A 576,716-nucleotide genomic window follows, 5' to 3' on the forward strand; every position below is an offset into this window, starting at 1 on the left:
TTCAGAGTAAGGCCAACGACGTCATGCATCAAGCGAGACAATAGCTAATTAATATGCTCACTCGCCACCCTGTGGTCTGGGGTGTGAATTGCAACCTGTCAAAATGACAGGTGGACTTCAGTTTTTTCCGTCACCGTTTTAAAAAATCGGTCAACGACTGAAAATATTCGGTTAACGCGACCCCTGATAAGGACTGTATTTGTTTATTATAACAATAAATCAACAAGATGGCATTAACATTATTAACATTCTGTTAAAGTGATCCATGGATAGAAAGACTTGCACTTCTTAAAAGATAAATGTTAGTACAAGTTATAGAAATTTTATATTAAAACCCCTCATAATGTTTTCGTTTCAATAAAATTTGTAAAATTTTCAATCAAAAAATAAACTAGTAGCCCGCCATTGTTGATGTCCATTATTACTTACACAATGCTCATGGGTGCTGAAGCCTATAAAATCAGTCGTACCCAAGTGCCAGTAGAGGGCGACAAAACTCCATAAAACACAATTAACAAGTGGGCATTTCACTGTACTGTCATTTAAATCTGTCTGAGCGGGGCATGTGCGTTAATTGCAACAAATATTTTAAGGTGATTAATTAAAAAAAAAAAAAATTACCGCCCGTCAACGCGATAATTTTGACAGCCCTAAAATATATATATTATATATATATATAAGTATGCACAGGGCACAGAAAGGGATTGGCAATAACACCAGGGGAGCCAAGCACCAACTACTGGTGGACAGGGCAGTCGCCAGGGACTGCAAAGCTAGGAGCACCAACCTGTGCACTGCCTGGATTTACTAAAAGAAAGCCTATGACTCAATGCCACACACATGGATACTGGAATGCTTGAAGCTGTATAAAATCAACAGGACACTAAGGACCTTCGTCCAAAACTCGATGGGGCTGTGGAAGACAACTCTAGAAGCCAACTCGAAGACAGTTGCACATGTGAGCATCAAATGCGGTATCTACCAAGGAGATGCTCTGTCACCCCTGCTGTTCTGCATAGGCCTAAACCCCCTCAGCCAGATCATCACCAAGAGTGGTTTCGTGTACCGGTTCCGAAGTGGAACAACCATCAGTCACCTCCTCCACATGGATGACATCAAGCTGTATGCCAAGAACGAGCGTGACATCGACTCCCTGATCCACCTCACGAGAATATACAGCAATGACATCGGGATGTCATTCGGACTAGATAAGTGTGGGCGAATGGTATCCAGAAGAGGGAAGGTGATCTCAAATGAAGGGGCTGAACTACCTGAAGGCAACATAACAGATGTGCAGGACAGCTACAAGTACCTGGGGATCCCACAGGCAAATGGAAACCATGAGGAAGCAACTACAAGGTCTGCCACAACCAAATACCTACAGAGGGTGAGGCAAGTCCTCAAGACTCAGCTGAATGGCAAGAATAAGATCCAGGCCATTAACAGCTATGCCCTACCAGTAATCAGATACCCTGCCTGCTGGCCACTGGAAGAGATGCAGGCTACAGACATCAAGACAAGGAAGCTCCTTACAATGCACAGAGGGTTTCACCCTAAGTCCAGCATCCTGAGGCTCTACACAAAGCGGAAAGAGGGAGACCGAGGACTAATGAGCATCAGAGCCACGATCCAGGAGGAAACTACATTACTACAAAATTGCCCCCAGTGATGACCTGCTCGGTGAATGCCTCAGGCAACAGAAGCCCAATAAGGAGGAGGACCCTGAGGAGCTATCACGGATGGACAAGCCCCTGCATGGTGTGTACCACCGACAAATTGAGGAGGTAGCTGACATGGGAAAAACATACCAGTGGCTGGAAAAGGCCGGACTGAAAGACAACACGGAGGCACTGATCATGGCAGCACAAGAACAGGCCCTTAACTCAAGAGCAATAGAGGCTGGGGTCTATCACACCAGACAGGACCCCAGGTGCAGGCTATGCAAAGAGGCCCCTGAGACAGTCCAGCAAATCACAGCAGGGTGTAAGATGCTAGCAGGCAAGGCATACATGGAACGACATAACCAGGTAGCAGGCATAGTGTACAGGAACATCTGTACTGAGTACGGACTGGAGACCCCAGAGTCAAGGTGGGAGACACCTCCGAAGGTGGTCGAGAACAACCGAGCCAAGATCCTGTGGGACTTCCGGTTCTAGACAGACAAACTGGTGATGGCCAACCAGCCTGACATAGTGGTTGTGGATAAACATCAGAAGACAGCAGTAGTGATAGATGTAGCAATCCCGAGTGATAGCAACATCAGGAAAAAAGAACATGAAAAGCTGGAGAAATATCAAGGGTTGAAGGAAGAGTTGGAGAAAATGTGGGGAGTGAAGGCAAGAGTGGTGCCAGTAGTGATCGGGACACTAGGGGCAGTAACCCCCAAGCTGGGTGCATGGCTCCAACAGATACCAGGAACAACGTCCGACGTCTCCATTCAGAAGAGCGCAATCCTAGGGCCTCAAGCTCCCAGGCCTCTGGTAGAGGACCCGAGCTTGAAAGGAGAGACCATACCGCCCGGGTGGGCGAGACGACGATTTTTTAAATATATATAAAATAAAGTCTTTTGTGGATTTGTTTTAATATTTTTCAACAACCTTGTGTTAAATTTGGAAAAAAATAAATAAATAAATAAAGACTCTGCAAGCTTGGACTTCGGAAATGTCACAGCAATGACTATGGAAACTCATTAGTTTGTATTCGCAAAGCCGGGGAAAGTTGACTTAAGAATAGTAGGACGACTTGAGACTATTAATATAAAACATAAGACAAAAACAACACCCATCCCTCATTTTCAATGCCAGGAGTAAATCTAAAGAGACTCCACCCAGTACTGGTGACCAGTCAATCACAAGGCATTGAGTGGGAACGATCAGATGCCAGCTGCATGAAAGCTAGCCAGGGCTGGATTTACACTACCTGGATTGAGTGACACAATTAGGGCTTTAATTTTGTTCCCATGTGGCCCTGTTTAGAAAGGGCATGGCAGTGTAAAGCTTTTGAATGTCCTCATACTGGAATCAGACCTTTTTCAAACCTGATGTGAATTTTTAGTTCATAGATATATACCAACGTGATGAAATATAAATGAAGAGATAGGATATACCCTGTCAGTGTGAGCCTGATAAATACACACGCGCCACTCTTAAAGTGGTTTTAGTTTGCAGCGATGTCAACTGTACTACATCATAATGAGAGCTGTTCTGAATATTTTTGTTACCTCAAACGTTTACATGAGATAGTCATACTGCAAACTGCGACCACCATTATTTCCCTCATAATTATTGTTTCATATTTTTTGACATTGTCAATAAAATTTGAGCATCATTTAATTTAAACAAGAAGTGTTGGTACAGATTTTATATTCTTTTGTGCAAGTGGTGATCTATCATTGTAATTTTCCCTGAAGACTTTTCAGGTGTTTTAACTGTTGGTGTTTTTTTGTTGACTTAATTAAAAGGCTTTATCTCTAACTGTCTCACCAACAAGCATAGGCGGAGTTTGACTTTTGGGGCAGGGGGGGGCACAACACGTTGATTACCCCGAAACGCAGTATCAGCAATAAAATTTTCTTGCAAGAATATTAATAGTAATAAGTTGACAATGAGCATTTTTTTGTTTCCCATCATTCTAGAGGGGAATTCTAAATCAGGCTGCTTAGGCAATACTTTTCGCCAAGAACGTCATCCATTGAATATGGTACGCCTGCCGGTGTCGTGCCAATGTAGTTACCCCAGTCAAAAATTGCATCCCCTAGGCGGAGCCATATGGAGGTAGATTTGTGTTTTTATTATTTAATCAATAAAAGTTGCTTCAATCAAAATATATATTTTCAACCCCCCAAAAAAGTCGCTTCAATCAAAAATAAAAAAAATGTTTGAGTGCAAAAATAAATTTAAAACTAAAAAAAAAATGCATATGAAAGCTATTTTTCTTTTCTATTTATTTTTTTCTTTTTTCTTTATTTATTTTTTATTTTCTTTTTTGATTGAAGCAACTTTTTTGATTGAAGTAATGCTGATTTGTGTTTGGGCCACATTTTGGCTAGGACATATTTGTCTTTATTATTCAATCAAAAAAATAAGTTGCTTCAAAAAATATATTTTCAAAAAGCAAAATCACTTCAATCAATCAAAAAAAAAAAAAAAAAAATTCAATCATTGAAAAAGTTTTTTAATGCGAAAAAATATTTGAGATTGAAAAATTTGGATTTCAACACTTAATTTTTCATTGAAAGAGTTTTCTTTGATTGAGGCAATCCATTTTTGTGTTTGGACCATATTATGAGTAGGACATTTGTGTCTAAATCATTTAATCCCCAAAAAGTTGCTTCAATCAAAAAAAATATTTTCAATCACAGTAAAAAATCATTTGAAAAATCAAATTGCCTTTCCCTATTTTTTATTTTTTGAAAATTATATGCAAAGTAAATGACCAAGTTGCTAGTCTCATGATCTGTTCGGAAAAAATAATTTTGACCCATTATAAATTGTTTGTTTTTGTTTGTTTATTTCATTCATTTTCATTGCAGTTTTATTGCTTTACAACTTTTATATACTGTATATAGTAAAGTCATTTACATGCAATCACACTTTTTGGCCATCGGGGGGGCCTGGCCCCCCTTAAAATCTGCTTATGCCAACAAGTTTCATGTTTGTGCTAGACTCAACTCATCTGACTGTAGAATGCAATGCAGCCATTAATTCATTGGCTGTTGTTGATGGCTACAGACGTCCAATCCATTTTAACATGGTGGGGCTCGTCAAAATGGATTGGGCGTCTATCGCTGTCAAGTGCACTTAAACATGATCATTCACTGCCAGCCTCTCGCAGTTACAATGGATTGGACATTATGGCTGTCAATGGAAGCTGATGAGTTAAACTTATCACACAACTGATGACGATGACATCTCTGTGACAATACCATGTGCAGTTCATCTTCACTTCACTTCACTTTGGACTGTAGTTGTTATGAAACTGATTTGCAGTTTCACTCCAAGTCGGCGGTATCGCAATGGCTTCTATTTCTTAGCACACTACTGGCTGGAGTTTGCTCTGCATTTTATGGCAATTCCCGTCACCATTTTTACTTTAAATTTGGGGCAGACTCGTTATGTCGCAGTGTTGTTAATAACAGCATTAGATTATAACGGCGATATTATTTTCAGTAATGAATAATCTAACAAATTAATTTTCCCACCTTTGCAACCCCGTTACCATTAATGAAGATGTGAAGGGGCGCGTTACTTCAATTTGGTTGAGTGAAGCGTGAGTTGTTGACAGTTGATTTTGTTTCAGATTAGCTGCCTGGATAGAGCAGAGTGGGAGTGGGTAGGAGGGAAGGGACTGGTGACGCAGTTGCAAACGCGATGATGATTTGCTAGGTGAGCGGATCATGCCCTGCTTAGTAGAAATAAAACTCCCCATTATTGACAGCATCTTATCTCAACGGCGGGGACTATTGATGCAAACTGTCCCATCGAACAAATCTACCTCACGTTTTGACACATTTATATTAGATACTTCCTCTCTTGAAATACTAATAAGATCATGGGTAGTGGTGGGACAGTTTATCAGGCATATAACAGCTTGTAAATAATACTGAAGTAGCATAGATGTAGTGTATTTCAACAGGCTTATAACATCCTTTTTGGTCAGCTTTTTTCTGCAAGAAAGAAGAAAAAAGAAGTCCTGTGCTGAAGAGAAAAACAATCCCAATGACAAAGATTTTAACATGTACTGTATTTTACCTCAACGAATCTTTTTTTGTTTCTTATGAACTGTTTTCAAAAGCTTTATTGATGGATTTTCTCAAGTTAAAGTGCCACCCAGAAATTACAACATTTAATTGCATATTATTTTGAAAATTGACCTGATCCACCGTATTTTTACACGAGTGACTTCTGGTCTGCCCTACCTTGTTTAACTGATGCAGGAGGGTCGTGTCTCACGTCAAATAATAAACTCTGCCGTTCTTTTTGAGTGCGACGAGTTGAACCGCTTCTAGGACACATCTAAAACGCGGCTGCACTGCTACTGATGTGCACACGCTGCTTGACTATAACGGCTGCGTTTCACTGCGTTGACCCTGCGGCAACGCTTACGTATCGTAGATTACCGGGGTAAAGAACTGCACTTATCACTGGTGACGTCACCTATAGTGTTCGCCTGCTTCAGTTTGAAGCTCATGTCATGTGTTCCTCACGGCGTCTGTCAAGTCCGTATTTGGGGTATGTGGGCGGTCCATGTTCTTATGTCATTCTATGGGTGGGAACCTAAACAGGCAGACTCTGCAAAGATTCCGAGAGATCCCAGAAGTGCAAGTACCACCCCCTTATTATTTTATTTTATTTTTGGAGAGACATTTGTGGTACAAAATCTTCACCATCTGTGCAGTTGTTATGAACCATTTAAGGTATGTCCCCATAAAGTCCGAATTCAGTTTGAACCAGAATTCAGACAAGTTTGCTTTGATGGTGAAGTCAGCCGTTTCACAATACAGTGTCAATGTAAACTTCTCCCTTCTGAAACCAAAGGAGCCAGACCTAGTGGCCAATGGCAGGTATGGCAAGCCTTTTAAACACGGGACGTCATTATGAATGACGGGAGGTTAGGTCACGTGAGACAATGCGACAGTTGTCATGTTCGTATATGCTTCGCTGTCGCGGGAGTACAAAGAGGCCTTGAATATAAATAACAGTAAATACATGAGTATTTTCTCTATAGTAATTAGTATATCTCATTTGATGGGAAAAAATGGTTGAAACAAGTGGGAATTGAGAAAAAAATAAGTCAAGTCAAATTTATTTATATAGCCTATAATCACAACAGATTCTCAAAGGGTTCTCTGATCAAGTAAAGAAAAAATTAAATAAAGAAAAGCGTATGAAAAATGTTCAAATGCAAACAGCACATCTCAAATCAACTACAGGCTTATGTTAATAAGTAAAAAATGCTGGTCTTGAAAGTTGGGCTTGACACACTTTTGTATCAATCTTTATCATGGAATTTCATACGGTTTTTAATATAACGTAAATGATAGAATAATTTAATTGTAGGAGTCAGTCCTTTTCAGTCAATTATTTGAACCAGTTACGATTTTTTTTAAAGTGATGTAATTTCCTAGATGCCCTTAATGTTGTTTGATGAACACGTTGAGCAAAAGTGTACTGGTACAAATAGTGTAAACCAGGGGTGTCCAAACTTTTTGCAAAAGGGGCCAGATTTGGTGGGTAAAAATGTGGGGGGCCGACCTTGGCTGACGTCCTTTACGTAGAACAGTGGTTCTTAACCTGGGTTCGATCGAACTCCAGGGGTTCGGTGAGTAAGTCTGTGGTGAAGGTAAAGAAACGCAGAGCCCTATTTTCGTACATTAAATAATCTAGGCAAAGTGGCTTTTTAGACCAGTTTTTGGACTGGTTTACTCCTAATTTGCAGACTTAATGAATTTCTTTTAACTCCTAGTCCTCGAGAAGGACGTGGCTTGCTCAGTAGAAGGTTGACTTGATATGAGGGAATTCAACAGACCAATGGGCAGCATGGTCTCAAATTTTGATCTGTTTGTAAAACATGCTGCAAAAATGAAAATAATTTTGGCCAGGAATATGCTAAATTAGTATCTTGCTAGCTTAGATATATCGGTTTTGAATTAAAACAAAAAATTGCTTCATTATCTAATTCCGAAGGGTTCGGTAAATCCACATTTCAAACTTGTAGGGTTCGGTACCTTTAGCAAGGTTAAGAACCGCTGACATAGAACAATATATTTAAGCAAATTTTAGCAAGCCGTTCTGTGTGTCACATTTGCTTTATCATTATTTTTTAATTAATACTTTCAACAATCTCGCAACTAGCCTTTGTGGCGTTCTCTTTCGACTCTCGGGCTCTTGCGAAATGCTGCTGCTGTGAACTTAAACGAGCTTCAAGTTGCTTCAATTTATCGCTGCAGATCTTCACTGTAATCTTGCCGTACATGTCAGCGTGTCTTCTTTGGTAATATCGTCTCACATTGAACTTTTTAAAAACAGCGACTGTATCTGCAAATGAGGCAGACACAGTTATTGCGTATTTTAGTGAAGAAATAGTCCAATTTCCACCAATCCTTGAAGTGTCGGCCGTCGCAGTCAACTTTCTTTTTTTTGTTGATTGTCGCCATTTTAGAAAATTGGAAGGGTCACATGGGATAATGTTGCTTAGAGTACTGCTGCCTTTTAGTGGGTAAATTTAGTGTGTAAGATACTTCATATGCTGGTAGCAGTACTGATGAAAAATTTATTAAGTCTGTGTGCGGGCCAGACGTTATTATGACAGAGGCTGAGGGCTGGATGAAATTTGACCACGTGCCGCATTTGGCCCCCGGGCCGGACTTTGGACATGTCTGGTGTAAACCAATACAGCACCTTCCCAAGTTGTTCTTTGGTATGGGGAGCATCTTAGATTACGACATCTGAAAGTGAAAGAGAGATTATGGTTCACTTTCATTCTCGTTTCGAGTATTTGTTGTTTATGTAGGATGAAGGACTGAAGGATAGAGTGACACATGGATGACAGACAGAAAAGGGATCAGTGCTGGCTGGATGGATAACGCCACAGGGCTTCGCCTTCATCCATTTCTTATCCCTCATGTCTCAAAATCCAATTCCATTTAAGTGCCTTTAAGGTATCCTCTCGTTTGATCAAAGTCAAGCTCCTACACAAAGATGAGACTTCTTCATGTTGGAGATCATTGGTAATTGATGACTAACTATAACACTATTTGTCATCTACTATGCCATCGGCCATCAATGTCCTAACATACATTGAAAAGTACACCTTTTCCTTTGTTGGGAAAAAAAAATCAATTTGGCAGTTCACCATCCTATTGATCTACTTGCCTGTTATTCCTCCTTTTTTTGTTTGACAGACATGTTGATATGACATCTAGCAACAGCTCAGCCCTGGGGGAGTCTGTCAAATTTCACATGAAGGAAAAAAAGGCTTGTAAAAATAATAATAATGACAATAATAACACTTGGGTGGCACAGTAGTTGACTGGCTAACACTTCCGCCTCATAGTTCAGAGCGTTCAAATCCAGGCTCTGGTCTAACATGGCTTTACCCTGTGTATACTCGTTTCAAGTTCCTTTGGGTGGTTGCCACTCAACTCTGCCATCAGCAAATATGGAAACGTAGAATAAAAGGACAAGGTACACAATAGCATGATCAATACTGGTAGTGTGACCACGATATTTCTGAAATGTTAACAATGACATATTCGCATTGTTTCCATGAGTGCTACTCTGTGATCAAATCCTTGCATGTGTCTATTAGCCTGAATGTGTGTGTGTGTGTGTGTGTGTGTGTGTGTGTGTGTGTGTGTGTATTGATCTTGGAGGAAGCATTAGTTCTTTGCTTATTAATAGCCTGAGGAGGGAAGCCTAATGGGAGCTCTACTTCCTCTGGTTTATTCATAGCAGGATCATTACTACCATAATTGACCCCCTTCCTGCTCATCTGTGGGACTGTGAATCTCACTGTGTGAGTGTGTGGATGTGTACATTTGCAAAGTGCCACACTGTTCCTTTCTTTCTCTCTCTCAAACTCTCACTCACACACACACACTGAAACAAATGCACTGATGCTGAACACAAAAAAAAAAAACAATGTAATATTGCACTAACATATTATGTGAAAGGGGAAACATTAATAACGAAATTAATGTGCATTGAGTGTGTAAATCACCATAATTTTAATTCCAGTTGATCAAGATGGTGTTGATTTTTTCTCAGCTTTTTTCGCTTTATGCACCATTTGTGACAGCATTTCCTTCTGCGCCTTTCCAATATTGTGTTTTACAATGCAATGATCCCCACCCCCTCCATGAACCCCTTGAGGAAACAAATTATTTATCAAATGTTTCCTTGCTTCATAGATATGCTTTCAAAGAGCATTTCGTTGTCCACTATTTAAGCTGCATTAATGGCATTTGTACATGTACAAAGGCTGCATGAACAGTCACCAATTTGCTTTCTATACATGTATATATACACTCACCGGCCACTTTATTAGGTACACCTGTCCAACTGCTCGTTAACACTTAATTTCTAATCAGCCAATCACATGGCGGCAACTCAGTGCATTTAGACATGTAGACATGGTTTAAGACAATCTCCTGCAGTTCAAACCGAGCATCAGGGTTTACAGAGAATGGTCCGAAAAAAGAAAAAGAAAAAATATCCAGTGAGCGTCAGTTCTTTGGGCGGAAATGCCTTGTTGATGCCAGAGGTCAGAGGAGAATGGCCAGACTGGTTCGAGCTGATAGAAAGGCAACAATGACTCAAATAACCACCCGTTACAACCAAGGTAGGCAGAAGAGCATCTCTAAACGCACAGTACATCGAACTTTGAGGCAGATGGGCTACAGCAGCAGAAGACCATGCCGGCTGCCACTCCTTTCAGCTAAGAACAGGAAACTGAGGCTACAATTTGCACAAGCTCATCGAAATTGGACAATGGAAGATTGGAAAAATGTTGCCTGGTCTGATGAGTCTCGATTTCTGCTGCAACATTCGGATGGTAGGGTCAGAATTTGGCGTCAACAACATGAAAGCATGGATCCATCCTGCCTTGTATCAACGGTTCAGGCTGGTGGTGGTAGTGTAATGGTGTGGGGAATATTTTCTTGGCACTCTTTGGGCCCCATGGTACCAATTGAGCATCGTTGGAACGCCACAGCCTACCTGAGTAATTTTGCTGACCATGTCCATCCCTTTATGAACACAATGTACCCAACTTCTGATGGCTACTTTCAGCAGGGTATGGTGGTGGAACGGGAGAGTCGCATCATGGATGTGCAGCCGACAAATCTGCACCACCTGTGTGGTGCCATCATGTCAATATGGACCAAACTCTCTATGGAATGCTTCCAGCACCTTATTGAATCTATGCCACGAAGAATTGAGGCAGTTCTGAAGGCAAAAGGGGGTCCAACCCGTTACTATCATGGTGTACAGAGGGTCAAATAAATATTTAGTAAACCACCAATTGTGCAAGTTCTCCTACTTGAAAAGATTAGAGAGGCCTGTAATTGTCAACATGGGTAAACCTCAACCATGAGAGACAGAATGTGGAAATAAAAACCATAAAATCACATTGTTTGATTTCTGGCTGTCAAAGAGGTCTAACTTCTTCTAACGAGGTCTAACGAGGCTCCACTCATTACCTGTATTAATGGCACCTGTTTTAACTCATTATCGGTATAAAAGACATCTGTCCACCTACTCAGTCAGTCACACTCCAAACTCCTTTATGGCCAAGACCAAAGAGCTGTCGAAGGACGCCAGAGACAAAATTGTAGACCTGCACCAGGCTGGGAAGACTGAATCTGCAATAGGTAAAACGCATGGTGTAAAGAAATCAACTGTGGGAGCAATTATTAGAAAATGGAAGACATACAAGACCACTGATAATCTCCCTGAATCTGGGGCTCCGTGCAAGATTTCACCCCGTGGCGTCAAAATGATAAAAAGAACGGTCAGCAAAAATCCCAGAACCACACGTGGGGACCTAGTGAATGACCTACAGAGAGCTGGGACCACAGTAACAAAGGCTACTCTCAGTAACACAATGCGCCACCTGGGACTCAAATCCTGCACTGCCAGATGTGTCCCCCTGCTGAAGTACATGTCCAAGCCCGTCTGCGGTTTGCTAGAGAGCATTTGGATGATCCAGAAGAGGACTGGGAGAATGTGTTATGGTCAGATGAAACCAAAATAGAATTTTTTGGTAGAAACACAGGTTCTCGTGTTTGGAGGAGAAAGAATACTGAACTGCATCCGAAGAACACAATACCCACTGTGAAGCATGGGGGTGGAAACATCATGATTTGGGGCTGTTGTTCTGCAAAGGGACCAGGACGACTGATCTGTGTAAATGAAAGAATGAATGGGGCCATGTATCGAGAGATTTTGAGTGAAAATCTCCTTCCATCAGCAAGGGCATTGATGATGAGACATGGCTGGATCTTTCAGCATCACAATGATCGCAAACACACAGCCAGGGCAACAAAGGAGTGGCTTAGTAAGAAGCATTTCAAGGTCCTGGAGTGGCCTAGCCAGTCTCCAGTTCTAAAACCCATAGAAAATCTGTGGAGGGAGTTGAAAGTCCGTGTTGCCCAATGACAGCCCCAAAACATCACTGCTCTAGAGGAGATCTGCATGGAGGAATAGACCAAAATACCAGCAACAGTGTGCGAAAAGCTTGTGAAGAGTTATAGAAAATGTTTGGCCTCCGTTAATGCCAACAAAGGGTACATAATAAAGTATTGAGATGAACTTTTGGTATTGACCAAATACTTATTTTCCACCATGATTTGCAAATAAATTCTTTAAAAATCAAACAATGTGATTTTCTGTTTTTTTCCCCACATTCTGTCTCTCATGGTTGAGGTTTACCCATGTTGACAATTACAGGCCTCTCTATTATTTTCAAGTGGGAGAACTTCAATTAGTGGTTGACTAAATACTTATTTGCCCCACTGTGTGTATGTATATACAGTGCCTTGCAAAAGTATTCGGCCCCCTTGAATCTTGCAACCTTTCGCCACATTTCAGGCTTCAAACATAAAGATATGAAATTTAATTTTTTTGTCAAGAATCAACAACAAGTGGGACACAATCGTGAAGTGGAACAACATTTATTGGATAATTTAAACTTTTTTAACAAATAAAAAACTGAAAAGTGGGGCGTGCAATATTATTCGGCCCCCTTGCATTAATACTTTGTAGCGCCACCTTTTGCTCCAATTACAGCTGCAAGTCGCTTGGGGTATGTTTCTATCAGTTTTGCACATCGAGAGACTGACATTCTTGCCCATTCTTCCTTGCAAAACAGCTCGAGCTCAGTGAGGTTGGATGGAGAGTGTTTATGAACAGCAGTCTTCAGCTCTTTCCACAGATTCTCGATTGGATTCAGGTCTGGACTTTGACTTGATCATTCTAACACCTGGATATGTTTATTTTTTAACCATTCCATTGTAGGTTTGGCTTTATGGTTTGGATCATTGTCCTGTTGGAAGATAAATCTCCGTCCCAGTCTCAGGTCTTGTGCAGATACCAACAGGTTTTCTTCCAGAATGTTCCTGTATTTGGCTGCATCCATCTTCCCGTCAATTTTAACCACCTTCCCTGTCCCTGCTGAAGAAAAGCAGGCCCAAACCATGATGCTGCCACCACCATGTTTGACAGTGGGGATGGTGTGTTCAGGGTGATGAGCTGTGTTGCTTTTACGCCAAACATATCGTTTTGCATTGTGGCCAAAAAGTTCAATTTTGGTTTCATCTGACCAGAGCACCTTCTTCCACATGTTTGGTGTGTCTCCCAGGTGGCTTGTGGCAAACTTTAACGAGACTTTTTATGGATATCTTTGAGAAATGGCTTTCTTCTTGCCACTCTTCCATAAAGGCCAGATTTGTGCAGTGTACGACTGATTGTTGTCCTATGGACAGACTCTCCCACCTCAGCTGTAGATCTCTGCAGTTCATCCAGAGTGATCATGGGCCTCATGGCTGCATCTCTGATCAGTTTTCTCCTTGTTTGAGAAGAAAGTTTGGAAGGGCGGCCGGGTCTTGGTAGATTTGCAGTGGTCTGATGCTCCTTCCATTTCAATATGATGGCTTGCACAGTGCTCCTTGAGATGTTTAAAGAGCATACGACACGAGAAAAAAAGTCTTAAATGGCATTATTATGTGAATTAGAATCATATTTTGAGACGATTCGACTATATACAACAATTTAGCAAAGCACAGATGACGAGAAATTTGTCTTTTAATCTGCCGGTTAGCCACCTCTACCATTATAGGGCTTTAGCGTCCCCAACAGGTGGATGACGTCAGCGGTAGACTGGGCTCATCGGTTTTACTATTCAGCCCATTGCGGGGGAATTATTCAGAACGAGGAAAACGCGACGAAGAGAGCCGCAAAATGTCATTGTTTCAGTTTCTCTACTCCAATATTTTTACAGGATATTCTTTTTACCCAAGTATTTTTCCCCAATAGCTATATAAATGGCTTGAGAAGGACCAGTCAGCCCGTCAAGGGGGAACTATTCACAACGAGGAAAACGCGACGAAGAGAGCGGCAAAATGTCAGTGTTTCTGTCTATTTACTTCAATATTTTTACAGGATATTCTTTTTATCCAAGTATTTTCCCCAATTGCTAAATAAATGGCATGGTCATGACAAATAACAGTCTTGTGCTGAACGAAATATGAAATAATAAAAATGCATTTATTCAGGACGACATGGCAAAATTACTCCATAATGGTCAAAACTGTCGACTTCACCTATACTGTCACACCTCCCGAACGATATTTTATGACACCTAAATCGGACATATATGATTTCCCTTCCCCGGCTTCAGAGAATTTAAACAAACCAGAAGGAGTGACAGCTAGCCGACATGCTAACCCGAACCGAGTGATGTTTCAAAGTCTTCAAAGCGGAAAATCACACATAACTAGCCTGGATTATTTGACATGACGACCCGGTTGTCGATTGTCTTCGCGGATCGGCAAACCACCCGGCGGAGAGCAATTTACAGTTCGTTCCCCGGAGGAGGGTGGCTGGAGTTGTTGTGCAGCTAACGTTCTGCTAATGAGCATGAGGAGAGCTTTTTACATGCCTATCAATGATCAAACGTAAGTAGTCCTTTATTTAAAGGAAGTTTGTAGTGTTTACTTTGTAATGCTGTATTCGTATTTGACATAATACAAAACAAGATGTTTACTCACTTCCTCGTAAGTCCAATGGTCCCACAGTAGTAGGGCTTGGCCAATATCCAGGGTGAATGGGAACCTTTTGAAACTCCAAAAAGGCGCATACACCTCTCCCTCATACAGAATGATTTTTCTGCAGCCGTTTGGCTGGCATGATGCGAAAAATAAATGCATTAATCCGCAAAATCAGCTGAATCCTTCGTCCTCATACACAACAGTACACTGTAGCGTGAAGAGGACGTCTTCTACCGTACACGTCACAGCGCCCTCCTCCTCAATGCAAGACCGAAGCCGGAAGTCACTCATTTTCATGGCGCGGGATTAAAAAAACTAAATAAAAATAGCGATCGCTTCCACACACATCCAAGCGGTCCATATCATTCAGGGGCATAAAATACCGCGTGTATTATGAAATAAACATGCTTTTTGGTGTCACAGGCACTTTAAAGCTTGGGAAATCTTTTTGTATCCAAATCCGGCTTTAAACATCTCCACAACAGTATCGCGGACCTGCCTGGTGTGTTCCTTAGTTTTCATAATGCTCTCTGCACTTTAAACAGAACCCTGAGACTATCACAGAGCAGGTGCATTTATACGGAGACTTGATTACACACAGATGGATTCTATTTATCATCATCGGTCATTTAGGACAACATTGGATCATTCAGAGATCCTCACTGAACTTCTGGAGTGAGTTTGCTGCACTGAAAGTAAAGGGGCCGAATAATATTGCACGCCCCACTTTTCAGTTTTTTATTTGTTAAAAAAGTTTAAATTATCCAATAAATGTTGTTCCACTTCACGATTGTGTCCCACTTGTTGTTGATTCTTGACAAAAAATTAAATTTCATATCTTATGTTTGAAGCCTGAAATGTGGCGAAAGGTTGCAAGATTCAAGGGGGCCGAATACTTTTGCAAGGCACTGTATATATATATATATATATATATATATATATATATATATATATATATTAGGGCTGTCAAACGATTAAAATTTTTAATCGAGTTAATTACAGCTTAAAAATTAATTAATCGTAATTAATCGCAATTAATCGTAATTCGAACCATCTCTAAAATATGCCTTATTTTTGTGTAAATTATATATATATTCTGTAAAATAATTTGTTGGAATGGAAAGATAAGACACAAGATGGATGTATACATTCAACATACGGTACATAAAGACTAGTGGGCATTTCACTCTACTGTCATTTAAATCTGTCTATGCTGTCCTCACTCCGAAGCGTCTACTTTTTCCAAAGCTAGACAGCTAATGAACGATGCCTTAATAATCAGACTTCTTCCTTTTTCATCTGATTGATTAATAAAATGGCCTCAAACCATTGTCCCCTTTAGACTGTAGTGAAACTACAAAAAAAAAAGTACACAAGCATTGCATTAGCAACAACGTTAGCTTAGCACGCTATACAGGTTCACTAAACATAAACAAAAAGCGTCTCATACAAAAAAAATAACATTTCGCTTACTAACATAATATGTACATTCTTTACAACAACCATACTTACGGACAAATCTTGTCCAAGGATCATATAAGCACAACATTACAACGTAGGCGTCAGCCCGAGACGTCGTGCAGCCATATTGAACTGGCAAGAAAGCAATAAACCATGTCGCAAAGCGACCACAAGAGTTCGTTGTTAGACAGCACAAAAAAACCTTGCTGTAAAACTTACCAAAAGGCAGAATACTGTCTGAGCGGGACATGTGTGTTAATTGCGTCAAATATTTTAACGTGATTAATTTTAAAAAATAATTACCGCGCGTTAACGCGATAATTTTGACAGCCCTTATATATATATATATATATATATATACACACATATATGTATATATCAGAGGTTGCGCTAGACTTTTTCTTTGTCTGTCATTTTGACTGACAGGGTCATAAAAATCCGGTCATAATCTATTTTTACCCGTCACTTAAATTTGTAAAATGATGATAATGACATTGTGGTGACCCTTTGTTTGGCATAATTCACCTTCCGTACTTGTGTGTCCATTTGGCCGAGCGCGTTACCGGTGTAGGTTCAAGCTCCTACACCGGCTACGACAGTCACGTGACAGAGACACTTAAGAGCCGCGCGCGGTCCCCTCACTATCCCCTCGCTCTCGCTATATGATTGGCCGAAGAGTCGAAATGCTCTCCCGTGAAATGCCTGTTTAAAAATGTTCCCGTTGTTACTTCTTGCGTTCGCTTATAAGTACCCATTTAAAAAGGAAAAGCGATGGATGATACTACACACAGAGCGTATTATTAACAAATGTTAAAGTTGTATAATCATATAGCGAGAATAAGAAACGTCACTGAGGCCCCAGTAGGTAGGTAGCCTACCATATGTAGCATATGGAACAATGAAATTAACAGTTCACCTGCTGTGGCCTGAACGTAGTCTCACACTTTCCTCCTGGTGCGCATGGACTTGAATTGCGTGCCCGCTTGTGCAGTCCCTGTTTTTTCACCTCTTTTATCAACACTATCGTTGTTTTGGGGCTTTTTGAAGAAACTTCGGACACTCAGTTGCCTTGACATATTTTCAGAGTAAGGCCAACGACGTCATGCATCAAGAGAGACAATAGCTAATTAATATGCTCACTCGCCACCCTGTGGTCTGGGGTGTGAATTGCAACCGGTCAAAATGACGGATGGACTTCAGTTTCTTCCGTCACCGTTTTAAAAAATCGGTCAACGACGGAAAATATTCGGTTAACGCGACCCCTGGTATATATATATGTATATGTGTATATATATGTATATATATATATATGTATATATTAAGAGTGTGATGATATTTTTATCCGTCCCCTCACAGTTTGGCACACAAAGTCAGATGCAAATATGTTTGAATGAAAAAGAATAACAATAAAATAATAATAATGTATGTCAGCGTTAGTCCTCCTTCAATCCAGATGGCGGTAGAGGTAATGCACCTAAACCAACAACTGACATTACGGCAAGTAAGTGATCAATACTATGAAAGGTTTGGCGAATGCACAGAGTCGGAACTATCAAATGCAGTATTTCAAAAAAAATTTTAAGTGTATTTTATATTTTCAAATCAGGCAATGTTTACTTTGAACAAGTTATAGGCTGAAGTAATTGAAATAGTGAGTATTTTTTTGCACTATTTCAAGAGATACTTGTTCAGTTATGGAACTATTTGCACTTATTAATTTACTATCGCCAATATATAAATACATATTATTTGGGAGTGTATGATCACTGATAATGGTACAGTTAACTGTGTGTAATCCAACAATGAAAATGGTTGTACCATATTTTCATTAAAAAAAAAAAAGCTACCAACGTTGCCAGCTGGAGAGTGCTACATGACTTGACTGTTACCTCAGTCGATCCTTACAAACAGGGTGTCTTGTCTATTTTTGCACATAAACTGTGAATTAAGCAATGTTGGGGCAGTAAAAAAACAAATTCACATGTTTTCTACTATTTTGCACTTTACTAAGAACTGCTTTTTAGTTTTAGCCAATAGAACAAACTTTAAAATGCTGTGATTAAAAAAAAAAGCCTTTTTATTTTTCCAGTTGTACTGAACCTGTACCGAACCTTGAATCGTGTACCGTTTTATATATGTTTATGTATGTCACAATTCCTCAGTTTGAATTTCTCTAATGGTTTTCTACAATTGGCTACACACTGACACCAATTTGGAAACAAATACAAGATGTGTGTACACATCCGTTGCACTAGTGAGCAGGTGAGCATATACCCACACAGACAAACAAGCAGCACACACGCACAGATGTTCATTCTTGAACAAATGTATACACACACGCACCCCCCACACACAGATACCCACCTTCCACACACACACACACACCAATACATACGTCAGCATGGCTTCCTTCCGACTAAGTCAACAACTTTGATGGGATTTTTGTGTTGGAAAAAAAAACACTGGAAAAATAGTCTCGTAATTTCCTCTGCAACTTCCACTCACAGGATGTTACTGCTATGGAGTGTTTCCTGTGGACATGCAAAGACAATGTCAGCATGAGGAGCCATTAACCTCTAAGTCAAAGTCACATCCATGTAAAGGACACGAGCTCCACTTCCACAACATGTTTATCCAGGATTGCTAATAGGATGGATTTTCCTGCAAGCATTTTGTGCACCCTTCTCCTCTTTAAGTTGATTCTTATGATATGGAAGTGGGGTTACTGCCAGTGTGCACTTTTAATTCAGTCAGTTGTTTTTGGCAGCCCTTTTAATTTTAGTCTTAGTCTAAATACTTATTAGTCTTAGTCATACAGTGGTACTTCGACATTCGATCGCTTCGACACACGAACTTTTCGACATCAGACTTAAAATTTGACTCGCCATTTGTTTCTACATCCGACGACAGGCTCGAAATATGACAATTTAAGACACTGCCGCAGTTTCTTTGTTTTCCTGCAAGATTGACGCACGGTGGATTTTCTTGTGAGAGAAATCAACATGGGTTTCAAGAATGTTAGTGCAAGTCGTGAAAAAAGGAAAAGGCGAGGCTTACCATTGAAATGAAGATGGAAATGATTGAAAAATATGAGCGTGGTGTGCGCGCCCGTGAATTGGCTCGACAATACAGCCGTAGAATGTCTACAATCTTGATGGTCCTCTTCCGACCTCCATTCGCCAGTCTTTATAAGTTAAGGTGACAATTATTATGATTGTAACATTGCCAAATAATCGCCAGTTTCGTCAGGTTTTCAATCATTTACTTCAGAAATTGTACAACACAACATGCCTATTGTCCGCCGCAGCTGAACATAAAAACTGAAAGTAAAAAGTACTGACTGTCAGGTCAGCCACGTGGTGCGTTCAGGTACACCATGCAAAACACCATTGCCATATTAGAACCCGCTTCGTTACATTATTACAGGTATTATTATTATTATTATTATACTATTATTTGTCGCAGTGAAGAAAGATCCAAAGATCTAGCATTATTATATTACTATTCCTATTTTTATTCATAATTTATTTGTTTTGCTCTGTGTAATTGCTATTTGCAATTGTACCAGCAGTATTTATTAAGGATTTAGTGGAGGTTTTCGGGCTGTGGAACGAATTAATGGAATTATAGAGTATTCCTATGGGAAAATCCCTCTCGACTTAAGACCATTTCGGCGTACAAACAAGGTCCGGGAATGAATGAACTTACAATGTAGAGGTACCACTGTATTTTAGTAATTTCAAAATGTGTAAGTTTCACTCGACGAATATTCAAGTTTTAGCTGATGAAAACTTTAAAAATGTTAGTCTAGTATTTGTTGACAGATTCACGAGGTTTTAGAAAGAAAAAAAATAAAGGTTTCCAACAATTTCGACCGAACATTGGCAGACAAGTAAACATTTATTTTCACAACACTGGCTTTATTTTGGTGAAATTTGCACAACAAATGCAGTAAAATAATATTCCTGCTGTACAGGAAGGTACTAGTCATATGTAGCTTACTACCTATAGGGACTTTAAGGATAGAGTGAATTACATGTGTGGAACTTACAATAGGCCCAACTCTGACAACTGTATAACAATACAGTACTAATAACTCCTGGCCCACTCAGAACAAGTCCAAATTGAATTGCACTGCAGTAACTCAACTATGGAAGCAGGTAGCCCGATACGCCCAATCCAAAGAGCAAGCACATTTCTATGGCACATTGTTCCAACGAGTCTGGCTTGTATTTAGACACTGTGGCAAAAGTTGCTGTACTAGACGAATGTATCCTGTTGTTCTTGTTCTCTTTAGGCATTTTGACCTCAGGGATATGGATGGGGGGAGAGGGATGCATCTACAAAACCAATTAACACATTCAGCATTATGTACATGACAAGAGTATTTGAATATTTACAGTAGTATGCATGTTGTACACATACAGTGTATCACAAAAGTAAGTACACCCCTCGCATTTCTGCAGATATTTAAGTATATCTTTTCATGGGACAACACTGACAAAATGACACTTTGACACAATGAAAAGCAGCCTGTGTGCAGCTTATATAATAGAGTTAATTTATTTTTCCCTCAAAATAACTCAAAATATAGCCATTAATATCTAAACCCCTGGCAACAAAAGTAAGGAGACCGCATGGGAACTACGTACATCCCCAAATGTCCAAATTGAGTACTGCTTGTCATTTTCCCTCCAAAATGTCATGTGACTCGTTACAGTAGTGATGTCAGCATTGCTGCAGAGATTGAAGAGGTGGGGGATTAGCCTGTTAGTGCTCAGACCATACGCCGCACTTTACATCAAATCGGCGTGCATGGCTGTCACCCAAATTGGAAGCCTCTTTTGAAGATGGTACACAAGAAAGCCCGCAAACAGTTTGCTGAAGACATGTCAACAAAGCACATGGATTACTGTAACCATGTCCAATGGTCTGAGGAGACGGGCGGGTTTTGCATCATTTATGTCAACATAATGCTCATGTTGTTTATCTACAGGAAATTCACCTTAAAGGGATCCTCTAACTTAAATACATATAGGCTCTTATAAACCACAATTGCTCTCTTGTACTAAAATTTGTTGTTAGAAACACATAAAATGTTAAATCAATGGCAATATTTTATAATATTTAGTCCATATTTTGACCGTTAGTTGGCGCCATGGTTTGCAGGCTCGCAGTGATGAAGCATTGGTATCTTTCGTGTTCAACAATTGCTTATTCCTGCCTAAACTCGCGAAGTAAAATGCCATGATGTGCTGCATTTGGATGCAATTTCCAGTCAAATGGAAACAAGGGGAGTGAGGTGAGTGGTCAAGGTGGAATTATTATTTTTAGTGAATAAATGTGCATAAGTGGAAGCTTCTCCCCCTTTTTGGTGCCTGTATGCACGTATCCTACCCACCACGCGTTACAACTAGCGCCCGAACATTTTTCCTGGATCCTCAGTCAAGTAAGGGATCCGTCTATTTTCTGGAGCTGTCCATTTTTTTTATTCGTCGGTCCCACAACGGCTTTTCGGATCAATCTATTTTGTGGAATCGACGGCCTAATCGTGGCTGCGACATTGCCATAGTATCGGTCTAATTCCTGGATCTTCGAGTGAGTAAAATACACGAATTTGGATTACTATTGCTATCCTTTTTGTTGACTATTCTTCGTGGGAGTTTTCCCCAAATCATACTAAATAATTAAAGCACTATGGCATGCTACAGTGACGACAGTGACTCTGACGTGGACCTTACAACAATGTTGGGAGTTCGTCAGGGAACGCGTGTTTGCGTACTGCTGAGCTCCCAAGTGAAGAGTGGTCAAGGTGGAAATATTATTTTTTTGTGAATAAATGGGCATAAGTGGAATCTTCTTCCCTTTTTGGTACTTTTATACACGTATCCTAGCTACCACGCGTTACAATGTACAAGACATGGATTACACAAGGTGTGCCCTTTGGCCTGTACTGTAAGCACACGACAGCTCTTGATGCTAACAATCTACATAATTATTTTGGGATAAGTTTGAAAACGCAATTTGTTTACCTTGAATATCTGCTAATAAAACCGGACAGCATACACTCTCGCTCCCAACCGGACTTCCCAACAGGACTCTCTCGCATCACCAGTTTTGCCCAACTTTTGTCTTATCAGGTATTTGCTGCACTCATTTTGCCCTGAAGCTCGTCTTGCGAACGACTGACAGTGCTGTCTTGCTCTTCACTTTTCAGATCTGGTTCAAATAGGAAGGGTAGAACTGACGACATGTTGGGAAAGCTAATGAGTGACACGCTGGAATTTCGGCAACGGGACCAGTGACGTCACGCACTGCGACGTACCAAGAATGGCGACCTAATTCTTAAAATAATTTTACAAACTTTATTAAAACAAAAACATTAAGAGGGGTTTTAATATCAAATTATTATAAATCATACTAACATTTATCTTTTAAGAATTGCTTGTCTTAAAAACAGAGGATCCCTTTAAAAATACAGGCGTTTTTAGATTGTGGTGAAGTTGGGTTGGCCAGATATTTCTCTCGTCATTTACCAGCAGAGCAAGAACATTGGCTGTACTTTTGCATAAAAACATTCCCTTTGTTCATACCAAAACCATTTCGGACACTGCTGGTAGGTCCATTATTGTTATGGGTCACATTTATGAGGTTAAAGTTGTCCTTGCGAATATATATGCGCCAAATTGGGATGACGAGGGTTTCTTTAAACTGATTTTTTTCATTGTTACCGGATTTTGCAGAATATAAATTAGTTCTGGGTGGTGATTTTAACTGTTGGTTAGATCCCTTATTAGATCGCGCCACGTTAAACTTAGTACCACAGTCGAAATCAGCTGAAACAATTGGAGCCCTTATGGATGAGTTTATTGTCTCAGATCCCTGGCGTTATTTTAATCCAGATAAAAAGGAATACTTTTTTTTTTCGCATTTACATCGAACTTTTACTCGAATCGATTTCTTTTTATTAGATGACTCTTTAGTTCAGACATGTCCAAAGTGCGGCCCGGGGGCCAAATGCGGCCCGTGGTCAAATTTTATCCGGCCCCCAGCCTCTGTCATAAGATCAACAACGTCTGGCCCACACACAGACTTAATAAATTGGTCAGCAGTACTGCTACCAGCATATGAAGTAGCTTACACATTAAATGTTGCTCCTAATTTACACACTAAAAGGCAGCAGTACTCTAAGCAACATTACCCGGTGTGACCCTTGACTTCCAGTTTTATTAAATGGCTACAATCAACAACAACAAAAAAGTTAACTGCGACGGCCGACGCTTCAAGGATAGGTGGAAATTGGACTATTTTTTCACTAAAATACGCAACAACTGTGTCTGCCTCATTTGCAAAGAGACAGTTGCTGTTTTTAAAGAGTTCAATGTGAGGCGATATGACCAAACAAGACACACTGACATGTACGACAAGATTACAGGGAAGATACGCAGCGAGAAATTGAAGCAACTTGAAGCTAGTTTAATTTCATAGCAGCAAGATCCCGAGAGTCGAAAGAGAACGCTACAAAGGCTAGTTGCGAGATTGTTGAAATTATTCATTAAAAAAAAAAAAATAAAGCAAATGTGGCACACAGAATGGCTAGCTAAAATTTGCTTAAATATATTGTTCTACGTAAAGGACGTCAGCCAAGGTCGGCCCCCCACATTTTTACCACACCAAATCTGGCCCCATTTGCAAAAGGTTTTCATACCCCTGCTTTTGTTACTGCTACCTCTGGGTGTACATACGACTCAATAATTCTATGCGACCAGGCTTTAGTTTCCATGAAGATATATTTTTGCAAATTTGTAAATGCACGCCCAACCTTGGCGCCTCAATAACCAACTTTTACTGGACAAGAATTTTGTTGATTATATGACAGAGCGATTGAATTTTTACTTTCAAGTCAATAAAACTCTGGGTATCTCAGCCGCAGTACTATGGGAATCAAGGAAGGCATTTATGAGGGGGGAAATTATTTCATATGAAGTACATCAAAAGAGAGCGACGAGGTCAAAGCTGGCCAAACTATCTTAGAATACAGCTGCGTTGGATTCTCAATATGCCATCTCCAAACTGCCAGAGATTTATAGGGAACGGATGTCTCTCCAGGCGGAGTACGATTCCATCACTTCTTAACATACTACCAGGCTTCTACTTCAGTCAAGGTCAAGGTTTTATGAGCAGGGAGATAAAGCTAATAAGCCCTTGGCTCATCAACTATGCCAAAGGTCATCCTCACAGCTAATTTCACGAGTGGCAACTCACTCAGGCATACATCGGATCCATTACAAATACACAAAACATTTTTGGAGTTTTACAAATCATTGTACACATTGCTCCACTCTTTTGATCTTGAACAATTTGAGCCATTTTTTAGCAAAATAACGCTCCTTGTTTTAAATCAAACCTTGAGAGAGGAGCTGGAACGTCCCATTACTGGACTTGAACTGAAAAAGGCAGCGAAATCTTTACAGAGCAGCAGAAGCCCAGGTTTGGATGGAACTCCATCTGAGTTTTATAAAACGTTTTGGGAGCCATTAGCTCCCTACTTGTTGGAGCTGTTTACAGAGGTCTTTGAGCTTGGTGCACTCCCCCAAACATTAAATCAGGCATGTATCGCTCTGATACTCAAGAAGCGTAAAGACCTGTCACAATGCAGTTCTTATCGCCCTCTCAGCTTATTGAATGTGGATTTTAAAATTTGGTCTAAATTGCTGGCCCTTCGACTAGAGCGAGTACTACCATTAATTGTTTCTCAAGACCAAACTGGTTTTATTCGTGTTAGACACTCATTCTTCAATCTTAAAAGGGGTTTTAATGTTGTGTATAACCCTTCATTAGAAGCTCAGTCAGAGACCTTGTTGGCCTTAGACGCTGAGAAGGCTTTATAGCAAGTGTAATGGCACTATTTATTTTTCTGTTTGCGAAAATTAGGGTTTGGAAAAAAATGTGTGTCTTGGATTAGGCTGTTGTACTCGTCCCCACAAGCGTAGGTTAGAACTAACAATACAAATTCTGAATATTTCCACCTAACACGATCTACCGGACAAGGCTGTCCCTTGAGCCCGCTGCTGTTTGTAGTGGCACATGGAACCCCTTTCAGTTGCACTGAAATGTTTCTCTGACCTAAATGGTACAGTGCGACATGGAGTGGAACTGAAAGTTGGACTTTATGCTGACGATCTTTTGCTATTTCTGTCTGACTTATCTCGTTCCATTCCTGCAGCACTCGCCGTTTTAAATTATTTTAGTAAAATCTCTGTATAAATGGAATTTCAGGAAGAGTGAAACATTTCCAGTAAATCAGCTAGCCAAAAGATATCAGTTAGGAAAATTTCCATTTAAAGTATCTAAATCAGGGTTTGTCTATCTTGGAATTTATGTGGCGGACACACTGAGCAACCTTCGTAGAATGAATTTTAAATCGCTGCTCGTACAACTTAAACAAGACTTTCATAGATAGTCCTTGCTTAACCTCTCCGTTCCGACTCGGATAAACTCAGTTAAAATGAACATTCTCCCCAGATTTCTTTATTTGTTCCAGTGTATTTTGATTTTTCTTCCCCTTTCTTTTTTCAAATCTGTGGACAGCCTTATTACAGATTTTACATGGAATAAAAAGAAACCTATGCTGCGTTATCAGACATTACAAAGACCCAAAGAATTAGGTGGAATGGCTCTCCCTAACATGTTGTACTATTATTGGGCAGCGAACATTAAAAACCTGACATATTGGCTCCGCTGCAAGAGTAATGATAGTACCCCATCGTGGCTCATTGTCGAAACCAACTCTGTTAAACTGGTGACATTGAAATTCTTATTGTTTTCACCGCTTCTGTCATCCACCTCCCCACGTTCACAAAATTCAGTGGTATTCTCGTGTCTCAGAATTTGGAACCAAATCAGGGGCTACATTGGTCTAAACAAATCTTCAATTTGTGCAAAACACAGTTTTACTCAGTGTAGAATTCTACACCGGGCGCATTATACCAACGCTTGGCTGGCCAAATTGTTTGATACAGTTTCCTCTACTTCTGATCGATGTAAGCATGCTCCAGCCGATTATGTTCACATATTCTGGTCATGCACTTCATTAACTTCATACTGGTCCGACATTTTTGCTGTTTTATCAAAGATCACAGCGGTAGACGTTGTTGCAAATGCCTTGACTGCTTTGTTTGGTGTAGCTCCAGCTGTACGTTCTCTACCTCCTCTGAAGAGGGACTTCATTGCATTCTCAACCTTGTTGGCTAGGAGGCTAATTATTTTGCGATGGAAATCTTCAGTCCCGCCTACGCAAGGCTATTGGATCAAGGAGATGCTGTATTTTCTCAAATTGGAGAAAATCAGACTGACCCTCTGTGGATCATTTGAGTCCTTTGAGAAAACTTGGAACCCCTTTTTGTCATATGTAAGAAGCACAGATTGTCATTTTGATGTGGATTCTTGAACAATGCCTGGCAAACTTTATAATGTATATGTGTACATATTTGTTTCTGATCGGTGTTCTTTTCCCCCTTAAAGGGGAACAATAATAATAATATATGGCTTTGGAGATATGTGCCATGGGTATTGGGGTTGGGTGGGGTGTTGGTTCTTCAATAGTTTTTTTTTTTTTGTTCTTTTTTTTTGGGGGGGGGCTGTTTTGTTTAGTTTGACAAAAAAAAAAAAAAAAAAGGCTCAAAATTTTTTTCTTTCCTATGTTCACGACAAGGTATGGACTCTTAATAGTTTGAAAGTTAGATATTCGAACAAAGGACTTTCTGTTCTGTGTTGTTTTTATTGGCCAATGGAAAAATTAAATTAAAAAGAGAGATGGACATCTTCATAGTCCATGGGCGATCAAGCTGACTTTTTGAAAACTGCAGTCGTGTACATAATGCAAAGGTTCTTAATTAATTTTTTTTTTTTTTTTTTTTTTTTTCAAATTAGAAAAAAAAATCTGTAACGGCGCCTTTTTAAATCACGTGGGGGCCCAACTCATGGAGCATTCCCTGCTTATGTGGTGCAGCTTCCCAGAACTGCTGCCCTTGCCACTGCCTTCTAAGTGCTTAGTGGAGTACATTCACACCAGTGTGTCCAGTTTGTGATCGCGCCAAAGACATGTCGGCATAGTGTAGGCCTCCAGGTTCTTCCATTTCAGGGCAGCTGCACTTCTTGCCAAATGTAGCATGAAACCGATTTTAACATTTTTACTCATACTGTCATACCTGCAAGGGTGCTTGGTACAGGACCAAGAAAGGTGCAAAATTTACAATGAGTGTTAAAAGATGTGTGGATAGGTGTGTGTGTGTGTGTGTGGGGGGGGGGGGGGGGTGCATGTGCCTGTGTGCACGAGAATGGCATGTTGTAGAGAAATGGGGGCACAGTGTGAAAGCATGGTGTAGAGCTATTTTTAACTCGCACAGACAGCCTAATAGGGCACGTCTATATTTAGTGGAGTGAATGCAGTTTGGATATCAACAGTGTGCGTTAATGTTAAGGGGTGCCCGCTTGTGCATACGTGTGTGTGACACAGTCCAGTTGAAGCAGGATACTGTTGGTTGCTATACACTCTCATTGCTAATGGTCATGGCAATGGTCACCACTTGATCTGATTTAATCCCTTCACTCAGCACACTGTCACAACAGTCTCACGTTTTCTTTTCTTGGACTCGCAACTCAAAAATGTTTCCTAGAAAGTTAAAAATAATTAAACTAGTTTAGTATGAATTACCATAATTTTGGGACTATAAGGCACAACTGATTATAAGCTGCCACTCACCAAATTTGACATGAAAGCGGCATTTGTTCATAGATCAGCCGCACCGACCTATAAGGTTAGCAATCTTCATTGTATTATGGGATATTTACACCAAAAGGCATTAATCGGTAACACTTTATTTGACAGTGGCGTCATAAGCTATGCAAATACGTGCCGATGCAATGAGATTCAACTGAACAATTTTGCTGTAGGTTGCTACTTAGCTGGACAGTTGCTTAAACTCCTCAAAATGTTGTTTCAGGAAAGAAATAAAATGAAAACAACGCTACCTTCTTTCTAAAATAATTTCTCTACTGCCAGTCATTAATAAAACAGTAGCTCTTAGTTGTAGTGCATTTCTACTTTCCGTATTCTGTTGTGTCACGCAACTTAAATTGGAGTACGCCGGTTAGAATACACTGTTTACTACTGCTGAGTAAACTGATTCCTGAGAAGTGTGTCCCCTCCCTTTTTCTGCATATTTCCACAGTATGTCATGTTAACGTATTCCACGAAGCTCTTTTCAGCGTAACATCTCTCTGAATTCGGATCATTCTGGCGTAAAGCAGCAACGGCAGCAGATTGCCACTGGCAGCCAGCAGTCTGCTCTTCTTTCTGCATTGTGTTGTTCATGTGATAGGGTGTTTTCCAGCCGAGTGGCCAAAGAGATAAGCCTCTCTTGCACACATGCACGCACATGTACACAAACACCCTCACGTGTGGACATACATGGGGATAGAAAGAGATGGAGGACTACATCTGTGCAAGGTAGATAAGGCCACTTCTGAACTTGAGCCACTCGCACTCGCTTTGCAATATCTTGCCTTCCTTTCACTTTCAAGCACACATGCATTCACAAACACCATCTCCAGCCCTCACCCTGCGAACATTCACATGCATTCCCACTGAAATTTCCACCAGCATCAATCTCGATTGCTGGTTTCCCCTCACGGGGTATCTTTAAACATTAAAGGAGAACTACTGTAACTCTCTGATAGTCATTGCTTTTTTTTCATTTTCATCTGGTTGTCATTGGGCAGTGGGTGGGTTGTTAGGCATTCATTAGTATATAAAAGATGTGTCATTGACAGTGTTGTTAATAATGGAGTTAGAATATACTCACTACTGAAGAAAATAACTCCGTTAATCTAATTAATTACTTTTCTCATCTTGGTAACGCCGTTACCGTTGCTGAGGCAGGAAAGGCGTGCGTTATTATGCGTTGCGATGTTGTTTGACTGACGCGATAAAAGTCTGAAAAAGACGGAGTCATGGAGATGAGAGAGCAGAGCTGAAGTGGGGAGGAGGCAAGGGAGTGTGACACCGTTGCAAACGCGATGCTACAATGCTAGGTGGCTCCAATAATACCTGACTGTAGCCAATAGCCTACGCCCACATGATGCTTCGGTAGATATCACATATATACAGAACTAGATGCAAATGACAGACACGGCGGCATTAGCAACAGGTATAATAAAGAACTAGATGCGTTATTAAACAGCCGCCATCTTAAAGCAGTAGACTTCTCAAGAAAGCTCTGTTGTAGAGAACCTTCCTAGCGAACTTAAGTAACTTTTTATCTAAAATACTCCTAAATCGGCAAAACTTAACTTAAATCTATCTTTAAATTATGAAACAGTTTTAAAACGTACACATTTCGAATAGACAGAAGGGAACTAATGCAATAACAGGAGCAATTTTAACAACTTTAATGGTTGAGTTACAACATTAAATGACTTCCACACATAGCAAAGGTTACTATGTAGTTATCCCAATATCCGCAATACCACTGTGTCTAGTTAAGTTTAGGGTAAAGAATTGGGCAAGGGCCAAATGTCCCAAAAACCCTTTAAACTTCACATTGTGTGGCCTGTTTTTTTTTTTTTTTTTTTTTTTTTTTTTTGAGAAAAAAAAAACATGAAAATTATCACCAGTTACTTTGCCAAGTAACTAATTACTCTTACTTTCAGATAACTGAGTTACTAGCGCAATTACTTTTTGGGAGAAGTAATTTGTAACTGTAATTAATTACTTTTTTAAAGTAAGATTAACAACACTGGTCATTGACTACAGAATTGTGTCTAAGGGCTCTCCTTTGAGGAAACTTCCTGTTGATGTGACCTTTTCTCCTTTTGAGCTTTTGAAAGCTCCCCGATGACTCAATGAGGCCTGTGTGAAGGAGGTTTCACTTTTAGCCACCCATTTGTTTGGCATGTTCAAACCACACACTGGCATAGATACCCTCCCAACCGTAGCACAAGAGCACCCCCTGTTTATTTGCCCCCAAAAGTCCCTACCTCATGCATGCGGACAGTGTTGGCATGCTCGTGTTCATTTCCATTCATGCAATCATTGGAATACATGCACACATGTAATGCTGCCTTTACTTGGAGAAAATAGCACAAAATATATGAATGGATTCAAAATGGATGATTGATTAAAAATGTTGCTTGAGGCATTTTCAACACTGTGTTCCAGCTGTAGTGAACTGTTTTGAAAAAAATATATTTATGTAGACTGTTGAACATAAATAAAGAGACTATTTGAGCCCTATGTTCACAGACTGTACCTATGTGCCCTGGTCTAAAGCTTGGCACATGTTTACCGTAATTTCTGCCAGTCCAGACCATGCTTCATGAGTTTTGAGATTTGGTAGATTGATCTGTGCCAAGAAAGATGTACCGGTGCAGCAAGGTTGTGTCATTGTGCACGTCCAGCGCAAGTGACAATTTCGTGGATGAAAGGTTCACTTTACATACGTAGCTAAAGAAGCGGTTAAGTTTCAGCACAAGGTAGACCACTGGTCTTGCGCCAAGATTCATGTAGACAGGTAAAGCAAAAGTGCGGTGTAAATGTAATCCCCTGTAGGGGCAACAAATGAATTTTTTTAATTGGGCATGTGCGCTTAGGTTCGTCTGTAGAAGGAAAAAATTTTGTGTGCCAGCAAGTAATTTATCACACAATAAATAACTGGAGCCATGAAAGGGTTAAAATGAAAATTATAATTGAAATAGAAACTATGTACAAATATTTACAATGTCTTTTCAATTCCTGCCTATTAGACCCGACTCTTTAATGTTCAGGAGTTCAAATTGGTACCAGAAAATAGTACTAAATTAAAGTGTACCTTCAAAATAAATGAAGAGTGTCCCAATTTATATGAAAATAAAACTACTGTTTAGTTCAGTTGATCCGATCCACTGCAAAAGCAGTTCGCAATCCTACCGCACTGTAGAGGTAGGAGTTTGAAGATTGTACTCCTTGTAAAAAGGAAGCAGTCAGGTCCGTCAATCAAGGGTTAGCTCGCCATCTCCCTCATCAGGGAGAAACCAGAATCCAAATCCAGTGCAATTCAAGGGTCATCAAAAAAGCTAGCCTGTATAAAACAAGGCTATTATTATCTAATTCTCTTTCTAATCCTTAAGTAATGTTATGTTTAACAACATTTATTAGTTTAACTCAATTTAATAATTGAGTTGAGTCTGTTCCCATTTAAATACATACAGAAACACTGATACAAAAATACATTCAACATTTTAAAGAAAAACTCAATGTTGCAATTGTCCACAATTTAGTATCACAGACAATAGGTTTCATGAGTGCATAATATTCAACTGCTGTGACTACATTTTTACACTTGAGTATAGTTAGCACATTTGCAGTAACTCACCAAGCTGCTTTCAAAGAGCTTTACAAACTCCAGGCTCAAAGAACTCCGGTTCCACTCCCTTCCCCATTCGTCAACATACAGGATGACAATTATTTTCCTAACTTTAGTCAACAAATTCTTATTAATGGCCAAACTGGCCAGCTAATGTTAATGTTAGCGCTGAGTAGCTCGATAGGCTAAACTTACCAAGGACGAGTAAACTGCACTTTTGCCTCACGCACACCATCTCCAACTTAGCCCACGCTGATAAGGCAGTGCTACAAAAGGTTAACTCACTTTTTGGAGGGATATTAACCGTAAAATGTTGAATAAATTCGCTCAGTGGCTCTCCTATGCAGCACCTCTCTGCTGGAGCAGCTCACGACGCGGTCAGTTGAGAAAAGGGGTTGGTCTCATCACGTTACTGGTAATTTTGCTTGGTGCTACAGCAGAGGGGTTGACACTCGTTTTATCTACTGTATAATTCCCGTTTTTTCAATTAGATCATCTGTAACTAAAATAATTGAAATGCAAATGATAAAATTAATAATATTAAGTTCCATCATGTTATTCAATTAAAAATGTGTATTCAATTATCTATTGGGTTACAGAAAGAAACACAGCAATGTTTTGAGGGAACATTACAAAACCTGCTGATTGGTGCAAAAAAAGTCAAACGTGTTCACATTGATTGCCGAGGCATTCTGCCCTCTTTCCAAATCGCATGCTTGCACCTGCGTAATAAATTTACAAAAACCTCTAAAACTCCTTTGCTTGGTGCAAACTTGAGCTGTTCTACATTTAGATGGCATATGAAAATAAACCCTCTGTGTTTTCTTCTCCTTTAAAAATGAAGATACTAAATTAATCACAAGCTTTTTAGTCACATGTGTAAAATTAATTGAAATATTGCAAACCAATGTTGTGCTATAAATCCTGAATTTTGCTCTCTCACTTTTTTTTCAAATAGGACTCAATAAAGAAAACAAAATAACGTACCTTTATTTTTGCTTTTATAAATTGATTGTTGCTGTGTTAGGTAAAGTTTTGTTGGCAATATTATAAACTTTGTGTACTGTATTTTCCGCACTATAAGGCACACCTAAAAGCCTTCAATTTTTTCAAAAGCCGACAGTGCGCCTTATAATCCAGTGCTCCTTATATATGGCTCAATATTGGTTAAATAGGACATAAAATTCCCATTAGGGCAGTTCTATCTAGTAGATGCATAATGCAACCCCAACCTCTACTACTACTGCACCTTATAATGTGGTGTGCCCTTTATATGATATACATTTTTAAAAAGGCCATTCATTCAGGGTGCACCTTATACTTCGATGCACCTTATAGTGCAGAATATATGGTACATTTGACATTGCTGGAAAAACTGACTTTTCAAATGTACAGTTGTACTCAAAAAGAAAAAGCAATTGGAAAACAGCAGATGATTTCCTCATGGATATAATACATTGTAAATTGAATGTTATTACTTGCATCCTTTTTGGCCTCAGCAATTTAGGCATGAGAAGGTGAATTTAGCTATCCTCTTAATTGCTGTTTAAAATGCAAGACAACATCTAGTGTAAATGACATTCATATATAAAATCTACAGTGGGGAGAACAAGTATTTGATAGACTGCCGATTTTGCTGGTTTTCCCACTTGCAAAGCATGTAGAGGTCTGTAATTTGTATCATAAGTTCTCTTCAACTGTGAGGGACGGAATGTAATACAAAAAAAAAAAAAAAAACAAACAGAAAATCACGTTTTATGATTCTTAAATAATAAACTTGCATTTAATTGCATGAAATAAGTATTTGATACATCACAAAAATCAAACTTAATATTTGGTACGTAAATGTTTATTTGCTATTACAGATACCAAACGTTTCCTGGAGTCCTTGATAAGGTTTGCACACACTGCAGCAGGGATTTTGGCCCACTCCTCCATGCAGATCTTCTCCAGAGCCTTCAGGTTTTGGGGCTGCTGCCGGGCAACACGGACTTTCAGCTCCCTCCATAGATTTTCTATCGGGTTCAGATCTGGTGACTGGCTAGGCCATTCCAGGACCTTAAGATGCTTCTTACGGAGCCACTCTTTAGTTGCCTTGGCTGTGTGCTTTGGGTCGTTGTCATGCTGGAAGACCCAGCCACGACCCATCTTCAGGGCTCTCACTGAAGGAAGGAGGTTGTCAGCCAAGATCTGGCGATACATAGCCCCATCCATCCTCCCCTCAATACGGTGCAGTCGTCCTGTACCCTTGGCAGAGAAGCAGCCCCAAAAAAATGATGTTTCCTCCTCCATGTTTCACGGTTGGGATGGTGATCTTGGGGTTGTACTCATCCTTCTTTTTCCTCCAAACACGACGAGCCGAGTTTAGACCAAAAAGTTCAATTTTGGTCTCATCTGACCACATGACCTTCTCCCATTGCTAGTCTGGATCATCCAGATGGTCAGTGGCAAACTTCAGATGTGTCTGGACATGCACTGGCTTCAGCAGCGGGACCTTGCGTGCGCTGTAGGATTTTAATCCATGACGGCGTAATGTGTTTCCGATGGTTTTCTTCGAGACTGTGGTTCCAGCTCTCTTCAGGTCATTGACCAGGTCCTGCCGTGTAGTTCTGGGCTGATCCCTCACCTTCCTCATGATCAGTGATGCCCCACGAGGTGAGATCTTGCATGGAGCCCCAGAATGAGAAAGATTGACCGTCAACTTGAACTTCTTCCATTTTCTAATAATCGCTCCAACAGTTGTTACCTTCTCACCAAGCTGCTTGCTTATTTTCCTGTAGTCCATCCCAGCCTTGTGCAGGTCTATTATTTTATCCCTGATGTCCTTACACAGCTCTTTGGTCTTGGCCATTGTGGAAAGGTTGGAGTTTGTTTGTTTGAGCATGTGAACAGGTGTCTTTTATACAGGTAACAAGTTCAAACAGGTGCAGTTACTTGCGGTAACGTGTGGAGAACAGGAGGGGTTCTTAAAAAAGAACTAAAAGCCGAAATATTTACTAGTTGGTAATGTATCAAATATTTATTTCATGCAGTTAAAAACAAATTTATTATTTAAAAATTATACAATGTGATTTTCTGGATTTTTGTATTCGATTCCGTCCCTTACAGTTGAAGAGAATTTATGATACAAATTATAGACCTCTACATGGCTTGCAAGTGGGAAAACCAGCAAAATCGGCAGTGTATCAAATACTTGTTCTCCCCACTGTATATGAAGCCAAGTGTTTAAATATGCAAATTGCAAATTTTCTAGACCTCTGAGAAAATAATATTGAAACACAAAATGAGACTGCTTACAGGTGAAGCCATTTTGTGATGTCATCTATACCCATGCACATAAACACAAACTTGAGCACAGTTGCATGTGAGAAAGGGTATTGATGAAATAACGAGGAAACGTGAGTAATTTGAAATACATTGATGAAATGTGTGACCCCTTTTCAGGTGGCCATTTCCTGCTTTTATTTGCATTTTATAACATTTTATCACAAAAATAAAATGGTGTTAAAAAAAAAAAAAAAAAAAAAAAAAAAAAGATTTTTTTCTGTTGGAATTACATGATCCATATGTTTTCTTAACCTTGATGGAGTTCACAAGAATTGGGCAATACAGTAGACAGAGTCTTAATTTTTGAAAGCAGGTCTAATTATGCTGTTAACATTCGTAATCGTAAACAATACAGTATAGTTTTTTAACAGGTTCATCAGACTTATAAATGACTGTCATTACTGAATGTTTAAGCACTGCCAATGGATTATTGCAAATGTTTGTGTTATATACGTAATATAGATAAATAGATAACATGAAAGGTAACACATACAGTAGTCACGCCCAAATGTATATCAATTGTGTTGCCTGGCTTATGTGGAAGACAAGTGTCATAAATTTAGATGTCAGAATGTGGGTAATGAAAAACGGAACGCAATCAGGCAAACTACAAAGAGGAATATTATTAAAGCAAGATAAAAATGCAAATTACTTTTGTTTTTACTTAAACATGTGAAAACAGAAGAAACCAAGCAGATGTTAATGTAAAAAATCCAATCTCAGCATTAGAGAATTGCTTACTGATTTATGACTGCATGGTATAAATAATACATTTATTTCTAGAGCGCTTTTCAAGCTACACAAATACGCTTAGGTTGTAGGTTGTAGTGCTTATCCATTGGTTGTATTTTAATTGATTTTAACTGGTTGGTATTGCCCTTGAGATTGTTTATCGGTAACATGTTGCTGTCAAACACAGCTAAAATGTTTATTGTCCTTTCTGAAAACGCTTCAGTCCTATAGTGCTTATTATAATAAACCTAAGCATTTCAATAGGCAAACAGCCTTAGAACAACAACAACAAAAAACAACCTCATATGTCAGAGATGCAAGCTCTTTTTCAAAGGCCCAGCAGCCTCTTCAGACACCACAATGAATTACGTGTGATTTAAGAGTCATACAACCGGGAATTCTTGTTGTTTCTGTGTGAGTACACTTATTCAAATATACACAGTTTTAATTTGAGTGAGCATTTGTGTGGATCTGAAAACCCCCTACCACTCATTTCCCGTAACATCACTGCTTGTGGTCTCTGGTGGCCAAGATGGGGAAAAAACTGAAGTGCATCTTCAGTGAAAGAGATGAAGGGGAACCACCAAATACTTCTATGTTGTTTTCAGAAACTAGTCCTCTTAATAGGTCATACATCTGTCAGATTCATGTGGCTAATATGACGCATTGAGGAAGATCCCCAGACATAATGTCAACAAACAGTATTCAGAGCACTTCCCAATTTTGGTTTATAAATGTTTGTATGACTTTATGCTATGAAATGGATGGAGGCTGTTTGTGTGTGAAAAAAAAAAAAAACATATAATATCTCAAATTAAGAATGAATTAATCATATTTAAAACACCACCCTACACTTCTGAGCCAAGATTTCCTGTCATTTTTTTAGATACATAACTAAATTCCATGACCTATTTTGCTGACCACAGATAAACGCGTTCAATAACAAATGCCTCACCACAGCACAGATCTCTTAATGGCTAAATTTATCATCATAGCTGTATCATCACTCTTTGACAAATGAAAAGAAATAGAGCTCTCAATCATTCAACCGTGTGTGCCTTGGAATGACAATCATACATTCTGTCAACATACCGGTATTAACTATTAACATTTTAAATATTATAATTACAATATGGAACAAAGACATTGAATTTTAGGTAAGGTTTGCCAAACGAATGCATAGAACAGGAGGTCTTATGATGTTAAAGTATTGTTTACTTTAAGAAAACAACAAGACACACACACACACTTCTGGTTAACTCCCTGTGAGTCGTCACCTTATTGTGATGAGGGTTTTGCGTGTCCCAATAATCCTAGGAGCTATGTTGTCTAGGGCATTGGGCCCCTGCCAGGGTCACCCACTTGAAAGTCCAGAGAAAAATCATTTTCTGGACATTTACAGTATGAACAGTATATAATAAACATTGATGACAACATGCAAGAACAAGCATTTTTTCCCCCTGAATAATTAAAAACTTCAGTGAGGTTTTATGGTTTAAGTAAAATGGGGAAAAACAGGTTTAAAAAAAAGATGAGCTAAGCAGGTAGCAGCTAACAGATAGAAAAGTCGAGGAAGGGTAAAAGAGAATATGATGGAGGGCTGTGAAGGTGAAAGGTGACAGAAAGAGAATGAAGAGGAGAGACACGCAAAGAGGGGGAAGGGTGCAACTGGTAGAACAGCTGCTGCTTAGTTGTAATTGCCTCAATTAGCTGATATGGCTGCCATGGAAACAGTGTTTGAGTGGTTGCCATAGCATGGATGTAGCTTCACCCCTGGTGGGAATTCATGGATGGGGGAGCTTATGATGATGATGATGATAGCAATAGAAGGTTCAGTGTAAAAAAGGCGAGGGATTAAAGGGTTGAGAATGAGAAGAATGAAAACACTGACTTCTCATGGAGACAGTACAGGAGAACATGAAGATTTACCACAGAGGCAAGAACACAGATGGGGATTGAGGACCGGTGTGACAACTGGAAGACAAGATGGAAAAGGTGGTCTGTCATTCAGGTGTGCGAAAAAGCGAACGTAAATATAACATAGTTAAGAGAGTCAAACAAGTGGCTTCTTTTCTCACTTCACATATTCGTGCAGACACTTAAGCCAGGCAGGATTCCAGGGGAACAATCATTTGTGTCGCAAAAGGGCAAAAATGGTGATATTACAAGAGTAAAAATGTGCTTTTGTAATGTAGAAATCAAAATTTCCACACAAACAAGATCAGCATTGATTTTTGTACTCTACACCAGTGTTTTTCAACCTTTTTTGACCCACGGCGCGTTTTTACATTGGAAAAAATCTCGCGGCACACCACATACCAAAAATGTTCCAAAATTATTTCTGTACAGTATATTCGATTATAAAATAATTTCTCAGTATGTATACTTACTCAGTGTGAAACTTGAGCATGTTTAGATAAAAACAAAGTTGATATCCTTTTTCTTCAACAGCTCTTAGCCTTTGTTTTTATTATATTTTTTTAATAGCAGTTATGCTTGAAAAAGCTCAGAATTATCAGCCAGGGGCACTTGAGCAATGTCTTTAACCACATCAGGGCCGAGCATCTCACAGACAATGGCTTTGTAGGCAGGTAGTATTAATGTCTCTGTCACGGTGGTGGACTTTTTGGATTTAGCAACAAGGTAACTGGCTTTGAGGGTTTTCTCATTTTCCTTCGCAGTTTTTATATTACAAAAAAAAGTTGCCTGTTTCTCTGTGTTTTCACGACGGCGAACAAAATAGTCCATCGACTTGTTTTGAAACGACGGGTGTTTCCTTTGGAGATGACGTTTAAACTTGCTTGGCACCATGGCGCTGTGCTGCTCGTGTCGCGTTCAAGAACTGCTCGGATTTTTAGCCATTAGCCACCTTGCTGTTCTCAACAATGTGTTGTAATATAACACAGGGGGAGGATTGACCGTCGTCACATATGGATAAAATAGAAAGGACAGTTTCATGTAAATTGACATATGACGAGTCTAACCAAATAATGTGCAGTAGACGTGTTGGGGTCCACATTGTCGTGGACAGCAAGGTCGTTGATGGCTAGAAATCCGAGCAGTTTTTGAACGCGACATGAGCAAACTTTGCTCATCTGCACACGACCGAGAACTTCCTACCTACTCCTTCCTTCCTTCTTCTACTGCAACTCCGCCCGACGACGTAAAAGAATACTGTAATAGCCCCAAATGGGGAAATAGAAACGAGATGAGTCAGCGATGGATGACTTTCCCACTTTATTGTGGCAACAATGGAAAATAATGAACAAAATAACTGCGGCATCCGCAACATGCGACCGCTAACTTGCTTGCTTCCTGCTACGTCACCACTTTGGAGTCTGATGGCCCCTTCCAGGGCCCGCACAGTTACCGACATTACAATATATAGATATAAATGCGACATTAGATAATTTCTCGCGGCACCCCTGACGATCTCTTACGGCACACGAGTCTGCCGTGGCACACCGGTTGAAAAACACTGCTCTACACTGTTATGCAAAGTCACATCCAAATGAAATTATTGAGGTAATGTTTAAGGAATGTCTCAGAGGCAGAGAGATGATCCCAAAAACTTTCTTCATGCTAAAGAGAAATGTGCAGTTCGAATAAGTTGGGGAATGTTTATGTGTTTAATGAGACAAGCTATAGAGAAAACAATATGTGGATGGAGGGAGTGGTGAGGTAGAAAATGTGAAGATGAAAGTGGGAGATGGGGGCATAGATGCAAAGGCTGATGGATAATGATGAAGCACTTTATTGTTACACTGCATCACTTCCTTTTTCCTCTGTGTGAAAGCCAGGCAGGAAGAATGGGAGTCATTTTAAATGAAAAACTAGTTTGGCACGTGTTTTGTAATGACAAAGCAAACGGTATTCGTCATTGCATAACGGTAGGCCCAGTATATACAAACTAGAGATGTCCCGATCCGATATTTGGATCGGGTCGGACGCCGATATGGGCAAAAAAATGCGCATCGGTATCGGATCAGCCAACACGGAAAAATTCCGATCCAGACTTCAGATCCATTTTTTTTTTCCAGTGCACCGATTTACATAATCCATTCCAGTTTTTGCTTCGGTTTTTGTGTTTTGTGTTTGTCACTGAATAAACAGGTCAGTTTCTTGTTACCAATTGTTGTGTGTTATTCAAACTCACCTATTTCAGCTGGCTAGTTGTTATCAAGAGTACTAAAACCTTTTTCAACATGAGTCTGACAACTAAGTAAGGTGGCTAAATAACTTTAAACTATAACACATGCTCAGATAGGCCGGTATCGGTATCGGCCAGTATCGGTATCGGATCGGAAGTGCAAAACAATATCGGTATTGGATCGGAAGTGCAAAAACCTGGATCGGGACATCCCTAATACAAACCTGTATAAAAATTATCCATCGTCTGTCTCCCTCCCTCTCTCCCTCCTTCCCTACCTACCTACCTACTGAAGAAGAAAAAAGTTGTAACAGGTTCTTTTAATTGTCTCTTAATGAACCGGAAATGATTAAACACAATTCAGGAACTAAAAGACAGCAATAATCGCCTAACCATTTATTAAGGCAAGAAAAATTTTAAAAAGCTGGCTGGCCAGGACTGAATCCCCTCTACAGCAGTGGTTCCCAACAGTTTTTTGCAACACGGACCAGTGTGATATGCGCCTTTTTTTCACGGATCGGAAATGTGTGGCAGAAATTTACAGTACATATGTATATAAAAACACGACAGGCCTGAACACGAACGTTAAGTGCAGGGATAATGTAAATCCCCATATGCTGAATCTCATAAAACCTGACGGCAAATATCGTTGGTCGCAGGCATCATATGCTCTTCTCCAATTGTGAAAGATTTCTTGGCTTTAGCAATATAGTTCGCCATGAGGTATGATGCTCTCAGTGCATTCGCTTTTGTTGCCACTAACTTTTAGCCACATAATTATGCAGAATGGACTTGGTTGTAGGTGGTTTATCCATCCATTTATGTATGGATTCATTCATCCTTCTTCTCGGGTCAGGTTGCAGGGCAGCAGACATAGCAGGGAAGTTCGGACTCCCCTTTTCGCGTGTCCATCTCTTCTATGGCATTCCTGAAGCATTCCCAGGCCAAGAGACATGAAGACATAGGATTCTACTTTCATGTAGTCTGTAACTAGTGGCCCAAAACATCTCCTCACACTGCAAAACTGTGCGAGGAGACGTTTTAAACCAAGTGTTTGTAATTTTGCAGGGGAACACCAAGGCGACGTTATCAAAGGAGAGCAGATTTCCATATAGTTGAACTTGCCGCCAAACAAGTATTTCCCATCATTACTTTTAAATGTTACACACATCTTGCAGGGACACATACTGTATCTGTGTTGAAAAGCACAGTGATTATTAAATTAAGTCCTTTTGTTTTCATTGCCTTACTGACATTTGTATCTTTTATATTTTCTCCAATACTTGCCATTGTGTTTTACAGAAACTTTTATGCATTGTTTTAAACAGCTGGATTGCATTTGAGTAAGTGAGATTGGACTTAATGTTTAACATACGGCAGAGGTCATGAATTAAAAATCCTCTGGGTCCGAAATTAAAAAATTACAACAATCTCGGGTCCTGAAATATTTTTAATGCTTCTTTTTTTCCAAAAAATACAAACGTATCTTTACGTGGCCATGCTGATAATTACAACATTCAAAAATGTAAATAATGTATAAAAGGTGCATAAAACTAAAAAGTGCTTTAATTGAATCATTAAATAGCAACATAAGAGCATGTTCAAGACTTTTTTTTTTTTTTAATTGTGGATGCTGACAGGGGGACTTGCTTTATTTTTTGACAGACCTCTTCTTTTTGCTTTCCATGAAGCAAACTTTCAGCAACTGCACTCATACAATCTTTGACAATTGGTTCGTCACTGAAAGACTTTTTGTTTTGACCCAATATCCACGCTATTCTGAGGGAGCATTCATTTGCGCAATGCTGTGCACTGAATGAATGAACCATGAGCCTTGAGGTGCGATCATATTGAGCCCTTAATTCCGCTTTTTTTTTTTTTTTTTTGAGAACGGATGGCAAAGTTCATAGGGAAAAAGCTGCGTGCTTCGTCTCATAGTGCCTTTTCAAATCGCTGCTCTTTACAAGCGCTACCGTCTCTGAACAGATGAGCCATAGAGGTCTTGTGCTGCCGCCATGTAAAATGAACAAAAATGTGTTGGTCCACTCCTCCTTTAACACTCTGTTTTCTGCATCAATCTTGCGTAGTTTTGAGCCCGCCATTTGCCGTGCCTTTTTCGCCTCTTCCTCCAACTTCATTCGGCTCAGTATTTGGCTGTCACTCCGCGGAGTCTGGAAAGCGAGTGTGAGACATGCTGTTCTAAAAATAACTTTCAAATGCTTCACTACCATTGGTTGACTCACGCGTGTCACCACTAAGGTTTTTGTTTGTGTCCCACCTCCGCTCTGCAAATCCACAGACAAAAATGATTTTTGTTGTTGAAACGTGTATTAGTCGCGACAGCTTGAGATCCGGTCCAGACGGCATGGGGGTCTGGAACCGGACCGAGGTCCACGGTTCCGTGACCTCTGACATACAGTATAATAATGTATAATATATGTATGTATAACCTTGCCATTTACTGAAAAGCTATTTATTAGAACGAGTTTGCAAATGTCAAAGTTGTCTGTTTTTGATCCAATTTTTAATATAGAGGACACTACCACTGATAACCATTAATATTTCACATACAAGGGGCTACTTAAGATCACTCTCTGTATTAGGCAATCTTCAAAATAGAATCTGCAGGAAGTTAAAGGTTGCAGGTTGTATGCGTGTGGTGTTCTTGAGGGGTCACTAATGCGGCTCCTCTCCAGCTGTGATTGGTCAACCCATGAATCTATGACCAGCAGCCCGAAGGGTGATGTGTCGCAGTGTCTAATCTGCTAGAAAATGGATGATGGTGATTCGAGAATAGCTGGAGTTTGAGTTTCAGTTTGCGTGTGGGCACTGGACCATGGTACACTGTCCTCCATACAGGCCTGTCTTATGTGGGCACGTGCTTTGGGTTGCGTGTGTCTGTGTGAGATCTCAACATCTCATACAGATAAGCAATATTCAGTTCTCTCATCAAGTGTGCAACAACTTTTTTCCTGGGTTTCCATACAACTTCATCTTATATGTTACGTAAAGAGATATTAACCTGATTTAGCAGTTTGGGATACTTAAGATTCTTAAAATGATGAATGTCACTTTTAAGTAAGATGTCAAAACTCTTGCGTTTATGAAGAATGATGACAGTACAGTATATTGCCACGGGGATTTGTATAGCTGACGCGCTTCATGCACCATTTTTAATTGTCACACAAGTGTAAAGATAATTTCTGTAAAAATCTCAAAACAATTTTAGTTTTATAACAGATGCTTGGTGATGTGTTGCTTGAAATGTGAGCCCACTTATTTCATGTAAATCATTCATTCATTTTTCATTACAGTTCGCTGTCTACAGTATGTCTAGGAGTTGTATTATACCAAATTAAAAAAGAACTTATGCACTGCTGTAACCCCCATCATTATTGATATTATAATCAAGCCATCATCTGAACACAAGATAGCTCTTTCTCAAGGTAAACAATGAAGCAATAGAAAAGGGGATGCCAAGTGCAATCATACATCATTGGGAAACCACCTGTCAAATGTGGCTGGTTAATAACATATTCGGAGTGTGGAGAACCACACAGACCTGAAAACAAACATGACTTCCTCATTCTGCTCGTTGTCCATGTTACCATTAAATTGTAGCCAGCTGCAGCAGTCAAACATAGTATACGTGTAAAGGAGGGGAAGGGTGGGAGGTTAAGGCATAAAAACAAAATACTGTATGTCAACACAGAATTAAGCCTTTATTCAGCAAAGAAACAACACATTTTACAGTCGGATGTATAAGAAAAGCTTCCATGAAAAATAATAAACTACAGCATAATCCTACAATGATTTATACTTAAAAGTCAACATAATTTAAATGTGATTTTGTATTATGTAAGAGCTATGATGTCCTGTAATAAACCACTTTAATCATCTAAGTGTAAAATGATGAATTTTAAAGTACTGTAATGAATGGCCTTTAAATAGTTCATTTAGGGCATGCATTTTCTATGTCAAATGGTCATTCTAGTGCTTAGGTCGCACACATATTTCATGGTTATTAATGAAAGGCCTTCTTTCTGCTGCTAGGGGCTCTTTCATTTTGTTAGTTGTGTGATTTATCAGCACGCCACGCCCTAAGGCTTTATACGAGGACAGGAGTAAACCTAGAGCAAGCATACAGTCGTGTTTCCACTCATGAGCTGCTCAGAGCTACAGTACTCACTCATTGTGTATACATGTATGCATGTTTGCATGTATGTGTTTGAATGACGGTGTCATTGTCATACAAACACATTCATAGAATCTTCTAAGTCACCAGTGACAGCTCACATGCAATTTTCTTTTCAGCCAAACAGGAACCATCCTCTGAAAAGACATTAAAAATACTGGAATCTGCTTTCCTGAGAAAGAAATTACATAAATCTCGCCATCATGGAACCTCATCACTTCTATCTTGAGCAGTGGTTCTCAACATTTTACAGCAAGCACAGTGGTACCTCGACATCCGATCGCTTCGACACACAAACTTATCAACATCCGACGTAAAATTTAACTCGCTATTTGTTTCTACATCAGACGACATGCTCGAAATACGACTTGACAGCACTGCAGACCGACACACAGTGGATTTTCTTGTGTGAGAAATCAACTCTGGTTTCAAAAAGATTGGTACAGGTGTTGAAACAAGCAAAAACGTGACGCTTGCCTTCTAAATGAAGATGCAAGTTATAGAGAAATATGACCGTGGGGTGAGCATCCGTGAACTGGCTCAACAATGAATCTCCACGGTCCTCCTCCGACCACCGTTCGCCTGACTTTATAAGTTAAGGTGATTATTATTATTGTGGTAACATCGCCAAAGAAATCGCCAGCTTCGTCAGGTTTTTATCATTTATTCCACAACTTATCCAACACAAAAGTTAATGGTGTTCTCAAGAAAACATTGAGAGTGAAAGTGAAACATCACGGTGCGCTCAGTTACAGCAAAAAACGTCCACCACATTAGAACCCGATTTGTTACATTATTACAGGAATTATTATTATTAGGGCTGTCAAAATTATCGCGTTAACGGGCGGTAATTAATTTTTTAAATTAATCACGTTAAAATATTTGATGCAATTAACGCACATGCCCCGCTCAAACAGATTAAAATGACAGCACAGGGTCATATGCACTTGTTGCTTGTGTTTTTTGGAGTTTTGTCGCCCTCTGCTGGCGCTTGGGTGCAACTGATTTTATGGGTTCAGCACCATGAGAATTGTGTAATTATTGACATCAACAATGGCGAGCTACTAGTTTATTTTTTGATTGAAAATTTGACAAATTTTATTAAAACGAAAACATTAAGAGGGTTTTTAATATAAAATGTATTATTTTGAGAACAACAAGTCTTTCTATCCATGGATCGCTTTAACAGAATGTTAATGTTAATGCCATCTTGTTGATTTATTGTTATAATAAACAAATACAGTACTTATGTACCATATGTTGAATGTATATATCTGTTTTGTGTCTTATCTTTCCATTCCAACAATAATTTACATAAAAAATATGGCATATTTTATGGATTGCTTTGAATTATGATTAATCATGATTAATTAATTTTTAAGCTGTGATTAACTCGATTAAAAATTTTAATCGTTTGACAGCCCTCATTATTATTATTATTATTATATTATTATTCCAATTTTTATTTATAATTTATTTGTTTTGCTATGTGTAATTTCCATTTGTAATAGTACCAGCAGTGTTTATTAAGGATTTAGTGTAGGTTTTTGGGGTGTCGAACGAATTAATGGAATTATGATGTATATCCTTTATATTTGTATTCCATTAACTTGTAGAGGTACCACTGTGCAACCTTTAATCATTACTCAGATCTTAAAATGTTAAACAACAGAACTGTACATAAATAAATGAATTCTAATGGATTAGTGGAACATCTTAACCAACAGTAATGTAGGAGCGAATGACGTATTGCAAACAACACGTCACTTTTGCTCATTAATAGTCGTGACGATAACAATTGTGGCTTGGCGGGTCAACCTCCCATTTGTCTCTAATAGTAAACGCATGGAAATAGTGTACAAACGAGATGTTTACTGAGCTAAACCTACCAATTCTGTCTGAAAATGATGTGCATGGTGCCAAATTCACTGGTAAAGATGTGGAAGAACATACAAATGTTCAGTTAGAGAGATGGCTTGAGTGTCGAGGGCTGAACAGAAAATCTTAATTCTATAATTTATTTACACTTCCCCCTTACTAAAGTTTTTTTTTTTTTTTTTTACAACAGAAAAGGTAACAACAGTGGCAGTCAGATATCATTTTAATTTTTTTCAGGTCATTCATTGTCAGACAGAAGCAGCACGGCAAAACGCCACGCTAAAAAATAAATAAAAATATCAAAATGGCTTACCTCTTCATCCTCTGTAAGACCATGGCACCCAACAAAATGTTAATGCATATAAAATGGGAATGGTTTCACCTTGCTGGCGTTAAACTGGTATTTTGGGTGTCCGCGCAAGTTGATCCATTATTTACATTTTTTCCAGTTTTTAGTTTTGGGAAACGTATGTAGAAAACATCCTTCATATGTCGTAATGTCTAGAGTCGTTTCTACAAGTTCCATAGCGGCAGTGTTTCCTCGGCATGTTCGTTTTTGAAAGATTAGCGGAGAAAACAAGCAGAAATAACATGGATTGTATGCGAAAGCATGTCTATGATGACCCACTTCCGCGTTATGATGGCGACGTCACTGTCTAAAAATAGCATTCGTGTAGTACGCTATTGAGCTATTGTCCAGTTTGCTTTGCTTGTTGCATGTTGTGATGTCACGTTGTTGGTGGTAGGAAAGAAAGAGTACACTTTAAAGTTGGGCAGTTTAGATAAAGCCAGCTCATGTGGAAATGAGACATTTTTTTAACCAGCAGCGGCAGCTGAACAGCAGCACAACAGTACATAGATTATGTTCTTTCTTTTCATTTTTATTAAAATGTTCAAAGACAAAGTCGTCCTGTAATTGTCTCCTGTGTCAAGACTCATCGCTTCCCTGGCAACAAGGTGCTTCTTTGAACTGTCGCACCATTTAGCACAATTTGAAAAAAAAAAAACTTCCCTGGAACACAGGGAGGCGCCCATATAATTCAACTTGTTACTCTAAAGTGTAGCTTGTACCACTGAGGAAGTAATGTTACTATTTTTCCAGTAAGTGTTTTTTCCATGCATACTCTCCTTAATGTTTTTGAGAAAAGAAAGAATGTGGAAAGATGGTTGCTAAACTGGTTTATTATGTGGTTGTAAACAAATAAGCCTATTAATGCTCATTAACTCATTCCGATGTCACCGTTGATTGTTAGCACTTGACTAAATTTAGTTTCTACTTCCTAATCTGTACTCTTATACTTGGATCTCTCTTTCATATGTAGCCAACATATCTTTAAAGGAAATTGAATATCACATGAAGTTGGCCAAATAACAGCCGCTCCCTTCTGGGAGTAATTTCCAGAAGATTTCAATGACACCAGACCTGAGAAAGAGCCTGATTCAAAAGGGAAATCTACTTCCTCCTTGACAGTGGTGCCATAATATTGTAGTTGAAAATAAAATAGCAATTTGTGATTCCCTAAATATATGAAGACCATCGATAACAGTCTCTCTTTGCAGTGAAGTGGTATGTGCGCGTTTCAATCGCCAGGTGTGTAGGTGTGAGTCTTCGACTGTTATCCATTGGCAAATGTCCATTTCAGTCACATGCAGATGTATGGTGGGTGGGCAGTGAGTCTACGGTGTTATGGTGAGTTCAAAAGCCATTGACAGCACAGCATATACAGTAATTTACTGTGTTACCCCAACAAATGACAGCTCCAAAGTTCCAAGAATTGGTAATTTTCTGGAGAAATATTTTTCAAAAGTCAAATAAAGATGTCAAAATGCCATGCAATGAATCCAATCAATAGAATATTACATTTATGAAAAGGTTAGTTAGTTAAAATATTTTGTGGCCATAAAAAAGATTAATTGTTAAAAACGATCCAAAAGGTGCTAAACCCTTACCTGTTTTGTCCAAAATTTAGTCTGCCATCATTTTAAAATCAGGCATTTCTTTGTGCCATTAAATTACCGTTACAATTATTGTCAAAGTGGATTTAAAACAAACCTATAAAAACGGCTTGACTTTAGAAAATCTACTGCATTGAACAACTTCTACCACAGCAACCTCGATCAGCCAAAAATAGGATTTTTTTCAATGATTTGATGAAATCAGTTTATCTTCCCTGACTAAATTGGTGCAAGGATCCTTTCTGGCCTTTTCCTTAATACGACCAAGTTAGTAAGGCTCTGCTGGTAAATTAAGATTGTTAAATAGCTAAAGAAAGTGATGGAATTTTGGACCACTCTTCTTTTGCAAACTGCTCCAGGTCCCTCAGATTTGAAGGGTGCCTTCTTCCAACGGCAATTTTGAGATCTCTCCATAATGTTCAATATGATTTAGATCTGGACTCATCAATGGCCACCTCAGAATTCTCCAGTGCTTTGTCTCCAAGTTCCAACCATTTCTTGGTGCTATTTAAGGTAAGTTTTGTGTCAATGTCCTGTTGGAACACCCATGACCTGATGCAGACCCAGTTATCTGACATTACATCCTACATTGTCAAATTTTTTTGGGCGGCAATCTCCAGATTCCATGACTCCTGTCACACTGTCAAGGCACCCAGTGCCAGAGGCAGCAAAACAACCCCAAAATATCCTTGAACATCCACTATGTTTGACGGTAGGCTCTGTGTTCTTTTTTTTGTAGGCTTCATTCTTTTTTCTGGCACTAGGTGCCTTGCCAGTGTGCAAGGAGTCATGAAATCTGGAGAGTATCAAAATGTTTTTGGGCTGCAATGGACGGTGTAGTGTCAGAAAACTGCATCTGCGTCAGAGGTCATGGTTGTTCCAACAGGACAATGACCCAAAATATACCTCAAATAGCACCAAGTAATGGTTGGAGACAAAGTGCTGGAGAATTCTGACGAGGTCATTTATGAGTCCGGATCTAAATGCCATTGAACACTAAGGGGAGATCTCAAAATTGCTGTTGGAAGAAGGTACCAAATCTAAGAGACATGGAACAGTTCGCAAACGAAGAGTGGTCCAAAATTCCATCTGAGAGGTGCACAAAACTTGTTGATGGTTATATGAAGCGATTACTCTGTTTTTTCTTCCAAAGGATGTGCAACCAAATATTGAGCTGGGGGTGCCAACAATTTTGTCCAGTCAATTTTTTGTGTTTTGTTTAAAATTGTGTCAGTTTTGGCGTTTTTCCTCAGCTTTTTGTGTTTTTCCAACACATTCATACTGAAAACATTTGTAATTGCATTCATTTCTGTGAGAAATGCTGTATTTTATGGGAAAATTCCAGGTGTGCCAATAATTTCTTCCATGACTGTATAAATATGCCTCTTCTGTATACGCGAATCATCCTTGAACAAAATAATAGCTGTCTTTTCAATTCTTGTACTGTACAAATAAACAACCTGAAATAATGTTCTAAATAATACCTCTTCTGTAGAAAATCCATCTTTTAAAAAAGCTCTTTTCTCTTTCCAGTGAAACAATGCAAATCAAAAACCCGTCAGTTCAGTCTTTAGGTTTTTTTGTTTAGGTTTAGCACATGGGGGGGATGATGGAACACTGCTCTGATGTCTGTTTTCTCTGTTACTGAACACAGCAAAACCAAACGCTGGGGAGGCTCTCTGGGAACACGTCACAGGCAGCACAGTACCATCATATCCTTTGCAAAGCATCAGTCATTTTCAACACACTCTAGTTGAAAAATAATGAAAACAGGACATTTTCATGAACTTATAAAACCCTGTAGGATGCCCCAGACTTGATGTAAAAAGTGGGTTTGTCTGGGCAAAAGAGGACTATTGGTCACCTTATGATATACCCATCTCCTGTAAAATGTAGCAACTTGGAAAACTGATATTGTATAATTACACTAATGTATTTTTGTAATGAAATTTGAACATTAAATACCATGAACACTTTATCAACCAGCACTAAAATCTTACATTTTTCAGTTCATGACACCAGAGCATGTACGATTTGGCCATTTTCATCTCTGAAGCAGATATTTTTCAAAATTTTGTAGACCTGTGTTATTAGCCCCACAATTTACAGTATTTTGACAAGTTTGATTTCAGCTTATTGCATGGTTTTAAATGGAAAACATGAAGCATGAATCCCCTTCTTATTCCATTATTTCACTAATCACCACTGAGGCCTGCGGCCCATTTAACGCCAACGCAAAACGACGACTAAACATTTCCACTGATCAACCCAGCCTCTTCCGTTACACACAACCCATCCCCCACAGCACATCCATCAGCACATCTTACACACATACGTATATCCATGCACTTCATACATCCACACCCCCACTCTTATTCGGCTCCCGCACCGATACCCTCTTCATTGGCCCTCCCCCTTCAATTGGCCATCATCACTCTCTGCCTTCTTTAACTCACTCGCTCATTGCTGCAGTACTCCTCCACCCCCACTTCTTTTCATCCCTCCATCATAACCCAATCTGACAACTACAGCAGGATTTCTACTGTGTTGTCCAACAATATGAGAGTGGAAGCATGGCGATCAACCAGAAATGCTGACTGACAAGATCATCAAAAGGCTGACTGCTTTCACAGATCTATCGATCGATGGATTGTGAGAATGAGTGCTCATCTGAAAAGTATTGTCAACTGCCAGTTTTAAACCGTAGTCTTTAAAAAGACACATGACAGACAAAAGTAAGTGAATGTGCCTGTATTTTTCTTGGTGGAGACATTTCATCAAGTCTGTTGTTGTGAAGGGCAAAAATGGACTGGCTGATGTCTGCAAACTGCAAATACTTCCATGCCATCAGATGATAGATGAACACAGTGGTTGCCTCCATCTTGACAATTTTGCCAAAAGTAAAAGTAAAGGTAAAATATTGACGGGCATGATTTAAAATACCGTACATAAAGTTTAATGTAAAAATGTTGACAAATGCTCAAATATATATAGAAAAAAAGAATTTATATATATAGAACTGATACTATCCTAAATTAGTGGACCGCAGTCCACGACCGGGCCACGACACACCTCTCTGCAGACCCATGGACGAACGAAAGAACGAGAAAATAACAAACTTTTTTTTCAACATATATCATTTGTATGACTCAACGATCTATCACTATGCGCTGCTATTCTGTCGCTGAATCTGTTTCATTTTTAGTCATATATCTTCATGTTCTCACTTCTGTTGTCATCTCTATGACAACGATGCGCTGATTCGCTGAGAGAGCCTGCGTGGATGCGCTGATTGGCTTAGAGCGCATGCATGGATGCGCTGATTGGCTGAGAGAGCCTGCGTGCTACTAGCTAGCGTGGACAGACCGCAGCAGTGTCAGCAACCTCAAAAATTAGTCACACCCGCCACTTTGCAATCTGTTTGTACATGCTGTCGTGTACTTTATTTTTCATTTAAGAACGTGAGTCATACTGTGAGCAAACGTGATTTCCCCGTGTTACCCCGGCACTCTCGCTGCATGCTGGCAACGTTCAAGATCACAACATTAAGTAACATTCACTAACACCGCACATGCCACCAGTAGAAGACCGAATCTAACAAAATGGCATGCTCAAAGTTGACCAAGAGGCGAAAAGTGGACAACGAAAATCGCCATTTCAATGACGAATGGACTGACAAATATGCGTCCATTTTACCAACCGCAAGTATCAAACCTACAATGCTACTTAAAAGACAGTTGCTCTGATAAAAAGTGAAAATGTGAAACGCCATTATGTTACAGAGCACAGCTCTTTTGAAGAGAAGTTTCCTCCTAAATCAGAATTGAGAAGGCAAGAAATGAACAGGTGTAAGCAGTCATATTAAGAGTCAAAAAAGGTTATTGTTAAATCTATGACACAACAACAAACTGCAATGGAGTGCTCACTCAGAGTGTCGTGGGTGTTGGCCAAAAATAAGAAGCCGTTCTCTGATGGAGAAATAATAAAAGAGTGTATGACTGAAGTGATGACAGCAATGGTCAAAGGGAAAGAAAAGGAGGAAATGACAACAAAAATCAAATCTCACTGTCAAATTTTTAAACCCCAAGTCGCACTGAAGTACTGGCTGATGATGTGAGTAAACAGCTTTGTGACCCGCAATTTCCATGTCTCTTATTGAGCAGTGTTTTACAGTTAACGTTACTGTCAATAATTGTTATGTTTGCACCTTAATGACAAAGGCTGTCATTTGTGTTCTGAACAAGTGAATATGTACTGTACTACTCGCACATGTTTTCTTTTTTGTCCAGCAGTGTTTTACAGTTAAGAAATGTACTGTCAATTGTTATTGTTTGTACCTTAATGACAGATCTTCTCAATTATTTAGTGTACATGTGTAAGCATTGTATTTGAATGTTTTTTTGTTGTTGTTTTTTTTTTAATTTTAAGTCAAAAAATTTTTTGTTAATTTATTTTTATTTAATCAGAATGTACATTGTATTTTTGTTTGGTCAAGAAAACCACCTTTACCACCTTCGACCTGCCTTGTATTTGACCGACATTAATAAATGGACTCCTGCTTGTATGAAAAAAAATAATCCTTATTAATAATAATCCTAAATAAACCTTTAAGATTTGTATTTGAGGACCCCTGCTATATAAATAGAGTATATAAAACAAATACATCACAAAGATGGCCTCAAGAGATGAAGCACTCAGTGAATATCTCAGGCACTGGAAACTGGAAAAGGAGGTGTTAAAGGAACCATCATGGCCCATGGGAGGAAGAACCTCTGCATGGGATGTACCACCGACAGATAACTTAAGTGGCAGATCTGAACAAGTCCTACCAATGGTAAGAGAGGGCTGGACTGGGAGACAGCACAGAGGCTCCAATCATGGCAGCACAGGAGGCCAGTGAGTGACAGCTGCTTATAGTCTGGTGCGGCTTATCTATGAACACATGCCGTTATCGTGTCAGATTTGGTGGGTGGCGGCTTATAGTCACGTGCGCTTTACAGTCCGAAAATTACGGTATATATATTGGTTGAACCACAATAAAATTTAAAAGGACTTAAGAACCTGGTTAGCCAGATTAGTCACCTTTACTAGAGGCACGCTACTAAAAGTAAAGCCATCATCCTTTAAGAGTAAACGTTTTTTTTAGTTGAGAGTATTTATTTGAATGTTTCCCCAATTGAATATACACATTTATTTTTGTAACATTTTTTTTGTCATTTTTGGGCAAGTGAAGCTTCAAAATATAAGCACTGTAATGCACTCATAGGTCTGTTAAATTAGCTAATTACCGATAAAAGCTTCTAAAAAGAAAAAATAGCACGTTATTCTGACAACAAAGCAAGGGGTGTGCGACCCTACACATATGAGCATACTTTACACATACTTAACATAGAGTGTATTGTGTATAGAAGCGTGACAGTGGTCAAGTGCATGAGCAATTAGCAGGTGGCCTCTTCCTTGAGGAGCTGACACACAGAAAAAAACACCAAACACGGTCTTTGAGACTCAATGGCCATCAGGGACTGTGCATGCAAGTGTGTCCACATCCCTCTAAACTCCCACTCCCCCAATCTGTTTTATCTCGCCATTTTTACCCTCTGCCCATCGCCTGCACATATCAGCAGAAAAACCAACATGCACATTTGTGTGCATGCACGCTCTCCGAAGCACATGCCAAGAATGATACACGCACATCTTCAGTCCGTGCAGTTATTAAAGCCTCAAGCATGCAGTTTGTGTGATGAAAAGGGTATAAAACCTTTCTTTTTTTTTTCCAGTTGTTCATCAAGTGCTCAATGCAGCTGCAAAAGGTTTGCCCCAGGGCAGCGCTCTGTCAATCCAATCACATCTCTGCCAAATGAAAGCATGTGTTGATATCTGAGTGTTACATGTGCACATACATGCCCTAAAGGATATGGCGCTCTAAGAGGACATTCTATGGACATGTATAACAGGAACGTGAACATATTTCTGATTAGCACCGTTTGTACATCCTCTTCATTAATGTGCTACACAGGTCAAATAGCACACAAAAGGAGGTCACACAATGAGCAGGGATGATATGATGACGAGATCAGAGGATGAGCAGGAAATTTTCTCAAGGATTGGCAAGTGAATTTTATATATTGCACAATTATACATAAAGATGAGTCAATGTGCTTCATATATAGTAAATAAAAGAGCAAAAGAAAAAAAAAGCGCTCATACATGACAGACTGCAGCATCTTGTATGGCTAAGCAGTGTCGGCCACGCTAGTTTTACCACTTCTTTCGCCTACAATTAGACTGTTCTTCAACAGCAACTTATGCCGATAGAATGGAGGCAGCTGCAAGGCAAGCCAGTCACCCGATGGCTCGAAATTGTTGCGGGTGACCTCATACAACATGGAGTTGCCATGGAGGGTGTAGAGATGCTGGCAACAAACAGCACCAGCACTGGCAGGAATTGGTTTACGTGGTCAGCTAATTGCATCAGGTCAGCACACTGCACCGCTTGTAGGAATCCTAATTAACAAGCAAACTAACTAACTGACTAACCTTTGGCTGCCCTCAATCGAAAGGAAACTGTACCAGTTGGGTTTATAAAAAAAAACAAAACGTTTTTTCTGGACCAATTAGAATGGAACTGGACAATTTAAGGTACTTAAATATCTTGGAAGAACAACTTTCAAGTTTTTTCTTTTTTTTTTTGTTACTTGACATACTTTTAGAAGTAAGTCTAGTACTTTATTATTTTTCTCTCTGAACATACATTGCACAATATGTGTGGATACTTATTATGCTGTATCTTATACCAACAGTGGAAATGCGGCATGCGAAGGTGGCAGAGGTGGCTGAGCGGGGTCGTCCACTGATTGAATAATCAGGCTTTCGAATTCAGCTTCCACCTGTTCCCATTTGTGCCCATTGTCGTTGTATTCATGGGCAAGATACTTCACCCAACCTGCCTGTGTGAAAGTTGTGTGAGAATGAGTGGTTGACACCGATGCTGCAAATTGGCTGCCTCGCTTCGGTCAGGGTGCCCCAGGGCAGCTGTGGCCACAATAGTAACTTAGAACCATCGAATGCGGAGTGAAAGAATAATGCAATGTAAAATGTCATTGAGTGTCCAAAAAAGCGCTAAATCCAATGCATCATTATTATTATTATTATTGAAATAATATAAAACAACAACAATATACTTACACAATAAATACAATGCAAATTAGTCGTGGTTCACAATACAGAAGGCATAACATTTAAGAGAGTTCTTAAAAAACATTTGAAGAAATAAGGTGATCCAGCTTCAGGGGATTTTGTAGATTATTCCTTTTGTGAGGGGCACAGAGCTGAAAGTTCTTCCCCTACAAACTGAAAAGAAAGCTGAAAAAAACAAATGGTGCCCCCTACCCTGATAACAGTTCACAAAAAAACTACACTTTTGACTGTAGAATTATAATACATCTAGTTGGAAATTGATAGTATTGCTTGCTGTGATCTGATTGGGAATACACTGAGAAAGTGACATCTCAGTTCCATCAAACTGTATTAATGCAAGCTGACGGTCGTGAGAAGGATCGTTGCTTAAAGAATCTGAATATATTTGTGAGAATTATGACAATGGAAAAAAATAATGTTCAAACACACAAAAAGGCAAACTCCTCAGGGCTTGGGCTGACATTTTTTGACGAATTACAAAATACTCCCAAATACCTTTATGTCAAACGTAATTTACCGGGTGTCAGCCAGGATGTCAGAACGCAATACAAGGCTGCAGGCTGTTACGTTTTGGACCACAGGACACATTTAAATGGTGGATGAACTTCCTTAGTTCAAGCAGTAAGTCTTTCTTATGTATTTTTTTATGTACTAGGTGCCAGACCGGCTGCTGGATGCAGCCCAACAGATCATCGAGATGACGATTGGATTTAGTATTTTTATTTGCAGAAGAATCAGCATACGCGACCAAGAAATCAATGCTATTTCTCCAATGGTGCCAATGAAAATTGGCTGACAAAGGACAACGCCCGTCCCCATTGGCTCACTTTACACATCAGGCATCTAGCCTTATACTGTTAATATGATATCTATGCGCTAGTGCACCCGAGGAAACAGTTGTGTGGCTATATCATGATGAGAGGAGGGAGGGAGGCGAATGAAAGCTGTCTGTTTATTTATTACTTTACTTGTTCATACTTTATTGTCTGAAGAATAACATAGCATGGGTGTGTGTAGAAAAAAGCAAATGTTTGACGCCCTTTGACCACTAGGGAGCCCGACACGCGAGGCTTAATTTGTTTATGTGGTGTGGCCGCACTGTATGCTGCTTATTCTTAAGAAGGTCTGCTCATAATGCAGGGCACGAAGAGACAAACAAACAAACAACACACAAACCTATGTACAATTTAGAGTGTTCAATTACTCTATAATGTTTAAAGGATGTGGGAGATAACCGGAAGACCTGAAAAATTGGATAACGTAAACAGCGTACAGGCAGGCCAGTGTTGAACTTTTTATCTCAGAAGTGAAACACATTGTGCTAACTTGTATACTGTGTAGCACCATAACGGACAGAGAACTGCTATATTGATATTACTGTAATTCCAATCCATAATATTAGTAAGCCTACAGAATCTTCTTGTGCTCAGTGAAAAGCAGTACATAATGAGTTAGGTTAGCCTGAAGGCTTGCAGCTTGGCCTCAGGCACAAATGTTGTTTCGCTCTCAACTTTATTCCATTTTATGTAGCGACTTAAAAGGAATGGGCGCATATAATAATTATGTACGTATTGAGGAATGCCATGTTCCCTCAAATACCCCACTCGGATTCTTTTCCACCATTCACCCCACCCCACAGACAAACTGTCTTGATGAAGCTCGTGTGCTGGTCCAGAAGATCAAGGCAAATAGTCCTGCAGTGAATAAACTGATTTACATACACTAGCTGCCAGAGGGATTTGTTTCCCTCAAGCTGGTGTTATCTTTTTTCTTCTTCTGCTTTGTTTTTTCTTAGCTATTTCTCCCACCATCATTCTCGTTATTCCTCCTTATGGTTAGGGGCTCTTCATGACTCACAGGGAGTAAGTTAAGTGCAGTGATAACTAGAGGGAAGACGTTTCGCACAAAGGGTTAGTTTTATTCCAAACTCCGCTTATCATCATCATCAATTATGCACATTTGCACTTCATTTGCCATCCCCGAATCGTCCATCCATTCTTATTTTATTATCTGTTTGTTCTCATTAAGGTTCGAGCGGACTTTGGAAAGACTGGCGTACACCCTAAACTTATATGCATGCGTTAAAAAAAAGAAAAGAAAAAAAAGCACTCATATAAGTGAAAATTAGAATCAACATACAATTTTGTCAAAAATGTTCTTACTAAAAATAACAATAAGGGGTTCAACCGTCATGAGTTCTTGCTCTCACAATCACATGAAATAAATTGTTCTGAGGCAGATTTATGTTATTTGAAGTTTAGTTTTGATGCCTAATTGAGGCGCCCAGTAAAAACGTCAGTTGCAAAACATCCTTGTATTGGTTGTTAAGGGCTTTCAAGTTTGACATTGCATAGCAACAAAACTTGAGGCCTTGAATTACAAACTTTTTACCACTCCACAAAGTTATGTGAAAATCTTTAAAGCAATTTTCCTTATGCTAAATTAAAAAGTAACTCAGAAATTGAGCAGAATAATGTATGTACTGTATTTAATGTTTCTCTTACAAAAAAAGATTTTGAAAGAAAAGCTCTACATTGTACATTGTTTGAATTTGATTTACAGTACTTACAAAAAGTCAAGTCATCACTCTTCACAAACATTAATGTCCTGCCACCAGTGTGTCTTGAGGTAAACATCCAAATGTATTCAGACAATATAGTGCTATAACATACATGGACCAACGAAAGCAGCAGTGTCAACTAAACTTACAAATGCACTGGTCAAGATCAATGATTGTCTAAACCAGTGTAGCCTCCAATTAAACATTTCTAAGCCAGTTGGCATGTTTTTTATGTTTTTGTTTGTTTGTTTGTTTTTGACTAAAACGCACAACTCTATGCTATAACATACATGGACCAACGAAAGCAGCAGTGTCAACTAAACTTACAAATGCACTGGTCAAGATCAATGATTGTCTAAACCAGTGTAGCCTCCAATTAAACATTTCTAAGCCAGTTGGCATGTTTTTTATGTTATTGTTTGTTTGTTTGTTTGTTTGTTTGTTTTTGACTAAAACGCACAACTCTACACTAAATCCAAATATTGTAGTATCTGGAGAAAAATGTTTGTACGTTTCTGAATTTAAGTACTTTGGTATACTCATAGATTCGAATCTCAAATTTAACTCATATGTCACTAAAACTGTAAAAGTAATCCTATTTGATTAATCAAGTTTTAGGAATATCAGAATATGTCCACCCAACCAGCTAAAATATACTAGTACAGTACATGCACTTAATGATTTTTTTTACTCAAGATTAATTGCACACCATCTGATCCTAGGACAAGCACACCACTGTTAAACCGCTACAGTCCCCTTTATAAACAAACACTTATACCCCTTTCCCACTGTCCAAAAAACCCATGTCAACCCACAAACCATCGGCTTTTGGTGGCAGTGGGAAAGGTGCAGCGACCCGCCTCGACCCGTGTCAATCAACCCGCCAAGCGACCCGCGTTAAAATCACCTCGGCTCTGATCGTCATGCAGTGTGAAAGCAAAACCCCGGGTCAACAGTCAACACCCTAATCTAAGTGGTGACGTAGGCACTTACGTGATACGTCATAACAACGTGTCAGTCGCCTCCCATTCAACACACCCCACAACCGTAGTTACATCGATGCTCACAACAAAGCTAGTAGAAGAAGAAGGATCCAGTAGCGCACCACATTGAACAACATGTCCCAGCATTGGAAAGATGATGAGACCTGCCAGCTCCTTTCCATCCGTGGAGAAGAGGAAATTCAGCGACAGATGTCTGGGACCGTGCGAGACACAGCAATTTATAAAAAATATTGCTGGTAAATTAAAAGCTTGAGGCCACGACCGGACGCCAAGGCAGATCAGCAACAAACTGAAAGCATTGAAAAAAACATATCTCTCCGTAATGGACAACAATAACCGGAGTGGAATGGTTCATCGTGACTGGCCATTTTACGTGCTATGCAACAGCATTTACCTCTGCTTTGGCTAACCCCGTGAGGCTAGCTGGCTCCATGGCCACGTCCGCTGCACCTGCACCGTCCGCCCCATCGTCCCCATCCCTATCCTTTCAATTTCAAACCAAAATTCACGTCGCCTACATTGCCTCAGCACAAGCAGAGTGTTGATCCTTTGCTGCATTTCGACCATTTTGAGGGTGGTAATAAGCATGAAAACAGAACACAAATGGAAAGAGGCTTCCATGTTGCTCTGCATTGTTTACTTCCTTGAACTGAATGAATTCGGTCGCACTTGTCGACCCGCATCTTAGCGTGGTGACATCACGTAACCTTACGCACGGTTGAGGAGGGGTGGGGGCTTAGACGGGTGAAAAAAAAAAAAAAGACACAGCTTTTTTTGAAAGGTGTCAAATGTGAATTGCTAGTGGGTTGCATTGGCTTGGAAAAAACGCACGTTGACCCACTAGTTTCAGTGGGAAAGGGGCATCAAAGTGCTATATAAGAAGCCACGTCATTATCATCACTGTAATGTTTTGTCCCAATATCAATTTGTGAATTGGGAAAATCTTAAGTTTATGAAAATTAGCCTAGCATATAAAATCCTCCATGGTCAGGCTCCTCCACCTCTTACTAACTTTATATGATGAGGTCTAATAACAGTCACCACACCAGAGAAACATCTCGAAGTTACTGTGTGATTTTATTACAAAAAACAGAATTTAGTAAATCAGCCTTTTCTGTCAAAACCTCAAAAGTATGGAATAGTATTCCCGCGCTATTCGGAGAAATCACCACTTACTGTTTATTTCGCTAAAGGTTTATATGTTGGCTTCTTAGTAGACAGACCTGTCAGCACTGAGCGTTCCCACAGTCGTCTGTGCAATCTTGAATGGGATGGGTTTTTTTCTCCTTTAATCTTTCTTTCTTTGTCATTTTGTGCTGCCTTGACTTTTTTTTGGGTGCGTGTGTTTTACTTTTTAACAAATATTTTGTAATGTTTTCTACTGTGCTTTTTATCATGTGATTGTTATTATTATTACTACAGACCAAAACTAGTCTTTTGCCTAATTCTGGCATATTTTACAGTGAGTTGTAATGTTAGTATGCACTGTCCTTGAAAATAAGTTAAATAAATATAATAAAACGTGATTTTTTTTTTTTTTTTTACAGAATGTCAAATTCATGATTGTGTTAGGGCAAAAAAACCTTATACGTCTATTTGCACAAGCACATTACTGAAAAATTGGCTAAACCAGTTACAGTTGTTTTTTCTTTGTTTTTTTTTTTACTTTCGGGTCATCCACTTTCAGTGGTGCTGTGGCTTCTTGGAGTCGTGCTGTGGCTTCTTGCGTTCGTCTCATGAGCCATTTGCATTCGTGTTGTGGCAATTTTGGCAAGTGGGAGTGGTGTTGTGCCAGCTTGCATTCGTGCTTTTTTTCTTTTCCAAAGCGTTTGCAATCGCTGTTCGTGCTTTTTTCTATTTACAAAGTGTTTGAACTTTGCATTTCGGCTGACACCTCTTGGCCACCGAAGGAGGCACCACTAATTTTGCTACTGAAAGTCCGACCGTCATCAGAGTTAGCATGACATTAAACTGTGTGAACTTGCTAACCTGCAAAGCTTGAATAGGAAGCTGCTTAGAGGGAAGTATCGTTTTGTTTCGGTTTTCTACTGTTAAACTTAAATAAACTGTTAGAAATGTGGTGAGCTCTGCTGAACTCTGAACCAGAAAAACTCAAGCAAAAAGCTTCTTAGAGAGAAAGGGGTGCTGCCTAACCTCATATGTTGCTCAAACAACACTATATAAGTATAACACCAACACCAACAACATACACACAACATAATCAGAATTAACTATGTACATTTAAAAACAATTGTACGTCGCAAGATACCCACACTAGCATTGCGATCAACATAATGAGCACCCAATTTAGCCTATCAATTAATTAGGTTCATATTCATGAGAAATGTAGCCCTAACCCACGTTCACCCAAAACCGAGCAAAAAATGTACATGCAGGTTACGCTGTTATATCGTCCCTACCAATATTGAGACCAAACCTGCACCCTTGGATTTTAAGCTACGTTTACAGTATGTTACAACACCCGGGTTTGCCCAACATACTTTGATGTGGGATTTTGGCCATTTTCCCTCCATATTCAAAATTTTACTTAGTGTGGCATGACAGTTCTTGTACACAAGATCAAGGGTACGGTACAGTTTTTTTTTTTTGCTCATTATATAACATCTCTCTCTCTGATAGAAGTACAATCACATAACAGTAATCATTTACCACCACTAGGATTTTGCTTGCTTTAGAAGAGTTGTAGGTAGCTTATTTAAGATGCATGCATAAGAATTATTTTCACTCGCAATCGGGTTCGCCTCAGAGTTATGTTACACCTTTATATGCACCGTCAGTTTTGTTGCATTCAGTGTTTTACTATGACCGAACTAAGGTTCTCATCAACACTGAGACTTCACTAGCAAATACGAGATATACTAGTACTTGTGGCAGAGGATGTGACCTAGAATTTTGACCATCACTTCGTATTTTGACAATTTAGGCCTTTAATTTTCTACTGCAACTGTCAAGTTGGCAAAAAACAGACCATTGTTACACCCCGGTCTAGGGGTTTCAGGACGTAACATGAGGTGTGTGCTCCTCCCGCCCAACCCTCACCCAGAAAGGCCAGTGAAAATGGAAAATCAAGAGCAGTTTATTTGGCTCAGAGGGAGAACTTTGCCAAAATAACAAACAAAATCTAAGAAACCCCTGCCTTCCCTAACAAAAAGAAAAAGGTCAAATCATCGACATTTCATTAACCTAATAACCAAAAACAGGAGAAAACTAAAACAAAAAGGCTTCTTCCTCCTACATTAGTGCTCAACTACTTATACTATATAAAAAGATTATACAAAGAAGGAATCACTGCTAGAGACCAAACACAGACTGGCATTTCTGAATGCAGGTATGGGCGGAGAGGAAACAGAGTGCTTGTTGCAGGCTTCTTAAGTAGGCCAGGAAACCCACACCTTAGCCAATCAGATGGCACCAATCAGGAGCGGCTTAATCAGCAACACCTGCACCTAATTCATTCAATCAGCCACCCAACGCATGCACACACACACGCACACATTAGTGGAAAAAGCAAAACAAGAAAAACTACCTACTACTACTACTACTACTGCTACTACTAACTAACTCACAACTACATAACAACCATCGATGTGTAATGTGGAGTTTTCAAATTTTGTGTGCCTGCAATTAAATTTGAAAATGAATTTTTTTAATACCCATATTTGAGATCTGATCAGAGTGACTAATAAAGAATTAAAACCAGTGTAACATTCAACAAGAATGTTTTTTTTTTTTTGCTGTTCAGAAACACAATATGTGCCCTATTGCTGGCAACTTTCTGATGTATTCAGATTTTGGAAACTCTTTTTCCATTCCTAACCAACCAATGAACCATGCCGCATCATGAATCAAAGCAATAGCTTTTACTTTTGCCTTTGGCAAAGGAAAACAAATACTGTACAGTATGTGTCTCATCTTAGGCTCACAAACAAACAAGATATAGTATATCAGTTATTTTGGACTGTACATCCAAATCTGGATCATCAATTAATTGTCTTTATTTATTCATGTTCAATGTGTGCATTTGTGTGTGTGGGTGTGCACGCGTGTGCATGTGTGTGGGGGTGTTCATATATTTGTATGTAAATGTGATCCAACACATCCTCTGCATTAATCCGTTTGAAATAAATGCTGGCAATAGGTAGTGCATTTTCCTCTGACAGTATCATTGCACTACACTCAATTAACACTGCATTAGACGTACTACTTTTCCCATCTCACATGAAAAAACAAAACAAAACAACAACAACAACATTAGACGATGATACCGTTTATCAAAGTGTATTTGAGATTTTTAAAAGGGTTAAGAAAATTCCCTTCATGTTAAAATTTAATCCAAACAAGATACACTCCTGACACACATGCTTTAAGTAACGACAAGTCAAAGGCTAAACCTAACATTGTGGTCTGTATTGATTTGGCAACAATTGATGAGGTTCAGGGCTTTCAGTATGAGTGTGACAAATGTGCAAATGATAATGTTACCCCTAAAAATCAATTCAATTTGTTGCTTGGTTTGATGCAGTCATAGAGCCCATTCTGTGTGTATAACTCTGAAACTGGGTGTTTTTATTCAATTTTGCTTTACTCAATCTTCAAATACACTGTCAGTTACGACTCTTTTTATTTTATTTTAAACCTTTAAATCAAGTGTGTCTCTACATTTTCCAAGAACGACTACATACTTTCCTACCTCAAAAATGCTTGTACAATAGTAGTTTTAGCAATTGAATACATCGGGTACAGTATTTACCAGGGCTCACTGTATTACGCTCTACATTTGTCTACATTTGTTTGAAAAAAAATATTTTCAAAAATGATTTTTTTCTTTGACCGAAAATTTTTTTTTGATTGAAGCAACTTTTTTGCGGATTGAATGATGTATACACAAATGTCCTAATCATAATATGGCCCAAACACAAAAATAATTGCTTCAATCAAAGAAAACTTTTTCAATGAAAAATTAAGTGATCAAATGCAAATTTTTCAATCTCAAATATTTTTTCGTATTCAAAAACTTTATGATTGAAATTTCCTTTTTTTGATTTAAGTGATTTTCTATTTTAAAAAATATATATAATATATATATATATATATACTATATATATACTATATATATATATATATATATATATATATATATATATATATATATATATATATATATATATATATATATATATATATATATATATATATATACTATATATATCTATATAGGGAGTTTTTTGTTGAGTTTCAAATTTATTTTTGTATTCAAACACATTTTTTTTTTTTTTAATTTAAATTGAAGCGACATTTTTTGGGGGGGTTGATCTACCTCCATATAGCTCCGCCCAGGGGATACAATATTTGACTGGGGTAACGTTGGCACGACACGGGGGGGGGGGGGGGGTGCCATATTCAATGGATGACAATCTTGGCGAAATGTATTGCCTAAGCAGCCTGATTTAGAATTCCCCTCAAGAATGATGGGAAACAAAAAACACCCATTGTCATCTTATGATTATAAATATTCTTGTAAGTTAATTTTATTGCTTGACACTACGTTTAGTGGCCATCAACATGTTGTGCCTCCCCCTGCCCCAAATGTCAAACTCCGCCTATGGTGGCAACTATCATATGCAATATTTGTGATTTCCCCAAAGCCAGATTTAAATGATTCACCCATGGGTGTCTGCTTGCAGTTCCTTTTAAACATACTTTGTGTGTTTTGAACTATCAAATCACTTTATTCTCTTGTAAAGTTTAGCTGTGTTTTCTCACCTCATCAAGACTGTTGAGTGCAACAGTTTTAAAGGGGATGAAAAAATCTGTTGTAACAGGGTACATATGCATTGGGCATATTCACGCCTACACCGAGCATCCCGCCATCTTTCAAAGCTGCAGGGTTGACACGCTTGTCACTGCTCTGTTAGACATGGTTGCATTTTGGTTTAGATATCTGCCGGATAGAAAAATTAGTTGCTCTGAGTCAAGCATTCGAGGGAATTTTCCAATCTCGACAACTCTCATTCTGTTGTTATTAATCCTCTTTAATTATTTGTGCAAAGGGAATTGTAGTTACAGGGCAGCATAATGAGAAGCAGGGAGGAGCAGAGTGGAAGGTTAGTATGCAAGAGTGTGAGCGTATACCTTGCTGTGGGATTGCTGTCTATCAGTGCTTATATAGGCGTCTATGATGCACTGAAGGAAATATCGTTGCTCAGATGTCATTATTGATGTTGGCAATACGGACTGAACATCTTTTATGCTCATTGTGGGTGTAGTCTGCGTGTGCGTACGTGTGTTTTTGTGAGCGATGGGGGAAGTGTGACCATGAGAAATGAATCGTTCAGTTGTGATTTCACAGTATGCATCCATAAGGTTCCAACACGCGTGTGCATGCATGTGCCATTCCACATGCATGTATGATGAGCCCATCAAACATAGCTGTTAAAAATGTAAATTCACTTTTGCCTTTATATTCCCTGTCACACTGTCTCATTAGTCGCGCATAATAAATCGGCAGGCAAATTAGTTTTATAGGCTGTAATTTTTCCTAAGGAATTGCCAGCATGCATATGGCACTGCACCTTTCTGCTGATTTCAACCACACCCTGAAATATTGATCATCCTGGATCTTTACACTATGGAATGTAATTGATTTTTTCTAAAGTAATGAAGACTTCATAGAGTTTGCTTTGCTACCTGTTATTAAGTAGGTATACATTTCACAATTCAAACTCAAGGTTACAGTTAATTTTCCTGGGATTATTGAGGTTCCAGAGTAAATGTCAGGACTCTCAACAGTGGGATAACATCAAGTAATCCCTGATGAAGTGTTAATGTGGAACACTTGTGTCGTTTCTTACTGCAAACTCTGCTTTTACCATCTGGTTATATGTGTGCCTGCGAAGAAAAACTGAACCCAAAGAGGTTATCAGCGCCATGATAAAAAACAGGTAATCATTGTAGTCACTTATATTTTTCCCCAATTTATATTGCATCTGACACATGCAAACCTTGCATTCACATGTTCAGACATTAGGACAACGAAAGTGGAACACAAAAAGAGTCAGTTGTTGAGGATTTGAAGAGAAACTGATTCATGTGACGAATGTAGAGCTGTAATGTGCCCCCTCCCAGGCTTTATCCACTCCCCTGGGAACTACACCCCCCCCCCCTCCTCTCTCTCTCTCTCTCTCTCTCTCTCTCTCTCTCTCTCTCTATATATATATATATATATATATATATATACATATATATATATACATATATATATATATATATATATATACATATATATATATATACATATATATATATATATACATATATATATATATATATATATATATATATATATATATATATACAGTGCCTTGCAAAAGTATTCGGCCCCCTTGAACCTTGCAACCTTTCGCCACATTTCAGGCTTCAAACATAAAGATATAAAATTTTAATTTTTTGTCAAGAATCAACAACAAGTGGGACACAATCGTGAAGTAGAACAAAATTTATTGGATAATTTCAACTTTTTTAACAAATAAAAAACTGAAAAGTGGGGCGTGCAATATTATTCGACCCCCTTGCGTTAATACTTTGTAGCGCCACCTTTTGCTCCAATTACAGCTGCAAGTCGCTTGGGGTATGTTTCTATCAGTTTTGCACATCGAGAGACTGACATTCTTGCCCATTCTTCCTTGCAAAACAGCTCGAGCTCAGTGAGGTTGGATGGAGAGTGTTTGTGAACAGCAGTCTTCAGCTCTTTCCACAGATTCTCCATTGGATTCAGGTCTGGACTTTGACTTGGCCATTCTAACACCTGGATACGTTTATTTTTCAACCATTCCATTGTAGATTTGGCTTTATGTTTTGGATCATTGTCCTGTTGGAAGATAAATCTCCGTCCCAGTCTCAGGTCTTGTGCAGATACCAACAGGTTTTCTTCCAGAATGTTCCTTTATTTGGCTGCATCCATCTTCCCGTCAATTTTAACCATCTTCCCTGTCCCTGCTGAAGAAAAGCAGGCCCAAACCATGATGCTGCCACCACCATGTTTGACTGTGGGGATGGTGTGTTCAGGGTGATGAGCTGTGTTGCTTTTACGCCAAACATATCGTTTTGCATTGTGGCCAAAAAGTTCAATTTTGGTTTCATCTGACCAGAGCACCTTCTTCCACATGTTTGGTGTGTCTCCCAGGTGGCTTGTGGCAAACTTTAAACGAGACTTTTTATGGAGATCTTTGAGAAATGGCTTTCTTCTTGCCACTCTTCCATAAAGGCCAGATTTGTGCAGTGTACGACAGATTGTTGTCCTATGGATAGACTCTCCCACCTCAGCTGTAGATCTCTGCAGTTCATCCAGAGTGATCATGGGCCTCTTGGCTGCATCTCTGATCAGTTTTCTCCTTGTTTGAGAAGAAAGTTTGGAAGGACGGCCAGGTCTTGGTAGATTTGCAGTGGTCTGATGCTCCTTCCATTTCAATATGATGGCTTGCACACTGCTCCTTGAGATGTTTAAAGCTTGGGAAATCTTTTTGTATCCAAATCCGGCTTTAAACTTCTCCACAACAGTATCTCGGACCTGCCTGGTGTGTTCCTTGGTTTTCATAATGCTCTCTGCACTTTAAACAGAACCCTGAGACTATCACAGAGCAGGTGCATTTATTACACACAGGTGGATTCTATTTATCATCATCGGTCATTTAGGACAACATTGGATCATTCAGAGATCCTCACTGAACTTCTGGAGTGAGTTTGCTGCACTGAAAGTAAAGGGGCCGAATAATATTGCACGCCCCACTTTTCAGTTTTTATTTGTTAAAAAAGTTTAAATTATCCAATAAATGTTGTTCCACTTCACGATTGTGTCCCACTTGTTGTTGATTCTTGACAAAAAAATTAAATTTCATATCTTTATGTTTGAAGCCTGAAATGTGGCGAAAGGTTGCAAGATTCAAGGGGGCCGAATACTTTTGCAAGGCACTGTATATATATATATATATACATTGGGGAGAACAAGTATTTGATACACTACCAATGGGTTTTCCCATTGGCAGTGTATCAAATACTTGATCTTCCTGAGGCTTTTAAAAACTCCCAGCCTGGTTCATTACTCAAAACCGCAATCATGGGCAAGACTGCTGACCTGACTGCTGTCTAGAAGGCCATCATTGACACCCTCAAGCAAGAGGCTAAGACACAGAAAGAAAATTTCTGAGCAAAAAGGCTGTTCCTAGAGTGCTTATCAAGGCACCTCAATGGGAAGGAAAAAGTGTGGCAGGAAACACTGCACAACCAGAAGAGGGGACCGCACCCTGAGAAAGATTGTGGAGAAGGGCCGATTCCAGACCTTGGGGGACCTGCAGAAACCTGGAAATGGGCTACAGGTGCCACATTCCCCAGGTCAAGCCACTTTTGAACCTGAAACAGTGGAAGAAGCGCCTGACCTGGGCTACAGAGAGGCAGCACTGGACTGTTGCTCAGTGGTCCAAAGTACTTTATTCAGATGAAAGCAAATTTTGCATGTCATTTGGAAATCAAGGTGCCAGAGTTTGGAGGAAGACTGGGGAGAAGGAAATGCCAAAATGCCTGAAGTCCAGTGTCAAGTACCCACACTCTGTGATGGTTTGGGGTGCCATGTCAGCTGCTGGTGTTGGTCTACTGTGTTTAATCAAGGGCAGGGTCAATGCAGCCAGCTATCAGGAGATTTTGGAGCACTTCATGATTCCATCTGCTGAAAAGCTTTATAGAGATAAAGATTTCATTTTTCAGCACAACCTGGCACCTGCTCACAGTGCCAAAACCACTGGTAAATGGTTTACTGACCATGGCATTACTGTGCTCAATTGGCCTGCCAACTCTCTTGACCCGAAACCCATAGAGAATCTGTGGGAAATTGTGAGGAGGAAGTTGAGAGACACCAGACCCAACACTGTGGATGAGCTCAAGGCCGCTATCGAAGCATCCTGGGCCTCCATAACACCTCAGCAGTGCCACAGGCTGATTGCCTCCATGTCATGCCACATTGAAGCAGTCATTTCTGCAAAAGGATTCCCGACCAAATATTAAGTGCATAGCTGATATAATTAATTGAAGGTTGACTTTTTTTGTATTGAAAAAGAATTATTTTGGATTGGTTCTTTGTATTGATGAAATATGCAAATTTTTTGAGATGAGGATTTTTTTTTCCTTCACTTTTTTGCCAAAATCATCAATATTAAAACAATAAAAAGATTGAACTACTTCAGTTGTGTGTAATGAGCCTAAAATATATGAAAGTCTAATGTTTATCAGTACATTACAGAAAATAATGAACTTTATCACAATATGCAATTTTTGGGAGAAGGACTAGTATATATACAAAGTTTAGGATCCAAGCGACCCCAAACCTTTGAACCATAGTGATGAGATGAGATGAGATGAGATGAGATGAGATGAGATGAGATGAGATGAGATGAGATGAGATGAGATGAGATGAGATGAGATGAGATGAGATGAGATGCGCATATTGATGCTGCTTTCTTGTGATGTCTTAATTATGGTAAATATGGTAATAAAATAAATGTTTTAAGAAGATTTATTGTCTATGTAGACATTTTTTTAACGCTAGCATAATAACGTAGTGCCCACTTTTGTATAACTCTTTTTTTTTTTAACTAATTGTTCGCTAAAATGTTCGGTACAAAGCAAAATCATACCCTCTTCTTGTTGTAGTAGATGAATCAATAGGTCTAAAACAGTTATGTCCATGCAACAAACCAAAATGAAGTCCATGTGTGCTGTTTATTTTTTTGTTATAACAACAAAAGCCAATTAACAGAATGTACTCATAATTACCAATTTTGTATGTCAAAGTAGAGTTATGATAAGGTCAATCTTTCCCAGAGTATTTGAAAGCAGCATGACGTAATACACCGGAAATAGTGGAAGACGAAGCCGTACTGACAAAACATCACTCTATCCATTTCGACATTAAACGCTAGCATTATTTTGTGTATTTTTCCTAATTTTTCCAAAATAAAGTCTTTCAACAGTTTTGAGATATTTTAATATCTCCTGCAATGTGTTTGTTTTCTTACCGTATTGTCCCCTCCCTCTGCTTCTACCAGCTTCCAGGAATAAGAGAAACGTATATACTGACGTCACAGACATGCGCAGTAAAGACTGTTTGTTACGAAATTTTGTAATAAAGTGTTTTCATACACGCAGGCCAGATTTTACATACATACATTTTCGAGATAGGGTTGCTGAGGCAGCAGCTTCAGCAGAGAAAACCCAGACTTCCCTCTCAGCCACTTCATCCAGCTCTTCTTGGGGGATCCCAAGGTTCCCATAGTCTCCCCAGCGTGTCTTGGGGTGGCCCCGCAGCCTCCTCCCAGTCTCACCAGGGAGGCACACCTGAGGCATCCTGAACAGATGCCCAAGCCACCTATCTGGCTGCTCTTAATGCGGAGGAGCAGCGGCTCTACTCCGAAGCCCACCCGGATGTCTAAGCTTCTCAACTGATCTCTAAGGGAGAGCCCAGACACCCTGCGGCGGAAACTCAATTCAGCCGTTTGTATCCAGGATCTTTTTCTTTTGGTCATGACCCACAGTTCGTGACCATAGCTGAGGGTAGGAACGTAGATCGACCGGTAAACCGAGAGCCTCGCCTTTTGACACATCTCCCTTTTCACCACGACGGACCGGTGCGAAGCGGTCAGGATGAGAATCAGCACCTCCAAATCTGAGACCATAGTCCTCAGTCGGGAAAAGGTAGAATGCCCTCTCCGGGCCAGGGATGAGGTCCTTCCCCAAGTGGAGGAGTTCAAGTATCTCAGGTTCCTGTTCATGAGTGACAGATCGGATTTTTAATCGACATAAACAACCCCTTTCGTTCGGAAAAGAATCTCGATCGGAATGGGCTGGATCGGGTTACAATACTCCGAAAGGGGTGTGTACACGAAGCATTTTTATTCCGGTCAGGCTATCAGACTGAATAAAAGTGTTAATGTAAACGTTGCCATGAGGCAGACCTGGGTGAACACGAGACAGAACAGAAGCTGACTGGTCAGACCCGAAAGGAACTCCGTGAAACAGGTGTGACTATGATCATCACAAATATGAAATCAAACTAAAAAACAAAACCCCAAAATCCTAAGTTTTTTCACAAATAAATGAATGTTTATTTATTTTATTATTGATTGATATAATTTTAGATCAAAATGATAGTGTACACACAAATAACATGAGCGGCAAATAGACTGGTCTGCAGCCTGTAAAAAATATATCTGTCCTGAAGCCTTTATTCGTGAGGTTTATGTTAAGTTCAATCAACACTCCAAATTGTTCAATGGTGTCAATACAAGTGTGAATCTTTGTTTATGGGCATACTGTACATATCTTCTGATTGGCTGGTATATTTGCCGATGTCAGCAGAGATACTCTTGCTTACTCGCACCCCTGATGAGGGGTGCTGTAGTAAATGAATGGATGTATACTGCCAAACAAGATTTTTCAATCACATGAACAGCAAAAATGAATAACTTGCACAGCTGTTTGGCGCCACTCCTACCGTGACATATTTCCCAACTACATTCATAGTGAATTTGTGCCATGGCATTGTTGTTACAATTCTTGTGGTTTACAGACCAGTCACAACACATTTTTTCCTTCACTATTTGTTTTTTAAGCCCTTCCGGAAAACCACGTCTGGCCTTATGTGTCACATCCTTCTGACCCACATCTACGGCTCCTCTGGTTCCCTTTTCCCCACGCTCATCCCATCTGGGAGGGTTTTCACCCAGGGAATGATTTCATCCCCGAACCACGAGACCATACCTCACCCTTCCTCTGAATCATAGGCTGCAAGGAGGTGGAAAATATCCAAAAACATGCAGCTGTGGCACTGTAATCATATGTAGTGTGCACATGTGTTTTGTGTTGCCTGCAGTCGGCTGCAAGTAAAAACGGGCACAAATCGCCCCTGTAGGCTCTGACTACCTGCAGCATGAATGACTGTCTGACCCAGATGAGCTGACTGGCAGGTTGACCATTTGGCTGACCAATCTCATTTACAGCTGACAAGTTCAAAAGCTAATGGTTGTTAACTTTACAGTCCAGCCCATATGACAGAAATCGGTGGCTGCCTGTATTTAAACATTTAACATATTATGCAGAATGGACTTGATTGTAGGCTCCTCTTCTGGCTCAATAGGTAGCCTTTCCCCGTAAAAAAGCTGTCCAAAGATATCGCCGCCCGCAGCAGACAGCCAATAGCAGCTAACGTTACTGTTTACATTGACTGACGCTGTGCTGCTATAGGTGTGCAAACACCCCAGTACTGGTGGCCAACAACTAGAGAATGATGGACGAAATCTGTACTCAGATTAGTCAAGAGGCACAGGCCAAATTGCAGTCGTTAATTAATTATTTATTATTTCTCTGCTGCCCGGTTGCAAATGCGCCATGGACTGGTACCGGTCCCCCGGCCCGATAGTTGGGGATGAGTGCTGAGTTGGTGAGACTATTGTATGACAAAAAGATTACATAAAAATCATCAAATTTAGACCGGAACACTAGGACCCATAACCCGTCCAAAGAGCATGAGTGGCTTTTAGTGGAGAAAAAAACATTATCACCTCTGAATGGTGCAATAGAGTCATGTGTTTATTGTTGCGATATCTCATTGGTGAAAGAGGTAGCGCTACTGTCGTCATCTCTGGCAAAAATAAAGTCAATAAAGTGGGGCAAACAAGTATTTAGTCAAACACCAATTGTGCAAGTTCTCCTACTTAAAAAGATTAGAGAGGCCTGTAATTGTCAACATGGGTAAACCTCAACTATGAGAGACAGAATGTGGAAAAAAAAAATGAAAATCACATTGTTTGATTTTTAAAGAGTTTATTTCCAAATTAGATTGGAAAATAAGTATTTAGTCACCTACAAACAAGCAAGATTTCTGGCTGTCAAAGAGGTCTAACTTCTTCTAACGAGGTCTAATGAGGCTCCTATCGTTACCTGTATTAATGGCACCTGTTTTAACTCATTATCGGTATAAAAGACACCTGTCCACCTACTCAGTCAGTCACACTCCAAACTCCACTATGGCCAAGACCAAAGAGCTGTCGAAGGACACCAGAGACAAAATTGTAGACCTGCACCAGGCTGGGAAGACTGAATCTGCAATAGGTAAAACGCTTGGTGTAAAGAAATCAACATGCTGCGGTCCCACTGCCCCAAGCCAAGCTCTCCTATTTTAATGCATACATTGCACTACCCTCCCCTCACACCCCCATCACGGTGCTGGGTGATGGCTGCCAGTCGGGAACCTGGCAGCCACAGTAATAGGGTGGTAGGTGGGTCCCACACTTTTTCTATATGGCGTGGCTCCCGGGGTGTGGCCTCCCCTCTGCCTTGGCTGCCGGCCGCGGGAGTGGGTTGGGGGGTCGGGTCTCCGATCTTGCATCGCCCCGTGGCAGTTCCTGGGCGTTCTCCTGCCTCCGCCTTCCCCTCTCTTCTCTGGCTGGGCATCCGTCCTGCGCTCCGTCGCGGGTCGCTGGCTGGGCGCCGGTGTATCAGTGGGGTGTCGCCTGCACCGGCGGGGGACCCTGCCTTGCCTGGGGCTTGGTGGGCCGCTGGGGGTCCCGTGGCATGCCGTGCCGGTTGGGGGGCTGTGGCTGTGGCTCGTGGCCCGGGTGGGCGGGCGGGGGTGGGTGTAGGCGTCGGGTTGGTGATGCGTCCCCTCCTGCCATCCCTGAAGGCCGGTTGATGGGCGCGCGGGTGGCCCGGGGGACCACCCTGGGTCCCGGGGGGGGGACGGTGGCTCCTTTGCTGGGCGGCGGGAGGAGGGATGGGCTGCGCATGCCCCCCGCCCCCCGCCCGCCCTCCCTCCCCGGGCTGGCTGGGTGGGGGCCCTGGCCCTGGGTTGGCTCTCCGCCCGTCTGCGTGGCTGTCGCGCGCCCGGTGGGGCTTGCGTGCTGCTGGATGTGGTAGGGCATGCTCGGGTTGGGGGTTCCGGTGCCGGGATTGGCGATGCGGCGGCGTAGGGTTGGTCGCCAACGGGCTTACACTCATAAGAGATTCACACGATTACTGGGTTCTAGATCACAGAACTGATTTGTGTACACTCTACCCCTTTCAGTCACTTAGCTTATAGTCTTATAGACACCCCCACCCCCATTCTCCTCTTTCACTGGCCAATTGGCCCCCACATGGTGTAAACCGGAAATACATCTCGCTGACGATAGCACCAGCATATTAGTAACTAGTTTAGATGTTCAATGTATTTCTTGTTGTTGTTTGTGTATGTTTCTTTTCTTTCTTCTCTTGTATTTCTTTTCTTCTGTCCCCCCATAATCCCTTCCTGTTCGCTGCTTTGTCATAATAAAAAGGTATTTTGAATGATCACAATGGGAGTATGTCAGACTCTCCATGTGAAACATTAAAACTGTTCAGAATCCGGGCACTTAGACTTCCATTCTCTGTGTCAAACAGCTGAACAGGACAGGTTTTAAAAAAAAAAAAAAAAAAAAAAGAAATCAACTGTGGGAGCAATTATTAGAAAATGGAAGGCATACAAGACCACTGATAATCTCCCTCGATCTGGGGCTCCATGCAAGATCTCACCCCGTGCGTCAAAATGATAACAAGAACGGTGAGCACAAATCCCAGAACCACACGGGGGCACCTAGTGAATGACCTACAGAGAGCTGGGACCACAGTAACAAAGGATACTATCAGTAACACAATGCGCCGCCAGGGACTCAAATCCTGCACTGCCAGACGTGTCCCCCTGCTGAAGAAAATACACGTGCAAGCCCGTCTGCGGTTCGCTAGAGAGCATTTGGATGATCCAGAAGAGGACTGGGAGAATGTGTTATGGTCAGATGAAACCAAAATAGAACTTTTTGGTAGAAACACAGGTTCTCGTGTTTGGAGGAGAAAGAATACTGAATTGCAACCGAAGAACACCATACCCACTGTGAAGCATGGGGGTGGAAACATCATTCTTTGGGGCTGTTTTTCTGCAAAGGGACCCAGATGACTGATCTGTGTAAAGGAAAGAATGAATGGGGCCATATATCGAGAGATTTTGAGTGAAAATTTCCTTCCATCAGCAAGGGCATTGAAGATGAAAAATCTGTGGAGGGAGTTTAAAGTCCGTGTTGCCCAACGACAGCCCCAAAACATCACTGCTCTATAGGAGATCTGCATTGAGGAATGGGCCAAAATACCAGCAACAGTGTGTGAAAAGCTTGTGAAGAGTAACAGAAAACGTTTGGCCTCCGTTATTGCCAACACAGGGTACATAACAAAGTATTAAGATGAACTTTTGGTATTGACCAAATACTTATTTTCCATCATGATTTGCAAATACATTCTTTAAAAATCAAACAATGTGATTTTCAGATTTTTTTCCCCACATTCTGTCTCTCATGGTTGAGGTTTACCCATGTTGACAATTACAGGCCTCTCTAATATTTTCAAGTGGGAGAACTTGCACAATTAGTTGTTGACTAAATACTTATTTGCCCCATTGTATGTAAAATATAGAGGAAAAATGTAATAACTCCACTGTACCCCAAAGTAGCTGAGTAACGGAGAGTAGTGTTTCTTCTTCACAAATCTCTTCAAGTAAAAGTATAGTATGGTAAAACTACTCTACGAAGTACATTTTTTCAAAGAGTTACTCAAATAAATGTAACTGAGCAAATGTAACCCGTTACTACACACCTCTGCTATCGTGCAATGTTTCATAAACTAATCTTCTGAAATTGAGGTCTGAACTTTGAACTATTTTCATTTTGTTTGGAAAATTTCAAACACAACATTTTATAACTGATTCTCTAAGAACATTTTTTTAAAACATATTTTTAATTGTTTGGTTGGAAAATTTCAGAGATCACTAATTGATAATTACCTTGCAATAATGATATAGTAATGTTTTAGACAGATTTGTCGTTCCACTAAAGAGATCACGTTATATGGCCAAGGCCATGGTTTCATGCTCCCCCGCATAAATCGAGGGAATAGCTCACATAAAGTTAAAAGCCCATTTATTTCCCAAAGGAGCAGGGCATTGCAGCAAGTGCTCCTCAAACAAGAGGAAATGATAAAGTGTCACTATGGCAGAGGGGAATGGGGGTGGGAGGATGAGAAGAGAAAGACAAATGAGAACCGTAAGAAATGTGAGCATACTGAGTATTGACTATTACTCCGTTAGGAGTGATAATGTTCCAAAGACAGCAAAAAGGTTTGGTGTGGATGCAGGAGGAGGATATTTGGATGCCTGTGCTTTCATGTTGACTTCCACAGAACACAATAGTAATGAATCTGTGACCTACTGGTTAATTCTGTATAGTCATTACTCTCATTTTGCTCTTGTTTGTAAGAATTTGTACAGCAAAATCTCTGATTAGGAGATACAGTATATATGTTTATATATATGTTGTCCCTTTACCCTGTGAATCCTTTAATTTTATTTTGAAGATTTAGGGTAAAATTAATAAACTTGAGTTACTGCCACTAATGTCCTTCCTAAACTGAAAACAATGGACTCCCCAGAGAAGTATTTGCAAAGTGTACCCAAGATATGTGGATTTTCACGAATCGCTGGTACGCAAAATCAAAAATAAAGACAATTGCTTAAATTACTTACTTAATTCTAGATGCCTGAACTGACCTAAAAAAATCCGAATGATCTGCAGGTGACCTTCTGACGACGTATGGGTGGCATTGAATAGGCGAACGTTATTATCCTCCAGGCTTCTCTGAAGCCAGCTCGTCACTGGTGTAAACTCATGATTATTTACTTCTAATACTGAGAAGAGAGCCAAGTTCTGTCTTCTACTGTATCCCTGGCACCAACAACAGATCTAAATCTATTCAAGGGAATCTGTTGCAGAGAATCTGGATGCCAGGCTGGCAAGCCTAATTTATTGTCTTTCGTTTTTCTTTTTCTTTTTTTTTTTTTAATTTTGTGTTGTCACCATTTTTTTTGTCAAGTTACACGAAGGAAAAATAGTGATTGTGCACAAGTGCTGTGTTGTGTATATGCAACTGTACAGTTGGACGTACTATAATTACAGGGTCTCAAAGCACAAAGCTAATTTGATAAATCAGATTAAAGTACATTAAATAGCATATAACAAAAAATGTGGGCGTGTTCTGTGGTCCACTGTGCTTGTTTACAATACATGTGCATACAGTCAGTACCACTGCTTCGATGGATGCATGCATGCATTGGTTCCTGTGTGGTTTCACAATGATTCTCACACAAACATTTTCATGTATTGCCTTAGTTAACCAGAACAGTTCTCAGGAGAGCATAGTGCTCCCCTAAGGTTAAACGATACCAATTTTAATCAACAGGAAACTGGCAGATGCTAACAATTATGGAATGCTGCTGATGTTATAAATTATAGTTCATTGACATGTTTCGTAGATATTTTTCTGAAGCCAGTTTCTTCTGCAAGTTCCAAGGTTGAGACCTAGATATTGGGGTGATCGATCATTTGCGGTTGCTGCCCCGAGGTTGTGGAATAGCCCCCTGCCCCCTGAAATCTGCACCATTACTGATCCAGGCCTTTTTAAATCGTGGTTAAAGACACACTTTTTTAGACCCGCTTTTTCTCCTGACTAGGGTAGTCTGGTTATATCTTTTAAAGGTTTTAATGTGTACGGATTTTTATCTGTTTTATTGTTTTATTTGCTGTATTGACTTTTAGCGCATTGTTTTTTGTTTTTCCCAATTTTATTGTATAGTACCCTTCTGCCTTTTATTTTTCAATTAACTAAATTTTGCTTTGTTGTAAAGCATTTTGAGGACCTCTCGGGTTTTTGTAAAGGGCGATATAAATAAATTTGATTTGATTTGAAGTATTTTTTTTTTTATATATATACTGTATATATATATAGATTGGGTGCGACTTATACTTTGGAGTGACTGATAAGTGAAATTATAAAATGGAACCCTGACTGAAATGAGGTCTATATTATTTTTTTAATGTTAGTAATTCATCTATAATATACAACCTTTGAAAATAATTCACAGTTTAATGTAATATTAAAAACTTTATTTCAGTGTATAAGTCGCCATTGTTGTTTAGGTCGCAATGTCTTCTGGGTAGTGACATAAAATGGTGCCGCCAGCTGTAGCATTTATCAGTAGCGGTGCTCTTAACTTTTCAGCCTTTCCAGTTCGATCCAATGTAAAATGAAAATCATGAAGACTGACCGAGACGGATGTGAAAATCGAACTGAAAATCTAGCAAAATGAGGGAGAAACCTTTTGTTGATCACGTTCAGTGGTGTTTTGTGGTAATGTTCAACGATATCAACGCAGATTAAGAGTGCTGTAAAGAGCTCTACATTATTTCTGTCCACGTCAATTTAGGCTACTTGTTTGACTTTAATTGTTCCATACATATATACTACATTTGATTTCAGCAGTCGTTTGAAACCAGACACACCAGTGAATGCTTTCAGAAACTCATGGGCAAGGTGATGTAAAGCCTTGAAATCATCTTGGTGCGGGCTCCAACACGGATCTCTGAGAAGCTCGTCCAACTGCATCCTCTCATTTTTTCCTCAACCTGTTGTCTTTACCTTTTGTCTTTCCCTTTATTTCTTCTTGCCTGCAAAGTGCATCTAAAAGCCGTGCAGTGTGGCATTGTCAGGCGAATTTGGCTTAATGCCTTCACCCGACAACAAGGAAGAGCGCATATCTATGTCATCGCCCTAGAATGCATTGCGCACTTGAAAACATGGCGCAAAAAAACCAGCTTATTTTTATCTCCGGAATACATGTTTATAAAATTATAACACCATATGTTAATAGTAAAGGCCAGTGGTTTTGTTATTACACTATGTTACATAAACATACCACACATGTTCTCAGTACATTGTTTATGCATCATGAAATGTTAGCACTACACTTACACTTACACTAACAGGTATTATGTCTGTTGTTTTCTATTCTATTTTTATATTAATTGCCTTTAAAGATTACATTTTGTTCTTGGTGTTGGATTTTAGCAAATAAATTTCCCCCCCAAAAACTATACTCTAGTCTGACTTATGGTTTACATGTTTTTTCCTTCTTTATTAGGCCACTTCATTTTTTAGCTGGAGCGACTTATACTCAGGAGCACTTTATAGCCCAGAAAATACGATAATCTATAGCATACAATTAGTAAAACATATAATTTGATGTTTAATACACATACAGAGATTCACCTGACAACCAAAAGTCAGGTTAATGTAAATTCCTATTTGACATATCATACGTGTATTAGCATGAAGGCATGTAAAGTTTGTGTGTATATATTTTGTTTGCAGTGGTAGCTGTCGTTAAGGTTTATACTATGTTCTTATTCAATGAACTATCAATCAAACACACTTTTGGTGCCTTTAGGTGTTCAAATCAAAACGGTGGATGTTGAAGAAATGAATGATCACTGTAGGACTTCATATTTTGTTAGAGATGACTAAATTATGACATCTCACGACAGACAGAGCTGGGTGGGCAAGAAAGGAGGAGAGCTACTCACTCCAAATATCGGAGGGAAACAGATGGCGATGGTTGAAGAAGAGAGGAAGAGAAAAAGGTAGCTGCTAGACATTGTAGCAGATGGTATCAGAGGGAAATGGAGTCATTCAGGGACAGCACAAGGCAGAAGAATGAGTCAAGCAGCGTTGGAACGTACGAATGAACTAAAAAACACTCAACAGCTTTAGGCTGCTAAGAAAGACCACAGAAAAGCTCTGAAGTTCAGCTAAGGTAATGACAGCGGAAGCCACTACAATCACAAATATGACAACAAACACTGGTTCTGTTGAAGCAACCATACTGTATGACAACAAGTATACATATAAAGTACTCATTTGACCTTGAGATATTTGTGTACCAATCAAGACACCTAATTTTGTGTTGGTGGTGTACTGCAAGGATATCAATACAAAGGAAGACTGAACAAACTTTTTGGTGTTTGTTTGTTTGTTTGTTTGTTTGTTTGTTTGTTTGTTTGTTTGTTTGTTTGTTTGTTTGTTTGTTTGTTTGTTTGTTTGTTTGTTTTTTAGGACAGAAAAAGCTTTTGAAAATATAGGTGCATGCCAGATATATCACCTCTATCACTTGCGGGGCATCTGAGTTTCATATTCCCAATGAACAAACATCAGGCGCACTAGCTTTAGCGATCAGACCACCTCAAGAATCATTTTGTTGGCGCGGGGACTGGGACTGGCAATGGGAAACGAGGTAAACTAATGAAGTGAAGCTCCATATTCACCGAAATGTCATGATGGTAATTTGCCTTACCAAACAACGAGAGACTTATGGACTTACAGTATGTATGTCTCACTTATGTTAGTCTTACGTTATGTCTTTCATAGGAAGAGAGAAACGCAATTTAGTTTTCTTTTTATGTATGTGCATATGAAGAAGATGACAATAAAGCTTACTTATGACTTAAAAAAAAGTTCAGTTCACAAATATTCCAATCTACTGCTTCAGTTGATTGTATTATTTGTGGATTGAACTCTGAAGTACTTAAGTTCATCTCCTCCGTAATCCGTTACCTTATCGTGTTGGAGAAGTTTGAGTGCACTAATGACCATGGGGGCTTTGGCCTCTGGTAGGGTTTCACATGACAGATTGGTCCTAGGTGAAGGGTCAGTCAAAGAATGGTTCAGAAGACCCTGATTGATGGAAACAACAGGACTAAGTGCACCCAGCACAGACGAGTACCGGGGCTCCACCCTGGAGCCAGGCCTGGGGGAGGGGTCGGTGTGCGAGCGCCTGGTGGTCGGGTCTACGCCCATGTGGCCTGGCCGGGCACAGTGCATACCGGATATATGGGCTTGTTGTCCCGTGGACCCACCGCACGTATGATGAAACCGCCAGTGCAATGTGGACCTGGTAGCAGACCAAGGCGGGGACCTTGGCGGTCAGATCCCCGGTTGTAGAAACTGGCTTTTGGGACATGGAACGTCACCTCTCTGCCGGAGAAGGAGTGGGAGCTCTTGGAAGAGGTTGATAGATTCTGGCTGGATATAGTCGGCTTCACCCCAACACTCCAGAACCCAAGTCCTCGAGAGAGAGTTTGGACACTCTCCTTTTCTGGAGTTGCTCTGAGGGAGAGTTGAAGGGCGGGGGTGGATTTTTTTTTTTCTTTCTTTCTTTTTTTTTTTTTTTTTTTTTTTGATAACCCCCTGCCTCTGTGTTAGACAAAAGGGTCGCTTCTTTGCGCCTTATGGTCGGGAAACGGGTTCTCACTATTGTTGGTGCATATGCACCAAATGGTAGTGCAGATTACATGCCCTTTTTGGTGTGCCTTGGAAGGGTACTGGAAAGTGCCCCAAAAGGGGACTCAGTTGTCCTGCTGGGGGAATTCAATGCCCATGTGGGTAATGACAGTGTGACATGGAGAGGAGTGGTTGGGAGGAACGGCCTGCCTGATCTGAACCCGAGTGGTTTTCAGTTATTGGATTTCTGTGCTACCTAGAGTTTGGACATACCAAACACCACGTTCGACCATAAGGATGTCCATCAGTGCACATGGGACCAGGACACCTTAGGCCACCAGTCGATGATCAACCTTGTAGTCGTATCATCAGACCTGCGGCCATATGTCATGGACACTCAGGTAAAGAAAGGAGCAGAGCTGTCAACTGACTACCACCTGATTGTGAGTTTGATCAGATGGTAGGTGGAGATGCAGGGCAGACCTGGTAGGCCTAAACAGATTGTGAGGGTCTGCTGGGAACACTTGGCGAAATAACCTGATTTTCAACTCTGGCAGAACTTTGACCGTGTTTCAGGGAAAGTGTGGGACAATAAGTCCGAATGGGCCTTGTTTGGCTCTGCCATTGTTGAGGTAGCTGCTGAGAGATGTGGCCGCAAGGTAGCTGGGACCAGTCGTGGCGGAAATCCCTGAACCAGACGGTGGGCACCGGAGGTGAGAGGGACCATCAGGCTGAAGAAGGAGGCCTGCAGGGCATGGTTGGCCTGTGGGTCTCCTGAGACAGCTGACTGGTACCAGTGGGCCAAGTGGAGTGCAACTGTGGCGATCAACATGGCAAAAACTTGGACGTGGGAGGAGTTCGGTGAGGCTATGAAGGAAGACTATCGATCGGCGCCAAAAATATTCTGGCAAACCGTCCGGTGCCTTAGGGGCGAAGACGGCATCTCGCTCAAACCGTTTACAGTGGGAGTGAGGAGCTACTGACTTCAACTAAGGACATTGTCGGCGGTGGAAGGAATACTTTGAGGAACTCCTTAATCCCACCAACACCCATTCCACGGAGGAAACAGCCGAGGGGCCTTGGGTTGGATGGGTCAATCACTGGGGCAGAAGTCGCCGAAGTAGTGAAACTACTCCGCGGTGCCGGAGCTCTGGGAATTGAAGAAGTCCGTCCAAGGTATCTCAAGGCTTTGGATGTTGCGGAGCTGTCTTGGCTGATGCACCTGTGAAACATTGCGTGTTCATCGGGAGCAGTACCTTTGAGTGGTAAACCGGGGTGGTGGTCCCAATCTTTAAGAAAGGCGACCAGAGGGTGTGTTCCACCTAATGGGGGATCACACTCATCAGCATTTTCGGTAAAGCCTATGCCAGGGTACTGTAAAGGAGGGTCCGAGGGTATGGGGTGGATGGCCCCTTGTTAGTGGCCATCCAGTCCCACTACCACAGCAGCATAAATCTGGTCCATGTGGTCGGCAACAAGTTGGACCTGTTTCCGCTGAGGGTTGGGACTCCGCCAGGGCTGTCCTTTGTCACCAGTTCTGTTTGGAACTTTCATGGACAGAATTTCTAGACGCAGCGGTGTAGTGGAGGGGGTCGAGTTCGGTGTAGAAGGATCTCATCTCTTCTTTTTGCAGATGATGTGGTACTCTTGGCCCCATCGCGCAGTGACCTCCAGCTCTCGCTGTGGCGGTTCCCAGCCGAGTGTGAAGAGACTGGAATGAGGATTAGCACCTCCAAGTCTAAGGCCATGGCTCTCAGCCCGAAAAGGGTGGATTGATTCATTTAAAACAAAAACAAAAAGCATTATCTTAAGACAGTCAGTGTCCCAAGCCATGGATAATGCTACTACATTATTTTCAGTGAGTTAACAGTACAAAGTGTTTTTAGCCAAGGCTGGTGACAATTCTTGAATAATTCAGGATACTTTTTCATTTGCTGAGACAGGTGGAGTGATGCTTTAAACCCCTTTAAACAAAACTTTTCATTTAAAAAAAAAAAGTATATTGCCAGCTGTGGTAGTGCAAATTCAGAAATCTGAACTACTGCCGTCATCCATAAATCGTTAGTTCACTCAGTCACTGTCACTGAGAGAATTTGACAAAGCCTTGGGTTGTCAGAGTTTTCCAAGGGGGCGGGGCTTTGTGATAGGTCCATTGTGTAATTTCATTCATTCATTTTCAAAAGGGGACAAAGTATATTATCTTTAATTGAAATATTATTGTTGTTGTTGAATAATTGTAGGTCTAACAAAACCTGGTACTCTTGCATAAACAAAAAAACGAAATCCACTCATTGGTATAGAAGGAACTCTTTCAGATAAATGTTTAGAAAGCCGAAATACTCTATGTTCAGTTTAAGGTTGCCCAAAGTATGAACTAATGTATTTATGTAACTTCCATTCATTGAACCTGTTCAGGTACAACAATGTGGACTCACTAATACCGTATTGGTCCGAATATAAGACGGTGTTTTTTGCATTGAAATAACACTGAAAAAGAGGGGGTCGTCTTATATTTGCCTGTTTGTTGTGCACTGATAGCCAGTGCTTCCTTGTTGTTCTGTTTTTTCATTTTTCCTTTCAAGTCACTTTCTTATTATGTCTCCGTATGTACGGTATTCTTTTCCTCTTTGTTGGTGTGTGTGTGGGGGGGCACTATGGAACCACTGTGAGATTCCGTGAAACAAATCATATATATATTCGCGGTCTAGACATTATACCCATTCACGACGCTACATGGCGCCAGATATCATTGAAGCGATGTTCTGTCATGACGGATCTCAGCTACTCTTTTTAGTTTAACCAGTTTGCATTGTTTTATTGCAATGTTTTTCCTTATTCAGATTTGTTTCAAGACTACAGTTACAGTTAGACTTCACTTTGATGGTTAATGCAGTTATTGCAATTTTGTTGTTTTATCACAATAGATTGGTTTATTTACATTTCAAAAACCAGAAGCCATTCATTTACGAATGTGATTGCACTTTATTTTACGTATTTAAATGTTCAGATATTAAGATTTGAATTAGACAATATTACATGCTTTTTCTCTCAAATATATTGTTATAATCATTTGTTTCGGATGTACTGGAATTATTTTCTGTATAAAAATTAATTTGGTGTTCAAAATTTTTTTTTTTCAAACTTGAGTCTTGAAAAAGAGGGGGTCGTCTTATAATCAGGGCCGTCTTATATTCGGGCCAATACGGTAAATAACTAAATCTTATCTGTTCATTTTATGTTTTGTTTTTTGTTGAGCATTCGGCACATGACATTTTAATTTAGACTTTTGATTTTATTTTTTTATTTGTTTTTTCTAAATACATAGTCATGCCAGCATATGACTCGACAAGCCTTGTTAAGCCTCAGATGCACAGTCAGGAAGGATAAATTAGCGTGACACATCTCTTATGCAAATAGACTCCAGGATGCAGCTGTAGAAAACTGCTGCATTGTTAAAAAGAAGCCAGCATATATGTCCGGCATTGGAAACAAACACACACATATGTGCACACACCCCATTCCTTGCTGAAATACAACAACTGTCCTTCAGAAATACAACAACTGTCCTTCATTATTGTCACCAATGGTAGTTATTACCTAATAAAATATGTTTGGTTGATGTGTCTCAATGTGCATGCATTGGAAGTTGCTATGATTATTTTTTTAGTAATGACTACACTTTACGTGATCAGGAGTTTAAGGTCTGCTCACTGATCAGGAAGTTTAATAAAAGAGCGGTGGCTGCATTTCTTGTAATGTATTTGTACTGCTCCTCCTTATGTCTCATTGGCATTTGGAAAAAAACCAGCATTATCATTGTAACTTACCAGATTCTAACAATCATTTAAAAAGCAAACCACAGGTCAACATAAAAAAGGAACTTAAGTTTCTTAAATTCTGTGTTTTGTGTTTTGACTTCACAAAAAGTAATACTTCACAACCTAAGCTTTTAAATCTTTTTGTTTGTTTGTTTGTTTGATTTTAATTTTGATCCACATTTGCATTGGTTCATGGTCTATGCAGTCTTTTCTTGTGCCTACTACTTTCCTGTTGCTTTGCATTCTGCCATGAGTAAATCAACTCCCACACCACCAGACTCACCAACGGCTTCTTCCATCAAGTGTGAAACTGCTGAGCTCTCTCCCTGCCCACAGTAGCTTAGGAACACTTCTACCTGCTCACACCTCTACCGCTATCTATTTCCCAACTTTTGCACTTATTGTTATTAGTATTCAAATTATACACTGCGCCAAGGCACAGTACCTCTTCCCTGACATATATTGTTTCTTTTTTTGCACACTGTTGCACACTGTTGCAAAGATTGTTTTAGATTTTATTTATTAGTTAGTCTTATCTTGGATTTGACATGTTTCTGTGTGTCCTGTCTATATCTGTCTGAGAAACGAGGAATACAATTTCAATTCTTTTGTATGGCAATGTATATGTGGAGAATTGATAAATAAACCTTTGAATCTTGAATTTATATTCCCAATCTACTCATGTGGACCAGTTTGAAGGACCTCCGCCATTCCCCGCCGAGTGTACTGATAGGCATCGTTCAGAAAGAGAGTGGGGAGCGAGTGTCCATTCCTTAAGAGTGTATAAGGAATAATGGCCCTGGCAGCCCCTAGGCCAAGTTATGCTTCTGCGGCAGACCTACGCCGTCAAGGCAGACCCGATTTACGACTCTCCACTGTAGCCTGACGTGCACCTCCACAGATTAGGCTTCACGTCAACGCGTGGTGACGTGACTGGCCAGACTGTTGCTTCTGGTTCAGCACGAAATCACCGCCATTTTCAAACATTGTTGTGCTACATGCAAAAATGGACCAAGCCGACGAGAGGATCATCGAAGAAGTCCGAAAGACATAATAAAGATTGCCAAATGGCAAACAATTCGTGGGAGGAGATTGATGAAAATATGGGGATCGCATTAAAAAATGGAAGAACCTCCGAGACAAGTGTGTGTGTGTGTTCGGAAGCAAATGGCCACACGAAGCAGTGACACAGACGTTTTTGTCTGTTAATCTTCAACAACAGACAGTTCACACACTTGATACATCATGACTGATTAAGAGAGCCTCGGTTCTTTTATGATAACGTGTTAACCATTAAGGCTTCCAACATAGTTTTGTAAGTTCCATAGCCGCCAGAAATCTGCTATGGCTTCCCACTGGTTGGTTGTTGGACACGGCAAAAAATCAGGCTGGAGGACTGTCCACAATACTTTGCAGACCTCAGACAAAACACTGGCCACAATGCTCGACGCCAGTTTTTGAAGCTAGGCACTTGCTGGCTTCCATCCGAGGCTTGAATTCGTAAGGTAACTGCCAGTCTATGTGCGGAATCAACAGTCGCACAGACCTCCTCCGCAACCGTCTTCTGCGTCGCGAGCGCCTCAACATTTGCATGATCAGCATTTGTTGTTCAATGTTGATGACCTGAAGATCCACGTTCAAGCGTTCCATCTCCATTTGCATTGTTGTGTAACCAGAAGAAAACTAGAGGAAGTCGACAACAGTCCCCCAAAACCATACAAACACAACGCCACACCCTTCTAGTGGCTTGGTGGTCAATTACAGAGCAATGCCTTCCCTTGCCACAGAACTATCAAATGCTCATTGACGCCGTAGGGTCTACATCGTCACCACGCCGTCACTGCAACTCAGAAGCATGACTCAGGCTTAAGAGGAGCCCGGGATCCCTAGTCCAGATATTTCTGTAATATATAAGCAAAAATCATGGGAAAATGATGTCAGAGATATACATATTAACAATATTTCTTCTGGCTTTTAATCACATTTATTTATTTAAATTTATGTTTTCGACATAACAGCAATACAAGATTATTTTGAAACTGAATAGATGGATGTTGCTGTTTATTAAAGAGGACACAGAAAGGCAGGTGTGTCTCACGCTATCAAGATAAACTGCTTGAATCTCAAGAAGAACACAGTCATAGTGAAAGTGAGAGATGATTCATTTCAGTTGTAAAACTCAAGAATTATCATGACTTTTAGGACATAGAGCAGAAAGGCTCTGACAGGAAATTCAGCCGTCTTTTTCTGAAATGACCTCTCAGCAACTTAGCTTTGAACTGTGATGCAAAACAGTCCCAGCAAGTTATTCCTGATCAATCCAAGTATAGTCATAAATTACTCTTAATCACCTCTTATTCTCTCTGACAGTGACAGCAAAATTGAATTATGAGATTTCCATTGAATCAAAAGAAACCCAGCCTGGGATTGATTCCAACTGTGATTCAAAGGCAGTTCTGGTAAATCCGGACCAAAATCCCCAATGCAGCTGCTCCTCACCTTGAGAATTTCACAGAAAAGACGAGGGGAAGCTGCGGCCAAAGGTCGGCATGTTGTGTTTTTGCATCTCTGGCAGAGAATATCAGCTGTGCTTATACAGCGAAAACGGGGGTCAATGCGTTTGTGGGCGGGGAAAAGATTAATCTGAATGCATTCCTATGAGCGTTCGAATCAGCTGTGTTTGGACTAAGTGGGGCCAACATGAGGGTGCAGCTTGAAGCAGATGAGGCCTTGGAACAGACCCACTGCTTTGGGATGCTGTGTCTTCCTGGAAAGAATGTAACCTGCAGCAACATGCATGGGAAAAGACCATTCGATAACACCTCCCCTCCCAATATACCCAAGCTTTACCTCTGTTTAACAGGGATGATTCAATGGAAAACAGTTGTGTTTGCAGAAAATATGTATATTTATAAACAGTGATCTCTCGCGACTATGTTGTTCACGTTTTGCGGGATTTTTATAAGTATTCATCAAAAAAAAATAAAAATAAAAAATACAAGTTGTTTTATTTTGAGGTGCATGAGACATTGTTTCGTAGCAATGCAGACATGACTCAGGGCCTTTGTACATACCCACAGGCTGAGTCATACAAGGCATGTGATTGGTTCCTGCTGTGAGATTGACACATTAGAGCACCACTGAGCACCATTGCAGCCTCTCCAACCGATGAGACCGCCAGTAAGAATGGTTTCATCCCATGAGCTGATTGGCTGCGTGCCTTCGCACCCTCCCCTACGCTGATTGACAAACCATAGAACAAATTAGAGTGTATTATCTCATGAGCTTATTGGCTGCACACATCATAGCCTCGCTCAGCCTCTTTCCTTGTTTTATCTCCAATCTCACGGGCCAGTTTCAACAGGAAGACTTCCCGGTTTATTTTCAGCGATACTTTTCTCCGTTTTTACCTACTTTGAGCGCACCTAAAGCCCGTTACAAACCTCCTCAACGGCCAGGGGAATTTGAAGCTTTTTTTTTTTTTTTAACATTTTTTAACCCGAAAATGGAACACTCTATCCTAACCCGAAAATGGAACACTCTATCCTCGCCAAACACCTCCAGGACCTCTGACAGGGTATTCAGCATCAGTGTTGTTAAAAATGGCGTTAGAATATAACAGCATTACTAACGGTGTTATTTTTTTCAGTAGTGAGTAATCTAATTAATTACTTTTATCATCTTGGCAACAGCGTTACCGTTACTAAGGCGGGAAAGGCGTGCGTTACTATGTTGGTTGAATGACGCGAGAAAAGTCTGAGAGAGACGGACTCACGGAGACGAGAGAGCAGAGCAGGAGTGGGGAGGAGGCAAGGGAGTTGTGACGCTGTTGCAAACGCGATGCTAGGTGGCTCCAATAATACCTGACTGTAGCCGATAGCCTACAAACTACGCCCACATGATGCTACGGTAGATATCACATCTTGTAGAACTAGATGCAAATGACAGACACGGCGGCATTAGCAACATGTATAAAGAACTAGGTGCATTAGTAAACAGCCACCATCTTAAAGGAGTAGGCCTCTCAGGATGCGCTGTTGTAGAGAACCTAAGTAACTTTTTATCTAAAATGCTCCTAAATCGGCAAAATCTTGACTTAAATCTATCTTTAAATGATGCAACATTTTTAAAACGTACACATGTCGAAAGTAGACAGAAGGGAACTAATGCAATAACGAGAGCAATTTTAACAACTTTAACGGTTGATTCTCAACATTAAATGACTTCCACACATAACAAATGTTACTATGTAGTTTCCGCAATACCCCTGTGTCTAGTTAAGTTTAGGGTTATGAATTGGGCCAGGGCCAACTGTCCCAAAAACCCTTTAAACTTCACATGATCTGTTTTTTTTTGTTTTGTTTTTTGATGAAAAAAAAAAAACAAAAAAAAACATAAAAATTACCAACAGTTACTTTGCCAAGTAACTACTTACTCTTACATTCAGGTAACTGAGTTACTAACGCAATTACTTTTTGGAGGAAGTAATTTGTAACTGTAATCAATTACTTTTTTAATTTAAGGTTAACAACTGTTAGGGGTACGTGAGCAGGAGGAGATCCCAGGGCAGAAAAACTGGTGGGTAGAAGTTGCTCTGCTTGGGGTAGCTGAGCGGGCATGAGACGTTGAAGCTTGGGAGGAGACAGGCGTGGAAACTTGGAAGGAGGCAGGCGTAGAATCCGACAGGGAGCGTGCAGAAGACAGGACCTGGGGCGAGAGCAAAGCAGCCGGGAATCAGTGATATCATATAATAATGCGAGAAGCAATTGATCGGGCGACAAGGTAGAGCGTCTGCTGGGCTTTTAAGGCTGGTTGATGTTAACTCAAACATGCTACATACCTCCAACACCTCACGAGGAGTTTCAACAACTTTTACCAACAAATGGAGCAGTCTATCCCCGCCAAACACCTCCTGTACATCCAGGGTCATTTTTAGAGGTACCTTTTTACCATTTTTACCTGCTTTGAGAGCACCTAAAGCCTGCTACAAGCCATCAACATCTCTGGGGAAATTTTAACTTTTTTTTAAAATCCACAAATAAAGATTCATATCCCTACTCGCGCTCTTCGCTCATGAGTTGACCTACACGACATCACGAAGGTGTGCAAAGTTCCCCCATGCATCTCGCCGGTACTGTAATTAAACCCTACTTCGCGGTTTTTCACTTTTCGCGGAAATGGAGGGATCACTGCATTTATATAAAGCGCATGATTCTCATTGCTTTCAGAAACAATGACTCAATTCAGCATGCAAAACAAGGGAAATAATTTTAATGTACGTAATGTAGCAACCATGCTACCAATCCAAGTTGAAAAGACAGATGATCTGATAGGCTTATTATTAATTCGCACTTACTACAAGCCCCTCCTAGACCCCAACCAGATATATTGTATTCTTGTATTATTGTTGTTATTACTATTATGATTGTTAGACCTGCCTAATATTATTATTAAGTAACTGTCATCACGAACTTCATTAATAATATTGGGATTTTCATCATTGCTATTGCACTTGTTCAGATGTAATAGGGGTCTAGTGGCCCATACGTGGCATATTATTTGCATTTGTTGCTGAAAGGCCAATTTGCTGCAGATAACCTGCAGCATATTGGCCTTTCAGAGATGGTAAATTCTTGGTGCAATATTTGACAAACTTAGCCTCAATTCGTCTTCAATTTGAGCATGATTGCAGTAATTGAGTGCAGTCATTTATGAGAACTCTGCCTCTCACAAATACGCGGACATATAAATGAGGAAGTGTGCGTATGATTCTTTGCGTGTGAATTAGCCAGTAGTTATTTTAGAGCACGGTGGAAAAGATGGGAGTTAAGGCACAAATGACTGGCTGACTTGTACAATACGTTATATTTGGACATTAGAAAAAAATACATCACAGAAATGCCTTTGCGGAATTGTGATTGTAAATATGTATATTTTAAAAAATGTTGAACTTTTAATGTTGTCTGCCCTGATCGTTCTGAGAAATGAACAGAGAGAACAAATTATTCTTAACACCCCCGGCACCAAGGAATAATTGGACATGGCATTTTTTTTGTTTGGGTTTTTTTTTAGGTACATTATGTATATTTTTAAACATGTTGAACTTTTAATGTTGTCTGCCCTGATCATTCTGAGAAATGAACAGAGAGAACAAATTATTCTTAACACCCCTAGGCACCAAGGAATAATTGGACAAGGTATTTTTTTTTAGGTACATCCATGAATCTGGAGCATGTGTAACCAGCTCTAGATCAACCAATTATTGCTCATTTGTGCATGGGTGTGCAATAAAAGATTTCTATATAATACTCAATATATATCATGTATGTTAAAACATCTGAACTTGCTTTCAAGGTGCGTTTTCATCGAAAGGGAAAAAAAAGTCCTTTAAGGCTCGCTGGTGCTGCCTGGAGAATGTCTCTGAAGCCTGTGGAATGCACTGACATCATAGTTTAAAAAGCTTAAAGGTTGGAAGTAGTTCAATGTGAAATGCTGACTGAATCTCCTCAGTGTCCTCTCTGCACTTGATTATAGCATTCCCGTTTTTTCTTTTTTCTTTTTAACACCCTGTCGGGTTGACGTACTGTATTAAACACACTCAATCCCAAGAGAACTGGAAAATTGGCTTGATTTGAAAGTCTTTCTCGCCGTTTTGGCCAGGCTTAAATCTTTCCAGTCAACATTCGGCAGTATACAGTATGTTATAAAGATTTCATTAGTCTGTCATGTTGATCAGTGAGCAATAATGCTCAATTTATTTCCCCAGTTGTTAGCAGGCTGCATTTTTGCATATGCTGTTTTACACTAATTATCTTTTTACAGGCTGAGGAAGCCATTCAAGTAGTTGTTGTTGTTCTTTTTCTTTTCAACACTACTGAGTGAAGTTCTTCTCTTCTTTCATACATGAACCAGTCATCTTGTAACTTGGTAGCCATGTTACATGGGCCAGTATCCTTAATCCTCAAAGACCAATTTTATTTTATTTATTTTATTTATTTATTCATTTATTTTTTACAACTGTATTATTTAGTGATGCACGATAATACATTTTTCAACTGATACCTATAACCGATAATTTCCTCCTCATTCCAGCCGATAACCTATAATGTCAAGCCGATAATTCTAATAAAAGATATATGTAAAATTTTAAAGTATACACAAGAGCAAATATTATTGTGCAAAAATAGAATTTATTTCTCTTTTTTTCCAACATCAAACAAGTAGTAAATTCCAACATCTAAATTATGACAGATTGCCTGATATTATGTAACGGTAAACTTTTGGCAACAATACTTACAGAGTAAATACCTAAATTGCACAAAATGCCATTCCTAATATATATGACTCCTTAAATCTCTATTCTATTCTATTCTATTCTATTCTATTCTATTCTATTCTATTCTATTGGAAATAAGTGAAATTATATGTCAGCGCTTCAAGTATATTTTACTTAGATTTCTTGAAATAAGAAAAATAGCTCACCGAAAATAAGCTTAATAGCCTTATTTTAAGCAATAAATTATTATATTTAATACTAAAAAAACTTGTTCGTCAGAAATGTTCTTTATTCAAGAATAGGTATGGTTCAAAACATTATTTGAAAGCAAATTTTTCTTGATTTAGATGAAAAATGACCAATTTTTTAGATGTATGGACTTAATAAAAACAAATGGTAAAATTTACTTCAAGTCATAGGCGGAGTTTGACTTTTGTGGCGGGGGGGGGGTACAACATGTTGATTACCCCGAAACGCAGTGTCAGCAATAAAATTAACTTACAAGAATATTTATAATAATAAGTTGACAATGAGCGTTTTTTTGTTTCCCATCATTCTTGAGGGGAATTCTAAATCAGGCTGCTTGGACAATACTTTTCGCCAAGATCGTCATCCATTGAATATTGTACGCCTGCCAGTGTCATGCCAATGTAGTTACCCCAGTCAAAAATTGTATCCCCTGGGCGGAGCCAAATAGAGGTGGATTTGTGTCTTTATTATTCAATCCCCCCAAAAAGTTTCTTCAATAAAAAACTAAGTTGCTTCAATCAAAATATATATTTTCAATAAAAAAAAAATGTGTTTGAATGCAAGAATAAATTCGAAACTGAAAAAAAGTGCATGTCAAAAGCTATTTTTCTTTGATGGATATCAATGTTGATTTGTGTTTGGGCTACATTATAGCTAGGACATTTTTGTCTTTATTATTCAATCAAAAAATAAGTTGCTTCAAAAAAATACATATTTTGAAAAAGAAAAAACACTTCAATCAAAAAAAAAAAAGAAAAATTTCAAATCATAGAAAACATTTTTGAATGCGAAAAATTATTTGAGATCGAAAAATTTGCATTTGAACACTTTTTCATCGAAAGAGTTTTTCTTTGATTGAAGCAATCTTTTTTGTGTTTGGGCTGTATTATGGGTAGGACATTTGTGTCTTAATCATTCAATCCCCAAAAAGTTGCTTCAATCAAAAAAACATATTTTGAATCAAAGAAAAAAATTGTTTGAAAAATAAAATTGCCCTCCCCTAATTTTTTTTTTTTTTGTTGAAAATTATATGCACAGCAAATGACCATCTAAGGTGCTAGTCACATGATCTGTTCGAAAAATAATTTTGACCCACTATAAAAATATAATTTTTTGTTTATTTCATTCATTTTTATTGCAGTTTTATTGCTTTGCAACTTTTATATCTGTAGGAAAGTTGATTTCATGCAATGACACATTTAGGCCACCAGGGGGGGCTGGCACCCTTGCCCCCCCCTTAAAATCCGCTTATGCTTCAAGTAAATGGAATAATCTGACGCATTCATCTGTTAACCAGTCTTTAACACTTAAAACAAGAGGGAGAAAATTATTTTTAAAATGATCTGATTAAGTCATTATAAATTTACAGCGTACTGAATGCATTACCGACTGACTGACTGACTGACTGACTGACTGACTGACTGACTGACTGACTGACTGACTTCTTGTGAGTGTGGTTTGGTACATGTTGAAATTATCATCTAACCGCGGTGCCGTCATGATAAGCATGCTCAGTTGACATCACTTGTCTAAATGTCCGTGGTGAAACTGATGTGATTGGCATGTTTTTCACGAAGAATGGTGGTCGTATAAATTGCATTATTTTTTTCATTTGGGGCTTTGGCTCTCGGGTCACTGCGGTAAAAAACGTCTATCGTCCTACCGAGCCTGGCATCTCCTCCCGCCTGTGCTTTTCAGTCCGTCCGGCCACAAAGTGAGCACCAAGCTTCAGTCTGGCCGTGGTGCTTAATGAGTTGAACCGGAGATGAGCGGCGGCGGCTCTGCCGTGAAAAGCGTCTCGGATCGTCACTAGCCTCGTAATTTAGCTTAGTTTATGTTTGTTTACATTGGCTTCAGCCTACGCGCTAGCAGCAGCCTCGTATTCATTCCAAAATTCTTTGTGATGCAGCTTTAAATGGCTGATCTTTTTAGTGATGTTGAATGAGGACGGCTTCTTTCCGCCTTATGGAAATTCTGCAGTGCATGTTTTACAGATGGCGAGAGCATCCTTTGTTTCACACATGGAAAAATCAACCCACGCTGGTGACAGAGCCGCCATGATATCCAACTCCCTCAACCATGTCGTGTAACGCGTTACTCATGCGACAGGGGCTTTTGAGGGAGGAGGGGATGGGGCGGCGGTGCAGAATTGGTAACATGTCACTCATGCGACAGGGGCTTCAGAGGGAGGAGGGGTTGAGGAGGCCGAGGTGCAGATTTGGACAAAACTGCTTCGATTGCGCACATTTGGAGACTAAATCAAGTATATAATTATCGGATTGCAAATCTGTGTGATGTCATAATTACCATTATTGGCCGATAATTATCGGTAATCAATATTATCGTGCGTCTTTAGCAGGGGTCGCGTTAAACGAATATTTTCCGTCGTTGACCGGTTTTTTAAAACGGTGACGGAAAAAACTGAAGTCCATCTGTCATTTTGACAGGTTGCAATTCACACCCCAGACCACGGGGTGGCGAGTGAGCATATTAATTAGCTATTGTCTCTCTTGATGCATGACGTCGTTGGCCTTACTCGGAAAAATGTCAAGGCAACTGAGTGTTTGCCTGGCACGGCCAGACTGTTCTCCCTGTATTTTTCAAATACTGAGAGAAAAGTCTGGGACACAGCCTTTCGAGGTACAAAATCAATCGACCAATCGACAAATCAGATCTGTTTATTTGCGTGACGTGTTCTTCACGAGCAACGTCACTCTTGCGCGACGAAAGTCGTCTCTACAACAACACGGATGGCGAACGGCAGAGCCGAGAATATGTTCCAATCCGCGATAAATTCAGTTTTAAATGAGCTAAAACACATTGACACGAGTCATTGACAACAGTCTGTCTCGCACTAACCATGTTGAATAAACTCCGTTCTCCTCGTATGTTTACTTCCGCGCGCAAATCCCTCGTCCTGCCCTCGTCGCTTTGCTAACGGCACGTCTGCCCGTCGCTGATTGGTGCACTCCGCTGTCTGTTTGCCTCTTGTTAAGCTTGTTCGGACAGAATACTAATTAAAAATGAATGAAAACTAAATACTATTGAATATGTCATTATTATCATTTCAAAAATGTAAGTGACGGGTAAAAATAGATTATGACCGGATTTTTATGACACTGTCAGTCAAAATGACAGACAACGAAAAAGTCTAGCGCAACCTCTGGTCTTTAGTATTATTCTTTTTTACCAGGGCTGATGAATTAATTGCAGACTTGCATTTGCCTGTAGGGTACGAGTAGCCAGTGGAGGATTCTTCATCACAGCCTTCAGCCTGTAGTGTGCTGTTGCACAATTGTGCTGGTTTCCCCTTAATGCATCATCAGAGACAGGCAGAAGGGGCGCTATAGAGGCTTGGGCACCTGCCCCTTTTCCAGTTAATGTTCAAAGTGCCCATTTTTCTGTTTGTTAGTTTTTGTTTTCATTGCCGCATTTCTTCAACAAAATGTAATGTGAAAAAGCTGGGAATAAAAACGTAAATGACAGGAATGGTGACAGTGAGAAAAAGGTACAGAGCTGCAGTGCACCCATGGAGAAAAATTCTGAAACTACTTCTCATGTTTGTGACCTACTCCTACTAGTGTTCCTATCAGTAATGCCAAATAATAGTTTTGCTATGGAGTTATTATCATTGTTTTGTGTGTTGCAATTTAATCAACAATTTATTCTTGTGAGGTGTCTTTAAAAAAGCACTAAAAACCATTTTACTGTATCTAATGAAAGATATATTGTAGTCTTAAATTAAATCAACCATTTTATTTGCAAAGAGCAAGATTAGGTAATTGATTATTTTAGTAAATTGCACCTCACTTGTGGATTACCCATGAATTCTTTTCAGTATATATGCCTGTGGCACAAATGTCACGGGGCCACTTTAAAAGCAAGTGCAACTGTGTGCACCAGTGCAAAGATATTAAAACGAATTGATGAGAATACTAATATCAATGGCCTGTGTGTGTGACCCCCACACACGACAAAATGTACCTGAGCAGAGCATCCTCACTTACACATTTGTAGGGAAAAACAAAAAACATACGTATCACATACAGTACGTATGTTTCATGCGGCAGGGTACATTGTTTCACTGCTAGTGGACTAGGTTAGATAAGACCAAGGGACTTCCAGAGAAGTGGGAGGTGGCCACATGACTGAAGAGGCGGGGGTTGGGGGGCTCAGAGAGACCTTTCAGTCTTTTGCCTGCACCACATCCGTCCAAATGAGGTTTGTGATTGTGGTCAAAGTGTGGTCCATTTTCTGTTTAACTCGATGACTAAATAATTCTCTATTTAAAAAAATGTTAAGTCTCCAAGCTAATCAAATCATGCAACAAGTTTTGTTCCATATTTGGTTTACATAACAAATTGCAGTTAGTAAGTAATATTTTTGAAATCACAAGTCAAGCCTCATAGTTCAAATACAGCTCAGAACGCATCTAAAAAATAAAAAATAATTTTTTTTTAAAGTTTGTAACAAATGGGAAAGAATAATAATAAGAAGAAGAAGAATAAATACTTTATGTCATGCTATTACAACATTTTGGCAACATGGTTGCATTTTATTTGGATGCTTCTTCTGTCTTGAGACTGTTGTAATCATAACATGATAGTGTAATTCAGTAACTTACGTGACATTTGGTGCAACGATGACATTGTTTGAAATGTTTTTGGGTTAGGTGAGAAAAGTGTTTAGAGTTAGGTTAAGGACGTTTGATGACATAAGCATTCATTTATGTTCACGTCATACAGTAACTATGATAGTCTAATGACATTGTCATGAAAAGCATTTGAATAGCATTACCTAACATTTCAGTGTGTTATATATATTTAAATATATATGTCAATTATCTGCACGCCGCAATAATGATCATACAACATAAAATAGGAACTCTTTGTTACAATCTCCACTTCGAGTTTATTCTTGACTGCTAATAGCTTGATAGTTGTATTAGTTTGCCATTATTTTATGTAGTGATTTAGGAGGACACTTGAAGTTCTGCTTTTCCATGTTGTAGCTACTGAGCTTCATTTAAATATGACACCATCATCTGACGTGCCTCACTTCATTCATGTGATGTGCACAGTGTGTCACTTGGTAGACAGAAAAAAGTGCAGTGAGCACTTTATCACTGCTGCACACATTTATGTATGAAGGGCCCCGTTACAAATCAACCCACCCTGTGTATCAATAGTAACGATAACGGGCCAGCTGCCACAGAGTACGTGAATGACGTCTACACCATCCCCGCTGACTACGTCTATACTAGGACGGATAGTAGCCTTAAACGTGTAGTTAGTTAGACTATACGGCACGTCGGCTACACTAATGTACCTTTTGTAATGTTACTCCCGACCCGCTGCTTAATATAGACTGGTGTCTCCGTATAATAATCGGACAAAGAATAACAAAAGACGTCATGGAGGATGCCACCGCCATTTTTAGGACCAGTTTACATGGCGACTCTACGACACGAAGATGCAGTGACTATGTTGCGGAGTGGCCTCGCGTTCGTACGGTGTCGGCGAAGACAGAAGGCAAAGATGCAAACCTTGGAATCCTGCCTCCAAAGTGGAAGAATTTGATTGTGGGGGCTTGCTCCGCATGCATCTCAAAAGCTCCCGCGGCGCAGGACCACGCCGATAACGTCAGCACTCGTACACGTGACATTGGGTGTGCGCAGCGGTGCTACTAAACATTAAAAAAAGCAAATATGGCAAATCGTCGGCTTTGATTTACTGTTTTTATAATATTTTTAATTGAAATAGATTGAATGTTTTCATTTTCGTGCCTTTTTGAACAACAAAAGAAAATGCCATTGCTTGGAGTGGGCGGGCATGTTGTCTTCCGGGCTGAGGAGGTCAAAGTGAACCATTCGCTGTCGCCTTGTAAATCTGCACTGCCCCCTAGGAGCTGGCATAGATACTCCATCATTTTCATGTGGAATTGCGACATTGTTCGAATGGAGACGGAACCATATAAATGCAAATATGTAATTTTTCGTCTTCTCGGAGAGTCACCATGTAAACGGCCCCTTAGTGTGGCATTACAGAATTGTAAACAATGGAGGCGTGCGATGAAGATGTAGCATTCCTGCTCCTCCTTTCTTTTCCACAGCAATTGTTTATTGTTTAGAGTCTAGAACAGGGGTCAGGAACCTATGCCTCGTGAGCCATATCCTGCTCTTTTGATGAGTGCAACAAACTCGTAATTCTTAAATGTGGAACCGCCCTGCTCGCCTGACATGAACGAGTTGTGATGAGCTGATGGTGCATTCACACATTTTTCCTGGACATTCAAGCATACTGTACATTGCAATAATATGCTTCTATTCATTGCCCATTGGTGGTTCTTGGAACAGATTGGTGGATCGCACAGAGATTGTTACTACAGAGCTCGTCTTGCGCGTTAAGTCTCCAAAAATTAAACCACGAAAGAGAACTGCATGGGACCCCAAGTCACAAAGCATTCAATCAGTTTCACTTTCATGACTTTTTTCGCCTGTCAAAATTGTCGCCACTTCCAGGAGAGAGGGACTCACAAAACGGTTGCCCTGACAGGTGCTCTGTTGAGCACCTGTATCAGCCACTGTTATGCACATGCTCTCCTGGTTGTGGTTTCCACTTCCAGGAAATATACGCAGCGCCACATGTTTCTATTTGTTATCTTCCAAGTGGTGAGTGCACAACAGAGCAAAATGTAAAATCCCAAGTAACGATGTCAAGCTTTCGTTGTTGTTTCCTAAAGATTTATCTCAATCACAACATGGTGACTGCTCGTAAAAGCCGAGTGTGCCCTCAGTCCGTTCACACTCACTCCCGCGTGATGCGTTCATGTACAGTCATGAAAAAAACCAGTGCTCATAAAACGGAGCTACCGACTCCTGGTGTGGAAGGTGTCATTATTTCGAAATTTTCGAGTAATGAGATTTTCGAGTAATGAGTTTCTGATTCTGAGGTAAGCCGCACATATAATGAAGTAACACATGCGGCTGTGCCTTTCTGCACATGCGTAGTCCATGCAAATGTAGGCGTGCCTTGCAGAAGCGTGGGGGGCATTAAACGCACCTTAAACGTAGTGCTGTCAGGTATAAAAATAGTCTGCAAAATAACCGGGAGAAAGTTACCCCTCCTAGTGTAGACCATTTTCAGACATAATAAACTGCAACATACCGGGTAGTGTGACCCAAAATCTACCCTGATCGAGTAATTCAGTGCCAAACGTAGGTAAATGTACCGATATTTTGTTGGTTAGGCGGCGTTCAGAGTAGAGATGTAGCAGTATTTACCCGGCTCAGTAGCATTCACATGTAGTGCGCAACCTGGTCATGCCTGATTACCTTTGGTTAGATTCCGTTGAAAAAATAAAGTTAATTTACTGTATCAATTCTATCCTGGCCACTTTGACCTCAAATTGTCGTCCAAACCTGGTAAAATAGCATCCAAAATTATGAAAAATAATGTCAAAACATTAATAATTAAAACTTTAGTGCCACTTTAAAACCTTACTCAAGAGATTTATATAAAAGTCATAATTGGATTTTACTCTCATAACACTTTGATTTCATTGTTGCATGCGTAGTTACTTTTTTTTTTGCCATTTTAGTTTGTTTTGCAAATGTTTAAAAACGCTATTTCTGCACTTTATAACAACAATGCTGTACAGGTGTAAGTGACAAAGCATGTTACATACAATTAGAGGAAATCCACTTTGTGTGTGTTGATATCATATCACACAACATCACATAGCAGCTTGTGTGAACCACAATGTTTTTACACAAACAAAACATTGGCTTGAATAAACACAGAAACCATCAACAAATTTCTCACCTCTCTTTTTGTCTCTCTCTCTCTCTCTCTCTCTCTCTCTCTCTCTCTCTCTCTCTCTCTCACTGACTCACTCGCATTCAAACATGCATGTGCATACATGGATGGTGTAGTATGACATGTAAACAAAATGAGGGAGGCCTGTGTGTAGTGGTTGCTATGTCCATGGTGGCAGCTGTAAAGGAGTTACATCCTATTTGCTTCATTAGCTTTAAGTGGACACTTCAGTGTTGTATAGGGTGGATGTGGGCACTAGACATTCATGGAGAAAAAAATCAAACTAAATACAACTCCCATAAAAGAACTGCTTCTCTCATTTCTCTTTAAATGAGCAAAAACTTTCTTTTTATGTCGGTCCACCCTGTTCACGCGACACATAAATACACAACTACGCACCTGTTTGTATACACACGTACTTTATATGTACATGATGCACAGGCAGTTTGCATGTTCTACCACCGCTTTCGTAGGTTTCACCAGCTACCAGTACTTATTCAGTTATGTTTAATTCTTCCATTGTGATCAATGATAAAGCCAAACTGCAAGCAAAATGAGAATGTCCAATGTGTTACAGTAGTTCAAGTTTGGATGAGTGCCACAAAAGACACATTTTTAGCCTAAACTGCAAATTTACTCCTTCAAGGTAGCCCTAAACATAACTCATTAGCTGCCAATGACATCCATAGACGCCCAATACATTTTGATCATGGGGGGGGGGGGGGGGGGGGGGGCAGTGATCATTAACCTTTCTGTCTTCTTTCCCAAGCACCAGGGAGTTTGGCAACAATCTGCACTTCTGTTTTTCATCTTATTTTATTTGTCACTTTCCATCCCTAATTATCTATAATAATAAGATTACGAAACGTTGCAGAAAAACAAACCCATGTGCATTACATAACACAAACAGCTTATCCGCCTGTGTCTCTGCAGAACAATATGAAACCTGACGAGCATTGGGAGCTGATAATAACACCCACTTCCCTGTAATAAAGCTTTTAATTCTATTGTTAAAGAAATGGAAACAGTGTTGGGAAAAAAATGTCCATTGAAAAATGCTCTTCAGCTCCTTTACTGAAAATGAAGACGGACTTCCTTATTCTGGGCCTTCTCAAAAGCCAGTGACCCATTAAAAGGAGATGCCAATGATTAAAGTAAGCCTAAAAAACAAAACATTTTTCCAACAATGGTCTGCACGTTAATGGTGTGGTGGATAGCCACATGCACAACCATCCTTTGGTGATGCCACAAAATGACATTTTCCATTCAAGTGATTGTTTCACAGGGGACACAATTTCCAAGAAGCTACAGTAAATGGGCAACCGGTGGCATGGACTCCTCTGCACAGATCAGCATGAAGTCATTGTTTTGCTAACTGTTTCTAATGCTCCATTGTTGCACAGAGATCGCTGTAACAATGGATCAAATTCCAGGCCTGGTGGGCCCTGCAGAACTGCTGTATATGCACAAGTAGATGAGAGGGACTTGAATTTTTTTTTTTTTTTCTTTATCTGTAGTTGCGGTGTGTGTGCGTGTGTAAGCGCGTGTGTACGCGTGTGTGTGTTTTGTCCATGCCTTATGACCACTCTTCCACTATAGGAGCTTGACCTCAATAACACTGTTCTGGCTACATGCTGGGTGGGCCATTCATGTGACACCATGCACGATGTTCTCCATTGGCATGGAACTGGAGTGCGCGGTGTGGGATGGGATGACAAAAACTACCCGCAAGTTGGTTCCAGTTAAGAACAGGCTACGGAAATATATTACAATATACTGAAAAAATGGAATTTCCCAAACTTTACCATACTAGTGTTGCTTCGATGCCATTTTTTGACTCCCGATACTAAGTCCGACACTCATGGAATCCACTCAAATACATTGAATGTGCGCTATTGATAAACCTATTGAACTTCACAGCAGAAGGATGACTGGATGGCACATGATTGGATGTCTAGCATAATCTTGGGAACGGTAAGGAGTGCTCCTTTTTTTACAGCAGTGCGCGAAGCCGGCCATCTCAGGCAGTGCGACCAGCAGTTGGAAAGTAAATATTCCACAGCATTGGCATGTTATTTTATTTAGTTCTCTATAAAACCTATTATGTCATTTTCGTACTGTACTGGTACCAACAACAATATTAGAAAACATGCATATACAGTGGGGCAAATAAGTATTTAGTCAACCACTAATTGTGCAAGTTCTCACACTTGAAAATATTAGAGAGGCCTGTAATTGTCAACATGGGTGAACCTCAACCATGAGAGACAGAATGTGGAAAAAAAACAGAAAATCACATTGTTTGATTTTTAAAGAATTTATTTGCAAATCATGGTAGAAAATAAGTATTTGGTCAATACCAAAAGTTCATCTCTATACTTCATTATGTACCCTTTGTTGGCAATAACGGAGTCCAAACGTTTTCTGTAACTCTTCACAAGCTTTTCACCCACTGTTGCTGGTATTTTGGCTCATTCCTCCATGCAGATCTCCTCTAGAGCAGTGATGTTCTGGGGCTGTCGTTGGGCAACACAGACTTTCAACTCCCTCCACAGATTTTCTATGGGGTTGAGATCTGGAGACTGGCTAGGCCACTCCAGGACCTTGAAATGCTTCTTACGAAGCCACTCCTTTGTTGCCCTGGCTGTGTGTTTGCGATCATTGTCATGCTGAAAGACCCAGCCATGTCTCATCTCCAATGTCCTTGCTGATGGAAGGAGATTTTCCACTCAAAATCTACATAGATGGCCCCATTCATTCTTTCCTTTACACAAAACAGTCGTCCTGGTCCCTTTGCAGAAAAACAGCCCCAAAGCATGATGTTTCCACCCCCATGCTTCACAGTGGGTATGGTGTTCTTCGGATGCAATTCAGTATTCTGTCTCCTCCAAACACGAGAACCTGTGTTTCGACCAAAAAGTTCTATTTTGGTTTCATCTGACCATAACACATTCTCCCAGTCCTCTTCTGGATCATCCAAATGCTCTCTAGCAAACCGCAGATGGGCCTGGACGTGTACTGGATTCAGCAGGGAGACACGTCTGGCAGTGCAGGATTTGAGTCCCTGGCAGTGCATTGTGTTACTGATAGTAGCCTTTAATACAGGTGCCATTAATACAGGTAACGAGTGGAGCCTCGTTAGACCTCGTTAGAAGAAGTTAGACCTCTTTGACAGCCAGAAATCTTGCTTGATTGTAGGTGACCAAATACATATTTTCCACTCTAATTTGGAAACTTTAAAAATCAAAAAATGTGATTTTCTGTTTTTTTTTCCCCCACATTTTGTCTCTCATGGTTGAGGTTTACCCATATTGACAATTACAGGCCTCTCTAATCTTTTCAAGTAGGAGAACTTGCACAATTGGTGGTTGACGAAATACTTATTTGCCACACTGTAGCAATCTATGTATATGACACAAACAAATTATATTATATTTACAATTGTACCAATTTTTTAAAAATTTTTATTCAAAGTATTTTGCCAACAGCATGTTGTGTTGTTAATAGCTAAAGTGCTATTAACAGTATTTAAATCGCATTGGGATTATTATTATTTTTTTTTTTTTCTTTCTTTTTTTAAGTAATAAGAAACTTAAATTAATTAAACCATCTACCCTAACTTGTCCCTAGCACTGCATAGCGACATAAGAGCTGCCATAAAGAAAAATGCTGGTTGTGTTGTAGAGGGAGCTAAGTAGTAAAAATATCTTTACTAAAACTTTCAGAATCAAAATCATAACACAGGTCATCTAATATAGCCTGTCATCTTGCATGTGTTATTTGGTCTCCTTCTTTGGGACTCATGCTCATTAACACATTACCATGAGGGGATCCAGCACTAATAGGCCCAAAACCTATTTAGCATCCTGACCCACAGGGTGCATCTCATGTACTGTAAATTTCCCCTGGGAAATGCTTCATTTCCACATATGAAACTATCCCTTGTCTCATTTACTTTTGGGGACTTCAATTGATCCCTGAACAGGAGCTGTTGTTATCTTCGTCAGGCAGGAGTTTTAGAGACCAGTGATAGGCACAGCTCATCTCTTGGGTTTAAAAAGGCTTGGGTAAAAATTGAAGGGCACTGTAGCAGGTACCTTCTGTTTCGAAGATAGCAGTTTAAAACAAGAACAACCAAGTGAAAGGTAAGGCTGCTAGTAGCATTTCCACACCCACACTGATTACATATCCTTTGGGAGATGGGCAGGTGTCAAACCAATCTAATCTGCTTTTAAAATGCACCTGCACTATAAAATAGAAATCTCCAGTAAAATTAGAAAGGTACAACACTATTTAACATGTTTTGCATGCGAACCTATGATACATACAGTATGCATATTACTGAAAATGAATTGTGAAACGTAGATATTTTGTGGTCTATTTTTTATCTTTTAAATTGATTTATTTGCTAATGCTCCCTGAACTGAGGTTTCATTTAGCATCTTGCATTTCTTTCATATGTACGCATATTTTTTTGGAATGTTAAAACTGTTCAATGTAGGGGAAGGGTGCGAGGGGGCATTCAACTTCTATGGGGTCAATGGATAAATGTTGAATGTGTTAATCCAAATAGAGTTAGCATACTGCACAGTATATCAACCTCTGGCTGCACTTAACTTGTTAACAAGTCTGCTGTCAGCCCAAATTCTTTCTTTGCCCTCCACGTGTGACAATCAATATTTTAACATTGAGCTTTTTCCACAGTCTGTCAGTGACAGTCATGTGTGAGCAGATTTTTTTGGATCATGGGAGACACATGATGAATCATTCATGAAACGTCATCTGTTTAACCTGCTGACACTGACATTCACCTCACGGAAACATCTGCTTATGTCCAATTTAAGCCGCACAACCTAATTAGACAGCGAGAAATGAGACAAGTGAGTTTTCACCAGAATTTTTTTAGGAATTTCTCCAATATGGTTTTGTAATCTTTAACTTTAATGGTTTTGTTCATAGTATCAAGGACCTCTTCAATAAATGCCCAACCCCTGCTGATTTGATTCCAACTGGGTTAAATACTCAAGCTACCATGTTACATTGGACCTCATTTTGGCAAGGTTGCTTTGCAATTGCATTTTAATCCACTCATGCAAGTCCCATGCTCACTAACAACGGATTAAATTCCACTGTGCTAAATCAGATGCAATTAAGTGTCACTAATTTAATACTCTTATTTATTGCACTATCTATTATAAAAGAATTGAAAAAAGCAAACAAATATAAAGCATTTTCACAAATGAAACAAACTTACTGTACAAATAAAGGAATCGTTTCATATGGCATCATTTTTATGGATGAAACAAGATAACCAGTTAAACAGTTTGTTTCAAATTGTCCTTATTGTTTGTACCTTAAAAAGGTTTTCTGTAGCGATATATTTAACAATAAAGCATCACTGATCATGGCCCAGCTAATCTCCAAAACTAATTCCTAAAGAAAACTATTGTGAGAGCTGAATCTTGGAGTTTTCAAGCGTTAGCCTCAAACCTGGGTTTTGAGATAATCATCAGAGGGGAGTGGACTAAAATTACTCCTGTCGTGTGTGCCAACCTAGTAGGCAACTACAAGAAACATTTGACTGCTCTGCTTGCCACCAAGAGTTTTGCAAATAGTACTAAATCGTGTGTTGCTAGGTTGACGAATAACTATTTCCCCCAATTTTTGCTTTTGTTTATTCTTTCTATTAACATTAATATACAGTATGTTGTTAAAACAACGCTGCCATAGAAATCTGAGTCAGTTATTATTACTTAGGATGAAAACTTTCAAATGCATAGGGGATAAATTACTTATTTCCCTCACCGTAGGTGTTTGGAAACTAACCTATTTAATCCAGCAAATATGAATAACCAGGCATCCACATATGCCACTGTGGATTAAGTTTCCACCAGTGACATTAATTTATCCACAGCGGCCTGTTGGATCTAAGGTTTCACAGTTTCTTATGCAATCGCTGAGACTTCCTCTCTGAGCTATCCAAATTTCACATCTGGGAAAGCAAAAGTGGTGCTATCATATCCCCAACCTGATCTGTGAGTTGTGTTATAAAGGGCAGGACAATTTTATCTTATCTGTGCCGGGTGTAGGTGCAGTATACTTCTGCTAATAAGATTAAGTTTTCAAAATTTGTCTCATGCATTTGCTATTATACAGTTGTAATAATGTTTCCACACTTTGACAGAAATTTGTATTACATGTACAATTCTGTATATTCTCTTTAAAAAGTTTATAACTTGAACCATTGACTCCATATTGAATAAACAAACACAAACTACAATCAAACAATTCACATGCATGGAAACTTATCTTTGAAAACCATTGTAGCGCCACATTCCGCTTATCCATATTTTTAGCACTTCTTAACCTGTTCAGGGCAACGTGATGCTGCAGCCTGTGCCAGCTCACCTCTGGCAAAAGACAGACTACACCCTCAGATGATCCCGAGGGCACTTAAGAGACTGAAAACGTTTACTCTCAAACTCCATAAAGTTTGGCTTCACTTGTTGTTGAAAGTTGGTATCACTAGACCATCAGTGACCATGTGTTTACATTGACAGGCCAATTTTCTGTACCACAACCTCACGACAGTCGCAGGTATGCTGGAGCCTATCCTAGCTAACCATGGGCAAGAGGCAGACTACACCCTGAACTGGTTCCTAGCGTGATTGGAATTGTGAATGCCCTAAGCTGTATGTACCCCCCGATTCGAGATGACGGGGTTCGGTTGTGAGTGCAATTTTGTTTGGGAAAAGAACTAGGTTCTCGGAGATTACAATAAAAATAAATGTTTAGTAACTGAAATAACTGCAGTCAGGAGATGAGTAACAAAATGATTTTATTAACACAACAAACTACTCACAACTTTAAGCCGGCAGTATATAGAAAAATTCATAAAATAAAATACAAAAACTTAAACCAGACAGTCCGTCTAAATTCCGATCAGTCGGTTTCTGGGCATAGGCTCGCCATCTTCATCCATTAGAATAGTTTTTATCCAGTTTCAAATTCTTCATCCACATCCAATGAAGGGAATGAAAGGAGGAAACAAAAAACCCAGCCTGCATAACAATAATTGAACTAGGCCTGCAAGCAGGACTGAACGGGCCCTCGCAATCTAGCGCAACTCGGACGTCACGCAACTCGGACTGTGTGCAGGTCAGGGTGGTGGCAGATCCTCCTCTCTAATCATCTCATTAGAACCTAACAAGCTCGAAAGTCGCCTCTTTACATTCACACACCTAACAGGTAAAAAAAAACCTATTGGAGAGAGTACTACAAAAAAGGAGGTACTACTGAGCTGTGCAGCCAAGCCCTTATTAAAAACCAAAATTAATCTTCTAACTGGGCCAATTCGACCAAGTGTGCCAAATATTGTGGCTCTATAAGCTGCCTGAGTCTCTGAAAAAAAAAATTTCCTTTCAATGGCGAATAAAGGGTCGTCACGGCAACAGACAGAGACACGTGGACATGGGCCGTAAATAAGTATTTTAATAGGTCTTGAAACTACAATGACCAACCTGAAAAGAACTGGACATGTGTTGGAAAAACGAGTGACTTTCTATTGCCACTAGTTGGCGCTGTAGGGTTGATGCAAATGACCCCTACAAGAACCTTCAGGGTATGACTCTCAACAAGCACGGGAAGTTTGGCGCAGATATCTTGTATATCTGCCGAGTTATGACTGTTCAAAGTTTTTGGAGAGAAAAATTGTTGACAGTCATTTTCACTTTCCTGTTTGGACCCCTCCGCTTCAACGAAACTTCAATATTTTTCATCAGGCACCTGAAGACAGGTCTTAAGGCTTCCCTTAAGCATGTTTGAGGTAGATTGATTTTTTTCCCTTTAGAGGAGGAGTGTGTCCCGTAAAAAAGGGCATTTCCTGTTCCCACTAGGAGGCGCCAGGCACAAATGGTAAATTTTCAATCCAGTCCTGCTCAGGCTGGTATACCTCACACACATGCCAGATTTAAAATAGATTGAACGTTGTATGAGGGTGTTATCAGTCATTTTCCGAATTCGGTGTTTTGGCGAAAAAATGGAAGAATTTGGCGCCCCGCCCAGGTCAGGCCCGTGAATGAAAACCCACCATTTTTATAACTTAAGATTTCATATGCCTCATGAACAGTCTCACCAATTTTGAGAATGATCAAACTAATTCCCTAGGTGCCAAGGTGTAAAATGTGCACACTGTAAATCGATAAAAAGTTCACATTCAATCCAAAATACCCGATTTCCTGTAGGATTTGGAATGTGTGTGCAAGAGACTTTTTGGAGCAGTTTTGCACAAAGTTTTGACTCTCCAAATTTCATCACTCTATGTTAGAAAAACCTAAATGGAGAGGCCTTTTTGAAAATTTCAAGGGGGCGCCACTGAGCCATTTTGTTAAATTGTTTCGTAACGTTGCAAGATTATCGAACGTTATCCAAAGCCGCATGTATGTGCAAATTTTGGTGAGTTTTTATGCATATTCAAGCCTCCAAATGTAAACTCTTACTGTGAACCCATGAAAATTTCACATTCGATCCAAAATACCCGATTTCCTGTTGGATTTGGAATATGGGTGCAAGAGACTTTTTGGAGCAGTTTTGCATAAGGTATCTACTCCCCAAATTTCCTTGCTCTATGTTGAAAAAACCCAATAGGAAAGGCCTTTTTTAAAACTTCTTTCTGTCGCCACTAGTTGGCACTGTAGAGTTGATGCAAATGACCCCTACAAGAACCTTCAGGGTATGACTCTCAACAAACACGGAAAGTTTGGCGCAGATATGTTGCATATCTGCCGAGTTATGACTGTTCAAAATTTTTGGCGAGACAAATTGTTGACGGTCATTTTCACTTCCAGTTTGGACCTCTCCGCTTCAACGAAACCTCAATATTTTTCATCAGGGACCTGAACACATGTCTTGAGGCTCCCCTGAAACAGGTTTGAGGTCAATAGATTTTTTTCCCTTGGAGGAGGATCCTCTCTCGTAAAGAATGCCATTTCCTGTTCCCACTAGGGGGCGCCAGGCCTAATGAGTAATATTTCAATGCAGTCGTGTTCAGGCTGGGATATCTCATATACATGCTAGAAATGAAAAAGATTGAACGTTGTATCACGGAGTTTTTAATCATTTTCTGAATTTGGTATTTTGCCTAAAAATGGCCAACTTTGGGACTACGCCCAGGCCAGACCCTTGGATGAAAACTCACCATTTTGAAAACTTAAGATCTCATATGTCTCCTGAATAGTCTGACCAATTTTGAAGACGATCCAACTATTTTCTTCAGCGACAAGGTCTCAAATGTAAATCGATAAAATTTCGCATTTGATCCAAAATTTCCGACTTCCTGTTGGATTTGGAATGTAGGTGCAAGAGACTTTTTGGAGCAGTTTTACACAATGTATCGACTCACCAAATTTCATCATTCTACGTTGAAAAAACCTAATAGGACAGGCCTTTTTGAAAATTTCAAGGGGGCGCCACTGAGCCTTTTTGTTAATTTTTTTCAAAGATTATCAAAATTTACGCAAAGTTGAACATATGTGCACATTTTGGTGAGTTTTCGTGCATGTTCAAGCCTCCAAATGTGAACTCAAACTGTGAGCCGAAAAAATTTCAGATTCGATCCAAAATAACCGATTTCCTGTTGGATTTGGAATATGGGTGCAAGAGGCTTTTTTGAGCAGTTAGGCATAAGGTATCTACTCCCCAAATTTCATTGCTCTACGTTGAAAACCTGAGAGGAGAGGCCTTTTTGAAAATTTTAAGGGTCAAGGGGGCGCCACTGAGCCATTTTTTGACATTTTTTCAAAACGACGCAAGATTATCGAAATTTACGCGAATCTGCACGTATGTGCAAATTTTGGTGACTTTTCGTGCATGTTCAGGCCTCCAAATTGGCCATTTTCATTTGCCATGAAAAAAGAAGAATAATAATAACTAGGCCTGCAAGCAGGACTGAACGGGCCCTCGCGATCTAGCGCAACTCGGACGTCACGCAACTCGGACTGTGTGCAGGTCAGGGCGGTGGCAGATCCTCCTCTCTAATCATCTCATTAGAACCTAACATGCTCGAAAGTCGCCTATTTACATTCCCACACCCAAGAGATAAAAACCCCTATTGGAGAAAGTACTACAAAAAAGGAGCCACTACTGAGCTGTGCAGCCAAGCCCTTATTCAAAACTAAAATTAATCTTCTAACTGGGCCAATTCGACCAAGTGTGCCAACTATTGTGGCTCTATAAGCTGCCTGAGTCTCTGAAAAAAAATATTTCCTTTAAATGGCGAACAAAGGGTCGTCACGGCAACAGACAGAGACACGTGGACATGGGCCGTAAATAAGTATTTTAATAGGTCTTGAAACTACAATGACCAACCTGAAAAGAACTGGACATGTATTGGAAAAACGAGTGACTTTCTATTGCCACTAGTTGGCGCTGTAGGGTTGATGCAAATGACCCCTACAAGGCCCTTCAGGGTATGACTCTCAACAAGCACGGGAAGTTTGGCGCAGATATGTTGTATATCTGCCGAGTTATGACTGTTCAAAGTTTTTGGAGAGAAAAATTGTTGACAGTCATTTTCACTTTCCTGTTTGGACCCCTCCGCTTCAACGAAACTTCAATATTTTTCATCAGGCACCTGAACACAGGTCTTAAGGCTTCCCTTTTGCAGGTTTGAGGTAGATTGATTTTTTCCCTTTAGAGGAGGAGTGTGTCCCGTAAAAAAGGGCATTTCCTGTTCCCACTAGGAGGCGCCAGGCACAAATGGTAAATTTTCAATCCAGTCCTGCTCAGGCTAGTATACCTCACACACATGCCAGATTTAAAATAGATTGAACGTTGTATGAGGGAGTTATCAGTCATTTTCCGAATTCGGTGTTTTGGCGAAAAAATGGCCGACTTTGGCACCCCGCCCAGGTCAGGCCCGTGAATGAAAACACACCATTTTTATAACTTAAGATTTCATATGCCTCATGAACAGGCTCGCCAATTTTGAGAATGATCAAACTAATTCCCTAGGTGCCAAGGTGTAAAATGTGCACACTGTAAATCGATAAAAATTTCACATTCAATCCAAAATACCCGATTTCCTGTAGGATTTGGAATGTGTGTGCAAGAGACTTTTTGGAGCAGTTTTGCACAAAGTTTTGACTCTCCAAATTTCATCACTCTATGTTAGAAAAACCTAAATGGAGAGGCCTTTTTGAAAATTTCAAGGGGGCGCCACTGAGCCATTTTGTTAAATTTTTTCGTAACGTTGCAAGATTATCGAACGTTATCCAAAGCCGCATGTATGTGCAAATTTTGGTGAGTTTTTATGCATATTCAAGCCTCCAAATGTAAACTCTTACTGTGAACCCATGAAAATTTCACATTCGATCCAAAATACCCAATTTCCTGTTGGATTTGGAATATGGGTGCAAGAGACTTTTTGGAGCAGTTTTGCATAAGGTATCTACTCCCCAAATTTCCTTGCTCTATGTTGAAAAAACCCAATAGGAAAGGCCTTTTTTAAAACTTCTTTCTTTCGCCACTAGTTGGCACTGTAGAGTTGATGCAAATGACCCCTACAAGAACCTTCAGGGTATGACTCTCAACAAACACGGAAAGTTTGGCGCAGATATGTTGCATATCTGCCGAGTTATGACTGTTCAAAATTTTTGGCGAGACAAATTGTTGACGGTCATTTTCACTTCCAGTTTGGACCTCTCCGCTTCAACGAAACCTCAATATTTTTTATCAGGGACCTGAACACATGTCTTGAGGCTCCCCTGAAACAGGTTTGAGGTCAATAGATTTTTTTCCCTTGGAGGAGGAGCCTGTCTCGTAAAGAAGGCCATTTCCTGTTCCCACTAGGGGGCGCCAGGCCTAATGGGTAATATTTCAATGCAGTCGTGTTCAGGCTGGGATATCTCATATACATGCTAGAAATGAAAAAGATTGAACGTTGTATCACGGAGTTTTTAATCATTTTCTGAATTTGGTATTTTGCCCAAAAATGGCCGACTTTGGGACCACGCCCAGGCCCGACCCTTGAGTGAAAACACACCATTTTGAAAACTTAAGATCTCATATGTCTCCTGAATACTCTGACCAATTTTGAAGACGATCCAACTATTTTCTTCAGCGACAAGGTCTCAAATGTAAATCGATAAAATTTCACATTTGATCCAAAATTTCCGACTTCCTGTTGGATTTGGAATATGGGTGCAAGAGACTTTTTGGAGCAGTTTTGCACAATGTATCGACTCGCCAAATTTCATCGTTCTACGTTGAAAAAACCTAATAGGAAAGGCCTTTTTGAAAATTTCAAGGGGGCGCCACTGAGCGATTTTGTTAAATTTTTTTGTAGATTATCAAAATTTACGCAAAGTTGCATGTATGTGCAAATTTTGGTGAGTTTTCGTGCATGTTCAGGCCTCCAAATGTAAACCCCAACTGTGAACCGATAAAAATTTCACATTTGATCCAAAATATCCGATTTCCTGTTGGATTTGGAATATGGGTGCAAGAGGCTTTTTTGAACAGTTAGGCATAAGGTATCTACTCCCCAAATTTCATTGCTCTACGTTGAAAACCTGAGAGGAGAGGCCTTTTTGAAAATTTTAAGGGTAAAGGGGGCGCCACTGAGCCATTTTTTGACATTTTTTCAAAACGACACAAGATTATCGAAATTTACGCGAAGCGGCACGTATGTGCAAATTTTGGTGACTTTTCGTGCATGTTCAGGCCTCCAAATTGGCCATTTTCATTTGCCCTGAAAAAAGAAGAATAATAATAATAATAATAATAATAATAATCCTTTGCAAAACAATAGGGCCTTCGCACGTCTAGTGCTCGGGCCCTAATAATCCTTTGCATTACAATAGGGCCTTCGCACGCCTAGTGCTCGGGCCCTAATTATTGTATACAGCCTATTAGAGGTGTGCATCGGCACTGCCCTCACGATTCGATTCGATTACGATTCGTAAGGGCCATGATTCGATTCGATTCAGAGGGTCACAATTCGTTTCGGTTCGATTCAGCAATGCATCGCGATGCATTAAAGCCTGGGATGCATTAAAATTCTAAGGCAAAGCATATTTTTCGTGAATCATGAGGCAACACAAGCGGTCAGACATTAAACAACTTTTTATTGGCTCTTGTGTCTGTTAGGTCCTCTTCCCCTTCCTTCTGAGACATACCCACCTCCAGCAGGTGTGCATGTTTTTAGTTGATTACAGGTCAGACGAGTGGAGCGGCCACACCTGAGGGCAATGAACATCAGCCAGCTTTAAAAGCCAAGCAGACGCTCCACCTCGTCGCCCGATCAACTCGTCTGTTACCTACGTCAGTTGTTTCTCGCATTCCTATATGATATCTTTGTTCACTGGCTTACGACTTCCTTGCTCTTGTCCCAGGTCCTGTTTTCTGCGCGCCCCTCGTCGGATTCCACGCCTGCCTTCCTTCCGAGCCTCCTCGTCTTACGCCAGCTCATCTACCACGAGCCAAGTCATCCACCCCAGCCATATTCTCGTGATCGCCAATAAACGATTACTCCTCTCACCCCTGTGTGTCTGCTTTGGGATCCCCTCTTGCTCACGCAACCCTAACAGTTTGATCGGGCCATAATGGATCTCGCAGACAAACCCGCCGACTCGCCCACCTCACTCCGAGACCACCACCAAGCCATAGAATTCCTCTTCAATAAGGTAACGGACATTTCCCATTCACTCCAAGCCATAAAAGAGCAGCTCACACCACTTCCACAAGCCCGCTTAGCCCAGTCAGCCCCACGTCACGCCGCTACCCCTCCGTGCCACGTAGCCGCAAGTCACCCGGCGTCATCGGCTACGGGCCGAGAGCCTCACGTCCCCGCACCGGCCCCTTACGACGGCAACCTCGGCGCTTGTCGCGCCTTTCTGGTGCAATGTAGCCTAGTTTTTGAGCAACAGCCACACACATATCATGAAGACAGAACAAAAATCGCCTACCTCATTGGCTGTTTGCGGGGCCCCGCGCTCGATTGGGCATCCTCAGTATGGGAGAGTGATTCCTCCGTATGTGCTACGTACTCCCGTTTCACGGAGGAGATGAGGAAGATCTTCGACCATCCAGTCCGTGGAAAAGAAGCAGCCAAGCGGCTCATGTCTATTTGCCAGGGGACTCGGAGCGTCGCAGAGTTCGCGGTAGAATTCCGGACGTTAGCGGCTGAAAGCCGCTCTAACGACGAGGCGCTGCAGGAGGTGTTCATCCGCGCTCTTAATGAGCGCCTTAAAGACGAATTAGCCACCCGCGATGAACAATCTTCCTTGGACAGAGTCATAAAACTTTCTATAAATATTGACAATCGTTTACGTGAACGTCAGAGACAGCATAGTGAACAGCTAGCCACCATGCCTCCTCGCTCCACTGTCTTCCGGCGGCCCGCTCCACGTCCACTTCCTCTCCAGTCCACTGAGGTTGCACCCGCGATACCGCCCCCTGCTGTCGGCGCCGAGCAACTGCAATTGGAGCGCACCAGGTTGTCTCAGGAAGAGCGCACACGCAGGTATGACGCACGCTTGTGTATTTATTGTGGAAAAAGTGGCCATTTTCTACGCAACTGCCCAGTACGTCCAGGCTCATCAGTAGAGGCGCTACTGGTAAGCCATATGTCACACAACTCCTCAGGTCGGCTCCAGCTCACAGCTACCCTCTCTTTGAGGGGCCTGTCGCGCTCAATAACTGCCCTAGTTGATTGCGGTTCAGACGAGAACTTTATTGATCACGAGCTCGTGGCACAACTAGGGCTGACGACACACCCGCTTCCTGTACCGTTGAGGACCACTGCACTCGACGGGCAGCTCCTCTTCAGTGTGGACCGGAAAACTGAGCCCATCCAGCTGCGTCTGTCAGGCAACCACCAAGAGGTGAGCACCTTTCTCGTCTTCGTGAGCCCTCGCACACCCTTGGTCCTTGGTTTACCATGGCTCAAGACACACAATCCCTCCATTGACTTGACCCACCCCAAAGTAACTGCTTGGAGCCCTTTTTGCCACAGTAACTGTCTCAGGTCTGCTCTGGTGCCGTCCTGCTCTCCCCAGAGCCTGGAGCGACCTTGCATGTCCGCTGTCCCAGAATGCTATCACGACCTCTGGCAGGTGTTTAGTAAGGAGCATGCCATTGTGCTCCCCCCTCATCGTCCTTATGACTGCGCCATTGACCTCCTTCCTGGAGCTACCCTGCCCAGGGTCGGTTGTTCAACATCTCAACACCAGAGAGGGAGGCGATGGAAAAGTACATCACCGAATCCCTGGCCACTGGCACCATCCGTCCCTCTTCCTCTCCTGTCGGAGCAGGCTTCTTCTTCGTGGGCAAGAAGGACGGCGGCCTGCGGCCCTGTATTGACTATCGAGCCCTGAATGACATCACGATCAAGAATAAGTACCCCCTTCCACTCATGGACTCCGCGTTCACCCCCCTCCATAGCGCCACTATTTTTACTAAGCTTGATTTGCGCAACGCTTACCACCTCGTCCGAATCAGGGAGGGGGATGAGTGGAAGACTGCATTTAATACGCCCCTGGGGCATTACGAATATTTAGTAATGCCTTTTGGTCTCACAAACGCCCCTGCAGTCTTTCAGAACCTGGTTAACGATGTCCTCCGAGACTTCATCGACCGATCCGTGGTGGTGTACCTGGACGACATACTGGTATTCTCACGCACCCCCTCCGAACACGAAGTTCATGTCCAACAGGTCCTCCAACGTCTCCTCGAAAACAAACTTTTCGTGAAAGCCGAGAAATGTGAGTTTCACGTTAATGAAACCACGTTTCTCGGCTACATCGTTGGCGACGGTAAATTGCGCATGGACCCGCCAAAGGTTAAGGCAGTCCTGGAATGGTCTCGTCCCTCCGACAGAAAGCAGCTCCAGCGCTTCCTTGGGTTCGCCAACGATTACCGGAGGTTCATCCGAAATTACAGCAGGATTGCAGCTCCCCTCACAGCTCTCACCTCCACCACGACACAATTCCGTTGGTCTGATGCTGCCGGCTCCGCCTTCAATGACCTCAAGACCCGTTTCACTTCGGCACCTATACTGGCCCCTCCGAACCCGTCGCTTCAATTCATTGTGGAGGTTGACGCTTCAGAGACGGGTGTGGGTGCAGTGCTGTCACAACGGCGGCCTGCCGATGGTAAGGTGCACCCATGTGCTTTCTTCTCCCGCAAACTGTCTCCAGCAGAACGCAATTACAGCATCGGAGACAGAGAACTCTTGGCAGTCAAGCTGGCTTTGGAGGAATGGCGCCACCATCTGGAGGGAACATCGCAGCCCTTCCTCGTGTTGACCGATCACAAGAACCTCGAGTACCTTAAGTCAGCCAAGAGACTCAACCCACGGCAGGCAAGGTGGGCCATGTTTTTCTCCCGCTTCAACTTCACTCTTTCTTACATCCCAGGTTCAAAAAACACAGTCAGACGCCCTCTCACGTCAGTTCCAAGCTAGTGCATCAAAGGAAGAGCCCGCACCCATCCTCCCACAGACCTGCTTCCTTGCCTCGATGGAGTGGGAGATCGAGGGAAAGGTGAAGGCAGCACACGGTGAGCACCCGGACCCCCGTGAGGGCCCTCAATCTAACCTTTTTGTTCCCGAGTCCCTACGTTCCCAGGTGCTGGAATGGGCGCATTCATCCCGCCTCTTCTGCCACCCCGGCATCAGAAGGACACTCGCCGTGCTGCGCCAGCGGTTTTGGTGGCCGTCCATGTCAGAAGACGCGAGGTCATTTTTCCTCGCCTGTACCGTTTGCGCTCGTAGCAAGACTTCCACCAAGCCCAGCTCTGGGCTCCTCCGCCCCTTACCAATTCCCAGCCGTCCTTGGTTACACATTGCTCTAGATTTCGTCGCCAGTCTCCCTCCTTCCAGAGGTAACACAGTCATTCTCACCGTGGTTGATAGATTCTCCAAAGCAACCCATTTCATCCCCCTTCGCAAGCTTCTCTCAGCCAAAGAAACTTCAGATTTGCTCACTAACCATGTATTCCGCTTACACGGCATCCCAGCGGACATAGTCTCGGACCGTGGACCGCAATTCACCTCTCAGGTCTGGAGGGTGTTTTGCTCTGCACTGGGTATCGGGGTGAGTCTGTCCTCGGGGTACCACCCACAAACCAACGGTCAATGTGAGCGGACGAACCAGCAGCTCGAAGCAGCCCTCCACTGTACCACACAGGCCCGTCCGAACACCTGGAGCGACCAGCTCCCGTGGATAGAATACGCGCACAACTCTCTGCCAAATGCCTCATCCGGTATGTCCCCATTCCTCTGCTCCTTGGGTTACCAACCCCCATTGTTCCCCTCACAGGAAAGTGACATCGCCGTCCCGTCTGTCCAAGGCCACATCGACCGTTGCTCCAGGGTCTGGGAACAAGCGCGCACCGCACTCCTCCGCGCCTCCGAGAGGTCCCGTGCCCAGACTGACCGTCATCGCTCACCCGCTCCGGTTTACACCGTCGGCCAAAAGGTTTGGCTCTCTTCAAAGTCCTTGCCTTTAAAGACAGAGTCTGTGAAGCTCTCCCCCCGGTTCGTTGGGCCCTTCGAGATCTCGAAAATAGTGAACCCCACCGCCGTGCGTCTCCGGCTCCCTGCGCATTGCAGAGTCCACCCCACGTTCCATGTCTCCCTCGTCAAACCGGTTTCCACTAGTCCCTTGGCCCCCCCCCGTTCCGCCCCCTCCGCCGCCTCTGTCGGTCGATGGGGGTCCGGCCTACCGGGTGGAGCGGCTTCTGGATGTCCGCCGCCGTGGCCGTGGGCTCCAGTACCTTGTTGACTGGGAGGGCTATGGCCCGGAGGAGCGCTCCTGGGTCCCTGCCCGGTGGGTGCTGTCGCGGGCGCTCATCCGGGACTTCCACCGCGCCCATCCTGGGCGTCTACGTCGGGCGCCTGGTGTCGCCCGTAGGGGGGGCGGGGTCCTGTTAGGTCCTCTTCCCCTTCCTTCTGAGACATGCCCACCTCCAGCAGGTGTGCGTGTTTTTAGTTGATTACAGGTCAGACGAGTGGAGCGGCCACACCTGAGGGCAATGAACATCAGCCAGCTTTAAAAGCCAAGCAGACGCTCCACCTCGTCGCCCGATCAACTCGTCTGTTACCTACGTCTGTTGTTTCTCGCATTCCTATTTGATATCTTTGCTCACTGGCTTACGACTTCCTTGCTCTTGTCCCAGGTCCTGTTTTCTGCGCGCCCCTCGTCGGATTCCACGCCTGCCTTCCTTCCGAGCCTCCTCGTCTTACGCCAGCTCATCTACCACGAGCCAAGTCATCCACCCCAGCCACATTCTCGTGATCGCCAATAAACGATTACTCCTCTCACCCCTGTGTGTCTGCTTTGGGATCCCCTCTTGCTCACGCAACCCTAACAGTGTCACTCCTGGTTGAAGTCAAATGAAAATACTTTCAGATATATATATTTAAAAAAAAAAAAAAAAACAGATAACAGCATTTAATTAGTGCTTTGAATGAGACCAGGGCTTTCTCTGTTTTTTTACACACAGTAGCAGCCTTTCACACAGTGCAACATCTGAACTCCTGTGCAAAATCAGTAATGACAGTCACTGTATTTTAGTCACAACGACCCATCAATAAAAATATTCAAGTAAATATTAAAGAAAACGACAAAGAAAATATTGTAGTGCAGCAGTATCTTTATCGCAATATCAATCCAGGGATCAGTTCAGTTGCAAACAAAACATCAACTAAATTGCAATGTAGAACAAAAGTAAAATGTAGGCCTAGCCCACTATATATGTGCAATAGAGGTTAGATCGGGCCTAAAAAATCCAGCCCGAACCAACACGGCCCGCTGGTATTGAAGCCCGACCCGGCCCGAGCCCGATCATTTAACTAGATTTGCAGGCCCAGCCGAAAAACCCCTTTACTGAGGTGAAAACATCAAATGTTTTCATGGACGCATTACAGTAATGGATCTACGACTGTAAAATCAGTTTTAAATAAATGAATTACACAAAATACCAATGACCCAATGACAATCACACAGGTATGACATTTATTAGTTCAAGCAGAGTAAAATAATACATATTCACGGTACAAGAGAATCGTTTCCATTTCCATCGATTGGTAAGAAAAAGCTGTTTGTACGAGTGACGTGTGGGTGCTCAATAATAAAATAAACAAATAAATAAAAATAAATAAATAAAATAAACGCTCAATAAAGCGTTATAAATAAGCGTTCCCGTCAGGGGGGACATTTTTCGGCACAACACCGGACACAGCAACTCGTCTGCTCAACGGGCCAACAAGACTCAAGCATCGCATCCGCCACAGTAACTCAATTACCGTTTGGCATATTACCCAAAATGAACTGCCAACTTAAAGAGCAGACAAGCACAATACAGTAACAATAGCTAGTGTTTCAAAAAATGTGTAAACAATTTGTCTGTTAAATTGAACATTTCACACAAATAAATTCAGCTGTATCATGTGCGCAGCACAAGGCAAATGCTCGAATGGCAGACTCCTGCCTGCTGCCATCATATTTCGAGCGCTATCTGTTCCAATAGTAGTAACTTTGTCTGTTATCCCCCCCCACCCCCCTTAGCAACATCCAGAAACTGACAAACACATGCTTCAGCGAAATGTCTTTCTTCTGTTTTCACAACACATAACGCCAGCTAATGCAGCCGCCAGCTATCATCGATCAAGTGTGCCGTTACTCCGAGATAATTATGGTTGCTTACCGATGTCCAGTGGTCTCCTGTCATTGCAACAAACGTAGCTCTGGCTAGTTGCTCCACCTTCGTTGCCTTCTCATTTTCAAAAAGTTGATGAATATCTGTGCGTCGATAGAAGCAGTATGTGCACACAACTCTGGTTTTATCCAGATTTCCATTTAGGCAGCTTTTTAAAACGGAATTTGCCATGAAGCAGTCCTGGGTCATCATCCTCACTCATAGTGGCTGGCTGCATTTTGTCCTGCATTGCCGCGCGGAGAATGTAAACATCAGCGTGTGGGACTACGGTGGGCAGTTGTGGCCAAACTTAGTGTGAGCGGTATATTGCGTTATTTTTTTTTTTAATGCGTTAATATTTCCAGATTAATCATGGTCGTTAACGCGTTATTTTTGACAGGTCTAATATATATAGAGTATATATGCACATTTACAACAAGGCAAATGTGAGTGTGTTTTAAAAATATGTACACCAATGAGTCCACAACAAAGACAGTAATGGACGGTGTTAGCCAAGCTTGGAGTTTTAAAATGGACATATTACCATATGTGTTATTGACGTCCGCTGCAGCGTCAGGTTGCAAGCTTTGCTTGGCCTGGTGGGCCTTTGAGAATGTTGTTCTGCTAGATGGTTTCTATTTGCTTCGAATGTTACACCAAGACTTACTGTCTCAGCTGCTGTGCTTGTGTCAAGGCTGCTGTGGGAATTTTATTTTTCCATTGGACTTCGTGTACGTTTATAACCACCTGACAAGGACAGAGGGTTTTTCATTGCATATTTGGTCTTACAGCATACAACAACAATAATGCCAAAATTATTCCCATTGACACGGATCAAAACCAACTTAAAAAGTGGCAAAATTAATTGCAGTTGGTGTTGCCAAGTAAAGAAACACTAAGTGAATGCAAACAGGTGGCTCTACTCATTGGTCTTCAGAACCATCTGTCCGTAAACCTAATTGACTTATGGGTTTCATATTCATGGTCTGCCTTTAAAAGTAATTTCCCACCAAGCAGTAAATTTGTGAAGAATGTATTAAAATTGAGTTCCAAGACATTTTGTTTGGTTGAGAGTGTGATAGAGAAAATCCTATTTCTTTCATTTTTATATGAAACTTTAGTGAATTTGATAATATGACTATTAAATGCTAACATGAGGTAATTTACAGCTTTTCATTGCATCTATGTGTTGAAATGTCCCGGGAAAAAAATGGTAATTTCTTCTGTGCCAATTTTCAAAACAGAATCCATATGGTAAATAAATGCTTACACCATACATATTGCACTCTGATTGGGAAACGGGGAATATCTACTTTCATGAAATACTTGGATGAATTTTGGGTTTTCTCGCCAACACCTAATTTAGAATGTCCTCCATTGTATTTCTCTTCTATTTTGTATTCATTCATGTCACCAGAGCAGCTGACCCGCCCTTCCCGTCTGTCTAAACATCCCTGTACCTTACCTTGACGGGGTAAACTGTTTGGTGAAATTTTACTCATAACTTTAAGGGTATAATGCTATTTTCCTCCTACAATTGTGTATTTTTCTGATCGCTATCTGTTAACTGTTTGTATAATTCCATTTGGTTCTCTTCAAAATAAACAAGACTCATTTACAGTCAATGTTGATCCACCAAGCCCTGTGCTCGGTTGCTGACGTCAGGCCAGGAGAATGTCAACAAAGCCGGGACTCCAGGCCAAGCCTCTCCCACGTTCCCTCCTCCCGTACTCACATCAATGGCCCATGTTTATAATAGGCTTCCCTGCACACAAGTGAGTGAGGAGCATGAAAGGAAAGTTACACATCCGTGTGTGTTGCAACGACAGTGGCAAGAGAGGGCTGCTCCAGCATGCTTTTGTGCAGCTTTGTTTGAACTGTCCACATTCTGAAGCACTGTGCAATGCTTGTCAGGCAATCATCTGTGGGAGAGGAGCAAAGTAAATAGCTGGCTTTGACGGAAATATATATATCAGTCGTCTTTGCGAATGAAAAGCCTTGGATACAGTAGGTGCAGAGGTGGAGGCTGTAGACTGAACATTTCCTCATCACATTATATCTGATTGTTACCTCTGGAAATCATTAAAGGATTATTTTATTGTATAAAGTTAATCATTTTATGCTGATCTAGAGTTGAACTCACAGTGTAAAGTTTCTTCCCTGTATCAATGGATCAATGCCAGGTTTATATCTACACTTGTGCCAGTGAGGTATTCATTAAGAATATGTTTAATGCTGGCGTTGAAGTTAATGGCGGTGCTTCATGCTGAGAGCTGCTTATCATTTATCATTCCTTTTATATACTGTACATTATATTAAATAACTTTATATTGGTTCATTTTGTGATCTGTCTACAATAATATTTTGTTACAACAGCAAACATTATTATTTAATCACGTGTGCATGTTATCAGAATACTTCCTGAAAAGTTTGTTTGAAGCATGAAGGATGTTGAGAACTCCAAACATCCTGCCATCTACTTCCGTCACTCATTTCTAAATTGACACAAATGTTTATTTAGAGCCATGACGCCAGAGATTGGGTGGTGTTTTTCATTCATTTTAACCATAGAGGAAAAGTATCTGTGATGACATGGCGACAGGATGTCACCAGACAGGAACAGAGGGGAAAAAGAAAAGGGCGTATGGGAGTGAAGGAATTTTCTGCATAGCATTCCTGCCCAGGGGACAACTTGGCGAGATGATGCCTCCCGATTTCGCCTTTCTGGCAACTAAACATACACGTTCAGATAGCCAGGCAGCTCTCACATGGGGATATGGCATGGAGGAATGGGGGTTGTTATGTTGTCGTGAGTGGGTGAGCCCTGTCTGTACTAACCATTCAATTGTTAATCTGCTCGTCAGGCTGAAATTTCTGAACATGACCTCCTCCAGTAACGCATTTAAAGTAATAAAATATGTTGTCATTTGTCATGATGGATACATCTGTCATTTTTTCTTTAATTATGTATGCATATTAGTCCATCTTAGTGCAGAAGTATAAAGTAGCTTCTCTGCCGCTTTGTTCATGCTTACTGTAAATCATTAGAAAACATACATTTTTAATACCTTTTTTTCTATGCCCTGGATATTAACACAACTGAACTCAAGAAATATACTATGTATAATTAATAAACAACATATCCATTCCCTCATAAATGGCTCATGCAGTTTTTGAATCTGGTAATCTGGTTATTTTTCGTATGGAACAAAATAGTAGAATATTTGTATAAGGCAGCACAGGTTTACAGAACTACAATAATATAAAATAAATACTTCTAGATTGATAGCTGGTGTGTGAGACTCAGACTACATAACAGCGTTATTCTGACAAAACAAAATATACAAATAAAAGCTGAGCTGAGCGTTTGAGTTTCATTTGTTTCAGGGTTAACAAGTTCACAGTAACCATCTCACTTGCAACATATGGGAAGACAATCACAAGCCTCAGTTTTTTTTTAAGATAGCCTGTTATAACAATAAAGAAGAAGGGAAAATAATCTGGACTTCCTGATATGGGGTTTCCCAAGGAAGCTGTATTCAGTCATTTCTGGGTCATGACATCAGTGGCAGCAACACAGAAGTGTTTTGATTCAACAGAAGGATATGAAGCTGGTGGGAAAAAAAAAAACACTGCCATCACGGCAACAATAACCCCCTATCCTTGTTGCCAATGCAAATCAGCTGTAAACAGTGTCAGGGGTTGAGTGTGGGTTGGAGTAATGAATAGATGGGGAAAGGAGTAGCTGGGGTGTATTGACAGGATAGAAAATAGAACAGCTACCAGCTTTAATTTGAAAACAAATACAATGCAGAACTACATTAATTGGAATGTTTTTTGAGCCCATTAAAAAAGAACTGTAACTTTTTTTCTTCACCTCATGAGGATGTGAATTATCTCCTCAAAATAGCCTACATAATGGCTTTCAAGAGATGAAATGTTCCATTACCAAACATAGCTCTGCATTCACAGATAGGAATTTAACATTTCACTGCCAACATGTTTTAACAATGTCACGAGTTGTTTCAATAACGACATTTGAATATGTCTCTACTCTCAATTTCCCACGAGGATAAATGTGTACGGATCCCACTGTACAACCCCCCTCTCTTAACACCATGGGAAGGTGACACGAGAAGCCTTCTTCTTGGTTCAGCACATTCCTCGTCATCGCTACTAGAGTTTCGAAAAGGCACGAGCTTTCCCAATCAGCGCGGCCCCTTGTGTCATTGAATTTCAAGCACGTAAAACCATTTCCTCCATAAAAACGTGACATTTTAAATAACATTTGTCCTAATTTAAAAGTTGATTCAAATAACCTCAAAGTATGTACACTTGCTAAGAAATAACAACCACAATATTTTAAAATGGCCCATTTCCTCCGATCACCTATTGCCAACAGAAACATTTTTGGGGGGGAAACAGAATAATAATAGAGCACATTAACCTGGGAGAAAAATGCATTTTGACACCCAATTAGAAATTAACTCTTTGAGGAATTGATTATGACAAATTATTGACTAGCCTATTCATAGAATACTTTGAAATCCCCTCTGTCAACACTGTCATTACAAGCAGGAATCGAGGGGATAAACCTAGAGGTCTTATTTCCTGTCATCTCCACTACCCTTAGGAGAGGGCTGGATCTGACAGCACGGAGAGCCTTGAATGTGTCATTCCCTTTTTAAACACAGATTACAACCACCCCTAAAAAGAAAAGCAAAAGTCGTAAACAAACCATTCGCTGGCCCTTCAGTAGCCAAACCTCTAATTGAGACAAGTGGGGGTAATTTCCTGGAAGAGCAGTATGAGTGGCACTGGACAGGTATGTTGATCCCCTTTGACCCCAAAGTAGGCCTTTGCTGATATGAAAGCTGACCTGTGGTGACCCTTGGGGTCCTCGACAGGCCTTTCAATGAATGCCTAGCCACACAGGCCACACTTTGATGTCCACAAGAGTGCTTTTCCCATGGCCTCGTTAGTCAAGACCCCTCAGGATTCGGAGGGGGTATAGGAGGCTACCTGCAGAGAGGTCAGGCCACACCGGAGGTTACCACACAAATTTTCCTTTTTCCTTTATAACGCCTCTAAAAATAACTTACCCACCAACCCCTTACCTCATCTTGTCCTTTGCAACAGACACATGTAAACTTTCACGCATGCCGACACCATCCTTATTTGGGAGGAGTTAAAACGACTTGGCAGCTAATTCTGAACTTTGACGGATAATGTTTCAAGGTTTGTGTGTTTATTTGCGTGTGTATAAGTGCGTCAGAGCGGGGCGCGTCAGGTTCATAGCTTCTATGGCACTCTATAGCCGAGAGGGCAGCTGCCAACCATAACTCTCTCCTCAGGCATCCCTATGCAGTGAGGTCAGTGCTTGGAGAGGATGAGGCATCAATCAGGGACATGTTTAACTCAAGACCACACAGAGCAAAAATACTTTAGTAATAATCAGTACATATACATGAGGAGTTTACGACTACTGTACACATTTGATGTTTGACCAAATGCAAGTCCGTGAGCCAATTCATAGGCTGAAATATGTTCTCTCTGTTAAAAAAAAAAAAAAAATCATACACAGGCTGTTGAAATGAAGGCTGATACCTTAAAAATGCTCCAAAACCTGTGTGGAAATGCCTGACGTTTCCCTCGGTACCAAGTATTCTGTAAAAGACGATAACCCCAAAGGCCTCATTGTCTGTCCATCTCATCAGTATAAGTGACATGGGCAGGCTTTATTTGTGTGAGAGGAGTGAGGCTGCTCCTCCTGCTGAGCTACAAGGCATGATTTCGACCCTCCTCTAATTATGGGGTAATCTTTGTCAATCATTGTCATAGTGCTCACAACACTAGGAGACACCTGCCACTGGTCAATTTCTAGATCCCCTTCCTACAAATAACATTGCCAGGGTGACTAGCTGTCAGAGGAGAGTGTAAAAGATGAATTCAAGTGTGGTTTAAACAATTCAACTGGAGCACTTCAGGCTATTATTTCCTAATGGCTACATTTATGATTCTTGTGTGGGAAGGACTTTTCCCATTATAGCTTTATTATGATTAGGGTGGCCTATTTCTCTGGTCATTTCCATTTAAATTCCATACATAAGCAAATATATCCGTGTTACATGCATAATTACTGCCAAAAATGGGGCAAAATCATTTGCATGTCATCAGAGGAGGGGCTTTATTTATACAACACCATTAGGACACTAGACCAATGATAGAAACATGTTAAGAGGACATCCAAAAATTTAAGTAAATGACAAAAGATGGCATGTAATGTAGGTAAATAAAAGATTTGGAACATTTAGCCATAGAAAATAAATTACTTTGTTTCATGTTTGCTGCTTTCCTCAAAGTTCAGGTTTTTTTCTCCCATATGGGATAACTTGGAAGCCATCGTTGACCTACAGTTTTTTTTTTTTACCTGTTTCCTTCAGTGCAACAGCAGGTTGGAATTGACATCAGACAACTGGAGAAGCTGCAGGCTCGTTACCATGAATGATGGACAAACAAGTGGTTGAGGTCTAAACAAAATGTCACAGACATCTTTGTCCACATTACCAAGAAAAAAAATTAAACCGTGACAAAAAATGTGAACCACATTAATATGTTGCAATTGTCACCAGAGGTGGGTAGAGTAGCCAATAAAAACACTCAAGTAACAGTAGCGTTACTTCAAAATAATATTACTCAAGTAAAGGTAAAAGTAGTCATCCTAAAAATGTACTCAAGGGCAAGTAAAAAAAAAGAATACTCAAGTGATGAGTAACATTGTGAGTAACTGCGTAGTGGTATTTTTTCCTCTCAGCACAGAATTATCTATATGAACTACTGTTATCATGATACTGTACAATAATAACCTATTAGAGAAATTAAAAAAAAAAAAAAAAAAAAAAATTGATTTCCTGCGAGAAAAAAAGATAAAGAAATGAAACATTATTCGTCCAAAGAGCATGAATGCCCTCAAGTGGAGAAAATAGTTCCTAGTTTGAATAGTGAATCTGTCCTCCATAGTTACTATTATGAAATTAAAAGGGTCATGTCTCCGTTTTAATCGTGGTCAATCAGTTCCAAATAAAAACTGGGAGAGAGGTTTAAATCTGCTCTTTCGATTCATGTTGAGGGCCGCGCTCTATGTATGTCAAATACTTAATTTTTTACGGTGCTTTAAAGACGCCACGTGATTGAACAGGCAGGCATGATCATAAAACTGCAAGCTTGCGTCAGACAAGATTAATGGAGTCATGTGATTATTGTTGCGACGTCTCATTGGTGCATTTTGTAGAGCTACTCTTGGCATTGCTGGCAAAAAAGTAAATAAATACATCTAATACGTAGAATAAATAGGAAAAATGTAATGACTCTTGTGTAGCCCAAAGTAGCGGAGTAAGCATTTTTTCTTCACAAATCTACTCAAGTAAAAGTAAAATGCATGGCTTAGTAAAACTACTCTTAGAAGTACATTTTTCTCAAAAAGTTACTCAAGTAAATGAAACGGAGTACATGTAACGCGTTACTACCCACCTCTGAGTGTCTCATAGCTTTGTTATAGGGGACAAGAGATGTGTACCAGGTCAAGTGTGGGATGAAGGATCAAGATGATACTAAGTGTTTATGGGAATATGATATTGCAGTATAATACAAAGCTGAAATGTTATAATGAAACCACAATGTGGAGAAGAGTAGATGCTGTTTGTTTTGAGTAATATAGGATTGTCTCTGTCAGAGGACAATGTTAAATTTCCAATGAGCATTTTTTTTATACGGTACCACGGATAGAAAGACATGTAGGTCTTAAAGATAAATGTTAGTATGAGTTATAATCATTTGATATTAAACCCCACTTAATGTTTTCGTTCTAATAAAATTGGTAAAATTAGTTTAACTAGTAGGTTACCATTGTTGTTGACGACGCAATGCACTCTAGGCGGTGACGTCACTGGGCCACGCTGCCAAGCTTCCACAGTGTCACTCTTTAACTACATAAACATGTCGTCAGGTCTGCCCTTGTGATTTGAACCTGAGTGGAACATTTATGAGTAGGACAGCCCTGTCGATATTTCACAAAACGAGCAGTAAAGGCAAAATGAACAGGAATGAGAGGAGAGTAGCACAAAACCGGTAGTGTTCATTTGTCAAGTTCACTAATGATAGCACTCTCCTGCTCTAGTGATGGAGCAGAAGAATGTTTTATGTCAAAAAATGTTTGCAGATCTTCACGGTAAACTATTGTGTGATCCAACTTATTCCAATATTATTATGGAGATAGCATCCAGAGCTGTCGTGCGCTTTACATATGATTATGGTATACCATAGACTTCATAATATACATATATAAGATAAAATAATAGTGAAGTCTATGGGTATACAGTGAAACACAGAAGTTTGATTATTTTTTTTCAGATAGCCCGTACATCACACACATACACGAAAAGTTAGATAGGAAAAAAAAAAAAAAAAAAAAAGTTAGATGCAGTTTCTCTCTAATGCTTCCATGACTGAGAGAATGCTGCCTTATCCTATTTTTGTCACATAAAAATGCTGTCCAGATTGATGATCATCCTGCCGATGTTTTTAGGTTTATCAGACTTATCAGATGTTGCTCCCGAAGTTTGTGTGGCGGTGAATAAGCAACACAGAAAACGAATTAATAAATGTATTTAACTTTGCTGGTTGCTGGCTATTCGTATAATTTTCGGCCAAACAGATTATAATGACGCCTTAATTAGTACATTGAGATAGAAGAGGACTGCCGTTTAATTTATTTGTACTTAAAGCACGTGAGACACACTGTGAGTAAACGTGATTCTCTTTTTATTCAACTCCGCACTGACGCTGCATTAAGGGAGTGTTCAAGACCCCCTATTTAGCAACATTAACAAACACGATGAAGACAGTGTTTTTTTTTTTCTCCATCGATATTAAGTGTATTGTTTATCTATCTATTCACTGCAATCAGTAACTCAAGATGTCCTCAGCTGAAAAGCAACAAGCGGTCCACAAATGCAGAAGCGAGGCTTGACCACAAAAATGACAACAATAGCAAAGGAATTGCATACAAGTTTTTTTTTTTAACACACACAAAATACAAGTGATCGTGAAAAGCGAACAAAAAGGAGTCCGTGACAGCAGGTCGGGATTAAAAAAAAAAAAAAAAAAGGGAAAACCATGGTGAGAGGCCGCGAAAATAAGGTGAAAACAAATAATGCAATCAAATACCTGCACATGGTAGAGGATTCCAAAAAACCAGGGCGGCAGACAAATGAAAAAAGAAGACCAGGATGCAATGAGCAACGAAGGGGTTGAGAATACAAACTGTCAAAAGCAAGTCAATATCTCGGCAAGCCGCCTAGGATCGATTTAAATACACTGTTGATGAGCTGGAATTGGATGCAGGTACGATGTCGGGAGCTCATCCCACAGCTCTGTAACAAAACAATCTGACCAGCAGCAGAATGTGACAAAATCATGCCAGTTGTCATACTACCTTTGCTTGCTAGCTAGCACAGCTATTCTCCCAGTCCAGCCCAACCGCGTCATCACCCCCAGCATGCATTGCGCACGTAAAACATGGCACTATCCGTAGGTCAAAACATGTACTAAATATTATAGATTTTTAAATCAATGGGAATGTTTCTAATAACATATTTTAGTAAAAGAGAACAATTGTGGCTTATTAATCTTATACAAGTCTTTAAGTCCGAGTTTCCCTTTAAGTTTTTTTTCAAACCCTATTGATCTGTTTTGTTTAGTGTTTCTATCCCACTTTTCCAAGTTCTGAGTAGGAAAACTGGGGGGGCATTTACATGGTGACTCTCTGAGAATACGAACAATTTCAAATTTGCATTTGCATTTGCGTCTCCATTTGAACAATGTAGTATTCATGCCAAGCCCTAGGGGGCAGTGCAGATTTACTGGGCAACAGAGAATGATGCACTTTGACCCCACCAAGCTCCATCAGCCCGGAAAAAAATATGCCCGCCCATTCGAAGCGATGTCATTTTTCTTTTGTTCAAAAAGGCACAAAAATTGAAATGTTCAACATATTTCATTTAAAAATATTATTAAAACAGTAAATTAAAGCTGACATTCCGCCATATTTGCTGTTTTTAATGTTTAGTAGCAGCGCTGCGCACGCCCAATGTGACGTGTACGAGTGCTGACGTTAACAGTGCGGTCTCGCGCGGCAGGAGCCTTTGATATGCATGCCGAGGAAGCCCCCTCAACCCCCCGCAATCGGATTCTTTCACTTTGGAGGCAGGATTCAGAATTTTTCGTTTTCGCCTTCCGTCTTCGCCGGCACCATATGCACGCGAGGCGAGTCCGCAACTCAGTCATTGCGTCTTTGTGTCGCAGAGTCGCCATGTAAACTGCCCCTGGGTTTGCCTGTTCTTTGCATACTTGAGTGGGTTTTCTCTGTTGTATTCAGGTTTTGTCCCTCGTTTGGAGACAATGGCATAACAGGTCAATTGGAGATCGAAATCCGGGGTCAAGAGGTCATTTTCATCTTGGACTACATATTAGTTATTGTGAAAAGAAGTCATTCACCCAGGAACACAGTTTGATTCCTTTGATAAAGCACAGAAATCTGGTCCCTATTTGACACGTTGTGATCTAAATTGTTCTTAGGTGTGAATGTGACCATGAATGGTCATTATTATACTGTATATGTGCATTGCTATTGACTTTCAAAATGCTGTGTGTACCCCACTAATGAGGACAAGAAGATCTCCAGAATCTGCAATAGCTGTCATAACTGTGAAGCACATGCTTCCCCTTTAGACCGCACCAATACTATTCACTTTGTTTTGAAAGAGAGTGAACTCAAAATTAGGGCACAGACAGTAGTTATTTTTGCTCTGCTCATTCCACAAGAAGAGTGGCCATAAAATCAGTTTTGCCACAAGACGAGTGAACGACTGATTGGTATGCAGGATGTGGTTTCACTAACCATAACATGCAACAACAACAAACACACCCACAGATGTATGAATTTGAAGGCCTCAATTTTCATAGGTGGCACAGCTGGGCTCTTGCATACCAAACATTGACATCTTAAAATAGCATCTTGGTTTTTGTCAGTCAAAATCTGGCTATACCTGTTCAGGAATTTCGTGGGCCCTTTCATTCACTTGTGCACAAGATAAATGGGTTACCTGGATTACTTAGGTGGAGTAGTAAAAATTCACCTTTCCCGAAATTGATAGCGTCCGGTGTTCTGCTTTAATATACCATACGTTGTTAGAGTAGTATAGGGATTTTTCACTCATTGAATGTTGCTCAAAGCGCTTTATAATACTTATAATACTTCTTAAATTAAATATTTACAGTTGTTGTGCACGAACACCGGTTAGCCTACACTGGACTGCATTTGATGAAGTTGTGACTTGTGAGGCCGCCATATTAAAAAACAACTATATGGAAAATAAGTGTTATCACTTAATACAGTAACAGTCATCATATGGTTTAAAAAATAAAATAAACAAATAAATAAAATAAATAAATAACGAGGTACAACGACAACACTGTAAATGTGTTTGCATTTTAATACAGCACAGGAATGGTGGCGCCCACACAACTTTATGAAATGAAATTCCTTGTATGCCAAACACAATTAGTCCACAATGACATCTATGAATTAACATGTATTAGTATTAGTTAGTATTACCGGTAGTTAAAGTGCTTTGGATAAATTAGGCGCTCCTTTTTGATAGGAATTTGAAAAAGAAAACTTTTAATTTAGCAATCAGCCACGCTTTGGACAAAGATAAACATATTAATCTGACAGAATACTGGAGTTGAATATCTTGGTTGCCTGCAGCTATTTCCATCGATTTATACGCTCCTTTTTCGATAGGAATTCGGGAAGAAAAAAAACTTTTAATTTAGCAATCAACCACACAGCAAGAATGAACCATCTGCCACGTTAAATCCTCCAAACATACAAAACAATCAAACTACATATAAAACACGCTTGTTCTTGCCACACGCTACCATGAGACGTGAGAAATGTAAACAATGACATCACAAATGATACTCCTATTAGTCACAACCCTAATGGGGAAAGCATTATAGAAATTGGATGTACGTATTGGATGGTCTGATTGTCCTACACAAAGAAGCTGTTTACCTACATTGTCTTAAAATCTTATACAGATCTGAGAAACCAACTGGCCCCAAAGCAGGCAATTCAGCTAATAATGCCACCCCTGACATATGGGATGTTATATGAGCCCCGCTGACCATGCAAGCAGGCATAGCTGCAGCCCCAGGGACACACACTCACCACTGGCATTTCAAAGGCCTACCACTGTCACACCGCTTGACTTGAACCTCTCTATTTTCACTCACCTCTTCAATGCCTCTGACTGAGCATGAGCTCAGAGTTCGCACACCCCATGCCTACCTTTCAAGACTTGAAAAAACATGGCTTCAAAATGCAACAATGAAGATCATGCATACTTCTTGTTTATTTTTTATTTTCCCTTTGTTTAACAAGGAATCATTCCACTGAGATTCTGAATCTTTTTTCACTTCTCAGTACTCACTGCATAGAAAACAAGAAGAGAACTTCTGTTTGATGATCTTTTACGTATTTATCTTCATTTACATTCATTTTAATGGCATAGAAAAATTATCTGGTCTCTACAGTATGTGCTAGATTTACTTAGTCTCTTACAAGATTTCATAGTTATTAGGAAAATGTGCTCCAGGCATCTCAGAAGCAAGTATGGACATTCCAATGATCTCGTTGTCATTCCAGTAAATAGGGAGGGGCAGCCCTCCCCCCACTCCTGGCTAACAGAGTCCCGTCTTTGAGAAAAGTTGGAAAAATATTCACAAAGATATATTTGACCTTTAAGTGATAAAATTTGCATTTTTAAACATAAAATTAGCTTTGTAATTTTATTTGTTTTGTTTTTCAACGTGTAAGGTGATGTGATATGGAAAAGAAGCAAATGTTTCCAACATGTTAAAAAAAAATCACATCTGCAACGAAACTCAAATGAACTGAATAAATGGGCACTATTCCTATTGCCTTTTGTCATTTCAATTACAAACAATTTGGGCAAGATTCCACTAATGTTGTGTTTCATACTGAACTTAAAGTTACTAAAGCACTCTTACTCTTTTCTGCTTGAAGCCATGATGTTAGTGTACGTTACTGTGCTTTCAATCACTTAGTAGAAAAGAAACAAGGAAGAAAAAAAAGAAATATTTTTCCTAAATAAAGAAAAAAAGTACATATCAAACTGAATATTTGGCCAAGTAAGGCAAGTAAAAGTTGTTTTAGATTTAATCCCACTCAGAAGGATACATTCATTGTTCATTTTACTTAAAATGTTTGCAATTGCACATGTGCTTGTTTAGCACTTGATTCATGAAAAACCCATGCTCACACCCATTCTTGGTGTGGGTGGTGCAGGCTATGAAGGGAAAAAGTTCAGGGGGTTGTGCATGCTTTTTGAACAATACCTTTGCGCGGGAAAAGAGAAGCTCAGTGATGGGAGGAGCAAAGAAAAGAGTGGGTGGTGAAGGAAAGCTTTTTATCTCCAGTTTCCCACATCCTGTGAACGGCTCCAAAATGCGGCCACCCAATTAGAAAGAATGAGTGGAATGTGTCCATTCACTCCCCCCTTCACCCGACACTACCCCCTGGCTCTTTGATGCTATAGCCGGTTACGAGGCATTGTCAGACAACTCAAAGACCATAGTCCTGGACTTCACTTTACCCAATAAGCCTCTGTGTTTAATGCAGAAACAATCAGGTTAATGGCAAGGGGTTCAAATAGCTGGATTGTAATTGATGGACTTCTCCAACAGTTTATACTGTGCATTACTATTAAAAGCAGGCGTGATCTATACCAGGGGTGCTCTTTTTTTTTTTTTATTTGCTCCAAGATCTACTTTTTAAGGAGCCAACCTCCCGCGTTCTACCTTAACATTTTTTTTTTGATGCCACAATCTATCCACGCTACCGTTGCGATCGACTGGAGGATAACGACCAATGAAATGAGCACCCCAGAGCTATACGATACCTAATGTGAACATTCCACACCAAGATCTATTTACACTTAGGAAATGTATTTTTAAGCGTTGGTGAAAAGGAATAAAGTGGTATCATTTAAATATGTAACTTGAAGTCCTACCAACATTATTTTTCACACCAATTAAGCGATTACATTTTGTGAAAAAGGGTATTTGATGGTTTTTAGTTGACACCTGATGAAGTAAAATTAGGTACAGATTCCGACACGAAATAAACAAGCCATATGGCGACCGATGGGGGGAACGACAGTCGAGACTCGTTGAATTTTATCGTGCTGACGAGTCAGAATATGAAGTGGAAAGTGGGTCTCAAAAGGAAGAAAAGTCCACATAAAGATGTGTGTCAAGAGTAATTTCAGCATTTAAGCAGGAGGCAGACTGACTAGAATGAGGGGATGAAAATAGCAAGTCCAACTCAGAAGCACTGACTCTCACTCCATTGCTAATTAAATGTTTTTTTTTGGGGGGGGGGGGGGGTTGCCTTTTGAATCTAAACTACAACAAGCATAGCATTAAAAAAAAACAATAATTTCTCATATGAAAATATTAAAAATCTGACATTTTGTTGGTTTTGTAATGGCTTTTGGTGAAGGATCAACAAAGTCTAATATTGTTGTTTTGGAACCAATGTCAGTGTATTTCATTTCTGGTTAATGATGCAAGCATCGATGGCCAACAACAGAAGATTCAAACTGGGATTAAAAGTGCAGGTGGGGTTTCTTTGGTTTATGTTACAATCAACAGTAATGTAGACTGTGATTCACTGAAGTCCAATCAGTTTGATTTAGTACCTGGTTCCTCCGACATGACAGTGGGACTTTAAAAGCAAAACACATTCTATGTGATTGTGCAAGATCGTCCAGGATCTATTTTCATTTTGGACATGCTGTATTAAGTGTCAGTGAAACGGAGTCACGTTTTATCATTTAACACATTCACTGCCATTGACAGCAATAGAAATCAAATTCATTTGAACCGGGGTGTTTAGCATTGAATAATCATGTTTCAGTACGGTTGAGGTCTATTGACAGTCTAAAGCTAGGTTCATATTGCAGGTCTTGATGCACAATTCCGAAATTTTGCGATATCTGTTTTTTGGGGGGGCGTGCCCGTTTAGACTGCCTTTGTTCATTGAGCCCGTTCAAGTATTACGTATGCACAAATTAGCAGTCCGACACGTGCTAAGCAAACTGTCCCGCACGCACAGAGACATCAAAACAAATAACTACACATGCTTGCTGTATATATTGTAATTCCAGGGTGATCAAATTTTGATTTCCAAAAAGAGGACACAAATAACAGACATTAATAATCCCCGTTTAGTCTTATATTCAAAGTTTATATGGCTTGATAGAACGCATGCACGACACAAGCACATAATCTTTACGTGTGTGCGCCAGTTTGCCTTGACTCGGCCATGTAAGCAATACTGAAATACTGCTCAAAACCAAGTATTATCAGGCTTATCCTTTTCTTCATTATATTTTTTTGTGACTGTAGTCAAGCTCGCCTCCTGCGTAAAAGCCGAAAAGCTAGGCGCTAATGCTAATGCACAACTACAGTGCCTTGCAAAAGTATTCGGCCCCCTTGAATCTTGCAACCTTTCGCCACATTTCAGGCTTCAAACATAAAGATATGAAATTTAATTTTTTTTTCAAGAATCAACAACAAGTGGGACACAATCGTGAAGTGGAACAACATTTATTGGATAATTTAAACTTTTTTAACAAATAAAAAACTGAAAAGTGGGGTGTGCAATATTATTCGGCCCCTTTACTTTCAGTGCAGCAAATTCACTCCAGAAGTTCAGTGAGGATCTCTGAATGATGCAATGTTGTCCTAAATGACCGATGATGATAAATAGAATCCAAATGTGTGTAATCAAGTCTCCGTATAAATGCACCTGCTCTGTGATAGTCTCAGGGTTCTGTTTAAAGTGCAGAGAGCATTATGAAAACCAAGGAACACACCAGGCAGGTCAGAGATACTGTTGTGGAGAAGTTTAAAGCCGTATTTGGATACAAAAAGATTTCCCAAGCTTTAAACATCTCAAGGAGTACTGTGCAAGCCATCATACTGAAATGGAAGGAGCATCAGACCACTGCAAATCTACCAAGACCCGGCCGTCCTTCCAAACTTTCTTCTCAAACAAGGAGAAAACTGATCAGAGATGGAGCCAAGAGGCCCATGATCACTCTGGATGAACTGCAGAGATCTACAGCTGAGGTGGGAGAGTCTGTCCATAGAACAACAATCAGTCGTACACTGCACAAATCTGGCCTTTATGGAAGAGTGGCAAGAAGAAAGCCATTTCTCAAAGATATCCATAAAAAGTCTCGTTTAAAGTTTGCCACAAGCCACCTGGGAGACACACCAAACATGTGGAAGAAGGTGCTCTGGTCAGATGAAACCAAAATTGAACTTTTTGGCCACAATGCAAAACGATATGTTTGGCGTAAAAGCAACACAGCTCATCACCCTGAACACACCATCCCCACTGTCAAACATGGTGGTGGCTGCATCATGGTTTGGGCCTGCTTTTCTTCAGCAGGGACAGAGAAGATGGTTAAAATTGACGGGAAGATGGATGCAGCCAAATACAGGAACATTCTGGAAGAAAACCTGTTGGTATCTGCACAAGACCTGAGACTGGGACGGAGATTTATCTTCCAACAGGACAATGATCCAAAACATAAAGCCAAATCTACAATGGAATGGTTAAAAAACAAACGTATCCAGGTGTTAGAATGGCCAAGTCAAAGTCCAGACCTGAATCCAATCGAGAATCTGTGGAAAGAGCTGAAGACTGCTGTTCACAAACACTCTCCATCCAACCTCACTGAGCTCGAGCTGTTTTGCAAGGAAGAATGGGCAAGAATGTCAGTCTCTCGATGTGCAAAACTGATAGAAACATACCCCAAGCGACTTGCAGCTGTAATTGGAGCAAAAGGTGGCGCTACAAAGTATTAACGCAAGGGGGCCGAATAATATTGCACGCCCCACTTTTCAGTTTTTTATTTGTTAAAAAAGTTTAAATTATCCAATAAATTTTGTTCCACTTCACGATTGTGTCCCACTTGTTGTTGATTCTTGACAAAAATTAAAATTTTATATCTTTATGTTTGAAGCCTGAAATGTGGTGAAAGGTTGCAAGGTTCAAGGGGGCCGAATACTTTTGCAAGGCACTGTACATCTCTGCCGGCCTACCTGCCGCTCTCGGTCTTTGCTAACGTAATTGCTGAATTCCAATTTGGGAGACTTGACGGTTCGCACCGCTGCCACATTTTGGGAAAATATGGCCCAGAACGGATTTATACCACATACGAAAGTGACCCAGATTGGATGTCAAACGGTCCACGTCTATACGACTGTCCCATTCAAACCGTCAAGTTAATGCCTCACGCGAGTCGGAAAAACACGAAAAAATCGGATACATGCATTAAGACCTGCGGTCTGAAACTAGCCCAATTGATTTTGACTGGGAGGTTAGCAATGTAGCAATGTGCCCGTCTTGTGAGTTGGACGTCAATGGCCGCCAACGGCAGGAATAGACATCCAATCCATTTTGACTTGCGAATGATTGCTACCAGCCCTCCCAGTCAAAATGGGATGTCTTCCACCGTCCATAAAAGTAAAGGAAGTGGACATGTATCAGGCAATGCGGCTATGAGCACGTGAGTTTCTGTTTTTTGTCTGCTGGCCCTCTCTTCATAATGTCGTCAGTTTCCCGCGAAGTGAGGCTTAGAGGAGGTGGGGGGATATTGGCTTTGAGTGTCCCTCTTCCCCTCCTCCTTGTCCAACGTGAGTTCATAGCGCCTAATTCAAAGACTCCCCCCCGCATTTTGGCGCGTTTCGATTCCCGCCACGTCTGTGTCTGGCGGGCTGGGTTACAGAGTTCATTCCATTTCCCCGTCGGTGATTGACGTGAGTTTGGACCGAAGCGTCGCCCTCCCATTGGTGGGTAGAGCGGAAAGGGGCGGGCATGGGGTGTGGCTGGTTACGCCCCATTACTACTGCTTCATAACTGACCTCCCCCACCTCTTGTTACCAAAGCCGGTGTCTGAGAACCTCTGGCTCGAAGGATCGTCTGTTTATGTCGTCGTTTTGTACTCATTTGTTTACAAAACAGCGCGGAAAGGCTACGAGCCTGCGTTTCGATTGAGCGCGGTCTCTCACCGGGCGACATTTTTCACACTCTTCTCTTGACTTTCCGAAGAAATTGTGGTCCCCCCCCACCCGGATGAAAGGATTTTTATCGTATTTTTCTTGCGACGCGGGCACGAGCCACGGGGGAACCGCGCCAACGGGATTATAACTCCAGCCCTTAAAGGATTTGAATTTATTTGTGAGAATTTGAAATAAAGGAATGCTGCTCTCCAAGCTCAACTCCCTGGCACACATTTCCACCGACATGCCGGCGAAGCTGCAAGTTCATCCAGGTTAGACGCCCTTCTGTTTTTTTTGCGTCGTCATGGAGGACAAGGCGCAGTAATGGCAGCCCGTTCTCAAGGGCGCTACTTTTAGACTCCACCTCAACTCAATGCTTGCTTTCATCTAGTCTGTCGTAGAAGCATTTTTATAGAGCTTTTGCTGTTATTATGTGGCTGGTTGTAACCGTGAATGTGTTTTTGATGCGCAGCCAAGGAGCCCTTCGAGAAGCTCTACCAGGTCGGGGCGGTGTTGGGCAGCGGGGGCTTTGGCACCGTATATTCCGGCACAAGGACATCAGACGGTGCACCGGTTAGTATTGCAATTGATTATTTGCCATATTAATCCTTTATAGGCGAAGTGACTATTAACTATTGGTAATTAAAAAATAAATAAAGTGAATTATACCTATTACTATTATTATTATTAGATTATTTTCATCATTATTGTAGTTTTATATTAGTTTATATATTTTTATAACATATTTATTTTTATAACATTTTGTTTTTGACTCAAAAACGTTGATTTAAAAATAATCAGATAATGATTAATAAAATTACTCTACCAGCCAAAATGGATGGACATATACCATTGTCAATGGCAACTGTTAAGTCACTTGACCTATAAAGGGTTAAAATACAGTGCGCATATACTGCACGTTTAGGTGGAACAGTGCATGTTATTTATATTGGCTCTGCTTGGCTCAGGTGGCTGTCAAACATGTTGCCAAGGACCGGATCTCTGAGTGGGGGGAGCTGGTGAGTGATATCTATGATGTACTTAACTGTATATCCCTTATTTACTGATTTTTTTGACAGTGTGAATTAAACTGTGTCATCCTCCTTCCCAGGCAAATGGCTCCCGGGTTCCGATGGAGATTGTGCTGTTAAAGAAGGTCGGGACGGGCTTCAGGGGCGTGATCAAGATGTTGGACTGGTTTGAGCGAGCAGACAGCTTCATTATCGTCATGGAGAGGCCCGAAAACGTCAAGGACTTGTTCGACTTCATCACGGAGAAGGGCGCCCTGCCGGAGGAGCTGGCGCGTAGCTTTTTCCGCCAGGTGCTTGAGGCTGTGCGTCACTGTCACAGCTGTGGCGTAGTGCACCGAGACATCAAGGACGAGAACATTCTCATTGACCTCCGGACTGGAGAGATCAAACTCATCGACTTTGGCTCCGGAGCCCTGCTGAAGGACACCATTTACACAGACTTTGATGGTGAGTTTTCAGCATCATCATTTTGTTTTTGTTTTTAATCCAGTATTTTGTTCCATAAACCCATGGCTGCATTTTGTTTTCTATTTTTATATGTCCAATTAAATGATTAAAGTCTTCCTCCTGTAGCAGCCAATTGAAGCAAATGCAGAAATAATACTAGCATTTTGGCGCCCCGCGCTGGTCGAAAGGGGTATTTTTACAACTCAAAGTTTGTAAACAAAGTCACATGGCTGCTCCCCCGCCCACACTACTTTCTCTCTCTTTCTCGCTCTCTTTCTCGCTCTTTCTCTCTCTCTCTCTCTCTCTCTCTCTCTCTCTCTCTCTCCCATACACGCTCATATGCTTGCCTTGTCACGCTCCCTGGCACCTGAGCCTAGATAACACGTGCAGCAGATTAACCCAATGCAGACTTTCATTTTCAACTGAATGTATTGAGTTGGTTATTAGGATAGCAAACGACACCTAGCAAAATTACATAAATAGACAGCACATGCATGAAATATTGTTATTTAATTCAGGATTAAGCTTAAACATACATGTTTACTCCATCCATATTTTAGTTTCCTATTTAGTACCAAATTTCCCAAATTATTAAATTAATACATTAAAAATCCACCAAATGTTGTCACCTACTGCATTTCAAGAGGTATTATGCCATGGTTCTCATGGTTTGTTGTTTTATTTTTGTAAGGCACACGAGTTTACAGTCCGCCAGAATGGATTAAATACCACCGCTATCAGGGGCGCTCTGCCACAGTGTGGTCGCTGGGTGTGTTGCTGTACGACATGGTGTGTGGAGATATCCCTTTTGAACACGATGAGGAGATTCTACAAGGGCAGGTCCTCTTCAGGAGGAGAATCTCTGCTGGTAAGAGGCACAAACAGTGATGAATAGTTTCATCCTTCTCACTGTTCACGTTCAAGTAACTCACTGAATGTTCACTCTCTCTCCTGTAGAGTGCCAGCAGCTGATCAAATGGTGCCTTTCTTTGCGGCAAACTGATCGGCCATCCTTCGAGGACATCATCAATCACTCGTGGATGCAGAGCACATCCTCTTCGGCGCTCCTGCCTGCGCCGCAAACGGACAAGTCGAGCACAGAGATCGAATTGCGCAGCATCAGCCACGAGCCCTCTGCCTTTTCACCCACCCCTCTGGTCGTGGCAACGTGATGGTGGAGAAAAGCACCGCATTCAGAACCTTGCTATCCTTGTGCCTCATTTGATTTACTCCCTGTGACCACATGAAACCACCATCTATCTCCACTGGACTCTGATGTGTGATTGTTAGCCTGTAGCAGGGCATGCTCTGTTTGCAGAACAGCACATGTTGCTAGGAGAGTGTGAGTTATGTAACCACTCTGCTGCAGATTTGTTCTTAAAAGTGCCTTATGAGACTGGGGTGGGAGGCCTGGAAATACTTGAATTTGGAATGCAAAAAAAACAAAAAAAAAGGCTAATGTTTTTGACGGTCTTTCAGTTCTTACAACCACTACTAGCACTACAACAACTCAATCCAATGTCAAGAGCAACCAGACAAACCTCTCAGCTCTGGCATTTGGTACAAACAACAAAACTGGACTTACCTCACCCACCTCTTTAACACAGCATCTGCCTTTCACCCTCTATACCGGCTTTTCTTAATATCAACACCCGCAACCACACCTTAATGCAATGTCAACCATATCTAAATGCACCACCCTTTACTTTCCTGGACATTTCGAGAAAAAAAAAACATGTCAAAACAGTGCCTCACACAGGTCTTGAACATTTGGTGGGAGGCATAAATTGTATGATAATGGTATTTATTTTTTTGTGAACAGATTCTTGTCTAGATTTTTATTTATTTTATTTATGAGAAGAATTACGGCTGTTCGTATATTTCATTCCACAGTCACTGAAGGGCCCATCATTATTTAAGTGACAAAGACAAGATTATTTTTTGACCATATTTATTATGGCTTGATTTTTTTTCTTTTATAAAAGAAAAGACACACACACCGTATGTGTCTATGTTTGTGTATGTCCTGTAAATACATGTAAATAGTTTCCAAAGCACTTCCATGTTAGTGTATTTGAACACTGAAAGTCTACTGATGATAAATTGGATGCAGTGTGTTTGTGTGTATGAGTGTGAAAAAACTCATTTGGATGCAGCTTTGATTGTCTCTTTTGTTCAGCCATTCAGGTTAGAATTGTAAATTATGTTAGAAATTATTTTTTATACAAGTTCAATAAATATTTTTGTTACAATGTGGATGCAGGTGTCTTGGACTAAACATGCTGTGCACTTTGTTGGGCGGATTATAGCTGTAGCTTTAACAAGTAAGAAAAACGTTACACGGGCTGAAGTTCATACCAAAACAAATTTTTATTCCTTTTTTTTTTTTTTTTTTTTTTTTACTACACTCAACGGGTAGTGATCACTTGCTTGACAAATAGTGTACACACAGCCTAAGCTTTGCTATGCCCTCTTATTTTAAAATGTGTGCCTTCAATAAATTTTTTAAATGAGATCAGGTTATAATGACGAACCAACCACATATGCGAAGTTAGCATGACCCTGCAAAATAGACAGCGCTTGTTAATAACAACTCATTCTTAGTTACTTTATTATATTCTATCAATTAGAATGCTATTTATAGTAATAGATAATTAAATTTAAAAAAACATTTCAAGAATACTATCAGAATTTTATAGATCAGTGTTTGAGAACTGTGGCGATAACAAGTATCTGTCATATACACCATTGCATTGTTTAGGAGGTGTGAAGTAACCAGGTGTGACGTGTCCCCGCATGTTTAATCCCATTTACAAGATCAAAAGGCTCTTCTTGTTAATCTACACACCAGTGGGCTGTGAAACTACTCAATTGAACAGATGAGAGCTGCACATTTAATCAGTCCCCATGTATGCTCCTCTAAACAACATCGTCGGGACCCCTGGCCCTCCTGTAGAGAGGGAAAGATTTACTTAACAGCAAATTACATGGAGTTTGACAAGACTGTTGCTCCTGATGTTGGTGGATGGAAAAAAATAAAAGAGTTCAGAAGGGAAGATTAAATGATTGAATTGTAAGTTTACAAAGTCGCCAATGACTTTCACTTGACAGTACTATAATTGATTGACATCCCGTTCTCAGAGGTCCTGGATTCAAGTCTGAGTTCCTCCTTTTCTTTGAGATTTGACCTCTGGACCTTTGCTAACCACTGCCACCCCATGTTTCAGTTCAAAATAAAATTAGTTTCATCTAGGGTGACCAAACGTCCTCTTTTGGCCGGACATGTCCACTTTTTACATCCTGTCCGGGGCGTCCGGCGGGGTTTTATGAAGTCATGAAAATTTCCTGTTCTTTGACTGACGGTTTGCACAGTTTACTACGGTACTGTCGGGCCTGTGACGTGTTCCCAGAGAGCCTGCTAAGTTGTTAAGACTTGTGTTGAGTATGTATATAATCAAATGCTCATAAACCTAAAAGTGTATTTATGACAAAAATACCTTTATTCTTCTTTGGATACAAATTTGTGCATGCATGCGCAGTCACAAACTGGCTTTATCATGGCGTTAAATGTCAATTCTCATTCACAAACAAATCTTTGTGAATCGTGACGACAGGAGCTCACAGGCTATCGTTAGGTACACTTGTTAAACTTACCTTTCGGCAACTGTTGACTTCTGTCGGAGATTTGTACTGGTGTGATCTGTACAATCCTGTTTGGTGTCGCATTGTTACGCTGCCGTTGATTGTAAACTTTTATAGCAATGTTTGATTTTTGCCTTGGCTACCGGTGCTTGCTGTCAGTGAGGTAAGCCGCGCTAGGCATTATGGGATATGTAGTTTTGAAGTGCTGCGTTTGGAAACATGCTAGTTGAATTGTTTATCTGTTTATTTCAGTTATTGTTTTGTTTGCATGTAATGTAGAACATTGGATGAGAATAATAATTGAGTGGGAATAACAATTTGTCAACAACAATTGCAGTGGTAGTCTTGAGGCTACGGATTAATTTACATTATATTACTAGAAAGAGAAATTAGTTTTTTTGTAAAAACTGGATTTTCTACAGAAGAGGTATTTTTCAGAACATTGTTTCAGATTATTTATTCGTACAGTAAGAATTGAAAAGACAGCTATTATTTTGTTCAAGGATTCAAGAATTGGCCAATACAGAAGAGGCTTTTTTTTTTTTATCACAATTTAATTCCAGTGATCTTTTGCGTTATTATTTTAGGAATAACAAGACCTGTTAGCTAACCTCTGCGAATTTGACTTTGTGTCTTTGGTTATATAGCCATTATTATTATTATTATAATTTTTTTTTAATATATAAAACTCAATATTTCTATCCAGGCAGAGGAGGCACACTTTAAATATATTAAAGTTCTAAGGCATCTTTGAGTGAACTTCAAGTAAAAATTTACAGTAAGTATCTCGAGGCCGGGCCAAGTGTCCTCTTTTTTGGAAATCAAAATATGGTCACCCTAGTTTCATCGTTATTTATTTATCGTTAGCTGGGGAAAAATTAAGCTAATGTCCAAGGTGAACTGACCCTAAAAAAGAAGCATGTTGCAGCTTTCTACCCTGCCGTTTAGTAACTGCAAATGCTGCAACGTACATGAGCGGGTTTCTCCGAATGCCTGTGCAGTTTACTTCCTCCGTCATTCGCAGAAACCGTCCGCCGTATCACACATGCATGTCAGTAAACCGATGTAGGTGTTTGTCTGCTCATCACAGCATTAAAATGCAAGTCTTCATTGGTCTAACATAGTTTGGAGATGAGTCACCATGAAAATAGGATATCAGTAGTTTTGGGGAAGAAATGCACCTTGACCTTGATTCTAATGATAAATAATGTGGTGTTTGACGTTATCTTATTACACACTGCAGTATCTTCCTCCTTCTTGCATTTTTAATCAATGAGCGAGTGTTGACATCCAGCTGGTCTCTTTCCGTAAGTCATGTAGTAAGTCTTCGCTCCTCAGTTGCATAATCATATACTCATTCGTCCTGACTGTTATATTGGGTAATACTGAAGGAAATATCGCTCACCACTCTGAGCATCTTATCGGTAAATCTCTTTCTCTCTGTCCCTCACCCCTTCCTGCTTGTGTGGGTACTATTCCTTGAAAGACAGGAAATCACATGTGCTCTTGGGTCAATGTGTTATTTGTGCTGGGAAACATCTATATTTAGCTCAATATCCATCTTTTTTAACCAGCGTTTGTGTGGACAAAGACTTCACGTCTATTAAAAGTAGCAGTTTGTATTTTTATAATGGCAAATTTATATTAAACATTGCATCTGACTATGGGCTGGGATGGGGAACTGTCAGCCTGATGAGCATTTACATGATTGTAATGCAAAATGTTGTAGTTTAAGTTTTTTTCCCTGTACAATATAAGGTGGATCCAACTACATGGGACTAAATAGATGATTCATAATGTAAAGTGCAATGAAATACTACGTGCCTCCAAATGATCTGATTGAGAACTAGTGAAGATTTGTAGCGTCAAATTGACTGTATGACTTCGTCCTTGGGAACCATTCTTGAATCCAATTACCGTAATTTCCCAAATATAAGGCGCACCCGTGTATAACGCGCACCCCAAATTTACTTGTAAAATCTAGGGGAAATTATTTTACCCGTGTATAACGCGCACCCTAATTTTAGCACCAATAAATAGAAGAATACAAGAAAACAGAGCTCGTGTACAGATACAGAAATGTAATTTTACTGACTGGCGAAACACAGCACCAGCATAGCACATTGGTAGTTCAAAATATTACCGTAAACTGACAATATGTACGGTAATAATATGATCTGATAACTTCTTCAACTTACCAGAATCCAGGAGAAAACAAAACAGATGTGACTTTTCTTTTAAAGGCTTCTGTATAACTTGCTCATTTCATCATGATGAATAAATGTTTCCTCCATGGATTGATACGGTAAAATGAAAGTGAGAACGTAAGTCAGAAACCCCAGAGAGCTCATCGCTGTAGACACAACAGTATATATTCGGGAAATTACGGTAGGTCTTTTCTGTATGAAAATTTTTTTTGTGTCTGCCTGCATCATGTTTTGGTCTCAGTCATTTATCTATATTTCTTTCCCCAATTAATATGACAGTATTTTCCCAAAACATCCTAAAATGGTAAACCTTTGTTTATGCTACCTGTTTATCTTTACCTTTTTTATGTTGTGGATCAAAATAAATACTGTATTACTAAATACTGTTTTAGTATAATAATTTTGTTCCCCCATTGATGATACAAGGGATGCAAAGGGGAGCAAAACTACTTTGAATACTATTCCCCCCCCACCCCCACCATCACCTATAATACATAACTACTTGTGCTCAATATTTGGGATTTTTTCAATATTTACCAAAACAAGTATTTGAAAATGTTTCAATTTTTTTAGTAGTTTAGAATCTTGCGCTGGAAACTAAACGAATACATTTTTTCTGTTTGCACACATTGTGCAACGAGCCCTCTGAATCTGTGTTGAAATGAATCCATTTATTGCAATTAATGCCCAGTAGATCTTCTCATAGTACTATCCCATACCAAGTGTGTCAACGTTTCGATCCAATTAATGTCCAGGAGGAGTAGCGCAAAGAAATGCATTACTGTCTGTTAACAGAAATGTAAAGAAGCTTGCTATTTAGTGTGGAAAAAGTTAGCGGTGTTCACAACGAGAAACCAAAGCACATAATGCACACATTCATGAAATAACTACACCCTGGTCCAAAATGCCACTAAACCCAATGCACATTGCGTTCATCGATATTTACAAGGTGTGCGAAAATAGAGCCCCGTGAGACACATGGTTTATTTTTCACCAGGTAATCCATTTTCTTCCCACATTCCTAAAACACCATTACAAGTTTATGAATGCTATAGACAAGTTTCCTGAGCGAAACATTGGTGGCGCCATCTTTGACAATTTTTGCTATGGACTTCCGGTTTAGACAGGACAACATGATGTATGGTTGAAGTAAGCAGTGTGTAGGCAAAGTTAAAACTGCATAATCAAACCAGAAGAACCCACGGAATCTCCATAAATGGATTCAGCACGACATAAATGAAGCTCCGGGACTTTTTGTGCTGTGCGTTTGTTCTTATCATTTCGTTGATCGTTCGTGGACAAAATTCTAACAATCTGTGCAGCCTGTGTTAACATGAGGTGTAGATTACTACATCGGCCAGTAATAGTACAGTTACTGAATGCAGAAGGGCTGACACGGATTTTGTCGTTACAAGGAAATACTACAAGGTAGTTTTGATCTGGTTATAGTTACGGTATTACGAGCTCATCACAAATGTACATATAAACATCATTCAGTTTTTATTGCAGGTATTGATTGCAATAAAACAATTGGACAACATGATTCCATTTGCTGTTTTATTAAAAACGATTGGTGCATGTGCAAAACAGGTCAATAAATCAATTTATAGAAATTATGAGAAAATATTCACTAATATGGAGCATAAGTCGAGCCTTTCATCATCCAAGTAGAACGCACAGTCTCGATATATGTCCATCAACGTACAGTTAGTGTTGTTGTGAGGCACATCAATTTGTCTTCACGTCCCTCACAGCGTTTTCCATCTGTAAACAAACGAACAAAAAACATGTAACACTTTACATAATTGTGCCATCCTACACGTACTGATTAGCAACAGGCTAGCATCAGTTAGCATGTGTTGTAGCTACAGCAGTACAGTAGTTATAGTAAATAATATTAAACATAATAATTAGAATCACCATCGTAATAACAATATCAAACACAGCAGGTTGTTTCTTATGCAAGATTTTAGATTTAGTATTTTTTTGAGCACCTGACACATGAACATGTAGGGATAGGAAGAACATACCTTCTATAAGACCAGCAGCAACATGGCTACATAAACACCCGGTCTTTGTGGTGGCACGGGCTTGGTTCCACATCTCCCTTCATGAACATGTTGTCCTCCCATGTTGTAATGATGGCAGATGGATGCGGTATTTCCAAATTGTCTTTTTTGAGGGATTTTGATGAGTAATTTTATTCCAGCTTCACCTGTTTTTGGATGGAAAAAATGTAAAACGGAAGTCGTGAGCAAAAATGCGGAAGTGCCTCGGACAAGTTTCCTAGGCGAAACATGGGCGGCGCCATCTTTGACATTTTGGGCCACGAACTTCCAGGTTAGAAAGAACAATGTGAAGTGTGGAAGCAGTGTATAGACAAAGTTAAAACTGCAAAATCAAACCACAGGAACCTACGGAATCTCCAAAAATGGATTCTGCACGACATAAATGAAGCTGCGGGACTTTTTGTGCTCTGCGTTTCTTCATATCACTTCTGTAGGTTCCAAATCGTGAAAAGCCCCAGCTTGACGCTCTCTTCGCTGGTTTTCCTCTCATGCACCCTGGACAGCGGCAAAAAAGACTCACTGCTCGTACTGAGTTCATTCTTTTAATCCAACAAAAATCAACTCCACAGAGCGATATACAAAACGTAAACAAATGAGCAACTGAGAAAATCATGAGCAAACTATTATTGAAAATGCAGGGATAGGAAGAACATACCTTCCGTAACACAGCGGCAGCATGGCTACATAAACATCTGGTCTTTGTGGTATCACAGGCTTGGTTCCACATCTGCCTTCATGAACCTGTTGTCCTCCCATGTCATGATGATGGCTGATGGAAGCGGTATTTCCAAATTGTCTTTTTTGAGGGATTTTGATGAGTGATGCCACTCCAGCTCCACTGTTGTTTTAGTTAGAGAATGTGGAAAACGGAAGTTGTGGGCAGAAATACGGAAGTAAAGCGGAAGTACCTCGAAAACTTGTCTATAAGCAAAAGTGTGAATTGCTATTTGTCAATTTGTACCCTGTAAATGAATATCAACCAGTCCTATGTTTCAGAAAATGGATAGGTGGATAATGTAACACAGTGTAGTCCATCAGATAGGCTACTACCCTGAAACCAAATGAAGCTTTCAGTCCATGTTTGTTTCATTGTTTGTTTTGCTTGAGTAGTGTGCAAGTCAAAAAGATACAATCTGTCATGTACAGGGCGGTCGAGCAGAGGGACAAGGTAATGTGGACCCAAATTCAAAGAAGTAAGGAGGCAAGGCAGACAAGGAAGCAGGTGCGAACTGACAATGCTTAATTTTCAAAAAGTCGAAAACAGAGACCAAAGAGGAAATACAATAATGTCTAAGTGTTAACCAAAGACAGTGTTTAAAGAATACACTTACAAGAAACAGGCGGAATGGGGGCACCACAAACAAACATGACAATGCCATTTACAATAATGCAACAAGAACTAAACAGAAGAAGAGAGCTTAAATACACAGACGGGAATAAGACGATTTACGCCTGGGTGAGCACAAAAGGCAGATTGAAGCTGATTGGTCTCACACACACACACAAGAAGCAGGCACAACAGGTGACATGAAGTGGTAATTACAAGAACAAGACACAGGGGCAAACAATCCCAAATGAAATCAAACATAAAACATGAGAGGGGCAGAGACAAGAATGAAACCAAACCCAAACACACAAAACAAACACAAACCATATGACACAAACTGATAGTAAGATACTGTACAACCATCAATCATGATACAATCATTATTCTGACAGGTTGATAAGACTTTTTATCAGTTGGGAATTACGTAAGTAAAGTACAGTACTGTAATTAGTGGGAAAAATGAATAAGGAGAAAATACACCCACAACTTCAGTGGTGAACATGTAAGAACAGTTTTGTTCTCATGAGAAAATGTTGCTAAATCATCATCTAAAGCAACACTCGCATATTTTATTTACTCTTTGAGACCTGAACCTATGACTTTTAGACTGTAATCTAAAAAGATCAGTGACAGTTAACATTTACATTTAAGTTTTAAATAGGAAAGACCATGTTTGTTTCACAGCCAGTCTGTCTAGTGATGGCAGTAAATTCAAGACATAAAAATATCTGTTTGCACAAGAAGTGAGGAGTCATTAAAAACAGGTTAATTTTCAGATTTTCACACTGTTCATGTCTCAGCTGTTCATTGTTTTAGCTGTTTTCCAATCATATATAATCATTATACAGCATTAGTGTCTCACTTAGTATCTTTTGCTAAACAGGGATTGTATTTTCTAGGAGTGGGAACCTCTTGGCACCTCACGATACGATACGATTTGCGATGCAAAGCTCTCGATAACGATAGTCTGACGATATGGCGATATAATGATTATCGATACATTGGTCAGGAAATCATTCTAGGATATTCTACAAACAACTAATAAACAGAAAAACAAGCTTCTGCTGTGAATTGGAATGAGTTTATCACTTGTATACGTCCAATCCATTTGAACTGGGAGAGTGGCAGCAAATGTTCATTCGCTGCCACTCTCCCAGTTCAAATGGATAGAACGTCTATGGCTGTCAGTGGCAGCCAATGCCAGACAATGAGGTCATTTTGGGCCATTTAAGGTCATTTTCCTGTTGAATTTCAGTTACTTCCTGTTGATTTTGGGGTATTTTATGGGTCTCTTCCTGTTTATTTTGAGTTACAGAACAGGAAGTGACCTGGGAATCACCCAAATGAAAAGGCAGTGACTCAAACTCAACAGAAAATGACCTGTGAATGCCCTAAAATGAACAGCAAGTGACCTGTAAATGCCCTGAAAATCGCACAGAATGACTGTGAATGCTCTGGTTTTGAATGAACGTTCCCTGTCTAAATGGATTGGGCGTCGAGCACCGTCAATGCAGCCTTAAGCCTGAGTTATACTCCTGCGTTGCGGTGACGGTGCAGCGACTACGGCGTCATTCGACATTCGATAGTTCTGCGGTGAGGGAACGCGTTTCTATGTAATTCACCGCAAAGCCACGAGAGGGATGCGGCGTTATGTTTGTACGGTTTTGGGGCATGCTTGTTGACTTCCGCTAGTCGGAGAAAAAAATAAACAATGCAAGATGGAACTCTTGAAAGTAAATATTCTGCTCATCAACACGGAATAAATATTGAACATACAAATGTTGAGGGACAGGCGACGCAGAAGACGGTTTCGAGGCGGTCTGGCCGACTTTTGATGCCGCACAGAGTTTTAGACTCGGGTGGAGAGAGCTAGCTGTGGCGGCTAGCTTCAAACTGGCGTCGAGGACTGCGTTCAAGGTCTGCAAAGCCCTCCAGCCTGATTTGTTTGCCGTGTCCTACAACCAGCCAGTGGGAAGCCATAGCAGATTTCTGGCGTCTATGGAACTTCCCAAACTGCCTTAGGAGCCTTGATTTTAATGTTATCATAAAAAGCACCGAGGCACTCTCAATCAGTGATGATGTATCGTGTGTGAACTGTCTGTTATTGAAAATTAAAGATCAAAACAACTCTTTTGCACCAAATGTGTGCTTTATTCTTCATATACTTGAAGTGTGACACGTAAATAAGTCACAGACTCACAGCGAACATATGTACTGTTAGGTTTTGTGTTGGTTTTCTCCTGGTGTGACTTGTCTCTGTGATTGCCCATTGATTTCACCTGTTGTGCCTTCTGCCAGTGTCCTGCAATCTGCATCCTAGTGTGTTACCCAGCTGTTCCTCGTTGTCTCGTTACCCTTTGTCTACGTGTGTATATAAGCTCCCAGTTTCTTTTCAGTCCTTGTTGTGTCAGCGTCAATGTCTGTCTGTGTCAAAGTCAAGACCTGTCCAAGCCTTCGTGTACCAGTCCCTCCGTTTAAGTAAGTTTTGGTTAGAACCTTGCCTCTTGATCCCCAGTCCTTTTGTTTGTACTTTGTGCTTTTGTTAGTTATAATTAAAACCATTTTTTGAGTTCTCTGCCACCTGCCTTGCGTTGTTGTTTCCTTGCAATTGGGTCCACACAACCTGCCTGCCCGTGTGCTCCCTGACATGTACACAATAAATGATGAAGTGCACCAACCAAAAATACGACATAAAGTGATAAAAAGTTGGCAGTTTTTGGCAGACTGGGTCACCGCTTCGTGTGGCCTCTCGATTCTGAACACACACGTCTCGGTGGTTCTTCCTTTTTTTTTTTTTTCTTTTCCAATCGCCGACCTTGCCATTTGGCAATCACAATAATGTCTTGACGAGACTTGCTCTTCGATGATACTCCCGTCGGCTTGGTCCTTGCGTGTAGAAAATAATGTTTGATTCTATTCTACAATGGCGGTGATTTCGCGCTAAACCGGAAACAACAGTCTGAGCGGACCAATCACAGTCCGTTTTCGCCACATCATACATGTCTACGCGACGCGAAGGTTAGAAAATTCAAGAGGCGCGCGTCAGGGTACGGCTCAGGGTTGTAACTCGGGTCTTCCTTGACGGCGCAGGTCTGACGCGGAAGTATAACTCGGCCTTTAGAGTTAACTGAGACACTATTATGGTGGAAGATTTTGGTAGCAACTTGTTGATTCATTTTTATTTTTGACATTGACACCTTTTTAAAACGATATCTCGATTCTTGGCAAGAGCATATCGATGACCTTTTGGGATACAAAGTATCATGATATATCACCATTTCGATATTTTGTCACACCTCTAGTATTTTCAAGTGTGAAGTCTAGGTAAGATCAAGAAAAGCGAAGTGAGATTTTAATCAACGCAAGCGAGGCAGAGCACAACTCATCGACGGATGAGACTGTGAAGCTATTATTCATTGCCTCATTATGTAGGAATGGGTAAACATCACTTGCTCGCTTCATCTGCATGAGAAGACACCCGGTAGTCATCCTCCTCAACTTGTATTCACATGAACATACCCCGCCATGAGGAATTTGTTTTCACACGCAGGCAACGGGTGACTCAAGCATAGAGAGACAGCACTCTGACGCTGGGTCCCACTGGCCAAGGCCTTACCTGGCACCTCCATGTCCAACATGTCTGGGCAAGGAAGATGCAGGAGCTCTGTGAAACAAAGGTGTCAGGAAGGTTGGCACATACATGGAGGTTTGGAAAAACAAACTGATCCGGTTTCAATCCAGGGAGAATTCCCACAGAGTTTGGTTCATGAAGTTTTCCCAGGAAAACCAACAGAAACTCCCACGTGATTTCATGGGAACCAAAGCACATACAGTATATTTCTGTTGGAAATTTGCAATCCGGCAATAATGTGTTGTGTACAGTATGTATCAAAAGTTTACATACACTTGTGAAGAACATAATGTCATGGCTCTCTTGAGTTTCCAGTTATTACTACAACTCTGATTTTTCTCCGATAGAGTGAATGGAACAGATACTTCTTTGTCACAAAAAACATTCATGAAGTTTGGTTCTTTTATGACTTTATTATGGGTTAACAGAAAAAGTGATCAAATCTGCTGGGTCAAAAATATACATACAGAAACCTGAATTAGCAATTTTGACTTCTCTGAGGCCATTTAAATAGGGCTCATTGGATGCAAACGCCCACAAACGCTACAATGGGAAAGTCAAAGGAGCTCAGCATGGATCTGAAAAAGCGAATCATTGACTTGAACAAGTCAGGAAAGTCACTTGGAGCCATTTCAAAGCAGAGCAACAGTGCAAACAATTGTTTGTAAGTATAAAGTGCATGGCACTGTTTTGTCACTGCCACGATCAGGAAGAAAACGCAAGCTATCACCTGCTGCTGAGAGAAAATTGGTCAGGAGGGTGAAGATTCAACCGAGAATCACCAAAAAGCAGATCTGCCAAGAATTAGAAGCTGCTGGAACACAGGTGTCAGTGTCCACAGTCAAGTGTGTTTTGCATCTCCATGGACTGAGAGGCTGCCGTGCAAGAAGGAAGCCCTTGCTCCAAAAGCGGCACCTTAAGGCTCGACTGAAGTTTGCTGCTGATCACATGAACAAAGATAAGACCTTCTGGAGGAAAGTTCTGTGGTCAGACAAAACAAAAATCGAGCTGTTTGGCCACAATGCCCAGCAATATGTTTGGAGGAGAAAAGGTGAGGCCTTTAACCCCAAGTACACCATGCCTACCGTCAAGCACGGTGGTGGTAGTATTATGCTGTGGGGCTGTTTTGCTGCCAATGGAACTGGTGCTTTACAGAGAGTAAATGGGATAATGAAGAAGGAGGATTACCTTCAAATTCTTCAAGATAACCTGAAGACATCAGCCGGAAGATTGGGTCTTGGGCGCAGTTGTGTGTTCCAACAGGACAATGACCCCAAACACACATCAAAAGTGGTAATGGAATGGCTAAATCAGGCTAGATTTAAGGTTTTCGAATGGACTTCCCAAAGTCCTGACTTAAACCCCATTGAGAACTTGTGGACAATGCTGAAGAAACAAGTCCATGTCAGAAAGCCATCAAATTTAACTGAACTGCACCAATTCTGTCAAGAGGAGTGGTCAAAGATTCAACCAGAAGCTTGCCAGAAGCTTGTGGATGGCTACCAAAAGCGCCTAATTGAAGTGAAAATGGCCAAGGGACATGTTACCAAATATTAGCACTGCTGTATGTATATTTTTGACCCAGCAGATTTGATCACTTTTTTCTGTTCACCCATAATAAAGTCATAAAAGAACCAAACTTCATGAATGTTTTTTGTGACAAAGAAGTATCTGTTCCAATCTCTCTATCAGAGAAAAATCAGAGTTGTAGAAATAACTGGAAACTCAAGAGAGCCATGACATTATGTTCTTCAAAAGTGTATGTAAACTTTTGACCACAACTGTATATTACAACATATTACATACATATTACAACGTATTAGTATTTGTCATTATACAACGTATTAGTATTTGTCGTTAATACACTTTTTAAAAACTTTTTTTCATTAACCTGTCCTGTTCAGATGCTTAGAGACAGAGAATAGGAATCTGAGTGTCCTTATGCTCTGAACAGTTTTAATGTATTACATGGGAATACGATATACTCCCATTGTGGTTGGTTATTATGTTTTTTTTTTTTTTTTTTTTGATTTATCAGGAAAAATCAGTGAACAGGAAGTGGTTTAGGGGGGATGGCGAGGAAGAAAGCAGACAGAAGAGGAGAAGAACTAACAACAACAAAAAATAAAAAATTAACCGCTTCAGACCCACATTTTTTCTGCCGGGCAAAAAAAAATCTGCGCTGATTTTTACTCAACTCAAAAAAGTGCAATTTTTGGGGTTGGGGATATTTCATGCTTTTATTGGTTATTTTTAATGTTAATGTGTTTTTAATGAGAAATGAGCACTTAACATTATCCCTTTTGAAGTTGCGTTTGGTCAGCCATTTTCAAAGAGCCATAAATAGCAAAGAGAAGGTGCCACACTTCATGATTAGATTTGGATGGGTAAAGTTTTATCCAGTCATCTCCCAGAAATGGCAATAGCAAATAAATTCAATGTATTTATTGGTTTAGAGACGCGAACGCGTCATGTCCTTCAGCAGCATGCTTAGGTCTGAAGGGGTTAAACACCCACGCTACTTATGAACATAGTGGTCCTATCGTTATGTAATTATATTTACCCATGGACACCATGTGGGGGGCCTGATAACCGAGGAGGAAGAGGAGGGAATGGAAGTCGAATGCATTTTTTTACTAATGATAATAAATATACAGTATATCGACGATATATACATTATAATACGTATGCCTTGTGATTGGCTGGAAGCCAGTTAATGGTGAAACTCGCCTCCTGCTTATGGTTAGCTGGAATAGACCCTTGTGAGGAGAAGCTCACAAGATGGATGGAAGGATGGATGTATTTACTACATTTTTGTCTGACTACACATCATTCTTTTTGAATGCAAAACAACACTCGTTAAGATGTGTGAGTGGCCGGGAGAATTCTGTCTGTCAACAAGAGTTATCGGGGGAAACTCCCACATTAGGATTCCATTCCATCGTAAATAGTTTGAGAGCTCCCTGAACTAGAGTTCCACAATATTGAAGGCAAAAACTGAGTGTCTGGACTGCACGGAAGGAGAATGCTGTTTGTGGGGGAGATGCACTGTACAGTACATAGCCTCTTCACACAGTGTAGATCAGGGGTGGGCAAAATATTCCATGAAGGGCCGCAGTGGGTGCGGGTTTCCATTCCAACCAACCAAGAGGAAACCTTTTCACCAATCTGGTGTCTTGCAAGCGCAATCAGTTGATCGCAGTCAGGTGCTTCTTGTTTCAGCAGAAACCTCATTAGTTGAACTTTCTGTGCTGGATCAGTTGGAACAAAGACCAGAACCCACTATGGTTCTTGAGTACCGCGTTGCCCACCCCTGTTGTAGATGTTCTCTCTCATCCCTCATTTAGACCATGTGCCGTTTCATTCAAAAACACATAATATTTTTCTCCTCAAAAGAGTGCAGCTAATATTTGAGGTGTCGGTAGACAGGTGAATTGCTACTGTGGCCTATTCAGTGGTCGTTTGATATGCCTCAAATTTGAATATCTGTATTCTCTTCTTTTCTGGAAATAGGGCAACTTTTCATAAATGAGTAATCACGTTTTGACTCCCTCGAGTGTCTATGGCTGCTGTCTTTTGCCTGTGAGTTAGTTGGTACATTATCAGCTCTGTGTTGTATGTTTCTTATAACGCCCAGTTTTTGTTCCACTGGATGATGAGTCAAAGCGCAAGTATTGATCTATGTATAGGGGGGGGTTCTGTAAATCCCATGACGGAGGTCGCTGACGTCTCCAATTTGGATCTTATGTTTAAAAAAAAAAAAAGGATACACACCAGTCATGGAAACTTGTTGTGGTGTCACAGCAAATTTCAATCCCTTAGCCAAGACTTGTCCCTTGACTTGAGTAAGTTTTCTGACAAGCATTTTTCACCCTCAGGATAGACCTACTCAACTCATAGAGAGTAAAAGAAAACCGGAAGCCTCAATTCAATGGAATACTGACCGTTTTAACCCCAAAAAATAAAAACATTAAGAAATTTAAATACCGTATTGGCCAGAATATAAGACGGTGTTTTTTGCATTGAAATAATACTGAAAAAGTGGGAGTCGGCTTATATTCGCGGTCTAGACATTATACCCATTCACGACGCTAGATGGCACCAGATATCATTGAAGCAATGTTCTGTCATGACATATTTCAGCTACTCTCCCCATTCACGACGCTAGATGGCGCCAGATATCATTGAAGCGATGTTCTGTCATGACAGATCACAGCTTCTCTCAAGTTTAACCAGTTTGCATTATTGCAACGATTTTCCTTACTCAGATTTGTTTCAAGACTACAGTTAGACTCCACTTTGATGGTTAATGCAGTTATTGCAATTTTGTTGTTTTATCACAGTAGATTGGTTTTAGGGTTGTTCCGATCATGTTTTTTTGCTCCCGATCCGATCCCGATCGTTTTAGTTTGAGTATCTGCCGATCCCGATATTTCCCGATCTGATTGCTTTTTTTTTTTTTTTTTTTTGCTCCCGATTCAATTCCAATCATTCCCGATAATTTTTCCCAATCATATACATTTTGGCAATGCATTAAGAAAAAAATGAATAAAACTCGGGAGAATATATACATTCAACATACAGTACATAAGTACTGTATTTGTTTATTATGACAATAAATCCTCAAGATGGCATTTACATTATTAACATTCTTCTATGAGAGGGATCCACGGATAGAAAGACTTGTAATTCTTAAAGGATAAATGTGACTTTGTATATTATGACTAAATATTGCCATCTAGTGTATTTGTTGAGCTTTCAGTAAGTGATACTGCAGCCATTTAACTTCTGCCCAAATGCATGATGGGAAGTGCAACCATGACTGTGCGTAGGGGCACCAGTTGATATATCTTCTCTGCGTTGGGAAAGAACATAGGGTGTTAAGAAAATGATCAACTACTACCTTTCTTCCCCACATTGCCTCCCACGCTATTTTTAATTGCTGAGAAAGGTACTGTAAGGCTTTAGCCACATGAAAAATGGCTCCAAAGGCTGTCAAAATTCTCTCTACTCATTATACGCTGCCTTTAGTGCTATCTAAAGGTAAAACGGCGTCTTTATAGAATGAACGCGACAATGCGTGAGTGGGTCGTGCAGCGCATGCGTTAATTACTTAACGTGATTAATTTTTTTAAAAATTAATTGCCGCTGTTAACGCAATAAATTTGATAGGCCTACTTTAAGCCAAAACTACCCTGGATGAGTGTAAGACATTTTGTCTGTAACGTTAAATACAATTAGAAAACGATTTAAATAATATATATATATATATATATTTAAAAAAGGCATATCCGATATTTTTTTGCCGATTCCGATACTTTGAAAATGACGTGATGCCGATCAATCTGGACATCGTTAATTGGTTTATTTACATTTCAAAAACCAGAAGCCATTCATTTACGAATGTGATTGCACTTTAGTTTACATATTTAAATGTTCAGATTTTGAGATTTGAATGAGGCAAAATAACATGCTTTTTCTCTCAAATATATTGTTATAATCATTTTTTTCGGATGTATTGAAATTATTTTCTGTATAAAAGTTAATTTGGTGTTCAAAAAGTTTTTTTTCAAACTTCAGTCTTGAAAAAGAGGGGGTCGTCTTATAATCAGGGTCGTCTTATATTCAGGCCAATACGGTAATAAGCATGGTGTGACTTGTATTCAACACACTTGGTGATTGAATCAATCTGAGTTTTGCTGGGTCACCGCATCGCTTATGACGAGATGAGAAAGAAGGTCGAAGTTAAGGCAAAAATTAGGAAGTTCTAAAGGTTGAACCTCTCTTTTATTTAACTTGGTAGTGAGCAGCTTTCCCAGGCCTGGCAAGCTTCTGTGGGAGCCCAGGAAGTGATTGCGCTAGTTCAGTGTGTCTCTGTGTTTGTCTCCAGGATGCCTGTTGAGTTTCCAAGGTAGTTGGGAGTGCGTTGTCTGGGCCAGGGATGACCCTGACTCTCTTTTTGGTCAGTTCCCTGAGCAGCTGATAGGCTGTGGAATAGGGAGGCAGGACTTCTTGGAAAGTGAAAGGTTATGGGAATTTGAGTTTGAAGACACCAGGTCGAATATATTAGTGCATAATAATAGGGCCGAGAAAAAAAAAACAAGTTCAATTAGGCCGTTACCTTTTTCCCTGACAATTCTGGAATAGACAGTAATATCATCTTTTTTGTATGTTTATGGAGGTGGGACAACCAGATAAATAATCAAATTATTATATTTTTGGGGGGTAGGGGTCAGGCTATACAACAAGAATAGGAATACCATGTTAGTAAACCGCCATCCCTCCAACTATTGGACACAAGTTTGACAATATTAAAGTTTGTTGTTTTAATTAAGACTATAATGAAGTGATGGAAAAACAAATGCAACTTTTAGCTAACAAACTTAACATTGGCAGTGCAATAATTACCATACAACTTTAAGTACGAATAATAATAATTTGCCATTAGGGAACATAAATAATGAGTTAGTCAGTTTAGAAATATTTTTTGATTGATTTCTGAATGCTCTGAATTCCAAATTCAATGCCTTTGTTGTACTTAGCTGTATAACACACAAGCACGAGTTGCCACAGTAACGTTTAAAGATGAAAATTCTAATCATAGCCTTCTGTTATCTCCATGTTTCATCAGTCGATTAGGGTTGTGGACAAGCACTTCTAAAATTGGGGGCAAAAGTCTACGCATTCTTGTTTTGTTATAACCATGGTAACATTTGTTTTTAATTTATTTAGAATTTAAATGAATTCTTTTAATTGTTCTTTTCTTTTGTTGATGAATAGCATTGTTTTTGTGTCATACATACCTTTTTGAATGATGGCCCAAAAAAAAAATCACCCTTGGTTTCATTGGACTATAGCATGATCTCCGAAGGGACAATAAAATATAGAATGAAATTTAAATGTACAATTTTTGCAATTTTCTGTCATATCAATTTTTCTAACAAGGTTAGTGTAATTAGTTTAATGTCATAGTAAGTGCTGTCACTAACACGTTACTAAGTAACACGTTACTGTAATCTCATTACTTTCTTTCAGTAACGAGTAATCAAACATGTTCAAGTAATCTGATTAAAGTTAGATTCCTTAGTGTATGTACGTTACTATTTTGGTATTGCCTCATAAAGTATGTAGAATATTGTAGTCATGTACGAAGAGCATTTCGAATACAAAATGTTAAAAAGGTTCCCGCTACGTATTTGTTTCCATGGTAGCTGCTCATAGGTCTTCCTGTTTTGCTCCCGAGTCACACGCGCTAAGCGTTTTGGGACTGACATGTACTGGCGCATTTGAGCTGTGCGCAGCCACTTGTTGAGATGTGTGAGGGAATGTTGATGTGTGTGCATCCATAAATAAACGTACTTTTCCATCATTCTTTAGAGTTCCAGCGATAGGTTGGAGTCGGTACATGCACGGCCGTTTCGTAGCTTTGATGTTGCAACGGCGGGTAGTCGTCGCTCCCGCTTGACCTCGCGAATTCAGCGACCATTTTTTCCACCATATTCGTGTTGCACATTTATGCCGTGAGGTGATGTGTTCATTTAGCATCTTTGCGATATGTTGTAAGTCAGATTGAGTGTAAAGTGCTTAGTTACCGCCACGTTTTGAGGCCAAACTGACAGCGCGTATGTACGGCGTACTTCCGGGTTGTGTGCGTGCACTTGCGCCCACCCTGACCTTTGCGTTTATTCCACTGTGCGATTCATTTGTATTTTGTTGGTTATTGTGCAGTCAATTTTCATTGTTTTATATTGGCACTTATATGCTGTTAACCCTAACCCCTAAACCCTAACCCGAAATTCAGAATTTTTGACATCAGGCTTAATCTTGAGGTTAGCGGGTTTTAATTAGTCGTGGAGTTGATTTCATCAAATTCCATGCAGTTTGTCAGTTATTTGTTAGTTTCAGGGGCTCCGGAGTGGCTAAGCTATCGCGGCTCAATGGTGTTTGTCTCCATCGACATATTAAACCCCCACTAACTCCAAGATTAAGCCTTATGTGAAAAATTCTGATCTTTTTTCTTTACATTCAATTATCGTAGTCAATTACATGCGATGACATTTTTCCGTTGTCATTCTTATGTTGAAGCAGCAAAGGGATAAAAATTGGCAAAAAGTAACTAATAAATTACTTTTAAAGTAACTTTGTTACTTTGATAATAAAGTAATCAATAAAGTAACTAGATTCCTTTTCTGAGGCGTAATCAGTAATCAGTAGTTACTTTTTCAAGTAATTTGTGACAATACTGGTCATACTAATATAGTCATGCTTGGCAGGGGTTCTCAGTTAAACAAGCAGTACCAGATGTACTTGTATGACAGTTTAGATATTTTACAAAAAATGAAAAACAAACAGCCAGTGGTTCTATGTTTGTATCAGCATTCTTCATGAAGTGTGAACATATTTTAACGATAAATTGGCCAGATAATTGCATGAACAGGTTTATATAGGTTTTGCTACAAGTCATGATGTTTAATCTAAAAATGACTTTATTATAATGTTGGATAATATCCATATCATTATCAAAATGAGGGAATTAAAAATAGAGGGAAATCAGAATACAATACTTTCACAAATTTTGAGCCAATTGTTTCTTTCTGTTTCAATCCTTCCATTGAAACGGCTACATGAAAAAAGCAACGTTAAAAATACATAGCTATTTTCATATTTTTCATTTATTTTCAATTAAAGACTTCTTACTATTATTGCCACTGTCTCATGGTAATTTAACTAAATGGTCAAACCATTAAATAATTAACGGCAAATTCACATTTTTTGAAATTGAACCTTTAATTGGAACCCCTGGAACAATTTTTCTGAAATACTGTATGTATCATATTTATTTGATACATCATATTATTTCAGGGGGGAAAAACATAGTCCATAGCTCAAAATTCATGCATCAAATGTTATATGTTTGACATTATAGGCTTATCTTAATGTGACTTTTTTAATGAATAAATATACAATAAAATTGTCCAAAAAACAGACTAAGAATGACGTGGCCTTAACTGTATGTAGAATATGAAATCTTCCTCCACTGACAGCATGTATGACTTAATAAAAACAACCAAATGTATTGTGACAAGTAAGTGTGGCATAGTTTCTGTTCCTGTTTCGTACTTGCACTTCTGGTGAGCTTTTCCGTGAAAAGGGAACACCGAGGTAAACAAGCAGGCTTGCAACCCGGTCAACCAGGTTGACCTGTTTCAGGTTACCCGTCCACTTGGAAGAATCTGGGTGGGACTATTGAGTTTCACCTCAAATATTTATGCTAAAGGTTGCTGAGCTCAGAACCAGATGATACAAGAAATAGCCTGTCAAGTTGAGAGTGTTGTTCACTTGAAGGAAAGGGGTCACATTTTTTGCCACAAAAAATTATGATGAACGTGACAGATGACAAGAATAAATAGGATATTTTCACCTGTTGAGATTAAGACGAGAACAACAGGTACTAGTAAAACTCGTGACTACTCATGTGGTCTGCAGGGAGATGCTGGGGCAGCGCCACATTCCAGTTGGCTGACTCAGCAGCGCCTGACACGTGGTCCTGGTCGCCGCCATGTCCTTTAAGGGAAAAGGTCAGCGTCTCTTCACTCTCTGTGAGGTGGGAGTATACATCTCACAGTTAGTGCTGAGTGAAGTGTGAAGGTCTCTGTAGGGTTATGAAGAACACACACATAGCCTTTGTACACAAACAACAATAAACGTGTGCTATTTTCACTGTGACTACTATTGGCTGTTCTCTTTGCTGTGCTTGTATGTACTCATGTTTGCCATTTCAAAAGACACATTTGTACATTGCAAACACATACATTCAGGGCAGCGGTTGGCAGTGACCCAGCGGATTCAGCTGGTGGTGCTATTTTTTTCCTTCCAGAGGTGGTGAGACCAACAAAAAGACTGACTTTATGACCTTGGCTTTATGTCTATGCAACTTGGTGCATTGCCATTGAGGAGTATAGCATTTAATCTATCTCACTGGTTAGTGCCCTATTATTGTTTTCCCACACAAAAACACCAATGCATTTTGTAAGAGAACACAGTGTATTACTTTGACCAGCTACGATGATGTTCTTATTGAATAACCCCTAAGAGTGGCTCACAAGACACCACAAGACATTTATTCCTTTGCGATAACCACAAGTGCTTGCCTTGAAGCATGTCTGCTTAGTCATCCGTGAATGTGTGATTGCTTGTGGAATAATACGATATAAGTGTTCTACCTTTGCACTTTGCGTCTCATTCTAATCCCCTCTTCCTCTCCGCCTTGGCAAATATTTGTCATACCCTCCCCACAGACATACACATGCTTTCCCATTAAGCCACGCCTCCTCCACACACACATATACACAAACGCATGCACACGCACGCACACTGGTTTCCCGTAAAGATGCTGCTTCAAACACTTCCCCATTCCTGCGAGACCAATAAAGAACTGTGATGTGGCAACAATTCAGCTTCTGCTTGCTTGTGCTGACAGAGTATGTGCATGTATGTGTTAGGGTTTAGGGTGGGGACAAGGGCGGGGTTGAACAGCAAGTGCGTGTTTAGAAATATAATGCTGGGCAGAGATGTTGGTAAATATCAAACCATGCCATGACTCATTGTTAAGAACAGATGTTATAGTAAGTGATGGTTTATGTTGAATCTTTTTGAAACATCTAAAAGTGTAAAATGTCTGGAAAATACAAAGTGTTTTCTGGAATAATCTTCTAGCTGATTCAGTTTTTAAATTTACTGTAATTCTCGGACACTTTTCTCTCCAACTTTGAACCCTGCACTTCATAGTCCAGTGCAATTTATTTAGGTATTTTGACAGGAGATAAAATACTCTACTTCAAGAAGGACCTTAAGTATTGTACCGTATTTTCACGACCATAAAGCGCACCTAAAATTCAATTTTTTTGGACAGCGCGCATGATAATGTGGTACGGCAATTGAGTGGACTGAGTACCAAATGTGTCTTGTTAGACTGAGCAATTTTTGAGAAAGCGCACATGAGAGCAGCCTGAGAACCTTAAAGGGAGAAGGTTGCGTGTGATAGGGCGCGTGACCCCAGTAGCTAAAGTTCGAGTGTGTGCTCTAGGCTGTTGAATTCGGATACAGAAGATGAGGACTTTGATGATTGATATGAGTACTTCGTTAAATTCTTTAATGAAGTACAATTGAACTCAGTTTTGTTTCGGCTGCCTCTTTAAAGAAAAAAAAAAAAATGCTAGCGCGCAAGCTAGCTTGCATGCTAGTGTATGTTTTTCATGCATCCATTAATGCGGTGCGCCTTGTGCATTAAATACAAAAACATAACCCAAAAATGAGCCTGCACCTTTTAATACGGTGTGCGCTATGGTCGCGAAACTACAGTATCTTGGGGTCTTTTTCATTAGTGAGGGGAGAATGGAGCAGGAGATCGACAGGCGGATTGATGTGGCATTTGCAGTGATACGAACTCTGTAATAGTCAGTCGTGGAAAAGGAGATTCACCTATCTACTGATTGATCTACAGGGGTCGGACAAAATATTTAAATATATAAATATTAAACATTTTGGCATCATAATCATTGAACAATATTGTGAAAGAATGGCATGAGGAACGTTCTAATTAAGTTGAGCAGCTCGTATGGCCGGCACAATCCCAAGACTTTAATATTATTGAGCATTTATGGTCAGTTTTAGAGATTCAATTAAGACTTCAATTTCCACCGCCATCGTCTCGAAAAGAGTTCGAGGGTATTCTGAAGAATGGCTTAAAAATCCTTTGGAAAATATTCACAAGTTGTATGACTCAATACCTCAGAGAATTGAGGCTATAATTTACACAAAAGGCGGATCTACACAATATTTAATTAGTTTTTATTTTTTAAGGTGTTTCCATTATTTTGTCCAACCCCTGTACGTTCCTGCCCTCTGCTATGGTCACGAGCTGTGGCTCTTGACCAAAGGAACAAAATCCCAGATACGAACAGCAAAAATGAGTTTCCTCCCTTAAAGATAGGGTGGAAAACTCTGTCATCAAAGAAGGGATCGGAGTAGAGCCCCTGCTCCTCGCCATGGAGAGGAGCCAGATGAGGTGGTTCGGGCGTCTAATCAGGATGCCTCATTAGTGAAGTGTTCCAGGAACATCACTGGGAGGAGGCCTCTTGGTCAGCCCAGGACACGGTGAGAAGATCATGTCACCCGGCTGGCCTGGGAACACGTTTGGATCCCCTGTACAAAGTGGCTGGGTAGAAGGAAGTCTTACAGGCTGATGCGCTGCATGTCTTTTGGTGTAAATATTACAATTTTGACACCAGTAGTCCTGTGCAGCTTATATATGAACAAATACGGTTTTCTTACAAAAGTTGCTAGGTCTTATAGTCAGGTGCTCCTTGTAGTCCAAAAATTACGGTACATGATAGGATACATTCTATGTATTAAATTACTGGCCAATTTGATAGGATACAGTACATAGTCTATTAGTCATTAAATGGAAAGGTTCATTTGTGAGTCAGGTATTTCGTCAGGGTAGTCTTTCTCAACTATTTTTACCAAGGGCAGTATACAGTGTATGATACACCCTTGGCAAAATGTTTTGAATCTCATTCAACTGAATGGTGAAATTCTCAAAACCCATTCAATTCAATTCAATTCAATTTTATTTGTTTAGCCCTATATCATAACAAGGTTGTCTCAGAGGGCTTTAAAGAGTCAATTTAATACACAGTCAGATACAGTAAATGAATGTGTTCATGTCCTGGGCATCCCCCATCCTTAGACCCTCCATGGCGGCAAGGAAAAACTCCAAAAACCCAGTGGGAAAAGAAACCTTGGGGAGAACCACAGTCAGGAGAGATCCACTCCCAGGACGGACAGGCTATAGATGCACCAGGACTGGTGCAAAACCTATGACTGCAGATGTACAGTATCTACTGAAATAATAAAGAGTTAATCTCAATTTTCACACAAATTTGTTTATTCGGGGACCTAGAGAAGGCCCAGAAGCATGACAGGCTTGAAAAGACTACAGTATACAGCTCGCTGAAGCAGTGGCAGAACAAAATAGATCCAGGCCCAGAGCGACAAATGTGACCAGAGCCCCTAAATCCAAATACTGTTATAAAGATTATCATAACATCTTTTCACAACATAAACATGCCTGTTACAGCAGTTACGCAAGCTACACCACAACAGTGAGCCATGCCATTTTTAAGTCTGTTAAATGGACATGAAGAGTAATGAATCAAATGAACAAAAATAGTACTCTACAGGGCCCTTAATCATAAAACTACACAAAAAGAATAATGAACCAAGAGAAAAACTAAAATAGTAGGCGAAATGACCCCCAGTAATAAATCCACATAAATTCAAAGCAGTTGGGAATTTTTATTCTTTTTTAAATTCTTTTATTTATATCATTTATTTAAGTGTCACTTGTCGTGCGAATTCCCGCTAAAAGTCTCCAGGACTGTGCTAGTGCAGACTGGTCCAACTTACACAACTTGTGTGCCATTTTCTCTTGGCTGTCACTAAAATACAAGAGCATTGCTTATTATTAGCGGTTATAGTGTTATCTCCTGAAGGTCCAAATAAATGTGTGTCCACTTTTGGCAAGATATCATTTCTTCTTCTCATTTACCCCTTTAATTTCACTTTGCCGCATCACTTTTATGTATGTCCGAGTAACCTGTTCCAATAAGCTACCCCAACATCCTGGTGACAAGTCTTTTTTTTAAATCTGGAAATAGTATCAGCGTTTGATATGGCGCTCAGGTGACTTGAAGTTCCGCTCTGAGACCCCCAATTTGGACAAATTTCAAAACTGTCCTATATGCATGTGTGATACATCATTGGAAAGCTTCAAATCTCAATTTTCTGGGGGAGGAAAATTTTGAACAGGGGGGCATTTTTAAAAAAAATAATTAAACAGCAAAGCCCTAACTGGAGGTAGAGCATGAGATAGCATAATTAAAGACGCCATGATTTTAACGAAATATTATTGCGTACTTACCTCTTTTCTATCCAAAAACTCCCTGTAGCATGTCTCACCAAGTGTCAAGACACAGCTGTGAATGGCCACAGCCAGATTTGGGGGGGATTTTATGGGTGAAACATGGTAATATAACAAGGGTCACGATGTGGAAATCGCAGACATCAAGGAGAGGTTGAGCTTTTCTTTTTCATACATTTACCCTTTTAAACGATTTTTAAAAATGTTGTTTGGATCGATTATTTATCATCTATAATATTGGGGAAACTGCGACAGTAACAAAAAAATGAAATTAAGCGATAGTTATGAGGTAGATATCTGTGACTTATTTACATGTTTTTTTTTTCATTGTGACGTAATTTGTTTAAAAGTTAAAAATATGGGAGTGCATAATTTTTTAAAGTCTTTTTTTTTTTTTAAACAAAATATTGGACATCAATTAATGATTCTAAGCTAAAAATGACAGATATTTAAAAAAAAATAAATATACTTACCTTCTTTTTATTGCGAGGTTGAAACGCAAGAGGCCGCGCAATGTCTGTAAACAGGGGTCTCCAAGGTGAAACGGACCAATTAAAAATAGTTTGTGGGCTTAATGCGCCATGAATCTGCTATGGCAGCATATAGACATATTGTTCTGTCAAACACAACAGTTCTTTTGGCTTAAAATACAGCAGTTTATTTTAAAGAGGGGTGCAAGAGCAGAAACTGCTTTTTCAAAAAAAAAAAAAAAAAAATTATGTTTATTGTCATCATCATCGGTATTATTGACAGTTACAAGATAGCATTGTGATAAGATTAATCAACCCGAAGAAAAGACAAGGGCTGATGGGAGAAGCCTGGGCTTATTACCATATTGGCCCGAATATAAGAAGGTGTTTTTTGCATTGAAATTAGACTGAAAAAGAGGGTGTCATCTTATATTCGCGGTCTAGACGTTATACCCATTCACGACACTAGATGGCGCCAGATATCATTGAAGCGATGTTCTGTCATGACAGAGCTCAGCTACTCTCAAGTTTAACCAGTTTGCGTTATTTTTATTGCAATTTTTTTCCTTACTCAGATTTGTTTCAAGACTACATTTACAGTTAGACTTTACTTTGATGGTTAATGCAGTTATTGCAATTTTGTTGTTTCATCACAATAGATTGGTTTATTTACATTTCAAAAATGTTCAGATATTAAGATTTGAATGAGGCAAAATAACATGCTTTTTCTCTCAAATATACTGTTATAATCATTTGTTTCGGATATGCTGTAATTATTTTCTGTACAAAACTTAATTTGGTGTTCAAAAAGTCTTTTTTCAAACTTGAGTCTTGAAAAAGAGGGGGTCGTCTTATATTCGGGCCAATACGGTAAATCCCGTCCCCAGTAAACCAAAGGACACAAATCTTCGCATGATAGTGTAGACATTTCACATTGTGATACAAGTGCTATATATATTTTTTTTTTACACATGAATTATCTTCCCAGTAGTCATTGATTAGACGTGGCACTTGGGTCATTCAGTCAATCATCCGTTTGCTCATTGATTCGGTCAGAATTGATCGGTTAGGAAATCTTCCAGTTGATGGAGGACAGCCGAGGGAGACATGGAAGCCCTCCTCCGCCGCATCCCGTGCAGGTGGTTCACTACTTGTCAGCCCTAGCTTGGTTCACGCGAACAAGCCTCTCTTGGTCCCGAATCTCCGAGATGATTTTCGTCACCATTTGAGCTGTGGCCACATTAGACGCTGTTAGGTCCATCTTCACCTGTGATAAGTCATCACAGGCCTTGTTGAGGCTGGCGCGCCCTGCATTGATAGCATCGCCGATATTGCGAGCAAGCTCCATTGCTTCTCTATGGTGTCGCACCACCACTGAGAAACTGAGCATCCAAAGGGCACCAAGACCCAGCAGGAGAGCGAGAACCAACAGTGTGCTGAACACGTAAACATCTTCGACGTCCTCAATGTCAAGCTCGGTTAAACATATGGGCCTCCGTCTCCCCCAGCTATGCTCCGTAAATCCAGACGTGAAAGTGTTGGGCGGACATGGGCGTTGGCTCGATGTAGGTTGCATTTTTTTTTCAGCCTAGTCTGTGTTTTCTGCCATATATATACCAGTATATATACACATAGTGGGGAGAACAAGTATTTGATACACTGCCAAATACTTGTTCTCCCCACTGTATATATATTTAATAAATTGGCTCTCAAACTAATTCATTCAGACACTCAATGAACACCTGAATAAAACAATGCATCAACTTTCAACATAGCAGACATATACAGAGGTGTGAGTCTAGTTTGGATTAAAATGAATAGTTCTCCACTATTAGATTATTTAGTGTGATAGTTCTAGTCCTTTCTTTAGCCTTCCTTTAAAAAAAAAAAAAAATGCTGTTTTGCATGTTGGCTACAGTACTTGTGCAACTCACAATATGAGAACATCTGTTGGCAATAATTGATACATTCGTATGGAAGCATTACTTAGCAACGTATGTTTATATTATATTATTGAATGAAGTCATGCCAATAAATTTGACTAAGGCTTTCCAGGCTGTGAGTTGGCTGGTAGAAACTAATGATTAGTATGGGTGGGTGAGTAGTTTGCGACCTTGGCTGACTTTTCTCCCTTCCATCCGGCTATTTGGTAACAGGTCATTAATAGCAGTGGAATGCCGTTGTTTGCAGTTGGAAGTAGTCATGAACCGGGAAAGGTTCAAAAACAGGATCTGACCTTTGCTCTTTCCTCTGCGCGTGTTGTCGCTGGAATGCATAATTGCTAGTCAAGGGAGTTCCAGAGTGTTGAAATTGTGGCTTTTACATCAACAACAAAATGTTATATAATGTACAAATTTGCTGAGTTAAATTTTACATTTTGATAGAGCTCTGAAAAAACATCTAAAAACCTCAGCTACCAGAACTATTCCCTGTACATCTGCATGCATGTTTACCTGGTCATATGACAACATGGGGTGACAAAAATTATATTTGGAAAAGCAGCAGACATTCAAATTACACCTTTAGGAACCTCACGTGACCTCTCCTTAATTTGCATGCGACAACAGTCGAAATGTTGGCCTGAGGCACTAAAGCAACAGCCTCTTGTCATGTGTTAGGTGATTTAGGCTAATAAGAAATAAAATTAAGCGAGATTAGGTTTGCTTCTTTCATTGCAAGTTATAAAATATACTGCTATTAAACTGTTTTGGTAAATGATCACTGAATGAAACGGGCAGATCCTATTGTTGATTTAAAGCAACACTAGGTAAATTTTCAACCTTTATGAAATATTTTCATAACAATTGTGATATGTTGACTGACAACTAGTTGAATGACACATCTTTATATCTTGAGGGGGTCTGTATCGCTTTCACCGGCACTTATTAATTTTGAGGAGGGTGGCAGGAACCCCGCCACACAAAAAAACTACTAATGTGCCGACTGCTTTAAGGCATATGTGATTTCCCCCTTTCCCCAGTTTGAAAACGGAAGTCGATGCAAACACTTTTGCACAAATTCTGCAAAGATGGCAGAGCAACAAAAGACAAAAAGTTTTGTCTGAGATAAAAAAAATAAAAAAAAAAGAGGAAAAGGGTGCCTACCAGAATTAAAGGACACTCAAGAATATACATTGGCTCGGCTTTCACTCGCTGACGTGACTCCTTACCCCTTACCTAACTTGTCAGCGCTGAGGGCCGGTGCAGTGGCGGAATGCGGTACAAATTCAAACATTTCTTATTATCAACATCCTCGTAAGCTATTGTTTAGCCATAACTGAATTCATTACCTCAATAGTATTCATCCTTCACACAGCCGCTGGAAACAGAAATGTCATTTAATCCATCTGCAGATGACCGGGAGATCATTATTTTACGACACTGTGCGCTGGTCCTCATGGGAAACACAGTCTTCCTTGAGGCAAAACACTACCGCTTTTGTCCACCTGCGTCGCTAAAATCGACCAAAACAGAAAAGTTACCTAGTGTTGCTTTAAATGGTCATCAAATTTGTGTATTTGTATGGGGTTAAGTTTGTACTGAAAGTACTCTGTACATTCTTTTAAGAGTAAGCAACCGTGGGTCTGCATGTGACCACAACTTGGTCTGAATCTGAACTCGGGGCTGCCATTTGAAGACGGTTTGAAGACGTGGCCAACTTACCACGCCGAGCCTTTTGTGGGATTCAGAAGACACAGCTTGAAGATCACTTGCAAACTGTGCTTTAAAAAAAATGCCATGTCTTCAATTGTTTTCGTTCAAAGAGCCACTTACAATTGTATAGCACCCTTACTCAACATGATGGAATGGATAAAAAAAAAAAAAATAAAATAAAAAAAAAAAGAGGCACATAGTATCATGCAAAAGTATCTATCACACACACAACTGAAAATAGATGGAACACAGGAACATCATGCTTACTGGGCTGATTAACACTTGCTTAATTCTCTGCTACTCACCTGAGAAAATGGCCAAAACTGAGAGTAGGGTGACTCTGACCCATTTCCATCTTTTCATGGCTCACATCCTGTCTTTTTCCCCAGTGTTGCTGTGACACACACACTACACTCACACTTAAGGGAGAGAGGTCACTGGCTAACTGGGCCAGAACAATTGTGTAACATGCTTATTACAGAATGCTTGTTGGCAAGCTTGGAGCTGTGGATTGAGAATTTAGGGAGATCAAAAACATAACAGTGAGATGGCGTCTGCACTACAGACCTGTCATCAGTCAACTGTAAGATTCCAGCACCACTCTTCTTGTCTCTTCACTCACTGGCAATTAAAAAAGGCATGAGATGTATAGGCTGGGAGCTAAATTAAGTCCAGCAATTGAGCTTTAAAACTATCATGTGACACACAATACCAGGGGTATTCAAACTATTTCACAAAGAGCCATAGTAAGTGCAGGTTTTCATTCCAACCAATCAAGAGGACACCTTTTTTTACTCCCAGGTCTTATGTGTAAGTGTAGGTGCTGCTTGTTTCAGAAGAAACCTCATTGGTTGAAGTGTCTGTGCTGGAGCAGTTGGCACCCACAGCAGAGCTTGAGGTACGGATTTGACCCGATGCACAATACAGTGGGCCCTCCGAATAAAAAAAGCAACCCTTTCCGGGATTCTGGTTAACTTCTATGTTGTTCTCAGCTCAAAAAAACATTTTCCCATATGGAATAAACCAAACTGAAAACTGTCGCCATCATTAATATTATGTCCAAATGATATTATGATGATATGGCATTATAATATAATGCCGTTTGAGTAACTAAAAACAGGGCTACCAGGCTGTCTTTTCAGCTTTGGAATCTTTTATTTTGCTCCGGTTCCCACACGTGCAAGCTCGTCTCAACTGTATTTTTGTCCCATGCCACACCATGAAGAGTTTCAATTCACATCTGGAAACACAAACAAAAGCGACAAAACACTAAAATATGATACAATTTGTGAAAATAAAGTTGCTAACCTAATAAAATCATTTAAAAAAAAATTTTTTGAACATGCTTTTAGTGAACAATGGGTCAAGTCAAACATATTGCGCATTGATTAAATGACAGCACCAGATACTTTTTTTTTTTTTTTATTGTAAGCATTAAAGTGCCAATGACAGCAAAAAGCATGTTTATTTCATATTTCACGTGGTATTTCATGCTTCTGAATGAAATGGACCGCTTGGATGTGTGTGGAAGCGATCTTTTTTTTTTTTTAATTCAATTTTTTTAATCCCGCGCCATAAAAATAAGTGACTTCTGGCTCCAGTCTCGGGTTGAGGACGAATGCGACTGCGACGTCACCTGGGTGAGCATCTCGCAATACCGCATTGCTTTATACAGTAGCATGCAGATGGACTGCGAATTCAACCGATGTTGTGGATTCATTTATTTTTCGCATCACGCCAGCCAAATGTGCTGCAAGTTTTTGTTGCTGCACCAGGAAGAGGCGTGTGAGCCTTTTTGGGTTTCTAAAAGTTTCTGTTCACCCCAGAGATTGGCCAAAACAAGTCTGACAACTGTGGGACCATTGGACTTAACGAGGAAATGAGTCGCTATGTTTTGTATTATGTCAAATACTGGGACCATGGCACACGTTTTAATAAGGAGGTGGCTTGCATTTTGTGGCTGATTGTCTACCGAGGGCCACTCGGCCAACAACTGGTGGCTCGTCGCACACTCCCCTCGGTCCTCTTCGCGTGCCCACTGATAGAACACTATACTCGGCTTATGCTCGTGAAGCCCTCCGCTCTTGTTTGCGGTTTGCCATATCGTACAGACTTCCAGCCCCCTCTGCCCTCTTCATGTGCCCGGCAATAGACCACTATCCTCGCATTGGGCTCGGGCAGCCACGCGCTTCCCTGACGTCGGCCGGTTTGTACGGCGGTCATTCTCCAGTTGCTTCCCCCTCAACGAGCTTGCTCGCCGCCGATCTGTGAAGGCTGTCACCTTCATCGCTGTGGCATGAGTTGGAGTAGTTTTGTTCTTTTTTTTTTTCATTTTCGAAAGGCGAAAAAGATTGGAAGTCGCTCACAGTCATTGTCGAGCTGCTTCCCCCTCAACGAGAACTGCACGCAGCAGGGGAATGACGAGCTGTAACTTGCTCATTGCAAGTTGTCGGTGAAGACAGTCAACCCCGCCGCCGTGTGAGATGATCCAGGGTAGTCTTGTGTGCTTTTTTTTTTCTTTTCTTTTTTCAAAAGGCTTAAATAACACTTGGAAACGCCGCTCGGTTCGGGTTAGCATGTCGGCTAGCTGTAACGGCTCCTGCTTTGTTTACGCTCTTTCCTCCGTCTCCGAAGCCTGGGCAAGGAAATGACAAAAGCCGGACTAACTCCAGTTCGGGAGGTGCAAGAAGTCAACAGTTTTGACCATTATGCAGTAATTTTGCCCTGTCGTACTGAATAAATGTATAATTAATATTTCATATTCCGTTTAAGCACAAAACTATTATTCGTCATGACTATACCATTTATTTAGCAATTGGGAAAAAAGAATTAGATAAAAAGAATATCCTGTGAAAATATTGGAGTAAAGCGATTAAAACGATGACATTTTGTTGCTCTGTGTCGTATTTTCCTTGTTCTGAATCTTCCCTCTCAATGGGCTGAATTCTAAATCAGCTGAAATCCTGACTCTGCCGACGTCATCTATCAGGGGGGGACGCTAGAGCGCTATATTGACAGGTGTGGCTAAACGGCAGATTAAAAAAACTAATTACTCATCATGGGGGTGGGGGGGGTGCCCACCCACGGACACGCTCTGCCCACCCAAAGTAAACTGGATGTAGTACTAACGGCAGTCTGGGCACCGTGTATGGTTTCCTATTCATATAGTACTGATGTGTTCAAAGTTTTAACCTTTGCGTTGTTACCTCCTCTTTCACCTTTAAAAAAAAAAAAAGAAATGTTGGTTTTGTTCCTAGGGGGCGCTACACACATTTACGGATTTTTTTTTTTTTAAATATATATTTTATCAAAGTTTTCACCAGTGTTCACCTGGCTGTTGAGTTTTGAAGCATTCTGAGGGGGTCAAAGTAGGGCTCAAAGCGTCGGCGGGACAAAGAATGACTGCTAGGGGGCGCTACATATTGTATTTGGAATTTGTCTTTACACGGTTTTATAGATTGCACCTGTCTTGACCTGCCTGCCGATTTTGGTGCATTTTGAAGCATTCTAAGGGGGTCAAATTGAGCTTAAAGGGGCTGCGGACCAAAGAATAACTATAATAATAATAATAATAAAACTGAGGAAGCATAATAGGTTACCTAAAAAAAAAAAAAAAAAAAACATTGTCACCTGCATGTCCATACTGTTCAGTTATGGATGTGTTCTAAGTCTTTAATCATAAGCATTTCTTTCAACTCTCTCTCGTTTGTGCAAAGACACATTTCAAGCATAATGACACCAAAATGTGTTGCTTTTGTGACTGCTCAAATATCTACACAATGCCAAACATGCAGTCAGCCTATATATAAACGGTACCCTACAAAGATGATCATTTTCCAAAATCGTCTGAAATTGTTTTTATTCAAACATTTAGGCCGCGCCGCTCACTTCCTCCCTGACTTTTGCGCAATGCACTTCTGCCACCCGCTGGCCGTTCTGGGTTAAGATTTGCATCATATACTAGTAGATATAGTTTATACGTCTTTGTTAGTGAATTTTACTCCAAAAGTCTTATGAATTAGTCTTTGAAAGTGGTATTCATATATCAAAATAATTAAATAACAAAAATAAAACAGTAAAAATTCGAATAAGTCTTAATTGTTTTTTTACATACTATATATGTTTAAAAAAAATTTTAATATTTTGAATAATACTTGTTTCGGCTGTTGGCCTCAGTTTTCGGTTGCGGCAAAGACTTTAAATTTTAGTGCATAAGAATGAATGCATTTAATTTTTAAGGGCCTTTCAGACCACTCAAGAACAATGTGCGATAAATGCAAATTTAAACAGACGATTTCAAAAACAATAGCCTATAAATAACTAGACACGAAGAAGTCATAAAACTCAAATTTATGTGTGTCTAGGATGGATGGGAAGATTTGAATAGATATGTTTTGAGGTTTGATTTTAAAAGGGAGAGGAAAACTAGGAGTGATAAGGCCAGGAGAATAGAGTTCCAGAGCTGTGGAGAAGAGCCCCTAAATGCTCTGGAAACAATGGTGGTAGCAGGGCTACCAAATATAATATATAAAAATATTTTTATTCAACAGTGATTCTGTCCCCTATTAACAACAATAAGAACAAGTGAGCTGGTAAACCAATAAAATACATATAAATTAAAAAAATATTTTTTTTGTCTGCAAACCAAAAACTATGCAACAACATACTTTCACATAAAAGCCCTTTTTAAAACAACTGAATAAGCAAATACTGTAGAAGTGTGCTATTGCTACAGCAAATCCACATGAAAATTAGGTATTTTGTTAAAATCATATTCCTGACATCGCCATCGTAACGTGAAAGTGGGACATTATCGACACGCCTTTGCATACAAACCATGTTATTTCTGCTTGTAATGGTAATCTTTCAAGAAAGAACATGCCAATCAAACACTGCTGCTATGAAACTTGTAGAAACGACTAGAAATTACGACATGTGAAGGATGTTTTTTTCATGTTTCCTGAAACCAAAACTCGGGAGTAAAAAATGTGAAGAATGGATCAACTTGCGCTGACGTCCAAAAGACCAGTTTAACGCTGGCAAGGTGAAGCCATTCACATTTAATATGCAGTCAACATTTTGTTGGGGGCCATGGTCCCTCAGAGGATGAAGAGGTAAGCCGTTTTGATGTTTTTGCTTATTTTTTAGCGTGGTGTTTTGCCATGCTGCTTCTGTCTGACAATAAATGACCTGAAAAAAATTAAAATGATATCTGACTGCCACCGTTACCTTTTCTGTTGTTAAAAAAAAAAAAAAAAAAAAAAAACTTTAGTAAGGGGGACGTGTAAATAAATTCTAGAATTAAGATTTGTTATTAATGAAAAAATTAAATGTTCTGAGTAGCATTTGTGATCGCTACACAAAATTAGCAATATGAATCAGTCTGAGATGCAAGACAAACAGAGGATATAATATATATGAAAGACAGGGCATATGGTGGTAAAGGATAGATTATTGAAAGAGGAGAATGTCATTGTCAGTGGCGTAAGGCAATGCACGCAAGAAAAAGGTGTCGATAAAAAAGGTAACTCTGGATCATGTCAGCTCGTCTTTTAATCTAAATTTAATATTTGCAATCCATCCCTTTATTTCATTTTCTGTGATTCCGGTGTTTGTATGAATCTTATTGTGATAATATGGTAATTCTATTTCCATGTATTTTGTAGTAAAATTTATATTTTCGTGTCGTTCCTTCTAGCCACTCACACATTTAAGCGTCTTCTCTCTCGCTTCACAACATTATTGAGAGAGATAAAGAAATAGAGAAAGCTTTAAAAATAAAGGCCCCCGGGAATCAGATTTTTAAAATTTAAGGTTTATATTTCATTACATAGACATGACTCGTAAGGAAAGGCAGTTGAAGGAAAAAAAGAAAAAATAAAGGCGCTAGATGAGACTGTTAAAGGCAGCGCATCACTCATTAGCTGAGTGAAGAGCACAATACGTACAAGAATAACAGTTTGCAAGGATATTCAGCTATAAAATACACCAATTTTAAACACAATTACAATGTTATTGTTCTATAACATTTTATGTCATTTCTTTATTAATTATTAGGTGCTAGAGCTGTCAAGGATGGATGAGATAAATGTTTTGAAAAAACTACTGATGGTGGCTCAGTGAACACCTGATGTGCTTTATTCTCAGATCCTCTGAGAACTCCCAATTAAGGTCTGTCACAGTCACAGCCAATTATACTGTAAAACTGGTGAAACTAAGTTATGTTTTTGTAAGATGTGTTAAATTCTTGTTCATGTACCCCTTTTGATCTATCAGCACCTGCCCCTCCATTGGTCTCTTCACAGCCCTGATGTAAATTGATATGGCCAAGGAATAAAAACATACAACAACATACTATTGTATGGTAACATCACAATATTTCCTTTTTTGGTCATCTTTTCCTCTTGGCGCTCTCACGGGACAAGCACATGGATAGCAGTCATAGTGAGTTTCCTGTGAGACGTGATCTGGTTCAGAGAGCCTTCACCGACAATGACCTTTGTTTCTGTTTGATGACCCCCTCCCCACACTCCATTTTGACTGGGAGATGCTGTCGATTCCAGTCACAATGGATTGAATGTTTTATGCCGTCAGTGGCATAGCTTGAAGCTTGAGCATTCACAACCAATCCTCCCAGTTTAAATGAATGGGATGACTCTTTCTCAGCGGCAGGCAATGACTTAATATTACAAATTCTCTTAGTTTTAGAAATTTTAAACTGGGTTTGGCAGTGGTTGTTTGTCTTACAAACTTAAAACTAAAAAAAAAATTTTTTTTTTAAAAATGGAAAAACGGTAAATATCCTCATATCTAAAAATTGCTTAAATAAAAAAGATGAAATTGCAATTATTCTCCAAGACGTATGTCCATTTGGTCTTTTATTAAAAACAATTTAGGAAAATTTATGTATTAAATGTTTTTTTAATAGATTACCAACTTGAGTGTTATTGGGGGCCATAATCAGAGTGTATTTCTACTTTAATCTTGTTAATAATGACTAATAACAAAAACAGTGATCACATAATTTGAGTTCAGACCTGGCATTCGTGTAAAGAAGGCGCTATCAAGGGATACTTGGATTTAAAAAAAAAAAAAAAAAAATGGCTTAAAACAGTCCAAATAAGGAGCAGAAACGGCTAGAAAGACTACATCTTGCTACTGCCCAAGGTAATCTTCAGGAGCCCGGTGGACAAACTATGCTTTTGCTGCAACCGAGTGGACAACTAGAAAAACTACGCTGTAAACGACTTCTGTCTAAAACACACTTAAAACACACTTAAAACATAAACTGCCATCAACTTTGAAATACAACAACTACTGGTATGCTAATGTTTTATGGTTAGTTTAAAAAAAAAAAATTTTATCGTCAATAAAGCATATTTTGGCTTGGAAATATTACACTGGTACTGCAAAAGAGCTCTAAATATTTCAGACTCTAAAGGCATTTAAGCATCTCTTTAGAAACCAACAGATAAACTATCGCAGTCCGAGGACCATAGACGGAGTTTGACTTGGGGGGGGTGGCACAACATGTTGATGACCCCGAAACGCAGTGTCAGCAATAAAATTAACCTAGAATAATATAATAATAAGTTGAAAATGAGCGTTTTTTTGTCTCCCATTATTCTTGAGGGGAATTCTAAATCAGGTTGCTGGCAGGACAGCTATACTTTTCACCAAGATCATCATTCATTGAATATGGTACGCCCGCCGGTGTCGAGCCAATGTAGTTACTTCAGTCACAAATTGTATCCTCTGGGCGGAGCCATATGGAGGTAGATTTGTGGCTTCATTATTCGATCAAAAAAAAAAAAAAAAAAAAAAAAAAAAAAAAAGTTTCAATAAAAACAAAAAGTTGCCTCAATCAAAATCCATTATTTTCAATTTAAAAAAGTCACTTCAATAAATAAAAAAAAGTTTGAATGCAAAAATAAATTTCAAGCCCCAAAAAATGCATTTGAAAGCTATTTTAATTTTTTTTTTTTTTTTTTTTTTTTTGATTGAAGCAACTTTTTTGATAGAAGTAATATCGTTTTGTGTTTTGGCCACATTTTGGCTAGGACATTTGTGTCTTTATAATTCAATCAAAAAATTAAGTTGCTCCATACAAAAAAAATTCAAAAGAAAAATCATTTCAATCAAAAAAAAAAGAAAAAAAAAAAAAAAAAAGAAAAATTTCAATCAAATAAAAAAAAAAGAGTTTTTGAATGCGAAAAATATTTGAGGCTCAAAAATTTGCATTTGAACACTTAATTTTTCATTAAAAAAGTTATTTGATTCTAGCAATCCTTTTTGTGTTTGGGCCATACTATGGGTAGGACATTTGTGTCTAAATCATTCAATCCGCCAAAAAGTTGCTTCAATAAAGAATTTTTTTTTTTTTTTTTTCAATCAAAGAAAAATCATTTGAAAAATAAAATTGACCTCTCCTATTTATTTATTTATTTTTAATAATATGCAAAGCAAATGACCGTCTAAGGCAGGGGTCGCGTTAACCGAATATTTTCCGTCGTTGACCGGTTTTTTAAAACGGTGACGGAAAAAACTGAAGTCCGTCCGTCATTTTGACAGGTTGCAATTCACACCCCAGACCACAGGGTGGCGAGTGAGCATATTAATTAGCTATTGTCTCTCTTGATGCATGACGACGTTGGCTATTCTGTCAGAATATTGTAGCGTCACCGGGGTCTGGCGGCGGCACCTTGATTGACACATCAATGCGAGGTTCTTATTGGTGCACCCGGTGTGCCAGCGCGTCATCCAATTGGTGGACTAGATTGCCGCCTGTGTATAGACCCCAATCACATGACGTCACAACTCCGCCCCCCTGACTGGAGCCGCCATATTTTCCGTCAGCTCGTCGTGTTTACACATTACCGCTACGTACATGGCTCCTATTACAGCGTGTTTTTCTGCTCGTTAACATTAATAATCAAAATGGTGAAGGCGTGTGTGGCGGTTGGTTGCAGTAACAGAGAAGATAGACGGAGAGACTTGAAGTTCTACCGTATTCTGAGAGACCCGAAGAGGAGCGCGAGATGGACTGCTGTAATTTGACAAGAAATCTGGGCACCAAACGATCACCACAGACTATGTAGTAGTCATTTTATATCTGGTAAGATGCATTTAATATATATTTAGAAGATTTTGGGCTGACAACCACAATTAAGATCATTGTGTGACGTTGGTGATTGGGGTCTATATAGTTGCCTCTTTTTCTTTGGGGGCGGAGTTGTTGTTTTGTTGGCGGTAAGCAGAGTAAAAAGAGGGTGAAAAATACGACTTCCGTGTCTAATTTTTCGCCGCCAAGCAAGCGTTACGATATTAATTAAAAATGAATGAAAACTAAGTACTATTGAATATGTCATCATTATCATTTTAAAAATTTAAGTGACGGGTAAAAATAGATTATGACCGGATTTTTATGACCGTCAGTCAAAATGACAGACAACGAAAATGTCTAGCGCAACCTCTGGTCTAAGATGCTAGTCACATGATCTGTTCAAAAAAAATTATTTTGACCAATTATAAAAATATCTTTTTTGTTCATTTCATTCATTTTTGTTGTTTTCTTGCTTTACAACTTTTATATGTATAAGAAAGTCAATTACATGCAACGACACTTTTCGGCCACCAACGGGGGCCTGCCTGCCCCCCCCCCCCCCTCCCAAAAAAAAAAAACAACAACCTCCGCTTATGCCGAGGACTGGTAGGCTGAAAAGAGGTAGTATATTTTTTTTAGGTATTTTTCTTATATATTCAACATTCAGAAATAATCCTTTAAAACAATTTGCGTCACATTTTTCAATATCCATTATTCATGATTTAAAAAATGACGATATTTGTGCCAGGAGAGTTGTCAAACATCACTGTTCAAATCATACAATCTAACCTAAAATAAACACAAAACAAATATTTATCAAACTTTTATTTTGTTCAATTGATATCCTTAATTTTCACTTAATTTGAAGCACGGGATAGAAAAAAATTATCTTACTTCTAGTGGGTTAAATGGTACCAGCCTTCCATTAGGCCTTGAAGGTTTTGTAATTACACCCTCAGGGATGCATATCAATTTAAAAAAAAAAAAACATTTCTACTGGGCCACTCAGAAAGATTTTTACCATTTAAACCCTTTTTAAGTCATATTTGGCCAGATTATCAGTATGTGTATATCCATATTAAAACAACTTTCACCTTTGATAAATGATGTACAATAACTGTTTTACAAGAAAAACACACTGCACAGAGCATACATTTCATTAACTGATATAGAACATGATGATATTCACACAGGTGAAGTACAAGACCATTTTTTGTCTAAACATGTCTATGTAAAGGAATTTGCCAAAAGTAAGTCTTCACGCTAGTCAGGTTTAAGAAAAACCCTGTTCGACAGACTGCTTGATGACTCAAATCAGCTCAGGTCTGTTAAGTTAAACCAGATATAAAATATCGATAAATGATCTGTAAACAAGTAATAGAAATTCTAAAACAATCCATTACAATAAACAATCACCATTGCTTTGATTTTATGAAAATATTGTACCACAGTTAATTCATATTTGGTTTTCATTTCACTGTGCTTTAAGGTGCTATCTTATGACACATCTATGGTTTCTTTTCCTATGTGAAAAATATATGTTTTATTGTGCGTGTGTAATTAAGGTTAACTGTTGATTATTTTTGTATGGCTAAATGGAAGAAAACACTGATAAAACTAAACATCCCGACTGCCGGACCAATAAAAAGAATTTGGAATGTACCCAACGAACAAAAACATCAAAATATTTTCCCACAATTACAGTAGTATTGGTTTGGCAGTTTTTGAATCTCAGAGGAATTTTAGGTATCAGCTGATTACTAGCTGCCATATTCAGGTAGATCACACCATACGTCATCCAGTCAGATAGGGTAGTACACGACTGGAGTATAATTCTATAATCAAGATTGAGGATTATACTAGACATTACCAGGATTATTGAACCTATTTTAGATCTATAGTATATATATACGACAAGATTTTGTTTCAAGGACGCGAATTACATCAAAAACACATTTTATCAGATCCTAGATTTTTCTCCAAATCATTTTGGACTTATCCTGTCTTGTAAAGCTGCTTAATGAATAATATTGGAGGTTAGCGTCTCAATAAATTGGTAATTAAAACAAGGATTTTGCCTTGGAAGAATTAAAACAATGATTTTGCCTTGGAAGGTCAATATCAGAAAACATTGCATTGTTGCCATTCACCCTTCGGGGATGACTGCTGTCATTTATGCTACAGAATATTCATCCATTATTTATACCTTTTCTCCTCAAGAGAGTTGGAGGGTGCTGGAGTTTCTCCCAGCAGAATATGTGCAAGAGGCAGAATACACCCTGAATTGGCTGCCAGTCAATCACAAAGAAAAAAAAACAAACATCAGCTCTTTCAATTACACCTACTGGCAATTTAAGTGTTCAAATAATCTAGCCTACACGTTTTTGGAATGAAACCAGAGTGCCCGAAAAACTTTGAAACCTTGAAAGGCAGAAAACCAAGGTTTGATCCTTCACTCTAAGAAATGTGAGGCGAATGTGCCAACTTGCCATCTACCATACTTGGCTGATGTGATGAACAAATTGGTAATTGTGAGCTCTGCCAAAACAAGAATTTGACTTGTTTTCCAAATGTGGGTTTGTATGAAATAACACTGGATATCCCTATCTTACATAACTTTTTTATGTAAAGGGTTGGTGCATTTGGGTGTCTTCTTTTGTAGTCAAGGCAGAGGCGCACCTTCTCAGAAAAGAAGTGGGCTGTCCAACACCGCCACTCCAGCAGCTACGCCACCATCCAAGTGCTCCGAATTCTTGGTCCTCAGAAGATGGCCCACACAATCATTCATCACCATGTCTTTACCCTGCCTGCACAGAAATCATCTGATGATTACACTTGTCTACAACAAAATTTTGGATATGCTTCAGATAAAAATGGCTGAATTATGCTTGCTGCGGTCACATGGATTGGGAAAATATGATTTTAATCGCTGGTTGCTTAAAGTATTCAATATACAGTATCAGTGTGTGCCACCACTTATGAAATGTGTCTACATTAATGCATTTTGTCTACTTCAAAACACCATGATTTATGCCCTACATCTAAAACAGCATATTATGTCAAAGTTCTTGTCTACAACTTTAGGTAGATATTTTTACCAAGAAATAACCTTTTCATTTTAATTAATACCCATTTTCATCTAAACTGCTTGGATTTAAACATTTTCACCAGATAGCATCTAAAAAAAACTATAGCTTGTTAACATTTTTGACCTCATTTTTCACTTTTAGTGACCCAGATTTAGTGACATCTCACTACTTGTATCAAGGAAGCATTTTGCTTGGAGACCAGTGTTATTGAAGACTTGGGGGGGTAGGAACAACATTTTTTTTTTTTTTTTTACTGATGGTAGAAACGCTCATCAAGATGCAATTTACTCCAACTGTATATAATCAATCATGTCCGCTTACCTGACATAAGCTCCAAAACAGCCAAGTTCACTCAGACAAGTACTGACTTTAAGGGGCATTTCTCTCCTTAGTAGGTAGTTCTGTGTTGGCACAGGCTGGATCTTATCCATCAGAATATAGGCTGTTCTCTCAGCACTGTTCTTCACTTTATTCAAAACCTCACAGATCTCTTGTCCATAAATGTTGTTTCCTTAAATCGGAGAAATGTATTATTTATTCATTTGTGCATTCAGATGAATCTTCCTTAGCAATGCATGAAAAAAGCAGTAACCTTTAGGGCTCATTTCTAAAACATGCGATACCGTTGCACTCAGGCCAGATCGAATTTACAACCATTATATAAAGGGCATGACTACCGGTACATAGAAATCGTTTGTTGAGCGGCTATGTTGTGGAAATATGGCTTTAGTATCAGATACGTTCCCAAATGTGGTATTTATTGTTATCTATTTTAGTTGAAATGCACAGATAAACCTTACAAACGGTTATTGAAGTCTTATGGAAGGGAAGACTTGATTTTATGTTGAGCTATATTTATAAATATATATATATATATATATATATATATATAAGGGCTGTCAAAATTATCGCGTTAACGGGCGTTAATTAATTTTTTAAATTAATCACGTTAAAATATTTGACGCAATTACTAGGCCCGCTCAGACAGATTTAAATGTCAGTACAGTGAAAGGCCAACTTGTTAATTGTGTTTTATGGAGTTTTTCCGCCCTCTGTTGGCGCTTGGGTGTGACTTGCATATGTTATGTGGCGTAATGTCGCCCTCTGCTGGCGATTCAGTGCAGCTGATTATTTGGGTTTCGGCGCGCTTTTCTGACGTGATTATATGTCGACGCGAACTTACACTAATAGACAGTGCTCTTCAGACCAGCTAACGTCCGCATCCAGTATTCAGTGGCAGTTCTCATAGCCCCATCACACTGTTTGTGTCTAATACATGCATCGCTTGTGAGTTATATTCCTCCTTTGTTTATATTCATGAGCATTAGATAGTTATTGATGATGTGTATTTGAATTTGTTCACATATATGGTGAAATGCAGTTACATTGTTAGATGCTTGTGAGCTAATTGGCTAGTACTACTGCTCAAATGGACACGTGTGTGTACATTTTATGTTATTTTGTGATTTATGCAAGTTATTGACTCATTGCCTTGTTATTTTCAGTTTTACAAAAATACAACAAACGTGCTCCTGTCAAAAAGAGATGACTTCAGTGAAGCCCATGCAACTTTGCCACACCGTCTGATTTCTTTTTGGAACTTATGTTCGCTATCTGTCAATTTGTGTACTCACACACATTGAGGACAGAATAGGGCTACTAGTTTATTTTTTGATTGAAAATTTTACAAATTTTATTAAAACGAAAACATTAAGAGGCGTTTTAATATAACATTTCTATCACTTGTACTAATATTCATCTTTTAAGAACTACAAGTCTTTCTATCCATGGATCACTTTAACAGAATGTTCATAATGTTAATGCCATCTTGTTGATTTATTGTTATAATAAAAAAATACAGTCCTTATGTACCGTATGTTGAATGTATATATCCATCTTGTCTTATCTTTCCATTCCAACAATAATTTACAGAAAAATATGGCATATTTTATAGATGGTTTGAATTGCGATTAATTGCGATTAATTACGATTAATTAATTTTTAAGCTGTAATTAACTCGATTAAAAATTTTAATCGTTTGACAGCCCTAATATATATATTATATTATATATTAAGGGTGTAACTGTACATGTATTTGTATTGAACCGTTTCGGTACGTGGTGCTCGGTTCGGAACGGAGGCGTACCGAACGAGTTTCTGACGTAATGTAACTCTTACTTTTTGAGGCTGTGAGTTGATCGGGTTAGTTTCTTAGTGTAGATTGTATTTACTCCGTCTTCGCTACTATAATGAGGACCAACACGGTAGGACAGTATAACCCGGAAACGTCAACGGCGCGACAACGTGGCCGCCGCGAGAATGCAGTGAAACGCGGGCGTTAAAGTTAATCAGCCAATGCACACCAGTCGCAGTGCGGCCGCATGTTAGACACGTCCTAGAAGCGGCTCAACACGACACACGCGAAAAGAACGGCAGAGTTTATAAATTAATTTAAAAAATATATGCGTGGAAAGTTCAGAATGTCGGACGCTCTGTATGCAAGCGGGGAAGGCGGCACAAAGCCAAAAAAGCGCACCAGAGTGTCCAAAACATTGAATTATTTCAAAGAAACAAAGGACGGTACACTCGTGTCCTGTCTCTTCAGCGCCAAGCTTGGCTGCACGTCAGCCGTGAATAAACACCTAAAGCGCCGTCACCCAGTTTGTAAGTCCATCTAACTAACTAACGACATGCTTTATTGAAGTTGCTAAGCCTGTCGCGATATGCAATGAGTCCAATGTCAATTTATCGCACAGCAAATAAAAATGAGGGCGGTAATTTTCAAGGCTGCACTTTATCGCTGCGCGCGTGCGTGCGTGCATGCATACATTGGTGCGTGCGTGCTGATGGCATATGAGACTCCAGTTCCTTTCTCTTATCAACACACTGTAGAAGTTAAGTTCAGACATACAAAATAAGAAAACACATCTATATTAAACACTAACGTTAGCACTGCTACACTGAGGTGCATGGGGGAAAAAAGGCAGCCTACTTTAGCCTGCTATAAAACATTGGCAGTCGTCTCGTGAAAGCAAACTTGCGGTTAAAAGGTGACACTTCAATCATGAAAAATCGCTGGTTAACAGAATTTGCAAACGAAAAAAAATAAAAAAATCTTTTAGAGACAATACATGCAAAGACAAAAAGTGCTTTTTTTGCGGAGTGTAAAGCTGAAATTGGCGGTTTAGCGAACGTACTTCCGGTGAACATTTCAAAATTAAAGCATGTCACGTTCGTCATAGAAATAATGATTTCTGGAGTTAATCCAGTGCTTCTCAATTATTTTCTGTTACGCCCCCCCAAGGAAGACGTAAATGTTTCGCGCCCCCCCAAACTCTCTGCCACCACTGTAAATAGTATCATTTGTCTATAAAATTACTATTATAAATACGCATCTGCCTAACATTGTGTCCTTTTTTTCCTAATAACGAAAAAAAGTAACAGATCAACTTATAATAAAGTAGAACTTTATTAACATTGTTTTGTTTGTAACAGAGAAGACGACGCGCATCAATTTGCCTGAATTTTTAAAAAAAAGTCCCATCCAAACTAAAAAATACACTCAAGTTACATTTTTGACCATTTGATAAAGAAAAATAAAATGTAATAAAATCAGTAAATAATAACAAATTAAAATTGATTAGAAACATTCACTCGTGAGGACAATATGCCAAAAAATTTCATCGGAAAAACAAAACTGAATAAAAGAAAAAGAAAAAAAAAAAGTGTCCTTGGACAGAAGGACAGTTTTTATTTTTGTACCTCCTTTGCAATGGTGTGGAGTTATCTTGCAATGAGCATGCTAACAATGCTAATTGGTTTACTGATATTACACTGACAAAACAGGACGATTGTTGGAAATATTCGGCCGTTTTCGCTGAAAAACAATCAAGCTTATCAATGAGATTGGGGTCTAATGTCTTTAAGTGGCGTCTTAATTGTTTTGGCTTCTGGCTGTCCGCTATAATTATTTTTAGACAAAGTAAACAGTGGTCTTTCCTCATTACCCACTGTATTAAAAGTCAAAGCTAAAAGGCAAACGGCACGAAAAAAGGGCATTCCCGGCGGCCGAGGTAGAACCGTAGGTGAGGGCGGTCGTCGTGACGATCCCAAGCCAAAAATGGCACTTCTCGGGCGGCGACGTGAGAACCGGCCGGACAAGACAGTGGGTCGCTGCGTGAGTCCGGTCGGAAAACGGCTTTCGAAAACGGCGGCGGCGCACTGCTCTTCATATCTGTTTTCTGTGCGTTCTGAGTGCTCTTCCTTAGTTCAAAAATACTGCGCGCACTCTGAAAATGAGAGCGCCACTGCCACCCACTGAGTGGATGTGCAAGTACACTTTATTCCAGTACCAGTAGTAAAAAAAAAAAAAAATTTTTTAAAAGCATGTTCCCCGAGGTCACATGCGCCCCCCCTGGCATCGCTCTGCGCCCCCCCAGGGGGGCGCGCCCCACTATTTGAGAAGTACTGAGTTAATCCCACATACTTCAGAATTAAGATTCTACTCTTCTCTGGCTGGGCATCCGCCCTGCGCTCCGTCACGGGTCGCTGGCTGGGCGCCGGTGTATCGGCGGGGTGTCGCCTGCACCGGCGGGGGACCCTGCCTTGCCTGGGGCTTGGTGGGCCGCTGGGGGTCCCGTGGCGTGTCGTGCCGGTTGGGGGGCTGCGGCTGTGGCTCGTGGCCCGGGTGGGCGGGTGGGGGTGGGTGTAGGCGTGGGGTTGGTGATGCGTCCCCTCCTGCCATCCCTGAAGGCCGGTTGATGGGTGCGCGGGTGGCCCGGGGGACCACCCTGGGTCCCGGGGGGGGGGGGGGATGGCTCCTTTGCTGGGCTGCGGGAGGAGGGATGGGCTGCGCATGGCCCCCCGCCCGCCCGCCCTCCCCGGGCTGGCTGGGTGGGGGCCGTGGCCCTGGGTTGGCGCCCGCGCGGCTATTCCGCCCGTCTGCGTGGCTGTCGCGCGCCCGGTGGGGCCTGCGTGCTGCTGGATGTGGTAGGGCATGCTCTGGTTGGGGGTCCCGGTGCCGGGATTGGCGATGCGGCGGCGTAGGGTTGGTCGCCAACGGGCTTACACTCATAAGAGATTCACACGATTACTGGGTTCTAGATCACAGAACTGATTTGTGTACACTCTACCCCTTTCAATCACCTAGCTTATAGACACCCCCACCCCCATTCTCCTCTTTCACTGGCCAATAGGCCCCCACATGGTGTAAACCGGAAATACATCTCGCTGACGATAGCACCAGCATGTTAGTAACTAGTTTAGATGTTCAATGTATTTCTAGTTGTTGTTTGTGTATGTGTTTCTTTTCCTTCTTCTCTTGTATTTCTTTTCTTCTGTCCCCCCATAATCCCTTCCTGTTCGCTGCTTTGTCATAATAAAAAGGTATTTTGAATGATCACAATGGGAGTATGTCAGACTCTCAATGTGAAACATTAAAACTGTTCAGAATCCGGGGACTTAGACTTCCATTCTCTGTGTCAAACAGCTGAACAGGACAGGTTTAAAAAAAAAAAAAAAAAAAAAAAAAAAAAAAAGAATTAAGATTCTACACTAAGAATACCTTAAAAAAGACACCGTTTATGAAAAATCTGATTGGCAATGAATAATTATTATAATTATTATTATACTATTGTATATAGTACATTACTATAATATTGATGCTAGGTGTTTTTTTTAAGAATTGTTTTGAATCATGTTGGAAAGGCGAAGTCAGTGTTCTGAATCTGTTTACATTCCATTCTTTTGCACTAGTTAATTCTATCAGCATTTGAACTCATTGTTTATTTGTGATTTATTATTGTTATTTACGTGTTTATTTGTACTTTAATAAATAAGTGTTCCAAAATGTTTTTGTGAATTGATAAGTGTCAACAAAAATTTCATTGCTAAATTAGTAAAAAAAAAAAAATATATATATATATATATATATATATATATATATATTTTTTTTTTTTTTTTTTTTTTTTTTTTTAATTATTACATTAGTCGACTAATCGGGAGAAAATTAGTCGTTTGGGACAGCCCTAATATACAGTCGGGAGAACAAGTATTTGATACACTCACAATGGGAAAACCCATTGGCAGTGTATCAAATACTTGTTCTCCCCACTGTGTGTGTATATATATATATATATATATATATATATATATATATATATATATATATATATATATATATATATATATATATATTAGGGCTGTCAAACGATTAAAATTTTTAATCGAGTTAATTACAGCTTAAAAATTAATTAATCGTAATTAATCGCAATTAATCGCAATTCAAACCATCTATAAAATATGCCATATTTTTATGTAAATTATTGTTGGAATGGAAAGATAAGACAAGATGGATATATACATTCAACATACGGTACATAAGGACTGTATTTGTTTATTATAACAATAAATCAACAAGATGGCATTAACATTATTAACATTCTGGTAAAGTGATCCATGGATAGAAAGACTTGTAGTTCTTAAAAGATGAATATTAGTGCAAGTGATAGAAATGTTATATTAAAACGCCTCTTAATGTTTTCGTTTTAATAAAATTTGTTAAATTTTCAATCAAAAAATAAACTAGTAGCCCTATTCTGTCCTCAATGTGTGTGAGTACACAAATTGACAGATAGCGAACATAAGTTCCAAAAAGAAATCAGACGGTGTAGCAAAGTTGCATGGGCTTTACTGAAGTCATCTCTTTTTGACAGGAGCACGTTTCTTGTATTTTTGTAAAACTGAAAATAACAAGGGTGTCAATAACTTGCATAAATCACAAAATAACAAAATGTACACACACGTGTCCATTTGAGCAGTAGCACTAGCCAATTAGCTCACAAGCATCTAACAATGTAACTGCATTTCACCATATATGTGAACAAATTCAAATACACATCATCAATAACTATCTAATGCTCATGAATATAAACAAAGGAGGAATATAACTCACAAGCGATGCATGTATTAGACACAAACAGTGTGATGGGACTATGAGAACTGCCACTGAATACTGGATGCGGATGTTAGCTGGTCTGAATAGCACTGTCTATTAGTGTGAGTTCGCGTCGACATATAATCACGTCAGAAAAGCGCGCCGAAAGCCATATAATCAGCTGCACTGAATCGCCAGCAGAGGGCGACATTACGCCACATAACATATGCAAGTCACATCCAAGCGCCAGCAGAGGGCGGAAAAACTCCATAAAACACAATTAACAAGTTGGCCTTTCACTGTACTGACATTTAAATCTGTCTGAGCGGGCCTAGTGCGTTAATTGCGTCAAATATTTTAACGTGATTAATTTAAAAAATTAATTAACGCCCGTTAACGCGATAATTTTGACAGCCCTAATATATATATATATATATATATATTACACACGCACACACATACATACAGTATTGTAAATAACGGCGTTTCTAACCGCGTTTTTTTTTTCAGTAGTGAGTAATCCAACTACTTTTCCCATCTTTACAATGCCGTTACTATTACTGAGGATGTGAAGGGGCACGTCACAACAATTTGGTTGAATGAAGCAGCAGTTGTCCGATTTTGTCACACATCCGCCTGCCTGCTATGGAGAGATCTGAGCGGGAGGGGAGAGGAGGTCAGGGGCTGTTGACGCCGTTGCAAACGCAGTGATGATTGGCTCAGTGGCTCGGAGCATTAGCATTGCATTCGCGGTCTCGTTAGCATTAGCATTTAGCGTAGCGAGCGCCATCTTAAACTCTCTGGCAAGTTTTTTTTTTTTTTTTTTTTTTTTTTTAAAACAGTTCGTTGTGTCCAGGCAGATACAATTAACTAAAAATACTGTTTTCCTGCTGATTGTGCATTATCATCACCAAGTGAGCATTGTCCTTGTAGACGCTACAATATAATAATATTTTAAATTACCAAAAACACTTGCCCTTAACTTTTCTTGAATGACGAATCCATGAACCTTGTACAATTTTTTTATTATTTATTTTTTTTAATCAAAACAACTAGAGCGAAGTCAGGAGATTTGAGAAGAAAAAGGCTTTTTTTCTCACAGCATTTGAAAGTTAGTTTGTATACTGTCACACTCATATAGGTAAAAATTTTCAGAAAAATTTTTAAAAAGTGTGATTTTTAAAAAATTTCTTTTATATAAAAATCAGTTCAATCAGTTAATATAAACATCTGATGTGAAAGACGTTTTTGGATGTAATGTAATAACGCGTAGAACATGAAAAGTAACGTACAAAGTAATTTACATTGTTGAGTAACTACTCTTACAATAGGGTAACAGTTACTAACTCAATTACTTTTTGGGAGAAGTAATTTGTAACTATTTACTTTTTTAAAGTAAGATTAACAACACTGTATATGTGTGTATATATACAGTAGGGCAAATAAGTATTTAGTCAACCACTACTCTTACAATAGGGTAACAGTTACTAACTCAATTTTTGGGAGAAGTAATTTGTAACTATTTACTTTTTTAAAGTAAGATTAACAACACATTAACAACAACAACACACATCACATTGCTTGATTTTTAAAGAATTTATTTGCAAATCATGGTGGAAAGTAAGTATTTGGTCAATACCAAAAGTTCATCTCAATACTTTGTTATGTACCCTTTGTTGGCAACAACAGAGGCCAAACGTTTTCTGTAACTCTTCACAAGCTTTTCACACACTGTTGCTGCTATTTTGGCCCCTTCCTCCATGCAGATCTCCTCCAGAGCAGTGATGTTTTGGGGCTGTCGTTGGGCAACACGGACTTTCAACTCCCTCCACAGATTTTCTATGGGGTTGAGATCTGGAGACTGGCTAGGCCACTCCAGGACCTTGAAATGCTTCTTATGAAGCCACTCCTTTGTTGCCCTAGCTGTGTGTTTGGGATCATTGTCATGCTGAAAGACCCAGCCACGTCTCATCTTCAATGCCCTTGCTGATGGAAGGAGCTTTTCCCTCAAAATCTCTCGATACATGGCCCCATTCATTCTTTCCTTTACACAGATCAGTCGTCCTGGTCCCTTTGCAGAAAAACAGCCCCAAAGCATGATCTTTCCACCCCCATGCTTCACAGTGGGTATGGTGTTCTTCGGATGCAATTCAGTCTTCTTTTTCCTCCAAACACGAGAACCTGTCTTTCTACCAAAAAGTTTTATTTTGGTTTCATCTGACCATAACGCATTCTCATTAAAACAGGTAACAAGTGCAGCCTCGTTAGAAGTTAGACCTCTTTGACAACCAGAAATCTTGTTTGTAGGTGACCAAATACTTATTTTCCACTCTAATTTGGAAATAAATTCTTTAAAAATCAAAAATTGTGATTTTCTGTTTTTTTTTCCTCCACATTCTGTCCAGGGTCCCCCCCAGGATTGATAAATCTAAATTCAAGACTTTTAAGACCTTTTTTAATGCCATTTCAACTGAAAATTAATACTTTTCTCACACCCATTATTTAGTGTGTTTGACAACAGAATGCATTTATTGAAGATACAATTAAAACACATTTAAATATAAGGTCTTTCCGAATTTTTTTCCCAGGATAAAATGGATTTTACACTATTATTGTAAAGCAACTTCAGAAATTACATTTGCAATACAACAGGTTTCCCTTTTAAGAGGACCTAGTCAAGGTGGTAGGTAGGTGATTGTCAGGTTGGCCACCTTAACTGTAAAGTGCTTGCAATTGGCAGTGAAAGTTTAAAAAACAGCCACTAAATGGCAGTAGTTTACCATTAATTACCACAAAATAAAAAAGCTACACATGACCATTTCCCTTGGTAATCGTTTTTTTCTAGTCACATTACAAGAAGTATACAAAACACATGTTAATCCTTTGTTAGCTATTGAAGACATTTCTTTTAATCAGATAGAGAAAATCCATACTCTTATTTAATCAAGAAAAACATTTAAATATACCAGGAGGTGTTTTACTATCACCTACATTATAATTTGCCTATCACCACGCCATGTTATTCAGATCAACGATTACCCCGCACTCGTTCCAATAATAGACAGTGTCAACCGTGTTGTGTATCTGAGAGTGATGGTGAATCTACGACTCCGGTTTATCCATGCTAAGGCTAGTGCACCTGCCAATACCCCATTGAACATGGCTAACTCTTCAGTTAAAACTGCGAAATTCACATTCATTCGAAAGGCAAACCTTGCAGAAATACATTATTGCATCTAACACATTTTAATTGGAGAAATTGGCAACTTACTTTGAAATGTTAAGCAGGTCCACTGCCTTCGCATGACCCATAAACTGCGACCCAAAGTATCTGGATGCGACTTGGTTGCCGATCCAATACCTCACATGCTGGTCCAACTGTTTGGAACATAACAACTAAGGCATCTGAGCAGTTCCTTGCGTTAGCACACAGTACTGTGCGATTGCCTGCTGTTGTGATGTTGATGCTAATGATGCTAACGGCGCGCACGCACGAGGTGCAGTGCATCGTAAAAATTCTACGCGTCATCTTCGTCATGGATTTAAAAAAAAAAAAAAAAAAAAAAAAAAAAAAACTTTGTCACGGATATAATTTAGGTTGCACTAAGATGTTCTTGAAAATTAAAACCACGGTGAAAAAATTCCAGACTTATGACAGCTAATTTAATACTTTCAATACCTTTAATAGTGGAAAACTAAATTCAATGCTTTTTTAATACTTTTAATAACCCGCGGGTACCTTGTCTGTCTCTCATGGTTGAGGTTTACCCATGTTGACAATTACAGGCCTCTTTAATCTTTTCAAGTAGGAGAACTTGCACAATTGGTGATTGTCTAAACACTTATTTGCCTCATTGTATAGACAAAGTGATTCCACACCACGAACGTCGTTCCGAACAGTCCATTTAAAAACAGCTATCTTGTAAAATGAAATGATTTTTTTTCCCAGTGTGACTGCGCAACCTACCAGCTATTCCCACAAGTGTTTTGGAGTCATTTAATATCATAAAATATTATTCGTTTAGCGATCACGAGTGGCTATGCAGTTCACCTCCATGTAAAGCGCCGGATAACTTCCGCTATGGCTGTACCATTTAGAGGACACCGGGCAACGGTGAGTAATTATAAAGAAGCCTCCCTATTATTACAGCGGAATATAAGGAAAAGTGTTGAACTTCTCTTTTTAAAATGCTGAATGCTTGTCATTCCCCGCCCATGTTTGCAGATACCAACAACAGAGGAGGAATGGAGAGCAACCGTCAATGGGTTCAAAATAAATTTGTAATTCTCACAATGCCTAGGTTCTCCTGATAACAAATACTGTAAGCATAAAAAAAAATAAACAGACGTTCGTATAAGCTCAATATTTCATGTTAAATAATCTTTCAATACCATTGACAAAGATGCTGTATTGCTGTAGATGTTCAATCATGTTTTTGTTTTTATCCTTCTGCTGTGAATTTAAATGAGTTTTCACTGGTAGACGTCCAATCCACTTTAAATGGGAGGGCAGCAGATGAGTATTTGTTCAATTGATTCCAGTCCTACTAATTCAAACAGATATAACGTTTATCATCAATGGCAGCCAATGATTTAATAATAAGAAGAAAAAGATTAATGATTAGAATTTTTGCGTTCAGGTCCGACTAAATCTGGATTGTGTACACCCATTTTTTTTTTTTTAACCACATAGTGTGTGCATGTTCAGATAATCTTGCAAAAGAATCTAAAACGATTATCCTGCAGTGTTTCATGCCATTCGATTCCAATGCACAGATTATTTTGTAGTGAAAGGCAAGCCTTAAGATGTACCTCCTCCCTCTCGCTGAGGCTTCAAGACAAACCGATCTGGTGTCGCCAAAGCCATTGCAACACTTTTGTCACCTTCAGCTCCCTTGTGGACAAAAAAGTACAATTATAATGGGAGAGTCATCATCATGTAATTAAGACACTTGCAATACTGACTGTAAAATACTAATGCCTCAACAGACTTGAAGTACATGTGCTCAAATAACATGTCTGTATCCAAATATAAAATTGTTTAAAAACATTTCAATTAAAAAAAAACAGAAAATTTTGAAACGAAAACCTAGTAAAACCAGCCTACAAAATATTTCTTTAAATGTCAAATACAGAAGTCAAATGCAGATAGTAATGACCAAATGTTGCCTTATCACACAGACCAGCAAAAAAAAAAAAATCAATTAAAGACACTGCAATATGCATTCCAGACACACCAGCGGTGTCACTCAAAGTTGAGAAACAGTTTTGCTTTAGAACACTGCATTGGATAAATGGCCCGTCACAGTCTTTGCCATGTTGCACAAAAAAGAACTTGCTGTTTAACATTGAGTAACAAAAGAGCTTTTGTGGAACTATACCAAATGAAACTGTGGTATTGCTCACCATGTCCAGAGTGTAGAGGCCAGCAAAGGTGGCCCTAATTTGTTCAACTACTTGTGGCTGGTTAGGGAAGAACCGTTCCACAACACCAGGCTGAGCAAGCACCTGCTGGACCTTTTTAGTTCCAGCCAGATGGGTGCTGATATCTGGACATTTCACAGCCATAGAGAACTCCATCATCAGGCGAGTTTCCCAGTCCTATAAATTAGAAAATTGAGCGAGTAGACTATTAATAAAACCTGCCTGTCTTGTTTTTAAATTTCAAAAATTAAGAACAGGTTAGCAGACTCTGCTATGGATGGGCGATATAAACAATATGCTGTATGAATTTTACCAGGTGGTCTTTTTCATATACTGGTACAGGTATACTGCAATACGCAGTGATGTCATTCAAAAGCCGACTGTAAAAATGACTTTGAGCAATAAGAGAGATCACAGGAAGTACACGCAGGAGACAATAATCTTTTGGAAGTAGAAATTTTGGCCATCCTGTAATTTCTGTGTTTGGAGTAAAAACCAACTTCCTGCTAGCATGTTTCCCATGGGCACTTGGCACTTTAGAAATAGTAATGAAATTTACACACCGAGGGATATACCCCTTAATATAGTCTACCGCAGGTTGCTCACAATTCTTTGCTCCAAGATTTAATTTGCATTTTTTTTTTTCAATTAAAAAAAATTTTTTTTTGAGATGTCCCGAACCGATCACGTAGCCTCTCACTCTCCCTCCTGCTGCTTTTCTTGATCAGCAGGCAGCTGGAGTTTACTTGTTAAAGGTAATGATGAGTGACAAGGGTGCCGCTTTGCTCTTGCAGAGAAGCTTGGTACCGCTATTTTCGAAGCCGCAGATCTGTCAATCATCGTTTAGCTTGTTAAACATTAGCGGTAGTGTGCTGTGGCAACTCATTGTATAAGTGACGAGGGGCTAGTCTCAGCAGCGTGAGTGGATTTAAGTAGACTCACTCAATGAAGCATTTGAGAAACAAGCATATTGCTATGTTATTCTTGTTTAAAAATAACTTGCTGGGACAGTAACATATATATTTTTTTCTTTTTTAAATTATACTTTGGAGAAAATAACATGTCTTATATGTGGGGCAAATAAGTATTTAGTCAACCACCAATTGTGCAAGTTCTCCTACTTGAAAAGATTAGAGAGGCCTGTAATTGTGAGCATGGGTAAACCTCAACCATGAGAGACAGAATGTGGAAAAAAAACAAAATCACATTGTTTGATTTTTAAAGAATTTATTTCCAAATTAGAGTGGAAAATAAGTATTTGGTCACCTACAAACAAGCGAGAATTCTGGCCGTCAAAGAGGTCTAACTTCTTCTAACGAGGTCTAACGAGGCTCCACTTGTTACCTGTATTAATGGCACCTGTTTTAACTCATTATCGGTATTAAAGACACCCATCCACAATCTCAGTCAGTCACACTCCAAACTCCACTATGGCCAAGACCAAAGAGCTGTCGAAGGACACCAGAGACAAAATTGTAGAGCTGCACCAGGCTGGGAAGACTGAATCTGCAATAGGTAAAACGCTTGGTGTAAAGAAATCAACTGTGGGAGCAATTATTAGAAAATGGAAGACATACAAGACCACTGATAATCTCCCTCGATCTGGGGCTCCAAGCAAGATCTCACCCCGTGGAGTCAAAATGATAACAAGAACGGTGAGCAAAAATCCCAGAACCACACGGGGGGACCTAGTGAATGACCTACAGAGAGCTGGGACCACAGTAACAAAGGCTACTATCAGTAACACAATGCACCGCCAGGAACACAAATCCTGCACTGCCAAACGTGTCCCCCTGCTGAAGCCAGTACACGTCCAGGCCCGTCTGTGGTTCGCTAGAGAGCATTTGGATGATCCAGAAGAGGACTGGGAGAATGTGTTAAGGTCAGATGAAACCAAAATAGAACTTTTTGGTAGAAAGACAGGTTCTCGTGTTTGGAGGAGAAAGAATACTGAATTGCATCCAAAGAACACCATACCCACTGTGAAGCATGGGGGTGGAAATATCATCCTTTGTGGCTGTTTTTCTGCAAAGGGACCAGGACGAGTGATCTGTGTAAAGGAAAGAATGAATGGGGCCATGTATCGAGAGATTTTGAGGGAAAATCTCCTTCCATCAGCAAGGGCATTGAAGATGAGACGTGGCTGGGTCTTTCAGCATGACAGTGATCCCAAACACACAGCCAGGGCAACGAAGGAGTGGCTTTGTAAGAAGTATTTCAAGGTCCTGGAGTGGCCTAGCCAGTCTCCAGATCTCAACCCCATAGAAAATCTGTGGAGGTAGTTGAAAGTCCGTGTTGCACACGACAGCCCTAAACATCACTGCTCTAGAGGAGATCTGCATGGGGGAATGGGCCAAAATACCAGCAACAGTGTGTGAAAAGCTTGTGAGGAGTTACAGAAAACGTTTGGCCTCCGTTATTGCCAACAAAGGGTACATAACAAAGTATTGAGATGAACTTTTGGTATTGACCAAATACTTATTTTCCACCATGATTTGCAAATAAAATTCTTTAACATGCTCCGAGTATTTTGCTTGGTATATTTTTCTCAACACAACATAATCCACATGAACCGGTCTTATAATTACACAATAACCAATCAAAATCACCATATTTGGCCACAAAATACACCATCATCAAATTCCAACTGGAAAAATATATCGAAATGAAGCGTTAGCAGTCCTAGCCAAGAGTGCAAGCGCTGTTTAGTGCGCAGTCATGCATGGGTAAACATTTTCTACCATCAAATCCAAACGATCATATCTCTGGCTTTCTGTGGTCAATTGGTGCCAAATAAAAACTGGGCGAGTTTGAAATCCAATCAATCAATCAATCAATCAATCAAATTTATTTATATAGCCCTTTACAAAACCCGAAAGGCCCCCAAAGTGCTTTACAACAAAACATGGCTCAAGATAAATAAAAGGCAGGAAAATATTATACAATGACATTTTACAAAATAAAATAAAACAAAGAGCGCATCGCAATAAAATTCCAGCAAGTAAAACAATAAAACCGATAAAATCGAAAAGAAACATTAAAAAAGCCCTTAAGCTAATAAAACCAGGCTATCCTAATCTTTGTAAAAGGCGAGTCTAAAAACGTACATCCGTGGTGGTGCGGATTTTCGGGGGGAAGGCTGTTCCACAGCCTGGGGGCAGCAACCGCAAAGGATCGGTCTCCCCACTGTTTAAGTTTTGACCTTGGAACATCTAAAAGAAGCTGGCCGGTCGAGCGAAGAGTCCTGCCAGAGTTACGAAAAATTAAAATTTCCGATAGATAAGATGGAGCCTGGCCTGGCCAAATCCACTTTCGAGAAATATTGATGGCAGCACTCTATGCGAAATATATATACATATATTTTTTAACGGCGCTTATAGAAGTCTATGCGGTGCTTTATTTACTATGTTGATCATGGGACTCAGCGGGTGACTTGCGACTGCAAGCATGTGTGGTTATGTGACTATCTGACTGGCATAATGGAGTCTTTGTTGCTACATTTCACTGGTAAAACTGATTGAGCCACTGTGGGCTTGTCTCTCAAAAATAAAGCAAACGCGGAAAAAAGTAATGTGGCCCAAAGTAGCGGAGTAAGGGTAGTGTTTCTTCTTGACACATCTGCTCAAGTATAAAGTATGGCGTGATAAAATCACTCTTAGAAGTACATTTTTTTCCTCAAAAAAAGTTACTCGAGTCAATATAATGGAGTACATGTAATGCATTACTGCCCACCTTTGGCCACCACTAACACTTGTCTACAAAATTTTGGAAAATATCTGCGTCAGTGATTTATAAAAAATAAAATAAAATAGGGCTGTCAAAATTATCGCGTTAACGGGCGGTAATTAATTTTTTAAAATTAATCACGTTAAAATATTTGACGCAATTAACGCACATGCCCTGCTCAAACATTAAAATGACAGCACAGTGAAATGTGTACTTGTTGTGTTTTTCAGAGTTTTGTCGCCCTCTGCTGGCGCTTGGGTGCGACTGATTTTATAGGCTTCAGCACCCATGAGCATTGTGTAAGTAATTATTGGCATCAACAATGGCAGGCTACTGGTTTGTTTTTTTGATTGAAAATTTTTACAAATTTTATTAAAACGAAAACATTAAGAGGGGTTTTAATATAAAATTTCTATAACTTGTACTAACATTTATCCTTTAAGAACTACAAGTCTTTCTATCCATGGATCGCTTTAACAGAATGTTAATAATGGTAATGCCATCTTGTTGATTTATTGTTATAATAAACAAATACAGTACTTATGTACCGTATGTTGAATGTATATACCCATCTTGTGTCTCATCTTTCCATTCCAACAATAATTTACAGAAAAATATGGCATATTTTATAGATGGTTTGAATTGCGATTAATTGCGATTAATTAGGATTAATTAATTTTTAAGCTGTAATTAACTCGATTAAAAATTTTAATACAGGGTCTTCCTGAATGTAATGTATGTACTACCCACCCCAAAAGTTTCAGATTGGTTTAGCATAATCTTGCTACCTGTGTCGTCTGTTTACCTTGTCCAAAGGACTGCTGCGAAATGGGGAATTAAAACAACAAATCTAGTGGTGACCACGCTTCAATGACCAGCCAAGGTTTAATAGTGTCTGGCAGCTTAACATTGACATGCATGATTTTTCCACACTTTTAGGTAGATAGAACATTTTTGACATGGACAAATGCTACTGATGTTGTAGTTCTTAATCCTCTTACACTTAATAACTAAGCATGAGTTACAGCTTGCCTTTGTTTAAACAAGCCACACCTTCACCCTTGGATTCAAAAGCCAATAGGCCTCTTTTCATAGGCCAACAAAATTTAGACACAAAGGGCATTTCAGACCAGTTAAATTTGTGGACAGGCAAAGACATGTGCTCTGAAAAAGAGCAGGGTGTGTCAGTTATAAGCATGAGCTTTCCGTTTTCGCATTAATAAGCAGGCTTCCTTGCATTCCTCTTAATTAACATTGGCACATTTGTTGGTGCTGCCTGACAGGAGGAGGAACTGGTTTGCTCTTTGTAAGACTGCCGCATGAATTTGGTATGAGGAATTATGAAGACATACCTGGCAGATTACATTAATTGAGTAAAAGAGATCCCCGCAATGAAATGGGCATTTGGAAACTGACTTTCCAGCCCAAATCATTTATGTCCTTGTGTAAACCACCCACTACCCTCACCCACAGTTGTGCCTGAGTTAAGATTGTAGTGTTAGTCTCAAAAACACATAAAACAGAATTCTCAACAGACTCAGGGCTAGATGTCACAAGAGAATGTTCACAAATTTAAAAGTCTTTCAAATGTACTTGTTTTTATTTTTCAACAACAGATCCAAAAGGCCACCAGAGCACTTTTTTTTTACTTTTAACAGAGGAGCAGGAAATATGTGACAGTGAGCTGACTGAAGGCCTGTCGCGATAGCAAATTTTAGTAGGCGATATATCGTCTCAAATTATTGCCGATATGCAATATTATTGTCAGGTTTTTTTTTACCAATTCAACCATTAATGTAATCATCATAGTATCCCAAGAAGTCACCCATTCACATGCAATTAATTGTTATTCTTAAATAAAACACAAAACTATCAAAAATATTAAGGAATCAATCAGATTTTTCATAATGGGTGTCATTTTAAAGCTATTCTTAGTGTAAAATCTGAAGTACGCGAGATTAACACCAGACATCCTTATTTACATGTTGAACATGACGTGCTTTTATTTTTCAAATGTTCACCGGAAGTCCTTTCGCTCAGCTGCTAACCATCACCTTTACACTCCTTTACACCGTTTGTTTTGTTTAAAAAACAAACGGTGCACTTCTCTTTTTGTCATGAAAGTGTTGTCATAGATTTTTTTCATTTTTCCTATCAATTGCATATGCTGCAAACCCGCGATTTTCATGTTTGAAGTGTCACCTTTTAACCGCAGTTTTGCGTTTTTGAGAAGACTGCCAATGTTTTAAAGCAGGCTAAAGTGCTTAGTACATTGCCTTTTTCCATTAACCTCAATTTAGCAATGCATACATTTTACAATGTTTAATATAGATATGTTTCCTTATTTCGTATGTCTGAACTTTAATTCTATGGCGCATTGACCACCAATAAACATCTGTGAAAGGAAATGGAGTCTCATATGCAATCAACACGCACACGCAAATGTATGCACGCACGCACGCAGCGATAAATCGGGAGTTGGGAAGATAACCAGCCTCATTTTTAATTATCGTGCAATAAATTAACTTATTGCATATCGCGACAAGCTTAGTTGACTGATAGAAGAATTCAATCCCAGTCACATTATTAGTGGATTTTGGAGGCTTCCAGGAACACTGCAGCCCAGACACACACAATTTCTAAATGATTTCAGTCTGAAAAAAGTGACAAACGATTTTAACAGTTCACTTCACTACGACACGTACATGAAAAATGTCTGCAAATAAATAATATATAAATAAATAAGATTTTTTTCTAATACTGTATACCTGTTCAGACTTGTAGTTCTGAGGCATGTAGCCATTCCTGAAGTAGACCACTGCAACTTCCTGACAATCACTACAACAAGAAAGAGCAGGTCTATTCTATTGCTTTATGTTGTCTGTTGATGGGCAAAAGACACGTACACAAACAGTCGCTTGTTGTCATCAAGCTCTCCAGATTTGGACACATCCTCAAAACTCTTCCGTATGGTGACAATATTCCTGAAACACATTAAGAAATGTCAGCTTGCCATTAGAAGAAAATGGATTCTGTGAGCAAAGAGTGAGAAAGAGCGGTTTCATTTTAACATCAAGGTTACTGAAGACATTCTAAATCTTCAGTAATCCTCACCTTTTCCACAGCTCATTTTCAATATAACGTTGATCCAGGATGTTCCTCTGTTTCTCCTCCACCAAGAACATAACAACCGCCCTTTAATGACAGCATGTCCGACTGTTACACACTGCGCAAGATGATGTAGATTAGTAATATGGTGCATTACTCTAATTGCCAGCTTTAAACCGCCCCATTTCAATATACACATATCAGATGTAAAAGCTATCATTGGGAAAGAAGTGTTACTATTCAATTAGGTTTTCAGTAGATGTACCGCTTTGATCCATAGAGCTCCCAGGCCTTTGCCACAGCTTTGGCCAGACCAACTGCAGGGTCGTTGTCAGTGATGCACTGTCTCGCCTTCAACTGGCCAGCCACCTTAAGGATATGTCTGTTGTAGCCACACAATAATATTTGTGTCATTATTGAACATAAATATAGAAAGGTCAATAGAAATTAACAAGAAATCATTGCCACATCTGAAAATAAAATTTAGATTTAAAACATCAATAGGAATGAATGGAAATTGAAATATTTTCCAAACAGTTGTTCAAACTGTCCATTTATCAATTTTCTGTGCAATAATAATACATTTAACCGTACAAGCATTTTAATGAAACATTCTAAATATTGAGTTTGGTTCACAGTATTTCCTTTGTGTAATGGTGTCTTGAATGACAACATCGCTCAGTTAAGTTTTGTGTGACAGAGATCCATTTTTAAAAGAGTGTTTTACCCAATTTCTCAGTTGCACAACATTAGGGGCTCACCGATATATTAAACTATAATCTCTATTTGCAGATATTACATTATTCCAGGTTTAGACGCCGAAAACTATGTTACCGGTGTACATCAGGCATACGTGAGGAAAGGCCACCAAAACTAGCAGCAAAGGTGTTGATCTCAATCTGTTTCAGAGATGTGGGTCCATCCTCCTTTTGGTCCAGCATGTAGTCTGATCGATTCAGACCTAACACAATTGACTAGGAAGAGGGAAAAAGAGGACATCTTTTAATTATGATTCTATGAGAGCTGGGAATAGATTACTAGTTGAGGCTTTTTTTTTTTTTATCCACTGGAGGGAATGCTCTAATAAGTGTCATGTAATACTAGTTACAAATAGTTTTTGGGTAATTCTGGTAAGAGCCTTTTTTAGGTCCAGATATACAACCATAATGACACCCCGATCATCAAGCTTGTAGTTCATGTTTTCTAAAAGACTCCAGAAGGCCATCTCTGTGGAGTGTAGTGAATAGCCAAATACCATATTATTAGAGTAATGACTTGAAATTCAAGATGAATGATTTGCTCTGCATTCTTCAACTGGATTCCAAGTTATATTTAGATATTGAAGGAAGCACACTCATCACTGTATGGTTGCCTGATTAAAGAATTGGTTTAATCATTGAGTTCCTCCAGGAAAAGTCCTGAAAAGTCACTTGCATTTAAAGTCTTTAATAATATATTATCTTAGTTATTCATCTTAACTCGAGGGATTCCAGCACTGCGCTAGTAAGGTCAGTCTTGGCATTATTGCTTGGATGAAGAAAAACAAGTATTGAAGCAATGGTATTTTTTTAGTATAAATGACCTTTATGTGAAAGATGGCTACTCAAAGAATATACCGTAAGACAAAATAAAGAAAATGACACACACAAATTTGACGACAGATAGACCCATGTTTCTTTGTGCTGGACTGCCAGCCAGGATCTCACAACAATGCCAGAGAACGCTGCAGATCTGCAGCTCATCAGATTTAGGTTGCGAGGCAAATTAAAATGGCGAATGAAGCTCCTTAGTTCAAGTATTTTCCCAAATAATGTATTGGCAGCTGCTGCCTAACAGTTTGAGCTGAGACGACCCTCTTCATTCAGAGAGGAATCAGCATACACGACCAAGAAAAAGGAGGGAGCAAATTGTTTATCATATATACAGGGTTCGTACACTTGGTCATTGCCAAATGCAAGTACTTTTTAAGGACTTTTTCAATTTTCCAGTTTTTACAGTAGCTTTTCATCTCAATGTTTTTGTTTTTTTACGACAAGGCCGAAATAAAATATGGTGCCTCCTCACAAGTACGCAACAGTCTTCCAAAACGTTCTACGACCCCGGAGTCCCAAGAAATTTAGAATGAAAGGTGCCGATTCTGAACCCCCGGGTACGTTCCCGACGGAAGTGAGCATTTTTCTGAATGCACCCTATAGGTTGGTGGACAGACACACACAGAGCCAAGGAAAGCTTGATAAATGTGCTTAATTTGGCCAAAATACTCTGTCGTAATGAAGTTACCATACCTCTTCTATAGAACGCATTAATTTTGGAGGCAGACGAGCCCTTAGGTTGAGAAAAATGAAACGCTGTGTAGCAGCGTCTGGTTTTCCCCTCGCTTGTTGCCTTTCTTTTATCCTGATATTATATTCGCTCTCCATCCTTTTCATACAGCCAAAAGCCGAACACTGTGCATACTGACCGTGGCTTCTACTCGTCTTTATGTCGTTTTTCTGAGTAAAATCTGAGTATTAAACGATTATACACCAAATAACTGTAGCAAAACTGTAAAGCAACAGACTGAGAGCAGCAAATAGCCACACCGAATATAAATATGGCAAGACAGACTAACCTACAGCAACATAAGTAGGACAAATACACAACATTCTCTTTCTCATAAATCATTTTTGGTCTAGCAAAATGAATGTATATGCGACTATAAATGACTTGCATGTAAACAACTTGCTGCCACAATAGCCTCAGAAATTTTGGGTATATCTGACGGCATGAGCGATGGCAGACTATCTGAAATACTTGCACTTCTGATATTTAAAAATGACTGCTAATTTACATTTTTCTCCACTATTACACAGCAGAAAGATCAAATTCTGTAATTTTTCAAAATTCTTAAACAATACTCCTTCTGCTTAGATGCACTTAATTAAAAAAAAAAAATACAATTCCTTTAAGAACGGCTCTCATACCTGGGACCTTCCTTTTTTGAGGACCTGCTGATGGATCCTGTACAACCTTGCAGTGAACTCATCCACAGAAATGGTGCTAGAAAGCAAAAATGTGTCAAAACATGGCAATTCAAAACCCGTTTAATAATGAACTTTTTTATCTTTTTCTCAAACCCATGGTATTTATTTTCTTTAAATTGATCCATAATTTACACCTACCTAGCAAGAGCTTCTTGAAGGAAGTCTGGATCCTGGCTAATCTTATCCATCAGTGTGTTGTAATGCGTTTGAACTGCCATGGCTTGGAGGAAAAGAGCTTTTGGTACAGGTGTGGGGAATAGTGTGAAGGGAGCATATGTCACCACCTATAGTAGAGAGTGCAGATGAGGAGGAGATTTCTGACTACTAGATTCTAGATCAGTGGTAAAAAAGAATCTACCGTGAGCAGCAGAATTATTTGCACCCCTTTTGATTTTACAAGTTCACCCACTTAGAAAATAGGTAGAGGTCTGAAATTTTAATCATAGATGCATTTCCACTTATCGAGACAATCTTTAAAAAAAAAATCCGGAACTCACATTATATGATTTTTCAATAATTTATTTGTAATTAATGGGGTTCATGAGAATTTCTACCCCTGAGAATCAGCAATAATTATGACACTCAAAGAGTTGTCACTCTACCTTAAAAAATGTCCACCTTTACCCAATGAGTAACCTCCCACCCACTGTCACTTGTCACTTTGTCACTTGTGCACCCCACAGTCAGGCATAATCCAACTGTTACCATGGGCAAGACCAGAGACTTTTCGAAAGACACCAGAGAAAAAAAATGTTGAGCTCCAAAAAGCTGGAAAAGGCTATGGGACAATTGGGCAGCAGCTTGATGAGAATAAATCTTTAGTTGCAGCAATTGTTAGAAAATGGAAAAGACTAAACATGACTGATAATCTTCCTCTGACTGGGCCACGATGTAAAATCTCTCCTCGTGGCGCATCACTCATGATGAGAAAAAAGTGAGGGCTCGGCCTAGAACTACATGGCAGGAGCTGGTCAATTACCTGAAGAGAGCCGGATGCACAGTTTCAAACGCTACTGTCAGTAGAACACAATGGTGCAATGGTTTAAAATCACGCTTTGCTAAGATGGTCCCCCTGTTGAAGCCAGGACATGTGAAGGCCCGTCTGAAGTTTGCCAGGGACCTTCTGAATGATGCAGAGACGTCATGGGAGAAAGTCAAGTGGTCAGATGAGACCAAAGTAGAAGTTTTTGGTGCAAACTTTACTCATGTGTGGAGGAAAAAGAAGGATGAGTAAAATCCCAAAAACACCATCCCCAATGTGAAGTATGGGGGTGGAAACCTTATGCTTTGGGCTTGCTTTTTCGCAAACGGGACAGGACAACTGTGCTGTTTAAAGCAGAGGATGAATAGTGAAATGTATCGTCAGATTTTGAGCCACAACCTCCTTCCCTCGGTCAGAGACTTGACGATGAGTCGTGGCTGGATCTTCCAACATAACAATGATCCGAAGCACGTACAAAGCATATCAAGGTTCTGGATTGGCCTAGCCAGTCTCCAGACCTCAATCCAACAGAAAATCTTTGGATGGAGCTGAAACTTTGCATTTCTCAATGACAGTCTCGAAACCTTGCAGATCTAGAGAAGATTTGTGTGGAAGAATGGTCCAAAATCTCTGTTTCCATATGTGAAAACCTGGTGAAGAACTACAGAAAGTGCCTGATCCCTGTAATTGCAAAAAAAGGCTTATGCACTAAATATTAGCACTATTTTTTCATTATTTGTTTTATATGTTTCTTATTTAACGCGCTTGTTATATTAGCACTATTTATAATTTATTTGTTTTACATGTTTCTTATTTAATGCACTTGTTAAATTAGACAGAACACGGCTCAATGGATCCACATACACTCACCGTCTCCTCCCGCCTCTGTCAGTCTCTATAAGTTAAGGTGACAATAAAAACGCTTTTTTAAATTTCCATTTATTATTGTTATTCCCATTTGTATTTATAATTGATTCGTTTTGCTATGTTTAATTGCTATTAGTAAATGTACCTGCAATATCTTAAGGATTAACGCTAGTTTTTGGGCTGTGGAACAAATGAATCCAATTATAATGTATTCTTATGGGAAAATCACACTCGACATACGACCATTTTGACTTACAAACCAGGTCCTGGAATGAATTAAATTTGTATGTAGAGTGACCACCGTATTTGACATAGAGCGCTGCAGTGAACGTTCCTCGAAAGCGCAGATTTTAACCTCTCTCAGTTTTTATTTGGTGCCGATTGACCAAAGAAACCCGGTGATCTGATCCTTTTAATTTCATAATAGGAAATATGTTTTCTCCACTAGGGGCCACTCATGCTCGTTGGACGAATGCTTCTTCATTTCTGCAGATTGAATTCCAGCTAGAAAAAAAACAATGTTTTTTGGGGTTTTTTTGCAATTCTTAGGCTTAACGTGGTTATGTTTTGGTTATAGTACAGTATAATAACAGTTCACATAGATAACTATAGGGCTGTCAAACGATTAAAATTTTTAATCGAGTTAATTACAGCTTAAAAATTAATTAATCGTAATTAATCGCAATTAATCGCAATTCAAACCATCTATACAATATGCCATATTTTTCTGTAAATTATTTTTGGAATGGAAAGAAAAGACAAGATGGATATATACAATCAACATACGGTACATAAGGACTGTATTTGTTTATTATAACAATAAATCAACAAAATGGCATTAACATTATTAACATTCTGTTAAAGCAATCCATGGATAGAAAGACTTGTAGTTCTTAAAAGAAAAATTTTAGTACAATTTATAGAAATTTTATATCAAAACCCCTCTTAATGTTTTCGTTTTAATGAAATTTGTAAAATTTTCAATCAAAAAATAAACTAGTAGCCCGCCATTGTTGATGTCAATAATTACTTACACAATGCTGATGGGTGGCTGAAGCCTATAAAATCAGTCGCACCCAAGCGCCAGCAGAGGGCGGCAAAATTCCATAAAACACAATTAACAAGTGGTGTTTCACTGTACCGTCATTTAAATCTGTCTGAGCGGGTAATCTGCGTTAATTGCGTCAAATATTTTAACGTGATTAATTTTAAAAATTAATTAACACCCGTTAACGCGATAATTTTGACAGCCCTACTTAAAATACCTTAAAAAAAAAAATAAAATTTAAATCAAACATAAGCAGTTACAATGTTACTCATTACTTGAGTATTATTTTAACTAAATACTTTTTTACTTGTACTTTTGTACATTTTTTGGATGACTACTTTTACTTCAGTAATATTTTGAAGTAACACTACTCTTGAGTCACGTTTTTAGCTGCTCTACCAACCTCTGCTATCTGACTGTTAGTCAGGATGTGTCAGAAGGCCAGAGGAGGTTTGGGGATTATCAGTTTTGGGCTGCGAGGCAAAATAAAATACAGAATGAAGTTTCTAACTCAGTGACAGCGATGAGCCTTTCTCAAATCATATGTTCAAAAGCTAAGAGCAGGCTAATGCTTTCCCCAGACTACACAATTTTTAGCGTTCATGATGATCGCACTGTCAGATTACGCGACATTGTGTCATGAAGACGCAGTGTTGTCTTGAGTTGTTACACTACAAAACCAGCTCCCTGATCAACACATACTGCCATGAAGAGAGCCGTCCGAAAGCTGACTTAATCGGGAAGCAGGACAAGCAACTGTCAATTAGTAATGGCACTTCCTATCATAATAGTGATGGTGTTCTGCTCTGCTTGCATCAACACATTCGCTGTAAACCAGATGGCAAAATGGTATTCACTGTTTATTTTGTCTGCGCTGGGAGGAACACGTGGGTGTCACAACGCTGCAGACATCTGGATTCTTGGAGAATTTTTCTCTTTTTTTTTTTTTTTTTTTTTTTTTTAAATACAAGAGCAAAAGAGCATGCACAAGAGAATGCACACGCAGAAAAAAGTTACACCATTGGTCAATATTCATCAACTAATAGTAGCAACAATAGGCATGTGCCGGTATGATACTCTGACAGTATTATAACCTTAAGCCAAACAAAATATCACGGTTTCAAGGTATCACAGTATTGCAATTACAGCTCTAAAATGTGTTACTTAGAAATATCTGTTTAAAAAAAAAAAACAACAACAACAAAAAAAAAAACAATCAATTGAACAGCATTTTTAATTTTCAAGACATAATGGCAAATTGGAACATGAGAATAATGTTAAGTTGAAATAAAATGTAAAAAATAACAAAATATTCTAAATAAAATTAAAATAAATCCCGTCCTTTAGGTGAGCCTAAACCCACAGCTACAGCTCAACATTATTACCGTCAGAACAAAAATAATTGAATTATTTTCCATAAAAAGCACGTGTCTATGACTCGTATCATGTTTACATTATACACATACTCTTTCTGAACACAGTTACGCAAGAGAAGAAAAAAAACATGTTCTACCACCACTAAACACACTAAACACGCTGGAGATAACCGTCATAGGTGGTGGGAAACGTTCATTGCAGTTTTTACTAACCTTTTGTATGAATGCGAAATCATATTTCATATCATCATATCCTCGGCAGCCACCCTCCCCGAAATGTTTTACATGTCAGTTGGCCCTTCTCTTCTAACCTGCGGCCGTCTGGAACTTTTTTATAGCCGAAGTATTCCCATACCAGCGATTTTGTTTTCTTCGATGGGGGGGGAGAGTTCAGGCGTTTCACTTCCTCCAGCCATCATGTAGCACAGCTGACTCACTGACACTGAGCAACAACCAGTGGGGGAGGGTTAAGCCTTACAGCTTCAAGCCAGGGATTTCTCCATGCATTTTTGGGATATAAAAAATAGCTAATACGGTACCTTATGGACAGTATGAGGGAAATTTTTTTGCAGTTTTGAAACCTTGACGTTTTCATACCACCGTATACCTTGAAACCGGTAATCGGCACATGTCTAGCAACACATAGGACATGTCACATTATGCAGTACAACAAACCGAAATTCTGACACACCAAACTTTCAGCGACATGGCCGTGACTCGTGAGTCGTCTGAGACGCCAGATCGGCATTTATTTTTTGTTGTTGCACAGGAAAACAGCAACTTTTCCTATTTCAAGGAGTAGGGGGGATTAGATTATAATAGCAATGTAAAGAGTTTCACTAGTTTCGGTGAGAAGTTTAATATTTATTGTGAACTACATTTCCACAAAAACGCACATCAAGAAATCATTTAGCTTAGCATGAAGAGGTGTGAAAGCCATTTTCAAGTGTCCCAGACCTCGCAAAAACTTCCAAAAAGTGCATTTATCAGGGTTTCATCTGCCATTATTTGCGTGTTACTGTCAGCCAAAACAGCCTGTGGCACAGATATTAGTAAGCCTACCCTTTGCTATTAGATAGAACAATGTATTTTGGGCTCTGCCCCTCAGCGAAAAATTCACTCAAAACGAAAACGGCCGCCATTGCTCACTTTCGCTGAGAAGCCCCCTCCTACATACACAATGAATGCGTTGCCGCGCACCCTTTCACACCGGGCTGCGACCAGTGTAAAATGGCCTTAAGAAATCAAGGTGGAAACAATTCTCGTTGTACTCTGTACAAAGACAATATTTATCATAATTACATATTTACTTATATTAGACAATGTTAGTACATATCAATGACAAATATTCCAATGTTTGTATACAATCTTAGAAATGTTAACAGGCACTGTCAGTGCACAGGACTTAAATGATGATAGACTCAAACACAGGTTTTTTTTTTTTTTTTTTTTTTTTTTTTAAAAAGCAAAAATAAAATACCTGCACATTTTATAAGGTTGCTACAACTCTTCTGATGTCACGTTTTTTCTCTTTTTTCTGTTTTGGATGTGGACCAAACCTTTGTTGTTCCTGTGGCTCATTGCCTTTCTTTGCACCTAATATTGTATTTACCTTCTGCCCTCTCCATTCAGCCCAAAGCTGAACACAGTGGCATACTGACGGTACCTTCTCCTTTTCTGTTGTTTTTCTGAGCAGGGTTCTATAGGTATTAGCAAGTCTCATTTAATGCTTTTTAATTCGACTTACAACTAATTTGGGCCCATGCCTAACTGCAAATAGTTGATTCCACAAATTGTAAGTGTTAAACAATTAATTTTTTTAATTGTTAAAAATACAAATGCATCTAAAACGCAACAAACAGCTTGATGCAACTTCTGTTTCAGTGAGGACACAAGGCTCAGGAAAGCCATGCATGCATAGAGGCGAGCTAGGAGAGGAACACTAGCAGCTGATGGGTAACAGAGAGCAACCAGAGTAGCTACCGGTACATACAAGAGATTCCTGGGTTTAAGATAACGTAACTCGTATAGGAAGCAAAACTGAGAAGCGCCCAGACTCGCACACGTAATCAAAATTAGATTTAGATAAATAATGTAAAAAATGTTCTTTTAACCGTCAAGTTTACGTAATTGTGAATGCCTCGAACATTTAGTTTAATGCATTTTAATGCTTTTCAAGGCCTGAATTTTGACCAAAAAAAAAACAAAATCCATTAAATGACATTTAATGTTGCTTAATGACCCCTATAAACCCTGCTGATGAATATTTACATAAGAAACGATACGTGACTGTAGCACAGCTGCAGTAGATTGGGAGCAGTAGATAGTAGGGCTGCAACGATCCGCTTTTGTCACGATTTGATCTGTATTCCAATACCTGTGTGGCAATCTGATACATATTACGATAACTCAACTATGGCAACATTTTACCTTTTCAAATTTATAAAAACACAGAGGCACTCGTCGTTAACTTTAACAAGTAACTGCAGTGCACGAGTGAGCAAGAAAAGCAGCAGGAGGAGGAGTGATCGGATTAGGACATCTCGTTTGTTGGCTTGTGACCAGCGCTGCGCTAGCGCAGCACATTAGAAGTATTTAAAGTATCGATACTCATAAAAAAAAAATCTATCGATACCCGGATCGTGACATTAAGGATCGCGATATATCGCCACATGATACTTTTTCCCAGGTCTAGTAGATAGTTACACCAAAAGAAAGTATGGCAAAATAGACTTACAGCAACAGAAGTAGGACAAAACAATCTTTTCATATATTGTTTTTTTTTTTTTTCCGAGCATAATATGTACAGATGCGTTATGTGAACATAGATGTAATGACTTGCATGTAAACAACATTACCATCGTAACAGCCGAGGAAATTTTGAGTGTACCTGATGTCACGAGCGATGGCGAGCTATCTGAACTACTCACATTTGCTTGGCCAAAACACCAAAACACTTCAGGCATTTAAAAATGGCTTCTCACAGCAGACTTGCCTACTTTGCTTGCTTCCTGTTTTTGTCCACTGTGAGGAGAAAAACTTGTTTTTTTTTTCTGCTGGGATGCACATGCTCAAAAAGATGACCATTCCTTTAAGTGGCAATCGTCAACATAAAGAAAGCTACCTTTTCCAAGGTAATATGATATACAAATCTTTCAGGTTAGGTGAACTGAAGTGTTGATGATCGTCCTTGTAGTGCTCATGAATTATATTTTAATTGATGTATTGTATATGCACTGTCGTATTTTGCAACGTTTTAATACACTGTTGTCATGGACCTTAGAAGAATAGTCTTTACCTGGGTACGGTATAGGTATCAATTAAAAAACAACTATAATAGATTTTTTTAATCTACTTCATTCCATACCCTATTTTCCTAATGGTCAACAATCAAGGATGGGACACTAAAAAGATTGTAAATTCTTACCTCTGATGAATTGGGGGATTCTTTAATCCTCAGAAGGACACCATGTAAAAGTGCTGCATCTTTTGCCACTTCTGCTAGATCACTTATTAGGGTGTTGTTCATCAGCAGTTCACTTGGTATCCCCTGGGCCATTCTGGTTAATATTTTTGGAAAAAAAGAGGAAGAAAAAACGCAGTCCGTGAGCTCAAGTATATTCAATGATTATAACATCGCCGATGGAAATCACGGCAAACCGCTCACAATATAAACGACAGATATTTGTAACGTTCTGCCAATTTTGGAAATATTGCAACTACTAGTATGAGTATTAGTCTTATGTTAACTGGATTTTAACTAAGTGTCGGATGTCCGAAACTTATATCAATAACTGCGTGTTCCTTTTGTGCCGTAACAATCTTATTTGAATTACAATGGAGAGGATATCAAATTATGAAACCACGATTACCTTTCCGGAGCACGTCTGGCGTTACTTTTGCTCTACGGGAAGATGGTGAATTTTGATACAGAGACAGGTGGCAACCATCGAAGAACTATCGGTTAGAACTAAATATATGAGGTGCAAAGCGTGTCCACGCATATGTACGATTCTCCTCCTGGCCGCTATTGGTTACTTTGAGTCATGTGATTCACACAACCAATCTGCGAGGTGAAAGCTGCTGAACGGTTCCTGGTGCGCGCTGTTAGCCAACAGAGACAAGCGTCGTCACTTGTCGGCCATTTTGCATCAGTGCCCTTCTTTAAACATCACATCATAATCAATGGACCGTGTACTTTAAAATAGCTATAACTTGTTCAATTCTTCACCGATACTCAAACGACTTGGTTTGTCATAATTTTCACAGATGCAGTAATTTTACTGGGTACTTGAGAATATTTAAGAAAAAAAAAATCTTCAAATCCAGCCTGAATCCAGCCACGTTCATATGGTTTGTTCTAAAGTAAAGCGTTTATAAGCCCGTCGAGGATTCAGCAAGTTAAGCATATTTTTAGTGGTGATAACCACTCACCTTACGTCATCTGCAGTAGAGCCTTCCGTAGAGAACTCCGACGCAAAATGGTCGCCAGTTACTTGCGCTGCCGACTCCGGCTTTATACATGTAGTGTGATATATGTGATATTTATGAAACAGTTGACCTGGGGTTCATGTCGCTCCTCTTAAGGTTGAAGGTAATCGGTAAGTGGTTCTTACACCGCCACATTAAGGAGCGTCTCGTGTTTCTTGAACGTGCATTGAAGACCATCCTCGGGCTAGTTTTACATCGAGAAACTCCTCTAATGTATCCTCTGCGGAAGTATTACAGTTCCTCGATGGTGATGCTAACCAATCACGATCGTCGAGAGCGACAGTTTTTACACTAGTGAGAGCTTTCTTGGAAGGTGTTGACCGCTCTCGTCTTTTTCCCTCCTTATGTCAGAGTCAAACGCAGACCTAACGCCACAAATGTTTCGAACGAATTTTCAGTGTTTGTTGTCTTTCGGAAAACAAGTAGATTTTAACCACATAATCAGCAAGTATTGTTCATCGTTGTTTGTGAACTACAAATTGACCACAACAGACGTCGCGAGTCGCATTGAGTTTAGGTCACCCGGCGGCGAGGTCAAACTATGGTCGTCAAACTCGTCATGGCAGTCGGGAAGTGACGGATGAGGAAGTAACAGCACGTGGCGGGAGATTTAAAAAGATTGTAAGGAGTGTCGCCAGTTCGCAACCCAATGTGAGTAGCGACAAGATGTGGGTCTGTTAAATCGTGCCTGCATGTATCAGATTATGAAAACGTTTTCTAATAATGTAAACTGCTGCGTACACCCCTTACATTTCCGCAGGTATTTAATTATATCTTTTCACGGGACCACACTGAAGATATGACTCTTACACAAGTAAAAGTAGTCTTTGTACAGCTTATATAGTAGCGTAAATTTATAGTTTTCTCAAAATAACTAAAAAACAGACATTATTATTAAAAATAGTATTTTTTCATCAATTATTAATAAATATTGTTTTTTAAAAAATAATAATAATAAATTCCGAAACACACCACATACCCAAACTGTCGGAAAAGGGTCGCAAATCAACGCATGCACGGTTAGCTTCTGCATGTACTACGCATGCGCCACACGCATGTTGTTGATACTCACATTGTGTTGCGACAAGTTGTATTAAAATAATGTACGTAAAAAGAGAAGGACAAGTTACCAGATAGTGGTAATTATTACATCAGAGAGGGAGCCAAATTTGGAAACTGATTGTAATAAGTATTCTACATATATTCTGAAGAAATTGGAAAGGTAATGCTGTGTTTAAAGAGATACACACGGTTTATCACTGATGACCTCCAAGGATGGAGGACAACAAGAAACAGCAATCAGAATGAATTATTAAATAGGAAAAAAGTGCAGTGCAGCATTCCTTGTGGACGAGCAAGAATTTGGTAAAGGGAGCTATCAATTGCCACGTTTACATGGAGCCAAATATTCCAATTACAATCGGTTTAGATGTTCAAACCGAATAAATGTGTTCCATATGAACACCTCATTCGGAATGAACAGGCCCAAACCGAATGGAATTTCATTCCGATTCACAGGGGTGGAATATTCCTTTTCCCAAACCGATTAGAAGTAAAATTATATCATGTAAACAGGGAAGCGGAATGGTGTCTAGTTGCGTTCTTTCTGCACATGCTCCGTACTGACGTGGTGACGTCACTTGGTGACGTAAGTAACGTCACTTGCAACATGGCTTCCAAGCACACGCACACGGCGGAAAGTTTATATCCATGAATCCATCCACCAGCCCACACAACTTTTTAAATGAACGGCGTGTCATTCTGAAATTTTGTTTCCACTCGAAAAGTTAAAACAGCAGCTGATCTGACGATCGATCTCCATGTTTTGCAACGTGCCGCTTTGTTTTGATTAATCTGCGCATGTCAGACGGCAGTTGTCAAACGTCCTTTCGGAATAAAGGCAGACACATGTAAACGCTGGATCGGAATAGATGAAGTGACATGTAAACAGCTGATCTGAAATTTCCATTCGGAATGATTTGAATCGGTATGAATAAAAGTCAGCATGTAAACGTGGCTATTATCAACATTAAATATGATAACAACGACCTTCCACAACACTAAGCCATGTTCTGATTGGCTGTTAATGGAACTGTTTCGCAATGGTAAGACTTGCACCTGTCAGTACATTTTGTACTTGCACGCAACAGATGTCGCGCTTGTATTTATTTTTTGTGACGCAAAACTATTAGAGGCGGATTTTTAATTTTCACACACATGAAATATTTATGCAAACATACAGGGTTCTTTTTTCAATCGCCCAAATTAGTTTTGAAATCCCACATTTTTTGCAAGTGCAGACATTCTTTTATGAGACTAAATTATTGTAACGAACATATCAATTATGTTTTGGGTCCGTGTCTCTTTTGGTAATTGGATATTACGTTTTGAAACGAGTTTGAAAAACAGAAAAACGGCTGGTTATTTGGTTTTCGTTTTAAAACGGAAAAATCAAAATTGAAATACAGCTTGATTTTCTTGTTTCTTATATGGAACGAATAAGGAAAAGTCCCAAAACAGTTTAATTTTTAATTTTAAATTCTTTAACCAAAATAGAATTTAGCACGAGACAAAAATCGAAAAATGGTCCGTATATTGGTTTTTAGTTACCGGAAGTTCTCCTACTGACCGGGAGATGGCGACAGCTTGACGCCTACACATATGTCTGCCATCCGGTCTTTGTCAGGTGACGTAACACTTGCAAAAGCTGCAGTGCATTGTGGGTCGAATCGCCATTTTGGATGTAAACAACTGAACAGTGATAAACGTCTGCTTTCATTATTGTCTTTGATAAAATGGGACACTCGTGTTGTGTGAAAGGCTGCCATACTAAATCACAAGACAAAAATGGCACTACGACGTAAGATTTTTTCGTTTTCCCACTTGGAAAAGAGGATATGGACAGCAGGTTGAACGAACGAAGCGGCGTCGGATGGCCTGGGTCAGAGCGGTGAGACGGAAGGGCATCACTTTCAACACCATATCTCCCTTCATGCGTGTTTGCTCTCGGCATTTTCATAAAGGCAAGTCAGTTTTTTTTTTTTTTTAAGTATGGATACTGAATGCTGTTTTTTTTTTTTGCTTTCTAAAGTCGCTATTTTCTCATTGGCTAACCTTAGCTAGCTAGCTTCAGTTGTAAACTACAGGCAAAGAGGGGGGCAGTGGAAATGGGTTAAACTGTTCGTGATAAATCAGTGTTTATTTAGTCATCGTTCATAAAAACATTACAGAGTGAATGATTTGAAAGATAAACAGCAAAAATGCACAGAAATATTTATCAATGCGTGAGTTTTGTGATATGATAGGATGGTAGCATTTCTAATTAAGTGGTTACGATTGTGAAATGCCATGGAAACATCCAATCTTACCTAGCTTTCAAAATAAAATGTAACGTGATTGCAGGTGAACCAGCTTATGAAATGATGGAGACTGACCCAGACTGGTCAGTGGTCACCTACATCTGGGACACACATCTGTTACACCGACATACACTGCACGCTCTGCAAGTAGGCGTGAGCAGCTACGGAAAGAGAGACTGCAAGCACCAGAAATGGGGGTCCAGCAGGATGCAAACATTGAAGAGCTGCAGACCAAGGAGAGACCATCTGAGCCTGGTGAAATAAACAGTCACCAACAGAATAAGGAGGGGACACCTGATGCTGGAGAAGAAAATGGTCAGCTACAGACTGAAGAGGGGACACATGAAGCTGAAGAAGGTGATCAGCTAATCACAGAGGATGAGACACACAACACCAGTCAGGATGTGACATTGTGTGTAAAATTGAGGCGTTCGATTGTATGGCCAGGTAGAGACGCTCTGCACACAATTATGCCTCACCAGTTTGTGGAGGCCTTTGGAAACAGAGTGGCAGTGATTATTGACTGTTTTGAAAATTTCACTGAGAAACCATCAAATATGAAAACATGTGCCCAAATGTTTTCTAGCAACAAGCACCACCACACTAAAGTACTTAATAGGTATTACACTCAAGGGAGCCATTTGTTTCTTATCAAATTTGAGAATCCATGTTGAAAGGGTCATCTGAAATGTTTGTCAGAAGTATAAGCTCTTAACAGGAACCATGCCCATAAACATGATTTTTCCATGTGAAGGTGAAGAAGCCAGAATGTTGGATAAGGTTGTCACTGTGTGCTGTGCACTGACAAACCATTGCCCAACAATAGTTTAATACAATTAGTTTTCTTTTTGTAGTATTTGTACAAGCAAAGTTTTTATACGTTTTTAGATCACTTAAACCTGTTTAATAAAGTATGTCAATGACAATTTTGATGTCTTCTTGACTCTCTGCCTCTCAAGTACATAAAGAACCAGTGTTGGTTTTGATAATGAAAAGTTCTTTACTAATTACATTCAATTTTGTGGAGATTAACACTGAATAGGAAATACGATGTTTGCTAATAAAACGAGAAGCTTTACAGTTTTACTTTTTTTAGATGTATAATTTTTACTAAAATTCTCAAAACAGCAGCAACACAATGGTAAACAGAAAATAGCAATACAAGGAAATATAAAGTGTGCATACGAAGTAAAATAACACTAGTTGTAGAATAACGTATTCAAGTAAATTTGTCCCACTTCACATGTCAAGTCCTGCGTTGAGAGAAGTGCACATCTTCACATGGCAATGTCAACACTGAAACAATATATTGTGCACTATACATGAATTTGCATGTCATTATGACAGTTCCTTCACCTGTTTTAGTCATGTGATGTTTAAGATTATATTCAAGGAAGCGCTATATAAGTATAACACCATTTACAATTCAAGTTCAACAATGTTCAAGCATGGTCTATGGTTCAAGTGAGAGCTGTATCATGTTTCTTGGAGGAGCAACGAGAGTAGATCCAAAAGTCTTCTTTAGCGTTCCGTGTTGTCGCAGTCCTGCGGTCGAAATGCTGAGAGATCCTGCACCCAGCCATTCGAGAAATGTCCGTGAGCTTCGAGAGATTTATAGTTTAAACTGTTCATATGTGTAAGCAATGATACCGTAAACGAGGTAGTTTGTTATATCCAGCGATGAAGTTGGAGGCAGTAATGTGGCGTCGGAGCTCCATTCTTTTGTAGGGAGGTCGTACGGATCTATATTATTGATAGTCGACAATTTAGCCAAATACCGATCCCTGGCCTCCTTGATAAGTTTGTCCCTGTACGGTATCCTCTCATGCTTGAAGCAAAAAGTTTTAAAACGGTTTAAAAACTCACTGCTTCCCTGGCTACTCCTGCTCTGGTTTGTTTACATCCGCGGTACACCCAAAATGGCGCCTGGGGGCGCGTCCGCTAGTTTGGGCACGTGACTGACAAAGACCGACGGATGGCAGGCATATGGAGATGGGCATATGTGTTGGCGTCAAGCTGTCGCCATCTCCCGGTCAGTAGGAGAACTTCTGGTAACTAAAAACAAATATACGGACCATTTTTCGATTTTTGTCTCGTGCTAAATTCTATTTTGGGTAAAGAATTTAAAATTTAAAAATCACACTGTTTTGGGACTTTTCCTTACTCGTTCTAGATAAGAAGCAAGAAAATCAAGCTGTATTTCAATTTAGATTTTTCCGTTTTAAAACGAAAACCAAATAACCAGCCGTTTTTCTATTTTTCGATTTTTCTATTTATGTAATATCCAATTACCAAAAGAGACACGGACCGTTTTGGAAGCAAAAATTCTTTTTTTTTTTTTTTGGGCTTGAACATGATCCCAGCCCGCAACCCTCGTACTGTACCTTGCTTTTTTTTTCTAAACAAAATAGATGCAGGAACAGTAGAAAAATGGATTTACATATAGATAATACACACAAAAATTAAATAATATCAAATATACATAATATGCCACTGGGCACAAATCTACAAAACATTAACAGAAGCAAAATTAGTCACAAAATATTTTTAGTATTTTTTTACAGATTATTTTATTTTTATTTTTAAAGAAGGATATATGGTAATTTCTTTCTGGAAGTGTAAGGGAAGGTAAAGGTTAATTGGATATACATTTGTGTAGATAAATTTTATGCAATGAGCAGGCATAGACAAGGAGCGGTTAAATAGGTATTTTCATTTTTAAGGGGTTTGTAAAAACAAAAAACGTTTTCCAATTTGAATTTACAGTCCATGTGCAAGTTCCTGATTATGAAATTGCAAGGCCTTGCGAAAGTTATTGGAGAAAGACCATGTCCAAAAGAGATGCTGAACCTTTTAAGTTTTTATTTTTATTTTTATTTTTTTATGATGTGGTTAGCTGGGTAGTACCGATGGATAATTTTTAAAGGGACTTTACCTTATTTGTTAACAGAAATGTGTTAGGGATTTCCACACCTTAAAACAAAGAATACTTGAAGCAAATTGATCCCAAAATGACATAACATATGGAGTGGGTCTAAGTTTCTTCTGGAAAAATGACCAAACAGATTTATTGTAATATACGTGATGCACTAGGCACATTTTCCCCAATCCTGAATTTAGAATATTGGGAGCAGGCATCAATCATTGGTAACTGAAAAAAATCCAGGAATTCAGAGTAAGACATAAGGTGCCCATTACCATTAAAAAGTTGTTTCAGTTCAATTGTGAAAGAATAAGAATTCATTTTTATAAAGGATATATCTATTATCCCTGATTAAGTGCGCATGTTGTGGAGAATTATGTTTGTAAATCATGGACCATGCCAATAAGACTTGTCTGTGGAACATAGAGACCTTTCCTGATAAATGTCAACATTAGTGCTGCAACAATTGATCGATTAACTTGAGTAATTCAATTAGGAAAACAACTTCTAATCAAATTTTGCTGCTTTAAGTATTCGTTTAATTAAGAGTGGTGTTGTAATGGTTTGTTTTGAAAGTGTTTGCATTTAGTTTTATTAATTTGGGTGGATACACTGATCTCTCGTGGCAACAGTGAATATGACGTCACTCATTTTAAATGGCTGAATCCAGTGGCTTCCTGTTATGACGGTAAGTTCTTTGAGCTAATGTTTTTTATCTGTATTTGTAATTTATAGGTATATTTACTGTTTTTTTTCTTTGTTGTTGTTGTTGGTTTTTTTTTGTTTTTTTGTTTGTTTTTTTTGTTTTTGTTTTTTTGAATATGTGAATGATTTGTTAAGAGCATTGTAAAAAAAATTTTAGCATTTTATAGCATTTAAGATAGCGGACTTTTGCTAGGCAAGTTGGCCAATTGCTCATTTGTTGTACTTGAATCCTGATTTTTTTTTTCCCCCATTTGAGGCTAAGCTCAGGTATTTTATTTTTAAATGAAAGTGCAATTCTGTATAGTTTAAAGAAACACTCGGGAATTTTATTTTGTATTTGCATTTAATGCGCTTTTGAAAGTGCCATCTTGGCAAGCCTTTGTTTTACATCTCCTAAAACATATTCTGCAACGCATTAAATGTCCCCAATCCGATTATTTGAACTAACAAGTTGATAGATTAATCGACTACTAAAATAATCGACAGCTGCAGCCCTAGTCACCATTATTATGCACTTGGACATAAACCTAGAAGTCATCTTTTACACACTTTTTAATGCTTCCAGACACAATGATGTTCCTTTTTTCATTCAAAAATTTTAAATTAAATTTAAATAATATTTGGCCGATTGACACCATGATAAAGCCTATTTCTTTTTGTGATCCAAATAGGGATGAGTGAAAGAGGATTCTGGATGTTTTAGGCTATATCTCATTCAATTTTTATTTTTTCAATCAAATTTTCAATGCATAATATTTTATTTGTCAAATTTTCATCACTGAACTGAAAGTTAAAATAAGTTCTAATATCCAAGGAAATGGCTACTTGATTTGTCTAACAGAGAAAAAAACTCCCCTTTAACAAATTATCTTTTCTTTGCAAATATTCTTATACTGTGGTCCTACTAAATAAAATTCACAAGAATAAAATAATATTAATCATTATGTTATGAAGACTATTGTGTAATTCTTAACCCCTTCAGTCCCGCCATTTTTTTCTGTTGGGGGGGAAATTTGCTGATTTTTACTGTTCTCAAACACCACAACAAAGTGCAATTTTTTTGGTCGGTGATATTTCATGCTTTTATTGTAATTTTTAATGCGTTCACAGGAGAACACCAGGATAATGTGGCCATAAATTGTCATATGAACTTAACAAAGCTTGCATAGAATGAATTCAAACATGAACATGTAATTGTAAACTTTCTGGTCGAAAAATGGCAGGAAACAGCCAAGGTCATCAACAATCAATTGTAGAACCTGCAAAAAGAGAGATATATGACATCACAACCTTGCTTTCAATAAATGACAAAACCTCCAGGGTATGTTTAGTATTTTTTGAAAGTGATGGGGCTGCAAATTATATCCATTAGTCGTGTATTTCAAAACCCCATCTACACACGGGCATATGCTTAAAACCAATATGTAATAATCACATATACAGTGGTATGCAAAGGTTTGGCAGATAAACACAGCAATTTTTGAGAAGTGAAGTAAAGTTTATAGGATAAGCAGAATGTGCATGATAAAACATATAGTCCGGTGCATAAATGTTGGCACCCTTGTGTTTTTATTGATTAGAAAATCTTTAGTACTAATTTTTGGAGTGTGCTTTATTTTGATTAACCGGTGACTAGTCCAGGGTACCCCACCGCTCATCAAAACTCAGATATGTTCAACTGCAATCACTTTGAGGACTATTAAACACATTGATGAACTCTCGGACAAATATTTCACTACCTTTACAGAGCCAAGATTTGCTTTAAATTGAAATCTCACAACACTACCAAACCCAAGACTGAACAATGTGCATATACTGAAATAATGTCTTAATTTAGCAAATATGTTCAGCCAGTATGATGTATGCCCTGTCCTGTTTTGTTGAAGATAAGGCTTTAGCAGCATTTCGTTGTATGAATGGGTAAGAGTGAATGAATGTATTTGGTAATTGCTTTATTGTCCTGGCATGGATACCTGTCGTTTAAACTTATTACCGCCAGGGGGAGATAAAGGATTGTATCTACCCTTGCTGTGTTCTGTGTGCGTCCCAGATTCCTGCAAAAGACAACATTTTACCCAGGTCTGTGCACAAGTTTGAGTATGATAGATGGACAGAAATATAATGGCTTGAATGATGTCTTGGGGACACTGCATAGCAGAAGAGTACTAAAGAGATATGAGAAAATATTAACCTGTGCCAAGTGGGTCGACTCGTACTGTATACTAGAAAACTGTTTTGTCTGTGACTGTGCTCGTAGATGGCAAACGGACAGCTGTCAAGGGCTGATGCATTGGCCTGCTCCGATTGCAGACACGCATGTCATGTGATGCTCTACTCTGACACGAAAAGTCAGCTTTTTGGTAGAACTCCCATCAAACATATCATACTGGTAAGGAGAAAAACATGTTTACATACATTTTGAATGTATTAGCCAAATCCTGTGTGTTTGATTTTCTATATTGTTGAAATAGCTACGTATTTGGTGCATTTTCTCTTCACCTGGTTATGTCTGAAATGTGTTTACTTTTTTGGAAGCATTGTTGAGGTTGTAACATTGTGTATGTACCCTGTCACGCAGATGCAGATGCGCTTTGACGGTCTGCTTGGTTTTCCTGGCGGGTGAGTTTCTCTACTCCCTTTTTCCTTTTTTTTTTTTTTTTTTTTCCACTTTATATAAACAATAAGCAATTTACTCTGGTAATCCTTTTTAGTTTCACCATGCCAAGTGTTGATGTCAAGATTGCTCATCAGAGGATCAAAATGCACAAGGACATCTTGCATCATCCTTTCTGAGTTTAGCCCACTGTTTAGATTGTTTTAGCCATAGTCATGCCAGCCATTTTTCACAAGATTGTACGCTTGTGCATGCACACCGAATGCCAGAGACTCCGTATTAAACCAGAAGTTGTGTTGGACTTGTAAACAGGAAAAAATGGTTGTAGCTCATGAATGTCGACCCGAAATCGAATATGAGCATTGCGGATCTGTTGAAAAAAGGAAATAAAAGTGAGGAACATTTTGAAGGTGCTCTCCGTGGTTACATGTTGGCAGTGCATAGAGCCTGGGCACATTTGTGCGCCTTTAATGATGAGACCTAAGATATGGATCAGAAATTTTCACACAAGTTGGGCCGTTCTGGCCATCACTACTTTAAGGTACAGAACAAATATTCCCTCATTTCTACCATGGAAGAAAATGCTTCTCATGGTCAACAAAGTGCGTCATGTCATGTCGGCACATTTTAGAACTAGAAAGTGTCACCCTCCAGTGGACTTTTCTCTGTCCCCAGTGCTCCTGATTTTATTGGGCGCAGAGGAATAACATAGAGGGTAAGTATTTGCATCATAAGGTACGGTGTGATGTCACACTGTGACCAATTCCAAAACCTAACTTTGGTAGAAGAATTTAACTTGCAAAGGCTACAGATATCAAATAGAATACTTTACAGATAAGGCGCTTCCACCATGGCACACTCCCATGTTGACCTATCGTGTGCATGAAGCAGTTTAAAATATTGCAATACATTGATCCCCCGCTACTTTGCTCTTCAAACTTGGCACCCTCAGTCCAACGCGTTTTTTTTTTTTTTTTCCAATTGAAAAAAGAAAAAAAAATACAGATGAGCTGTCCCGAGCCAATGGCGTAGTCTCACTCTCCCTCTCTCCCTTCTTCCCTCCCTCTCTCTTCTTTTTGTTCGTAAGGCATGGAGTTGCTTATTAAAGTTAACGATGATTGACAGATGTTTTGGGTTTGGTGTTGCCAGAGACAACTTCAATGTGCCGTATGCGTCAATATTCGTTTAACTTGTTAAGCATTTGCTGTGGCAACTCATTGTCTGTAAGTTAGCAGTTTGAGCGGATTTGAGTGGACTCACTCAATGAAGCATTTCTACTACTTTATTCTTGTTTAAAAATAATTCAGTGGGACAGTAACATGTTTAAAACATAACTCACTTAACTCATGATTATTACATCTGAAGTGCTTAAAAACATTTATTAAAATGAAATTATACGTATATTTATATATTTCCATTTTTTTTTAAATTTTACTTTGGAGGGCGGGTGCATGTCTTATACGTATCTATTTCCAATGCTAAATCTGAATAAATACATTAAACACACAACAGGCGCTACTTCGCGGTTTTTCACTTATCGCGCCAGGTTTTGTTCCCCATTAACCATGAAAAACGATGGATCACTATAATGACTTTAGTGCTTCTTCAAGGACTACACCCGCGGTAAAAAGTTTTGAGACACTTCATCATTCAGTAGGATGAGAAAGTGTCTCCAAAATTTGACCACGTGTAGTTTACATACAGCTTCCATCAATAGTGGAATAGAAATGCTTTCTTTAAGTGATTCTTAATTTGCAATCAGTCCACTTTCTAGATTGATTTAAACACGTTCTAGATTGATTTAAACACGTAGAGCAGACATGCCCAAAGTCTGGCCCGGGGGCCAAATGCGGCCCATGGTCAAATTTCATCCGACCCCCAGCCTCTGTCATAAAATCAATAACGTCTGGCCTCCACACAGACTTAATAAATTGGTCAGCAGTACTGCTACCAGCATATGAAGTAGCTTACACACTAAATGCTGCTCCTCCTTTACCCACTAAAAGGCAGCAGCACTCTAAAGCAGGGGTGGGCAAACCGGTCCTCGAGGGCCGCAGTGGGTCCTGGTCTTTGTTCCAACTGACCCAGCACTGATAGTATAACCAATGAGGTTTCAGCAGAAATGAGAAGCACCTGACTGCAATCGACTGATTGCACTTGTAAAACAGCAGATTGGTGAAAATGTGTCCTCTTAATGGGTTGCAACAAAAACCCGCACCCACTGCGGCCCTTTGTGGAATAGTTTGCCCGCCCCTGCTCTAAAGCAACATTACGCCGTGTGACCCTTTACTTCCAATTTTGTAAAATGGCGATAATCAACAAAAAAAGGGAAAGTTAACTCCGACGGCCGACGATTCAAGGATAGGTGGAATTTGCACTACTTCCTCACTAAAATATGCAACAACTGTGTCTGCCTCATTTGCAGAGACAGTCGCTGATTTTAAAGAGTTCAATGTGAGGCGATATTACCAAACAAGACACGCTGACATGTACGACAAGATAACGGAAGATTCGCAACGAGAAATTGAAGCAACTTGAAGCTAGTCTAATTTCACAGTAGCAGTATTTCGCAGGAGCCCGAGAGTCGAAAGATAACTCTGCAAAGGCTAGTTGCGAGATTGTTGAAATTATTAATTAAAAACAAATAATAAAGCAAATGTGACAGACAGAATGGGTTGCTGAAATTTGTTTAAATATATTGTTCTACGTAAAGGACGGCAGCCAAGGTCGGCCCCCCACATTTTTACCTCACCAAATCTGGCCCCCTTTGCAAAAAGTTTGGACACCCCTGACGTAGAGGATTACTGTGGAGCAATAGGCCCGAAATTGTTGATGTGCATTTTTGTTTGATTTTAATCACTGGGCACTTATCTTTCCACCTCTTCAGGTTTGTTAACCAAGAACAGGAGAGCCTGGAGGAGGGACTTTTTAGGGAATTGCAGGAGGAGTTGGGTGTGGCTGTTTCTTTATCTGAAGAGGATCATGTGGATGCTCGCCATGCCCCTGGAACCTCCCCTTCATCCCCCCGTCTCATCACTCACTTCTATGTGAAGAAACTGAAGGAGGAGCAGATTAGGGAGGTGGAGCAAGCGTCTGCATCCACAGCAAAAGATCATGGCCAGGAGGTAGTTTACATCTACAGTATGCTGTTACCTCTAGTATGACAGATTGAAGCCATTTTTTACAATCCCGGGTCCCCATTCTCTTTCTTATGTCAAGGTTCTGGGGCTGGTCCGAGTCCCACTCTACACCACTAAAGGTGGGGGTGGGCTCTCATCATTCCTGTCACATGCATTCATCGGAAATGCTCGCACCCAGCTGATCAACTCTCTGCTGCGCTTCAACCTGCTTTCACCCGAAGATCTGAACAAAGCTCTCAAGCACTCACTGAAAACGCATGCAAATGGTGCAGTGGACCTGAAAGCAGCACTTGCGTTGACCGAGGCCAAGAAGGATCAGTCTTGAATCGCGGTTACTCCAGCACACACATGCAGTCAAAATATTGATTAACAGTAGTGAAAGTTTATCCATCCACACCAAACTCCTATAATCATGCTGGAACACAAATGGGTCGCTCCTGAATTGTTCTACACAGGAAGCATATAGCTGTAGACCGATAAATTTGAAGCCTTCAGTATTTTTAATCAAGAAGTGAAAATCCTTTACAGTATTAAAAAGATCCACTAAACAGAATAAAATGTTTTTTGCTGTTTATTATTTGGGTAGTAATAGTTTACAGCTAACAAAAACCTGAAATTCACCATCTTGAGAAATCAAAATGGTACGTAACAACAATCAAAAATGATTATCATTTAGAAATTGCCCTTTGTATGTATTTTTGCAATATATGAATGAATTTATAGAGAATGAGTTTCTCTTTTTGAACTGAACTACAGAAATTAATGAACTTTTCCACACGTAATAATTGTCCAAATGTCTTGATTAAATGTAATAAAATTAAATCTTATGGAATATAGGAAACCCCCTAAATCATTTCATCAATGGATCGTGATTTGTGCATCTAGAGAATAGTATGTACGCATATTTCTCCAAAGAACATCTGAATATGGTTGTGTTGGATTCGGTTTCAAGTCTGTTCTCCTGTACCTAGTATTTCCCTTAAAAAATAAAACGGTGAAAAAAGACAAAACATTACAACACAGCACTGTCGGCCTTCTATCACTTGTGCCCAATGAAGGTCATTATGTTGGGTTTCATTTTCAGTGTCTAGTTTAATATTCACTATTGGACAAAGTAATGTATTACCTTGGGTTTTTGTAAGACTTTTGGCCATGTACTAAAGGAGACATTCCGTGCATTGTTTTCACAATTTCATACAGTTGTATCGTGTAGGTGTCGTATTAAAAAGTGTCCTTGGAATTCTCATGTTAATTCAAATATAGAAACGATACTCTTTTTGGAAATCGTAGCATATTGTTATGAAAATAACGCACTGTTTATGGTGAGTAGACTGCTAGTTTTGAACAGTCCAGATTGTGAAGAAAGGCATTAGCACCCATGAATATGAAGTTAAAGTAACCCTTTTATTGTGTACTTCTCGGAGGTGGCCTTTCCAAAACCAAGTTGCTGAATTACTCTGGGCAATTAGTATGCTGTCATGTCCACATGCAGTTGCACTCACAGAATAACTCGCCAAACACAAATACCTCACGTCGATAACTTTACCGATCATTTGACTGTGCCAGTTGCCAGCAATATGCATTAATTCTTATTAGTGTTATCATTGCATCTCTGTCTATTTTTTGGTCCAGCCAGATTATGTGTAGAGAATGGATTACATATCATAAAGTAAGGAAGTTTCGCTTACATAAGCAATTTAGGAAATGGGCAACTAGAGACCCAATCATTTGTACATACAGTGGGGCAAATAAGTATTTAGTCAACCACTAATTGTGCAAGTTCTCCCACTTGGAAATATTAGAGAGGCCTGTAATTGTCAACATGGATAAACCTCAACCATGAGAGACAGAATGTGGAAAAAAAACAGAAAATCACATTGTTTGATTTTTAAAGAATTTATTTGCAAATCATGGTAGAAAATAAGTATTTGGTCAATACCATAAGTTAATCTCAATACTTTGTTATGTACCATTTGTTGGCAATAACGGAGGCCAAACGTTTTCTGTAACCCTTCACAAGCTTTTCACACACTGTTGCTGGTATTTTGGCCCATTCCTCCATGCAGATCTCCTCTAGAGCAGTGATGTTTTGGGGCTGTCGTTGGGCAACACGGACTTTCAACTCCCTCCACAGATTTTCTATGGGGTTGAGATCTGGAGAATGGCTAGGCCACTCCAGGACCTTGAAATGCTTCTTACGAAGCCACTCCTTTGTTGCCCTGGCTGTGTGTTTGGGATCATTGTCATGCTGAAAGACCCAGCCACGTCTCATCTTCAATGCCATTGCTGATGGAAGGAGATTTTCACTCAAAATCTCTCGATACATGGCCCTATTCATTCTTTCCTTTACACAGATCAGTCGTCCTGGTCCCTTTGCAGAGAAACAGCCCCAAAGCATGATGTTTCCACCCCCATGCTTCACAGTGGGTATTGTGCAATTCAGTATTGTTTTTCCTCCAAACACGAGTACCTGTGTTTCTACCAAAAAGTTCTATTTTGGTTTCATCTGACCATAACACATTCTCCCAGTCCTCTTCTGTATCATCCAAATGGTCTCTAGCGAACCGCAGACGGGCCTGGACATGTACTTTCTTCAGCAGGGGGACACGTCCGGCAGTGCAGGATTTGAGTCCCTGGCGGCGCATTGTGTTACTGATAGTAGCCTTTGTTACTGTGGTCCCAGCTCTCTGTAGGTTATTCACAAGGTCCCCCCGTGTGGTTCTGGGATTTTTGCTCACCGTTCTTCTTATCATTTTGACGCCACGGTGTGAGGAGGGAGATGAAAAGTCTGTGTTGCCCAACGACAGCCCCAAAACATCACTGCTCTATAGGAGATCTGCATGGAGGAATGGGCCAAAATACCAGCAACAGTGTGTGAAAAGCTTGTGAAGGGTTACAGAAAACGTTTGGCCTCCGTTATTGCCAACAAATGGTACATAACAAAGTATTGAGATGAACTTTTTGTATTGACCAAATACTTATTTTTCACCATGATTTGCAAATAAATTCTTTAAAAATTAAACCATGTGATTTTCTGGTTTTTTTTTTCCACATTCTGTCTCTCATGGTTGAGGTTTACCCATGTTGACAATTACCTCACTAATATTTCCAAGCGGGAGAACTTGCACAATTAGTGGTTGACTAAATACTTATTTGCCCCACTGAATAAGCAATTAAATGGTCTTTTTCCATCATACGTTAACGTCATGGTTTATTCAAACAGCCACACAAAGCAGCACATAACAATGTAAAAGACAAAGGAATCACATAGAAGAGCTTGGCCTGCAGTAATGTGGTCATATTTGAAGTACTATAGCTGATTATTCAGCTAGAACCAGCCTTATTCCTGGATTTGAGAATCTTGGATTGGTTTTAGGAAGTGTCGTTTACAGCATTAGAGCACATTGCCGGGCAATCCGCGGATTAATTGCGTGCGTGACATGCTATATAGCCTGAAGCGGAAGATTTGATTCTGTTTAAGTGTACCCTCGGTGCACATGAAGCGCCTGCACCAGATGTTGGTAACCTCCTTCCCAGACAACGTTGCAGAGCTATGCTGCTGTCATTATGTAGACAATGCACACTATCTAAACGCAAGTGTACTACCCATCGTGTGCATGTAAAATGCGACATTTTCTATTACACTGCATTCAGTTAGAGGGAAACCCTTGAATTATAAATATGTCACTCACTCAAGCTGATAATTTTTTCCATTAGAGTGTAAAAGCTGACAATTACAATACCCTCTCAGCACCACGACTAATGTAAATGAAGATTGCAGTATAATGTTTCAAGTCTTTAATAAGGGTAAGCTCTTCGTGACGCTGACAGCAAACCCGTCCATAATTCTGTTTGTGTACGTTGGCAGTTCACTGCATCCATCACCGTGTTTGTGTGCGTGTATGCAAGTCATGTGAGGGTGAATAATACAAGGTCACCAGAATAACATTTTTGAGAGTGAGAGAAATGGAGGGGTGGGGGGGTGTTTGCAGTACAATCGACGGTGCGATGGACGCATGCAGGGAGGGGGGTAGAGTAAGAACGAGGGATGCTGAGGGAGAAAGATGGTGTATTCATAGCTGCAGAGGTATTTATAGCCGCCCGGAGGAGAGGAGAGTGTGGGGGCGTGGTTTGGGTGGCTTCATGAGGCAGAGAGGGAGGGAATGGGTGGAGTATAGCATCTCTAGTGTGAGAGGGAGGCTATTTAGTGTATTTGGCAGGAGAGAGGAAGAAAGAGTGCAGGGAGGGCTGTTTTTTGAGTCTGAAATGCAAGTGAGAGAGAGAGATGAGGGAGGGGGGGGTGGGCGAGTAGTGAGCTGAGAGGAATCTGTCAGATTCAAATACACACGGCTCTTGCTGTCTGTGCGATGAAGAGAAGGAGGGATGGGAGAAGAGATCTGAGGAAAAGATAGAGACAGCAGAGAACACAAAGTGAGGTATGCAACGCTGACAACCTGTATATGTGTGTGTGCGTATTAGTGTTTACACTCTACATATTTAAGAGTGTGTGCTTGTGTACATGTTAAGTGAATGACTTTGAATCTATGCAGTACTTAAGTGTTTTTAAGCGTTTGTAGGTGACACATGCTGACTCCATTATGTAATATGTGAGCATCATGTTCAGTGTGTGTAATTCCGCTTAGGTGTTTATGTGGCCATTGTGTGGAGCAGTGCCACAGTGTCAGAGCCTGAGGAGGTGATTTATGGCAAATGTAAATAGAAGTCAGCACTCATGCCTAAATCTGGTGGCTCTGTCCAGCATCTGTGCTATTTTCCATCTATAGTCGTGAAAAGAAAATAGGCAGACGTGGTATTTGTTTTGGTTTCATTGTTTGCTTTTGCAATATGAAACTTATTGCCTTGTTGAAATCACAAAAACTGAGTATTGGTGAATACATATAGAAATATGAATACAGAAGTAAATAAAACCGTGCTAATAAATACTGTAATGGAAAGAGTACCGGTTGTTTTGTGCCACAAATACTTCGGTGTTGACAGGCCTTGCTAAAGGGCATTTGGAAAGTGCCCTGGAAGAGAACTCCCCACAAGTCCTGATGTCTTTTTGTTTATTTACAGTGGGTGTCAAATTCAAGTGCCTCCAGACTACAACCAATTCTTACTAAATTAACCAATGCCACTCTGATTGATGTGGGTGCTAATGTGTCACACACAGCACCTTGCTTGCTCAAGGGCACCTTGACTGGGTTTGGGGAGTAAACTCCAGCAGCCACTTCACATTATATTTTTCAAACTGAGCCTTGTATCCACATCACTGGTCAGACTTAATGAACAAAGTAAAGTTAGTGCACTGTGCAACCAAGAGAATTGGTGCTATTGATGTCTTGCTTAAGGCACTTTAATGGTACAGAATACAAGAACAGGCCTCTCGTTTAATCTCAACTCAGTTTTGTCACAAATTTACCACTCAGTGTGAAATCTGGGGCTGTCCACAAAACTGACATAATTAGACATATTATTGTACCTTCAGCCATCTATGCAAGAGTACTCCGTTCATTTCTATTTCGCTACAGTTAGCTGCTCTGGACAGAAGAAAATATATATTTTTTGTAATTAATAATATTTTTTGGACCAATTAAGTGTTGTTGGATTATTTCCAGTGGCAATCCTGATGATCACAGTACAGAAGAGTGCAACAGCACCCTTGTTGGGAATCACTGACCTGGATGATGCCATTACATTCCAAACCATGCTGAGTTGAGTGAACTCTTCAATACAACTTTGTCAAAACGAGGCTGAAGACGACACTATGTTTATCATCAAGAATTGATTAGCCATTTGAACTGTAAAATTATAATTTACTGAAAAGAAAAAAAAAGAGAAAAAAAATAGCACCGAGAGGAATAGTTTGAGCCTGTCAAAATAGCTTGCTCACAGACTAAAATGTCATTATAGAAATGGACCAATAATTAGGTATTTCTGAATTCAATTTATTGGATAGGTGATGCTTTCAACTGTGAATTACAAGGGTTGGACAAAATAATGGAAACACCTTACATTATGGCATCATAATCATTGAAAATAATTGTTAAAGAATGGCATGAGGAGCAGTGTAATGAAGTTGAGAATCTCGTATGGCCGGCACAATACCCAGACCTCAACTATATTGAGCATTTATGGTCAGTTTTACAGATTCAATTGAGACGTCGATTTCCACTGCCATCGTCGCTAAAAGAGTTAGAGAGGGTACTCTAACTGAAGAATGACTTAAAATTCCTTTGGAAACAATTCACAAGTTGTATAAATCAATATCTTTTTATCTGTTGCCGTTTGCTGTAATTGCCGCAAAAGGCACCATATTAAATTCACCATATTAAATTAGTTTTTGTTGATTATTAAGGTGTTTCCATTATTTTGTCCCATCCCTGTATCTAATCAAGGAGAATTCCTACCTGTCTGAATCGTGTTTTTTTTTTTTTATTGGTTTGTTTTCCCTCACATTTATTCATACCTTCCACTCTGCATTCCACAAACAAACTATTTCCTCCTTCCTTCATGTGATAGTTGTTTGTAAAAAAAAAAAAATGGCTTTGATTCTGTCTTCTTGCATTCAGTTGCCTTTGCAAGGCACTTTCTAAGGAAGAAAAAGAAATATTCACTAGTTGCTATTTTCTACCATTTGATTAAAAATGGCCAGCCTAGTGCTTTATGCAAGAGATCCCTCGGTCACTCTTGTATGGGTTGTTCTGCACTGCAACCCTAAAAATGTCATCCCTGTGGTGTGCTTTTATGTATCTGATAAGAGTGAATGTGGCTCGAAGTCTTCTGAAGAAACCATTTGTGAATAAATAGCATCTGACTGTGCAGACTTAGTCTGACCAGAACTCATTTTGTCACTGATATATTGAATTTGGGTTATGCTTCTGTGCATAGCAAATTTTCCAGAGGCCCAACTTGTTTGGTCCATGAATACAACAAAGGCCAGTATGAAGATGCTCTATTTGCTTTGTCGAACGCTTTTCGAACATCTTGTGATTAAGAGAAACTGAACTTAATCAAGCAATGTTATAATGGAACAGTAATTTTCTTTGTCTGGTACGTGCTGGTGATTTTGGTTGAATTTTACATCTGAATACTTTCAAAATGCAATATCAGAGGTTCAACTCCACTCATTCTAAGATGCTAGTGATTTGTCTCTGGTTTGTATAAATTGAGAGCAATTTATCTCATAAGAAATTAACTAATCCAGGGTGAATGGGTGTAAGGGGTATTTATTTAACTCGAGAGACATAGTTATTGTACCATTTACAGTTGTCATTCTCGTGTAAAACGAAGCTTATCATTGTTAATAAAATAGAAAAACAGCATTAAATCGTTAAGTCTGTTGAAGCAGGTTCCTTTTTTGACAAGAAAAAAAGCAAAGGAAAAACAAAAAGGGTATACAGATAATATAAGCACTAAGATGTGAGACAGACAATTCAAATAACTTTTTACAAATTTTGGATGTCTTAAGTCAGGGGTGTCCAAACTTTTTGCATATTTGGTGTGGGAAAAATGTGGGGGGCCGACCTCGGCTGACGTCCTTTACGTAGAACAATATATTTAAGTAAATTTTAGCAAGCCATTCAGTGTGTCACATTTGCTTTATTTTTTTTAATTAATAATTTTAACAATCTCGCAACTATCCTGTGTGGCGTGTTCTTTTGACTCTCAGATTCTTGCGAAATACTGCTGCTGTGAAATTAAACTAGCTTCAAGTTGCTTCAATTCCTCGCTGCGTATCTTCGCTTTAATCTTGTCGTACATGTCAGCTTGTCTTGTGTTGGTAATATCGCCTCACATTGAACTCTTTAAAAACAGCAACTGTCTCTTTACAAATGAGACAGTCAGAGTTGTTGAGTATTTTAGTGAAGGAATAGTCAAATTTTCACCTATCCTTTAAGCGCCGGCCGTCGCAGTGAACTTTTTTGTTGTTGTTGTTGATTGTCGCCATATTAGAAAATTGGAAGTAAAGGGTCACACGGGGTAATGTTGCTTAGAGTGCTGCTGCCTTTTAGTGGGTAAATGAGGAGCAGCATTTAGTGTGTAAGCTACTTCATATGCTGGTAGCAGTACTGCTGACCGATTTATTAAGTTTTTTTTATTAAGTCTGTGTGTGGGCCAGACGTTATGGATTTTATGACAGATGCTGGGGGCCGGATGAAATTTGACCACGGGCCGCATTTGGCCCCCAGGCCGGACTTTGGACATGACTGACTTAAGTATTTACCATTTATAGCTAATATTTTAGCACAATGCCATAAAAGCACAAGATGTTGGGAAACTGATAACAAACCCATCCTTTAAAGATAGAAACTTTCAACTTGCCTCCTTCACTCCAAGAATTGAAATTAAGAACAATGTCTAATTAAGATTAATGTAATTTATGTTATGCTTATTTATAATTCCCCAGTGGTAGTTTGTCAATATACATGGCCTGGCATTTAACCAAAATGGATGCTTCCAACCTAAATTACTCCCTGTTTGAATGAACAAATGCCTTTAATGTCATTGAAAAATTGTACAACGAAATTGAGGAAATAGCTTATTCTTTATTTATTTTTTTCATTTGTTCGAATTGTTTAATTACTTACATGGGTGAGACTGGTGAAGGGCAATCCACACCATCCAACCACCACCTCAGGAGGTACTAGTGGTCTAGTTTTGAAGGGTTTGGTTGAGAGCATGTTAAATAAATGTCACCAAGGTACAAACTTTTGCCATTAATTGCAAAATTTTCAGGCAAATCCAGTCCACTGAAATTGTACACAATAAGAATAATCTTAATAATGCAAAAGAAAAAAAAAAGGTTTAAAGAGGAGAAGCAAAGCATTGGGTTTTGTTATTGTATTGATATATGCAAACTGAGATGTTTAATAAGCTGTTGTAAGGATTGGTTGCTAAAAGGCAGCATCAAGGAATGCATTTCTTAGCTATCTTAGTTACCGCATCATAATCTTTAGAACATACTCCCAAGGGCACATTAAAGAATTCCTTGTAGGCAGGCGTAGACGTTTACTGCAATGAACCTTCCTCCTGAGATTTTGTCATCAGCGAGCCAAACACATTGAGGGTCACACTTCAGTGATTATACAGTACAACAGCATCAATCTTTGTAACATTGCAATGCTTAACTAAAAAAAAGTTTAAAAGGATTAAATAATAACACAGCGACCGTCAACTGATAAACTGATAGTGTAGTGTTCAAATCACCTGTCTCACTGTTTGATAACTTATTTTCCATCTTTTGTTTAGAGCCAGCTGAGATGCATTCTAGGTCAACACAAACCTGAACTGGAAAAGCAGTACAGTAAATGGAAGGATGAACTATTTATTTATGCCTTAATTTTTTACTCGTGGGAGTTGGCAGCTGTTAGAGACAATGCAGCTGTAGGAAATTCTCAAAATCCAGGAACATTCTAACATGTTCCCATTAGCATTGGGTATTGAATTACCGTATAATCAAACTGGACTATTAGCGATATTCTTGTGCGAATATCTGCAGTGATACTCAAACACAATGGCCTAAATGCTGTTTTTATGAAGTGGAGAAAGTGAGATCACAGGCTGAGTCAAGAATGGCGAATTTCATCATGACACCTCTGTTAAATCTGACTCAGTATGGCCTTTGTAAAATGTTTGAGTCGCCTCATTTGAAAGGACATTAGACAGCGTTTGCAAAACTATACTACAATATGGTGGGTTCTTGGTTTACTCTGACCTGGTTTGTTTTTTGTTTTTTTTGTATTTGAATACAAGCTGTCGCTATTTGCTTCGACTAACAAGCAACAAAACAAACAAGCAAAAATTAGACATACTGTACGAGTGGTAGAAATTGGCTGCAATCTCAACTTCACATTTTACTTCACAATAGCAGTTTGGCAGAGACATAACAACTATTTAAAAAAATCACTACCAGTTAGCCTTTAGTGTCATAATAAACATAAAACAAAGTGAGTTATAATCACACGGATGAAAAACTGCTAACTTCAACGTGGATTAGCTATTTAAGCAATTTATACATTCTTGTACCAGAAGGAGCACAATTTGGGGCTGAAACAAATTAATAGCCCTTCTCTTTAATGAGGAAAAATGATTTAAGATGCAAAGTTGCAGTTGCAGAACTAATTAAAATAAGTCAAGACACCCATATATTTGGAGATTAGGTTTTTAGTCATATTCTACGTATTGTAAATTAACAATTGTAAAGTAACGTTAAACTCGTAACAGCTAATGAAATAGTTAAATGTTGGTCTTGTATGTTCTAGAGTTCTTTTAAGTTTCTAGTATTTATATTACAAGCGAACAGGCTACACTATTAATTCATTTCTCAAGTAGCGTAAGTAGTTGCACAGTACAATTCCTTGTGTTTTGTGTCAGGAAATGCACACTCACAATCTGCCAAACTATCAAACAAAATGTACCTCTTGCTGCTTCTTTACAACATATCCTGTGTTACAGCTGATGAGGTGTCACTTTTTTTCTGAAGTAATATCTGAAAATGCATTTTCTATCAGTATTCGTATTATTAGACTTGGTTCCTTTCTTGTCTGTCATTTGCTTTAGAGTCAAATTTCTATCATGCTTTACCTTAGATATCATGACTAGCTAAGGGGAAGAAAATGCCTTTTTATAACTTCAATACGAACCTGTTAGAAAACTGAAAGTCTTAATTTATTTGAACTACCGTATTTTTCGGACTATAAGTCGCACCAGCCCAAAAATGCGCAATGAAGAAGAGAACTGAACAAATGTACAGTATGATAATGTTACATGATGCATGAACAACGAAATGCGAACGTGGCCGGTATGTTAGCGTAACATTAAGAGTTATTCAGATAACTATAGGATAAAGAACATGCTAACAAGTTTACCATACTATGAGTGTCACTCCAAAACACCAAAATAACATGTGAAATGATATATTAATGCGTTAATAATGTCACACATGAGTCACTCCAAAATGTAAGTCGCACCCCAAGCCAAACTATGAAAAAAACTGTGACTTGTAGCCAAAAAATCCGGTAGTTCTGAGATTGATGAATGTTAGTGCAGATATGAATTACTGTATATACAGCTAAGTCTAACAAAACATTAAGCCATGCATTGCGTTAAAACCCTATACTTCCCCTCATGTGTTTTCACAACACCTTGAAAGTGTTATTGTTCTACCTTAGTATTGTATTGCGTTGCCTTATATACAATATCCCACTGAAATCAAAAGAAAGGGTTTCTTGACCTTTTGTGCTTCAAAATACATTTTGGGATTTTTAAATCCCTCACTGGCAGATCTATAACGTTCACTTTGTTCTGTGCAGATTAAGGTCGCACGCTGATGAAGCCCTGCGAGTTTCCTCCAAGGTCTCGGTGTCCTCGTAATTCTCAGCAGTGGGAAATTACTCCATTTGTTCACTGTAATTCTCCATTAACTTAAATTTATTTCTGCAGCTCGGTTTTGTCTGGGAAATGGAAATGGAGCATTTTAATCATTATATTAATGCTGCTACTTTGCAGGATGTCGACTTTTTAGTCAAGATACAGTGCTTGTACAGCACACATAGCAGATTGTTCTATTTAGTCATTGGTGTGGGCCAGCTGATCAGAACAATCAAACTTGATGTCAAACTGTCAGACTTTGCCACCCATTGCAGAGTGACAAACTTGTTGAGACACAGGATGTGGTAATATTTTTTCTCCGACTGTCTGTGCTTACATCCTGTGCAAAACCTTGTGTTCCAAAGCACTCAAACAAACCCACTGTGGTACGATGTGTCTACTTGGCAGTGCAGAATTACAATTTTCGAGCCTTTCTTGTGCTTTCACATGCACTGTTAGTGTAGTAGTACATGCTGCTTCCGTTCCTATAAGCAGCACATGTTCAGTTCCTTGTTAGTGACTACAAATATCTGTGCCACTGCTTCCCAAGGCCTGATAAAAATGTGTGGGATGATCAAGAAGGTGTGATTCCAAATCATTTTCACTAAATGCTTTGTTGTTGTGTTTTGACGATGAAAATCTATCAGTTGAGTACCCAAGGTGAGTTACTTGATCATGCTATTGCTAAGAAGCTAAGCTAACAAGGGATAGGTCTGAAAGTTGCCGAAGTCCCTTCGTTTAAAGCTTTTGACATAGTGACACACCAACAGCAAGGTAACGATAGAACTATTGACACACTGCTGTGATCAGCTTTACTGACTGAGTACTTTACAGTTTTTAATTTAATAAACCCACACAGGAAGTAGAATCCTGCACCAAACTGTGCACTAGTGACGAGATTTGTCGTTCACTTGAGTAAACGAATCCATTCCGGTTCGTTCAGTAAAAAGATTCGTTCAAACAAATCGTTCAATGAATCGTTCGCCCTCCTCATCTCCCTCCCCGCCCAAACGAATCGTTCGGTTACTGAACGGGAAGTGACGTTGCCGAACGAATCACCAAAGACCGCTTCGCAGTATAACTGAACGGGAAGTGACATTGCTTGGTCCCTCCCTCTCTTCCACATTGACCACTCGTCGTAGTTTCAGAAATGAGTGACAGGCGGTATCATTCTGCTTTCACAGACAGCCTCGTCTCCCTCCTGCTGCTGCAAAAGCGAGGGAGAACTTCCGCGTCGTCTGTCCTAGTTCTATGGGCTCAAAGTCATGGCTCATGCTTGCATTTCGATTTAGGACACGGTTAAACATTTTCCTTTTGTGAGGGGAGTAGGGGGCGGGGGCGCACGGACTTTCTTTAGCAGGTTCTTGATCACACATACATATACAGCATGTTTGCTGTCACGAAAATAAAAATACATCGAAAGTTTAATTTCTGAATATGGAACGACCAACACATCATATTTACATCTCGCTCTGTTGTATTTTTGTTTTTTAGTATTAAGATGATCGTGTTGAATTTTTGCACTGGTATTAATAAATAAAATAATCCGGTCAGCTCCCCTGTCGTCCCCGCATCTCAGATCGTCAAATGCTGACGAGAAATAATTGTTTGCTCTTTACGATGTCGCCTTTCTACTCTCATTAGTCTGTTAAGAAAAATGTAGACATATTGCGACATCTCCCGTGTCCGCGTGCTTTGTTTTTGGGCGCTTGAGTAGCACATGATGGACGGATTGACATAATTTGTCAAACCAACCAACACCTGACACGAGAAAAAAAAAAAAAAAACACTCGGAAAAAAATTACATGTATATACAGTTTCATTGCAAATCAGTATTATGGTGATCATATTGTTTTTTTGCACTGGTATTAATAAATAAAATAATCCGGTCAACTCCTCTGTCGTCCCCGCATCTCAGATCGTCAAATGCTGACGAGAAATAATTGTTAGCTCTTTACGATGTCGCCTTTCTACTCTCATTAGTCTGTTAAGAAAAATGTAGACATATTGCGACATCTCCCGTGTCTGCGTGCGTTGTTTTGGGCGCTTGAGTAGCACATGATGGACGGATTGACATAATTTGTCAAACCAACCAACACCCGACACGCTGACACGGAAAAAAAAAAAAAAAAAACACTCGGGAAAAAATTGACATGTATATACAGTTTCATTGCAAATCAGTATTATGGTGATCATACTAAATAATTTTTTCTGTGCACATATGAGGTAAATATCGCTGCCATGAAGCCTCCATATGGTGACAGTTCTCTGCCCGCTTCACTGCCGTCACGCGACCGCAGCTCAGCTTTTGCTTGCCTCGTAGCTACCCGTGTTTTAAATTACTGTAAATTTGATAGTATGTCGTCATAGGCAGTCACAAGTTTGTTGAGAAAAGTACTACTCTAAACAATGCTCGCTAGATTTGTGTGGTGTTTTTGTCTGTTTGAGCAGCATTTGATAGGCTCCACGTTAACAAATATGTGACAAAGTCATTTCCTTTCATTTTCTGATTCGTTCACTGCATAGTCATTACTGGAAAATCAAGTTAGCAGCAAGCTAGGTCAGGAACCGGAGGACCGAGTCACTGAACGGGAAGTGACAAAACTCAGTCTTCCCCCCCTGCCTGCACGCTGGCTGCTTATTGGCCACACGTGGACGTGAGTGACAAACGCCCTGATTCTGTTTCCGCTCCCTCCCCTGCCCGCGATGAGGCTGGCGTCTGATTGGCCGTGTGCGATGTCAGAAGACGCTGCCGCTTGCTCAACGCCCTCCCACGCAGCGAACAAGCACCACCTTCATAGAACGAATCAGTGCAGATGATGATTAGTTCGGTCTCGTTCATCAAAACAATTCGTTCAAAAAGAACGAATCGTTCGCGACCGATACAACACTACTGTGCACAGGCATGCTTACAGCTTGTCCACAAGGACTGCATTTTTATCAATTTTATAAACTAGCAATTAACATTAAACACTATATATTTAGCATTCAAAAGTAAAATAAATAAATAAACATCTCATATGAGTTGTGTGTACACAGTATAATAGTGATAAAATGATGTGAGATATGTTTCTCCCCTCTCTGGGATATTTAAAATCAAGTAGAGAATATACAGTATGTCACCGTATCTCATTAAATTTCATTTTAACAAGTTAAAATGAGTCACCGACCAAATAAAATTTGCTGATTTCATTTTTGTGTGACTTCTACCTTTATGGACATCCCCAACCTTGAAGTACTGAATGTTCTTCATTGCAGCTGTTACTCATCAACTCTCATCCTTCCATCCACCACCCTCCCTTCTTCCTCTTTTATCACCATCCTCATCATAGTGTGCTGGCACTGACCATTCCTTGATGTGACCCCCTATCAGACTGTCCCTCCTACTATATCTCCCTTCTCTGGTGTCACTATCCCTTTTACTCTCGCTCTGACCTCATTTGTCCGCTCTCTCATTTTCCCATTGCGCTCACGATATATCTCCCACTTTTGCTTCAAGCTGTCCTCTTCCATCCATCCTTATCCTCTAAACATGATATTTTCCTCTCTCTATCCCATGTTCAGACCAGTTCACTCATGGATCGGCATTCCATGGACACAACGGACTCCCCTGATGTCCCTGGCGAGTGCCGCCGATCAACGCTGATGCCATTGAGCTGCATGAAGCAGTAGGTCAATCAAGAGGTGAGGAGTGGAAGGTCACAGACTGTAGGCGCTGAGGCTGGAAGGTTAAAGGAGAGGCAGTTGGGACACTGAAAGAACATACAACACTTGGAAGGAAGAGGAGAGAACAAACAAGCATCAAGGAGAGAGCAAAGATGATGACATCACACGGAAAACTGAGGAGGGAGAAGGGGAGTTTGGCCGAGTATGAATCACAGATGAAAGGTGAGTGACTGGCAGCTTTGGGAAAGTTCATTTTCTACACAAGCTAGGTCAAAGTTCACCTGACAATAGATTTGAAAATCGATAATATGAGTGAACTATGTTCATTGCTTTAAAATGAAGGTGTTTATAATGCCCCCGCCCAAAGTGTTGCTGTGAGCTGTTACCATCAAAATCGTGTCCATTGTTGCCACCCACTCCATTCATATTATAACCAGGTGTAGAGTTAACCTTACGATCTCATGAATGAGTCAAAATTCTGTCTTCTCCTGATGAGTAAGCAATGAGTAATAAGAACCAGGCCGAGTTAGGAAACTAAGGGTATCTCACAGAGTGAAATATTTAATCTGCAAATTTAAAATATATATATTAAACTTTCTGTAGTTACTTTACACTTTTCTTTTTGTGATAGTAGTATTTCTGACCTGTTTGCACATAAAACTTGCGAAGAGACACACAGGGAGAACTCCAGTAACAGTAAAATTCAAAGTATGTGTCACAGCAATATTTTAAACATATACTGTAAATGCTCTGAGTGTGAAACAGAAGTGGTATATTTTGTTTTTGAAGTATCTTCATGACAAGAAATATTTAAGAAAGAGTTGTAGGTATTAAAATAACAAGTTAGACAAGGAACCACTCCTTTCGATATTGCTTGTAGTGCTGCTGTGAGTTACATCACAGATGTACATCAATGTGGTCTCTAACATTAATTTTGGCCCATTTCTTTAGACACCCTGCCAAGAAATCCAGCACAGACTGGTGTCTGTACCAGCAAAACCAACACCAAAACAAAAACTTGCTGTATTTATTATGTTTTGGTACTGATCTTGCTAATAAAGAGACCCACATGATGTATGCTGGATTCATTAGCAAGGAAAACTAGTTTAAATGAGCAGAGTTGTAAGGTGGCTGTGGTTTTACATGTATTTTCAGGTTGGTCCATATATTTTCATTTGGCTTGCAATGCTTCCAGTCATTGTGCATTTGGAAGATCCATTGGCACCTAAACGTGCTGAATATATCTTGAGATGTTGCTTTAGTTCTTCCGCATAATGTTCTTCCCTCATTATGTCATATATTTATTGAAGTGCATTAGTCCTTCCCTTAGCATAACAACCCCACAACATTTTGCTGAATCAATTATTAATTCAGAAATATGCCGGTAAAAAAAAAAAAAAAATGCCACAAATGCCCCCATACTGTACTATGGAAATCACAACGCCAGCGTAGTCTGTCTTCCCAAAGTTTGTGAGTTACGCTCTTAATTCTTTTAAATACGGTATCCCCCAACAAAGTAATGTTGTAGGCATCATAACATAATTGAGCCACTGAGAAAATGAGGTATTAAGGTTATTCTTTTTACTGAGAAAATGAGGTATTAAGGTTATTCTTTTTATAAATTTGACATTTTGATTGTTTTGTTTACCTAATGGCTGGAATGTGTCTGGACGTACTTGTACACATAGTATAGCATAGGATTACTTACATTTGACATAGCTCTCTGATGAGTGAAATGGTCCATGTGAATAACTTCTCAGCCTTGTAAGAGGTCCTTTAATGGAGGCCAAACCATAAATAAACATACATACTAGAATTGTGCATGTGTGCATTTGCGTATTATAGTATATCCTGGGTTTTGGAGGGTGCATATCATGGCTCACAAGCTCAGTACTGTACTACAGCGGTATATATATAGTTGGTATTAGCACTGCTGTCTCCTCACATTGAGTCAGCCTTAGGCTGTATGTACCCAAAACAAAGAGAAGGGAAAAGGGGGTGGAGGATGAAAAATCTGAGACTGGCTAAATAAGCAAGAGATAGAGGGTGAAGCAGAGACACTTTTGATATACGACAATGATTACTTTATTGGCTGTTTCAAAGCTCATGTGAAGCACTGGGCCATCCTGAGTTCACACAGTAGCGTGCGTGTATAAGAATATTATTTGGAGTTATAATGATTCGCCCGAGTTGATGTAATTGCTCCTTGTAACTGAGTAAGACAAAAATTATTATGTATTCCCTCAAAAAAGTGGAAAATGTTAGTTCTTCTTGTCAGGGAATTATAAATACAGTGATCCCTCAATTTCGCGGTTAATGGGGTTCAGAACAGACTGCGTAAAGTGAAAAACGGCGAAGTAGTTTCACCCCCCACCCCCATTTTTTTTGTGTACATAATAAGTTTATATAAAACCCTATAAAGGCATACATTATCATTAGGACATTAAAGAAACATGTCAACTTGACTATTATTAATATAAATAACAAATAAAATAATGTATTGATAATATTTACTGTACGTTCATTCTCTCACTCATATGATACGTGTATGTAGTGAGAGGTCTAAGTGTACATACTGTACATGAGCATGTCCAATAATTTTACTTTTTTCACCACTATCATCATTTTTCTCTTCTTCTTGGGTTCACTAGAGCAGTGTTTTCAACCTTTTCTGAGTCACGGACTCACGGTACGTTTTTACATAGGAAAAAATGTCGCGGCACACCACAAACCAAAAATGTTCCAAAATTACTTCCTGTACAGTATATTTAATCATCCTATAATTTCTCAATATTTATTCTAACTCAGTGTGACTTGAGCCTGTTTAGATGAACACAAAGCCGATATCCTGGCTGGAATTGAAGAAAGACGCACACAAGGCTCTTCTTCAACAGCTCTTTGTCTCTCTGTTTTTATTTTTATTTTTTTATCGCAGCTAGGCTTGAAAAGCTCAGACTTATCGGACAATGGGACTATAGCAATGTCTTTAACCGCATCTGGGCCGAGCATCTCGCTAAAAATTACTATGCAGGCAGGTATTATTAATTCCTCTGCCACAGTGTCGGACTTTTTGAATTTAGCAACAAGTTCAGCAACAAGGTAACTGGCTTTGATGGCTTTCTCATTTACCTTTGTAGTTTTTCCTCAAAAAAGTTGCCTGTTTCTCTGTGTTTTCATGAAGGCAAACAAAATAGTCCATCGACTTGTTTTGAAGCGACGTGTGTTTCGTTTGGAAATGACGTTTAAGCTTGCTTGGCACCATGGCGCTGTTGGAGAGTTGCTTGTGTTGACGGTCGTCACATATGGAAAGGACACTTTTGTGTATATTGACACTTGACGAGTCTAATCAAATGATGTACAGTAGACGTTAGAGGTATGCATCGGCACTGCCCTCACGATTCGATTCGATTACGATTCGGAGGGCCACGATTCAATCCGATTCGATTCAGAGGGTCACGATTCGATTCGGTTCGATTCGGCAATGCATCGCGATGCATTAAAGCCTGGGATGCATTAAAATTCTAAAGCAAAGCATATTTTTTGTGAATCATGAGGCAACGCAAGCGGTCAGACATTAAACAAATTTTTATTGGCTCTTGTGTCACTCCTGGTTGAAGTCAGATGAAAATAGTATACTTTCAGATATATATATGTAAAAAAAAAACAGATCACAGCATTTAATTAGTGCTTTCTCTTTTTTTACACACAGTAGCAGCCTTTCACACAGTGCAACATCTGAACTCCTGTGCAAAATCAGTAATAACAGTCACTGTATATAGTCACAACGACCCATCAATAAAAATATTCAAGTGAATATTAAAGAAAACGACAAAGAAAATATTGTAGTGCCGCAGCATCTTTATCACAATAACAATCCAGGGAATTGATTGATATTTGAATGTAAAGTAGCTCCCTCTACAGTTGAGCCTAGATCTTGAGCCCGAACCTGTACCCGACCCGACCGAATTTCGGGCCGGGTCGGGCCCAAAATGTCAAGTTACGTTCGGGTCGGGTCGGATCGGGCCGGACTTCACTCCCACTAACGTTTTTTTAAATAAATATATATTTGTATACTAAAAGAATGTATGGATGTTAAACTAAGGAATAGGCAAGGCAAATTTATTTATATAGCACAATTCAACACAAGGCAATTCAAAGTGCTTTATATCACATGAAGACCATAAAAATCACATTTAAATCAACACAACGTAAAAACCAAGACAAAAGATCGCATTTAATCACAGATTAAAAATAAATAAATAAAAATAAAACAAAAATAAAAATAAAGCAAAAACTACTACTAATAATAATTATTGAAATCAGCAATAGAGATAAGCACAAGAGGAATAGAAGGCAGGTAAATTGAAATATATAGACAGTTATGGATATGCAGTGCTAAACAAAAGCGTTTTTAGCCCTGATTTAAAGGAGCTAACAGTTTGAGCATACTTCAGACGTTCGGGTAACTTGTTCCAGAGGTGAGGAGCATAATAACTAAATGCTGCCTCACCCTGCTTGGTTCTTGTTCTTGGAACATGCAGAAGACCCATTCCAGACGACCTTAGGGGTCTAGATGTCTCATAGGAATCTAACAAGTCAAGCATGCAAGCATGTATTTTGGTCCAAGGCCATTAAGTGTTTTGTAGACGAGCAGTAGTATTTTATAGTCTATCCTTTGACTCACTGGAAGCCAGTGTAGCGATTTCAAAACCAGTGTAATGTGGTCCAGCTTCCTTGTATTTGTGAGGACTCTGGCTGCAGCATTCTGTACTAGCTGCAGCTTCCTGACTGATTTTTTATCAAGACCTGTAAATATACCGTTGCAGTAGTCCAATCTGCTGAAAATGAATGCATGCATAAGTTTTTCCATGTCTTGTTGAGTCAGAAGCCCCTTAATTCTGGTTATATTTTTTAGGTGGTAATAAGCGGATTTAGTGACGGACTTTAGATGGCTATCAAATTTTAGGTCTGAGTCAATAATTACGCCAAGGTTTCTGACTTGATTTGTAGCTGTAAGTGACATTGTGCTAAGTTGGCTGCTTATCTTTGACCTTTCCTTTTTTGGCCCAAAATGATCACCTCTGTCTTCTCCACATTTAACTGGAGAAAATTCTGGCACATCCATTCATTGATTTGATGAATGCATTTACTCAGGGAGACTAAGGGACTATAATCATGTGGGGACACAGAAATGTACAGTTGTGTGTCATCTACATAGGCGTGATAGGAGATGTCATACTGTTCCATTATCTGAGCTAACGGAAGCATATAGATGTTAAATATGAGTGATCCAAGAATTGACCCTTGAGGGACTCCACACGTGAATTTGGTTCGTTCTGACTGATAGTTTCCAATTGACACAAAGAAATCCCTATCATGTAAATAGGATGTGAACCACTGAAGAATAGTGTCAGTAAGCCCTACCCACTGTTCCAATCTGCTGAGTAGTATGTTGTGATCAACCGTGTCAAATGCGGCGCTGAGATCCAATAGCAGCAGAACAGATGATTTGCCTGCATCGGTATTCCGACGAATATCATTTAGGACTTTGATAAGCACGGTCTCGGTGCTGTGTTGTGGCCGAAATCCAGACTGAAATGAGTTAAAAAGATTGTTTTAGATCATAAAAGTCTGGATCTGTTCAAACACAACCCTTTCGATAATTTTCCCCAGGAATGTCAGATTTGATATTGGCCTGTAATTACTAATGGTTGAGGCATCCAGATTAGGTTTTTTTAGGAGAGGTTTTATTACTGCAGTTTTTAAAGTCTGAGGAAACTCTCCTGTTTGGAGGGAAGTATTTATAATCTGAAGTATGTCTGGGGCTATGCAATGAAAAACAGTTTTGAAAAAGTTTGAAGGAAGGATGTCAAGGCAGCATGTTGTGGGCTTTAATTTCGACACAATTTCTGTTAAAGTGGCATAGTCCAAGAGGCTAAACTGTCTAAGATTGACGTGGGGGACATTTTGGGAGACATTTAGTGTAACATTTGTTAATCCGGAGTTGCACACAGTCTGTCTAATCTTTAGTACTTTGTGTGTAAAGAATGCTGCGAAATTATTACAGGACACCTCAGATGCCAATTCCTGAGGTATTGATGCTTGTGGGTTTGTCAGTTTGTCAACAACAGAAAATAGTGTGCGAGTATTGTTGGTGTTTCTACTAAGGATCTCTGAAAAATATGATTGTCTAGCATTTTTCAGTTCCTGGTTGTATTTGCGAAGACTCTCTTTGTAGATATCATAAAAAACTAGGAGTTTGTATTTTCGCCATCTGCGTTCTGCTCGTCTACAAACTTGCTTTTGTTTTATAGCTAGTATGGCATTTCTCCAGGGTGACCTCTTCTTTCTTGACAAAGTTTTTGTCTTAATCGGGGCAATAGTGTCCATTACAGTCATCACACTGGAACTGAATACTGGAGGTATTGTAGGGGTTAATGATGAGGCATAGGCCTGTGTGAATAACGCACATGTGTTATCACTTATGTAACGCTTCCTAATCACCTCTGTTTCCCTTTTCAGAGGATGGACAGGGGTGGTCATTTTAAACATAATGCAGTAGTGATCAGACAGAGCAACATCATTCACTGTGACCTCAGAGATGTTAAGACCTTTGGATATTATTAAGTCCAGTATGTGCCCTCTGTTATGTGTTGGAACTGTGACATGCTGAGATAAACCAAATGTATCCAAAATATTTAAAAGCTCTCTAGCACATCCTTTTTCAGGATTATCAACATGAATGTTAAAGTCACCCACTAAAACAACACAATCAAAGTCCATGCAGACGGAAGACAGTATTTTGGTAAACTCATCAAAAAACATTGTGTTATACTTCGGTGGGCTGTAAATTGTTACCAAGGCAGCTCTGCAAGGGCTTTTTAGCTGAATGACAATATACTCAAAGGAATCAAACTGACCACATGAAATATTCGTGCATTGAAAACTGTCCCTGATCAGACTGGCAACCCCACCTCCTTTCTTATGGGTTCTTGGCGCACTAAAGAAATTGAAGTTTGTGGGGGTTGCCTCAATCAGAACTGTCGAACTCTTATCTTGATCTAACCAAGTTTCTGTTAGGAACAACATGTCAAGGTTATGTTTGCTGATAAAATCATTAATTAAGAAAGATTTGCCAGCTAAAGATCTAATATTTAGCAGAGCCAATTGGAGATGCCAGACTGGATTCACTGGTGAGTTTTGGGAACGACATACTATGCTTAACAGGTTGGCAGAGTTGATTGAACGTTTTTTATTTCTCACCAGTCTAGCCCTTTTTTTGTTGTTTATCACCACTGGGATTGTTGAGCATACATACTGTACTCCATAAGGCCCCGGCTTTTGCTGGGACAGAACAGTCTTTGTAATGTTGTCACAGCCTGGACCCGGTGCACATCATATTGGTGTCGCAAACATGCTTTCCTCCATAGAAGGAGGAATACTTGTTATAAAATAAATAAATTGGATGAAACAGAGAGAAGGCGCTTTTGTAATTACAAACATGAGCCAGTGCGTTGGTTGCGCCCCGCCCTCCTTTTAATCTTCCCCACCCGCTCTTGGCGCTCTCCGTGAGTCGGCAACGCTGCATCCTGGTATTTCCTTTTTGAATTTCAATATAGAGCCGCAAGAGGTGAAAAGCAAACTAAAGACGGTGGGATTGAAAAGGCAAGAATCCACGAGTGGTGTGTGGAAAGGATTTAAATTGATAGTGGAAGATGTTACAGAAAACTGTCGGCCTTGCCGAATGCAACAAATGTGGCGCTTTGCTCTTGTACAAGAGCAGAAAGACTGGCACATTGACGCTGAGCAGGCATTTTAAAAACTGTACTGGCCTAAAAGATATTAGTCAAACATCGTTGTTATCATTTATTTCAAGGGCTGCACCTCTTCGTGCTAAGCAGGACATCGTGGAGTTCGTGGTGTTCCTTAAAACGTCTTTATTTTGTTTCAGTGCTCCTTAAGGCAGGTTGTTCTTTTGTGTGTTCTGATGCGAGTCATTAAAATAAAGAATGTTATTTAAAAGTATTTTAGTTTAGAATATGCTGCTGTTCCTCTCCTTGTCAGAGAGGTGCGTATAGCAAGCACAATATCCCACACAGAAATATATTTAACAAAACTTTCCAGCGTTATTTCGTTGTGTAAATGCATTTATAATTATAATAAAAATATGTAGACTATTTAAACATCAAGAAAACTTGCGTTTTTTTCTGCCAACTCGAAGAAATTGAAATAAATGTCTATTGCATTTTGCCGAGGAATGACGCATGAACTATCCACCTGATAGAACAGACACACAAATATAAACGACATAAATGTTTATTGAATATGCATCTTACAGTCTTGTTTATCTGGGAGAATTTGTTACAAAAGGCAGGTTTTGATTTATCATTATGCACATAGGCATCGTCCCAGTTGTGATCACACAATACGCAACCACGCATTGCATCCCTGCATTTGCTCCTCCTGCTGAGTCCTCACAAATAAAACGGGCTCGGGCCTACAAATGAAACGTAGATTTTTATGGGGGGGGGTTCGGGCTCGAACCTACAAATAAAACGTAAAATTTCGGGCTCTCTGCCTTTAATACACGGGGCCGGGTCGGGTCGGGCTGGATTTTTTAGGCCCGAACTAATCGAGAGAGCAGAGAGATAGGGCATAACATAACAATGGCTGAAGCGGAGAAAGTGGGAGCGAGAAAGGTTAGGTATTGATGCACCTAACACATTAAAAGCAGACATCTGGAGACATTTTGGCTTCTACGAGGTTGGTGGGAAACATGACCAGAGTTATGCGGTGTGTAAAAGACTTAAACATGAGAATAATAATACAAATGGGGAAACCAAATCCATTGCATCACCGGAATTGCGCAGGGAAGATTTTTGAAAGTACTTACATATTTTAAAATGTGCTGAATCAATTCGGCTTGTTGCCCGCATCGAATCGAATCGTCCATCCCCCGCATCGGGATGCATCGCCGCATTGATTATTGTTGACACCCTTAGTAGACGTGCTGGGGTCCATATTGTTGCGGACAGCAAGGTGGCTAGAAATCCGAGCAGTTCTTTGACGCGACATGAGAAATACCTTGCTCATTTGCACACAACTGAAACCTTCTACCTAGCCCTCCCTTCCTTACTTCTGCAACTCCGCCCGACGACATTAAAAAAAAAAAAATTCGATATAGGAAAATTTCTCGCGGCACACCTGACAATCTCTCATGGCACACCGGTTGAAAAACACTGCACTAGAGGATTTTGAGGGTGGGTGGAGGATGTCTAGGAGCCATTTTCAAGGGCGTTACAAGCACTACATGGAACAAAAAGGCAAAAGAGAACAACAGGAAAAGTAGATCGCGGCAAGACGAAGCAACACTAAAGAGCAATGAAAACTGTCTTCTTTCGCTGTGTAGGAGAGAAGCTGCGTGCAACCAATCAATCAGCTTTCGAGATTCCCGAGTCGTTTGGGATGCTGGCCAGCGTGGAATTTGAGTTGTGCAGGCTCTCCCCTGGCTTTTGCTAGCGCATGGACATCTTTCGCGCCATATTTTCTCAATTTAGATTTTTCGATGGATATCTTTTTAAATTTTTGATGAATATATTTTTTCAAATCCACGTTGCACTTAGGGCGCGAAGGTTTAGCCACGAAGTAGCGAGGGATCACTGTATCAAAGTTGATGTTATGTAAGCTGGTTTTCATGTTAGTTGATGATAATCACTCACTCCCTAAACCCATCCATACCTGTTCAGACCTTCCCACATTAAATAACTGTTAAAAACTCACCTTTTTAAACTAGCTTTTAACTTATAATTTTTTTCTTTATTGTTTTGTTCTGTTCATGTTGTTTGCTGTTTTTTGTTTCAACTGTAAAGCGTCTTTGAGCACTGGTAAAAGCGCTCTACAAATAAAATGTATTATAATGTATTATTATTATTACTATTATTATGAGAAAATATGCAGAGTGGATATTTTTATCAAGTAAGGGAGAATGCAAATGATTGCTGGTTTAGTGGTATAATTGGGCTGATATGCTGTATGCTACAGATAGCTGGCTAAAAAGATAACAGGCATCCTAGCTGAGCTGCATAAATCAAACATTACCTGAAGATCTGAAAAGTGCTCGAACAGTTAGCCCCTTTAAGTCAGGGCTAGAAACACTATTGTTTATTGTAGCATATTAATCTATATAAACAATGTCCCACTTGTTCAAATAACCAATTGTTTGACATTTGTTGATCATCCATTTATTTGTTTATCATTTCCATTTCCTGTTTTGTTTTTCTACTGTCATACTTATGTAATATGATTTTTTTGTACAATTTTGACTTTTAAAAGCTATTTATAAATTGTGTCATGTTGATTTTCATGTGATGTAAAGCTTGTATTGAAATGTGCTTTACAAATATATACAGTTGCCTAGCCTTGCTTAAAAAGGCTATTGTTTGCTTGTAGCACAAATAGTGACCAATCCCAAAGGCTCTATTTTTAAGAAACTGCCTTTACCTGTAAAACAGTCACTTAGATATTGTTTATACTATACAAGCAAATTGAAAAAGCTCAAGATACTTGGCATTTGGTGGAAATTTCCAGACGACTGAACAACCAGTGTTTTGACATTCAACTGTGTGCTAAATTACTATTTAACCATTAAAAAGAAGTTTCTTCTCCCTCTGTCTCAGACTTGCGAGCTCAACTGACTGACCAGATAAAAATTTTGGACTCCCAGGTAGAGGTAAAACAGCAGCAGCTCTCTGACCTCTCTGAGTTCCTCCGTCGGCGTGGTGATATTGAGGCTGAATACGCACGGGCTCTTGATAAACTCACGGAGAGATTTACGCACAAAACTAAAAAGTGAGTGACCAACAGCTCATTTTACATAAATCATCATCGTCACACTCTTACCGGAATCTGTTCGTCTGTCTGTCTGGCTTTTTTTGGACTATGAATTGCTTGGTTGTCAAACTGATGGGAGAGTGCCTCTTGGACTGAGAAAGAACGCGTTAATTTTCCAAGCAATTGGTAAAAGAATGGCCTCAAAGTTGGAACGAATATAATATGAATCCGACATAAATGATTGTTTTCATATGATCCACTAGACATCACTATGGCCATGGGAACCAACCAGTCTCCATTTAAATGAAAGAACGACTATATTTCGGATAAGCAGTTGGTACAGACAAAAATAACCTTAAATTAAAATCAAACAAGAATATTATGACCCGCTAAGGAAAATCAACATAGTGACTGCAGTATGCATTTTGCAGTGGATAAGCGGCCCTTCAGGTGCAAATTGTTTCTCTGTTTTAACTCATGAGGCTGCAGGAGCGGGTCTGAGTGCACAGCAGGTGTCGGTGTTCTAGTGTTACCTACTTAACAGGTGCCTGGCCCGAGAACGTTATTTGTGTGAGGCCATACTGCTGCAAAGAAGAGGGTGGGCTGAGTGCACATTAGGTTATTTGTAATGAGCTGTTCCATGCCAGTGAGGATGTCTTCTCCTCTGCAGGAAGGAACAGTGGGGTCAGTCAGTGTGTCAAGTCTGGTCTGTCTTGCTGACTCAGACCCGTTTGGAAAGTCGTGAGCACTCAACGTTGGGCGACACCTGCTGCAATGCACTAATACAGCGGTTGGTGCACAGTACAGAGGACACGCACCGGCTACACAAACGGGTGAGAGTGACACAAGAGTGCTGATTATTTTTTACACTACATTTTTTGCATCAAAGCATTTCATTATTCAGTAAAGAACTCAATTTTGTCTAACGACAAATTTCACTTGAATTATTTTCAATAATATAAAAATGGTTTGGCATGATCTGTAGGTACAGTGGGGCAAATATGTATTTAGTCAACCACTAATTGTGCAAGTTCTCCCACTTGAAAATATTAGAGGCCTGTAATTGTCAACATGGTTAAGCCTCAACCATGAGAGACAGAATGTGGAAAAAACCCAGAAAATCACTTTGTTTGATTTTTAAATAATTTATTTGCAAATCATGGTGGAAAATTAGTATTTGGTCAATACCAAAAGTTCATCTCAATACTTTGTTATGTACCCTTTGTTGGCAATATTGGCGGCCAAACGTTTTCTGGAACTCTTCACAAGCTTTTCACACATTGTTGGTGGTATTTTGGCCCATTCCTCCATGCAGATCTCCTCTAAAGTAGTGATGTTTTGGGGCTGTCGTTGGGCAACACGGACTTTCAATTCCCTCCACAGATTTTCTATGGGGTTGAGACCTGAGGACTGGCTCCAGGACCTTGAAATGCTTCTTACGAAGCCACTCCTTTGTTGCCCTGGCTGTGTGTCTGGGAACATTGTCATGCTGAAAGACCCAGCCACGTCTCGTCTTCAAAGCCTTTGCTGATGGAAGGAGATTTTCACTCAAAACCTCTCGATACATGGCCTCATTCATTCTTTCCTATACACAGATCAGTCGTCCTGGTCCCTTTGCAGAAAAACAGCCCAAAAGCATGTTTCCACCCCCATGCTTCACAGTGGGTATGGTGTTGTTCAGATGCAATTCAATATTCTTTCTCCTCCAAACACGAGAACCTGTGTTTCTACCAAAAATTTCTATTTTAGCTTCATCTGAATCCATCCATAAAACATTCTCCCAGTACTCTTCTGGATCATCCAAATGCTCTCTAGCGAACCACAGACGGGCCTGGACGTGTTACTTTCTTCAGCAGGGGGACACGTCTGGCAGTGCAGGATTTGAGTCCCTGGCGGCGCATTGTGTTACTGATAGTAGCCTTTGTTACTGTCGTCCTAGCTCTCTATAGATTATTCACTAGTTACCCCTGTGTGGTTCTGGGATTTTTGCTCACCGTTCTTGTTATCATTTTGACGCCACGGGGTGAGATCTTGCATGGAGCCCCAGATCGAAGGAGATTACTAGTGGTCTTGTATGTCTTCCATTTTCTAATAATTGCTCCGACAGTTGATTTCTTTACACCAAGTGTTTTACCTATTGCAGATTCAGTCTTCCCAGCCTGGTGCAGGTCTACAATTTTGTCTCTGGTGTCCTTCGACAGCTCTTTGGTCTTGCCCTTTGTGGAGTTTGGAGTGTGATTAACTGAAGTTGTGGACAGGTGTCTTTTATACCGATAATGAGTTAAAACAGGTGCCATTAATACAACTAACAAGTGGAGCCTCATTAGACCTCGTTAGAAGAAGTTAGACCTCTTTGACAGCCAGAAATCTTTCTTGTTTGAAGGTGACCAAATACTTATTTTCCACTCTAATTTGGAAATGAATTATTTAAAAATCAAACAATGTGATTTTCTGTTTTTTTGGTTTTTTTCCCCCCACATTCTGTCTCTCATGGTTGAGGTTTACCAGTGTTGACAATTACAGGCCTCTCTAATCTTTTCAAGTAGGAGAACTTGCACAATTGGTGGTTGACTAAATGGTTATTTGCCCCATTGTAATTAAATGCCCCTGAAATGCACCACCAAAATGACAAAAAGGAAAATAAGACATTTATTCCAGCTGAGTCCATCCAAAAGAACCTAAATCATTAAATAAGACAGTAATTTACAGTATTCCTGTATATTGAATAGAATAAATACAGTACTCTTTCAACCCACAGAGCAAAGAGGTTGGAATTCAAATGCAGGATGAACTGCATAAGGTAACCACTGAGCTGCAGACGGTAAGCATTATATATAAATTCTTCTTCTGTACATAAATAATCTAAAAATAAAGTTGATTACACAAAAAAAGAGAGAACAATCTCGTGTACTGTGTTTACATGACAAATGATGATGTAGGCTTTGAAGACATACAACCAGTACCACACTGACTGTCTGATAGCTGAGGGCAAATTGAAGGAGGCTGAGCGTTTGGAAGAGAGACATACTGGCAAATCTGCTGAGCTTGGCCTCAGCCAATCAGGAGGGCAGAGGCGGAGCTCCGTCAAGAAAATGGAGAGATTAATGGAGAAGGTAAATAAAACATAGTATGTTTCTCTCAGCATGACATTAATTTATGTTTTCAAATGAATGGACAGACAGACTTGTTGAAATTTGTGGTTTGTGGAAATGGACAGAAAGATGATGAGATAATTATCATGAGTGTATCTGAATGGTTAGAAAGAAGTTGTCATTATGCATGCAAGTAAATGTGCAGACGTGTTTGTACGTGAATGGAAACAGTATGTGAATGGAGAGGGAAATATTTACTTTGCCTGTGTAGGGAATGAGCAAACTGATTTTTACATTTGGCAGTACGTGTATATGTGAACGGACAGCACGTGTTGTGTGTATGCAGAGACATGGCCGAGTCCAGGAGACCCAACTCAAGTGTACTAAGGCCCGAAATGACTACCTGCTCAATCTTGCCGCAGCCAATGCAGCGATGAACAAGTACTACCTGCAGGATGTCAGCACTCTCATTGATGTAAGAAACAAAGTTCAGAGTCTCTTATTCACACAAATATAGTAGTTGCCGCTGATCAAATATCCAAAACTGAGAATTTGGACCCGAGTTTGAAATTTTCAACTTGCATTGAATTATATTTATTTGTTTTAGCACATTTATTTTTATACTTTATTGCTATGAATTTTATTTTTGTGTGTGTGTGTGTGTGTTTCAATCAGATTTTCGCTGTAAGTTTTCATGTCAGTGAAATCTGCCCAAGACCTTCAATGCCATAAGTGCCATGACACATAAAAAAAATTACCCTTACCACCACGTCTGCCCCCCCCCCCCCCCAACTAATCACGTTCCAAATTCACTTAGTAGGAAAAGCTAGACAGCAAACAGTGATATATTGAAATTTTTCTTTCCTTCCCCTCTCTACTGTATATCACCGCTCATCTCCCTTTGAGCAGTGTTGCGACCTGGGTTTCCATCTTTCTGTAGAGAGGGTAATGAAGTGCTACCTGACTAGTAGGTGGCGCATCCAAAAGACAGAGGAGGCTGGGCTGAAGCAACTGGAGGCCGCTGTAACATCACTAGACCAGAGTGGAGACAGAGATGCACTGCTTCAGCAGCATGACTCTGCTTTCTGCCTTCCGTTTAGATTTAACTACCACCCACACGAAGGCGACCAGGTATAGTATGTTTTTTGTCGAAATGATATTGAATCTGAATGTTGCTCTATTTAGTTATTGATTTGTATTCCAGGTCTGTGAGGTGAGTGCAGAGAGTCAGGTACGATACGAGATGGAGACCAGATTCCAACAGCTTCAGTCTCGACTAGCTGCTGTCACATTGGAAACAGAAGAGGTAAGATGACAAAATATACACTGAACCCTCGCTATTGATAAGGTCAATGGATGATAACTACAAAGTAGTGTACATCGTTTGTATTTGAAGTTAGATGAGGATAGTCAAAGTTAATTTACTTAGGGTAAGGTCAATAGACTACAGCCAGGTTTCTCAACTTATGATTTTTTTTTTTTTTTGTGGGACTGTGTGTGTACATGCGCACTTGTATACCTATCCAAGAGCGTACACCCGCGCATGTGCACGTGTATACCCGCTTGTGCATGTTCAATGTTTTTTTTTTTCAGCTGCAGTGGCGGAAATAAATTCAAACAAATACATTTTAAGATATTTTAAATATACTTATTTGATAAATAATGTATAATTCTGATAAATGTAAAGGTTTTAATTAAATATACAGTATATCATATATAACGTGACGTTAGCGGGTCATCAGTATATTGTCAATGTCCTTAATTTTAACTGTGTGAAAATTAAATGTGTGAAACATTGTCATTCATGTGTTTTCTTTATTTTCATGACTATTTGCATTGTGAATTGCCACTTAAAGTAATAAAACTATGAATGAACATATGTGGAATTATGTTCTTAGCAAAAAAAAAAAAAAAAAAGGGGGAAATACCTAAAACGTGTATAATATTCTAGTATCTTTAAAGTAGCCACCTTCTGCTCTAATTAGTTTTTCGCACACTCCCCATTTGGGGTTGGGGTCTTCATTTGTGTTGCATTGAATGAGGTGTGTCCAAACTTTGGGCCTGTACTGTACGTGAATGAGCTCAGCTCCTGTACTCATCCATGTGTAACGTGAGAAACACAACTGATGCTCCAGATTCAAAGGTAGTCACCCCAAAGATAGTTGTAAAAAAGACTTAACTCTATAAACAGCCTGGACCGTCACAATGCATTTCAGACTAACTAGCTTGCACTAGCTAAGTAGCAGCATTACTTTAGTACTAGGATGTAACTTTTGACCGCAAAACAAAAAAGATAAGACGTGCGCAGAGATTGTCTTTAGTGTGGACGCCATGTTTTGATTTGTCAAACACGGAGCATTTGGTTTATTAATTACATGGGACTTTCCGCTGTTATCTGTGGGTTGGAGCTAACGAACCGTTGCTCCCAGCAGTGATAAATACTCACTTTCTCGAGATCCGTCTTATGTAAATCCTTCACCATCGTTCACGCTCTACTGTGGGCGTCGATGGTTCATACGCACACAGTGCAGGTACAGCAAGTCACAGGGAAAATGCAGACTGGAATTTTAGTGATGTGGGCGTTCTCTATATTAACAAGTGGAATAGATTGAATAAGTATGCACTGATGGGACTCTCTACCAGTCAGGGGGACACTGACAGATTTATGATCATATTTATATTAATAATGACAGGTTACATTATTATTGATTTAAACTAATATTAAAGTAATATTCAGGCAACTTCAAAGTGAATATGGAAGCTTTTTTTTTTTTTTTTTTTTAAATAAAACAACAATATTTTTAGGGGGGCTTAAGAATATCAGCCCCCCTAAAATAGGCCTAACGACGCCAGTGGTGTGACAAATTTAAAGTGTGGAATAGGGCAATAGAATTGCCTGACATGCGTGAGAAGCGCTCAGTGCATGAGAGTTGTAGTTTAGGTTGCAAGTTTTCTCTACAGTGTGGTAAAACCGTTAAAAGTAATTTCCCAATAATCCATGTCTTGCCCTATCTCAGGTAAGCAAAACGCTCAAAGCGACACTCACAGCCCTGCTGGACTCTATGTGTGACACCGACTGCAACCCCACTGCTGAGGTTCCCAGCAGCTTGTTACATGAGCCCCCCGGAGGAGGCTCTGCCCCAAAACTAACCCTCGCCAAGCGTCGAGCCAATCAGCAGGAAACAGAAACGTACTATTTTACAGTGAGTTCCATGTAATTTATGTCCTGCTGTATGTCTGAGAATTAATTTGAATTTTTTTTTTCTTTATCATAGAAAGTAAAGGAATTTCTTACCAGTAGCTCTCTGACTTTCAAACTTCAAGCCAAACATGATCTACTACAAGAGGCCATACAGAAAGGTACTCTTAAACAGTGGAGCATCTAAATGTGGACGTAAAGAAATATTTGCAGAGTGATGCAGTCACCAATTGGTACATTGCATTTCTTATATTAAACTTGTACTCTAATGTATAGAAACCATTTACTGCCAAGGTTAAACTAAGTCCACAAGTCAAAACAGGAAGCGTTACCAAAGTAAAGGTAGAGGGGAGTCGGGACAAGGACCACCACATTATGCTTATCATTACACTGTTCTACCAGTTAATAGCTAGTACCCTTCTTTGGTTGCGTCACAAAAAAGAACAAACACTGTTCCACTTCTTACACTCCACGCTGTACATCTTGCACTACACACTATACATCTGTGGCAAACAACTTTGGAGGTTCCACTGGAGTAGCTTCTCAAACTCTGGCTACACTGTAAATATGTAAAAGCCATTTAAAGAATGTTTGATTGCGTCTGTGCTCTTTCTTTTAGCTGAGGCTGTCAACACAGACCCCTCCAGGTATGTAAGAAAAGTAGCGTGACTAAATGAGGAATGAAAAGGAATTGAGAGAGGGGAGCAGTGAGGACAGAGACTTGGTTTTAAAACACCATTTTAAGCCAGACGTCATTATATAACAGGTCATTTTTTTGGAGGTAATGAGGACTGTTGAACTGAAGTGTGACTAATTATGAAGTTAGCAGGCTTCATTACAGCTCGTTATAATATCAACAAACAAAATGGCATTATGCAATTTATGTACTTCCCAGAGCTCAGTGTTCTCGCTCGGTGCGAGTTTGGAAGTCCAGACCCGTTTCCCAATTTTGCCACACGCTGTTCAGCACAGATATTCTGTCATACATACAGGTAAAGATCATGCAGCCTTCAAATCATAAATGCATATTCATCCTTTTTTTCTGAGTAAATGATGTGGAAGTTTCTGGGCCACTGTGTGGACTCTTTGGTGTTGCTTATGGCTTATTAATGGCACTCTGTCCTTTCAATCCATTTCCCACTTTTATCCGTTCCGCTTTCTAAAATGGGATTAAAATACACTCGAGTCTTCATTGCCTCTTCTCTCAACTCCTCAAGTTAAGGCTTATTTATGTGCACTTTGCACCAATGCTTCTAAATCTTTCTTACTCTTATTTTTATGCACATCTTTTTCTTACCTTGCTTTTTCCTTTTCAATGCTATGCTTTGCTTGGTATAGAAGAAGAAGAAGAATGTCTCGTACACAGGTACCCAATTCTGTCTTTTGTTGCTTATATGAACCTGAAAATGTGACATTTTGCCATCAACTATAAGTGAAGTTTTATTTTGAAAATGCTACAATTAGAAAAGATTCGTGTAATAATGGAGAAGAGAACAAATAGGCATACCATGTATGTGGGTGTAGTGTGTCCTTGAAGAGGAGTCCGGTGGAATGGAATAAAGTCAAGTTGAAAGTTACACCTGCTCAGGCCACGTCTTAATATTGGCAGAGCTGACCTAACACGATTTTGGTCAATTTGGCACTTGCTAATTCTGAGCATCACAGATTTGTACAGTGCATGTCAGATATATTACACACATTTGTCGATTGGTGGCATGAAACATTTTAATTAAATTTTGAATCATTACACGGGGCTGCACAAAAGCTGTACTGTATGTGATAGAGGGTAGTTTCCAAGTTCTGACTTTGCAGCAGTGGTGTGTTTTGAAACTAGTGGTACCAGCACGATGCATTTAAAGGCAATGATGAAGCAGTCCCTTTGAGTGTGAATTACTGAAGTCCGTTGTTTTCACACCCACAGCTTGTCTCGTAAATCAAAATCACCAACATTTGAACTGATTCGCCTATGTTCGCATTTCACACTGTAAATGAAAATAGATCCCTGGTAGTGGATAGTATTTCTGTTTGTTATACTGTATATAGGCCCACTATGCATCCCATTGCAAGTATTAGCATTAGCATTGTTAACCTCAGCATAAAGACTTCCAGAATATTTCCCAGAGCCTCTCAATTAAGATTGCCAAAATGACAATGGCTTCATACATATATAGATTTTTTTAATCTAATAATGCCATTTAAAAGTTAACAGAATAAGAAAGTTCAATATTGATAACCTAAGATGTGTCTTCATAAATTACAGACGCAATACTTAAAATTTTCACTATCTACACTCTGTTTATGCAAACTATCAAATAGGCATCTTGAATTTTGTTTATAAGCAATGTTCATTTGTGTTTTTTGCCTTCTTAATTATTAATGTGTTATCCTAAAAGTACATTTGTATAAATGAAAACACCTGCTCTAATATTGTAAAAGGCTGTTCCCCTAACAAATTCAATTGAGTAAATAGACACCTACCAACTTGTTTAAGAAACAACTGAGAAAGGAAAATAATTTATTATTGCGGTTCACCTTCTTGATTTTACAAGTTGGGTAATAAACTAACTTCAAATGAGAGAAACAGTTACAGTAAATAAGATTGAAAACTAATTCTGGAAGGACTTTCTTATCTACAACATTTATCGTCTTTGCTACAGCCTCGGCAGCAATATTTATGCACATTTTTCCGTTACGAACAAGAAGAAAAAGCTGTCTTCATTTCATGACTTACTTTACCTTCTCTACCTTTTCAACCTTCACAAACTGTTTATTTATTTTCAAGTCGCATCACATGTTTATTTGCCTTTTTCCCCTCCCCTAAAGATTGATATTATAATTGACTTTTTGTGTCCTATTTCTTCTGACTTTCAAATCCTCTTTCCTCTGCAGAGCTCCGGCCAGCAGATCCCTGTGGTGGTTGAAAGCTGCATCCGCTTCATAAACCTTCACGGTGAGACAATTTGCATGACCAGCCATAAACCATGCTGAGAGAGCTTCTGTTGACTTTAAAATGAGCAGATGTAGTCATCATGATGTCAGCCACTATGGTTTCTATTGCTCCCAACATTTGGAGTTAGTCATTTTTTGACTCTCAATGGACTCATACTTTCCTGTAAACCCAAATTGTTATTGTATACATTCACGCATAATTGAAAATGTAAAAATGCCTATTTGTGTGTGTTTGTTTTAGGTCTACACCATGAAGGAATATTCAGAGTTCCTGGGTCACAAAGAGAAGTTAATCTAATCAAGGATGCATTTGAAAGAGGTAAATCTAGAAAAAAAACAGTGTTGTAAATGTACATTGCGCTCATCGACTTCAACTAATGTTTACTGAGTTATGTACATGTGTCCTGTTTGTTAAATACAAAATACTAACATAATGAAGGTTCTAAAGAAAACTGTTTATCTAATAAAGTACACTTACATATTTCATATACACTATTACATACACTGTACTGAATCTTCCTGATGAGAGTATATTACCTTATTTTTTGGACTATAAGTCACAGTTTTTTTTTCATAGTTTGGCTGGGGGGGTGTCTTATACTCTAGAATGACTTATGTGTGAAATTATTAACACATTATTATATCATTTCACATGTTCTTTTGGTGTTTTGGAGTGACACTGATGGTTTGGTAAACTTAGTATGAGCATGTTCTTTATGCTATAGTTATCTGAATAACTCTTAATAGCTATGTTACGTTAACAAACTGGCCACGTTCGCATTTCGTTGTACATGTATCATGTAACATTATCATACCGTACACTTATTCAGCATGTTGTTCTCTATTGTATTTTTATTTTAAATTGCCTTTCAAGATGACATATCTGTTCTATGTGTTGGATTTTATCAAGTAAATTTCCCCTAAAAATGCAACTTACTGTATACTCCGGTGCGATTTATATGTTTTTTTTCCTCTTCGTTGGGCATTTTATGGCTGGTGCGATTTATATATGTTTTTTTTCCTCTTCGTTGGGCATTTTATGGCTGGTGCGACTTATAGTCCGAAAAATAGATAAGCAAAGCATTTTGAAAAATTGTAATTGAGTGGTTCTCAAACTTCTCAATTGGTAGCTTTAATTTGAAGAAGACTATTTAAAGTTCCTAGTGAACAAAAAAAAAATACAAGGCTATGACAGGGTGAATTTTTATAACAGAACTATAAAAATTTGAACATGTCAAACTCTTTTGGTTGCCCTCTTCAATTCTTAATTATTTCATTTACGTTTTTTTTTTTTTTTTTGTTACACATTTTGTATATCATACGCCTCTGTACATCCTTTTTATAGGAGAAGACCCTCTGTCGGATAGTGAGTGTGACCTGGACTCGGTGGCCGGGGTGTTGAAGCTTTACTTTAGGGGCCTTGAGCCTCCCCTCTTCCCCTATGATAGCTACTCTCAGCTGCTGGAGTGTGTCCGTAAGAACTGTCTTGTTTTACTTATTGACAAGTTTGAAGAAAAAAAAATGATAATAATAATCTACTGTATCAGATTCCATTGAGATATCTATTCACCTATGACCACTTATACTCACAAGGGTCATGGGCGAATCAGATTCTTCTTGAAAATTATGGGTGGCAAGTAAAATACAGCCATGATTTTAGTTTTCCTTATATGTAGCCAAATGGGTTAATTACCCACCATTTTTTTCCAATGAAGTCACTGAAAGCAATAAATGAAAGTTTTTGTTTTTTGTCTGCTGTTGTTTTCTCTCTCGTCGAATAGAAAGAGTTTCTTACACATAGTCAGGTGTGCACATAATTTTTTTCGCCCAGGTTCTCAGAGGAGGACCTGGAGATGTGACATGGTCCTCATTGAGCTTGAGAGCCGACCCGCCTGATGCGATAAATTTATGACAAGCTTTACTTAGAGCCAATTAACTTTAATTAATTATATTAAAAATTAATGCTTGATTAACATCAACTGGCACAACAAAATTGGCATTACTTTGAAGTGAAATGTAAAGAAATAAACATAAAAGCACCAATTCAAAATAAAGGGCATTATGCGGCTCCCACATTAACTCCAAGCCTTTTTAAAAGTGGGATGTCCTCCTCATAAGACCTCATTGAACGTGCATGTTTAGCTTTGTAAAATGCGAGCAAAAACACGTTTGTCAGTGCATGTCGCTGTTCATTACCTTTATTCCGCGACTTGTCCATAGGGCGAGTCGGGTCATGTCTGACATCCATAGTTTGCTTAATTGCCACATGCTCTCTGTTTTTTTCGTGTTTTTCAAAGTTTGGATGGCTGAAATTCTTTGACCCTACATAAAATGCGCTGCTCTTATCGGCGACATTGGGATTCTCACGGCACATTTTGTACCGCCTTTCCGTGCGAGCATCATTTGCTTCTAGCCATGGTACCTCCTGTAGCCACTTTTCAGCAAAAGTCCTTTTTTTCGGTAGCTCCGGTGACGTCTTTGTCGTCTGTCTGTCTTTTGACGGGGGTGGGGGAACATGGAAGTAATTACTCAGTGTGGCCTGCCTCTTCGACATTTTGAGAAGTTATTTTCTCGTGTCCGCCGCAAATACAGTGGTCAGCCATCGGTATGCAAAAGCGTATGGAAGCCGTTGAGGGCCAGCGCGTTTGTCTACGTCTAGTACGCATGCGCGCATGCGGACCACTTATGTGCACCCCTGTACATAGTAGTTGTTATTGTGATGAAGCTATAAATATGGACTCTCTCTCTGTCTCTATCTCTCTCGCTCAGAAATCGAATGTATGGCAGAGAAAGTATTGCAGATTAAAGGAATCGTCTCATCCTTCCCACGACCTCTCGTCATCGTAATGCGATACCTGTTCGCATTCCTCAATCAGTGAGTCAACATATATGAGGATTGAGATGTTGGATTTTGGGGAAAGCTATATTTAGGGTCACTCAGAAGGCATGCCAAATAAAGGGTGACACAGCCAATTGCAACTAAATTGGATCTCACACTAGGAGATTAACCCTTGATTACATAACCAACTCAATACAATTGAAAAACTCTTATCGGGAAATGTGTTTCGGGGGCTAATTTGCTATTCATGTTGGCAGTACCGGACAGTGTTCGGATGGTAGATGCCACATTGGATTTGTAACTCAACTGACATGGGTGTGAGACTACTAAGACCTCATTATTGATAGCATTTTATGAAACTGCTAAGATTTCTGGGAGAAGTCTCACAGTTGGCTGTTTGTTTCTATGACTAACATAAGGAAAGTTTTTTTTATTCTTAACAGGCCCACACAAGCTAGCCTGCTTTAAAAAGATGGACAATGTACATTACGCCAACATACAGTAAATACGTCACACCGCAGAACAGTATTCATTTTGTTCTTATTTAAGGGTTAAAAGTTGTTTCGCTTTTCCACGCCTACTGGAACGGAAAATCGATTCAACCGTGGCTTATGAACAGCTCTAACTTAAATACTCTTCACTATAGCCTTCTATATTTACAAAAACAAATGGGCATATTTTATTCTCTCTCCTGTCCGCAATGGTAGTACAGATACCATTTAATTTGTGTGTGTTTTCACAGCGTGACTCAGTACAGTGATGAGAACATGATGCAGCCCTACAATCTTGCCGTCTGCTTTGGCCCAAGCCTGCTGAGGGGGGTCGATTCGGATGATGCTGTTGCTCAGCAGCCACAGGTCAATGACCTTGTCAAAACCATGATTCTCCAGCATGATGTCATATTCCCCGGCCAATCAGAATTGCCAGGCCCCATCTACGAGAAGCACATGACTCTTGAGCAAGAATATTGGTAAGGGATGTAATTCAAATGTCTTTTAAATATATTTGGCGGTTTTATATTGCCATCTTCTGTGTGTCATATGTTTAGAGTAAAAGACAGAATTTAACATCTATTTTGAAAAGGTTTAAAGTATGTAAAGCAGCTTCATTTCTTGGCTTATCCTCTGGCTTAAGTGAATTTGATGCCACATCAAAGGCTTTTCTTTGCAAGTTCATGCAAGCACTGTTCAGTTTGTGTGACTGCTGACTTTAAGTCAATCATTTACAATGAGAACATTATTCTATTTTCACATATGCTAATTATTGTACCACTCCTTATCATCATAATCCTCATCACCATTTTCCAAAAGAGTCATACTCAGTGAAAGACCAAAATGTGATGGTTGAGTTTTTTTGCAGCCATCATTAATAGGGATGGGAATCGAAATCAGATTCCAATTCGGAACCGGTTCCGAGTGTTTCGAGGCCTCGACATCACAATGAAAAAGCCTTAACGATCCCTTTAACGATTCCTAAAGACGCGTATTCCGTCGTGACGTGTCTTGTTGTCCAGACGCATCAAACTATCATGGCGCCAAGAACCACTCGCTCCAAAGTTTGACTACACTTCGCCAGGAAAGAGTGTGAAAATGAAAGGTTACGACGGGTAAGCACGAGCATTGCAGCCATAAACATAACAATGACAGCACGTAGGTTCAAACGCTCGAAAGTGTGTCTTCACTTCACGAGGAAAAATTACAACAAAGCGACTTGCAGTCATTGCAAGGTGGAGATAACTGCATCGGGAGGGAATACGACTGCGCTGTCCTCACAGAGAGGCTAAGACTCAGTCCTGGCTATACAGCTAGCTAAAATCCCAAATGACGATGCAGAAGACGTTGGTATAATTTGCTGACTTTATTCAACCATCACTTGAAGAGTGAAACTAAGAAAAGAAATTAAACAAATCAATTTCGTCCCCAATAACAAACAGGTTTGCATCAACGTAAATCAGCGATGATTAGCTGGTAATAACAGTATGGTTAGCATTCGTTCGCTAGCATTAGCACATCGTTCAAACCACTACACAACTGGATTTAAGTGTCCGATCGCGAGTAGAAACACAACAACAACACAAAAGATGATACATACAGGCGTTGCCTCTGTAGATATTAACATTAACAAAGAACGTAGGCTCGTAGAAGTGTTTCCCTCTCTCACTAACTCGCTCACTCGCTTAGATGCGGCATTTCTTCTTCGGGTGTAAGCGCGCTCTTCTTCAGGTGAGCGCGTACTTCTTCGCGTGAGGAAGCGCAAGGGCGCCCCCACTTGAGCGTGTAAACGCCACAAAAACTAAAAGGCATGCATTTCAATGTAATGGTAAATAATACACGTTAACCTAGCAGTCCCCAAACTGCGGCCCAAATACGGCCCGCCTCCACATTTGGTCCGGCCATTTTGATTTTTTTTTTTTTTTTTCTCAATCGTGTTATTTATTTCCTGGCCTTTTCCTTGAAGAATTCCGAGAGGGTTATTTGGTTATTATCTATTTAATTAATAGTGTTATTATTATTATTATTATATTATATTATTATTTTTATTTTATTTACTTTCATTCCATGAAGAATCCAGAAAGGGTTATTTGATTGTGGCTTTCTGAAAAACAATAATTTTTTACATTTATGCACTTCTGCAATCGTGACACTTTTTCTGTGACAAACTGACCCCGGACCCTCATCAGAGAAGGGAAAATTTATGTGGCCCTCACAGGAAAAAGTTTGGGGACCCCTGCTTTAACACATATTGCCAAAGGCAGAACAACTACCTATCTGCCAATATACACCAATATTTTTTATTTCTATTAGATAAATGTTTCAGTAAAATGTTACACATTCTTGTGTATTTGCCACTTATTGCCACAGTTAACATTGAGGCTTTGGGCCTCTTTTGATCTCGTTGTGAGTTTGTAAGGTTGTGACTTCTGATTAAACAAACTCGATGCCAATCAAAACGTTTGTTCTTCTTTTTCCCCAAATTAGAATCGATAAGAGAATCGCTAAACAATCGAATCGTTAAGCAATATCGATAATGTAATCGGAATCGTAAAAATCCTACCAATTCCCATCCCTAATCATTAATTCACCACGCTAGGTTTGGGTGGATAAAATGTTTGGGCAGGATTGCGATTGAGTTATGTTAGGACATAATCATAGGCGGAGTTTGACTTTTGGGGCAGGGGGGACACAGCATGTTGATGACCCCGAAACGCAGTGTCAGCAGTCAAATTAACTTAAAAGAATATTTATAATACTAAGTTGAAAATTAGATTTTTTGTTGTGTTTCATTCTTGAGGGCAATTTAAAATCAGGCTGCTTAGGACAGCTATACTTTTCGCCAAGATCATCATCCATTGAATATGGTACGCCCGCCGGTGTCGTGCCAATGTAGTTACCCCCGTCAAAAATTGCATCCCCTGGGCTTGCTTGATTTCCGTGTTTTGGTGATGTAGTTATCTACAAAGTTAACTAAAACTTTTTTCTTTCTGTCGTATAACGTAACATACGTACTGAATGTAAAAAAAGGGAATGTTTTACTGTTTTACTCGTAGGATGACCTATAACTGTTATTAGTGTAATTCAAGTCCTGTATGGAGTTTCTCCAGTTTAATAAACATCAATGTATAACTGTGGTTCTTTTCTGTGTGTGTGCATGTGTGTGTGTGTGCGCGCGCGCGCCTGCATCCAGGGGATACAATTTCTGACGGGGGTAACTACACTGGCAAAACACCGATTGTAGCTCCGTTGTACAATTAGCGTCTTTAGTGGGGCAAATTGAAACTCTGCTCACCATTTTGGTGGTGCTCTCTGGTGTTTCATGGTCTACATTTTAAATCCTTGGTTCTTGCTCAGTACTTGTTGTCACTTTTGAAAGCTTAAGTTTGAAAAATTTGAATTTGTCCATCTTGCCTCTTCGGCCCTTGGTTGGTTTTGGCTAAGCAAAGCAAATAACCATCTACGGTGTTAGTCACATGATCTGTTCAAAAAATAATTTTGACCCATTATAAAAATATCTTTTTTTGTTAATTTCATTCATTTTTGTTGTTGGTTTTATTGCTTTACAACTTTTATAGGCAATATTTTACCTGAAAACACTTAATTTTAAAATCATATATAGGAAAGTCAATTAGATGCAATGACACTTTTTTGACACTAAACCCTTAAACGCCGCGAATGGACATAATAATGACACAACAGATAATATTCTAATGAATTAAAGAAAATAAAAAACATTCACACATACTGAAGTTTGCTGAATTATTTCAATAAACAACACACACTATGCATATTTTCACACATACTGAAGTTTGCTGAATTATTTCAATAAACAACACACACTATACATATTTTTTTAAAGTCACTGTTGGTTTATGCCATTCGCATTTTCAAATTGAAGAACGCTGACAATTCTTTTTCAACCAATCAACAGCTGTATATAATTTATAATTACTTTTAAGGAGTGAGGTATTGCACAAATATAGTCAAGTAGATACTTTAGTCAGGAAAGGAAACACCACAAACTAAACTTTTGGTTTGTCTGCAGTGAACCAATCACAGAGGAGGGAGATGGAGAGCCTGAACATCTACCCAGTGAGGACGGTGAGGAGAATACACACACGCACACACTGAAGAATCACATAACCTCGTCTCCAGTTTACCATTTTTACCTCCATTTACAGTTATAGGAATAAATGTATCCTCCCGCTTCTCCTTTTGGGAATTATATTTCACAATAGAATTGTGAATCATAATTGTTCTTCGTGTGTTTTAATGTATGCATAGAGTGGGAAGCTGTGGCAATGTTCGACTACGCTGCAAGATCTCCAGCTGAGCTGTCATTCAAGCAGGGAGAGCTTCTTATTCTTCACAGCAAGGCCTCCTCTGATTGGTGGAGGGGTGAAGCTGGAGGGGTCAAAGGTCTCATCCCACACAAGTATATCAGTGTCTTAGAAGGGTGAGTGCCTTTTATTACCGACCTTGACAGAGCTCTCAAAATCTATCTTGCTTTGTTCTTGTTGCTCTTCTTTTCTTGGGGAGGAAACTAATTAAAATTGTTACCCTGTTATTCGTGGATGGATCAGAATTAAATCGATAGACATGTTTTAGGAATGTATACGCATACTGCCTATCCTCGGAGCCGGATTTTTGTTTTGTTTTTTTTCTCTTTTAGGGATGATTAATTAGATTAGGCGGCACGGTGGCTGAGTGGTTAGCACGTCCGCCTCACAGTTCTGAGATCAAGGGTTCAATCCCGGGCTTCGGCCTTCCTGTGTGGAGTTTGCATGGTCTCCCCGTGCCTGCGTGGGTTTCCTACGGGAACTCCGGTTTCCTCCCACATCCCAAAAACATGCATGGTAGGCTGATTGAACACTCTAAATTGTCCGTAGGTATGATTGTGTGCGTGAATGGTTGTATGTCTCCTTGTGCCCTGCGATTGGCTGGCAACCAGTTCAGGGTGTCCCCTGCCTACTGCCCGTAGTTAGCTAGGATAGGCTCCAGCACCTTCGCGATCCTCGTGAGGAAAAGTGGCATGGAAAATGAATGAATGAATGAATGAATGAATGAATGAATAATTAGATTAATTGACTGCATACTTATTGTTGCTTGTAGGCTCTGAGTTAGCCAGTAGAGGACATGTGTGCTCTTGCTATCCCCGGAAGTAATGCTAGAAATTCAGCGGACCCTTAACAGAACTGGAGCTAACCACAATGCATCCAATGTCGGCCACTGCTGCACAGGATGCTGCTGCCCATGGGGCTGTGCCGTTGGTTCCATTTGTCTCACTTAGACAAAGCCCAATTAACACATATATGTACAAGTGAAAGATTATGTAGCTTGATGGCGAAGTAAATGACGAAGGTGCAACTGTGCCAGACGGAAAGCCACTGACGGCGTGCTGTGTTCTTACATATTGGTAGAGGTGGACCAGAAAGTAGAGTTCAGGGTGACGTCACTTGACCACCTTTTAGACCCATCCCGAAAATCCTGACAGCTGAGAAGACAAAAAAAAGAGTTGCTATAACAGAGATTCTGCACTCAATTGTTCTCGGCCTGTGCATGTTTTCAGCACTATCTTAAAACATATTTTCGGCATTTAGTATTCATTTTTTTCAGATTTACGACCCTTCGCCGTAGCCTGACTTGCATCTCCTCAATTTTCTGATTTCGCGTCGCACTAATGCGTGGAGACGTGACGCAAGTGGACTTTGATTGGTCCGCTCAGACTGTTGTTTCCGGTTCAGCGCGAAATCACCGCCATTTTCAAACATTGTTGTGCTACATGAAAAAAATGGACCAAGCCGACGAGAGTATCATCAAAGAGGTCCGCAAGTACAACAACCTTTACAATGTCTCGTCAAGACATTATAAAGATTGCCAAATGGCAAACAATTCGTGAAGGTCCACATTCAAGCGTTCCATCTTGCATTATTTTTTTTTCTCCTTTGGCATTGTGTAACCAGAAGAAAACTACAGGAAGTCGACAAGCGTCCCCCAAAACCGTACAAACACAACGCCACAACCCTCTAGTGGCTTGGCAGTAAATTACAGAGCAAGGCCGCAGAACTATCGAATGCTCATTGACGGCGTAGTCGCTTCGCCGTCAACACAACGCAGGAGCATCACTCAGCCTTAAGGCTACATTGACGGTGCTGGACGCCCAATCCATTTAGACTGGGAACGTTTGTTCATTCGAAACCAGAGCATTCACAGTCATTCTGTCTTATTTTCAGGACATGTCCAGGTCACTTACTGTTCATTTTAGGCCATTTCCTGTTGAGTTTGAGTCACTGCCTATTCATTTGGGTGATTCCCAGGTCACTTCCTGTTCTGTAGCTCAAAATAAACAAGAAGTGACCCATAAAATACCCCAAAATCAACAGGGAGTAACTGAAAATCAACAGGTAAATGACCTTATATGGCCCAAAATTACCTCATTGCCTGGCATTGGCTGCCACTGACAGCCATAGACGTTCACTCCATTTGAAGTGGGAGGGATGGCAGCGAATGAATGAACGTTCATTCGCTGCCACCCTCCCAGTTCAAATGGATTGGATGTCTACGAGTGATAAACTTATTCCAATTTACAGCAGAAGTTTGTTATTCTGTTTATTAGTTGTCTGTAGAATATCCTAGAATGATTTTCTGACCAATGTATCGATAATCGTTGTATCGCCATATTGTCAGATCATCGTTATCGTGAGCTTTGTATTGCAAATTATATCGTATCGTGAGGTACCAAGAGGTTCCCACTCCTAGTTGACACTGAGGTAAAATATAATTTTATATTAGTTATAATCACAGTTTTTTAAGCAGTTAAACTTCATATCATACTTCTACTTGATATTAATAATATTTATTATCACAAAAGCAACATGTTTTTTTCCTCCAGGTCAGATAGAGGGAAACGGGATGAAGGAGGAGGAGGAGGAGGAGGAGGAGGTGGCAGCACTGGAAATCTGACAGCAGATGATCCTCATACAGAAAACACTGTTCGGTATAAACATACGCATGCTCATCCTCCAATGCTTGAGAAAAAAAATAATTTAAAATTAAATAATTACCACTTATCTTAACCCAAATGACAATATGTTATGTAAAGATGTACACGTCGATGTACTGTACTGTATGTGTAAATGAAGTACACTAGTGACAAATGTTTAGTATCTCACAAAATTGCACCAGTCAAGGCGTTTTTAACTTCCTTTCTGTTCTTTATGATAGAATGCGGGTGAACAGTGATGGTGCTTCGTTGCCTGGGCGACAACGAGGAAGTGATGGAAGCCCTGGTCGAAAAGCACCAACCTCCCCAGCGGCACGCCACTTGCCGGTGTAAGACAAAGACAAACCTATTAACTCATTTGCTGCCATTTATGTCAAATTCATTTTAACTAGGATAACTGGCAGTAAATGATTCAGTACCATTGATGGCAATAGATGTCCAATCCATTTTGAATGGGAGGAGTGGTAGTGATCATTGATAGGCAGCCGGTTAGTTAAATCTATTGACAAATAAACCATGTATCACTTGAGTCATCAAGTAGTCAAGCTGCAGTAAAATACAGCATGTCAAGCAGCGGTGTTCTGATATTAAAATTGTGATAATTCCCAATTTTGAAGAAGGACACTGCATTTATGTCTCAGGTCTCAGGAGCGAAGACACACGCTGGACACTGTGAGACAGGCAGGGTTCAAACCTGCTGACAGACCTGCATTTGTTCAGGGAGACAGAACAACGGTTGACAAGGTTGGTAGTTCAACTTATTAGCCCAAATGCCCCCCCTTCGTAGTCAAATTGAACAGTTTTTAAATATGAAAATAAAACCTAATTTGTGTTCACTTATTTGGCGTCCAGTGATCACTCATTTTTCATGGTTAATGGGGACCAGAACCTGCCATGATAAATGAAAAAACGTGAAGTAGTGCCCCCACATTTTTTTTTTTTTTTGTGTATGTGTTCAATTTATTATTCAGATTTAGCATTGGAAAGAGATACATATAGGACATGTTTTTCACCTTTTTCCCCAAAGTATAATAATAAAAAAAAAAAACATATAAATGGTTAAATAAATGTTTTTTAAGCACTTCAAATGTAATAATTATGATAAGTTTAAAACATTTTACCGTCCCACCGAATTATTTTTAAACACGAATAAAGTAGAAAAATGCTTGTCTTTATTAAATGCTTCATTGAGTAAGTCCACTCAAATCAAGCTGCACACTTACACATAATGAGTTGCCACGGCAACTGTTTAACAAGCTAAATGATGATTGACGCATGCGGCACTTTGAACTTTCGGCTTCCAAGCATCTCTGGCAAGATCAAACATTAACGTCTGTCAATCATCGTTAACTTTAATAAGCAACTCCAGTGCACTGCCAGACCAAGAAAAGCAGTAGGAGGAAGAAGGAGACTACATGATCGGATCGGGACAGTTCATCCCTATTTATTTAAATTGAGAAAAAATCTGCGATGGACTGAGGGCGCAAAGTAGCAAGGGATCACTGTATTCTATTAGGTGTTGCCTTCAGGGACAGTCAGAACTCATAACTTGAGTCAAGGTTTGAGTAGTTCTTCTGATACCTCAAAATGGCGCTCTGTGTCACCCAGCACACCTTCCTAACCCTACAAGTACAAATGACTTTTGCACCCCTTAAAATGCAACGTTAAACGCAACAGTGACTTATCTTTGTAGAATGAATACACAGTACCTTTGAGATTTAGCGGGCAAATTCTACTATCACAAGGTACAGTGTATTTTCTCCAAATCTGTATTCAATTTTCAACAAATATGTATTCAATTTTCTACGAATAAGTTATTTTTGCTTCAACTAAACATTTTTGTACAACTTTAAATCCTCTTTCGTACAACTACAAGTTACTCTAGCGACTAATAAAACATTTCTCCTTTACAACTAACAAGTTACTTTTGCATCAAATTTACCTCAACAATTACAATTCCCAGACACCCTGCAGAAGAAACTCATTTTGGCCATTTGTGTCTGCGATCTTGTTCTTTCGGTCACAGAGCTCGTGACCATAGGTAAGGGTAGGAACATAGAACAACTGGTAAAGGAGAGCTTCCCCTTTTTGGCTAAGCTCCTTCTTCACCACAACGGACCGGTGCAGAGTCCCCATCAATGCAGACGCTGCACCAATCCACCTGTCAAACTCCCGCTCCCTCCTGCCCTCACTCGTGTACAAGACCCTAAGATACTTAAACTCCTCCACATGGGGCAGGGTCTCACCCTTTTCGCCACCCTTTTCCGAATGAGGACCATGGTCGCGGATTTGGAGGCGCTGATCTTCATCCCAACTCGCTTCACACACAGCTGCGAACCGCTCCAGTGAGAGTTGGAGATCACAGCTTGATGAAGCCAGCAGCACTACATCATCTGCAGAAAGATACTGAGACCACCAAACCGGACCCCCTCTGTGCTTCGGCTGCACCGAGAAATTCTCTCCATAAAGGTTAAGAACAGCATCTGTGACAAAGGGCAACTTGGTTGAGTCCAACCCTAGCTGGGAATGACTCAGGGTCGAGCCGCTACTCCTCCACGTTGAGAAGAGCCAGCTGAGGTAGCTCGCGCATCAGGTTTGGATGCCTTCTGGACGCCTTCCCTGGAGAGCTGTTACGGGCATGTCCCACCAGCGGGAGACCCCGGGTACGATCCGCTGGAGAGACTATGTCTCTCGGCTGGCCTGTTAACGCCTTGGGATCCCGCCAGAGGAGTTGGTTGAAGTAGACGGGGAGAGGGACATCTAGGCTTCCCTACTAAAGCTACTGCCACCACGACCCAACCCCGGATTAAGCAGTTGATAATGGATGGAATTACAATCCCCGCACCTCACTTATACAATTTACTTTTACACCCAATTTTTCTACATGGTTGTCCCCCACTGACATTGTCTTTGGGATTTTGGGGGGAAACTATTCATTTACTAGGCTTGAGTTGAAGGGTCTACAGCTTCTCAACTAAAATTCTTTCCAAAAATCAACAGAAAACTTGAGTTATGTAACTTGTACTGTAGCTTTGATATGGTGAAGCAACATATTCTGAGCTCCTGCATCCCCACGATGCGAATCTAGAATGATTTTTTTTGTTTTATGCAGTGTTGCGCTGATACCATTTTTTTGGCTCCTGATACTGATTTTGCTACTCGGCTGTGTGGTATCAGCCAATGCCAATACTTTACCGATTCCACATTTCTGAAGAAATATACAAAATATATATAAAGTATTTTGTATTTGGTTCAGCCCAGTGCTTCTCATTTATTTTCTGTTATGCCCCCCACGGCAAGATGTAAACGTTCCGCCCCCGCCCCAACTCTCTGCCGACACTATAAATATACTGTAGTATCATTTGTATATAAAATTCTTATTTTTATAAATACACCTCTAAATAACATTGTGTTCTTTTTAATATTAAAAGAAAAAAGTAATATAGATCAACTTTCAATAAAGGGTAAAAAAAAACATAAAAATCCATACTGTAAAAATACAGTCAAGTTAGATAGTTTGACCGTTTGATACTGAAAATTAAAAATGATTAAAATCAATGAATAATAATACATTCAAATTGATTAGCAACATTAACTCATCAGGATAATATGCCAAACAATTAGACCAAAAAAACAAAAATTAATAGAACAAAAACAACAGTGTCATTGGACGGAGGGACAGTTTTTATTTTTGCTGCAGGCAGTATCAGCTCCTTTGCTAAGGTGTGGGGTTATTTTGCACTGAGCAACTAGGTATGCCACCTTATATGATGCTGACAGTGCTTGCTGGTTTATTTAGGTAACACGGATTGTTGGCAATATTTGGCACGTTTTCGCTGAAAAAAAAAAATTCCTGCTGTCCGCTGCGAACATTTTTAGACAAAGTAAACAGACTGGTCTTTCCTCGTCTCCCGCTGTACTAAAAGTCAAAGCCAAATGTTCCATACGCTTCGTCATATTTCCTTGTCTTAGCTTTTCATATCTCCGGTGCCCTTTGCTGTGTGCTCTTATTTGGCTCAAAAATGCTGCGCACACGCCGAAAATGAGAGTGGCACTTCCACCAACTGAGTGGATGTGCAATTACACTTTATTCTAGTACGGCACAAAAGTATGTTCCCGCGGGTCATACGCGCCACCCCCAGCATCGCTCTGCGCCCCCCTGGGGGGGCCCGCCCCACTATTTGAGAAGTACTGGTTTAGTCAGACACTGTTTAAAAACCATTATGAGACAGGAAAAAAACACATTTTCAATGTGTAATTTTTTTATATACCATCATGGGAATGTCTCTGCTTTGCATCCCAATAGAGTGACATCATTCTTTGTTAGGTGTGTCTAATGAGACCAAATGACTAGTGAGAATTAATACTAACGCAGCAACCTCCAGGCTCATGTTTTCCAATATCTAGCCAGTCCTTAAACTGATGAAGTCTGTTTGGATGAGGAGCAAATGCCTTCTAAGACAAATTCCAGCTCTAGTTGCGATCAATTTAACACCCTAAGAATTTTCCTCATATAATACACAGTGCTGTAATTTATCTGTCAGCGCAGGTGTTTTCCTTTTGGCTGTATTTAGTCAAATAGAACAAAAGTGTTTGTAATTTTAAAATGTAATGCTGTCTACATCCCATTTGGGCTCTGCTCCTCTGCCATTCAGGAGATTATCAGTCGCCAGATGAACTCCGTGTTCAAGGAACTCCTTTCTCGACAGCCGCCCATGCAACCACCAACCCTTGTGGCTGCAGCACCCCCTGTGCCTCCTTCTTCTTCCTCTTCCGCCTCCACCACCCCCTCTTCCTCTACCCTCCCTCAAGTTGCCCCTGCTGCCAAAAAAGTGGGCTTTGGAATTCGAGGACGGGCCCTTTTCCGGCCAGTGGACTAACATACCTTAAACATGGTAGAGGACTGAAAGTTTAGATTTAAAGCTTGAGGATTTGTAAGCTGCCATGCATTCTTGGAAAAATCTTGATTTATTTTTAGGATATCCGTATGTATATATTTACGTCTGTGCCATCTCATAGTGCCACATGGTGCTGTATTGCAGTCAGTCTTGTGTGTTTTTTCAAATCGTTTTGGTGTCCATTTTTCCCCCCCAAAAGATGTGCTTTTGGGCTTCTGTTTTGGAGAATCAGCAAGGGATGTGTTCTGTCTAAAATGAAGAGTATTAGGTCCAGACTTAAAAAAAAATACTATTACAGCAACAAGCTTCAAATGTTAAGGGGGAAAATGAACACGGCATGAGTACTGTTTACTCGCAATTATTGCGATACTGAGCTTAACTAGTAATATTACAAATATAGAAAACCTAATTTATTTTAAAATTTAAACTCTTTTGTTGGATAAATGCTTTATTCATAGTTCGTTCTCGCAATATTTTTTAATGCAACTTATGCTTGAAATATTATTTCTTTCCTCCAGCAACTTTATTCTTTTAAATCTATGAACTTAGTCATGCAGCACTATTTTTCTCCCCCTTTTAAATATGGCCCTAATACTCCTCTATAGCGCTGGTTTCAGACCGAGAACTCCTTTTGTCGATATTTGGTTAATTTCAAATTTGGTCACAAATCAATGCTACTCTGCAGTCCCCACAAAGGTCTGTTATTTATTTAATAATATTTTGTTTGACAATTTACCAATTACATTTTTTTGTTTTTTTTCCCCCTCTATTTTCGACGATGCAGTTTAAAAGGCTTTGCAAGCATGTTTCTTTTTGCAGTGATGATTTTGAAGATGCAGTACTAGGACACATCGGCGTGCCAGCAACAATTATAAGTGATATGACATATGTGTTGACGTGCTTAATGTTAGCAAAAGACTGTCCTCTCGTAGCAGGTTTTGGATGGGAAAAACAAACATTTTTGGAGGAGGAAAAAGGACAGCCAATCTGAGGCTTATGTCAAAGAGTGCCTCGTGATATTTTTGACTTTTTTTTTAAATTTTATTTTATTTTTTAATTTCAACTCTTCATAAGAGCTATGTGACATGAAAAAGATGTTTGCATTGACATTGCTGTGCGCAGTTGTGTCAAACTATGAAATAGCATGCAGTGATTTGACAAACTCGTGATGAAAAAAAAACATTCCCTTTCATATGTGATACTCGGCCGACAAGGCAAAACTCAGGGCTATGCAGAGTTGAGGTGGGCCGGCTCAGGTTTGCCTTTGAAAGATTTAAGTGGCTTTTTACTTCCTTCAAGAGCCAAAAATGCCCTCATGTCAGGAGAGAACTCGTGATTTCTTCTGTCTTTAACTGTGAATATGGCAACAAAGTTTGGGAAACTCACTCCTACAAAACTACACTCACACACACATACACACTAAAAACAGAATAACTGAGGCATCTGCAAAATACGATCAAACGGTGTATGCTGTTTTCCACTTTGATCCCAAATACTAGAGATTATTTGACATGTATCATATCCCTCATCTGTTAAGTTTACAAACATAAATGTAATAGTTTACTTGTTCTACAAAATGAAAGCAATTTGTTTTCTGATATCACCGTTTGATCATGTCACTAGATTTTAAGTGTAAAATTAACAGTATATGTGTGGAGAAAGTATTGACAATAAAAGATGGAGTGATGATTTTTAACATGTTTTGTCTATTTGATAATTGTAACACAATAGACCAGGGGTGCCCATGTCCGGTCCTCGAGAGCGCCTATCCAGCTTGTTTTCCATGTCACCCTCCTCCAACACACCTAAATTAAATAATCAGGATCGTTATCAGGCTCCTGCAGAGGTTGCCGATAAGCTGATCATTTGGTTCAGGTGTGTTAAAGAAGGGAGACATGGAAAACAAGCTGGATTGGGGCTCTCGAGGACCGGATTTGGTCACCCCTGCAATAGACTGTGTTCCAGTGCCCATGAAGAAAAGTTTTTCATTAACACAATGTCTGAACTAACTACGTAGATTTAAAACTAACAAGGCTAGCTATTCTTGCAAACTTTTTCCAATACTCATATAAGAAACAATATTATTATGTCATTATTGTGTGAAGCACATCTGCTTCAAATTTATGAGGTTTGGAATTCAGATCAGATACTATTTAGAAAAGATGCTTGACAAACATGACTAGATATTTGCATGAAATTTAATTGAAATATAAACATTTTCCTTGGATAGAATCACATTTGAACACTTTATTTTCTACAAGCGAAGTTAACCTACACGATTCCTATTGAACCTACATAACTCATTTGGTAGCTGAGCTTTCAGCGAGGAGTTACTAGACTTAACTACTATCACGACAAAATTATAAGAAAGCTTAAATACTGTACAAATATTAATTTTAACAGCACACAACTGTGTCTTGTATTTGGTAGTTCTGAATCAATATTAACATAACAATAACATACATACGTGTGTGTATATATATATATTAGGGCTGTCAAACGATTAAAAATTTTAATCGAGTTAATTACAGCTTAAAAATTAATTAATCGTAATTAATCGCAATTAATCGCAATTCAAACCATCAATAAAATATGCCATATTTTTATGTAAATTATTGTTGGAATGGAAAGATAAGACACACGACGGATAAATACATACAACATACTGTACATCAGTACTGTATTTGTTTATTGTAACAATAAATCCACAAATGGCATTATTAACATTCTTTCTGTTAAAGTGATCCACGGATAGAAAGACTTGTAGTTCTTAAACGATAAATGTTATAGTTACAAGTTATAGTAATTTTATATTAAAACCCCTCTTCATGTTTTCGTTTTAATAAAATTTGTAAAATTTTCAATCAAAAGTAGAGTTAATATAATAATAATAATAAGAATAAAAATAATAATAAAAATAGAGTGACAAAAGTCTGACTAAGTTTTACGTGTATTTTGCATAGCTAAATTGATATGAATGCCAGTTTATTTAGCATTGTTGTTTAACTGTGTGTCAGAATAGGGCCTCATTACTATAGACTGACGTGCTTTTCTTTTTGAGAACTTTTTTTTTTTTTTTGAGAGAGATAGGAATATTATTTTTGTTGTGCTTTCACTAAACGATACTTATGTTTGTTGTGAAGGAGAAGCTTATGCCAATAAACGGTGCGCCTGTGTCCACTCGCCTTTACTGTATAACATATACCGTGGGGAGAACAAGTATTTGATACACTGCCAAAACCCATTGGCAGTGTATCAAATACTTGTTCCTGTACCTGTACATATCTTACCCAAAATAAAACAAGAGACACATAATTGCCACTAAAAGAAAGAAAACTTACCGAAATATGTGTGGAGTACAAATAGCAATTTGCATTGCATTGTGAATACAGCATAAACGTCTCACTACTACTAATTCTCCCACGTTTAGAAGACATAACATGAGTATGGAACGGTGCTGCCCCCAAGCGGCCGGTGGCATTCTCTTCACTCTTAATGTCCATAAACGGCCTCATTGTAATGTTTGAGGCAATATTCCAGCGGGTGCGTTAATTGTGTCAAATATTTTAACGTGATTAATTTAAAAAATTAATTAACGCCCGTTAACGCGATAATTTTGACAGCCCTAATATATATATATATATATATATATATATATATATATATATATATATATACATATATATATATATATATATATACATATATATATATATATATATATATACATATATATATATATATATACATATATATATATATATATACATATATATATATATATATACATATATATATATACATATATACATATATATATATATATATATATATATATACATATATATATATATATATACATATATATATATATATATATACATATATATATATACATATATACATATATATATATATATATATATATATATATATATATATATATATATACATATATATATATATATACATATATATATATACATATATATATATACATATATATATACATATATATATACATATATATATATATACATACATATATATATATATATATATATATATATATATATATATATATATATATATACATATATATATATATATATACATATATATATATATATATATATACGGGGTGACCCCAAAAAAAGTTTACATTCAGTTGACTGCTTGTTTAAAAGCCATTGAAACATATCTAAATAGGTTGTCATGCTTAAGTGATTCATTAAGGTCACTCAATGCAGCTGGTAATCTCTCGTCTCTACAATTCCTGTGCTTCTGCTGAAAATGAAGAAAACTTTAGCTTTACCTGAATTGCTGCGTGCCGGTCTGACACCTACTGAGATTGCAGCAAATCTGAGAATATCCAGATGTGCAGTCTACAAAGTTAAAAAGAAGCTGAAAGATACTGGAACAGCCTCACGAAAACCTGGGTCTGGAAAACCCGATCTGTGCGGACCAAAAAGTTGATTGACAAGGTAATATGTGGCCACCCTAGAGTCCAGATCTCAATCCCCTGGATTATAGCATATGGGCAACTGTGGAGGACAGTGCCTGTAAGAAGCCACAAACTTCTGTGGCAGCCTTGGAGAGGTCCATTGTTAGATCTTGGGAAAAGATGACAGCATCCTACATAAAGAAGACCTGTCAAGCGTTCCGCAGGCGCCTGGAGGCTGTTGTGACACTTAAGGGAGGACACATTGAAAAATAGAGTGTACTGTACATGTTCTTTACAATAATGTATAATTTGTGATTAAATTCTAATTCTAAACTGAATAAACATGGCATTTAAGGTGTATTATGGCAGTGTAAACTTTTTTTTGGGTCACCCTGTATATACATGGTGGAAAACACAGACAAGACTGAAAAAGCAGTTTATGCTCTTGCACTCCTCTTTAAAAGAAACTGCTGTATTTTAAACCAAAACAACTGTTGTGTTTGATAGAACAATGTGTCTATATGCTGCCATAGCAGATTCATGGCGCATTAAGCCCCCGAAATATTTTTAATTTGTCCGTTTTAACCTGAAAACCCCCGTTTACAGACGTCGCGCAACCGCTTTTGTTTCTACCCAGCCATAAAACGAAGGTAATTAATTATATTTATTACTCAAAATGTCTGTCGTTTTTAACTTATAATCATTAATTGATGTCTCATATTTTGTTTTTAAAAAAAAAAACTTTAAAAAATTCACTCACGTATCTTAAATTTTTAAACAAATTATGTCACAATAAAAAAAAAATGGCGTCTGTAAAAAAGTCACAGATATCTACCTCATAAATATCGCTTAATTGTATGTTTTTTGTTACTGTCGCATTTTCTCCGATATGTTAGATGATAAATAATCGATCCAAACAAAAAAAAAATGGAAAAAAAAAATACGTTTAAAAGGGTAAATATGTGAAAAAATCTCGACCACTCCATGATGTCTGCGATTTCTGCATCGCGACCCATGTTATATTACCATGTTTCACACTTAAAATCCCAAGAAATTCCAGCTGTTGCCATTCACAGCTGTGTCTTGACACTCAGTGATACATGCTACACGGAGTTTTTGGATCGAAACAAGGTAAGTGCGCGATAATATCTCGTTAAAGTCATGGTGTCTGTAATTCTGCTCTTGCGTGCTCTCACCTCCAGATAGGGTTTTGCTGTTTAAAAAAATTTTTTTAAATGCCCTCCAGTTCAAAATTTTTCTTCCCCAGAAAATTTGGATTTTAAGCTTTCCAATGATGTATCACACATACATATGGGACAATTTTTAAAGTTGGCTAAATTGGGGTCTCGGAGCGGAACTTCAAGTCACCCGAGTGTTTCCCCCATATACAGTGGGGAGAAGAAGTATTTGATACACTGCCAATGGGAAATTGGCAGTGTATCAAATATTTCTTCTCCCCACTGTATAAACAGTGTACATATATGCTGTAAATTTGAAAGAAGGACTATTATCATTTTCCTCAGATATCCTGATTCTTAGATGTATTAATGTGTCGAGATTATTACAACCAATAAGAGATCAAAAAATCACAATGACCCTCTAGTGCAAGACTTGTTTTCTAGAAGCACCTCTTTATGCTTTATTTTAAATTATTGCGGCAAATGTTTGTCCTTCGTTGTTCCCAGATGAACGCCCCCACGCCCAACACCAAACCCTCCTTGTGCTGCAACTTGATCTTCACGACTCAAATTTACATCCCCTAAAATAAGCTCTGCCCACAAACACCCAAGAGCACACCCAGGAGAGGAGGAAAAATGGGTATCATACCACAATAGCACATTAGCCACTGTGCTTTAATATCCATATGAAAAGGCTCCTTTCATAGGTTAAACTTGTCCTGTGGAATTTTGGATTAACAATTGCATCACTCATACAGGATTAAGGTATAGTGGACATCATACAAAATCTTCTGCCGTGGCTGTTGCATATGAGCCATTCTCTTCTCAACAAGCCTGTTGATTACATTTATGTTATATGGGTGCAAATTTGCACATGCGCGCGATTATAGCTGTTCCTGAGCTTCAAAAATTATTTGTGTATCAATGTGACTTTAATGAATATTTGAAAGTAGGGCAAAACATATCAAACGACTTTGATTGTGATACATTCCTTTTTCTAAAGACCAAATTAGATGTGTCATTTCAAAATGAGCCTTGGCTATTTACAGGTTTTGCTGTGGCTTCTTTTTAAGGGACTTGAAAACAGGTGGTAGCACCACTTCCTCTCTCCCATGTCTGCAGGGAGGGAGTGTCCCATATGTGTGGGCATGCGTGTGCAGGAAATTCAGTGACATCAGGTAATGTCTGAAATTCGGTGTGTTTGAGTGTTCTCCCTGCTACTGTCCCTCGCAGAGAGGATGATGATGGTGAGTGACGACTGTATGGTGGAGTATCCCATCAGTGACAGTGGTGAAGATGATGCAGAGGGAGAGGAAATAAATACTCCCCCTCCTCCTCCAGAGTTTGCTTCAAAAACTGAGAATCCCTTACCCAGCGCAGGTCCAGATACCACCCCAAATGTCAACAGGGACCCCCTTGGGATCAACCAACACCTAAAGGTTTAACATGGTTACACGCTGTACAATATCTTTGTAGCCTTTTGATGCTATATATTCTTTGTGTTGGCTCTAGTAGATGTAAAATTCAAATTTTAACAATACATTATTCTTTTTTCAATGGTATACCAATTAGCAAAACACATTTCTAATCTAATATAATAAAATGTAATATTCTTCCAATTGCCTTGCAACCAGAAATGGGTGCCTTTCACCCAATGTCAACTAATTAAGATCCAAATCATCCACAGCCCATAATAAACAAGTACATGTAAAGAACCTTTGGACAGCTTGTACTGAAGACAGGAAAAAAGGGTATTCATTGTCAGTCATTAAAAAGAAAGAAAGAAAGAAAGAAAGAAAGAAAGAAAGAAAGAAAGAAAGAAAGAAAGAAAGAAAGAAAGAAAGAAAGAAAATCGGTTTTATGTATTCTATTCATTTTGTAATTACAATCAAAACATGTCAATTTAAAAAAAGGTAACTCATGATTTAATTTACTGTAGAAATTATTGATAGATCAAATATGAATGCATTCAGTGTATTGACCTGCTTTTTGTTTCTTTTGTATAGGTGGAGGTCAGTGATGTTCTTTCAGCACCAGCACCTCCTCATCACATTGACCAAATGTGGCTCTTCAGTGCTGTTGGTTTTGAGAAGACACGCGTATGGACATATCATTTCCTGTCCTTGTTTTTGGCTGTGCCCTTCGCTTTCCTCTGTGGCTCCTTCTTGGCAGTTCTCACATGTCTACACTTCTGGTATGATGATAGAAAAGTACATGTATTTATTCTATGAGACACTGTCCAATCCATACACTGTAGGTGGAAAACTGGGAAGGTGAACCGATAAATACATTGATAAATAGAGGGGCTATAAAACTCCTGTTAAAATGACAGGTGTTTATGATTTTGGTGTTGTTGTTTTTTAATGTAAAATGTGTTGTAGTTATTTTCATTTGAGTTGTACAGGTTATGTCAACATTTATATATATATATAAAAAAAATCTCGATATCAGAAATTTTTTTATTTGTGAACAAACAGATGTGCAGATTTTTAAAATATTCACTTCAAACACATAGGTTGATGGATGGATGGATGGATGGATGGATGCTGCTGCTGTACATACAGTAGATACATACTGTAAATTAAATGTTAAATTCTATTTATTCTTCACCCCCCCCCTCTCTCTCTCTCTCTCTCTCTCTCTCTCTCTCTCTCTCAAGGTTCGTGGTTCCAGTCCTACAAATGAGTAACACCTTCCGTCCCTGCCTGCGGACATTGTGCTTTTGTGCTGTGAACATCTTCATTGCACCTTTCTGTATGTTTTTTGCTCTGTGCTGTAGTCATATGGCCCTTTTAGTGTCAAGCAGGGATTGGCACCAAATGAGAGATAAACACATTGTGTGAGTGAGTGAGTGAGTGAGTGAGTGAGTGAGTGAGTGAGTGAGTGAGTGAGTGAGTGAGTGAGTGAGTGAGTGACTGAGTGAGTGACTGAGTGAGTGACTGAGTGAGTGACTGAGTGAGTGACTGAGTGACTGAGTGACTGAGTGAAAGAGAGTGACTGAGTGAGTGTTGGGTGTACGATTTATAATGTGCTGTCAAGTCTTCAACACATTCTAACTTCTAGCTTTTTTTTTTTTTTTTAAACTGTCAATAAAACAAATATTTCAAATGTTGTGTGTGCTTTTAACATATAATGTGAGTAGTTCAGTGGGACATAAAATATCTTAATCCATCGGCTCCATTCATATTTGTAGAAATCGTTGGTGCGATTAAGTCTCAGAATTACGAGCTCCGAATCAGGACTTGAAGTCAACAACCAGTTTACCCAGAATGCATTTCGCCTTCGCCATATTTTTTGTTGTGCTAAGTGAGAAAGGCGAGTCTGAGATTCGGGGAGAATCTTCCATTGAAACATTTTTAAGCAACTATCTTTTGTTTCTGATATTTGCGTTTTTAAGAGGTTATTATAAGAAATAATAGAACAACATGGCTCAATACAAAGGAGCCGCCAGCGAAGCTGGGAGAGCCATGCAACTGATGAAAAAACGAGAAAAGGAGAGAGAACAACTTGAACAACTGAAACAGAGGATTGCAGAGGTTTGTAACCCTTAAACTTGGACACCAGCTATTAACTCATTGGCTGCCATTGACGGTGCAAGACATCCGGCCTATACATTGACTGGGAAGGGTGGTAGCGATTCTTGAGCAGCATGTCCCAGTCCAATTTGATTGGACTGATATCGCCGTCAATCGCACTGAAAGATGAGCATTTATTGCCCTCCCACTGTTTAAACGAATCGATCAACTCTAAGGATCGTGGATCCAAGTTCGGTAAATGCACATCCAATAATCGCAACCATGTTTGCCATTGTGTTTGTATCCTTTCTGCAGGACAACATGGTCAAATCTAACATCGACAAGAAGTTTTCTGCCCACTATGACGCTGTGGAGGCAGAGTTAAAGTCCAGCACAGTTGGTTTGTAAACACCCCCCCCCCCCCCCCAAATATATGTGTGAATGATGTGATGTACTCAAAAGACCCAAACAAGCATTGGTATGATTTTGTTAACCAGCTTCTCTCAAATCTTTTGATTAGGTCTGGTAACACTGAATGATATGAAAGCTAAACAGGAGGCTCTTGTGAAGGAACGCGAGAAACAGTTGGCTAAGAAGGAGCAATCCAAGGAGCTCCAGCTGTGAGTCAAACATCATTTGTTGTATATTCGTGATATAGCATAGATGCTGCTTCGTGTAGTGTTTATCAAGTTGTCCATCCAATTCTCCTCATCTTTTTGTAGCAAGCTCGAGAAGCAGAAGGAGAAGAAGAGGAAAGAAGAACAGAAAAGGAAAATTGCCAGTTTATCATTCAATCCTGAAGATGACGGTGACGAGGATGATGAAGATGAGGAGGATGAAAAGGAAGAGGAAGACGAAGAGGAAGAAGAGCAGGAATGTAAGTTTGAACTTAGGGGTTGTTAAAACACACTGTGCTGTAGATCAAGTCCTGCCATTTTGTATTCATGTTACTTTACTATCATTATGTTGTAATCAGGGGTAGACAATGCATTGTCTAGATGTTTTAATGTGTGGAGATCATTATTAGGTCAGTGGCTTCTGATGTTCACTAGCCCCACAATCAAAACCATTGGCCCAGGTGAACACTTCAGTTATAGATCCTAATAATCACGAAAAGCACAATTTGTTTGAATAACATGAATAACATTATTTTTTTATTTAGATTTAATGAAAAGTGCAGCAATGTGGTGCAAAAACATGAATCTAGAGCAAAAAATCTTATTCCAATTCCATAATCACATCCATAATCATTCCATAATCACTCCAGTCTAGCCAACATTTTTTCTTGGGAGCTTCAGAGGTAGGTGGGCCCACGGGAGAGCCACATGCCAGGGGGAAGCTTTCCTGTCTTCCCCTTACCGCCTTCTGGAAGTATCCCCTTGGCTCTGTTGTCGTGGCAACAATTTAGATAGATGGCTAACGATTTTCTAGCTAGACCGTCGTCATGGCAATATAATTTTCTGCGTAGTCACGCGTTTGAATTATCACGTTATGTTCACACCATAGGTTTAATACTCGTTAACTTTTCTCAAACTTACATGTCTGCATATGTGGGCATTGATCTGCACACCTCACAGTAAACCTAATTTTTTGTCTTATCATAGCTGAGCAAATTCCAGAGGTCTAGCCACTGTCGCTGAAAGTTTCGCTTTTCCCCTGAACTCCTCCTCCTTTCTTGAGTGGTCTTTTTTTCCCGGTGCTTGGCCGGGTGCTGGGGGTTTCAGAAGTATGTCGTCTTTTAGAATATTGTTAGGTGGGTACTGAGATACTGACAATCAATCAGCAGCAGTAATCAGGTTGCGCGCGATCACACGGGAGCGAGGAAGTTAATGAGGTGTGTTTTCACCTCACGGAGAGAAACGGCTGGCTGTATAGACTGTAAGGTTCTCTTAGATCGAGATAGTGTAATGTCAGCAAAACACAGGAAACACTGGGAATTAATGTGAATTCAATTTTTTTTTGTTTTTCCAAATCAATGCATTATTTTTGCTGGCACCACCAAGCCAATGGTTGGAGCATTTTGGTGGCCCTGAGGGTTTTCAAAGTACGTCTGGGCCACCGAGCCATTTATATTGTCGACCCCTGGTAATTCTTTGAATCTGGTCCAGGATGTCTACAGCTGTCAGAGCTTGTCAAAAACTCACTGACCAAATTGTGAAGGGACACACATGTTGTTCACAGATTTTTACTGTCAGGCTTAGTCTGTTTTCTTAGTCAGCAGCAGACATCCACTGTTGTTATTTCAGATTGTTATTTAATAATGCAAAAGCATTTTATTATCCTTTTTTTTTTTATATGTGTCTGATTAGTAAGATTAGTTGAATGCTAATTCCTAAAGATATTTGCTTCCCACATCCACAGTAGAAGCGTAATAACTCATTTAATCGAAAAACATAATTCAAAACATTATTTCATACGCAACCTATGCTCCTCTCTTTCAGATGTCCCTGTAAAGAAGAAGAAGCTTGGAAAAAATCCAGATGTGGATACAAGTTTTCTTCCTGACCGTGACCGAGAGGTGTTGTTACATAATTCCTAGTCCATTAGCACTGTTGTAACCTGTGAGGCTTTTCTTGCATCTTTTTCGGCCGCATTGTTTGAAAATATTTCCTTAAAGAGTGGCTCCGCTCTAGTAGATGAAACCAATCACCAGTTGCGCAGCAACGTAAATAAAAAAAAATCGTCTCAACTAAGGGGCCTCTCTTTTTTCCCCTCCTTGAAAAACAATACATTGTGGTCCAAGTAGAGATGTGTCATTACCAGTGTTGTCACAGATTACTTGAAAAAGCAATTTAATTACTGATTACGCCTAAAAAAAGTAATCTAGTTACTTTACTGATTACTTCATTATCAAAGTAACTAAGTTACTTTAAAAGTAATCAGTTACTTTTTACCCATTTTTTCGATCGTATGTCGGGGTACCACTGTATGTTATACAATGAAACAGTTGTTCAAATTAAGGACTTGACCTTAATTTTTATTCATTTATTTTTTTAATGAATTTTGGTGTTCAGGAGGAGGAGAATCGTCTCCGTGAAGAGCTTAGACAGGAGTGGGAGCTCAAACAAGAAAAGATTAAGAGTGAGTGTCAAAATGTGCCATATATTCACACTAACACCATTCAGACCAAATTTCGTCATTTTAATGTTTATTTTAGGTGAGGAAATCGAGATTACCTTCAGCTACTGGGATGGATCAGGACATCGCAAGACTGTCAAAGTAGAGTGTGGCTCATGTCGAAAAAAAATCCGACATAAGTTTTCCTCTCTTACAACTTGAATTGTTTCTCCTTCAGATGAAAAAGGGCAACACAATCCAGAACTTCCTGCAAAGGGCCCTGGAAGTTCTAAGAAAGGACTTCAGTGAGCTGAGGTCAGAGAAAATGTATTTACTGTTGGAACGTACGGTAGTTTTGTATATCATTGGTGGGAATAATTTATAATGACGTAGCAGTTACTGTAGCCTCTTTTCGGTTGATAGTGCCTCAGTCTGTAAAGTGGAATATAGCGACTCCTGGTGGTATAATCTTTCAGGTCGATATAGTTGAGTGCGAATGAAGCCACGCAGATTTATTTTAGACTCATAACTCTGGGATATGATTAAGAGCTGATTAAACAATATCGTATCATTGTATTAAGCTTAGGGAAATTACCAGTCTTTTCTGTGTTATCTTGACCCTTTTACAGACGTGTCAGGTGGTATCAGGAAAATCGGAAATGTATTGAATAGAAAGCATTGTTCACTCTGCAGGTCTGCTGGAGTTGAGCAGCTGATGTATATCAAAGAAGATCTGATCATCCCACATGTAAGTCACTTGTTAACATTAACTCATTCACTGCTGTTGATGGGCGCAACATGTCCAATCCATTTGACTTGAGAGGAGCTGGCATTGGTCAATAGGGATTGGACGTCTACACAGTCAATGACAGCAAATGAATTAAATACCTGATTTTTGAGTTATAATCAGTGCCTTTAATAACTGTGTTATCAGTAGTGAGTAATCTAATTAATTGCTTTTCTCATCTTGGCAACGCCGTTACCATTACTGAGGCGGGAAAGGCGTGCGTCACTATGCGTTACTTTGGTGGTTGAATGACGCGAGAAAAGTCTGAGAGAGACGGACTCACGGAGACGAGAGAGCAGAACAGTAGTGGGGAGGAGGCAAGGGAGTTGTGACGGCATTGCAAACGTGATGCTAGGTGACTCCAATAATACCTGACTGTAGCTGATAGCCTACAAACTACGCCTACATGATGCTACGGTAGATATCACATAATATAGAACTAGATGCAAATGACAGACACAGCGGCATTGGCAACATGTATAAAGAACTAGATGTGTTATTAAACAGCTGCCATCTTAAAGCAGTAGACCTCTCAGAAAGGCTCTGTTGTAGAGAAACTTCCTAGCAAACCTATGTGTTTTTATCTAAAATCTTTAAATGATGAAACAGTTTTAAAACATGTCGAAAGTAGACAGAAGGGAACTAATGCAATAACGGGAGCAATTTTAACAACTTTAACGGTTGATTCACAACATTAAATGACTTCCACACATAGCAAAGGTTACTATCTATTTATCGCAATACCCGCAATACCCCTGTGTCTAGTTAAGTTTATGGTAAAGAATTGGGCTTCCCAAAAATCCTTTAAACTTGATATTGTGTGAGTTTACTGAGTTACTAAAGCAATTACTTTTTGGGAGAAGTAATTTGTAACAGTAATTAATTACTTTTTTAAAGTAAGATTAGCAACACTGGTTCTAATGTCCTGTGTTTTGTTTGATTTCAGCACCACAGCTTTTACGACTTCATCGTGACCAAAGCCAGGGGCAAATCAGGTGGGTTAACAATCAGAATTTATCCACACTTCCTGTGAAACCTTCTTCCTGGTAGTGCAAGTAAACGAAATGAAAGAAATACAGTGGTACCCCGATATATGAACACCTCCACAAAAGATAATTTCGACATCCGATGTAAAATACGACTGGTTATTTGTCTCGACATATGACGACATGCTCAAAATACGACGATTTACAGCAGCGTTGCTATTCCATTGTTTTCCCGCAAGACTGCAGCGTGGCAATTTTTCTTGTGAGAGAAACCAACATGGGTCCCAAAAGGTTAGTGCAGGTGGTGGAAAAAGGTGACACTTACCTTTGAAATTAAGATGGAAATGATAGAAAAAACGGAGCGTCGTGTGCGCATCAGTAAACTGACTCGATTATAGGGCTGGAATATGTCTATGATCTCGACGGTCCTCCTCCAACCGCCGTTCTCCAGTCTTTATAAGTTAAGGTGACAATTATTATTATTGTAACTTTAGAAAGGACGTCGCTAGCTTCTTCAGGTTTTTCATCATTTATGTCAGAGATTGTTAAACAACATGGCTACAATCTGCCGTAGCCGACGTCAGCTGCAACAGAACATGAAAAGAGAAAGTAAAAAGTTCTCACTGTTCCACACCTCTCTCGTCAGTGTGTTCTGGAACAGCTTGCAAAATACAACCTGCACATTAGAACCCGATTCGTTACATTATTATTATTATTTCCGATTTTTAGTATAATTTATTTGTTTTGTTATGTGTAATTGCTACTTGTAATTGTACCGGCAGTATTTATGAATGATTTTGTGTAGGTTTTTGGGCTGTGGAACTAATTCATCGAACTATAATGTATTCTTATGTGAAAATCCCGCTCGACATACGGCCATTTTGACTTGCAAACCAGGTCCTGGAATAAAATAAATGTGTATTTCTTTGTGTTATGGTTTTCTCCAACTTATTTTTATTAATATTTCTATTGTTTTTACATATCTTTAGTATTTTAAATCTGCCTTAAACGTTCAATACTTTATCATTTTTAATATTTTTCAATCTTAAAATGTTTTTAAAATGATTATACGGCAACCTTAAGTGCCAGAAAGACGCCTTCAAATAAAATGTATTGTTATCATTATTAAAACTTTAAAGAACCGATTTACAGTAGTTACATCATGGCTGAGTACAAATTTAATGATTTGTGGCTAGAGAATGTTCATTTCACCACATGGTTGAAGCCAGTGGATGGAAACTCTTATGAAGCACACTGCAAGAAAATTTGTGCAAGAAAGGTCTAAAACCATTGGGTATCAAGGCATTGGAATCCCATTGCAAGTCTGAAAAGCACAAGGCCGTCATAAATTGCCATCAGCAAATGCCATTTGTGGTTCTCATGTTGGTTCAGGCTAGTGTTTTTGGTTAGGTTAAGCATTTTGTTATCGCAGTGTGAACGAGCACGGAAAAATTCATATTCTTTGCAAGTAATTACGGGCCTTCAATTTTCCTTCAAATCTTTTGTACGTTTTTTGCCGGTATCGATGTGAAATGGGTCTTAAATTTGATTCATTATGTTCTTTAAAAAAAGTCTTCAGAGGGTCTGCACAGACCCTGTGAAGGCTTATGTATTTGTAGCCAACTTAGTCATTTTGATAGTAGGCTAATATAGATACATACAGCTTATGTTGCCTTCATTTTAAGGCCTATATATGGCTTTTAATTTGTTGGCGGCTCCAGACATATTTGTATTTTGTTGTTTTGGTCCATTATGGCTCTTTCAACTTTTTGGGTTACCAACCCCTGGTAAACGGTATGTGCTCGATTGTCAGGAACAAAAACCAGGACCCACAGCGGCCCTGGAGGATCGGTTTTGTGCACCCCTTGCAGGCCTACTGTCTTATCTAATTTTCGTCTCATCGTAGTTATGGCCCACTCAAATGTACCGGGCTGGATCTGGCCCCCAGGCTCTGAGTTCGACACCTGTAAAATAACGTCTCTATCATATGTGGAGAATATCAGGATTTTTTTTTTTAATAACTATCACCATGTTTAACTCACTGTCACTCATGCAGCACTTAAAATCGCTCCAAATGAATGACTCTGTATAGTTGCGTTGCTCATGAAATGCCCATTTTCCTTGTATATACATTTACTACTGTAACGATTTTTTGCAAAAGTTGTGGAAGTAAATGGAAAAATCCAGTCATAGGCCTTTGTCTGGTTAAGGACTTCAAAAAGACTATTATGAAGGGAAAACTATTACCGGTACAAGGTTGTCAATATTCCTTGCAGAGTCCATGTAAAACTGAATGCTATTTTTTCAAACTTTGCTTTTTTGTTGTTTACTTGTTTTTAGTTGTTTCAGGTGTTCACTAAATGCAATCACTCATGTTACACTGAACATCTGTTTATATCCTCAAAAGGTCCGCTCTTCAGCTTTGACGTCCATGATGATATTCGTCTGGTCAATGATGCCACTGTAGAGAAAGATGAGGTAAAGGCTGATATGAACAGAATTTGTTTCAATTTTATCTCAATGTACAAGTTTATTTAAAAACTTTAAGTTAGTGACGTGTTATATTTATGATCAGCTGTAGTCAGGGGGAAAGATAAAAATGAATTAATATAATGTTCATGTTCACGGACACATAACTTGGATTCTGTACTGTAATAAATCAATCAGGTGGAACTGCTACTCGTCAATTTAAAGAAAAGCTAGAGGAAATTTAATGCTACAGATATTTTCAGATAAACATCCAAGCTGTTGTACTTTCTGTCCTTAAGTCTCACGCGGGGAAAGTAGTGCTGAGGAGCTGGTACGAGAAAAACAAGCACATCTTCCCCGCTAGTCGCTGGGAACCATACGACCCTGAGAAGAAATGGGACAAATACACGGTGAGTAGGTTGTTGATTGTCATTTCAAGTGTGCACCGACTGTACAGTATGTCTGACAAAGAGCTTTCTTGCCATGTGGCAATTTAAATGGCATAATTGCTAGGGTTGGGCATTGAGCATCGATGGGATCCGGGACTAACACTCTGGTTCTCCTGGAACCATTCGAATTTTTTTATTTCGATTCCAACTTTCGATTCCAACTTTTGATGCCTTTTCCGCCGACCGGAAAAAATAGCTGCCAAATACCACCAAGAAGAAGCCACATGAAGTGTGTGTTTGCGCATTGCAACTTGATTTCAATCGCAGTCACTGTGTGGCGGCGGTCAAATGTTTGGCTCAACTGCACAAAGAAAAATGACCAGTCAGCTCAGTGCAACATTTTCAACACAGCTATATCATGCAAAGGTGGCTGCACAACCAATATGATTAAACACCACCTGCTTAATGGAATACAAGTGCCGAGTACTGCGTAGCTGAGTGTCGCGTGTTTGATGCACTGCACCGGACCTCTAACTAGTCAGAACCAGGTAAGTAAAACAATAAATTGCGTCTGTCTTCTTCTGCCCCCGCGACCCGACCCTGGAATAAGCAGTAGATGATGGATAGATGGATGAAATAGTAAGAGAATAAGCCGTATTATTACGTTGGGCTAATGTAGCTATATAAGCAGCTACGTACTTTACGAAGCACGTTGCCGCCTCCGTTAAAATCAACGGTATTAAAAGATCATCAATTATAATCAATAGAAGAATTTATACTAGAGCTGTCCCGACTAGTCGACGTTGTCGATGACGTAAATGTGTCGACAGGCAAAACATACCGTCGACGTGTATTGACGGGTTAAAAAAAATTACACGCGGATAAAGTTACAATAAAGTAAAGTAGATTGGCGGGCGCTCGCGATGCAAGCGGTTGTTACTGGCATCCCCAAGGGGGCCGCTGTTACTTCAATGTGACCGGCATTGTCAGATTGAGCAAAGATCGGTGAGTTGGGAAAGTGTACGGGTAGCGCGGAGTATAGTGGCTGCATTCCCTACATTTTTGTTTTGGTCAATAAAAGTATTCATAAAGAGCCATCCGGTGCCTCTCGGTGTTTTTTTGCATGCTGCCGCCTTCCTGAGGAGGAAATCGGACGAACCGACGACAACGAGCCAAGTGAATCACCGGTTCACTCCTCACTACGGCGGGGAGTTGAAAACACCGCCAATTACCAAAAAGGGCAGAATTGGTGACACGTGAAAGTGGCATAAAGCCAAAAAAGCGGACCAAAATAGCCAGAGCCTGGAATTATTTCAAGGAAAATATGGAGGGTGCCACTGTGTGTACTCTTTGCTAAGCTGAGCTCGCATACCACGGTAGCACGTCGGCTATGAACGAACACTTGAAGCGCCGTCACGCAAGTATAATTTTCGAGGACAACAAGAAACAACAAGCTAGCAGATTGTAAGTTCATACAACTTTCTAACGATTTTTTAAAATGGAAATTACCTTTATGTGCGTCGTATCAACGTGCATTTTTATTTAATAAAATAATTCATATATATATATATAATTATAAATTTTTTAAAATTATGATTAAATTTATTAGGATCATGGAAGCTCCCACTTGGGGAAAATATAAATTAAAAAAAAAATATATATATATATATATATATATATATATATATATATATATATATATGGAAACAGCACTGGCCTGCTTACTTTAATCCATGACTGCACTAATGTTAGTTACTTTATATTATAAAGTATCATTGTGTATACACATATAGTAGTATACTATAAAATTAATACTATATATTTAATATTTGTTACTGTGAGTATGTGTGCCCTCATTCAAAATAATTGTGGTAATATTTCAGTGTGCCCTCTACTTTATCTATTTTCAGGTTAAAACAAACAAAAGTTGAACAGTTTTTCTCCTCCCCCAAAAATGCGGAATGCACACCAGAAAAAGCATCTGAACTCACACAAAGTATTCTGAAAATGGTTGTCCGGGACATTGCAATTCCTTTTAACGTTTAGAACAATATCAACAATGACATACTACAAAAAGAGTAAGAATTGTTTTGACTCCTGTTAAAGAGATGAAGTCTCAGTGTTTCCGATTACATTTTTTTTGCACTAGTTCACGCCAGCAGCATTTGACCTCATTGTTTGTGATTTATTATTGATACTTTTTATTTATTTATACGTTAATAAAGAATTTAGGTGTTCCAAAATGTTTTTTGTGAACTAATAAGCTTCAACAAAAATTTCATTATTAAAGTAATAAAAAAAAATAAAAAATTACTAGATTAGTCGATTAATCGTAAAAATAGTCGGCTGACTAATTAGTCGTTTGGGACAGCCCTAAAATGCTTTTTCATAGCTCCCAGCTAAGGTACATGGATGTAAAGTGCGTAGTGGCTCAAAGCTACCTACGCAATATTTGCGACTTTCTCGTAGCAATACTACGACTAATCTCTTTGTCCTTTTTTAAAATTTATTAATTTGGCCCTAAAACTCTGTCGCATCAGATTTCCTTTTATTGTCATTACACACAAAAAAACACTGCAGTGAGATTACGGTATCATTAGGTTTTCTCATGCTTCACTAGTGATACGGGACATTTATTTATCTACTCTGCTGTGAGCACCAGCTGTGATGCGTTCAAGCTTCATCTCCACCTAGTGAACGTGTGTTCTCCACTGCAGGAGACACTATCTGTCCAGAACACTCACGCTTACTGCCTGAGAAGGCAGATATGATTATTTTCCTTGACAAAAACTGTTTCTGATTTTATACTGTACCTGCTGCTAATCTGGACTGGGTTTTACAAATTGTTTTTTTGTTTGTTTGATAGTCTGCACCAGGTTTGCCCATTAGCGGGAGCTCAATTACATATAAAAATGCCTGCAGCATACGACACACTGCCTCATAGGCAAAAGAATATGTGTAAATGTTTTCTCCGTGAGCTTTTGAAAAATAAACATCTATGTGAAAGTGCACTCCTTTATCATATTCAAATTCAAAGACTGATATTTATTATATTTATTATTGAAAAATAGCCCTGTGAGAAATTCATAACAAAGTTAATTGAAAGTTCATATAATTTAAAAAAAAAAATTGAGAAGTTAAGAAATAATATATGCAATTTTGTTTACCCTGTCTATTAAAAGAATCTAAATCAAGAATCGTTTGGAACCGGAATCGAAACGTGGAATCGGAACTGTTCAAATTCAAATGATGCCCAACCCTAGTATCGGCTGACCCCACTCTTTGTGCCAGAAACCTCTCAAGTGTTCGATTATAAGCAAAATAACCCCACCTGGACCATGTCTGCATACACCCACTATGTACATACAAGTTCTGCAATAATTGAAAAAATATATGAGCAACTTTGTGCATAAGAGCTCACCTTACTACATCTTTTGTAACCTGACTTCTTTGACAACAGTTGTCATTATTTGCCAATTTTTAGTTGATTTTCAGATTGTACTACTTCAGGAGTATTTATTTGACTTACCCATTTAGTGACAAAAAGTTGAGCATTTCACTACACAGTAAATAAGGAAAGCAGCAATCCCATTATATTATTTTCTTATGTTCAAAAGAAATATATCACCATCTTTCTTGTGCCACAATTTAGTTATTGAGTGTTGACGTAATTCTTTTGTCGTCATGGTGGTCATAGGCTAAAAATGTGGCCCTGTGAGTTTCATTTGTGTTTGGCACTGACCTTGAGCCACAGATGCAAAACCGGTCTAGTTACATTTTTGACCGCTGCAAATTAGCTGTTTGGTTCACTTTGGATAACAATGCTTTTCCTTTTTTTTCCCCCAGATCCGGTAAAGCTGCAGTGAACTCCTGTAATATAGCATATCTCCCCTGCACCTTTCTACAACTAAATTCTCTGACCTTATTGTGACGCTTATTCCCCTGAATGTACATGTAAATATTACTGAATAAATGGAACGTGTGACAACACGTGTGTTACCTCCCTTAATTGACTGTATTTCTGTAGAATGTAGATCATGTTACTATGTTCTAACACGCCCCTATGATCACACCAGACACACTTGTACGCCTCTTGCTTAAGATACCACGCCCACCCGTTTTTCTCTTTTGTGTCCATTCGCTCTCAAAACATTTATCCTCCTTGATTCTGTTCACAACCTCCGTTTTTGAGCTTAACATCCCGTTGTTAGTTTTAACATGTTTAGGACAGTAATTATACTCTGGCAAGTGCTGATACTTGGTCACCTTGTCCATTCTCTGGATAATTTGGCAACAGCCATCACTCCTAGAGACTGCAGTCTAGCATGTATTCGCCAGGTAAGACCTCCTGCTGTGTGCATTATGTCCTCTGATGAATTACTGATTTATGTTCTATGCCTCCTCCTTGCCTAAAGAAGCATTACTATGATGGAAATGCTTAGATATAAGAAAATGGAACATGGAATGACGCAGTTGTTGGACTTTCTTTGCAGTCAGCAACATGTTTTGTTACAGTTTTAATGCATTAGTGAAGATGCTGCATCAGAGTATGATAAAAATGATTTGTTTAAATTTATCCTTATTTTTAAATAGCCTACCAGAATTAGAAATTTTAAATGAAAAAGCTTTCATATTACAACAATACTTGACAATATACCTTATTTTTGTTTAGAGTGATAAATATCATTTTTAAATCAATATTTGTAGTACTGGAAAACTACTTAACCACTTTTTTTCTTCTTTTTTTTAAGACAATTAGAAGTAGTTCTTACCTCTTTTATCTCCATAATGATTTATGGTGATACCCTTATTTAACTAAATAAGTCCAAACATAACAACAATCGCAAACAAATATGCATATTAATAAGTGAAAATATTATTGATTGTTTTTGGACTCAAAATTGTCAATAAATGTTGATAGTAAACTAGTTGTACTTACACACATGAAACCCCCCCCCCACCCCCGCTTTCTGTTCCTTTTTCTAGTTTTCCTTTTAATATTATTTGATCACGATGGTAAATTATTGTGCAGCATCTATGTGAAACTAAATTACCACTCATTAACCACCTAGCATTACACCATTTCCTTTACCATGCCACCAAACCTGTTGGGCAAAGGGTGAGCTCATTTTCTCATCTGCATGAAAATAAAAGATGAGATCATAAATTGAATGGCAGTGATTTGATGTTGACGTAATTGTTGTTGCTCTACGTTCCCATGTTGCTTGTAGCCCATGAGCATTAATAAATGCTTATGACAGATGTCATTTAGTATCATTTGGCTCTCTTATGAATGGATCTAAAAGACCCAAGCTGGGCATAAAAGGAGTTAGTGACAAAATTTGACACTTAATGACATCTTTTATAAGCATTAATTAATGCCCGTGACAGTGTCATGTCATAAAATGAGGGGGAAAAGTAGTGGCTTCTAGCCCGAAAATTACGGTACCTTGTAACCTAATTTATTCAGCTTTGAGTCAAAATATTACAATGTTATATATATTTTTTAATCACTTTTCACATACAAATAAATGATTAAAGGTTGACTGTTATCGTGCCAGCCGGCTTGACCAATGAGGTCTCCCTTATTGTTTTTTTTTTTGTTTTTTGTTCAGGGAGTTGGCAACCCTAACAATAAATTAAATTAACTTTAAAGTTAGATGTTACCAATCATGCTGATTGGAAAATTTGACAATTATAATTGTAATTATACTTGGATCCCATTAGAACAGGGGTGTCCAAACTTTTTGCAAAGGGGGCCAGATTTGGTGTGGTAAAAATGTGGGGGGCCGACCTTGGCTGACGTCCTTTACGTAGAACAATATATTTAAGCAAAATTTAGCAAGCCATTCTGTGTGCTTTATTTTGCTTTATTATTATTTTTTTTATTAATAATTTCAACAATCTCGCAACTAACCTTTGTGGCATTCTCTTTCGACTCTCGGGGTTCTTGCAAAATACTGCTTCTGTGAAATTGAACTAGCTTTAAGTTGCTTCAATTTCTTGCTGCGTATCTTCACTGTAATGTGGTCGTACATGTCAACGTGTCTCGTTTGGTAATATCGCCTCACATTTTGAACTCTTTAAAAACAGCGAGTGTCTCTTTGCAAATGAGGCAGACACAGATGTTGCGTATTTTAGTGAAGAAATAATCCAATTTTCACCTATCGTTGAAGCGTCGGCCGTAGCAGTCAACTTTTTTTGTTGATTGTCGCTATTTTAGAAAATTAGAAGTAAAGGGTCACACGGGGTAATGTTGCTTAGAGTGCTGCTGCCTTTTAGTGTGTAAATGAGGAGCAGCATTTAGTGTGTGAGCTACTTCATATGCTGGTAGCTGTACTGCTGACCAATTTATTAAGTGTGTGCGGGCCAGACATTATTGATTTTATGACAGAGGCCGGGAGCCGGATGAAATTTGATCACGGGCTGCATTTGGCCCCCGGGCCAGACTTTGGACATATCTGCATTAGAACAATCAAGTGTACTATGGGACTTTGATGTTACAGCAAGGTAGGCAAAGTTGATGTGGACCAAAGTGCGACCAGGAAACATGGAGTGAAGGATTTTTATTGAACAATGGCATGGTGTTGAGTAGGGATGGGAATTGATAGGATTTTTACGATTCGGATTCCATTATCGATATTGCTTAACGATTCGATTCTTTATCGATTCTCTTATCGATTCTAATTTGGGGAAAAAGAACAAACGTTTTGATTGGCATCGAGTTTGTTTAATCAGAAGTCACAACCTTACAAACTCACAACTAGATCAAAAGAGGCCCAAAGCCTCAATGTTAACTGTGGCAATAAGTGGCAAATACACAAGAATGTGTAACATTTTACTGAAACATTTATCTAATAGAAATAAAAAATATTGGTGTATATTGGCAGATAGGTTGTTGTTCTGCCTTTGGCAATATGTGTTAAAGCAGGGGCCCCCAAACTTTTTTCTGTGAGGGCCACAGGGCTTACACCCGAAGAAGAAATGCATCCAAGCGAGTGAGCGAGTTAGTGAGAGAGGGAAACACTTCTACGAGCCTACGTTCTTTGTTAATGTTAATATCTACAGAGGCAACGCCTGTATGTATCATCTTTTGTGTTGTTGTTGTTGTGTTTCCACTCGCGATCGGACACTTAAATCCAGTTGTGTAGTGCAGGGGTTTTCAACCCAGTCCTCAAGGCACACTGTGGGTCCTGGTTTTTGTTCCAGCCGATCCAGCAGAGACAGTTGAACCAATGAGGCTTCTGCTAAAACAAGCCACACCTGACTGCAATCAACTGATTGCACTTGTAAAACACCAGATTGGGGAAAAAGTGTTGTCATCTTGTTTGGTAAGAATGAAATCCTGCACCCACAGTGTGCCTTAGTGGAATAGGTTGGGAACCCCTGGTGTAGTGGTTTGAACGATGTGCTAATGCTAGCGAACGAATGCTAACCATTTGTTATTACTGTTATTAGCAGCTAATCATCGCTGATTTACGTTGATGCAAACCTGTTTGTTGTTGGGGACGAAATTGATTTTTTTCATATCTATTCTTAGTTTCACTCTTCAAGTGATGGTTGAATAAAGTCAGCAAATTATACCAACGTCTTCTGCATCGTCATTTGGGAGTTTAGCTAGCTGTATAGCCAGGACTGAGCCTTAGCCTCTCTGTGAGGACAGCGCAGTCGTATTCCCTCCCGATGCAGTTATCTCCACCTTGCAATGACTGCAAGTCGCTTTGTTGTAATTTTTCCTCGTGAAGTGAAGACACACTTTCGAGCGTTTGAACCTACGTGCTGTCATTGTTATGTTTATGGCTGCAATGCTCGTGCTTACCCGTCGTAACCTTTCATTTTCACACTCTTTCCAAACTTTGGAGCGAGTGGTTCTTGGCGCCATGCTAGATTGATGCGTCTGGACAACAAGACACATCACGACGCAATACGCGTCTTTAGGAATCGTTAAAGGGATCGTTAAGGCTTTTTCATTGTGATGTCGAGGCCTCGAAACACTCGGAACCGGTTCCGAATTGGAATCAGATTTCGATTCCCATCCCTAGTGTTGAGTGGCTGACGGGTTGATTGGTCAATGGCTGTGGCTGTAACTGCGGCTGTGACGGCGAGGGCTTTGATGGGTGGGTGTTTTAATGGCAGAAACAGAGTTAGTCAAGAGTTCGACAACTAGAGTAAAAAAATTACTGGCGTAGTTGGCCAATGTACCAATGGTGACTGGCAGAATCATGCTGCCCAGACCGCTCCTTAAACGCAGTAGTGATGATTGTTGATGCAATGCAGGTGCACTCCCGGGTCTGCCACAACCAGCCTGACAAGTTAGAACTGATGCCACATGTCAAAAAAGGAAGTGTCACATCAATAAATGTCAGAGAAGAGGGGAGTGTGGGCAAGGATCACCACATTAGGATTAATTGGAATACAGTAAACAGATTGATGGGTGCAGTTCTTGAATCTTTAAAGATGTTCCAGCTGCTGTGACATGAATACTTGAAAGCCAAGATGTCTGAGATAAATACACAAGAATTACCTGATTGAACAGCCAATTTTCTTATTTGTCTGTGTGAGAGGCATTAACAAAGTTAATGGGGTAATTGAATGTTCCATGGCGTCAGTTTAAATGGCAGCCAATGGAACTACATTCCTCGTATTCATTATGTGACAGCTGACAAAAATTATGAAAAAGTGACAATTTTTATGGAAAGGCTAAACAATGACTGCATCAATGATTCATGCTTATTGTAATTTGTCCAATTGGCCCCTACAAATTGGAATTTAGATGGGTTGTTATTCCAACACCGTTCTCCTTATTTGTATGTACTCAAAGCTGAAAATCTGCAGGGTAGCACATTATTTCTTTTCTAACCAATTTTGGCAGTGCTTAAGAATTCTGTCAATGTCAAACGATTTATGGACCAGATTGCATTTCTCTTAGACGGTAATATTTTCAGAAAACCTCCCTCCCTATAACTTTCAAAGTGAGTGTCGGCAGTCTAGCTGCTAGCCTGGCCTTTAACCTCAGCCGTCAAGCCGCTCGACCTGCGACAAGGTGGCCGTTCTATTACCAGTCTATTACATACAGAATATAGTGGTACGATTTTTTTGTCCATCAAGGACAAACATGATGAAAACGACAACCTCAGTGTCCCATTGTTTGTTCACAAGGAAATTGCATAATAGTCAATCCATTTATGTTTGACTGCATTTGTGCCACATCCAGGGGGGACCAGGTTGCGACTACTGCAGAATAAGCAGTGACGAAATCAGTACCGCTCTCGGCCTCAAGTCTCGCAAACTAATTGGAAGTAAGTGAAATTCTTTTAGTGTACATTTCCTCAGCCATGAATCATTTGCTGCTCATCTCCATGTGTCCTTTTGATTCTACATTTACGTATTTGGTGGTTAACCTAAAGGTCTGAAGTGTGCTCCAACTGTTAGCTCCTTTAAATCAGGGCTAAAAATGCTACTGTATACCACAGCATATTGATAACTGCCTACATATTTCAAATTTCAAGGTATATGCTTTTTATTCTGTTTTTGGTGTTATTTCTATTTCCAATTATGTTTTTTTAACTCTCGATGATTTAATATGATTTTTATGTGTAATTTTTTTTCCTGTTTCAATTTGTTTTTGTTAGTCATATTAATTTTCTAGTTTTATTTATATTTACTGTTTCAATGTTCTTTGTTTTTAACCTTCTTGATGATTTAATGTGAGGTTTACGTATCATTTAATCTATGTGGATCTTCATTTGATGTAAAGCACTTTGAATTGCCTTGTGTAATGAATTGCGCTATACAAATAAATTTGGCTTGCCTTGCCTTGCCTTGCCTTGCCTAAACCACCAATACAAGACAATACCAAATGCTCTCCTGCAATTCTAATGCATTTCTGGGATGCACTGTAAATATACTACATTAATGTTATCACCCAATGCAAATTTAAATTTAAAATCCCAGTGATGTCTTCAAAATTAAACAACTCTTAAGAAATGTTTGATTTTGGGGCCATAAGCGTAATAATGTGTTTTGTATTACACTGTACTTCCATTCAGAGAAGTTTATTATTAAAATTATTTGAGAATTCATTACGTTACTGCTACGCAACATATTGCTAATGTATAAACTTACATTTTTCCTATGTTTCTCTTCATTTTTCTCCCTATACAGTATTTCTCTACCACTTCACTTATACAATTGAGTGCCAGTTGTTTGTCTACAACAGGTCTCAATAATTTTTGGAGCTTTTGGTTCTGCATCTTATTAAAAAAAAAAAAAAAAAAAAAACTGCACAGAGAATCAATTGTATTGATGAATTTAATTACGCTAGTACATACTGTACAGTATAAATATATGCATACATGTGTAGTATTGTACACATGTAGCCATTTTTAGGAAAAAAATGTTTATGTAGTTATACCGTCAATGACTTTATTCATGTTTTGTAATTTTACCCTCTCTCCTTAGGTTGCATCCCATGGCCATGTTTAAAACTGTTAGGTGAAGAGGACCCTAGCATTTGTCAACACTACGTTCAAGCACCTACTGATGTGATTGTTGAATTTCTTCCTAATCCGGACCCTAATACTGACAGTGTGGTTGTCTCCTGGAAGCCAAGTCTATATGGTGTGTTGACCTACATGCCAACATGCAGATGCAACCTATTTTGTCCTATACAGCAAATTACAACCACTTTCTGATATCATTTTTTAAAAATGTAATTAAGTAATTATGATTTCATAAGTAACTCACTCGTATGTCAGAAAGGCCTAAACACCCCCTGCAGTTATTTATGCCTAAAATTGACAAGATTTATTTCAAGTCAGCTAATGAAAATACTTTGTGAGACTGTGATTTGGAATGCTAGCATGCCACCTAATCAGAGGTGGGTAGAGTAGCAAAAAACGTTACTCAAGTGAGTATCGTTACTATCTACTACTATCGTTATCCAAAAGATTTACTGAAGTAGAAGTAAAAAAAAATATTTGGTGGAAATAATACTCAAGTAACATCGTGAGTAACTGTGTGCAACGTCAGATTTTTTTTTTTTAAACAATGGTATTTTTTTCTCAGCACAACGTCATCTATATGAACTGTTATTATACTGTACTACTATAACCTTTTTATTACAGGACCATAAAAGCAAACAAAAAAAAATAAAAAATACACAAAAATAATCTGAGACTGACTAGAAAATTGACATAAATGAATCATCATCCGCTCAAAGAGTGGATAAAACATATTTTCTACCATGAAATTAAAACGATCATATCTCCAGTTTTCTGTTGTCTATCAGTGCCAAATAAAAACTGGAAGAGCAGTTGAAATCAAGTGCTTTCGAGTAAGCTTGTTCACAGCGCTGTATGTCAAATAGATTCTTTCTTACATCGCCTTGATTGAATAAGCCGACGTGATCATAGAGCTTTCGACTGCAATCTTGTGTATTGTCATGTGACTGTATTGTTACATTTGATTGGTATAATGGAGTCAGGTGATTATCGTTGCGGTGTCTCATCGGTGAAATTGGTAGAGGCACTGTGTCATGTCAGGCCAAAATGAAGTAAAATCTAATATGGAGAATAAAGAGGAAAACTTTAACAGCTCTAGTGAAGCCCAAAGTATTGGAGTAAGCATAGAGTTTCTTCCTCACTAACCGATTCAAGTAAAAGTAAACAGTATGGCGTGGTAAAACTACTCTGAGAATATTTTTCTCAAAAAGTTGAACTCAAGTAAATGTAACGGAGCAAATATAATATGTTGCTACTTCCCTCTGCAATGAAAATTATTATTGTTTTTAAAAGTGGATGCGCCTAGAGCTGTTTTTTGAATGTATGATATTTTCTGTCAAAAGCTCACTGAGACCATAAATCACTTGCCTCATTCATGTAAGAGGAGCATGTGTGGGCAAAGTCTGGCCTGGGGCTATGTATGAACCGTCGAACATACTACATACAACACAACAGCAAGAGTTTCAGGATGTCAAACTGAGTCTAATGTGGAAAAAAACAGAAAGCTAAAAATATTACATACAGGTATATGCCCACAGAGGAGAATAGTGCCAAAATTGAAGAAATAGTGAATTCATTCACTGCCCGAAGTTAGCTGGGATAGGCTCCAGCACCTCCGCGACCCTCGTGAGGAATTAGCGGCATGGAAAATGAATGAATGAATGAATTCATTCATTCATTTTCCTCACCGTTTTCTTCACAAAGGTCGTGGGGCCCGTGATAGTTAGTTTATCACATCTATGGGCAGTAGGTGAAATGACTCAGCAGTGGTATAATTAAATGGATATCTAAATGCATAAATGAATACATACGTATTTAAATATAGAAATAGTTAAATACAGTGGGGAAAATAAGTCTTTAGTCAACTACCAATTGTGCAAGTTCTCCTACTTGAAAAGATTAGAGAGGCGTATAATTGTCAACATGGGTAAACCTCAACCATGAGAGACAGAATGTGGAGAAAAAAAAAACAGAAAATCACATTGTTTGATTTTTAAAAAAATTATTTCCAAATTAGAGTGGAAAATAAGTACTTAGTCACCTACAAATAAGCAAGATTTCTGGCTGTCAAAGAGGTCTAACTTCTTCTAACAAGGTCTAACGAGGCTCCACTCGTTACCTGTATTAATGGCACCTGTTTTAACTCATTATCAGTATAAAAGACACCTGTCCACAATCTCAGTCAGTCACACTCCAAACTCAACTTTGGCCAAGACCAAAGAGCTGTCGAAGAACACCAGAGACAAAATTGTAGACCTGCACCAGGCTGGGGAGACTGAATCTGCAATAGGTAAAACACTTGGTGTAAAGAAATCAACTGTGGGAGCAATTATTAGAAAATGGAAGACATACAAGACCACTGATAATCTCCCTCGATCTGGGGCTCCATGCAAGATCTCACCCCATGGCGTCAAAATGATAACAAGAACGGTGAGCAAAAATCCCAGAACCACACGGAGGGACCTAGTGAATGACCTACAGAGAGCTGGGACCACAGTAACAAAGGCTACTGTCGGTAACACAATGCGCCGCCAGAGACACAAATCCTGCACTGCCAAACGTGTCCCCCTGCTCAAGCCAGTACACGTCCAGGCCCGTCTGCGGTTCGCTAGAGAGCATTTGGATGATCCAGAAGAGGACTGGGAGAATGTGTTATGGTCAGATGAAACCAAAGTAGAACTTTTTGGTAGAAACACAAGTTCTCGTGTTTGGAGGAGAAAGAATACTGAATTGCATCCGAAGAACATCATACCCACTGTGAAGCATGGGGGTGGAAACATCATGCTTTGGGGCTGTTTTTCTGCAAAGGGACCAGGATGACTAATCTGTGTAAAGGAAAGAATGAATGGGGCCATGTATCGAAAGATTTTGAGTGAAAATCTCCTTCCATCAGCAAGGGCATTGAAGATGAGACGTGGCTGGGTCTTTCAGCATGACAATGATCCCAAACACACAACCAGGGCAACAAAGGAGTGGCTTCGTAAGAAGCATTTCAGGGTCCTGGAGTGGCCTAGCCAGTCTCCAGATCTCAACCCCATAGAAAATCTATGGAGGGAGTTGAAAGTCCGTGTTGCCCAACGACAGCCCCAAAACATCACTGCTCTAGAGGAGATCTGCATGGAGGAATGGGTCAAAATACCAGCAACAGTGTGTGAAAAGCTTGGGAAGAGTTACAGAAAATGTTTGGCCTCCGTTATTGCCAACAAAGGGTAGATAACAAAGTATTGAGATGAACTTTTGGTATTGACCAAATACTTATTTTCCACCATGATTTGCAAATAAATTCTTTAAAAATCAAACAATGTGATTTTCTGTTTTTTTTTTCCACATTCTGTCTCATGGTTGAGGTTTACCCATGTTGACAATTACAGGCCTCTCTAATATTTTCAAGTGGGAGAACTTGCACAATTGGTTGACTAAATACTTATTTGCCCCACTGTAGGTAAAAATGAAACAAATGAACCTTCATTTTTAAATGATAATGAAGTTAAATTATTCAAGCTAAATTATTTTACATAATTGACCTTGAGCTTTAATAATATTTATTTCATATTAACATTATTTAATCTCTGGAAAATTTACATAGTAGTAGTCTTGTCTGCCTTAAAACTGGCCATTAAATTTGGCCTTATCCCACTGAGCAGCTAACATCTCGTGTGATAATTTTTCCAAATGTTTTTATTTGAATTATTTTCCCTTTTGCTGCAGGCATTGCCTTCCTGCGTGGCTTTCAGGTGATTCTGCAGCCTTTGGGAGGTTCCGGTGTTGCATGTCAGCTCTTTCTCTTTCATCAAAACCTCACGCTCTCTGCTTCACATGCTCAAAGGGTATTTATCACAGATGTCAACATGTTACATATCAACACAGTTCTGTTTTATGGAATTTTTGGGTCTGGTAAAATCATACTCCAACACTCCCAGGTTAATTATAGTCCCATTAGTAGTAAAGTACAGTATGTTCTTGCTGTGCTGTTTGAAATGTTTGTTTGCTGTCTGTTTTGTATGGAATCCCAAAAGGGTCCAAATTAAATAAATAAAAACATTTTGAAATAAATACCATTTTGATAAATAACACACAAATTGTGTAATATGGACCTTAAATTGTAAAGTAAGATAATATAATTATGAAAGACATTTTACAAGATTATAAGCGTTTTTGAAAAAGTATTTTTTTTCTTTTATTTCATAATGCCTTTTTCCACAATAGCCTTTTTTTATATTGTCATTTTTCAGCATGAGATTTTACAAGATAAAAAGCATTTTTCACAAGGTATTTTTTCATAATGTCTTTTTCCACAATGGCCTTTTTATTTCATAATGTTGTTTTTGAACCAGTCAGATAGCAATGAAAGGCCTTTACCTCAGCCTGACCGAGGATTTCAGCAGCATTGTGTTTTTAATTAGATGCTTTCTGGAAGTTTTCCGAACAGTTCATCGACGCTAGCACATGTTAATGACCAGAGGCTACCAAATGCTGTATTGATGAATTATAATGTTTATTTGAAACAAAACTTGGATAGAAAAATGTTTTTTGATTTGTATTTTTTAAATCCTGCTTAAAATATATATATTTCTGCATGAGACATCTCTTCTTGGCACATTAAAAAAAAGAACATGCAAACTCTTTATCATTTTTGTTCAAATTAACTCATGGCAGCATTTGCTTCTTGCAGGTGTACAAATCAGACCCTTTCCCAGGCCTCCCCCTTGGATCCCAATTTTCCCTGACAGTTATGGCTCTGCCAGTGCCTGAGAAATGGGAGCATTTCTATCGTGGCAAGATCTTCTCCACACGCAGTAAGATGTACCTATGTACACCTGCACTAAAAAATGCTTGTGCTTATCATCCGCAGCACTGTGCAAATGTTTTCCTGTTGGTCAAGCAATAACACATTAGTTATTTGCTACACTCATGCAAGGAGCTGGCCCAATCCTAAAGTAGAGCAACTAAACTCTGTTATAATGATACTTTGGGGCATTTTCTGTTTAGGTGGAAATTGCAGCTTAGTCAAGGTTCCAATTTCCTGTCAACGTTAGCACAAAAAAAGTCTACTTGAACAGATTTACTTTATTTCGGGTGAATCTGAGGCACTCCTGTATCCTGTGTCCTCCAGGTCAAAATGACCCACCTTCACTAAACTGACAATATAAGCATCTTAATTGACTTTTAAACACCAAACTTTATATCAAGGTTCTTCAAACCTTGAAGGACCAACTTGCCAGTCACAATATGTGTGAAACCTGAGTTTTCCCATTTTTACTTGGTTTTCTATAACTTAATAAAAATGTGCAAAAAGGAGTTTTGAATGCAATATTATTCATTCCAATGACTAAAGTTTGTCTTTTTTTCCTTCCAGTGAACAATTTAAGACAATGTACAGTACAAAAATATGAAAAATAACAACCCATTCAACTAATTCGCACATGTAGTGCGATATGCAAGTGCACAGCCTTTGCAGATATATTTCCTCCAGCACACAGTATGTGTTTTAAAGTCCGTATTTTTCTCAACTTTTATTTCATTGAAATTTCACACATTAACGAGAGCTGGACTGATATGTGTTGACATTTCATACCGCATAGGACCATGAAAATGCTTATGGAATGTGACCTAACTTAATTAAATATGATAAGTGAACCAAACTCAATTTTTATTGACCTGTTGTGAACACTAATATTTAATGAGTAAGTAGTAATTTTGGCCTGAAAAACATGCCTAACTTGATGTATCTCAGTTAAGTCAAATTAGAAAAAAATTATTTTTTTGTACTCAGTGTTCTTTGGGCATTCTTTCAGACACACGCAGATCTTCCTCGTCTATTTCACGCTTTTCTGACACCACAACATTCCCATACTCATCCACAGTGAGCCTGACCGTGCCGTCAAGCAGAGCTCTCTTCAACACCTTCACTTACTTTACTTACTTCACATCGATTTGGTAGATATTTCACTCTTTTATAAACTGTTGCGCTGCCTGTAACAAGACAACACAATAGTTTATAAAAGAGTAAAATACTGTATCGGCTGTTATATATCCGTTCCACAACAATGGATGACTGAGAGTAGTGATTGCAGTTGTTATGTCATGTCTGTTTGTAATGTGTGTTGTTTCTTAGGGTTGTGCAGTGTATGAAGCACAAGAACACCAAGTGTTAAAAACATTTTTTTTTAGGAAAGTCAACTTATATTTTATAGTGTAGTAGAGAAAATAACATCTGGATTTAAAGATAGTCACTGGGCTCTGCCCCCCACTCTCCACTTAACAAAATTACTGTATTGAAAAAAAGCCTTGAAAACTAAGCGAGTGATTTCCAAAAACTTCTGCAGTACTGTATTTACGTTACATGTTAACTTGCAGTTATTAATGCTTTTCTTTTTGCAGCATGTACAGAGAAAAATGGCTTTCAACTATGCAAAAGAGGTAAAACAGAGTCCCATCTTCAGTTTGCCTCATTTCCCAAAGACATAACACACTTATACTGTACATTGAAAATTAATCCTACACTTTGTTTTGAAATTAGAGCAAATGTAACAAAACGGTGAATAATTCTTCATACTAATTTGAAAATGTTGACTGTGGTTGCAGACTGGTATCCGCAACATGTTGATGTTCAGCAGCGAGGAACTGTGATGACCATCACCTTCAACCTGGCACCTCTTAACTTTGGCATTAAAAGCTATTTTTCTGTTTGTGTAGCAAATGGCAAGACCACATACACAGAAATTGAACCTGTAAGTGATTTTGCTCGATATTTGGTTGTTAAAAATGTGTTCACTTTTAGTAGTTCGATTTACAAATACATGCAACATTACAGATTCATTAAGCGAATGATAAAACCTTTTTTAGATTGCAAATTCCTGTTTTATTTCTCTATCAAAAATAATTTGATTCATTCTTATATAATATTCAGACTTCTTAATATGATTTATTTGATCCTTTATACTGTTTATGTCTGACAACTGGTTCCAGACTCAGATTAAGTATTTTTTGCTTTTCAATTTATTTAGTAATTGCATTTGACTCCAATATTTATTTCTTTAGAATTACTCTAAAAACAAAACACATCACAGCTTTGAGCTCAGGGACCTCAAAGAAGGAGCCAATTACACATGCGAGGTAAAACTACAGTGGAACGTATGTATATCCACAATGTCTATTGTCATATTCTAATAAAAAAAAAAAATCAATGTTACAGATAGCTGCAAACCAAATGGATGCTGTAAGGAAATTATTCAACTTTCAAGTCGAGCATCGAGGTATGTAAATTCTCTTTCAATTGGGCATAGGCCACAACCTCAAGTAATCTTGGCAACACATGCAACAAATAAGTGAGTATTAAAACTTCAATGCGGATGTATCTAAATATAACTGTCCCGCTTTCAGAGGCTGTTTCCATAGCTCCCTCCTGGACTCTATTTATTCCTGTGAGTTTTGCTGCAGTGGTCATTGTTGTCGTGCTGTGGGCTGTTCGAAGGCCGACACCGCGCGTACAAATGAAGGAGCCTTACCTCCAAGCAGGTGCAAAAGAAGTTGAAGTATACTTTTCTGATTATGATATACAGTGTTGAGCAGTGTGTAAACATGGTGGTTACCCTCCTCCTCAGATTTAACCGAGAGCCTGGAAGAAGTGAAGGCCCAGGAGGAAGTGATGATACAATCTGAAAACCGGAAGAACCCTCCACGTCTCTTAATTTGCTATAGCAGCAATGATGGCCCTGCGCACGTCAATGCGGTTATGAAGCTCGGCGCCTTTGTTCAGCAACACATGGCCACTCAGGTTCTTGACTTTTTTATGAAAAACATGAGACAGAAATGTATAATTTTTCAAATTTTGATGGATAAATGTAATGTGTATTAGGGTTCATTTTGTAACAATGTCGGAGCCACAACCAGTTAGGTAGGCCTACATACCAAAATTATGAGCAAACTCTTTAGATCTTCCCGCAGCATACACAAACAGTACAATTATACCTCGTTTTATAAATTAAAAACTGTTTAGAAAGTATTGCTAGTACTGATTATTTATGTATTTTTCAGGTTGTTCAATATTGTGTGTTAATTCCTGGTTTCTTAAATACTCAACCCCACTTGGAACCCTTCTTGACATTTTTATTTTTGGTGCTGATAGGTTTAAATGAATTTGAAAGGACATTGAATATACAGTAGATCAATGAAATTACATGAGGGTTTTCAATAAAGATACACGATAATATCGGTCACCGATAATTATCGGCCGATAATGGCAATTATGACGTCACACAGATAATCCAAATAATAAAAAAATTCAACCGATAATGCAATCCGATAATTATATACTTGATTTTGCCTCCAAATGTGCTCAACCGAAGAATTAAGCACGCCGCCTCCTCAACCCCTCCCCTCTCCGAAGCCCCTGAGGGAGGAGGGGTTGAGGAGGCGGAGTTACAAGACAAGAAGTAGTTGAATATTATGGCGGCTGTTACTAAAAAAACGACGCTCTCGCCATCTGCGAAACATGTACCGTACAAGTTCCACGAGGCAGAAAGAACGCGTCCTCATTCAAAACCACTAACCCAGCAGCCACTTAAAACTGCATCACAAAGAATTTTGGAACATATACGAGGCTGCTGCTAGCAGGAATGCTAAAGCTATTGTAAACACTAAGCTAAACTACAGGGCTTGTGACGATACAGAGTCGGGCTGTTTGGGAATGCAGCCCAAGGCGGGTGGTAAATTCCGACGGAGCCCGCCGCTTTGGCCTGTCCGGCAGGCCGCCGCCGCCTCGCCTTAGGCGGGGCGGGCCGAGCCCGGTTCCCCGGCCTCTGGACCTCCGGCGAACACCCCGGTTTCTCGAGCGTTCCCCCACGGCGTGCGAGCAGAGCCAGGACCCGAATACGCCGCGGCGAACCGGCCGGGGCGGGCGTGCGGATTATCCGGTACGAATGTAGCTGCCGCCAAGACGAGACAGTTTTTTTTTTTTTTACCTTAATGACACGAGAACCAAAGCCCTGGATAAAAGAAATAATGCAGTTTATACGACCACCATTCTTCATGAAAAAGTGATGTCCGGTAAGCAAGCTTATCATGACGGCACAGTGGTTATAAGATAATTTAAACATGGAGAAAACGAAGTCAGCCAGTCAATAATGCATTCAGAATGTGAAATGACGAGCGGCCAGATGACTTTGTAACGCTGCCTTTATTTTCGGCTTAATAAAACTCAGGCACAAAACAACACGCACACGGATGCGAGCGCCAACTCTGTCCAAATAGTACCGCCGTGTAGCAGTTTAGCTGCTGTAACGCAAATGTCGTGAAAGCCGCAAATGTAAACAAAGCGCTGCAGAATGGGTACATGACATCTCGCTCTTTTGAGGTAATCATTTTCACAGTGTGCAACAAAGCATATAACATTAGCAATCACTTTTCAAATTATTTAACTTATTTCTTTGCTCAATTACAGTCACAGTAGATAATCAAATTCTTAAATCAATATTCTGTAGCCACAAATATTATTCAAAATCTTTCCTTCTTCAAGTTTTTTTTTTTTTTTTTTAGGATTAAGTATAATAATGTATTGCTTAAAACAAGGCTGTTAAGATTGTTTTCAGCTAGCTATTTTTCTTCCAAGAAATCTGAGAGAAATACACTTGAAGCGATGGCAGATAATTTCACTTATTGCCAATAGATTTACACTTAAAACTGACTAGTTTTAAGGAGGTGTGTTTTGCAGCGGATTAATGTTATATATGTTAGGAATGGCTTACTTTTAAACACATTTTTGTGCAACTTAGGTATTTACTCTGTAAGTAATTGTTGCCAAAGGTTTACCATTACACAATGTCAGACAATCTGTCATTATTTAGATGTTTGAATTGACGACTTGTTCATACATTGTGTTGAAAAAAAGAGCAATAAATTATATTTTTGCACAGTAATATTTTCTTTTGTGTATACTTTAAAATTTTACATAAATCTTTTAATAGAATTATCGGCTTGACATTATCGGTTATCGGTTGGAATGAGGAGGAAATTATCGGTATCGGTTGAAAAATGCATTATCGTGCATCACTAGTTTTCAACTTCCTTACGACCCTCAAAAGACCATTGAAACCAATTACAATCAACTTCAGCTGAGTTAGTTTAGGCAAGGCAAATTTATTTGTATAGCACAGTCCAACACAAGGCATTTCAAATTGCTTTACTGATATCTCATGAAAATCATCAAGACTCGATAAAGAAATAGGAGTAGGGTAAATAAGTATTCACTGCAGTGTTTTTTGTGTGTAATGACAATAAAAGGAAATCTGATACGACAGAGTTTTAGGGCCAAATTAATAAATTTTAAAAAAGGACTTTGAGATTAGTCGTACTATTGCTACGAGAAAGTCGCAAATATTGTGTAGGTAGCTTTGAGCCACTACGCACTTTCCATACATGTACAGTGGGGCAAATAAGTGTTTAGTCAACCACTAATTGTGCAAGTTCTCCTACTTGAAAATATTAGAGAGGCCTGTAATTGTCAACATGGGTAAACCTCAACCATGAGAGACAGAATGTGGAAAAAAAACAGAAAATCACAGTTTGATTTTTTAAGAATTTATTTGCAAATCATGGTGGAAAATAAGTATTTGGTCAATACCAAAAGTTCATCTCAATACTTTGTTATGTACCCTTTGTTGGCAATAACGGAGGCCAAATGTTTTCTGTAACTTCACAAGCTTTTCACACACTATTGCTGGTATTTTGGCCCATTCCTCCATGCAGATCTCCTCTAGTGCAGTGACGTTTTGGGGCTGTCGTTGGGCAACACGGACTTTCAACTCCCCCCACAGATTTTCTTTGGGGTTGAGATCTGGAGACTTGCCTGGCCACTCAAGGACCTTGAAATGCTTCTTACGAAGCCACTCCTTTGTTGCCCTGGCCGTGTGTTTGGGATCATTGTCATGCTGAAAGACCCAGCCACGTCTAATATTCAATGCCCTTGCTGATGGAAGGAGATTTTCACTCAAAATCTCTCGATACATGGCCCCGTTCATTCTTTCCTCTACACAGATCAGTCGTCCTGGTCCCTTTGCAGAAAAAAAGCCCCAAAGCATGATGTTTCCACCCCCATGCTTCACAGTGGGTATGGTATTCTTCGGATGCAATTCAGTATTCTTTCTCCTCCAAACACGAGAACCTGTGTTTCTACCAAAAAGTTCTATTTAGTTTCATCTGACCATAACAAATTCTCCCAGTCCTCTTCTGGATCATCCAAATGCTCTCTAGCGAACCGCAGACGGGCCTGGACGTGTACTTTCTTCAGCAGGGGGACACGTCTGGCAGTGCAGGATTTGAGTCCCTGGCGGTGCATTGTGTTACTGATAGTAGCCTTTGTTACTGTGGTCCCAGCTCTCTGTAGGTCATTCACTACGTCCCACCGTGCGTTTCTGGGATTTTTGCTCACCGTTCTTGTTATCATTTTGATGCCACGGGGTGAGATCTCGCATGGAGCCCCAGATCGAGGGAGATTATTAGTGGTCTTGTATGTCTTCCATTTTCTAATAATTGCTCCCACAGTTGATTTCTTTACACCAAGCGTTTTACCTATTGCAAATTCAGTCTTCCCAGCCTGGTGCTGGTGAAGGTCTACATTTTTGTGTCTGGTGTCCTTCGGCAGCTCTTTGGTCTTGGCCATAGTGGAGTTTGGAGTGGAGTGTTACTGACTGAGGTTGGGGACAGGTGTCTTTTATACCGATAATGAGTTAAAACAGGTGCCAATAATACAGGTAACGAGTGGAGACTCGTTAGACCTCGTTAGAAGAAGTTAGACCTCTTTGATAGCCAGAAATCTTGCTTGTTTGTAGGTGACCAAATACTTATTTTCCACTGTAATTTTGAAATAAATTCTTTAAAAATCAAACAATGTGATTTTCTGTTTTTTCCACATTCTGTCTATCATGGTTGAGGTTTACCCATGTTGACAATTACAGGCCTCTCTAATCTTTTCAAGTAGGAGAACTTGCACAATTGGTGGTTGACTAAATACTTATTTGCCCCACTGTAGTGTTAAATCAGTAACATTTTAAAACAGAAAAAAAAAAAAATCACAAAATAGAAAATACAGGCTATGAAGTATGACGTAGACCAGCTGTATGATTTTATAGTCTATCCTTTGATGAACAGGAAGTCTGTGTAATCATTTCATAGATGGTGTAATATGGTCCTATATTTTTAAGGACTCCGCCAGCAGCATTCTGGATTAGTTGCAGCATCCTGATTGATTTTTTTGTTAAAACCTGTGAATACGCCATGCCAGTAATCCAATTTACTAAAATTCAATGCATGGTTAAGTTTTCCATGTTTTTTTAGAACAGAGCCCTTAACCTTGACAATTTTTTAGGTAGTTTAGGCTAGTTATTTAACAATTCTTAACAAAAATATGAAATGTAAAGGAAATACTCAGCAAATAACAATACTTGTTATCTGATACCTTCAAGGTGTCTCTGGATCTTTGGGATTCTCTGGGACTGGCCGAGGAGGGACGCACGGCCTGGTTTGCCCGTCAGATCCGGGAGAGCGACTTTGTCTTGGTAATTTGTTCCAGGGGCCTCTGCCGCAAAAGCGGGCCTTCAGCAGAAGGCGTCTTTAGTTCTAATGGGATGGTAGGCCTCATCGGAGCAGAAGTGGGCCGAGCCAAATCTGACGGAAAGGACCTATCCAAGTACATGGCTGCCATTTTCAGTTATTCTGAAGAGACAGATATTCCCACCGAACTAGGGCTCGTGTTCCGTTACAGGCTGACAGCCGATTTACCTCTGCTTTTCTCGCAACTCCACCAAGTCCCGCTTCACACGCCAGGCCGTTATGTAAAGATTGACAACATCTCACAGGAAGATTTTATCCTGTCACCCGCTGGACAGGCTTTGCAGCAGGCGATCAATGAATCAGAGCAGGCAATGAAAGAAAGTAAAGAGAGATTTGGCAGTGAGGAGTAAAGCAATGACAGAAATTTAAAGACCCAGGTGAAACGAACAAAAGAATAGTCCCCCCCTCTCTCTGATAACATTATACAATCTGTCATATATTCTCAGTGGCTATGTTTCTATGCAGCCAATATCCAGGTTAAGGTAATTCATTCATTCATTCAATCATTCATTCATTCATTCATTCTTCTTCTGTACCGTTTATGTTTATGAGGGTCGAGGCTAACCATGCTAAATATTCAGGTTTTTTTTTTTAGACATTAAAATAATCATTTTACATGCACAAGCAAACTGGGTTTTCAGTAAAGCAGCATACTCCTTTCCAACGTCTGACGCATGGCGACATCATCATGCACAGAGTCATGAGAGTCGAGTCGACATCATGATACAAACCACATCATTTTAGCAACTCGCCAAACCCCACAAACTTGTAACTGTTCGCCCTTCTTGTAAATCTCCCTACCATGGTACAGTTTACCACCATTAAAAAACTTAATGTTGAAGTCTTTCACTACTCTGGTGAAGTGATGAGTTTCCTTCTCAGGCCAAAGGATTTTAAGTTGTTTTTCGCCACGTAATGTGCAGCAGCAACTACTTCCTGTATTAGATTTTGAGCATGCACAGAACATAAATATGACATGCCTTTTTAACATTGTGTGGAAGTTTGGGACACTACAGAATGAATGGCAGACTGGGGTGGTGGTTCTTCTTTTTAAATAAGGGGACCAGAGGATGTGTGCCAACTACAGGGGCATGACACTCCTCACCCTCCCTGGGAAAGTCTACCACAAGGTACTGGAAAGGAGGGTCCGGCCGATTGTCGAGCCTCGGATTGAGGAGGAACACTGTGGGTTCCGACCTGGTCGTGGAACAACGGACCAGCTCTTTACTCTCACTGGAGTCCTGGACGGGGCTTGGGACTATGGTCATCTAGTCCATATGTGCTTTGTGGACCCGGAAAACTCATATGACCAGGTCCCCCGGGATATACTGGACTTCATAGGGCCATCCAATCCCTGTAAACCTAAACTGAGAGTTGTGTCCATGTCTTTGGCAGTAAATCAGACTTGTTCCAAGAGATGTTGGCCTTTGCCAGGGTTGCGCTTTGCTACCAATTCTGTTCGTGATTGTCACGGACAGGCTATCGAGTTGTAGTTTTGGCGGAGAGGGTATACAGTTTGGTAGGTTGAGGATTGCATCGCTCCTTTTTGCAGATGATGTGGTTTTTGCAGCCGTGTGTAAGGCGTGGATGAGGATCATCACCTCTTAATCTGAGGCCATGGTTCTCTGCAGGAGACCTGTGGATTGCCTTCTTCGGGAAGAGAATGCGGTCCTGCAAATAGTGAAGGAGTTCCAGTATCATGGAGTCTTTTTCACGTGTGAGGGAACAACGGAAAGTGAGATTAGATAGAGAATCGGGGCAACAGAAGCAGTATTTATTGCTTTATCGCACTGTTGCAACGAAGAGAGAGCTGAGCCGAGAGGCAAAGCTTTCCATCTTCATTCCTACTCTCACCTATGGTCATGAACGAAAGAACAAGATTGCGGGTACAAGCAGCCGAAACTGTTGTTCTCAGGCAGATAGCCGACGACTCCTTCAGAGACAGGGTCACAAACGCTGCTATTCGTGAGAGGCTCAGAGTGAAGTCGCTGATCCTTCATGTAGAAACGAGTTGGTTGAGGTCGTTCCAGCATCTGCTGTGGATGCCACCAGGGTGCCTCTCTAGAGAGGTGTTCCTGACACGAACAGCTGGGAAAAAAACCTTGGGGCAGGCCCAGAACCAGGTAGAGGGATTAAATCTCAACACTGGTTTAGCAGTGCCTCGGGATTGGGGCTCCCTGCTGAAACTACTTCCCCCGCGACTCGACTTGTTACCGGTTAAAGATGGATGGATGGACAGAACATAAATGAAGGCTCCCTTCTCAGGTGATAGCTAGTTTCAAGGCCAGATATTCGGTTGATAAAAGAATTAACCCGAGAGTAGTGATTGGATTTTTAAAAAACAGAATATAATAATATTGGGGTTTTCAAACCTGTTTACATGGCCTTACATAACCGGGGTATTGTCAAATACCTGATTACGAAAGGGTTATTGGCCGCATCTAAACATATAGTAGCCACTATCCATATTAGCAGACGGAAGACAGATTTATACACGCACACACACAAATTATATTCACACATACAAACAAAAAAGTAATCATCCTGTAATTGTCGGATAGTGTATTTTCTTCAAGGATGACTCTTTATATAGGAAATTATATAAGAATTCCGGCCTATATGTTTTTTGCGGGGACCAGTGTTGTTAATCTTACTGAAAAAAAGTAATTAATTATAGTTACAAATTACTTCTCCCAAAAAGTAATTGCGTTAGTAACTCAATTACCTGAATGTAAGAGTAATTAGTTACTTGGCAAAGTAATTGGTGATAATTACTTTTTTTTTTCCCTCAAAAAAAAAAAAAAAAAAAAAAAAAAAAAAAAACATTGGCCACACTATGTGAAGTTTTTTGTGAAGGTTTTTGGTACAATTGGCCCGAGCCCAATTCTTTACCCTAATTTACCCTTTACCCTGAATCAACTGTAAAAAGTTGTTAAAATTGCTCCCATTATTGCATTTGTTCCCTTCTCTCTACTTTCGACATATGAAAGTTTTAAAACTGTTTCATCATTTAAAGATAGATTCAAGTCAAGATTTTGCCGATTTAGAAGTATTTATATAAAAAGATTAAAAGAAGATAAAAAGTTACTTAGGTTCGCTCGGAAGGTTCTCTTTAACAGAGCCGTCCTAAAAAGTCTACTGCTTTAAGATGGCGGCTGTCTACTAACGCATTTAGTGCCATGCAGTGTTGTTAATTTTACTTTAAAAAAGTAATTAATTACAGTTACAAATTACTTCTCCCAAAAAGTAATTGCGTTAGTAACTCAGTTACCTGAATGTAAGAGTAATTAGTTACTTGGCAAAGTAACTAGTGATATGTTTTTTTCTTTCTCAAAAAAAAAAAAAAAAAAAAAAAACACACACACACACACAGGTCACACAATGTGAAGCTTAAAGTGTTTGGGGGACAATTGGCCCTAGCCCAATTCTTTACCCTCCACTTAACTAGACACAAGGGTATTGCGATAACTAGCTAGTAACCTTTGCTGTGTGTGGAAGTCATTTAAAGTTGTGAATCAATCGTTAAAGTTGTTAAAATTTCTCCCGTTATTGCATTAGTTCCCTTCTGTCTACTTTAAACATGTGTAAGTTTTAAAACTGTTTCATCATTTAAAGATAGATTTAAGTTAAGATTTTGCCGATTTAGGAGCATTTTAGATTTTAAAAAATTACTTAGGTTCGCTAGGAAGGATCTCTACATCAGGGCCTTCCTGAGAGGTCTACTGCTTTAAGATGGCGGCTGTTTACAAACGCATGTAGTCCTTAAAACATGTTGGCAGTGCAGCAGTGTCTATCATTTGCATCTAGTTCTATAATATGATATCTACCGTGTCATGTGGGCGTAGTTTGTCTGCTATGGCTGCAGTCAGGTATTATTGGAGCCACCTAGCATCGCGGTTGCAACGGCGTCTTCCCCACTCCTGCTCTGCTCTCGTCCCCGTGAGTCCGTTTCTCTCAGACTTTTTTTTATTCAACCAACTTAGTAACGCATAGTAACGCACGCCTTTCCCGCCTCAGTAACGGTAACGGCGTTGCCAAGATGAGAAAAGTAATTAATTAGATTACTCATTACTGAAAAAAATAACGCCGTTAGTAACGCCGTTATATTGTAACGCCGTTATTAACAACACTGGCGGGGACTGATCCAAATTTCTCAATTCCCACACGGCTCTCTGCTGCTCACATTAGTTAATGACAGCCACAAACTTCTACAAAAAGTGGCACGAAGCAAATACGTGGGTAGCCAAATTACAGCTGGTCTCCCTCCATGAGCAACATACTATTTCTGCCTCAGCAGTGCACTTTGACCTAAAAAAATGTGTAAATACACTTTGAATACTAGGTATGTGCACCCAAAGATTTAATTAAGCTATCAAACTCAAACACAAGAGTTCTATTATTTGCTTTTCTATATATTTTTAAGATTGCACAAATGCAAATCTCATGATGGTGTAATTACTGATGTCAATGAATAAGCTATTACTGTCTTAAGTGGAAGAACATTTATCTCAAGGTATACTGTATATTACAATAATGTATGTCTAGTGTACTCCCGAATATATGTAGTACCAAAATGATATTCACAAAATGAATATGAATGTTTACATTGTGTTTTCCAAGATGGGCTAATGAGCTGAGTCCGTTGTGTTGACAGTTAGTGCGTTAATGAACTTTGTGTCTTGTTTGATCTTAATTCATGTACTAAATAATCATTCAACTACTACTTGGATACCTCAAACACAGTTTGCGCTGATTCATGTTTCCATTGTGATTGACAGACTTTGTATAGCAAATCATGCCAGTAAAAGCCTTCATATCTTGGGCGTTTTCAAGCACTATGTATTTTGTGAGTGCAATTGTTAACAATGATATACCTCAATATGCAAGACTGTCTGTGAAACATATGTCTGGGACATAAATGTTGAGAAGACAATATTTGTAATGTATGTACGTAAGTGAATTGGTTGAATTGTGTTCTATTTATTGCTTTTCTATTTAAATATCTAATAAAGAGACATTTCATCTGTACATTCTGTGTGCCATGTAACAATTACAGTACACTATTGTATGTAATTATATCGCATTCTCAACAAATTACAGTTATGACTTTGCTTAAAATCTTGTGCAACTGACAGACAACAATGAATTGAGGACCAGAATGCCCATTTAACCAACTTTGTCATGTCCTATGCTATTTTGAGCCACGATGGTGCAAAGATGATCTTCTAATGATAGATGTACGTAATACCAAACTAGTCGGCAAAAAGCTAAAATACTGTACGTGATACCAAACTAGTCGGCAATAAGCGGAAAATATTTTCTATGTGAGTCAATTCAAGAAAAAAGTCCCATCTTCTAGTCTTAAAAATGCTATTGGAACACCCATTACATATGGAAACATATAGGTACAGTATAATTTTGGAGGAAATATCATTCATGTCTTTTCTGAACCAACCTCAATAAAGTGACACTCCAGTGGAAGTCAACTTTGATAAATTATTTGATTTGGTCAAAGAAAAGATGTGTTGTTTACAAGTCCACCAAATTTGAATTAATGAAAAATATGCTAAATAATTTTAATAAGACTTCAAAATGGGGAGGAAGGCCTGCCCAAATAGGTCTAAGACACTCGGCGTATCCGCTGATTGTACTCAATCCACACTCCTCTCAAGTACCAAGTGTCCATTTGTTACCATAACTGGCTACAACTTGGATGATACTTAGTTTAGATCAGTGCTTCTCAATTATTTTCATGTTATGCCCCCCAGGATGACGTAAACGTTCCGCCCCCCCCCCCCCCCCCACTCTCTGCCGCCACTATAAGTACAGTATATTGTATTATCATTTGTATATAAAATTATTATGTTTTTTTTTTTTTTTTAATCATTATTATTATTATTATTGTAAGTACACCTCTGCATAGCATTGTTCTTTTTAATATCACAAGAAAAAAGTAATATAGATCAACTTACAATAAAGTGTAAAAAAAAAACAAAAAAAACAACACATCAATGCTGTAAAATAACATTCAGGATCCATTTTTTGACCGTTTGATACTGAAAATTAAAATTTGATAAAATCAAGAAATAATAATGATTTCAAATTGGTTAGCAACTGAAAAAGAGGTCTAATTTTACTGGGAATCCCTCTCTTTGGGTGTGAGGTGTAAAGCCGGCGACGCTATGGAGGTGCGACTCCGGCCAGAGAATCAACGGATCAACAGTTCAGGATTTGATTTATTTGTTGTATTGTTTTATGTTGTGTTGCGGTTTTCTTTTTTCATCCACACACAACACCCGGAAGGCAACAAACAGGACGGCAGATTTAGGGACGAACTGCACGCATTGAAAGGAGGAAAAAGAGTCACTTGTGCACACGGCAGTGAAAGGAGGGGAAAAAAAGTCACTCGTGCGCGCGTCACTCTCCTTGAAGGGCCAGTGTAGCAGCGACTGAACTGAAGCACTCACACTCACAATGGGGCTTTCCTACAGCAACATTAACTAATCAGGATAATATGCCAAACAATTAGAACGAAAAAACAAAAATTAATAGAACAAAAACGATAGTGTCATTGGACTGAGGGAGTTTTTAATTTTGCTGCAGGCAATATCAGCTCCTTTGTTATGGTGTGGGGTTATTTTGCACTGACCAACTAGGTATGCCACCTTATATGATGCTGACAGAGCTTGCTGATTTACTTATGTAACACTGACTAAGCGGGAGGATTGTTGGCAATATTCGGCACGTTTTCGCTGAAAAAAAAAAATTCCTGCTGTCCGCTGCGAACATTTTTAGACAAAGTAAACAGACTGGTCTTTCCTCGTCTCCCGCTGTACTAAAAGCCCAAGCCAAATGCTACATACACTTCGTCATATTTCCTTGTCTTAACTTTTCATATCTTCGGTGCTCTTTGCTGTGTGCTCTTGTTTGGTTCAAAAATACTGCGCACATGCTGAAAATGAGAGCGGCACTGCCACCCACTGAGTGGATGTGCTATTACACTTTATTCTAGTACGGCAAAAAAATATGTTCCCCAAGGTCACACGCGCCACCCCCAGCATTGCTCTGCGCCCCCCTGAGGGGGGCCGCCCCACTATTTGAAAAGTACTGCTTTAGATGTTTCACATGCCAACAGAACTCATCTGCCATGATAGTGTGGCTTTATGAACGCGTGGAGAAGCATCACTCTCATCAGCAGAGCTGGGCGAGTGCAACAGCCGTCTGGTGGTGGGTAGCGGCCCCGGAAAGCCTGTAGGCAATCAGCGGCTCTTGCAGCAATTGCTATCAGTAAATGCATACGTTTGACTCCAACTCTTGAAGCTTGTTTAACAATTTGTAAAAAAAAAATTTTTTTTAAAGAATTTCATTTTTCTGCTGCGTTATTGAGGCGAAAAATGTCAAGAAAAGGCCAATGTTTCCAGGAAATAGACAAAATTGCTGTTGGCAGACATTTTTAAGTGCCAGAACTGTTTTAGCCCATCAAATGCGAGTATTTCAGATAGTCTGCCATTGCTTATGATTTCATTTACACCTACACTCTCCTAGGCTATTGAAATGGCAATGTTGTTTACATGCGAGTTGTCACTTAAATACTCTTTACATACTCAGATTGTTATCGAAGAAATAATCAAAAGAAAAGTGAAATATTATGTAAGTTGATCTATGTTGCCACGGTTATGTTTGGTGTGGCGTATTTGCTGCTTTCAGTTTGCTGCTCTGCTGTCCTCCCAGTTATTTAGTGTATTGTCGTTTCATACATAAATTTGATACGAGAAATGACATAGAAGAAGAACGCTGTGCCACTGAGTGTGCCAGTAGGCCTATGCCACAATGTTTAGCTTCCGGCTGATTTTGAAGACGCTAAATCCTATAGACCCTACCCACGTGACGTCACAACTCCTTCCTCCTGACTGGTGCCGCCCAATTGTCCGTCAACACATCATGTTTACCTGTTACGGCTACGTACATTCCTCCTATTTACGACGTGTTTTTCTGCTCGTTAACATTAATAATCAAAATGGTGAAGGCGTGTGTGGCGGTCGGTTGCAATAACAGAGAAGATAGACGGAGAAGACGGAGAGACTTGAAGTTCTACCGGATTCCGAGAGACCCGGAGAGAAGAGAGCGAGATGGGCTGCTGCAATTCGACGAGAAAACTGGGCTCCAAACGATTACCACAGATTATGTAGTAGTCATTTTATATCTGGTAAGATGCTTTTAATATATATTTAGAGGGTTTTGGGCTGACAACCACAATTAAGATCATTGCTAGGCTAATCGCCGACAACATACACGTATGTATGTAGTGAGAGTGCTATCGCTAAACCATATAAACATTAAAAGCCCTAACTCCATTCACAAACGACATGAAATACATTAGACTTGACAGTGGATGTTAGCAATAACAAAAGATTTTGAATTGAAAATTTCGTAACTCACCTTTCCAAGCACAAGATAGATTCCTGCCGAATTTTCGTGGACGAGGACCTGTTTCACCCAACCAGCGACGAAGTATTTATAAGCCTCCAAGCTCTTAAAGTTTTTCAAACTTTCGTGAGAATAGGCTGATTTTGTGTGGACAAGATAGTTGTACATATCAGGGTAGCTAGCAGATGTCAGGCAAATACGGCGGAGACAGCGGGTCGAAAAACATCGATTTAGGCATCAAATATGGATCTGGCGAATGGATAAACTGAAGCTTTTCCACATAACGCCTTTTATGCAACGCATCAAGTGAGTTTACGGCATCCGAAAGCACCGGGTCTTCCATGAAATGCATTATAAATTGCTCGATCAATTGAGACCATTGATAATACAGACACAAAATGACGGGCAAGGGTGCGGAACCATACAGCGAGCACGTGATTTTGTGACGTCGGTGGGTAGGGTCTATAGTCATCCCAGCTCAGCTCAAACTTGGCCTGCAGCTAATTTTTGCTTTCCAAGAGGACTTGAGAAAGACAATCTCGACATATCTGAGTTAGGAACTTCATCCGCCATTTTATTTTGCTTCGCAGCTCAAAATTGATAAACCCGCAGCCTTTAGTGGCGTTCTGACACATCCTTGTGAGCTTTCTGTAAATGACCTCTGGCATAAAGGAGTGCCAGTTATAACCCCACTGTAAAGGTATAAGTGACGTCACATTTGTCCCAAAATGTCAGCACCTGTGAGCTGCGTGACTTTCTGTGTTTTTACATTTTTTTTTTGGGATTATCACAGTTTTTTCGTCTACAATTCTTGCTGTGCATACAGTCATGTGAAAAAATTAGGACACCACATTAAATATTCAGTTCTTTATTAAGAAATGTTCACATATCAATGTCTTTCTTACGCCCTTTGGCTAAAATAACTTCAATGAGACACTTTTTGTAGCCATCTTCCAGTCTTTGACATCGGTTTGAAGAAAGTTTGCCCCACTCCTCAATGCAGAATACTTTCAACAGTGAGATGTTTGAAGGGTTTCTTGCACTTGCAGCCCGTTTCAAGTCACCCAACAGCATCTCAATGGGATAAAGATCTGGGCTTTGACTCGGCCATTTCAGGACTCTCCATTTCTTTTCAGCTAGTCCTTGGTGGATTTACTGGTATGTTTTGGGTCATTGTCATGTTGCAAGTCCAGTTTTGCCTCAGCTTTAAAACATTTTCACAGATGATCTCATATGTTCTTTAAGAACCCTGTGATACACGATAGAATTCATGGTGGATTCTTTGATGGTGAGCTGGCCAGGTCCTGCTGCATCAAAGCATCCCCAAACCATGACACTTCCACCTCCATGCCTCACAGTTTGTATGAGGTTCTTTTCCTGGAATGCTGTACTGGGTTTACGCCAAACATGTCCTCTGTTCTGGTGTCCAAATAATTCAATTTCAGTTTCATATGTCCAAAAAACATTACTCTAGAAGTCCTGGTTTTTGTCTGCATTCACTCTGGCAAACTTCAGTCTGGCCTTCATGTTCTTCTTGGACAGCAAAGGGTTCCTCCTTGCACACCTCCCATGAATGTTAAATTTGTGTTGTCTCTTTCTGATTGTAGAGGCATGCACTTTCACAACAGTAGCAAGAGCCTGCTGTAGGTCTCGTGATGACATTTTAGGGTGTTTGGAGACTTTTTTTTTAGCATCTTGTGGTCTGCTCTCGGGGTTAACTTGCTTGGACGGCCAGACATGGGCATGTTGGCAGTTGTTTTGAATGTCCTCCACTTGTAGACTATTTTCCAGACAGTGGAATGGCAGATTTTATATTCTTTTGAGATGTTTTGAAATCCCTTACCAGACTCATAAGCGTCTACAATCTTCTTTCTGAAGGCCTCAGACAGCTCCTTTGATCTCATCATGCTGTTTTCTCTCACTTCAACAGTCAGTCACTGTTAAAAGTATTCTGCGTTGAGGAGCAGGGTAAACTTTCTTCAGACTGATGTCAAACACTGGTGGATGGATACAAAAAGCGTCTCACTGAATTTATTTCAGCCAAAGGGGGTAACACTAGCTCAGGGGTGGCCAACCCTGGTCCTGGAGAGCCGCAATCCAGCTTGTTTTCCATGTCTTCCTCCTCCAACACACCTTAATCCAATCATCAGGATTGTTATCAGGCAACTGCAGAGCTTGCTGATGAGCTGATCATTTGATTCAGGTGTGTTAAAGGAGGGAGACATGGAAAACAAGCTGGATTGCGGCTCTCGAGGACCATGGTTGGCCACCCCTGCACTGGTGATCATGTGGTAGGGTGTCCTAACTTTTTCCTCAGTTAGAATATACATTTTTGTTGATATATTTGGTTTAATGAGTAAAACAATGTTATTTTTTGTTGTTTACCTGTAATTAAATCACTCTTTTCCAGAGAAAAAGAAAAACAAGATCAGACATTGATATGTGAACATTTCTTAATAAAGAACTGAATATTTAATGGGTGTCCTAATTTTTTTACATGACTGTATTTAGATTGTTTGAGCAACCGTTTTTCACATGAAGGTCATTCATACTAGGTATTCTACTGTTTGATGTAAACAGAAATTATGACATATCCTCATCTTGAATAAATTTAAAAAATAAATAAATAAATAAATACATTATTGATGAGTTTTGTGATACTGTGGGATGATAGAATGTTGTAAAATGTACCTGAAGATTCTGATGACTGTATGAAAAAAATGTTGTCACATGAGTTTTTCCTCAGACCATGAACCAGCTAGAGGGCGAAGCTATTGAATGCTACTTGAATGTGAAACTTCATTTGACGCGCTCGAGTACCATAATCTGTCAACTAGAGGCGCTGGGGAGCCCATTCCGGCTTTCTCAGACAGCGTGCAAAGATGGTGCTTGATTTGGACCTGTTTCGAACCGACAAAGGTGGCGATCCAGAACTCGTCCGTGAGGTTCAAAGGAAGCGGTTTAAAGATGTCACGCTCGTCGACAAGTTGGTCGCTGCGGATACAGAATGGAGAAAGTGTAAGAAGTTCACTATCCCTTCCTGCTCGTTGAGTCACTGGAGCTAATACTAGCCACTGATGCTAATGTCAGTAGCACCGGTGAGACTGAAGTCCTTTAGTGATTTCAGTGATTGCAGTATTTGACCATACTATCAGTTGTTTAAGTGTTAATGGTTAATTAAAAAAATAAACAGATAATATCGGAATATTGCCACTGTTCGGTGTCAAAATGCAATTGGAAACCCTTAAACTAAATGTTGTTGAGTCATTTTTTAAATTTTATTTCACGTGCACCGACTGCAGTTAACACAAGGCTGCAGTGGCACTAATTAGGATTTCACAATGACAATATTTTGGCTGGGCGGGTTCATTCCCACCAAAAATGACGTCTTGTATATAGTTCAAGTGTTAGACTGGTCATTTGAAGATAGTCGTGACACTTTTCAGCAGTCTTTAATATAACATGTCAAGCTGCATACGCTACCACGCTACCGTGCTAATTTTAGCCTCATTCACTCAGTAAAGTGAGCCGTACAGGCAAACGCTAATGTTACCTATGTGGATATCTATAACGTGAAATAAGAAATCGCCAGACCAACACGCTACTGTACTTCTCTTTGAAATATATCGCTTTATGGAAGAGTTGCATTGGTTTAGCTTCGCCGGCTAGTACTACGCAGTCTGATGCAATATTGGCGAGTCGCTTGACAACCTCGCCCAGCAGCTGGCTCACTCCTCCACGCGTGTCACTGTGACCCACACTGCAAACAAGCAAAATTTGTCACATTCTTTGTTGGTCCACTCTTCTGTACATTATGATTGTGTGTGATCAACACAGTGTCATCATTGCTACACATGAGAAATGTATTATCATTGATCCATCGCTCATTGTCTTCTACATCTCAAACAGGCCGCTTCACTGCAGACAACCTCAACAAAGCAAAAAACCTGTGCAGCAAGAGTATTGGAGAGAAAATGAAGGTATGGGAAGTCGCCCCATGTACTGCTAATTTCTGTAAAAGTTATTGTAAGCGATTTTTGTTTATAAATGTATAACGTGTCGTTAAAGAGGAAGGAACCGATTGGGGCGGATGAGACTATCCCAGAAGCAGCACAGAATCTGGAGGCGCTTACCGCTGACACTCTTTCGGTATGTGGTCATTAGTGTGTACACCAGTGTTGGGCACGTTACTTTAAAAAAGTAATTAGTTATAGTTACTCACTACTTCTTCCAAAAAGTAACTGAGTTAGTAACTGTAACTAGTTACCAGGGAAAGTAACTATTTCCGTTACTTTAAAAAGTTGTTGTATGTCAAAGAATTTGAAATTTTCTGTGCAGTATTCGAGTCAGTTGAATAGACAAGAACAGACAGGTAGTTGTGTTATAGAAACTTGTAATATTTACACCTCACCAGCAACAGATTTATCCTACACTTGAAGTGCAAAAAAAAAAAACAGATTTGACTTGCTTACCACAGATGTCGACATAAATTACACTTTACATGCACTTTCTTTCCTTTAATTTCGACCAACTTGAAATAGTGTTCATATCTCCACCTCGTAAAGGACAAATTTTCCTCTGAATGCGCTGCCATCATATCCCTCTGCATCTGTTTTGCGTGTGTGTGTTTGCCGCAGGCGCTGTTCCGGTTTGTGTGTGAAAACACCGGCTCTGAAGTACGTGCGCTATTAGGCTCAAGTGTTTACGTCACAGAATGGGGGCTCACGTGAGATTTAACAACAACACAGCCATATTGGAAGCAGGTCTGGCTCGCGGGACATTAAACTTTAACTTGCCAGTTCGATAAAGAGACAAACTCGTTACTAAGGCGAAGAACAGAGATGTGATCAAACTTAAGGATGTTAACAATGTTGACCCTTACCAGCAATCCGAAGACAAATGGAGTAAAGAAGTCGACGGGCTTCAACAATTACGTGAAATGGACATTCTGCTGTATTTATTGTTTGGTGCATGTTACTAAACTCGTCAGCGATTCCGAAATTACAATCGCTACAAAGCTACGAACAGTTTTGCTGCGAATGGGTGCAGGACCTGCACATTATGACCGTATCAAACGGCAACTCCATCGTTCTTGCAAAGGTAGGCTATGTGTGTTTACTATTTTCATTGCCATGAACCTGAACGCACCCCAAGTCTTGGATGACAAATAAACAGAGCAGAGTAGACTCGCTACAGCTGGTAATTGCCTCAATTTATTCAAAGTAAGTAATGCACCGCTTTTGACCATCAGTAACGGTAACTGCGTTGTAACGGCGGAAAAAATTAGATTACCCCGTTACTGAAAAAATAACTCTGTTATGTAACGGCGTTATTTATAACGGCGTTTTTTCCCAACACTGGTGTAAACACATTAGTGTGCACTTGTTCACACTTGTACATGAAGGAGACGCATTGTTTTTTTTCTGACATCTCAAAATCTAGCAAAATTCAGAACTACATCTTCATAAATATGCAGATAACAATACATTTACTGAGTTAAATTCTACACTTTTCATCTTTTTTTTCTTTGCTTCATTCTTTCCTTCCTTCCTCTGTCTGTGTAGGGCCTAACAGTGACACAGATCAAGAAGGTGCGGGTGCTTGTGGATGAGGCCATGGTGAAAACTGACAGTGAGCGGTTGAAGCTAGAGGCAGAACGCTTCTCATACTTGAGGGAGATTGGCAACCTTCTCCACCCGTCAGTACCCATCAGCAACGATGAGGTGGGTGTTGGTGAGAAGTTACTCTGTATGTGTATTAGTCAAACACATGTGCATTTAAATCTTTCCAGACCTGTTTTGTAGTTTTCCATAGTTTTCATTGATACAGCAGTAATTCACCAGCAGCCATGTTGAAATACTTTAATCAAGGTTAAAGACCCAGGTGGTTCAATTACATAATAATTGATGTCTGAATTAATTTTCTTGCAAAACTAAAAAGTGCCATTTAGAGTAAAAATTGTAAACTAAGTGAGGATAAGCATTATAAATTGGAATGGATGGATTGATGAAAATTTAGCCTTCATTGCAGCTGAAGTGTCAAATGATTTCACTGCTCTGCTTGCAGGATGCTGATAACAAGGTGGAACGTACATGGGGTGACTGCAGCGTCCAGAAGAAGTACTCCCATGTTGACCTGGTGGTCATGATTGACGGCTTTGAGGGGGAGAAAGGAGCCGTTGTGGCTGGCAGTAGAGGCTACTTTTTGAAGGTAAACTAAACAGGAGTGCAATCAAATGCTGACAGACTGTCCCCCTTTTCTTACCGTCTCCCAATCTGTTCAGGGTCCACTAGTGTTCCTGGAACAGGCTCTAATCAACTATGCTATGAGGATCCTGTACAACAAGAACTACACCATGTTGTACACACCTTTTTTTATGAGGAAAGAAGTCATGCAGGAAGTCGCACAGCTCAGCCAGTTTGATGAAGAGCTCTACAAGGTGAATGACTGAATGAAGAGTAACATGTAAAACTTGTTTCCCACAAAAATGTTAACTGATGCACATTTCAAGGTCTTTTTGCACTGCACTTTGGTTTACTTGGCGCTCACCCTCCTGGTGTGTACGTGGCGAGCCCTGGGCAGAAGGATGGAGGGGGACCCATGCAAAATCTGATTTAAAAAGTTTTTCATTTCAAATGAACTGGAACCTCCAATTAACTGGTTTTATAAATTTCAAATATTTTGATCACAACAATTGAGAGAAATAACTTGAACCCCTTGACGGCAAAATTGAAAATAAGTTTTACAAATGTTTTCCTGGTATGTTTGCTTTCAAGTAGAGACTAAATCAAGTTAAGAAAGTTCATTAAAATGCCTAGTAAGATAAGAAATAATATTAAATACATAATAATAGTTACAATTACATTAATTAAAATTTTTTGATTGTCTTATTTATTCACGCCCTGTGTGCTTCTGTGTAGGTTATCGGTAAGAGCAGCGAGCGAGCAGACGACAACTCCATTGACGAGAAGTACCTAATTGCTACTTCTGAGCAGCCCATTGCAGCATTTCTTAGGGAAGAGTGGCTCAAGCCCGAGGACCTGCCCATACGCTTTGGTGGTTTCTCTACCTGCTTCAGACAGGAAGTGGGCTCGCATGGCCGAGACACACGTGGCATCTTCAGGGTGCACCAGTTTGAAAAGGTTGGCTCTGTTAGGCCAAGCGTGTTGTGGCCCTTTAAAAGGAGCAAGGAAATGTAAAGTCTTTTTCTTCTGCTAAGATTGAGCAGTTTGTCTACGCCTCGCCACACGACGGTAAATCTTGGGAGATGTTCGACGAAATGATCGGGACCGCAGAAGACTTTTACCAGTCTCTTGGTATTCCTTATCGCATCGTCAACATCGTGTCAGGTATGTCTGACCTCTTCCCACGTCTGATAATTTTTTCAACAGTGGATTGTAGTCACACTTAAGACCATCTATTAAATTGTTTATTTCATTTATTTTCAGATCCTCATAAAGTCTTAAATTTGATTTTACGAAAATGAATCTTAATATTGAAACCATATAATTTGATAAGAGGTCTTAAATTTGATTAAAGTTTAATTAGTCAATTGGAGCAATCATATGTCAAGGCATAGTTAACTTTTATGACCTCTTATTTCAAGAAATTACCTCCTTAAATGAGAACTATAGCTTGAATGTCTCTAAATTGGCAGACTGAACAGCCAAGCTTAAGCACACACATTAGTGGATTTGTTCAGATACTCTACTCAGGCTTATTTGTATAGCACTTTATGGCTAGGTTCATACCGCAGGTCTTAATGCACAAATCCGATTTTTTGTCATCTGTTTTTTGGTGTGCCCGTTCAGACTGCCTTTGTCCATTGAGACCGTTTAAGTATCACGCATGCGCACTTGACAGTTCAGACCGCCGTGACATTCTGGAAAAATGTGGCCTAGATCAGATGTAAATTACATACAAAAGTCACCCAGATCGGATTTGAAATGGTCCACTTCTATGCGACTTGTCCCGTTCAGATCATCAAGTTAATGCCTTACTCGAGTCGGAAAAACACGAAAAAATCGGATTCATGCATTAGATCTGCAGTATGAACATAGCCTGTGAGCAACCACAGCTGCAACAAAGTGCTGTACAGAAACCAAAACAAAATATTGTAACATAATTTTAACGGCAAACAAGTTTAAACAGTATAACATCAACAAATTAATGACTAAATTAGTGATTTTTTTTCGTAAACTATAAGGATCTTGCTCAGTCCATTTGAATTAATGTTAACCCGTTTCTGTTCATCGTCAGGTGCACTCAATCATGCCGCCAGTAAAAAGCTGGATCTGGAGGCCTGGTTCCCGGGCTCTGGTGCTTTCCGGGAGCTGGTCTCCTGCTCTAACTGCACGGACTACCAAGCAAGACGCTTGCGTATCCGCTACGGGCAGACCAAGAAGATGATGGACAAGGTGAGAGTGCAGCAACTCCGATATAAGATCGTTCTTTTTGATTTTTGTTGCTGCTAGGAATACAGAATAAAGTAGTTTTAACGTGAGCATCAGTGAGGTCATGTTGAAGCCATTAAACTAATTGGCAGCAACCAACAAAGGGTGTGACTTCGGGCCAATTTTTAAATTAAAAAAAAATTTTTTTTTAAACATCTCAATCTGTGTGACAATTCTAAACCTGAAAATTAAAGGTTAGGGCATGTAAGTGTGCCAATACATCTACAGTTCCATATTTAATAAACTCATTTGCTCCCAGAAACGTATAAATATGTTCTATTTTTAAATGCTTCACTGTCCCAAAAACGTATTTATGTGTCTTTTGCGTTTTTTTATTTTATTTTATTTTTTTTTAATGAGAAGCATATATACCTTCCGCTGTATCTGAGAAAAAAAGAACAACGCTCCAAACCCATTTTAAAGCAATAAAACTGGCCACTGGAGGGCAGTAGCGCCTTTTGTAAGACCAAGCAACCCGATTTAACAGCAGTGAACGGCCGGGCAGCATGGTCGGAGCGCTGGCGACATGATGCCAGGCGGCGCTCCGACCGAACAAAACAACCGAGAGGACGCCTGGTAGGCCAGGCGCTGGACGACCGAGCAAAACGAGTGAGACCCCCAGTGCAGCGGCTCGCCAAGCAGACCCCGCAGAAACGCAAAAATAATCCATCTTTGTGAGACAGACAACGATAAGGGAAAAGTTTGCATGGCTGACGTGGCGACAACGGCGTCATCTCGGTGACAAACCGTCATCTTTTAGTAGTCATGTGTGAATAAATTGTTACTTTGCTATCAAAAGCTCTATTTGTCTGGTTGTTCATGGTATTTTGTAAAAGGAAAACATTCAGATGTTTGGGATGTAACTAATGCAAAAAATAGCTTTGTTAAAGTCAAACTTAATTTGAAAATTGCTCAAACTAAGCTATTTTCTAATGCTGATTTCTAAAGAATGGAAAAAGATAGGAACTTTTTTTCCTGCTGAAAGAAGGGAGTCTAATCTTTCTTTTGGTGGGTTCCATGTTTATATAGCAATAGAACAGGATTTTCTGTGGGCCTTGCAAAATCAGTCAAAATCCAGAAAAACGGCCGGGAGCGGAGGGCCTTGCTCTGGTAAAAATGACTATTTTTTAAAGGATAAAAAACTGAAGATTTTGTTCCATTTGGATCATATATTTGAATGTGATGGAGCTTAGATGACCCGGCATTCTCTTCTCTTGCATTTTTGTGTTTGAACAATTTGTCATTGTGGAAAGCGCTCTCTTCCTTGGTATTTTCTAGCATCAAATTTAATTGGTTGTTCAAGGATTTTTTGGGGGGGGCAGCATCTTATGTGGCTGTTCACTCAAAACACTTCCTGTGTTTCCCTATTTCCCCAGGCAGAGTTTGTTCACATGCTTAATGCCACAATGTGTGCCACTACACGAGTGATGTGTGCCATCTTGGAGAATTTCCAAACAGAAGAGGGCATCATAATTCCAGAGAAGCTCAGGGAATTCATGCCTCCTGGTAAGCAAAATAACCAACCTAGAGTTTTTCTACTGAGATGAGAAATTCTATACTACCATCAATTTTGATTCAAATTATTTTGGATCTCCTCCACGTGAACCTGACAGCCCATTCGTATGTTAGAATGACTGGTGCAACTTCATGAAGCTAATATCATGGAGGGAAAGCTAAAGATTATACAACTGTGACATTAGACTGTTTTTGATAAAATTGTGAAATAGGATTTGTTCAAGGTGACTCCCGCATTATCGCTGTTCGGCGTTTGCAAATTTATTTGCAACTTTTTGGGAGGAAACTAACCTTATTATTTGACTGTTTTGCAAAATAGTGGTTAGACTTTACAGGAAGAGGATGACCAAAATACATTTTGCTCTAGATTTGTAATACCACATTTTTTCACTTGTCTCCACTGTTTATCCATCAAGGCATGAACGAGATCATCAAGTTTGTCAAGCCAGCGCCCATCGACCAGGAGATGTCCAAAAAGGCAAAGAAACAGAAGAATAAACAGGCAGGAGATCAGAACCTCAACGACACCATGGAGGCGATGTCGGTTAATGACTCCTAGAAATGAAATTATGGAATTAATTATTAATGTAATTGAGCCTTTTGTTACAACACCAAATCCTTTTTCGGAGATCGGAAAACACATCAAGCTGGCACCTATAAATGTTGGTTTCTCCACAATGCTTTTGGTGGTTCCATTCAGTCAACGTTTACCGTAATTAGCAAATGGAACAGTGTTGTATATTTTCAGCTGTCGCAGACGTTTATGAAAGGAGTCATTCACATTCCGAGCCTAAGACAAACTACCGGTAAATCATTATCATCTCTAACTTTTTTTTTTTTTTTGTGAGCGCTATGTAGCATAAGGAAACACTAGTCTAGAGCAAAATATGCGCTTGCCAGAGTCTTCAGCTGCTCTGTTTCGACCAAAAATATAGTGAATAAAAATCCTTACAAGGTTTTTGCCTGTGCTGAAACGGTCACAACAATCAGAAGTTTTATCTTGTCAATTTCGGGAGTGTTAACTGTTTATTTTAGGCTCTGAATTACTGTCATGTTGCCTTTTCCTTTGTTTTGTTTCATCATGTCACTGTTGAACATGCGGTATGTATCTGAGAATCACATTCAATTAAGTGGCTCTTACTGTAAGCATAATATTAAATACAGGACATATAGTTTTGTGTCGCTTTTATTTATTTTTTTACCCCGTATACTGCTGGTCCCCATAAATACCTGATAAAGGATAGTAAAAAAGATTGAAGTTATTGAGTAACTACTGTAGACTTTACTCCTATTCACAAGAGAACACCCTATATTGTCTACTGCACTTCCAAAAGGTAAACTCAAGTTATGTTTCTTATTCAAGTATTGGGTTGCTTTATTCAGTTCTCTGCGTGTATATGTATATTATAAATAGCTGAACCAGCTACCAGGAAAGATGAGTGACACAGAAGAAGATAATGAGATCTCTTTTACAGTAAAGGTACGTGTACATGATTGTTGACTTTGACATCTACAAATGTATTGTGTAGGCAAAGCCATATTATAAGCCTGTCTTCTTCTGCATATCACCCTGTTTGGTTTAATGTAGTTTATGGGGCGAGTAGAGGTGGTACGCCCCAACGGACTAAATATCCTGGAAGAAGCAGCTGAGAGCCTCAAGGTATCAAGTTCAAAAGCAAGTTATTTACACCCATAACCTTTTTTAAATGATGACAGCCAAAAGGTACACCTGCAAAATCTAAAGAGATCCAATGTGCACATATTCAACAATATACCTTTATAAAGATGATTAGTATTGGCTGACACGGTCAGACATGTAGGCCTATAGGTGTTTATTTGTGTGATGGTCATAGTGATGTGAACCATTCAAGTGGAATAAGTATTGTCAGGTGTATCTTTAAAAAACATATTTTGCTCCCCATAGTGGAAAGGCAACCTTTCTAATTATATACAACCCCTAGCAAAAAGTATGGAATCGCCAGTCTCGGACGAGCACTAACTCAGATATTTTATGTAGAACAAACTCTGATACAAAGCTTGAAAAAATTAGTTCAAAAGTGCAACTCTTTAGCATTCAGAAACACTAAAATAAATGAATAAAAAACATTGTGGTTGTCAGTAAATGTTACTTTTATAAAGCAAGTGCAGGGAAATATGTATGGAATCAAAGTTCCAGCATCATCACCTTGTCCAGTGCAGATTCTTGACTCTTGACAAGGTGATGATGCTGGAACTTTGGTTTGGTACTGTTCCAGTGAAATTTACAAAGATGACTGCCTGAAGAAAACATAAAAATTCCCTCAGTCCTTGATGGTAAGGGGCTGCATGTCAGGCAAAGGCACTGGGGAGATGGCTGTGGTTTACATTGAAATTTTAGACAGCTTTCTTATCCCTTCAATTGAAAATATGATTGTCATTTTCCAAGATGACAATGCATCATGTCACAGGGCTAAAACTGTTAAAGCAGTCCTTGGAGAAAGACTCATCCAGGCAATGTCATGGCCTGCAAATAACCCAGATCTCAACCCTATTGAAAACCTGTGGTTGAAATTGGGAAGGGGGGGTTCCACAGCAAGGCTCCCCCGACCTGCAAGGATGATCTGGCAACTGCAATCAAAGACAGTTGGCGCCAAATTGATGAAGAATACTCACCATGTCCATGCCTCAGAGACTGCAAGCTGTCATAAAAGCCAGAGGTGGTGCTACTAAATACTAGAGATGTGATTTGATTGTTATTTCTATGTTTGTTTCTCATGATTCCATATTTTTCCCCAGAATGGAGTGATTCCATATATATCTCCCTGCACTTGCTCTATAAAAGTAACATTTACTGACCACCACAATGTTTTATAGTAATTTCTTTTAGTGTTTCTGAATGCTAAAGAGTTGCACTTTTGAACTAACTCATTATTTTTTTTCAAGCTTTTTATCTGAGTTTTTTCTACATGATAAAATGTCTGAGTGAGTGCTCATCCGTGACTGGTGATTCCATACTTTTTGCTAGGGGTTGTAATTTTATTTAATCCCATTATATTGTGAAATAATAATATTGTGCTGTTTATAAGGCTTTCCCCATTTAATCACATGCAGTCTCCTGACCCATATGCCTTAGAAAAGGCTGCAAAGAAAAGTAAAGTTCATATCTTTGTTTCGCTGAGTGGGATTGACATTTTGGAGAACAAAACCAAGGTGAGCAAACCTCCCCAAAGCAACATACTGTAGACCTCAATGCAATCTAGCATGTGACATGACTTTCTCCTCCTGTTAGTTTCTGCTATACACCTGCCCTTTACCCACAATTTCCTTCTGCGCTGTCATGCCTTCGTCGCCCAAAGTGTTTGGCTTTGTGGCCAAGCACCCTGCTGTAGACATGTACCACTGCTACCTGTTTAAGAGCGAGACTTTGGTGAGTATGAGTTCACACACACATGAACCGTACGTGGCCTATCGGTGTACTATGGACCTCACCTTCCAAAGCTCTTCCCAAGGCACACGTGCTGGTCTCCACTATTGGCGATGTTTTCCGAGCTACCAAAAAAGAGGAAAGTTACAAAGGAAGTCGAGACCTGATAGTTGAAGCCCTCAGACACAAGGTTGGCAGCCCTGCACTGCAGGAATATCGTTACTGTGTAGGATATTCATAGAGCAGTATAATAGTACTCTAATAGTAATACTATTACTGTCCTGTGTTCTTATTGTTGTCACTTTCAGAATAAAGTGCTGCAAAAAGAGAATTCAGAGCTGAAGAGAAGGCTTGCAGACAAAATTAATCAACAATAATATTTGGGCTTGGAATCTTTCTGCAACTGCAGGTAATTTTTATACTAATTATAATTTTAAATTGTGATGAAAAGGAATAATTTACAATATATACGTGTTTATTATAGTAGCACTTATTGTACATCCCACCACTGGAATGATCGAAACTCGAGTTCTCGATGTAGTCTGAGTCACAACGTTTGACTGCCAAGATATCGCCAATAGCTATTCTACTAGTATATTTAAATTCAGCAGATGAATTACTGAGAACAAATCTTATTTGCATGTCTGACCGCAATAATTGCCTTGCAAAGGAAGGTCAGAAACAGTGTTGTCACTTGAAGATTAAGCCTAATGTCAAAAGTTCGTGTTAGGGTTTAGGGGTTAGAGTTAACAGCATATCAGTGCCAATGTAAAACAATGCAAATTGAGTGCACAATAATCAGCAACACACAAGTGAATTGCACAGTACAATAAACACAAAGGTGGGGGTGGGGTAGAGCGCGGATGCGCGAGCACAACCCGGAAGTACGCCATGCACACACGCGGTCAATTTGGCCACTATACATGGCAGCAACTAAGCACTTTACACTCAATTGGACTTACAACACAACCCAAAGATACTGAACGAACATGTCACGTCACGGCATACATGTGAAACACAAATATGATGTAAACAATGCTTGCCAACTTGGAGCGATGACTACCCTTCGTTGACACGCTACGAAACGGCCGCGCATGTAGGGGGCCCAACCTTTCGCTGGAACCCTCCAGAATGAAGGAAAAATACTCACATTCATTCATGGACATACACAGATCAATATTCCCTCGCACATCTCAATTTGTGGCTGCACTTAGCGCGTGTGACTCGAGACCAAAACAGGAAGCAACTGTCAGCGGTTACCATTGAAACGAGCACGCAGCGGGAAACCCTCGTTGCATTTTCTTTTCAAAATGCTCTTCGTACATGACTACAATATTCTTCAATCTGCAGCGGGAAACCCTTGTAGCATTTTCTTTTCGAAATGCTCTTCGGAAATGACTACAATATTCTTCATTCTGCATACATTATGAGGCAATAACAAAATAGTAACACACATACACTAAGGAAACTAATTTCAATCAGATTACTGGTTTGTAATCTGGTTTGGAACATTTCAGATTACTCATTACTGAAAGAAAGTAATCATTTTACAGTAACGCGTTACTGACAACACTGGTCAGAAGTTATAATAATAATAAAAATGCATTATAAAACAAAATTGGATGGTAGGGGACCTTTAAATTATTGCCTCAATTTAATTGACACTTTTGAATCTGTGCTTGGCAGTCAAGCTATTGAAGTCAGTTTTCTACTATCAAACTAATATACTCACAATTTTTCTCTGTTTTGTTTCGCTTTTGGCAGATTGGTTTACGTTGTACAGAGTTTCAACGTGGAATCTTTTTATCTCTGCAGAATCACCACATCATTTTGGACATGATGGGTTGTGACCTGACTTTTGATATCAGTTTCCTTCCATTCTTTCGATGACAATCATTTTCCGTCTTTTGTATTCAGTACATTTATTTTACTCTTAAACAAACATTTTTCTGATTAAATGATTGTTTAACAAGGATATGATTTATTTGTACAAATATTGTAATAATCATGTCTGGGCTATTTTCATAGTTGTCTAACTGCTGATGTGATTGTCGTATTTTCTTGGCTCTCTGTTTTAAACATTGGTAATGGCAATTAAAAAAATATTATTGTATACTCCAAATAAAAAAAAAATCCTGAAAACTAATAGAGAAAAAAAATGGTTGTAGAAAAACGCAATGTATTCCATTGTTTTATAGATTTAATTCTAACCAAATAAACCACATACCATCTTTGTACTGGAATATCAATAATAGTTTATCATATGCATCCGTCATAGTACAAAATCCCACAAAACTACATAAGAAGAAAAATTATTGCAACACCTGACTGTGAGCACAGTAACATTTTCTATCGTTAACTTTCAAAAGTGGAAGAAAACACAATTTAAATGCAACAGCGCAAGCAAGTGGAGAGTCCGTAAATTACAGTCTTGTTAACCCTTTATATCCAAATATATCATGTTTCATACGCTTAGAATTTCATGATTTTGAGACTGTAATTGAGAAATTAGAAATGTCTTTCTCAAAAAAACAAAAAAAATGGATGGATGCAAATCAAGACGTGCATCTGCAGGTTTCATGAGGTGAAAAAAAAAACAGGATTTAGCAAGGCTCACAGATATTAGAGCGCTTATCACACATATTCATTTTGATTTTTCCTTTTTTCTCTCTTTTTAAAAAAAAAAAATTCCATTGAGAATAATATTTCAAATTTTGGGATTCTCTGACAATTGCATCATGTTGCAGGCCTGATAGGGTTAACGCCGACAAAAATAACTAAATAAATACCGTATTTTTATTATAAGTCACGTATGAGTATAAGTAGCACCAGCCCAAAAATGCGCAATGAAGAGGGAAAAAAAGCATATAAGTCGCACGGGAGTATAAGTCGCATTTTTGGGGGAAATTTACTTGATAAAATCCAACACATAGAACGTATATGTCATCTTGAAAGGCAATTTAAAATAAAAATACAATAGAGAACAATATGCTGAATAAGTGTACAGCAGGGGTGCCCAATCCCGGTCCTCGATGGCCCCTATCCAGCTTGTTTTCCGTGTCTCCCTCCTTTAACACACCTAAATCAAATGATCAGCTCATCAGCAAGCTCTGCAGCAGCCTGATAACACTCCTGATTAGTTGATTCAGGTGCGTGAGAGGAGGGAGACATGGAAAACAAGCTGGATAGGGGCCCTCGAGGACCGGGATTGGGCACCCCTGGTGTACAGTATGATAATGTTACATGATGCATGAACAACGAAATGCGAACGTGGCTGGTGTGTTAACGTAACATACTGTAGCTATTAAGAGTTATTTAGATAACAATAGCATAAAGAACATGCTAACAAGTTTACCAAACCATTGGTGTCACTCTAAAACACCCAAAGAACATGTGAAATGATATAATAATGTGTTAGTAATTTCACACATAAATCGATCCAGAGTATAAATCGCACCCCCAGCCAAACTATGAAAAAAAACCGAGTTACAGTCTGAAAAATACAGTAATCTATTTTTTCCATTTCAAGTCTTTCAAAGGTTGTTTTCCCATGGAAGGTAACTACAATACATTTGCCAGCGTTTTATCAAAATATAGTGTTATATTAGGCCGGGGCTTTATGGGGTAGGTAACATCACACAGGCATAGGAAACACTGTAAAACAATAATAAAGCTTCGAACCAATTGTGCTACCATAAGATTTTAATTCGCCACAACAACAAAAATTGTAATTTTGTTCCGTATTTGTTATTTTTAAGTATTCAAAATTCATTCTTTCGTGTTCTCAACTTGATAAAAATCAGTTGTTTTAACTTAAAGTTCCGTAGTTCGCGTGATGAGTCTTTCTCAACCTATGTATTGGATGCCAGAGCGCCTGCGGGGTGCAGCTAATGCGCTTAACACCCATAAAAAATGAAATTCTGTTATATATCTGAAACATGATTCTTCTGGGATGCACTTGATCGAAGAGGTTACAATTCCTTTCACCTTTTTGTTTTTACTAACGTGACTACAGTTTACTTAAAATGTTTTGTTCTGCTTATTTAACGTTAAGTTCAGTTAACTTAAAAGTTTGAGTTTTCGTCAATAACTTCACTTAACAAGTTTTCCCATCAAAACAAAGTCAATTGAAATCAGTTGTCTTGAAAATCCTGCCCCCCCCCTTTTTTACAATGTACATTCAGCATTTTTTACATTGAAAGAACTCGAAGGAAATAACACATCTTCTGGAAGAAAAAAAAACTGTGCTCAACATGTCAGCGTTGCATTTTGCTAATAAATAAGAGAGAGAAAAACTTTTTTAAAAAGACCTGCGTTGACTTCTAGCAATGCTTTATGAAGCTTTACACTGTCACCCCCCCACCCGGGTTTCAGCAGCAGAACAAACATATTCTAAACTCGTATCATAATGACAGTCACCCACCGCCAAAACATTCAAAACGTGGCACCTTCATTTCCCTGATAGGAAGAATAAACTTTCCTGACAACTCCTTTCTTACATGTTTTGCCATATTTGGAATCATTTTGTGTTTTCTCTGACCTAGTGTTGTTCCATCTTATTCTCATTTCATCCTCTTCCAGAAGTGAGCCGTTAATCTTTATTCATCCAGACTACATACTGAGTATAGACTGTTTATGCCAAGTTTGCTGGTTGCTGCAGCTGAAATCCCCAGCACTTTGCCCAAAGAAACACAACCAGAGCAAACTTTTGAAAAGCTTGTTTTCCCCATGATTCCACAAGTGGAAACTCAGAATTGCACTAGGTACAAGTGTGGAATTAGCAGTTGATTAAAAGGGGTTCATTTGACACCAAATAAAACCAGGAGGAGGGATCATTATAAAGACTGCAAACTGAGGTCATGTCTGAGCGCAAAAACACATAAAGAAAGGTGAGATTGTAAAATGCTGGGCTTTAGGGGGTTTTCTAGTCTCATGGATGGATTCAGGTTCAAGGAAAGTCTTTCTTGAAGCAAAATGCCTGTAATAATAACAAAGCTTTCAAGGGTAAGGTGGGGGCTTGAGGAGGTGAAGGGAGAATTTGCCTTTTAAGGGGATCCGCTCTCTCTTGTGCAAGCCTCGTGAGTTCATGCACAACTATCACAACACTGAACAGAGTAGTTTAAAAATAAACAAAAGGAGAGAAAAAGTTTGGTGTATTTTTAAGTGATTTGTTTCAGTACTTCATTCCTTTTTTAGACATTCTAAAAGCAAATGCCTGAATAGATGTTGTTTACATACTTGGCCACAGTGAACAAGAGGCTGAGGCTGAGTCAGTTGTGTGACAAGCATCCTAGCAGCCGCCGTCACTGCTGTGGTTTTCTCGCTTGTTTTCCAGACAATACCAACAATGTGCTTATGGCTGAGGGGAGGCTGCCTGCATCTGGGGGAAGGAAGCCCAAGGAGATGAGATGAGGGGAGGGGGTTAGAACAGAGAGGTAATTGTATATATAAGAGTGAGGTAACTGAGCAGAGCAGCAGAGGCAGGGCTGGCAGGCGGGCGAAGGAAAGAGAAATGTGTTCTTGGGGTGGGAAGGGTGTGACAGAAGGTTGAAAAGAGCATAGATGTGTCCAGGAAATTTGAAAGAATTGGTCAAGTAGGGAGGGAGTGTGTGGGAAAAGCAGAATAATGGGTCTACACGTGCCAGCATGGAGTTGAGTAAGAGGTGTTTTGGAAAGTATACTTGGAAAGGAAAGGGGGGTGAGCATATTCTCCCCTCTGTTGCTTTGAGCGTGTTGAGCCAGGCTGTACCAGAGCCAGCAAAAGGGGAAGGGCCTCCATCCCCTCATTTTCTAGCGGACAAAAACTGCTACCCGGGAGCCTGATTTCCAAGCTTTGCGGAGGAACAGGAAGACAAATACCGGAGGTGGATAGGAGAGGGGAGACATCCTTGGGGTCAGGATCCATCTACCCACATGGGTTGCATCCTGAGCTCGGACTGGTGTGGGGAGGACCTGGTACAAGCGGTGCCGGTGGTCAGAAGCTCGTATGTAAAGAGTCAGAGCCTGGAGAGGAGTGACACTGGCAGGATGAGACTCATGAAGGTCAGTGTGGGAACGCTGCATTGCATTATTCAAAACATTGTTTAAAATTAGAGTTATGGCACAAAGGATGAGAGGCTTACATGCAATGTCTTCAGTGTTTATTGGGGGGTGACCGGCACAGTTACAAACTAAAACTAAATTTATCAGTATTTAAATAACTAGGTATGATGATAAAATTCAATGTTTACAAAAAAAAAAAAAAAAGTAAAAGAGTAAATCATCTTTTGTAAAAACATGAAGCTGAAAATGTATTGAATATTGTGTTTTCAAAAAGTTGGACTAAATTTTGTTCACTGTTAAAAACATTTCAGTGATTACAATAATATGCAATTAAAGATTTTTATCTTCAGTGTTAACTAAATCACATGCAAGTAATTTGTCTTCCCTGTTCACAAATTATACTTTTTGTGACTTAATTTCATTCCACATATATAAAAACACACTCCAAAATGGTTTTGATTGAAAAAAAAAAAAAAAGTCTCCAGTAATGAAAAAAAAAAATACTTTTAAGTATATGTAATGTCATTGAAGTCTTATTTATTGTCAACATTGATGACATGTGAGTATATATATATGACGAAGGCTGAAGTGCCCGCCGAAACATGTCAGGTAAAAAAAACTACCTACTATTGCCTGGGATAAAAGAAAGGGTTTGACGAATGTGAGTATAATGTTTTTTTTTTGTTTTTTTTTGTTTTTTTAAGAAGACAAAAACATGTATGTAAAAACTACATTGTCAGTGTTTTTTTTTTTTTTTTTAATGTGACTTATCTTCAGTGATTACAGTAATGTATGTTATTTAAGTCAGTCTTCAATGCAGTCTTCATTTCAGATTAAAGTCAGTATTTCCAGAAACCTTTGGAACTGAATGGTCATCAATATTTACGAACATTTTTTTGCAATTCAGTTTTTATTTAAGTTTGCAAAAAACATGAATGTTGAATTAACTGAAGACAGGCAGTCAATGATTACAATACAATGAATGACTAATGTGGCAAGCATGTACGTTATGTGATGTGTTTTGGGACTACATTACATGTTTACAAAAACACAATGAACTGAATTTGGATCAATGTTTACAAAACCCCATACAATGTGTTACAATATTATTCAGTAATGATACAAATGTGTTAATTTTAGACGTTAACTAAATTCTCCTCAATAATAGCTCAGTGTTTACAAAAAAATTGAGTCAGTCATTTTCACTAATGTCTTAGTCACGTTTGCTGAGGTCATTGAACGCTTAATTCAATGAATGTTTATTGTTTGTAACAACTGTGATGCCGTGATGACTGTTATAGCAGAAAACACAATAGCAGTGCAAGAATCCAAAATTCATAACACGCTTTCCACTCTCTTTCAAGTGACTTGATGACAATGACATTGGCATCCCATCACCACATCTGTGATGACACAAATGCAGTGATGCAATGTGTGATGGTGTCAGCGCTGTAAAGCAATGACACACTCATTATGTACAATGAGGCAGTCTGGCTGGTGAATGAATAATGTCAAGTAGCTAATAGCCAGTGCTTATCTTGTCAGTGACAAAGTGGCATGATAAAACATTAAAATATGTTATTTTTTGCTGTTGTATAAGCCTGCTCTCTTATGTTCTATCGAGTCTCAAGTGATTATGTTTTTTACTGGCTACTGAAAAGTTTCCCTTTTGCCATCTGCGCTCCATATTTAAATATGTATGCTTGGTTGCACCACATGTCCCTGCGGGGCCAAAATCACATGGCGAGCACTGTGGGAATGCGGCGCCCTCTAGACCACGTCAACTGGCGGCGAATGACCCTCGCTAGAGTAAATGTCTGTGGGAAGCAGCTCGATCCCACTAAGAGATGTTGTCTCATCTATTTATGGGCTCTTTTTGTTTTTAAAGCACTTGTTTGTCTCAAGGTTTTTAGTATCTGAAGCAGTTCACATACTGTGGCTTCCTGTAATTATTTGGTCAAGAAATATGTATGAAGTTCTACTAATCTTATACCCTTTGGAGAGATGACCAGATGAGACTGTGAGGCCTCTAAAGATGACCATCATAAGAAATATCAGTTGAATTAGTCTTTATTAAACAATTTCTTCAAGGACAATTTTACTTCCTCAAATTTAGAATATCAGCTGTACTGGTAGAAAATTTGGTCAGTGACTTAACATGGTCACTTACTACTTTGGTATCGTTACGTTTCACCTCACAATTGCGGATACCGTTGCTAGGCCAGACTATTGACCATACAGATAAACTACATTGCTGTCGGTTCTATTTTGGTCATCATTTGGTCATATTTTTGCCGTCAGTTTATTTATATAATCAAATTCTTGTGGTGCACATATTTGAGAATGGTGAAACACCACTTGGTTAGCCAAAGCAACTTGCATCATCGCGATTGACACAAGGTCACCTAATAAAAGCTAAATGTCTTTCTCACCAAGGAGCAGACTGTAATCAAAGCAAAAATGTAATTAATAGTGAGACTCAGTAGTTATGTAACTGCATCTTTTTAGTGTCCATATGGTTCTGTTCAACACACAGAGCTTAGATAAGTGACAACACTTGTAGAAGACACAGCAAGCAAAACAAATGTCATGAAGCTGTTACCTCTTTGTAACATACAATGGGGAGAACAAGTATTTGATACACTGCCAGTGCATTGGCAGTGTATCAAATACTTGTTCTTCCCCACTGTATGTTGACATTCATCTTTGTTCCATCAAAACTTTATGTGATCTTCACATACTGTATTGGAAAGTAGTGGTAAACATTTCGTAAATTTGGATATTAAGATGATGATATTTAAGGGTTGTTTTGCGTGCAACTGAATCGAACAGAAAAGAGTAAAGCCCTCTCCAGGACCCGCTTCACTACTGAATGATGTAAATGTTCTCCAAATCATAGAACATGCTTTTTTCTCCAAGGGTGATACAATTTCTTGAAGATTTCTTTTCTAAGGTCTTAGTCTCGAGCAGTGTTGGGCACGTTACTTTAAAAAAGTAATTAGTTTTAGTTACTCACTACTTCTTCCAAAAAGTAACTGAGTTAGTAACTGAATTACTCTATAGTAAAAGTAACTAGTTACCAGGGAAAGTAACTATTTCCGTTACTTTAAAAAGAAGTTGTTGTATGTCAAAGAATTTGAAATTTTCTGAGAAGTATTTGAGTCAGTTGAATAGAGAAGAACAGACAGGTAGTTGTGTTATAGAACCTTGTAATATTTATTGCACCTCATCAGCAACAGATTTATCCTACACTTGAAGCTCAACAAAAATAAACATATTTGAATTGCTTACCACAGATGTTGACAAAAGCTTCGCCACGGGACATAAATTACACTTTACATGCACGTTCTTTCCTTTAATTTCGACCAACTTGAAATAGTGTTTATATCTCCACCTCGTAAAGGACAAATTTTCCTCTGAATGCTCTGCCATCATATCCCTCTGCAACTGTTTGCGTGTGTGTGTTTGCTGCACGCACTGTTCTGGTTTGTGTGTGTACGTGCGCTATTAGGCTCGAGCGTTAACATCAGAGAATGGGGGATCACGTGAGATTTGACAACAATGCAGCCATATTGGAAGCAGGTCTGGCTCGCGGGATATTAAACTTTAACTTGCCAGTTCGATAAAGAGACAAACTCGTTACTAAGGCGAACAACAGATATGTGATCTAACTTAAGGATATGAACAATGTTGACCCTTAAGAGCAAGCCGAAGACAAATGGAGTAAAGATGTTGACGGGCTTCCACAATTAAGGGAAATGGACATTCTGCTGTATTTATTGTTTGGTGTATGTCTGAACCCATATACCTGTACAAATGTTTTGTAATACTTTCAACTTTTTTAAAATTACTTTGGATGGTTGTATTTTTTTTTTTTAAAGCTATTTTGGTCGACTACATTTGTTCAAATAGGATGAATGATTTGAACAGGGAAATGAACCCAGCTTTTCAGAAAAATGTGATTAGCCATGATTCATTCATGATTTATAAAGGGACAACTACATTTTTCACAGAAGGCCAGGTAGCCTTGAAAAGTATGATTGATATTTACATTTGCTGGATGATCTTAAACAGTAGGGAAACTATGCAAAAAAAGAAAAGAAAAAGAAACAAAATGAGAAGGAGCAACTACATTTTTACAGCACTTGTAACATTCTCATGGTTTCCTTCATCTTCCAGTAGAGCGTTAGTCACCACTGAAGACATGAATAGAAACCACTTTTGCTTTTTATTATTAGAAAAAACTAATTAGGCCTGTCACTATGTGTTTTATATCACAGTTGTCCATCTCCCTCTGTAATTTTCGTGTGAACAAGGTTTAGATTGACCTAGACTGTGGCTTGGAGCCGCAGGCATTCACAATAAACACACCAGAGACAGGAAGGAGCACTGCGGGAACAGCTATTGGTAAATATAGCGCTACTTCAGACGACAACACAACTGTATATATTCTCAGCCATGTTTGCCGGAAAACAAAAGTGGCTTCAGCTCTCTAAGTGTGGTTGCTGTAAAGGTTCTGTGGCTTTAAAACAATAACCTGGACAAAAAACGGGCTACAACAAATTTTGTTTGTGTTACAGAAAATGTAGGGCATAGACAGAAGTAAAACATTTTGTTGTGTAGGATCTCTCCCAAATCTGTCAAAATGCTGTTTCTCTATCTTTACTAAACCAATGTAGCTTTGCAAGCAAGACTGTACTTGTTGATTCATGATGCAGTAATGTCTTGCAAACCTCAAATGGTCAAACACTTCCCTGGTCACCTGATGTTGGAGCCAATCAGAAGAAAGATGCGGGAGCTGCAGACGTGACCAGGAAGCAACTGTGTGGTTGAATACAATGTCTGACTGCACAGCAGTTCTTGTACATAGTAGTTCAATTTCTGACATTTTTGTCGGAAATACACTAAATTTCCTCATTAAAGGATGAGTAAAGACGTCACTGAGGGATTTTTTTGAGGGGGGGGGGGTGGTGGAAAACAATGTCATTAGAAAGAAATATACTGAAATAATGATAATCTTACATCAAAAATGTATTCAACGCAGTATGAAATCTGGGCCTGTTTCAGTTTCACGCAAAATGGTTGTCCATTTGTCCCATATCGTTTTGGTTAGTGACCTCCACACATACAGATGGGGCTAGCTAGATTATGGATTAGTTATTTTCAATAACCATAGTCTACTGAGTAGTCACATATTCTACGCTGTAAACAGTTCAAATCCATGTTCTATTGTTATCACCACAGTTTGTTATCATTGGGACTGTTCTATATTCAGGAACCCCACACCTCAAAAAAGCCTTCAGATGCTCACAGAACTGATGTCTCACAAGATGCGCATTATCACCTGGTAATACTTTGACTTTTGAGTTGATTCACCCCAAAACATTTGGTTGCAATCGACTTCGGAGGGTTCACGCTATACCAAATGAATATTTCACCCAGTTTAGCTCGAGAAATCACTGAGATAAACATAAACACGTGAGCCAGTCGTCACTTGTGCTTTCTTGGTCTTAAACAGCTGCACCTTATCAGCACTTTGGCTTAGTGCCTTCTTACACAATCCAGCCCAGCTTCTATAGCCACCTCCTCATCCTCCTCCCCTCGTTTCCTGTTGGCCCCCACGCCATCATTTTTGTCATTTGGCCTCGTCCACCAGTATTCAATTTTGCCTAATGTGGAAAGAGCAGACAAACACGCCCTAAACGGTGATGACTTTATTGGCTCCTCATCAACTAAAGTCATTTAAAATTCCCCCAAATCCACAACTCCATCTTCCTTCCATGTGAGAGCCTCCCCCACTTTAGTGACCGAGGCATGGCCTCATTCCAACCCCTAAGCATCGGTTTCCTGTCTCTCGCTTGTCATTATTTTCCTAAGTTGTACTCCGCCCATTACCTTTATCTCCTTATTACCTTTCACCTTACATCATGAATTCTCAATGACACACTGCAGCCATTAGGCCCTTTTCACATTACACCAAACAATACAGAAATTCCAAACTTCCAAGAACAATATAAATCCAGACATTCCTTACAAATGAGCTAGAGGCATGGACTGAATTAGCACATGCTTTATGTTCAGAAGAGCAGTCAAGTTCTGCTTTGATTGGAAGGGATACAGTTACTCAACATCAGACATGTGTTCTAGTATGCATACGACACATGGAAGTTTAGACAGCAGAAAAATAGAAGTCTATGTCAGTATGACCTGTAGTTGTCAATTTTCACCACTAGATGGTAGTCCTAGTAAAGTGTTATTGAGGCACAGGACTGTGTTTGCAGACTTTCAACATTTCTTCCTGAATGATCACTTGATTATGGAAGCCCATTCCCGAAAAAAAAAAAAAGTTGATGGGGTGCCCGATTGCTGTCGGATACTTTAAATTCCTTGCTATACTTCAGTATGTTGCTGACCTATGAAAATAATGTGTCGCAACATTTTTCGAATGTTGTCCACTTTATTCAAACACTGACATCAAGGAATTACATTTTTAAAAAACCCTTTCATTCACGATTAAAGAAAAACCTGTACATTGCACTCATTTAATCATTGCGTGCCAATGACGGTACAAGACGTCCAATTATTTGACGTTTTGACTGGGTGGGGCCTCTCAGGCTCTCACTCTGAATGGATTGGACGTTTAGCACCGTCAATATCATGCAATAAATTCTGTACTATGAACCCCCCATCAACTTGAAAAGATACTTGGGGCCCTAACCGGAGTGCATTTTATTTTTATTTTAAACGTATTCATGTAGTTTTATAACTTTGTATTATTTTTTTTTCAATCTACTTACTGACTTAGAAAAAAAGAAGAAAAAAAGAAAAAAAACCTATATCTATCTATCTATCTATCTATCTATCTATCTATCTATCTATCTATCTATCTATCTATCTATCTATCTATCTATCTATCTATCTATCTATCTATCTATCTATCTATCTATCTATCTATCTATCTATCTATCTATCTATCTATAGATATAGATATATATATATCCATGACTTATTTACAGACACTATTTTTATCATTGTGACGTAATTTATTTAAAAGTTTAAAATATGCGCGTAAATAATTTTTAAAAAGACATTTTTAAAACTAAATATTACACATCATTTAATTATTCTAAGCTAAATATAATAGACATTTCAAATAATAAATATATTACTTGCCATCTTTTTATTGTTGGGTTGAAACAAAAGCGTCTAAGCGGTGTCCGTAAACGGGGGTCTCCAGGGTAAAACGGACAAATTAAAAATAGTTCAGGGGCTTAATGCACCATGTAACTGCTATGACAGCATGCAGACATATTACTCTATCAAACACAACAGTTCTTTTGGCTTAAATTACAGCAATTTATTTTAAAGAGGGGTGCAAGTGCAGAAACGGCTTTTTCAGCCTTGTCATATTAATATTTTTTTCTATAAAGTATTTGTTTTTTTTGAATGATCAAAAATAGCAAGTTGCCCTATAAAGGGTTAAATGACGATTTTTGAATAGCTGTCTACTTTGCTCTGCGATTGGCTGGTAACCAGATCAGGGTGTATCTTATGCCCATAGTTAGCTGGGATAGGCTCCAGCACCCCCATGCCCCTCATGAGGATAAGCGGTACAGAGGATGAATGAATAAATGAATCTCTACTGTACTGAACATTGTCCCTGAAAGGGTTAAATTTAACAGACAGATGGCATAATTACGTTAATTAACTTCATAGATTATAATACAGTACATTTTTAGCTTTTGTGTTTCTCCTGCTCATGCAATTTGTTGCTCGGCTTAAGGTTCATGCATTTACATCACAAATGGCACTTTGTCAGAATATTATGTAGATTACTTGTCTGTATTTGTGAGAACAAAAAACGAGGTACCCTAGTTTTATTGAAACTCTGAAAAGTGGATTTGTGTTGCAAAGTGTGGTTATTTGATGCAGACAGAAAAATAACAAGGGACGATAACAAACAGTGTGAATCATGTTATATGAAATTAGAAAAATATAAAGTAATGCATATTTTGTATTATGAACAATATACAAGACTACATTACAAAAGGAGTACTGTACCTGCGACTTTTTCCAAAAGTTGTTTGGCTCTGTCTGTTTGAGCCAATCCGAAGTGGCCGCCCTCGCGCTCCCCTCCCCAAATCGACCAATGGCAAAGCGACTAGCGGCAATATCGCGCCCCTCCATTCATGTGGCACCGCCCTATTGCTGCAGCCCACCACCGCCCGCTACCACCACAACTCGGAGGGTGGACCAGAGTGAGCAAACAAGTGATCTCATAGCAGCAAGAGCAAAAGAGTGGCCGTGTTCGTGGAGGATCTCCTCGTCATGTGAGGCCCACATTGAACGTTCAACCACAGGAAGCATGTTTAGCGGGAAATCGAGCAAGGTAAGAGCAACTGGTGACAACTCTGGTTAGTTTACCACTAGAACGAGAAACTCTGGAAGTGTGTATTGGATGGGTGATGCGCACTTGGGATTGTGTGGCATGTTTTCTGCGTGAATTTAGCGTCACTTTTTTGTTGAAGTTGTAGAGTTCATATTGCTGGATGTATGTATTAGGCCTGAGGAGAAGAGCCATTACAATTTGATTCCTTGTTGAATTGATTCGAATGACATGCGTGTCTTCTGGAGGGGTCATATGATGCATTAAGCAGTCCGCCCCCACTCCACTCCTTTCACCCCCTCGGGCTTACTGCGTCAAAGCCAGTCATTTGTTGTTAATGTCACACACTTAACCCCTTGTAGGGCAAGTGACTATATTTGGTAATTTAAAAAATTATAGACAAACAATATAAATATTTCTTATAAACATGTGGCCTACATGACACAAAATGGGATGTCCATTGTCCACATGTGTGGGATCCATGTCTCAATATGTATACTGTACAGTAGGGTTCGAAATTGTGATACAGTGGGGCAAATAAGTATTTAGTCAACCATCAATTGTGCAAGTTCTCCTACTTGAAAACATTAGAGAGGCCTGTAATTGTCAACATGGGTAAACCTCAACCATGAGAGACAGAATGTGGAAAAAAAAACAGAAAATCACATTGTTTGATTTTTAAAGAATTTATTTCCAAATTAGAGTGGAAAATAAGTATTTGGTCACCTACAAACAAGCAAGATTTCCGGCTGTCAAAGAGGTCTAACGAGGTCTAACGAGGCTCCACTTGTTACCTGTATTAATGGTACCTGTTTTAACTCATTATTGGTATAAAAGACACCTGTCCACAATCTCAGTCAGTCACACTCCAAACTCCACTATGGCCAAGACCAAAGAGCTGTCGAAAGACACCAGAAACAAAATTGTAGACCTGCACCAGGCTGTGAAGACTAAATCTGCAATTAGGCTCGAGCGTTTACGTCACAGCAGCACGGGATCGTGCGAGATTTGCGACAACACAGCCATTGCGGAAGCACGTCTGCATCACGGGACATTTAAACTTAACGGCAAATACAATTCAACTACGAGTGCCAAAGATGGAAAAATGTAGGGAAAACTTGCCAGTTCGAAACAGAGACAAACTTGTTACCACGGCGAAGGACAGATATGTGAGCAATTTTAAGGATGTGAACAATGTTGACCCTCACGAGCAAGCCGAACACAAATGGAATAAAGATGTCGACAAGCTTCCACCACTACGCGAAATGGACATCATGCTGTATATAGTGTTTGGTATATGTTACAACACTCATCAGCAATTCCGAAACTACAAATCGCTACAAAGCTACGAACAGTTTTGCTGCGGATGGGTGCAGGATCTTCACTTTATGACCATAGCAAACGGCAACACCATCTTTCTAGCAAAGGTAGGCAATGTGTGTTTACATTAGTCTGTGACCACGGATGTACAAATATTTTGCTGCATAAAATGTAGCCTGTGTACAAATTCTTTGCCACTCTCTCACGTCAAAATATTACAGCTTTTTCATTTAGCAACGACAGGAATTATGTCTTATGAAGACAATGCACATGTATGCATGCTAGGTGTTTAGCTGTAGCAATAGCTAACAACAGGCCGACTTAGGGCGTAAAGTTACTGAAATTTGCGTAAACAAACGAAATTAACTTACCGGAGTGGAAGTGCATAGAGCAAACTCAGTGTGTAACTGGAGAATCAAACGTTATGCCCTTCCTTCTGATCGAGGCCACCCATGCCATTCTTCGACGTTTGGTAAGTTCAGATACGAGCTTTCCCTCGCCTTTTCTCCATGTAGGGATCCGGAAGAAACTCAATGGTGTTCCGTCGAGCTGTACATTCTCCTTTCTATTCGATCGGTTGTTGCAATTCTTTATCGCACAATAATTTCCAACCATTTTTAAAGAGCGACCTGTGTTGAAATGCCTCAGTTTATGTTTCTCGCTTCCACAATGGCGAGAGCGGCGGAAACCTCGCGAGTGCCATGTCATACGCTCGAGCCTAATAGGTAAAACACTTGGTGTAAAGAAATCAAGTGTGGGCGCAATTATTCGAAAATGGAAGACATACAAGACCACTTATAATCTTCCTCGATCCGGGGCTCCATGCAAGATCTCACCCCGTGGCATCAAAATGATAACAAGAACGGTGAGCAAAAATCCCAGAACCACACGGGGGGACCTAGTGAATGACCTACAGAGACCTGGGACCAGAGTAACAAAGCCGACTATCAGTAACACAATGCGCCACCAGGGACTCAAATCCTGCACTGCCAGACGTGTCCCCCTGCTGAAGTAAGTACACGTCCTGGTCCGTCTGCGGTTCGCTAGAGAGCATTTGGATGATCCAGAAGAGGACTGGGAGAATGTGTTATGGTCAGATGAAACCAAAATAGAACTTTTTGGTACAAACACAGGTTCTCGTGTTTGGAGGAGAAAGAATACATGCATCCGAAGAACACAATACCCACTGTGAAGCATGGGGGAGGAAACATCATGCTTTAGGGCTGTTTTTCTGCAAAGGGACCAGGACGACTGATCTATGTGAAGGAAAGAATAAATGGGGCCATGTATCTAGAGATTTTGAGTGAAAATCTCCTTCCATCAGCAAGGGCATTGAAGATGAGACGTGGCTGGGTCTTTCAGCATGACAATGATCCCAAACACACAGCCAGGGCAACAAAGGAGTGGCTTCGTAAGAAGCATTTCAAGGTCCTGGAGTGGCCGAGCCAGTCTCCAGATCTCAACCTCATGAAAATTTGTGGAGGGAGTTGAAAGTCCGCGTTGCCCAACGACAGCCCCAAAACATCACTGCTCTAGAGGATTTCTGCATGGAGGAATGGGCCAAAATACCAGCAACAGTGTGCGGAAAGCTTGTGAAGAGTTACAGAAAACGTTTGGCCTCTGTTATTGCCAACAAAGGGTATATAACAAAGTATTGAGATGAACTTTTGGTATTGACCAAATACCTTTTTTCCACCATGATTCGCAAATAAATTCTTTAAAAATCAAACAATGTAATTTTCTGTTTTTTTTCCCACATTCTCTCTCATGGTTGAGGTTTAACCATGTTGACAATTACAGGCCTCTCTAATATTTTCAAGTGGGAGAACTTGCACAATTAGTGGTTGACTAAATACTTATTTGCCCCAGTGTATGTCATGATACTTTAGCATCCCAAAAGGTTATCGATATGCTCATGCCAAGAATCGAGATGTCATTTTAAAAAGGTGTCAATGTTTAAAAAAAAAAACAAACAAACAAAAAAAAAACAACAAGTTGCTACCAAAATCTTTCACTATAAAAGTGTCTCAATTAACTCTATGACTGCCATTGACAGCGTTCGATGACCAATTCATTAAGACCAGGAAGGGCGAATGAACGTTCATTCGAAACCAGGGTATTCGCAGTCACTCTTTCCGATTTTCGGGGCATTTACAGGTTACCTTCTGTTGATTTTGGGGCCTTTACAGGTCACTTCCTGTTGAGTTTAAGTCACTGCCTATTCAGACCTGGGTCACTTCCTGTTCTGTAAGTGAAAATTAACCGGAAGTGACCCTCAAATGCCCCAAAATCATCAGAAAGGGACTGAAAATAAACAGGGGATGAACTGAAATGGCCCAAGATGACACTCGTTGCCTGGCATTGGCTGCCACCGACGGCCATAGATGTGGGAGGGGCCCGTTTGAAGTTGGAGGGGGTCATTTGTTGCCCCCCATCCCAGCACAAATGGATTGGACATCTAGTATTGATAAACCTACAGCAGAAGGATGGATGAAGAAGTTTTTTTTCTGTTTATTAGTTATTTTCTGGAATGATTTCCTGACCTAGTATGGATCGATAATCATTGTATCGCCATATTGTGACATCATCGTTTGTATTGCAAATCGTATCGTATCATGAGGTACCAAGAGGTTCCCACCCCTACTGTACAGTATATTTAATCCTTAAAAAAAAAAAAAAAATTAAAAACGAATTAATAAATGAAATAATGAATAAAGATAAAATAAATAAAATTAAAATTAATAAAAACACGTTGGTTATGACTCCCAATAATAGTCTAAAGTTGGGTGGGGACTGTGAAGTCTCCTCCAATCAAAATAGATTGGATGTCTATGGGGTGTCAAATTGCCACTGAGTTAATTGAGTGCCATAAAAAGGGTTAAAGGATTACTATTAAAATCATTATTGCATGTAGAAAACAGTATGTACAGTATATGTGTCGGTCTAGTGTACTGTACCTCGCTTTATGTCCCAACATTTACTCAGCAAAGGCACAGATTTTAGATTTGAAACATAATTAGAACTAACTTCCAATCAAAATCTCACAAAAATCTACACAAAGGTTAATCGTGTACCTTCTGTAGCTGAGTAAAAGTAAGCTGAATTGTTTGCAAAGTTCATTTTACCTGTAAATATACCTTATGGAGGTTAAAGGCTAAAGTTAAATAAGTAATAAACATACTTTCATTAAGTTGTTCACTGAGCAATAAAAGTATTAAGGGGAATTCAAGAGAGCTCTCCAGACTTTCTGTATAACGGTATTAAATATTCTTTAAGAAGTCTGTAATTTAGCTTGCCTTGAGCTATGTTAAAATCGACTTTTGACATTTGCAGCTTACCCAGACTCACTGGAGTGAGACTAGAGTCTCATTTTATAATTGAAGACAGATACATGTTTGAAAGGTGGGTTATAGGACTGATCATAACAGAATGTTGCTCCATTGGTGCGTGCATGTGGTAATGGGGACATAAAGCCATGGTGTACTGCACTCATTTGGTGGTGCAGTTCTTCCTTCCAAAAAGGTCTCATCTGCCTTAAATACTGTAGTTTTGTCAGTTTTCAATGATTTCATTAATGTCCGTCTGCCCCAGTTCCGGTTCTTGTTCCCTGATGTATTTTATATTTAATAGAATACATTAAATTACAACGACTATGTACATAATTAAATGGCTCATAGCTCATTTGTTATTTGAGTCATTTCCGTGTCTAACAGGCTTCCTGTTCCTGTTCCCAAATGTTATTATATATTTTAGTGGTTTATTTTGGAAATGAAAATGATTGTGTTTAACAGAGATCTCTTCTAATCACTGGAATGAAGTGTTCTTTCTCGTAATTTCCGGAGTAAATATCAATGGAAGTTTGTGTTGCTGTTAATTCTCTGTCCATGAACATAGCACCATCAGTCCCATTCAGATAGCCCCATTTGTCGATTGATCATTAGGGCATTTTTGATTGAGCCGTCCGATTTCTCCCAAGCCGTGCAAATGTCAGTCCCACCAGTTTTTATACTGTTTATCCTTAGTAGGACTACCAAGAGTCTGACTTTGAGCAAAAGGGTAAGTACACCAAGGTCTGGTCGCCAGCACGGCACTTCACGATCAAAGCTATGGATAATATAGTAAGCCTTCAACTTAACTAAGAAGCTTGTTTTTGAAATGCGGTTGGAAGCAGACACGGTATTGTCGGGAAAAAACGGAAAGAATTCCACAGTCCTCAGTTGCAAATTGAGTCCCGTTACCTCAGAGCTTTCAGGCAGACGCGCAAACCACCACTGTATAGTACTGTGCTAACCTTTCAATAATATTTCAAATCATTCTCATTTGTCAAAGCCCACATGACCACGTTACTTTAGAAATACCACTCTGAAAAAGATGTATGTTTACCCATTATGCAATTGGCATCTTCAGCATCCTGAAGCGTGGGACTTTTTTTGACATCCTGCAGGTGTGTGTGTGTTATGCCAACATGATTAATGATTGTTGTTTGTGTTGGCTTTACATCATGATGCCTTGTCAGGATCGGCATCCTGCTTTCCAATGTAAAGAACAACCAGCAACCAGATAACATTGTCTGCAGTGCCGCCAAGGTTTCTTCCGTCGATAGCACACTTGTCATAAGAAAAAAATCTAAAACCAAATTTGATGTATTACACTTATTTTTCTTTCTTTTTTGGGGGGAGAATTTCTGGTTAAAGTAGGAGTAAATGAAAATATTAATGATGTGTGTCTCAGATAGTTTTCATTACAGGGTGTAACTGGATGATAGAAGGAATTCTTTCCAGGTTTTAACTCTCACCTCCTACAAATGCAGGAGTTATTTAAAGAGAAATATTAGGCCCTTTTTTCTCTCAATTTCAGGCTTGTACATAGGGATGGGAATCGAAATCCGATTCCAATTCGGAACCGGTTCTGAGTGTTTCGAGGCCTCGACATCACAATGAAAAAGCCTTAACGATCCCTTTAACGATCCCTAAAGACGCATATTGCGTCGTGACGTGTCTTGTTGTCCAGACGCATCAAACTAGCATGGCGCCAAGAACCACTCGCTCCAAAGTTTGGCTACACTTCACCAGGAAAAAGGGTGAAAATGAAAGGTTACGATAGTTTAGCACGAGCATTGCCGCCGTAAACATAACAATGACAACACGTAGGTTCGAACGCTCGATAGTGTGTCTTCACTTCACGAGGAAAAATTACAACAAAGCAGTCATTGCGAGATGGAAATAACTGCATCGGGAGGGAATAGACTGCACTGTCCTCACCGAGACGCTAAAGCTCAGTCCTGGCTATACAGCTAGCTAAACTCCCAAATGACGATGCAGAAGACGTTGGTATAATTTGCTGACTTTATTCAACCATCACTTGAAACTAAAAATAGAAATGAAACAAATCAATTTCGTCCCCAATAACAAACAGGTTTGCATCAACGTAAATCAGCGATGATTAGCTGCTAACACAGTAATAACAAACAGTTAGCATGCGTTCGCTAGCATTAGCACATCGTTTAAACCACTACACAACTGGATTTAAGTGTCCGATCGCGAGTGGAAACACACAGCAACAACACAGAAGATGATACATACAGGCGTTGGCTCTGTAGATATTTTACAAACATTAACAAAGAACGTAGGCTCGTGGCAGTGTTTCCCTTTCTCACTAACTCGCTCACTCACTTGGATACGGCATTTCTTCTTCTTAGGTGTACGCGCTGTTCTTCACGTGAGCGCGCTCTTCTTCGCGTGAGGAAGCGCAAGGGCGCCACCACTTAAGCATGAAAGCACCATAAAAACTAAAAGGCATGCATTTCAATATACTGGTAAATAAAAACAGGGGTCCCCAAACTACGGCCCGTGGCTCCATATTTGGTCTGGCCCCCTGAACAAAAACAGAGAGCATTTTGAATTTTTTTTGTTTTTTTTCTCCCTCAGTAGTGTTATTTATTTCCTGGCCTTTTTCAGTGAGTAACTCAGAGAGGGTTATTTGATTATTATCTATTTAATTAATAGTGCTATTATTATTTATTATTATTATTATATTATTTTTTTTATTCTATTTACTTTTGTTCCGTGAAGAATCCACAGAGGGTTATTTGATTGTGGCTTTCTGAAAAATAATATTTTTTTTACATTTACGCACTCCTGCAATCGTCACACTTTTTCTGTTACAAACTGACCCCGGCCTCTCATCAGAGAAGGGAAAAGTTATTTGGCCCTCACAGGAAAAAGTTTGTGGACATTGCCAAAGGCAGAACAACGACCTATATGCCAAAATATACCAATATTTTTTATTTCTATTAGAAAAATGTTTCAGTAAAATGTCACACATTCTTGTGCATTTGCCACTTATTGCCACAGTTAACATTGAGGCTTTGGGCCTCTTTTGACCTCGTTGTGAATTTGTAAGGTTGTGACTTCTGATTAAACAAACTTGATGCCAATCCAAATGTTTGTTCTTCTTTTTTCCGAAATTAGAATCGATAAGAGAATCGATAAAGAATCGAATCGTTAAGCAATATCGATAATGGAATCGGAATCGTAAAAATCGTATCAATTCCCATCCCTACTTGTACATATAAAACATCTTCCTTACTCTGAAATAGTGCTGCAACGATTAATCGATTAACTTGAGTATTCGATTAGAAAAAAATACTCGAATTAAATTTTGCTGCCTCGAGTATTTGTTTAATTAAAGTGGCGTTGTAATGTTTTTTTTTCTAAGTGTTTAGATTTCGTTTATTGATTAGGGTGGATACATTGCCCTCTGGTCTGCCTTATTTTTATTGATTAGGGTGGATACATTGCCCTCTGGTCTGCCTTATTTCACATGGCTGAATCCAACTGCCCCCTGTTAAGACCAACGTAAGCTAGGTTTTTCTTTGGGCTAATGTTTTTTTTATGCATTCGTAATTTAGTTTATATGTATATTTAGCTGTTTTTTGTGGTAATATGAGTCTGAACTATTTGTTAAGAGCATTGGAAAAAAAACGTTAGCATTAATATAGCATTTAAGCTAGCGGACTTTCTCCATGTAAGTTAGCCAATTGTTCTTTTGTTGTACATAGATCCTCATTTATTTATTTTTAATACTGTTTGAGGCTCAGCTCAGGTATTTTAATTTTTCATGTTCCTTTTCCGATTACTCGATTATTTGAACTAACTAGTTCATCGATTAATCGACTACTAAAATAATCGATAGCTGCAGGCCTACTCTGAAATAATACTCAAAACCGGGGTGCTCATTACATCGAACGCAATCTACCAGTTGATCACATGCATTGGTAGTGTGGGTAGATCACGGCATACAGTATGTGTATATATATATATATATATATATATATATATATATATATATATATATATATATATACATATATATATATTTCTTAAGGCTCAACAAAGGCTAAATTATGTTCTGTTGTGCAATATTGCTGCTGACGTTTGTAGGCGCGATACGTCGCTATACAAATAAAGTTAAATTCTACTGAATAAAAGAAAAAAAAGACATTAGACCTCCATCCCATCACTTGATCCTATCCCTTTGAAGTATGTGTGGGCCTTCACAAATTTGTACTGTAGCTATGACTGTAGGAGTGGGAACCTCAGGGCACCTCAGGATCCGCGATACAAGGCTCACGATAACGATTATCTCACGATTTCACGATGCAGCGGTTATCGATATATTGGTCAGAAATTTGATGCATGATATTCTACGATACAACTGTTGAAATGAAAAAAAAAAGCTATTTCAAAATAAATAAAAAAAATACTGTTTAAGTCATTTTGTTAAAGAGTGACACCTTTTCTGTGCAACATTGCTGTAAAATATAAATGTACTGCAAATTGTGTACCTGCACATACTGTATAGAGGAAACAAACCACAACAACTGATATCTCTTGGAGAGATCATGATGAATGGCACCCTTAATTTCTTTAAAGTTTTAAATCTTTAAAAAAAAAATAACAATGCTGTAGGTGTCAGTCAGCAGTTGAGCTTGGAGTGGGGCAATGATAAAATTGGTGGGTCTTTTCTTCGTATATGACCTTTGTTGCCAAAAGCATTGGTTTGAGCACTTCTACAATCTGCTTCAGCATTTGAGATTTCGGACTCAGTCAGTCACTATCTTCCTCACCTTAAAAACAACAAAATAAAACAAACAATATTAGCTACTTAGTAGCTTTTAAGTTGAAATCCTCCTGTTTTTTTGTGTTGGAAGTATTGAGTGAATTAAAAAAAATAGGAATTGAATGTATAGAAATTAAAAATGCAATAATTATCTATTTTTAATATGTAGGCTACATTAATTATCATGCACATCACCTTATATATCTTGGAAGCTATTCAAACCATTTTTATAGCTTATTGTATCAAAATGGCAGTAATAACAGTTTGTGTAGTAAACCAAATGGAAAGTGGTTCTCAAATAATATCAAATAAATCATTAAATTCATGTAGGCTTGTTCGATATTCATTTTCATCCAGTTTAGGGTCCTGGTTTATTTTATATCATTCAACATCAAATGTCATCAAAATAATACATGCAAATTAAAAAAATCAATTACATTGCAAAACTTTCTTACCTCAAGTGATGAAAGCAAAGCGTAAAATCTAAAGTGTGTCCACATGTGTGATTTGTAGCAATACATTTCTCACTTTTTCCTCCACCGCCGCCGGTCTCACAAAGCTTTTTTATTTTTTTCAACCCACTAGGAGCTTCTTCTCTTCTTCTCTAGACGACGCCCGCGCACTTTACCTTCACCGCCACTTTTAAGCGCTTCGAGTGGACCGCCAAGGAATTGCTCAACAAACATTGAGCAGTTTACAGCATCCATACTCCATTGTATGGCCAATATGTCAAATAAAAGTACCTATACTTGGCGGGAGCATATCGATAACCGATCGGGTTGCAAAATATCGCGATATATCGCTGTATCGAGATATTGTCACACTCTTATATGACTTTAGCTCTCTCTCCTTCCCTTTTGCATAGTGAGATCAAAGGAGTTTTCTTTGCTAAGCTCCCTGACAATTCTAACCTTACAATTTGGCAAAATTTAGAACGGCTCACTTATAGACGCATTTTTGAAAATAGGTACAGTATGTATGATTTTTTTATTAGGTGTTTAAATTCCACACGACATGAACAGGCACTCCAGTTACATCAGCAAAGGCCATTAAAATGTATAAAGTGTATATAATGTGCCCTTTCAGATCACTTGGGGTGCAGATGATGTCCAGCCCTATCTCTGAGTAGCAGCAGCTGTTTTCCCTCCAAACTGATTGATGTCTGGATGATACCATCCTCTCACTAGGCACACTTCATAGCACATGCTTAGCATTTTTAAAGCAGAGCAGATGTTGTTTTTTTGCTGGTAAATATGAACAAATACAGCTGGGCTGTCAGCACTGGTCCTTTGAGACCATTTTCTCTGTTTCTGTGTGCATGCGTGAATGTTTTTTTGTGTGTTAACAGCATGAATTCTGAGGAACGGAAGTGCACCGTGACCTCACTTCAGGAACAAGCACTCTGTGTTCCCTTCCTTGCCTGTCCCACCCTGTGGACACGCTCACAAACACACACATGAATTAACACGCATGTAATAACTGGAGTGGATGCCAGTAAATGATACTGGCATCCTGATAGCAGCCCATGTGATAGAATTTCAATGGAGGGTGGGATTTAGTTAAGCATGATATAACATACAAATGAATGAGTACAGTCACATTTTTCCACATGAATACATTTGTTTTAGTTAGATCACGTACCATTAAAACTACAGCACCTCTTTAATTTTATAATGTATTGTTGTATTCCAATTCCTTGGCAATGTACTACTACTACTAATCAGCACTGACTTAAAATAATCTGTTTCTATCATACATATTCTCTTAAAGTACCACTTTCCCAGGGGCCCGCTGCTGTCCAATTTCCAAAACAATGCTTATCGCTGTTTTTTAGGGGACTCAAAAAACATTCCTTTAAAAAAACAATCATGTGATCTGTGATTGACTAACAAAGTGTAGTCTGCTTTTTACCCAAGTTCTGCTGGGTAAAGCTCCCTATGACCATAGATTAAGTACCACAGAAAATAGATGGATGTGATACAAATTGAAGGCATGAAGAGAGTCAAAATCAGCACATTTTCTTCGCTCCTCATTAATCTCTCACTCTAAATTCTGTCTGCAAACGAAGCCTATTAATTGTAGATCATACTGCATCAAGATCTTTGTAGTTGAAAGTAATGGTGGAAGTGACAACCGCATGATCGAGACTAATTGTTGAATTGTGATGAAGTTTAATATAATTGAGGACACATTCATTTGTCATAATGACTTGATGGTCCCCAATGTTTGTACCCTCAAGTAACCAAAATGCAGCCCTGCTGTTAAACATCAAACCATTTGAAGGTAGTCATTTGCTGTCAAATTTGAGGTCGCAATATCCAGTCACCCAGTCAATGAGCACCCCTCCCACACAAGACCACCCTTGTACTACTGGAGGACTATTTTTAGAAAGAAAAAAGAAGGAAGAAGCGAGGAAGCTCCCAGGGATGGAGCACACCAATGGCCATCTCTGTGTGAATGTATTTGTTTATTCATGTGTGTGCACCTTGCCTTCTGTGTGCTTCACTTGTACATGTGTGCAGCCCCTCCTTCCCTGAATCCTGCCACTGTTCTGTGACCGCTGGTAAGCAAAGGGAGGGATTTCGGGTGAGACAGCATCTCTTTGACGTAAAAATCTCTACTCGTCTCGCTGCCAAAGGGAGTGAGAAGTCAGGGGAGAAAAAGAGCCTCTTGTGTGTGTGTGTGTGGGGGGGGGGGGGGGGGTGTTTTTGAGGGGTGTGCTTCATCCTGGCATATGGGCATATGTGGTGATGCAGAGACAGTGATAGGGATCATTTCCACTGACTCTTAACTAGAAGACACCCCATCACAGAAGTATTTCTCCTTTCAATTTGGCAATGCTTTCGATTTGGAAAAACATTGGTCTGGTCTCTGGTGTATTATTTTATGTTTAAAAAAACCCCAAACATGCCCAATCATACTTGTCATAAAAAAGAAAACTCTTGCCCTGGATTACGTTGCCTCGGCATCATAAGTAATTAAGAACAAGTGTCAGCAGAAGCGCGGAAGTCAGACAGACAGACCTTCTAGTGGAAAATGATTTAAAAAAAAAACAAAAACAATATTATAAAGCAGATGTGGCATGCATGATAGGCAGCGAAGCACTATTAGTTGTGAAAAATCTGATGACTTAAATGAAATTGCCATTTTCCCCATAATTCAGTTTGCTAGATGTGAATCGCTTCACATTCAATGGCTTCTCTTTTGTCTCGCTATTTTGAACAAAAAACACAGGCAAGTCATTAGCGAGCAAGACTACTCTGGGTAACTGTGGCCGATGAAATTACCCATCAACCTTTGCGGGCGGAACAAACCAATAAGAACAGTCTCATGCCTCCCAGTATGCATTGTGGCGGCCGGGATATTATACGGTAAATGTTTTAGGTTCATGTTCAGTGTTAATTATTTCTACGGTTACTGTTCCACTTGTTTAATTGCTTGCTAGTTTGCTATGTAGTGCAATGCAAACTCATCTCAGCTGTGTGATGCTTCTGCGTGTTTGCTTGCATCACTAGTTGAAAGAAACATACAGCGTCAGGTTTGTTGTGGTTGTGTATATTATTGATCAATAATTGTATCTCATTTTTGTTGCATTTTATCTGACAGCAGCCGCATTCAAACCAGAAATAGTCTTGAATATTGTCTCAGAGTGAGGAAAGTGTTTTTAAGCTATTCCAATGATGACAGTAATTACTATGCTGGGGACCAGCTGTTTCCTCTTTCCTCAGCTGTAATCCTCCCTCGAAGTTGTTAAAATACTCAAAAGTGGGTTGTTGCTGTTTCTTCTTACATTTACAAAAAAAAAAAAAAAAAAAAAACTTTAAGCCTTAGCAGACATCTTTGATCTATTGCATGTCATTCTTGTCCAATACTGTTGCTTTAACATACAATTTTCATTTTCAAAACGTTTCTGAACTCCAACCTCAACTTGCTCATGAAAGCATGCATGAGACTCACCATAACCTTAGACACACACACTGTTGCTGTTATCTGAACTACACTGATGAAAATAACATTTACAGTAAGTGTTTAGTGGCATATTCTTCCTGTTCGAGAGGGATGGAGTGCATAAGATAAAGCCAACCCCAGACAGCCATGGTCAGACAGTTCTCCAGAACACAGCACGAAATAGCTATGTGTCGTAAAATCTTATTAAGAGAAGCTTTTTATCATTTATACATTTTAACGACAACAAAAGAAGGGAATTGTTGATTATAAATAATAATAGTAAAAGTAATTATGTTTATAATGTTTGCAATAAGGCCAGTTGGTAAGGAATTTTTGGGACTGATGCAGAATTCCATATTTGGTAGGAAAACATTCTGATAACAGATTATTTTAAAAAATGGATAAAGCCCGTAGGTGTGTCCTCCTCAGGTGGGTGGACCCCCTCCCTCCCACACACACCAAATGCCTGACGGCCTTAATGACATGTTTGAAAATTGAAAAGACCAGATACTCTCTCCATTATTCTAATGGGAGATTCCTACGTGCCTGGGGACCTTTTTTAAACATGTGTCAGTCCTCTTAAGCCCTTGGCATTCCACAATTTGAAATCTCTTTAATTTATTGTATTGACACTTATTATCCAAAACCATTACTAAAACTCAATGTGCAATGGTCATGAAGCTCACTGGCAGTGACGGGGAATAATTTTATGGTTTATTTTTGGTTTATTTTTATTTATTTATTTTTTAAATTTATTATTATTATTATTTTTCTATTGTGTGTGTGTTGGATGTCAGTCCCATTTTTCATTCCATTTTGTGGGTTTTTTTAAAACTGGAAACCAATGCACTACTATTGCGAAAAATAAATATATTTTGATTAAAAAAAAATGGATAAAGAATAAAATATATATATTTTTTTTTCCCCTTTATACGTTCAAAAACTGATCAGCGATTTAGCTCATTGGCTGCCTTTGAGGTGGAAGACATCCAATCCATTTGAACTGGGAGGACTGATAGGGAAAGTATAAGATTGAACGATCTTAGAAGAAAGAAAGTTTGAATAGTACTATACCCAAACTTTTACATGCCTCTGTATCTAATTAGTGCAAATTAAGGATTTGAAATGCTTTATCATAACATTATCCCAAAATAATATTTTTATTGTCTTGTTGAACCAATGCTGGGTAAGTAGAAATAATTTATTGAATGTTGTAAATGGTTTAGTGTTCAGAAGGGACCGCGTGACAACTAAACTTCCTTAAAGCGGAAATGGTAACTAAGGTTGGCCAACCATGTTTTTGAATAATATCAATGGCTAAACAATTATAAGCATATTTTCATAATTTTTTTCAACGCAACCTTTCCAGATTCTTCGTTTAACCCATAGCAACGGCCTTGAGAACGAAAATGCTTTTCTTCGGAAATCTTCGGAAATGAAGTCACACCTAGAAGTGCGAGGGAAGTCCGCCATAAAACAGTATTGCTTGTTGCATTGTTTCTTGGTAGGGTGCCATGGCGGTGTGTGGCGATGTTTTGTTCTCACTCTAACGAAAAGTTGTTTCAGTGGCCAAAGGATAGCAGATAAATGTAAATGGACATCTTTCGTTCTCACAAAGCAAATGAATTTCACGCCATCAGTGAGTAGTGTTCTCTGATACAAACACTTTGAAGATGCCTGCTTCCTTAACCGGTCTGCTTATGATCAAGGATTTGCCAAAAAGTAAGTGTTATTTTTGGATAGATGACTGATGACTTTGTCAAAGCAGAGCTGCCAACTGTTGTGGAATGTACAGTAGAAGCTAGCGACCTTAGCCGAAAGCCAACTCGTGGCAATCCCCGATCATAGTTGTTATTGTGTTCGCTAGGTTAAGCATGTTTAAATTGTGCGTCATCTACGATCTTGTCCGAAAGGGTTAATCCACTGTCAGTCGGGAAAGGGGTGTAGATGTGCATATAAGCGGGTCGGCGTCGCGGTAATTCACGGTTACGTTGCCGTAAGAGACACACACCGCCTGTGAGTTTGTGCACATTTATTTGTATTTGTATTATGCATTTCCACCTTCATGATTCAAGCATTGCATTGCATTTGTACAGTGCGGCGTTTCTTTCACGGTGATCGCTTGGAAGCCTTCTAGTTTGTGTTTTACGAGAGCCGCTGACAGGTGACAACGAGCGTGTTGGCATTGAGTCAATCTCTCAGCGAACCAGCGAGCGGCTCAAGTCACGCAGTGAATCATGGGAAATGTAGTCTCAGGACAACACTGAAGTGGTGCTTTGTAATCTGTTCACTAGTGTAAAAAAACTACATTTCCTCACGCCATTACTGTTAGCTCCATGTGTTAATAAAGAAACAAAGTTGTCAGCACGTCGTGTGTTCGATACCTTTGTCAACAAAAAGCTCATAACAAGACACTATGCACGATCCGTTTAAGAGACGCTGGACTGGAAGTAGTAGTAGCTGGTAGTACGAGGCGAGGCGGAGATGAGCGAGAAGCAAAACTTCGCGGTCGAATGTGAAGGCAGTCCGCTATTATTTTGTTTGCTTAATGTTGCCACAATAAAGTGGAGAAAGCCATCAACGACTCATCTTCTTTCCCCCCAACGTTTTTATATTATTATTTTATATGCACGAGAGCTGCCGGATCTGCCAAAATGAACATGAAGTCTGATTATTATTTTTTTAAACAATGTCATCAGATAGACAAAAACATAAAATTATGTGCAAATGCCTGAATCTTCAAATCATGAAAATAATAACAGCCTATATCTTACCAATCTTGTAATCTCGATGTGTCTTGTCTCCATTCCATGTCAGGTAGTCTAGGCACATTGTTTGCATCCTGATTAGGGTCTGGCTAATACATGTTAGGTCCAACATAAAATTCCAACCTCCTCTTCTTCCTCCAACTCTTCAAAAACTTGGATCTCTTCCCTTGCGCTCGATCTATCGCTTATATCGCTGTTTGAATCATTGTTTGAAGGGCTTTGTATGGCAGCCGTATGTATGGAGTGCTGCCATCGCTGTTCTCGGTGTGACGTATCACTTCCGGGTTTGTCCCCTTCCAGGCTCGAACTTCTGAAATGCGATTATTTTGTCAACTATACAACATATAAATGATTTTTTCATGCTTTATTTATCGGACAATGTTTAATTACTTTAATTGTGACCCTATTTGGCATGTGATGAAATTACTTCACATTTTATGCTTTAATTGGCCTTCTGCAATGCAATATGTATATACCGAGAGCTATGACTAAAATGTTTGGTTGGGTTCGCGTTCATTAATTTAGCAAAACACAATGGCTAGCCTTCTGAGTAGCCCACATCTGTTGAAAAAAATAATGTTTAAATAATCAGCCAGTCCCTGAATGACCATTTTTAAGTATGTATAACTTTTTCAACTTGTTTGAATAAACATTTGTTGAAAAGTGAATTACATCAGGCCTTCAGTCTCCTTTGGAAGCAATTTTCCTCCCAAAGTTATTCTTGGCTGGTGTCATACAGTCAAACTACATAGAGAAATAAGCTTAAATGAACATAGTCGTTTACATTGTTTATTTCTGTTTATTTATTTATATTTTTAAAGTTGCTCTGCCACATTCAAATAACATGCAAAAGTTTGTTTACTAGTGGTGCAATAGAGAGCGCTAAGGCTTTGGACGCCCAAGGTACATGTGACATTATGTTGAAATGCTGAAACATATTGTGTCAAGGCTCGTCTGTACGCTATAAAAATTAACATGATTTTCAAGTAAAGAAAATGTTCTATTAGAAATAAGAATCAATAAGAATGAAGGGCAAATAAGGATCATTTATCTCATTACATCATGTTAAATAACGAATCTGACACACCAATCCAGTGTACCTACCGCTTCCACTTGTACTGTACTAAGTGCCACTGAACACAGCTGGTAGAGGGCGATGCCAACAAGCAGGCAGCTGTCCAAACATTGACCAGCCTCGAGAACGTCGGAGTCGGAGCGTCAGGATCATGGAAAAAGTGCACAAACAACTGAGTGTCTTTGTTACCAAGGAGTTACCTCAGAGGAAACAAAAACTCTCTTGTGCAGGAACCAATGAATTTAAAGCTGTTTAATGTAAAGAAAGACTATGCTCCTTCATTCTAAATACTTGCTTCCAGCAAAACTCATATTCCCTAAAATACAGTACCTTGCCCTTTGCACTCTTTTCATCTGAGAATGCAAACTATCTGTGCACGGTTTATAGCCACGAAAGCATCCATGTCCAAAGCCTTTGCTGTGTCACACAGATCAGCCAAAGTAGGATCCTTCAGACTGGTTAGCTCTGCCTGAAAATTCTGAGATTCAGTGTTTGAATCCTGCACCTGGGATTTCTATGTGGCTCTCCTAGTGCTTCTATTACTCAGATCCTATCCCGCATTCCAAAAACATGCATGTTAGGTTCACAGCAAAATGTATTTACTTAAACTTGTCGTGCAATGGACTGGCAGTCAGTCCAGGGTGTACCCCAAATCTCACCTAACATTACACGCATATACGCACATTCACGGTTAGGATTAGAATGCGGTATGAGCGAAAACCCCAGGGATTATTACTTTTAAGATTGTTACACAATGGTGTAAAACAGATAAAAGGAGCCAAGATTGAATGTGACAATATGCACTAAATGTCTCAATTGATTGTTTTGCTTACATTGCAAATAGTTGAAAAAGTATTCAACAACATCTAGTTTTTATTTGTTAACTTTTATAGGCACATCTTTTATAATTTTTTTTTTGGATTAGTAATTAAATCAAATTCGATGAGGTGACTGGTTAAAAGACAACAATGCTATTTAGTGTGTCCTCCATGTTTCTGGATTAACTCTCTTCAACCACTGGATGTGTTTCCGATGCTTCCTGGAGGATCTGTGAGCAACTGGCTTTGCTGACTCCTTTGTTTGTGTGCTACCAGTCAGGGAAGGGAGAGCCTCACGTCTTCAAGGAGAAGACTTTCAAGAAGAGGCGTCAGTGCAGCGTGTGTCACCAGAACTTGGACAACGTGGGCTCATTCTGCCGAGGTAATGTTCTGAAACTGCGTGTTGGCTATGGTTAGGCCTTTGGGAGACTGTCCTGAAATTAGTTGAATTTGAAGAAATAGGAGAAGTGTTCTATTCTAGCTTGTCAACATCATGAGTAGACATGTGCCAATTACGGGTTTCAAGGTATACCGTAGTATGAAAACGTTTTAAAACCGCAAAAATTTTCCGTCATACGGTATTAGCTATTTTTTATGTCCCAAAAATGCAGGGAGAAATCCCTCGCTTCTAGCAGCAAGGCTCAACAGTCCCCCACCAGTTGTTGCCCAGTGACAGTATTCTGCTGTGCTACACGATGGCTGGAGGAGGTGAAACTCCTGAACTTTTTCCCCCATCGAAGAAAACTAAATCGCTGGCATGGGAAAACAGGGAAAAGGCTACACAAAAGTTCCAGATGGCCGCGGCTTAGAGGAGGAGGGCCAACCGACATGTAAAAGATGTTTGCGGAGGGTCATGGCCGCCGAGGAGGCAATACCTCCAATATTATTTCGCATTTATACAAAATTAAAGGTTAGTAAACACCTGAACATTTCCCACCAGATACGAGAGTAAACTCCAGCGTGTTTAGGGTGTCTAGCGGTTGTAAAACGTGTTTTTTTTTCTCTCTGGCAACTGTCTGTGTTGAAAAAGAGAGTGTGTGTGTTTAATGTAAACATGATGAGAGTCATACACACATGCTTTTTATTAAAAATAATTTAATTATTTTTGTTCTGATTGTAATTTAGGCTCACTTATGTTCCAATTTGCTAATATGTTTTTAAAAATAAAAATCTTGTTCAATGAAAAAAATGTTCAGGTTTTTTAAACCCAGATATCACACAGTAACACATTTTAGAGCTGTAATTGATCAGGATACCGTGAAACCAGGATATTTTGGCTCAAGGTTATCATACAGTCAGAATCTCATACCGGCACATGCCTAATCATGAGACCACATTGACTCATGGTGAAAGGTCAGTATTAGGCAAAGTCATGGTGCACAAAGAGTCACTTATTCAATGCTTTCATGTCAAGTTTGACGTTAAATATACAATAGAAAACGGTGAAATTGTTTTTTGTATATGCTTAGAAGGATTTCCTATCGAAAGTAAAAATGATTCCATTGAAAATACGACATTTTTGTGTTGAAGATTTCAGCATTTTCAAATTCTTGCTTTAAAGTTTGACCTGACCATTTTGGGCTATTAACACTTATTAACTTGGTTTAATTATAAGGTTATGAAATGGTGCTCAACTTTTCTTATTTCTTAGAGCTCAGTGCAGAAAAATATGACTTATTTTGTCTTTCCCTCTAGTATGCAAGACAGCCACTCACAGGAAGTGCGAGAGCAAGGTAAGACTCAGACTCAGTCAGTATCAAAGTATATTGCCTCGGGGTTGGGAACCTATTGCCTTTGGACTAATTTCTAGCAATTCAATAAACGAATACAACTTCATATTGTTTTAACATGCACTTATCATGTGTAACACACAGTTTTCTAGTCAAAGTCGCTGATGTTGCCGTGGCACGTTTGTTTGACTATAGGGCAAGCAGCGTAGAATTGATTCCAATTTAGTGGCATGGTGATTGTGAGTACGAATGGTTGTCTGTGTCTGTATTTGCCCAACAACTGATTGGTGAGTTTAGGGTGTCGTCAACCTTTTGCCCGTTAGCTGGGATATGATCAACCACCCTGCAACCTTGACAAGGATAAGTGGATTCGAAAATAAATGGAAGGGTTTTCTAATCATTGTGTTGTGTTTTTTCATGAATCTTTTACCACTCACAGGGATATAAAAAAAAATTTTGCCACCTCTGAGAGAAAATTCGCAGTTTACAGTAATAAATGTAAACCATTGATGTCAAACTTGTTTTTATCACTGGCCACATATGAGTTATGATTGCCCTCAATGGGTTGGTAACAGTGGAGCCACATAAATCTAATCCCGAAGCGTTTAGTGGTACACCAACAATTATGGTTAATGTGCACCTACTTGGTTCATGGCTCAGATCTCAACAAAACACAAAACACGCTGCTTTTTTCATGTAAACTGAGACATTTAAAGGATTTTAAAATGAAGTCTGAACAGTTTAAATCTTTTCTTTGAAGAAAAGTGCAACATCAATCTTTCTACTTTGAAAAAGAAGAATGCAGACTGACAGTAAGAGTTTGAACTGTGTGAATCATTATGATATAGAAATTCCTTTGGCTTTTTTTAATGGCTCTAGATTCATCTAAAGAGAAGAGGAAATGCTGATTGAAATCATAGCAAAAACATTGCTAGCCATGATGTTCACTTACCAGAAGCTGAGCTGTGAATGTTAATGGATTACAGTAAGTGTATGGAAAAGAGGAAAACTACACCCAATAGTCACATTGCAGGACGTACACTTGTTTTTTTTTTTTTTTTTTTTTTAAACATGTAAACTTTTTTTTACTTAATAAAAGCAGCAAGTGTGTATAGCTCCTGGATCCCTTTTAACATACAGCAAGCCTGGGTTAAACGGTATTATATATAAATTATGCATGTCCCTGATATGATCATGTGATCAGAAATCGGGTGAAAAGGATTGGGTTTTTATTTTTAAAAATATATTTATGTTTTTCTGCTTGATGCTCCTACAGCGTTTCACCCTCCCCCCTGCTAAGCAGTGCAACCAAACTATTTTTCTTGGTCACCAGTGCAGCTGGCGTTAGGTACTTAAAGTTAACGACTATTGACAGGTTTGTTGCGTTGATCTGGCCAGGGAAGCCTCAGTAGCTCTACGATCAAAGGCCCAAATGTGTTAATCATCGTTAAACTCGCATCACAGTCTGAAGTGTGTAGTGCCAACTCATTCATTGTGTTAGTGAAAAGGTATTCTCAGCAGCATGAATTTGAGTTGACTCACGCAGTGAAGCATTGAATAAAGCATTTTTCTACATTATACTTGTTTAAAAATAATTTACATTATGAACGGGGCACAGAGGGACAGTGGTTAGCATGTCCACCTTACAGTTCTGTGCGCCTACATTTTGTATTGGTGCACCTGAAGAAAATAGGCAAAACGTAAGTGTGGACCCATGGCAATATATATCACAATGTTTATTTTTTTCCAATATTGTTCAGGCCAATCCTAAACAGAGCTATTCAAGTTATCTGGTGAAAATTCTTTTAATATCACAATATAATATCGCAAACCTCCCCCATAATCGAAAAAATCAGTTTTTTTCCAATAGCGTTCAGGTCTACTATCTGGTACTGTATGATGGTTAACTAGTTTGAACAATTTCTGTTGACCACTAGAAAGTGGAGTGTAACATTTGGCCTGTGGGCTTTGGTTTTGACACAACGTAAACCTTTAAGAGCGTATATGTAATATCAGTGAGCACAGTAGTTGCATTATTTGCACAGTGAAGTGTTAAAATATAGCACAGTGGGGGCGGAATTTCGAGACGTGCGCTAATACGGTAGCCGCCCTGTCACATTCCTCAGAAAGAGCCACATGCTAGTTGCAATGCTGCCCTGCTGCCTCTGTGAAAGGCTCATTGATGGAAGGATGTTCTAATGAATAGACAGAGTTGACTTGGGAGGATGCCAGCCATGTTTGGAGTGGATAAGAGTGTGTAGGTAGAAGGCTGCTTGCTGACGAAGGTCAAAACCTCCAAGACCTACCATTTTCTTTCACCATGAGTCCGAAGGATCAGTATTTCCTTGTTATTCAAAAAGTGTGTTGATGCACCCCCTCCAGTTAGTATTATACAAGTGTATTTTTAAAAATATTTTTTCATTAATTTTGGTTGCAGTCTTGTTTGATAACCTACATACAGTATACACAAACTTCATAGAGCTACACAATATAAAATATCCTCAGACGTTTTATGTATGAACATGGATATTTAAACACTTGATTCTTTTCTTTTATTGTAAATGTTGACTGCAGCGTTGTTGCTGAGGAAGGGTCTTAGGGGCAGTTTACATTACGACTCTGAGACACGAAGACGCAATGACTGTGTTGCGGAGTGGCCTCGCGTTCGTATGGTGTCGGCGAAGACGGAAGGCAAAGATGCAAACCTTGGAATCCTGCCTCCAAAGTCGAAGAATTCGATTGTGGGGGCTTGAGGGGGGCTTGCTTCACATGCATATCAAAAGCTCCCGCGGCGTGGGACCGCGCCGATAACGTCTGCACCCGTACACGTCATACTGGGTGTGCCCAGCGGTGCCACTAAGCATTAAAAACAGCAAATATGGCCGAACGTCAGCTTTAATTGACTGTTTTTATAGTATTTTTAACTTAAATATGTTAAATGTTTCCCTTTTTGGGCCTTTTTGAACAAAAAAAAAAAAAGCCATTTCTTGGAGTGGGCGGGCACGTTGTCTTCCGGGCTGAGGAGGTCAAAGTGCATCATTCGTTGTCGCCTTGTAAATCTGCACTGCCCCCTAGGGTCGGGCATGAATACTACATCGTTTTCATGCAAAACTGCGACATTGTTCGAATGGAGACGGAACCATATAAATGTAAACATGACATTTTTCGTCTTCTCGGACAGTCACCATGTAAACGGCCCCTTAGACCAGGTCTCGCTAAATTGGTGGATAACTAGAAGCATTTGGAAGAGGGTGTTTTGTGCTGCTTTAGGTGTGATCATTGACCTATCCATTTGCAACCAATGAACGGATACCTTCGTAACCATTATGAATGCAGCACACTAGTGGCGCACTTTCACACCTTGACAGGACAAGAGAATGAACTGATGTGCTCAAGTCCGGATGTCAAAGCTTGCAAAGTAAATGGAAGATGGAGATGATGAAAATCTGCGAAGGGAGATACAGTGGGGCAAATAAGTATTTAGTCAACCACCAACTGTGCAAGTTCTCCTACTTGAAAAGATTAGAGAGGCCTGTAATTGTCAACATGGGTAAACCTCAACTATGAGAGAGAAAATCACATTGTTTGATTTTTAAAGAATTTATTTCCAAATTAGAGTGGGAAGTAAGTATTTGTTCACCTACAAACAAGCATGATTTCTGGCTGTCAAAGAGGTCTAACTTCTTCTAACGAGGTCTAGCGAGGCTCCACTCGTTACCTGTATTAATGGCACCTGTTTTAACTCATTATCGGTATAAAAGACACCTGTCCACCATCTCAGTCAGTCACACTCCAAACTCCACTATGGCCAAGACCAAAGAGCTGTCTAAGGACACCAGAGACAATATTATAGACCTGCACCAGGCTGGGAAGACTGAATCTGCAATAGGTAAAATGCTTGGTGTAAAGAAATCAAGTGTGGGAGCAATTATTAGAAAATGGAAGACATACAAGACCACTAATAATCTCCCTCGATCTGGGGCTCCATGCAAGATCTCACCCTGTGGTGTCAAAATGATAGCAAGAACGGTAAGCAAAAATCCCAGAACCACACGGGGTGACCTAGTGAATGACCTACAGAGAGCTGGGACCACAGTATAAAAGGCTACTATCAGTAACACAATGCGCCGCCAGGGACTCAAATCCTGCTCTGCCAGACGTGTCCCACTGCTGAAGCCAGTACACGTCCAGGCTTGTCTGCGGTTCGCTAGAGAGCATTTGGATGATCCAGAAGAGGACTGGGAGAATGTGTTATGGTCAGATGAAACCAAAGTAGAACTTTTTGGTAGAAACACAGGTTCTCGTGTTTGCAGGGGAAAGAATACTGAATGCATCCGAAGAACACCATACCCACTGTGAAGCATGGGGGTGGAAACATCATGCTTTGGGGCTGTTTTTCCGCAAAGGGACCAGGACGACTGATCTGTGTAAAGGAAAGAATGAATGCGGCAATGTATCGAGAGATTTTGAGTGAAAATCTCCTTCCATCAGCAAGGGCATTGAAGATGAGACGTGGCTGGGTCTTTCAGCATGACAATGATCCCAAACACACAGCCAGGGCAACAAAGGAGTGGCTTCGTAAGAAGCATTTCAAGGTCCTGGAGTGGCCTAGCCAGTCTCCAGATCTTAACCCCATAGAAAATCTGTGGAGGGAGTTGAAAGTACGTGTTGCCCAACAGGAAAGGAGTGATCAGAATGACTTCGATGTATAGAATACAAGATATATTCAGATCAGGAAATTCAAGGTGTTCCCTTTCCTCATTCTTCATTCCCATATGAGACCACGTTGATACATGAACTTGCAGTACACTGTATGTGTGTGTGGACCCATTTTGATATCCCCCACATTTATGTCCTGCCTTTAGTTTTTTTTAAAAAAAAAAACTTTTTACCTCTTTCCAGGTTTTTGAGAATCATACCATGTCTATTCTCATTCCCCAAAAAACATAAAAATAAAATCAAATTTATTTTGCACTTCTTTAAAACAATAATTATTGACCATTATAAGTTTTAGTAGAAACCCCTCCAAAAATGTTAAATAAGTGGGCATAAACCATGATTGAATGTTTTCCAAGGGTTGGTAGTAAGCATGCATATACATCCATGCCTCAGTCATCTTCTCTCATTTTTCCCCTAGCTCTTTGACCACCATGTTGGCAGAGTGCAGTTGGCTCATCTCTATTCTCTTAAAACACACAGCTCACAAAAACTCCATTAACTTTATTTTGGGCATCTTTCTCCCCTGAGAACAGTCCCTCCTTATCTTGATCCCGAGTGGAAAATTGGCATCCAGCAGGCCTGCTTCAAGAGGCCCAGGGGCAAAGATGTGGAGAGAAGTTTGGAACATGACAATGAGAGAAACAGGGGAGGAGGGGGAAGAGTAGAACAGTGGGATAAGGAAGGATTAAGTTTTGTGAAATGCAACCTTTGACAAGTTGAGTGGCCCGTCTGCATAATTGGAAAAGAGTGGGAATTTCCGCTGGCCAAATAGAAAACTTGTTCAAAGTCCGTATTTTCACGGCCTGTAAAAAGAAAGTTTTTTTTTTTCTTTTTGTGTCACTATTCCGTATAACTGGCACCAACACAAATTCAGAATTGTGGAAGTAGTATCTGGGCTTGTATTATTACATTGGTATTCTGCAGTTGCCAGGACAGGAATGTTGAGTTTAACATGTGGCACTCAAACCTCTTACCCATTTTTTTGAAAGCCCATAAGTGTCTTAGACATTACACCAGATGTAGGAGGAAACTCGTGGTGGGGGAAAAAATCGATATTACAATAAATTGTTGCGCTCAGTAGAACACACATAATGAATTGACCCCGTTGTCATCGTCAGTACCTAATCTCTCCTGTTCTGTTTGTGGGACGCTAATCTTGAGGAGAGATGAGGTGAGGTGAGGAGTTGGCAATAGAAGGTAAAAAAAAAGACAATAGAAGAAGAACAGGTGCAAGAATGCCAGAAAATGCGAACACAGAAAAATAAATCATGTCAGTTGCTACTGACGTTTCAGTTTCAGAAAGCAATGTACTGTCCACGTTTGACATAAAACATGTATAAATGTTTGTGCAACTTTAATATGTCCAGCTGTTCACCAATTACATTTAGAAGACAAGGAGGCGGTGAGGTATGCAAAATGAACTCATCAGTGTCAAAATTACTTGGTTTCTGTATATAAAACACATGTGTAAACATAAAATTCACTGTGACTGCTACAGTGAAAAAAAAAAAAAAAAAAAAAAAAAAAAGAAACAAAAACTGAAATCTTCCAAACAAACTACATCACCACAACAGGGATTCTAGATTAATGAAGCAATTGTTTGCTGTACTACATCTCAAACACACATTGTAGATATAATAGTCACACAGGGAGTCACATGCTTTTATAACTTATTTTAAAGATGTCGAGGTATAAGGAAAAACATCATCGTAAATGAACCACCCATGACATAAACATACTGCAAAAGAACATTTTTTTTTAAAATGAAGTGCTCAACAGCATATAGACCCCAATCACCAACGTCACACAATCACGTGATCGCTGTATTGTGCCGCCATATTGTCCGTCATTGTGTGTCCGTATTGTCAATGATCGTAGTTTCTAAAGGTGGATTCACTTGCAAATTATGGAAGCCCCGGTGCTTTCAGACGCTGTAAACTCATTGGATGAGTTGCATAAAAGCCGTTATTTGGAAAAGCATCGGTCGATCCAGTCGCCAGATCCATATTTGATGCCCAAACCGATGTTTCCTCCCGTCCGGTCCTGTCCCGTGCGTCAGAGCTCGTCCTGAGACCACAAAATTTCCAATCATACTTCAGTTTATGTCATGATGAGGAGTCGGATACCCAAAATCGGCACCGGCCCGAATATAAACCGACATTTGGTCAGCTGAGAGTCACCGTTGTCACGATTGTAAAATGAAACTTGATCGATGCTGTGTGTGCCGAAAAATAACTGCCCCGCCTGAAATGTTCCCCCTGACGGGAGCGCATATTTATAACGCTTAATTGATTAAAGTAATGGATTTACGACTGTAAGATCAGTTTTAAATAATTAAATTACACAAAATATTAGTACTGTATTTTAGTAACAAATCGTGGACTGGGCTACATAACCATCTTTGAACAGAAATGTATTAGTCTACAGGTTTTCACGACCATATCCCAATGACAATCAGACAGGTATGACATTTATTAGTTCAAGCAGAGTAAAACAATACATATTCACGTTACAAGACAGTCGTTTCCGTGTGGGCGCTCTCGTCAGGGGGGACATTTCACGCAGGGCGGCTATTTTTCGGCACAACACCTGTTGTTGCGCTCACCTTCTTGCTGCGCGACCGTAGCAACGAGCTTCGTAGTCTCCGTCTGATGATGTCTGCGATCGTGTTGGCATCATATTGATGTGTTCGCCGCTGTCTGACGGCTGTCGACACAAACGCATCACGACCGAGATAAACAAACCGTGCTGCTTTAGAGATTTGCCCTTTTAACAATGGCCACACAGTAACTACTAAAATGACCGTTTATCTTCTCTGTTACTGCAACCAACTGCCACACATGCCTTCACCATTTTGATTAATCAATGTTAACGATTGTCAGGAAGGTTTTTGGGTTCGTTTACTAGGCGGTGATTCCTTAGACAAGCAGAAAAACACACAGTAATAGGAGGAATGTACGTAGCGGTAATATGTAAACACGATGAGCTGACGGCCAATATGGCGGCACCAGTCAGGGGGGCGAAGTTGTGACGTCACGTGATTGGGGTCTATAGCCAGCGTCTGTGTTCTTTGATTGATTCACGAATTAAAATTATGGTCATGCTTGCCAATTAAATATTACAAGTCAGTTTCACTAGTTTTAGTGGTCAGTCAGACTCAAGCTCAAAAAGGACTTCATGGACATAATAAACACAAAATTTGCTGTGAGGAGCAGTGAGACAGATTTACCGTATGTGTACGCATCAATTGAATTATTGCATAGTATTAAATCGAAAAATAAACACTGGAAGGAAAGAAAATAGGTGCCAACTGCTCTTGTGTAATCCAAAAAGCTAAATTGTGGGATAGGAAGTGGTAAAAGCTTCAGCTGTGTGCAGAAGAGCAACATAATCCTTTTGATGTAGGACTTCATGATTAGGGTGCATGTGGTTACAGTTGTCTTCCCAAATCCAAAAATCAATGACACTCCAGCTGGAAGAATTGCAGGAAACAGAGCCCTGACCCTTCCCTATAACATGGGTTAGGTTAGGAAACATGGAGGCAGTGGGGAAGCAATGAAACCATGGGTGTATAGAAACATACTTTATGCATAGGCTTGCTTTTTCTCATCATGCATCTGCAACTAGACCCTCACCTCCATGTCCCACTGGACTTCCTTTACTGGTCAAACCATACCTCTGCTGCTATGTAATGTTTGACTCTTGTGCTGTTTAAACATGATGCCCATTTTACTTTCAGAGGGGCTTTATTGTCCATTACATGGTTATCTGAATCTCGTATTTCACTTTTCAGCAAGCAAACGTGGGAGTTCAATTTTGACAACATTTTTGCGAGATCAGCTCAGGAGCTTTGGCAACACGGTGGAATCACTAGTTTACTCTATCTGGGATTGAGTGCAGCAACCCTCTGACTGGCCTTTTATCCACCACTATGTGTTCCCTTAGTCATGTGAGTGAGTCATTTGGGATAACACAAACCAAATGTAATGTTGCAGAGGCCTCATGTCTGTCTATGCTGGTTGATCATCAGCAGAGACAACTGTGCTGTCATAGACATTTCTGGTAATTGAAGAGATAGGCTCACATGTTTTGGGCATGTGTGTGTAGTGGTGATGGGGTGTGGGTGTGTTTTTGTGTATGTGTTTCGGGTAGGGGTGGGGGCGGGGTTGACAAGGGAGATGCTGCGTGAACTCTGGCTTTGGCACTGTCTGTGTCAATCCACTGCGTATGTGTGTGAGTGTGTAGTTGTTAGCATGTTCAGAGAGATGCCTGTTGTAACTAGAATTAGGACTGTGCCTGTATGTTTTCCTTTTGATTTAGAAATATTTAGTTACTTCCAAACAAGAAGTTTAAAAAACTGCAAAACAAGGCAAGGAAACAGGATACTCCAGGAGTTTGTTGTGTACACCAACGATTATGTCAACACTTTTTTTTTTAAAATCACTTCAAAGTGTAAAAAATATCCCGCTCGTATACTGTATAGGGTCTCACGTTAGCCTTCATATTTACACTGTCTCTGGGGGAACTGAACCCACATTTTTAACAACTGCATCAGAAGTACATGCTTTCTATATTATGCAGCAGTATGCTCTATAACAGGGGTCCCCAACCTTTTTTGCACCACGGACCGGTGTGATTTGGGTCTTTTTTTCACGGACCGGTGTCCTGTCAAATTTTGCAACCTTATAAAATTTTGCTCCCAAAGCTTTTGTGGCGGTGAAAAAAGCCCTCTTTTATATTCAGTTGGACTCTCAATGTTATCCAATGGTGCTAAAAAACTATTTACATCATAAACATACATGTGCAACACGAAAATGGCGTAAATTAATGCTTAAAGACACGGAGAAGTCGTTAAGTGAGAGGGCGACGTGCGGTTGTTGTGTGCACCTAACATGGCAAACGTAAGTTAATATTCCTTTCTTGTAGTCTTCTTTGTAGTGTGTACTTTGGAATTGCTGCATTCGCGGTCCTTTTTAACGTTACACGCATGCCAACTTTGTCAGAACACCGGCAATGTGCGGCAGAAAAATACAGCAAATATAAAATAGCATTTGTTTTTAGCCCCGTCGTGTTAAGTGCAGGGAAAAAATACAACTCACCCGCTGAATCAGTGGGAGGCCTGAGTTTGTTTCGTTGAGACGAGATGGTCCCGAGATGGGAGAGTGAGAGAAGCTAGCATCACAAATACACGATGTTGGAAATTGTAGCACAGTTTTCAGCGCACTCCTAGCGATGTCAGGATATTCCGAAATGACTTTAATCCAGAACTTCAGTAGAGTTGTTGTCTCAAATGTACGTTTAAATCGCTGTGATTTGCCATCTCTACAAGCTGATATTCCTGTTCCACAGACATGCTCGAATAACTCGGTTTATTCACATACGGGTCACGAATTTACTCCTTTGCAGTTCGTGCTTCATGGGTCTTTAGTGATTGGGAAGTAGCATAAATATTGTTTTCTTCGAGGTTGTAGGCACATCTTCTGGCTCGTCAGGTTCCCTTTTCCCCGTAAAAAGTCTGTCAAAAGACGTCTGTTATTCAGTCATTCTAGTGTGGGGGCTAATTATTTCCGGGAAGAAATGTGATTGGCGACGACCTACGTCATACGTTATTATCGAGTCCAAGTGCGCATAGATATACAAAACGAGATTTAGTGCTAACAGCCCAATCAACGCATTTTTATGACGACCTCCTATCCTGTAGTTGTATATCTAGAGTAGACAGGGATATTGGTGTGTTAAGCGGCACAGGCTGAAGTCAATTGGCCAGAATGCAGTCGTTAATAAATTATTTATTATTTCTGCGCGGCCTGGTACCAAATGCGCCACGGACCGGTACCGGTCCGCGGCCCGGTCGTTGGGGACCCCTGCTCTATATGACTAAAGTTTACACAATGCTGTAATTTATAGCTAGTGTTTATTTCAAGACATATGTATAGCATTTAATCATATACCCAGTCTTTGTTAGACATTGCTCTATTGATATACTTGAGATACAGTGACTGAATATGTATTTTTAAAGCTATCAACAAACAAAGTATGAACTCAACAAACATCACCAATAAAAAATAATCTGAGATTATATTGAATGACCAATGCCAACGCAGTGCATTTTTTAAACAAGGTTCAGGCTGATGGAAGAATCAGCTGTGGAAACGGTGAGGGGGTAATGTGGTGCCTGTTCTGAGTATGTTAATCTAAATGCTTCTATCAAGACCAGGATCAGTAACAGAGATGTCATGGACAGCGGCTGATTCAAAGAGAGAGTAAAAGAGTGAAAAAGGCGTATACTGCACAGTGTGTTTACATTCTTGATCCCGACTCTTGTCTTCCTGTTTTGTTTTATTTACTCCTGCTTATTTATGTATTGGCTTTCCAGCTTTGAGTTCTTATTTGCCTTGGGTAATGCCAACTGTATGGGAACTGTTTTTTTTTTCAGCACTTTGAGCTTTTTGTGTGTGGCCTTCCACACGCACATGCAGTAGTGAATGTGCATGTGCAAGCAGGAACATGTGTGCATTCTTTTTTTTTTTTTTTTTGGGACCTCCATCTGCATGCTAGCTGTGGGCATAATCTGTATATGTATGCATTGACCCCGAGCTCCATAACATGGAATTGCATTCCACTTGGCCGTTTAAGCTCCACCTCAGGGACCCGTTGTGACCTGAGATATGCTCGGCCTCTCTCTCAGCTGCTTGCAATCTGAATGAAGCGCACAGAGGCTAATTTCTTTCCTTTCGGCGCCAAAGGATAGTGTGGGAACAAGAACTAATGCAGATGGAACATGTGCAGAACAATGTGAACAACACTTTCTTAGCTGGCCTCACATGTGGAAAGGCACCGATAAGAGTTCCTCCCAACCAAGGTGTCGTGGCTCCCAAGTGCATGTGCGAGATTATTCGTGTGCTGAGGGAAATTATTCAGTTGCACTTCATTTACCTAATATTACTATTTAATTAGAAAGGAAAAGAAAATGAAATGCTCTTCCATTACATCAATCAAGGTGGAATAAACCCGTGTATTCCCCTGTTACCATTGAAACAAGCGAAGAATCATTGCTTCTAGCCATAGGTGAGTTGAAAATGAGCGTTTTTTTGCTTCCCATCAATTTTGAGGGGAATTCTAAATCAGGCTACTCAGGACAGCTATAATTTTCGCCAAGATCGTCTTCCATTGAATATGTTACGCTCACTGGTGGTGGCTCTGTTTTACAATTAGCATCCTTAGTGGGGTAAATTGAAACTCCCCTCACCATTTTTGGCAGTGCTCTCTAGCGTTTCATGGTCCACATTTTCAATCCTTGGTTCTTGCTCAGTAGTTGTTGTCGCTTTTGAAAGCTTAGGTTTAAAAAAATTGCGTATATCCTTCTTGCCTCTTCGGTCCTTTGGTGGTTTTGGCTAAGCAAAGTAAATGTCCTTCTTAAGTGCTAGTCACATGATCTGTTAGAAAAATAATTCTGACCCATTATACATTTTTTTTTGTTCATTTCATTCATTTTTGTTGGTTGTTTTTATTGCTTTACAACTTTTATGGTAAATGGTAAATAGTGTTATACTTATATAGCGCTTTTCCACCTTTCAAGGCGCTCAAAGCGCTTTACACTATCTCGCCATCCACCTACTGGTGACACAGCACCAGAGACAACATTTCACCGGAAAACTCTTAATTTTAAACTCAAAGTCACTTACATGTAATGACACTTTTGGGCCACCAGGGGCCATGATCCCCTGGCCCCCACTTAAACTCCACGTATGCTTCTAGAGCAGACATGTCCAAAGTGCGGCCCGGGGGCCAAATGCGGCCCGTGGTCAAATTTCCTCCGGCCCCCAGCCTCTGTCATAAGATCAATTACGTCTGGCCCGCACACAGACTTGATAAATTGGTCAGCAGTACTGCTTACACATTAAATGCTGCTCCTCATTTACCCACTAAAAGGCAGCAGCCCTCTAAGCAACATTACCCCATGTGACCCTTGACTTCCAATTTTCTAAAATGGCAACAATCAACAACAACAAAAAATTGATTGCGATGGCCGACGCTTCAAGGATAGGTGGAAATTGGACTATTTCGTCACTAAAATGCGCAACAACTGTGTCTGCCTCATTTGCAAAGAGACAGTCGCTGTTTTTAAAAAGATCAATGTGAGGCGATATTACCAGACAAGACATGCTGACATGTACAACAAGATGACAAGGAAGATACGCGGCAATAAATTGAAGCAACTAGTTTAATTTCACAGCAGCAGTATTTCGCAAGATCCCGAGAGTCGAAAGAGAATGCCACAAAGGCTAGTTGCGAGATTGTTGAAATTATTAATTTAAAAAAAAAAAAAATGTTCTAGGTAACGTAAAGGATGTCAGCCAAGGTCGGCCCCCCACATTTTTACCACACCAAATCTGGCCCTCTTTGCAAAAAGTTTGGACACCCCTGTTCTAGAGACTATATCAGCATTGTGATCGCCTAAACAAGTTCTAATTTCACTGTGTAAAAAGAGATTCCTTGATTGAATTGAGATGAGAATAGTTATTTCAATATTCAAATTGATTGTGACATTTTTGTCTGGCGTGCTGAGAGATTTTTCCAATATAAAATGGGTGCCTTTGCTCAATGAATGTTATAAAACATTGACCTAAGTCCCAGTTTTACGTTTTTCATCCTTATGTGTTGATTATGCTTAGATGTGGCCTTGAAGTCGTGTTGTGTTGTTCTGGTTGCCCTTTTCTCAAGCGGCCCACCTTGACATGCTTATTATGAGGTACGCTTTGAAGGCTGGGCCAGGTCACTCTTAGTGCTGCCATAAAATGTGTCGTGCAGGTTTGTGCAAAAATGACAGAAATTATTACCATTTTCCCCTGCTGTGTTATTCCAAACATAATCACATTGCATTGAGTTGTTTATTCTAGAAAAAAGTTTTAGACAAGTTCTAGACAAAAATAGGGGCAATGAACTCGTGTAAGGATTTAGCCTGTTATTGTTGATGAAAAATAAATATTGCACCGATATATCTTCTTCTTCTTTTCCTTATGATTTATATTTATCCCTTCAGGGGTCGCCACAGTGAATCAGTTGCCTCCATCTAACCCTGTCCTAACAGCACACCTCACCACTGGCTTACAGTCTTGTCCTGCACCACCTCTCTGCCATTCTAGACTTCCTTATACAAAACCACAGTTCCTCCCTCTCTGGGCACCCTGTCATAAGCCTTCCCCAGATCTACGAAGACACAATGCAGCTCCTTCTGATCGTCTTTGTACTTCTCTATCAACATCCTCAAAGCAAATATTGCATCTGTTGTACTCTTTTTTTTTGGGGGGGGGGGGGGTTGCATGAAACCATACTCCTGCTCACAAATATTGACCTCTGCCCTTAGTCTAGCTTCATCTACTCTCGAGTCAAACTGTTGCTGTCATTGATGTCTTCTCACCTAAATTTAAGTGATCCACAACAATGATACAGTATTTACTATTTGAACTTCATTGTCAATGAATGACATGTAAATTGAATAGAATGGTCTTTATTATGATTGTATACAATCGATTGAGCTTGGTTCTTCTTGGGATTTGATTTACACGGTGCCTCATATTCTGATTAGAATACCAATGTTTTCACAAGCCAAATGACAGAGTTTACTTTGTTGTTTAGTTAGTTCTTATAATTACTGGTATTTTTAGTGCATTACAACAGCCATGTTTGTCGTCTCTTATAGCTCATGTCACATCTGTTCCGCCAACGTTGTTCTCTCAATCATGTCAACAGTTCCCGGATCTTATTGCAGAGCAAAGCTTTCTTTGGTTTATGCACATCAAAATTCCCTCTCTGATGATGGCAATGATGAAAGCCCACATGGTTCACAGCCAGCCCTGACTCTCATTGATGAGTTGATGCAGCTTTCATCAGTGTGCTGTGATTGGCCTTCCCAATGGAGTTTAAGGAATGGTGAGACCATTAGACCTAAAGCAAGCCATCAAAAGCAAGTTCTGGTTACTTATGACGATGATGACAGGGACTGCTTGTGAACTATTGAAATTACACATGTGAACTAGTTTAAAGGCCAACAGAATATTGATGTGCCAAAATCATCTTTTTAGTTTATTTCAAGTGCAAAAGAAAAAGTTGAAAAGCAGGAGAAACACAAATATGCCAAATTCTAACAAAAAACCTTAACATTATAGTTAACTAATTGGTTCCCTTACTCAATTCAATAGAATAAATAAATGAATTGATTCTAATAGAAAACCAAGTAGAATGTGATTAGTTTAGCTCATGGGTCAGAATGTATAGCTTGTTAGCCATTTCTGGCTCTTCTGATGAACGCACGTGGCTCATCCTGCAGATGCCAACATCTTAAGTATTGAACCAGCTGGTTTACCTGATATTAGCAAGCTGTGACGAGCTGCTCAGGTAGTGACACATTGATATTGGACGCTGCAAACGTACGTTGCAAAAATACGATACAATTCGGCGTCCATCACTGGTTCGCCTGATGTGGATTGCACGGAAATGGGCTTTAGAGTTCACCTTCTGAGACTCTGAAATGTTTAGAGAAAGTGCTCGTTAGCCCTGAGCTCAGTCAGCGGCAGAGCTGGTTCCTCCCATCTCGATGTCGACCAAATTAGAAGATTTTAAAATGCGTGGGGAAAATTATACCCCAAAAAAAAAAAAAGTTGTACCCCATCTCACACACACAACAGAATGGGCGCCATCAGTTTTACTTTCATTGGACCTGACTTTTTGGGCTTTCAAATTGGGTCGACTTTCAGGAGAGCAAAGCTTAATCTGTCTCAGCCAGTTACGGCTACGCTGTGGTTTCCGCTTTTAGCAAATATTCTCAACGTCACACCATCTTTCTATTTGCCGTTGGCCAAGTGGCGTGTGCATAACACGAAAACTGACAATAAATGAGAGTTTTTTTTGTTTTGTTTTTAAATTATAAAATCACTAATTCAGACATTTCCTTTCCTGCTTGATAAATCAGTGCAGGACAACAAAAGGGCAGGTATTGAGTCTCAAGTTTTGTGTACGGAAAACTACATTAGGCTTTTGTTGTAGTTTTCTTAAGAGTCTCTTTTGTGTGACGAATGATGCGTTCAAGAACAGCACGTAAATAACATTGCTCACTAAACAGAACATAACACTATAATTCTTGGACAATAAGGCACACCTGAGTCATGTGACCTGAAGACGAAGCCTTTGTATTTGTTAATATATAGATTGCAGTGGAAACATACAGTGTATCACAAAAGTGAGTACACCCCTCGCGTTTCTGCAGATATTTAAGCATATCTTTTCATGGGACAACACTGATAAAATGACACTTTAACACAATGAAAAGTAGTCCGTATGCAACTTATATAATAGTTAATTTATTTTGCCCTCAAAATAACTCAAAATATAGCCATTAATATCTAAACCCCTGGCAACAAAAGAGTACACCGCGTAGAAACTACATCCCAAAATGTCCAAATTGATTACTGCTTGTCATTTTCCCTCCAAAGTGACATGTGACTCATTTCAGGAGTGCTGTCAGCATTGCTGCAGAGATTGAATGGGGGGGGGGCTCAGCCTGTTAGTGCTCAGACCATACACCACACTCTACATCAAATTGGTTCATTTTGAAGCATGGCTGTCACTCCAGGAGGAAGTCTCTTCTGAACACGGTACAGTTAGCTGAAGACATGTCAACAAAGCACATGGATTACTGGAACCATGTCCTATAGTCTGATGACACGGGCGGGCTCGTATGCCTTAGGGATGTACGTAGTTTCTATGCGGTGTACTCACTTTTGTTGCCAGGGGATTAGATATTAATAGCATATTTTGAGTTATTTTGAGGGGAAAATAAATTCTATTATATAAGCTGCACACAGACTACTTTTCATTGTGTCAAAGTGTCATTTTGTCAGTGTTGTCCCATGAAAAGATATACTTAAATATCTGCAGAAATGCGAATGGTGTACTCACTTTTGTGATACACTGTAGCTTTTTGGCCAATGAACAGCTAGAAAAGGTTAGTATTTTTCTTTCATTTTGAAGCCATTTTTTTGCCATCTAAGCTAAAAAAAATTTTTAAACAAATTGACTGCAAAAAAGAGAAAAGTTGAAAATTAATACATCATTTGCAACATGTTATCACCCTAAACCAATTGATTGCCATTAGCTATGTTGAGCACATCAGTAAAAATGCCGTTTCCATCTCAGAGGAAATGTCAATATACAAAAAATGTGTTTGTGACATCAATAACATAGGACCCTGGCCCCTACCTAACCCCCCCAAATATCCCTTTTGAAGCAAGCATGGAGAAGACAAACCGGCGTAGTATCCATTAGCTACGCTCCATCTGGATTAGTAGCATCAAAGAGTTCGTGAAGAGAAAGAGTAGGGGAAAAAAAAACAAATAAATGGACAGACAGGAAGAGGAAAGAAGGCTTAAGAGAGGCTAATGGGAGTCAGTATTCGAAGTGTCATCTGATGGGCCCACCTGAGTTGCAGTCAAAATGAATACATGTGAATGTGTCTGAGGAAATGTCCATTTATTCTCTTAATTGCTTATCCTCACTAGGGTCGCGGGTGTGCAAAAACTAATCCTCAACTACTACCCTCAACTGGTTGCCACAAATTGACAAACAACCATTGGCAATTTAGAGTTACATGTATGTACAATCCCTGGCAAAAAAAGGGAATCACCAGTCTCAGGGGATGTTTATAAAAATGTTTAATTGTGCAGGGGAAAAAAAGAGAAAATTTAAGTCATTTTAAATGTTAACTTTCTAGCATAGGAAACACTACAAAAATATAGAAAAAGAAAATTCTGGTAATCATTAACAGTTACATTTTCATATTAAGCAGAGGAAAAAATATGGAATCACTCAATTATGAGGGAAAAATTATGCAATCACCTTGTGAAATTAATTAAAAAACCTAACACTTGTCTCAGATCTGATCAACTTGTTAGTCTGTTAGATGAATCATGACTCTGCATTGGGCAAGTTGATGAGGCTGGAACATCTTTTTGGTGCCAATGAGATTTATGAAAACAAATGCCTGACGAAGGCGTGCAAATTTCCACAGTCATTGATGATATTGAGGTGGATGTCCAGGAAAGGCACAGGGTGGGTGGCGACTGTTACATCTTCAATATCTGCACAGGTTCATGTTGACATTTTGGACACATTTTTAAAATCCCATCAGTTGAAAGGACATTTGGTGATCATGAAATCATGCTTCAAGATGATAATGCTATACCTTCCCAAAACTGTGAAAACACATGTAAGGTCAATGTCTTGGCCTGCAAATAATCTGGACAGAGTGGCATTCAAATCCAATTTGATAGAAAAAGTTGATATGGTAAATTAGTACATTTAGTTGTCACCGTGGTAATGGGACAAATTAAACTCATAAATAAAGACAACACTGTAATATGAAATGTTTGACCAAAGTCTTGAATGCCACAGTACTGGAGGGGAAGATTTTTTTGGGGTAGCCTGTTTGAAGAAAGAGGAAGGAAGTATTTGACAGAGAGAGGGTGATTGGGAGGTGCTGTGAAAAGAGGAAAAGGGAGGGGAAGATGCTGGGAAAAGGTTGGCACATAAAGAGGAAGGATAGAGTGATAAGACATTAGAAAATCAAAGAAAGTATGACCTCAAATGAAGAGAGACATAAAGAAATACAAAGAGTAGGGGATGGGTGGAGGTCTATTGGCAGGAAGTTTCTCCGTAAGCACTGGCTTGAGGAGATTGAATCTGGTGTGGTGTTTTTGTTGTGGTTTAGCAGCCACTCTCTGCCTGCCCATTTCACATGGCACACGCTGAGAAAAACATTAGATTTCTGGCTCTGAAAAAAAAAAAAGCTGTACAAAAGGTGAATCAAGGGTGACACTGATAAATCCCAACCCAAGTATAGCCCGATTCATGCTGCGGGGTACACACTGGATAGCTGTAGTCATAACAACTAGAAATTTGAAACACCTTGAACTGTATCCATGTGGCCTCCTTCCAGGTTCGGGAGAGGGAGGAGAAATGCTTTCTTCTTGTAAGAGGCAGTTCCCAACTATTCCACCAATTTTATAATGACTGGATTGACTGTGACCGTTTTTTTGTTGTTTTTTTTCTGTGAATATGTCTGGAACTTTGTTGGCAGGAGTCTGTGAAAGATGGCTAATTAAAGGGAAAGCAAAGGCAACGACACCCATTGTGATTGAAATGACTTTTAAAAAAACAAAAAAAAAACCCACAAAGATTTTTGAACCAGCCGCGATAAGTGAAAAACCGTGAAGTAGCAATAAAAAAAAAATATTTCTTTTTTTTTTGTGTGTGTGTTCAGTGTATTTATTCGAGATTTAGCATTGGAAGGCGATACATATAAGACATGTATTTTCACTGTTTTTCCCCAAAGTATTAAAAAAAAAAAAAACTTTTATGTATATATATTTTCATGAATGGTTTACAAGCACTTTAAATGTCCTAACTATGATAAGTTTTAAACAACCGACTTATTTTAAAAAGGAAAAAAGAAAAATGCTTGTCTTTTTTAAATGCTTCATTGAGTGAGTACACTCAAATCCGCTCAAACTGCTCACTTACACACAATGAGTTGCCAGAGCTACTGTTTAACAAGCTAAATGATGGTTGACGCATGCAGCGCTTTGAAGTTTTGGCTTCCAAGCATCTATGGCAAAATCAAATCGTAACATTTTTTAAATGAAAAAGAAATGTGCAAAGTTGGAAGCGCGAATTAGCGAGGGATCACTATATACCACAAATAAACTATTTCCGAATAAATAAAATTCTAAAGACAAAAACACCTGAACTGGCAAATCTCATAGCACAAAAATACAGAGTTCCACTGGATAGAGATATTATTATATCATCTTGGCAAGGGTCATTTGCTGGTCTTCCTTGCTTGCACATGCCCGTCAAAATGAAAGCACTGCCCCCCCCCACCCACTACCCTCTCTAGACGAACTGAAGGACTTACAGTTCCTGACATGCCAAAGGTTGGAAAACCACTAACCTCTTGTTCAATTGGGCTGCCATGATAAAATGCATTTTGGCAAATACTTGAAAAAACACCATCAAGTTTGTTAATGTTTTACCCTCAACTTCGTAAAAAAAAAAAAAAAAACAGTACGGGGATTCCGGGGTTCGATGCAAAATGCCAGAGCATGCCTCATTTTATTACAGAAAATAGCTTTCATATGCTTCTGCAGACTCATAAATAAGATTTCAAGATTTTTTTGGACCTTTCATATGCTTGTAAAATAAATAGACCTAATCCAGTGAGAAAGGCAAAAGAGACACACAAGCCAAACCTAAAGTGAAATGGCCAAAGTTTGGGCTCAGGCAAGGAAAAAAAAGCATCAAGTAATTCACTACATGGAACAAGAACAGAGAAGGACCTCTCTATGGAGATAGAAAGCCATCAAACCTCAGATTGAGTCATTTGGCAATCACGCCCGGATCTTGTTCTGGATTTAGCTCGTTATCTACCCCGCTGCCTTCCTGTTGATTCCTGTCATTACTGTACAAGCAACAACTGAGATGGCTTCATCCTTGTGTGGACACCTCCCGGCCCCCAAAGTTCAGGGCCTGTGCGACTTCCTTTGTGTGCAGAGGTAGATATACACAACCCATTGCACTTTTCCTGTGTCCCCATAAACACTCCAAAAAAAGTCACATGATGAAGGAGCAGCCTCGTGTTCATGTTTTTTTCCCCTCTCGTGTGCTGCACATCTGTTATGTAAGCATGAAAGCAGCGCTACCTTTTTCATTAGGACAGCTGTCCAAAGTTCCGGCTTCCTTTGGTCACATTTCATTAATGTGAAGTTTAACAGCGAACCAAAGGATCATGTGCCTCATTGCTCCTCTATGTGCATGTTTCATGTTATACACTGATTTAGTTTTAAAAACAAACAAAAAGATGTTTTTTGTTGTTTTATTATCCCTAAGTGGTCATAGCCATCTATCAATTAAGCTCTATGTAAAGTGTCTCAATGTCCTAATTTCCCTTGCTTGTTCTTTTCCAGAACTATTTTTCCCTTGTACTTGTCACTTCAGGCAAACACATTTATCTGTTTTTGTGCAGTACGGTGCAACACCTGCTTGTTACTATTTCACGATAGTAATTATTATTATTTTTTTCTTCAGCTAATAGTAAATCAATAATTGTGGTAATGGAGAATCTTAGTCGCGTTTTTATGTTTTCATAGTTGCTACACAAAAGCGCCATCCATTTTCGAAGGATAAGTTGAAAGACGTGTTTCAAATTATTTTGAATTGTTTTAAAATCCTAGTTTGACATATATTACCATTTAAAATGGAGAGCAAAAATTATTTGTGGTTTTAGCTACTATTACTACTAGAGGTGGAAATCTTTGGGCACCTAACGATTCGATTACGATTCAGAGGCTACGATTCGATTATAACTCGATTATTGATCCCCCCCCCCCCCCCCCCCCCCCACCGCCTCCAAGCTACTAGCTGCTTTTAATGTTTCGTACATTAGTTACAAATATTGTACAAAAAGCCTCTTAGGCTTAAATAAACAACTATTTCAGTATCAAGTTAACAGTTCAAAACAGTAAATAAAATAAAATCCCCATTTGGTATCAGCAGCTTTAAACTACATTCACTTAATTTAATGTTGTGAATCAACCATCAAAGTTGTTTCGACAAGTTTTAAAACTGTTTTAAACATAGATTCAAGTCAAGATTTTGCCGACTTAGTATTTTAGATAAAAAGTTAATTAGGTTTGCTTGGAAGGTTAGCTACAACCAGGGAAGTCTACTGCTTCAAGATGGCGGCTGTTTACTAACGCTGGCAAGTCTGTCACTTTGCATGTAGTTTTCTATATATGTGCTGCTAACGCCGCTGAGTCTGTCATTTCGCATCTAGTTCTTTATACATGTGATATCTACCACAGCATTATGTGGAAGTAGTTTGTAGCGGCTGTCGGCAGCAGTTAGGTATTCATTCATTCATTTTCCATGCCGCTTTTTCCTCACGAGCGTCGTGGAGCCTATCCCAGCTAACTATGGGCAGTAGGCAGGGGACACCCTGAACTGGTTGCCAGCCAATCGCAGGGCACAAGGAGACATACGACCATTCACGCACACACTCATTCCTACGGACAATTTAGAGTATTCAATCAGCCTACCATGCATGTTTTTGGGATGTGGGAGGAAACCGGAGTTCCCGGAGGAAACCCACGCAGGAGAACATGCAAACTCCACACAGGAAGGCCGAAGCCCAGGATTGAACCCTTGATCTCAGAACTGTGAGGCAGATGTGCTAACCACTCAGCCACCGTGCCGCCCAGTTAGGTATTATTGGGTTTTTTAGCATAAGTTGAGCCAGAGCCGTGAATTGAGCATTGTCATTACCCAGGTAATGACAAGCATGATAGTTACTCTCAGTCCGTTCCTCATTGCGTCCCGAAGACCGCGCTGACTGTGTTTTAGTTCCGCTTTACTTGACATATTTCAATAATCGGAATTTGGATGTTTGTGCATCGTTCTCGAATCTCATGGCCGAATCGCGAATACTCTAAGAATCGGAAATTTCGCACACCTCTAAATACTACTGTATATACTGTAGCAAACATTGTATTGTTTGTAGTGTATTTAGTTGATCATTTCAAAGAACACTGTTTGTTAACAGTGGAATCTACTTATCAGGGTACTCATAAACCAATTGCATGTGTCTGCTATTTTACATGTGGCTTCCCTTGTGTGTTTTAGGTTACCACAGCATGTATCACAGCTCCTGCCAATGATTTGGTAAGTCATTCTGATGCTGATGCTGAGCTACTCCATAGATACTAGCCACAATACAGTATGGTTTTCGAAAACCACAGATTTTTTTTCTCTCTGAATTCCTTCTGGGAAGTCGATCCCTCATCTTGCCCAGTTTGAGGCCTGTTCATTTCTCGTGCACTGCAGGATTCCTGTCGTGAAAAAAAATGTTGATGTTGGTGTAGGAAGTAGTAATGTTTATCCATTAGAGAGTCTGTTTGTTTAATTAACTTTCCTTCCTCTGCACCCCCTTCTATGGCTTCCTTGCTCATCCTTCTCTTTCTCACCCTATTTTAAACATCATAAACTCCCTTTTGTATCCATGGAATGCTATCCTTAATTCAAAACATTTTCCTTCTTATTATATTCTGCCATTTTTCCGTCATCTTTTCCTTTTTTTTTCTTACAGCAGCGCAGAGGAACAGCTCCGTCTCGAAATGCCCAACACCTGGTGAGCACCTTCAGCTTGTCTACATCCTGTAGACAGGGGCCACGGGGCAGGAATAGTTCAAGTGGTATTGAAATCCCAGTCGGCCCGTAATTGTGTCAGTGAATGGATGAGGCTACATCGTAAAATATCTTCAAGTGCATTGAATGGCAAAACATTTACCTTTTCATTTTGCCATTTTCTCTGTTTCCCCCATTATCTTTAAAGTTGCATTGGTCTTGGAAATTCTATACAAACAATGGCACCCAGAAAAGCACTTGTCTTTCCAAGGGAAGAACAACTCAAATTAAATGAGCGCCTAATGATATCATAATTTTTAAAATTTTGTCATTCATTCATATTCACGCAAGCTGCTTTCAGACATAATATACTGTTACATTACCATGTGATGTGACCCGCAATCTAACTGGGTCGTGGCTTACAGACATAAGAAAATGTAACCGGTACTTTACCTGCTCGATCGTGTTCAGACTCCTTTGCTTATGAATGCAAAATGTATGACATCGTGCATGTTTACTATTTCTAGATTCCACTGAAGAAATTTAGATAATTTACTGTACCGCTGTGACCCATTCATTTCTAAGAAAGTAGACTGTACAACGACACTTCCTCAGTCACATTTAAGAAATAGTAATACAGAAAACAGAAGAAAATACAAAAAAAAGAGGAAATATTATATACTATGAACTGTCTGAATCAACCGACCCGAGTAATTGCTTTCAGACATGAGATCGACCAGGGCAAATACCGGAACATTACCGGACTTCATCGTATGTCTGAAAGTGGGTTAAGAAACAGAATGCCTACTGTTTGCAGTTTTGCTTAATAGGGCCACAATATTTTAAAGCATGTTTTATAAACAGTTTTAAAAACAGAAAAAAGTCAATTAAAATGATTTTTTTTTTTAGTTCAAATGCTTTTGCAGTTACTCATTTCATTCAACATGTTCTTTTGTTCTTATTTTATTTAATAAGTATTATATTCACATTAAAAATATGTAATTGCATAGCTTGTTAAAGCAGTTGCTCTCATATTAATAGCACAGGAGATACAGTGGTCACTTTTTTTTTTTGCAAAATATTAGAGCTATCAAACTATCATTTAACAAACTATGCAAGCCATTCCAGAATTAAAACTTTTCTCTTTATTTTTTCAACTATAACTAATATAAACATATTCTCAGTCTTAAAATATCCCCAATCATATGCTGTCTTTCTTCAGAAAACCGGACAAAATCCAGTCACAGTTCACTTATTTTACGTATCTTTATACTTTCCTTAAACGGCAATTTTGCAATATGATTGCTATTTCAGTATAAGCGTTGTAGTCCAGAGTTTCCTACATTTGAGCTTGACAACAGAATCTATTGGCATTTACATGCCATTTCTTAGGAAACAAGAGCTGTTTTCCCCCTATTGTGTATTTTAACCATATTTTCTCTTCAGGGTTCCACCAAGTCTTTAACTTACACCAAGCAGAGAAACACCCTGCCACGGTAAAGGTCATCTTATTCTTTCATTTACGACCCAGCCATTAATTTTCTGTCCTCCAAAGAAAGGAATCTTTTTCTGGGCTTTCTTTCTTCTTGCACTTTACTTAAATTGCTGTCCACTTTTTTTTCTCACATATGGGCCTTTTTATACATACAGTACATTGATTTAGGCAAATGTTGCTTTTATAAATGGTCATATCTAGGTGTGGGAACCTCATGGTACCTCACGATACGATAAGATTTGCAACACAAAACTCACGATAACGATAACCTCACGATATGGCGATGCAACGATTATTGGTACATTGGTCAGGAAATCATTCTACAAAACAACTAATAAACAGAAAAACAAGCTATCTTGCTCCTTCTGCTGTGAGTTTATCACTAGTAGACGTCCAATCCGTTTGAACTGTAATGGTGGCAGCAAATGAACCCCTCCCACTTCAAACGGGCCCCTCCCACTTCTATGCCTGTCAGTGGCAGCCAATGCCATATAACAAGGTCATTTTAGGCCATTTCAGGTTGATTTTCAGTCATTTCCTGCTGATTTTGGGGCATTTTATGGGTCACTTCCTGTTAACTTTAGGTAACAGTACTGGAAGTGACCGAACTGGAAGTTACCTGGGAATGAATAGGCAGTGACTCAAACTCAACAGGAAGTGACCTGTAAATGCTCTAAAATGAACAGAAAGTTACCTGTAAATGCCCCAAAAATTGGAAAGAGTAACTGTGAATGCTCTGGTTTCGAAAGACTGAATGTTCATTCATATTTCCCGGTCTTAATGGATTGGGCGTCGAGCGCCGTCAATGGCAGCCTTTTTTTTTTTTTTTTTTTTTTTTTAAACATTGACAGCTTTTTGAAAGGATATCTCTTGGGATGAGCATATCGATAACCTTTTGGGATGCAAAGTATCACGTTATACAGTGCTGGCCAAAAGTATTGGCACCCCTGCAATTGTGTCATATAATGCTCAATTTCTCCCAGAAAATGATTGCAATTACAAATGCTTTGGTAGTAATATCTTAATTTATTTTGCTTGCAATGAAAAAAACAATAAACAGAATGGGGGGAAAAAGGAAATCATTATCATTTTACACAAAACTCAAAAAATCGGCCGGACAAAAGCATTGGCACCCTTTGAAAAATCATGTGATGCTTCTCTAATTTGCGTAATTAACAGCACCTGTTACTTACCTGTGGCACATAACAGGTGGTGGCTAGGCCTGTCGCGATAACAAATTTTAGTAGGTGATATATTGTCTCATAAATTATTGGTGATATGCGATACTATTGTCACTAATTTTTTATCCAATTAAACCACTAATGTAGTGAAAATACATCCTAATAAATCACCCATTCAAATGCAATAAATTGTTATTCTTTAATAAAACACAAAATATATTAAAAATAATAAATATTATTAAAAAAAACACGTACACACACACACAATGTGTGAGTTATTTGAAAGCTAGCTAAGTGCAGAATATGATATTGGTGAGAAACCCAATGCTATTTTTTTTATCTGCCAATTAGAGCCCATCAAAAGTGTTTAATTGATTCAAAATGACTGTCATCTTGTCCTGCAAATTGCACGTTAGCAAATTTGAAGCCAAATTATTCATTGCCAATCGATCAGATTCCTCATAATGGTTGTCATTTTAAAGCTATTCTTAGTGTAGTGTCTGAAGTATGTGAATTTTACTCCAGAAATATTTCTTTACATATTAAACATGACGTGCTTTAATTTTGAAATGTTTACCGGACATACGTTTTCTAAGCCGTTAACATTAAGCTTTACACGCCGTAAAGAATTAAAAAAAAAAAAAACACTTCTCTTTTCGTCATGCTTGTGGTGTCAGTAATAGAATTTTTTTCTTTTTTTCTTTTGCAAATGCTGTTAACAAGCGATATTTCATGTTGGATGTGTCACCTTTTAATCGCAATTTTGCATTTTGGATAAGACTGCCAATGTCTTATAGCAGGCTAAAGTAGTTTGCACATTGTCTTTTTTCCAATAGCCTCAGTGTAGCAATGCTAACGTTTTACAATGTTTAATATGAACTTGAATTTTACGGTGTGTTGATGACCAATAAACATCTGTGAAACGAACTGGAGTCTTATATGCTATCAACACGCACGTGTGCCGAGTGGACGCAGCACACGCACGCACAAATTTATGCACGCGGCGATAAATCGCAGCCGGGAAAATTACTGCCCTAATTTCGATTTATCGTGCGATAAATTGACTTATTGCATATTGGGACAGGCTTAGTGGTGGAAATCACACTTGCAGCCAGTTAAAATGGATTATGGTTGACTCAACCTCTGTCCTGTGTCCTTGTGTGTACCACATTGAGCATGGAGAAAAGAAAAGCGACCAACTGTCAAAGAACTGTCTGAGGACTTAAGAAGCAAAATTGTGAGGAAGCATGGGCAATCTTAAGGCTACAAGTCCTTCTTCAAAGACCTGAATGCTCCTGCATCTACTGTGCGCAGTGTCATCAATAAGTGTAAAGCACTGTGCACTGTGGCTAACCTCCCTAGATGTGGACGGAAAAGAAAAATTGACGAGAGATTTCAACGAAAGATTGTGCGGATGGTGGATAAATAACCTCGACTAACATCCAAACAAGTTCACGCTGTCCTGCAGTCTGAGCATACAACAGTGTCAACCCGTACTATTCATCGGCGTCTGACTGAAAATGGACTCTATGGTAGGGTACCCAGACCCCAATTCTGACCCAGAGACATAAAAAAGCCTTGCTGGAGTTTGCCAAAACTTACCTAAGAAAGCCAAAAACGTTTTGGAAGAATGTTCTCTGGTCAGATGAGCCAAAAGTAGAGCTTTTTGGGAAAAGGCATCAACATAGAGTTTACAGGAAAAAAAACCGAGGCCTTCAAAGAAACGAACACTACCGAAGCATTTGTAATTACAATAATATTCCTGGAGAAATTTAGCATTATCTGACAGAATTGCAGGGGTGCCAATGCTTTTGGCCAGCACTGTATTACCATTTCTATATTTTGTCACACCCCTAGTCATAACTATATAGAAGGACATGTTCATGTCAAATTGCCCCATATGACCTACTGTAAAGACATCCTCTTAGGAGCTTCAGTGTGGACCGTGTAATGGAGCGAGTGATGGAGCGCCACTATGACTTTGATCTCACCTACATCACGGAGAGGATCATCTCTGTCTTCTTCCCACCGAAGCTTGAAGAGCAGCGGTACCGCCTCAACCTAAAGGAAGTGGCCGCCATGCTCAAGTCAAAGCATCAAGACAAGTTTTTGGTGAGCCAACTACAGCAGGGAAAGTGACTGTTATTTTCTTTTTGCGGACTTTATCATATTAACACAGACAACAGACAACAATACGTGATTGCACAATACTAGATCTCATATATAGTAAATAAGTATCAAATATTGTGACTGCGGTTTGCAGTGATGTAGAATTCCACTGCATTATATTTCTTATTTTCTATTCACCATATTAATCAAGATATTTTTTAATGTTTCAGCTCCTCAATCTTTCGGAAAGGCGCCATGATATGAGCCGACTGAATCCAAAGGTAGCAACATTTTCGGTATTTCTCTATCTCATTTTCTGACCTGTTTATTAAATCGCCTATCGTATGATCTCTTCCTCTTCCCGCGTCCAACAAAAGGTCCACGAATTTGGCTGGCCCGACCTCCACGCTCCGCCACTTGACAAAATCTGCGCCATATGTAAGGCCATGGAAACGTGGTTGACATCTGACCCCCAACATGTGGTGGTTCTGCATTGCAAGGTCAGAGATCACGGGTCCGCTGTTTTTTTTTTCTCTTTTTTTTCAAACAGATGTTTTAGGTATTTCTCAGGGTTGGAAACTCTCAGTTGTACAGGTATACGATTGAGGAAAATCAGTGGAGGCGCAAAACATCTTAAATTGATTAATATGATCCTTCTGCATGCATACACATAGTTATGACTTTTATGTGGAAATCAGTAGACAGAAGAATGAACACAAACACCGATTATCCTATAACCCTGATCGAACGTTGATGTTAAACGATTAAGTGACTGTAAAATTTGAGTGGAGAGACGTTAAGTTTCTCACTGCTGCCCATAGACGAGCAGATAATAAGGGTCACCAAGCACTAAGCAGCTTGACTAGATGTTAATGGCTTTGGTCAGGGAGAATTTAAATCCCGAAACCAGACCGTGTCTGTGGCGTGCTGACGTTTCAGAGCCACATGTAATTTTGTCCTGGCTGTAATTCACGCTAAAGACTAGAGTAAACAAGTTCTTGGGGCAATGAAGAGTCCTCCACAGAGAGCCGTATTGAGCCTAACAAGCTTTAATTTGTGAGTGCTGCAGTAATGCAGGCTGCTTCCTGCTATCTGGAGGGGTCACATTAGGAATTTGATGCTGGAATGTTCTTGGAATGCTGGAGGATGTTTGGAAGAAAACATCATTGGGAGAGCTTAATAATTTGAGCTCAGTCATTATGTACTGTGTGTGGGTGCCTGTGTAAAATTTGTAAACATTGTAAAATTTCACCCTTTTCCCCCCATTTCATATGAACAAAATTTGTCAAATGTATCATAAAATATGCTGTAAAACATGTTTTACATTCCTATTGCATATCTTCATGCAGGGTAACAAAGGCAAAACAGGAGTGATCATTGCAGCCTATATGCACTACAGCAAGATCTCAGCTGGGTGAGTGTCTGAAACGTTTAGCACCTGCTTTGCTATCATCTAAACCAAATAAGGCTCCAGCTATTGGTTATTGTAGTTGTCGATTAATCAATGAACTACGAAGTTAGAATAATCGAGTAATTGGATAAGGAACATAGAAAATTAAAATACCTGAGCTAAGCCGGTATTAAAAAAATAAATAATTGAGCAATTGGCCAACTTACATAGCATAAGTCCACTATCTTTAATGCTACTTAAACTTTTTTTTTATTACAATGCTCTTAAAAAATAATAATTCAAACACGTATCCCCCCCCCCCCCAAAAAACGACGAAATATACCAATAAACTAAATACGAATGCATTAAAAAAAACATGAGCTCAAACAAAAACTTAGCTTATGTTGGTCTTAACAGGGAGCAGCTGAATTAAGCCATGTGAAATGAGTTAAGTAATACTCACTGTCGCCACTAGAGGGCAGTGTATCCACCCAAATCAATAAAGCTAAATGCAAACACTTACAAAACAAACCATTACAACACTATTTTAATTAAACGAATACTCGAAGCAGAAACGTTTAATTCCAATCTACTTTCTAATCGAATTACTCGAGTTAATCGATTAATCGTTGCAGCACCAAAAGGTTGATTTAAAATAAATTAAAAATGATTTAAAAATATCGTTTGTTGGCACTGGCAACAGCGTGGCCCAGCCATTCCCATGTCTTTCTCACAGTTCTAAGGTTTGGGTTCAATCTTGACCTTCCTGTGTGGAGTTTGCATGCTTTTCATATGCTTGCAAATTTCTTTTGCGGGTTATCTGGCTTCCTTCCACAACCCAAAAACATATGGTAGGTTGATTGAATAATCCAAATTGTTCGTAGGTGTGAATGTGAGTGTGAATGGTTGTTTGTGTCATTGTAGCCTTTGCCGGCCTGGCAATCAGTTGAGCTTATATTCTGCCTCTTGCTCATTGTCAGTTGGCACAGGCTCCAGCACCAATCGACCCACATGAGGATAAGCATTACAGATAATGAGTCAATGAATGAATTACTTACAACTTTTAGACAAGCTCAGTGAAGACACAACTCATAGGGTAATTTGCCCCATGCATTTATTTCATTCCTAATTGTTTAGAAACACATCATTTCCATTGTGACTTTCCTGAGAATTGGATGAATTAAGCTCTGTGGGTTTAGCACAGGAACATTGGAATCCTGTGGACAATGCCAGCTGTATCCTTTCCATGTCATTTCTGGCATGGAGAGAGTCTGGTGTGAGACCCATGATGGAAATTTTCTGCTGAAATAGTATGTGTGTGTACTTTTATTTCTGTGCAGAGCCGACCAGGCTCTCAGTACTCTGGCCATGAGGAAGTTTTGTGAGGATAAGGTATCCACTTCCCTCCAGCCATCCCAAAACAGGTATGCCATGGGGAATAGAGATGGAAATTTTTGGAGGGTGTGTGAAAGGTGGTGTGTCTGGGTGAGCCTATCGCTCTTTGATTCTATCTCATTCTACTTGATTATTTGCTCCGTGGCTCACCCTACAAGGGTAATTTATTGTATATTTATCAAGTTTGGACAAATTATTATCAATCTCTATCTTCCAATTTCCAGGCACTCTTTTTCGTTTAAGTACTGTATGGTCATCTTCCTCAGGTATATCTATTACTTTGGTGGTCTCCTGTCAGGAGCCATAAAGATGAACAGCAGCCCTCTCTTCCTCCACCAAGTTCTCATCCCGTCACTCCCCAACTTCCAAGGGGAAGGAGGTTTGTGTTGGTTTACTTGAATGAGTTTATTGAAATGATAATAGTGCCTTAACTATGACAATGGAGTTCATGAGCCAGAATATCTCTCAAGGCTGAACATCAGTGATCTCTAACCTCACAAATTTGGTTCTGGATGTTATGTAGAAAGTCTTCTTTGAAGAAATCTTTATGGTCATGTGTCTCAATACTTAGGTCTTCATTGCTAATATTTATCAGTCTCAAGTATTTACCGGTAAAGCCCTGTAAACATTGTTTATCATACAGTGGGGCAAATAAGTATTTAGTCAACCACTAACTGTGCAAATTCTCCCACTTGAAAATATTAGAGAGGCCTGTAATTGTCAACATGGGTAAACCTCAACCATGAGAGACAAAATGTGAAAAAAAAAAAACAGAAAATCACATTGTTTGATTTTTAAAGAATTTATTTGGAAATCATGGTGGAAAATAAGTATTTGGTCAATACCAAAAGTTCATGTCAAAACTGTGTTATGTACCCTTTGTTGGCAATAACGGAGGCCAAACGTTTTCTGTAACTCTTCACAAGCTTTTCACACACTGCTGCTGGTATTTTGGCTCCTTTCTCCATGCAGATCTCCTCTAGAGCAGTGATGTTTTGGGGCTGTCGTTGGGCAACACGGACTTTCAACTCCCTCCACAGATTTTCTATGGGTTTGAGATCTGGAGACTGTCTAGGCCACTCCAGGACGTTGAAATGCTTCTTACGAAGCCACTCCTTTGTTGCCCTGGCTGTGTGTTTGGGATCATTGTCATGCTGAAAGACCCAGCCACGTCTCATCTTCAATGCCCTTGTCCTTGAAGGAGATTTTCACTCAAAATCTCTCGATACATGGCCCCATTCATTCTTTCCTTTACACAGATCTGTCGTCCTGATCCCTTTGCAGAAAAACAGCCCCAAAGCATGATGTTTCCACCCCCATGCTTCACAGTGGGTATGGTGTTCTTCTGATGCAATTCAGTATTCTTTCTCCTCCAAACACGAGAACCTGTGTTTCTACCAAAAAGTTCTATTTTGGTTTCATCTGACCATAACACATTCTCCCAGTCCTCTTCTGGATCATCCAAATGCTCTCTAGCGAACCGCAGACGGGCCTGGACGTGTACTTTCTTCAGCAGGGAGACACGTCTGGCAGTGCAGGATTTGAGTCCCTGGCGGCGCATTGTGTTACTGATAGTAGCCTTTGTTACTGTGGTCCCAGCTCTCTGTAGGTCATTCACTAGGTCCCCCCGTGTGGTTCTGGGATTTTTGCTCACCGTTCTTGTTATCATTTTGACGCCACGGGGTGAGATCTTGCATGGAGCCCCAGATTGTGGGAGATTATCAGTGGTCTTGTATGTCTTCCTTTTTCTAATAATTTCTCCCACAGTTGATTTCTTTACACCAAGCGTTTTACCTATTGCAGATTCATTCTTCCCAGCCTGGTACAGTTCTACAATTTTGTCCCTGGTTTTCTTTGACAGCTCTTTGGTCTCGGCCATAGTGGAGTTTGGAGTGTGACTGACTGAGGATATGGACAGGTGTCTTTTGTACCGATAATGAGTTAAAACAGGTGCCATTAATACAGGTAACGAGTGGAGCTTCGTTAGACCTCGTTAGAAGAAGTTAGACCTCTTTGACAGCCAGAAATCTTGCTTGTTTGTAGATGACCAAATACTTATTTTCCACTCCAATTTGGAAATAAATTCTTTAAAAACCAAACAATGTGATTATCTGTTTTTTTTTCCACATTCTGTTTCTCATGGTTGAGGTTGACAATTACAGACCTCTCTAATCTAATTACAGGCCTCTCTAATCTTTTGAAGTAGGAGAACTTGCACAATTGGTGGTTGACAAAATCATTTTTTGCCCCACTGTACATAAAATGTATTTATTTATTTATTTATTAAGATTTTTGGAGTCCAAAAAATGTACAATAGTAGCACTAATATTAACTAGACTGATGCCTTGACAGCTCTCCCTGCTGAATCCCAGCAATGTTAACCACTTACACTGTGTTTGTCAAATTAAGCACTCCACCCTCACAAGCACCAGTGTGTTGACTTTAATCTGATGATGGACTCCATCAGGATGGAAATCAGCACATTCCTCTGATTTCATGATGACAATAAGTGTGCCCTCTGTCTGAATGTCTCCGCAGGCTACTACCCTTTCCTGAAGATCTACCAGTCAATGCAGTTGGTCTACACGTCAGGCATTTAGTGAGTCTCTCACACAAAACCGAATGTGTATGACTAGATTTGCCTTGTAATGGACTAATTTGTAGTTACCCATTCCTGTGAATCTTACAGTTCTTTTGCTGTTGCCTTTTGAGTTCTATCTCGCAACAAGGGTGATGTCTCATGTCACTGCTTCCTTTCATTTCCATGTTTTATCAAGATCAAAATGATGCTTAAACTAATCAAACTTGTTAATAGGATTGGGAACCTCTTGGTACCTCACGATATGATACAATTTGCGATACAAAGCTCAAGATAACTATGATCTGACGACATTGCGATACGATTATCTACAAACAACAAAAAAACAGAAAAACAAGCTTCTGCTGTAAATTGGAATGAGTTTATCACTAGTAGATGTCCAATCCATTTGAACATTGAACATTTCAAACGGAGTGAACGTCTATGCCTGTCAGTGGCAGTCAATGCCAGGCAACGAGGCAGTACTGGGCCATTTAAGGTCATTTACCTGTTGATTTTCAGTTACTTCCTGTTGATTTTGGGGTATTTTATGGGCCACTTCCTGTTTATTTTGAGTTACAGAACAGGAAGTGACCTGGGGATCACCCAAATGAATAGGCAGTGACTCAAACTCAACAGGAAATGACTGTTCCCAGTCTAAATGGATTGGGCATCGAGCACTGTCAATGGCAGCCAATTTGTTGGTTCCTTTTTTTTTTTTTTTTTTTTTTTTTTTTTTTTTTTTTTTTTTAAATTAAAAAACAATTTTTTTTTTTTAAACATATACACCTTTTCACAATGATATCTCGATTCTTGGCAGGAGCATATCAATAACCTTTTGATATGCAAAGTATCACGATATACTGTATCACCATTTCAATATTTTGTCACACCCCTACTTGTTAATGTACTGTTATTATAATTTTGTGGCAGTTCCGAGCCAGTTTCAAAAGATGGTGTTCTTTTTAGTACTTTAAGTATAGTCCTTCAGATTCATATTAGATGTTTATTCGTAAGATCTGTTCTGAGCTTCTGGAGATGAGGGTCTGTGGGGAAATCTAAGCAGATTCTGGAGGTACAGTGCTGTTTTTACAATTGGAGGCCAAAGGTATAATATAATCAAATAAAAAACAAACAAGGAAAAAATAAATGTTTGCCAATAATGTTGATGGGGAACACGGTATTGCGCCCACAATTTCTCCAGTTGTCTGTCACCAAGTCGCAAATCAGTCATTTTCTTAGTTAGCATTTGGTCACAAAGTCTATTTTGTATGTTTAGTCATAGGTTGTGCTCTCTGTTTGGTCTACAGTGATCTTCAAGGAAGTGGGGGAAGGCGACTATGCGTAACCATCGAACCAGCACTCCTGCTTAAAGGTGACATCATGGTGAGTTAACACTGAAAGGAAATGACATAGAATCCCAGACGAGTTTGTTGATATTCTGACATTATCCAAAATAAACATTTACTAAATAGAGTACTCAGTGGACCTTAGTCACCATAAAAAAGTAGTTGTAATCTAAACAGACCACTGCACACTTAATTGGTTCTTCTTTTAGTCATGCAATATACTACTCCCACCTCAAAACTGTTTTGTTGGTTCTTTTAGCAGCATCAGTAAATAATTAACTCCAATCGTATTACCCAAATGCTATTTTTAGATAATAAACAAAAAAATCGGTCAAGTTATTTTTCCCTCTTTTTATCAAAATTTCTAATGAGCCATCATTTGTATTGTTATGCGAAACAAATAAAACCCCCTAAAATGGTTACTCTGAGTTTCATACGGCATTTTTTCAAGACATCTGCTTAGTCTTGTGAAATTTTATAGAAATGAGTTTTAAACCATGTACAGTACACTGTACTTCTATTCATCTACTGTACCTTACTCTCTGCTGCTCTCTGCAGGTCAAATGTTACCACAGGCGAGCCCAAAGCGCAGACCGGGATAATGTGTTTAGACTCCAGTTCCACACTTGCACCATCCACGGAGCACAGTTGTGGTTTGGTAAAGGAGAACTGGATGACGCCTGTACAGGTATGTGTACAGTCTATTAGAGGGGGCCAACCAAAGGAATTCTAACAGATTTTTAATTGGATGTTTGTATTGCTCTGATTTTGTAATAATGATTATGATGTTTATATTGCTCCCACCCCAAGGGTCAGGAGTGTTCATGGATTTGTTTGCAAACATTTTTAATAGTGTTATTTTGGGTAATACTTGTATATTTGTTTTAATGCATATAGTGCAGTTTCACCTACTAGTCCAGACAAAATATGATCTAGACAAGTTATAACAGAGTAATAGCGAGAGAAAAAAAAAACCTGTACATCCAAAATTGGAGACTTGGATCATAATCTGAGGAATTAATGCTATTAAGATAAAACACATTTATTGTCTAGAGCAGGGGTGCCCAGTCCTGCTCCTCGGGAGCCCCTATCCAGCTTGTTTTCCGTGTCTCCCTCCTTTAACACACCGGAATCAAATGATCAGCTCATCAGCAAGCTCTGCAGCAGCCTGATAATGATTCTGATTAGTTGATTCAGATGTGTTAGAGGAGGGAGACATGGAAAACAAGCTGGATAGGGGCTCTCGAAGGCCGGGATTGGGCACCCCTGGTCTAGAGTCTCTAGACTGTCAAATTTTGTGTTTTTTTCCTCCTGGCAACTGTCTGTGTTGGGAAAGATAGTGTCTGTATAATATGATCATGATACAAGTCATACACACGTGCTTTTTATTGAAAGTAATAACATTATTTTTGTTCTGATGGTAATGATGTTGAGCTGTGGGTTTAGGCTCACCTACAGGACTGCATCTATTTTAATTTTATTTAGAATATTTTTTTTAATGTATTTTAACTTAACATTATACTTATGTTCCAGTTTGCTAATATGTATTGAAATATAAAAATATGGAAAACTTACTTACTTCAATGGGAAAAAAGTTGTTGTTTTTTTTTAACCATATATCTCAAAGTAACACATTTTAGAGCTGTAATTGCTATACTGTGATACTGTAAAACCGTAATATTTTGGCTTAAGGTTATCATACTGTCAGAATATCATACCGGCACATGCCTATTTGTAAGTGAATTGAATGATTAAATTAAGTACACCATTGTGTGTATTTGTTTTTTAAACGTAACTGAAAATACATCTTTAGAAGATATCAGTAAGCACTGGGGTTAACAATTTTATTATACAATGGATAATGTTGATACAATGAGCAGATTCAGTATAATGTAAATTGCTCATGTGGTGTTAAATACCTGAATTTATGCATAAGTATTTCACTTTTATTTTCTCAAGATGAGCGTTTTCCATTGGATGCCACAGTGGAGTTTGTCTTTTCCACTGGACCTGAGAAGATCAAAGGTTGGTGCACTCATTACTGTGATAATCTTCAGTTCGTCTCTGACTCAGGATCACAAGACATATTAATGTCAAAGCACAGCAGGAGCCTCAAATATTAGAAATGCATTAGTTTCATTCAGACCTTCTTGTCAAGTTCTTCTGACAAATGAAAAAAGCTGACCCTATCACCACATCTGTTATTAATGTTGCCTGATACTTCCTTAACAATATGTACTACTATTTTTGTAAATCATCAGTTCTTTCGAAAAGTGGAAACTAGGGAACAACTTTTGCGATAATGTGACTCCTAAGCCTGCTTGACTTTTTACTGTCCATTTCTGGCAGTTTGCAATGGCTATTTACTGAAAATTGTCAAATGTTACTGGCTTAAAACCACTTTCAAACCAAATTGTTACATCTCTCCACAGGCCGTGAGTACCACAAAAATGACCCAGCTGTCACGGTTGATTACAACACTGCTGACCCTGTAGTTCGCTGGGATTCCTACGAAAACTTCAATCAGCATTACCAGGACAGTCTTGACGGTAACATATTATTATCATCCTTGTACTAATTTGAAGGGCTACTAAAATTAAATGCAATTAACCCCAAACTGAGTTGAATGAATTACAATTAAAAACAACACATCTAATACTTTCATGTTAGATCATGTTTGACAAATGCGTAATTATATATAGTCTATGCATGCACATTTCATCCAAGGTTAAACATAAAAAGACCAATACACCAATGGTTACCTCAGCAATAACTAATTGTACATAAAACAATTGATGTGTTTTTGTCATAGATATTGCCCACACAAGAGGTCCTCTCGATGGCAGTCTCTATGCACAGATAAAGAAGCGCCGGGGCCCAAATTCTGGTTCTCTTTCTTCAACAAATGGCAGCAGCCCCGGAGCAGAGGATAGACCTGATCAATTCCTTCCTCGCCGCTCTGACTCCGCTCTTTCGGCACATTCTAGCCCTTTTAAGCAATCACCCATACATCCCGACCACCCTGAGGAGCCATTACGTCCACCGCCTCCTACTAGGCAAGAGCGAGAGGAGCTTGAACGTCTTCTTGGAGGCATAGAGGGATGCAGAGATGCAGAGCGAGAGACAGCTATCTTGGATGATGGTGATTCGTCACCTTCGGAACGGACTGAGACGCTGAGGCTCAGTCGCTCCTGTTCCTGCCGGGATGGATATCGGTCACAGCGCTGTGCGGAACCTGGTTGCGACCAGACCCTCCTAATGCCAAATGGTTACTGCCTTGATCGTGCGCCTGGTACCAACGGGCACCATGGGGCGACTCCTCCAATCCCTAACTCAGCTGTTCCTCCCTCGCACATGGACCTCTGCCAGCACTACAGTCCCCACCCTCACCAATCTCTCCCACCGCCTGACCTGGTGTGGGATCGCCAGAGCAATCAGCAACACTGCCTGCACCGCTCTTGCTCTGAAGCTACCTCGTCACATCATCTCTACTCCTACCCTTCACTCGACCCCCATAACCATGCTCACTATCCTCTGTCTGCACCAGGTCGTCTTTGCTGCAGAGAGGATGATTACAGTCCTTATCACCATCCGCCGCCTCACGGCCACCACCATCCCCACCCTCACCATTCCAAGTCCTCCACCACCCCACCCTATCACGATGTCATGCTAATGGATGGTCTGCCATCCCCCGGTTGCTCTTGCAGGGACTGCGGCATCAGGAGAGAAGAAGCAGCAGCGGCCTATCACAGCCTGAGGCTCGATAGGGGCAACGGTTTTCACTGGGATAGAGAGGAGGCAGGGCTACGAAGATCCAGGGAAACAGAGTTAACCCGAGGCGGCTCGGAGAGCCACTGGGATAGACGTGGTCGAGAGTTTTCTCTCCCTTGGGAGCGAGACAGAGAGGCAGAGCTCCAGTGGGAGAGGGAGAGAGAGGCGGAATATTGGCACAAGCGGGACACCATTGCATCCTATGGACCACAAGGTCACAATCTACCCGCTTTCACATTTGACCCCTTGCCATCATGTCACCCTTCTTATCCAGAGGCATCGCGGTCCCACGCTCATTCTCACCTTGACCTCAAATACAGCAGCAGCAGCAGTGGCTATCAAACACCTCGTCAGATGTGCCCATGCTCGCCTTACCAGCCGTCGCCGTCTGAAAGCAGGGGCTATGCCTCAGGCTATCAGTCTGAGTCCACGTCGCCGTTGCCACCAACATCCTCAATGATGGGGCACTGTAGCCATAACAGTGGTTCAGCTGAGCATAATCACAGTCACCACCGTCACCATCCAGACACACAACAGTCATACTGCTCTGACTCACACACTGGTGAGTCTGAATACTATTCATTCATATTCATTGTTTGTCACTCTTTTATTTATTGCTATTGGTGATATTAACATCGTCTTGCAGACGGCCTTCGACACTCAAGTGAAAGTGTTGGCTGGAGAGACCACATCACCAATGGTTCCTTTAAAAGGGCCAACAGAGAAGGCCATGGTGTGTGCTCTACTCCGTCAGACATGTCTGGACCGTCCACTCCAGTCCATACCAGCAGTCCACTACGTACACAGGAAAGGTATTCTACTGATTTACTACAGTTTCTGTGATGACAAAACCCAAGATACTTGTAGGTTGCAGCAAACTCTCTTATCAATTTATACAATGATATTGTGATTATCAGTACTACAAACATTTCATCACATTACTTTCACGTCTCTTCTTTCAACTTGGTGGGAACAGTTTGGAAAGACCCCCCCCGTCAAAGTGAGAACAGGATTTTCCATGTTAAATTCAAATAGCCTCCAAATGTGCTGTCTGGAATAGATCCACATTAAACTTGATTCCACAAAGCAGCTTCTGACCCTGCCATGCAGATTCTTTTCCAGGCTTGCAGTGAGTTTACACTAGAATATAGTTATCATAAATTTTCGTACTGACAAATACAGTATAAAAACAATTGTTCTGCAATAAAAACATCCTCTTTGGGTTTATTGCCTATTCCTTAATTCATCCTGGATTCCTTACTTGAAACAATTTAGGCAAGGCATAATGGTGCCACATTGTAGAAAAGTCCATGAAAACATACTTGGGTAAGTTTTGTGTTGGAAAAATTCCATAGTGCTGAACAAGCTGTACTGCTGGCCAAAGTAGTAGCACCCCTACAATTCTGTCCGATAATGCCTAATTTCTCCCACAAAATGATTTCAATTACAAATGCTTTGTAATATCTTCATTTATTTTGCTTGCAATGAAAACACACAAAAGAGAATGGAAAAAAATAAAATCATTATCATTTTACACAAAACTCCAAAAATCGGCCTGACAAAAGTATTGGCACCCTTTGAAAAATCATGGGATGCTTCTCTAATTTGTGTAATTAACCGCACCTGTTACTTACCTGTGGCACATAACAGGTGGTGGCGATGACTAAATCTCACTTGCAGCCAGTTAAAAAGGATTAAAGTTGACTCAACTTCTGTCCTGTGTCATTGTGTGTACCACATTGAGCATGGAGAAAAGAAAGGGGACCAAAAAACTGTCTGAGGACTTGAGAAGTAAAATTGTGTGTGCTTCCCCAGCCGGGGTGGGGTGGGGGCTGGGTGGTGTATGCGGCGGCCATAGTTCCCTTCTGGGTCGGCCCAGCCGGAGCCGCGTCTCCTTGTACCGGGTGCCGGGGAGGTGCCCCCTGGTGTCATACCGCGTGCCCCACCTGGCCCGGGGATGGGTTGGAGGGGGGTGCACTTCCGTCCCCTTGGTCTGTCTCTGGCCCCGTCCGCCTCTCTGGACCACGGCTTCTGCCGCTGCCGTCCTGCCGGCAGGGTCGTCGACGGGGCCTGTTGGGGCCAGCGGGGCCTTGGGTGGGGCTTGCTGCCCCTTGCTGGTGGGGTGGATTCCCCTAGTCTCCGGCGCTTGGTGTAGCGCCTGCTCGGAGTGCGGGGTGGGTGCTCGGGCGGCGGAGCGAGGGGTGGGCGGTTGCGGGTGTGCCGTGGGTGATCTGGGGCGTGGGTTGGTGGTGCATCCCCTCCTGCCATTCCTGAAAGCCGGTTGACTGGTGCGGGGGTGGCCCAGGGGACCACCCTAGATCCGGGGGGGGCATAGCTCCTTTGCTGGGCTGCAGGAGGAGGGATGGGCTGCGCTGACGAGAGACTTAAACGAAAGATTGTGCGGATGGTGGATAAAGAACCTCGACTAACATCCAAACAAGTTCAAGCTGTCCTGCAGTCCGAGGGTACAACAGTGTCAACCCGTACTATCCGTCGACGTCTGAATGAAAAGGGACTCTCTGGTAGGATAACCAGGAAGACTCTACTTCTGACCCAGAGACAATTAAAAGCCAGGTTTGAGCTTGCCAAAACTTACATGAGAAAGCCAAAAACATTTTGGAAGAATGTTCTTTGGTCAGATAAGACAAAAGTAGAGCTTTTTGGGAAAAGTCATCAACATAGAGTTTAGAGGAAAGAAACGAAGGCTTCAAAGAAAAGAACACGATCCCCACAGTCAAACATGGCAGAGGTTCCCTGATGTTTTGTGGTTGCTTTGCTATATTACGAAGTCTGAAGACTACCAACAAATTTTGCAGCATAATGTAGGGCCCAGTGTGAGAAAGCTGGGTCTCCCTCAGAGGTCATGGGTCTTCCAGCAGGACAATGACCCAAAACACATTTCAAAAAGCACTAGAAAATGGTTTGAGAGAAAGCACTGGAGACTTCAAAAGTGGCCAGCAATGAGTCCAGACTTGAATCCCATAGAACACCTGAGGACTGATCTGAAAATGGCAGTTTGGAGAAGGCACCCTTCAAATCCCAGAGACCGGGAGCAGTTGGCCAAAGAAGAATGATCTAAAATTCCAGCAGAGCATTGTAAGAAACTCATTGCCGGAAGCGGTTGTTCGCAGTTATTTTGTCTAAAGGTTGTGCTACCAAGTATTAGGCTGATGGTGCCACTACTTTTGTCCGGCCAATTTTTGGAGTTTTGTGTAAAATGATAATGGTATTTAAAAAATTCTCTTTTGTGTTTTTTATTGCAAAAAATATATTAAGATATTACTACCAAAGTATTTGTAATTGCAATTATTTTCTGGGAGAAATTGAGCATAATCTGACAGAATTGCAGGGGTGCCAATACTTTTGGCCAGCAGTGTATAGTATACTATCATGTCCTGGTGAATAGACAAAACAATAATTATGTAGAGAGTCTTTGAGTGGAAAATGTTATAATAGTTGTTTTTTCTTTAGGTGTGATGACACACGTCCCAATTTGCGCTTGCATTTAGAAAATTATTTTAAAAAAAGACTGTTGTTGGTGATTCAATACCTTTTGTCCCTAATAGTTCTACCAGCCTTGACGTAAAACATATATTTAAAGCAATGTCTAACATGAATACTCATTTGTATCTGTTTCAGTCCCAGTCCAGGGAAGGAATATGAGGTCCGGAAAAAAGTAATCAGCAGTGATCACGAGGCTAGAGAGCCCCAGGATGGGCACTACTCCTCTGGTAACGTCATCCAGGAATCCACGGAAAATCCAACAAGTAGCACGGACCCGTCAGTGGCACCAATCAAAAGCCAAGCATCAGACACGAACTCACCCAATCAAACAGACTCCCACAACCACTGCACTACACCAAATATTCCGCCCCCTCCAAAAACTGTCCAACAGCAGCACTGCAACCATGAGGCACCATCATCAACCCGCAACACGTGTTTGAACTCTGAGACGACAGTTGCGTCAAGCCAGGGATATGTCGTCCGCGCCCCTTCATTGGCTGACCACCCCCAACATCACAATTCAGAGACACCCCACCCGTCTGAGGCTGCCGCAGTGCCTTCCTCCTCGACTCAGGCTGTGTGTCACCCTCCAAGCCAGACACAGGCCACCAGTTCTTTTGAGAGTCCCTTACCTCAGGTCAATGGTTCTTCTTCTCCAACCAGTGGCTCCTTCCCAGAAGCCTCCAAACCTACCAACGGCACCAGTTCTACAAGGTCCTCCACAACTCCTGCATCATCTTACAACCAGGCCAGCAGCATGGAGGGATCCCCTGTTTCAGATAGTCCTGTGCCAGGATTTGCCACTTTGGGAAGGAAGTTGATGATGGGTGGCTCTGACATCCAACATCCCAATCACATTCCTGTCCAGAACGGACCCCCTCACCACCCTTACTCAGGGATTGAGCACAATCCAACTTTAGACATCAATAAGAGGCACTGCTACTCTGGTCATCCCCCACAGCTTCATCAAATATCTGTCTCTAACTACTCCACCATCTCAATCCCCCTTCCTCACCCACAGCCGCCTCTACCGGAGAAGCGTCACGCTCACCCAGGCTCACCCAGTGATGAAACGGAGGTTCTGAAACCAACCATGAGCCACTCCCACAACTCTCAGCATCAGCACCATGTCACCTTTTCACCTACTGTGGGTGAGATTGCACCTGGTGACCACCACCAAAGTGACACTGTGGTATCTGAGGATAGTGAGAATGGAAACAGAGTCAGCGTGAAGTTTGTCCAGGATAGTTCGAGGTTCTGGTACAAGCCAGGCATCTCCAGGGAGCAAGGCAAGTTTAAAAAAATGTTTTTTTTCCTCAGGTCTAATACATTTTATTTACTTACATATTCCACTTTAATACTATTTTTAAAAATATATAATTTTAGGGGAAATGTCTGAAATCAACAAAATCTCTATGATTGTTTTACCATCAAAACTAACATTTTGGCTTTGTATGATCATAGCAATCATTGCTTTGAAGCAAAGAGAGCCCGGGACGTTCTTGATCAGAGATAGTAATTCCTTCCAAGGGGCCTACGGCCTGGCATTGAAGGTGGCCACACCTCCTCTTAATGTCAACCAGCACAGCAACAAAGGTAAAAACAAAACAAACCATATAGTATACAGTTTCTGCCCGCTATAGTACAGTTTATTTTCCTGATAATATCTTGCCAATATTATTTTTTTGTAAAGCATTTCTTTTTTCAGGGTAAACTTTTTACTGTATTGTCTTTGTATATTTGCAAGGTCAGCAGCTGTTTAAATGACATGAACAGTAAAACATACAGGAGCTAACACATATACTGTAGATACAAAAATACATTTATTTTTAAAGCTGGAAATTGTCCCGTACTGCATAGGATAGCCAGTGTCCCACATTCCCGTTGATAATAACTGCACCTTAACAATATGTTTTCGGTGCGACAGGAGGCGATCCTCTGGAACATTTGGTGAGACACTTCCTCATAGAAACAGGGCCTCGAGGAGTCAAGATTAAAGGCTGTCAGAATGAGCCCTACTTTGGTAGGTCTTGAACCAAGGCACTCAAGAAAAAATTAGTGCTGTCAAATTTATCGCGTTACCGGGCGGTAATTATTTTTTTAAATTAATCACGTTAAAATATTTGACGCATTTAACGCATGTGTGGAATGACCCGCTCATGCATTGCCTCAAACAGATTATAGTGATGCCGTTTTTTGCTCATTGAGAGAGCTAAGAGGCAGAGATATGCGAGTGGACACGGGCGTTCATTGGCATCAACTTTGGCAACTTTTTCAAAACAAACTAACTAACTAACTAACTAACTATTGTGACGAGCGACGTGGGAAAGAAAGACAAGATATGGTCTTTTTCTTAATACGCATCATTGAACACAACGCAGAACATATACCATTTGCAGCCACCACTGACAGCCATGGTTGCCCAACTTACCATAATGCATTTGGGCGGAACAGTTAAGTCGCTCCAGTATTATTTAGTGAAAGCACAACAAAACATAATATTCCTATCTCTCAAAAAATAATGTTCACAAAAAGAAAAGCGCTCAATGCAAAGAGAACTGGCATTCCCAATCAAAATAGATATGCAAAATACACATAAAACTTACTCAGACTTTGCCTTGGCTAGATCTCTAATTAATTTAAAACTCCCCATTGACACCTTGTGGCGTATTTCAATCACTACCTTATGCAGTTAAGGACACTGTGGAAGTACGGCAGGGAACCCATATGACGTCCCACTCGGCGACGTCAACAATGGCGAGCTATGTTTATTTTTTTAAATTGAAAATATTACCAATTTTATTAAAATGAAAACATTAAGAGGGGTTTTAATAAAAAATTACTATTTCTTTTTATCCGTGCATCTCTTTAACAGAAAGAATGTTAATAATGTTAATGCCATCTTGTGGATTTATTGTTATGATAAACAAATACAGTACTTATGTATAGTATGTTGAATGTTTATATCAGTCTTGTGTCTTATCTTTCCATTCCAACAATAATTTACAGAAAAATATGGCATATTTTAGAGATGGTTTGAATTGCGATTAATTAATTTTTTAGCTGTGATTAACTCGATTAAAAATTTTAATCGTTTGACAGCCCTAGAAAAAAAATACTATCATCATGACTATGTGACAAGTTGACTTAATTCTGTTTTTATGCTCATCTATAGGTAGTCTGTCAGCATTAGTCTATCAGCACTCCATCACACCTATCTCTTTGCCCTGTGCGCTGAAGATTCTAGAAAAAGGTCAGCACTCCTAAAAATTATATTCATGAATCAAATCTTTAATTGGTGCGGTAACATGACATGAATTGAAAACATTTGAAGTACACATTACTTAATTTGTGTTGAGTATTGTCTTCTGCGCGTTATCAGATCTAATAGGAGACGTCCCAGAGGTTCAGCCTGTGAGTAACATCAGTACAGCTGCTGATCTGCTCAAACAAGGAGCTGGTGAGTTCACTAACATTCTATTTGCTTAGTGTTTTGTCGACTGTCTTTTATAATGTTGCACCTCCTCTTTTAGCCTGTAATGTCCTCTACTTGAACTCTGTGGAAACGGAGTCTCTGACTGGGCCACAGGCCATTGCCAAAGCAACAGATGCCACATTGAGTCGTAGCCCGCGCCCCGCCGCCACTGTTGTCCAGTTCAAAGTGACGTCGCAGGGCATCACACTGACTGACAGCCAGCGCAGGTACTAAGCATAATGAAATTTCTGAATCCAAAGAATATCTTTTTTTAAATGTTAATTTAGATTGTATTATACCCTGTGGTCCAGTCATCCACAACTGTAATTAGTGAAAATCCTGTAAAATATGAATGTATAACATATATTAAATTCTGTGTTCTGTCTTTTTCAGGGTTTTCTTCCGCAGACATTATGCAGTGAACAGCGTAACCTTTAGCAGCCTTGACCCCAAGGACAGAAGGTGGGGCATCGGAAGATTCTTACTGTGTAAAGCCCGCAGCTGGAACTGAAACTAACCAAAACTCTGCAAATTGCACCCTGGATCACTTGGCACCATTTGTTTCAGTGATCCCCGCATGGTTGTGTGTGTGATGTCGAATTTGTTCGCGCTTTTATGCATGAGTGTATGTATGTGTGCGTTTCAGCATGCTCGCTGCAACTGCCTGAGCCTGCTCTCTTTCTTTCTCTTTGAATAGGTGGACTAACACAGACAACACCACTGTTAAGTAAGTGCTCTGTTGTTTGGTGACTTTTGTGACAATGCATGTTTGCTACATTTTAATTAAAAACTATTGAAATAGTATGTGGAGTAAAGTATTGGGGCCATTTTGATTCAGTGGTTTAAGATGAGTTTTTGTAATGAAGTATAAAATAATTCATCTGTTCAGTTATCTGTTTAGCAAACAACCAGGTGTGAAAGTGGGCCAGAACGGTCAGGAATGCAGTTCCGGTATAAGATTCAGGGCCGGAACGCATTTCCGGCATAAGATTCAGGGCCGGAACGCAGTTCAGGTATAAGATTCAGGGCCGGAATGCTGTTCCGGTATAAGATTCAGGGCCGGAATGCTGTTCCGGTACCCAGTGCTTTGATTCCGAAAATATGACGGCAACTGTTAGAACGCTATGTAAAAAAAAAAATGCTAAGCTACCACACATGCATTTCATCTCCAAGAAGAAAACAATCTACCAACATCAGATTTACATACTGTACACAGGTGTTAACAACAAGCATTATGCTTGTGTAGCGTAATCCGTTTCCACCAATATTATTTATTTTATTCCATGGACGGCATGGAGGTTTCCCCAGCTGCTGCAGTTATCATTTGCACATCATGTCAATGTGCGAATGCGCGCAGCAAAGCAAAACATCTGGACTCATTTATCCGTTCAATAGGCTAACATACTGACATGTGATCAGCAGAGATAGTTAACTCTGATTGGTTCAAACGTGCATGTTTTGTGGAACAGCAAAAAAAAAAAAAAAAAAAAAAGGTTGAATTGATGCGACAAAAAAGGGCAATGCAACATAAAATGGATCAAATCTTTAAGAGCGACGAAAGAGTTGAGGCTTATTTATCATATTTAGTTTTATTTGCTCTGATGGAGAGGTCCAGAACATCTTAGCTGTCAATGTGCAATTGGGACTTATATTTGTTCATTTGTTAGGCTACTTATTCATTTCCATATGATTTAAACAAGTCTATGCGCGATCTTCAAAATATTCCATTTCACTCAGCATAATATAAGTCATTTGTACTTTTTTTCTGAATGTATGTTACTTATATCTTTATTATTAAAAAAAAAAAAAAAAAAAAAAAAAAGGAAATGTTTACGTTAACTTTAATTTTAATATACATCCTATGTTCTGAAGTAGTTAAAATTGAGATTTGGCATTTAGTATGTGAGGAAATGAGGGAAAATAAAAATTTGGAAATGGAGGTTGGGGTTATTGCTGTTTTTGTTAACTTTTATTTTGCAAATCATTGAAAAAATACAATTTTGAATGAAAATCATTTTTGTATGTGTTATAGAAATAGCTGTGCTAAAACAGTTTTCTTTGCATTTCAGTAGTTTAAGAGGTTTGACCCCCCCCCCCCCCCCCCCCCCGCCCCCCCCCCAGCCCTCCCAAAAATGAAAGGAAATAAATAAATAAAATTTCTGGCTCCGTGGTGACCTTCACATCGGGGAGTTCTGGCAATAAATTCTAGCCACTTTCACCCCTGAAAACAACCCATAAAATCACACAATGTATAAGTGTGTTATCCAAGTTTTTCCACACTGGGGAAAAAAAAAAAATCCACATTTTCTGTATGAAAATGTAAAATATCAATTTACTAAAGAATGTGTATCCAAAATGGTAATCTTGCCAACCAAAATATGGGTTTTGTATATTTCTGTCTATATAGAGTAGTTTAAAAAAGCACCTGCATGGCATCGATCGTATGCATGCATGCATGTAATTCCAACATGCTTTGGTAATGAATTGCTTCATCGTAGTGTTAGTCAAATCTGGGTCCTGAGCTGAAAAAAATAGGAAATTTTTGCTGTTGTAACTGAGACTAGGTGATCAAGTCCTTACCAATCCACCACTCATATAATGTCCCCATTTTGCTCTATATCGTACTCTCCCTCTAGAGTTTTTGGGTTTGTAGCCAAGAAGCCAGGCAGCTTGGCAGAGAACGTTTGCCACCTGTTTGCCGAGCTGGACCCTGAACAACCCGCAACGGCCATCGTCAACTTCATCAACAAGGTCATGTTGTCACAGCGCCGATAGAGAAGGCCACTGGCTCACATCACAATGCAATAAGTCTATTCGATTTCTGTATCACACCAGATAGCTTGCTGAGATGCGGGTTGGTTAAAAGGATGACATTAAAATCTGTCAATGCATAATTCTCACTGTCAAAATCTGGAGATCATGAAGTATGTCATGATATTTGATTGATGTTGGGCAAACAAAACTTGCTTCCAAAAACCTTTTGAGTATTTGACCGTACGCACTATTAAATTATGTCTCTCTCCTAAATGACAGAATATGCATTTTATTTAGCGGCAATAGCAAAGGTAAATAATTAAACTGCTTATTGTAATTTGGACAATACCGCACAATGATTTTTACTCAATATGCAAGTTCATAAGTATAGCACTGATATGCATTTGTGGTTGTGTTTTTCTTTTCATTTATTTGTTTGTCCCCAAATTGAAGTTGAAAACCAAGTGAACCAGCTGTGTGGCTCGAGACCAGATTCAGCAGCGAACTACACAATTTGTCATGTCCCAACTATTTCAAATCCATAAGAGACACCTCCAATCAAAAGAGACCAAAGACCTGTTCTGTCATTTATTTACATTCATGAAGACAATCCTGTTTAATTCACTCCACTCATACACCGTTAACAGGAACGAGTGTGAGACACTGCTGAACGTAAATAGGAATGTTAACTTTTGAACTGTGCGTGTCGGAGGCAGTTTGAAGGTATTTAGGTGACCGAGCGTTGTTATGTCCGATATTAATTAAAGTAACGCAAGTGAAACGGGAAATGGAGAAGTGAAGAAGGAAGTATTGTTATTGTACTATTATTGTATTGAGCTACATTGTCACATGGCGGCCAAAAATGTACTTAACCAAAGATGAAGCACTCTTATATGAATTAATAAGCTTTTTATTCAGCTATATTTTTGTACGTAACTGCTCCTTGTAGCTCTGCTATGCATTTATTTTAGGTTTTTTTTTGCCTTTTTGGGGGAAAAAACCCCCCAAAACACTACATTCATTACAGCAATAATATATTGTGGTCTTTGTATTTTTTTTCTCCATGTGGATCTCTATATTATGTAGTAATATATTTTCACATGCAGCTATAGGACCATGTATGAGACGTAACAAAAGGAATGTTTTGTTTCTATACTGCTATTTTGTATTCAGAAAACAGAATAAAGTGATCATGATGTGGTACATAACTTGAGTTTTACAGTGATTTTATGTTGTGTTGGTGGAGAAAAGAATGTTTGCATTGTTTTAATAGTATTTATTCCCATTTCCTTTAATATTAAACTTTAGAACATACAACTGAAGTCATTATTTGAAAACTTATTTTTTAAAATGGATCATTCAGAGAAAGCATCATTTTACAAATAGCACCTTCTTAAAAAACACGTACTTGGGAATCTATAGAGCTCCTGATGTCACAAGATTCAAGTAAAATAAGGATGACGCAAAACCTCGTAATAGCAGAAACAGAATCTCCAGTGTGATTGGCTTTGGTTTATAACATTGCTGCACACATTTGCCTTTTAATGCAATCCAAAAATTGTTTGAGGTAGGAAAGTAACTTCACTTCATCCTAATTGAAAATATCGATAGGTGTCAAAACAGGTTACAAATCAAATTTTTTCTTAGCTTCGTATTCTTAGTTCAGCAGGACACAGACTCATGCTTGTCAAAATAACTAATGTCAGTCATAACATGCAGTATTCCTAAGGTTCTCTTATTTCTCAAGACTTGCCCCCAAACTCCAGGCCTACGCCGCTTTTCCCTTAACATTTTTTTTTTTCAAATAAAGCCATTTAGTTGACTGTAGCTTGAAAAAAATCCTCTCAAATGCACATTTTAAAGAAACAGTCACTACAACATACATGAAAAAATGTTGCATAACAGAACTTATTTATAGAAAATACACTAAGAACCTTAGACGTGAAAGAGGTTTGAGAACAGATATTTTTTGTAACAGTAACATAAAAAGAGAAAAAAAAAAAGCAAACAAAAACAAACATGTTTAGCAAGCATCTCAATTCGTTAGGTCAAAGAATCAGATTACGTGTGAATATAAGGTCCTTCCCTCCACATTGCTTGAACAATTAGACCCGGCTGCGGGTCGAGAAGGAGTGCCAGTGCCGGTACGTTGTGTTAGAGCCACAGTCGACATAGTGGTATGCCTCCAGGCTGTTCTGGGACGATCGTACCATCTGTGAGGTTTTCACGGAGGTTCTGAAAACAAATGAGCCCACAGATAAAGACCGTTGCAGACACTGAGGAATGCCCACTAGCAGGCAGTAACTCGACTTATTTTTACTCTACAATTGATCTAAGTTATTATTTGCAATTCAAACCATGCAACAAAAGCAATTATTTATTGATGTATGATGTACTGTATGTTTATGACAAAAAAAATAAAATTTATGGAATGCAATCGAAATGGGTATAACTGGAATGTGCATGAAAGCACTATCCCAATCATACCCAGATCATTCTTTTATGACCGTAACAACAAAGTACGTTTGTTTAAAGGTCGAGAAAGTATGGCTAGTTTTGGTCAGCGAGTAATTGAAATTCAATGGAAGGTAAAGGCCTCAACTTCTCACCAATTGTAATAAATAGAGTTGTCCGATAAAAACTTTTTAAAAGATATCCCAATATTTTCCAACTCCAAAAACCCAATACCGATATATGCGGTCGTGGACTTAACATACTATGGCTAATTGTATTGTGATGCCCCACTGGATGCTTTACTAATGATAAATGTAACAACTTCAAATAAACAAAATAATAGAACTCTTCAACTCAAGTTATGGAAGAAGTGTCTATATTGCACTACTATATTTATTGTTGAAATCAAAATGGTGTAAACATCCATTTTTTACATCAAGTGCAAGTGCAAAGTTGCCGATAAAGCGCTTATTCAGTCCTCTGAATGTCTATGTGGGTACACAAATTGACAGCAAACAAATCAGGCTCGAAAGAGAAGGCAGATTCTGGAGTAAAGTTGAATTGGCTTCACTGTGGTCATCTTTCTTTTGACAAATGCACTGATTATCTTTTTGTCAAACTGAAAACAAAATAACATTTTGTCAAGTCAAAAAATTAAGAAAAGTATACACCACGTGTCAATTTGCATAGCAACTGGGAGTACAGCTGGCAAGTGATGAAATAATATAACCACATTTTACCACAACGATCATGAATATAAAACAAAGGTAGAATATAACTTTGAAGCGATGCTTGTATAAGGCACAAACAACGATGGCAAGAACTGCTATGGTATACTAGCTGCAGACATTTGGCGTCCATTTAGCGCTCTCTATTCACAATGAACTCGCGTCGACATATGATCACGTCAGCAGAAAGTGTTGGAACTTATCAAAACTAACTACTCCTAAGCGCCAGCAGGGGGTGACATAATACCAGAAACACAGGCAGGCAGTAAGTGGGCATGACAGCACTGCCATATGCATATTGGCCCAAAACCGATGTCAATATTATCCGATATCATATTAAAATGCTTTTATCGGGCAACTCTAGTTGAAAATGTTACTTCAACATTACATGGTGGTAAAATTACCAAATGGTGACTGATAATCCATTTTTCCCCCAAATCCAAACAATTGTATTGTGAGTTAACTGCTTTAATGTTTCTTACGGTATATTGTGATAAGAAGTCATGATGGCAGCACACCAGAACTAACAGAAGCATGAAAGTAAAGTGTAAAATACATACTGCATAAAAACAAGGATGTTGTGGACTTTGATGCTGCGCATGGTGCAAAAGGCACTGAAAAGACAAAATGGACACAATTTAAACAGTAAAACAAAAGAGTAAACATTGTTTGCATTTTTACTCATCACCAAACCGTTGGATTACACGCGGGCAAGAAACTCAACTCCAGAGATGAGCCTTGAGATACAATTGACTCAACTTGAATGTTTTATTATCATTTTTTTTTTTTTTTTATGTTTATTTTAAACAAGTCATCGTGAGAAATATATTTTGCTTTACTGAGCAAACACTTGAAATACGATATGGCAGTTGAGTGAATGATTGAACATTTTATCAAAGAGTGTTCATGCTTCTTATTGCCATGTCCATCTTGAGTTTACACTTAAACTAAAACCAAAGAGAGTTACTCATTCTTTAAAAGCACAAACAAGTTTTGCTATTCATATTATTTTAATGAGGTAATTTGCTTTGACATTGAAGTATTCTGATTCATGAATTTGGTCACAATTTTTTAAAAATAAAAATCTAAAGGCACCACTGTATGGAATCAATTAAAAAGTTAAATTCCCCCAAATATCCTAACTTTAAGGTGCCAGCCTCCACGTCCAACAAATATCGGTACATTTTCAGAAATTTAGGCGTGTTGTGTTCAAACAACAAAGATAAGAAAATACAGTACTCATATTTTCACTCTACATGACACTTACTAGACGTACGGTGCACTGCTGCCAATCTCCACGCTGACTGTATAGTTCACCTGAACAACAAAGGAAAAAAATGAAGCTGATACAGTGAGTCTTTTCAAATGATTTGATGATGCTTCTAATGATAAGATACCTGACGCTCGCTAAGTGGTAGGATGGTGGTAACGTTATTAAGCAGATGCGTACCGATCACATTCTTCATGTATAGCACCTGACAGCTGACACTTTGTACCAGTACTGAGAAAAAGTTTGGGTTGCTGAAGTTCAGTGTGCTCTAAAGGGTAGATACAACAGGCAAGATATAAGTTTTAAATATGCATATGCTGTAAATCCTTGGGTGGATATCCAACAGTATCAGCGAGTCATTCGGATTCTCAAGTAATTATTGGTTATTTTGACTTGTGTATTTTTCTATGATTCACTGAATTTTACAGTTAAAATATTAGGTAGTACTGCGCTGCAGGTTGAGTGTGCACCCACCGTCAAGTTCATCTGGATGTTAAAGCTAGCAGGGTCGAAGCGCACCGTCACCACGCGTATCCCGTCATCCACCACAATAACCGAACGTGGAAAAAGGAAGAAAGCCACCAGCATGGAGGCAAGGAAACACAGCACAACGGACAGAACCACGTAGAGCTTGCTGGGACAGAGATGATAAAGACTTTTATGGAAGGTTAATACATGTGACACGCTCTACTGTAGCGTGTATTGATGACTTACGTTCTTTGAGGCTGCAACCTTTGATCGGTATATGGGATTAGTGCAACCAGTTCATTGACTTGACCTGTTGGAGAGGGTGATAGTGCATCGGACAACATGCTGACTTAGTGTGTGACTGCTGTGTTGTTTTCGTCAACAGTGACGATAACGAAAATATTTCGTCGACAAACAATTTTTTTCAAGACGATGACGTGACGATGACGAGCTAAAAACGTGGCTGGGAGACTAGAACAGAACGAGATGAATGCCAGTTTACGTCTGACAAGATGACTACGAGACAAAAATGCGACATCGTTTCTGTGATATGTTCATAATGCGTGACATTTTCATATTGTACGTGGAGTATTTTAGCTTGTATCGTGGAAGTGTTTGGGTCGTCCCACTCACGTGAGATGTGCTGCGCTTCTCCCTTCTCACCGGAGTTTACGATGTGTCTCATGCTAGGCTGCGCTCCATATTGCTTGTTTGGAAACACGAAGATTTGTTTTCTTACTGTATCTCGGCCGTCAGACGCTAAATGTAATCGTAGGGTTAACATAGTATTCGTGCTAGCATTAGCTTCAGAATGGCAAGCATCCTCTTAAAACACTGGCCACTCTAAAGCAACTTGGCTTTTTTGGTCAGTAAGTCTAGAGCTGGGGTCTTCAATCAGTGGACCGCGGTCCACGACCGGACCACGGCACGCCTCTCTGCGGACCAATGGACAAACGAAGAAACGAAGAAAAAAAACCCAACTTTTTTCAACATATATCATTTGTATGAATCGCCAATCTATCGCTATGCGCTACCATTCTATCGCTAAGTCTGTTTCATTTTTAGTCAAATATCTTCCATGTTCTCACTTTTGTCATCTCTATGACAACAGTGCGCTGATTGGCTGAGAGAGCGTGCATGGATGCGCTGATTGGCTGAGAGCGCCTGCATGCTACTAGCGTGCGTGGACGTCCCGCAGCAGTGACAGCAACCTTACACACGAGTCGCGCCCGGCACTTTGCGATGTGTTTGTACATGCTGTCGTGTACTTTATTTTTCATTCAAGAACGTGAGTCAAACTGTGAGCAAACGTGATTTATTTATTACCCCGGCACTCTCACTGCATGGAGGCAACGTTCAAGATCACAACGTTAAGCAATGTTTACTAACACCACACACATGCCACCGGTAGAAGACAGAATCTAACAAAATGGCATGCTCAAAGTTGAACAAGAGAAGAAAAGTGGACAACGAAAATCGCCGTTTCAATGAGGAATGGAATGACAAATATGCGTCCATTTTACCAACTGCAAGTACCAAACCTATGTGCTTGATACGCTTAAAGACACTTTCTCTGATGAAAAGTGAAAATGCGAAACGCCATTATGTTGAAGAGCACAGCTTTTTTGAAGATGTTTCCTCCTGAATCAGAATTGAGAAGGCAAGAAATTAAGAGGTTGAAGCAGTCATATCAAGAGCCAAGCAAGGTTATTGTAAAATCTATGACACAACAACAAATTGCAACGGAGTGCTCACTCAGAGTGTCTGGGTGTTGGCCAAACATAAGAAGCAGTTCTCTGATTAAGAAATGATAAAATAGTCTATGACTGAAGTAATGACAGCAATGTTCAAAGGGAAAGAAAAGTAGAAAATGACGACAAAAATCAAGCAAATCCCACTCTCAGATTTATCAACTACAAGGCGTCCTGAAGTACTGGCTGATGATGTGGGTAAACAGTTTTGTGACCCCCAAATGCCATTTCTCTCATTGAGCATTGTTTTACAGTTAAAGTTACTGTCAATAATTATGTTTGCACCTTAATGACAGAGCTTGTCATTTATGTTCTGAACAAGTGAACATGTACTGTACTACTTGCACATGTTGTTTTTTGTTCAGCAGTGTTTTAAAGTTACAAAATGTACTGTCAATAGTTATTGTTTCCACCTTAAGGACAGGTCTTGTCAATTATTCAGTGTACATGTGTAAACATTGTACTTGCATGTTTGGTTTTTGTGTATTTTTAAGTCAAAAAATGTTTTGTTAATTTATTTTTATTTATTCAGAATGTACATTGTATTTTTGCTTGGTCAAAAGAAAACCACCTTTACCACCTTTGACCTGCCTTGTACTTGACTGACATTGATAAATGGATCCATGCTTGTATGAAGGAAAAAAAAAAAATATATATATATATATATATATATATATATATATATATATATATATATATATATATATATATATATATATATATAATTGTGGACTTTCAAGATTTGTATTTGAGGACCCCTGGTCTAGAGGATGTTAAGCGCTTTATTTTGTTAGCCGCTTTATTTTTTTATATTACTATTTCATTAATGTGTAGATTCTTTTATAGCTATAAAAATATAATAACGATTAATAATTTAAAATATAGATATAATACACACATATTATATATAATTATTACAAAGTGTTTTTAATGACCAAAAATACAGTAGTCCCTTGCCCTATAAAGGGTTAAAGGCCTTCGGTGTCATAATAATAATAATAGTAGTAGTCAATTGCGCTCAGCAGATGAGATGAGAGGCAGTAATAGACTCGAGAACAACTAAACCACAGTACATTCTAAACAAGAACACCACTCCCTGATCTGGGCTCCACCTGTTTTCCTGACCTGAGGGGATGCGTCCACTTCCTTGACAAGCCGGACACGTAATGCTGTCTCTGCCAGTGAACTCGACATATGGAAACTGGGCTATGTCTTCCCTCCTGACGAGCCCATCCAAGGAGTCGTCGTCGGAGTCTGGCGGCGTCTCGTCAGTTTGCCGCCCGCATGTCCCGCTCTGCCTCTCGGCCCCAGTCGACGGTCTGCTGCCGTCACGGCGAGAAATTAAACTCCCCATGTAACGCTCGGCTCGCGACCGCTGTAAGTGCCTTCTTCTTCTAGTCTCTTCCCTTGAAAGTTGGTGAGAATGAACGAGCCATTTAGTGTCAAACTAGGCGCCAAAAATGACACGTTGTTATTGTGAGAGTTGTTACTGCTTCGATCAGCGGAGTTAAATCCAAACTAGCTAACAAGCTACCTGTCAACTAGGAACTAATTAGCCGTTAATAATTATAGACATAAACAAGTACAAACTAGCCATGTTTGTTCGCTACATCGCTAAGACACTTCAACAACAGAAGCGTGTACCTTCTCAGTTTGTTTCCATCATAGCATCACAACAAGGCGGTTTCTGTCTGTCCCGGGCAATTTCGCAATGTCTTGTTGTTGCCTTCACGTGACCAGCCTGCGTTGGCATGCATCTATTGTTTGGCCTGCTGACGATAGCGTTCTGTATGTTGTGTTTTGAAGCAAGTAACACGCCAATCTGGATTTAGAAATACGTGTAAACAAAGAGTTATGGTTAATCTTTGTTGAGTTATATTGCAAATCAATGTAAGGATAGGGTCTTGTCTTCATCATTTCGTGGAGCACTGTGTCATCTCCGAGCACAACATTTATCAGGGTGGCCAAAATTTGGTTTGAGGGCCACATGCGACCAATGGGGCACCTTTTGTAAAGCAGCACGTACTGAAAATTACGGCAACAATTTGTCACATTTAGCTTAGTGTTTAAAATGTTGTGTAAATGTTTTTAGATTCACTTATTTTTTTATTTTATTTATTTATTTATTTTTTTTTTTTTTTTTTTGCACATTTACAATATTTAGCAGCTTACATATTTATTTCTAAATAATAAGCGTTACACTTAAAATTTTAATCCAGAACTAAATATTTAATATAAATATAAATCTTATATACATATTATATATAATATAATATTCATTAATTCTTAAGTCGTTTGAATAATGTTCTGTTTTTCAAACGCCCAAAGAGGCCTGCTACTTTCTTTAAAGGGTTGAAAAATAACTTGAGGATGTGCATTCAAGCAGAAAGAATCTTGGTATGTGGGGATGCTTTGCGAAGCAAAAGCAAATTCAAGCGACGCAGGCTCCCTTTCGATTTCCCTCCAACGTTTACAGTTTTGACAGGTTTCTTGACCAAAAGAAGCCCCATTTCATATCCAACGGCAAAAACATTAAAAATGTTGTCTTACATTTTTTTTTATCCGAATCACATAATTTGCACGTAGCCCAAAATACTACTCAAGTAAGAGTAGCGTTACTTTAAAATAATATTACTCAAGTATAAGTAGTCATCCAAAAAATGTAATCAAGTACAAGTAAAAAAGTACTTGGTGAAAAGAATACTTGAGTAATGAGTAACTGCTTACATAATTTTTTTTTTTTTTTTTTTCCAACAATGGTATTTTTTTTTCAGCACCGTTATCTATATGAACTGTTGATATAATGGTCCTGTACAATAACCAATTACATTACCACACTAAGCCAAATAAATAAATCATTGAATTCTGGCGAGAGAAGAAAAAAATGACAGAAATGAAGCATTATTCATCCAAAGAGCATGAGTGCCCTCTAGTGGAGAAAATAGTTCCTAGTTTGAATAGTGAATAGTTCATTCATAGTTCCAACTATGAAATTAAAAGGCTCATATTTCCAGTTTTCCGTGGTCAATCGGTACCAAATAAAAACTGGGACAGAGGTTCAAATCCACGCTCTCGTTTCATGTTGAGGGCGGCGCTCTATATCAAATACTTAAGTTTTTTACGGTGCTTTAAAGACGCCACATGAATGAACAGGCTGGTGTGATCATAGAACGGCAAGCTTGCGTCTGATTGGTATAATGGAGTCATGTGATTATTGTTGCGACATCCCATTGGTGAAATTGGTAGAGCTACTCTTGGCATCACTGGCAAAGAAAAAAAATCTAATATGTAGAATAACGAGGAAAAATGTAACAACTCTTGTGCAGCCCAAAGTAGCGGAGTATGAGTAGCGTTTTTTCTTCACACATCTACTCAAGGAAAAGTGAAACGTATGGCTTAGTAAAACTACTCATAGAAGTACATTTTTCTCAAAAAGTAAGTAAATGTAACGGAGTACATGTAACGCGTTACTACCCACTTCTGCTTTTATTGCAGCAAACAAGAACATGGCTACCACTAACGTCGTGACACACACACATTAACCCCGGCGTGCACGTTTTCATATCTTTTTCCTTTGCGTGCGCACTTCCACGCACATAGAAACTGCCGATGGCCAAGGCAGTACCCGCGACAATCCCATTCATTTCCACTTGGGGAAAAAATGACCGATCAACAGGAAGTGACTTGGTAATGTTCCAAAACACGGAAGTGCCTTAAAATCAACAGGAAATTACCCCAAATCTACAGAAAGTGATCCTGGAATGCCCCAAAATGTGCAGAAAATGACTCAAAACCAACAGGAAGTTACCTGTAGCTACCCTAAAATTAAGAAGGAATTGACTCAAAATAAACTCATTCCCCGCCATTGGCTATGATAGACATCCGATTCGTTTAAACTGGGCTGAGAATGCTCATGTTTCTGTGCCATTGTCGGCTAGTTGTCTTAATCCATTTTGACCGGGTAGAGAAAAAGCCAAAATACAGCCAATGGGTTAAAAAGGAAGTGACCCCAGATATGATAGGAAGTGACTGAAAATCTGGAGGACGTGACCTATGAAAGTGCGAGAGAAAAGCATATCCATGTAATTTCTTCGGAAATTGCATTTTCTAGTTTAATACTTAATACATACATTAATGCTTTGTGCTGATTTCCTTTATATTCTTGATAAACACAGTACTTCAACAGCTTGTTTGTTCGTTATTGCCTACAAGTGGGCAAGTGTGCAGTAAACATTTATCAGCAACAAAAATAATTCACAAATTATAATAATATATTTAGTGCGTCTATTTTGGGGCAAAAATGGGGATTTGACAACATTAGGCCAAAAGGCCAAAATGTTAGGCCTTATAGTGGACCTAAAATAATCAGGAAACTCAGAGTAAAGGTCAAATTAAGTTCACTTGTAAAGGCCATAGAACAAGTTAGTTATGAATTTTTACCCGACAGCTACCCTGAACTTTGTGTCAGCAGTGTATAGACCCTACTCACATGACGTCACAACCACGCCTCCGCGCCATATTGTCCGTCTACTCGTCGTTTTGACGCATTACCGCTACGTAAATTCCTCCTATTATGGCGTGTTTTTCTGCTAGTTAATATTAATAATCAAAATGGTGAAGGCGTGTGTGGCGGTTGGTTGCAATAACAGAGAAGATAGACGGAGAGACTTGAAGTTCTACCGTATTCCGAGAGACCTGGAGAGGAGAGCGAGATGGACTGCTGCAATTCGACGAGAAAACTGGGCTCCAAACGATTACCACGGATTATGTAGTAGTCATTTTATATCTGCTAAGATGCATTTAGTATATATTTAGAGGGTTTTGGGCTGACAACCACAATTAAGATCATTGCGAGGCTAATCGCCGACAGCATACAGTTTCAAATTCAAGATGCTTATTTCTTCCACCATCATTACATTTTGAATAATATTTAGCTGGTACCAAGTGAAAGAAGCTGGCCTCGTCTACGGATCATCAGTTAAACAGGTGTGTCCAAACCTTTTGCAAAGGGAGCCAGATTTGGTGTGGTAAAAATGCGGGGGGCTACCTTGGCTGATTTACATAGAACAATATATTTAAACAAATGTTAGCTAGCCCTTCTGTGTGTCACATTTGCTTTATTATTTTTTTTAATTCATAATTTCAAGTCTTGTCTATGTGGCGTTCTCTTTCAACACTCGGGCTCATGCGAAATACTGCTGCTGTGAAATTAAACTAGCTTCAAGTTGCTATCATTTCTCGCTGCGTATCTTCCCTGTAATGTTGTCGTACATGTCAGCGTGTCTTGTTCGGTAATATCATTATCGCGTCACATCGAACTCTTTGAAAACAGCGACTGTCTCTTTGCAAATGAGGCAGACACAGTTGTTGCGTGTTTTATTGAAGAAATAGTCCAATATCCACCTATCCTTGAAGCGTTGGCCATCGCAGTCAACTTTTTTTTTTTTTTTTTTGGATTGTCGCCATTTTAGAAATCACACAGGGTAATGTTGCTTAGAGTGCTGCTCTTAAATTTTTTCACACTTTCGTGAGAATAGGCTGATTTTGTGTGGACAAGATAGTTGTAGATATCAGGGTAGCAGATGTCAGGCAGAGAGGGCGAAGACAGCGGATCGAAAAATATCGATTTAGGCATCAAATATGGATCTGGCGAATGGATAGACTGAAGCTTTTCCACATAATGCCTTTTATGCAACGCATCCAATGAGTTTACTGCGTCTTAAAGCACCGGGGCTTCCATGAATTGCTCTATAAACTGAACGACTAATTGAAACCATTGAGAATAGGGCTAAACAGAGACGGACAATATGGCGGCCGGATACAGCGACACGTCGTTCTGTGACGTTGGTGAGTAGGGTCTAGTGTTTATAACAAAAAAGTAATGACTTTTTAAAAAATTTTAAATGGAATGTTTAGCTTATTTTACATGCATAGGGTTAACTATTTATCCACAAGAGACTCAGCTGAACTCACGTTTAAAATAAATAAAAAAATAAAAAATACATGTCCCCACTGAGCATAATGGTTTGCCCTCCCATAACAAACACTTGTGTTAAATCTCAAAATCACAAGAGGGCAGTGTCTACAAAGAGATTCAGCAGGACCAACTCATGCCACTGTTTTTCATTCTCTTTACGTTTTTAAACTAACCATTATTATTGATTTACAACAGCCTCTTCACTTTCCATAATTAATTAATTAATTTAATTATTTCCATTTCACACAATATATGCTCCTATTCAACTGGTTGTTTAACTGTTTTTACTGGTTATTGCTGGCACAACATGCAATTGAGACGGGACATTCACAGGTGCAAACGTGTATGTATTTGGCTGAAAACAGACAACGCTGAAAAAGCAGTTTCTGCTCTTGCACCCCTCTTTAACACAAACTGCTGCATTTTAAGCCAAAGTAAATGTTTTGTTTGATAGAACGATATGTCTATATGCCGCCATAGCAGTTTCATGGTGCATTAAGCCCCCGAACCATTTTTAATTTATCCATTTTATCCTGGAGACCCCTGTTTACAGACAAAGCACAACTGCTTTTGTTTCAACCGTGCCATAAAAAGAAGGTAAGTAATTCTACTTATTATTGGAAATGTCTATCATTTTTAGTTTAGAATAATTCATTTATGTCTAATATTTAATTAAAAAAAAACAACTTTATAAAAGTATGCACTCGCATATTTTAAACTTTTAAACAAATTACGTCACAATGAAACAAATAGTGTCTGTAAATAGGTCACGGATATCTACCTCATAACTATCGCTTAATTGTATTTTTATTTTTTTTATTTTTTATTTTTTTGTTGCTGTCGCATTTTCACCGATATTTTTGGATGATAAATAATTGATCCAAACAAAAAAAAAATTGGGGGAAAAAACAACGTTTAAAAGGGTATATATTTGAAAAACAAAATCTCCACCACTCCTGGATGTCTGCGATTTCTGCATTGCGACCCTTGTAATATTACCATGTTTCACCCATAAAATCCCCCAAAAGTCCAGCTGTGGCAATTCACAGCTGTGTCTTGACACTCGGTGAGACATGCTACATGGAGTTTTTGGATCGAAACAAGGTAAGTCATGGTGTCTTTAATTATGCTCTCTCATGCTCTCACCTCGAGTTAGGGTTTAGGAATTTCAATTTTTTTTTTTTTTTTTTTTAAATAAAGAGACTGTAGACTCTATCAGTGGCCCAAAAAACTTCTTTTGCAAGGATTTGGACATCTTTTCTGAGAGTCAAGCGGAAGAACTTTTCCCGGGCTCCTCGATCGCTTCTTGGTTTTCAATATTTCAGCGACGACAGCTTTGAAAGCCTATAATACACCCTTGGTTTTTCAAAGACGTAAGTAGACCCTTACTGGCTTTTCTAATTCTAAAATTTGATGCAATTCTGTAGGAGGGCAAATCTTACTGCCTGTTTGTTGAAGTGTGACCTGTTTTTTTGTTGTTGTTGCTGGCCTGTCATAAGTAGATAGGACAGCTAACAGGTTGACTATTAATGTGAATTTGATACCTTTATTACTAGATGTATATAACTACTCGTCTGTTTTTGCAATTACGGATAATTATATAGCAGAATGACTGAGGATAGAAAGGTTTAGAAAGAAATCACAATTTCACAAATTTGATGTTGTATTTATTTTGCACTTTAATCTTTTCCTTTCGGCTTTTTCCTTTAGGGGTTGCCACAGCGATTCAGTTGTCTTCATCTAACTCTGTCCTCTGCATCCTCTGCTTTCACACCAACTACCTTCATGTCATGCGCCATACAGACGGTTTGTTCCGCAATTTTAGAATAAAATGTTTTGATACGCGCCTCGACATAAACCACCCCTTTCGTTCAGAATAATATAGTGATCAGAATGGGCTGAATATTCCAAATGGGGTGTGTGCATTAAGCATTTTTATTCCGAACAGGCTTTTAATCTGAACAAAAGTGTCCATTAAGTATAGCCAGAGCGTGAGTGAGTGAGTGAGTGAGTGAGTGAGTGAGTGAGTGAGTGAGTGAGTGAGTGAGTGAGTGAGTGAGTGAGTGAGTGAGTGAGTGAGTGAGTGAGTGAGTGAGTGAGTGAGTGTAAAGCATGAAGGGAAAGAACAAATGCTAATGTGTTTTATAGCGCTCGACAAACAGCCTACACAACAGCGTTATTTATTGAATTTAAAGGGCAAGGTTGTCGGTCTTGTCTGGCAATGAGGGAACACTGTCTACTCGCCAGTACAGAGCAGCAATGTTGAAGGCCTTTGTTGTAGTCTGGAGTGAAAACTATTAGCTCGATAAAACTACACAAACCCCAATTTCAGTGAAGTTAACACGTTGCAGAAAATCGTAATAAAAACACAATACAATGACTTTGTAAATTCTTTTCAACCTGCAGTGCTTTAAATTTAATATGCTCCAAAACAAAAAATGATAAACTTCATTATTGTTTGTTGTTGTTGCAAATGATCTCTTATTTTTAATTTGATGCTTGCAGCACATACAGAAAAAAAACTGGGACATAGGACAGTTTTACAACTGTTACGTCACCTTTTAACTACACTCAGTAAACATTTGGGAACTGAGGACACTCACTGCTGTTTTGTCCCTAGACCCCTAGTGAAATTCTTTCCCATTTGTGCATGAGGTACAACTTCAGTTGTTTAAGAGGCTAAGTCTAAAGTGATGTATTTTGTGCTTCATAATGCAGCACACATTTTTCATTGGCAGACTGGCAGTCTTTGACTCCAAAGCCATGCTATTGTAACGTATGTAGAATGTGGCACGGTATTGTCGTACTGAAATAAGCTGGACAATCTGGAAAATGATGTTAATTTCAGCATTTTCTGTACGGAAACCTCTTTATACCTCTCAGTATCAGTAATTCCTTCACAAATGTGCAAGTTACGCATTCAATGACATGACGTATATGTAGATTAAAAAAAAACAAAAAACCTGTGTACCCTGCAGAAAACCCATGAGAGCTCATTTGTGTTTCAGTAAGCAATCTATAACACATTGAACTTGAGAGAAGATGAAGTAGGCCCATATTGACATAAATCACTATTTTGGCAACCGTCTTTCTGTGTGTGTGTGTGGATTTTTTTTAACTGTGGTTTTTACTCTGTCATTTTCCCCTAAGAGCAGTGTTGACGTTTTGCGTGTTGACTAAATTTAACTCAAACACTCTCGCAAAAGTAAAGCAGATTAAAATGTTGTGGTGACAAAACTGCCATCGTCACTTCTCAATTAAATCCCTTTCAAGTTAATATTTCCTGGCATATTTGTCGACTTTTTTTTTTTTTTTAAATTAAATTACAGTGAAGATATAATGAAAACATAACGGCGTGTTGAGATGTGTTAGCCTCACCATTGACTGGCTGAAAGAACGTCATGTCACTTTTCGGTAAATACATTTAAGCGTGTGCTTCCTCTATGTAGTTTCCTGGAAGCTTTTCAGAAATTGGGATTCACCAAACCGCAGTCAGCCAGCCGGGCCTTGCAGAGAAAGAACCTTATTGTCCTGCCTTTCAGCAAACATTCAGAACGAGTGACTCACTGAATTAGCTTTTATACAAAATTAATGAATGATTTGATAAATTTGTGCAGATCCCACAACCTTGGTAAAACAACACACAAAAACAAGGTAAACGTTTATCATTTCAGCTTTTTATTTTTATGGTTGGAATCATAATCCTGAACAAGAACAACTTGAATTCAGCCAGATTTTTTTTAAAAATCTGAATCACTCTTTTAAAAGGAAGAAGGGGAAGGATTCACTCTTCGACTTAAATAACGGGCAAATAGACGTATAGCTAAAAGAATATTTCCCTTGGCACTACGAAGTTTGTGCATGAAAGAGCAGAGAAAGGACTCAGTGATTAATTAAATAAAAGTAAACCACCTATACAGCTAGTTATAAATAATTTTGAGTACACTCAAACATAAGGAGTTGCATTTGGAAAACAATATATTTGTGCACATTAATTTCACAATTGGATAAGTTTGGTCATTTATAGTAAATATTATGTACGTATTGTTAGGAGCAACATTATATTCATTCTGCGTCTCTGAGCTATCACTGTGCAACTGCATAATGACCGCAAGATATGCAGTAGCTAAAATTGTTTCAAATATTTTTAGATATTGATTTTTAAACCATGATTTCAATACTATACTACTACCACTACTACTACTACTACTACTCAATGCTGATCCAGTAACAGAACACGACAAAATGTAACTATCACTCCCACTTTACTTACAGATACAAAGTCAATCTTTTTGGGCCCATTAAAAAAAGAAATCCTTGCGCATAAGACCAGTCCAGCCATATATACAATTTTCTGAATTATAATGCATCGTCATTTGATGACCTGTTGCCCTCCCTGACAACTCTATAATGCTGCTGTAGCAAAGGAAAGATTTCCTACAGAGCTTCTGCTTGTTTGCCTTTTCATCAGACACCGAATGAAGCAGTTCAAGCGAGAGCACGGTAAATCACTAATGAATTGCTACCACCGTCGAATCAGCTTTTATAACAGCACACTTCCCTACTTTTATCTAGCATTGTTCCCTTGTTGTTGAACTTTGCTGTTGTGTTTTCTTCATAATCTTTTTTCTCCTGCCAGGCAAACAGCTTCCATAAGATCCTCAAACAAATCAGCTCAAGGAGACGTTAATTTGGTATATTTCCTGCTTAAATTAAAACGGTAATGATCCAAATATTAAAAAGTTTGGTCGGTGGGATTTCACTAACAATTATTTTTGTGTAATGGCAAGATTTTTGAATGTAACGATACCATTGTTGACTATCTCAAATGTAATCTCGGCATGAAAAGAAAAGATCAAGTTGGTAAAAAACCCGTAGTAAAACCCTCTGCTTATTGGGTTACATCACCTGAATACATACACACGAAAGGGCTTTAGAGATTATAGGCTCATTCTGTGATGTCAGGATGAAGGTGCAAAGATGAATAATACATTATTTTGGGAACAGTTACTAAACATTCCTGCTTCACTCAGTCACCACTACTATTCTTCTGTAGACAGATGTTTGTAATCCAATCTGATTTTCTAACACCAGATATGTGTTTACTTCTGCTCTGTTGAGCACCGACTGACGGTGATGTCAGGCTGTAGGCTGGTCCAGTGTGATGTAGCTGTGTTGTTTGGGTGGATTGTCCCATGAGTTTTGGTGTGGCTCTCTTCGTGTTAGCTTTAGACAAATGTTAACCCTAACCATTCACGCTAACAAGGAAAGCTGTAGATACCACTTTGGGATTTAAATGTTTTCTATGTTAGGAGGGTCTTGTTTATTTGATGTTTAATGTTGATCATCATGTGCAGTAACAAGATCCCAGTATGACATTATGGTAATGCCCGGAGAAACTGTAATACTCAAGTCACAATGCAGAAGAAAAATCGGAATCATTCAATTTTATTTTGGGAATAGTTCTCAAGCAAGCTATATTTTCTTTAGAGGGAAGCTGGGAAAATGGAAAATTTGACAAAATTGTGGCAGTTAAGTTGGCAACAAAAATGTTATCCACTAATAGTAAAATACAATTTTTTGGGTGTTCAATTAAACACTTTACCGGTTTAGGGGGAAAAAAAAAAACATATATATATATATATATACTGTATATTATCATACAAAGAAATGAAACCATCTAACATTGAAAATTGAGTGTTTTTTCACCAGTCACTCTGTTTGAGTTTTGCTGTTGCACCAACACGACACCAATACACTCCAAAAATGTATTCATTTATTAATGATTTACCTGGTAAATTACCAGCAGCTGAAGTGGTTTTGTCAATATTATATTAGCTCATATTCAGCCAAATGTTTCAGAACTCAGTGGCCAGTGCTTTACAGTGCAGATGGACACCTGAATAACTCTTCGGAACAACCTAGCAACCTTTTTTAATTAAAAATTTTCTTTTTTAAATTATTATTATTATTATTTTTTTTTTTTTTAAGGCAATGCAAAATGTTATTTAATGGCCAAGTCAATCACTTGCCCTTGACATAATTGAGCATGCATACATTTAACTTTCTATAGACAAAACCGAAGGGAAACTACAATGAGTGGTAACTCTAGAAAGTTGTAATAGGTGTTAGGCAGATCATCATCTGGATGAATCCAGTGTCTGGTGATGCTGTACTGTATGTTTCACTCTTCAGTCTGTAATTGACTACTAACAACTTGTACCCGAGGATTAAAATAATATAATAATGTTTGCTTTGTCATTGGTAATTTGGTCCATTACTTTGTTCCCTTTAAAATGTACCATGGATAGAAAGACATGTAGTTCTCAAAAGATAAATGTTAGTACGATTTATAATAATTTGATATTAAAACCCCTCTTAATGTTTTCGTTTTAATGACATTTGTAAAATTATTTTAACTCATAGGTCATCATTGTTGACGTCACATTGCGGTGATGTCACACGGATACGCTGCCGGACTTAGTGTCACTCTTTAACTACATAAACATGTAATCGGTTCTGCCCTTCTAATTTGAACCCGAGTGGAACATTAATTAGAAGGACAGCAAAAGCAAAATGAACAGGAAAGACTGGAAAAGACGAGTAGCGTTCATGTGTCAAGTTCGCTCGTGACAGCACTGTTTGATGTCAAAAACTGTTTGCAGATCTTCATGGTAAACTATTGTGTGATCCAATTTTTTCCAATATTATTATGGAGATTGTTAGCATCTAGAGCTGTTGTGTGCTTTCCATATGATTAGGGTATACAGTGAAACACAGCAGTTTATTTTTCTGATAGCCCGTGCATAACAGCACACAAAAACGTTGATGCAGCTTGCCTCTACCGAGACATCTAAGGGGCTCTGTGACTGAGAGAATGCTGTCTTACCTTATTTTTGTCATGTAAAAGCAAATGTCCAGATTGTTCATCATCCTGTCGGTGTTCTCAGATTTATCATACTTAATCAGATGTTGCTCCCGAAGCTTGCTTCCCTGTTAATAAGTGACACAGAAAGCGAATAAATGTATTAAACTTAGTGTGATTGCTGGCTATTCGTATCATTTACTGCTGCAACAGATTATAATGGTGCCTTCTTTTTTACATTGAGAGCTAAGAGGCAGAGAAAGGCGAGTGGACACAGATGTTCAGATTCGTAGCTAGGACCGCGCCGTTTACTGGCATAAGCTTCTGCTACTACCAGTGTTGTTAATCTTACTGAAAAAAAGTAATTAATTATAGTTACAAATTACTTCTCCCAAAAAGTAATTGCGTTAGTAACTCAATTACCTGAATGTAAGAGTAATTGGTGATAATTACTTTTTTTTTTTTCCTTCAAAAAAAAAAAAAAAAAAAAAAAAAAAACATTGGCCACACTATGTGAAGTTTTTTGTGAAGGTTTTTGGTACAATTGGCCCGAGCCCAATTCTTTACCCTAATTTACCCTTTACCCTGAATCAACTGTTAAAAGTTGTTAAAATTGCTCCCATTATTGCATTTGTTCCCGTCTCTCTACTTTCGACATATGAAAGTTTTAAAACTGTTTCATCATTTAAAGATATATTCAAGTCAAGATTTTGCCGATTTAGAAGTATTTTAGATAAAAAGTTACTTAGGTTCGCTAGGAAGGTTCTCTACAACAGAGCCGTCCTAAAAAGTCTACTGCTTTAAGATGGCGGCTGTCTACTAACGCATTTAGTGCCATGCAGTGTTGTTAATTTTACTTTAAAAAAGTAATTAATTACAGTTACCAATTACTTCTCCCAAAAAGTAATTGCGTTAGTAACTCAGTTACCTGAATGTAAGAGTAATTAGTTACTTGGCAAAGTAACTAGTGATATTTTTTTTTTCCTCAAAAAAAAAAAAACACAGGTCACACAATGTGAAGCTTAAAGGGTTTGGGGGACAATTGGCCCTAGCCCAATTCTTTACCCTCCACTTAACTAGACACAAGGGTATTGCGATAACTAGCTAGTAACCTTTGCTATGTGTGGAAGTCATTTAAAGTTGTGAATCAATCGTTAAAGTTGTTAAAATTTCTCCCGTTATTGCATTAGTTCCCTTCTGTCTACTTTAAACATGTGTAAGTTTTAAAATTGTTTCATCATTTAAAGATAGATTTAAGTTAAGATTTTGCCGATTTAGGAGCATTTCAGATTTTAAAAAATTACTTAGGTTCGCTAGGAAGGATCTCTACATCAGGGCCTTCCTGAGAGGTCTACTGCTTTAAGATGGCGGGTGTTTACAAACGAATGTAGTCCTTAAAACATGTTGGCAATGCAGCAGTGTCTGTCATTTGAATCTAGTTCTATAATATGATATCTACCGTGTCATGTGGGTGTAGTTTGTCGGCTATGGCTGCAGTCAGGTATTATTGGAGCCACCTAGCATCGCGGTTGCAACGGCGTCTTCCCCACTCCTGCTCTGCTCTCGTCCCCGTGAGTCCGTTTCTCTCAGACTTTTTTTTATTCAACCAACTTAGTAACGCATAGTAACGCACGCCTTTCCCGCCTCAGTAACGGTAACGGCGTTGCCAAGATGAGAAAAGTAATTAATTAGATTACTCATTACTGAAAAAAATAACGCCGTTAGTAACGCCGTTATATTGTAACGCCGTTATTAACAACACTGGCTACTACTCCTTCACAACACAACACAACATAACATAAGTATTTTATTGTGAAAATACAGCAAAAATAATATTCATCTCTCTCAAAAAAATGTTCACAAAAAGAAAAGTGCTTCAATCTGTATTAATGAGGTCCTATTCTCACACAGTTAAATGACAATGCAAAGAGAACTAGCATTCACAAATTCACAATCAGAATAGATACGCAAAATACAAATAAAACTTACTCAGACTTTGGTCAAACTCTATACATTTTAGCGACTCGTTTAGCTTGACAAATACATCGGATGGCAATACTTAGTCACAATATAAAAATGATGCGGGGAGTCATTATCAGGAGTCTTGTATGTTGTCTTCACAACATACAAAATGAAAATAAGGCACCCATATGGACCCGCCATAAAAAGGAATTACGGCGTCAGTGAAGGGACAAAACACACTCATTGGCTTGATATCTAATTAATTTAAAACTCGCCATTGACACCTTGTGGTGTATTTAAATCGCTAGCTTACATAGTTAAAGAGTGACACTGTGGAAGTACGGCAGCGTACCCATGTGACGTCACCACCCTGCGACGTCAACAACAATGGCAAGCTACTAGTTGATTTTGGTTTTTAAAATTTTACAAATGAAAACATTGAGAGGGGTTTTAATATCAAATGATTATAACATTTATCTTTTAAGAGCTACATGTCTTTCTATCTGTGGTACCCTTTAAAAGTGTGAAGTACATGTATAAGCACAAACTGATCAAGCAGTTTTAATTGGGTTGTTCTCTTGCCCCATAATGAGCGATCTTTAAAGAAGACTATACACTTGAGTGATAACACAGTCATACATGTCATCATTTTGCACTCACATTTTATCTGGAAGACTGAAAGTAGATTTGACAGTGTGCAGCTGTACCAACCAGAAAGTTCAACTGTCGTGCCTTATATTTTGCACCAGAAGCAAACTAAAAAAGTTTTTGCCTGGATGACGCACCATTGCTTGGGGCTCTCCTTTGTGCTCATATAAGGAAGACTTGTGTGTAACTAAAGTGAGATCAGTGCAGAATATAGAAGTGAGGTGGTGGACAATTCCCAAGAGACAAGACAGATAAGGTGTAGAAGTCAGAAGAAAACAGTGCACGGTGGAAAAAAATATAAACAAAACAAAAGATATATTCATAGTGAGCTCATAAGGAGACTCCCTTACATAGACTCAGCCTTTTCTGTCCTGAGAGGTTGACCCTAAAGACCAAAGAAGGACCAATGTGCTTATTAGCAAGCTTACGTAAGAGCTTAGCTTCTTGGCACGGACCAAAAGTATTCTGAAACAACCGCTTCCTTTTGTCCTGTTTGACTTCCTTGCCTTCTTCTTGAAGCTGCTCCTCATCATATGAAGTACTTGTTCGCTTAGTTGGCTCAACAAGGACTTGGACATAATTAAGGTCTGTTTGCGGAACTAGACGTCATTTTTAGCACATACTGTGACGCATCTGCAGCTCTATCGACTGTCACTCTGATGTCAAGGTTTGCAAATGTTTGCAAGCGCTGATAAAATAACACATTTTAAAGGGCTTCCCGCATTGCTGTGTGAGAAGGTGAATCAGTTAATCATCATACAAGCAGGAGAGGTCTCTTTTTGCTCGCTTTCAAAGGTCCCATGTGTTGAGCCTCACCTTATCCTCTTTATTACCTCACAGTGCTTTCAGAATAACGAGCAGTTAACCTGTAGTGGGATTTTGCAACAATTTAACCTTGTGGTGATAAGAAATAAAAAGCAAGGCTCCCAGTAACAGCATGTGGTCCAAAGGCCTTTTTTGGTCATGTCACTGTGATCAAAAGCCAAATAAGTCAGCCAGGCTTGAAGCTACATTGCTGCTGCTTGAGTGACCGCTGGCATCTTTCTATTTGGACGTGGATCATGGAAGTACATTCTGATCCGGGTAATTAAAATAAAATTCCTTAATAATGGATTCATCTTTGCCCCTTGCTATGATATTATTTATGTTACCCCCAGTGCATGGCGTCTTGTATACGGCCTTAGGAGATCTGAAACACTAGAGGGAGTGAAGTGCTAATAACGGGCCCTTGAATGCAACATGTCATTGGGTGGTCATGGTCACCTGATTCATGCAGAGAAAATCCTGTGGGTGGGGGGCGGGGAATATTTCCCTTTCTTACTCACTGAGATGCAGAAGCACATCCTGTATAACACTTAACTGTAGAATAAAAATGTACAATGGTTCTTTCTTTCTGCCAATTCATGCTGGCACATGCACAGATAGACCCTGAAAGGTGCTCAAGCACGAGCCCTTTAGTCTTGGATGAGAAAAATGCCTGTTCTGCTGGAGCCCAATTTTCCCCCCTTCATTCATCAATATTTAAAAAAATGATAATTACCCTCTCCGTCATCTATTTTCCCCAAAAGTGTTTAGATATCTGACATGACAGGCATTTACATTTGTGTTCTTGTGAGACTTCTGCCCAGACCTGATGCACGGCGGACACAAACCCCCACTTGCCCCTCCTTAATCCTCCACTTCAAATCAAATCAAGACACATTTGGATAACACTTTTGAACAGTTTATTCGTGCACAAAGTGATTGTTCACAGAGTAAAAACTGGAACAATAATAATATCAAAAGTGCCAGGCCAAACTGCTCGAGCTTGCAGATCTCTGAAAATAGCATAGCAAGAACAGGCATCTCTTTATGATTATGAGCCATGTATTAAATTGACTAACAATTTTACTCATTGAAGCTTGAAGACAGATTTACTGTTTCAAAAATTATAGTTCACTAGTTTTACTTCATTTATAATCTTATTTATGTTGATGTGAAAGCCCGAACAAGAATAAACATGACGAATACATGTTACAGTAGAATGTCAAGTACCTCTCACATTAATGTGTTAGAAAGAGAAAGAAATAAAAATGCAATATTTTATAATTATAGCAACCTGATGAAAACTCGGTTCACCTTTAGTCAAGCAATCATTTATACTACAACAGTTGTTTACAAGTGAGGAGTAATTTTGCCAGCTAATTAACATAAACTAATATACAGTATATAGAAGGCAAAATGCTCTGATAAAGTGCAATTCAGAAAAAAAATACTAAACAGAAAAAATGTTATTTAGGTTTTTTAAAATTTTATTGTCATAATAATAGGCCCATTGTTACCATTAAGTAACCAAACTGAGTTTGTGATTTGAAATTCCTTGTTTAGCCTTAAGTAGGGTTGGGCATCGAACATTGAGCATCGATGGGACCCGGTTCTCATACTCCGGTTCTACCGGAACTGTTAGAATTTTAAAATTTCGATTCCATGTTTCGATGCCCTGAGCGCCGAGCGGGAAAAAAATGCTGCCGAAAACCACGACGACGAAGCCACAAGAAGTGCGTGTTTGTGCATTGCAACTTAATTACAACCATGGACACGGTGAGGCGGCGCTCAAAAGTTTGGCTTAACTTTACAACAACAACAAAAAATGACCAGTCAGCTCAGTGCAACATTTGCAACACAACTATGTCATGCAAAGGTGGCTGCACGAGCAATTATGCATGACTGGCTTCAATAAGAGTACCAAGTGCATAGCTAGCTGAGTGCTACGTATTTGACACGCTGCGCCGTCAGAACCAGTTAAGTAAAACGATACATTAGGTCGGTCTTCTGCTGTCCCAGCGATCCGACCCCGAATTAAGCAGTAGATGATGGATGGATGGAAGAGTACGAGAATAAATCATATTATTACATCGGGCTATGGTCGATATCAAATACTTGTTCTCCTCACCTTATATAGAACTAGATGCGAAATAATAGACTCGGCGGCATTAGATCATGTAAAGAGAACTAGATGGGAGTTTACAGATCCGCTAGCGTTAGTAATTAGCCGCCATTTTAAAGCAGTATATGCCTCCGTTAAAACCAACAGTATTGAAAGAAGTTTTGTTTTAGAATCTGTTGTGTTGCTTATTTCGAAAGATGCAGCAATATGAAGCATTTGATTACTTTTTTTAATGAATTCGTAGCACATAGCAGTGAAAACATAGCATCACATCACGTAGCATCCTTGCCAGACGGTCTCATCTCTTCTTTTCCGCATTATACGTACACTCCTACAGCGCCACTCACTGGCCTAACTGGTATTGTCACAACATAAACATTGCATGTGTCTTTAAACACAACAGAATCGGTTTTTACTAATGAGAGAAGTTAAACATTAATACAAACTAATACATTTTTAAACTATACATTTTTTGACCCTGCTTCTTTTTTTTTCTGACCCTGCCTTATATAAGAATCGGAATCAAGAATCGTTTGGAACCGGAATCGAAACCTGGAACCGGAATCAGAACCGGAATCGTTCAATTTCAAACGATGCCCAACCCTTTAGCCAAATGACAATCTAATAAGGAATACTGATATTGGTAATAGTATTATTTTTGTTTATATTTACAATTTTTGGCTGTTATTCATTTATTCAATTTGATAATTTAAGTGAATGGTCTCCTTGTGCCCTGCAATTGGCTGGCAACCAGTTCAGGGTGTCCCCTGCCTACTGCCCCGAGTTAGCTGGGATAGGCTCCAGCACCTCCGCGACGCTCGTGAGGAAAAGCGGCATGGAAAATGAATGAATGAATGAAAGTTACCCTATTTGATTAGACTGTGCTGATTGTTGGTGTTGACCAAAATAGAAATGTAAGTAAAATAATGCTACTGTGTTTTTTCTTAATTTTATGAATAATTTTGGCGATGGCCGCCCCCCCCTTTTTTTTTTTTTTTATATCAAGTGATCTGTTCCTTCATCAATAAATTCCATTATGTATCTCTAGTAAGTCTTTTTTTGTCATGAGTTTGTTATACTGTCTCTGAATCATAATATACTGGAGTACTTTAGCTTACTTTTGTGTTTATTAACCCCACATAAACAGTTAATGCCCTATTTTAACATGTTGTAATTTCATACATAGCCTTTATAATTATTATTGATATGAACAAGTTTTAAATACACATGCAATATGTAAATATAAAATTAGCTATCGGCTAAAGTTTGTGCAACATTTAATCATTCCTTTATTTGTTTGCTTATCATGAATTAAACATCCCGCTATACACATGTGGTCCAGCTGTTGATGATACCAATGTTTCTGAGCATGACGAACCCAACACTCATGATTTGCTTCAGTGTTTATGCAGTCTGACATGTCCTTCCTGTCATCGTGTAACTTTGGCAACAAAGTAAACACTCTGCAACGGGATTCCAGAAAGACCATTCACCTTTAAATGGACAGTCAACTGATAGAGCAATGCATTGCAATTACTGTAGGTCCTCTCTTTCCCATCCTGAGAAAAACACCCAAAAACTAGCCAAATCGCTTCTAATAATCTAGGAGGATAAAGACTTCACAGAGTGTACCTCTTCCGGACAAAGACAATGAGTTATTATTCTATAAGTACAAGGTCGGAAGTGTGAGGGGTTGGAATTCCGAAGTTCACCTGTAATTTGTCTCCACCACCGACTGCAAAGCCTCATCAAGTTCAGGCCTCCTGTGTGTTGACATCTTGAGCGGTAGTGTGAACATCATACACGTATACACACCAGGTGCAGGACAATAGCACCATGAAAAGAGTAAATCCAAGCAGCCCATAACACTGGGATTTGGACACATGAGCGGCAATGTAAAGAAGAAGTCAGTGACAGAATTATAGTGCTTGACGACAAGCCCCTTAAAAATAACACCATCCAGTCCAATCTTAATATGCAATATTTTACTATGTTTTAGTCTATATTTGACGAAATGAATCTCATTTTGACTTGGGGGTTTGCGGTTGCGAAGTGTATCACTTTTTAAAAATGTATTTTATTTGTTCGTTTGTTTGTTTGTGCAAGTCTCAGCACACTTGCGTATGTCCGGGGACATGTTACAAAGTAAGAGAGCATTCTGAAGTTACTTAAACATTGTATCAGCCCTTTTCCAGAAGCTGATGTTCATATGCTCCAATACTTGTCACTGTGTAATTGAGAACTGACTGACAACTGAATCAACGAACTTAGCTGTATTTTTCTCAGCCGATTCTGTGGGCGAACAGACTAAGTGACAATGTAACTAACCTAGCACTAACGCGTTAAACATAACCTATCACCTTAACTAGTCTCTGTTTGGTGGAGGTAATGAGCCTTTGAAAATGTTTGAAGTCTGAAGCTGCACACAAATGAGCATATAATGAATTGGGTGTACTGCACATTTTTCAAGGGCATCTTGTCATCACCTAGGAAATAAATTGGCGTCTCTCAGCAGCCTCCCTACTCTCTTTTTATTTTTTGTACCATAATTTAGAAATGAACAAGGAGTTCATTTTCCAATGTCCCATGCCATTTTACTTGGAGATAAAATGTCAAGATTAGGTCACAGAACCTTTTTTTCCCTCATAAAGTGTAGGGTATAGGAGTTTGATTTTTCACTTTGAACTGCGTGTGTTTATGAGTCACCTTCCTGGAACAGTTGTTGTTTTGACAGAGGGTCAAGCTCAAATTTGATGCAATTTAACAGCAGACTCTCCCTTCCTGTGATGGAATTCTTCTCGTCAGAAAGTAAATTTCCCAAACACGGGCTAAATTTAGAGTACCATGGAAAACAGCTTTGCAAGTTATGATAACAATTTATGGAAAACTATGGATAACTAAGTTTGTTTTATACAACTTAAATGTACAGTAGCAAAAAACATGAATCCAATTGGATTTATAGTTGGGGGAACCTTGTTGAGAAATATTTTAAAATTACACTTGGTGTATATAACGTATATACACGACTATGGGCCGTACAACGGAAATCTGTTAAAATTTAAGAAAAGATAGATAAAAGAGATATGACTCAGCGTTGTTGGATAAAGTAACACTTGTAGTATTACCGTATTTTTCGGACCATAAGTCGCAGTTTTTTTCCATAGTTTGGCTGGGGGTGCGACTTATACTCAGGAGCGACTTATGTGTGGAATTATTAACACATTATGATATCATTGCACATGTTATTTTGGTGTTTTGGAGTGACACTGATGGTTTGGTAAACTTATTAAACTTATTATATGTTCTTTATGATATAGTTATCGGAATAACTCATAATAGCTATGGCCACGTTCGCGTTCTGCCTTTGGCAATGTGTGTTCAATTGTATTATTGACTTTTGTATATTGAAATGCATGCTTTTAGTTTGTAGCGCTTTCACGCCCAAGTGGGGGCGGACTCGCACTTGTTTATGTGAAAAAGAGCGCTCACACGCCAGAAGAAGACGGACAGCTACGCAGTGTCTCTGAGTGGGCGAGAAAGAGAGAGTCGGCTGCGAACCTACGTTCATTGTTTATCCTTGTAAAATATCTCTACAGAGGCAACGCCTGTGTGTATCATCTTTTCTGTTGTTGTTGTGTGTTTTCCACCCGCTATCGGACACTTAGAGCCAGTTGTGTGCTTGTTTGAACGATGTGCTAATGCTAGTGAACGAATGCTAACCGTTTGTCTCATTGATGTAATAGCACCTGATTATCATTTATTTACGTTGATGCGAACCTGTTTGGTATCGAGGACGAAATTGATTCAGCAAATTATACGGACATCCAGCATCGTCATTTAGGAGTTTAGCTCGCTGTATAGCCAGGACCGAGCCATAGCGTCCTGGTGAGGACAGTATATTTGCATTTCATTGTTCATGCATCATGTAACATCATACTGTACACTTATTCAGCATGTTGTTCTCTATTGTATTTTTATTAGAGATGTATCGGGTCCGATCACGTCATTTTCAAAGTATCGGAATCGGCAAAAAAATATCGGCCGTGCCTTTTTTTAATATATATATATATATATATATATATATATATATATATATATATTTTTTTTTTTTTTTTTTTAATTACATCGTTTTCTAATTGTATTTAACGTTACAGACATAATATGTTACACTCATCCAGAGTCTTTAGTTTAGGCTTAAGGTAGGGTTATCAAATTTATCCCGATAATGGCGGTAATTAATTTTTAAAAAATGGATCACGTTAAATATTTAACGCAATTAATGCATGCGATGCACGACCCACTCACGCATTGTTGCGCTCAATCTGTAATGGCGCCGTTTTACCCATTTAGAGAGATAAAAGGCAGCATAAAATGAGTAGAGTGAATTTTGGCAGCCTTTGGAGCCTTTTTTTAATAGGCTAAATCCTTACAATCCCCCTCCCTACGATTAGAAATATCATGGGAAGCAATGTGGTGAAGCAAGGTAGCAATTGAGCTTTTTCTTAACACCTTATGTTATTTCCCAACGCAGATAAGATATGTCAATTGGTAGCACTATGCACAGTCATGGTTCCACTTCCCATCATGCATTTGTGTTGAATGGCTGCAGTATCATTTACTGAAAGCTCAACAAATACACTAGATGACAATATTTAGTCACAATATACAAAATCACAAGTCTTTCTATCCGTGGATCCCTCTCACAGAATGTTAATAATGTAAATGCCATTTTGAGGATTTATTTTCATAATAAACAAATACAGTACTTATGTACTGTATGTTGAATGTATATATTGGTCCGAGTTTTATTCATTTTTTTCTTAATGCATTGCCAAAATGTATATGATCGGGAAAAATTATCGGGAATGATTGGAATTGAATCGGGAGCAAAAAAGAGAAATCGGATCGGGAGATATCGGGATCGGCAGATACTCAAACTAAAACGATCGGGATCGGATCGGGAGCAAAAAAACATGATCGGAACAGCCCTAATTTTTATATTAAATTGCCCTTTAAGATGACATATCTGGTCTATGTGTTGGATTTTATCAAGTAAATTTCCCCCAAAATGCGACTTATACTCCGGTGCGATTTATAGGCCTATATGTTTTTTTCCTCTTCGTTGGACATTTTATGGCTGGTGACTTATAGTCCGAAAAATACGGTATGTAGTACACTGGTACCTCGACATACGATTGCTTCGACACATGATCTCTTCGACATCCGACGTAAAATTTGACTCACTATTTGTTTCTAGATCCAATGAAATGCTCGAATTGTGACGATTTTTGACAGCGCCGCAGTTTCTTTGGTTTGCCGGACGCACGGCTGATTTTCCTTGTGAGAGAAATCAACACTGGATCCAAAAAGGTTAGTGCAGGTGGAGAAAAAAATAATGGGTGACGCTGACCATTGAAATGAAGATGTAAGTGATAGCAAAATATAAGCATGGTGTGTGCATCCACGAATTGGGTCGACAATAGGGCCGTAAAATGTTGATCTCGGCCGGCGGTCCTCCGTTCGCCAGTCTTTAGAAGTTAAGGTGACAATTCTTGTTGTGGTTACATCGCCAAAGAAATCGCCAGCTTTCTCAGGTTTCTAATACTGTATTGGCCCTACCCATTCACAACGCTAGATGGCGCCAGATATCATTGAAGGGATGTTCTGTCATGACCAGTGTTGGGCACGTTACTTTAAAAAAGTAATTAGTTACATTACTCACTACTTCTTCCAAAAAGTAACTGAGTTAGTAACTGAATTACTCTATAGTAAAAGTAACTAGTTACCAGGGAAAGTAACTATTTCTGTTACTTTAAAAAGAACTTGTTGTATGTCAAAGAATTTGAAATTTTCTGAGCAGTATACGAGTCAGTGGAATTGAGAAGAACAGACAGGCAGTTAACTTGTTAGGTGCTTCAGCAGATTTGAATTGCTTACCACAGATGTCGACAAAAGCTTTGTCCCGGGACATAAATTACACATTACATGCAGGTTCTTTCCTTTAATTTCGACAAACTTGAAATACTGTCTATATCTCCACCTCTTAAAGGACAAATTTTCTTCTGAATGCTCTGCCATCCCGACCCCTTGTTTTGCATCTGTTTTGCATGTGTGTGTTTGCCGCACGAGCTGTTCTGGTTTGCTTGTGAAATCACCGGCTCTGATTGGCTTACCACGACATATGACTCTAACCCTCAGCCAATCACAATCACTTCCATCGCATCTCTCGAGGGGCTGCATTCAGGTAGGCTCGGTTCCCGACAATTCACGTCACCTTCAAAGCGTCTGCCGTCCTCAAGATGGAAGCAGAATTATTGCTGGCTGACAGTGGGAGATGGGAACGAGGCTAGCATCAGGTGTAGCAAACACAGAAACATTACAAAACTTTGGAAAGCATTGTCTAATTAAATGAGCAGGGACAAACACCTTGGAGTCAGAAGTACGTGCGCTATTCTCGAACCTGAACACACCCCAAGTCTTGGATGACAGATCAACAGAGCAGGGAGTCGACTCGACACGGCTGGTAGTTTCTTCAATTTATTCAGAGTAAGTAACGCACCGCTTTTGACCGTCAGTAACGGTAACGGCGGAAAAAGTAATTAGTTAGATTACCCCGTTACTGAAAAAATAACGGCGTTATTTATAATGGCGTTACTCCCAACACTGGTCATGATAGAGCTCAGCTACTCTCAAGTTTAACCAGTTTGCGTTATTTTATTGCAATGTTTTTCCTTATTTAGATTTGTTTCAAGATTACAGTTACAGTTAGACGTACCTTTGATGGTTAATGCAGTTATTGCAATTTTGTTGTTTTATCACAATTGATTGGTTTATTTACATTTCAAAAACCAGAAGCCATTTATTTTTGAATGTGATTGCACTTTAGTTTACATATTTAAATGTTCAGATATTAAGATTTGAATGAGGAAAAATAACATGATTTTTCTCTCAAATATATTGTTATAATCAAGGGTGCACATAAGTGGTCCGCATGCGCGCATGCGTACTGGACGTAGACAAATGCGCTGGCCCTCAACGGCTTCCATACGCTTTTGCGTACCGATGGCTGACCACTGGATTTGCGGCGGACACGAGAAAATAACTTCTCAAAATTTTGAAGAGGCAGGCCACACTAAGTAATTACTTTAGTGATGGGACGAAATGAGCCGAGGTTCCGAAGCTTGTGTCGAGTAATGGGAGGGGGGTTTCCACGAACCTTGTTGCGAGGTGCGCTTCATTTCGGCAAAACCCGGAAATGATGACGTGGGAAGCCTTGCCGGCGGCCGGCGGCCGGCTGAATCTCGTGAGTGCTTCGGAAGTGATCCAACGTTTGGCGCACATTGCAAAAACAGGACAGACTACGGTATAAATTGGTTGCAAAACGCAATGGCGATCGCCTGTTATCTCACATTTTGTGGATTTCGGGCTCCTGTACTTGTTACATATGTGCGCAACAGTGCAACCAGTGCAATCTTTTTTCGAGCCTTGTCCTTTGCTTGCGATGGAACCTGCGCGAAAAGAGCGATCCTCCCCTGTATGGGAACATTTTGATTTGATTGCTTTCAATAAGGTAAGGGAGAAAAACTACTTTAATATAAATGTGAGTGTGTGTGTGTACCAGAGGTTGCGCTAGACATTTTCGTTGTCTGTCATTTTGACTGACAGGGTCATAAAAAAACGGTCATAGTCTATTTTTACCGGTCACCTAAATTTTTAAAATGATAATTATGACATATTCAATAGTATTTAGTTTTCATTCATTTTTAATTAATATTGTAACGCTTGCTTGGCGGCGAAAAATTAGACACGGGAGTCGTGGTATTTTTCTCCCTTTTTACTCTGCTTACCGCCAACAACTCCGCCCCCAAAGAAAAAGAGGCAACGATATAGACCCCAATCACCAACGTCACACAATGATCTTAATTGTGGTTGTCAGCTCAAAATCTTCTAAATATATATTAAATGCATCTTACCAGATATAAAATGACTACTACATAGTTTGTGGTGATCGTTTGGTGCCCAGATTTCTTGTGGAATTACAGCAGTCCATCTGCACTCATCCTCCCGGGTCTCTCAGAATACGGTAGAACTTCAAGTCTCTCCGTCTATCTTTTCTGTTACAGCAACCAACCGCCACACACGCCTTCACCATTTTGATTATTAATATTAACGAGCAGAAAAACACGCCGTAATAGGAGGCATGTACGCAGCGGTAAACATGAACAGCTGACACACAATATGGCGGCTCCAGTCAGGGGGGCGGAGTTGTGGCGTCATGTGATTGGGCGGCAATCTTGTCCATCAATTGGATGACGCGCTGGCACACCGGGTGCACCAATAAGAACCTCGCGTTGATGTGTCAATCACGGTGCCGCCGCCAGACCCCGGTGACGCTACAATATTCTGACAGACGAGCCAACGACGTCATGCATTAAGAGAGACAATAGCTAATTAATATCGCCACCCTGTGGTCTGGGGTGTGAATTGCAACCTGTCAAAATGACGGACGGACGTCAGTTTTTTCCGTCACCATTTTAAAAAACCAGTCAACGACGGAAAATATCCGGTTAACGCGACCCCTGGTGTGTACCTATCTGAACCAAACATCAACAGAATGAACAATCCATTAGTGTACTGGGAGGCACAAAAGAATACCAAATTTATATAAACTGGCACTCACATTTCTCTGCACCCCAGCTTCATCTGTGCCTTGTGAAAGAATATTTTCTAAAGCTGGTGAAATATTTTCCAAAAAAAAGAAACTGTTTAAAGCCAGCCACTGTGGGAAAGCTATTATTTCTAAATAAAAATGAATAACAAATTACCCTTAGCACTTGTTGTATTTTGTTCACATACTAAATTACTAACACAAGCACATTCATATCTTTGTCTTAAGCAAATAGCCATTGAATTCTTAACAATGTTGACCTCTTGGGCTTCTAGACCACTTGATGGCGCCATAGGGTAAATGAAGCACCATGAAGCTTTGCTACATGTGCAAACCAATTGGCTACAAAGCTTCATTGCTTCATGAGGCTTCATTTGGCCATCACTAAATTACTTCCGTGTTCCCCCACCGCCGTCAAAAGACAGACGACAGAGACGTCACCAGAGCTACCGAAAAAAAGGACTTTTGCTGAAAAGTGGCTACAGGAGGTACCATGGCTAGAAGCAAATGATGCTCGCACGGAAATGCCGTACAAAATGTGCCGTAAGAATCCCAATGTCGCCGATAAGAGCAGCGCATTTTATGTAGGGTCAAAGAATTTCAGCCATCCAAACTTTGAAAAGCACGAAAAAAACAGAGACCATGTGGCAATTAAGCAAACTATCGATGTCAAACAGGACCCCACTCGCCCTATGGACAAGTGGCGGAATAAAGGTAATGAACAGTGACATGCACTGACAAACGTGTTTTTGCTCGCATTTTACAAAGCTAAACATGCACATTCAATGAGGTCTTATGAGGAGGATATCCCACTTTTAAAAAGGCGTGGAGTTAATGTGGGAGCCGCATAATGCCCTTTATTTTGAATTGGTGCTTCTTATTTCTTTACATTTCACTTCAAAGTAATGGCAATTTTATTGTGCCAGTTGATGTTAATCAAGCATTAATTGTTAATATAATTAATTAAAGTTAATTGGCTCTAAGTAAAGCTTGTCATAAATTTATCGCATCAGGCGGGTCGGCTCTCAAGCTCAATGAGGACCAAGTCACATCTCCAGGTCCTCCTCTGAGAACCTGGGCAAAAAAAATTATGTGCACCCCTGGTTATAATCATTTGTTTCAGATGTACTGTAAATATTTTCTGTATAAAAATTAATTTGGTGTTCAAAAAGTCTTTTCAAACTTGAGTCTTGAAAAAGAGGAGGTCGTCTTATAATCAGGGCCGTCTTATATTCAGGCCAATACGGTAATTTATTCCATCAACTTGTGCAACACTGACGCCAGCATCAAAATAGAAAGTAAAGTAGAACCGTGCTCTCTTGCTCACCGTCACGTCAGCCCCGCGGTGCCTTCAGGCACAGCAAAAAAAGTCAGCCACGTTAGAACCCGATTCGTTACATAATTACAGGTATTATTATTATTACTATTATTATATTATTCTGATTTTTATTCATAATTCATTTGTTTTGCTCTGTGTAATTACTATTTGCAATAGTAACAGCAGTATTTATTAAGGATTTAGTGTAGGTTTTTCCCGCTGTGGAACAAATTAATCGAATTATAATATGTTCTTATGGAGAAATCCCACTCGACATACGATCATTTCGACTTAAAAACAAGGTCCTGGAACGAATGAACTTTGTATGTAGAGGCTCCACTGTATTCTATTACCTACCTGAATGGCCGCTGGCTTCAAAGGAATACCTTTTGAACAATCATATTGGTATTTCAACTGTTGCCACCCCATCGTTACCAGTTTCCCGTCAAAGTAAAAAGTATTTTTTATTGCCCTTTCTTTATTTCAGTGATAAAAAAAGAGGAATCAATCAAAAGTACATCCTTTCATGATTCTAACAAACTGGTCACACATTTAATGGATTTTTGTCTAAGCAAAAGCCTCCTTTAAATTTGGTTCAAAAATATGTTTAGTGGGCTCAGATGCTTAACAACAACATTCCATTGTAGAAGTCAAATTTCCTGTCCTTTTCTTTAGCCATGATAACAAAAAGACATCCAACCCCAGTTTAATTTCAGAAGGGGGAATTTTTAACTATTATACACTTTGAAAACTCATATGCCATTAAAGGAATATATGTTATACTATATAGTATCATTGTGTAATGCATAGCTTTAAGATAATCATTTACTGTGGTTGTCTTCGCTCTAATAAGTTAGTCACCTATTTAAACAGTGTCATGTTAATGAATGAAAAGGCATTCGACTCACCCTTTTGCACGAGATCATAAATTGTTTATCTGCTTTATCTTGTAATTGTTATCACTGTATTTCTATCAGAAGAGAGATTGTAATCTTTTCACTCCTTAAAGCTAGCCATTTTTTGGTTACAACTTTTTGCGGGAGCTTAGTTTCCACGGAAACCAGACATGAGTCACCCGTGTCAAGTTTAGCCGATTCAGCGCTTCAGGCGAGGATTTGGATTCCTAGCTCTCTTTCACCCCACACAACTTGCCCAGAAAATGAAAATGAAATGGTTTGGGTGGTGGCACGTTGCCTAGTTCTGCTCTTACTTAAGTTGTCCTTTGCCTTATATACGTCACTGCCCTCACACACTCCTGCTCTCTTCCATCTCTGTCTCACAATATTTATCTTCAGAATTCATTTGCTTGCTGTTCATGGTTTGCCCTCCCTTGCAAATTGGTTTGTGTTTGGACTGACTTAAGCACAAAGAAACACTATTTTGACTCATGTGTGACACCTTGAGCAGCAATTCATTGTGAAGTCACCAATTACACTGGTCATAATATACCATATTTTCCACACTACAAGGTGCATCAGAGTATAAGGCACACCGTGAATGAATGGCCTATTTTAAAATATTTTTCATACATAGTCCCCGGGTTGCGACAAACACGACTTACGTGATTTCGACTTCACGACGCCTGGGTTTCGTCGTTTTTTTCTTTTTAATGTTGACTTTTATTTTTTTATGCATGCTTTTATTTTGGCGCAGGAACCATAGAGCAGGTAGTACTTCCGCACGTGAGTGCATGTACAGATGCGCCCACCCCACACACAGACACACAGAGCGGCCGAGTGACAGAGGTGACAGCCTGCGTGCACATTTGTTGCTTGTGAAGTATCCAGAGGGGTACGGCTGTATATAAAGTCTTTTGTACTGTTTATTGTGTTTTCAATTGTGTTCGAATATTTGGGGAAAGTTTGTGCGATTGTTTCTGATGATGTGCGGACGCTAACTGATACATGCTAATTGTTTGTTATTGCTGTATCAGTAGCTATGGAGCGTACTGAAGGGGGCGTTGCGGACAAGTGCCTGAACTTTTTCCCCCAGGTGCTCCCAATCATCCTGATGAACACTTGGCCGCTATGAATACGGCCTTGGGAGGGCACACGAGGAGGTCCCGCTCCGTGGACGAACGTCGCACCAAGGGAAGAGGGGTGGATGCATTTTTATTCTTCTTTTAATCCATTTTTATCACTGTTTTTAACTTTTTAGAGACATTTTGAGGGGTGTCCCGGCAGGGCAGTGGGAGGCTCTATCCCCTGGAGGCCTGCTCAGGGGTATCGATTTTATTTTGGTGGTTTTCAGTGACTTTTTCCTCGTTTTGTTTGTTTCGTTGCTGTGCATGCCGAACCATGGAGCAGTGTCCTCCCAGGGGTGAGATGGACGCCACGCCACCCTGCCCTAGCTGGGACCGAGGCAACCCTCTTTTAACCCGTTTTTAGATTGTTTTATTGTGTTTTAAATAAACTCTGGTGTGAACTGAAAAGCCTCGTCGAGCCTCCTCCTTGCCGCTGTCTCAGGGGTGGAACGAACCTTCCGCGTTCATTACAGCTACATGTAAACGCAAATTTGAATTGCTGCTATTTAAGATTAGACTGATTTTATTTTATTTTAATTTCATTCTGCAAGTTTTGATGTCATGAGCAAATAAAGTCAGAAAACCACACGGACGTTTGACATCGTTATTTCGGAGCTTAGCTCACTGTCTAGCTAGGACTTAGCTCCAAAGTCTTAGCGTTGACTGTACAATGACGTATAATACATGTTTTTGGATATATATTTTTTTTAATATAGAGGGTGTTCAGAGGTATTTAAAGGGTTAATTCCAATTTACGCGGAAATCCGGGTTACATCGCCAGCGCAGGAACAGAACTCATTCGTAAACCGGAGACTACCTGTATAGCGCGCACCGCACTATAAGGCGCAGTAGTAGTAGCGGTTGGGGTTGCATTGTGCATCCACTAGATGGAGCTGCGCTAAAGGGAATTTCATGCCATGATTAACCAATATTGATCCATAAGTAAAGCACATCGGAGTGCTTTAGTTTTATTGTTACGATGCTGCCCCTTTAAGAAAAGCGAAACTCGCTAGAGTAACTCTCTCCTCCCGTCACAGCATTGTAGTTTGTTCCCCAAGCTACCATCATGTTTACTTACCATCCGAAAAACTTGCCACCCTGTGTGTAAATGAGAGAAGTAAGTATTGTGTTAAAGTGTGCCTTAATGTTGGCAGTTGGCCAACGATCAGCTGGACCCGCCGACGAACAACTGCTACCTGGCCAGGAAGGTCCAGGCCAAGCAGGAGCTTGCCCAGCAGGAGAACATGGAGGTCGCTGTGGAGCTTGAGAGGGGTGACCCGCCCTTTGTGATGTTCGACGTCCTGGTCAAGCGGGTGGACAGGGGAGACCTGGGCTGTCCTCAAGCTTCCATCTCTCCTCATGACCCATAGCGACATCGCAATTCAATAAATAATAAGTTGTAATTGCATATAGAATTTAAATTTTTAATTAATTTAATAATTTCTTTCCTAAATTATTACGTTTCTGATGTGAAAATTGAGTAATTCATTCTTAAAATGTTATGTCAAATTTGCACTAAATAAAAAAAAAATTAAGTTGCAATTTTAGGTAAAACTTAATGATATGTTAAATATTGCAATTGATCCTGAAAAAGTAAAAGATATATATATACAGTGTATCACAAAAGTGAGTACACCCCTCGCATTTCTGCAGATATTTAAGTACATCTTTTCATGGGACAACACTGACTAAATGACACTTTGCCACAATGAAAAGTAGTCTGTGTGCAGCTTATATAATAGTTTATTTTCCCCTCAAAACAACTCAAAATATAGACATTAATATCTAAACCCCGGCAACAAAAGTGAGTACACCCCTTAGAAACTACGTACATCCCTAAATGTCCAAATTGAGTACTGCTTGTCATTTTCCCTCTAAAATGTCATGTGACTCGTTACAGGAGTGATGTCAGCATTGCAGCAGAGATTGAAGAGGTGGGGGGTCAGCCTGTTAATGCTCTGACCATACGCCGCACTCTACATCAAATTTGTGTGCATGGCTGTCACCCCAGGAGGAAGCCTCTTCTGAAGACGGTACCTAAGAAAGCCCGCCCATCTCATCAGACCATAGGACATGGTTCCAGTAATCCATGTGCTTTGTTGACATGTCTTCAGCAAACTGTTTACGGGCTTTCTTGTGTACCGTCTTCAGAAGAGGCTTCCTCCCGGGGTGACAGCTGCATAGCTGCAGAAATGCGATGGGTGTACTCACTTGTGTGATACACTGTTTACATATATATGAAAAAAATCATCTCGCCCACCTGGCCGGTATGGTCTCTCTTTTCAAGCTTGGGTCCTCTACCAGAGGCCTGGGAGCTTGAGGGTTCGCCGCAGGATCTTAGCTGTTCCTAGGATTGCGCTCTTCTGAACGGAGACGTCGGACATTGTTCCTGGTATCTGTTGGAGTCATGCACCTAGCTTGGGTGTTACTGCCCCTAGTGTCCAGATCACTACTGTTGCCTTCACTTCATATATATATATATATATATATATATATATATATATATATATATATATATATATATATATATATATATATATATATATATGTATTAGGGCTGTCAAACGATTAAAATTTTTAATCGAGTTAATTACAGCTTAAAAATTACTTAATTAATTTTAATCGTAATTAATCACAATTAATCGCAATTCAAACCATCTATAAAATATGCCATATTTTTCTGTAAATTATATATATATTCTGTAAAATAAATTGTTGGAATGGAAAGATAAAACACAAGATGGATATATACATTCAACATACGGTACATAAGGACTGTAGTGGGCATTTCACTCTACTGTCATTTAAATCTGTCTATGCTGTCCTCACTCCGAAGCGTCTACTTTTTCCAAAGCTAGACAGCTAGTGAACGACGCCTTAATAATTAGACTTCCTCTTTCATCTGATTTATTAATAAAATGGCCTCAAACCATTGTCCTCTTTAGACCATCGTAAAACTACAAAATACACAAGCATTGCATTAGCAACAACGTTAGCTTAGCACGCTATACAGGTTCACTAAACATAAACAAAAAGCGTCTCATACAAAAAATATAACATTTCGCTTACTAACATAATATGTACATTCTTTACAACAACCATACTTACGGACAAATCTTGTCCAAGGATCATATAAGCACAACATTATCAGCCCGAGATGTCATGCAGCCATAATGAACTGGCAAGAAAATAATAAACCATGTCGCAAAGCGACCACAAGAGTTCGCTGTTGGACAGCAAAAAAAGCCTTGCTGTAAAACTTACCAAAAGGCAGAATACTTTCTGAGCGGGACATGTGCGTTAATTGCGTCAAATATTTCAACGTGATTAATTTAAAAAGTTAATTACCGCGCGTTAATGCGACAATTTTGACAGCCCTAAAATATATATATATATATATAATATGCATTTGGTGATTTGTGTAAAATCTGAGAATGTTATAGCCATTTTTTGTTAGTTTTGTTCAGTTTTGTTATACTTATATAAAAAATCATTAATCAGAATTTTATAAGGGATAGACTGAATTGTTTTAATGCTGCTGCTGATGGAGACTCATATATGCCTAAGGTAGGTGCCTGTTTTTTGTTGTTGTTGTTTTTTTAAATAGGCCCCCTATGAATCGGCCCCGCGCTCTCTGTCCCATCAATATTTTATGAAGTCTATGCTTGATCTTACTTTGGTGTACTCTAGAATCTACAATTTATTGTGTACACTGTCCCGACTGCCTCCATTCAGGTATTTTTCATAGGGGTATTTTTATGTATAGTATATGGACTGTATGTGCGTGGTTAAAGTCATACTGCATGCAGGTACATACACTAAATATACCCTCACATCACTGAACACCAAAGAGTAACTGTAAAACATTGGATTTTTATGCAGCGTTTTTTTTTTTTGTGTTTGTGTATGTGATGACCCTTGATGCATTAAAGTTAAATGTTCTTTTGTAGTTGATCAAAGTGCATAGAACTTGATTTGAAACAATTGTTACGTACATTTTTAATTCTGATTATGTCACGTGTAAGTCCGCTATGTTTGTCCACTAAGTAAATTACCTTTTAATTGGAGACAATATGCTGACTGTATAGTTTCTGTTTGCAAAACGCTTCCTTTATGTCTGTTGGTCCAATTAGACAGCTCATTAACAACACGAAATAAGGTATATTCGTTCATTTCTACGATTTTTTTGCTTTAATTCACTTTGTCGTTCTGCCCTCCTGTCATTGCGACCTCTCTCACAGCCGCCATCTGTTCAGTCCTCCATTTCCTCCTCCTCCTCAATGAGAGGAGGCCCAACCAGTCGGACGACTGACGCTCTGACCCACGCCCAGCAGATGTGCAGACAGGGGGAAAGACCGTGTGTTTGATAGTGACAGTGAGAGTAGGGAGAGATGATTCATGACGTTAGTCAAGCTAAGCCTATTAACCGTTTTACTGCAGAAAAAGGAGGCTAAGATGAAACAGCGGCACTTTACAAAGTGTGGCAATGGCCTTTCAGGGATTTCTGAGCAGAGGAAAAGTTCAATTTAAACTGTTTATTTAAGTACTTAGAGTCACTAATAACATATTATGAAGCTGCTCTTAATAGCCACATTAAAGTCTCTCAAATGGAGAGGAACTTTTAACGTAATTTAAGACTAAAGAGGAATTCAAGAGGAGTTTTTTGAGTATTTGTGGAGTCTCATTGGCGTTTAAGCGCACTCCCTCACACTCGACCCTAATGTGTTAGTTCGTCTTACTACTAATTCCAAATTTTTTAACGCGCGATTAATTATGGTTATGCCCACCCCTGTAGTTTGGACTTCAAGACAATCTGTGCGCCCCCTTAGCCACCAGGGCTGGGCCAGAGAGACAGAGTGAAATACTGGTTTACAGACGAAATTATATTTTGATATGTGATGTGAAGCATAACTTTGACTTGATAGCCCGAAATGTGGCACTTTGAGGCGGATTGTGGCATTTTTTGTCATATATTCAGTTGCAATGTACAGATAAACCGAAGGAATGTGTGGAATGAAAAACTGTCACTGTTTTTGAGCAACATGAGAACCTACAGCATTGGTGGCCCCAAGCGGTTCACACCCCTCTCGCAGCCGCCTGAATATCGGGCCCTAGGACATAGAGGATCAGTCTGAAATACATGTTCTCAGGCAAAATATGACATTGGGATTTTAACCCAAAATGTGGCACTCTGAGGTGGATTGACTCGCATAAACACCCCTAAAATGCACAGATGAACAATAAAAATGCTTTGGAAGACAAGCGCTTTGGTGAATTGAATGATTTTATCTCATTCTTCACATTTAAATAAAAAATAATTTTATTTTATCAATAATCTTAAATCAATGATAACAAATTATGTATTTCATTGAAGTGTACAGGTATGTAAAAATGTAACGTTTATAAAATATATGGCGGAAAACACTCAAGTGACTTGAAGTACAGCTCTGAGACCCCCAATTTGGCCAAAATTCAAAATTGTACTATATGCATGTGTGATACATCATTGGAAAGCTTAAAATCTCAATTTTCTGGGGGAAGAAAATTTTTAAACAGGAGGATATTTAAAAAAAAGAAAAAGAAAAAACAGCAAAACCCTAACTTGCGGTGAGAGCACGCGAGAGCATAAAGACGCCATGTTTTTAACGAGATATTATCGCGTACTTACCTTTTTTCAATCCAAAAACTCCATGTAGCTTGTATCATCAAGTGTCAAGACATAGATGTAAAAGGCCACAGCTGGATTTTTTGGGTGATTTTATGGGTGAAACATGGTAATATAACAAGGGTCGCGATGCAGAAATCGCAGACATCAAGGAGTGGTTGAGATGTTCTTTTTCATATTTACCCTTTTAAACCTTTTTTTTTTTTTTTTTTCTATTTTTCTTTGTTTGGATCGATTATCATCTAACATATCGGGGAAAATGCGACAGTAACAAAATCAAGCCATAGTTATGAGGTAGGTATCCGTAATTTATTTACAGACACCATTTTTTTCATTGTGACGTAATTAGTTTAAAAGTTTTAAAATATTCGAGTGAATAATTTTTTATATATAAAAATCTTTTTTTTTTTTTTTGAATGAAATATTAGACATCAATTAAAGGGTATGTAATGCCCTGGGAAAATGTTAATATTCCATCATTTATCCATAAACGCATGCCTTTTGTATTCATATCATGCCACTTCGTGTAATTACACACAAGAAAATGAGAGAAATTTGGCTCGACTGTCAAGCTAAAACGACCGGCGCCCGAGATCTGGCAGATTGTGTGCGTGACGTCACGACAAGTGAAGAGAGTGCCACCGGCCACTAGGGGGCAGCGCCTGTCTGCATCAATATAATTCCTTCTAGTGAGGGGAGAATTAGGGGTGTTTTGAGCTGTTTATGCTGATGCATTGTGTTCGTCCTGCACATATTCCAGGTTCCATCATGAAGAAACACCCCTCGTTGTCAATAAAAGAGAATTCAGAATTGACAGTGAGGGGTGTTTCTTCAACAAGAAAAAGGCTCAGTGCTTTAATACTGAATGGCGGCGATGATGGCAGACAATTTCGTTAATAGTTTCAGCGACGAATCCGACGTAGAAGGACGTAACGAATGTTCATCTAATGGTGACGAGGAGAGTTACGAAGCTTTAATCGGTGTTTTACATTACCAATTTGAGCCCAAACGAACGCCAATGCAGCGTAATGAAACGGTCATTGAGGGGAGCAATGACACTGATGAAACATCGGCAGCAGATCATGTGGGAAACACCAATGATTTGTTTTGCATTTCTTTTTGTGAAGCTGATACACCGTGACTGCAAAATAAAGGAATTCATAGAATAATGATCATTTATTGCGCTATCATAGCTTTTCGTTCTGCCAACAGACACAAATATGAATGGGATCAAAGGATTTGTTCTATATATTTTACGAACGATAATTTATACATGTGTCCAGTCCTGTATCCAATGCGTGACATTTTTTTATCATAAAAGAGTACTCACTCTGGCCATTTCGAGCTTGGCTGCTCCCCTCCTTTGCTTAGCCTTAGCCTCCTTTGCTAGTCATCGTCCTCTTTCTTGATATCTCGGGACATTTAGGTGGCTGCGCGTGTATGCTCGGCACCGCATCTCCTTTGAGCAGCAATCTTTTAGCAAAATCCGATTTCACTTGTCCATAGTTCGAGAAGCTTTCAGGTGGAAAATGCGCACCACAGAAAAGCGTGCCGGAGGCTGTGTCTAGAAAATTAGCCCTCTTTGCACAGACGAACTTTACCCATTGTCTGCGTAGTCCAGCTTTTTTTTTTCGCGTTCGGGAACTCATGGATACTATATTCCGATAAATAACTATTTGTACACCACATAGCACAGCAGTTTTGAACCATTTTTGTGATGTTTTCGTCAAACAAACCCCAACGCTACTCTCTCGTTGTTAAAAAACAAAGGCACCTGGCTCCGCCTCGACTGTCAATCACTTGTCGTGACGTCCCCGCCCCATTCGGCTGTTTCCGGAACACTTTCGGGAATGTTCGTCATTTTCGATCTATTTTCGATAATTGCTCATTAATGTGATTGATTTTTTTGTTAACTTTATCAATATTTGTTTTCTTGGCACATAACGGTTCTATTGATGTCTCACACCCCCTTTGCCGCTATATACCCTTTAATGATTCTGAGCTAAAAATGACACATTTTGAATAAGAAATATAATTACTTACCTCCTTTTTATGGCTGTTTTGAAACAAAAGTGGTTGCGCGACGTCCTGCAGGACCCAGACTTGAACTCTTTCTCTTGGAACTGTGAGCGGACGTTCGATCCACTCTTCCTCCTTGCCACTTTTATTTGATTTTTTTTTTTTTTTTTGGGGGTGGGGGTGGATCTTTAATTCATCTTTACAAGTGTAAAGTTGCCCAACTTTTGTTTTGAATGGGGTTTTACTTTGAATTATGTAAGGCAAGCACATAGACAGTGTTGTCACTAACGCATTTCTTAGTAATCTGATTACTTTCTTTCAGTAACGAGCAATCTAATGCATTCATTTTTCCAAACCAGTAATCTGATTAGTTTCCTTAGTGTCTGTGCGTTATTATTTTGTGATTGCCTCATAACGTAAATAGAATGAAGAATACTGTAGTCATGTATGAAGAGCATTTTGAATATTGACACTACTTATTTGGCGCATTTATCTACATGCTTACCATGCCCAAAGCGCTTTACATTAGCACACATTTGCCCTTTCACGCACACATTCACACATCAATGGTGCTCAGTGGCGCCACCAGGGGGTGGCCAGGGGTGGCCACGGCCACCCCTATAAATTGGTTGGCCACCCCACTGGCCACCCCGCTTGCCAGTATATCGTTAGATTGTTGCAGCATCAGTTATGCATTTCATCTCAAATGAATGCATTTCTTTTGTTTTGTTAACTTAAATGTACACCATATGCCTAATATATACATAACACAATAAAACAGAATTGTTGTCGAACTCAAAATGTTGACTGGACAGTTATGGACTATGCACATTAAATCATTAGTAATATCAAATGTTACACAATACACCAAAGTACGTATATCAGTAGCCATGTCCTTAAGTCTTTCTGATAGTTTTCCCCTGACCTTTTTACTGCAATAGTATAATGAAAACCTGAAATTATGGCTTTTAGTTTTGGCCACCCCAAGATTTTAAGTGGCCCCATCTGGCCACCCCTATGAAAAATTTCTGGAGGCGCCACTGATGGTGCTGCTGCCATGCAAGGCGCTGCCAACCCATTGGGGGCAAATAAGGGTTCAGTGCCTTATATAGAATAGAAAATGTTGCTCTTGAGTTTGATAGGCCGTCCCACATGCCCCAGGGTTTCAGTTCAGTTCAGATGTCCAGCGTGATGATGGTGACAAGGAGCTTTCTGCTGGTGAGTTTATCATTGCGAGGAATGCAGGTAGAAACCAAATCATATAACTGTGTTGGAATGGTGAAGAATGTTGAGGTTGAAGAGGTCTGTGCAATGTTTCTACAGCAAAGTCGTAAGAGAACTGTGGATGGAAAGTTCATCTTTACATTTAAAGAAAATTATGGAGACTTCCAAAGAGGTGATGTACTCAAACACATTGTTGCCTACACCACAAAAACAGCAAGAACAGTGCACAAGTTTATATTCCTCTCCAGCATTGGCAAGTGAGACATTGAAAAGTAGGATGTACTGTATATATCAGGTCAATTAGGTGTTCGTTTCAAATGTTCTTTTGTTTTTACTAAGCCTGGTTTTATGGTTAGAATCTTTTTATTTATTTATTTATTTTAACATCACCTCGGTGCTGTTGGCTGTGTTACATGTTGCAAAACCTATCAAGAAAAGTTGACAAACTAATTACAGTTTGGATTGATTTTGTCTTGAGCACTAGCATTTCTGAGATTAAAATTATGCTTTTTAATGTAATAGTTGTTGTCTTTATTTGCCAGCCCAGCCAATTAACGCTGTCAAAGAAAGTAGAATCCCATTTAACACCAAATATCTTGTTGTATTTTATGATGTTTTCGTAGTGTGACTGCAACCTACCCAAGCATTTTGGAGTCATTTGGTGCCGCATTTGATGGTTCAGTGATTGTGAAAAGACATGAATGGAATAGAACTTCCTAAATTATTGCGGGACTGTTGCAAGTGATGAGGTAATTTCCAGAAATCCTCTCCTTTAACTCATTCACTCCCAGCCATTTTCACCGGAGCAACCCCCTTCGCTCCCGGCAGTTTTACTGGATTTTGACTGATTTTGCAAGGCCCACAGAAAATTCTGTTCTATTGCTATATAAACATGGAACCCACCAAAAAAAAGATTAGACTCTCTTCTTTCAGCAGGACAAAAAGTAAGTTCATATCTTTTTCCATTCTTTAGATATAAGCATTAGAAAATAGCTTAGTTTGAGCAATTTTCCAATTTCTGATGAAAAAACAGAGAAATTGAGCTTTTTACGAAAGCATACATTTCAAGCATAACTTTGACTTTAACACAGCTATATTTTTTTGCATTAGTTACATCCCAAACATCTGAATAAAGTTGTCCTTTTACAAAATAACATGAACAACAAGACAAATAGAGCTTTTGATAGCAAAGTAACAATTTATTCACACATAACTAACTGAGAGATGACGCTGCTGTGGCCGCGACAGTCGGGGTAAACTTTTCCCTCATCGCCGCCTGTCTCTGCTCGGCGAGCAGCACGGACTCAACGACATCGTCCGCTGCACTGGTGGTCCCGGTCATTCTGCTTAGTCGTCCAGCGCCTGGCATCCCGGGCGTCCGCCCGGTTGTTCTGCTCGGTTGTCCGCCGCCTAGCATCCTGGACGTCCATTTGGCTGTCTTCCGCCAGCGCCCCGGCCGTGGGGCCAGTCGTTCGTCCCGTTGAATCGGGTTTGTGGGTCTTACCAAATCCGCTACTGCCCTCCAGTGGCCAGTTTTATTGCTTTAAAATGGATTTTCAGCGTTGTGCTTTGGAGCTAAGTTGAATGAGAACCCATAAATGTCTCTTGTGAAAAAAAACTGTAAAAGACGTATAAATCCGTCTTTGGGACACTGAAACAATTAAAAATAGAACGTATTTATACGTTTTTGGGAGCAAATGAGTTAACTGTCTATGTGTCATTTTTCTCTCATATTCCATAATTATTAGTGTTTGAACCAGGCTCAATCTGGATAGAATCTTTTCATGTATGGTACCCACATTTTTTTATTTTTAAATCCTTCTGTGTGTGAATGTTTAGATTACCTGGCAAGACAATGTGAAACAATAGCGTGTCATGTTACCAGAGTTCAATGCCCAGATTTTGTAAAGCAACTTTAGGCAACATACAAGTTCCTGGTGATGTCTCTTGGTTATAGAAAAGATAAATCTCCTCTTCATTGGGAAAACTGAGGTATTTTCAAACCAATCTTTACAGGGGCTGCTGAGGAATTACTGGCATGTAGAATTCCCCCCCGCTGCGTTTAGTTTGCCTCTTTATCTGCACATCGACCTCTTGCATATGTTCTGCCCTCCCATTCTTCCTCTCCAGAACTCCGTCTCCCCATCTACGTCTGCCAAGCTTCTTTCAGCTAAGCCATAATTTCAATGACCTATCAGTAATTAACTGTGGCTTTTCAAATTTAGCATAAATCAACGCCTCTCTTAGACAGAACAATAGTTTTTAAATGACAAGTGATTTGAAATGTAAGTGAGTGGATTTAGTTCTGTCTGGTAAACTCTGAAGATGATTTTCACTCTGCAGCAAACTACTGTGCCAAAGTCTGTTGCTATAAAGCTATAGGACATTCCAAAAGAGGTCAGTGTATGTTTCAAATAGCAGGCAGGACTAATAAAACAATACAGATAAACATGAGTTGCTTGGACAAGGCATGGGAATATGGCCTTCTGCCCACAATGGGACGTGTCTGAAAGACTGCAGGTCAGAGTGTACATTTCTCAGAAGCAGAAAGAATTTCCTCCACTCAATTCTAACATTTTATTATTCTGCCGGATGGTGTCTGGAAGTCCGCCAGGAAACCTCTGCGGCTGTTTTCTTATGTTCCACATGAATTAATGCATGTCGGATAGAAGATGCAATGGCATGGCGTATGGGGACCCACAAATTCAAGATTAATAAGTGTTGGTCAGACTTGACATAAATCTCTTTGCAAATGTTTAGTTGCTTACAATCAAAGCCAAATTGTGCATAGGCATGATAGTGCTTCTTAATATAGGTGTAATTTTGTTTACTCGTTCAGTTTTTAGGGCTCCACCACTACACCGGATTTCACATCTTTACTCTCTGACACCACTTTGCCATCCACTAGAGTCTGAGTGACTGTCACCACCTTGGTCTCGACTGTCTTCTTAAGGGCATCTTCAAGCCTGCAGAAATGAACAAGAGTGAAATAGATTTTGGCTTTCAATGAGGCAATATAAAAAAAAACAACACCTTGGCTAAACTTTGTTTATGCGCTGTATAGTATTTTGCCGTCCAACTTACTTGATGGTATTCTCTCCTTCAAGCAGACGCCTGTATTCTGCAATCTCGGCCTCTAGTTTGACCTTGATGTTGAAGAGGTGTTCGTAATTTCTTGTAAGTTCTTGGATCTCAGCGCGGATCTGCCTGAGCTCTTCTGTCAGCCTCAGAATGATCTCATTGTACTTAGTTATCTCCTTGTTGTAGCGCATTTCAGTGTCTAGGAGTGTTGCCTTTAGCGTCTCAGTCTAGTTGAAAAGAGGTCTGGTTATTTGATTCCTCAATTATTTTGCCAACTTTCACGTGTTTTATTATCAGAATAAGCCTTACCAGGCTCAGTGCCGAGTGCCGTTCAATTTCCAATTGCTGATACCTCTTGTTTATTTCAGCCAGCTGCTTTGCTGATTCTCTCAGTGCTGTGCTCTGCTCAGTTACTTGGACCTGCACCTCTCTGATCTGCATAGAGTATCGATGATAGGGAATTCATACCAATCAATTATGGCACCAACTGTCAATGCCAATGAATTACTAGGAATACCTTGGACTCATGCCATAGTTTGACCTCCTCAGCATTCTTCTGTATGATCTTTTCATACTTTGCCCTCATGTCCTCCATAATCCCAGCTAAATTCTGGCCCTTGGGAGCATCAACATCCACGCGGACACCAACCTGAGTGGTCTTGGCACGCAATTCAGCAATGTCCTGTTGAAGAGGAAATAAACAGGGAGTGATTTCCTGACCAAAGCTTATCCTGTGTTTTTAGTCAAACAAACAAAAATAATGGTACATTTTTATGATTGTTTTTGGGTGGTTGAATTGTGTAGATTTGTAATTTGAGGCTGCTGGTGCTTTCTTACAATTTCGTGGGTCTTCCTAAGGCTTATTAACTCTTCCTTCAGGGATTCAACGTCACTCTCCAAGTGCAGACGAATTACATTGGTGTCATCCAGATGCTTTCGAAAGATTGCAACATCAGCCTCCACTGTCTGACGCATGGCTATCTCGTAGTCCATTCTTTTGAAAAACAGAGACAAAAAGAGAGATACTTTTAGCATCTAAAAGCCTGTTGTTTATGAAGTTCAAACACTCACTTGATCCTAAAGTCATCTGAGGCCAATCGGGCATTGTCAAGGGTGATAGCAATTTGCATGTTATCCTTAATCCCATGTATTATCTAAAAAAACAAAGGCATATTTTTCAATCAATTCACAGTGATGAAACTCTTATTACCCACAAGTTCTTACATTACTTAAAAGATTATGACATTCATTTTGATAAATTTAGCAGGGTTGGATTTTACAGATTAAATCATGGAAGGAAAAAGCAGGGACACTGCAGTAGAAATCAAACATTAATAAATTATTTGACTGGGTCAAAGAAAATAATGTTGATAGCAACCCTGCCAAATCTGAATACTAAAAAAAAATTACGAACTAATGTCTTCAAAATGGGGAAAAAAATAGGGTGGGGCCATAAGGTCTCACTCAGGCACTGTAGGCGTGTCTGCTGACTGTGTTCAAGCCACGCCCCGCTCAAGTGCCAAATGTCTACTACACAGGTGTCAAACCGATTCCAGAAAGGGTCTAGTGGGTGCAGGTTTGCTTTCCAACCAAGAGAGGACACCTTTTCACCAATTAGATCTTTTACATGTGTAATCAGTTAAACTTTGTCAGGTGCTGCTTAACCCTAACCCTGCTTGTATCGGTTGGAACAAAATCCAGCACCCACTAGGCCCTTTCTTGAATCGGTTTGACACCTGTGGTCTATGTGGTACCATAGCTTGTTACAACTTGGATGATACTTTGTTTAGATGTTTCTGATGTCTACAGAGCTTATCTAACATGCCAGCGAGGCTATGTGAACGTATGCAGAAGCATCCCTTTTGTCAGCGGGGCTTAGTGAAAGTCAAACAGCCATCCAACTGTGAGCTGCGACCTCGAAAGTCCGCAGGCAAGCTATGGCTCATGCAGCAGCATCAACCGGCGGCCAGCACATAAGAAAGGACCAGTGGCCAGCCTTCTGTTACGGAGTGCATTATTAAGCACACATGACACAAAACATGAACCCAACGGAAAATGTATTTTATATTTTGGTGACGGAGGTTGTTTTTTTCTGCAGACGTTACCCCCAGATGGAATGCTAGAAATTCAGCGGACCCTAAATTGGCTGTATTGAAGTCAACTGTACACATCCTATACTGGCTGCCACCAAAGGAAGGACTTCCGGTCACGGGAACCCTATGGTGTTGTTCAAGGCCGGCTATTTGTCTAAACTAGGCTAAGCCTACATCACATAAAAGTGTCATGTCTTGTGTCTGTTTACTAGCCTTTCCTCGTCTCACCTAATTGCCTATTGTTTCCACCTGTTCCCCATTACCATTATATTACATTAGGGGCAGGCCAGAAAGCAAGCATTCGAGGTGATGTCACCCTGACCCCTTTTTAGGCCCGACCCCATAAATCCAGATTGCTCTGACAGAGAAAAAGAGAATCTTGCTGTAACTCAGAGATTCAGCACTAAATTGTTCGCAGCCTGTACACGTTTTCAGCACGTCAAACATTTTCATGGATTTCCCAAAAAATCATCAAAATAATTGGAGTGTGACTTTAATTGTATTTATCAAATCCACATAAAGATATGGATTATAAGGTCAGCATTTGTAAAATCACAAAAGAAAAGGAAACTGCAAGTAAATGCATCCACTATTATGCGACATTTATAATGTAAAATCCATTGAAGACAGTTCATCTGTTGTGCAATGTTTGCTGTAGTAAGAGCTTGAGCTAAAATGTTACATTGGCTCACCTTTGCTTTGAGATCTGAAATGATAGTATGATATTTGCTGTACTCCCGCCCCTCCAGTGGGCCTCTTTTCCCAATGGCTTCTCTGATTTTGATATCCAGCTGGCTGTTGGCCTTCTCTAGACTCCTCACAGTTTCCATGTAGTTGGCTAAGCGGTCATTCAGTTGCTTCAGGGCAAATTTTTCATCCTTGATGGCCAGCGTCCCATAAATAAACCCTGAGGACTGGTAGTCATGCCCGTCGTTGTATCTAGAGGAAACCAGTGAGCCAGAGGTGGACGTAGAGATCTGGACTCCACGACCACCTGCCCCGCCGTAAACAGTAGGGGCATACAGAAGTTTAGCGTTACGTTTTTTCATCATGCGCTCCATTTCTTGTTGTTGACTGAGCAAACGTTTGCAGGGCAGGGATGTTTGGCCGCTGAGAGTAAGGCTGCCAGAGAATGTTGGCGTCTTATATATCATTATGGTGGCCCATAGTCCCTCTTACCACTCCTCTCTTATCTATATTGTATTTTCACCTTTCACTATTTAGTGTAGACTTTGTCCAAGCAACACCTACAATAATGCAGATTGAAGACGTGAAGGTGTGCTGACATTTTCTCCCTGGTTGTGTTAACCAAACTTTATGTGTGCGTTTGCGCACATGTGTGTGTGAGGGACGTTTATGATTACATTGGCATTTGGCAACTAAATGAGTCTGTAAGGAGAGTAATTACCGATACAAAAGCTTTTCCACGCCTGCACATTCTAATTATATCAGACATAAGAGGTGTTCATTAATTTTTTTGCTGTGTCGTATTTTATAATTAAGTCATAAATGATTTCTGCAATTCACTGTTTTATATTGGACCTGTCAAAGATGCTATTGCAAAAAGCACTGACTATTATAATGAAAGCAAAGTACACAAGAGTTTATGATGTGTGCCTGACAAAGATAAGGAGTAGTATGTTGTTAATTTTTAATCCTTTAGGATCAGCCTTTTCTGATTTTTTTTTTTTTTTTCTAAACAGTGTCTGTCATTTTTCACTTTTCATTTGGACACTGAAAAAACACACCTCCTTAAAACTAGTTAAATTCCCTTGTTTTCAGTGTAAATCTACGAGAAGTAAGTGAAATTATCTGCCAGTACTTCAAATAAATTTTTAAAATTTTAAAATAAAAAATAGGAGAAACAGCTAGCTGAAAATAAGCTTAACAAACTTACTTTAAGCAATAAATTAGTATATTTAATTTTTAAAAAAAAAAGTTTTTCAGAAATTTTCTTTATTGAAGAATATATATTGTATTGTTAATTAGTCTTTAACACTCAAAACAAGATGGAGTAAATTATTTGAGTAGATTTAGGAAAAATAATCTGATTAAGATGTTATTTGCAGTGTATTATTTTTATGGACCCTGTAAAGTGATCAGAGATTTGTTTTGGGATGTTGTGTTATACATTTGACGATAATTTCTGATAACCTGCAAAGAACAAGAACTGTGTTCACTACTGCGATATAGCATTGAACCGCATTTTACCATGTCAACTGTTTTTTATTTAAATACAATTTATATTCAAATTTTTATTATGTGTATTTTTTATATACAGCACTTTGTTACAATTGTTTTAATTGTTCAGTGTGACACAGATGAAGTTGATTTAAGTTTTAGATGAATTATTACAATGACACCACAGTATGATAATAATAAATGGATGGATGATCATTACATTAAATGAAAGAAATATCAATTTCCATAGACTCCATAATTATATATATATTATGAAGTCTATGGATTTCTTTTAATCCCAAAAGAAAACACATTTACAGCATTTAGGGACTTATCTCATGTTAAAAATCTTCACCCTCCATTGATTAATCATGTTTATTCTTAGTCGGTAAATTTTAAACGACAGCAGAATTATGTGTCAGAGAATCCCATGATTAAACTCAATAATCAACAGTAATTGTCCATGTTTTCCTCTTAAAATGAGTTTAAGGCCACATTTAGACAGAAACGGTCTGAAGAAAAAATGTGAAACTGACGCTTAGTTCTTACTTTTTTGTTTGTAGAAATCAGTCTACCCATGGAGACACAAAAGTGCATGAAACTTCCAAAAGGTGGATGTACAGTGTGTGTGGATGTACATGCCCAGTGTTTGGTGGCACCACCACCAAAACTTGATTCCTGCGTGTAACCCTTCTGCTCCTGTTCCAGAGTATGTGAGGCAGACAATGTTGCCAGATTGAGCGGGTTCCTGCACAATTGGGTGATTGTCAAACATGACTCGAGGCGGGAGAGAAATGTATGGGATGGATTGATGAAATTTGGGCTAATTTTGATTAAGTATTTTCCTGAATGAAAGGTTGTAATATGGACAGTTTTTTTTAATTAAACGGGGCAGGTTTTACAGAATAATTGGGTTGGAGGCCGTTAGTTCAATCTGGCAGGTCAAGATACAGCTGCAAATAAAACTCATTTTGCGCTTTCAACAATTTAGATGGCGAGGACAGGGTGGAGCCTCGTCAAGATTTTCTCTCTGAAAGGGTTTTCAGGTTTTTAATGGTTTCAGCTCACCAAAACTCCATCTCCCTCCGAACTATAAGGATTTCTGGGAAGGTTTTTTGCTTTTTTTCCACAGTTACTGTTGTTGTGAAAACAGCCTCTAAATGACTGCTGTAAAAAACACAAAAAGACTTAGATACGCTATCTTGCTGTAGCTGCTTCATTGATTGACTATTCTGTTTGTCAATCATATTGAATGGGGCTAGTTTCCATCGAGGGAACGTTGATTTATCGTTGGTAGATTTGAATTGATACATTGCCATTGACTGTGGGTGCAAGCTCTACCAAATTCTTGGCTCTACCAAAACTGCACTTTGCACAAGAAGCCATCTGTCCCATGTATCAATGCCTATTGATCTGATGACGGGATACAAATGTTTGTTTCTCTTATGTGTCATGTGATTAAGTGGCTACTATTCCAGGGTAGAGTTCACCATCCCTAACATGGTAACTGATAGAAAATCGACAAAGACACAGATATCCTTGGAATGAATTTTATTGATATGTCTTAACCTCACAACACAACAGTCAGACAGACAGACAGACCAAACTGGACATAAAGAAAAACCAAGGATGTCAAAAAATTGATATGTATTTTTTACCATTGATGGCCTTTGTTTAACCTTATTTTAAAACATCCCTCTGCTCGCCTTATAATATGAGCAGACATCTGCCGGCCAGCAGACAAACATAAATAGCAGAATGTCTATGATGAAATAAATAACAGATGAATTTGTTTTCTTCTGGTCCAGTTTTCCATTCAGTCAGCCTCTGGAGGGGTTCCTCTAAAGAAGTCAAGATAATCACTGCAGTGGTTTTCGAATCTAAGGGTTAGTTACTGTTTAACTAAGAAGCCACGAGCCAATTGAAGTAAAAGATCAGCTTTGGCCCAATTGAATTTATTGTTATTTTTATTTCTGCGAGTGTTTGATGGCCGCCTCAGGTTTTCAAAGGTTCTTGGTTTCTGTGCTGGAGGACACAACCTTGCCATCCACCAGAGTTTGAGTCACTGTCATGACCTTGGTCTTCACTGATTTCTGCTCTTCCAGGGCATCCTGAAGCCTGGAGAGAAAAACAGGAATTTATCACGTCCTATTTTTGAATTCCCAAATGCTTTTTCTGTTTACTGTGTAATCTACTCACTTGAAATCTCCACCATCCAGCAACCGTCTATAAGTCGCAATCTCGGCCTCCAGCTTCATCTTCATATTGAGCAGTGTTTCGTAGTCTTGGGTCTGCAACTGGATGTTGTTACGGAGCTGTGTGAGTTCAGACTCCAAGCTTAAAATAATGCTGTTGAGGGACTCGATCTCCATGTTGTAACGCATCTCTGTGTCTCTCAGCGTGCCTTCCAGGGATGCTTTCTGCAAAAGTTGAAGAGATACAAAGCAAAGGGGTTAACACATGAAAACAGAAAAGCCAGCTGCCTGATGACAGTACCATAAGCAACTGGTCAGCCGTGTGTAAAGCTTATGCCAACAAAGTCCATGTGTGGTTGCTGAGTTGAGCATTTCAGGGAGCTGAGATAAGCGTTATGTTCAGGTCAGTGAAGTGTGATGTGAAGGTGCTTCTCACCAAGCTCCTCTGGGACTCCAACTCGATCTCCAAGGTTTGAAGCTGTCTGCGTAGATCATTCAACTCTGTCTGGGAACTTTTCAGGGCCTCTGTGTTTACTGTGACCTGGGTCTGTACTTCTGTCATCTGATATCAAGATTTGCACGTGAGCTGCTTTAACCAAAGATGGGAATGGCCGAGTTGTAATTTGTTGTCCATTAGATTACCTGAGATTCATGCCATGCTTTTAGTTCATCTTGGTTTTTCTGGGCCATCTTCTCGTACTTAGCCCTTATCTCTGCCATGATTTGAGCGAGGTCTTGTCCTTTAGGAGCGTCAACGTCAACGTGGACTCCCGACTGGGCGATTTGGCTACGAAGCAACATTACTTCCTGCAGAAATAAGCAGGAATTCAGTTGTGAAAATGTATTCACAACTTTCTCAAAAGTTGTAATGACATGTCTAAAAGAATATGTAAATGATGTATCTATAGTAATACTATCCATAGCCTTCTGGATGTGTTGCCGTTGACCTTTTCTCAAAGGCCAAACGTGGATTATATTATTGCATTTGCTTTAGCAAAATAAAACCCACATACTGATGATTCCAATTTCTTTCACAACAGATTCCCATTTAAAGATTCCAAGTTTCCAGAGCATTCTGGAACTTTGGAATTTTGAGGATATGTTGTGTAACAGGGTTGGTGAAAATGCATTCTTCTGTACTCTAATAAGGTCATTTCATTCATTGGAAGCCAGAAGAAAGATTATTAAAGAGCACAATGAGCAAAATGGGTGGTCCAGTGTTTCTAAAAATGTTTTATTTGGACAGGTCTGAGAAAAATTAATGTTTGCAGCTGAACTCACGTTGTCATGATTCTTCTTAAGGTGGATGAGCTCCTCCTTCAGGGTTTCAATCTCGCTCTCAAGGTTCATGCGACTCATGTTGGTGTCATCGATCACTTTCCTCAGACCAACAATATCGGCCTCCACAGATTGGCGGATAGCCAGTTCAGACTCGAATCTAATCATAGAGTCTTGTTTATTTGTGAAAGATACTAATAAAAAAGGGTCAAATACAGAAATTGGACCAATTTTGCTTAGCTGAAAACATTTTTGCCTGACATTAGTTCCTTATAAGTCTGCATTAAACACATTTAGTATTGCAGTAAACAATTTCTGTCTCGAATATGATGTAAAAGTAAGAAATAATCATAACATAACAATAATGATCACGACAGGGATGGATTCAACCTTGGAGCCTTTCAGCAGTCAAACAGGGTGTGCCTGCAGCTGTTTGGCTTCAGGTTGCTATTTGCATCAAACAACTGTGACTTACTTCACTCTGAAGTCGTCGGCTGCCAGGCGAGCATTGTCAATGCTGAGGACCAGGCGGGCATTGTCCATGGTGGCATCGAACACCTGCGGCAGGATTACAAAAGAGGAACACTATTTAATAAGTTGAAAACTGATGATAGGGAGGGGAACAAAAAAGCTATCCGTTGACATTCATGAAAGAAGGCTTTTAAACACAAAAGGAAGGAAGGTTGAATTTAGTATTACTATCTTTTAGCTCACTCATGTTTGCCTGATCGTAAAATGAAAAGACAAGCAATTTAGCTCTAACTAAAGACATTTATCTAATGGCCAAGCGCTCTAGACTAACTTATCAACTATACATCAATATTTTGGATAGTAAATTTTAATTAACTTAATTTTGCTTGCTCTCACAAGCTAAACTAATCTTTTGTTGCTAAACTAAGCAAGGTTGGACAGCAGTTGTGCCAGCTTGTAACATCGTAGTTAATTTCTTCCAGAAATGTTATTGTATTTCTCAAAACAAGATAAAATCCTGTACATATTAACTTGGGCTGTCAAAATTATCGCATTAACGGGCGGTAATTAATTTTTTAATTAATCACGTTAAAATATTTGACGCAATTAACGCACATGCCCTGCTCAAACAGATTAAAATGACAGTGTCATGTCCATTTGTTACTTGTGTTTTTTGGTGTTTTTTCGCCCTCTGCTGGCGCTTGGGTGCGACTGATTTTATGAGTTTCAGCACCATCCATGAGCATTGTGTAATTATTGACATCAACAATGGCGTGCTACTAGTTTATTTTTTGTTTGAACATTTTACAAATTTTATGAAAACGAAAACATTAAGAGGGGTTTTAATATAAAATTTCTAACTTGTACAAACATTTATCTTTTAAGAACTACAAGTCTTTCTATCCTTGAATCGCTTTAACAGAATGTTAATAATGTTAATGCCATCTTATTGATTTATTGTTATAATAAACAAATACAGTACTCATGTACAGTATGTTGAATGTATATATCCATCTTGTGTCTTAGCTTTCCATTCCAACAATAATTTACAGAAAAATATGGCATATTTTATAGATGGTTTGAATTGCGATTAATTACCATTAATTAATTTTTAAGCTGTGATTAACTTGATTAAAAATTTTAATCGTTTAACAGCCCTAATATTAACATTTTTTAAATCAAGAGTAAAGATGAAAAAATCTGTTATCCGGGCGGTTTTAACAGGTGTTTATGATAATTATTCTTATTTAAAATGATAGGCTATGGAGCACATTTATGGCCTTGAAGTGTTTTTTTTAAAATATTTATTTATTTATTTATTTATTTTTAAGCATTGCTTTTATTCACATTGAAATCCATTATTGTAGCGTTTTAGCAAAACCTAGGATTTTCTTCTGGGAAAGGCAAAATAATCGTTTTTAATGGCTAAGAGAAAGTGAAAAAGGTCTACTGACTTTATGTGTACATTTCAATAGATGTAGTTGGTTGGTACTGTTTACTTTTAGAAAGACTGCTGTAGATAAAGAGGGGGACTCCAGGTGAAAAGCCCAATAGCCAATAAGAGACTGCCACCGAGTAAACTGCTCCCAGGCCTGCTGCAAACTATATATTTAGGCCAACAGGGTGGGAGCATGTGATTTGCATAAGGAAGGTGGTAATGGAGGTCAGTGTGCTGTGTGTTTGTGTGTTAATGGTTGTGTGTGTCTATTTGCAATGGACCGCTGACTTTAGTGCCGTGTGGTTTTTGCTGACGTGGGAGTCTGTTTACACAGATGGGGGTGGAAAAAACGTTTAAATCATTTTTGCCTTACACCAACAGAAAATTTAGGACTCCACCGAAAAGTACATAAGGAACACCGATTTCTCATCCAGTCTCATGCAATGTTTTGAGTATGTCGATATATTGAGAAAGAATGATGAATTTAATGTAACGTTTTTTTCAACCCAGACCTTATGTATGTGTATGTATTGCTGCCGCTATACATATATAAGGCGTTAGGCTAGCAACCTATTATTTTCTGAGCCATTTTTTTTCCACAGTCAAGCTTATTCTCATTGGATTAAGTTTAAAATAAACAATTACAACGTTGGACCCTGCGATTGGCTGGCAAGGTGTTTAGGTTGTGCCCCGCCTACTGCCAATAGTTAGCAAGGGTAGAACCCAGCACCGCCGCAACCCTCGTGAAGATAAGTGGAATGGAAGATGAATGAACGAATGAAAAATGTTGGAAAGCAAAGATTTTGAATGAAGGATTGCAGATGTTGAAGGAACTATAGTTCAGTTGTTTGTTCATGTTGTTGATTTTTTTTTTTTTTTTTGTGATGGTCTTAAACATTAGCTGCGTTTTCATTGTCGCACAATGTCCTGATGTCCTTTGGTGCTGTATGTATTATTTATAAAATGGAAAGAAATATAAAACATAAGCACTAAGTTAACATATAAAATTACTAAATAATTTTAGTCAATGTAATAATTGAAAAGAATACATTTTAAGATATGGCTGATGACTTTAGTACCAGAAATTATTGTTTCTCTTCGTATTTTGGCCTCTATGACCCTTTATGAGCTTTCTCCATAGTATTTCCGGTCCAGGCCCCAATTCCTGGCCCACAGAGGAACAGGAGTTGGAGGGGTGGGGGTGCGGGGGTATGGCCATGGACGCACAGGAGGCCAGTCTGCTCTGTCTACTAGGTATTTACTGCTGATGATTTACATCCCGATTGCTGTTGGGTTTCTGGCTAAATCCCACTCACTACTTTTCTCAGGTCAGGTCGGACTCTGGGTTTCATTCATTCATTTAACCTCTGACCCTAAGGCCCCATCCAACTCACTACATAGTTTTAACTTAGGTGACATACACGTAAAGTACATTATTGAAATCCATCCTCACCTTTCTCCTGAGATCATCCAGGATGGCCTGGTACTTGCTGTAGTCTCTGAAGTCTGGTCCACTCTTGGCCATGGCCTCCTTGATCTTAATCTCTAGTTTCTGGTTGGCCTGCTCCAGGTTCCTGACCGTCTCCAGGTAGTTGGCTAAGCGGTCGTTGAGGTTCTGCATGGCGAACTTCTCGTTTCCTGTGATGTTGCTTCCGCTGCCGCTCACCTGGATGCTGCTGGAGAAGCCCCCCGCTCCCTGGACCATTCCTGCTCCCAGCCCACTGCGCACACTAGATGAGATGCTGACACGGCTCCCTCCGGCTCCACCGTGGATAGTTGGGGCCCTGTATACAGAACCTTTGCCACTTGACTGCTGGGTGCGCACCGAGTATGTAGTTTGCTTAGAGGTTTGCATCATTGCTGGATAGGCTCAAAGACAGAGAGAGACAGGCACAGGCTGGGCTGGCTAAAGTGGGACCTCACAGACACAAAGCAGAAAGAGAGGGGAAGCCGCTAAACTATATAAACCTTTTGGGCCCTCAGGTCCGCCCCTCAGGCCACTCCCCTCACCCTCAGTTACCTCCTCCTTTTCCACCGACCTTAACCACAGCATTGCTTCTAGTATGTCACATTGCACTAACTTTCAAGCGAGTTTTTCACCATATGTAAATGAATTTATTACTTGTCTACCATTAAATTTTCAGTCAAATTTGGAAAAGTAGCATCATTCCTTGTTTTTTAAAATACATTTTTCATTTTGAGATGAACTGTTTTGAAAGACACACATGCAGTAATTAAAATTGCAAATATGGTAGTGTGAAAATTTTATTTTTATATCCTCCCTCCAAAATAGTATATTTTCATTACAACTTTCCTATATATGTATTCTTTTTCTTTGTGTATGTATTTTTTTCTTTTCAGTATTGCCCTTGTTTTTCCTGACAATCTGTGACACATGATATTTTTCACTCTTACGGGATTAAGGAACACTTCTTAATTACTCATGTTATTTCTCTATTCCATTTAGGTGGATGACATACAGTAAATTCATACCCCACCCTCTAAAAAGGAAGACTTGTCATTCACTTACATTTATTTGAGGAAATGAAGATGCGCGTCACATTGAACTCCTGCTTGTAGACATTTTAGTAAGTGTTGGACATTGAAATGTATTCATGAACATTAGCATAAATAATAACCAACCATAACCATTGATATTTGTTGTACTGATACTAGATACACTATAAGGAAAAATCGTGCGAGTCAACTTGTGAACATTACTGTTCTACAAAGAGGTTTATAGCTTGGTGTCAGCTAGTTGCAAATAATGTGCTTTTTATCTTGTATATGCAAATTGCAGTTCTTTGTAAAGTGAGTCCATAACCGATATTTGATTTCAACTGGTTTCTATTTTTGAATCTGCTGCTTGGGAAATGAGGGGGAACCAGGGGAGAAGAAAATCTTGGCAACAGTAGGATTTTCAACAATTTTTCCAAGCGTTCTTGGAAAGACAGTGGAAAGAGAACATTAAACTATTCCCTCCTCCTGTGATTTTATTTTATTATTTTTATAGGGGTTGGGATGGAGTGGAGTGTTACAGTAATGTACTGGGGAAATAAATACAATTAAAATCCACTTTACTTTCATGACATTTTTGTTGACTGAAACAAATGTGTAATCCCTGGCTAGCTAGCTGGCTGAATTGACAGTAAACAGCCAGGTGAGACTGCTTCTGGGTTTGAGACCGGAAAGTAGTGTGGTAAACTTTTCAATTCTTTGTGGATTTTTTTTTTTTAAACTCAAATGACCCCTTTATAATGACTTGCACAACATGAGAGAGTGCTCAAGAAACCAACATCTTGATGTCTGAGGATTATTATCCTGTGTTAACCCATGACATGTTGGATTTTATTTGGGTTCTTTGGAAGGCTATGTTCTGTCACGTTCTTTGAATTAATCACTTTTTTAAACCACTAGCGCCCATCCGAACTGACATTAAGCAAAAAGCCTCAATATATCCTATTTCAGTTAGATATATCCTGCCTTCTGTGGTCAGCCAAATTTGACTCCAGTTTACCTGCAACCCTAGTGAGGGCGACGCTATAGAAAATGGAGAGATGAATGGACTTTATGGCCGCTTTTGATAGAGAAACTCAAAAGAAAATAAAGTCCTGCAAGGGCAGGCAAATTAAAATACCTTTTTATACAACTCCAGTTTTTTTTTTCTGTAATGAACCTAAAAGTAATGTACCATATGACTATTTCTTACAATTAACCATAATACGAGATCTATGTGGCTCATTTTTGTGGACAGTGTTGTTTCCTCTGAGCAGGATGTAGGTTGTAATTGTCCCCGAAAGGATATGGTCAAACAAAGAAACAATTGCAGTCTCCTTAGTAGACACATCAAAACAATGTCTCTGAGCTTGGGTAAAAACATTCCAGACATCCCCCCTGCAAGTTTTCAACATAAGCACATTCCATTCACAAGACCACTCAAGCTAAAAGATATTTTTATAGCCATAATTTTCCCCTCTTTGAACTATATTAAAAGGTAAATGACGAGCATTCTTGACATTAAAAATGAAAGGTCAGAAATTCACAGTGTAAAAAAAAAAAGCGGTAAGTCCATCTTCTTTGGAAGCCACAGTCAGTGAGTCAGCAATTACTCGAATGTTGACAAACTGTCTTCAGTTCAGGCAGCTTGAGACATGTTGATGAATCTCACCCCTTTATTGTTTTGGGTTGTTTTTCAGTAAGGTATGCTCTTTGCCTAATTGAAGGATAAAGAAAGTACATGAAAACAACCCTTGTAATGCAATTAAGAGTAATTTTTTTTTCTAAGGGGCAAGGAGGTTGCCTGGAGTCAAGGCTTAGAATGAGGCACTTAGCCAAAGCTTGGTAGGTTTGCACACATCAGTATAGCCCAAGAGACACGTTTGGACAAACAAAGATTATAATCAAGGTGGAGTCACAGTTAAAGACAAATAGCAAATAAAAGGCACCCGCCGGCCAAGACGGTCTGACAAACTCAACATATGTATTATTTATTCAGGAAAATGAAGCTTGAATTCATTTGAGCATGTGTACATTATGTGCCGCAAAATGTATACAGTATAATGAGTCTCTAGAACACGAACCTTTCATCATCAAAATATGTAGTGTGACACCAGCAAAGTAACTGTAGAGGATTTTTACATTGGAAAACATTGCATCTTACACAGGGGTGAAAGTGGTTAGAATTTCTTTCTTACTCCCCAACGTGAAAGGTCTCAAGAAGCCAAAACTTTTATTTATTTATTTATTTATTTATTTGTTTATTTTCATTTGGGGGGGGGGGGGGGGGGGTCAAACCTCCTAAACTACTGAAATGCAAAGAAAACTGTTTTACCAGTTATTTCTATAACACAGACAACAACTGATTTTCATTCAAAATTGTATTTTTTCAATGATTTGTAAAATAAAAGCTGACAAAAACAGCAATAACCCCAACATCCATCTCCTAATTTTTATTTTCCCTTATTTTATCACATACTAAATGCCAAATCTCAATTTTAACTACTTAAGAACATAGGATGTGTAATAAAATTGAAGTTAATGTAAACATTTACTTTTTTTTTTTTTTTTTTAATAGTAAAGATGTAAGTAACATACATTCAGAAATTATAAGTAAAAATGACTTATATTATGCAGAGTGAAATGGAATATATTTTGAAGATCGCACAAACATTGACTTATTTTAAATCATAAGGAAATGAAGAAGTAGCCTAACATAAATGAACAAATATATGTCCAAAGTGCACATTGACAGCTAAGATGTTCTGAACCTCCCCATCAGAGCAAATAAAACAAAATATGATAAATAAGCCGCCTCAACTCTTTCGTTGCTCTTAAAGATTTGATCCATTTTATGTTGCATTGCCCTATTTTTTTTGGTGTTTTTTTTGTAGCTATTCAGGAAAACATGCACATTTGAACCAATCAGAGCTAACTATCTCTGCTGATCATGTGTCAGTATGTCAGCCAATTGAACGGATAAATGAGTCCAGGCGTTTTGCTTTGCTGCGTGCATTCGCACACTGACATGACTCATCATCATCAGACTCGGATAACTGCAGCAGCTGGGGAAACGTCCATGCCGTCCGTGGAATAAAATAATAAATACTGGTGGAAACGGATGACACTACACAGGCACTTTATTATGCTTGATGTCAACACTTGTGTATGTAAATCTGATGTTGGTAGATTGTTTTCTTCTTGGAGATGAAATTCGTGTGTGGCAGTTTAACATTTAATGTAATTTTTTTGTAATATAACATTTTGACAGTTGCCGTCATATTTTCGGAATCAAAGCACCGGCCCTAAATCTTATACCGGAACTGCATTCTGGCCCTGAATCTTATACCGGAACTGCGTTCCTGACCGTTCTGGCCCACTTTCACCCCTGATTTTACATTGGTTATAATCAGTGTTGTCAGCATTACTGTAATCTGATTACTTTCTTTCAGTAACAAGCAATCTAACGCGTTCATTGTTCCAAACCAGTAATCTGATAAAAGTTAGTTTCTGCAGTGTCTGTGCGTTACTATTTTGTGATTGCCTCATCCTGTATGTCGAATAAAGAATACTGTAGTCATGTACGAAGAGCATTTTGAATAGAAATTTACTCTTGAGTTTGGGAGTGACATCACATGTCACATTTTCTAATCGGAGGACAATAAAACATCACGTATTACCATGCTGTGTGAGCGCTATCTGCAGCGGCCAAAACAACATAGCCTAGCTACCTCGTCAGGAGGCAATGAATTGCCTTGCCTTTTCAATGGGATTGGGACCATCATTTTTATTGCATTTAATAAGGTGTGTCCAAACTTTTGCCCTGTACTGTATATACAGTACAGTATATACATCTTGACACTGTTCGTGTTCAATCTTCGGTTCAAGCTCAGTTGTTAAAGCTTTTGAAAGCTTAGGTTTAATCTTGCCGCTGCAGCTGTAGTTTTGGCCAAGCAAAGGAAAGGACCGTCTCTCAGGTGCTAGTCACATGATCTGTACGAAAAATAATTTGGACCAATTATGAACTACTTTGAAGGATTCTTGTTCATTTCTTTTTTTTTTTTTTTTTTTTTTTTTTTTTTTTTAAACCTGTCCTGTTCAGCTGTTTGACACAGAGAATGGAAGTCTAAGTGCCCAGATTCTGAACAGTTTTAATGTTTCACATTGAGAGTCTGACATACTCCCATTGTGATCATTCAAAATACCTTTTTATTATGACAAAGCAGCGAACAGGAAGGGATTATGGGGGGACAGAAGAAAAGAAATACAAGAGAAGAAGGAAAAGAAACACATACACAAACAACAACTAGATATACATTGAACATCTAAACTAGTTACTAATATGCTGGTGCTATCGTCAGCGAGATGTATTTCCGGTTTACACCATGTGGGGGCCTATTGGCCAGTGAAAGAGGAGAATGGGGGTGGGGGTGTCTATAAGCCTATAAGCTAAGTGATTGAAAGGGGTAGAGTGTACACAAATCAGTTCTGTGATCTAGAACCCAGTAATCGTGTGAATCTCTTATGAGTAAGCCCGTTGGCGACCAACCCTACGCCACCGCATCGCCAATCCCGGCACCGGGACCCCCGACCCGAGAATGCCCTACCACATCCAGCAGCACACAGGCCCCACCGGGCGCGCGACAGCCACGCAGACGGGCGGAGAAGCCGCGCGGGCGCCAACCCAGGGCCACAGCCCCCACCCAGCCAGCCCGGGGAGGGAGGGAGGGCGGGCGGGCGTGGGGGCGGGGGGCCATGCGCAGCCCATCCCTCCTCCCGCAGCCCAGCAAAGGAGCCATCGTCCCCCCCCCGGGACCCAGGGTGGTCCCCCGGGCCACCCGCGCACCCATCAACCGGCCTTCAGGGATGGCAGGAGGGGACGCACCACCAACCCCACGCCTACACCCACCCCCCCCCCGCCCACCCGGGCCACGAGCCACAGCCCCCCAACCGGCACGGCACGCCACGGGACCCCCAGCGGCCCACCAAGCCCCAGGCAAGGCAGGGTCCCCCGCCGGTGCAGGCGACACCCCGCTGATACACCGGCGCCCAGTCAGCGACCCGCGACGGAGCGCAGGGCGGATGCCCAGCCAGAGAAGAGAGGGGAAGGCGGAGGCAGGAGAACGCCCAGGAACTGCCACGGGGCGATGCAAGATCGGAGACCCGACCCCCCAACCTACTCCCGCGGCCGGCAGCCGAGGCAGAGGGGAGGCCACACCCCAGGAGCCACGCCATATAAAAAAGTGTGGGACCCACCTACCACCCTATTACTGTGGCTGCCAGGTTCCCGACTGGCAGCCATCACCCAGCACCGTGATGGGGGTGTGAGGGGAGGGTAGTGCAATGTATGCATTAAAATAGGAGAGCTTGGCTTGGGGCAGTGGGACCGCAGCATGGAGCTTCTGCCCAGCCGCCCGTCCCACCGCCCTTTGCCAGAGCTCTCCTGTGGAGTATGATGTGTGGTGCATTTAAAAAAGGTGCAGAGATGGCGGGGCCTCTGGTGAGGAGGCAGCCGTGAGGTACCCCCACCCCCAACAGGTCCCAACCATCCCACAACCTTGGTGTGTGGTGCATTAAAAACAGGGGGGAGCCGGGCCGGGACTGTAAAGCCCCGTCCCAACTCTCCCCGGAGAAATGTATGAGCATGTAAGTGCCAAGGTGAAAAATATTTACAGTGCCGAAGTGAGAAGTGCGTGAGTTAAGAGGCAGGCTCCCGCGGGCGTGGCCCCGTCCACCAGAACCACCGGCCGCAGGGCAGAAGAGGTGTCAGGGCCCCGATCAACCTCCGCCCCAGACCACCCACGGCGCCTCCGCGACCCCCCCCCCCACCGAGCACCCACCCCGCACTCCGAGCAGGCGCCACACCAAGCGCCGGCGACCAGGGGACGTCCACCCCACCGGCAAGGGACAGCAAGCCTCACCCAAGGCCCCGCGGGCCCCAAGAGGCCCCGCCAACGACCCCGCCGGCTGGGGGGCAGCAGCGGCCGCCGCGGCCCAGGGAGGCGGACAGGGCCGGAAGCAGACCAAGGGGACGGAAGCGCGCCCCCCACAACCCACCCCCGGGCCAGGAGGGGCGCGCGGCATGACACCAGAGGGCACCTCCCCGGCACCCGGTACAGGGAGACGCGGCTCCGGCCGGGCGGACCTGGGAGGGAACCATGGCTGCCGCATGCACCCCCCGGCCCCCACCCCAACTCCACCCCACCCCACCCCGGCCGGCCGGGGAAGGGCCGCGGCCGCGGACCGGCACCCGCGCGGCCCCCCCACCCACCCACGACACCAGCGCGCGCCCGACGGGACCCCCGCACAGCCAGACGCAACCAGACAAGCCCCGGCCGAAAATCCCGGGGGCCAAGACCGGCGACGGGACGGCCCAGGGCAGGACGCCAACAAACTCCACCTGTAAAGCTGACAGAAGAAGAGGTTTATCAAACACCATTAGATGTATGCCAAGGACCGGTGAAGTGTATTATTTACGCATAGTTCCTTAATTGTTCCAAGTCTGATAATATATAGGGTGTTCCAAAAAAAAGTTGCATATGTTCCCCAGCAGCTGGAAACCAAATTGTCTATGAGTATCCTTGTAAAATAAGCCCATTGACCGACTAAACTGTGAAGGAAGAAAGTGTATTTATTACATGCTGTTGGGAGTGTACAAAACAGTTTGGATTTAAACATGTCCTGTTTCCAGCTGCAGAAGGATGCATACAACTTCCCTGGACACCCCGCATACATCAATTTATGTGTACATTTTTATTATTTTTGTGGCATTCCTTCGCAGGTGAGAGAGAATCCTTATTCTATGTTCATCATTCTTGCGACCGTTTCCCACTGTTGTTCGTATTTGTCCATTTTATTTGTCTGTTTGGCAGATATTTTCTCTAATGTTATATATTCAATGATTAGATTTAGCCATTGGTTAATGCTAATGTTTTGTTTGTTTTTCCAATTCAACAATATTGTTTTTTTGGCTATCGTTAGACTTGCTAGTAGTGGACGGGTTTGATGGATAGAGATATTCACTGTATTCAGATCGCCAAGCAGACAAAGAGTTGGAGACAATGGAATCCTGCAGTTCAATAGGAAAGAGAGTTTCTTCGTTACCTGTGCCCAGAAATCTTGTATTGGTTTACATTGCCAAAGAGCATGAAAGTATGTATCTGAAGTATCTTCGTTGCAGTTTGTACATTTATCGGATTGGGAGAACCCCATTTTGTGCATTTTAGATTGAGTAATATGCCATCTGTGCAGTATTTTGAACTGTATAAGCTGAAGGTTCTTATTCTTTGTCATTATAAATGTATTTTTACAGATGTTGGACCAATAGTTATTATCTAATGTTACCGAAAGTTCGTTATTCCATTTTTCGATTGGTAGGCAAGTAGAGTTGTTACATGAGAGGGCTTTATATACTTTTGAAAGTATTTTTTTGTTGTTGAGGATGTATATTTATTATTTTATTTACGAAAGGTGGTGGGTCTAACGTACCCGTTAGTGATGGAAATTTGCTTCTGATGGCTGCCCTGATTTTATTGTATTGCAGGAAATTGACCCCTTTGATCTGGAAATCTTGCATTATTTTTTCATATGACATGAATGTATTATCTTTAAACAAATGCTGTAACTGGTTTATTCCCGTATCATCCCATGCGCTGAAATAAATAGGAATTTTATTAACTCCAAAGTCTGGGTTGTGCCAGATTGGTGAGAATTTACACGGGGCTTGTTGTGATTGCGTAATTTCCATACCTCTCCACCAGGCTTTCAAGGTACATGCTATCATTGGGTTTTTGAAGCAGCTATGGTGCTTAATACTAGAGCTAATAAAGGGGAGGTTTGCCAATTGTATTTGGTTGCAGTCTGTTTGCTCTAATTCTAGCCATGACTGTTGTTCAGTGTTAAGATATAACCACCTAATAAGATATTGTATTTGATTTGCTATATAATAGTGTTGGAAATTAGGGGCCTCTAGACCCCCCTCTGGTTTATTTCTTTGCAATTTGGCAAGGCTAATTCTGTTTTTCTTGTTTTTAAAGTAGAATTTTGTGACGGCTGAGTCTAGGTCTTGAAACCATTTTTGAGTGGGTTTAAAGGGGATCATTGAGAACAAATAGTTTATTTGTGGTAATACTTTTATTTTGACTGTTGCTATCCGGCCCAAAAGTGAGATGGGTAGATTATTCCAGTGTGTCAAATCTTCACATATTTTTGCTAAGAGAGGTGTATGGTTTAGTTTAGTTAATTCTGTAAGTTTTGGTGAAATGTTGATTCCAAGATACTTTATATTCCCTATTGGAATATTGTGATTTTGATTTGCAGGATTCCATGAGTTTGTTGATAAGGGCATTATAATTGATTTCGACCGATTTATAGCATAATCTGATATTTGTGAAAATGTCTTTATTAGTTCAAAAGTCTCATGTAGGGAGGATTCTGGTTTTTCTAGATATAATAGTATATCGTCTGCGTATAAGTTAATTTTGTGTTCATTTCGTTCAATTTTGTTGTTTGTTTTATTGCTTTACAACTTTTATAGACAACATTTTAACAGAGAGGTATTTATTTTAAAGAGGAAGTTCTGAATTGTTTACATTAGGCTTAATCTTTGAGTTAGCAGGGGTTTAATTAGTCGTTGGAGTTGATTTGAAAAAATTCCATGCAGTTTGTCAGGTATTTGTTAGTTTCAGGGCTCCGGAGTGGCTAAGATAGCGCGATTCAATGGTGGTTGAAATCAACTCCATCGACTAATTAAACCCCCCGCTAACTTGAAGATTAAGCCTTATGTGAAAAATTCAATTACATGCGATGAAATGTTCCTGTTGTCATTCTTATGTTGAGGCAGCAAAGGGATCAAATTTGGTCAAAAGTAACTGATAAATTACTTTTACAGCAACTTAGTTACTTTGATAATAAAGTAATCAGTAAAGTAACTAGATTACTTATTTGAGGTGAAATCAATAATTAAATTACATTTTTAAGTAATCTGTGACAACACTGGTTATAATTTCCGAAAACTGTCATGGATCATCACCCAAATTTATGTGAACATAACTACTGATACCCAATTCAACCTCAGAAAATATCTCAAGGATAAACCCCTCAATGCATACAACATTAGAAATAAATTACTTAAGTGAGCAACAACGATAATGTCAGGACGAGGCAGCCAAACGTCTTGTCGCTTCTATTGTCTCAATACTCCTAACAATCAGCGCCATAATTGAAGCATATTTCACCGGAGAGGTCCATTTATACTTTGGGAAAGTACTTTGCATACAGGCCGACCATTCTTTTTTTTTTTTTTTTTTTTTTTTTGTTACATGACAATGCATTTGCCAGCAATATATTCTGAATTTTAATAAAAATGAATTAGAAATGCATGTCGTGATATCATCAGGTATGTGTCAATGTGTGAGCTCAACTGTGGGTGGAGATGCAAAGGTGCAGTGATAACATCAGATGATGTTTTCCAGTTTTGAAATTCACAGTAGCCTATGTTTAAGATAAAATATGGTGATACTGAATATTTGGGCTTGTGGTGCCTTGACTTTCTCATGGTAACCAACTAACATACAATACCTAATCTAGATGGATAGGATCATTCACTGATTTTACCATGAAGAATTAAATGATAAAATAAAAAAAGCACTCTAAGATTACACATGAAATAAACATATTTTAATTCAGATGCTTTCAGAGAACAAAAGCAAATTTAAGTCAAGTTCTTAGGACAAACTTGATATGGTAGTTATATTTCCATGGTGCCAGCATAAAAGTTCATCACATTTCTGCCAATAAGACTTGCTAATTGGCAGCACTGTGTCCATTAGTTACTTCTCCAAGACTGGGTTGAATTTAACCTATTGAATGTCACATTATAAAAGATGCCAAGAACAGAAAAGTTAAAGTAGTTCATAATTCTACAACTTCTGAAGATGATTTATCACCAAAATACAAAGAAAAGGGCCATCCATCTGTCATCTTCTGCTAATCTGAGAAGCAGAGATGGAGCTTGGGGGATGCGGCCGTGTTGACATTTGTTCCGCCACTGCCGAGAAGAAAAGATAAATCATGAAATGTTTGCAAATTTAATCTTAAAAATGATTTATCTGCACCTATGATCTGAGTCATGAACAGTAAACAAACAGCATGCCTTCGTTTTACATATTTCTCCCAAGTTTTTTGTAAAACGGTTATGTAAGTCTTTGCATCCATCGAACAAACTTTGATTAAAAGCATAAAGCTTGTTCAATGGTTTGCATGCTACAACAACAGTACTTGCTGGCAATCTGTTAATTAATATTAAAACGGTTGTATAAGTCTTTCCATCTATAGAACAAACTTTGATTGAAAGCATAAAGCTTGTTCAATGGTTCGCATACTACAACAACAGTGCTTGATAGCAATCTGTTAATTAAATCTTTTTTTTTTAAAGTACACTTTTGTAACATCTAGCACAAAAGATTAACGTAGGACCTGATTCTGTACTCCGACACATTAGTTCTCTCAGGCTGCAATGCCAGGAAGGACTTCAAATGGTCTGGCCTAATGTCAAGAATTTTTAGTCCGTTGTTAGCCAGGTAGTCAACTCCACACTATGAATGTTGTCCAGCTATTCACTAATCCCTTCACACTGCGGAGTCGAAACAATTTAGTTCCTGTCTACAAATTACGAATACAATATGACAAAGCTTAGAGTCAAAAGCTTAAAAGGAGTAAATGTCATTGTTCGGAATGTGTAAACACTTAGTGAATCATTTTGGATGAGGTATTTTAGATTGAAGATTAATGGGAAATGTGTATTGAAACATGACATGAAGTCTGTATCATTATGTTGATTATATCAAGTGGCCTTTTTCACATCAATGCACAAAACCCACAACCACTTCAACACAGTTTTACATGCCATAGCAAGAGCAAGTATTTGTTTCTCCATAAGTTAATATACAGTACATCAACAGTCAGCGAATCAGCAGTTCCAACTGATGTGATAAGACGGATACTGGAGTGTTGGTCTATGTGATGCACATAGGCTACCAGTTTTTGAGTTTTCAGAAAGCACTGTACAATGCACACTACAGGCTACAGGGCAGACTACAAGTGTGAGAAAAAATGTCCACAGTAGTTTTTTCAGTCCAATTATTTATTTATTTAGAATTTTTTTTTTTTTTTTTTTTTTTTAAATGCAAAGGGGTTTTCTCTTTTCTTCCATAGGGCGACACGCGTCTCAGACATGGCTAGACTCAGAAACCAAAGTAAACAGGACAGCTTGAGTAAGGGTGTTAGAGGGGGAAGCGGATGAGATTCATAAAGAGAGGCGAGTCCCATTTATATCGTCGTGTATGAAATAGGGGCTATAGCTTTCACAAATCAATTTAAAGTGCCTGTGACAGCATAAAAAATCTTTAATAGCATTATTATGTGAATTAAAATCATATTGTAAGGCGATTCGACTATATACAACAATTTGGCAAAGCGCAGATGATGAGAAATTAAGTCTTTTAATCTGCCGTTTAGCCTAGCCTGCCATCATAGCACTCTAACATCGTCAGCTGGATGATGACGCTGGCAGGGTCATGATTTCAACTGATTTAGAATTCAGCCCATTGAGGGGAAAGATTCAGAACGAGGAAAATGCGACAAAGCACAGCAAAATGTCGTGATTCTTTCGATCTATCTACTCCAATGTTTTTACAGGACATTCTTTTTATCTAAGTATTTTTCCCCAATTCCTAAATAAATGGTATAGTAATGACAAATAAGTATTGAGCTAAAAGGAATATGAAATATTAAAAATGCATTTATTCAGTACGACACGGCAAAATTACTGCATAATAGTCAAAACTGCCGACTTCTTGCACCTCCCGAATGGTATTTTATGCCACCAGAGTTAAGCCGGCTTTTTCATTTCCATGCCCCAGCTTCGGAGACGGATGAAAGAGCGTAAACAAAACAGGAGGCGTGACAGCTAGCCGACATGCTAACCCGACCCGAGCGGCGATTCCAAGTCTTTTTCTCGCCTTTCGAAAATGAAAAAAAATCACACAAAACTACCCGACTAATGTCACACACGGCGGCGGGGTTGATTGTCTTCACCGATCGGCCAGCCCCCAGTGTTCCTCCAAATTTTGCACCCTTATAATATTTTGCTCCCAAAGCTGTTGTGGTAGTGAATAAGCCCTCTTTGACACTCAGTTGGACTCTCAATGTTATCCTCAGGTGCTCAATAAACTTGTAAACATTCATGTTTAACACAAATATGCTCAACAACACAGTGAAGATGTATACAGTGAGAGAGCGGCATGCAGTTGTTGTGTGCAGCTAACATGACAGGATGTGTCTGTGGAGAACTTTTCTACATGTCCGTCCATGATTAATCGTAAGTAAATGTTCCTTTATTTAAAGTTTAAGTTTAAAGTTTGTTGTGTTTACTTTGTAACAGCTGTATTTGTGGCCATTTTTAACACAAAGTTGCAATTTCTTGATAGGGTGCAAAACAAAATCGCAGAAAATGGCAGAACACCGACGGCGAGCAAGTTACGGCTCGGCGTTGTGCTGCGGCCTCAGCCGACAGGCAGAGAGGAGAATGAACATCGAAAATAGCGCAATCTCGGTGGACATACCGGCCGACGTCGGAGCAGGGGGCTGCTCGGAGCAAAGCTGAGGAAAGCACCATGTGGGTGGGTACGCGAAGAGGTCTGGGGGGTGCGACAAGCCGCCGGTCGTCGGCCGTGTGGCCTTCTTGGTGGACAGGGAGTATTGTCACCCACAAAATGCAAGCCAACTCCTTATTAAAACATGTGCCATGATCCCAGTATTTGACATAATACAAAACACATAGTTTACTCTCTTCCTTGTCGGTCCAATGGTCCCACAGTTGTCGGACTAGTTTTGGCCATTCTCCGCGCGGTGAACAGGAACTTTTTGAAACCCATAAAGGCTCACACGCCTCTCCCAGGTGCAGCAACAAAATCCTGCGGCACATTGGGCTGGGGTAATGCAAAAAATAAACGAAATAATCCGCAATATCAGCTTAATCCGTTGTCGTTCTGCATACTGTAGTATTAGCTGTATACTGAAGATGATTAGCCTGCTGACGTCACAGTCGCAATCTTCGTCAATCCAGGAAGTCACTCATTTTCATGGCACTAGATTAAAAAAATTTGAATAAATATATCGATTGCTTCCACACACATCCAAGGGGTCCGTTTTATTCAGGAGCCTAAAATACCATGTGAAATATAAAATAAACATGCTTTTTGCTGTCATTGACACTTCAAGGTAAAATTGTTACTTGAATGTGCTGTAGAATGATAGCGTCGACTGAAAAATAGATGATACCCCCCAGTAAATAAAGGTGCAGTTTCATTCATTTTACATTTTACTGCTAAGAGTGTCCAACTTCATATTGTACTTTATGCATGATATAAATCCATCATGTGACTTATTATTATTTTTTTTTTAAATATAGATTTTACTGTGATATATTTTCATTATTTTATTTGTTTCATTGTTTTTTTGGATGGCTCGCGTTCTGGGCTGGATTTCTTTCAATCAGTCAAGTTAAAACTGTAGATAATTAAAAAAAAAAAAAAAAAGTATAACATAGTCTGTGTGGCTTAATAAACAGATGTAGCTGCACCTTTTTGTGAAACCCATCAACTGTCTATGCATGGCACTTGACATGGGAGTGAAGATGCTCATTACATGACAGACGCTGAGTCAGGGAGTCAAAAAGCAATTGCACCATAAGTCTGAATGTAGCATGCTCATTTTAAGCATTGGTATTTGTGTTGGTGAAAACGGTCCAAGCATGCACAGACACACAGTATGGTATTTATACACTCTGTGTGAAATACACCTTTTGAAAAATCCTTGCCATCAGCGCTGAGATAATCCATTGTTGATTCATCATCTGTGGCACTGTTTTAGTCAGTTTTTATTCTCTCCAATGCTTAGAAAATAAGAAATTAGTGTCTTGGCTGCCTTGACCAACCCAGACTGTGGAGTTCTTGTAAAGGGGTCTGTCCTTTCTCTGCTGTAACCTCTGAGGCCAGAACACCCACGGAAAGCATTAAATCAGAGCAAGTCCTGAAAGCTCAACAGCGGGAGACTACTCTGAATTGTCATCCGCAGGCTAATTCAAAAGATTGTCCAGTGTTTGACCAAAGGGCAGTTGCTAATCCCGGCCTTGGCTGCTCATAACTTGACACCTAAATCACACGGCGGACAAGAAACAATAGAAGATTTCAGTGAAACACTCTTACAACATGCCTTCAGACACAGTTTCACCACTGCTGTATTTTTTTTTTGGGTGATGGCAAATATGTCAGCCGGACTTTGTAACTATGTGACATTGCTGACTGAGTGTGAGAAAATACAGCTGAGGAAAGACAGACACAGGGCCCTATTTTCGGATACCATCTACATCTAGACAAGCATGAGTCCGCCAAGCAAAGTGGGCATTTTAGACAGGTTTTGGTAATTTTAAGGACAGAGCATGTGCTTTTGAAAAGGACGCAGTGCCCAGATAATAGGTATTATAGGCATTAGCATCGTGGACTCCTTTGCAACAATGAACAGGCTTCCTTGCATGTCATTTAAGAGCTGACAAAACCCTGGCAAATTTGTCTGTACTGCTCATCTTTGCCGGATGGAAGAAGAAACTTGTGTAATCAGTGGAACGTTGAAGTTATGTATGCCTGGTGTTCAGAAGTACGAACAGATTTATGAGTGTGACTATAAGTGTTGAATTCAAATTACAGGCCATAGGTCTGTGCCAAGATTGAACTATCAACAGAGTGAACTGACATTGAGTACCATTTTTTAAGAAACCACATTGAGTTTCTATAATTTTCAGTAGTGTGCACGCTGAAAATAAGGCAGTGGATGACAATGTTTATGATGTTTGTTGTAAAGCTGCACACAAACACAAAAACCACTGGATCTCTTTTAACTCCTGTTGCTACATTAAATTGTTTGTCATTAACGCACATTGTAAATCATCATAACAATAGCTCAACAATGGTCCCAACACACTGAGAAACATAAATCACAGCATATGGAAGAGGAGAGAAGAAGCTATAGGATGAGAGGGAAAAAAAACAAAACAAACAACAAAGAAAAAGTGAAATAAAAACATAAATTAAAATAAAATAAAATAAAAATAAATAACCCACACACTAAAAGACTGTTGTTTTTTGTGTGTTTGAAGAATTTCAGCAGAAATGTGAGAGAGATTGTATTTTGGTGCAGGGAAGAGTTTTCATCTTAATGGGATTTGTAGGCTCTCTCTTAAAAAAAGTTTAAAACTGCTATTAAATTGTGACCATGTCAAAAAAAGAAAACTCCACGAATGTATTTTACACATAGAAAACGAGTTTGGCACTCAAATCTATCTGTTTATTTATTTATTTATTATTATTATTTTAAAAATATTTTATATTTATTGCACCCAAAACATACCATCAGTGAATGCCCAGTTTTTTCCAGCTATTCCAGTTGTGACACCACAACCAGAATTGATGATAATTTCTAGTTTTCTAGTGTTTCACTAGCTAATACATGTTGAAACAATGACAAACGATCTGGGTATGACATCATCCTCTATATGGAGATTTTTCAGTGGAAGCTAAGAAAGGAAGACTGGTTTTATCTAATTTCGTTATTAGGTCTTTTCTGTCACTTTTTTTGGGATGAATTTGTGTCAAAAAAAAGATTATATATCATTTTAAAGTCCCTTGCTGTAGACCTTTAATTGCAAATGGGTTTGTACTTTTTGATTTTATTCCTTGAATAAAATGAAATCAGGACAATACTTACCAGTTTTATTTCCTTCTGGCATGGTCAGCCAGAATGATTATTTTTGGGTTTTGGGCAGGGGTGAAAGTAATGAAATGCACAAGAAAAAACACAATTGGACTACACTTACTGTAACAAGGCATATGTACATGAGAAACTGGTTTTCATTCAAAATTGGATTTTACAAGTAGCATAATTGAACAAAATAAGTACAAAGGACTTACAGTACGTTATGCACAGTGAAATGCAATATATTTTGAAAATAACACAAACATAGACTTTTTTACATTATAAGGAAATAAGTAGCCCATAATAGGTAAATTAACAAAAATAAGTCCAAAACTCACATAAACTATACTGCCAAATGTATCACACTTGAGACAAGCATTTCTTGCAGTAAAAAAATATTGCTTAAAACCTTGTTGTGTTCAATCTCTCTTTAGTCATATTGTTTTACCACAAGAACTGCATGTCATGCTTAATGTATCATTTGTGATACAAATTAGAGAACGTATATATACAAATTAATTACAAAATATATTCAAAATGTTTTATTATGTTTAAGGACCACATAAAGCTTTCAAGTTGAAAAAAAAAAAATTCTGAATTTTCTTCTCACTATTTCTGGGGTCAGGCATTATTGGGTTAACATGACCTCCCCATCGGAGAAAAAAAAAAGTCTATTCAATTCTTTCCTTTCTCTTAAAGATCTGATCAATTTTCCGTTGCATTGCCCTTTTTTTATCGCATTAATTCAACAAGCTTGTTCATTTTTTTCTTTTCTCTTTTGTCCCAGAAAATATGTACATTTGAACCAATCAGAGCTAACTATCCATGCTGATGTCAGTATGTCAGCCAATTGAACCGGCAACTTGACCGGCCATAGAATGGTTAGCTGAGCACATGCACATATCGACACGATACATCAGACTCACGCTGGGAGAACTCCATGCTGTCTGTCGAATAAATAAATAAATAATAAATATCAGTGGAAACGTATGACGCTACACAATCATTTTATTATGCTTGTTGTATACACTTGTGTATGTAAATCTCACGTTAGTAGATTGTTTTCCTTTCGGAGATGCCTGTGTGGCAGGCAGGCAGGTTGTTTTTAGCATGGGGTTTTGAAAGTTGCCGTCATATTTTCGGGATCAAAGCACCGTTCCCCCACGTTCCAGCGTTGAACTTCTTGCCGGAATGGTGTTCCGGCCCTTTCCGGCCAAGTTCACCCCTGATTTTTGGTTCTTATTACTGTTAGTTCTTCATTCCGAATGTAGTGTGTGTTAATTGCAACTGAACGCGCTTAGTGTTTGTTCTTTAGACTGCAAGCAAAGTGTGACAGCTGAAAAAAATTGTAATGTAATGTAAATGAGAAGCCCAACAATGGTCCAATTCAGACACACTTCCTGGTTGTCGGAGGTCGGACGCCTGGGTGGGGTTTGTCATGGATTCTGGTCTTTTCAGGGTGGGGCAATGGAAAAAGTACCTTAAACTAAAATGTGCACATATGGAAACTATATTCATGCTGTTTGATATTAATCGTAACATTTTTAGACTTGGGGTTTTATAGTAAAACAAGAGGGAGCGCTCATCTGGGAATGTGAGTTTTTGAACCCCTCTTGCATTTTACAGGGAGGCTACATTTGCTCACACACATACACACAGACAAAAAACTTGTTGTCTTCCACTGTAAAACCCTGTTACATAACTTTATGGGCATAGTGACGCAGAAAAGTGACCTTTTTAACAATATGCCATTTATTGAACCAATTTTTTTGTACATCTGCCTGTCCGCCCACCCAAACCCACCAACCCAATCTATCTATCTATTCAAAAAGCCACAGTAGTCCTTGGACCCAGAATGTGTACCTTCTTTGAAAGGGCTGGTGAGGAACATTTAGTGCAGAAGCTGGGTGGAGTGCAATTATTTATACTTCCAGTACACAGTTATTGGTGGGATGTCACAGTGGAGACTTGCACTCTTGCATATGAAACAGAAACTGAAAGGGGAACATACATTCGAAATTGAACATTGTTTTTCTGTGGTTGTTTAATAATTTCACATAAAGACCAGAATTCAGGGAAGTTTGTACATTTGGCTTCAAAAAAGGGCAATGCCAGCATCTGATCTATACTGTATTACCATGTTTTCCTTAAAGTAACACATTCAACGGCGCAATGGTGTGGAAATAAACTTTTTTCCCTCCCCTTAAAGAGCACACACAACAGTGAATACATTGTCTAAATCACTTTCCCTTTTCACATTGTCAGCTTCTTTCTTCCATACGGACATTATGGCTGCCGCGTCTCCTCTCTCCCATCGCAACCCGCGTCTTTACTCTGTAATTGCTTCCAGAACCTCCTCCCTCTGACTGATGCTGAGCCGTGCTAAGAACAGAAAAATTCCAATCCCAGTCCTGGCTGTGTTGCCATGGCAACAGGAAACACATCAGAGTTGATTTTGGGAAAAGGGTCTGTGTTTCGGCAGGCTATTATTTTTACCCTCCTTTGAGTGCACTCGATGGGCCTGTTCAGAAGCCTCCTGGCAAACCCCTGCTGGATTTGACACACCACATTTCACTAGTGTGTGCAAGACCACACCGCAACTGCCGCAACTGAGTTTTTAGATTCTTCACTCCTGTGGCGTCGAACTCTTGCAAGAGATGTTTTTGGAGACAATGGGCTCCTTTGAGTGGACAGTGAAGAAAGTCCTTCAAGGCAATTCACAGTCAAGGACAAAAAGCCTGAAAAGAAGTGGGTGGAAAATGACCACTGTCTGGTCACAAGGAATGTTTAAACTAGCCAAGATGGACTTGGGAAGAATCATCCATTGATAGCAATGTGTGCAAGAGGGAGGTGTCCCTTTTTATGGCACATGATTTAAAGGACAGGCCAATAACAAGATCATCCCTTCTGCTTCCTTTTTATTCTTTATTTTATTATTACTATTATTTTTTTTAAAACCGGTCAGATCTTACGTTTGATTTGTATCATTTTTGTTCAATAGTTGGGTGCAACGATGATATACAAGAGTAACTGACAAGTCTTCAAATGAGATTTTCGTTGGTAATAGCTTTATATGCACTTCACCAGAGAATAGAACAATTATCTGTTCCTTTTTTTCCTTGTAATTTCGCACGTAAAGTTTGACACCTATCCAAAAGATTCAATATTTATTACAATAACTGTTACATAATTTTGGCCCAACACCCTTATCTCTTCTGGAACTGAGAACTAAACTTCTCCCAAAGTGATAGACCTTCCCTCAACAGTCTGTTCCAGTAGCAAGGGCGTAGGTTTGGATAAGAATGGTAGGGACATAACACTACCAACTTTTCAGGATGCTCAAATTGTCCCCAACTTTTAAGCAACCTTATCTTCATAATGTAATGAGTTCAGTTATGTAGGAAATTTATATTGCCTTCCCATATGTTGTTAGGATGGAATTGACCTTACTATTATTAAGTGAATTATTTTCCCTATTACGCTTTTCATTTGCTGAATGTGACGGTCCATTTTTCCCCCTCAAACGCACATTTGATTGGTCGATGAATTTATTTACTTTCTACATTATTTATTTATTAAAAAAAAAAAATAAAAAAAAAAATAAAATATATATATATATATATATATATATATATATACATACATATACTTTTTTATTTATTTATAAAATAAATAAAATATGTATACTATATATATATATATATATATATATATACTTATTTATTTATCTTAAAAAAAAAAAAAAAAAATATATATATATATATATATATATATATATATATATATATATATATACATATATAATGTAGAAAATAAATAAATTCATCGACCAATCAAATGTGCATTTGAGGGGGAAAAATGGACCGTCACATTCAGCAAGTGAAAAGCGTAATAGGGAAAAAAATATATATATATATATATATAAATATATATATATATATATATATATATTTTTTTTTTTTTTTTTTTGCAGCCTATGGACACATTTTTCAGATAATTAAACATTAATCAATAATCGAGGTAAGAAGTTTTCATTTTCTTGTTGAGTTTGGCTGTGCTTGTGGACAAAAGCAGTTGTGGTTTACCTGAAGGAAGGCTCCATTTTTATTTATTTTTGTCATACCCTGACTGGTTTTTCTTCAGTTATATTTATTTATTTAGACAATGTTGAGTGCTTTAAGACAAATGTTTATTTTTTTTCCATTGCTGGATAGTTAAGACATTGTTAACAAGTGTGTATTCATTGTGTATGTTAATATAATTTATGTTCAAATATGGCAATTTAAATTTGCTGATAAAATCCAGACATTTCTTCTGGAAGTGTTCAAAATTAGTGATTGAAAACAAATGTTTGAATCGAACGATATATGACTTGAACCAATACACGTGGAAGTTAATACAAGTCAATACAGATTTATTTTACGTCGACATTTTACCTATCAATCAATTAGGTTCATATTCGTGAGAAATGTAGCCCTGAACCCCCATTCACCCAATCTGTTTGGTCTTAATAATGTCCTGGTCCCAGCAAAAAGTATACATGCAGGTTATGCTTACTATATTGTCCCGACCAATGTTGAGACCAAACCTACGCCTTTGCCCGGAAGGGTTGTTGAGAGGCTTCCTTGCCATTCGCCTAGTACCACCAGGTTATCAAACAACACTATCAAAACAGACTGCATTCCAATTATTACTGTATTTCTTGACAGTACATTCAGTTAGGGCTGCAGCTATCGATTATTTTAGTAGTCGATTAATCGATGAACTACGTAGTTCGAATAATCGGGTAATCCGATAAGGGACATGAAAAATTAAAATACCTGAGTTAAGCCTTAAACGGTATACAAAAATAAATGAGGATCTATGTACAACAAAAGGACAATTGGCTAACTTTCATAGCAAAAGTCTGCTAGCTTAAATGCTATAAAAAGCTAACTTTTTTTTTTATTTTTTACAATGATCCTAATGGTTCAGACACATATTCCTGCAAAGAACGGCTAACTATGCTTATAAACTAATATAGGAATGCATTAAAAAAAAACATTAGCTCAAACAAAAACTTTGCTTATGTTGGTCTTGACAGGGAGCAGCTGGATTAACCCATGTGAAATGAGGCAGATCAGAGGGCAGTGTATCCACCCAAAGCAATAAAACTAAATGCAAACGCTTTCAAAATAAAAAATTACAACGGCACTTTAATTAAATGAGTACTCGAAGCTTGCCTGGTACGGCCAGACTGTTCTCCCTATATTTTTCAAACACTTAGAGAAAAGTCTGGGAACCAGCCCATTAACGGCCTCTCGAGCAGGTACAAAATCAATCGACAAATCAGATTCGTTTATTTGTGTGACGTGTTCTTAACGAGCAACGTCACTCTTGCACGTCGAAAGTCGTCTCCACAACAACACAGATGGTGAACGGGAGAGCCTAGAATATGTTCCAATCCACGGTAAAATCAGTTTTAAATTACCAAAATACACATCGACACGAGTCATTGACAACAGTCTGTCTCGCGCTAGCCATGTTGAATAAACTCCGCTCTCTTCGTATGTTTACTTCCGCGCGCAAGTCCCTTGTCCTGCCCTCGTCATTTTACTAACGTCACGTCTGCCCGTCACTGATTGGTCCACTCCGCTGTCTGTCTGCTGTGGCTTGCTCCGCCCTGGAAATTGTATCCGCTGAATGGTGGCCAGACTCAATACCTGGAACAGCGGTGGATCTGGTGTACCAGGCAAACTCGGAGCAGCAAAATTTAACTTGAATATTTTTTTCTAATCGAATACTCGAGTTAATCGATCAATCGTCGCAGCACTACTTTCAGTAGAAGTACTAGTGCAAAAAAAAAAGAAAAGAAAAAAGAGAGTCTTATGTAACTTTTAAAATAACACAGAAATACAAAGTTATTTAAAATTTTTGGTTTGCATTGGTTTTACCAGCCCATCTCTTAAGTGCCTTTTGAGTTCAGCATTTATTTCAGGCGACTGACTCATTTTTACCATATAATCAGCATTGTGGCTGCCCAACGACCGCCTCAAATTAAATGAGATGTGCACATGGAGCAGAGGCAGCTTGAGGGAAATCCCTCTCAAATAAGGGCATCCCTTGTTCCAGGAAGTCCTTTTGTATACCTTTCCCCTGATGGCCGCCACCCTCAGACATCCTAAACGACCATATGAGCATCTGGAAAGCATTATAATTTTCCAATGGCTTTCCATCCCCCTGTTATTTCTGTCTTTCCATTTCCCCCCTTATGCCACGTCACAGCACCCGTGTATAACTTTAATGGATTCCAAATGCTTGAAAAAGCACTGAACTCCTCATCTTTGTAAGCATTTGTGATATGGCCTTTGTGTCCTCTACAATTAGGGGGCAAACATGCTCCTGTGTGACTACATACAACACACACGCACTAAAAGTGAGTGACCTGAGTTGGAAAATGTCACATATGTATACTAGCGGCAGCATATGTATATGAAAAAGCAAAATAACAATTTTGAATCCTCCTGCAGTGCTGCTTGGTTCTTCTCTTGGAGGAATCTGTCTGTCTGGCAACCATACGTCGACATGTCACGAGGTCACTTGCTGACCTTTTAGAGGTTGGCGCTCTCCATCTTCTCAATTTGGCGACCAGACAAAAAATGTAAAGAATCCATTTTTGTCAAAGCTCACATTGTTATCTTGGTTTTATCGTAAACATGAAGTGAAATGTGTACTAAAATTAAAAATAATATAAATGGATCTCAAAATATGTTCACATCATAAGTGTGAACAGTCTTCGCTGGGCAAATTTCTTGCAGCTTCCTTGGCCAATTAAAAAAAAAAAAGGCATCCGTCTACTATTGCCAATTTTGTTTGAATGACAATGGGACTTTTCATATTTTCCGTTATGCTTAGTAACTTTCCTTTCATTGCCTTTACATATTATATGAATTGTATACATGGGAAAAGTGCCTCTCGGCAGCCTTTAACCACCTTGTCTGTATGAAGAAGGAGAATTAACAAATCTTAAATTAACATTATGCTACAAAAAAAAAAAAACAAAAAAAAACTGCCTCTGCCGTGATTGTGACATTTAGTGGCAACCTGATGAAGGTTGAGCATACATCAATCGAATCATTTTCTTTTTGTCGATTTTCTTGTAGTCCTTGTCCAGAAAATAATTCCCAGGCTTGAGCAATACTTATTGTTGAATGGTGAGGCCAGATAGAAAAAGTAGAGTCAAACTTATTTCACAACTTTCCACTAAATGATTCAAAGAACGCATTGTTTATTGTCTCTGTGACCCAATCCCATTTTCCACAAAGTTTAAGATAAAGATCAGATGAAGTGAGGAGATCTGACCTCTCGAAAAGGCTCACTCTCTCTTGGCTACTGTGTTTTTGGCGACCTGATCATTTACTGGAAATTACTCAAGCAGTGACTGTGTAAAAAAGGAGAGCTATGGTATAGCAGCTGAATCACAGCTCTGAATTAAATATAAACAAGATATTTGAAGGAAATGAAAACTATGCCATCTGGTGGGGCACTCACTATTACTTTTTCCCCCTTCATGGTGCTTGTGCGCAATTCAGCCTGACTTCAGGATTTCTTGAGCCTAGTATGTGCTCCTATTTGGTTGCATGGGATCACTTTGATTTGTCACTTGACATTCTGTCTTTGGGAGTGGCAGCTGATGACCAATCACAGTGCAGAGAAATGCAGAAGTAGCAAGACCTTTCCTGGCCTCCCACGTCCTCTATGCTGTGGCTTCCCATTAAGACTGTTTACCCCACCACTAAGGCTGTGTGCCAAGAACTAATTATGCTCTCTTTTTCTTGGTTGCCTCTTATCTCCTTCCTGCTTTTTCTCCGCGACTCCCCTAAAGTTGCAAGTTTACATTTTACTGTTACATTCTGCCACTGCTCCTTCTTCCCAGGGTCGTCTATCTTTCACATACCCAGTGATTTACTCCCCTCGCCCTTTTTCCCACCCAGAGCTTGTGTACAGTGCCTTTTTTTCTTTTCACTCAACCCTACCTCCTACACGTTCATACCTTCAAGCCTCCCTTCCATCGCTTGCTGACCTTCTAACGTCAGGGCTGTGCTCTGATCCAATGCTGCATGCCCATCTCCCCCGCAGGAATGTGCTGTTTGTACCTAAACACAACAAGAGCACTGATAAGGATGTGTCTCAACAAGGCCAGCTGAAACTGGGCCCTACCAGAGGAGCTACGGAGAAAGGAAGGCAGGATTAGGAGGGAAATTGGGAAATTGTTTATTGAATCACTCATTTTGCAGTAGATAACTAGCAAGGGACAGTGGGGTCAGCTTTTTGCTAAAGAATTCGTGAAATTACGGCAAATATCACTGGAACGATTAAAAAAAACCAAAAAAAAAAAAAACATCTGGCCTTTGCGCAGGGCGTGGTTCGAGCACAATCAGCAGGCTGGCCTTTTTCCAATTTTGAAGCCTTACTAAATTTACTTTGCATCTTTTTATTCAGATTTTACGAGTTTCTTAAAAAAAAAAAAAAAAAACTATTTTATTTGATTCAATCGAATATTTTTTTGTAATGTTGGCAGTCCCTGAAAGTGTTACCTATATCATTTAAAAAATTCTTTTTTATTTATTAAAAAAAAATTTTTTTTTAGCACTGTTCATTTTTTCTAACTCTCGCATGATGGATAAAGGATTTTTGATCCCAGTACCTATGTCAGACATGTCCAAAGTCTGGCCCGGGGGCCAAATGCGGCCCATGGTCAACTTTAATCAGGCCCCCAGCCTCTGTCATAAAATCAATAACCTCTGGCCCGCACACACTTAATAAATTGGTCAGCAGTACAGCTACCAGCATATGAAGTAGCTTACACACTAAATGCTGCTCCTCATTGACCCACTAAAAGGCAGCAGCACTCTCAGCAACATTACCCCGTGTGATCCTTTACCTCAAATTTTTTAAAATAGCGACAATCAACAAAAAAAAGTTGACTGCGACGGCCGACGCTTCAAGGATAGGTGGAAATTGGACTATTTCTTCACTAAAATACACAACAACTGTGTCTGCCTCATTTGCAAACAGACAGTCGCTTTTTTTAAAGAGTTCAAAATGTGAGGCGATATTACCAAACGAGACACGCTGACATGTACGACCAGATTACAGGGAAGATACGCAGCGAGAAATTGAAGCAACTTGAACCTAGTTCAATTTCACAGCAGCAGTATTTTGCAAGAGCCCGAGAGTCGAAAGAGAACCCCACAAAGGCTAGGTGCGAGATTGTTGAAATTATGAATTAAAAAAATAAATAAAGCAAATGGGACACACAGAATGGGTTGCTAAAATTTGCTTAAATATATTGTTCTACGTAAAGGACGTCAGCCAAGGTCGGCCCCCACATTTTTACCACACCAAATCTGGCCCCCTTTGAAAAAAGTTTGGACACCCCTGACCTATGTGGTAAATGCTCAATGTAGAAACTGGACAAATTCTAAAACTAGGTATGAAGTCATCAGAGGTTTTATTTAGTCAGCACTCTGTCAAGACACGACCCTTACCCCTGACTTCTTTTTTTTTTTTTTTTATCAATAGTTTACTAGATAATGAGAGTGTCCGTGATCCAGTGAAGAGCAGCAGCATGAAGCCACTTAGTCATGGATGCCTACAGCAATCTACTGTAAAACAGCAAGTATAGGTGCAAAGAAAAGTCAGTGGAAACACTTGACAGAAGCTGACTAAAATGGCTAAAACATCCTGTTTCCCTTAAAAATAGGAAATCACTTCAAACATCCTGTAAGTTCTCTTGTTGATTGGCTCAACATCACTGGGATATCATTCCTCAGATGTGCAAATTCCCCAAGCGAAGCATTACATAACAGTGTCAGATTACACACCCGTGTAGACTGGCTGGACAATGGCAGCTTGTTCTTTTGCCACTGTGCTCAGCAGACATCTGGAGATTGTCCACTGGACAACTGGAATGAATAGAACTCAGGAGAGAACAAACCTCAACCAGGGTAGAACCTAATTTGGTTACACATCCAACTGTAAACCTTTGCACTGCGACCTGTGATCAAATAAGTGCACATAAAACAGTCCTGATTATACTCCAATCCTCACTTAAAGCTAGTTGAAAACTGAAACAGATCACTTGCAAACCTAATGTATTGATAAAAAAAAAATAAAATATGAGTGAAGGGTAGATAAAATATCATTTCCACAAAATGCCAAATGAAACCCTCTTCTTATTAGGATGAAAAAAATGTCACTTTACTTAAAATGTTGACCTGGGTAGAAATACCTTTGGGCATCATTGTAAAAAGTTCAAGCAAGTCTTTCTCACAAAGCTATCCAAATATCTTTTTTTGCAGTAGGGGGCAGTGTGGTGCAGGTGTGCCAGGTAAGGAACGAAAAAAAAAAAAAGGACAGTACTGCATATTGTTTCTTTCAATGCATATGCAGTCTTTCTTTTCAGAGATTTAACTCCTCTTCATTGCGTAACAGTCTGCCCCCGCCTTAATGTGTGCTGATACGTTCATGTGTCTGCTGTGACTTACTTTTTGATTGACTGCAATGGTTGAGGGAGAGGAAGGGAGGGAAGAATGAAGAGAGGGAGGGGTGAGGCGGAGGGAGGAAAATAGAGAGACATCCAGTGGAGATATCCAAGTAGGTAGGAGGGAGTTTCAAAGTAGTTGGCCAGGGCGTCGGCATGTTGTTATCACACTCATGAAGTCTTATCGGTCGGCAGGGGGAGAGAGCGACATAAGAGGTGTAGCCACTGAGATCTAAAACAATGCCTCTACGAGAAAAAACAAGCTCAGAATTCCCACATGCTGTTTAAAAAAGTGTTGGATTGTTATCTTCCAGCAGCATACGCTGTGGGGAGGAAATAACAGTTCTGCTCACTGCACCCCTCCTTACTTTGCTCCCACAAGATTCATTCCTTTTCATATTACGACTAATAGAATTCCTGTGTTTTTTTGTTTTGTTCCCAAACTCTTCTATATCCTCCCTGTCTGATTTTTCTTATTAGGTGTTCTTCCCCAGGCCTCAGCACGTGTCGTCAAACCCGTCTACCTGGTTTTGTTTTCCCAAACTACAGTTTGCTCTTTGGAATGAACTCTTGATCCCGAGACCCAAAAGCAGGTCTGCAATGGGATTCCTTGTATGCGTCAGGGTGCACTAAAACAGTAGTAGATACTTTGGAATGATTCAACCAATACAAGCCTTGAATATTCATTCATCATCCATACCACATAGGCTAGGTTCATACTGCAGGTGTTAATGCACAAATCCGATTTTTCGCCATACCTGTTTTTTTTGGCGTGCCCGTTCAGACTGCCTTTGTCCATTGACACCGTTCAAGTATCACGCATGTGCACTAATTCGCAGTCCGAGATGCGCTCAGCAAAGAGACCCGCATGCGCAGAAGCATCAAAACAAATTACACATGCTAGCTGTATGTCATTCCAGAGCAGGGGTAAAAGTGGGCCAGAACGGTCAGGAACGCAGTTCCGGTATAAGATACAGGGCCAGAACGCAGTTCCGGTATAAGATTCAGGGCCAGAATGCTGTTCCGGTACACGGTGCTTTGATTCTGAAAATATGACGGCAAGTGTCAAAACGCTATGTAAAAAAACAAAAAAAAATGCTAAGCTGCCACACATACATTTCATCTCCAAGATGAAAACAATCTACCAACATCATTTTTATATACACAAGTGTTAACAACAAGCATAATAAAGTGCTTGTGTAGCGTAATCCGTTTCCACCAATGTTTATTATTTATTTTATTCCACGAATGGCATGGAGGTTTCCCCAGCTGCTGCAGTTTTCTGAGTCTGACAATGATGAGTCATGTTAATGTGCGAATACTCGCAGCAAAGCAAAATGCCTGGACTCATTTATCCGTTCAATTGGCTGTCATACTGACATGTGATCAGCAGAGATAGTTAGCTCTGATTGGTTCAAATGTGCATGTTTTCTGGAGCAGCAAAAAAAAAAGGTTGAATTGATGCGACAGAAAAGGGCAATGCAACATAAAATTGATCAAATCTTTAGGAGCAACGAAAGACATGAGGAGACTTACTTATCATATTGTTTTATTTGCTCTGATGCGGAGGTTCAGAACATCTTGAGCTGTCAATGTGCACTTTGCACTTAAATTTGTTCATTTATGTCAGACTATTTATTCATTTCCTTATGATTCAGACAAGTCAATGCTTGCGCAATCTTCAAAATATATTCCATTTCTCTCAGCATATTATGTCATTTGTACTTAATTTTCTGAATGTACGTAGCTCATATCTTTGTTATTAAAAAAACAACCAAAAAGTAAATGTTTACATTAACTTCAACTTTAATATACTGTACATCCTATGTTCCTAAGTAGTTAAAATTGAGATGTGGCATTTAGTACGTGAGGAAATGAGGGAAAATAAAAACTAGGAGCTGGAGGTTTGGGTTACTGCTGTTTTGTTGGGAAAAAAAAAAAAAAAAAAACATTGAATGAAAAATTAAGTTTTTGTATCTGTTATAGAAAAAACTGCTAAAACGGTTTTCTTTGCATTTCAATAGTGTAAAAGGTTTGAAAAGAAAGAAAAAATATAAATAAATAAAATTTCTGGCTCCATTGCAACCTTCGCGTCGGGGAGTTCCGGCAAGAAATTCTAGCCGCTTTCACCCCTGTTGAGTGATCATATTTTGATTTCCAAAAAGAGAACACAAATAACCGATATTAATAATCCCCGTTTACTCTTATATTCAAAGGTTATATGGACTGATAGAACACATACACGCACACACATGAGCCTTGACGTGTGTGCGTGAAATGACGTGGGTGCGTCAGTTTGCCCCGACTCATCCATGTGTGCAATAATGAAATATTGCTCATTCGGCGCACAGAATGAAAATCGAAAATTGTAAGGCTTATTCTTTTCTTCATTTCATTTTTTATGATTGTGGTCAAGCCTGCTTCGTGCTTAAAAGCAGAGTTCAAGCTAGGCGCTAATGCCTACATGGCTGCCGTCCTCCGTGCCTCTTGCTCTTTGCTGACGTAATTGCTGCATGAATTCCGATTTGGGAGTCTTGACAGTTCAGACCGCCAGTCACGTTCTGAAAAAAATGTGGCCCAGATCGGATTTGAACCACATACGAAAGTGACTCAGATCGGATTTGAAATGGTCCACTTCTATGCGTCTTGTCCCGTTCAGACCGTCAAGTTAATGCCTGACTCGAGTCGGAAAAACACGAAAAAATCGGATTCGTGCCTATTGTATGAACCTCGCCTTATTATCATGCACGGGAGTGCTGAAGCCTATCCCAGCTAACAATGCACATTAGGTAGGGTGCACCCTGAATTGGTTGCCAGCCAATTACAGGGCACAAGGTGACAAGTGACCAAACACGCACATATTCATACCTACGGACAATTTAGTGTAATCAGCTTAACATGCATGCTTTTGAAATGTGAGCAGAAAACAGAGTACCCGGAGATAACTCACACAGGCACTCCACACAGGAAGGCCAGAGCCCGGGATTTAACCCTTGATCGCAGAACTGTGCTCGCCACTCATCCACCATGCTGCTAAAGAATATACAGGTTAAAATGGAAAGCTCTGAGACATTGATTTTTTTCTAGATGTGCAATTCACTATAAAGTATCTAAGGCAGGGGTGGGCAATCCAGTCCTTAAAGACCGCAGCGGGTCCTAATCTTTGTTACAACTGATCCAGCACAAGCAGTTTAACCAATGAGGGGTCCGGAGAGGCAAGAAGCAGCAGACTGCAATCAACTGATTGCAGTTGTAAGACACCCGAATGGTGAAAAGGTCCTCTTGATGGGTTGCAATGAAAACCCTCACCACTGCTGCCCTTTGTGGAATAATTTTCCCAACTCTGATCTAAGCCTACGTCTACACTACGGCAGATAATGGCCTTAAACATGTAGTTAGGTAGACTGTACGGCATGTCGGCTTCACTAATGTTCCTCTTCTCTGTGTATGTTCTTGCACAGGGTAGGTAGCCATGTAATGGTATAAACTATGGACCCGCTGCTTTATATATACTGGTGTCTCCATATAATATTTGAATACTAAGGAAGTAAGGTCATGGAGCGCGCCATCGCCATTTTTAGTGTGGCATTACGGCACTGTAAACTATGGAGGCAAACGATCAAGACATGACATTTCTGCTCCTTTTTTCCTGTCCACAACCATTGTTTATAGTTTATCCTCTCGAGACTAGAACAGGGGTCGGGAGCCTGTGTCTCATGAACCATATCAGGCTTTTTTGATTAGTGCATCGGGCTCTCCGCCAACCCATAATTTTAAATGTAGAACCGGCCGGCTTGCTTGACATGAACGAGCTGTGATGAGTTGATTGTCCATTCAAACATTTTTCTTGGACCTTCAAACTTACGTCGCAATAATATGCTTCAATTCGGTGCCCAATGGTGGTCCTCCTGTTGCACAGGGATGGGCGTTATTGCAAAGCTGGTCTAGCACACTGTGTCAGCTCAGCCAGCAGTGGGGCTGGCCCCTCCCAACTCAATGCCAACCGAACTGGAGTGAATAAAAATAAAAAAAAATAAAAATAAAAATTCATAGGGGAAAATTAAACCACGAAAGTTAATTGCGTGGTACCCCAATCAGGTTCACTTTCATGACTTTTTCCCCCTTTCAAAATTGTTGCCACCACCAGAAGAGCGAGACTCACAAAATGGCTGCCCTGTGAAGCTCAACCTGTCTCGGCCACTGTTATGTACACGTCCCCGAGTTGTGGATTCGGCTGTTCCACTTCCAGGAAATATTTGCAGCGCAACACCATGTTTCTACTTGTTATTTTCCAAGTGGTGAGTGCGCAAATGAGCAACGATTGTAACATTCCAAGTAACGATGTCAGGCTTTCGTAGTTTTTTTCTACACTTGAAAAAGCAGCGCGTAATCTCAGCCCCTTCGCACTCTCACCCTGTGCAGGTGGAGAAAAAAAGAAAAGGTGACGCTTACCATTGAAATGAAGAAGTAAATGATAGCAAAATATAAGCATGGTGTGTGCATCTATGAACTGGGTCGACAATGGGGCCGTAGGATGTCGATCTCGGCCGGCGGGCCTCCTCCGTTCGCCAGTTTTTATAAGGTGACAATTCTTATTGTGGTAACATCGCCAGCTTCGTCAGGTTTCTAATCATTTATTCCATCAACTTGTGCAACACTAACGCCAGCATCAAAACAGAAAGTAAAATAAAACTGAGCTCTCTTGCTCACCGTCACGTCAGCCCCGCAGTGCGTTTAGGTACAGCAAAAAAAGTCTGCCACATTAGTACCCTATTCGTTACATTATTACAGGTATTATTATTATTTATTATTATTAACATTATTATTATATAGTTATTATTATTATGATGATTTGTATTCATAATTTATTCGTTTTGCTCTTTGTAATTGCTATTTGCAATAGTAACAGCCGTATATATGGCATACGACCATTTCGACGTACAAACAAGGTCCTGGAACGAATTAACTTCGTATGTACCACAGTATGTATATATACGGTATATATAAATGTACAAAGTAAATTCGTGAAATTCAAACATGTATAATACCAGCCCAACAGTGAGAAAGTAAAAATACAATGAATGAACTGAATAAAACTTTTTTAAATCCCTGAGTATTGGCTCTCAAAGGCCAAACAGTACAACTTTCATGAAATTATAAGTAATAGTAATTTACCACAGCATCCTGTCTCTCTATTAGCCTCCCTCTCTGTGCACCAGCAGCAACATACAGTACACATAGTCACATAGCTTAACTTAAGTCTACAGCACTGTTGAATAAGCTAGCCACCTGTCCTTTGAAATAAGGAATCGTTCCGAATTGTGAATTAAAAGTTGCGTCCCATATTGAACCAATACGGAATATATATACATAGATACATTTCTATGCATTTTAGGAGTTTGGGGATGTTCCTTTTTCTCGTCGTCTGTACGGCTTTGGGTGGGAGGGGGGAAACCCTTATTTCGATTTCTGTAAGGTGGCAACTCTACTATGGAAACAGGTCTCAAATTACTGTGGCATTTCTTTCAGTAAAAGACAATAAAAGTAAAGTAGAAATGATGAACTGACCAGAGATTGTTGCTCCGGTCCAGCCCCCTTCCTCTGGCTAACAATCTTGCTGTTGCAGCCTCAAACTCTTTGTGTTCGTTCGCATGTTTCGTCATCAAATGTTTTATCTGGTTCGAGGTATTGAAACTGGTCGATTTAACTCCACCTCTTGAAACTTTCAGGCCGCAAATCTTGCATGCAGTTATTGTACTCGATGGAGATTATAAACTGAAATATGTCCAGACCATTTTACTGTCGTTGTTTGTTTTTCGTACATGTGAAAAGCTGCCCTGCCATTGGTTGAGAGCGGCTCTTGGCCCTCTCTCATTGTTCTGGAGCAGGCCAATAGCGATTGCTGCTTGGCATGCAAAGTGATCACGTGTCATCACACAACACAGAGGGCAGTGACTTTCAGGAGAAAAAAAGCAACGTTCACTGTCTGCAGTGACTGTCAGGAGGAAAAAAGCTGCCTTCAGTGTTTACCGGTAAATGGGATCGGGGCCCTGTTTTTTGGTACTCGCCGATACCGATACCAACTTTTCGGGATGGATCGGCCCCTCCCCCGCCGAAACTGGTATCGGTATCAGTGCATCAGTAGTTTCTGTTATAATATTTTAGTAAAAGAGAACAATTGAGGCTTAATGGAGCCTACAAGTCTTTAACGCTGAGGTTCCCTTTAAACATAGTGCAGACAGGTATAAAAATAGTCTGCCGAATAACCGGGAGAAACTTATCCCTCCTAGTGTAGATATAGCTTAAGTGTATCTATCAAATGTATATAATCTATCTGATTTATCTTAGTGATATCCAAAATATTGTCTCTAAAATGGGTCTAAAAGGTTTACTTAATACCATGAAGAGTTCTGGTTCGTTAGTTCCTCAAATTTTACTGTGCTTCTGTGCCTGTTGAAAAATATCACCCAAGGTTGCCTGGGATAGGCCCAAACTGACTCGCGAGTCAAGAGGAAAACTGATGGTTGAATGAATGATGAATGAATGATGAATGGTTGATACAACGACACAATGTAGGCTTTGGGAGATTTGGTGGATGCAAATTGTTTGTAGAGTCTGCCTACACCCATGCAAACCTTCAGTTCCTTTGGCTGCATGAACTGGCTGTGAGGGTTATGCAATCACCATTTGTGGAAAGTACTTTACACAATGGCTGCATTGCAGTCACGGACACACGGCCTTGTTGAAATTTACACACCGTACACACTCACAATTTAGGCACTGTGTACTCTAATGGAAGTATGCTAAGTGAGTTTACGTTACTTGAATAAGCACATTTACCCACTGGCTACTGAGGTCATGGTTTGGCTGGAGCACTGAACTGTAATTTGCCCATGATTATTTAATGCATGCAGTTGTTGAGTTCTCGTGTGGTGTGTAACCGTGCACTGTAGTGTAGTTGCATAAATGCTGATGTAAAAAAAAAAAAAAAAAAAATCTGAAAAAAAGACATTTTTTAGATGATGAATGAAAAGAGTATCAAACTGCGCAGGTTCTTGCTTTTTTGCAGGTTTTAAATTACAGCTTTCCAAGTCTATTTTTTTATGATATTGTGATGTGTCACCCATGACCAATGATGTGTTTTTTCCCTGCTGTCTTATTGTCAACCTGTTGAATCAGGTTTTTTTTCCCACTGATGGCAGTCCTCAAAGGGCATCCTTCATTATAGCAACATACAGCACAGTACAGTACAGTACAGTACAGTAAGCTATTGTTTGGTCTGATGAACTTGAAAATCCTCTGGGAGGTTAGCCCTGTGATTTATGTTGGCTAGTTGTGTTACACAAGGAAACTCACCTTGGTGACAAATGTAATTGTACTTCTTTTCAATCAGACCAATACACATGCTAAATATACTACTGTCATATCTGTGAACACAACAATCACACACTTGCACACACACACACACACACACACACACACACACAAGTAAGCTTAGTAGAGTATTTCACTATTGTGTGTATTTAATTTTTGATACGTATATGTGCATGCCTTTGTGTGCCGGATTGCGCATGTGAACATTTTGAGGGGCTTACAAGAGGGAGAATATGCTGTACTCACCCATGAGTATCCCTTTGTTATAACAGGTGAACCTATTTTGATGTCCACATTGGAAAGTTAAACCACATGTGCTCATGTACATGTGTGTGCACGCACATACGCACACGCACGCCCACAGCCACACACACACATACGCCACTCCCTTACTGGTCCTCTCCCAATGTGTCAGGCCCACTAACTCACTCCAAATGTCCGACAGAATTATTGACCTAGGCGTGGAAGTGTTGTGGGAACGCATCAATCTTATATAACGTGATAATAAAAATTGGAAGAAGTGAAAGGCAGCAATGTCAAAGTACATGAATGTATACTTATGAATTGACACTAAATTGTTAACTGCCATTTCCTAATAACTACTTTTGAATTGATGGGTTTCCGCTGCAGGGGCCTCTTTTACACACATAAAAACACACAACCTGTGGGTTATTTTTAGTTGTGTTGACTTTGAGAATAAAATTTTGCATTGCAAGTAAACTCGGTTTATAAGGAGCTTTCTGTTTAGATTACTCCTCAGTGTGTGTTTGTGACTTGTGGTTGGAAGACAAGTGAGGAATTAGGCACCTCAAATTCTTTCCTCACTTCCATTAATCTGACTCTGTGGTCAGTGTACATTAAAGCTTTTGTTTAATGAGGCACTCCCTTCAACCATTTATTTTTCAAATGTGCACTTTCTCTCCATTCCCATTCCTCAACCTATCCCATAATCTGTTTGTACGACCTGCCTCAGTGTTTGCGTGAAACGCTTTTGCATGGTTGCATGGCCATTTCTGGAGTTCTGTACCTAATTTCACTGCTCCGCTAGCCCATTTTATTTTATATTACAGAATTAACTCACTTTATTTATTTGGATGAAAACACTTATTTTGCATTTTTCCCGGTAACATTGGCCAAAAAACTGTAACGATAATTTAAATTACGAATAGTGAAACTACACTCTTACATACCTGTCAACCCGAGGCCGTTGGCAATGTTACAAATAGTGACGTATGCCCTTACAAATTGGTGACTAATCTTACAACGTTCTATATAGCGTGCAGTATGAAACAAAAATAAAACTCAATTTTTAAATAATATGAATTTATTAGTAATATTGTAACATATAACCTGGTGCAATCAAAGAACAGTCAATATCTTCAGCTACATCATGATTACTAAAATTTAACAGTGAGTATCACTTTTGGCAATTTCTATTATGTCTTGATGGCTGCACTTCATGGCACTGCAACTCGCAATTCAGTTTGACTAAAAGGTAGTTCGTTAGTGTGTCCAATTATATATTAAAAAGGTCCATTGATAAAATTAACTTACCGATGCAATCTTTGAGTCAGGGAACATTTCTTTTGCTAATTCTGAGAAGTGATCAGCAATAGTTGCAGGCAAATTGTGTTCGGCAACAAATTGGCAGAATGAAATCTTCGCTTTTGTCACTTTTCATTCTGCAGACTTCATCTTTATGACCAGTGTTGTTAATCTTACTTTAAAAACGTAATTAATTAGTTACAAATTACTTCTCCCAAAAAGTGAGTTAGTAACCCAGTAACCTGAAGGTAAGAGTAATTAGTTACTTGGCAAAGTAACTGGTGTTACCTTTCATGTTTTTTTTCATTAAAAAAAGAAAAAAACAAAACAAAAACAAAACATAGTAACCTTTGCTATGTTTGGAAATCGTTTTACTGTTGTGAATCAACTGTTAAAGTCAATTCGCTACCGTTTTTGTATTAGTTCCCTTCTGTCTACTTTCGACATGTTAAAGTTTTAAAACTGTTTCATCATTTAAAGATAGATTCAAGTCAAGATTTTGCCGATTTAGGAGTATTTTAGATAAAAAGTTAGGTAGTTAGGTTCGCTAGGAAGGTTCACTACAACAGAGCCTTTCTGAGAAGTCTACTGCTTCAAAATGGCGGCTGTTTATCAACGCCGCCGTCTGTCATTTCGCATGTAATTCTATAAGCATATGATATCTAGGCGTAGATTGTAGGCTGTCTGCTACAGTCAGGAAATATTGGAGCCACCTAGCCTAGCATTGCGTTTGCTACAGCGTCACAACACTCTTCTCTCTCAGTGTCTCTGACTTTTCTCGCATCATTCAACCAACGTAGTAACGCATCGTAACACACATTGTCTCGTTGCCGAAACGGTGATAAAATCCGAATGGAGAAAAAAAAAACGTAATGCACGAAAAACGTACAGATTTTGAATGTACGGCATACATTTTTAAAAATCAGTGCTCACTTGTACAAATTACGCCGAAACCGTACAACTTGACAGGTATGCTCTTAACCTGCAAAAGATAAGGGAAGTAGAAGACAAGCATCAAACAAACCGATGCAACAATGCATCATTCCATGCAGTACTAAAAGGCTGTAAATCTTTATTATTATAGTAGACTTTATCTTTGATATTCTTTTAATGTTGTATCTGTTACACTGTTTGCTTTTTTATCAATGAGTAATCTTGCTTCCTCTATTTATGTTTAAATTTATATTAGGGATGACCAAAGTCTGATCTGATCACACTAAATTACTGTATGTATATAAAAACAATATGAAACACACCCCTCCATCAGAACACTGCAAAGGAGAATAGGGCCACACTGTAAAGAAAATACTGGTTAGGAGCAGTAGTGTCTAATGTTAGCCAGCCAAGCATATATGGGCTGATTATGTTGTAAAGGGGAGGGGTCTGCATGTGTGTGTGGCAGTAGTAGTACTTACGTCTACTTCCGTTGTAATAGTTTGTTTCAGTTGTCGCCCCTTTGTGTTATTGTTGTGGCAACTGGCATTTGTGTTTTTATGTCTACCTGTATTAGTCAGCTTCTGTTGTCGTCATTTTGCATCCATGTTTTTGCAAATGGCATGTTTTTTTCCCATTTTTAAAGCATTTGGAAAAAGCTATTTGCCTGACACTTCTCAACCACCTTTTTTATTTAATTTAATTTTTTTGGCAATAACAACGTGAAATTAATCATTTTTCTTTGTTGCCAATAAGACAATTCTGATATGTAAATTGTATACTCCTGAATTAGGTCTTGAATTAATTCCAATAAATGCAATTTTTTTTCAAACAAACAAACAAAAAAAATGTTAATGCTATCGATCATAAAAACATGTCTTAATTCACAATATAGATTCGATGACTTCAAACTGCTTTTACTGTGTGTCCATTTACTTCACATAACTTCCGTACATGTGCAGTAATATTATCATGGTCATCCAATTCTTACATTCCTCTCTACTCAAAATACCCCTTGAAAGGTGCTCTTAACTTTCCAAAAAGAATGAATAAGTTTAGAGTAGGGCTGTCAAACGATTAAAACTTTTAATCAAGTTAATCACAGCTTAAAATTTAATTGATCGTAATTACTTGCAATTCAAACCATCCCTAAAATATGCCATATTTTTCTGTATTTTTTGTTGGAATGGAAAGATAAGACACAAGACAGATATACTGTATACATTCAACATACTGTACATAAGTACTGTATTTGTTTATTATAACAATAAATCCACAAGATGGCATTAACATTATTAACATTCTTTCTGTTAAAGGGTTCCACAGATAGAAAGACTTGTAGTTCTTAAAAGATAAATGTTAGTACAAGTTATAGTAATTTTATATTAAAACACTTCTTAATGTTTTCGTTTTAATAAAATTTGTAAAATTTTCAATCAAAACATGAACTAGTCGCTCGCCATTATTGACGTCGCCGAGTGGTGACGGCTCCCTGCCGTTCTTCCACAGTGCCTTTAACTAAGTAAGACAGTGATTGAAATACACCACAAGGTGTCAATGGGGAGTTTTAAATTACTTAGAAATCAAGCCAATGAGAGTGTTTTGTCCCTCGACTGATGCTGTAGTTCCCTGTTTACTTGTCCATCCATTGTGCTTAACGTTCATTTGAGTGCTGGCTTCACAACGTACGAGACCTCTGATAGTTTGTGTATTGTGACTAAATATTGCCATCCAGTGTATTTGTTGAGCTAAATGAGAGCTACCGTCATTTCCCGAATATAACGCGCACTTTTTTCCCCCAAAATCAACTGGTAAACTCATGGTGCGCATTATAAACGGGTACATGGATGGAGACAGAAATATATATGTATTACATATATATATAAACCGATTTTTTTCATTGACACGGCCACGTTGTGTTGAAGAAACGTATGCGGCCACCCGTTGCCGACCATTACAGTACGTGACGTCACCGTTTTGTTTCGGTAATACTTCACTCTAATCGGCCAAATGATTTCGTCTGTGTTAAATTCTGCTTTTTTCACTCTTCATAAAGCACAGAATTTAGTTTCTTGAACTCATTTGAGTCGATGTTTATTGCAGCTCCGCAATTCGGACTATAACAAATGTAAGGACACACACTTCCTGTGTCCGTCAACTATATCGGTCCCTCGGGAAACTCAAACCCAAATAACAATAGTTCCTTTTGTTACTAGTGTCGTGCTGAAAGCTATGAGCTCTCACGGATTTCCGACTTACGTTCTCACTTTCATTTTACCGTATCAATCCATGGAAGAAACATTTATTCATCATGAGGAAACGAGCAAGTTATACAGCAGCCTTTATAAGAAAAGTCACATCTGTTTTGTTTTCTCCTAGATTCTGGTAAGTTGGAGAAGTTGTCAAATCATATTATTACCGTAAATATTGTCAGTTCACGTTAATGTTTTGAACTACCAATGTGCTATGCTTGAGCTGTGTTTCACCAGTCAGTAAAATGACATCTCTGTATCTGTACACAAGCTATGTTTTCTTGTATTCTTCTATTTATTGGTGCTAAAATTAGGGTGCGCGTTATAAACGGGTACAATAATTTTCCCTAGATTTTACAAGTAAATTTGGGGTGCGCATTATACACGGGTGCGCCTTATATTCGGGAAATTACGGTAAACGAAATGTTTGAATGATTTGTCCAAAGTCTGAGTAAGTTTTATGTGTATTTTGCATAGCTATTTTGATTGGGAATGCCAGTTCTCTTTGCATTGTTGTTTAACTGTGTGAGAATAGGACCTCATTAATACAGATTGAAGCGCTTTTCTTTTTGTGAAAACAATTTTTTTTTGAGCGATAGGAATATTATTTTTGTTGTGCTTTCACTAAATGATACTTATGTTTGTTGTGAAGGAGTTGCCGAAGCTTATGCCAATAAACGGCGCGGTCCAATGAACGCCTGTTTCCACTCGCCTTTCTCTGCCTCTTAGCTCTCAATGTGCAAAAAAAACGGCGTTATTCTAATCTGTTTGAGGCAATGCACGAGCGGGTCATTCCGCGCATGCATTAAATGCGTCAAATATTTTAACGTGATTCATTAAAAAAATTAATTACCGCCCGTTAACGTGATAAATTTGACAGCACTAGTTTAGAGTTCATAATTTGGAGCTTGTTGAAATTATATCTCTGGTCCCAAGGTTTCTAGACCGTGCCTGTCTGCTACGGCGCTAAATGTAAAGCTAGTGCATTTTTCATTCTCAAGTTAAATGAGTTATTTTTTGCCATCATCACATTTTACAGAAATTCCAAATGTCATGATTATAGAAATCAGAGAGAGTCTGCACAGCATCCAGAAGAAGCAGGTATGCAAGGAGACAGTTTTATGTTGCACCGGGAGCATGTGTGCACTTTTAAAACCCTTCCCAAGAAAAATTGGCTAAGAGCTGTTTACTTGTTTGTATTTTCTTGGTAAGCTGATAGACTGTTACATGGAATACTGTCTTCACTTACTGTGATTCAAGTTTAATGATTTCCAACTCTGCATTAGCTAAATAATTTTGTATCATATTTGTTCCACAAATGGTACGAAGACTCGCCTCGGTGTTTGGTGAAGTGTCTATGTGTAGTTCAGTTGTATTTCACTTGGGAAAAAAATACTCAATAATGCTCCAATTTGGCCAAATTATCAGCCTGTGTAGCCTGCCACCGCCGAATCCTACAAAAGATCACATGAAAAGCGCTCTGTCCATGCTGATTATTTATCATTTTGCTAACAACTGCTTCACAGCAATTTTTTGGTGTTAGTCTGTCCTGAGGTAAAACTATGCTAAAAAGAAAATCGTGTGAGACACTTCCTTTGGTGAACTCTGATGGTGATAGGACAGTCCAAATGTGGCAAAAAAACCACAGAATTGGCTGTCTAGTTGTCAATTCGAGAATAGTTTCAGATCTCTATGCTTAAACAGAATCCACATTATTTTGCATTTAAAAACTGTGTGGGAAACTAAAGCCCACTTGTCATGGAAGAGAACATGTTGTTTTAGCCTGACCCAAAGCTGCACTGGCCTGTTGTCTTCCCTCAACCAGCCATCCTTCAAATCCTTTCTCCATTCCCTATCAGCGCACCTCCGCCCTTCTGCAGACACTCCTCTACATACTTAATGACTTTCGCTCCCTTTCTCTTTCTTCCCTTGCCCCTTTTGCCCATTCGGCCACATTCCAATCCTCTGCAGTCATCAACCAGGCACTGACTGCAGCGCAAGGGTTTACTCCGCTCCAATAAACTATGCTTTGGACAAAGACTTTCTGGTGTTACTCTGTTCACTGTTCCCAGTATCTGCACAGAATGAAAGGCCATAGATTGAATAAAATACCCAACGTAAAAACAACCATTTGATGTTTTTAAGCATTTTCCATTTAATTTTTATCCCGTAACAACGTGTAGCTTGTGGGCTTGTATTCCGTTTCCTATTCAATAAACAAACAGACCGAATCCGCATTCCTGATGCACAAAGAAATAACACTTTATGAGTCATCCTTGGTCAGGAGACCACAGCCAAGATCATGATTGAGACTTTATATTTTGTCTTCTAATTAATTTTTCCAAGCAGTAGCCACGAGGGCATGAGTCATATCAGTTTTATTTCCCTATTGAGTGTGCCACACCATTGTGTATACCTCGTTTGTTCCCTTTTCAGTGTGCTTTGGTATTTGATGCTTCAAATGAAAATAATAATAGTCATGAAGAAGAATATAAAGTTTGGTTAAATAGGGTTTCTAGTTTGGGAAAGTTTTGAAAATGCAGAATAAAAAATGGAAGTCGAAACAATCAAGCAGGATAAGAGAATCAAGGATATCTGTGTCATGCATCTTATTGTGCCAGTGTCAAGGTGACAAACCTTGATAAAGCACAGTAATGCAGTTACCCTTACACTTTTTATATTTTGTTCCTAATGTCACACTTTTCCTATAATGTCATACTGCGACAACACGACCATAAAAAATTCGGCACATGGCGCCAAACAGATTGTATGTTTTTACAATAGACTTCACTATCAGTTGATGTCAAACGGGGTGCAGGGCCTATTTTCAAAAATTTAAAAATCAAATATTTTCAAAATCAAAGCCGCCAGCGACCTAAAATAAAACAGGCACCTCCCTGAGGCATACTCTATAAAGCCCCTTTTACACACATATCCCGGTAAATTCCCGTGTAAAGTGACGCAGGATTTACTCGCCTCATTGCTTTCATGCATGGAGAGATATCCCAGGAATGACGTGGGTTGGACACTTTCACTTTTGCCCACTGGCGCTCTTCGAGCGGGAGGGATTTTATAACCCGGACATTATGTCATTTTTGGTCTGCATCGGCTGTCAAAATGTTGGTCAAATCGTGTTTTTTGACAGAGCCGTTCCCAATGTCGTAACTGCAGCCAATTCAAGCTTATCAAGACTGTATTTAAGCCTAGACGATCCAAGAGAAGGACGCCGAGATATTAACTTGCTGGGCGCCATTCGACACCTCTGCCGCCCTTGTTTTGAAATCCCCTACGTTGTGCTGGTATTTGAGTGTATTTGTTTTGTTGTCTTATCGGCTCTCTGCCTACCGTTTAGGTTAGTATCATTGATCCCCGTCGACCTACTTTCACGGACCTATTGTTATTCCCCCTTTTCCGCGATCACATGTATTTTTGTTTGTATTTAATAAACCCCTTGAACGCATCCCTCTGTTGTTTTCTTGTTGCGGACCATAACATCGGCAACAAAATAAACCACACATTTCCAAAGATGGACGATGGACTCTCTTCCTTGGCTCTACGATCTTGAAATAATTTCATTTTGTTATGTTTTCAGTTTAATTTAGCTATTTCCAGCTTGCTATGTTGATAATTGCAATGTTTACCGCTTTTCGTCTTACTGTGAAGAAAGAGGAAGTGATGATCGGGCCGCCATGATATTTCTGTCATCAGCCAACGTGCTGTGACCCAGGAATTTAAAGCTTGCTATCAAGTAAGCCTCGTCCCGGGACTTTCCCTGAATTATACTAAGACGTGACCCGTGAAATGTCCGCGTAATCTCCGTGCCAGTTGACCCAGGAAATTGCGTTCACATACAAGGGCTGCCCGTTTAAATCCCGGGATTTTCCCAGTGTTTTAGCGTGTGTGAAAGGGGCTGAAGAGTCTCCATGAGCAGCAGCCTTCCGTAATAAAATCCTGCTTAATTATTTTTTTGTATAATTATAACATAACCTAAAATGGCTATGAAATGCTCAGATTTTACGCTAGATACACAAAAATCACCAAATTCAAAGATAATCACCTATATTTTCAGGATCTATAGAAGTTTCCAGGGTACTTTCGCTTTACTTCCTGCTTTCTTCTCGCGACTTCCATTTTCACGATATTTAACATTGAGAGCAATGGCACTGGAGTGCCGTCACTCACTAAAAACCCTGAAAAAAAAAAAACACTTATTCAGAAATGCCGCATCCTTCTGCCATCTCCACATGGGAAGACAACATAAAGAAATGGCCGAGTGTGAGCGCAAATAAAATATTATCGTTTTTTATTGACTCTATGGGAGTGGATGGAAAAGCCATTAGTAACCTGAAAAGCTCTGAGGCATTCCAGTACCTACACAGCCACAAAGTTGCATGTGTCCCGGGCGTTGGTGTAGTCATGCTGCCGCTGTGTTATGAACGGTATGTTCTTCAAAAATACGAAACCTACAATCTGGCGCATGAATCGACTTGTTGCCTTTGCGATTGATATTAAGATGATGATTGTAATTATGAAGTTTAATAATTTTACTACAACTACTGCTGCTGCCGTAGCTGCTACTACAACAACACATGCCAACTACTAGGCTAGTAAAACTGCTGCTAGCCTGCTACTACTCAGTAAGTGACACGTATGTGTAGAATGGTAAAATTATGTTCAATTTAAATCAGTGGGTTCCTTTGATTTGACTTTGTCACACTGCCAACTTCAACCGCAACTCTTGTTGTTTTGTCTAAATCGGTAGTTCGGAGCAGAAATTTTCCAAGATGGCGCCGCCCATGTTTCACTCAGGAAACTTGTCTATAGCAATATTTAACATATATAAATTTTTGGCCGAAATACCAACTTAATTTGTTTTATTTAGTGCAATTTTGGCATAAGTTTTCAACAGCTAATAAATCACTCAATTTTCACATCAGAAACTTAATACTTGGGGAAAGCGTGCAGAAACAAACAAAGAGCTTTTTGAATGGAAAATCCTTGTAAATAACTGCCTAAATCCCGGAGTATGAACGTAAAATAGTCTAGATTATTGGTTAAAAGCAAAAAAGACAAAAACAAAAAAAACCAGGAAGTTATCATTGATTTTATGTAACTATTTCAAGCAAAAGTTTATTGCTAAATTTTTCAATTCATTTAATTTTTTCCCCAATGTTTTAAAGTGCATGCATAGTGCTATTATATATAATAATTACCTTGAATCCTCGTCCAGATCACTCTCGAGAAACTCCTCCCTGCTTGTATGCACTAAAACTTTCGTCCTGTGTCCACCTAAATCCGGCGTTACAACGCTGTGTTTGAGTTTATCGCAGTGAAAGCTCCACAACGCTCTGCCTGCCCCCGGGACCCTGCGGGAAGCCGTAGCGAAATGTCTGTAGGAGCTCAACTGATAGTGAAGTCTATGGTTTTTACGTTCACTTTACAGCACTTTGTCTTTAGGTGCTTCTGTTTTTAAAGTGTTTTATGGATAAAGTTGAGTTCAGTAGGTTGGAATAACGTGAATACATTCTTCAATCGTGTTTTTTTTCCAAGTCAAAAGCCTTGTTCTTTAATGGTGCACCATGTGAGGTGGCCATTTGACATTTTTAGCATTTTTCTCATTACACTGCTATCATCTCACAGAGAAGAAGGCTTCAGAATCAGTGTCTTCATTGTTTCATCATCGATGCCATCTCTATAAAGGGATTGAATTTATATCAGTGTCATTGTCACTGACTGCCAATGGCAGTGATTAACTTATTACGGCAACAATGGTCTCTCCAGACCAACACTAAGGGGCTGTTTACACGGAGACGCTGTGACACCAAATCAGCAACAATTGTGTTGTGTATTGGCCTCACGTTGTCACAGTGGAGGGTAAAAAACAGAAAGCAAAGTTTGCAAGCTTTTGATTGCGGCTTCCAAAGTGGAACGATGCAATTATGGGTTTTGCTCCGTAGCCGTTGAAAGGGAATAAGAAACCTGAGCTGAGGATGATGTGCCAAGAAAATGTGTGTGTATCAGCTGTGGCGCTGTAAACTGCACTACCCTTTATTGTATGGATTAATATTACATTGTTTCCATGCGGAATTGTGGCATTATTCAAATGGAGAACGTTGTCGTGTGCACGCAAAACTGCGATTGGGAGTTTTCTGTTGATTCGATCGGACTGTCTACGTGTAAAGTGCCCTAAAAGTGTTGTTATAAACTGCTTCTAGCGAGAAGCCAATGACATTGTGGACTTGTCTCCAGCCAATCATAGGGCACACATTACTATTTGGAAACCCACTCAGCCATGGAAGTCAGGCAAACGACCAACATCAATAAACTTCATCACTGTATCCTGTATTTGTGTGTTTACATATATGTTCAGATCTTTATGTGTAGGAAGACCTATACACTTGCCATATTTGGTAGGATATCACTCAAATTCAGCATGAGTTTTATACTGACCACAATGGATCTGCAAGATCTAATAATTGAAGTATACATGGTATGTAAAGTTCTAATTTGAAGTCTTCTCACCACTTTGTGGTATCCATGCAACCAGAATGGTCTCCCTGATTATCTACAAACATATTCCTGGCCAAAACGGCTGAGCACTTGTCACTAAGGGACAAAAAATCCCTTGTATTTATGTTTATGTTTTTGTCCGCATTAAACACTTCAGTTAATTTATTGAATGCTTGTTTGAGCTGGTGGCCCCAGTGGGCAATAATCAGTCCCTGAATAGCACACACAATACAAGCATCAGTGGATATCTAAGATGTAAGAAATTTAGTTTTGGTGATATCGGAGTAATGTATGTTTGGTTTAATTTGCTTGATTACGCAATAACTCTTCTGTATGTAACCTCAATTATTTACATTAAATCTTTGAATCGAGTTTGAGTGAGAATGAATTGTGTTCGCCAGTTCAGATTGATAATATTTGCACATATGCAGGAAGCTGTTGAGGCCTGTTGGAGGTCTGTGCTTTCGCAACAGCTTCTGATAACTTGATTATTCATTTTTCAATCCACCACTCCAAACTATAGCTACAGCATGCTTCAGCTAGTTTTTTTCTTTTACACTAGAGAGAGCATTTATATCATAATTTTCTGTCTAATAATACAAAAGGCAGAAATAATTTGTGGCCTGAAATGTTTTGTCATGATGTCTGAACCTACTACTACTAAACAGTTGCTTCCTAATTTGTATTTGAATCCAAATAAGTTTTATCACACCAACATCTCAAATGTAATTCAATCATTTTTTTGTATATTTCAAACTTTTGTAAGCCTGTTTAAGCACAGACACACCCTGCAAGCATAAAGAGCAAAATGACCCATCTAGTGAATTTTTATGAAAAGACAAGAAATGTGACACTGAATCAGTCATAATCAATTGTTGCACTCAGTCTGCAGATGGCCTCCTGAACCTTTGCAGATTGTAATCAGTCATACAACATTTAGCGGTCACATGCAACTTGTTCTAATGCTAATCTTCCTGTTTGTAGGACAAAAATGGCATTTATTAGTGAGGAACATTCTATTTGAATGACATGCTCAATTACTGCTCATCAAAATGTCTTGAGGCTGCATAGTATGGGAGTATGGCAGTGAAGGGAGAAGAAACGTTACTCGTTCTAGCATAGACGGAGTTTGACTTATGGGGCAGGGGGGGCACAACATGGTAATGACCCCAAAACGCAGTATCAGCAATAAAAAAAACTTACAAGAATATTTATAATAATAAGTTGAAAATGAGTGTTTTTTGTTTCCCATCATTCTTGAGGAGATTTCTAAATCAGGCTGCTTAGGACAGCTATGCTTTTCGCCAGATCGTTATCCATTGATTATTGTACGCCTGCCGGTGTCGTGCCAATGTAGTTACCCCAGTCAAAAATTGCATCCCCTGCGCGGAGCTATATGGAGGTAGATTTGTTTCTTCATTATTCGACCCCCCCCCCCCCCCCCCCAAAAAAAATAAAAGTTGCTTCAATCAAAAAAAGTCACTTAAAAAAAAATGTTTGAATGCAAAAATAAATTTGAAACTCAAAAAATGCATTTGAAAGCTATTTTTCTATAATTGAATTTTTTTTTTTGATTGAAGTAAACAATTTTTTTGATTGAAGCAACTTTTTGGATTGAAGTAATGTTGTTTTGCATTTGGGTCCCAGTTTGGCTAGGACATTTGTGTCTTTATTATTCAATCAAAAAATAAGTTGCTTCAAACAAAAAAAATACATATTTTCAAAAGAAAAATCACTTCAATCAAAATAAGAGAAATTTCAATCATAGACAAAAAGTTTTTGAATGCGAAAAAATATTTGAGACTCAAATATCTGCATTTGAACACAATTTTTCATTAAAAATTTTTTTTTAGATTTTAGTAATCCTTTTTGTGTTTGGGCAATATTATCAGTTGGAAATTTGTGTCTAAATCATTCAATCCCCAAAAAGTTGGTTCAATCAAAAAAAAAAAAAAAAAAAAAAACAAACAAAAAAATTCAAACAGAAAAAAATTATTTGTAAAATAAAATTGCCCTTCCCCTATTTTTTATTTTTATTTTTTTTAAATAATATGCAAAGCAAATGACCGTCCAAGGTGCTAGTCACATGATGTGTTCGAAAAAGAATTTTGACCCATAATGAAAATAGCTTTTGTGGTTCATTTCATTCATTTTTGTTGTTTTTATTTTATTGCTTTACAACTTGTATATATATAGGAGAGTCAATTACATGCAATGACACTTTTTGGCCACCAGAGGGGCCTGGCTCCCCTTTAAACTCCGCTTATGCGTTCTAACGACGTTGGATCGCAATAGCAGTATACTAGTGTATATATATATATGTCGAGCAGGATTTTCCCATAAGAATACATTATATTTCACTTAATTCGTTCCACAGCCCAAAAAACTACGCTTAGTCCTTAATAAATACTGCAGGTACAATTACTTATAGCAATTACAAATAGCAACACAAATGAATTATGAATACCGTACAGATTTGAATGATAATAATAATAAATGGAAATTTAAAAATTGTTTTTATTTTCACCTTAACTTATAGAGACTGGCGAAAGGAGGTGGGAGGAGACAGCGGTTGCATGTGGATACAGTGATCCGAGTTCTGTCTAATTGAACATATGAATTAAATAAGACACATGTAAAACAAATGAATTATGAAAAAAATAAGAAATAACAAAAATGTTTTTATTGTCACCTTAACTTACTTTTGAACGGAGGTCTGAGGGAGGAGACAGCGGGTGTGTCGGTAGGTAGGTGATGGGAGCGGGTGGGGCTACAGTTAAAAAAGTTTTTAACATAAATAAAACATCAAGAATTACAGTTTACGCACCACTATCTTAAATCCTCTTGTGGTTTTGAGTGGCTGTTTGTTTGTTGTCCTCAAATGAGCCACTGTATTCACATTTTCAGAAATACACAGATCAAAAAAATATCAAGAATTACAATTTTCACACATGATGCATGGGCAGGCACTTCAGAGACCAAAATTTGTGTAAGCAATGAAACAGTCAAAAATTTCCAACACATTCCCTTTGACACTCACAACACTTTAAGGTAGCAGCTTTGCCAACCATGATCACAATTGCGCCTTTGAAGATTTCAACTGGAGCGTCACACACTTTCTTTTTCCAGCTTGACATCCCAAGTCGTTTTCTTTTTCCGGACTCTTTTCAGAAGTACCAAAGTATTTTCCGATGTGCTGCAATGACATTTAAACTGCACAGCACACATTGGCACTATTGTTCTGTTCTGTGAATCCTTTGAGAGAGAGTGCAAGACTTTTGTCACTCAGGCCTTTATTGAATATTGTGTCAAAAGACAGTAATCTGTTCATGTGCTTTGCTTTGAAAGATAATGTGATCTTGTCAATCTCTGTTGAGCAATCATCTGTGTTGATACTTGTGCTCACATGAGTTCATTCTGCAAGCGCAAATGAAATTATTGTTCTCAATTTTCCTGCGCTTGATTATTTAGTCCATGCTTAGACATACTGCTTGAAATGACCGAAGAGCTCTCTTTTTTTTTATTTATATATATTTTTTAAGGCAGACGATGTAATTTGGCTGTTCATATGAGACAAAGGCACTTAATTCAATAGCATATAGCACGGAAGCCAAAAAAAAAAACAAGACTATGCACTTCTTTAAATCAAGTAGTATATCAAAGACCAGGAATTGCAATAAAGAATTAAAATACCCAAGCCCAGAAACCCAAATACTGGGCCACCCATCCACTGAAATTTTTTTTACAGTATAATGGCAAGTTGATTTGCTCTTAATAACTATGGTTTTAAATATCTTCCCATTTTTTTTTTATGGCGCAATGTAACCAAAGTTGAACATTTTGCCCTGAAATCCAAAATATATATTTGGTAAAAATACTGCACATTACCAAAAGAACACCATACATATGGTAAAATATAGTTTGGTTATGTCCACATCACGCCTTTCTATTAAGATGGAAATGGGGCCTTAGTTAAATTAGGTGGACGGAATTATGATGAGTTCAGAAGTGACCTCAGGCTTTGGAAGAAAGCAAGGAAAAGACCACCAGAACAGATGAAATTAATCTTGGATTAATCAGAGGTACTTTGAATAATGTCAGGTGTTGCCTGACTCATCGAACATGGCTTATAATGTAAATGGTCAATTCTTAGTACAGCCACATCCCAGTTAGAAAAGGCTATTCGAAAATTTGAAAACACATGATTTCAGTAATTTAGTTTGGTTTTTTTTTCAGTTGAGACGAACAGGTTATTGAGCCAAGCAACATGTTATAATTATGTTAAAAGTTTGGCAATTATTTAAATTATTTATTAATTAATTATTTATAAAAACGGGCCTTTGGACAGGGGTAAGTAGTCTATTTTAAATCCATTGTAAATACTGTATCATACTTGTATTTCACTCTACTGCTATATGCAGTTGGGTAATGGACGGCCAGATGTTAAGTGAGTCATAAATAAGTCCAAAGACTGCATTTCCATGAGTCCCTGAAAACAATAACTGCACAGTGTAGAAAGCATTACTCAGCATTTTCCCCAAGTTACGAAACAACCCAAATGTACTTATGGAACGTCAGCACTAGTCTGCCTCGGGAAACCTCCGCGTCTAGATCAGTTTAGGGCCCGTTTACATGGTTACCAGCAACGTTAACGTGCGATGATCGTGTTGCAGATTAGCCTTGCGATTAGACGCCGACTGCGAATGCTGAGAACAAAGATGCGAGCTTTCTATTGTTGGCTCCAAAGTGAAACGATTTAATTGCGAGGCTCCCTTCACAGCCTTATAAACAGAAACCGCGGAGAATTATCTTGCTAGGATCAAATCACCACGCGCCACACATCTTTTGGGCATGCATAATCGCCACTAATGGCAGCCCCCTTGTCTTGTCTTGCAACATTTGATCGCGTCTTTTTCTATTTTATAACAAAAGTTGCATGCAATACTATGAGTATGTCATCAGCAGAAAAGCATTGAGCACATACTGAACAAAAGTCTACAACCTTTATCCAGGTGTAGGGCGTCCAGATGTGTGGGGATTAGACCTGGAAGAATAGTCAGTCAATAATTCAATCAGTGTTGAATGACTGGATGAATGAAAACTGACGAAAGGAGAAAAGTTTGGAATATCTAGAGTCATTAGTGGCTCTTCCAGAGGAGCCTCTTTTACACATAACCCTTAATTTTCTTGAAGCTTTTGTTTCTATACAATTGTGTGGTATACTGGTCCTTTTAAAAAAATAGCATATTGTGATAAAGTTCATTATTTTCTGTAATGTACTGATAAACATTAGACTTTCATATATTTTAGATTCATTACAAACAACTGAAGTAGTTCAAGCCTTTTATTGTTTTAATATTGATGATTTTGGCAGAAAAGTCAAGAAAACCCAAAAATCCCTTTCTCAAAAAATTAGCATATCATGAAAAGGTACTCTATAGAAGATACTAATCTAATCATCTGAATCAACGAATTAACTCAAAACCCCTGCGAAAGATTAATGAGGCTTTTAAAAACTCCCAGCCTGGTTCATTACTCAAAACCGCAATCATTGGCAAGACTGCCGACCTGACTGCTGTCCAGAAGGCCATCATTGACACCCACACAAGAGGCTAAGACACGGAAATAAATTTCTGAGCGAATAGGATGTTCCCAGAGTGCTGTATCAAGGCACCTCAGTGGGAAGTCTGTGGGAAGGAAAAAGTGTGGCAGGAAACACTGCACAACCCGAAGAGGTGACCTCACCCTGAGAAAGATTGTGGAGAAGGGCCAATTCCAGACCTTGGGGGACCTCCAGAAACAGTGGACTGAGTCTGGAGCAGAAACATCCACAACCACTGTGCACGGGCGTGTGCTGGAAATGGGCTAGAGGTGCCGCTTTCCCCAGGTCAAGCCACTTTTGAACCTGAAACAGTGGCAGAAGTGCCTGACCTGGGCTACAGAGAAGCAGCACTGGACTGTTGCTCAGTGGTCCAAAGTACTTTTTTCAGATGAAAGCAAATTTTGCATGCCATTCGGAAATAAAGGTGCCAGAGTTTGGAGGAAGAATGGGGAAAAGGAAACGCCAAAATGCCTGAAGTCCAGTGTCAAGTACCGGTATGGTACGGTACAAGTATGGTCTGGGGTGCCACGTCAGCTGCTGGTGTTGGTCTAATGTGTTTTATCAAGGGCAGGGTCAATTCAGCTAGCTATCAGGAGATTTTGGAGCACATCATGCTTCCATCTGCTAAAAAGCTTTATGGAGATGAAGATTTCATTTTTCAGCACGACCTGGCACCTGCTCACAGTGTCAAAACCACTGTCAAATGGTTTACTGACCATTGAATTACTGTGCTCAATTGGCCTGCCAACTCTCCTGACCTGAACCCCATAGAAAATATGTGGGATATTGTGAAGAGGAAGTTGAGAGACATCAGACCCAACACTGTGGATGAGCTTAAGGCCGCCATCGAAGCATCCTGGGCCTCCATAACACCTCAGCAGTGCCACAGGCTGATTGCCTCCATGCCACGTTTCGTTGAAGCAGTCATTTCTGCAAAATGATTCCCGACCAAGGATTGAGTGCATAGCTGATATTAATTAATTGAAGGTTGACTTTTTTTGTATTAAAAAACACTTTTTTGTATTGGTCGGATGAAATATGCAAATTTTTTGAGATAGGTATTTTTGGTTTTTCTTGACTTTTTTGCCAAAATCATCAATATTAAAACAATAGAAGGCTTGAACTACTTCAGTTGTGTGTAATGAATCTAAAATATATGAAAATCTAATGTTTATCAGAACATTACAGAAAATAATGAACTTTATCACAATATGCTAATTTTTTTAGACGGACTAGTATTTGACAAATAAACAGATTTGTACATCTTATTTTTCTTCTCTTTTTACACACATACACAAACACTCTTAAATGCTAAGTTAAGACAAAGATAGAAGTTTATTTATGACTTGTGTAAGAATAAACAACAACTCCTCCGTGTCCTCCGTCAAAATTTACAGTTAAATTGGCGAGTCTCCTGGTCAACATTGTCTTGATATTTTCATGTTTTGTTGTCCATTGTAACATAGCAGTATTTCTGCTTTTCTATCCGCTCAAACAAGAACCACCAGGTGCCATTAAAATTTTGCTCTTATAAGTATTGAAGAACAATGTTGATTTTCTGCATTGACAGCCAGAGCTAAGGAGAATGTTGCAAGTGTGTAAATTGAATGTATCGTTGTAAAACTGCACTGCCCACTTCTGCCTGGGATGAATTCTGCATCGTATTCACGGTTTTCGTTGGGACGGAGATTTCAAGTTGTAGTGGATTATTTTCGGTCAGAGCATCTTTGTGTTTAAGAATCTAATCAATGCCCTTTAAAAAAAGCCATTTTATCTAAAAACTTGACTTAAGGAATATGTCTATAGACTTAAGGAATATGTCTATAGACATCACTACAGTAGTTGGTTAAGAACCTAATTGTTCTGCACAAGAGACATGTGAGAAAGGAGTTTATTGGGAGTACATTTGCACATTTCTTTTACCCCTAGGTAAAACAATAAACAAACCATCTGAAGTGCCTAGACTTCCCTTCACTGTCAAAACATTCAGTGTTTATTTGTCTTTGTATTGTTCTGTGGGGACTGTTTGGTGTTAAGGCAAACATTCCTCACACCATAAAAATTGACATAGGGAATCAGCCCCTCCCTCAAACACACAAACTTCCAAGTTTGGTTCTCCCAATATTAATGGAAATTGTGTACAGAGCTGCCTGTTGGACATCAAATCTCTTATAGTTATGCTTCATAAGTCAAGCTTCTTTGTATATCTGTATCCATAGCAACCAAACTCAAACTATTTCCACGGCAGTCACATATGCTTCTGGTTTGGTCATCAACGCTCTGTGGTAAACCCCGTTCCCATGGTGACCGTGGGTGTGGTTATGGGTTGTCAGAATAGTGGCGGCCAGAGAGAAAAAAATACTACGCAAGAGGGATCACAAGAGGACAAACGTGGAACATGTGCCGGAACGCACAATGTTAACTATTAAGAGTCACTCTTTGTGGTTTTTTTTTTTAAGCACTAAATGTTGCATTTTAATCAAAAGTACAGAGAGTATCAAATTAGGAGAGCAATGTTTTCTTTTTATGTGGGCACTACTACTACCACCAAGTTTTTCCATGGAACATTTTAGTTTTCCCTTCTCCCGCACTTCATCCAAATCCAAGCATTGCTTTTATTGGTTCAAGGCGCTGCTAGGAATGGGCCAGTCATGAATCATGACTTCGTGACATCTGTGTAGAAAATGGCAGCATTGTCATGTGGACTTGAAAAAAAATTTCTTCAATTCTGACATTTGCTTCAAAAGCTGGGTGTAAAGACTTATGACGTAGCACATGTAGTCTTGTTGTGTACACTGGTTACTGACTGTGTACATGTATTTCAATTACTTCCCTATGAAGGGTTTAAAAGCGACTTCCTCTTTACCAGATTTGTTGTCCTGGTGACAGTAACGACACAAGGCCAAGTCTCGTGCTTTCATGCAATGTGGGGTGGAATTAATTATTGCCGTTGTAATTTGTAAAACCTTTTCCGACACAGCACAGAGACTGAACAGAAATGTTTCCCTCTCTTTTAAATTAACTTAAAGTAAGCCGTTTCGTTAATCATTGTTTTTTAGTATAACACCATAAGACCATATGTGTCAGTTATTTAGAATTTCATGAGTGACATATTTGTACACTGTTGATTGTAATTATTTTGGGGGGGAAGAGAGAAGCAAAATGAAGCTTATGCATTGTGGACGTGTGTCTTCATAAAAAAAGCGACCACACCCACCACTCCATTTCATGCTGAGCTAGGACTGCTTCGTCCAAGGCCTTGAATGAATAAATGTCTTTGTTGTCATTGTACAATTGAACAACGGAATCGAGAAGCCCTTTAAAGTACAAAATAGCAAAAGTGCAAAATAGTAAACTATAGAAATTTTTAAATATTTACCAAAAAAAAAGATAAATAAAATAATAATAGTATGGAAATACTGCTCATTCAAGCTAGACCAGAGCTTGCCAAATTGTTCCAGTCTAAAATAGTTGACTTGTCAAAATACTGAGTGACGAGTAATGTTAGGGAATCATGTCTGCCTCATCACCAAAACACTTGAACTTGACATCTCATCCTCTATATTATAGAGCAGGGGTCCCCATCTGCCGGGCCGCGGACCGGTACCGGTCCGTGGCGCATTTGCTACCGGGCCGCACAGAAATAATAATTTAATAACGACCGCATTCTGGCCGAATTAACCCTGTGCACCTGATTAACACACCAATATCTCTCTCTACTCTAGATATAATACTACGGGATGATTACAATGTTGTCATTGAAGTCCATTGATTGGACTGCTAGCATTACATCTTGTTTGTGTATATAATATATTTATGTGCGCTTGTTCTCGATAATAACGTATTACTAGGCCGCGGGCGCAGCACATTTGTTCCCGGAAATAATTAGCCCCCACACGAGCGAAGATAACAGGAAAACAGACGTCTTTGGAGATATTTTTACGGCGAAAAAGGCACCTGACGAGCCTACAACCTCGAAGACCCACGAACTGCGAAGGAGTGGATTCGTGATCCGTTTGTGAATAAACACAGAGATCGCAAATGACGGCAACCTTATTAAACGTACATTTGAGACAACAACTCTACCGAGGTTCTGGATTAAAGTCATTCTGGAATATCCTGACATCGCGACAAGAGCATTGCAAACCTTGCTACAATTTCCAACATCTTATCTTTGTGAAGCGGGCTTCTTAATTAATGTTTAACGACAAGGCGAAGTCGTTAATGGTGAGCGCAGTGTGCAACTGTTGTGGGCAGCTTACATGGCAGGATGAATATGAGGAGAACTTTTCTACAAGTCCTTCCATGATCAAACGTAAGTTAATATTCCTTTCTATCCAGAAAGTTTGTAGTGTTTACTTGGGAGTCGCTGCATTTGCGCATTTTGCGGCTATGTTTAATGTTACGCGCATGCGCAGAACCGCATCGTTGCAACTTTTGATGGGTTGCAAAATTTGTCAAAAACACCGGTCCGTGAAAAAAAAGACCCAAATAACACCGGTCCGTGGTGCAAAAAAGGTTGGGGACCCCTGTTATAGAGCAGCAGTTCACAATCATTATTTATCTAATAAAACAACAAAAATCTAAAAAAAAAAAAAATAATAATAATATTAAAAAAAAAAAAAAAAAAAAAAAAAAAGATTTCAAATGAAATACACTGCACTCACAGGAGAAGAGTAAGCTCCAATCACATTTTACTAATTTTTTTATGTGGGACATTCGTTGTTGTAGCCACTTCAGGAAGTGGTTAATAAATTTTTACCATGTGTTATTAGATTTATCCTCACAATGTATGTTTGTCATGTCAGACTTGAAAATTAATTCAATTATGTCTGACAGCCATATTCAGTGGTGTTTTCAGTTAGCTGCTCCCAATCGAGTTGGTCTGAACCAATCGAAGGATAGAGAAAATAGCGATAACATTCAAATGATTCGCAAATGCCATAAGTGATGAATCGGACATGTGACTGATTAAAAAAGTGGAACCTTAATTACGGGTATGTCTACAAGGCAGAAGCCACTGTTCAGGATTCTGAGGTCTCTGGGCACATTACACATACGTAGCAGCACATAGAGATCTAAATCAACCTGACAAAATTAAGTGATCGGGGAAAAAGAAATACAAAGACAGGAATGAAAGCTGGGTTATGAAATGAAGTCAGTTTTGAAAATAAGTTAATACAATTCCATCTGAATTTTTAAATGCAGGTCAGTGAAAATGAATGTCTTCCCAGCACACCACTAGAAGGACATGACCTTAGTAGAACAAGGTCAGCGCCATGTCAGCATTTGCATTTGGATCTCCCACCTTGTGTCACTCCCAACTGAATAATTGTATTTGGGATTACACTGCATGCTGTCATTACGTCACTTGGAAGGGAAGTTCTGTTCTGATTCCTCTAAAGAATGTGTCACGCCTAAAATGATTCACTTGGCAGAAAGTGTCAATGTCGCAGACATTCCAAGACCTATCTTAGGAAAAAATGCAAAATTCTAGGGAAGCACAACTTTTCATTGAATACAATATTTGACAAACAAAAATAGTACAGTACACATATAATGATGATGATGATTATTGTCCATCTATTTTCTGTACCTCCCATCATCGTGATGGTCTGGGACCCAAACGCTGTTTTAGGTGAGAGGCCCCACCTGAAATGGTCACCAGCCAATCACAGGGCACATACAGTGCCCTCCATAATTATTGGATTCATAATAATTATGTGTTTTTTAGCTTCTAATATTTCTTTTTCTAAATAATATGGGACCTTAATGGAAAAATTTTCAGCATGCGCATCTTTCGTGGCACGCCAGACCCACTTAGAGTGTTTTTCACCAAAAAGCTCAATCTTGGTCTCATCTGACCAAAGCACACGGTCCCAGTTGAAGCCCGCAATACCGCTTGGCGAACTCCAAACGTTTGCGCTTATGATTGTGAGTGAGGAAAGGTTTTCTCCATGCATTCCTCCCAAACAGTGGCGTGTAGACAGCACCCCATACCCACTGTGAAGTATGGGGGTGGGTCAGTGATGCTGTGGGGCTGTTTCGCATCCAAAGGCCCTGGGAACCTTGTCAGGGTGCATGGCATCATGAATGCTTTGAAATACCAGGACATTTTAAATCAAAATCTGTTGCCCTCTACCCGAAAGCTGAAGATGGGTCGTCACTGGGTCTTTCAGCAAGACAATGACCCTAAACATATGGCCAAATCTACACAGAAATGGTTCACCAGACACAAAATCAGGCTCCTCCCATGGCCATCTCAGTCCCCAGACCTCAACCCCGTTCAAAACCTGTGGGGTGAGCTGAAGAGGAGAGTACTGAGGAGAAGACCCAGGTCTCTGGATGATTTAGAGAGATTCTGCAAAGAGGAATGGCTGAAGATCCTTCTTTCTGTCTCTTCCCATCTTGTGAAACACTATAGGAGAAGATTAGGTACTGTTTTGTTGGCAAAAGGGGGTTGTACAAAGTATTAACACCAGGGGTGCTAATAATTGTGACACACATTATTTGATTTCAAATAATTATTTCTTTATGTGGGATTTTTTCCCCACTGAATAAATGCACTTGTATTGAAGGTTGGATTTTTCTCTTTTTTTCCATTAAGGTCCCATATTATTTAGAAGAAAAAAAAAAAATTAGAAGCTAAAAAACATAATTATTATAAATCCAATAGTTACGGAGGGCACTGTATAAACAAACAACTATTCACACCTGCATACAATTTAGTGTTTTTAATTAATTTACCATTCATATTTTTGGAAAATGGGAGTACCCTGAGAAAAACCAGGAACCTGCCACAAGACTCAAAGGCTGGAATCTGGATTTGAATTATTTGAACTCACAGCCTTTGAACTGTGAGACAGATGTTTTAACCAGTCGCCCTCTGTACAGCCTACCGCCATCATTCATTGTAATATATATATATATTTTATCTATAAGAGAAAGTTATCCGAGAGTTATCTGTAAATTACTTTTTAAACAATAACCGATATCCTGATATTGTCCAACTCCAAAAATCTGGTATCAAACCGATACCGAAATACTAGTATGTTGTTGTGGACTTAATATGTTATGTCTAATTGTATTCTGATACCCCACTGGATGATTTAATAATGATAAATGTAACAACTTCAAGGTTTTTCCAAATAAATAGTTTGTGAAAAATAAGAGAACTTTAACTGAAGATACGGAAAAAGTGCCTATATTGCACCACTATATTTATCGTAGAAAAAAAAAAAAGGCCGATAAGCATAACTGCTGTGCTAAGCTGCGACCAGCCCTTGTACAAAGGCAGAAGGCTTCTACAATCACTTTGAAGGCAACATGCATTTTCGCCTAAAACCGATGTCACTATTATCAAATATCATTTTAAGATGCTTTTATAATATCAGACAATTTTTTTCTCATGTTATGATTTTTTTGCACCTTGTTACTTTTATTATTGTTGCTATTGTTATTGGCAGTTCTGCTAGATTACCTGATTAAACAATAAAACAAACTCATAAACCAATGTATATTTATGCAATTGATGTTCTACATGAATAATTCATAATGGTCAATATAAACTGCTTAAAAAATAAACATTTAATAATGATGGTACATATGTTTCCAGTCCAGGTTAATATTAACAATAATTATGAATAATAGTCAAATTTGAAATCATAACTACAAGATCATACTACTGTAAGTTTCTATGAATCTAACTTGCTCACTCACACACCAACTAATGAGAAATTATCATTACTATTAAAATTGTTATTAATGTTAATGAATGATTTTGATGAAAAATAGATGCTCCATTTGGAGAAACATATTGCATATTCAATTAATTTCTCACAGATCCATTATTGACACATAAGAGTTCAGTCAGGCCAAAGCTACTGTTTCAAAAACTGCCCCGTGTTTTTAATATTTCCTCAAGTTTCCAAAGAACCTGCTGTTTTAGAGGAAAGTATAGTAAAAGAGCTACGAGCCATCATGGAGGGTGGCTCCTTTTGCACAACTTTAATGGTGTGCAATGTTCAAATATGTAACACAATGGGGCTTTAAAACACAAAGGCTTGTTATTTGCATGGTGATTATAGTGTATCCTGAAAGGAAGGGCTGCTGGACAACCTGATGTTATTGTGGGCTTGGAAAATCTAATCAGGTTGTAAAAAAGAGATCTCCAAACAAAATGTGTTTATTGGCATTTGGAGCAAAAGTACAAATATAATGACCTTAAAGCATGTGTTCTCATAGAGAGAGCAAGGTCGTGCAATTTATGGGGGAAAAACATATGAAAAAAATATTTCATTTATCATAATTAGTCATCAGGCTCCTGCAGAGTTTGCTGATGTGCTGATCATTGATTCAGGTGTGTTAAAGGAGGGAGACATGGGAAAAAAATGGATAGGGGTTAGGGTTAGGGTTAGGACCCCTGAACTAGAATTTGTCCTTGTGTTTTTTTTTTTTTTTAAGATACCCCAGGCCAGCACCCTTACATATTTCAAACACAATTAAACTGAAGAATGAATTGGAGTATGAAAGTGTGCATCCAGTGCCATTTATGTTATATCCGGAAAAATAATCAAAATCATCGTTAAAGTGCGTATGACACCAAAAAGCATGTTTATTTCATATTTCACGCAGTATGTTATGCTCCTGAATGAAATGTACGGCTTGGATGTGTGTGGAAGCAATCGTTTTATATATTCAATTTTTGAATCCAGCGCCATGAAAATTAGTGACTTCCGGGTTCAGTCTTGGGTTTAGGACGAATGCGAATGTCACCTGTGTCAGCATCTCATAATACAGCATTGCTTTATAGCATGCAGATGGATTTTGGATTCAGCTGATTTTGTGGATTATTTAATTTATTCTTCGCATCACGCCAGCCAAACGGCTGCAGAAAATTGTTGCTCCACCAGGAAGAGGCGTGCGAGCCTTTTTGGGTTTCAAAAGGTTCCCGTTCACCGTGGATATTGGCCAAAACAAGCCCTACTACTGTGGGACCTTTGGACTTACGAGGAAGTGAGTAAACATCGTATTTTGTATTATGTCAAATACTGGGATCATGGCACGTTTTAATACGGAGGTAAGTTGCATTTTGTGGCTGATTGTCCACCGAAAATGCCACTCGGCTGACGACCGCCAGCTTGTCGCACACCCCCCGACCGGGAGAGCGCTATACTCGGCTTATTGCCCTCTTCGTGTGCCCGGTGTTTTGTCAAAATTTTATCCCCATCAGAAATTGCAAATTTGTGTTAAAAATGACTGCGAATACAACGATTACAAAGTGAACACTACAAACTTTCTTTAAATAAAGGACTATTTACTTACGTTTGATCATGGACAGACATGTAGAAAAGTTCTCAGACACATCCTGTCATGTTAGCCGCACAATAACTGCTCTCTGTTTACGTCTTCACCGTGTAGTAAAGCATTATTTTACGCCATCGTGTTGACCATGTGGCAGCTACGCGCGCCTCCAACGTCGGCCGGTTTGTTCGACGGTACTATGCAGCTGCTTTCCCAGCGAGCTCTCTTGTCCGTCGTTGCAGGGGGACGAGCTGTAACTTGCTCGCCGCCGGGCGGGTTGCCGATCAGCAAAGACAATCAGCAACCCCGCCACTGTGTGACATGATCCTGGGTAGTTTTTAACGATTTTTCGCTTCGAAAGCTGAGAATAGACCTTGAAACATCACTCAGTTCAGGTTAGCATGTCGGTTAGCTGTCAAGCCTCTTGGATTTGTTTACATTCTCCAATTGCCGGGGCAGGGAAATGACAAAAGCCTGACAAACTACGGTGGCATAAAACATCATTCGGGAGGTGCGACAGTAAAGGTGAAGTCGACAGTTTTGACTGTTATGGAGTAATTTTGCAATGTCGTACTGAATAAATGGATTTTTATTATTTCATATTGCATTTAGTACAAGACTGTTATTTGTCATAACCATACCATTTATTTAGCAATTGAGGAAAATACTTCGATAAAAAGAATATCCTGTAAAAATATTGGAGTAGAGAGACTGAAACAATGACATTTTGCGTCGCATTTTCCTCATTCTGAATAATTCCTCCTCAATGAATTGAATTCTAAATCAGATGAAACCATGACCAAGCCGACGTCATCCTCTTGTTGGGGATGCTAGAGCCCTATAATGGTAGGTGTGGCTAAATGGCGGATTAAAAGACTAATTTCTCGTCATCTCCGCTTTGTTGTTGTTGTATATAGTCGAATCATCTCAAAATATGATTCTAATTCACATAATAATGCTATTTAAGACTTTTTTTTAATCCTGTCATAAACACTTTAATCTAGTGGGTTTAAAGTTAATTCAGAAAAGCTAGTTGTATTTTTTTGACGCCATGACCGTTCATGTGGATATTTGCTTCTTCTTTGCCAGCAAAGGGCCGAGTCGTGACGCAGCTTTGATGAAAAGTGAGTCCCGGCTTGCACTGGGTTTTGAACTGTCATGGCGCAACGTGTAGATGTTGCAAAAAAAAAATAATAATAAAACGGGGACAATTTGCGCAAATACAGGACTAGCCACACAAATATAATAAAACAAGAAACCGTATTTATCAAACTGTACAAAATTGCTCCAGGAAGCATATATACATTTTTAGGTGACCACCAGAGGTATGCTTGAATTGTTGTTTGTACTGTATGCACCGTGCAAATCACTGGCGACCAGTTGGGGGTTCACACTCCGCATCAGGACTCTTTCCTGGAGTCAGCTGGAATATGCTCCGATTCAACCATGACCCAGTAGAGAAAAGGGAACTAAGAAATTGATACATTAAAGTTAATTGTAAGTAAAATGAGGAAAGGTTGCTTTCTTATATATTTTTTTGTTTTCCCTAGTGGGTTGGATAACTAATAACATGCTGCCCCTGCGACTCGACCCCGGATTAAGCGGTAGATGATGAATGGATGGATGGGATTTTAATAAACCATGTCCGCAATAAAATGGGGCGAGGGTTCACTATTTCTTGAAGAACTGTACAAAGTTGTGTATGGACACCTTATGTTCTGCCAGAAAAAAAACTGCATTTAGGCCAACTGGAGCAAGGCCTAACACACTATTTACGTACACTCACAGTCAATGAACCTAAAAAAGGGGTGTCCAAAATGGTCCCTAAGGGCCTCTGTGGGTGCAGGTTTTTGTTCCAATTGATCTAGCACAGAACAATCAATTTAACCAATGAGGTTTCTGCTGAAAAAGGCAGTACCTGGCTGCAATCAACTGATTGCAATTTTAAGACACCAGATTGGTCAAAATGTGCCCTCTTGATTGGTTTGAATGAAAAACTGCACCTACTGCAGAGCTTTATGGAATAGTTTGAACAACCCTGCCCTAAAATATACCGTATATCATGGGTCTCCAAACCGGTCCTTGAGGGCCGCTGTGGGTCCTGGTTTTTGTTCATACCGATCAAGCACAGACCTTTTAATCAATGTAGTTTCTACTAAAATAAGCAGCACCTGACTGCAATCAACTGGTTACACTTATAAAACACCAGATTGGTGAAAAGGTGTGTTCTTGTTTTGTTGGAGTGAAATCCTGCCCCCACTGTGGCCCTGTGTGGAATAGTTTGGAGACCACTGCGGTATATATTTTTGGAATGTGCAATGAAGTCAGAGAAGCCCAATGAAAATTCTCACAAACTTCACACAGCCAGGCCAAAGACAAGAACTCTTATGCCCTTATGTAGGCATGCAAGCATATTGATTGCTACAGCTTTTAACTTTGTTTTATTTTTTAAATTGATTTATCTAATCTATTGAAATATGCCATGACAGTCATGCAAACCTTTGACCGAACGCCAAGCAACATCAATCAAAACTGGTTTCAGCATACCTTGATGTCAAAGTTCAGATGGAGTGCAGTCAGTGGTTAAGGTTTCTTTTATTTAATTATTATTTATATTTTTTTCTTAAAAATGACCTTCATTTTTTCTCTTAAGTCTTGTGAAAAATAATGTGGCATATCACAAGAAGTCTGACCTCAGCACCCATCACATTTGAGTGGTATTAATACTCTTTACATACTCTTTCACCATTTAGAGGTTGAGACTGGCTACACCCATAAGCACATGGTGTCTGATACGCACTCCCACAGAATGGAGCTTGCAACATACTGATGAGCTGAGTGAGATCTGGGATGTTTATGGATTTTAGGGTAAAGGTCCATCTTGTGTGTGTGTATCTACTCATGTTTGGTGTGGTAAATTCCAGATACCTGCCTTGTTTCCGGTCACAAGAAACCTTAGCCCCATGCATGTGATTAGACAGATGATACACACTCATACAGACGAATGTGTGAATGTTGCAATGGGCAACAGTGGCAACTTTCAACATCTGCCATTGATTTTATCAAATCAAATTTACCAGCAAAATTGTCGGTTGAATTGCCACTAGAACGACTTTGGGGGTGTTCGAACTCTGAGTGTCTTCCTTAAAGAGGAATGAGGTCTAACCTCTGCACACTTAACAAGTGTTATTGCTGCGAATAACTACAGTGTGATGTGACCCATACCTTGTCTAACAATGGCATTGATAGGAGCCAGTTTTTCCTCGCTATGTGTACAGTGTTGAGAAACCTTCTGAAATATGTACAACAAGCTATTTTGATTGGGGGGGGGGGGGTTGGAAACTGATATGGTGAAACCTAACAGATTGAACAAAATACTTGTCCAAGTATTGCCATCATAACACATTTTAAAAACACTTTCAAACAATAATATTACTATCGCTTTAGAGGCTTTTTTTGAATAATCAATGAATCTTTTTTTCCCATAATTATATTTCTTACATTCCTCTACATTTTCACTCAGCAAAGCAACCACTGCTAAGGTTAAAAAACTGCTTGTTCAATGTTGCTTACCAATTCATTAAGGAGAAAAAAAAAAAAAAAATGCTGATACTGTATGGCTGCTGTGAACCATGAAGCAGCATTTACCTCAAAATATGGGAGTCCACATTTGACTACGGTACATTGTGATTCATAAATCCCTGTTGAGTCAGTGAAATTCTTCCAAGCACTGTGACCTGTGAAACAAATGTTTCTGTTTGTAAATTTGGAACCCCTCCCCCAATGATTGATAACCTAATGTTTACTTACAATTACAATGGTTGCACTGCAGTCATGTGATTGTCACAGCATTACTCTTTTATAATCACTTTCAAGATTTTTGTTTTTTTTCTCCAGTCACATGGTACATGTTTTCGGGCTATGGCTCAGATCCCTCTTTGCTTTCGCAGGCCTGTGTCGAATGCCTCTGCTCTCGCTGGCATCCGCTGTGGTTCAGGGAGGATGGGAGTTGTATTTTGGTATATTTCCATGACGATGATGCCGGCCGAGGGCCAATGGCGGGAAAGTGGAATGATAGAAAAAGAAAAAAGATGGAGGAAAGAGCTTATGGTGTTGGGTCTTGGACTGGTTCATAAGAGACATGACTCATCGTGGCGAGGAACTGGGGGAGGAAGGAGAAGAACTCAGGGCGGGTCTTGGGAGGTCACAGCCTACTGAGGAAAAAAGTGAAGTTACATTTCTGGAAGTTATGAGCGATATACTCTTAGCTTGCAAGAGTTATGAGTTGAGCACAAGATTACAATGCACTAGGAATCTTATGCAATCTGTAGTGGAAAAAAGTGAAGTTTTAACTGAGCTTTACTGTTAAAGAGTAATATACAGTACAATTTGAAAACATAATATCATTTAATTCTGATGGATAATCCACTTGTATTCCTGATCAGGAAACGATATTTTGGTGTTATCATTGATTTTTTTCCCCTTAAATTTTTATATAAAAGCCAAATTCAAATTGAAATCTCCCCTTTTCCTGGTCCATATAGTGAAACATTATGAACCACCATAGTAGTCTGCATCAAAGCATTTCTTGATGCTGGATGCTTCTCATTCTTATGATGAATTTGTGGTCAGTTTATGATGAGTTTGTTAAACACTGTAACTGAATCTAATTCATTGTTATATTTTTAAGACCTATGAATAAAAAAAATAATACTGAATAAAAGTTCATTGAATTAAAGAATAAGTACTATATTTTTATCTCCGACTGATGTGGAATTAAAGGGAATACAGATGCATTACAACTTAAGTGTAATGTGGCACAGACACTAAGAGTTAGCTATTGTCTATAATAGCTTTATAAGAATTCTGAAAAGTTCATGCTGATTTGCATTGTGCGCATACCACCATGCTCTATGTTCAACTGTAATGAAAGCCAGCTGGTTCACAGTGCGGTTCACCTGGTGTGCATTTGCTCACTCTGCTATTGAGAGCTCAATGGTAATAACCAAAGAATCTTAAGCTCTAAAGCCTCCAAAAACTGTTAACACCACAACGAAATATCTACTTGTAGGATGCCACAGAGGTGATGGATGTTATTTGACCAGAATTGGAGACTGCCGACCTCGCCAAAGCCAACAAGTCCAATCTCAAGTCAACTTTCATCACAATCCACCCGAAATCTTACATCAGACATCAATAGACAAGCGTACAGAGCTAGAAATATGCAACATCCAAAGGCCCTTGTTATGCAAAGAACTTTGTGCATTTTTATTTTTGTTAGAATTATTGGATTAACCTTTTTTTCTTTGGCATTCTTGTAAGTATAATACATACTTCAAAAGTTACACCAACTACAGAAATGTGTCTTAAAACCGGATGACGAGATTTTAGACAAGAATGGCAATTCATGAGAAAATGTGCCTATAAAACTTAAGATACAATTGATCTCATAAATTTGACACACGACTGATAATTTTGAATTATTACCAGTATTTTTAAATTTTTTTTGCGTAATTTATTATATTTAACATTGCATATGAATGCATTTAGGCTTGTCACATGTACATACTTAATTGTGACTGCTTCCTTGTAGGTGTGGGTGTCCAGCTCTCTTTTCAGGTAAACATTAAGCTGACACATAGCATACTGTCGAATCCACACAGGTTAGTGTGGCTCTGTGAAAACAATATGAAGAAAGGGGATGACATATCAGCAAATTGCTATTAAATGTGATTAAACCATCCCTAACTTTTTAACTAATTAACGTTAACATATAGCTAATGATTGGATGTTTGTAGTTTTATAATAACTAAAAAAAATCAATATGCAATAAATAGATATGATAGAGTAAAATTTTGAGACATCAATGTTTCTTTTCACACAAAGCACATTAATGGGAGCTACCACTGGAAAACCCGTCTTAATAGTGTACTTGGACATTTATAAAATGTGAACGATAGCCTGCTGTAGTATTGAAATGCATGTTAATCTTTGTAGCATAATGGTAGTAAAAAGGATGCTAATTAGTGTAACACAATAGCTGGAGAAGGATGTTTGGTTACTTGAATTTTGTTTAAACTACTGTTGCATGTTCTACTGTACTAGTTTTTTTGTGATTCATTATACCAATGACCAACCTTCGCACAAAACATCAAAATTCCTGTCAATTCACTCCAAAAAAGGTTTTCTCTGTCGTGGGGGCCTACAAGAAGGTCAGGTAATGGTTTTCAGTGGCTGACAATGTGTCATAGGAGTGTAATATTACAGCCCTGCCTCCAGGCCCTTGCCCAGACCTGCAGCCAATGGCAGTTCTCCCTAGTCTCCTCCCACAGCAACAGGCACTTTAAAACTCCTGACTAGTCCCATCTCTTCCTATCCACTCTGGTCTCCCTTTCCTTTGCCGGCCAGCCCGCCCGTCTGCCTCGCCACACTTTATCCAAAAAGAAAAAAACTCCTGCTTGCAATGGCATCCAGTTATAAGACCAGCTCATACACTGTGAGGAGCTCGGCTGCACCAAGGAACTTCAGCAGCAGCTCCTACTCCGGATCAGGAGGAATCAGCTCCCGCAAGACCTACACCGCCAGGAGCTCCTATGGGGGTGGCAGCAGGGGCTTCGGAGGGGCCGGCATCACCAGCTCCAGTGTCTACGGACTCAGCTCCAGCATGGGCGGTGTGGGCATGGGCTTCGGCGGTAGTATGGGACTGGGACAGGCACCCATTAGCGCCGTGACTGTCAACAAGAGTCTGTTGACCCCGCTCAACTTGTCCATTGACCCTACCATCCAGGCTGTTCGCACCCAAGAGAAAGAACAGATCAAGACCCTCAACAATCGCTTTGCCTCTTTCATTGACAAGGTAAGCAAAATACTTTAAAAGAGTTACAGCAGAGTAGAGGATATCCATTTGAACATCATGTCCGTAAAACGCATTCATTTAAACGGTTGGAATCCACTCATGCAGTAACAGAGAGGCTTCCAAACACAAAAGAGCGTAAGCGAGATAGCAAAGGGTGTGTCAGGCCACAGCACAAGTTACCTTGGGACTGCTATCCTCCGTTTAACTGGGTGGGGCCCTTTCTTATTGCCCTTGTGGCGTCCCCCTTTCCATTGGCCCCCACCACTGGACTTTAGCACAGAAAGTGGAGCTCTCCCCACCCTCCGCAGCATTTTATCTAGAGAAACCATGTAACTCTCAGGACCGCGTGGCACCTTAAGGCCTTTGCATTGGGTTAATATTTAAAAGGGCTTGCCGGTTTCATGTTCTGTGCAACAGCAGCTGTGAGGCCACAAGAAACTTACTACCTTGTATGAAAAGTAAAAAAATAGGCTCGAATCTCTCTGACATGTCTGCAAATTATGTTCCCGTGGACCCTCAACTCCCGACCAGTTCTGTCGCAGTTTTAGCTTGGTTAAATATTTACTCTCTCTCTCTCTCTCTCTCTCTCTGTGCCTCTCTCTCTCTCTCTCTCTCTCTCTCTCTCTCTCTCTCTCTCTCTCTTTTCTTTCTATCTATCTGAAACTTTGCTCCAACCCAGCTTCTCCTCTTCCTCTCCCATCATTTGCCTGCAAAGCTCCATTTACAAAAACAGGAAGAGATGGGGATGATGGGTTAACGCACGCTTTTCCTCCATCACCAGTATTTTCCAGCGAGGCTGACTTCACCCCCTGTTCCACCCTCGAACCCCACTCCCCCTCATCTCCTGTCAGGATGCATGCACTACGTCAAGCCTTCCTTTCAAGGCAACTTGCAAAGCTCCAATGACCGATAAGATCAACAAAGACTATAGAAGGCAAACAGGAGGCATGGCGAGGTTGATTAATGTCAAGAGGAGGCAGGAATATGCGTAATATTCGTGGTTCTCAGAAAAGTTCAAGCAGATACCCTCCATCTATTTCTTAAAAAGTTGCAAATCTTTATTCATAAATATGTATTGGAATTTGTGCTTCAATCAACTCATTGCCTGCCATTGACAGACTCCAATTCATTTACACAGGAAAGATAAAAATGTTTATGTTTCAGTCCAACTGACGGCGCTAGAAGTCGAATCCATTTCGACTGGAAGGGGTGGCAGCGAATCGTAGTCTCGGCGGCAGGCAATGAGTTAAACCCAATTAATCATTATAAAAAAAGGAAACCTCTAATTTTCACAGTATACTCTATACACATACTGTACATACAGTACATTATAAACTGTCCTTGCTTCAATCCTCACGTGTCTTATCGTTTTCTTTTTCCTCAGGTGCGTTTCCTGGAGCAGCAGAACAAAATGCTCGAGACCAAGTGGAACCTGCTGCAGGGCCAGACCACCACGCGTTCAAACATTGACGCCATGTTTGAGGCCTACATCACCAACCTGCGCAGACAGCTTGACAGCCTGGGCAACGACAAGATGAAGCTGGAAGCTGACCTTCACAACATGCAAGGCCTGGTGGAAGACTTCAAGAACAAGTGAGTTCCACTAAAGCAAAAAATAAAATAGACAACAACAACAATATTTTGCACGGAGAAGAATACAGGCCTGCACAATGCAAGCACATGTTCATTTGTTTCCTCACATCAACTCAGTTCAGGGGACTCCCAAGGGAGCTTTTAGAATGGTTGACTTACACCTCCTAGTGTTAATTTTGTGTACTAACACTACAATCAAAATCATACTAACAGTATTGTACATAATGAGTGGTATTTTTTGTCTTCCAGGTATGAAGATGAGATCAACAAGCGCACAGAGTGTGAGAATGAATTTGTACTCATCAAGAAGGTCAGTGGAATTCAATTTTATTGCATTTATAGATTGAAACAAATAATGCTCACAGGAAGAATTTTTCATATTGCAAATAATCAGGAATAGACACAAGTACAAAAAAAATCCCAAAATATGAATTGGAGACTAAAATTGTGAGAAGAAAAACGAAAAAAAAAAGGTGTTTTTTGTCCTTTGCTTCATAAATGTTTTTCATTCAATTATATGCAAGATTATGGTTTATATTACTAATACATTTATTTTAGGTAATTTGACTTAATTCAACTTTTCGTCTAGCAATCGCCTGGCCAATTTGCTTCCCTGCATTTAATCAGATTCCTGCACATGGATTGTTTTAAATGTTGTTTCGGTGTCCAAACTGACTGAACACAATCATACATTGTCTCTAGGATGTTGATGAGGCCTACATGAATAAGGTGGAGCTGGAGGCCAAGCTGGAAAGTTTGACAGATGAGATCAACTTCCTCAGGTCCATCTATGAGGAGGTATGGTAAAACAAAAGATTCTCATAAATTCTTTTAGCAGTTGCCACTCATATGACCACTATCAAGCTTTGTGCTTTGCTAGATTGTTGTTCTTGACATCTGTAGTATTTGTTCGCATTCCTAAGGTGGGTTGAGATAACTACTTTCAATTGTTCTTCTAGGAGCTGCGCGAGCTCCAGAGTCAGATCAAGGACACGTCAGTCATTGTGGAGATGGACAATAGCCGTAACTTGGACATGGACTCTATCGTGGCAGAGGTGAAAGCTCAGTACGAGGACATTGCCAACCGCACCCGCGCTGAGGCAGAGACGTGGTACAAGACCAAGGTAAATTGGAACTTTTAGTCCATATTTCAGCAATGTTCGAATTATTATAGTAGGGTACTTTTTGTCAGACATGATCACCATGATTTGTTTTGCTGACATTCCTCTAGTATGAGGAGATGCAGACATCTGCCAACAGATACGGAGATGACTTGAGGGCTACTAGGACAGAGATCGCAGACCTTAACCGCATGATCCAAAGGCTGACAGCTGAGATAGATGGAGTCAAGGGACAGGTATGAATAGACCTTCAGGATCACACATACATACGATACGATCACACATAGATCGGAACAAGGTCCTTTAACATTTCGTTTTGATCCTCTCCTAGCGTGCCAACCTGGAGGCTCAGATCGCTGAGGCCGAGGAACGTGGCGAGCTGGCAGTTAAGGATGCCAAGTCCCGTATCAGAGAGTTGGAGGAGGCCCTGCAGAGAGCCAAACAGGACATGGCCCGCCAGATCCGCGAGTACCAAGACCTGATGAACGTCAAACTGGCTCTCGACATTGAGATCGCGACCTACAGGAAACTGCTGGAGGGCGAGGAGGACAGGCTGGCAAACGGCATCAAATCCATTAACATCTCCAAACAGAGCAGTGAGTGTTGCTTTGTTCTGCAAACAATTTGCCAACTCACCAGCTGGTGGGGAGTCCCCACTACAGGAAAATGCTAGCGCTTTCTTTTTCTGTCTGCTGCTAATTTACTCTATATCAGCACAATAGAATTTATTCATTCATTAAAAGCCTTCAAATTATATTAAAAAGATTTGCAGGGACCACTTGCATATTGTTATATTGGACCAGCTAGCTGGCTCTATGAGGTGAATTTTTAATGTGATTTGACAAAAAAAAAAAAAAAAAAAGTGTATTTAAAAAAATATATATCCAACATTGAAATGTACATAATCATGGAAGCAAAACAGACGAGAGAAATTCTTCAAAAATTAAGACAACTGTCTTTGAGGAAAAAAGAAATATAGTGATTTAGTTAGTAAATATGTAGGTTGGTGCTGCTGATCATGTTTCACCTATAGCAAAGAAGACACTGGTAGCCCAAACAGCTCATCACTGCCTGTTTAATCTGTTTACAGCAAGCTACGGCGGTATGGATGCCCTGAAGAGTGGCTACTCCAGCAGCTACTCCAGTTACAGTAGCGGCGGCGGCTACGGCAGCAGTGGCTACAGCAGTGGCGGATATGGCAGTGGCGGCAGCGGCTTCAGCGGTGGAAGCGGCTACAGCACCCAGAGCAAGAAGAACGTGGTCATCAAGATGATTGAGACCAAGGATGGCCGAGTTGTGTCCGAGTCCTCCGAAGTCATCGAGGATTGAGCTTGTATAATTTCGAGGCAATTCAGCATGCCCTGAGTTTCCTTTGCCCTTCTCTGGTAGTTTTTACATTTACACTTCAACCCCCACCTAACTTTTTGTTATTAACATTTATGAAGCTTGCAAGTCACTCTCCCACAGAGCCTTAAACAACAAGCAATAAAGAATCCTTAGGCTACCAATGACCTGAAAGGGACCAAAGAATCTACGTATGTCTGATACCTGAGTGTTGTCTCTGAAAGTGACGTTAAAGTGAAGGCAAATCCGAAATTTGAATCTACATAAAAGCTACTCCACTCACAAAGGACTGCTCTCCCTGTGGTGAACAGTGGTGTTGTCGAAGGAATGTGAACGTGCTGAAGTCAATGGTCTAACAACTAATGTCTATAAAATACCTGCCACAGTAGTAGGTTCTTTAGTGCATGTCTTTCCCGTGCGTGTCCTGTAATCATGTGACCTCCCAGGAGAGCGCCCAACAATAGTGTTGTTCCGAGGTGCTGTTTTTGCTACCACACCAAATAAAAATGTGTCTCAACATGCTGTGTTGGTTTTCCATATAACAACTCACAGATCACGTTCATTCATTCATTTACAATGAGGAAAATAAGTATTTGAACACTCTGCGATTTTGCAAGTTCTCCCAATGATGGGCAGGTTTGAAATTTTTGTGGTAGGTGCTTGTCCACTGTGAGAGACAATCTAAAAAATATAAAAATCCAGAAATCAAAGTGTATGATTTTTTTAGCCATCTACTTGTTATACTGCTGCAAATAAGTATTCGAACACCTAAGAAAATCAAATTCAATATTTGGTACAGTAGCCTTTGTTTACAATTACTGAGGTCAAACATTTCCTGTAACTTTTCACCAGGTTTGCACAGACTGCAGCAGGGATTTTGCAAGACTGCTCCACACAGATTTTCTCTAGATCAATCTGTTTTCTGGACTTTTACTGAGAAACACATAGTATGAGCTTCCTCCAAAGATTTTGTATTGGGTTTAGGTCTGGAGACTGGCTATACCCTTCTAGAACCTTGATATACCTTTTACGAAGCCACTCCTTGGTTATGGCTTCGGGCCATTGTCATGTTGGAAGATCCAGTCACGACCCAGTTTCAATGCTCTAACTGAGGGAAGGAGGTTATTCCCCAAAATCTCATCAATTAACCCTGTAGTGGCCAGACATAGAAAAACATAAAAGAAAAAAAATTCAACCACTTATATGGTGTTGTAGGAGGCCTTTGAAGATTAAAATGAAGTGTTTGCAAAAAAAACATGTTTTTGTAAAGTTTTATGAGAACGTTGTAATCTTACAACGCTGGGTAAATGGGGTAGCAGGATTTCCTGACTCTAACCCTAGTTGTACTCATTGTCAAATCAGAAAGGTACAAATGTTTATATCTCAGTAAAAATAATACACTATGGGTTAATTTGCACTGGTTGATTGCTTGTTACATAGCCCCAGAACAGTACATAATATGAATAATAATTTCAACAGTAGTAATATTTTTACGAATAGCATATTTATTTAGAAACATCACATCAGCAACAGGTGCATGCCTTGTATCTGTCTCCCAGTACATTCGCACTTCAGCCATTTGTACCAGGCCCATCTTCAGATAAATGCCCATCATTCGTTCTATTTCTTCTTTGTTTGTGTTTATGGATCTTCCATGTGTTTGAAGGCTATACTCATTTGTGTTTATTGTGAGTGACTCAATCATGTCTTCAGACAAATTGTCGGAAGCATTCCAATGATGTGTGGAGGGAATGAACATTTTTGTGAGAGGTGGGCCAGAAATATCCAAATCAGGGCTGATGAAAACTTTTTTCTGCCAGCGATATCTGTCATGGGACATGGCATGTTTGGCTGGTCAGGGCTCAATGTCCTTATTGGCTGAGCAGTCAGTGGGTGGATGGTTTTCTTTGTCCACTTCTTCATGGGTTTCGTCATCTGACTCTTTATGAGTTTCATCAAAGTCTATGTCCACATCACTCTCTTAATTTTGGACAGCATCGATGACCTCCTGCACAGTGTAGAAGGTTTTTCTCCTTGCTGAAGACATTCTGAAATGACAAAAACTAATGGAAATAACATTAGTACATGAGTGGGGGGCAAAGTAACCTATTTACACATCTCACTAGTCGAACAATACTGTCTGGCCAACTTATTGTGCTCTGATTATCAGATGAGAATGTTCAAGAATGTGAAACCATCATCCCAAAAGGAAGGCATGTTGCATTTCTACAAAGATGATAATGTCTGCAATGGTAATGTATTTCCGAACGTTGTCACCTTTTCTGGAACAATGCAACAGACACCCTTCAGCATCCCCCTAGATCTAACTGCTTAGGCGATGAATTGAGCCAACATACTAGGCACATATATACAAACAGAATAAGAAACGGAACTATTGTAGGTGATTACAATTATAAGCAGTAGAAAGTGGTATGCTATTGCAATATATTTCGGTGATACAGCTTCTTGTAAAGTGGGTTCTAAATAGCACTGGTTTGGAAATTAAAAATAAATATAAAGCCTATATAATACAGTACAGTATATCTGGAAAGTGTACTAGATGTGTGTAATTTTAAAATATATGGTGAAAAATAGAAGGTCCCTGTCATAATGTCTATTCAGGCTACACTTAGCCAGGTAACTTGTAAACCTACACCATGGCCATTTTGACTACCCAAGGGCCAGAGTTGTAAAATTACAACATATACACAAGATGCGCTAATTTACATTTGATGAATATATTTCGCAATAATTGCATATGTACATGGTCTAGTAAGTGTAATGATTACTATATATATATATATATATATATATATATATATATATATATATATATATATATATATATTAAAGGCATTATACTTACTTAAATCTGATAAATCCAGTCCAAGGAACCAAAGTGTTGTTGCACAGCCAAAGTTCTGCAGATTCTGAAAGTCCTGGAACTGTGGGCAGGGCTTATATACAAATTTCCTATCCACACCTATTGTGAGACTGAACGGTAGGACCGAATGACTATATTAATGTAAAAAAAAACAAGAAAAAAAAAAAGAAAAAAAAAAAACATTTTGCCCTGCGATTGACTGGCAACCAGTTCAGGTTGTCCCCTGCCTACTGCCCGTAGTCAGCTGGGATAGGCTCCAGCACCTCCGCAACCCTCGTGTGGAAAAGCGGCACGGAAAATGAATGAATGAATGAATGAAAAAAACATTTCAACCCTTTTTTACAAAAAATAAAAATGTTGTAATTCTACAACCCTGGCCTCTACAGGGTTTTAACGGCCCTGGTCATCCTCTCCTTAATACAGTGCAGTCGTCCAGTCCCATGTGCAGAAAAGCACCACTAAAATATGATGCTACCACCCCCATGCTTCACAGTAGGGATGGTGTTACTGGGATAGTACTCATTATTCTTCTTCCTCCAAACACTAGGAGTGGAATTAGGACCATAAACTTCCATTTTGATCTCCTATGACCACATGAATTTCTCCCATGGCTCCTCTGGATCATCCAAATGGTCAATGGCAAACTTAAAACAGGCCTGGACATGTGCTGGTTTAAGCAGGGAACCTTGCGTGCCATGCATGATTTTAAACTATGACGTCTGTGTTACCAACAGTAACCTTGGAAATGGTGGTCCCCAGCTCCTTTCAGGTCATTGACCAGCTCCTTCTGTGTAGTTCTTGACTGCTTCCTGACCATTCTTAAGATTATTGAGACCGTACGAGGTCAATCTAGCAAAAAGCCCTAGTCCAAACAAGATTGACAGTCATGTTTAGTTTCTTCCATTTTCTAATAATTGCTCCAACAATGGGTCTTATATCTCCAAGCTCACCAGGTTGGATGGATGGATGGATGGTTCTGTGTCATTTTGCTTCGCTGATCAATTTTTGGCCCCTGTGAACTGCTATTCTATTCCAGGACAAATGGGCTACATTGCACTATATTTGGGATAGATGGTGCAGTAGGTGATCCCATTACCACTGCTTTTGCATCCTATGGAAACGAAAGCTTTCAAGGCCAACTTATACCGGATGCGTGTACGGTACGGATCCTCCAAACTCTGTGTTGACTATTTGCCCAGCAGTACGTAAAAAATAGGACAAAACATATCGGCTGCGTCAAAAATTGTATCTCCTGAGCGGAGCTATATGGAGGCACATTTGTGTCTTTATTATTCAATTTAAAAAAGTGTTTATTATTAAATTAATTAAAACGTCGCTTCAATTAAAAAAAAAAAAAAAACTGTTTGAAAGCAAAAGTAAATTTGAAACTTTAAAAAAAAAATGCATGTGAAAGCTATTTTTCTTTGACTGAATTTTTTTTTTTTGATTGGAGTCAAGTTTTTTTTTTTTTTTTTTTGATTGAAGCAACTATTTTGATTTGAAGTAATGTTGATTTGTGTTTGGGCCACATTTTGGCTATAGGACGTTTTTGTCTTTATTATTCAATCAAAAATAAGTTGCTTCAAAAAAATATATTTTCAAAAGGAAGAATCACTTCAATCAAAAAAAAAAAGAGAGAGAAAAATATCAGTCATAGAAAATGTTTTCGAATGTGAAAAAATATTTGAGATTGAAAAATTTGCATTTGAACACTTAATTTTTCATAGAAAAAGTTTTTTTTTCTTTTTTCTTTGATTGAAGCAATCCTTTTTGTGTTATATTATGGGTAGGACATTTGTGTCTAAATCATTCAACCCCCCCGCCCCCAAAAGTTGCTTTAATCGACCAAAAATAATAATAATAATAATTTGAAAAAAAAAAAAGCCCTCTCCTAATTCTTTTATTTTGGGGGAAATTATATGCAAAGCAAATAACCGTCGAAGGTGCTAGTCACATGATCTGTTCAAAAAATAATTTTGACCCATTATAAAGATTTTTGTGTTAATTTGATTCATTTTTGTTGCAGTTTTATTGCTTTACAACTTTTATATATATGTAGGAAAGTCAATTTCATACAATGACACTTTTCGGCCACCAGTGGGGGGGGGGGGGGGGCTGCCCCCCCTTAAAATCCGCTCATGGATGTTGCAATGTCTTAGCTGCTGATTTACTTAAGTTTACAAAGACACTCTTGGTGTTTACAAGAAGGGTTCTTTAGAGAAGGCCGGAGTGCCAGCTCAGGAACCACCATATGTCTGCACATTAATCTTTCCATAGCTTTGTTGCTTTTTTCTTTAGCCGTGCCTCCAGAAATATAACTCACAGGGGTCCCTGTAACAGAAATACAAAGTGAACTTTGTGTGTGCCAAACTGTAGTTAAAGCCTTCAGAACAATAAAAGTTCCCTTTACTAAGAAATATGTCCTTACAAAACAACTTTAAAGATGCAGCTGTGAGCTGGATTATTTTTCATTTTCCTGGGGGAAAACAAACCAAGAAAGACAAATGTTGCCAACACCAAACAAAATGCAAATTGACACAGTCGTTTTTTAATCAGCACCATTTAAAAAAAAAAAAAAAAAAAACACTTATAAACTATGCATTCAGCCAAAACACCTGAAAGGTTTTGCCATTGAAAATAAAAATGGCTTACGGACAGATCACCCAGAACCATTGCAAAAATGGTCGCGTTCTAGCGCTATAATGTAAATTCATAACTAACTAAAGAATTACTACTGAAGATATCACGATAATGTCCACAAATTGGAGGGGGAAATACAGTGTCCCTGAAAAACAGATGGGAATCATTATTTGCTGATGGTCTGATTGAAGTTTTACATTTACAGAAATGGCGACTAGGGGGCGGCAACTTACCGTCAAACTGGAGTTCAGTTGTCCTGACGTTTATGGGAACGTTGTGCTCTTTGTTTTGTTTTGCTTTTATTGGTTTTAACATCTGCAGAGGGTTTAATTTCAACAATACAATTGTCACTGTGGTCGAAGTTTTCAGAAAGAATCAATTTTTGTAAATGTAGATAAGAAAAATACTAGCGAATACTAGAACAATTGAATTGATAAAGTTTGACACCAATGCAAATTATGATTATAGTTAAAGAAATGCTACATTGCTGTCAAAGCCAGTCGAAAGTGTGTAACGCATGTATATACTTTTTTTAAAGCCATATTATTTGCATAACAGTGAGATATTTTATAAAATAACGTTGGCCAATAAGTCTTGCAAGAATATAGCTCAAATGCTATCATGACATGATCAAGTCATTGCACCTTAAAAATGTCAACCCCCCAAAATATAATTGTACACGTAGGGTAATTACAACTGTGATTGGCTGATGACCAATTCATGGTGTATCCCGCCCTTCGCCTGAAGTCAAGTGGGCGAGACTTTAGCGGGACACCAGTGAGGATAACACAGAGAATGGAATCTAATTACAAAAAGAATACCTTAAAGACAAATACCTCAAGGGTGGAGCAGAGCATGTAGAGGCCTGAATGCATGTAAATATAATTCTGTTCTCTATCCAAGATGAAGTGAAAGCATAGTCATACCATCTTGTCCCATAGATCCTAAAAGAAGAGAATTCCCGAAGCCTCAAAAGCATGGATGACATATTTAATGTATGAGTCATGAGCAGGGGAGGGTAGGGTAACCAAAGGTTTTACTCAAATAAGGGTAGTGCTACTTCAAAATAATATTACTCAAGTAAAAGTACAAGTAGTGATCCAAAAAATGTACTCAAGTACAAGTAAAAAAGTATTAATTGAAAAGAATACTCAAGTATTGAGTAACATTGTGAGTAATTGCTTACAATGTCAGATTTTTTAATACAATGGTATATTTTATATCAGTGGTCTATACTGTATATCAGTGGTCTCCAACCCGGTCCTCAAAGGCCCTCTGTGGGTGCAGGATTTCATTCTAACCAGACAAATGACAACACTTTTTTCACCAATCTGGTGTTTTACAAGTTGAAGAAGTACAAGTTTACAAGTTTACTCAGTTGATTGCAGTCAGGTGCTGCTTGTTTTAGCAGAAACCTCATTGGTTCAACTATCTGTGCTGGATCGGCACGAACAAAAAACGACCCACAGCGGGCCTTTGAACTATGTGACATAAATATGAACAGTTATTATTATACTGTACTATAACCTAATACATGAACATTTTAGGCCAAAAAAATACAAAATAAAAAAAAAATGAAATCATCAAATTCCAACTAGAAAAATCTACAAAAATGAAACATTGCCTGTCCAAATAGCATGACTGCACTCTAGTGGAGAAAACAAATTTCCCACCATGAAATTAAAACAATGTCATCTCCAATTTTACAAGGTCTATCTGTCCTAAATAAAAACTGGGGTAGAGGCTGAAATCCACGAAAGACACCACATAATTAAACATGCTTGACATCATAGGACTTCCGACTGCAAGCTTGTGTGTGGTCATGTGACTGTATTGTTATGTCCCGATAGGTAAAAAGGAGTATGACATGGTAAAACTACTCTTAGAAGTACAATTTTCTCATAATGTTATTTCAGTAAATGTAATTGAGTAAATATGATAAATGCGTTACTACCCTTGGTACTGTATGTTCCAACAACTATACATTTATTCCTCTGCACAACAGCAAATTGTTATGAGGATAAAAAAGCATTTACATGTTGTCCAAATCCTTTCGTGAGTTTTCCTCAGGTACACTGGTTTCTTTCCACATTCCAAAAACATGAGGTTCTTCAAAGTCTCTAAATTGTGCACAGTTATCATTATGGTCATGTGAAATAGCTGCAGCCTGCTTCTGACCCAAAACATGAAAATCAAGTTAAAAAATTGATTGATGGGTGATGAACTGCAAGAACAATTCCTTATAAGGTGTGCAACATCCTACTGTGCTTATTTGCTCACATTGGTCTCGACGCAAATGTAGACAGACCACACCCAAGCTTGACTCCAAAATTTGGAGCGGTAAAAATAAAAAAAGTAAAATTAAAAGGGCTAAAAGGGAATTATTTAGCATTTCCTCTCTTGTGGAGAACTAAAGTAAATTCAAAATATTATGCCCTTCCCATGTCTTTCTGTTTGGTGAAAATCACAGTGATCACAGTTGTAGAAAAAGTTGTAAACAAACAAACAAAAACAAAAAAAGGACCAAAAATGAAAAAAAAAAAAAAAAATCTGTTTAACATATATGGATTCGGCTACGTTTTTTTTATTTTTTTTATTTAATTTAATTTTCTACAGATACAATAGGTACTTTGCAGTGATTGTTGCTTGGGCCCCGATTGAGTAATGCCTGGATTGATTCAGGAATCTAGCCTGTATTTGACTTTGTAATGGCACTGATGTGCCTTCTGACTGGTTGCCTCCCACCCCACCCCCCTACCCTACCCCACAACCCCTCCTATTTAGACTGTGTCAGCAGTCCTCTTACAACTGCATTATTTCCTGCCCGGTGCCGCTGGGCAAGGCTTGTATTTTTAATGGCTCTGCAGCATAAAACAGGTCTAGGCAAGACAACATGATTGCTCAGCTAGCTCATACATAGAAACATAGTAGAAGAAGGAGTTACCTGGTCTAACTTTTGGTTGTAGTTAGTCCCTGCAGACATGGCACCAAAATGATAGTGACAGAAATGGAATGAAATGATTGATCATAATGCCTAACACATTCAGACCTGGAGATGTGACCTGGTCCTCATTGAGCTTGAGAGCCGACCAGCGTGATGCGATAAAATTATGACAAGCTTTACTTAGAGCCAATTAACTTTAATTAATTATATTAACAATTAATGCTTGATTAACATCAACTGACACAACAAAATTGCCATTACTTTGAAGTGAAATGTAAAGAAATAAACATAAAAACACCAATTCAAAATATAGGGCATTATGCGGCTCCCACATTAACTCCAAGCCTTTGTAAAAGTGGGATGTCCTCTTCATAAGACCTCATTGAACGTGCATTATTAGCTTTGTAAAATCCGAGCAAAAACACATTTGTCAGTGCATGGCGCTGTTCTTCATTACCTTTATTCCGCCACTTGTCCATAGGGCGAGTGGGGTCCTGTCTGACATCGATAGTTTGCTTAACTGCCACATGCTCAGTTTTTTTCGTGCTTTTCAAAGTTTGGGTAGCTGAAATTCTTTGACCCTACATAAAATGCGCTGCTCTTATCAGCGACATTGGGATTCTCACGGCACATTTTGTACCGCATTTTCGTGCGAGCATCATTTGCTTCTAGCCATGGTACCTCCTGCAGCCACTTTTCAGCAAAAGTCCTTTTTTTCGGTAGCTCTGGTGACGTCTCTCTCGTCTGTCTGTCTTTTGACGGGGGTGGGCGAACACGGAAATAATTACTCAGTGGGGCCTGCCTCTTCGACATTTTGAGAAGTTATTTTCTCGTGTCCGCCGCAAAAACTGGTCAGCCATCGGTACGCAAAAGCGTATGGAAGCCGTTGAGGGCCAGCGCGTTTGTCTACGTCCAGTACGCATGCGCGCATGCGGACCACTTATGTGCACCCCTGTATATAACATATCTGAAAGCATGCAAGATGTTATGGTGTCAATGCCATGTGACATGTTGCATTCAAACCATTCTGAGTGTTTGCAGCAAGGCAGGTTGTGTGTAAGATGAAATATAACAGCACTTCTCTCTTCATTCGCTTATCTGAGAACAGCAGCTTTAGCAGGGAATTCCTGACTTCCCTTTCTCCAGCCACTTTGTCCAGCTTCCATGGGGACCCCGCGGCATTCCCAGGTCAGCCAAGAGACATAGTTTCTCTAGCTTGTCTGGAGTCATTCTCCATGAGACGTGCCTGGAACAACTCATCAGGGATATGTCCAGAAGTCATCCTGATTGGGCATCCAAGCCACCTCTTCAGGCTTCTTTAATTTCAGAGAAGCAGCGGCTAAACGCTGAGTCCATCCTTGATGTCCGAGCTTCTCAACCATTCATCCCAAGGCACCCTGAGGAGAAAACAAATTTTGATTTCTTGTTGTTGTTATGATTACAACCCTGCAGCTTGTGACGTTTGGTGCGAGTTGGAACAATGATCAAGCAGTAAATTGAGAGGTTTACCTTTTGGCTCAGTGTAAGCTCAGGGTCCTTTGCCACGTCACATTGGTACAGTGTCTGCATCATTGGAGATGCTGCACTGATGTGCCTGTTGATTTCACTCTCCTTTCAGCCCTCAATTGTGAACATGACACGGAGATATTTGAACCCCTCCACTTAGGAGAGGGCACTCCCCCCTTTTCCAGCTGAGGACCATGGTGTCAGATTCAGAGGTGCTGATTTTTATGCCAACCACTTCACATTCAGCTGTGAAACTCTCCAGGATGGTGTCCGGCCTGATGAAGCCACTAATACCTTCTCATTGGCAAAATGCAAAGAATCAATGCTAAGCCCACAAAACAGGACCTTTTCAATACCTTTGCTGTGCCTACAATACTTTCCATAAAGGTTATGAACAGAATCCATAAGATGGAGTCCAACCTCACTGGAAAGGAATCTGACTTACTGCCAGAATTGGCACCATCCCTAATGTGCACACGATGTTGCAGAGGCATGTCAAACATGACTGCCACAAGCCTTCACCAAAGAGCTTTTTAACCAACACCCTTCTACATTAGAGATGGGGGAGCCCGCCTCAGGGTCCCCAGACTGTGTTTCTTCATGAGAGGTATGTCGGTGGATTTGAAGAGGCTTTCGGCAGTGTTGGGAAAGTTCATTTTCTACATGAACTAGTTCAAATTGCAGTTCACAAATTTTAAAATGAACTGTTCAGTTCATAGTTCATAATTCAAAATTTTGAACTAAAGTTCATGGTTCCAAAAAATGAACTTTTGTAGTTCAGTTCTTTTTGTTCGCCAAAAATTTTTGCAAGCTATTATTGGCAGTGTCCATATAGAACCACAGACAGCAATTCATGTATCCTTTTTAACACTGAAACTATGTGTCAGATTCATCTTCATATTCAATTTCAAATCCTTGTCCAACCAGGGTTTACACTAGCAGTGAGGGGGCAGCCTTCAGACTACTGGGATTTCCATAATGCTTTGCTGCCACTCATTCAGTCCACACATTAGCAGCTCTACAGCTTTTATCTACAGTATATTTTCATGAGCATAAGCAAAATCTTGCTGTATACTGCAGAACTAGGTTGTCTAGCTGCGGCAGGGAGAGACAGAAAACGGGGCCACTCTGGTATGCTGTTAGCGGTATTTGGGTGGCAGAGGTACTGCTCTGGCCAACCGTTGCCGTCTCATTCTTAATCGCACATGCTCGCAGTCGCAGATACCTAGCAAGGCTTGTCGCATGCTTTATATCGATGTGCCGTTTAAAGTTGGCTAAAGACATTACCGACGTACGGACGGTCTTCTTCAATCCAGGTGGACAAAGTTTACAAGTAAACGTTATATTTTTTGCCATCCGGGTCGGTACTGACCTTTTCGTAAAACTCTTTTAAATGCTGGTACTGTGTAGAAAGTTGCTCTGAGCGGGCCGGGTTTCGAGCGCTGCCAGCTTCTGACTCCATGCTGCCGTTGTTGTGATGACGTATTTGCTTAAACAATACGGCCGTGACAGGCAGCTTGGGTTGCCAGGTTGGATAATTTTCCGCTATTAAGGTTAATTTTTTTATTGTGTGTTTTTATAATATGCAGTTTTGTCGGTAAGGCTCTAAATGTGATGAACTCATGAACGAAGTTATGAGCACCGCTCACAACCGCTAGAATCACAGTAACGTTCATGAGACAGAAATATGATGCGTTCAATTCACGTTCGCCCAAAATATGAACGTGTTCATGATCGATCGTTCATTGAACGCGTTCATGCACAACACTGGCTTTCGAAATATTTGGGCCACCTACTAAGCTGCGCCCCATCCCCACTATAGACATTAATAATGGTGCCCTCATGAAACACCGGATGGTCTGAATGGTCTCGCTGAAAATAAACCAACAACTACTCGGAGCCTAACTGCAGCTAACTCCAGAGTTGAATCGGGTCCAACCTCTCACAAGAGGAGTGGTATTAGTGCCCAAGCTGTGTATAGAGGTGAATCCAACTGTATCTAGACAGAGCTTTTCAAATTCACTCACCAGCTCAGACTTCTCTACTCCCAAAGAGATGACATTCCTTGTCCTTCTGGCTCCAGGGATTGGATCAACAAGCCACTTTCCTTTGGGCACCACCGAGCTCCCCTTGCACCCGACCCTTTTGGCCCCTGACATAGGGGGTGTCACTGGTGAGCCCATGGGAAGGGTGACATGCGTTGGTTTTTGGGCAGGTCAGGTGCTCACCAACAATCACCCCCTCCATACCTGGATCCAGAAGGGGAGCTTTGTGACCCACATCATGGCAAGGGATACATTAATCCATTCGTTTTATAGTATATATCAAAAGGAGTCATTTGAACCTTACTTGGTTGAGTACCTCACCTAGGACCTGTTGGTTCTGCGTGACCATGCCAGGGGCTCAAGGCCCTGGTTGACTCAGCCCCTAAGAACATTAGGACACAAAAACTCCACCACCATGATAAGGTAACATTTGAGGGAGTGGTATGTAAAAGACAACAACTTAAATAGCAACTATTATCAGAGGGTGCATCGAAAGTAGTCGCTGGCCCAAGGTGAATAGTGCATAAACTGCTTGTTTTGCCTCAGGAAAGAATTCCATTGCAAAGTCAATCAGTGAGTACTGAACATAACTTTTGAGTGGTATCACAGGGCCCTTACAAGACAAGCCATAGCATCTGCATTTGCTTCAGGAAAGGTGCAGTCTCTTCTGTACTTTGGCACACCACTGGCGCCCTTCAACGAAACTGCATGAGAGAAATTTTGTTTTAAGAATATCGGCCCTCATGTGTACTGCCAAGTTTATGTCAGCTACCATGAACATTGCTGAATTTTGTTGACAGTATACAGTGGTACTTCGACATACGATCGCTTCGACACACGATTTTTTTCGACATCCGACGTAAAATTTGACTCGCCATTTGTTTCTACACACCAAGACATACTCGAAATACGACGATTTTTTGACAGCGGCGCAGTTTCCTTGTTTTCCCGCAAGATGGATGCCTGGTGAATTTTCTTGTGAGAGAAATCAACATGGGTTCCAAGAATGTTAGTGCAGGTGCTGAAAAAATGAAAAATATAAGGAATACCATTGAAATGAAGAGGAAAATGATAGAAAAATATGAGCTTGGTGTGCGCGCCTGTGAACTGGCTCGACAATACGGCCGTTGAATGTCTACGATCTCGACGGTCCTCCTCCGACCTCCGTTTGCCAGTCTTTATATGTTAAGGTGACAATTATTATGATTGTAACATCGCCCAAAAAATCGCCAGCTTTGTCAGGTTTTTAATTATTAATTTCAGAACTTGTGCAACACAACATGTCTACTGTCTGGCGCAGCTGAACATGAAAAGGAAAAGTAAAAAGTCCTTCTCACTCTGGCACGTCAGCCACGCGGTGCGTTCAGGTACACCACGCAAAACACATTCGCTACATTACAACCTGATTTGTTACATTATTACAGGTATTATTATTATTATTATTACTACTATTATTATATTATTATTCCTATTTTTATTCCTAATTCATTTGTTTTGCTCTGTGTCATTGCTATTTGCAATAGTACCAGCAGTATTTATTAATGAGTTAGTGTAGGTTTTTCAGGCTATGGAATGAATTACCATATTGGCCCGAATATAAGACAGCCCTGATAATAAGACGACCCCCTCTTTTTCAAGACTCAAGTTTGAAAAAAGACTTTTTGAACACCAAATTAATTTTTATACAGAAAATAATTACAGTACATCTGAAACAAATGATTATAACCAGGGGTGCACATATTTTTTTTGCCCAGGTTCTCAGAGGAGGACCTGGAGATGTGACTTGGTCCTCATTGAGCTTGAGAGCCGACCAGCGTGATGCGATAAATTTATGACAAGCTTTACTTGGAGCCAATTAACTTTAATTAATTAAATTAAAAATTAATGCTTGATTGACATCAACTGGCACAACAAAATTGCCATTACTTTGAAGTGAAATGTAAAGAAATAAAAAGCATCAATTCAAAATAAAGGGCATTATGCGGCTCCCACATTAACTCCAAGCCTTTTTAAAAGTGGGATGTCCTCCTCATAAGACCTCATTGAACGTGTATGTTTAGCTTTGTAAAATGCGAGCAAAAACACGTTTGTCAGTGTATGTCGCTGTTCATTACCTTTATTCCGCCCTATTCCGCCACTTGTCCATAGGGCGAGTGGGGTCCTGTTTGACATCGATAGTTTGCTTGATTGCCACATGCTCTCTGTTTTTTTCGTGCTTTTCAAAGTTTGGATGGCTGAAATTCTTTGACCCTACATAAAATGCGCTGCTCTTATCGGCCACATTGGGATTCTCACGGCACATTTTGTACCGCATTTCCGTGAGAGCATCATTTGCTTCTAGCCACGGTACCTCCTGTAGCCACTTTTCAGCAAAAGTCCTTTTTTTCGGTAGTTCCGGTGACGTCTCTGTCGTCTGTCTGTCTTTTGACGGGGGTGGGGGAACACGGAAGTAATTACTCAGTGTGGCCTGCCTCTTCGACATTTTGAGAAGTTATTTTCTCGTGTGTGCCGCAAATACAGTGGTCAGCCATCGGTACGCAAAAGCGTATGGAAGCCGTTGAGGGCCAGCGCGTTTGTCTACGTCCAGTACGCATGCGCGCATGCGGACCACTTAAGTGCACCCCTGATTATAACAATAATTTTGAGAGAAAAAACATGTTATTTTGTGTCATTCAAATCTTAATATCCGAACATTTAAATATGTAAAACAAACTGCAATCTTATTCGTTAATGAATGGCTTCTGGTTTCTTAAATGTAAATAAACCAACAAAATTGCAATAACTGCATTAACCATCAAAGCGATGTCTAACTGTAACTGTAGTCTTGAAACAAATCTGAATAAGGAAAAACATTGGAACAAAATAATGCAAACTGGTTAAACTTGAGAGTAGCTGAGATCTGGCATGACAGAACATTACTCCTCAAGTTCAGCATTCGCTTCAATGATATCTGGCGCCATCTAGCGTGGTGAATGGGTATAAAGTCTAGACCGTGAATATAAGACGACCCCCACTTTTTCAGTCTTATTTCAATGCAAAAAAACACCGTCTTATAATCGGGCCAATACGGTAATGGAGTAATAATGTATTCTTATAGGAAAATCCTGCTCGACATACGACCATTTCGGCTTACAAACAAGGTGCTGGAACGAATTCACTTCGTATGTAGAGGTACTACTGTTTTAGTTACCATGAAAGGAATTAAATAATGACCACATATGCTAACATACTTCATATACCATAACATGCTTTTTCTCTCAAATATATTGTTATAATCATTTGTTTCAGATGTACTGTAATTATTTTCTGTATAAAAATTAATTTGGTGTTCAAAAAGTCTTTTTTCAAACTTGAGTCTTGAAAAAGAGGGGGTCGTCTTATAATCAGGGCCGTCTTATATTCGGGCCAATACGGTAATACGTACATGTTAAGTAACCACTAACTCTGATGCCATGATTTATCCTCCACTACAACAACATAACTTGCTTGCTTGCTTATGACTCCTGCGAGGGTGGGGGGTGTCCCATCCCTGTGTGTTAAGATGACCAGAATTAAATCTACCAATTATCAAGTCCCCCATGTTGCAGCAAGGAGGGGATAACACAAGACAAACAGTACTTAGGTCGTCCCGTCACAAAACATGGTGTTGATGAAATTCAATTGGACAAATCACAATTTAAATTCCATAAAATATAGTGAAGGTAATGTTGTGCTCTTTTTATAAGGAAAGGTCAATAGTGCAGGTCCTGAAAAAAGGAAAAAATATAAGCCATACCATTGAATGAAGAGGAAAATGATTGAAAAATATGAGCGTGGTGTGCGCGCCTGTGACCTAGCTCGACAATACGGCCGTTGAATGTCGATGATCTGTCGTGTGCCTTAAAAAAAATTCTAACAAATCCACTCATATTATATTGATTCATTGTCATTACCTAAACCTGAACTAACATTAAATTGGATCAGGAATCAAAAACAGCTTTTCTATTCCACATTAGCACGACATTTTATTGCATAGCAGAATTGGAAATCCAAAGCTTCTTGTACACAAGTGTCGCACAGGGCTCGGGATTGGTTAATTGGTGATGACCGAAGGTGTACCAAATTGGGGCTTTTCTGGTTTTTGGTTTTAATTCCTAAATTTGTTAAACTTTTAAATATCGTATTATTGTAGACATAGAAACATAATCCGCTGCTGAATTTTGTTCTTTTACTGTATACTATAACTGTGGATGTAAAATTTGTTCTATACTTTAATTAAAACGAGAATATTTACCCACTAATTTCAATAATATGGTAAAATGTAAGTAAGCTTTAAGCATTCCAATACATTTCTGAAACATATTTTTGTTATTTAAAATCAACTGTATTTCATTTTTTAGATGTCTCTCTTGCAGTAATCACAGCTCGCAGATGTTAACAAAAATGATGGAAACATTTAGTGTGTTCAATTCTGCTACGCTTGGAGGTGGGGTTTCACCTTGAGGTTGTTCGCATTCTTTCATGACAGTTCTGGCCTTTTAGTAGCCCGCCTCCCTTAAATCAAGCCCTAAACTTAATGTTGAACTAAAGGAAGTGGAAACTGAAGATGACTTTAAAAATCTTCCATGGAAAAAGAGTGACCTTAATCAAATATGATTATCAAATATGATTAAGTAAAAACCATGCAAAAATATTTTGTATTTAGATTGAAAATTATACCTCCTTCTTTGGTTCTTTAACGTCTTTAGACAAATTATCTCACAAAAGATTAGTAAACCAGTTGCAGTCCATTTCATTGACAATTGGCTGACAGACCACAGTACAGGTAGTCCCTGGGTTACAAACGAGTTCCATTCCTACGCTGGCGACGTAACCCAAATTTCCACGTGAATCGGATTGAATCCTTTAAGTACCCTTAAAAATCTCAAAATAACTATTCAATAACATGTATTCTACGTCATTGTACTGTCCTCACCAAAATGTTGGAGCTAGTCCATGCTCGAGAGCGAGCTTAAGCTCCGAAATGATGATGTCAGACGTCTGGATGGTTAACTGACTTTATTCAGCTGCTCATGACATTAGCATTTGGAGAATGTACTAAAGTAAAAATGAAATTACATCAGTTTCATTTTCAATAACGGCAATTCAAATTTGGGTTTATAACTAGCTGATGATACAGCAATACCAATCCACACAAACGATTAGCATCTATCAGTTAGGGTCCGCACATTATTATAAAACAATCACATGAACTCACCCCAAGTATTTGACCACAATTTAAAATGCAAAATAAACAGTACAAAAGATGTTATATACAGGTGCTGCATCTGTGGATGCTTCGCATGCAACAAATGTGCGTGCAGGCTTGCAGGCTTTTCCCTCTCTCTCACTTGGCTGCGCGACTTCTTCGTTGGAATAAATGCGCTCTTCCTTGTGCGTTTACGTGCTCGTGCTCGCTTCTTCATGTGCGCAAATACATTCTTTTTAGTGTGTAGATGCGCTCTTACTCACGTGCCATTAGTACTAGCTTCTCTACACTCCTGTGCCAAGATAAAAACACTAAACATTATTTTTAAAAAAAACATAACCAACAACACGTAAACAAAACGTAATCCGGGGACTGCCGTGCCTGTACTTTAGAAGCCACTTGGAGATTTCAATGTGTAGGACATCTTGATAAAACTGAAGAAGGCCATCATCAGTAACTGCACTTGATCCTGCAGATGACTAATCATTCTAGATACGCATTGAAAGCAACTTAGGACTTTTTGAGGCAAAGAAAATGAAATGTTGTTCAATGGCCAAGTCAGTCGCTTTATGGCAAGTCAACATAGCACACTGTTGTGTTCACGACTTGGAGACAAAAGTGAAAGCAATGAGGTCCACAAACATGAAACAAGGTAATGAGACTGCATAAAATGAAGCAAACCTTAGCCAAATACACAGTTTTCACAAATCAGCCACACAGTCGTTCATCCAGTAATACAGTAAATTATAAATTATAACTGTCCAATATAGAGAGTGACCCAAAACATGGGAACTTCTTAAAAATCCAATAAAACTAAGGGTGATGGAAGAAAAAATATTTTATTAATAGTAATTGAAACCTTAAAGAAACAAAGATGGATTTTTTTTTAATTAAAAAAAAAAAAAAAAAAAAAACTTTAAATGGTGTCCTTCTGTAAGAAAGCATTCTTGAAATCTACTGTTGAGATTCTTTATTGATTCTTCATCTGAGCTGGGATACTGTGAAGTTTTAAGGTTTCAATAACGATGAAAAAAATATTTTTCTTCCACCGCTCTTGGTTTTATTGGATTGTAAGAAAGTTTTTGGGTCAGGGTATAAGGAGGTTACACTGTTTGTACAATAACAAAACCACTAATTCCAAATTCAAACATCCTACTCTAAGCGGTACTGTGCTTCAGTGAAGGAATGAGTACTGTAATATTACTTGTCTCTTTGCAGATGTGACTCTATTCTTTACAAGAAGCAGCTGCAGCTGCAATTAAATGTTATATAATAACTCAGCTTCAAGCAAGTTCTCTCAAGCAGCTGTACTGAACAGGTAGAGGCACAGCAATGTTGAGCCAATGGCTTAGTAAATGATCTCGCTCTCTCCTTTAAATTCACAAAATCATCATGATTTACGATGTGACAGCCTTCTCAGATTGCCTGGGGTGGCTGCTATTCTATCTGCTAAACTTTTTTTTTTTTTTTTTTTTACAATCGTGCAACATTGTTGGCAATGTGTCACAGATATCCTCCCGCTTTGCAGAAGCATTTTTATACACAAGAATCGAGCAACAGCCACTATACTGACTGGATACAAAAAATAAAAAATAAACAACCTAGTCTCTTATTTGCTTCTGATGACTTTTAAAGACTGAGTGTGGGACCTGATGCAGTTTTAGCCTGACCACTTTTTCATGTTACATACTTATCTAGTTATTGAAGGAATAGTTGCAACCAGTGTTGTCACGGATTACTTAAAAAAGTAATTTAATTACTGATTACTGATTACACCTCAAAAAAGTAATCTAGTTAATTTACCGATGACTTTATTATCAAAGTAACTAAGTTACTTTCAAAGTAACTTATCAGTTACTTTTTACCAATTTTTCTCCTTTAGCTGCCTCAACATAAAAATAACAGAAAAATTTAATCGCGTGTAATTGAGTTTCTCACATAAGGCTTAATCTTTGAGTTAGCAGGGGTTTAATTAGGCGATGGAGTTGATTTCAACCACTATTGACTCGCCCTAGCTTAGCCATTCCCAAGCCCTAAAACTAACAAATAACTGACAAACTGTGCGAAATTTCTTTAAATCAACTCCAACAACTAATTAAACCCCCGCTAACTCCAAGATTAAGCCTAATGTAAAAAATTCTGAACTTCCCCTTTAAAATAAAGACAGCTGTTAAAATGTTGTCTATAAAAGTTGTAAAGCAATAAAACACACAACAAAAATTAATGAAATGAACAAAATCCTACAACGTGCAGTTTTCATAATGGGTCAAAATCATTTTTCGAACAGATCATGTGACTAGCACCTTGGAGACTATCCTTTGCTTTGCTCAGCCAAAACTACACCAGAGGAGGCAAGATGGATATATATATATATATATATATATATATATATATATATATATATATATATATATATATATATATATATATATATATATATATATATATGTATACATATATATTGGCGAAATGTTTGGAGACACTTCAAAGACGGATACTTTGAAGAATGTAGAATACAAAACCTGTTTTCAGTTATTTCACTTTTTTGCCATTCCACATGTTCGTTCATAGTTTTGATGTCTTCATTGATAATTTACAATAGTAGTGAAAATATATAAAATGCAAAAATGATGAAGTGTGTCCAAACTTTTGACTTTTGTTTCAGAGTCTTCTCCCCCAGTCCCACAAATGTAAAACTCCGCCTATGATTACAAACTCTAACTATAAAATGTACATAATTACACATATTATAAAGGCTGGTTACAAACTGTAGAAGTGCTGGCTGTCTCGTTACCTGTCGGCTTTGTTTTGAATTTTTTCGCGTTGTGCTGTAATTCCAAGTGCTTCCTTGTTGAATTGGATGTCGAGTTTTTAGCGGTCGACAGTCTTTCTGAGCCAGCACAGAGTTTGCAACGCGAGATATTTTTGTCATCTTTACTGGACAGAAATCTGAAGAATTGGCTGTATTTCCATTGAGCAAATGCAGCCGTTTGTGGTATATTCTGACAAGGTAGCCAGGCTATGTTGTTGACCGCCGTGGCAGACAACGCGCACACAGCATGGTAATACATGTGACCCGTTTTTTTCCGATGAGAAAACGTGAGATGTGATGTCCCTCCCAAACTCATGAGCAGTATTTTCTATTCAAATTCTCTTCGTACATGACTACAGTATTATTCATTCTACATACAGTATGAGGCAACAACAAAATAGTAACGCACAGGCACTGAGGAAACTAACTTTAATCAGATTACTGGCTTGGAAAAATGAACGCGTTAGATTGCTCATTACTGAAAAGAAAGTAATCAGATTACAGTAAATTGCAACACACATAATTTTTGGGAAGTTCATTTTCCAACATTGTCATTTAGGACTTTGTGTATAACCATGAAACTTCAACGGACGTTGAGACCCAGAAGCGCCATAATGGGGGGAATAACGGATGCCCTCTTGAAGGGCCTATATGATTGGCAGGGGCACGAAAAAAATATACTTTATTTCCAAAGTGCTATTTTTTCAAGGGCCTCAAAATTCTGAGTGTCCAGTGATGCCAAAATGAAGTTTCGAATCTCTTTCTCCTTGTTTCACCTGCGTGTATTTTTTTCTTGTTTGAAATAAAAGAAGCAAATAAATATTTGAGGTAGGCTCGTATTCTGCTCTGCAAGTTCAGCTTTGCCGCTTTGCTGTGGGCTACTGTGGTCAAGGGTGTGGTTCGTAATGTTTGAGTTGATGAGAGTCAAGTCGGTTTATTTTAGAATTGAGTTGCTTCTGTTGAAATATTCTGAGAGAATTGACCTGAAATCAGGATGTAAACATGTTTATTCAAAATAATGTCTATCAAACGGAATCATTCCATAGGAGTAATCCTCTATTTGTCTCATAAATAAAAGTCAAAATCCCCAAACAAGGTAATTTCGTGATACCGATCTGGTGATATCTTTCGAATTCAAGGTGTGGCCACCATTGACATGTTTCTCTAGGTATTATTTAGCCAACGGTAAGTCCTTCTTTAGGGTGGATGGATGTTTTGAGATCGTGCCACAAACACGCCCTAAGATCACTGATGAACATAGTGATTTAATCCATGTGTATGTAAAAGAGAAGCTAATCCCTCTTTGGGAACTGGTTCCGCTCTCATGACCACACCTTGATGACAGGGCCTGACTGAATTCACAGCATCACCAAATGTGAAGGCATACTACAGTGAGATTTTAACAGTGCCACTACAGTGAGATTTTAACAGTGCCACATCCCTTATTAAAAAATTAAAAATCTATTGTATTAATATTAGGGTTGTTCCTATCATGTTTTTTTGCTCCCGATCTGATCCCGATCGTTTTAGTTTGAGTATCTGCCGATCCCGAAATTTCCCGATCCGATTACTTTTTTTTGCACCTGATTCAATTCCAATCATTCCTGATAATTTTTCCCGATCATATACATTTTGGCAATGCATTAAGAAAAAAATGAATAAAACTCGGACGAATGTATACATTCAACATATAGTACATAAGTACTGTATTTGTTTATTATGACGATAAATCCTCAAGATGGCATTTACATTATTAACATTCTTTCTGTGAGAGGGATCCACGGATAGAAAGACTTGTGACTTTGTATATTGTGACTAAATATTGCCATCTAGTGTATTTCTTGAGCTTTCAGTAAATGATACTGTAGCCATGGCCAAATGCATGATGGGAAGTGGAACCATGACTGTGCGTAGTGCTACCAATTGATATATATTCTCTGCGTGGGGAAATAACAAAAGGTGTTAAGAAAAAGATCAATTGCTACCTTGCTTCCCCACATTGCTTCCCATGATATTTCTAATCATAGGGAAAGGGATTGTAAGGCTTTAGCCAATTAAAAAAAGGCTCCAAAGGCTGCCAAAATTCACTCTACTCATTATACGCTGCCTTTTATCTCTCTATATAGGTAAAACAGCGCCATTACAGATTGAGCGCGACAATGCGTGATTGGGTCATGCAGCGCATGCATTAATTGTGTTATATATTTTAACGTGATACATTTTTAAAAAAAAAATAATTACCACCGTTATCGGGATAAATTTGATAACCCTACCTTAAGCCTAAACTAAAGACTCTGGATGAGTGTAACATATTATGTTTGTAACGTTAAATACAAATAGAAAACGATTTAATTTAAAAATATATATATATTAAAAAAAGGCATGGCCGATATTTTTTGCCGATTCCGATACTTTGAAAATGACATGATCGGACCCGATCGATCGGCATGTTGATCGGGACATGTCTAATTTATATTGCTCTTTACAATGTTATTTAACAATGACTGTGAACAAAATTTGGGGCTGAATAACAAAACAAAGCAAAGCAAAGCAAAACACAACAAAACTTACAAACATAAAAGCCTTTTAGAGTAATTTTCATAATTTGTTCCTAAATACATGAAACATGTTTGACTATGCTCTAAGACAAGTGCTGAAGACGTGCAATAATATAGTGCTGAGTGAGTGAGAGTAAGAAATTCTTTCACTTCCTCAAGCAGGCATTTTTCTTTTAGGGGTTGGGGGGTGTGGCCGGGGGCAGGGGGACCAAACAGGGTGTCTACTGTTGTATGTAAAACTGACATAAAAATGAATTGCTGTCCGTGGCTATTAAGCGCAATAAACATGATCTTGTTTTTATTACAAGGCCCATCTAGAGCAAAATGTAAAGCAAGGCAAAGCAAAGTGAGGATTTATTTGCTGAAGTTTACCACTTGTATTCTTAAATACTGTGTGCTTGACAAATACCCTTGAATCTTTGGTCAGTTGCCTAAGCAAATGGAAGAAAAGCAGTAGAACACAAAACCGCACAAAGTAATCAGTTTATGCTGAATTATTGTTTCTGTTTGCCAGGATTAATCAGGGTAAACTCCCACCTCCATGACAATTCTCACAAAGAACATTAGCCTACAAACATTCCACTGCATGTGGTAACAGGACCACTTGAGAAGCTACTCATATCATTTCCACCATATAAAATCCACATTTTAAAATTTTCAGACAACATATTCATAAGGCAAGTACTGTCAATCATGGTGGAGTATACAAAACAATAAATTATATATACATTTACTACAAATGGTTGGAAAGACATGGCTATATCTGCTCAGTTTTATATGTGTGTGTGGGTGTGCGCGTGTATATGGGGCTGGGGGTGTTTTTGTGTGTGTGTTTTTTAATGCACAGCGGTATGAAAAAGTATCTGAATCTTTTGAAATTTCTCACATTTCTGTGTAAAATCACTATCAAATGTGATCTGATCTTTGTCAAAATCACACAGATGAAAAAACAGTGTCTGCTTTAACTAAAACCACCCAAACATTTATAGGTTTTTATATTTTAATGATGATAGTATTCAAACAACAACAGAAGGTGGAAAAATAAGTAGGTGAAACATCACATTTAATATTGTGTGCCCCCCCACCCCACCGCCTTGGCAGCAATAACTTCAACCAGATGCTTCCTGTAGTTTCAGATCAGTCTGGCACATCGATCAGGACTAATGTTGGCCCATTCTTCTCTACAAAACTGCTGTAGTTCAGTCAGATTCCTGGGATTTCTGGCATGAATTGCTGTTTTTAGGTCATGCCACAGCATCTCAATGGGGTTCAAGTCTGGACTTTAACTTGGCCAGTCCAGAACGTGTATTTTGTTCTTCTGAAACCATTCTGAAGTTGATTTACTTTTATGTTTATATCATTGTCTTGTTGAAGCATCAATCCTCTTTTTAGCTCAACTGTCCGACAGACGGCCTCAGGTTTTTTTCAAAACATCCTGATAAACTTTTGAATTCATTCTTCCATTAATGATTGCAAGTTGTCCAGGTCCTGAGGCAGCAAAACAGCCTCAAATCATGATGCTCCCTCCACCATGCTTCACGGTGGGGATAAAGTGTTGATGTCTATGAGTTGTTCCATTT

General features: G+C 39.3%; 14 protein-coding genes and 2 long non-coding RNA genes across 35 annotated transcripts; 10 read left to right on the forward strand and 6 right to left on the reverse strand.

Moving 5' to 3' along the window:
* The first annotated feature begins 137,826 nt into the window (after positions 1–137,826).
* pim1 (Pim-1 proto-oncogene, serine/threonine kinase) lies at positions 137,827–141,671 on the forward strand. The gene is made up of 6 exons (XM_057827011.1): positions 137,827–138,213; positions 138,414–138,514; positions 138,910–138,960; positions 139,053–139,419; positions 140,111–140,287; positions 140,377–141,671. Exons 1-6 carry the CDS (start codon positions 138,141–138,143, stop codon positions 140,589–140,591), a joined length of 984 nt encoding a protein of 327 aa, XP_057682994.1. The 5' UTR covers positions 137,827–138,140; the 3' UTR covers positions 140,592–141,671.
* Positions 141,672–146,915: 5,244 nt separating this feature from the next.
* On the reverse strand, positions 146,916–148,371 carry LOC130930429 (uncharacterized). The gene is made up of 3 exons (XR_009067055.1): positions 147,993–148,371; positions 147,299–147,832; positions 146,916–147,032 (listed from the first exon to the last, which is right to left on the reverse strand). It is a non-coding gene; the product is annotated as an uncharacterized LOC130930429 (long non-coding RNA).
* Positions 148,372–171,536: 23,165 nt separating this feature from the next.
* Positions 171,537–214,103, reverse strand: gss (glutathione synthetase). Of its 3 annotated transcripts, XM_057827200.1 has the most exons (14): positions 212,955–213,108; positions 212,510–212,642; positions 204,948–205,093; positions 204,750–204,825; positions 202,621–202,760; positions 202,052–202,168; positions 201,793–201,873; positions 201,585–201,662; positions 201,447–201,516; positions 194,935–195,129; positions 194,341–194,422; positions 182,916–183,105; positions 182,185–182,312; positions 171,537–171,642 (listed from the first exon to the last, which is right to left on the reverse strand). In XM_057827200.1, exons 2-13 carry the CDS (start codon positions 212,639–212,641, stop codon positions 182,189–182,191), a joined length of 1,431 nt encoding a protein of 476 aa, XP_057683183.1. In that variant the 5' UTR covers position 212,642; positions 212,955–213,108; the 3' UTR covers positions 171,537–171,642; positions 182,185–182,188. The 3 variants fall into 3 exon arrangements, with proteins under 3 accessions (XP_057683183.1, XP_057683191.1, XP_057683174.1); XM_057827208.1 differs by lacking the exons at positions 171,537–171,642; positions 212,955–213,108 and adding an exon at positions 213,517–214,103 and having other exon boundaries at positions 180,318–182,312; XM_057827191.1 differs by lacking the exon at positions 171,537–171,642 and having other exon boundaries at positions 180,319–182,312.
* zgc:103759 (U8 snoRNA-decapping enzyme) lies at positions 213,530–227,307 on the forward strand. Of its 6 annotated transcripts, none has more exons than XM_057827235.1 (5): positions 213,530–213,683; positions 222,818–222,949; positions 223,139–223,179; positions 226,062–226,299; positions 226,394–227,307. In XM_057827235.1, the coding sequence occupies exons 2-5, from the start codon at positions 222,818–222,820 to the stop codon at positions 226,637–226,639; spliced, it is 657 nt and encodes a 218-aa protein (XP_057683218.1). In that variant the 5' UTR covers positions 213,530–213,683; the 3' UTR covers positions 226,640–227,307. The 6 variants fall into 6 exon arrangements, with proteins under 6 accessions (XP_057683218.1, XP_057683209.1, XP_057683227.1 ...); XM_057827226.1 differs by lacking the exon at positions 213,530–213,683 and adding an exon at positions 213,887–214,224; XM_057827244.1 differs by lacking the exon at positions 213,530–213,683 and adding an exon at positions 213,887–214,194.
* Positions 227,308–230,589: 3,282 nt separating this feature from the next.
* Positions 230,590–278,377, forward strand: arhgap4b (Rho GTPase activating protein 4b). Of its 4 annotated transcripts, XM_057826667.1 has the most exons (25): positions 230,660–230,750; positions 231,933–232,028; positions 241,252–241,575; positions 252,030–252,201; positions 252,854–253,016; positions 254,942–255,004; positions 255,123–255,296; positions 255,622–255,750; positions 256,185–256,406; positions 256,480–256,581; positions 258,293–258,478; positions 258,551–258,635; positions 259,094–259,121; positions 259,370–259,466; positions 261,364–261,424; positions 261,665–261,742; positions 262,769–262,897; positions 264,193–264,298; positions 265,005–265,232; positions 268,802–268,857; positions 269,041–269,212; positions 271,649–271,753; positions 271,981–272,088; positions 272,401–272,503; positions 276,415–278,376. In XM_057826667.1, the coding sequence occupies exons 3-25, from the start codon at positions 241,506–241,508 to the stop codon at positions 276,637–276,639; spliced, it is 2,862 nt and encodes a 953-aa protein (XP_057682650.1). In that variant the 5' UTR covers positions 230,660–230,750; positions 231,933–232,028; positions 241,252–241,505; the 3' UTR covers positions 276,640–278,376. The 4 variants fall into 4 exon arrangements, with proteins under 4 accessions (XP_057682642.1, XP_057682659.1, XP_057682668.1 ...); XM_057826659.1 differs by lacking the exon at positions 231,933–232,028 and having other exon boundaries at positions 230,590–230,750; XM_057826676.1 differs by lacking the exons at positions 231,933–232,028; positions 259,370–259,466 and adding an exon at positions 259,813–259,840 and having other exon boundaries at positions 230,590–230,750; positions 276,415–278,375.
* Positions 278,378–282,634: 4,257 nt separating this feature from the next.
* cav4b (caveolin 4b) lies at positions 282,635–285,341 on the forward strand. The gene is made up of 3 exons (XM_057830202.1): positions 282,635–283,718; positions 284,286–284,473; positions 284,939–285,341. Exons 1-3 carry the CDS (start codon positions 283,518–283,520, stop codon positions 285,120–285,122), a joined length of 573 nt encoding a protein of 190 aa, XP_057686185.1. The 5' UTR covers positions 282,635–283,517; the 3' UTR covers positions 285,123–285,341.
* Positions 285,342–285,545: 204 nt separating this feature from the next.
* Positions 285,546–297,490, forward strand: fam50a (family with sequence similarity 50 member A). The gene is made up of 13 exons (XM_057830009.1): positions 285,546–285,815; positions 286,110–286,194; positions 286,315–286,414; positions 286,517–286,671; positions 288,236–288,312; positions 288,809–288,875; positions 288,952–289,013; positions 289,090–289,166; positions 289,545–289,599; positions 290,585–290,633; positions 293,032–293,102; positions 293,393–293,503; positions 297,329–297,490. The coding sequence occupies exons 1-13, from the start codon at positions 285,705–285,707 to the stop codon at positions 297,335–297,337; spliced, it is 1,029 nt and encodes a 342-aa protein (XP_057685992.1). The 5' UTR covers positions 285,546–285,704; the 3' UTR covers positions 297,338–297,490.
* A 181-nt stretch (positions 297,491–297,671) lies between these two features.
* On the forward strand, positions 297,672–322,198 carry si:ch211-207e14.4 (interleukin-17 receptor D). Its single transcript, XM_057830008.1, has 12 exons — positions 297,672–297,820; positions 302,697–302,781; positions 303,944–304,102; positions 307,693–307,811; positions 308,657–308,780; positions 310,366–310,404; positions 310,570–310,715; positions 311,026–311,100; positions 311,180–311,240; positions 311,368–311,502; positions 311,589–311,761; positions 316,446–322,198. Exons 1-12 carry the CDS (start codon positions 297,701–297,703, stop codon positions 316,941–316,943), a joined length of 1,734 nt encoding a protein of 577 aa, XP_057685991.1. The 5' UTR covers positions 297,672–297,700; the 3' UTR covers positions 316,944–322,198.
* Positions 322,199–327,844: 5,646 nt separating this feature from the next.
* sars1 (seryl-tRNA synthetase 1) lies at positions 327,845–336,160 on the forward strand. The gene is made up of 11 exons (XM_057827717.1): positions 327,845–328,038; positions 328,930–329,000; positions 329,089–329,169; positions 330,585–330,743; positions 331,087–331,230; positions 331,304–331,459; positions 331,941–332,162; positions 332,240–332,369; positions 333,280–333,437; positions 334,850–334,979; positions 335,405–336,160. Exons 1-11 carry the CDS (start codon positions 327,903–327,905, stop codon positions 335,545–335,547), a joined length of 1,530 nt encoding a protein of 509 aa, XP_057683700.1. The 5' UTR covers positions 327,845–327,902; the 3' UTR covers positions 335,548–336,160.
* A 47-nt stretch (positions 336,161–336,207) lies between these two features.
* LOC130910428 (PTB domain-containing engulfment adapter protein 1-like) lies at positions 336,208–340,690 on the forward strand. 3 transcript variants are annotated; one of them, XM_057827738.1, is made up of 8 exons: positions 336,208–336,322; positions 336,403–336,468; positions 336,577–336,648; positions 338,079–338,177; positions 338,257–338,394; positions 338,477–338,581; positions 338,700–338,800; positions 340,156–340,690. In XM_057827738.1, exons 2-7 carry the CDS (start codon positions 336,424–336,426, stop codon positions 338,766–338,768), a joined length of 528 nt encoding a protein of 175 aa, XP_057683721.1. In that variant the 5' UTR covers positions 336,208–336,322; positions 336,403–336,423; the 3' UTR covers positions 338,769–338,800; positions 340,156–340,690. The 3 variants fall into 3 exon arrangements, 2 of the variants coding, with proteins under 2 accessions (XP_057683721.1, XP_057683713.1); XR_009061865.1 differs by having other exon boundaries at positions 336,316–336,468; positions 338,466–338,581; XM_057827730.1 differs by having other exon boundaries at positions 336,316–336,468.
* A 3,207-nt stretch (positions 340,691–343,897) lies between these two features.
* Positions 343,898–421,938, forward strand: tns2a (tensin 2a). Of its 7 annotated transcripts, none has more exons than XM_057830333.1 (28): positions 343,898–344,433; positions 371,146–371,251; positions 372,565–372,602; positions 395,052–395,090; positions 395,515–395,556; positions 396,999–397,048; positions 400,145–400,340; positions 400,568–400,618; positions 400,715–400,837; positions 401,687–401,751; positions 403,068–403,151; positions 403,389–403,501; positions 405,661–405,721; positions 407,011–407,086; positions 407,608–407,737; positions 409,009–409,074; positions 409,482–409,598; positions 409,862–411,382; positions 411,467–411,632; positions 414,460–415,613; positions 415,789–415,920; positions 416,252–416,347; positions 417,500–417,577; positions 417,707–417,784; positions 417,858–418,026; positions 418,193–418,261; positions 418,497–418,526; positions 420,436–421,937. In XM_057830333.1, exons 1-28 carry the CDS (start codon positions 344,305–344,307, stop codon positions 420,572–420,574), a joined length of 5,118 nt encoding a protein of 1,705 aa, XP_057686316.1. In that variant the 5' UTR covers positions 343,898–344,304; the 3' UTR covers positions 420,575–421,937. The 7 variants fall into 7 exon arrangements, with proteins under 7 accessions (XP_057686316.1, XP_057686317.1, XP_057686315.1 ...); XM_057830334.1 differs by having other exon boundaries at positions 400,157–400,340; positions 420,436–421,936; XM_057830329.1 differs by lacking the exon at positions 343,898–344,433 and adding an exon at positions 351,922–352,822 and having other exon boundaries at positions 395,518–395,556; positions 420,436–421,938.
* Positions 421,111–429,101, reverse strand: LOC130912326 (transmembrane protein 106C-like). 2 transcript variants are annotated; one of them, XM_057830335.1, is made up of 8 exons: positions 428,869–429,101; positions 428,350–428,630; positions 425,720–425,783; positions 425,480–425,639; positions 425,133–425,273; positions 425,003–425,052; positions 424,296–424,349; positions 421,111–422,788 (listed from the first exon to the last, which is right to left on the reverse strand). In XM_057830335.1, the coding sequence occupies exons 2-8, from the start codon at positions 428,576–428,578 to the stop codon at positions 422,659–422,661; spliced, it is 828 nt and encodes a 275-aa protein (XP_057686318.1). In that variant the 5' UTR covers positions 428,579–428,630; positions 428,869–429,101; the 3' UTR covers positions 421,111–422,658. The 2 variants fall into 2 exon arrangements, with proteins under 2 accessions (XP_057686318.1, XP_057686319.1); XM_057830336.1 differs by lacking the exon at positions 428,869–429,101 and having other exon boundaries at positions 428,350–428,862.
* A 39,881-nt stretch (positions 429,102–468,982) lies between these two features.
* Positions 468,983–472,866, reverse strand: LOC130912001 (keratin, type I cytoskeletal 18-like). Its single transcript, XM_057829708.1, has 7 exons — positions 472,386–472,866; positions 470,672–470,754; positions 470,438–470,594; positions 470,118–470,282; positions 469,910–470,035; positions 469,604–469,827; positions 468,983–469,485 (listed from the first exon to the last, which is right to left on the reverse strand). The coding sequence occupies exons 1-7, from the start codon at positions 472,845–472,847 to the stop codon at positions 469,362–469,364; spliced, it is 1,341 nt and encodes a 446-aa protein (XP_057685691.1). The 5' UTR covers positions 472,848–472,866; the 3' UTR covers positions 468,983–469,361.
* Positions 472,867–475,410: 2,544 nt separating this feature from the next.
* On the reverse strand, positions 475,411–481,203 carry LOC130912002 (keratin, type I cytoskeletal 18-like). The gene is made up of 7 exons (XM_057829709.1): positions 480,710–481,203; positions 477,823–477,905; positions 477,351–477,507; positions 476,712–476,876; positions 476,506–476,631; positions 476,074–476,294; positions 475,411–475,992 (listed from the first exon to the last, which is right to left on the reverse strand). Exons 1-7 carry the CDS (start codon positions 481,112–481,114, stop codon positions 475,878–475,880), a joined length of 1,272 nt encoding a protein of 423 aa, XP_057685692.1. The 5' UTR covers positions 481,115–481,203; the 3' UTR covers positions 475,411–475,877.
* A 63,008-nt stretch (positions 481,204–544,211) lies between these two features.
* On the reverse strand, positions 544,212–550,150 carry LOC130912192 (uncharacterized). The gene is made up of 3 exons (XR_009062564.1): positions 549,820–550,150; positions 547,176–547,281; positions 544,212–545,820 (listed from the first exon to the last, which is right to left on the reverse strand). It is a non-coding gene; the product is annotated as an uncharacterized LOC130912192 (long non-coding RNA).
* Positions 547,972–553,037, forward strand: LOC130912191 (keratin, type II cytoskeletal 8-like). Its single transcript, XM_057830087.1, has 8 exons — positions 547,972–548,462; positions 549,847–550,055; positions 550,305–550,365; positions 550,758–550,853; positions 551,015–551,179; positions 551,287–551,412; positions 551,508–551,772; positions 552,267–553,037. The coding sequence occupies exons 1-8, from the start codon at positions 548,070–548,072 to the stop codon at positions 552,503–552,505; spliced, it is 1,554 nt and encodes a 517-aa protein (XP_057686070.1). The 5' UTR covers positions 547,972–548,069; the 3' UTR covers positions 552,506–553,037.
* The last annotated feature ends 23,679 nt before the right edge of the window (positions 553,038–576,716 follow it).

The sequence above is a fragment of the Corythoichthys intestinalis genome, chromosome 2 (genome assembly GCF_030265065.1).
Source record: "Corythoichthys intestinalis isolate RoL2023-P3 chromosome 2, ASM3026506v1, whole genome shotgun sequence".
In the NCBI taxonomy this organism is placed as follows: Eukaryota; Metazoa; Chordata; class Actinopteri; order Syngnathiformes; family Syngnathidae; genus Corythoichthys; species Corythoichthys intestinalis.

What these genes read in the sequence shown, in the direction of transcription:
- LOC130912002 (XM_057829709.1), bottom strand. Translation starts at nt 481,114, where the DNA reads ATGATGCAAACCTCTAAGCAAACTACATACTCGGTGCGCACCCAGCAG. An exon ending in TGGATGATCTCAGGAGAAAG is followed by an intron (nt 477,906 to 480,709) that starts GTGAGGATGGAT and finishes ATCCTGCCGCAG; the next exon opens with GTGTTCGATGCCACCATGGA. An exon ending in CTGGATGGTGGAGATTTCAA is followed by an intron (nt 475,993 to 476,073) that starts GTGAGTAGATTA and finishes TTTTCTCTCCAG; the next exon opens with GCTTCAGGATGCCCTGGAAG.
- sars1 (XM_057827717.1), top strand. Translation starts at nt 327,903, where the DNA reads ATGGTGCTTGATTTGGACCTGTTTCGAACCGACAAAGGTGGCGATCCA. An exon ending in GTAGAGGCTACTTTTTGAAG is followed by an intron (nt 331,231 to 331,303) that starts GTAAACTAAACA and finishes CAATCTGTTCAG; the next exon opens with GGTCCACTAGTGTTCCTGGA. An exon ending in CATCGTCAACATCGTGTCAG is followed by an intron (nt 332,370 to 333,279) that starts GTATGTCTGACC and finishes GTTCATCGTCAG; the next exon opens with GTGCACTCAATCATGCCGCC.
- fam50a (XM_057830009.1), top strand. Translation starts at nt 285,705, where the DNA reads ATGGCTCAATACAAAGGAGCCGCCAGCGAAGCTGGGAGAGCCATGCAA. An exon ending in TGAAACAGAGGATTGCAGAG is followed by an intron (nt 285,816 to 286,109) that starts GTTTGTAACCCT and finishes TCCTTTCTGCAG; the next exon opens with GACAACATGGTCAAATCTAA. An exon ending in CCACTGTAGAGAAAGATGAG is followed by an intron (nt 293,103 to 293,392) that starts GTAAAGGCTGAT and finishes TCTGTCCTTAAG; the next exon opens with TCTCACGCGGGGAAAGTAGT.
- arhgap4b (XM_057826659.1), top strand. Translation starts at nt 241,506, where the DNA reads ATGATGACATCACACGGAAAACTGAGGAGGGAGAAGGGGAGTTTGGCC. An exon ending in ATATTCTGTCATACATACAG is followed by an intron (nt 259,467 to 261,363) that starts GTAAAGATCATG and finishes TTTCCTCTGCAG; the next exon opens with AGCTCCGGCCAGCAGATCCC. An exon ending in TCAGCTGCTGGAGTGTGTCC is followed by an intron (nt 262,898 to 264,192) that starts GTAAGAACTGTC and finishes TCTCTCGCTCAG; the next exon opens with AAATCGAATGTATGGCAGAG.
- LOC130912326 (XM_057830335.1), bottom strand. Translation starts at nt 428,578, where the DNA reads ATGGGGAGTTTAATTTCTCGCCGTGACGGCAGCAGACCGTCGACTGGG. An exon ending in AAGTGGACGCATCCCCTCAG is followed by an intron (nt 425,784 to 428,349) that starts GTCAGGAAAACA and finishes CCTCTCCAACAG; the next exon opens with GTCAAGTCAATGAACTGGTT. An exon ending in AGGTTGCAGCCTCAAAGAAC is followed by an intron (nt 425,640 to 425,719) that starts GTAAGTCATCAA and finishes TCTCTGTCCCAG; the next exon opens with CAAGCTCTACGTGGTTCTGT.
- LOC130912001 (XM_057829708.1), bottom strand. Translation starts at nt 472,847, where the DNA reads ATGATATATAAGACGCCAACATTCTCTGGCAGCCTTACTCTCAGCGGC. An exon ending in TCAGATGACTTTAGGATCAA is followed by an intron (nt 470,595 to 470,671) that starts GTGAGTGTTTGA and finishes GTTTTTCAAAAG; the next exon opens with AATGGACTACGAGATAGCCA. An exon ending in AACTATGGCATGAGTCCAAG is followed by an intron (nt 470,036 to 470,117) that starts GTATTCCTAGTA and finishes TACTCTATGCAG; the next exon opens with ATCAGAGAGGTGCAGGTCCA.
- LOC130912191 (XM_057830087.1), top strand. Translation starts at nt 548,070, where the DNA reads ATGGCATCCAGTTATAAGACCAGCTCATACACTGTGAGGAGCTCGGCT. An exon ending in TCAGGTCCATCTATGAGGAG is followed by an intron (nt 550,854 to 551,014) that starts GTATGGTAAAAC and finishes TTGTTCTTCTAG; the next exon opens with GAGCTGCGCGAGCTCCAGAG. An exon ending in TAGATGGAGTCAAGGGACAG is followed by an intron (nt 551,413 to 551,507) that starts GTATGAATAGAC and finishes ATCCTCTCCTAG; the next exon opens with CGTGCCAACCTGGAGGCTCA.
- LOC130910428 (XM_057827738.1), top strand. Translation starts at nt 336,424, where the DNA reads ATGAGTGACACAGAAGAAGATAATGAGATCTCTTTTACAGTAAAG. An exon ending in TTTTGGAGAACAAAACCAAG is followed by an intron (nt 338,178 to 338,256) that starts GTGAGCAAACCT and finishes TCCTCCTGTTAG; the next exon opens with TTTCTGCTATACACCTGCCC. An exon ending in TGTTTAAGAGCGAGACTTTG is followed by an intron (nt 338,395 to 338,476) that starts GTGAGTATGAGT and finishes GCTCTTCCCAAG; the next exon opens with GCACACGTGCTGGTCTCCAC.
- tns2a (XM_057830328.1), top strand. Translation starts at nt 352,583, where the DNA reads ATGGCAAAGCGACTAGCGGCAATATCGCGCCCCTCCATTCATGTGGCA. An exon ending in TACAGCAAGATCTCAGCTGG is followed by an intron (nt 401,752 to 403,067) that starts GTGAGTGTCTGA and finishes ATTTCTGTGCAG; the next exon opens with AGCCGACCAGGCTCTCAGTA. An exon ending in CAACCAGCACAGCAACAAAG is followed by an intron (nt 415,921 to 416,251) that starts GTAAAAACAAAA and finishes TCGGTGCGACAG; the next exon opens with GAGGCGATCCTCTGGAACAT.
- pim1 (XM_057827011.1), top strand. Translation starts at nt 138,141, where the DNA reads ATGCTGCTCTCCAAGCTCAACTCCCTGGCACACATTTCCACCGACATG. An exon ending in GAAGCTGCAAGTTCATCCAG is followed by an intron (nt 138,214 to 138,413) that starts GTTAGACGCCCT and finishes TTTGATGCGCAG; the next exon opens with CCAAGGAGCCCTTCGAGAAG. An exon ending in TCTCTGAGTGGGGGGAGCTG is followed by an intron (nt 138,961 to 139,052) that starts GTGAGTGATATC and finishes CCTCCTTCCCAG; the next exon opens with GCAAATGGCTCCCGGGTTCC.
- zgc:103759 (XM_057827219.1), top strand. Translation starts at nt 218,381, where the DNA reads ATGGTCTATGGTTCAAGTGAGAGCTGTATCATGTTTCTTGGAGGAGCA. An exon ending in CACCCAGCCATTCGAGAAAT is followed by an intron (nt 218,525 to 222,817) that starts GTCCGTGAGCTT and finishes CTGTGCTCGTAG; the next exon opens with ATGGCAAACGGACAGCTGTC. An exon ending in CCATCAAACATATCATACTG is followed by an intron (nt 222,950 to 223,138) that starts GTAAGGAGAAAA and finishes CCTGTCACGCAG; the next exon opens with ATGCAGATGCGCTTTGACGG.
- cav4b (XM_057830202.1), top strand. Translation starts at nt 283,518, where the DNA reads ATGATGATGGTGAGTGACGACTGTATGGTGGAGTATCCCATCAGTGAC. An exon ending in GGATCAACCAACACCTAAAG is followed by an intron (nt 283,719 to 284,285) that starts GTTTAACATGGT and finishes TCTTTTGTATAG; the next exon opens with GTGGAGGTCAGTGATGTTCT. An exon ending in CTCACATGTCTACACTTCTG is followed by an intron (nt 284,474 to 284,938) that starts GTATGATGATAG and finishes CTCTCTCTCAAG; the next exon opens with GTTCGTGGTTCCAGTCCTAC.
- si:ch211-207e14.4 (XM_057830008.1), top strand. Translation starts at nt 297,701, where the DNA reads ATGTTTAGGACAGTAATTATACTCTGGCAAGTGCTGATACTTGGTCAC. An exon ending in GTCTCGCAAACTAATTGGAA is followed by an intron (nt 302,782 to 303,943) that starts GTAAGTGAAATT and finishes CTCTCTCCTTAG; the next exon opens with GTTGCATCCCATGGCCATGT. An exon ending in CTTTCAACTATGCAAAAGAG is followed by an intron (nt 310,405 to 310,569) that starts GTAAAACAGAGT and finishes CTGTGGTTGCAG; the next exon opens with ACTGGTATCCGCAACATGTT.
- gss (XM_057827200.1), bottom strand. Translation starts at nt 212,641, where the DNA reads ATGGCCCAGGGGATACCAAGTGAACTGCTGATGAACAACACCCTAATA. An exon ending in TCAAAAAAGGAAGGTCCCAG is followed by an intron (nt 202,761 to 204,749) that starts GTATGAGAGCCG and finishes CCCTCTTCCTAG; the next exon opens with TCAATTGTGTTAGGTCTGAA. An exon ending in GCCTCAGCGAGAGGGAGGAG is followed by an intron (nt 183,106 to 194,340) that starts GTACATCTTAAG and finishes CTCCGATTTAAG; the next exon opens with GAAACAACATTTATGGACAA.